The sequence below is a fragment of the Schistocerca serialis genome, chromosome 4 (genome assembly GCF_023864345.2).
Source record: "Schistocerca serialis cubense isolate TAMUIC-IGC-003099 chromosome 4, iqSchSeri2.2, whole genome shotgun sequence".
NCBI classification, from domain to species: Eukaryota; Metazoa; Arthropoda; class Insecta; order Orthoptera; family Acrididae; genus Schistocerca; species Schistocerca serialis.
This window is the reverse complement of record NC_064641.1, coordinates 784,294,968-784,796,277: the sequence shown is the minus strand read 5'-3', so window position 1 is coordinate 784,796,277 and position 501,310 is coordinate 784,294,968. Positions and strand designations below refer to the sequence as shown.

The window sequence follows — 501,310 nt, the reverse complement described above, 5'->3', positions numbered from 1 at the left end:
TAGATGTAGATGACCCGCCTTTCCATTGCCACTATGGCTACGGTTATGACAATTGTTATGGTTATTATAATGTTCTTTTTCTTCAATGTAATTATTCCCATTGCCATGATTACAAGGTTTTGTGTCCTCATGGAGTAGATCTATCAAATCTACAGTGACATGAACTGTTACATGTCAGTTTCTGAGGCATGTAACAACTTTTCCCTCAAGTGCAACGCCCATTTTGCTTTCAGAAGTCTTATACTATCTCTAGTTATGTATTTCTTGACATACCTATGCAGCATTTCTTGTTTGCTATTGTATTCTGGGCTATGCATCACTTTTCTTAAGTGACCAATACTGTGCCAGGAAGGCTCTCTCAAGTAGTTTGTGACAATCACAATGCTAAATTATTGTCAATGCCTGTAGGGCTCCATCACCTTGTATGTGTGATATGATAAACTGTATCTTTTATATGTCTGTCCACGATTTAGGAAAAACACCATGAAAACTTTTTCTAAACATGACTGGGTGAGGTTTTCCTTTCTTATCAGGAAGAAAAATCTTGTACTGTTGGTGTTTTAATAGAATTTCTTGCATTAGTGCTGATGATAAAATATTCGAGTAGTCATAGCTAGTGTTTTGCAAGATGAATAATTTGTATTTGGCCTAATATGATTCCTTTCATTGCGATAATTTCTGTCATGTTGTGGCGAAGCAAGAAACTGATTGTTGCTACAGCCAGAATCTCACTTACGTTATTACGCACCACTGATAACTCCTGCTATAGCTTACTTACAAGAGCCCTGACACTTTCTTTTCATTTCGCAATTTCTTTCATAACAACAGATTTAATCTTACCTAACTCTGTTTTCAGATCGTCATTCATTTCCAAATGGTTTGCTATAACCTCTACATTCACGTTTTGGACTACATTTTTTAACTAATTCCTAAAAGATTCATTCACTTGCCTACTCTTTTGATATACCCAAATAAAAAATTATTTTTTTAATCTTATTACTTTGGTCAGTTAAAGGTTCAGTAACCTGTTCATCTTCCTTTAGTAGCCAACTAACAAATTCATCATTTATGGATCTACTCTGTGACGTTAAATGTTGTACTGTATTTTGCACCTCACTTTGAATGTCTTAATTCCTTTACCCCATATTGTTATTGGGTTACAGATTCGGGTAAACCTTTACATGTGAGTTCCAAACTAGCTAATTGCGTTGTGATTGTTTCAAGATTTTAATTTAGTTTAGAGAGCTAGGTCAAATGGTCAAAATTCTATTTTATGTTCACTGTCTCCTCATTAGCTAAATGCTCAAGATGTTCGTGCATGTGAATAGTTTGCTCATTAGCAATCTGTTCAAGACTTTGGTTCATGTGATCTGTTTGCTAATTAGCTAAATGTTCAAAATTTTTATTCATATCCACCGTTTGTTGTTTTGCCAGTTGCAAAAAAATTTTGTTTTAGCACTGTGGCTAAACCTGTAAGCAAATCAGTGAGTGGACCTGATAAGGGAGAAGGTTATTCAACCATTTCCTCTGGTTCCACCAGTTTTTCTTCACTGTTCATGGCAGAAACTATACTTCCTCCTCCGTAATCATAAATCCACTGATCTTCAGTGCCTGATTCCCGATCAGGTTCACATGTATTTTCCGTATTCGGGTTCATTTTTTCGATCTTTCCCATTTTCATTAATTGGCATTTCATGGTCAGATCTGAAATTTTTAATTATTTTAATGTGAATTCTGTCACACAAGAATTAAAATTTCATTAAATCACAATTTTAAGGAAGAAGAATCTAGTGGCGATAGGACATAATGCCTTATGCTGCGGTCACAGTAGCACCAATATCGGTGGATTCAGCCCAAAGGTACCCATATCATAATTTGCATGGGCGTGGGGGAAGGTGTATATGGAAGTGGAAGTTTCAGGGAAAGTATACCAGCACTGGTGATAGTGCACCTTCACAGGCCCATTTATTGAAAATGGATTACTGATTCCAATTCTGTCAAACAATACGCATTGACTAGAGACAGTGAATGTAAACCATGACTGAAAAAACAAAACAGTCGTACTTAGAAACTTGATTTATCACCTGTGGTTTGAAAACATAGTCATATTATGTAAAATTCATTTATTTCAGAAAGGACGTGCACCATGGCACTTTGAGTTGCACAAAACATTTTTGTTTTTGCGAAAGTATCTCAGAGTCTGGCATTTATGCTGTCAGTTGCATTTGAAGACTTCCTTGCCGATTCCCATTGACTGGGATGTCACAACTGCCCTCAGGGCAACAGCTTTTTCTGTTGGAACTTACTCCTCTGAGATTATTCTTAAAGGGCAAGTATTGAACTGGGACCTGAAACAAAATGTTGTTGTTGTAGTTGCAGTGGCATATCGTACCATCCCTTTCATAATTATTTAAAAACAGACAATTTATTACTGTGTGGCTCAGCACACCATCTCTTATCCCAATTCAGTAGAAGCCATTGGCCGTTGTCTCAAGGACGATACCCAAGATCGACCTTGCATCTCCTCTTCCTCTACTGAAGTTGGGAACTGGGACTTTCACATTACAGCCCTTTTCCACCGCTGGAAAGCAGCGATCTGATCACTGACACATCGTTTGCACTTGTTCTTCAAAGCAGTTTTACGCTTCAGTTCAGTGTTTTTTATTAGCACGAGTAGACTCATCTAAATAAGTCAGACAGTAGTCATTATTGTCAGGAATACTTTCTTTCTCTTTGTTTTCAACTTCTATTCCTGTTGGTATGTTATCCTCTTGCAATGGAGATTTACTTTGATCATTATCCTGCAAAGTTTCAGTCCCTGTCTCATTGATAACACTCACTTGACTAATTATATTTTCAAGGCCATCCTCAGAGCGAACATTCATCAATGCTTCAGCAGGTAAACTTGTTGAAGACAAACCATGTTTAGGAGGGCAGGCAAACATCGCTTTGTACGGAGATCCTTTAATTCCAAAATGTACAGCGCTATTCTTTATTAGCTTCACAAATGTTAATGCACGGCTCCACTCCGCAGTGTTGTGCTCCTGCATCCATGTAGTTAGCATATTTTCTATGCCTTGATTTGCTCACTCTACACTGCCTTGGCTCTGACTATGTCTAGGTTTACCATGGACAGTCTTAAAATTGGGCCATAGTTCAGTTAAGCTGCTCATTATTTTGTTAACGAACTCTCTACCATCGTCAGACTGCAGTACCGAGGGAGTGACAAACAACGTGAAAATATCAATAATGTTATTGCATACCTCCTCAGCTGTTTTGGACTTCAGTGGACTGAGAACAACAATGTAGTGAGGTGGTCCTGATGAACTATTGCGAATTTGTAATCTCTATTTGGTTGCAATTGGAAGTTGATGAGATCAACTTGACGTCTGGAATATAGCTCCTTGAACAGCACTGGCTTCAATACTGTTTTTTCTGACATTTTTTCTTTTGTAAACAAGGCTCACACAAACTATGGTAAATCTGGACATCTCTGTATGTTATATTACAGACTTTGACTTCAAGCAATTAATCAATCGGTTACGTCCACCGTGGCCAGTCATTATATGAGCATCAATGCAGAATATCATACAGTTCTTCATCATAAACATATTATTTAATCTTACCTTCTTCAGTTACAGGTTGTATTAATTTGGTTACTCCATTCACTTCCAGCACTTCATATCTCTTCAAAAACTTGTAATCGTTGCCTTCCCCCATTCGTCCAGATTTTAGTGAATTAGCCTTGCTGATAAGTGACTTGTACTTTCCTCTGTCCATGAAGACAGAATTATAAGTGAGATTTCGCTGTTCCACTGTTGGTATACCTTCACTAGTGGACAATATGCTGCTCTACACTTTCTCTAGCCGAGTACAGTGATGGTTCACCTTCAGTAGTGGATGTGTTTTTTCATTTTATGGTAAGCTCTCACAGATCATTTTAGTGTTCATCCACTAGGGAAGGTTTACCTTCCCTAATCTTCCACTTCCACTATAACATATATATCCTTAATTGTTATTTCGTCCTTCACGCCCCATGTTGTTGATGGTAGGTGTGCAGTTGGTGGTACAATACTCCACTCTTCAGCCAAAAGCATTCATAACAAAGATAATAGAAAATAAAAAAAATGGACTGCTTATGTTTTAAATTAAAAAGATTAATGACAGATAACTAAAAGGACAAAACAAACATACAATTTTTAAAAAAAATCACAGTTGAGAAAAAAGCATTGGAGCACTGCACTTTCACCTAACATCTGGAGGACCTGCACAGGGCGAAAAATGTTGTGGGAGAAGAGAATAATGATGTTCCATAGAAACTGAGGGGTGTGGGTAATGAGATAGAGCTCTGTCAGGAGGGGGGACTATGTAGATGACAAGCAGGAGATGAAGCAGATAGTGGGAATACAGACTAGTGAAGGGCAGAGGGTGAGGAGGAATAATGATGTGTGGGGAGTATAGTGGTACAAGAAGATAGGGATGGGGGTGGATATGGAGGGAAGAGGAGAGAGGAGCCCTGATTTGGAATGGGGTTGGGGACAGGTTGAAGTTGGGAGGAGGGAAACATATTGGGTCGGACCTCACTGTCTTGGAGAGGGGATTGGTTGATGCTGTGTTGAGATATGATATATGAAGTGTTTGTAGGTGTTGGTATGGAGGGATATGTTTGTGAAGGCGCAGCAGCATACCAGGGTTGGTGGTCAGAGGTGAGAGAATGGGGTTATTCGAATCTAGTACAGAGAGTATAGGAGAAGTGAAGGTGTTTGATGTAGGTGAGGAGGGGTGGAAATTTGAAAAGACGGTAGAGGATCCATGTGGGGGGAAGATAAACGAATGTGAAAAGCGTAACGGAGTGTTTGGCGCTCGAGGATCTGGAGGGACTCATAGAACTTTGGTGGGGCGGATATCCACGCAACGCTGGCATAGCAAAGGATAGGTCTGATCAGGATTTTGTAGTTTTGGAGAATAGTGGAGGGATTTAATCCCCAAGTTCGGCCTCTTAGTAGTTTTAGTAGTTCTCTCTCTCTCTTTCGCATTTCTGTTGTATGTACAAGCTAATCTCAGGAATTACTGTAGGGATTCTGTTAGGTTCTTTTTTGATAGAGTGATAAACGATGAGGGTTTGTGTAGATTAATTTGTAAATATTCCGTGTAAATGATGAATTAAAGTCCAGCGAGCTACGAAAACGCCAACTCCTTGGAAGAGCAGCTCAAGCAGCGGACCGTAGCCCAGTCGAAACTCGGCCTGACAATGAGAGTGCGGCGCCGAATACTTTCCGCGTGTATTTCTCGATGCAATAATTTTCCAACAGCCGTATGTATTGTAGAAATTTATTTTATGAACTTCTTATGTGCTACCAGTTTCGGCATTACATTGATGCCATATTCAGGCCCCACACGTCATAGTCGTAAAATCGCTATGCACGGAAAGAGCCATGTAACTGGATCCGTGAATCAAATCGCTATGCAACAGCTCTTGGTGGCCAGGCGACACAGACTGGGGCGGTTTGCAAACACCCATAATGGATCAACAAAGACTTTCCGTTTGTTGTCGGTACATCAAAGAAAGCCGAGCGTTTGCACGCATTTAGTCAATTTCCACGTGCCTTAATATATTCAGATGTATTCTTTTAGGACAGTTTGAAATCATACGTAAGACTGCATTCATGAGTTTCTTCGAGAAGGAAACATATATGATCTTAGCACTTTAAAAATAGAATGTGGAATGGGATCCAAAAATTTGCTGCCGATGGCTACTGAAGATTCTGGAAGACTTTGCAGGTGGTTGGGGACACATTTCGAAAAACAGATGACAATTCTGGCCAACTGCTTCTGTTTCCCTCAGATCAGCAATCGTAATTGACACATAATTTTCACTGCAAATTCTTCGAACAATGGGCAGTGCGTTACTTATCTTCGAATTATTGTAGTGATAACTACTTCGTCATGAAGCTGCGATGTGAGGCAAAAAATATGGAAGAATCAAATATTTTTACCGAATAGTTTCCTTGTAATCAATTGAGAATAATTCCATAGCAAAAACTCTTGCGATTCAAAATTTGTAATTCATTTTTTCAACGAAAAGGAAAACGTTTCCCGAAAAACTACTTCAGCGAGGGATGCAGCTCTGCTAAGGTTATTCCGGCAGTGCAGCACAGGGCTCAAATTCCAGGCACAGAGACTGAACATTGAATTAGTTTGTACTAAGTTTTACAACTGGACTGCTGTCATGGGCTACATATCTACGTTAGGTGTATTTTTTTTTCTTTTCTGTTTCATTTTATTTGAGGCCTTCAGAAATTATCCATTCAGCCAGCCTCCGACAGGAGCGGATTTAAAAATTTTGCGGACCTGGGCACATCACATTATATAGCCCCCCCCCCCCGCCAATAAAAACATGTTTTAAATGATAATTACTACCCGTTCACTTCACAATTGCAGTTTTAGGTGGGAGCGCTGTGAGCTGTTTCCATATTCTGCTATTCGTTGTTCTGAAGGACCAGCGGTCTAGTCGCGCTCAGTCAAAATGTAATATGGTTCCTGAATTGTACTTGCTGTACGGCAGTGGATAAAACTTAAAATTGTATTGTGTTAACAAATTCTTCTGTCGAAAGACAACAGAAACGAACACAGGGAAAATAACTTTTCTTTCATGGCCTAAAAATTCAGCAGAGTTTGTACGAGACAACGGATTATTGTTATACATTCACTTTTAATACGTTCTTTTACACAAAATTGTTGAAAACGAAAATAAAAAAGTTGTGTTACGATCTAAAAATTGAAGCGAACGTGTCATATATTAGAAAGCAACACGTAATTTTACAGAGATGCGTTCAAAATTAAAATTAAACTGTCGGTTTACGATCTAATAGCTTTACTGTGTAGCAGATAAAAATAACACGTTCGGTATTAATACGTGAATCTATACGAAAGCTTAAGAAATGAAAATGAAATATAGATTTCGGTGCACGAACTAATAACTAAATACAGACGAACAAACACAGAACTGGATTTGCTGTTACATAATTTTACAGACTAGTGTGGAAAAATCAAATTTGTTTTATAATATAATAGTTAACGTATAAAGCGTTAGGGTCTGTGTAGCTAGATGCTGCATAATAAGTATACACAATACCTGTAATCCATGTAAGGGGTGAACAGTTTTGTACTGCAGCTACTGCTCTCACCATACCTCTTCCTAATGGTATTAGCAAAGCTATTACCTATTTATCGACAGAACTGAACTACGGTACGTTATTTATTAACACTTTTTCATCTGAGCGTACTCTCCAATGACGTATATATCCGCGATAAGAATACATTTCAGCAGACGCCAAGAATACGCATCAGTTGTCAACATACTACAGTATCAGTATGACTTGACTGTACAGCGCCGAGCGGCCTGGGTCATTCGGGTATTGTTTAGTGTTGTCGGGCGCCTTCGGTCACGTCCGCACGCAAACGAGGTTTACTTCCGCGTTCTGACATTGGCAATTGTAAAATAAACAGGTAATACGTAGTTTGTAAATCCAATGAATGTGCCCTAAGATATAATAAAAATCACATTATAATCTTAAATTTTAAAAACTAATATGAATAAATAAACAAACTCACCATTAGCAAAGTTTGCGTCCGTCTTTGTCGGCAGAAAACTCGTTGATCATATCTTCATAGTTCAGACGATTATCAGTCAGGAGGTCGGCTTCGATGTGAAAAATGGACAAGGCGTTCAATCTCTCCTGACACATTCTCGGAATAATAACGTTTCAAATATTATATTGTAGATTGCCGTCCTGACAGCTTACTTCAAAATATTTTGAGCAATTATGAAGATGATACTATACAGAAACCCAATGTTAAATTTCCATTCAGTCATCACGTAAACTATGTAGATTTCCAAACTTGTATTTTCGAACTTCGTTCTTAAGGCCTATTTAAACTGGCACGTTGTCTAACAATATTAAAAATTTTTGTCCTTTGTAAGCGCCGTTATTTTAAAACGTAAAAAGTTAAATTGAGTACAGAGCAAAAAATGCCGCCCCCCTTAAGGAGCCGCTCCTAGGCCCGTGCCTGGTGGCCCTATATGTAAATCCGCCACTGGCCTCCGATGTATGATACGCTACAAATTAAGACATATTCACGTACATACGTATACAACCATTAATCACATAGAGTATTTACATTCGTTCCAACATATTAATTCAATCGTGATGTGTTCCCATCATTGCACGAGATGTCACTCCAAGCGCCACTTAACATATGGAAAAGATAATATTCATGACTCCTGAGAACTTTACTGTCGTGCATTGTTTAAAATGTTTCAGTTATATGAGAATGATTATATTCACTTTCCTAACGTTGTTCTCTAAATTTTATACACAGCTCTACGCAGTGGCCACACCAGACAAGTCGTCCGGCCGTATATGTTCACAATTAGCGCTGCCTATGCGAACCCGGGGCGGGGCGCTAGTTTTTAATATTGTCGAAGACGAATGGCGATGAATCTGTGCGATGAACAATGGAATTAAACAGTTGAAGGATACTTTTCTCTGATCCTAGCCTGCCATTGTCGAACAGCCATCAAAGCCCAAACTAATTAACTTATTCATATCAAGGCCCATATTTGCGATAAACTTTATAATAGATGAAGAAATTCTCTCAGCATCCAATGTAGTTAGCTCTGCAAGCTCTAAAAATTCTTCTTTTACTGCCAAGTTCAATTTATCGACAAATTGTACTCCCACCGATAGTTGTTGTTTCCCGCTATGTAAGCTGTTTCCTCACCCTGTAATGAAAACGCTGCTGATCTGTTAACCTCACCAACAATCTCCTGTTTTAAAACACAACCGCATGTACTTATGAACTGGTGTGAACGCTGTGCGATGTATATTTTACTTCTCCTCTGCGATTTTGTAAATGATCCTCCAACACTTTGCAGCCCGCACTTATTCTAAACAAAAGTGTATCTTGAAAATTTCCGTCACTCGAATTCTTTCCTCTAGTGGCTATGTCTTGAGCGCTACGAAATATTAAAGTAGTAAGAATTGATTTCAGTTTTTTCTGTTGGTATTTAAAAGCTCTGTGATCCCACTGTCTAACTCTTCGATCACGTTTCTCTTTCTCATTTCTACGTACTCACAAATCCTTTGGCTTTAGTTGTAGATTCGAGATGCCAGCTGTTCTCTTCATGTCCTCGAGCATTGTCATTAAAGAGTTTGTAATCTTGGCAAGCCTCTATCACAAAAGCACCGAATAGTCCTCTTTTTAAAACAGGTTTGAAAAGAGTACAAAACTTACAAAGCCCTCCCTTCAACTTGGGCGTGTATACTACCCATGAGTACTTTTCTGGCCAAGTTTTTTTGAAAAGGCCTTTGTATAGTTTTTATCAACAGTGTCGTTTATCAAATGATGAGATAAATTTAGAGCACGTGGGTTTGTTAGCAACAGATACTTGGCTTTGTCTGGCACTGAATGGTTTATCAAAGTAGTGATTAACTGCTAATGAATGGAGCTCTCACGCCTTGTTGACAATAGAAACTGAAATTGATGAATTGACGTCACCCCACTCAGTAGCGTCAAGAGTAATGATATCAGAAGCAATACTAATGGTGGAAGAACATTGTTGTAATGACACTTTTGATGACTGGCAGTGGTGGCGATTCTTCTTGACCAATAACCTGAAGTTAGAGGCTTGTATTAGAGTTGTGGCGATTCGTGAATGAATCGTTCATTTGAACGACTCTAAATTAAGAATCGTAAGAATCGAATCGTGATACGGACGAATCGTCGTTCAAAAGAATCGTAAGAACGATTGTGTGTTTCCGAGTCGTGACGATTCCAAGTTCCAACGATTAATCGATTCTTAGTACGCTATGCTTCGAAGGCAACTTCCGAATCATGCCGAGTCGTGCCGAATGATTATGACCGCCAGATGGCAGTCAAATGGAGGATGCGTGTGAACAAAGGAAGCTCGGAACAAACAAACGAAGTTCGTGGGCCGTAATATTACTCGTGAAAACTTGCTGACACTTGGCGGTGGCTGACGGCACCGAGCGTAAAGGCATTTCCCCATTTACTATCGCTACCATCAGCCACCGCGCCGACGTCCGCTTAGTTTGCGCGAGTAAAACACGAACTAGTGATGACAGAACGATGTACAGCGAGTACACAGCTCCCAATACACTCGATTAAAATCAAGAAATCCAAGTATGATGAATAAATACGTACCTCTTATTTGTTGCAGATGCAATGCAAAACACACACACACACCTTCTATACACACGAGCAATAGCACTTGGATTATGTATTATATTTCGCGTATCTCGAAAACGGCCCTAACGATTTGAATGAAATTTTGTATTTAGACTGGTTTTTGCTTTTTGAATTCACCTACATGGTTCCATTCTTCCGTAAAGTCAATTTTGCAATATATATACATCCTACATAGTTCCATTCGTAAAAACGCTATTTCACATGTTTTTATAACGCCATCTCGTAAAACTTTGTTAGTACGTATTGAATATAGTTAAGGTTTTGGTTTTTATATTTATCTTTGTCTTTCCTTACAGCACGCGATTTTACACAAAAGAATTTTTTAAATAAAAACGCGAATTTCGTGTCTCTTGGGAACGGCTGTAACAGTTTGGATAAAATTTTATATTTAGATACGGATTTAGATTTTTAAGTTTATCTTTAAACAAAAGCTTTTGTAATTAATAATTTCAAGTTCGAGTTTTCGAATGTTATCGTGTTCAGATTCATATCAAATTTTAGTGAAGTAATGTCGATGTATACGATTGAATCCTACTGTTTAGAAGTATGTCGTCTTCTCACGTAAATAGTAGTGACAGCGGCAAGTTCTCAGATAAATTAAAAGCAAAATACCTGTGCTTTGTATTTAAAAGAAATGAAAGTCAAGCTAAATTTGCTGTGTGGGAGGGCTGTCAGCAGCGTCATGAATTACAAGGCTGATGTGGACTCGGAAAGACATCTTAGCACAGAAAAACAATTGATGAAAGGTCACGTTTGATTTCATTGCATCTATTGTTTTATTTCAGTATGCCAGGAAAGAGGAGTCGATTTGTGCGAAAGGTGGTGCAAAATTACGTGGTTTGCCAGTTTGGTTGTGTGGCTTGAACGTATCTAACTGCAGACGTCTGTTTTATAGTAACAAAATCTAGCAGTGAGGCAGACATGGCTTGGCTCATATATGAGCATAAATCAGACTCACACTTGTAACGTCATATGCATGTTTACTCATAAATAAACTATTTCTGGCATATCTTATCATGACACAGTTCGATTCTAACCCCATTGACAATTTCAGACATGTCCTGCCATCTGTGAGTAAGATGAAGAACTTTTTGCATTCCGTAAGAATCGTGCCATCGCAGACTAGAATGAATCGTGAAAGAATTGTGAACGAATCGTAGGAATCGATTCACAATGTGAGATTGAATCGTAGGAATCGAATCGGGAAAAAGAATCATGTTGCCCAACTCTAGCTTGTATTGATAATAAACTGGAAATTGTTGTGGACTCAATTTCGAAGTTATTGGACCCGGAAATTTTCATGAGTCATGCAGGTTCCTTGTCTATATGTAACAGAAACACTTTTCTTTCGAAATAAATTCCTGATCCATCTATGAAATAAATACAAGGGAACTTAACTTCAGAATAAACTAATAGTAATCCCCTTCAGAGAGTTTCTATCGTGCCTTTACAAACCAGTATAAGAATTTCGTGTTGTTTTATTGGAAACAATAACATGCATTATTTATAACGGGAATGCTTCTAGCGGGGCAGTTTCGCTTTCACGTTGTCTGTCCCGTTGTCCGCAGCTAGAGCAAAAATGTCCCGCTTTTACAAACAGATCAAACAGTAACTGATTAGATGTGCACCATACCTGCCTGTTGTTGTTGTTATTGTCTTCAGTCCTGAGACTGGTTTGATGCAGCTCTCCATGCTACTCTATCCTGTGCAAGCTTCTTCATCTCCCAGTACCTACTGCAGCCTACATCCTTCTGAATCTGCTTAGTGTATTCATCTCTTGGTCTCCCTCTTCGATTTTTACCTTCCACGCTGCCCTCCAATACTAAATTTGTGATCCCTTGATGCCTCAGAACATGTCCTACCAACCGGTCCCTTCTTCTTGTCAAGTTGTGCCACAAACTCCTCTTCTCCCCAATTCTATTCAATACTTCCTCATTAGTTATGTGATCTACCCATCTAATCTTCAGCATTCTCCTGTAGCGCCACATTTCGAAAGCTTCTATTCCCTTCTTGTCCAAACTATTTATGATCCATGTTTCACTTCCATACATGGCTACACTCCATACAAATATTTTCAGAAACGACTTCCTGACATTTAAATCAATACTCAATGTTAACAAATTTCTCTTCTTCAGAAACGATTTCCTTGCCATTGCCAGTCTACATTTTATATCGTCTCTACTTCGACCATCAGTTATTTTGCTCCCCAAATATCAAAACTCCTTTACTACTTTAAGTGTCTCATTTCCTAATCTAACTCCCTCAGCATCACCCGATTTAATTCGACTACATTCCATTATCCTCGTTTTGCTTTTGTTGATGTTCATCTTATATCCTCCTTTCAAGACACTGTCCATTCTGTTCAACTGCTCTTCCAAGTTCTTTGCTGTCTCTCACAGAATTACAATGTCATCGGCGAACCTCAAAGTTTTTATTTCTTCTCCATGGATTTTAATACCTACTCCAAACTTTTCTTTTGTTTCCTTTATTGCTTGCTCAATACGCAGATTGACTACATCCATTTGATTCGAAATGTGCGGGTGACGCGGCAGCGCGGTAGGCATTAAGAAGCGAGAGCGAGTAATATACGACAGCGAGACAAATGCTGCCGCAGAACTCAGCCAAGAATCACATCGCGCGAGTGCGTACTTGACGTGCGACAACATTGTTTAGTTGTAGTTCGTATTCGAACGTTCGGGCGCACGTTCAAAATCAAGCAGTTCATTCAAAGTTTTTGTGTTTGTAACAGTAGAAAAATGCCAGCAAGCGTACCTTTAATATTACTTTGCAAAATAAGTATCCATTTATAAAACAAAGGAGTGGTTCTTGAGATGTGTGTGAAAAGTGTCGTACTGATTTCAGTGTTGGTCATGGTGGTGCCAGCGATACTGAGAAATATTTCAGATCGGAAAAACACAGGCTTTCCGACCAAGCTGCTGCTTCCATCTCGTCAACGCTCGCTTTTTTTTCGAAAGAACCGATTTGCCGATTTCGAAGGATTTGGATGTAGCTGCAGCGGAAGGTGCAGGGGCGCATCACTCGGTTAAGAAAACCACACCTTTCTCTCAAATGACTGTGCCTCTGATTTCATTCAAACATGTTATTAGAACAAATTTAGATGTGCTTGTACAAAATCCTACGCTATTGTCGTAAATGTGCTGGCACCTATGGTGATGGATGAACCGAAAGAGCATCTTTGTGAAGCCCATTGCAAATCTTTTTCGGATGCTTCAAATCATGGCTCAGTAAAATTATTTCGTTTTGATTCGATATTTTTTATTTTTATTTTATTTTATTTTATTTTTTATTGAGCTGAGAAGATCAAGATTTTAGAGTTTCGATAGCAGCCTGGTGGAACATGGGATATTGTTGTCGATTATTTGAAGGAGGTATTACAGTGCAATGATTTAAATAAGATAATTGTTGTCGAAACTGCGACCGGAAAGGTCGCGGGGTTGACGTGACAGAAAGCGCGGCGGGACCCACGGAGCGGCCCGCGAACAACACAAACGGGAGAGGACGGACACGACCGACGAAGGACAAAACGAACAACCAGATCGCAACAACAGAACCACAAGAAAACCACGTCCACTCGTACACAAACAAGAAAGTAAATACGCTGTCTAAGGCAAGGCGATATGTTCAGAGGTGCACGTAAGATTAGACTGTCTGGCTGAGCTTTTATTTTTTTTTTATTGTTACTTTAATATCTTTACAATAAAGGTAGGCCGGCAACGGCCTATTTACGTCGCTCTTCGGACACAGTAAACACATACAGAAAATTAGAGAGACAAAAAAAACAAACATGGTGGACAAAAACGGGAGACAGACATAGTAAAATAAACGAAGCCGCTCACGGGCGCACTGTTTGGATAAAAAACGTTCATTACTGTACACAACGGAGAAGAACGAGTTTACACACGTGAACGGAGGAGCACAAACGGAGAGACACTGGAGCACTGACGCGAAGACACACTCAAGCACTGGCGACGATCTCCGGCGCAAGAAGATGCACTGTTCATGCACAAAACTGCGGACCTCCAAAGGGAAAGGGTGTGGGTAGGAGGGAGAGGGGGAGGGTGTTGATGGCAGTGGGAGAGGAGAAGGGAGGGGGAGGGGAGAGGTTAGGGGGGTTCTGGAAGCCTGGGGGGAGGGGCAGGAGGGAGGGAGGAAGAGAGGAGGGAGAGAAGGGAAAGAGGGTGCACTGGAAAAAAACCCAGGGGGAGGAAGGGGAGGATCAAATTTGGTAGGAGGGATAGACGGAGGGGATGAGGGCATCATCAGGGAGGGGGAATTGGCGGATGCCACCTTGGGCAAGGGTATGGAGTGTGGAGAGATGGAGAGCATGTGGGACGTGGGAATACAGGTGCGGCAGCAGACGGGGGTGGGAAAGGATAGGAGAGACAAGCGGGTGAGGGAGATTAAGTTTGTGCGAGGTGTGAAGGGTCTGTATCCGTTCGAGGAAAAGGAGGAGTTGTGGGAACGGAATTAAGTCATAGAGGATCCGCGTGGGGGAGGGGAGGCGGATGCGATAGGCAAGGCGGAGTGCATAGGGTTCCAGGATTTGAAGGTATTGGTAGAAGGTAGGACAGACAGTGATCCAGGTGGGATGGGCACAACAGAGGACGGTGGAGGGGTCCAGACCCCATGTGCGGCTAGAAAGGAGCTTGAGGAGGAAGAGTCGGGAGCGTGCTTTGGCTTGGATCGTCCGGAGATAGGGGGTCCAGGAGAGGCGACGGTCAAGGGTGACGACAAGGTACTCGAGGGTGGGGGTGACGTTGATAGGACGGCCGTAGATAGTGTGATAGAAATCGAGGAGATGGAAGGAACAGGTGGTTTTGCCTACAATGATCGCCTGGGTCTTGGAAGGATTGACCTTGAGCAGCCACTGGTTACACCAAGTGGTGAACCGGTCAAGATGGGATTGGAGAAGGTGCTGGGACCGTTGCAGGGTGGGGGGCTGGCTGAGCGAGAGGCAGGCGCTTAAATACATGATCGGGTGCGCCACTAGTGGCCGCTAGGACCACGTGTTCCACTGTGGCGCACTCACACTAATAAATGTGGGCCTGGAGGCGCGCGCCGCCACAGCTTACGGCGCGATGGTGCAGAGCTCTAGGGGTCTTCGACGTCCATGACGTATGGCGCGGATTCAAATTCAGCGGCGCGCGGTATCAGAATTGCGGCTTTTTGTGGAGATAATACTGACTGCAATTTTGGAGCAAAGAACAGAAAATGGAGTAATAATGTTTACGCAAAATTGAACCTATCACTCTGAAGGCAACGCACAGGGATAGGACGTGGAGGCCATATAGTTCAAAACGCAATTAAAACAGCATCAGATTGTCTTCCTGTGGACTTCGCATGTATCATTGTGAAAATTTACTTTTTTTTTTTACATCTACAGCGTTCGTGGATCTTTCCAAGTCCTGTGATTTCAGTCACACAGTGTGTCCGAAAGTGCTGGGCTACAATACAACCAGGTGGCTCACGTTAATGCCAGCGCTTGAAAGAATTGTAAAAATATTTAAGCCCTTGAAAAGCTGCTTTCTGAGCATCGAGAAATGCACAAGTATTTTAAAAACGTTTTTGGTAAATCCTTCCTCTGAATTATGGTTATATTTTTTGCACGCACAAGCAGCGACTTTCCATCAACCGGTCTCAAAAATTGAAGCACAATGCGTGCTTCCTATAGAATCTACAAAGTAAATTAATCATCTACGAGATAACTTGGCACATAAAGAGAGTGCACTCTTTCTTCCTCACACCGTCCATAATCTAACAAAAAAATTACGAGAAACTGGCGCTGTTGTTCTGGGTATAGAAACTGCGGCGGCTGAATTTTATAAGAACAGCAAAGAATACTTGGATCAGAGGTCAATGAAGATTTAGAAGTGTTTGAATTGGCACCTTTGACAAAAGTACCTACGTGGAAGAAATACAGAATGTGACGGATTTGCTGAGGACACAACGATTTCTTAGCAGCGGCGAAGATATGCAAGTATTCGATGTGTTTTCGCTTATTTCCATTACGTCACAGATAGAAAATATCAATAATGTTGCTACTGAAGGACGTTGGGTGGAATTGTTCACACATTTCCATGACAACAATCTGAATTGTACGAAATTTGGTATAATTATCGAATTCGTTTTGTTTGCCTGGGTGTAACACATCTGCCAAAAGAATTTTTTTCTCTAATGAATAAGTTATAGACAAGTTACAAGATAATATAAGCTTTGAAAATGATTTTGATTAGCAAGACTAACATCAACAAATCATGTGACGGATTCCATTCCTACTTGAAAACTAGACCCAATATTTTGAAACTGATTTCCTCTGACAATAATTACAAAGCAAATGCATCTGCAACTGTAAACTAATGATTAATTCAAATTGTTTATAATTAATACATTGTTAAGATGTTCAAACGTGTGTGAATTCCTAAGGGATCAATCTGCTGATGTCATCGGTCCCTAGACTTACACACTACTTAAACTAACTGAAACTAACAACACACACATCCATGTCCGAGGGACCACGCGAACATCCGGCTGGAGGGACCGCCCAACCCGTGACATGGCGACTCTAATTGCGCGCATTGTTATCGTTCCCATGTTTTTGAATAAATTATAAATGTTAAATATTTCTTTTGTGAAAATTTTACAAGCGTCCGGCTCTGACAAGAAAGAAAAATAAAGGGTCACATTAGGTATACTCACCCGAAAACGTGTAAATAATTTGAGTCGATCCAACGAAACAGGAAAACTAATGAATATTACAGAATAATTAAAATGTTTTTATATTTACATTTTTTGTCGATTTATTCACACAAATTTAAAAGTAATTTCCACTTGCGAAATACATTAAACTAAGCCCAGACCAGACGTTGGGAACTATAGCCCTATAATGAAAAATCTGGGTTTTGACAGTTTAATAGTGAACGTACGCATTGTTGTGTTACCGCATTGGCTTGGGTAGGACAAGGGAGAGGGGATGACTTGTTATTAGTCTTGAGCTATTTGCACGTAATACAAGCTTTTAAATCAATTTCTTGAACGAAAAACAGACTATAGTATATTTTTTCCTTTCCCTGAAAGGAGGGATGGGGGGAGCGGCATCGGCCGAAGACGGCCGATCTTTTCAAATCAGTAACGCCACTACGTGCGCGGGTCACAATATAGCCGAGCTTATTTCACCAACGCACAGGGGATAAGCAAAATAATGTGAACACCTGTTCTTACTTGGGAATGGCTTATTAATAACGGGTTGGACCCCCATTTGTTCGTAATACAGCTGCGATTGTTATTGGAATACTGACATATAACGATTATATAGTCTCCAGTGCAATGTTATGTCACTCTTCGATCAGAACCTCCTCTAACTCCTGTAGTGACGAGGAAGGCGGAAATCTGCTCCGAAGTATGCGCTCCAGGACCGCCCACAAGGGTACGATAATGTTCAAGTCCGGGGACTGTGCCAGGGAAGACGCTGCAATTCAGCTGCATACTCCTCATACCACGATCGTACTGTCCTGGCTGTGTGACTTGGTGTATTATCGTCCTGAAATATGGCATCATTGTTGGGTGCACCTGATCACCTAAAATGTTCGCATAATCGTTGGCTGTAACATGGCCTTTGAGAGTAATGATGGGACCAGCGGAATACCATGATATGGCCGCCCACACTACCAGACTCCCCCCTCCGTGCTTAACCGTTGAAATCAAGCAATCAGGATTGTAGGCTTCGTTTGGCGTTCTCCTGACGTAAACCCAGCCTGATGTTGGAAATGAAAACGTTGACTTGTCGGACCGTGTGTCGTGTTTCCACTGATCAGCCGGCCAGGATTTATGCTCCTGACACGATGCTTTACGCTTCTTTGCGTTGATTGTCGTCACTAATGGTTTCGGTATAGCAGCTCGTCCATGAATATTCGCTTTATAGAGTTCTCAGCGGACATTGTCGATAGATACAGGGTCTCGAAGATGGCACTTTAGCAGCCATAGTTTTGCGTTGTTTTGACGCAATTCGTGGTAGCGTACGACGATCTCTGTCATATAGTTTTGATTTGGACCCACTATTACGCTTACACGATGATGTCTTTCCATGTTTTGTGTAGGTTGTCATGACTGTTGAAACAGTTGCGCTTGAAACATTCAGTAAGTTGGCTGTTTTGGTTATTGACACTCCAGCTAATCGGGTCCCCACAATCTTCCCTCTCTGGAACTCTGTTAGGTCTTTCATTGCACGTCGACCTCGGCCTCTGAATGAAAATACGAAATGTGCACTCCTCGTAAACAACCTGCACTGATGCCTAGTTCGTACTGAACAAGCACAGTCCAGCATGAAACATGCCTTACTTGCGTTGTTGACACTCAAACACAACCATCAAATGGTTCAAATGGCTCTGAGCACTATGGGACTTAACATCTGAGGTCATCAGTCCCTTAGAACTCAGAACTACTTAAACCTAAATAACCTAAGGACATCACACATATCCGTGCCCGAGACAGGATTCGAACCTGCGACCGTAGCGGTCGCACGGTTCGAGACTGAAGCGCCTAGAACCGCTCGGCCACACCGGCCGGCCACAACCATCCCATACTACCACTGTTCACATTATTTTGCCTATCTCCTGTACATCCTTAGGACGACAGTCAGTGAAATTCAGACCAATTTGTTTTCTTCGGTCATATTGATAGACACAACACGAAACATGGACTTCGAGAAACTGATGAGTTTAGACAGAGAAGGAGTTTGTGACATCCTGAGAATGAAAAATGTCAAAATCGCGATATAGTTTGGAATATATGGACTGAAAGCGCACATTTATTGGAAATCGCAAGTAGGCAAAATCTTTATCGGAAATGTTAGGCGTACATTTTAACGTCAAAAAATAATATTTGTCTAGTGAGAAGGATGGTGTATCTTATGCTCAAATTTAGTGTAGGAGATCTTTTTTGTGTTGTGGAAGGTGGACGTTAGTTGTCTACAAATTATTATTTGTGCTTGCAACCTTTTTTTATGCCAGTAGCGAAGTGATTCTGTTACATGAAGTGGTTTGCAAATGTGGTGTATGTGTTTCCAGTTTTCGCTGCTTTAGATGTTCAGAGTGTTTTATTCTGAACTTTGTTTTTCAGACATATGGTGAAAGACGGTCATTGAAGGTTAACTGACGTATGGCTGCACAACTTCAAATAAATTCAGCAAAGAGTGTTAGTACTTGCTTTTCAAGAACACTACGAATCATCTGAAGTGTGTAACAGAAAGTTTCTCCCTTCATCTCATACGAGGTATATCCACAAAGAAAGTTCCGCTTGGTTATATGAAACAAACGTGTACAGATACAGAAAAAATATTTACTGTACAAAAATCTACAACGGTTAAACTACTTTTCTGAATAGCTTCCGATATTTTGTAGGCACTTGCCATAGCGTGGCACAAGTTTTTGTATGCCTTCTTCATAGAAGGTTGCCGCCTGTGTATTCAACCATGTGGTAACATGTTCTTTCAGCTCGTCAGCATCGTTGAAGCGTTGACCACCAAGGACAGATTTTAGGTGTAAGAAGAGATGGAAGTCGCTAGGAGCGAGGTCCGGGCTGCACGGAGGATGATCAAACGCGTCCCAGTGAAATTCCCGTAAGAGTTGTTTAGTCACATTCGCAGTGTGAGGTCGGGCATTATCCTTAAAAAAAAAAAAACACCTTTTGACAGTAATCCTCGGCGCTTGTTCTGCATTGCGCGGCGCAATGTCTTAATGGTCTCGCAGTAACCATGTGCAATGACTGTTTGGCCTCGTGGTAAGAAATCAGTCAGGTAAATGCCTTTTCTGTCCAAAAAAAAAAAAAAACGGTGCACATGACTTTTCGAGGTGTCAAGATTTGCTTAGGCTTAATTTTCGTTGGGGATGAAGTGTGACTCCATTCCATTGATTGCCGTTTTGTTTCAGGGGTGTCGTACGATACCCAAGTTTCACCCCCACCCCCCGTGACTATCCGAGAAAGAAAACCATCGCGTTCTTCATTGAAGCGTGCCAAAAACTGAAGTGCACTGGCCATCCATTGTTTTTTGTGTTGTTCAATAAGAATTTTGGGTACCCAACATGAGCAAAGTTTTCGAAATTTCAGTTTTTCGGTAACAATTTCATGAATTAGTGATCGTGAGATTTTCGGAACTTCCATAGCAAGGACACTACGTGTAAACTTATGGTTGTGCTTAATCTTCTGTTCAGTTGTGTGAACCAGTTCATCAGTAACCACAGACGGGCGTCCACTTCGTTTCTCATGGACCGCTTGATCACGTCGTTCATTGAATGTCTGACCCATCTTATAACCATTGAATCACTCATAGCATTTTGCACGTAAATCTCGCAGATTTGCTGATGAATTTCCTTTTGTTTAACTTTCTTTGCATTTAGAAAACGAATCACAGATCTGATCTGACAGGCGGCGGCATTTTCAATTACGGCTGACATCATAAAGAAGCACTACAAAGCACACGTCGGCAGCAGCGATCTGAAAATGGCGTACAGGTCTTCTCCTTGAGTCAGAGTAACTGCTGCGCATCCTCGGAACTGCGGTCGTAACGCTGCCGCGGATAATACACTCCTGGAAATTGAAATAAGAACACCGTGAATTCATTGTCCCAGGAAGGGGAAACTTTATTGACACATTCCTGGGGTCAGATACATCACATGATCACACTGACAGAACCACAGGCACATAGACACAGGCAACAGAGCATGCACAATGTCGGCACTAGTACAGTGTATATCCACCTTTCGCAGCAATGCAGGCTGCTATTCTCCCATGGAGACGATCGTAGAGATGCTAGATGTAGTCCTGTGGAACGGCTTGCCATGCCATTTCCACCTGGCGCCTCAGTTGGACCAGCGTTCGTGCTGGACGTGCAGACCGCGTGAGACGACGCTTCATCCAGTCCCAAACATGCTCAATGGGGGACAGATCCGGAGATCTTGCTGGCCAGGGTAGTTGACTTACACCTTCTAGAGCACGTTGGGTGGCACGGGATACATGCGGACGTGCATTGTCCTGTTGGAACAGCAAGTTCCCTTGCCGGTCTAGGAATGGTAGAACGATGGGTTCGATGACGGTTTGGATGTACCGTGCACTATTCAGTGTCCCCTCGACGATCACCAGTGGTGTACGGCCAGTGTAGGAGATCGCTCCCCACACCATGATGCCGGGTGTTGGCCCTGTGTGCCTCGGTCGTATGCAGTCCTGGATGTGGCGGTCACCTGCACGGCGCCAAACTCGCATACGACCATCATTGGCACCAAGGCAGAAGCGACTCTCATCGCTGAAGACGACACGTCTCCATTCGTCCCTCCATTCACGCCTGTCGCGACACCACTGGAGGCGGGCTGCACGATGTTGGGGCGTGAGCGGAAGACGGCCTAACGGTGTGCGGGACCGTAGCCCAGCTTCATGGAGACGGTTGCGAATGGTCCTCGCCGATACCCCAGGAGCAACAGTGTCCCTAATTTGCTGGGAAGTGGCGGTGCGGTCCCCTACGGCACTGCGTAGGATCCTACGGTCTTGGCGTGCATCCGTGCGTCGCTGCGGTCCGGTCCCAGGCCGACGGGCACGTGCACCTTCCGCCGACCACTGGCGACAACATCGATGTACTGTGGAGACCTCACGCCCCACGTGTTGAGCAATTCGGCGGTACGTCCACCCGGCCTCCCGCATGCCCACTATACGCCCTCGCTCAAAGTCCGTCAACTGCACATACGGTTCACGTCCACGCTGTCGCGGCATGCTACCAGTGTTAAAGACTGCGATGGAGCTCCGTATGCCACGGCAAACTGGCTGACACTGACGGCGGCGGTGCACAAATGCTGCGCAGCTAGCGCCATTCGACGGCCAACACCGCGGTTCCTGGTGTGTCCGCTGTGCCGTGCGTGTGATCATTGCTTGTACAGCCCTCTCGCAGTGTCCGGAGCAAGTATGGTGGGTCTGACACACCGGTGTCAATGTGTTCCTTTTTCCATTTCCAGGAGTGTATGTTCGGATGCCAAAATTTTTGGTGATGAAGGCAGAATGAGGGAGTGATGCGACTGGTTCCACACATACCTTTCAGGGTCTTTTAAAGAGGAGCTTACTCGCCTTTTTTGTTCTCCGATAGGAGCATTTTTCCGCTAGTTCTCTTCTTTTTACGGTTGATATAAAACGAATTCTGTAGGTCAGTAAAGTTCTGACAGTTTATTGATATATCCTGACACATATAAACAACAAATAACTGTGCATAAAATAAGATTAACACAAAGTCGTTTGTTTCACATTTATTCTGGATACTTTGCTCATCGATCGCAGTTCATCCTAAAAGCCCGGTTTATAACAAGTGTCTTAAAAGAGTGAAAGTGTTATTAGAAATTTTATATTGAATTTTCAGTCTTTCTAATTTTACGTAATTTCTGGCAGTCATTTTAACTTTTTTCGGGCATATTAAGATCCTTTAAAGTCCATTTTTTTGCCACTGCAGCACAACTTCAGTTATATTTGTATAGGTGTAAAGAGGCCTTTATATGAAGAAAGCACGTCATGAAGTTTTTAGTAAGAAAGTTCTGGCTAAAAATGTAGTTGAGCGATCTCAGATCCTATGAAATGACCCTATAACCCTTGCCATATGTTCGCTACGTCAGTTAAAACCACATTTACGCCTCAGACCGGATATTACGTGCGTATTTTGGAGCCGGCCGCGGTGGCCGAGCGGTTATAGGCGCTTCAGTCCGGAACCGCGCTGCTGCTACGGTCGCAGCAGGTTCGAATCCTGCCTCGGGCATGGATGTGTGTGAAGTCCTTAGGTTAGTTCGGTTTAAGTAGTTCTAAGTCTAGGGGACTGATGACCTCAGATGTTAAGTGCCATAATGCTTAGAACCATTTGATTTTGAACCTGCGGTTCTCGGTAACGTATATGATGTAGCAAAAAGTTTCAGGGTTCCTAGAGAACATCATTTTAACAAGATATGGTAAAAATTTCAACGATTTACTGTGAATAGAAGCTATAGAAGTTTTCATCCTCACAAGTGGTAGCTGCGTGGAGTGGCCGTGCGATTTGAGGCTCCACGTCACGGGTTGCACGGCCCTTCCCGCTGTAGGTTCGAGTCCTCCCCCGGGCATGGGTATCTGTGTTGTTCTTAGCGTTAAGTTAGTTTAAGTAGTGTGTAAGTCTAGAGACCGATGGCAGCAGTTGGGTCCCTTAGGAATTCACGCACATTTGAACATTTTTTTATGTGGTACTTTTGGAATGCAAAAATCTTGGTTTTTCGTTTGTACCTCGATAACGGATACAGATTTTTCCAAAACGGGAAAATGGCGTTTCTAGATGATGTATAAAGAATTACAATTAAAGTTTCAGCGATTTGTTATGGTTAGTTATTAGCTCATTGCGGCCCACGGTGCAAAAACGACTAAAAACCGGTTTTTGTGGTTTTCTGCATAAGTACGGTAACTTTGTGTCTTTGGATCTTGGTAATGGATAATGATAACAAAAACGTTTCGAAGTTCCCTGAGAAACAGAGGTGACCATTTCCACAGTTGGCGCTTTCCGTACACAAAAATAATGATCTGTCGGTGTTTTCTCGAGCACCACTGATGAGCAAATGCCTCTTTTACAAGCGGCCTAAGGTCCATCCTAGACCACACCTAATGCAAAACAACCTACCGATTTACTCAATCTGCCTGGGCTGGAGAAAGTGTGTAATGTTTAAATTTTGACCCAGATCGCTCTTCCGATAGATATACGAGGCGAGTTCAAAAAATTCCGGAACTTTGTCCACAAAATTTTTCTGCGGTTGCCTTTTATTTATTGTGCATGGTCTCCTTCGAACTACTTTCCTCCACAATTGATTCACCGCTCCAAACGCCGTTTCCACTTCTGGGAGCAGTCTTGGTACTAGTGATGGGGAGCTCGTGAATGAGTCGTTCAGATGAACGCTTCACTCCTGTGAAGTGTGAACTAACCACTCAATTTCAATGAAGTGGTACTTCAAACTCTTCACAGATAGCACACTCCTCACTTTTTTCTAGTTCACTCGCTCGCTTCCCCTCTTCCTCTCCCGCTACATCGGCGGCCAACATGAAAATAAAAGGTTTGTTAATAACACTGAAAGAGGGATTTTACCTGAAATTGTACCAATGACTACAGGTGACAGTTTACGTTTTGAAGGAGGGTTATTATTTTCAACAAAAATAAAATCTACAGAAAAACTTCTGAATAATTACTTAACGTAGGTATATAGACTTTGTGACGGTGGTAAACATACTCATTCTATTTTGGATTAAATTTTAAAAGGAACATAAAATTGGACTGCATTTCGTTGGTAGCCCTAGTTTTCAGTCCATGAATACAACAAATAATGTTTCATTTGGTAGATAAAGACTTTTTTGAGCGCTTCATGAGAAAATGTCGAGCAGGATTAAATGTAATACCCTCTTTATATGTGACAGGCTTCTCTGTTTATTTTTCCTTTGTCCCCTTCGACCATGCTCTATTTAACTCAGACGCTGTACAGAGCGTAAAACGTTGCGTGCACCTTACTGCATAGTTCGGCCATCTGTTGGTAAAATTATGAAGTATTACGAAGCTTTATTGTACGAGCGAGGCGAAGCGAGCGTAGCCGCTGCTGAGCGGCGAACTGGGCAACTTCGCCAGGCTTCCGTACGTCATGAATGAACTACTTCATTTGAACGCTTCACGGCAAAGAGTGAAATGAATGAAGTAGTTCACGGGAATGAATGAGTTCGAACCATCTCTACTTGGTACGCCTCTTGCTGGATCACTCGAAGCGTCGTCTATGAATTTTCTTTTATCTCGTCTAGCGTTGCAAATCTTCGTCCTTTCAACGGGGTTTTCAATTTTGAAAATAAAAAAAAAAAAAATTACCGCCGGGGCCAGGTCTGGAGAGTACGGAGTGGAGGCAGCACAGTGATTTAGCTTTTTGTGCAGTAGTCACGTACCAGCAGGGATGAATGTGCGGATGCGTTGTCGTGATACGAGAGCGATGGACTCTCCGTCACATTTCAGGCCGTTCCCTTCTCACATGTTCTCGCAGGTGTCGCAGCATGGCTCGATAATACCATCGATTAACATTCTGTCCCTCTGGCACGAATTCATGATGAACTAATCCTTCAAAGTCAAAGAAAACTATTAGCATGGCTTTGACATTTGACCTGACTTGACGAGCTTTTATGCTCTTGTAGAATGTTTTCCGACCTACTGTGAAGACTGAACCTTGGTCTCAACACCATAACTGTAGACCCACGTCTCATCAACAGTTATGATTCTTTTAAGGAAAGTCTCGTTCCCATTTGCGCGATCCAAAAGCCCTTCACAGATTGCGAGGCGAAGCCGTGGGACGAACTTGCAGGAAATACGATGCATTCTAAGATGCTGTGTCAGGATTTCATGACATAACCCAACTGAAATGTTACATTCTTCTGAAATCTCTCGGACAGTCAGTATTCGATTGGCAGGTACAATTTCGTTGACGTTCGTGGCATTGAGCGTCATCGGTAGACATCGAAGGACATCCTGAACGAGGGTCGTCTTTAACTTCCGTCCGGCCATTTTTAAACCGTGTGAATCATTCCTAACAGCGAGTGCGGTTTAAGCACTCATCGCCTTAGGCTTCCTGGATCATTTGGTGTGTCTCTCGCCAAATTTAATGCAGACGCGTTGTTCCTCTAACTCTGCTCTCTGGAAATTCACATACTGTGTGACACAACGTCTAGTCAATACACCGCTGAACAATAACAGATATACAATGGATCTTCCGGAAGTTAAACATTAAATATAGACGTGTGCAGGAATGCCAACGGCGTTTCGCTGCAATACACCATTGGCGCTAAATTACAAATATTCCGGAATTTTCTGAACAGATCTCGTACAAATGGTCGCTAGACCAAAGGCTATCCAAAACACTTGACCTCTTATCTCTGTGATGAATAGAACCAGAGATACGAATCCCCGCAAAAATCGCATTTTGGCGCGTGGCTTTTTGGACCATGTTGGCATCGGGCACTGTCATGCAGGGATCAATACACTTGAGCACCATTTCATACAAACCAGACTGAGCCGACACCCACCCGTGTTAATATGTCGGTCGTAAACCGTTTTGGTAAGTACAACTTGTCGGCAGGTCGTGGTACATGGCATATTCAACCCATGGTCCACCGTTGTGGCGATAGACGATGTCTTCTTTCTGACGGCTCAATAGGGGAGAAACGCTCTAAAAGCCGCTCCGCCGAAAAGTGCCCCGGAGAGCACTCTCACAAGGGAACCTCCCCATCGCACCCCGCTCAGATTTAGTTATAAATTGACACAGTGGATAGGCCTTGAAAAACTGAACACAGATCAATCGAGAAAACAGGAAGAAGTTGCGTGGAACTATTGAAACACGTATGTAACATAGCAGCGATGGCGAGGCATTGTAGCATCTGTGACCAGAGAGTTTGCGCTTGACCGCGCGAGTGTTGCGAGCGGTTCTGAGTACTCTGTCAGCAGTCGTTGCGAGTCTGTAGCTCTGTGTAGTCGTGCAGTGCAGTACGCTAGTAGTCGTCATGCAGAGCGGTCGGTCAGTAGTAGCAGCCCAGTGCGGTTGTGTGATGTAGGCGGTCGGCAACACTGGTCAAGATGCTGAATGAGGTACACTGTTAATTAATATAATCATTAGACAATGTAAAACTTATTTATTGTAATCAATCTCTAACAAGTCCCCCAATAATAATTTTGATTTCAAAAGCATTTTTCAAAAATTTTATTTTTTATTGAACTAAAGATTTCGTTGCACTTCCCATTTCATTCCACTTCTTTTAAAGAAAATTTTCAGTAAAATCACAGAAAAAAAGGAATATTATTATTTGCAATGCAGTTCCTCCAAGCCGTGCGCAGAAATAAGAGCAGAAATTTGACATCCAGTTATTCTGAGGTAAGACTTTAATTCTGATTGTTTTACACAGGGCCAAAGACCGATGTTTCGGTTTAATTGAATTTTCTTGTCACTGAATGGACTTTAATTTTTTGGTGAAGAATTTATATTTGAGTCAGATTGCGAATTTCACATTTTTGTTCCCATTGTCAGTACATTTCATTGTGGGCAGGTTACGCATAGAGCAAAGTCCATTAGCATTCTTAAATAATATTGTCATTCATATAAAATTATTGTGGGGAGGTTACACTGATTGTTAGTGAACACAGGATTGTCATCATCACACTGCGTGTCATAATTACTATCGGTCACGCTGTTTAAGTCGGTAATTTCATTCAAAATACCTCGCGATACATTATTCACAGTCTTTCGCGGCATTTTTACAATAGTCACAATTTTTCAGAAAATAAATAAGCACAATGCAAAAGCAACACACAAATACAACAGAGCAACAATTGCCATTGACCTGTAGAAAGAAAGTCACAAGTTAATAAAAGCGTTGCGCCAAATCCTAATTATCTAAGCAAATAAGAGCAGATATCTGACTGTTGCTCAAAACACTCTCAACGAAATTCGATCCTGGACTGGGTGTCGCCAAGTGTAACCTCCCCACAATAATTTTACATGAATGACAATATTATTTAAGAATGCTAATGGACATTGCTCTATGCGTAACCTGCCCACAATGAAATGTACTGACAATGGGAACAAAAATGTGAAATTCGCAATCTGACTCAAATATAAATTCTTCACCAAAAAATTAAAGTCCATTCAGTGACAAGAAAATTCAATTAAACCGAAACATCGGTCTTTGGCCCTGTGTAAAACAATCAGAATTAAAGTCTTACCTCAGAATAACTGGATGTCAAATTTCTGCTCTTATTTCTGCGCACGGCTTGGAGGAACTGCATTGCAAATAATAATATTCCTTTTTTTCTGTGATTTTACTGAAAATTTTCTTTAAAAGAAGTGGAATGAAATGGGAAGTGCAACGAAATCTTTAGTTCAATAAAAAATAAAATTTTTGAAAAATGCTTTTGAAATCAAAATTATTATTGGGGGACTTGTTAGAGATTGATTACAATAAATAAGTTTTACATTGTCTAATGATTATATTAATTAACAGTGTACCTCATTCAGCATCTTGACCAGTGTTGCCGACCGCCTACATCACACAACCGCACTGGGCTGCTACTACTGACCGACCGCTCTGCATGACGACTACTAGCGTACTGCACTGCACGACTACACAGAGCTACAGACTCGCAACGACTGCTGACAGAGTACTCAGAACCGCTCGCAACACTCGCGCGGTCAAGCGCAAACTCTCTGGTCACAGATGCTACAATGCCTCGCCATCGCTGCTATGTTACATACGTGTTTCACTATGAAAAAATAAGCAAAATGTACAAACTGAGTAGTCCATGTGAAAGATATGAAACATCAAGGACATTGTGAGCTGCGGAGCGTCGTGGACCCGTGGTCAGAGTGGGCAGCTGCGGAACGAGATGTCCTTGGTTCGAGTCTTGCCTCGAGTGAAAATTTTATTTTCTTTATTTTTGCAAAGTTACGATCTATCCGTTCATTCATTGATGTCTCTGTTCACTCTAATAATTTTAGTGTCTGTGTTTTGCGACCGCACCGCAAAACCGTGCGATTAGTAGACAAAAGGACGTGCCTCTTCAATAGGAACCAAAAACATTTGATCGCAAGGTCACAGGTCAACCGATTCCTCGACAGGAAAACACGTCTGATATATTCTATACGACACTGGTGACGGCATGTGCGTCACATGACAGGAATATGTTGTCGACCCACCTAACTTGCACACTTGGCGAATGGGTAAAAATATTCTTCTACCTTGCCCGATTTAGGTTTTCTTGTGGATGTGATAATCACTCCCAAAAAAGTGATGAAAACATAAGAGAGTGTCACATAAACTGCAACAAATGAATGCAACAGTTTCACAGTCGTACAGTTTTCCCTGTGCTCTGTCAAAACATATGTTTTTAACGTTTCCAAATTTTTCCGTGTGTAGACCGTCAAATGCTGCATATGTCCAAGCAAATCTGAACATGTCCTGGAATTTTGGAGAGCGAAGTTGATTATGTGTGAGTGCCTGAACTTTGATAATTGTCTGAAAATAAAAAATTAAACTTTTCACTCGAGAGAAGACTTGAACCAAGGACCTCTCGTTCCGCAGCTGCTCACGCTAACCACGGGACCACGGCGCTCGTAAGCTCAGATTCTCCTTGGTGTTGCCTACCTTGCTCATGGACTACTCAGTTTGTATATTTTGCTTATTTTTTTCATAGTTCCACACAACTTCTTCCTGTTTTCTCGATTGATCTGTGTTCAGTTTTTCAAGGCCTATCTCTGTGCCAACTTATAACTAAATCTGAGGGGGGTGCGATGGGGAGGTTCCCTTGTCAGTAGCTGGGACCAGTGTGTGTACTTCTGTGGCGACGCGCGCAGGACGCGCCACAACCGTTCAAAACAGCTCGGGGCCGAGATAGGACAGAACAGTGAGAGATAAAAGTGAATGGAGATGATAAGGACTGTAGTAAAAAAATACCGACGCGTCTTGATGTTGACATAAACCGCGCGTGTTCCCGTTTATAAACTGCATGTTATGCGGTAGTTCACTTCAAATGCTTTCTTTCTCAGCATAGGTGATCCGGAAAGAAAGCACTTTACAAAACGTGGCACCCATCCGAAAACATGGGTTATAATTAGTCTGTCTGAGGATTAGTGTTTCTGGAAAGTATTTTAAGACTAAATGTAAGAAGCACTGTGCGAAGTACTGACAACATCCATACGAAGTATGTTGTTCTGCGAATGAATAAATAAATAAATTCTGCTTAAAAGTAAAATAAAGGTACCAAGATATAATACTCATCTTTTCTATAACGACATATCCAGTTTTTCCTCTTTCTCTTGGCGAGGTTGTCTGTCACTTCCAATGGTGTAATAAATATTGAACGATGAATGGACAAGAGGGCTAATCCATTAAGACTTCTCTGAAGGGGTAAAACACAATTATCAACTTAATCCAACCGATACAGGAGCATATATATTTATTTTTAGAACTTGTAAATATTAATATCTTGATTCTTTAAAGTGGAGATGACCTCTCTGCTGTGGCTATAATTACAGGAAGTGAGGCCAATGTCTACAGGTTGCTGATATTTGCATATACATCTTTGGTGTAATTACAATGTTTCAGTGGCTCACGAAGGTCTGGAATCTCCATTTATAGATTTTATTCTCTGTAAATGTAATTCAGCGAGAACGTCTTGAACTCCACATTCCATATCTTCAATATAGAGTTCAATTAGGATCTTGAACTCTTCATTCTTCACTATTTGGAATACTTCACTGGCTGAAACCGGAAACAGTGAAGAAAATACAGTCAGCACTTTCTCATGTTCTGTAAACTTTAACTCTGTTATAAAGCAATATGAAAACAGAATAAAACTCGCCCCTCAGTAGTACTGTTCAGGGCTACGCACCAGGTAGTGGGGCCTGCTCTCTTGTATCTTAACCGCGCGGGGAAGCAAGACGTCCGGCTGTTGGGAAATTTCGGTTGCTCTCTCAAAAGCAGTCCCGAAAGTTTTTGTAGCATCAGACCTCAAAACTTGCAGTTCTGCTGCAGTGTCCTCGTCCGCTTTCATAACTTCTCTCAGTCACATTGTTGCTTTCTCAAGTCACAATTCCAAGCTTCAAGTGTCTTTTTTTTTTTTCCCTAACAGGTAGCCGGCCGGTGTGGCCGTGCGGTTCTAGGCGCTTGTCTGGAACCGCGTGACCGCTACGGTCGCAGGTTCGAATCCTGCCTTGGGCTTGGATGTGTGTGATGTTAGTTAGGTTTAAGTAGTTCTAAGGGACTGATGACCACAGATGTTAAGTCCCATAGTGCTCAGAGCCATTTGAACCATTTGAACCCTAACAGGTTTGTCTTATGGGGCATTAACTTTATTGTTAATGCATTTAAAAGGCCGCTAGAAACAAACTATTTATGGTTTATTTAAATGGTAACGCCTTAATCTTAATATGGAATGAATGATACAAAGTTACATTTATTATCATGTAAGGTTAGCATGATTAAATTAACACAATTATTTACTAACACTTCATTGTTCCAAAACATAAATAAAAATACTTACCCCAAGATATCACTTCAGGTGAACTGGACTAACAACATAATCTCAGTCACGTTAAGTACTCCACCGTCTTGCTGTCAGCGTGACGAAACGCTATAAACTTCCACAGTCTCTATTTGTCGTTTAACCATCAGCTAAACAAAAGCAAACTCAGTGTTTGGTCAGTGACCCTAAGACACGGCCACTGGGTGTCGGTACGCCGATGGAAATAGATCTAATTTATGTATTGCTGAACTCTCAAACACTCTAAAGTCTAAAGCATTAATCAGCAGTATGCACAAAAATTATCAGCAACCGCAGACACATTTTGGCAACAATCGAGGCTTTTACCCACAACAGCAACAGAACCCAGCTGGTTGGCATACCTAACCAACAATGCAATTTCCAAGGTCAGCCAAACTTTGATGTTACGCCGCCTGCAGGTGTAGCATCGGCTCCGCCGAGCAGTAACGCTCAGCAACAAGGAAACCAATACGTGCAGAAAAGCCATTATTTCAACTTTCATCGCAACGCGCCGTATAATGGCAACTATCATGACAAACGTAAATGCAATGAGCACAGTTTTCAACGCACATTTAATAACAGTAGGTTTTGTCTGCAGCAGAATCATCCACAGCCACAGATTATCACGAATGTACCATACAGTCGATATAAAAAAAATGGTTCAAATGGGTCTGAGCACTATGGGACTTAACATCTTAGGTCATCAGTCCCCTAGAACTTAGAACTACTTGATCATAACTAACCTAAGGACATCACACACATCCATGCCCGAGGCAGGATTCGAACCTGCGACCGTAGCGGTCACGCGGTTCCGGACTGCAGCGGCTAGAACCGCTCGGCCACCGCGGCCGGCACAGTCGATATCATCCTCAACCTAGTACGTCAGGACGAAGTAACAGACCAGCACAGATAATTGAAATGCCACAGCATCCTCCCGCAAATACACTCCTGGAAATTGAAATAAGAACACCGTGAATTCATTGTCCCAGGAAGGGGAAACTTTATTGACACATTCCTGGGGTCAGATACATCACATGATCACACTGACAGAACCACAGGCACATAGACACAGGCAACAGAGCATGCACAATGTCGGCACTAGTACAGTGTATATCCACCTTTCGCAGCAATGCAGGCTGCTATTCTCCCATGGAGACGATCGTAGAGATGCTAGATGTAGTCCTGTGGAACGGCTTGCCATGCCATTTCCACCTGGCGCCTCAGTTGGACCAGCGTTCGTGCTGGACGTGCAGACCGCGTGAGACGACGCTTCATCCAGTCCCAAACATGCTCAATGGGGGACAGATCCGGAGATCTTGCTGGCCAGGGTAGTTGACTTACACCTTCTAGAGCACGTTGGGTGGCACGGGATACATGCGGACGTGCATTGTCCTGTTGGAACAGCAAGTTCCCTTGCCGGTCTAGGAATGGTAGAACGATGGGTTCGATGACGGTTTGGATGTACCGTGCACTATTCAGTGTCCCCTCGACGATCACCAGTGGTGTACGGCCAGTGTAGGAGATCGCTCCCCACACCATGATGCCGGGTGTTGGCCCTGTGTGCCTCGGTCGTATGCAGTCCTGGATGTGGCGGTCACCTGCACGGCGCCAAACTCGCATACGACCATCATTGGCACCAAGGCAGAAGCGACTCTCATCGCTGAAGACGACACGTCTCCATTCGTCCCTCCATTCACGCCTGTCGCGACACCACTGGAGGCGGGCTGCACGATGTTGGGGCGTGAGCGGAAGACGGCCTAACGGTGTGCGGGACCGTAGCCCAGCTTCATGGAGACGGTTGCGAATGGTCCTCGCCGATACCCCAGGAGCAACAGTGTCCCTAATTTGCTGGGAAGTGGCGGTGCGGTCCCCTACGGCACTGCGTTGGATCCTACGGTCTTGGCGTGCATCCGTGCGTCGCTGCGGTGCGGTCCCAGGTCGACGGGCACGTGCACCTTCCGCCGACCACTGGCGACAACATCGATGTACTGTGGAGACCTCACGCCCCACGTGTTGAGCAATTCGGCGGTACGTCCACCCGGCCTCCCGCATGCCCACTATACGCCCTCGCTCAAAGTCCGTCAACTGCACATACGGTTCACGTCCACGCTGTCGCGGCATGCTACCAGTGTTAAAGACTGCGATGGAGCTCCGTATGCCACGGCAAACTGGCTGACACTGACGGCGGCGGTGCACAAATGCTGCGCAGCTAGCGCCATTCGACGACCAACACCGCGGTTCCTGGTGTGTCCGCTGTGCCGTGCGTGTGATCATTGCTTGTACAGCCCTCTCGCAGTGTCCGGAGCAAGTATGGTGGGTCTGACACACCGGTGTCAATGTGTTCTTTTTTCCATTTCCAGGAGTGTAGCAGCACGCCAGAAAGAGTTTGACTAGATACAGTAGCGGTTGCATCTTCCAGCAAGGTGAGTAACGCCTTTGATACACAAGATTTTGTTCACGAAAATGCAATAACTTTTGACGATATCCGAGATATGCTTTTACATGAAAAACCAGTTATACAGAAAACTATTTCCTACCCTCTTATTCAAGTAGAAATTGGATCATTCACATTTTCAGCAGTAATCCTTTCTGGATCATAAATGAAGAGACTTTCAACAAATGTAACAACGAAAACAATTATCCTACGTTACCACTAGGCAAAACTAAAGTAAGAGGTGCAGTATCCAGTAAAGGAGTAGATGTAAAACTACAGACACACTTATCATTGTTTGCTGCAGGTCATACGTTTCACATACTTTTAGATTGTTCCTTTATTGACAACAGACGTTATTTTAGGCACGAATTTTTTGTTACAACACGACGCAATTATCGATTTCAAAAAGTCTTATTTGATTTTAAAGGATGGAAAAGAACAGCTTGCATTGAAATTTCAGAACACATTATCAGCAGAAGAACAGGCAATTAAAAGTCCTCACGTTTTTGGTAATCACTATGTTGTTTCAGCCAAGTTTCTTTTATTTCAAGTTTTAGTGATCTCAGACGCAATAGTTTCACTCTATAGACGCCGACAGAATTCGGTATTAGTTTTTAGGTGCTAAGATGAGTTTCGACGTCAGTGGAGCATGAGGTAAGGGGAAAGTAGAGAGGAGAACTTTGTTGACACATTGAGAAGGGACGTAAGAGGGGAAATGTTGTCTGTCTCCTATAAAATGATGCAACTGTAGGCATGTGCGCACGCAGATAACCAGCAGCTATAGTATAAATCACACTAAAGTAGCATGGTTATTGAACGCACATCTTAAAGAGTTCTTCGTGTTCAAACACTCCTTACCAGTACGCTATTTATTTTTCAGTTGACACACAACACGATTTCTGTGCGCTACTATAGTGCCACTGCTGTTAGCTAACTGAAGTTGGTTGCAGTCGTAAACATGAGAAGTTGACATGAAGTGTATCGGCATGTACATATAACAAGTAGGGAGCCGAAGCTCAACTTAGCGTCGACAACTCATAGACATCGAGCCACTTCTCACTGCTGCCAAACCTTACAATCTAACAGTCGCTGTAAGTATTCACCAGCCAAAATTTAATCTCCTATTCATTAAACTAATAACTGTCATGTTTTAAACCTACTTCGAGAACAAAATAAGACTCCATGGCTCTGGGGGGGGGGGGGGGGGGGGGAGGTTGGACCCTCCATATCTACGCCCCTGATGACAACTGAAATCGTTCGACAGTGGAAAGGCAGTAGTAGTATGGCAATATACGATCTGGCACACTTAGTCAAAAAGTTTTGTTTTGTTTGCATCTGTAAGCATAATACCATCAAGGGAGGTCATTGACCTTGTTAGAATTGTATCTCGTATGAGGTCATCAATGACCTTGACTGCATGACATCATCAAGAAGGCAGATGTTGGCAACTTGGAAAATTGATGAGAAATTTAAATATTAAAGATGTGGCAAATTTAAATATTAATAATGATAGTGGGAGAGAAATTTAAAAAGAATTAAATATGGTGGTAAAATAAACAATTAAAGATGGTGGAAATTAAAAAAGTAAAGACAGTAGGTAATGGTAAATTTGAAAGATTGAAGATTCAGCCACTCACAGTGCAAGATGATGGTATTCGTTAATTTTCTAAAAAAATTCCGTTTCTGTTTCTCTCTCTCTATTTACAGAGACCTAAAAAGTATCAAAACTCTCTTTTTAGTGACGTTTTTATCCAAAAAGTTGCATAAAGGATACAAATTACAGTATTTCAGGAGGACGACGGTTCAATCCCGCGTCTGGCCATCCTGATTTAGGTTTCCCGTGATTTCCCTAAATCGCTCTAGGCAAATGCCGGGATGGTTCCTTAGAAAGGGCACGGCCGACTTCCTTCCCTAATTCGATTAGACCGATGACCTCGCTGTCTGGTCTCCTCCTCGAAACAACCCAGCCCAACAGTATTTCAAAGCACTTTACAGTATCCATACGCTTCTTTTTGCGCCATATTTACCAAAAAATTAAATAAAGAGTGCAAATTTCAAATTTTAAAGTACTGTATAGAATGCTCAAAAGTATCCAAACGCTGTTTTGTGCGCCATATTCAACCAGAAATTATGTAAAGGGGGTACTCAGAATATTTCAAAGTACTTAACAGTTTGCTCTAAAGTTTTCGAACGCTCTTTCTTGCGCCATATTCAACCAAAAATTATGTAAGGAGTGTAAGTCGCAGTATTTGAAAGTACTTTACAGAATGCTCAAAAGCATCCGAACGTCCTGTTTTGTGCCATATTCAAAAGCATTTATCCAAAAAATTACGTAAAGTAGCACCTGCCCATGTGCAACGTTCGAACCGAGTTTCAAATTATTTTCCACATACAGGATGTTACAAAAATGTACGTCCAAACTTCCAGGAAACATTCCTCACACACAAATAAAGAAAAGATGTTACGTGGACATGTGTCCGGAAACGCTTAATTTCCATGTTAGAGCTCATTTTAGTTTCGTCAGTATGTACTCTACTTCCTCGATTCACCGCCAGTTGGCCCAATTGAAGAAAGGTAATGTTGACTTCGGTGCTTGTGTTGACATGCGACTCATTGCTCTAGAGTGCTAGCATCAAGCACATCAGTACGTAGCATCAACAGGTTAGTGTTCATCACGAACGTGGTTTTGCAGTCAGTGCAATGTTTACAAATGCGGAGTTGGCAGATGCCCATTTGATGTACGGATTAGCACGGGGCAATAGCCGTGGCGCGGTACGTTTGTATCGAGACAGATTTCCAGACCGAAGGTGTCCTGACAGGAAGACGTTCGAAGCAATTGATCGGCGTCTTAGGGAGCACGGAACATTCCAGCCTATGACTCGCGACTGGGGAAGACCTAGAACGACGAGGACACCTGCAATGGACGATGCAATTCTTCGTGCAGTTGACGATAACCCCAATGTCAGCGTCAGAGAAGTTGCTGCTGTACAAGGTAACGTTGACCACGTCACTGTATGGAGAGTGCTACGGGAGAACCAGTTGTTTCCGTACCATGTACAGCGTATGCAGGCATTATCAGCAGCTGATTGGCCTCCACGGGTACACTTCTGCGAATGGTTCATCCAACAATGTGTCAATCCTCATTTCAGTGCAAATTTTGCTGTGTGTTTCCATTCCATGATTAATGTGATTTGAAGAGAAGTAATAAAATGAGCTCTAATATGGAAAGTAAGCGTTTCCGGACACATGTCCACATAACATATTTTCTTTCTTTGTGTGTGAGGAATATTTGCTGAAAGTTTAGCCGTACCTTTTTGTAACACCCTGTATAAAGTGCTGTAAAGTTTCAGAAGGCAGGTAGCAAGGAATTGGCAACACTGAACTCGCTGACGGACAGTTTTGTTTGTTACAAGTCTTGTCTTGTTGACATCCAGTCTGCAAAATGTGACACGCATGTTCCATTGCAAAACACACCCAGGCATTGCAGCCTACAGTCCGCTTACGTCAGAAATTTGTCCCTCACTACTCACTCCATACTCGTAATTTTACGCGTGTTTCGGACATTCGCTAGGGGATCGGTTGTTGTGTTGTCCTTATATTCGGATCGATTATGACTATACGAATCGTCATAATCGACATTACTTTTGGGATGTCTACATGGGCACGGCCTGAACCCTAATAAATTGAAAAAAAATAAAAAAATAGAGTTTCAGGAACTGAGCTTATTGCGGAAAAGTAGAAACAAAATTCTTGCTGAATGAAGTGTTTGACACAACAACATTAAATACAGATCTCTTGTACTTCCCTTGCATACATTAAATGTGTGATAGTGTTTTTGGAGAAAAGATGAGTTGTAGAAACACAGGACTCACTAACCAAATTTGAAAAAAATCGGAATGCTTAATCAAGAATCGATGTTAAAGTAGAGTTCAGTACAGAATACATTGTCACATCGCAGCACTGGTCCTATTACGAGCTTTGAAGAGGTGTTTTCTTTCATGGACAATAGTGCTGTTTCCTCCCGTATTTTCTTTCATGGACAATAGTGCTCTTTCCTCTTTTAATTCTATGTCTAGTGCGTTAACTAAGCTAATTTGTTCACACCGGCGTCATATAATTGTCGCAATCCTGTCGCTTGCTAGGCTCGGTATGAAGCAAGCCCTTCCCAGCGCGCATACCAGTTCTGATGCATCTTATGCCACCCCTGTCGCTCTGGTGACCACTGCTCTGAATAATTTTGACAATTCACCTATTTGATTTTTTGCCAATGATGCAATAACTTCCCATGTATGTCGTCTGGCCCGAAGCATCCTACAGGCATAATAGTCTATGGTGCACCCATATGAATAATTTTCTTCCGAGATTACCTTAAACTATTCAGCATAACTTTCTTCCAGGTTCACTTTCACTTGACCCCAATTATTAACTCTATCCTTAACACTTAGTTTCGCCATATCTTCTCCCATAATTTTGGACTTGATATACTGAAACAGCAGTGGTCTGTCATCCATTGACACTACTTTGAATGCCGCCTTCACATTCTCAATGAACTGTGTAAGTTCTGACTTTGTTGCACCAAATGACTTGTTAAATAATACATGAACACTCATCGCACTGATATTTCTAACATGTGGACTACTGGCTGATGTCATGTTAGTAGTCTTAAAACTATTGCTGTTGCTGGTTGCCCGAACTCTTTATGTTGATGGTACTGCAGTTCTGTTGGTTCTCTTTGGCCTTTCCTCTAGAAGTATTTCTTCCTCTGCCGGTCTCTCCTGCAAATTGCCTGCCCTGGACAAGTTCACCAAGTTTTTGCTGGGCTCTTGGGATGGCTTCTGCTTCTTTTCACCTGTTCCACAGGTTTATCTATGCCGTATACAGTGTGAGGGACTGATTCTGATAGTCTCCCTATGTCTCTTCCGATATTCCCTAGTTTGGAATACCTCGACACAACACACCCTAGATTTCTGACACCAGATATTTTATGTTGCATTCTGGCCCAGGTCCTATCACAAGCTTTGGACGAAGATGTGGCCTACATGGTGCAGTAAGTACGTTGACAACAATGTGGTCTGAGGGCTACTAAATTACTTTTTACAGAGTGAGAGGGAGGAAGTCTGTAGGATGCTTAGCACAAGTGATTTTGGATTGGAGAGGTGAAGTTGTTGGCATCTTAGGTAATGAATAAAGGGGCAAACACTTTAGGATTCCATTTAAGAACAAATTATTTCCCACTTGTCAGCCTGATTTGGAGACGTGTCTTACTATGGCTTTGTATCTTTGCAGGAACACACCTTACCACCCCCATCTGTTAATCCTTTCTAGCAGCTCCCAGTTCCTGAGTCCACCTTTCGCCATCAGAGATGAGTGCTCTGCTTGCAACTGGTTCCGACAATGCGCAGCCAAGTACTTTACCGCAATAGAAGACAAGTGCAAGCCAGTGCTCGTTCCTCTTTATATACCGACACGCAGAAAATCAACGGCTACTCACTGCGACTGCATGTAATTATTCGCAGTAGGAGTTAAGTGTGAGGTAGCAATTGTTCCTTTTTATACAGGGTGGTCCACTGATCGTGGCCGGCCGCTGGTGGCCGAGCGTTTCTAGGCGCTTCAGTCTGGAACCGCGCGACCGTTACGGTCGCAGGTTCGAATCTTGCCTCGGGAATGGATGTGTGTGATGTCCTTAGGTTAGTTAGGTTTAAGTAGTTCTAAGTTCTAGGGGACTGATGACCTCAGATGTTAAGTCCCATAGTGCTCAGAGCCATTTGAACCATTTGAACCACTGATCGTGACTGGGCCAAATATCTCACGAAATAAGCTTCAAACGAAAAAACTACACAGAACGAAACTTGTCTAGCTTGAAGGGGGAAACCAGATGGCGCTATGGTTGGCCCGCTAGATGGCGCTGCCATAGATCAAACGGATATCAACTGCGTTTTTGTAAATAAAAACCCCCTTTTTTATTACATATTCGTGTAGTACGCAAAGAAACATGAATGTTTTAGGTGGACCAGTTTTTTCGCTTTGTGATAGCGCTGTAATAGTTACAAACATATGGCTCACAATTTTAGACGAACAGTTGGTAACAGGTAGGTTTTTTAAATTAAAATACAGAACGTAGGTACGTTTGAACATTTTATTTCGGTTGTTCCAATGTGATGCATTTACCTTTGGGAACTTGTTATTTCTGAGAACGCATGCTGTTACAGCATACCACAATAATGCAATAAATGCTCAAAATCATGTCCGTCAACCTCAGTGAATTTGGCAATACGTGTAACGACATTCCTATCAACAGCGAATAGTTCGCCTTCCATAATGTTCGCACATGCATTGACAATGCGCTGACCCATGTTGTCAGGCGTTGTCGGTGGATCGCGATAGCAAATATCAAAAATGGTTCAAAGGGCTCTGAGCACTATGGGACTTAACTTCTGAGGTCATCAGTCCCCTATAACTTAGAACTACTTAAACCTAACTAACCTAAGGACATCACACACATCCATGCCCGAGGCAGGATTCGAACCTGTGACCGTAGCGGTCGCCTGATTCCAGACTGTGGCGCCTAGAACCGCTCGGCCACCCCGACCGGCCGATAGCAAATATCCTTCAACTTTCCCCACAGAAAGAAATCCGGGGACGTCAGATCCGGTGAACGTGCGGGCCATGGTATGGTGCTTCGACGACCAATCCACATGTCATCAAATATGCTATTCAATACCGCTTCGTCCGCACGCGAGCTATGTGCCGGCCATCCATCATGTTGGAAGTACTTCGCCATTATGTCATGCAGTGAAACATCTTGTAGTAACATCGGTAGAACTTTACGTAGGAAATCCAAATACATTGGACACTTTAGGTTGCCATCTATAAAATGGAGACCAATTATCCTTCCTCCCATAATGCCGCACCATACATTAACCCGCCAAGGTCGCTGACGTTCCAGTTGTGGCAGCCATCGTAGATTTTCCGTTGCCCAGTAGTGCATACTATGCCGGTTTACGTTACCGCTATTGGAGAATGACGCTTCGTCGCTAAATAGAAGGCGTGCAAAAAATCTGTCATCGTCCCGTAATTTCTCTTGTACCCAGTGGCAGAACTGTACACGTCGTGCAAAGTCGTCGCCATGCAATTCCTGGTGAATAGAAATTTGGTATGGGTGCAATCGATGTTGTTGCAGCATTCTCATCACCGACGTTTTTGAGATACCCGATTTTCGCGCAATTTGTCTGCTACTGATGTGCGGACCAGCCGCGACAGCGGCTAAAACACCTACTTGGGCATCATCATTTGTTGCAGGTCGTAGTTGACGTTTCACATGTGGCTGAACACTTCCTGTTTCAAAAAAAAAAAAAAAAAAAAAAAAAAAAAAAGGTTCAAATGGCTCTGAGCACTATGGGACTCAACTGCTGTGGTCATCAGTCCCCTAGAACTTAGAACTACTTAAACATAACTAACCTAAGGACAACACACACACCCATGCCCGAGGCAGGATTCGAACCTGCGACCGCAGCAGCAGCGCGGCTCCGGACTGGAGCGCCTAGAACCGCACGGCCACCGCGGCTGGCACTTCCTCTTTCCTTAAATAACGTAACTATCCGGCGAACGGTCCGGACTCTTGGATGATGTCGTGCAGGATACCAAGCAGCATACATAGCACACGCCCGTTGGGTATTTTCATCACAATAGCCATACATCAGCGCGATATCGACCTTTTCCGCAATTGATAAACGGTCCATTTTAACACGGGTAACGTATCACGAAGCAAATACCGTCCGCATTGGCGGAATGTTACGTGATACCACGTACTTATACGTTTGTGACTATTACAGCGAAAAAAGTAGTCCAACTAAAACATTCATATTCCATTACGTACTACATGAATAAGTAATAAAAATGCGGTTTCCTATTTAAAGAAACGCAGTTGATATCCGTTTGACCTATGGCAGCGCCATCTAGCGGGCCAATCATAGCGCCATCTGGTTTCCCCCTTCAAGGTAGACGAGTTTTGTTCTTTGTAGTTTTTTCGTTTGATGCTTATTTGGCCCGGTCACTATCAATGGACCACCCTGTATAATTTCACGCAGAAAATATCTATTGCTGTCCTATTAGAAACATACTCTGTAGAACTTGTTTATTACCAACTGGCAGAAAACTCAGGATAATAAATTTTGCTGAATACTTACCAGAAACTGAATTACCCTCCCTCGAATGTGCACGGACTTGTAGTTTTTACTGCTTCGGCATCAGAGTTCTACCTGCCTCCTTGTGATCATTGTCTTGTGACTCACAGTATTGACACCTGATCCTGTTCACTGGTTGCCAGCGTGTGGTGGTCGCCGTGGTGCCTGAGGATGTTGTCCTCGCCTATCCATTACAGATCGCCGCTTCCTCAGCAAGTTCTCAACAAGTCTGATTTCATACGGAGCGCTGTTCCCCGTTTCTGATGTCCGTCTGGAACCATGTCTTGAATGTTGTCTTAAACATTATAGTCTTAATAATGTCTCTCTCCTTTCCTCGCAGCCTTGCCATTTATAACATTAATAATATGCGATAGCCATGACAACGTGGATCAAGTCACTGGGTCTTAGTGCATCGATTTTGTTCCAGATATTTTTAGAGAACAGCAGACCTGAGAGGAAGAGTTGTGTTGTATTTTCAGATCTCTCTTGTTGAAGTATGATTTCGTGCACCAGGGGCTATCCATCATGCAAGGTAAATGGAGAAAGCTATTATTGCTTGCAAACCTATATGTTCTGGGATCTGCCACCACAAGTATGTAATACAATTTGTGATATCTGTTTTTCTCTTATATGAGAACGAGTATAAAATATACTCTCCATAAATAGTTTGAACCCAACCTTCACTTATGCAACGCAATTAACAAATTATAAATGTGCCGGTTCTCCAAATTTTCTTAATAGTGTTGGTCGAAAAGAGTGTTATCTTCCTTCCAGGGATTTCCATTCGAGTTCACTAACCATCTCCGTAATAGCCGCGTGTTGATCGAACCCACCAGTAACAAATGTAGCAGCTTTCCCTGCATTGCTTCGATGTCTTCTTTTAATTTGAACTAGTGGCGATCCCAAACACCCAAGCAGTACTCAAGAATGGGTTGCACTAGTGTTCTACACACGATCTCCTTTATAATAATGGACGAGGTACATTGCAAGCATAAATGGGTGAATTGGTGATCAGTAAGCGGAAAACAGTAATGGTGCGTGGTAAATGGTACCCTTTACTGTTCAACCATTCCGCTGTTCAACCATTCTACTTTCAACCATTCTACCACTTAACCATTCAAGTGTTTAACTGTTTGGTCGTGCGGTTCTAGGCGCTGCAGTCTAGAACCGCGAGACCGCTACGGTCGCAGGTTCGAATCCTGCCTCAGGCATAGATGTGTGTGATGTCCTTAGGTTAGTTAGGTTTAACTAGTTCTAAGTTCTATGGGACTAATGACCTCAGAAGTGAAGTCCCATAGTGCTCAGAGCCATTTGAACCATTTGTTTAACTGTTCAGCTACTATAACATTTAATTATTCAATCGTTTACCTGCGTGAGCAGTAGTATAAAATAGGACATTTGCGTATAGTCGGTTCAGTTGTTATTGAATACTGCACCTGTCAACATGTCTTTCAACTCTGCTGAATGTAAGATTAGTCTTAAAAGTCGAGTGTTGAAATCTCGACGAAAAACCCGTCGGAGCTACAAAAGGAGGCTCAAGTTGGGTATGTGCTGGAAAAAGTATTTAATCCCGTTTCTCAACTGCTGCAAATATTCCGAATGAACACAGACCTAGACGAAGGCGTTCAAGCCAATTTGTTTATGAAAGAAGAAGGTGGAGGTATTGGAGGATAAGAAGCTGATTATAATAAGGAATATCATAATGATGATGTTAATGACGACGAAAAGGGTGTATGACGTTGCTTTTCTATTTATTTAAAAAAATCATAAAAATATGTATGGAAATTACCTAGTACTACTCAGTTATGTAACGTCAAGAAATTGTAATGCAGACATTAGTTAGTGCATTCTAAGATGTCGCTTGCCTATCTTTTTCATTTCTTTTATTGGCAACTACGCAAACAACGAGAAGAAATTCCTTCGCCGTTGGAATGTGCTTGCATGACACGGCAAAATGTGTATCCAAAACTTTTGAATTACTCGCGCCTTTAAATGTTGCAGGAACGGGACAAGGACAAAGGACCCGTATCAGGTACGATCATTTGAAGAGACATAGAAAATTCGACCAAGAGCATTAGAGAAATTGGGGGGAAACTGTTTGAATCCTATCTCCAAAGTAGAACACAAGCTGTGGAATTCATCTCAAAACAAGTAAAACTTAAAGCGGGTATCAAATCCTAGGAAAATGGAGCAGGTGTCCCGCAGGGTAGTATTCTTGGTCCCCTATTATGTATTTTTGATCTAAATAAGTGACGTTAAAAGCGTCAACAGTTCCCCATAATTATATTACTTGCAGATTGATGCAAGCATAAGTATACGTAATGGCAGAAAATCCTTGTCCACTTCAACTGAAAAAGTTCTGAAGTGTGTGCAGCAGTGCTTTGATGCTAATAATTTAACACTTAATTTAACTAAAGCAAATTACGTACAGTACAATAAAGTAAATGAGACGAATGACCATTTATTATTGAGTGACCAGGAAATAGAGACTGTACAGTCTACAAAATTCTTGGACATGTGCATTGATCATGACTTAAGCTGGTAATACCACGTCATATACATATCCTAAAAACTCAATTCTGCATTTTTGCACTAAGAATAATGTCTAGATTTTGTAGCAGAGAATGTGCAAGATAAGTACATTTTTCTTATACCCATTGTATTGTATCTTATGGAATAATGTGCTGGAGTGTAACAAAATCTCGCTTGAGAAACATTTTTAAATTACACAAAAGAACCATTAGAATTATTACAAATACTCTCCATAAACACACTGCAGGCCCTTATTCATACACTTAAAAACACAGTACCATCTTCGTACATATTCAAAAGTGTACTATATATAAGAACTTACTTGAGTAGTTTACATATAAATTCAAATTTCCATAACTAAAATACACATGTCAGACATTATGTGAGACATTATGGAATAAATCTGTATCATGCTCTCCCAGTTTGCATGAAGGGAATCGAAGAAGAGTAAAAATTTAAGTCAAAATTTAAAAAAATACCTGTTAAATGAATGTTTTTTATAGCATAGAGGAATATTTTGAATGTCTGACTCACTAACAAATACTAATATTTTCTTAATTGTCATTTTATTTGTGCTGTTCTCATTGTAAATTTAACATTTTAATTTGTATATTACTTTAACTGTATATGATGTGGTAAACGTGTTTCTCAAAATGTACTGCATGTATGTCAAATCATTATATACTTGTTCAGATAGCATCTATTAGACGATTGCATTAGTTCATTGTATCACTTTTAATACACTGTAAAATGTTGATTTTATATTTATTCTATTAATTTATAGAACTGTGCTGTGCAAATACTGTGTGGAATTATGACAGTTCCTATATCACGTAAGAGATGCAAAGGATGGTAATAAATTAAACTGTACTAGGTCGCTTAGCTGGCGACAGAACCAAAGGCGGACGGCTATGTTGTGCTAATGTGCCACAGCACACAGTAAATATCACATTAAAATTGCAGCAACACATGAGTAGAGTTCTGCTGTGGAGTGTTATCGGTTCGCTGAAGAAGTGTCTTATGCTGTACGTGCACGTAGAGTATCGTGCAAGCGACTTGGCGACTTCTGGATATGATCTGCTAAAGAGGCCCTTTTTCAGTAGATCTTTGAGATCTTTGGAGGAGAAAGTGAGAAATAAAGAGTTAGGTGGATCTACTACAAACTTAAATTTAACTCAAAAGGCTATAGATGGTATTCAAGAAAGCTAGCACTTTAAACCAGCGTTACTTTGATAGAGTTATTGTATTTTTATATTCCGTAAGAAAACAAAGGAGAGAATTTCAAATACAATTTCCTAGCATTGTCAAAGATTTGTACTATAAGTTAAAAAGCTATTAAACAAAATACATCACGTTTGTTGCTGTGGTACCATAAAAAAAGTACGCCAACGTTAACTGCGCTCGGGGCTATTTTGACCCACTCAGCCATTTTTTCATGAAAAAGTTGTAATATAATGTTGGGAGAAAGTAAACTCAATGACTATCTCTAGAGTACACGTTCAGGACCACGTTGAAGGCAAGAACTGTGAGTATTGAACTTTATTCAGAAAGTGATGCAGCAAATATACAAGTGTAGCATATTTCACCAAATGACGAACGCATTTTCAAGTTACGTGTTACAAAATGATAACTATTAGCAAAGGGTGAAAGATATTTTCAAATCCTCCCAGGGTACAACAGTTTATCTTTTTGCTCTTGTATTTGCAGTGGGACTTTTTGTTTCACATTCAGTTTACTTTAGCAGCCTCACTACTCACCTCGGTCGCAATTCTGGAATATTCGTTGTATAAAACTGTAGCAAAACTGTATCATACAGCACAACTGCTGATTTCCCTCTCAACATTTTGTGGTGCTGGGCATCATCTTGCACGTCATAAAAACTTTCAGAATCGCCATAAAATTCTGGGACCACTTCATCTCCATTTTGGGATTACTTTGATCCAGGCCAAAGTAACCCCATATTTTGCAAAAATGTGCACCATTTTAAAGAATTGTTAATTACATTATCTACCCTATACTTCACACAAATGACAAATTCTCACCTTATTGCTCTAATACTGACAAAATACAAAACTACATTCATTGTATTTTTAGCTTAACTGGTGTGAACATTACAGGAAGAAGTAACTACTAACGTAGTTATGATCAACATAGAGTCCATTGCTGCCAATGCGGTATTTTTTCATGGATCCCTCAGCCTTCTGTTTCATTCTTCACACATTGTAAATGCTGACTGTCTTGTTTAGTCCATATTAATGATGTAATTTTAACGGTAAAAAATTTGAAACTTTTTCTAAACAGTGAGCCAACGTTACTCCCAAAGGGAGAAAAGTAACCCAAGCTTACTCAATGCGAAGAAATTTAGTATGACAGTGTATGAGAGCAATTGGATATGCGGGTTTCCATGTCGCTATTTGGGAATAGCGATGTTTGCAGTAGAGGGTGCATTAAGATTTAGGACATATTAATGCATTACTTAAAAAAAGCAGAAATCGTAAACATACAAAAAACTTACTTGATCATAGTGCAGGTAAAGCTAATATCAGAACAATATTAAGTCGCAAATACCATGCCGACATAGTGAAACACAGTAGGAAGGTAGAGAAAAACAGGCATGTCTTTTCTAGAGTTGTTGTTGTTGTGGTCTTCAGTCCTAAGACTGGTTTGATGCAGCTCTCCATGCTACTCTATCCTGTGCAAGCTTCTTCATCTCCCAGTACTTACTGCAACCTACATCCTTCTGAATCTGCTTGGTGTATTCATCTCTTGGTCTCCCTCTACTATTTTTACCCTCCACGCTGGCCTCCAATACTAAATTGGTGATCCCTTTATGCCTCAGAACATGTCCTACCAACCGATCCCTTCTTCTAGTCAAGTTGTGCCACAAACTTCTCTTCTCCCCAATCCTATTCAATACCTCCTCATTAGTTATATGATCTACCCAACTAATCTTGAGCATTCTTCTGTAGCACCACATTTCGAAAGCTTATATTCTCTTCTTGTCCAAACTATTTATTGTCCATGTTTCACTTCCATACATGGCTACGCTCCATTCAAATACTTTCAGAAACAATTCCTGACACTTAAATCTATACACGATGTTAACAAATTTCTCTTCTTCAGAAACACTTTCATTGCCATTGCAAGTATACATTTGATATCCTCTCTACTTCGACCATCATCAGTTATTTTAGTCCCCAAATAGCAAAACTCCTGTACTACTTTAAGTGTCTCATTCCCTAATCCAATTCTCTCGGCATCACGCGACTTAATTCGACTACATTCCATTATCCTCGTTTTGCTTTTGTTGATGTTCATCTTATACCCTCCTTTCAAGACACTGTCCATTCCGTTCAACTGCTCTTCCAAGTCCTTTGCAGTCTCTGACAGAATTACAATGTCATTGTCGAACCTCAAAGTTTTTATTTCTTCTCCATGGATTTTAATACCTACTCCGAATTTTTCTTTTGTTTCCTTCACTGCTTGCTCAGTATACAGATGGAATAACATCAGGGATAGGCTACAACCCTGTCCCACTCCCTTCCCAACCACTGCTTCCCTTTCATGCCCCTCGACTCTTATAACTGCCATCTGGATTCTGTACAAATTGTAAATAGCCTTTCACTCCCTGTATTTTACCCCTGCCACCTTCAGAATCTGAAAGAGACAGTCAACATTGTCAAAAGCTTTCTCTAAGTGTACAAATGCTAGAAATGTAGGTTTGCCTTTCCTTAATCTAGCTTCTAAGATAAGTCGTAGGGTCAGTATTGCCTCACGTGTTCCAATATTTCTACGGAATCCAAACTGATCTTCCCCGAGGTCGGCTTCTACCAGTTTTTCCACTCGTATGTAAAGAATTCGCGTTAGTATTTTGCAGCTGTGACTTATTAAACAGATTGTTCGGTAATTTTCACATCTGTCAGCACCTGCTTTCTTTGGGATTGGAATAATTATATTCTTCTTGAAGTCTGAGGGTATTTCGCCTGTCTCATACATCTTGCTCACCAGATGGTAGAGTTTTGTCAGGACTGGCTCTCCCAAGGCCATCAGTAGCTCTAATGGAATGTCTACTCCCGGGGCCTTGTTTTGACTCAGGTCTTTCAGTGCTCTGTCAAACTCTTCACGCAGTATCGTATCTTCCATTTAATCTTTATCTACATCCTCTTCCATTTCCATAATATTGTCATCAAGTACATCACTCTTGTATAGACCCTCTATATACCCCTTCCACCTTTCTGCTTTCCCCTCTTTGCTTAGAACTGGGTTTCCATCTGAGCTCCTGATATTCGTACAAGTGGTTCTTTTTTCTCCAAAGGTCTCTCTAATTTTCCTGTAGGCAGTATCTATCTTACCCCTAGTGAGATAAGCCTCTACATCCTTACATTTGTCCTCTAGCCATCCCTGCTTAGCCATTTTGCACTTCCTGTCGATCTCATTTTTGAGACGTTTGTATTTCTTTTTGCCTGCTTCATTTACTGCATTTTTATATTTTATCCTTTCATCAATTAAATTCAATATTTCTTCTGTTACCCAAGGATTTCTACTAGCCCCCGTCTTTTTACCTACTAGATCCTCTGCTGCCTTCACTACTTCGTCTCTCAAAGCTACCCATTCTTCTTCTACTGTATTTATTTCCCCCATTCCTGTCGATTGTTCCCTTACGCTCTCCCTTAAACTCTGTGCAACCTCTGGTTTAGTCAGTTTATCCAGGTCCCATCTCCTTAAATTCCCACCTTTCTGCAGTTTCTTCAGTTTTAATCTACAGTTCACAACCAATAGATTGTGGTCAGAGTCCACATCTGCCCCTGGAAATGTCTTACAATTTAAAATCTGGTTCCTTAATCTCTGTCTTACCATTATATTATCTATCTGAAACCTTTTAGTATCTCCAGGGTTCTTCCATGTATACAACCTTCTTTTATGATTCTTGAACCAAGTGTTACCTATGATTAAGTTGTGCTCTGTGCAAAATTCTATCAGGCAGCTTCCTCTTTCATTTCTTAGCCCGAATCCATATTCACCTACTACGTTTCCTTCTCTCCCTTTTCCTACTACCGAATTCCAGTCACCCATGACTATCAGATTTTCGTCTCCCTTCACTATCTGAATAATTTCATTTATTTCATCATATATTTCTTCAATTTCTTCGTCATCTGCAGAGCTAGTTGGCATATAAACTTGTACTACTGTTGTAGGTGCGGGCTTATTGTCTATCTTGGCCACAATAATGCGTTCACTATGCTGTTTGTAGTAGCTTAACCGCACTCCTATTTTTTTTATTCATTATTAAACCGACTCCTGCATTACCCCTATATGATTTTGTATTTATAAGCCTGTATTCGCCTGACAAAAAGTCTTGTTCCACCTGCCAGCGAACTTCACTAATTCCCACCATATCTAACTTTCTAGAGTTATTGATTGTATAAAATTCTGTGGTGCTTTCCAACTGGCTGTGAGAGGATTTGACGAGACAGAAACACTAAAATAGCCAGCTGTCTTTTACGGTTTAACAGATTTAATTTCTGAAACTTCCTGACAGATTAAAACAGTTTTAATCTGCCAGGAAGTTTCATATGAGCGCACACTCTATTGCAGATTGAAAATCTCATTCTAGATTTAATTTCTGATGTAGACAGTGCAGTTAGAAATATATAGAAGATGTTCAGGTTTTTAAGGGGCTTTCAAAACCCATCGACAACGAGCTGCTGGACTATATGTCGGAAACTTTCCACGAAGTTATGTCGGAAGAAATAAAGCAGACTGAGCTTGCTGCTCTAACGACAGATGAAACAACGTGTTTTCAAAAACACATAGTTAGCACTAGTTCTGTGCTATGAAAAAAAATAGCGTCCATATGAAAGGTTCAGAGGGTTTTTCACTTCGGGGACGTAATGTAGATGCTCTAACAACACGTTTTTTTAATGTTGTGATCCTTTGCTCAAAGATGTTTGTTGTTGTGGTCTTCAGTCCAGAGACTGTTCGGATGCAGCTCTCCATGCTTACAGTAATGCTGCATGCCCTCGGGAAAAATTACGGCTGTAGTTTCCTCTTGCTTTCAGCCGTTCGCAGTACCAGCACAGCAAGGCCGTTTTGGTTAGTGTTACAAGGCCAGATCAGTCAATCATCCAGACTGTTGCCCCTGCAACTACTGAAAAGGCTGCTGCCCCTCTTCAGGAACCACACGTTTGTCTGGCCTCTCGACAGATACCCCTCCGTTGTGGTCTACCTAACTACGGTACGGCTACCTGTATCGCTGAGGCACGCAAGCCTCCCCACCAACGACAAGGTCCATGGTTCAAAAATATACCGCACAAAATTATCGCACTTACATACGATGATGTAGCTGTAACGAATGGTTGTAAATGTGACTTTCAGACAGAAATTAAAACAGCTTATCCTAATGGTCATTATGTGCATTGTTATGCACATTAATTAAATTTAACAATGGAAAACGCTGTTTCGTAAAATCAGTCGGTGTTGGTGTTCTTTCTAAATTTGTCAGATTTCTTAGCCTCCCATTCAAGGTCGTCGAAATGAATTTCAGCATTAGAGGCACAGCCGGCGCAAAGGAGTTCTAATGGCCCACAACCAGACAGAATTTTATATCAGGACCGTAAATGTAGCGTACGAAATTAAAAGATCGTATAGCAGTGGTGGCCGGGAACTCCCCCCCCCCCCCCTCCACCCTGACCCCCCCCCCCCCTCCCTCTCTGCAGAATTTCGACCACCGAGATGCTATCTTTTCAGTTCACGCCACATTGGGCCAGCTGTGTGACGATGACGCTGAAGTGCTGAGGAGGGCAACACAACACTCCCATCACCAAGCAAGGAAAATCTCAGCCAGGGATCGAACTTAAACCCGCCGCATGGCAGTCAGACGCGCTGATCATTCAGTTAAGGGAGAGGACTATACGAAAATAAATCCTTGTTGGAGGAATGTTTATCGGCGTTGGAGAAATCACCATCTAACCAAAGTTATTGTCAAACACCTTGACTACGCCGCATTATACAAGACGAAGAAAGAAAAAAAATGGTTCAAATGGCTCTAAGCATTATGGGACTTAACATCTGAGGTCATCAGTGCCCTAGAACTACTTAAACCTAACTAACCTAAGGACATCACACGCATCCATGCCCGAGGCAGGATTCGAACCTGCGACCGTAGCAGCAGCGCGGCTCCGGACTGAATCGCTTAGAATCGCTCAGCAAGGCGAAGAATTCGTCTTTTGACCAGCATTATTCCTAAAAGGAAAACCACGATCTTAGCAACAGCCACCTCTCACCGCAAGCGCCAGAAAATTAGTCTGTACCATTGTTCCGATGCAAAAGGTCTTTATAGGATTAACAGAAAGACCCACGATCGTTTCCAAGCCATAGGTTATCAAGACCAGTGGTCGTCAACCTTTTTTACTCTAGAGCAAATACTGACATTTGTAAGTAGGCTGTTTAGGTTTTTATGTTGGTAACACCACGTTGCGCTCTGTCTGTATGAAAAATCACTGACTGTGCTGTGTGCAGTCTGTCGCTGGTTTGCATTGTTGGAATATTTGCTGTTGTAGTGTTGGGCAGTTGGATGTGAACAGCACGTATAGCCTTGCTCAGTTGGAAGTGAGCCGCCAGCAGTGGTGGATGTGGGGAGAGAGATGGCAGAATTTTGAGAGCGGACGACCTGGACGTGTGTCCATCAGAAAGAGTAAATTTGTAATACTGTATATCATGAACTGATATACATATGATGACTTTTGAATATTATTAAGGTAAATACACTGTTTGTTCTCTATCAAAATCTTTCATTTGCTAACTATGCCTATCAGTAGTTAGTGCCTTCAGTAGTTAGAATCTTTTATTTAGCTGGCAGTATTGGCACTCGCTGTATTGCAGTAGTTCGAGTAACGAAGATTTTTGTGAGGTAAGTGATTCATGAAAGGTATAGGTTATTGTTAGTCAGGGCCATTCTTTTGTAGAGATTATTGAAAGTCAGATTGCGTTGCGCTAAAAAAATTGTGTGTCAGTTTAGTGAATGTCTGAGTACGTTCAGTTTTGCTCAGCTGTTTGAAAATCAAATAACGTAGAGGTTTTCCAGCACTGTCATTTATAAAATTTTTCTAAGGGGATGTTTCATATATCGACTCTTGGCCCAGAATACCTCACTGGAATCTTCTGATGTTTTTTCTAGTTTGTGTAATTAGTGTAAGTATTGTTTATTGCTAGAGCGTAATTGTAGAGAGAATTTCCTTTGTAGTTGTAGTTTTTCATTGTTGTACAGTAAAACAGTTGTGGCATGCATGTAGATTTGCACCAAATATTTCGCAGCTGCGCTTGCAATTAACTAGATATTATTCTCAGTGCTATGTTAATGTGTTTTCTTATTTTGGCTCTTCAGATTGTGCTTTTCTTGTTATCGTGTGAAATACGTGAGAATTATGGCGTGTGAAAAACGTAACACTAGGCTCCAAAGTAAATTGAGAAATGATAGTGACGACGAACGTAGCTTATCAGCACCACCGTGTAATGTATTAACAGACATTCAAAGTAGTAATTTGGTAATTGTGCATAGGACAATGGAGCGGGCGCCAAAAAATGGAGTAGACAGTGAAACAATTAGTGAACAGGGAAGCATTATCGATCGATCGGTCGGCAACAGCTCGCCTCAGGAATCCGAAATGATAGGACACAATCTTGCAAATACTGTAGATTCAGGTTTTACGTCCTCACCGTTTTCTCAAATAAGTCAAGACACATTTTCTGATTATCAGAATGCGAATATTGTCGGTTGAAATGCACTGCCGAATAGCACTGAGGAACAAGTTTCAGACACCAGTGCATTGGTATTAGAATTAATGCAACAAATGGGACAAAAGCTTCAAACGTTAGACACAATGGAACAAAATCTTCGAAAGTTAGACACAATGGAACAAAATCTTCAAAAGTTACACACAATGGAACAACACCAGATACAAACACAGCAACAGCTTCAAATGTTAAGACACCACACTTGAACAAGCACGTGAAGGTTTAACTGCTGAGTTACTTAAAATCGAATCGAAATGTCAAAAAGTCTGTAATGACGTAAAAACACAAATTTGTGAGCATTTCCAACCTATTTTTTCGCGTCATGAAAATTCATTACAGAATCACGAAGCAGCCATAAAGGAAATGCAAACTATTGTTCATGAAAATCACGACACCTTGCAAGCTAAAATTGACTCAGTTGCATCTACCGATTCAGTTACGCGACTTGCAAAAACTCAGGAAAACTTAAATGACACAGTAAATGCGTTTTCAACACAAATGGACACTCTGAAACTTGGTTCAGAAAAACACACTGAGGAAATCAGTTCATTATCGGAGAAAGTAGCCGAACTTTCGGATCAGTTCACTAACTTATCTACAAAGGTAGATGATGATCTGAATGACACAAGACCCATAGCCTTCCCTGACACAGAAGCATATGAACAAGTTAAGAAATTCAAACAAAATCAGAATCAAATTAATATGCAACATAAAAGAGAAATCCGGGAAGTACATGATCAGTTGGCACAAGTAATACAAGAATTACATATTTCAGAGGAGACTCGCGCTCCAACACCGGAAGAGGGACTTAGAAATATGGAAAAGCCACAAAATAATAACACAAGGCATTTCAGAAATTATGAAAGAAATTAGCAAGGTGCACCGAATTTTGAGATGGAACCGCACACGACGTAACAATGACCGATATACGACTCGCCAACACGATGACTTTGACTATAAGCTGTTCATTACTACACATAAATTCAAAACATTTAAGAATTCTGGCAACGACATTCATCCACAAGCGTGGCTTTATCAATTCTCTCATTGTTTTCCTCCCAACTGGTCATTAGAGCACATATTAGAATTTATGTGTGGCTATTTAGAGAATGAACCAGCTGTAAGAATGCGATTGGTCATTCACGATTGTCACAGTGAAGGAGAATTTTATCATGCCTTCCTCCGAGCATATTGGCCTCAAGCTACACAAGACCGAGTAAAACATAGCATCATAGTTTTGAAACATTTCGAACAATCTGAATTTTTCAGTCTTGTGAAATATTTTGAAGAGATGTTGCACAAGAATCAGTACCTGTCAAACCCATACAGCCCCTCAGAACTCATCCGCATTTGCTTAACCAAATTGCCTGAACATTTAAAACATATTATTTTGTCAAGACGTTGCAAAGACGACATTGAAGCTTTTCAGGGACTCTTACAAGAATTAGAAATTGACACAGGCAGTCGTGGGATGCGAAAACAAGAAAACAATCATTACAGGTCACATCTGTCACAATTCTGTGACGACAGAAACAATACCTGGACATGACAAGGCTATTCTTACAATGCAAATCGTGACCAAAACAGAGACCACCCATATGACAACCACTGGCAGAATAATGATAATCACAGGGAAAGATCACCTCTCCATGGTAATGACTATGACAGAGACAATCAGAGAAACAGACAATATGGGAACCAAAATAATTATTATCGAGGGAGACAAAACACAACGGTCCACCATGCAGTTACGACTCAAGGAGAAGTTCTCCACCACGTGACCGACAAGAAAGAAATTACAGAAATTACCGACATGACGACAGACGATATAAACATAACGACAGACCTGAATTTCATCAGAACTGGCGGGATTCAAACAGGGCAGGGCACCCTCGGCAAGGTGAATTTATAGAAGCTAGGTCTCCTAATCCCAATAACGACGTGCCAACAAAGAGACAGTAGGCAATGACTCACACCACTGGCAGCCACGAAACGTACTTATAAAGCTGACGATGTAGCTGCCGTGGCTAGTAATTACGTAAAAATGGAAAACATTAGGGACATCTTACTCCAGGAACACGACGTAAAACATAACAACATTGCATATCCTGTAATTCACATTGCAGTACATGACGTAAAATTTACGGCAGTGCTTGACTCTGGCAGTCCCATTTCAGTAATTAGTGAAACAGCCTTTAGCAAATGCAACAAATCGAACGATTGCCCCAAACTTCCGTTACGTAAGATTAAATTACAAGGTGCAATCTTTGGAAAAATTGTAGATGTACGCCAACAAACCAACTTAGAATTCTTTTGTCAAAGCCATAGCTTCTCTATGAACTTCCTTATCGTTCCATTATTGTCAACAGAAATTATATTGGGAGTAGACTTTTTGAATGAATACAAAGCAATCTTAAACTTTGCCGGCCGGGGTGGCCGAGCGGTTCTAGGCGCTACAGTCTGGAACCGTGCGACCGCTACGGTCGCGGGTACGAATCCTGCATCGGGCATGGATGTGTGTAATGTCCTTAGGTTACCTAGGTTTAAGCAGTTCTAAGTTCTAGGGGACTGATGACCTCAGAAGTTAAGTCCCATAATGCTCAGAGCCAATCTTAAACTTTCACGATGCTGAAATAAGTTTAGAGAAAGAAGGTAAGTCAGTAACTTTGAAATTTGAAGATTGGCTCTCAAACCATGACGAGGAAATTAATCGGCTTTACCTCCTGTTAGACAACAGTTCGGAACTTTCGATGGAACTTGACACTAACAATCACTCTACAAGTATTGAGACGGATGAATCGACGGCGTATTTGATTGTAATGAGTTAGTTCAGAATAAAATTCAAACAATTGAGAATTATAATGACACTGATAGGTGGGATCTTTTTGAGATTTTACAAGCACATTCCACAGTTTTTACTCACAAAACAGGAACAATCAAGGGATTTCAATACCAATTTTGCGTTCGTGAGCATACTAAATTTTGTGTTAGACCATACGTAATTCCGGCACATTATAGGGACCGTGTTAGAACAGAAATACAATCTATGCTTGACGAGGGCATTATTGAGCTTGCAGTAAGCTTATACAACAATCCATTACATGTTGTTGAGAAGAAAAATGGATCGATCAGGCTTGTCTTAGATTCGAGACAAATCTATACTATCATCATTCCTGAAACAGACAGGCCGCAAACGTTGGAAGAACTTCAAAATTTTAATGGTGTAAAAGTATTGTCTTCCATTGATCTCAACTCCAGCTTTTATCAGATCGAACTTCATCCAGAATGTAGAAAATACACAGCTTTTCTTTGTTTTGGCGTTTGTTATCAATTTCGGAAACTTCCTTTTGGTTTCAACATTTCTTCCGCAGCATTCATTCACGGGCTAAATTCCATACTACCTGAGTTCTTAAAACGTCACATCACCTTATATGTGGACGATATTCTAATAGCAGAAGCCTCATGAGAACAACATAACCGCATCCTCAACAGTTTGTTACGTATTTTTACAGAATCTGGTATTACAGTTAACTTGGAAAAGTCTGAATTCGGTAGGTCAAAGGTGAAGTTTTTGGGAAATATTATTTCTTCTGAAGGCATTCGGCCGGATCCTGAAAAGTTAGAAGCAATCAGAGCCATTCTAGTTCCATCAACAAAAAAACAAGTCCGTAGTTTCCTAGGTCTCGTAAATTTTTACCGTCGTTTTCTGAATATGAAAGTTCTAGTTACACCACTCACTGGAAAAAAATACTATCTGGAACTGGGACGAACAGGCACAGTTGGAATTCAATTCTTTGAAAGAAGCGCTGCTTAACACGCCAATACTAGCTCATCTAGATCTGTCACAAGATTTCTGCCTTAGCATGGTTTCTTCTAAAGTCGTCTTGGTGCCCATTTATTTCAAGAAGCCATAGAAAATAACACTACTGTTCAGAAAACCATTGCTTTTGCTAGCCGAGTGCTACTGAATTAGAAGCTTTAGCTATCGTTTGGGCATTTAACAAATTCCGTTTCTTCCTTCCTGGTAAGTACGTAAAAGTATACAGTAATCATCGTGCATTACAATTTCTTATGTCTTAAAAATTAAACAGGTTAAAACGTTGGGCATTGTTTCTGCAAGAATTTCACGTCACAATAGTTTACATTCCCGGGAATGAGAACATTGTTGCGGACGCACTGTCACGCGTACCGGCTGGGATTGAGAAAAGTAACACACAGGGCGGCAATCTCGAAAAAAAATTCAGTATTCTTTACATTCAGAAAGTCGCCTTTGAAAACTTCATCACCACATCTTTAAAGGACATTGCTCATGAACAAGATAAAGATCCGTTTTTGAAAGACATCAAAAGCAAATGGCATGAAAAGACACACACACAGATTTGGCATTATTATCTGGTTAGAAACAACATACTCTTCAAACGCTGCACTCTTGATGACAAGCTATGGGTACTTTGCATTCCTGACGATTTTGTTAATAAGCTCATTCGGTACATTCATTTCAGCTACGCACAATTTGGTCCGCGGAAATGTTATCATATTCTTTGGACGACTTGTTATTTTAACAATATGGAAAAGAGAATTCGATGAGTCTTGTCTATTTGTAAACTTTATCAAAAGGCTAAAAAGCATCTACTATTACACATCGTGCTCCGTTGTTTCCTGTCATTCCTTCTAAATTAAAAGAATTTGCTGCTGTTGATCTCTTGGGACCCCTTGTCAGAACATCGAATGGATTTTCGTACGTTTTAGTCGCTATTGAACATACTTCAAAATTTGTTTCTTTCACACCGTTACGTAAAGCCACTGGACGGTCTGTATCCAACGCCTTTGTTAAAAATTTCTTACATGAAGCTGGACACGTTAGTAAAGTCATTTCAGGCAACCGACCACATTTCAGATCTGCTGTTTGGTCACGCATGCTTCGGAAACATACAATCAAACCTGTTTTTATTTCATTGTACTCACCACATTGTAACCCGTCTGAACGGATTATGAAAGAAATCAATAAGCTTTGCAGACTTTATTGTCACAGAAAGCATCAGTATTGGGACATATATTTATACTTATTTCAAAATGTGCTGAATGAAATGCCTCATGAATCCACTGCGTTATCACCTATTCTTGTACTGAAGAATGAAGAAGCACCAAATAGAATCGGAGAGCTTGTACCTTTTCCGAATACACGTAAACTTCGACACAAAAACATAATTGATTTGGCTATTAAAAATATAAATTCTGCTGCAGACAAAAGGAGAAAGCTACACGGTAAAGCAAATGCAAAGAAACTATATATTGGTCAGAAAGTTCTCATTAAAGCTCATTCATTGTCACATAAGAAGAAACACTTGAGTCACAAATTCTTTCTGGTTTACAATGGACCTTACAGAATCCGACGTACACCACATGATAATTGCGTTGAAGTTGAAACTCTGCGTACTAGGAAGAGTAAAGGTTTACACCACATTTCACATGTAAAACCGTTTATTGAAAGATAATCTGCTTTTTAACTTAGTCTTTGCCATAAAATTTTGCACTTCACGTTACTAGTATGCTTTGTCACACTTAGAAACTGTTAACATGCAACAATGTTTGAAGTTAACTATCCAGTCAAAAACCAAACGAACATATTTAAACAGTAATTACGAATGCATTGTTATAGTGAACAGACGACACAGTGTTGTTGTTTGTACATTCTTGCTTGTTAGTTGCACGATTATGTAACAACTATAAGGCTTACATACTTACTTACTTTGAACATATACTGCTAATGAGATTTTAACGCAACATTTTGATTTACTTGAAAAGACATTCTTTATTTGAAGTACTTTCTGTGAGATTAAAGATGACTTTGTATTTGGTTTCTTCGACAGCTACATGATTATATCACGACACTACTAATGTGTGATACAGTTTACACTGTTGCTTTTGCGGTGTATCTGTTTTACTTCTGCACAGTCTTTCTGTATTATTCTGGAAAGTAAAACATGTTTTGGTAGTAACTTTTATGGTACAGCTACAATGAGACAGCCTTTTCCATAGCACAACAATACGTTACAGTACAGTACTTTCTTCATCACGGCAATAAGCGTAATAACTACGATTTCTATACGCAAAGCATTTCACTTTTGTTTATGATGAGGCTAGGAGCCCTAGCTAATATGGTATTTGCTTATACAACTTTACACATTGGTACCATATTTCTGTAACATAGAATTACACAGCTATCTGATCATTTAACTGTGAGAGATAAACATTTTTTTTTACTACATCAGTGACACATTTTTACACAATTACAGAGCTGGATAACTTCAAACTTATGAATTGTATTTTGTCTGTACTTTGTGAACTTTTCATATTTTTTCGAAATCATTTGATACTATGAGAGCTTTGAATGTCGTATTTGGTAAGGAGTCATGATTTTTGAAGTGTTTGAGGTAGATGACTTTATTGAAGTTTTTGAAATTATTGAAAGAAACTGCGACGATTTGGAGATGTGATTGGTCTGTTATGATGTTATTATTACGATGACGATATGTATTATGCTGTTGAGGTATGTTTATGATCAATAAGTTGATGCTACCATATATGAGGAATGTGATTACGTGCTTATATGTATATGAATAATGAGTAGTGGTTAGGGACTCTGATTTGTGAAAAAAAGATGTTGGAAACCAAGAGTCGTACTTTGAGTTATGAAATGTGTGTATATGCGTGAATGTATCAGAATGCCGGTGAAAATTTTTTGGACACTGTTATATTCATAGGATTGTGTTTCTACACATTTGTAACGCAAATTCTTGACCTGTGAAATTTTTTTATATGAGGCTTGTCACTGTAGCGGAAACTGCTGTAAATTTTTGGGTAAGGAAGCTAACTGATTTCGATGTAATGCATTGTGGGTGCCCAGCTGCGCCAGTCGCCTGGAGAAAAAGCCATTAGGTGGAGAAAAAAGAGGCCATTAACCTCGCTATTGACATTCCTTTGTAGAAAGCATCGCAAATACGACACGCTCATTACTTGGAAACATATAATTATACTGTGGAACTCATACTTTGTGCAACTTACTGAAATGCTTATGAATTGATGGGAAATTTATAAATTAAATTAAATGCATTTGCTAATGTGTACACTTTCTGTCAACAGATCTGTTAAATAATAATTTTATGGTCCACATTCTTCAAAACAGGAGCACTTGGAAAGAAAAGAACACTAAGAAGGGACTAATAACAGTAACTGCATACATAATTTTCTTTTCAAGTACTTGGTAATTTTTTTTGTAGAATAAGTTGTTGTGGTGCACCACTTTAATAACATAGACATTAAGATATGAATAGACATTTCCCTTATCTGTATTGTTGTCTTTAGTGTACTATTTTTTCTGCTTGTTGGTTTGTCATGTTTAGATATAAATTACTGCATTTGCTGCTGCTGTTTGCCAGGCATAGTGCTACTGAATTTCACTTTGTATTACTCTGTTAACCCAGTTTTACTACTGATTTATTTTTCTTGTTGCTACACATTGGCTCATATCAGTTGTAATGTTGCATTTACTTTGCAAATTTAGATATACTGCTGCTTGCTGTGCCAATTTGCATTTTTTGTCATTGCTGTTTGTGTTAATTGTTTTGTGCTGCTGCATTGCATCGTCCCTTAGTTTATGTACCTGAGCTCAGTAGATTTAAGTTAGCTTAAGAGGGGGTAGACTATATATGAAACTGACTATGAAGAATAGGGAAAGAATGCATTGAGAAGTTATATGAAAAAGATTTGGGCAAAAATGAGTATTGCACAATGAGAAATATTTATTTTGAAAGAGGATTTGAACAAAACGGTAGGGTTTAGTGACAACAGGCGTAGATAGGATTTTTTTTTAAACCCTGTCCATTCCTTTAGTGTTATTCCGTTATGTGTTTGTATACCCTTGTGTACTTGTGTTCTTGCTGTCTTTATATGTTTATCTGATAAGAGTTATGTTGTAGAATTTTTCTAATACTATGTTATTTACTTTGTAAAGATGTTTAGACATTATTTATTCTGTTCTGTTTTAATGCTCAAGTGTGAAGTTGATGTTTCGAAAATTATTCTGATATTTTATGTATTTACGTATGTCATAATTCCTGTAACACTGATGTATATGTTATTTCGATTCTTTTGTAAAGCCCGTATTACTACAAATGTTATCTGTATTGTTGTATTCTTTAATGATGTATTGTGTAACTTTGTAATTATATTCTCATGTTGTAAATTTATAATTGTATAGGCACCAGTTTTTCAAATTAAGTTTCATTTCACTGCTCACGTTTTTGTTGGTCATAGTACATGCACAATATGTGAAAAAAGGGGACTGTTAGCATTTGCACGGGTGGTAATAATTCAGCAATGGACTGGTTAACAGCATTGCTGGTTCTAAGGACAATTCCAAAAAATTTGTGAGTGCACAAGTACTGGTTTATGGACTTGCTATATTGTCCGCAAGACTCTTCGATGGTGATTGTGCACCTGCACAGTCGCAACAGTTGGCTGCTGGCCATCTCTACAAGGATTGCAGTGGGTCTGCACCTTTGATGGCCCACCAATACCATACTCTCTACCAGGACTACAGTGGGTCTGCTCTGTGATGACCTACCTACCAATATTCTCCAAAACGTCGACTGACTCTGCTATGGATTTGCTCTGTTGAGGGCCATTACCTGTCTGCATGTCAAGAGTCAGCATTGTCTTTCTGTTGGAAGGACAACACTACTTCTTCAAGACTGCATGGAAATCCACTACTTCCATGTGCATTTTCTTTTACTGCTCAGACTCTGTACATAAAATTGTAATTAATACTGTGATGAATGATCAGGACTGTCATTATCGACTGCGAGAAAATTTTTGCTTTTGACCAACGGTGTATCAATATGTGTGTGCATTTGATATCTTTGTTATGGTAATTATGAAAAATTTTAAGAAATATGTATTGGCCACTGCCCAAAACCATTTGTAAAATTTTTGTAGGGAGCATGGGGGCTATGTAAGTAGGCTGTTTAGGTTTCTATGTTGGTAACGACACGTGCGCTCTGTATGAAAATCACTGACTGTGCTGTGTGCAGTCTGTGGCTGGTTTGAATTGTTGGAATATTTGCTATTGTAGTGTTGGGCAGTTGGATGTGAACAGCATGTAGCATTGTGCAGTTGGAGGTGAGCCGCCAGCAGTGGTGGATGTGGGGAGAGAGATGGCAGAATTCTGAGAGCGGACGATCTGGACGTGTGTCCATCAGAAAGAGTAAATTTGTAATACTGTATATCATGAACTGATATACATATGATGACTTTTGAATATTATTAAGATAAATACATTGTTTGTTCTCTATCAAAATCTTTCATTTGCCAACTATGCCTATCAGTAGTTAGTGCCTTCAGTAGTTAGAATATTTTATTTAGCTGGCAGTATTGGCGCTCGCTGTATTGCGGTAGTTCGAGTAACGAAGATTTTTGTGAAGTAAGTGGTTCATGAAAGGTAGAGGTTATTATTAGTCAGGGCCATTCTTTTGTAGGGATTATTGAAAGTCAGATTGCGTTGCGCTAAAAATATTGTGTGTCAGTTTAGTGAATGTCTGAGTACGTTCAGTTTTGCTCAGCTGTTTGAAAATCAAATAACGTAGAGGTTTTCCAGCACTGTCATTTATAAAATTTTTCTAAGGGGATGTTTCACCATGTGCGGCGGCAGTTCTGACCACACGTATACTGATACTATTATTAACTGGTAACCTACTTGAATTGGTACGTTATGAGCTCCCAACAGACTAACTAAAGTAAGAGTGCGAAATGTTTGACGCCGACCCCCAAGTACGGGTCGTTAAAAGTCGCCACTATTCAAAACACATCCTATCGATTGTTCTGTTGTGGCTATAACTGCCTGAGGAAATGTTGTGTTGTCTGTTTGAGTACATTATTGATTAACAACGATATTTGAACTTATATTTAAATGCATTTAGCAATATCAGGCACGACCATAAATGTTTACTAAATGTTTTGAACATAATTTTTCTTCTACTCATTGTGTTGTATTAAAACAGCGTTAATTTAATTTCATATTTCTTGCAATAAAAATGCATTGCATTTTAAGACGATCGTCCCTATAATGCGTACTCACGAATCCATGTTACTTCCATGTCAAAATTTATACCTCAACAGCTGATCAGTACAAGCCGCACAAGTCTGTGAGTTGACTTTACTGGAAGATACAGTGAAACATAGTTCCTCTCACATCCTATGACCCCTCTTGCCCTTGAGGTAATCCACCAACTTTACATGGTTCACGGCCGAATATATAAACGTCAATTAAGGTGAAGCATGTCTTAAAATATACTGACAGAAAGAAATCACAACACCAAGAAGGAGTTGTGCGACGCAATGGAGCCGGCGGAGGTGCCCGAGCGGTTCTAGGCGCTTCAGTCTGGAACCGCGCGACCGCTACGGTCGCAGGTTCGAATCCTGCCCCGGGCATGGATGTGTTTGATGTCCTTAGGTTAGTCAGGTTTAAGTAGTTCTAAGTTCTAGGGGACTGATGACCTCAGATGTTAAGTCTCATAGTGCTCAGAGCCATTTGAACCATTTGACACAAAGGAAACTTTGTAGGCGTGTTTCTACATCTGAAAGAACATATCTATTCAAATTTCGCGCCAGTCGCGTAAGAGTGGCGTTAGTAGCGTCACTATGGCGATGTAAATCAGGTTTGCTTTAAATAAACAATCTAGCAGTCGTGATCGTTAGTTGTCTTTGAGATTGAACGTGGTGAGTTGATGTTAGTCAAGAATGCCTTTAAGATGATAAAGATGATGATGTTTGGTTTGTGGGGCTCTCAACTGCGCGGTTATCAGCGCCTGTACAAATTCCCAACCTGTGCTCAGTCCAAACTCGCCATCTTCGTGAATGATGATGACAACACAAACACCCAGTCATCTCGAGGCAGGTGAAAATCCCTAATCCCGCCGGGAATCGAAATCGGGACCCTGTGCTCGGGAAGCGAGAACGCGACCGCGAATTGCGGAAGATGATAAAGACGCCTATATCAATAAAAATGGTACAAATGGCTCTGAGCACTATGGGACTTAACTTCTGAGGTCATCAGTCCCCTAGAACTTAGAACTACTTAAACCTAAGGACATCACACACATCCATGCCCGAGGCAGGATTCGAACCTGCGACCGTAGTGGTCGCGCGGATACAGACTGTAGCGCCTAGAACCGCTTGGCCACACAGGCCGGCCTCTACATCAATACCTCACTCAGTTTCAGTGAGATCACTTAATGAGAAACTGTACGTTCCGCCTGCGCTGCTGCAGGAAGACTTGGCAGGAATGTAGCCACTCTACCTGACTGATGGCAGTGGTGGTCTCAAGAATGTACGGTCGCAAGAAGACCAGCCTCACGGGGTGACCTCATGGCACTACCGAGAGAGAAGACAATCATATTCCGTGTATGGCTGTGGCGTAACGTACTGCATCGGCAGCACCAATTTGAGGAGCAGTTGGCACCGCAGTGATACAACGAACTGTTACAAGTCAGTTACTTCAAGGACAGGTCAAAGCCAGGCGCCCTGTAGCATACATTCGCCCGGCCCCAAACCACCGTCATTTGCGATTTGGGGGCAAAGTGGATGCCTTTTGTGTTTTTGCCTTTGGTTCTGTCTCGGTGCCAGTGATGGTCATGTGTTGGTTAGGAGGCCAGTTGGGGGCCTGCAACCAACCTGTCTGCATGCTAGACACACTGGACCTACACCTGGCGTTATGGTCACGGGTGCGAAGTTGCATGGCAGGAAGCTGGAGCACTCCTGTGACTATCCCAGGCACCCTGCCTGCAAGCTGCTACGTGGCTCTGGGGATTCGATCTGTCGTGCTGCCATTCACGAACAGCAAGCCCAGGGATGTTTCCCAACGGGATAACACTTGTCCACATACCACTGTTGTAACCCAACATGCTCTACAGAGTGTTGACATGTTGTCTTGGCCTACTCTTCGCCAGATCTGTCTCCAATGGAGCGCATATGGGACATCATCGGATGACAACTCCAGCGTCGTCCACAAACAGCGTTAACTGTTCCTGTATTGACTGACCAAGTGCAATAGGCGTGGAACTCCAACCCAGAAACTGACATGCGGCACCTGTACAACATAAAATACCACCCTTAAATGTGTGAGAGGAGGAAAGTATTTTAATTACTACTGACACTGAGTGAGAAAAAATATACAGTTTCTCTAGTTCTGTCTACAGTTGGACAGTGGTAATAGTAAACTGTCTATCATACCATCAGAGCAACTTTATGGTTTGGGTCTCCACCATTAATCGGTATGAAGACGAGTGAAAACCAGAAAATTTCAGTCACAGTTAATGAAAGTCCACATAATAAATTAGCTGCTCCATATGATGAGATACTCAACTTTGATATCCCTGGGGGTTGTTGCTTCAGAAAGTCCCAGAATTCGGCTTCGCTGTTGTACTAATTTTTAAATAAAACAAAGAGTATATCACTTTTCTTGTTTTATATTATGACTGATTATCATGCACGTTGGTGGAATGCACACTGGCTGTCTGACAGCCTCCGAAAGGATCTTACACAAATAGCTTTTGAAAGACAATAATGGAGACTGACTTCATAGCTCATGCGCCAGTTCCTTTTTATGAAACTAAACAATCGAATACATTGTTAAATGTAAGATTTAAAAAATAACAATTAAAAGTCATAATATGATTTTAGTTACTTACATAAAAAAACGGGCCACATATTTGCCCTACATGTTCTGATATTCAGCTTGGAAAAGTTTACTTAATGCCTTGTACAATTTCTACGAATTTTACAAAACAACAATTTAAATTACATTTTAGTTAATTATATGCAAAACACTTTGAATAAAATATTGTTAACAGTATTTTGGTTTGTTCTCAAGTGGAACTATCATTTAAAAAAATGTAATGAATTAAAATCCAAGCATTTCAGAAATAGGGGAGAACTATATTTTCAAAAATACGGATCGCAAAATGACTGCACAGTTCGTATCACGAAATTTCAAAGTTGGCTTATTACCGAACAGATTATTCCCCTTAGTTTGAAATATAAATCAGGTAGTGTATAATGTGAAATTTAATCTGACATAGTAAACTCATTTGTACTAATTTTTTAAAGGGCAGTTTGCTACTGGAACTAGGCATAGACGTAACAGTAAAAGTCCAGAAAATTAGAGATTCGAGCTAAATTGACATCTTCAAAGCATGTTGACACGAGGAAGGAATTTCAGATAATGGGAAGGTAGTCCCATTCCAAACACAATGTATGCACTTTTGGATGTTTGCATTCAACATTCTCGCAGTTACACCGGTTATTAGTGTACCAGCATTTCACATTTGCAGTGGCCTATCTCGCGCTGACATTAACCTGTGATCTTTCAATGTTAATCAATTAAATATGTTACCTAGACAAATGTGTTCCCAAAATTTCAGTGGTCTACATCAGCGGTTGTCAAACTGCCGGGCCGCGGGGTGCATGCAACCAGGATCTTCTGTGGCCCGAGGTTCTCAGCCGTATTTTATAATAAATGCGTGTATCAACTAACAGGTTCACCGAAAAACGTCACTTAATGTTAGGAGTTTCTCAAGGGTGTACTTTTTCTGCTGAGTATCAAACAAGAACACTTACAGAGATGGTAACATAGAAAAGTATTTTAAGATGTGCTTAATTTTAATTGACGTTGGTGGATTCGACCCTCACCTTAGTAAAGTTGGCCGCTTACCACAGGGCAGAGGGGTAAGTAGCACAGCCACTGTGGGATCAGAAAATGTGAGAGTGGGAATGTTTTATTGTTTGTCTTCGAGGGGCCTGCGCGACTCATACCGATCAGCTGCTGTGGTATAAATTTTGACACAGAAGTAACAAGTATTCGTGTATGCGCATTCAGAGATGGTCATCTTCAAATGTGGTACTTATTTGTAGGCTACCGTACTACAATGCAATGAGCTAAGGAAAAAGGACATTTTTGGTTCTGTCTCGTACTGAACAGCTTAATGCATTTAAATACAGTGTAAGTTCAAATGGTTCAAATGGCTCTGAGCACTATGCGACTTAACTTCTTGAGGTCATCAGTCGCCTAGAACATAGAACTAATTAAACCTAACTAACCTAAGGACATCACACACATCCATGCCCGAGGCAGGATTCGAACCTGCGACCGTAGCGGTCGCTCGGCTCCAGACTACAGTATAAGCAAATTTACTGTTATTAATCAGTTAACTATCTGCTCATACCGAGAACAAATCAGCATTTCATTAGGCAGTTTACAATGTCGCAACTCCGGGGTCGCTGAGAGCGACTGCAATCTGAAACAGCCAACGGTCGACCCGAAGCGTTCCGAAAGATACCGACTTTTAGCGATCAGTACTTGGGGGGCCGGCGGCCAACATGACGCGCTCTTACTGTAGCTAGTTATTGGCTAACTTTTTGCAGGTTATCACTTAATAATAAGATCGGTACATATGCGGCCCGAGATGACGACCCACAATGTCAGTACTGGCCCTTAAACAAAAAGGTTTGACGATCATTGGCTCTGAGCACTATGGGACTCAACTGCTGAGGTCATTAGTCCCCTAGAACTTAGAACTAGTTAAACCTAACTAACCTAAGCACATCACAAACATCCATGCCCCAGGCAGGATTCGAACTTGCGACCGTAGCGGTCTTGCGGTTCCAGACTGCAGCGCCTTTAACCGCACGGCCACTTCGGCCGGCTTGACGATCATTGCTCAACATTAATTATCTTTTGATGTTGCGATTTTTTTCCCTTTACCGTATATGAAACGATCAAAAAGTTTCCGTTTGGGGGCGTTTCTGCAACATGTATGCAAGCCAGCGTGATTCAGATGCGAGTATCTAAGCACCGATATGTAGGCAAGTGTTTAGTGTGGCATTGTGTTTTTCCAATATGTGTGTAGTAAATGTGGAAACATGAACTAAGGCAACGTTACGAGGGGGTACCCAAAAAAAAAAGGGAAACAGAATTTACAAAACAACCTTATCCCCTTCTATATACTGTTCACTACAACTAGTACATTTGTCCCAACGATTTTTCTACCGTTCGAAACACTTTTTAAAGTCATCTTCAGAAATGGCTGACAGCTTCTCCCTCATTTTTTTCATGAGTTCTTCATTGTTTTCAAATCGATGTCCTCTAAGGCCTTTTTCATGTGTGGAAATAAGGAAAAAAAAGTCACACGGAGCTAGGTCAGGCGAGTAAGGTGGTGGGGCAGCGGAACCATGCCATTTTTAGCCAAAAACTGTCTATAGTGGCCAGTACTAAATAAGGACTTCAAGGTCATCTCGCCGTCTTACAGCATTGCCAGTTTTTTTATAGTGATAAATTCAAATGGTCGTAAACATTAAAAAAAAATATTGGATAACTCTATTTTTTGTCTGGAATATGATGGAGTACTTTTCAAAAGAAAATTCTCACTAGCTGCTAGGAAAAAAAAATGAAAACTAACGTTACAAGAAATTTTGGAGGAAAATAACGTTTTACTTCAGCCTGTGGTAGTAACAGAATCAGTAATGTAATTGGACTGAAAGAAATGAACATCCTCAAAGTTTACAGATGCATATGCTGCGTCTTTTATTTCGGAGACATAAAAGTATTCTGAGATAAAAAATAAAATATTATAAGAGGTGTGAAACTGTGTCGACTGCGTAGCGAAAAATGTAGTCGCTGATGACTTTTCGTTCTGTAAGACAGCGAAGAAACTTCCTGCGAGAAAGTTGTTAAGAAAATTACAAAATTATTTTTGGTAACATTTCTGACATCATTATTGTATCGTATCACGTACAGAGGCAAATTAATTCTGCGATATTTCGTGCGCAGCAGCGCGCGAGTCGTAGGCCGTCGCCAAGAGTTTTGTTCGGACGGCTCGCTTTAGTATGACCGAGAATATTCCCTACTTCCAGAAAATATTTTGCTGGCTGCTAATACATATCCTTCGTCAAAGCATTCAGCACTCAAAACGCCAATATACGCTGCGCAAAAGTAATTGTAGTTATTTTGAAGCCAATGTTTTCACTGAAGTCGAGCAAAATATTTGTTCGAAAGGTTTTGTGAAACCCAAGTTTTATCTAAATTTGCTGTAAGCCTACTATTCTCAGTACGCGATACGAGCCCGGTACACAAAAACCTCGTTCTTACTGCTGCAATGTCCCTGCCCTGTGTTACAAATTTCGTCCATCATTACAGTTTCTGAATTAAAAAACAAGTGGGCGGAGAAGACAGTGCATTGAAGAGACTGGCCAGAATAATCAATTTTATCACGGACATTACCCTGTGTTTCTCTAGCCATCGGCTACTATCCTCTGTCATAAAAGTAATACAATTCTACATTCTAGCTTTTTGTAAAAGTCGTCAAATATCATAGATTTCAATGCTCTTCTCGGAGAATCAGAATAGGTGCTGGGGCTGTTCTGATGTTACTGCACTGTTTATATATACAGTCGATACAGAAGCACCACAACATTTTGTCATTTTATGAACTGCGTTACCCTCACTACAAAACAGCCAGTAAATCCTTCTATTAAAAAAAGGAGTTAAATTTCGAATGTAAAGTAAACCGAATGCAGTAAGATTATATCCGAATATCCGATACAGGTTTTTAGGAAAAACTGTTGTTAATTAATTAACAATTACTGTCGAGTAAACTAATCTCCACCACTTGTGATAAATTTATCAGACGTCTACAGTAAGGGAAAAACATTCGCAGTATGTCCTCTATAACTGAAATGAATAGACAAACATTTAAATCAAGTCAGCTATTTACATAGACAGCACTTACCTAAACTGAAGGAGCTTCTGGCTCCGTGTCTTCAGATTCGCTGTCGCTTGTTTCAGCAAGGTGTATCGTCATAGATTCCACTATGGTGCACTCCATTGAGAAGCATATGGGAACTAACGTTGAGGGTTTCAACTCCAAAGTTATACATAAATTCTGCAGCAGAAAACTGACGTGTGAACTTTAGTTTTCGTTACTGAGGGAGTGCCACTTTTTAGTTTAATACACTTTTTGTCAATTTTTTTTCCTTTTGTTTTTATTATTTACACGGAAGCGCCAATGAAACTGCTATAGGCATGCGTATTCAAATACAAAGAACCTAAACAGGCAGAATATGGCGCTGCGTCGGGAACGCCTACATAAGATAACTGTCTGGTGCAGTCGTTACTGCTACTACAATGACGTATTATCAACATTTAAGTGAGTTTGAACGTGGTTTTACAGTCGGTGCACAGCATCTCCGAGGCAGCGATAAAGGGGGGATTTTCACGTACGACCATTTCATGAGTGTGCCGTGAATATCAGGAATCCGGTAAAACATCAAATCTCCGACATCGCTGCGGCCGGAAAAAGATCCTGCAAGAACCTTTCCGCAAACTGCTGCAGATTTCAGTGCTAGGTCGTCAACAAGTATCAGCGTGCGAACTATTCAACCAAACATAATCGATATGGGCTTTCAGAGCCGAAGGCCCACTCGTGTACCCTTGATGACTGCACGACACAAAACTTACGGCTCGCCTGAGCCCGTCAACACCGGTGTTGGACTGATGATGACTGGAAACATGTTGCCTGGTCGGACGAGTCTCGTTTCAGACTGTATCTAGCAGGTGGACGTGTACGGGTATGGAGACAACCTCATGAATCCAAGGACACAGAGCTGATGGAGGCTCTGTAATCGCGTGGGGCGTGTGCAGTTGGAGTGATACGGGACCTCTGATGCGTCTAGATACAACTCTGACGGGTGACACGTACGTAAGCATCCTGTCTGGTCACCATTGTGCATTCCGAAGGACTTTGGCGATTCCAGCAGGACAATGCGACACCCCAGACGTCCAGAATTGCTACAGAGTGTCTCTAGGAATACTCTTCTGAGTTTAAACACTTCTGCTGGCCACCAGATTCCCCAGACATGAACATTATTGAGAATATCTGAGATGCCTTGCAACGTGCTGTTCAGAAGAGATCTCCACCCTTTCGTACTCTTACGGATTTATGGACAGTCCTGCAGGATTCATGGTGTCAGTTCCCTCTAGCACTACGTAAGACATTAGTCGATTCCATGCCACATCATGTTGTTTCACTTCTGCTTGCTCGCGGGGGTCCTACACGATATTACGGAGGTGTACCAGATTCTTTGGCTCTTCAGTGTAGTAGCATTTTGGTAAAGTTTTGCACAAGCTGTCATTGGAAGGAACGTTACGGAGATGCTCAACAAACGCCAATGGCAGACATTATAGGAGAGGCATTATACATCTCAAACAGCTTTCCTGTTGCCGGCCGGAGTGGCCGAGCGGTTCTAGGCGCTACAGTCTGGAACCGCGCGACCGCTACGGTCGCAGGTTCGAATCCTGCCTCGGGCATGGATGTGTGTGATGTTCTTAGGTTAGTTAGGTTTAAGTAGTTCTAAGTTCTAGGGGTCTGATGACCACAGCAGTTAAGTCCCATAGTGCTCAGAGTCATTTGAACCATTTTTGATCCAGCTTTTCTGTTGAATTTCCGAGAGCATACGTTCGAAGAAGAGTCTGCCACATATTACTTCTTTCAATACAAGTCTCGTGAAATGATCGCGACGAGAAAACCAGATAAATTAGAGCTTGTGTAGGGATTTACCAATAATCATGCTTTCACGCACTATTCGCGAAAGGAACAAGGAAGAAGGGAATAGATAGGGCTACCTGAAGTACCCACCGCCACACACCGTAAGGTGTATTGCGGACTGTAGATGTAGATAAAACGTTTGTTGCTACCGGTCAGGTTTTATGATGCCAAGTCTACGCATAGTTCCTCAGTGAGGTCGCGCGCGGAAAAGCACGCTGTTACGTAACAGGCTGGAGCGACCCTGAGAGGAGCAAAGCAAACAACGGAGGTCGCGGCGCTTATCATTTCATTCCGTTACGAGGCAAGAGTTGCACTACAATGCTTGTCCAAGACTATTTTGGTTCCGTCATGCTGTGTCATCCCTGCACTGGATGTCTGTCTATGCATCTGTCTTTCTCTGACAGTCCCTCTTTCTCTCTCGCTGCGTTTGCTCTGTCATGGTGCCCTGACTGAATGAAAGCATTGTCCTAGCCCTTCGTATGCTCTCTCTCTCTCTCTCTCTCTCTCTCTCTCTCTCTCTCTCTCTTAGCACAGACTTCTGCTGTATGTGCAGACTCATAATAAATCGCTCGATGTATAACAGTATCTGGTCTTATCTGCAGCTGCAAGTTAGAAATTACGAACAATATTTAGTTTCTTTCAACCATGGAAACGGAACTGAAGCTTTGTGATGGGATGACTTTATACGAAACCAAAAGAACTGAATGCAAATCAGTTCATTGAATTATTATATGTGACACAGGTTGAAAGCACCGCTTCAGTTGTACGGTTCCTTTTATTTTACAATGCTTAAACCATGACCGGTGGGATACTGAAAATGAACAAGATACCGAAGCTAATAACAATTGCTTAACACAATAGTACATATGAGAAAACAAAAAAAGAAGTTCCGTATGACATTTTAGAAAACAAAGAAAGTAGCATGAAAAGCGTCATGAGTACATTATGACTGGCGAAGGAACATATTGAACCGAGGCGGTACAGAAATGTTGTAAAATTCCTAACTGGAAGCCGGCGACTCAAAGCTTATGTATAAACCATAAAACACAATGAAATTTTCCCTCTTTTCCATGAGTGGCGTGCAAATTTTTGATTTATTGGGTACGCATGTGGCGACGTGCCATAGTCATAAGGTAAAAAAATGGTTCAAATGGCTCTGAGCACTATGGGACTTAACAACTGAGGTCATCAGTCCTCTAGAACTTAGAACTGCCGGCCGCGGTGGTCTAGCGGTTCTAGGCGCGCAGTCCGGAACCGCGCGGCTGCTACGGTCGCAGGTTCGAATCCTGCCTCGGGCATGGATGTGTGTGATGTCCTTAGGTTAGTTAGGATTAAGTAGTTCTGAGTTCTAGGGGACTGATGACCACAGATGTTGAGTCCCATAGTGCTCAGAACCATTTGAACTTAGAACTACTTAAACCTAACTAACCTAAGGACATCACACACATCCACGCCCGAGGCAGGATTCGAACCTGCGACCGTAGCGGTCGCGCGGTTCCAGACTATAGCGCCTAGAACCACTCGGCCACTCCGGGAGGCATTTCGCTAATCATCGGGGTTCAATTCGAAGCGGAATTTATCGCTGAAGACAATTCTACTCCAGTTAATGAGATTCTAGGGTGAAGACATGTCTGGAGACGCCCAGGACAGGGGTGAAATACCAACTGATTGACGCCGGCCAACCAGGAATCATTGCCTGGGACACCATTTCTTTTTCTAGCAGGACCCCTTCGGTTGTCATCCGTACGCAGTGCGTCGATGATATTCTACGCTCCGTTTTGTTGTCCTTCATGGCAAGCCGTCCTGGACTTACATTTCAGCAAGATAATGTCCGCCCGCACACGGCGATAGTTTCTACTGCTTGTCTTTGTGCTTCCCAAGCTCTGCCTTGGCCCGCACTATCCCCGGATCCCTCCCCAACTGAGAACGTTTGGGGCATTATCGGTAGAGCCCTCCAACCAGTTAGAGATTTTGACGATATAGTGCACCAGCTGGACAGAATTTCTCTCAGGAGGACATTTAACATCTTTATCAATCAACGCCAACCCGAATAACTGATTGCATAAGGACCAGAGTTGGACCAATGCGATATTGACTTGCTCAATTTGTCAAACCCTTTCTCTTGAATAGATTATCCAATTTTTTTGAAATTGTGACCATTAGTTTGTCTGGACATATTCATCATAAATAGCGATATTGGTCTCATTCGGATAATTATCTCGCGGTGCGTCGTTTCTTTCTTTCTTTCTTTCTTTTTTGTCTTGCAGTGTATTATGCATTAACATTATCAGTCTCTGATCAGCTTGAAAATGGTCTGGTTGTAAAGACCGAAGCAGGTAACAGACTTAATGTAGTACCTAATAGAAACTGCTACGACTTTCATTAAGTAAATTACACTTCCAATGTATCTGACAAGGAACCTCTTTAGTGCTAGGTCGCAAAAGGCTAATAATGTTTAAGGCATTCGATGCCCTACATATTGTCTACCATGCAACCACAATATTGGCTTCTAATGGTAACAGGAGGCAGGACTGGAGGTAGTTGATAGTGACCACAGCATCGTAGTCGAATTGCTTAGTCGACGAGTAACGCACGACAGTGCTACAGCGCCAATGGTGTTGATACAAAGCAGAGCAATGGCAATGAGAAAGCAGACATTGCATTACATCTCCAACAGTTGCCGAAGCTGACATTTCGTCAGATGAGAACCCAGGGGATTTCGCAGAGTGAGAAAGAACTGGAAGATGAAATATTAGTGTTTCTGCAAGATGAGTCAGTGGACTGTGTGGAGTCGTATACGCTCGTATGTGCGGACAATGTACACGAGGAGTACAATGATGACGACACGTGCTTAAGAAGTGAAAGTGATATTGAAACAGGTGTCGATCCATGTAGTTCATCATCCTTGTCGGACAGGCTGGGAGCCACAAATCCCGTCTCCAGTGAAGCGTGGTAAGGGGCAAGCGTTGTCCAAGGAGCAGGTGCTAAAAATAATTGTGTACATGAAAGATCATCCGCAGCATATTAAAAAAGAAAAACAGTTACGAACAGATTTCGAATAAGTCCGCAGCAATATGACCGTGTAGTGCATAAGAAAAACTACGAACATTCAAGGGAGGACAAGGCACACTTGTTACAAAAACTGGTGTTCACGTGTTTCGAGGATGTTGGATACAATTTACAGGATATGCACGATAGTGTCTTACTACGTTACGCACATCAAATCCCGCGCGGCGTAGATTACAGTAATTTCAAGGGAAGTAGTGGATGGTTACATAACTTCAAACAGTGCTACAGAACTGGAAGACACAAGATAACAAAATTTCAAATGATGTGTGAACTTGACGATGCACAGCAAACTGCGGAATCGGCCCGAAAATTTGTCGAAGAAATAAATAAATCCATCCATCGTTCAGTGAGGAATATGTTTTCAACTCCGACCAGTCGGGATTTGAGGAGGAAATGCATATGAAAGGAACCCTGGAACTTAGAGGCGCCAAGAGAGTTGTATCAAGATCAACTAACAATGACTTGTCGCATTTGTATGCAATTACGCCGACTGTTAATGTGGTTGGTAAATTGGCTGGAAAGATATTTATTATGCTGCGAGAAGTTTGAGATGCTTTGCACCCTACGATTCTTTCTCGTATGCTTGATCTTGCAAGGGTATAAGGGAATATTTACGTCTCAGCAAGCAAGAGTGGGAAAATGGGCGTAAGAACTACAACTATGGTATGGGCACTGATTTTGGTCAGTAGCTGGTCAAAACAACTTGCTTTTGCTTGATTCCTCGACACATGACTACAGCTCGACTCAGGTCGAGATGTGATCATGTGTCAAATAGTTTTATCTGGTGACTTCGGTTTTATATATCTGATGGAATAGAATGACCATGAGAGCAGTTGCTTTTTAATTTTTTAATTTTTATTTCTGCGACAATGTTTTTATATCAGCTGGTCTGCCTCTTGTATCGTTATATCCAAATTATTTATGCATGTTAAGCTACATCCACGTATGTGATGCTGTACTAATAGTAATGTATATAGTGTAACTCATGTAAGCCCCCCGCAAACCTGTCATGTTATATCTTCACAGATCCGATGATGGCACCTTTAATGTGGTGAAACCGGTCCTCTAGTAAACAGTGTTTAAGCGATCTTGGGTTTTGAATTATTTATACAACAGAGTGATCGCCCCACAACACACTATGTGTTCACTGCAATCGATATACTTTCTTCAAGAGTGGATACCTAGCTGAACGTCCTGTATGTTTTGTAATTTCTAAGACCTCGCCTTCGATCTTGATGGTGCGAACCTTTGTGATCACTGTGGCTCGCTATTTTTCATTCGGTGTTCATGGTGCAAGTTAATGGTTAGTTTTGAACATTTCTTGAATGTCAACGACGTCCATTTTGTAAAGTGTAATACATACATAGAAGGCTTATCTCTGCGACACCCACCCGGACACTCATTTTCTGTGGTCCTCCTGATGCACATAACGAGTCACTAGCACTACTTTTCCTGTCATGAATGTTAATACAACACTTTGAAATGAGCCTTACTGAAGATCTCGCACTCAAGGGGTTTCTTGTCAGTCTGGCAACCGCATTTCCTAGGGCTAATTTTAAGCTCCGGATCGTTACAACGAGATATACTACACTACTGGCCATTAAAATTGCTACAGCAAGAAGATAACGTGCTACAGACGCGAAATTTAACCGACAGGAAGAAGATGCTGTGATATGCAAATGATTAGCTTTTCAGAGCATTCATACAAGGTTGGCGCCGGTGGCGACACCTACAACGTGCTGACATGAGGAAATGGTTCAAATGGCTCTGAGCACTATGGGACTCAACAACTGAAGTCATCAGTCCCCTAGAACTTAGAACTGCTTAAACCTAACTAACCTACGGACATCACACACATCCATGCCCCAGGCAGGATTCGAACCTGTGGTCGTAGCAGTCGCGCGGTTCCAGACTGAAGCGCCTAGAACCGCTCAGCCACACGGGCGGCGACATGAGGAAAGTTTCAACCGATTTCTCATACACAAACAGCAGCTGGCCGGCTTTGCCTGGTGAAACGTTGTTGTGATGCCTCGTGTAAGGAGGAGAAATGCGTACCATCACGTTTCCGACTTTGATAAAGGTAGGATTGTAGCCTATCGCGATTGCGGTTTATCGTATCGCGACATTGCTGCTCGCGTTGGTCGAGAACCAATGACTGTTAGCAGAATATGGAATCAGGTCACAATACGCCAGTCACTACTCTTGATGAACTATGGTGTGTTGAAGCTGCATGGGCAGCTGTACCTGCACACGCCATCCAAGCTCTGACTCAATGCCCAGGCGTATCAACGCCGTTATTACGGCCAGAGGTGGTTGTTCTGGGTACTGATTTCTCAGGATCTATGAACCCAAATTGCGTGAAAATGTAATAACATGTCAGTTCTAGTATAATATATTTGCCCAATGAATACCCGTTTATCATCTGCATTTCTTCTTGGTGTTGCAATTTTAATGGCCAGTAGTGTACTTCAAGTGATTTGACGCCACTATTGTAATCGGATAGTAATGGGTCTTACCTCAGTACCAAGAGCAGGGGAGGTGGGTGATGGTACGGGGATGGAGGGTCGAAAGGAGGCAGGGGACAGGACAGCAACTCATGTTAAATTCAGACTGGAGGAATGAGGAAACAGTTTTGAGACTTCTCGCCAAATGGTCCTGAGTACACTTGTTACCAGTCACTGTCTATTACATGTTGTGTTTTCTGTCGAGCTGATACTGATCTGATATTACTGTCTCTGTGGCGTGGCAGGATGTGAGTTCGGTCTGCGCAGTTTTTTTTTCATGTTCGAGTATTAACGTTGAGGGTCAGTTGTACAAGCGTCGATCTTTGCAGCTTTTCCGTTATCTCGCCATTGTTTCCTGGCAGTAGAGTACACGCTGCTTCAAAACGTGCTGAAAAGCTGTATGGTGGCGTGAATAAGCGAGTCTGACTTTTTCTCGTACGCAGGAATGACAAGCATGCCTGCGAGTAGCTGTGTCATCGCGACCGTTTGTTGATCATCCTGCCTGGCGATAAGCGCCGATGAGACGCCGGAGGAGAACTGCACGATAACCGCCTTCTAGGTGACCTTGATCATAGCCGGGGGGGCCAAGGAAGTATTTATACAGTCGGGTTAGCAGCGGCACTGTCAGTGCCGTACGCCTGCTCGTAGTACGTACTAACCGTCGGAATGTCCAAAACCATCAAGAAAATCATCAGCACCGACAAGGCTGCAGCGCCCATTTCGGCCTACAGGTGAGGATTGTTCACTCAGAACTTACTGAGGCAGTATGCCTCAAAAACAAGCGACGTTACGGAAGTGTGCCACCGCGACTGATGTATTTCCCCGGTTAACAATTTCAATTTTCTCTGCAATAATTCGAAGACTGGTGATGTGTTGGTATCGATAGTCTTAGACGTTTTCGTTGTCTGTATTGCAGCTGGACCATTACTGTTCAGCCGGCCGGATTGGCCGTGCGGTTCTAGGCGCTACAGTCCGGGGCCGAGCAACCGCTCCGGTCGCAGGTTCGAATCCTGCCTCGGGCATGGATGTGTGTGATGTCCTTAGGTTAGTTAGGTTTAATTAGTTCTAAGTTCTAGGCGACTGATGACCTCAGAAGTTAAGTCGCATAGTGCTCAGAGCCATTACTGTTCAAATCAGACCAAGTAGGCTAATTCGTCTGTCCTGAACGCCTCAGTAATGTTTCATGTAGTACAGGGTTAGAGAGAGTTTAAAAAATGGTTCAAATGGCCCTAAGCACTATGGGACTTTACATCTGAGGTCATCAGTCTCCTAGACTTAGAACTACTTAAACCTAACTAACCTAAGGACATCACACACATCCATGCCCGAGGCAGGATTCGAAGCTGCGACCGTAGCAGCAGCGCGGTTCCGGACTGAATCGCTTAGAACCGCTCGGCCACCGCGGCCGGATAGGGAGATTTTCTAAACTTCTTAGTGTGCGTGTTTTCGTTTCTTTTAGTGGAGGACTGATATCACCTAGAACTCCCGATTTCGGGATTTGAAGTGAAAGAGCGCGAGAATGATCTCAAGTGCCCTCTGCAGCGCGGGATTAGCCGATCGGTCTAAGGCGCTGCAGTCAAAGACTGTGCGGCCGGTCCCGGCGGAGGTTCGAGTCCTCCCTCGGGCATGGGTGTGTGTGTTTGTCCTTAGGATAATTTAGGTTAAGTAGTGTGTAAGCTTAGGGACTGATGGCCTTAGCAGTTAAGTCCCTTAAGATTTCACACACACACTCAAGTGCCCCCTTTGTGCTGTCTGTTTAGTTTGTGGTAACAGGTGTAGTTGTGTTATTTGCATGTATTAAACTTCTTAATGTTTTTAACACAGTATATTAAAGACAATTAAAATTTATAACACATAATATAGATTGTTGTGCCTCCCTCACTTGACGATGTTTTCGTGTTACCGAGCCTGTTAGTCTGTTTATATTGAATGCTGTCTGACTTTTGACCACCTACGTTTACATCGACATCCTTACTTTGCAAACCACTGTGAAGTACATGACAGAGGGTACATCTCATAAAGGTGCGTTTACACCTGTGTGCCTTGCGTCTAGTCGTCGTGCGGCTGTGCTTGCTTCACACGCAAGTAGAGGCGTGCGCGTAGGTTGCATGCCTTTTCCTCAAGTGTGCGTGTCTGTGATTCCGTTCACACCTCTATTCACACTGTACGCCACTAGTTCCCCGTGGGGCAAACTACAGCCGCACTAGCGACGGGGCAAACTACAGCCGCACTAGCGACTAGCGCTGCTGTAAACGCACCATAAAGCACTCCGTCTTCAGGCCACGAGTGGCCAACCGGGACCATCCGACCGCCGTGTCATCCTCAGTGGAGGATGCGGATAGGAGTGGTGTGGGGTCAGCACACCGCTCTCCCGGTCGTTATGATGGTGTTCGTGACCGAAGCCGCTACTATTCGGTCGAGTAGCTCCTCAATTGGCATCACGAGGCTGAGTGCACCCCGAAAAATAGCAACAGAGCATGGCGGCCTGGATGGTCACCTATCCAAGTGCCAACCACGCCCGACAGCGCTTAACTTCGGTGATATCACGGGAATTAGTGTATCCACTGCAGCAAGGCCGTTTCCCGTAAACGCACCATAACAGATATCAAAGCTTTTTCCCGTTCCATTCGTGTACGAGGGCGGAAAGAATAATAGCTTGTACACCTTTAATTAGTCTGATCTTCTCTTTCGGTCCCCATGGGAACGGTACAGAGGAGGCTGTGGTATATCCCTAGCTCTATCATTAAAGTTAGTTCTTGAAATTTCGTAAGTAGGCATTACGGGATAGTTTGCATTTCAATTTTTTTTAGCGGCTCCCCTGGGTCCGTGGCCTCCCCGTAGGGGGTTCGACTCCTCCATCGGGCATGGGTGTGTGTGTTGCCCTTAGCTTAAGTTAGTTTAAGCTAGATTAATCAATGTGTAAGCCTAGGGACTGATGACCTCAGCAGTTTGGTCCCATAGGATCTTACCACAAATTTCCAAAATTTCCTGTGGGCCAAAAAATCCTGTGACCACTAGCGCTGCCATCCTTTGTATACGTTCAGTACGGATTGGTACGGATCCTACACCTGAGCAGTAGTCTAGGATGAGTAGCACGAGTTTTTTGTAACCAGTCTTCTGTATTTCCCTATTGTGTTACCAATGAACCAAATTCTGCCAACTGCTTTATATACAGCTGACACTGTGCGATCGTACCATTTCATTTCCTCACAAACTGTTACATTCATGTATAGTATGAGTGAACCGATTTCGACTGCAATTCGTTGTAATCATAGGGTATTACTTATTTTCGTGTGTGCACGAGAAGTGCTGGTTTGGCTACCTTGATGTTTCTATTTATGTGCTTAAGGATGTCCTTAAGTTTTCAGATGCTAGGCCTTTCGAGGACTCTTGCGTGATATTGTTAGTAGAATGTCCACATATGTTCATAAAGAGCTGTTGGATGTGTACGGTGCCCTGCAGGTTTTCCGTACGGAGTATTGTTGCCAATGTGCCTTCTCTTTACATCCTAGAGTGATTCCCGGCGCACGCTACTCGCTTCATTTCTTTTTCCTTCCATCACCTGCCCCAGCGTTTCGTTTAAAGCAGATCTCCTCGATCTTTTCGGTAATGGCGAATGTGGTGGCTGGCGATACTTTAACAATAGTTGATTGAATACTGCTCATTAGTCCGGGATCCGCACCAGATGGGACTGATAGAAGAAATACAGAAGATCCAAAGAAGAGCACTGCATTGTGGTATGGCCTACTGTTAAAATTCTGATACGGTACGTTCCTTGTGGAGGCTACCGATATATTGCTTCCACCTACGTATATTCCACGAAAATAAAATTAGAGACATTCGAGCCCACATGGAGGTTTACCACCAGTCGTTCTTCCCACGAACTGTAAGCGACAGGAACAGGAGAAGGGGATGTGGCACAGTTACACGAAATACCCACCTCCACATACCACCATGTGGCTTGCGGAGTATAGATGTAGATCTGGATGTATTGTAAATTTGTTCAAATGTAATAGGAGTAGATTTAATGCTGTTTGAAGTTCACACATTGTTATTCTTTTTATTCAGGTTAGTCATTGTTTTCAAATACACTTAGAGTAACGACATATTTTTAAAACCGTACATTCGATCCCAAATTTATTATTAAAAATATGTCAGTGCGTATCTAGCGTTGTTTAATTGCAAATTGAGTGCACTTAATATACACTCCTGGAAATTGATATAAGAACACCGTGAATTCATTGTCCCAGGAAGGGGAAACTTTATTGACACATTCCTGGGGTCAGATACATCACATGATCACACTGACAGAACCACAGGCACATAGACACAGGCAACAGAGCATGCACAATGTCGGCACTAGTACAGTGTATATCCACCTTTCGCAGCAATGCAGGCTGCTATTCTCCCATGGAGACGATCGTAGAGATGCTGGATGTAGTCCTGTGGAACGGCTTGCCATGCCATTTCCACCTGGCGCCTCAGTTGGACCAGCGTTCGTGCTGGACGTGCAGAGCGCGTGAGACGACGCTTCATCCAGTCCCAAACATGCTCAATGGGGGACAGATCCGGAGATCTTGCTGGCCAGGGTAGTTGACTTACACCTTCTAGAGCACGTTGGGTGGCACGGGATACATGCGGACGTGCATTGTCCTGTTGGAACAGCAAGTTCCCTTGCCGGTCTAGGAATGGTAGAACGATGGGTTCGATGATGGTTTGGATGTACCGTGCACTATTCAGTGTCCCCTCGACGATCACCATTGGTGTACGGCCAGTGTAGGAGATCGCTCCCCACACCATGATGCCGGGTGTTGGCCCTGTGTGCCTCGGTCGTATGCAGTCCTGATTGTGGCGCTCACCTGCATGGCGCCAAACACGCATACGACCATCATTGGCACCAAGGCAGAAGCGACTCTCATCGCTGAAGACGACACGTCTCCATTCGTCCCTCCATTCACGCCTTCGCGACACCACTGGAGGCGGGCTGCACGATGTTGGGGCGTGAGCGGAAGATGGCCTAACGGTGTGCGGGACCGTAGCCCAGCTTCATGGAGACGGTTGCGAATGGTCCTCGCCGATACCCCAGGAGCAACAGTGTCCCTAATTTGCTGGGAAGTGGCGGTGCGGTCCCCTACGGCACTGCGTAGGATCCTACGGTCTTGGCGTGCATCCGTGCGTCGCTGCGGTCCGGTCCCAGGTCGACGGGCACGTGCACCTTCCGCCGACCACTGGCGACAACATCGATGTACTGTGGAGACCTCACGCCCCACGTGTTGAGCAATTTGGCGGTACGTCCACCCGGCCTCCCGCATGCCCACTGTACGCCCTCGCTCAAAGTCCGTCAACTGCACATACGGTTCACGTCCACGCTGTCGCGGCATGCTACCAGTGTTAAAGACTGCGATGGAGCTCCGTATGCCACAGCAAACTGGCTGACACTGACGGCGGCGGTGCACAAATGCTGCGCAGCTAGCGCCATTCGACGGCCAACACCGCGGTTCCTGGTGTGTCCGTTGTGCCGTGCGTGTGATCATTGCTTGTACAGCCCTCTCGCAGTGTCTGGAGCAAGTATGGTGGGTCTGACACACCGGTGTCAATGTGTTCCTTTTTCCATTTCCAGGAGTGTAGATTAACGTTGACTTACTACTGTTACCGTATTGGGCGAGTTAACGAAACATAATTAGAGGCCGAGCGGTTAGAGGCGCAATGTCACAGATTGTGCGGCCCCTCCCGCCAGATGTTCGAGTCCTCCCTCGGACATCGGTGTGAGTGTTGTTCTTAGCATAAGTTAGTTTAAGTAGTGTGTAAGTCTAGGGACTGATGACCTCAGCAGTTTGTTCCCTTATGAATTCACACACGCTTGAACATTTTGAACATTAATGTGAACCTTTAGGGGGAAAATGCAAATGGTCCGAATTGTTTCAGTTCATAATATCAAGATTTTCGATAACAATTTCTGCAACAATAGAGTATAACAACTCCAAAAATTAATCTACACTCCTGGAAATGGAAAAAAGAACACATTGACACCGGTGTGTCAGACCCACCATACTTGCTCCGGACACTGCGAGAGGGCTGTACAAGCAATGATCACATGCACGGCACAGCGGACACACCAGGAACTGCGGTGTTGGCCGTCGAATGGCGCTAGCTGCGCAGCATTTGTGCACCGCCGCCGTCAGTGTCAGCCAGTTTGCCGTGGCATACGGAGCTCCATCGCAGTCTTTAACACTGGTAGCATGCCGCGACAGCGTGGATGTGAACCGTATGTGCAGTGGACGGACTTTGAGCGAGGGCGTATAGTGGGCATGCGGGAGGCCGGGTGGACGTACCGCCGAATTGCTCAACACGTGGGGCGTGAGGTCTCCACAGTACATCGATGTTGTCGCCAGTGGTCGGCGGAAGGTGCACGTGCCCGTCGACCTGGGACCGGACCGCAGTGACGCACGGATGCACGCCAAGACCGTAGGATCCTACGCAGTGCCGTAGGGGACCGCACCGCCACTTCCCAGCGAACTAGGGACACTGTTGCTCCTGGGGTATCGGCGAGGACCATTCGCAACCGTCTCCATGAAGCTGGGCTACGGTCCCGCACACCGTTAGGCCGTCTTCCGCTCACGCCCCAACATCGTGCAGCCTGCCTCCAGTGGTGTCGCGACAGGCGTGAATGGAGGGACGAATGGAGACGTGTCGTCTTCAGCGATGAGAGTCGCTTCTGCCTTGGTGCCAATGATGGTCGTATGCGTGTTTGGCGCCGTGCAGGTGAGCGCCACAATCAGGACTGCATACGACCAAGGCACACAGGGCCAACACCCGGCATCATGGTGTGGGGAGCGATCTCCTACACTGGCCGTACACCACTGGTGATCGTTGAGGGGACACTGAATAGGGCACGGTACATCCAAACCGTCATCGAACCCATCGTTCTACCATTCCTAGACCAGCAAGGGAACTTGCTGTTCCAACAGGAAAATGCACGTCCGCATTTATCCCGTGCCACCCAACGTGCTCTAGAAGGTGTAAGTCAACTACCCTGGCCAGCAAGATCTCCGGATCTGTCCCCCATTGAGCATGTTTGGGACTGGATGAAGCGTCGTCTCACGCGCTCTGCACGTCCAGCACGAACGCTGGTCCAACTGAGGCGCCAGGTGGAAATGGCATGGCAAGCCGTTCCACAGGACTACATCTAGCATCTCTACGATCGTCTCCATGGGAGAATAGCAGCCTGCATTGCTGCGAAAGGTGGATATACACTGTACTAGTGCCGACATTGTGCATGCTCTGTTGCCTGTGTCTATGTGCCTGTGGTTCTGTCAGTGTGATCATGTGATGTATCTGACCCCAGGAATGTGGCAATAAAGTTTCCCCTTCCTGGGACAATGAATTCACGGTGTTCTTATTTCAATTTCCAGGAGTGTATGAGTCAGTACAGAATAAAATTAAAATTAATTTTATTGTCGCCTTGCTACAGCACGTAAACAAAGTTAAGGATGGTCCTTAATATTTCTGCCATCACACTGTCAAGAAAATTCACGTAAACTATGGTAAGGGACATAACGTTGTTTACCGATACGTTGCTGAAATAATTATTTACATTTACCCAATTAGCAATTTGCGCTCAGGAACACATTCAAGATCTTTATCTGAATCGTCGTTATCCACACCATCCTCAGATTTGTGCAAATTGTCCCTGGAAAACATTTTCCTGGCACGAACACTACACACGTTAGTACTATGGCGACAAAATTTTTGGCACTTACCACTGTTTAGATTAACACACCCTGACAGAATTGCCATTATTGAGAATCTGAAATTAAAAGACAGAGCTGCCGTTTCTCGAGTTGTCGTGAAACTATCAGGTAATATGAATAAAGTACTTCACGTACCATGTTTACAAGCAATAAGTCTGTTTCTCATCGACTCTGCTCTACCATCGTTTACAAATGGTTCAAATGGCTCTGAGCACTATGGGACTTAACATCTGAGGTCATCAGTACCCTAGAACTCAGAAATACTTAAACCTAACTAACCTAAGGACATCACACACATCCATGCCCGAGGCAGAATTCGAACCTGCGACCGTAGCAGTCGTGCGGTTCCAGACTGAAGCGCGTAGAACCGCTCGGTCACACCGGCCGGCCACCATAGTTTACAGCCAGGTGTTCAAATCACTGGACACGAAGTACTCCCATCACGAGCGCCGGATCGCTGACGACATTGCCTGAAATAGGTAGCCGGCTTCGATCCCCCTACAGACGAGTGATTTCAGCCATTGTTGCAAATGCCACTGTGCTGTGAGGCGCTGCTATGCAAAGTGGTCAGCCGTCATGCCTGCTAAGATTGACAAAAAGATGGGAACTTATTTTTGGAACACTTTTCTTCAAAACTGCAGCCTATCTTAAGGAATATCGCGCCTTACATTTTTTATTGATGTCAAGTATGTTGTAAACGTATTTCCAATCTGTATTTCGTAAATACATCTTAAAATTCCTGTTTCACTGAATACGGCAGACGTGCTTAACAACAAGTATTTGCACTGTGTGATAAAAAGTATCCCGACGCCTGGCTGAAACTCAATCACTTTTTTATGGTAACATCATAACCGGTTTCGGCTTTCAAAGGCCATTTTCAGCTGCTGCAATAGAGAAGAGAAATGCTTGACAGAAAACAAGTTTAATTATTTTCAGTATATCTACTTCTGAGCTTAATAAAATGCTATTAACATGGTTGGTTGGACTGTGGGGGTTGAATGGACCAGACTACAAAGGCCATTGGTCCCTGCTATTAACATGCATATGGTTCATACATATGGCAGCATTTGATGAATAAATATTCATGTGTTATCAGCTATATATGAAATCAGAAATCAGGGAATTACCCTGAAGGGAAAAAATCACAGCACCACAAAATAATTAATGTAGGGTAATGAAATTTCAGGAATACATTTGTTTAGGTAATATATTTAGGTGATTAGCATTGAAAGTTCACAGGTTAATGTAAGCACGAGATAAGCTATTGCAAATGTGAAATGCTGGTACTTTAATAACCAGTCTAGCTGCCAGAATATTGATTGTAATTATGTCATATAGCTGCAGTGCTGTGACGGTTAATGCCACTTGAGGATGACGCTGGAGTCGTCATCTGATTATGTCCCGTATATGCTCTGTTGGAGACAGGATCATATATAAGTTGCATCTACAAGGAACATACCCTATCGGAATTTTAACAGTAGGCCATACCATAATGCAGAGCGCCTCTGTTGCAACGACTGCCACTGAAGTTGATTGCGCATCTCCATGAGGCTTTCGCCCTTACGAAATGAACCTGTAACCAAATGTGCTGCTCTTCTTTGGATCTTCTGTATTTCCTCTATCTGTCCCATCTGGTGCAGATCCCGGACTAATGAGCAGTATTCAATCAAGTATTGTTAAAGTCAAGGCCCCAGGAGTAGACAACATTCCATTAGAACTACTGACGGCCTTGGGAGAGCCAGTCCTGACAAAACTCTACCATCTGGTGAGCAAGATTTATGAGACAGACAAAATACCCTCAGACTTCAAGAAGAATATAATAATTCCAATCCCAAAGAAAGCAAGTGTTGACAGATGTGAAAATTACCGAACTATCAGTTTAATAAGTCACAGCTGCAAAATACTAATGCGAATTCTTTACAGACAAATGGAGAAACTGGTAGAAGCCGATCTCGGGGAAGATCAGTTTGGATTCCGCAGAAACGTCGAACACGTGAGGCAATACTGACCTTACGACTTATCTTAGAAGAAAGATTAAGGAAAGGCAAACCTACGTTTCTAGCATTTGTAGACATAGAGAAAGCTTTTGACAATGGTGACCAGAAAGCTCTCAAACTGGACCTGCTGGACATGTTTGTCCCACAATATTTCAATCATGTTGGGCCCTGAAACTATAAGCTCTCTGAATACCGGTAACTGTTTTAGATGTCCAAATAATTTTCCTGCCAGTTACAGAAATTTATTTATTGCATACGAATCATCCTATGTTACCACGATCTGTGCTTAAGAACACTGCAAAATACGAGATTTAAGTGCAGGAATACCACTGGATGGCCCTACTTTTGAGATTCTAAAAGTTGCAAAATCTTTCCTAGATATTTGTAAATGAGAAGTGTCTGCATATCTCATAGAACATCTAACATTTCAGATTTCACCATTTCAGTTCTTCCTTTCTTATTTACCTTGTCAGACCAGGTTAATTCCGGGTAGTGCATGATCTGACATGATGCTCTACTGAGCTCTTGACATCACTGTCATACTCATTTGAAAGTTAGGCATAAGGTCTTAATCATCACCTTGAAAGAGTCAAGCTACAACCATGAAGCTTGATGATGGTGTTGCTCCTTCCCTACAAGTCCAGCCTTCACTGTGATGAATTTTTCCCAGCAATGGATGATTTGATGGAGGCCTTGGATGCAGAACTCTGCATTTTGGCTATACAGAAAACATTCCACCTTGAAACTGTTGTTCTAGAAATTACTGCCACACTATAATTTCTTCATCCAGGGAAAGATGAGGAATGGGACTGCAATTAGGCTGTGCCACAGGAGCTCGCACAACAAAAATGTATAATGAAAAGTGTATGGTGGTGGCCCTCGTACAGTTATAAAAGTTGTAGATGTTATCATTTTTCATGAACTTATTTTACTGAATGTGTCAGTGGACAGCTGATATGAAATTTAAGTTATAATTTACTTTTCACATAGTGTGCTCCCTTTGTTCAAATTCCCAGAGGAACCTTTCAGAGCTCAGCTGGCAAAATCATTAACACTTTTAAAAGAATTTTTAATGAAATTCTGGAAGTTTGAAATATTACAGATAGTACATTTATTAAAATGAAGATTCAAAACAATTAGTCTATACCATTATTTGAAACGTTCACTTAACATAGATTGTTTGATATTGATAATATATAATAATGCCATTTTTCCCCAGTTGCTCCTTCAATTGTTGTTGTTGTTGTGGTCTTCAGTCCTGAGACTGGTTTGATGCAGCTCTCCATGCTACTCTATCCTGTGCAAGCTTCTTCATCTCCCAGTACCTACTGCAACCTACATCCTTCTGAATCTGCTTAGTGTATTCATCTCTTGGTCTCCCTCTACGATTTTTACCCTCCATGCTGCCCTCCAATACTAAATTGGTGATCCCTTGATGCCTCAGAACATGTCCTACCAACCGATCCCATCTTCTGCTCAAGTTGTGCCACAAACTTCTCCCCAATCATATTCAATACTTCCTCATTAGTTATGTGATCTACCCATCTAATCTTCAGCATTCTTCTGTAGCACCACATTTCGAAAGCTTCTATTCTCCTCTTGTCCAAACTATTTATCGTCCATGTTTCACTTCCATACAAGGCTACACTCCATACAAATACTTTCAGAAATGACTTCCTGACACTTAAATCTATATGTTAACAAACTTCTCTTCTTCAGAAATACTTTCCTTGCCATTGTGAGTCTACATTTTATATCCTCTCTACTTCGACTGTCATCAGTTATTTTGCTCCCCAAATAGCAAAACTCCTTTACTACTTTAAGTGTCTCATTTCCTAATCTAATTCCCTCAGCATCACCTGACTTCATTCGACTACATTTCATTATCCTCGTTTTGCTTTTGTTGATGTTCATCTTATATCCTCCTTTCAAGACACTATCCATTCTGCTCAACTGCTCTTCCAAGTCCTTTGCTGTCTCTGACAGAATTACGATGTCATCGGCGAACCTCAAAGTTTTTATTTCTTCTCCATGGATTTTAATACCTGCTCCGAATTTTTCTTTTGTTTCCTTCACTGCTTGCTCAATATACAGATTGAATAACATCGGGGAGAGACTACAACCCTGTCTCACTCCCTTCCCAATCACTGCTTCCCTTTCATGTCCCTCGACTCTTATAGCTGCCATCTGGTTTCTGTACAAATTGTAAATAGCCTTTCTCTCCCTGTATTTTACCCCTGCCACCTTCAGCATTTGAAAGTTGTACTGTATCAAACGGATAAGAAATATTTCATCTTTTGAAACTGAAATTTTGTTGGGTGTACCAATCATATTTCACTTATCTGCATAACACCAAGAAAATTATTTAACTATACAGATTTTGGTAGGAGATATGTTGTTATTCTTGGCCGTTCATTTAAGTTATCTAACTATTTACACATAGATGCTTCTGTTTTTTATATGCTTACATTCATTTTATAGCCTTCTCGTGTAGTACATGTTCTTCTGTATGTACTAGATGCAAATAGTACAGGTTTCCAACTGATAGGTCCCATTTATACATTCACAGCATATAATTTATCCTGTTGCAACTGCACATGGTCTTCCTTACGTGCTATAGGGTTGACAGGAATCATGGGAGCTGCAGAGAATGTGAGGAAAATGGGTTGTTGGAGTCGGTATGGAGGAAAGGTGGGTGTTTTGGGCACTTTGTGTATGTGTGTGTGTGTGTGTGTAAATGTTCCATCATAACATACCAAAACCGAATGACAAAAAGTATTAGTGATATCTTCAAAATACACTTTTTGTCCCATCAACACAAAAAGTGCATGGCAAAAGAAATTAAAAATTGTGTCAGAGGAGAAAGATAAGTACAGCAGTTCAGAATGTGTGAATTTTCACATAACAGCTGCAACCCTACATGCATTGGGATGACTGCAACAAATGTTAATATCAGGCACAAAGAATATATAAGGTCACTGAAGAGTGGGTTTACCCACTCCACATATGCAGAACATAAAATAAAATAAAATTACCATCTTGCCTGGATATAAACAGAGATTGCAGTCTTATGCCATAACAACAACAGAAAGGGAATGTTCACCCTACTAGTCAGCCCTACAGCCTGTGAGCAGGAAAATGTGCAGTGTGCAACAGGATAGGTTGTGTCTAGTGAAATGTTTGAATGTGACTTATCAATCAAACACCCATACTATGTGCATCTAGTACATACAGAAGACCACATGAATACATGAAAAGAACATCAAATGAATGTCAGTGTAAAAGAAACAGAATCCTATATTTGTAAGTAAACTGCTCAGCAAAACTTAAGGATGAGACAGATTAAGTAACGTAACAACATAATAGAAATGAATGAAAGTATTGGAGGATATTGTCAGAGGTATCCCAATCATGCACAGAAAGCTGGATGTCACATGGCGTAAGAACAGCATGACTGTAGCGTCACAAGACAATTGAAGGAATAGGACAGTTGTGTCAATAAGAAAGCAGTTATGGTGTTCTGTGGTGGTGTTGTTGTTCATTACCACATGGCCCAGAGACAACATCTGCTTATTTTCATACAGGGAAGAATTATTGTGGAACTGGAAGAGGGACAAAGTATGACAAGTGAAGCCCTGGAGTTTGGTATTGCTCACACCATTGTTTCACATGCATGGGGTGTTTTTTGAACCACAGGCACTGTTGCCCAAAGGGGAGGAGCTGGTTGACCATGGTCAACTACAACAGCAGATGACCACGACATTGTGCAACAGGCAAGAAAGTACCCATGTCAAACAGTGGTTGCAATTGAACCACACACGTATAACAGGACTACAAAGCAAACAATCTTATTCTTTATATTGGTTCAGAAACTGCACAGGAGTGATCTCTTTGTCCAACAACCAGTATGTTGTGTTCTGTTGACACCTGCACATCAGCAGAACTGATTGGGATGGTGCCAAGAGCATAGGAACTGGACCCGTGAGGAGTGGGTTCACCTGCTTTTCTCTGATGGGAGCATACTCAGTCTGAGTAGTGATTCTAGCTGTACCCTCACATGGCTAGAACATGTAATGCACCCAGGAAAATTGCCAAACGTGAGCATTTTGGTGGTCCAGGTGTTGTGGTGTGTACAGGCATAATGTTGCATGAGCACATTGATCTTCAAATACTTGAACAATACGCTCACTGGTCAATGTTATTGTGACACTGTACTCCTTTGCCATGTGCGTTTTTTCTAGGGGTGCATTAGCTCTGACCTCATTTTTATGAATGTAAAATCCACAACCGCATCAAACAGCACTGGTGGAGGAGCTTTTGAAACAAAAGGATCTTCAGTGAATGTACTTCCCTGCCTGTTCCCCATAATTAAATCCCATTGCACATGTGTGGCATGCATTGGGGAGATGTACTGCAGCACATCCACAAGCACCAGCTGTTTGTAACCTCACTGGTGGAGGAATGGAATGTCCTACCACAAGTCCTTACCAACCTTGTATCCAGCATGGGAATATATTTTGCAGAGCATACATTGTTGTCTGTAGGGATTACACACCCTATTAAGAACACTGTCCTAGCTTTTTTTAAAGTCCACGGGATCGTCATGACTTCATTATAACTATTGTCTTTGAATGAAAGTGACATTTCTGTTTCTCTCATTGTGTATTTCTTTCAGTTACCTTCTGCACTATAATGAAGCTCTTCTTTCTATATACAGTCTAAGTTTCATCAAATTGTGTTACTTGGCAGTGAAATGTCATGTTGAAGATCATTACTCCTTAAGATTTGCACACCAGTGTATTTAGATAACGCAAATGAACTGCCAAATATTACTACAAATCTCCTACAAAAATATATATACACTTTAATAATTTTCTTTATATTATAGACCAGTGATGAGGCCTGGCACCAGTAGACACAAATAAAACATTTAGTAGCAAAATATAGATTTTTTTTCTTTTCTGTACTACCAAATAAACAAGTGAAGCAGCCAGAATCGCAGGAGAAAATAAACTTAATTGGTTGTGAGAGTATTTTATGTTACTTGAGTGATTACAAAACTGGACCAAATTTACAGAGTATGAGTCCACTTATTAGTATGACACTGCACCTCTTTTGGCCTACGTTCATGCACTGATTTAGTTGGGAAGGATGTCATAATGCTGTTGTAACCTTTCCTGAGGCAGGTTGGCCACAACTATTGTAACTTGTCCATCCTATCCTGGGTGTTGGCACTAGGATAAGTTAATGTCAGAGCTGGTCCCACATGTGTTCTATTGGGTCAGCACTGGGAAACTTGTAGCCCACAGGAGTGTCTCAACATCACACAGACAGTTCATAGAGCCATGTGCCATGTGGTAATGAGCACTGTCCTGTTGAAAAATATCATCACGATAGTGTCACATTAGAGGTAACACATGTGGATTTAGGAGGTCTGTGACATACAATTGTCCATCAGAGCTCCCTCATTCACTGCTAGCTGTGTCCTGAAGTTATAGCCATTGGCTCCTCAGACTATAGAGCCAGCTGTGACACCATGATGTCTCTCCAGAACATTGGAAGAATGGGATCTCTCCCCAGATCACCACCATACTTGCTGATGATTATCATCTGGGATAGTGCAGAGCCGTAATTCACCACTGAACACAATATGACACCACTCATCAGCAGTTCATGCTTCATGATCACATTTCTCCAAGTGGAGCTGTATGTGTTTTGGTGATAACTGCATATGCCCGTTGATAGTCTCTGACTAATGGTGCTGGATGGCGCGGCACAGTTGTTGCAGGGAGTTACTTGTTTTTGGATGTCAAACACTGATGTGAAAGGGTTACAATGTGCTTGACGCACAATACAGTTATCTACTCTTGTGGTGGCCATATGTGGTTGACTTACACCTTGATGATGAGCATGCTTGCTCTTACATCCCCATTCAGTCCATCATCAGGCCACATCTGAATGCCCCATAAATCTGGGTATTGCACAATATGACCAGTGAGCCACAATGAAGCCCCTTTCTGTCAAGTGCTGATAACACTGTTTCACTTGATATGCAGCATCTTCTATGTCCTTCACAGTGATCACTCAACATCTCATGGTGTGCATTCACATTATATATCCTAACAACACTAAACATGAACAAGAGTAATGCATTCTGGTGGCCATTCTACCTGTCACTGAGAATTGCAACTCTAATCATTTACACACTCACCAATGGTGTGTACATGTATGAAGTTACATTGACATCCAGCAGTACTGTCTGGGTGTTTCACTTTTTTTGTCAGGCAATGTATAATACCATGAAGCACAATTATTCTACTAGAAGTAAACACAGGTAAATTTTGTTTGGTTGTTGCATTCCTCTTGTTATTTTGCATTTTTGTAATTAACATGTTTGCTTATAGCTGCTGTATGTTATACTTAAAATTTAAGTATTGAGTTTTGAATGTACAGGAAACTTGTACCTTTTTTTTTTTATTTTTGAAAAAAAAGAAAAAATGCAGCTGTTCATAGTGATGTTAGCAATGATCTTGAACAACTTAATGGTATCAACTCTTACCAGTTTCTAATCACATCAGTTCATTAAATTACAAATCATATAGTAAAACTTTATGCTGTTAAATAATTAAACTTAAATGCTGCCATACATGCATTTGACTCAAAAGCTGTTCTAAGATGCTGTTTTTGTGGTTTAATTATCACAGTACTTCCCCTGTTAAGCCCAGCACCACAGTGGTCTTTAGGTCCAAAATACAGCCATCTGGAGGAAGTCATTGGGTGCATTGTTAGGAGAATATGAGCAATGTGTGTAGGGGAGGGAGGGGTTGGAAACAAAATTTGATAGCCCAGGCAGGACCATTTTTACAATCTCTAGACTCCTGGGCAGATCTTGTGGTGCTGATTGTTTCTCCTTATCGGTGCCGTGTTCATCATCACACCCACAAGCAAGACAAAAGTAGATGCTTGTGTTCCTCATTTTGTGCTCTGTAAAAGAACATAAGTGTTAAAGATGAACTGTAATATTTAATTTCTCACTATGTACATACCTCTCACTCAATGCTTTTATTACAGGATGCAAGGTTATCTTTACTCACTCTGTTGTGAGAAGACAAAAACACATGGGTAACACAAGGGATTAAAAAATCAGAACCACCCTTTGAAACCTAAGCAAACATGCTAAAATAAATACAACAATAAAACCATACTATAGGATATATAGCAGGGTCTATAGGAAAATTTTACAGGCAGCAAAAAGCTAAGCAATGATTCATACATTAATAAGGGAAGCAATAAATCAAAGGTTTTAGACAATAGGTTTTAAACAATAGCATAGAAAAATGTAAAACCAAGACCCATAATTTCAAAATTAAAAGTGAGGGTAAACTGATAGAAGATGCTCAACAGGTAGCCCATGTATTCAATGAACATTATGTGAACATAGCATCAAACCTTATTAAAAGTCTGTGCAATTCAAACAACAAAAACATGAAAGTACCAACTTGTGAAAAGACAATGTTTCTGTACCCAGTAACTGAATGTGAAGTTACAAATGCTATTAATAAACTAAAAAATAAAATGTCCTGTGGTACTTATGGAATTCCAGACAAGGTAATCAAACATAGTTCTACCAGTGTAGATACTCACCTAACTGACGTTATTAATACTTCTTTCAGGGCAGGGGTGTTCCCATCAAAACTAAAACTCTCCATAATAAAGCCACTTCACAAAAAGGATAGTACGGCTGACATAAATAATTATAGGCCAGTGTCATTATTGTCAGGTTTCTCTAAAGTAATTCAAAGAGTAATATATGAAAGGCTAGCTGACTTCCCAAATGAAAATAAAATACTGACTAATGCTCAGATTGGGTATGGAAGGATAGATCCATAGAAACAGCAGTCTTCCAAATCATGAAAATAGTTCTATGCCATGGATAAGAACGAATTAAGCTACAGGATATTCGTAGATTTATCTAAAGCATTTGGTCTAATCAGCCATGACTTATTGTTTATGAAACTAGAATTTTATGGGATCCAGGGACTTGCCTTCAATTGGTTCAAGTCTTATCTCTCTGACAGACAACAGAAAGAACAAATATGTCATGAAGGCAATGAGTATCTTTCAGATTTCAAAAAAACTAGCTATGAAGTGCCCAAGGGTTCCGTGTTAAGCCCTCTGTTGTTCTTAGTGTACATAAATGATTTGACAGACCATCTGACAGTTGCAGAAAAAGTGATGTTCACTGACAACACTAAAATTTTAATAAAAGGATACACTGAGGGTAATCTACAGCAGAGTGTCTCTAGGACAATAACTGAGACAGGAAAATTGTTTAGAAATAATGCTTTGATCATAAATAAGGATAAAATGGTATTGATGAATTTCAGTAATAATAAAAGGAAAGCTAGAAGAAGAGTAAAAGCTGAGATAGAGAACTATGTAATTCACCAGCTCCATACAAAAATTCCTAGGTATATGGGTGGATGAGCACTTGAGATGGGAAAGGCATCTAGAAGTTTTGAGTAAAAAATTAAGTAAATGCTTACATGAACAATTTGCTTAGATGTTGTGATCTTCTGGGGAAATACAGGTATAGCAAAACAAGCTTTCAAACTTCAAAAAAGGGGTATTAGAATAATGAAAGGGGCTCCCTGCAGAGTTGTTGTTGTTGTTGTGGTTTTCAGTCCTGAGACTGGTTTGATGCAGCTCTCCATGCTAATCTATCCTGTGCAAGCTCCTTCATCTCCCAGTACCTACTGCAATCTACATCCTTCTGAATCTATTTAGTGTATTCATCTCTTAGTCTCCCTCTACGATTTTTACCCTCCACGCTGCCCTCCAATGCTAAATTTGTGATCCCTTGATGCCTCAGGACATGTCCTACCAACCGATCCCTTCTTCTAGTCAAGTTGTGCCACAAACTTCTCTTCTTCCCAATCCTATTCAATACCTCCTCATTAGTTACGTGATCTACCCATCTAATCTTGAGCATTCTTCTGTAGCACCATATTTCGAAAGCTTCTATTCTCTTCTTGTCCAAACTATTTATCGTCCATGTTTCACATCCATACAGGGCTACACTCCATACAAATACTTTCAGAAACGACTTCCTGACACTTAAATCTATACTCGATGTTAACAAATTTCTCTTCTTCAGAAACGCTTTCCTTGCCATTCCCAGTCTACATTTTATATCCTCTCTACTTTGACGATCATCAGTTATTTTGCTCCCCAAATAGCAAAACTCCGTTACTACTTTAAGTGTCTCATTTCCTAATCTAATTCCCTCAGCGTCACCTGACTTAATTCGACTACATTCCATTATCCTCGTTTTACTTTTATTGATGTTCATCTTATATCCTCCTTTCAAGACACTGTCCATTCTGTTCAACTGCTCTTCCAAGTCCTTTGTTGTCTCTGACAGAATTACGATGTCATCGGCGAACCTCAAAGTTTTTATTTCTTCTCCCTGGATTTTAATACCTACTCCAAATTTTTCTTTTGTTTCCTTTACTGCTTGCTCAATATACAGATTGAATAACATCGGGGAGAGGCTACAACCCTGTCTCACTCCCTTCCCAACCACTGCTTCCCTTTCATGTCCCTCGACTCTTATAACTGCCATCTGTATTCTGTACAAATTGTAAATAGCTTGTCGCTCCCTGTATTTTACCCCTGCCACCTTCAAAATCTGAAAGAGAGTATTCCAGTCAACATTGTCAAAAGCTTTCTCTAAGTCTACAAATGCTAGAAACATAGGTTTGCCTTTCCTTAATCTTCCTTCTAAGATAAGTCGTAAGGTCAGTATTGCCTCATGTGTTCCAACATTTCTACGGTATCCAAACTGATCTTTCCCGAGATCAGCTTCTACCAGTTTTTCCATTTGTGTGTAAAGAATTCGCGTTAGTATTTTGCAGCTGTGACTTATTAAACTGATAGTTCGGTAATTTTCACATCTGTCAACACCTGCTTTCTTTGGGATTGGAATTATAATATTCTTCTTGAAGTCTGAGGGTATTTCACCTGTCTCGTACATCTTGCTCACCAGATGGTAGAGTTTTGTCAGGACTGGCTCTCCCAAGGCCGTCAGTAGTTCTAATGGAGTGTTGTCTACTCCCTGGTCCTTGTTTAGACTCAGGTCTTTCAGTGCTCTGTCAAACTCTTCATGCAGTATCGTATCTTCCATTTCATCTTCATCTACATCCTCTTCCATTTCCATAATATTGTCCTCAAGTACATCACCCTTGTATAGACCCTCTATATACTCGTTCCACCTTTCTGCTTTCCCCTCTTTGCTTAGAACTGGGTTTCCATTTGAGCTCTTGATATTCATACAAGTGGTTCTCTTTTCTACAAAGGTCTCTTTAATTTTCCTGTAGGCTGTATCTATCTTACCCCTAGTGAAATAAGCCTCTACATCGTTACATTTGTCCTCTAGCCATGCCTGCTTAGCCATTTTGCACTTCCTGTCGATCTCATTTTTGAGACGTTTGTATTCCTTTTTGCCTGCTTCATTTTCTGCATTTTTATATTTTCTCCTTTCATCAATTAAATTCAGTACTTCTTCTGTTACCCAAGGATTTCTACTAGCCCTCGTCTTTTTACCTACTTGATCGTCTGCTGCCTTCACTACTTCATCCCTCAGAGCTACCCATTCGTCTTCTACTGTGTTTCTTTCCCCCATTCCTGTCAATTGTTCCCTTATGCTGTCCCTGAAACTCTGTACAACTTCTGGTTTAGTCAGTTTATCCAAGTCCCATCTCCTTAAATTCCCACTTTTTTGCAATTTCTTCAGTTTTAATCTACAGTTCATAACCAATAGATTGTGGTCAGAGTCCAAATCTGCCCCTGGAAATGTCCTACAATTTAAAACCTGGTTCCTAAAACTCTGTCTTACCATTATATAATCTATCTGATACCTTTTAGTATCTCCAGGATTCTTCCATGTATACAACCTTTTTTTATGATACTTGAACCAAATGTTAGCTATGATTAAGTTATGCTCTGTGCAAAATTCTACCAGACGGCTTCTTCTTTCATTTCTCAGCCCGAATTCATATTCACCTACTATGTTTCCTTCTCTCCCTTTTCCTACTGTCGAATTCCAGTCACCCATGACTATTAAATTGTCGTCTCCCTTCACTACCTGAATAATTTCTTTTACTTCATCATACATTTCTTCAATTTCTTCGTCATCTGCAGAGTATCATGCAGAAAAATATTTAAAGAATTTAAAATAATGACTCTTCCTAGCTTATAATTCCATGAATGTGTATGCTTTCTGAAAACTCACCAGGAATTTTCAACATTAAATAATCAGGTTCATAACCATGAAACAAGGAACAGTGATGATTTTCACAGGGACACCCACAAAGGAGCACTCTACGAAATAAGTGTAAACTACCAGCCCAAAATACTTCTTAGTGCATTGCCTTCTACAGTAAAGAAAACTAAAGAATTTCATAAATTCGTGGTATATCTTAAACAATATTTACTAACACATAGATTTTATAACATTGAAGAATATCTGAATATGGAAAAGTAATATTATTTATATACAATGATTTAAAATATTTGTATTTATTATCCAAGTGTTTGAAACAAATTAAATAAAAGAAACTATATTGTAATTGACTATATCCATACAATGTATATTGTTAATGGATGAATAAAGAGATTGAATTGGACTGAATTGAATTGAATTGTTCATATACCATCCATAATATTTCATTGCCAATATCTGAGTCAAATTTCAAGATTTATCATTTAAAGTGAATATGTGAGAGAAATTGTGATTGTATGTGATTATGAATTATTTATGTAAATACATGTGTTTATGTTAAATGTTACAGCCAAGCAATTTGTGTGAACAATATGGTGTATGTAGCTGGTACTGTGGGATTTGATAAAAACACCAATAAGGCTGCAGAAGGTGGAGTGGTGGGTCAAGCAAGAAAGTGTTTTGAAAATCTTAGAGGCATTCTTGAAGCAGCTGGTTCATCACTCAACAATGGTAAGTAATATTATATGCCTGTTAATATTGTTTTCATTGACTGTAAATGTTTCCCAAACCCTGATTTTTTTCAGTTACATGGAACTAATGTTTTCTACCATACTCCCACCTCACTGTTCTATGGAGCTCTTCAGCTAAAATAATGGCATCTTGCATAACCATAAGAAATATTTCTTCAGATAATTTGCATTTTGTATATTCAGAGTGTTCAGATGACTGGCAAATCTAAATTTTTAATTGAGTAAAGTCTTTTATGCTAGGTAATGACCAATAAATTTATGGCATACAGTAATAAACAGTATTAACTTGAAATGTTCCTCCCTCTCATCCTCAGAATTTCTGTGTCATTGTGCAAAGATTTACCCACAGCTACAGTCAGAATCTGCACACTCTTTGTGGTGTGGGTCACCTAAAACAAATTACACAACACATTGTTCTGCAGATTTTCTTGGAAAAATTTATAGGCAGACTTTGATTCATCCTCTGCACTTCTTCTCTAAAAAATCAAACCAACAAACAGTTGCCAACCTCGTTTTAGCTCATGAGCTACACCTATCCACATGGTTTCTTGCCACTTCTGCTCATAATCTGTTCAATAAATAAGACTGAAAAACAGTTCATAGTCAAAAAGGAGAACTACACAGCAACACCAGATCTCAAGTTTCCATGGGAACAAATTGGATTTATTGTCTTCAACAGGGTCTTGCCAAGTTTGCTTCATACATTAAACTCCATCTCCAGTTAGCTGATACCTTCAGCATGCTCTGCTATGTGACCTCTTTCTACTGAGCTTGTACATCCTCACTAAACTGCAATACTCACTCAGAAAACTGGCAGCTTAAGAAAAATTCTATGCCTACAAAAAGGGACACACTTGTGAACTCTTTCAAAGCTTTCTGAAAGAGCAAAACATCTTTCTTAAATGTTACTCAGTGAACTGGTACACTCCACATCAGTCCACATCACCTCAGCCCTTTGGGCCCATGACTCATTTGCAAAGTTAAAGCAGAAATTCTGAACTCCATTTTGAAATGTTCCTGACAAATGAGAACTCAGGAGTAACTGCATCAGTTTAATTCTTATACCACTACAGAGATAAGTGATATAGGTATTAGTGGAACTGAGATGAGGCTAAAATCCTCAAAAATGAACAAGGCGACAGGGTCTGATGGAATCTACAGCTGAGTTAGCCCCTCTTTTAACCATAATATACTATAGGACTGTCAAACAAAAAAACTATGTCTATCAACAATGGAAATTCCTGGATGGAATAAGACGTAAAATAATGGAAAGGCAACCACTCACCTATACAACAGCAGAATGACGTGTGGTGCTTAGAAACAACAGAAAACAGTATTCACACCAGCTTTCAATCTCTTGTTCTTTCTCTAGCAAAAGCGTGCATGCCCACACACACACACACACACACACACACACACACACACACACACACACACACACACACAAAACCATGCACACACACAAATACACCCTCTCCCTCATTAATAATAAATCTTTTTAATGTTACCTTCACCATTTTTACATCAGCTTTTATCTTAAATTTGCCTTATCTTTTTCAGTTGTGAAAGTCACAATTCTACTTCATGACGTAAGTGATTTCCAAGCAGTGAATGAAGTTTACAAAGAATGTAAGTAGTGTTCTCATAAATAATTTCCATAAAATTCAGGAATCACTCATCCCAAATTTTAAAAATAAAGAATGTTCAAAATTGCGGGTTAATGTGTTCATTAGAAATAAACTAAAACCATGTATTAGGTGAGGTTCATCATAATTTTTTTCTTTTGCAAACACTGCTCTACAGTCACTTCAGAACTTTTGTCTGTCATTCCTTATTAAAAGCAGTAGGGGCAACAATCTGTGACATGCACTTAGCCACTTGACTTTACTGAGTGCCACTGTAAAAAGACAGCTGTTTGAGTCTTTATTTAGTACTCGTGTTTCAATTGCCAGAAGTTTTATACAATTTGCATACTGATGCAGTATTATAATATTAAGTATAATTCAAAGAGAAGTGGCACTATGCTTCATAAAATAAGTTTTTGTATGTATCTGAAATATATATGTGTGATTCAAATATATGCATCTGCACCTGAGACATTATTTTCATTCAGCTTGCATTTTTACAATCTGCTGTTTGGATGAAATTAGCGTTATGAGTAAGATGTTTAGTTATAGTTTGTAACTGGATACAAAGGACATGTAAGTATGCTAAAATTATGTTAATGGCAGGGTCTAGTCAAATTAGTTAGCCAGTGACTTCTAATATCCCATCTATTCAAAACATCAAATATGAGTATAATGTGGAACCATGTAATAGGTGGCAGACAACAATGAAAATGAAATGAAGACAGTAGAAGTAATTCAGTGCCTGCACATGACTTATAGTTTGCACACTGTCTGTTGGAAGATTGTAATAACTTCTCTTTGGTCAATTTCGAAATGTGTCATGTCACAAGAACTAAATTTTATAGGAGACACAAAAATCTTACAATATCTCAAAAAATTGAACTGTATGAGAATTCTGCAATGAATTAAAATTCTGAAGTCCAGATTTTGAGGGATAGGGAGGGGCGGGGGAGGGGGGGGGGGATGAAATGGGAGTGACCTAGAGTCACATGTGTCTGCAAGACACATGTGACTATAGGTAAACCAGCTCTCAAGACTTAGCTGATGAAGTTGCTCAGCCAAGAACTGGAGACAAACTAAGGTCTTGCTCCTATTGCCTATCAATAAATCTGAGGGAAGACTGCTTTACAACAAGAATTAATTTCATTCAATGACTGAGAGCAAGGCCAACATAATATACTCCAGTAATCCATTTGGAACAGTTGTTACTTCACTTGGGATTCCCCATTATGTCCCATTCAAAAGTCATAATTTGATGTATGATTATTTTAACATGCTGATTTAATGGTACCAAAAATATGTCTCATGAGTGAAGCTGACAGAAAATATAATGTTGAATTGATATAGTATCTGGTTACAATAGCTTCCACTTAATAAGTTTTATCAGAGAGAAATTTTAGAGCAGTATTCAACATTATAATCAGTTACAGGGCTTCATTTTTATATTGAGGGTGTTATCTGTTGTTTTAATACAATAGTTTCTTTTATGATCACATCTCAGAAGTTGCATTTGGGAGCATTCCTCAGACTTCCCTCAGACTCACTGACAGGCAATAAGAGCAAGACCCTCACACTGAGATTATTGTACATCACAGCAGTATAGTGTGCTCCTGCTTTGTTAAAAAAACAATCACACCAAAAAGTTCAATGTTCTTGGAAGACAGTCTTTTCAGGATGAATTAAAGGCATTTACCCACTAACGTGCAGCAACTGTTCTAAACCTGATGTCCATGACAACATATTATGGCACAAATTCTATGGAATATTGAAACTCATCACATATACAGGAATGTAATTTAGCTTCATGTTGACACTTAAGTATGTAGATGATATGTTTTAGTATTTTAGTAAAAAAAACAGCTGCTATCATTCAAAGCACATTTTGAGCAGTGAAATCTGTCTCAGAAATTTAGTTATGTGTAGAGCAACAATAAACATTACTTTAATGCTTTAACTAATTCATTATCTTTGTGAATATTCCAGTTTTTAAGGAGCCATATCCTGCCCGTATATCATTTCAAGCTGGAAAGTTACCATTGGTATGTATCTATTACACACACATTATGTTTTGTGTGCCATATATTTCCATTTATAGTAATCTTAGCAGGACATCCCCACCCCTATTCAGTATGATGAGACCATAATACACACACACACACACACACACACACACACACACACACACACACACACACACACAAGTTTCAAGCTTTCGCAACCCACGGTTGCTTCATCAGGAAAGAGGGAAGGAGAGGGAAAAATGAAAGGATGTGGGTTTTAAGGGAGAAGGTAAGGAGTCATTCCAATCCTGGGAGCAGAAAGACTTACCTTGGGGGGAAAAAAGGGACAGGTATACACTCGCGCACACACACACACACATATCCATCCATGCATATACAGACACAAGCAGATATCTCATTACCTTCACCTTTCTTCGATTTACTCTCAGCCCATACTGTGTACTCATTAGACTGTCCATTCTATTCAGCAGATCATGTAATTCTTCTTCAATACATCCCTGCCTTACACCCTCTTTAATCCGAGCACTTCGTTCTTGGTCATTCACTCTTATTATTCCCTCTTGGCCCTTGTACGTATTGTATATTACGCGTCTCTCCCTGTAGCTTATCCCTATTTTTCTGAGAATTTCAAACATCTTGCACCAGTTTACATTGTCAAAGGCTTTTTCCAGGTTGACAAATCCTATGAATTTGTCATGATTTTTCTTTAGTCTTGCTTCCATTATCAACCGCAACATCAGAATTGCCTCTCTCATGCCTTTACCTTTTCTAAACCCAAACTGATCATCATCTAGCACATTTTCAATGTTCTTTTTCGTTCTTCTGTATATTATTCTTGTCAGCAACTTGGATGCATGAGCTGTTAAGCTGATTGTGCAATAATTCTCACACTTGTCAGTTCTTGCAGTCTTCAGAATTGTGTGGATGATATTTTTCGAAAATTCAGATTGTATGTCGGCAGACTAATACATTCTACACACAGACTTGAATAGTCATTTTGTTAACACTTCCCCAAATTATTTTAGAAATTCTGATGGAATGTTATCTATCCCTTCTGCCTTATTTGATCTTAAGTCCTCCAAAGCTCTTTTAAATTCTGATTCTAATTCTGGATCCCCTATCTCTTCTAAATCGACTCCTGTATCCTCTTCTATCACATCATACAAGTCTTCCCACTCATGGAGGCTTTCAATGTATTCTTTCCACCTATCCACTCTTTCCTCTGCATTTAGCAGTGGAATTCCCACTGCACTCTTAATGCTACCACACTTACTGTTAATGTCACCGGAGATTGTTTTGACTTTCCTGTATGCTGAATGTGTCCTCCTGACAATCATTTCTTTTTTGATTTCTTCACATTTTTCCTGCAGGCATTTCATCTTAGCTTCCCTTCATTTGCTATTTATTTCATTCCTCAGCGACTTGTATTTCTGTATTCCTGAGTTTCCCCAGAACATTTTTGTACGTCCTCCTTTCATTGATCAAATGAAGTGTTTCTTCTGTTACCCATGGTTTCTTCACAGTTACCTTCTTTGTACCTATGTTTTTCTTTCCAACTTCTGTGATGGCTCTTTTTCAAGACATCTGGTCCTCTTCAACTGTACTGCCTACTGAGCTATTTCTTATTGCTGTATCTGTAGCCTTAGAGAACTTCAATTGTATCTCGTCATTCCTTAGTACTTCGGTATCCCATTTCTTTGCGTATTGATTCTTCCTGACTAATGTCTTAAACTTCAGCCTACTCTTCATCACTACTATTTTGTGATCTGCGTCTATATCTGCTCCTGGGTATGCCTTACAATCCAGTATCCGATTTCAGAATCTCTGCCTGACCATGACGTAATCTAATTGAAATCTTCCCGTATCACCTGGCCTTTTTCAAGTATACCTCCCCCTCTTGTGATTCTTGAACAGAGTATTCAGTATAACTAGCTGAAATTTGTTACAGAACTCAATTAGCCTTTCTCCTCACTCATTCCCTGTCCCAAGCCCATATTCTACTGTAACCTTTTCTTCTACCCCTTCTCCTACAACTGCATTCCAGTCCCCCATGACTATTAGATTTTTATCCCCCTTTACATACTGCATTACCCTTTCAATATCCTCATACACTTTGTCTCTTCATCTTCAGCTTGCGACGTCAGCATATATACCTGAACTAACATCGTCAGTGATGATTTGCTGTCTGATAAGAACAACCCTGTCACTGAACCCCCTTTACATACTGCATTACCCTTTCAATATCCTCATACACTTTGTCTCTTCATCTTCAGCTTGCAATGTCTGCATATATACCTGAACTAACATCATCAGTGATGATTTGCTGTCTGATAAGAACAACCCTGTCACTGAACTGTTCACACTAACAAACTCTCTGCCCTACCTTCCTACACATAATGAATCCTACTCCCATTATACGATTTGCTGCTGCTGTTGATGATATTACCCTATCCTCATCTGACCAGAAATCCTTGTCTTCTTTCCACTTCACTTCGCTGTCCCCTACTATATCTAGATTGAGCCTCTGCATTTCCCTTTTCAGATTTTTCTAGTTTCCCTACCACGTTCAAGCTTCTGATATTCCATGCTCCAGCTCATAGAGTATTATCCTTTTGTTGATTATTCATCTCTTAGTTTCCTCATTCTGTTGTCATACGCATTTTTTCTTATGTCTATATGAGCACAATTAGTTCTGATATCGCTCCATGTTAATATAGTACAGAAAAATAAGTAATCAACTGGTTATCAAACATATGGAGGATATTGGAAGCATATGAAGGCTGAAAATAACTTCTGCTATCAACTGGTATCAGGTTTGCACAGACTCACTCTTTCTCTCTAGGGTTCTTCATCTGGAGAAAGAGAGATGAATGGTTGTGGGGGAAATGAGAGTTATTCCAATACTGTGCAGAATGTCACATGCTAAATCATAGTCCAATAGTCACATGGCAGTGTGAGCTAGACATTTGCAATGAAATGCAAGTGAGTCAAGATTTTTAGCTAAGTTGCGTCAACCACAATTTTGTTGGCAGCTTCTTGTAAATGCTCATTTCATTCTGTCCTACTGATTTTTCTGCCTGGTCCATCAGTACTAAAGTAATAAATGTTATAAGTGGTATTGTTCTGTAAATTACAAACTAAAGTGCTGTTTTCTCACTGCAACTGTCTTAATGAAGTGTGTGCATTTAGTACATATCAAACTTTTTCATGATCAGACACCATTATGCTGTTACAAATCTATAAGCTAACAGTCACGCATGTAATTTAACTTTTGTTGATGTTGCGAAATTAGAACAAACACTTCACTGTCAGCAGAGGTTACATCTTGACTGTGTAAATAATTATAAGTAAAACAGTACATGAATAGATGTGTGTAAATGAAAGATTTTGCTTACATTTTTTATTTTCGCAACACTGTTGCTTAAAAAACTGCAGTACTTCAGTACCTTCTTTTTCATCAAAACTCACTACATTTATAATTACTAATTAAGATCTTCAAATAATTACTTATTAAATACTGCATCGGAACTACATGTAAGTAATATAATCTTGGAAACAATATTAGCACTGTGTCAAGGAAAAGTGCATGGTAAGCCTAGTCTGGGATTAAAAATGAATTATGCACTTCAAACACTGCAGAGAGATTGATTCATATTGAAGTTACAGTTATAGGTGTAAAGTACAAGTTATATCACTGAATTATAAAATTACTTAGGCAACATTACCTTTGTTTGAGACTAACTTACTAAAAAAATGAATGATCATACAGTTTTAATTGCAACTACTAATGAATATTTTCAGTGATGATCTCCTAAAAGGTATTTGGTAATTTCAATTATTTTTTATTCAAAAAAGTATTCAAAAGATTATGTATGATCAGTGTTATGAACGACGACTTATATCTTGGTAGAATCAATACATTTTATGAAAATCAGTGTGTATACAGGACTAGTCATTAGTAGCAAATATTTTGTGTGTATGCCAATTTTTGTACACAAGTTAACTATTAATGCCATTTTTATGCACTGTTCCAGGGTTTAAAAGTGGAGATTGATGCAATTGCAGTGATAGGAGAAGTCCAGACCATTCAGTGATTAACTTAATGTTAATAATTTTTGTACAATAAATGAAATAAAGATTTTTTTAATTTTCTTTTTATATAAAAACAATCTTATCAGATTATTTCTCATTGGTTAGTGTATTCTGTGTGTTTGTGTGTGCATGTGCTCCTACACTGCAGCAGGAGTGTGGAATAATGGAGAAAGTTGAGGGTGCTGTTGGATTAAGTATTTCTAAACTTATAGTAACAGTCAACACCATTTTTACACATAAACTGTAATATAACTTCTTTTACTGTGTCCTGCACAACCATATTTTGCATCTTGTATGTCCATTTGGTTTTTTACAAGAATATTTTCAAAATAGCACATTAATTTTACAAAATATCATATATTTTCTGTTCTGTATTCATTAAACCATTCAACACACACACAAACCAAAAATTCTGTCACAATTATGCACTTGGATTAGTCTTCTCATCACTTTCATTAGTTACTGGACTACCATTTCCAGATTTTTCAGCATCTTCAGTAACATTCTTGTCCAAATCAGGAGTGGCATGTTTACTTCGGCTTTCCTTTGCATCTTCTGTTTCATGCTTCTCGTCAATTTCGTTTTCAGCTGTGGATGCTGCTGACACGACCATATTTTCATGCATGGATCCCTCTTCTTTCACCATCTTTTCAGTTGCCTCCATTTCTTCAATAGCTCGCAATTCTTCATCAACCATATCAATATCAGCTTTATCTATTGACATATGTAGGTTTTCAGCAGCAGTCCCAATTTCTGTCGTTATCTCTTCAACTTCAGAACTGGCTCTGTTGACTGAATGTTCCAATTCAGTGTTAACCTTTTCACTTATGTTCTGAAATTCTGCACCTGCCTTCTCTGTTACATTTTCCACCTCTTCACTGGTTTTCTCTACAGTGTCATGCACTTTGTCAGTAACCTGTTCACTGACATTCTCCAGTTCATTTCCAACCTTTGTAGTAACATTCTTAAGAGCATCATCTCCTACTTTTGTCAGGTCTTCCCCATCTTCTTTCTTGATTGGTATAAAATTTTCAACCTTCTCCTTCACCTGTTCTGTGACTGCTTTTACTTTCTCTTCTACTTGCTCTTTTACTTCTACTGCCTTAGTTTCAACAGTTTCAGCAACAGCTTCAGCTTTGTGTTTTGCTGCCTCACCGACATCTGAAATGAATAATACAGTGGTATTAGTACACCAGCATATTTCATATCCAAAGAATTTGATCCAGCAAAGAAAATCAATCTCTCTCTCTCTCTCTCTCTCTCTCTCTCTCTCTCTCTCTCTCTCTCTCTCTCTCATAGAAACAGATGTATGTATGTGTTCCACATGTCCTAGACCACTGACCCAATTTCACCCAAAATAGGTACACACATCCTCGACTGTCAGGCAACAATTGCTATTGCTGTTAGCATAAGGACCACCTACCCACCATAGTTCAGGAGATATGATGTCATAAATAATGAGATGACTGCATTATGCATAACATTTAAATTTTTTACTTCTTCGCTATTATCTCTATTGTCAACGTATTTTGCAGACAGTATCTACATACACAGCTGAATGTGCCTGCTCAAATATATTCCTGTACAACACATAGATAAAGAGATACTCCTTACTCTGACAGATCTCCCATTTTACTTCAAGAGACTGCAGTTTCCATTGAGACTTACACTTGCTATTACAATTAACAAGTCACAGGGGTTGTCTGGTAAATACTGTCGAGTGGATTTGACATTTCAAGTTTTTATCATGGACAGCTTTATGTTGCTTGCTCACCCAAAAATTTATACCTCATAGTTCCTGGATATATAACTAGAAATGTTTTTTATAATCAAGTTCTTAGTTGAATAAACATTACAAAGAATTTTTATTTTGCATACTATGTTTCTTAATTTGAATACTGCACTTAAACATTTGTTCATTATGCATACTTCTTTAGATGAATGTTTCATAATTTCAAAGCTATTTTCATGAATATATGGAAATGAATTTTTTGATATTAAACTACAAAAACAGTTCATTTTTTTGTTTTCATTTCTAATAGAAAAGTTGAAGATGTGGTCTATAAATCCTCTCCAATCCTCTGGTGCTGCTATTATTATCAACTGAGAGGAAGCCATTTAGTAAACAGTACTAATACAGTCCAGTACAGTAATCACTTTGAGGCTGATTTGCAAAAATATTATGAATATGTCCAACTTGCCCCAATTTGTGTATTGGTCTGCACTGCACTGTCTGTCTCCTAAAGCCATGCAGCTGCACTGCTGTATTTCTGGTTATTCCTTGTGTGTGTCTATCCCTTTTAACAAATACTATTACTCCAAATATCATACTAGACTAATTTGGGTTCAAACTAACAAATGCACTCTTAAAATTACACTTTAAAATTTTTTTTGTTTACGATAAGAAATAAAGCAATGTTCTCTGTTTGCATTGTGAAACACATGAAGAAGTGCATTTGGTCAGACTGACAAAATTGTATGTATCTACTGAAACACAAGAGAATATGTGCCTGACAACTGCTGCAAAACTGATGAAAAAGGAACTGTGATAAAATGTCATTGCCTAGATTAATTACAGTAAGTAAAAGCATATGTGAAAAAAGAACTTGACAAATTGAGCAAAAGAGTCAGAATGAGAGAGCTGCAGATTCACCAACAGACAAAACACAGCTGGAGATGGAAAAATCAATGAATAGCAGGATGACAGATCATAACAAAAAGAAACAAGAATGATATAAAACAAAATGAATATGTCAACAGACATAAAACTGAGACAGAAAGCCAATGTTGCTGAGATAACTCAAGGAAAACATAATCAAAAACAATTACAGAAAAATCTCCTGGGTAATACACACACCAAAAAAAAGTTTTCCATCACCTCGGTTCTGGAACCTGTACAGAAAACCACACATTGCATCTTGTACCACCATACAGCAAGACCTTCAGAGGTGGTGGTCCAGATTGCTGTACACACCGGTACCTCTAATACTCAGTAGCACATCCTCTTGCATTGATGCATGTCTGTATTCATTGTGGCATACTATCCACAAGTTCATCAAAGCACTGTTGGTCCAGATTATCCCACTCTTCAACAGCGATTTGGCACAGATCCCTCAGAGTGGTTGATGGGTCACGTCATCCATAAACAGCGCTTTTCAATCTATCACAGGCATGTTCAATAGGGTTCATGTCTGGAGAACATGCTGGCGACTCTAGTCAAGCGATGTCATTATCCTGAAGGAAGTCATTCACAAGATGTGCATGATGGGGGCGCGAATTGTCGTACATGAAGATGAATCCCTCGCCAATATGCTGCCGATATGGTTGTACTATCGATCAGAGGATGGCATTCAAATATCATACAGCTGTTACGGCACCTCCCATGACCACTAACAGCATATGTCAGCCCCGCATAATGCCACCCCAAAACATCAGGGAACCTCCACCTTGCTGCACTCGCTGGACTATGCGTGTAAGGCGTTCGGTCTGACTGGGTTGCCTCCAAACTCGTCTCCAACGATTGTCTGGTAGAAGGCATGTGCGACACTCATCAGTGAAGAGAACATGGTGCCAATCCTGAGTGGTTCATTTGGCATGTTGTTGGGCTCAACTGTACCGCGCTGCATGGTGTTGTGGTTGCAAAGATGGATCTCACCATGAACGTCAGTAGTGGAGCTGGGCATCATGCAGCCTATTGCACACAGTTTGAGCCATAACACGAAAAGCATTATTCAATGTGGTGACATTGCTGTCAGGGTTCCTCCAGCCATGATCAGTAGGTAGTGATCATCAACTGCAGTAGTAGCACTTGGGCGGACTAAGCGAGGCATGTCAGCAACAGTTCCTGTCTCTCTCTGTATCTCGTCCATGTCTAGACAACATTGCTTTGGTTAACTCCCTGACGCCTGAACACTTCCCTTGTTGAGAGCCCTTCCTGGCACAAAGTAACAATGCAGACACGGTTGAACCGCAGTATTGACCATCTAGGCATGATTGAACTACAGACAACACAAGCCCTGTACCTCCTTTCTGGGGGAATGACTGGATCTGATCAGCTTTCGGACCCCCTCCGACTAACGCACTGTTCATGCATGGTTGTTTACATTTTTTGGGTGGGTTTAGTGACATCTCTGAACAGTCAAAGGGACTGTGTCTGTGATACAATATCCACAGTCAATGCCTATCTTCAGGAGTTATCGGAACCGGGGTGATGCCAAACTTTTTTTGATGTGTGTATGAGAAGGTTAAAGATGAAATCAAGAAGCAAATTTAGGATGCTACCAAAGCAAGGGAAGAATATCAGAAGTAATATAATTGGAAATGGCAACATTTGTAGACCATGTACTGAGAACTACATGAATGGAGTGACTAGAAGGCCACAGAAGACAATGGGCAGAAAGAGTAAAAAATAGAAGAACTCAACAATGATTAGGCAGATATGACATTAAAGGAGAAGGAGATTTGAGACATAGGGAAATAATTATGTAGTTGTTGGCATATCAGTGACAGGAGATGAATACAGAAGAAATGTACTCATTAATGAGTGAGTCATGAAAAAAGAATACTAAACATCTGAGAAAAATGGTATGATAGAAAGAGGGAAAGAATGAAGAAATTTCTGTAAGAAGAGAAAAACCCAAATTATACAGTGGTCTTCTGCAGTCCTATAGAGACCTTGGTCAAGGACAATAATTAGAATTAAAAGTGTCAGTCACAATGTTTAGAAAGAATGCAGTGCAAGAATAATGGAAGAAATGCATGAAATAGATGCTAGAGTTGAAAAATTTAACTATGTTACAAATACATTTGCAAACAATGGATATTGATTCTAAAGACAACAAATTTTGTGTTGAAGGTCTTCTGAAGAACTGAAACTTCATTATTATAGCAAAAATTTCCACTCTCTTATATAAAAAGCAAACAATAATATATTCAAAGAAAGAGATTCAAAGCGCAAAAATGTAACGATATTTTCTTTCAGATAATGGGCAATACGACCACATTTTAGTGAGTTTGAGACTTTCACCCATTTTTGGTTAGTTTAAAACCATTACATATTTATTGCTGATTTGTCATCTACTTTTTAGTACCTATAGCAGCTGTCTTTCATCCCGCAGTCTGTGGCTGGTTATTCTAGTATTATGCACATATTATAACACCTTTACGTTCTTCAGTCTCTATACTGTTAGCACTTAAATAATCAGCTACTGATAGTAGCATGAAATACAATTGCAGCATTAAAACAAATGACAAGAGATAACTGTATTAAGCTAACTGAAGACGACTTCAAGTTCAAAATTTGTCTTTGCATAGATAAAGTTTAAGTTATGTCTGGTTCTTCTATTTGTTCAAGTGAGCACAGTAAGCTTATGCATTATGAAATGATAAATGAAAACAACATCCCAGATTAGATCAGTTTGCTGGGCAGGAACTATTACAGCAATGACAATACATTTTAAAAAAATATGATAAGTTTAATGTGCTCTTCACAACAGTGACAGAAAATTCAGGATCTAGAGCAAACAATTGAGTTACTAAGTTCTAAGGAACCATACATTTGAGCACATAAACATTAAAGAAATTGCAAAATAATTAAATTGTTGTGAAGCAGTAATTTATATGACTTTGGATAGCATTTATAATAGAAATCTAAATTATTGAGCTGACTAATGGTTCTCCATGGAATGTTGTCTTTGTAATCATTCCACAACTCAGTTCACATTTCCTCACAAGTTGCAACGTACAGTAAGTGTAGTAACATTCATCTTTAAAAATTAAGGTAAACAGATTACCTATGGATACAGATTCAGTTCACTCCATCCAGTCTTTTCAAAATTTTATGGGGAGAGTGTTCTAGTAAAATACGACCCCCTTTTCTGAGTAGATAAGTTTAATTATGTATCAGGTTTGGTTTCAGGACTACAGAGGAAAATCCATATATCATTTTAGTAATGAAATTCTGGTTGATATGCATTATAAAAATGAGCCACTTGACTGTTTTGTGAGCTCTTCAAGATCTTCAATGATCTTGTGAAAGTCTACAGTTGTTGTCTGCTACCTCCACAAAAAGAAGCTACTCAGTATCAGTGATCAGTACCAAGAATTTAAAATATTTACAGTGCTGTGCACAGATGCGTGCTTCATCTTATGGCTGTATTCTTTGCTGATGACCATCATATTCAACATTTGTGAATATGATCTTTATTGCCACGGTACACAGACTATTGACACAAGGAGAAGTTGTGGATGAAAAATATGGGAATTATAAACATATTGTTACTGGCAACACTTTTAAAATTCTACATTTTAAATATTTTCTCTTATTTTTGGGCTATGTGGAAGCCCATGTACAGACAGAAATGGAAAATGGTACACCATCACTTCTTTACACATCACCACCAAACTGATATACTCCAATATTTTCATGTCTGTGGTATAAGTTGACAGCAATTCTAACCTTATGCAAGTGTATTTTCAGCAGGGAAAAAAGCCTTAACTTCAGATGAGGAATGGGTGCATCTAATGTTACTGGAACTTTCTACATGGAGTTCCCGACACAGTATTCCCAGAGAACATGTGCATACAACTTATCACTATATTTTGGACTCTGAGAAAGTTCAAATGGTTGGCATGAGGAACACTGAAGTAACAAACAGATAAATTGCACAGACACTTGGCTGTAGTGCAACAACTGCAAATGAGTGGTTATGAGATGGATTCAGGACAACAGATGAATAGGCACCAGTCTTTCCAGAAAGACTACACCACCAGAAGAAGGCGGAAGTTAGAGGCTGTGTCTCCACAAACTGTTAGCAACAGATTACTGGAAACTGGGTTGATACCATTGCTGTAGATCATTTATCACTGACACCATACCACAGACAACAGATACTTGCACTGTGCAGAACCTAGTCAACTGGGGCAGTGAATGACATTCTGTAATGTTCAGTGATGAGGTTTGCATCTGTTTGCAATTGTCACATTGATGACAGTGTGTATATTGTTGACCTGTGGAAAGATCACAGGAAGCACCTCTCCAACTCTTGGAATCATGGTGAGGGAGCTATTGTATATAGCAACAAGACTGGTGTGGAAGTTGATGAAAGGAAGTTGAATGCTTGCCAGAATGTGGCGAGAATGGTAAACCCTATTGTCATACCTTTCATGAATTGGGTACCAAATGGCATATTCCAGCAGGATGAACCAAGACCCCACACTGCAGTTCACAGCATAAATGTGAGGAATGTATGGACCCTTGGTGATCTGTCTGATCCTCCGATTTTTCACCACTTGGGAATTTATTGCTAACAATATTAGCTTATTCCCAAGAATAAACAGCTTTCACTCAGTTAATACTCGGCAGAAATCAAACCTGCATTTGGATTAGACTTCCTTAAGTTTTGTGTAGAAAGGTGTGAAGTATGCTGCTGCATCCATTTTCAATAAGCCACCACTCAAATTCAAGAATCACAGCAGTGATCCACGCACTTTCAAGTTGTAACTGAAGCGTTCCCTCGTGGGTCACTCCTTCTATTCTGCTGAGGAGTTCCTTGAAAAATTAAGCTGATTCCTGTTGTATTATTGATCACATTTACTTAAGCTTATGAACTGATTTTTTTGTGTTTATAAGCATTTATTTTTATCTGTTATTACTTTTATGTTGTAATTTCATGTGCTGGCACGTTCCATAATCTTGGAGATTTGCTCCACAATTTGGTCCTACAGAGGTTGACGTATAAATAAAATAAAATAAAAATGACTGTGGACCTGATGGGGAGACACACTTACATACAAACACCAGCGAGCAGTCTTCATGAATTGGCACTACATGTGTTTAGGCATGACAATAAATTCATCAAGATGACATTCAGAGGCTATTTGCATTGATACTACAATGAATACTACACTGTATTCTTTCCCACGGTGTTCATGGCACATAACAGTACTGACACACTTTTCACATACTGAAGGACCTTCAGTTTCATACCGTCTCCCGTAATCGGTATGCCTGAGCCTTCTAACCCCATAACGATGGGTGCATATTTTTCGGGGAGTCCTGCTAGCAAGAATGTGCCTACCCATTCATCTGCAATCTCTAACGCAATGTTCCTTAGTCATTTTGAAGTGAATATTATGTTGTTGACATACTCGCCAATGTTCTTGCAGTCATCCAGTCGAATGGCTATAAGTTCATGGAACATTCTGACGTTACTTGTAGGGCCACCCGATTTATATGCGCTCCGTGACTTGTCCCAAACTTCTTTTTCCGTCACTGCTTTCTCCGAGCGCACATAGTTCATTGGACCAATAAAAAATATCAACTTTGATCTTGCCTTCTGGTCCTTATTTGAATAATTTTGCTCAGTGAGTTTTGTACCATTCACTACGTTTCATAAATCATCCAAGTGTTATTATGCTTCCACAGCAAATTTCCATGTAGCGTTAGTTCTTGTTACCTACAAGTCTCTATTTGCGATATTTCTGCCGCACTCATTTTCACAATTACTTTTACTGGTAGTAAAGATAGTATTGAACTACGCCACAATCGGCTCGCCCCAATAGCTTGCACTGCACACTTCCAGGTTTATTTCGATGATATTTTCTTCTTTACGTCAGGATACTTATTGCGAATGCATTCACTGGTGCCTGGACCCATAACCTGTTGGAATTAGTGCATTGAAGGAAGTAATTCTGAACACAAAAAGTGAAGGAATAAGGCAAGCTATATTTTAACACTCATAATTACACAGAATAGCACATTTCAGTACGTAGTTAAGGTAATGCCACAGAGTATGCAAAGCACGGTCATAGAGATCTATTACACCCCGTGCAGTACACTTTGCCGCACACGAAGGCGCATATGAAATACACACATCAAAAAAAGTTTTGCATCACCCCAGTTTCCAGAAATCCTGAAGATTTACTTATTTGTCCATGGATCATTTCTTATAATGATATTGGACACTTCATTTTTACATAAATCTTGCATATACATAGCTAGTTACAAAAAGGTAGTACATATACATATATTTTATAGAATATTCACAGAAAATGTCATTAAAGTACATTACAAAAAATTTATACATACACTCTATTTAATTTTTTATTCCAAGATATTCTTTTACACTGTAGGGGCCGATATTGATCAGATGTCTTTTTAATTTTCTTAAAAGAGACATACCTTCTACCATCTTTATACATTGGGGTAAACTGTTGTACAGTATGCGCCCAGCATTTACAGGTTCTTTGTCTGTTAATTTTAGCCTGCTTCCTTCTGTATGATAGTCATTTTTTATTCTTGTATTATGTTGGTGATATTCACAGTTTAGCAATGCAGTGCAGCTAGTTTTTAAGTAGATAATTGTTTCATATATATATATATATATATATATATATATATATATATATATATATATATATATATATATATATATATATACACTCCTGGAAATGGAAAAAAGAACACATTGACACCGGTGTGTCAGACCCACCATACTTGCTCCGGACACTGCGAGAGGGCTGTACAAGCAATGATCACACGCACGGCACAGCGGACACACCAGGAACTGCGGTGTTGGCCGTCGAATAGCGCTAGCTGCGCAGCATTTGTGCACCACCGCCGTCAGTGTCAGCCAGTTTGCCGTGGCATACGGAGCTCCATCGCAGTCTTTAACACTGGTAGCATGCCGCGACAGTGTGGACGTGAACCGTATGTGCAGTTGACGGACTTTGAGCGAGGGCGTATAGTGGGCATGCGGGAGGCCGGGTGGACGTACCGCCGAATTGCTCAACACGTGGGGCGAGAGGTCTCCACAGTACATCGATGTTGTCGCCAGTGGTCGGCGGAAGGTGCACGTGCCCGTCGACCTGGGACCGGACCGCAGCGACGCACGGATGCACGCCAAGACCGTAGGATCCTACACAGTGCTGTAGGGGACCGCACCGCCACTTCCCAGCAAATTAGGGACACTGTTGCTCCTGGGGTATCGGCGAGGACCATTCGCAACCGTCTCCATGAAGCTGGGCTACGGTCCCGCACACCGTTAGGCCGTCTTCCGCTCACGCCCCAACATCGTGCAGCCCGCCTCCAGTGGTGTCGCGACAGGCATGAATGGAGGGACGAATGGAGACGTTTCGTCTTCAGCGATGAGAGTCGCTTCTGCCTTGGTGCCAATGATGGTCGTATGCGTGTTTGGCGCCGTGCAGGGGGCGCCACAATCAGGACTGCATACGACCGAGGCACACAGGGCCAACACCCGGCATCATGGTGTGGGGAGCGATCTCCTACACTGGCCGTACACCACTGGTGATCGTCGAGGGGACACTGAATAGTGCACGGTACATCCAAACCATCATCGAACCCATCGTTCTACCATTCCTAGACCGGCAAGGGAACTTGCTGTTCCAACAGGACAATGCACGTCCGCATGTATCCCGTGCCACCCAACGTGCTCTAGAAGGTGTAAGTCAACTACCCTGGCCAGCAAGATCTCCGGATCTGTCCCCCATTGAGCATGTTTGGGACTGGATGAAGCGTCGTCTCACGCGGTCTGCATGTCCAGCACGAACGCTGGTCCAACTGAGGCGCCAGGTGGAAATGGCATGGCAAGCCGTTCCGCAGGACTACATCCAGCATCTCTACGATCGTCTCCATGGGAGAATAGCAGCCTGCATTGCTGCGAAAGGTGGATATACACTGTACTAGTGCCGACATTGTGCATGCTCTGTTGCCTGTGTCTATGTGCCTGTGGTTCTGTCAGTGTGATCATGTGATGTATCTGACCCCAGGAATGTGTCAATAAAGTTTCCCCTTCCTGGGACAATGAATTCACGGTGTTCTTATTTCAATGTCCAGGAATGTATATAGGGTGTTTCAAAAATGACCGGTATATTTGAAACGGCAATAAAAACTAAACGAGCAGCGATAGAAATACACCGTTTGTTGCTATATGCTTGGCACAACAGTACATTTTCAGGCGGACAAACTTTCGAAATTACAGTAGTTACAATTTTCAACAACAGATGGCGCTGCAAGTGATGTGAAAGATATAGAAGACAACGCAGTCTGTGGGTGCGCCATTCTGTACGTCATCTTTCTGCTGTAAGCGTGTGCTGTTCACAATGTGCAAGTGTGCTGTAGACAACATGGTTTATTCCTTAGAACAGAGGATTTTTCTGGTGTTGGAATTCCACCGGCTAGAACACAGTGTTGTTGCAACAAGACGAAGTTTTCAACGGAGGTTTAATGTAACCAAAGGACCGAAAAGTGATACAATAAAGGATCTGTTTGAAAAATTTCAACGGACTGGGAACGTGACGGATGAACGTGCTGGAAAGGTAGGGTGACCGCGTACAGCAACCACAGAGGGCAACGCGCAGCTAGTGCAGCAGGTGATCCAACAGCGGCCTCAGGTTTCCGTTCGCCGTGTTGCAGCTGCGGTCCAAATGACGCCAACGTCCACGTATCGTCTCATGCGCCAGAGTTTACACCTCTATCCATACAAAATTCAAACACGGCAACCCCTCAGCGCCGCTACCATTGCTGGACGAGAGACATTACGATATAGTGCACAGGATTGATGACGGCGATATGCATGTGGGCAGCATTTGGTTTACTGACGAAGCTTATTTTTACCTGGACGGCTTCGTCAATAAACAGAACTGGCGCATATGGGGAACCGAAAAGCCCCATGTTGCAGTCCCATCGTCCCTGCATCCTCAAAAAGTACTGGTCTGGGCCGCCATTTCGTCCAAAGGAATCATTGGCCCACTTTTTCAGATCCGAAATGATTACTGCATCACGCTATCTGGACATTCTTCGTGAATTTGTGGCGGTACAAACTGCCTTAGACGACACTGCGAACACCTCGTGGTTTATGCAAGATGGTGCCTGGCCACATCGCACGGCCGACGTCTTTAATTTCCTGAATGAATATTTCGATGATCGTGTGATTGCTTTGGGCTATCCGAAACATACAGGAGGCAGCGTGGATTGGCCTCCCTATTCGCCAGACATGAACCCCTGTGACTTCTTTCTGTGGGGACACTTGAAAGATCAGGTGTACCGCCAGAAACCAGAAACAATTGAACAGCTGAAGCAGTACATCTCATCTGCATGTGAAGCCATTCCGCCAGACACGTTGTCAAAGGTTTCGGGTAATTTCATTCAGAGACTACGCCATATTATTGCTACGCATGGTGGATATGTGGAAAATATCGTACTATAGAGTTTCCCAGACCGCAGCGCCATCTGTTGTTGAAAATTGTAAATACTGTAATTTCGAAAGTTTGTCTGCCTGAAAATGTACTGTTGTCCCAAGCATATTGCAACAAACGGTGTATTTCTATCGCTGCTCGTTTAGTTTTTATTGCCGTTTCAAATATACCGGTCATTTTTTTAAACACCCTGTTTACACCTTCCCTACCCTCTGGCTCCTACCCTTGTAACCGCCCCCGGTGTAAAACCTGTCCCATGCACCCTCCCACCACCACCTACTCCAGTCCTGTAACCCGGAAGGTTTACACGATCAAAGGCAGAGCAACGTGTGAAAGCACCCACGTGATCTACCAACTGATCTGCCTACACTGTGATGCATTCTATGTGGGAATGACCAGCTACAAACTGTTCATTCGCATGAATGGACACAGGCAGACAGTGTTTGTTGGTAATGAGGATCACCCTGTGGCTAAACATGCCTTGGTGCACGGCCAGCGCCGGCCGAAGTGGCCGTGCGGTTAAAGGCGCTGCAGTCTGGAACCGCGAGACCGCTACGGTCGCAGGTTCGAATCCTGCCTCGGGCATGGATGTTTGTGATGTCCTTAGGTTAGTTAGGTTTAACTAGTTCTAAGTTCTAGAGGACTAATGACCTCGGCAGTTGAGTCCCATAGTGCTCAGAGCCATTTTTTTTGCACGGCCAGCACATCTTGGCACAGTGTTACACCGTCCGGGTTATCTGGATACTTCCCACTAACACCAACCTATCCGAACTCCGGAGATGGGAACTTGCTCTTGAGTATATCCTCTCTTCCTGTTATCCACCAGGCCTCAACCTCCGCTAATTTCAAGTTGCCGCCACTCGTACCTCACCTGTCGTTCAACAACATCTTTGCCTCTGCACTTCTGCCTCGACTGACATCTCTGCCCAAACTCTTTGTCTTTAAAAACGTCTGCTTGTGTCTGTATATGTGTGGATGGATGTGTGTGTGTGTGTGTGTGTGTGTGTGTGTGTGCGCGCGAGTGTATACCCGTCCTTTTTTCCTTTTTTCCCCCCTAAGGTAAGTCTTTCCGCTCCAGGGATGGGAATGACTCCTTACCCTCTTCCTTAAAACCCACATCCTTTCGTCTTTCCCTCTCCTTCCCTCTTTCCTGATGAGGCAACAGTTTGTTGCGAAAGCTTGAATTTTGTGTGTATGTTTGTGTTTGTTTGTGTGTCTGTCGACCTGCCAGCACTTTCATTTGGTAAGTCACATCATCTTTGTTTTTAGATATATTTTTCCTACGTGGAATGTTTCCCTTTATTATAACCATATCATTAATTTGAACCCAACAATTACGTTTGTTATTGTCGCTGTTGCATTTCGAAATCTTTCCTGTCGTCTTATTTTCTCTTTCTGTTTTTACCAGTAGTCTTACCTCGTATTCACCTTCCCCTTTTTACCGCAATAGAATTTTATCCCGCCTATATATACTCAATAATACGTAACCCACTTCCAAACCATAACCAAAAAAATTTTATTTTCCGCCTTCAACACTACCGCTGCTACAAAATCCACCGTTTCTAGTTGAATAACAGCTGCTTTCACGTATTAAACAACCATTTCGGCTAGTTCTGATAACTTTCACTTTATTTCCACTTCCGTTTTTCGCACATCACTGATCATTTTCAGCCGCTCCCCAAAGGTTTTAACGTCATTATTTCTTCGTCAGACAATTTTTAGCCCCATTTTCGTAATCTTTCACCACAACACCACTCCTTTTAATACATTTACACGTTTTTTCGAAATTTTCCCGAATTTCTCCGTCCTTTAACGTGTTTTAGCGGCAACACAACCACCTAACCTTCATGCACATCGCTGTCTACCAACCCAAGTTCACCACAGGATCAACTTAACCAACACTTTTTCGCCTTTTTTCATACCAGATCTCCAGTTACTTTCTAGTTCACCCTTATCTCTCCCCATATATTTTTATCTTTCATTTTCATTTCAACCTCATGTTACACTTTCCACCTTCTAATACCATGTCACCCTCACAACACCCCCACAACGACCCCATTAAGTTTTATTTACATTCCCTCCGCAAACATGCCTTCACCCTAGCCAGATTACGCTCACATATTTTATTTTCTCAGGCTTGTCTGACATTTGGCATAACCCCCAAAGGCCTCACACTTAAAGTTCCCATCTCTGGCTGCAACCCTTCTTTCCATCAGTCCCTATACCAGTTCCAAACTGAAAAATCCATTGCCCTCACCCACCTAATCCTTCACCTACACATCAACTCAGCCAATGAACACACCCGTCAACTCCTATCCTTAATAAAAGTCCTCAATCTTTCCTCTCCCACATCCACACCGGCTATTCAGAGCATCCTCCTACAGGCCAACCGCAAATTAGAACAGCATGCCACCCTTCACCTCAAAAAACTATCCGATCTCCTGGTTTCCCACCTCCAGAAAGGCAACTCACTCACCCTTCACAACCTTTCCAGCAAACCTCAACCACCTCTCATTGCACACAGACCCAGTCTCTCCCATCTACTCAGTCTCCCACTTCCAGCTGCACTCCCTCCAAAACCTCAAAATTCCAATCAACACAATCTGGCACCACAACACCCTAATTCAGTAGTTAACCTTTCCTCCAAACCTCTCTCCCAATCCGAAACCTCTGTCCTATCCAAAGGCCTCACCTTCAGCCCCACTCCCAGATTCAACCAAACAGCCCTCGTCAAAGATTTACTGTCCTACACTCGTACTCTGTGCTGGAAGTATCACTTTGCCACGAAGAAAAATGATCCTAATCCTACCCCTAATGATCCAACTCCCCAAGACACTATCCAAATTGAACCCTGCCTGGAACAGTTCCGTCCTCCGTCACAGCGGGACCCACCTCCTCTTCCTCAAAATCACCCTCTCCAAACCTTCCAGGAATTTCTGACTTCCAGCCTTGCCTCTCAATCCTTCTTAAAAAACCTTAATCCTACTCCCAACATCACCACTGCTGAAGCCCAGGCTATCCGTGATCTGAAGGCTGACCGGTCCATCGTCGTTCTTCCGGTGGACAAGGGTTCCACGACCGTGGTACTTGATCGTCGGGAGTATGTGGCTGAGGGACTGCGTCAGCTTTCAGACAACACCACATACAAAGTTTGCCAAGGTAATCCCATTCCTGATGTCCAGGCGGAGCTTCAAGGAATCCTCAGAACCTTAGGCCCCCTACAAAACCTTTCACCTGACTCCATCAACCTCCTGACCCCACCGACACCCCGCACCCCTACCTTCTACCTTCTTCCTAAAATTCACAAACCCAATCATCCCGGCCGTCCCATTGTAGCTGGTTACCAAGCCCCCACAGAACATATCTCTGCCTACGTAGATCAACACCTTCAACCTATTAGGTGCAGTCTCCCATCCTTCATCAAAGACACCAACCACTTTCTCGAACGCCTGGAATCCTTACCCAATCCGTTACCCCCAGAAACCATCATTGTAACCATTGATGCCACTTCCTTATACACAAATATCCCGCACATCCAGGGCCTCGCTGCGATGGAGCACTTCCTTTCACGCCGATCACCTGCCACCCTACCTAAAACCTCTTTCCTCATTACCTTAGCCAGCTTCATCCTGACCCACAACTTCTTCACTTTTGAAGGCCAGACATACCAACAATTAAAGGGAACAGCCATGGGTACCAGGATGGCCCCTTCGTACGCCAACCTATTCATGGGTCGCTTAGAGGAAGCCTTCTTGGTTCCCCAGGCCTGCCAACCCAAAGTTTGGTACAGATTTATTGATGACATCTTGATGATCTGGACTCACAGTGAAGAAGAACTCCAGAATTTCTTCTCCAACCTCAACTCCTTTGGTTCCATCAGCTTCACCTGGTCCTACTCCAAATCCCATGCCACTTTCCTTGATGTTGACCTCCACCTGTACAATGGCCAACTTTACACGTCCGTCCACATCAAACCCACCAACAAGTAACAGTACCTCCATTACGACAGCTGCCACCCATTCCACATCAAACGGTCCCTTCCCTACAGCCTAGGTCTTCGTGGCAAACGAATCTGCTCCAGTCCGGAAACCCTGAAGCATTACACCAACAACCTGACAACAGCTTTCACATCCCGCAACTACCCTCCCGACCTGGTACAGAAGCAAATAACCAGAGCCACTTCCTCATCCTCTCAAACCCAGAACCTCCCACAGAAGAACCACAAAAGTGCCCCACTTGTGACAGGATACTTTCCGGGACTGGATCAGATTCTGAATGTGGCTCTCCAGCAGGGATATGACTTCCTCAAATCCTGCCCTGAAATGAGATCCATCCTTCATGAAATCCTCCCCACTCCACCAAGAGTGTCTTTCCACCGTCCACCGAACCTTCGTAACCTCTTAGTTCATCCCTATGAAATCCCCAAACCACCTTCCCTACCCTCTGGCTCCTACCCTTGTAACCGCCCGCAGTGTAAAACCTGTCCCATGCACCCTCCCACCACCACCTACTCCAGTCCTGTAACCCGGAAGGTGTACACGATCAAAGGCAGAGCCACGTGTGAAAGCACCCACGTGATCTACCAACTGACCTGCCTACACTGTGACGCATTCTATGTGGGAATGACCAGCAACAAACTGTCCATTCGCATGAATGGACACAGGCAGACAGTGTTTGTTGGTAATGAGGATCACCCTGTGGCTAAACATGCCTTGGTGCACGGCCAGCACATCTTGGCACAGTCTTACACCGTCCGGGTTATCTGGATACTTCCCACTAACACCAACCTATCCGAACTCCGGAGATGGGAACTTGCTCTTCAGTATATCCTCTCTTCCCGTTATCCACCAGGCCTCAATCTCCGCTAATTTCAAGTTGCCGCCACTCGTACCTCACCTGTCATTCAACAACATCTTTGCCTCTGCACTTCTGCCTCGACTGACATCTCTGCCCAAACTCTTTGTCTTTAAAAACGTCTGCTTGTGTCTGTATATGTGTGGATGGATGTGTGTGTGTGTGTGTGTGTGTGTGTGTGCGCGAGTGTATACCCGTCCTTTTTTCCTTTTTTCCCCCCTAAGGTAAGTCATTCCGCTCCCGGGATTGGAATGACTCCTTACCCTCTCCCTTGAAACCCACATCATTTCGTCTTTCCCTCTCCTTCCCTCTTTCCTGATGAGGCAACAGTTTGTTGCGAAAGCTTGAATTTTGTGTGTATGTTTGTGTTTGTTTGTGTGTCTGTCGACCTGCCAGCACTTTCATTTGGTAAGTCACATCATCTTTGTTTTTAGATATACTTTTCCTACGTGGAATGTTTCCCTCTATTATAACCATATATATATATATATATATATATATATATATATATATATATATATATATATATTGATGCTACTGTTAAAATTTTTAGCTCCCTGAATTTATTTCCGCAGGGTTCTATTGGTGATACTTTTGCGATGCATTGTACGGCTCTCTTTTGTAATCTTAATACCTTTTGTGTGTGCACATTTACAGCATTTCCCCATGCCAGGATGCCATATGTGAGGTGTGAATGGACTAGTCCATAGTACATTGTTTGTAGAGTGTGTCTGTTTACTAACTTTGACATTTTTCTCATTAGAAATATACGTGAATCTATTTTTCTGCACAAGTTATTTATGTGATTCTCCCATGTCATACACCTATCCACTGTTACACCTAGAAATTTGTAGCTGTCTGTCTCCTTTAGTTCTAGGCCTCCAAGCCTGACTGTGATGTTGTCCAAAGTGTGTTGTTTGTTTGCATGTATCTATATATATGTTATTTGGTTTCATTTATAAAGAGATTATTTTCCGTGAAGTAGTTTTTTCCACTTTTCATACTTAGCGAAGCCTTCTCTTGCAGGTAATCTGTTGTAGAACTGGTAACAACAATTGAAGTGTCATCTACATACATGACTACACTACCGGGTAGTGATTTGGTCATATCATTTACATACAAAATGAAAAGTAGTGGACCAAGGACGGATCCTTGGGGAACTCCATATATAACAATTTCATAATTTGAAAAAGGCACTTGTAATATTATTTTTCACTTGTGCTTTATTACTACACACTGCTTTCTATTTTCCAAAAACGAAATAATAATGTCTGGTGCTTTCCCCCCTTATACCATAAAGTTAAAGCTTTTTTAATAGGATGTCATGACGCACACAATCAAATGCTTTAGATAGGCCCAGGAATATACCACAGACTTTCTTCTGTTCATCAAGTGCTTTAGTTACCAGTGTTATGAATTCAACTATTGCTGTTTTGGTAGATTTGCCCTTTCTGAATCCATGTTGTTCTTTAGAATATTGCATGTTTGTATAAAATTTAATATTCTGTCTTTTATTATGGTTTCTATTATTTTAGAGAGTACAGATGTAATGGTTAAAGGTCTGTGGTTTACTGGATCTTTTTTGCAGCCTCCTTTATGTACTGGGATTACTTTACTCTTTTTGAGGCACATTGGAAATATTCCTTTTTCTATAGATAAGTTTATCAGACAGGTTAATGGCTTTACTACCAACTGTCAGCAGCATTTAATTAGTAGACGTTGGCTGTGGATATTGTATCACAGACACAGTCCCTTTGACTTGTCACTAAATCCGCCCAAAGATGTAAACTATTATGCATGAGCAGCGCCTATTAGACAGAGGGGGGTCCGACAGCGGATCAGTTTCATTCACTCCACCAGGAACAAGATACACAGCTTGTGTTGTCTGTAGTTCAACCATAGCTATACAGTCAGTACCACGGTTCGACCGCATCTGCATTGTTACTTTCTGCCAGGAAGGGTTCTCAACATGGGAAGTGTCCAGGTGTCTCGGAGTGAACCAAAGTGATGTTGTTCGGACATGGAGGAGATACAAAGAGACAGTAACTGTCGATGACATGCCTCGCTCAGACCGCCAAGTGCTACTACTGCAGTGGATGACCTACCTACAGATTATGGCTCGGAGGAATCCTGACAGCAACGCCACTATGTTGAATAATGCTTTTTGTGCAGCCACAGGACGTTGTGTTATGACTCAAACTGTGCGCAATACACTGCATAATGTGCAACTTCACTCCCGACGTCCACGACGAGGTCCATCTTTGCAACCACGATACCATGCAGTGCGGTACAGATGGGCCAACAACATGCCAAATGGACCACTCAGGATTGGCGTCACGTTCTCTTCGCCGATGAGTGTCGCATATGCTTGCAACAAGACAATCATCGGAGATGTGTTTGGAGGCAACCTGGTGAGGCTGGACGCCTTAGACACACTGTCCAGTGAGTGCAGCAAGGTGGAGGTTCCCTGTAGTTTTGGGGTGGCATTGTGTGGGGCCGACGTACGCCACTGGTGATAATGGAAAACACCGTAACGACTGTACGATAAGTGAATGCCATCCTCCGGTCGATAGTGCAACCATATCGGCAGCATATTGGCGAGGCATTCGTCTTCATGGACGACAATTCGCGCCCCCATCGTGCACATCTTGTGAATGACTTCCTTCAGGATCGCTTGACTAGAGTGGCCAGCATGTTCTCCAGACATGAGCGCTATCGAGCATGCCTGGGATAGATGGCTGTTTATGGACGACATGATCCACTAACCACTCTGAGGGATCTGTGCCGAATCGTCGTTTGAGGAGTGGGACAATCTCAACCAACAGTGCCTTGATGGGCTTGTGGATAGTACGCCACGATGAATACAGGCATGCATCAATGCAACAGTGCAAGAGGACGTGCTACTGTGTATTAGAGGTACCGGTGTTTAAAGCAATCTGGACCACCACCTCTGAAGATCTCGCTGTATGGTGGTACAACATGCAATGTGTTGTATTCATGAGCAATAAAAAGGGCAGGAATGATGTTTATGCTGATCTCTATTCCTATTTTCTGTAAAAGTTCCGGAACTCTCTGAACCGTTGTGGTGCAAAACTTTTTTTGGTGTGTGTGTGTATTGTTCATATACCCCAACATTTTTGTTAATAACGAGTTATTCAAATGGAAAGAAAAGATTTAAATTGTTGTTACAGACAAAATATAAAAGATAGATAAGCATTGCGCATTTCACTGGATAGAGGAAGGTTCAAAGTTACGACAGAGCTGCGTTGTGCATATCTGAGATGCGTTCACGCGGAGCCCTCGGAAGTCCACAAGACGAACAGGCCAGGAACTTCAGCCTTCTCGAACACAGGTGTGGAGCGTTCTGAAATGCATGCTTGCATATGAAGCCTTACAAGTCGCAGTTACTGCAGCAATTGCATCCCGGCGACCACAACCGAAGGTAATGAATTTTACATTTCATTTCTACAGAATAAGGCAGAGGTCACTTTTACTGAACGACTCACTTTTCCGGACGAGTAGTAAATTAAACCACCATGATGTAAGAATTTGGGGGTCACAAAATCCTGGTACGGTCGTCGAATGTGAGACTCACCGAAACTGAACGTGTTTTGTGCCGTTTCCGTTCACAAAATTTGTGGACCTTTCTTTTTTACTGGGAAACTGAGACAGGAATGTCGTAATTAGAAGCGCTGCAAAAATTTGTTGTTTCCTCAACTTCACGAAGATTCCAATGATTTCATTTTTATGCATGACGGCGCCCCATCTTACTTTCAACTTGAGGCGCGACGTTAACTTAACAACACCGTCCCACGTCGTTGGATTGGAAGAGGTGGACAAGAAGATCTTGTTCATTGCTTTTGGCCTCACAGGTCACCAGAGCTCACATCTTGCGATTTTTTTTCTGTAGGTGTGCATAAAAGATAGTCTTTTTCCCAATTATGGCAGCTATTCTTCAAGAACTGAGAAATCGAATTGTTGAAACTGTCGATTCAATAAAAGGAGACCTGTTGATTCGTGTGTGGAACGAAATGGACTACATTTCGATGTTTCTCGAGCAACGCATGGTGGTCACATTTAGTGTATGGTACAGTTTCTCAGCTAACATAAAACTCTGAACTTTATCCAGTGACAAGCGCAATGTGTTTCTATCTGTCATAGTTTGTAATAAGCAACTGAAATATGTTCTTTATTTTTTATCACTCGTAATTCTACTTAATTTGGTTTCTACTTACTGATTATTGGTGTGTAGTAATGATGTAACAGATAGACGATTAAATTTAGTGTTGACAAGATTTCCTCAATAATAACACATTCAAATATAAATACAATATTTCTTTCTGGGTACATGACCATGTTGTACCTTGGAACATGTTTTCACACTTGGAATAACCTCAACTTTTGGAGTAATTTTTGTAATTTCAGACAAAGGCTGCAGCACATAAAAAGTAAACATATAATATCGTTGTCTTCTGTCAAGTAAAGCTGTCAGATTTATAGAAAACGAAAAATTCAACAAAAATTATTCAAGAACATCTACTGTTGAGAAAAAATATATACAAACAATAATAGCTCAGTCTGCCCAACAAATATAATACGCAGGAATACCTGACAGCTGCAACGTCAACAGTGTTACAAAACCAATCAGATATATAATGTAAAAATTGTAGATACTAACAGCGCTATATAACTGCACATCTTTTGAAAATGGCAATGGAGCCCAAATAAGATTGTAGGCTAACTGGACAACTCTTGAATGAAGCTTCAATAAATAGGAGAGTCCTGGTATAATGTACACAAAATGTCTTTACACGATGTCTACTGCGCAGCAGGGCCTGCGGAGTAGGCTACAAGAAGATGAATATTATGTGGAACAGCTGTTATACCGAACACCTGCAACAGTGAAAACATTACTTCCTGATTAATTTTGCACCTACTGTTATGGTTTCTTGCAACAGCTATTGTTGTATCCCTCCTAGTACCACTGGAAACAGGACCGTTCCTATTAGAGATGGGCAAACTGAAACACGTAACTGTTTCGAAACAAATGAAACAGTACAATGTAATGTTTCGATACGCTGTTTCGAAACAGTGAAACAGTTTGTAATCTAATAAACCTGCACATTTTATCATCTTGAATGTCTACTGTATAAGTATGTCCATATAAACACAAATGAGGTGCGAGAGCTCTACACTTGGGCGTCTTGGCAGTTTCGTATTTCCTGCAGCAAATGCGGTGCTTTCGTGTTGTGTGACTTTCGTACTTTTCAATTGGCTGAGGACAGCCATAGCTGAAGACAGAACAACCACCACGAACGGAACTGGAGGTGGGAGCAAACTGCAGAAACAACGGATATGCTACTGGGATTCTCACATTCCGTTAGTATGGGTAAGATACCCATCCTGCTAATTTACATGCACACAAAGCGAATCATTGTGGATAATAGGCACAGTGACTATAGACTCACAAATAACGCCAAATAATTCGAATAAATAACAAAATATAACAGAAAAAAATTTTGTCTTTCAAGGAGTTTCGAACCGTTACCATAAATTCACCATGCTTCCCAGCCTTTCCCGTTCACCAATACACTATCAGTGATATGTCAAACAGATTGCTTGCAATTATACCTAAATCAAATTTATGTATATGTCTAATAACTGTCACTCTGCGCCTTTTTTTATTCAAAATGTTGTAGGCTTACTTGCGTTTCTTAATATGATTACTGTAGATGAAAAGAGAACCGTATGTTATAAAAAAAGTGTAATTTAATCGAATGATTTTCACATATTTATTATTTTGAAAGTGAATAGTATGCGTTGTTTTATTGTTTGGTTAGTGTTTATAAAGCAGATATTACGCCATTTCGTAATAGGACAGTCAGCTAGAAACGAAGCTTTATTTTCGGATATCTTAAGCTTCATGCTATTGCTTGTCAAAAAGATTTCGACACTCTTGAAAGAGTTTCATGAAGTGTTAGTTGTGTTTCAGTACCTGTGCCGAGCCCGAATCTCGTACGACACAGAGCAGAATGAAACATCACTGTTTCGATACAATTAGTCCGTTCCAAGCACAGGTGGACTGAAACAGCCTTATTTTGAACAACGATACAGTTTCTGTGTCTGGCTCGAGATCGAATCTGGTGCGGTTATCCGAGACAGGGGCGGAATGAAACACCACTGTTTCGAAACAGTGAACCACAGCCGTTCCGAAACACTGAAACAGTTCCATGTATCGATACACTGTATAGAAACATAGAAACAGTGGCCAAGTCTAGTTCCTATCAATAGGCGAGACTAGCCGGCCGCAAAGGGCAGAAAAAATTAATTACAAATCACACAGCGAAAAAATTGAGCAAGTGAGGAGGAAATATGATGAAGTGGAAATATTAAAACACTGAATTGTTTTTAAAAACATATGGTACAGTTACTTAAGAAGTCTTTACTTACTTTTATGAAAGTAAACACATTGCCTCTACCTCCCTCAAATCTAAAGCAACCGCTGCTGAGTACAAAATGGAAACAAGCAACACCTTGATTCATCTCTGTCGAGCGCTGGATCGGACACGTGCAAGGGCTTCCGATCATACTCTCTTCAGACCCCGTTTTGTTTTTGTCTCTGCAGATCATTTGTCAAGCGTCATTTGAGTTGAGTGGTTCTGTTGATGATTTTAGTTCTACTATTATTTCCTGTGGGTAATCGATCACGTATTCACAAATTAGGTTTTGTACTTCTCTTGCAACATACACTCCTGGAAATGGAAAAAAGAACACATTGACACCGGTGTGTCAGACCCACCATACTTGCTCTGGACACTGCGAGAGGGCTGTACAAGCAATGATCACACGCACGGCACAGCGGACACACCAGGAACCGCGGTGTTGGCCGTCGAATGGCGCTAGCTGCGCAGCATTTGTGCACCGCCGCCGTCAGTGTCAGCCAGTTTGCCGTAGCATACGGAGCTCCATCGCAGTCTTTAACACTGGTAGCATGCCGCGACAGCGTGGACGTGAACCGTATGTGCAGTTGACGGACTTTGAGCGAGGGCGTATAGTGGGCATGCGGAGGCCGGGTGGACGTACCGCCGAATTGCTCAACACGTGGGGTGTGAGGTCTCCACAGTACACCGATGTTGTCGCCAGTGGTCGGCGGAAGGTGCACGTGCCCGTCGACCTGGGACCGGACCGCAGCGAAGCACGGATGCACGCCAAGACCGTAGGATCCTACACAGTGCCGTAGGGGACCGCACCGCCACTTCCCAGCGAATTAGGGACACTGTTGCTCCTGGGGTATCGGCGAGGACCATTCGCAACCGTCTCCATGAAGCTGGGCTACGGTCCCGCACACCGTTAGGCCATCTTCCGCTCACGCCCCAACATCGTGCAGCCCGCCTCCAGTGGTGTCGCCACAGGCGTGAATGGATGGACGAATGGAGACGTGTCGTCTTCAGCGATGAGAGTCGCTTCTGCCTTGGTGCCAATGATGGTCGTATGCGTGTTTGGCGCCGTGCAGGTGAGCGCCACAATCAGGACTGCATACGACCGAGGCACACAGGGCCAACACCCGGCATCATGGTGTGGGGAGCGTTCTCCTACACTGGCCGTACACCACTGGTGATCGTCGAGGGGACACTGAATAGTGCACGGTACATCCAAACCGTCATCGAACCCATCGTTCTACCATTCCTAGACCGGCAAGGGAACTTGCTGTTCCAACAGGACAATGCACGTCCGCATGTATCCCGTGCCACCCAACGTGCTCTAGAATGTTTAAGTCAACTACCCTGGCCAGCAAGATCTCCAGATCTGTCCCCCATTGAGCATGTTTGGGACTGGATGAAGCGTCGTCTCACGCGGTCTGCACGTCCAGCACGAACGCTGGTCCAACTGAGGCGCCAGGTGGAAATGGCATGGCAAGCCGTTCCACAGGACTACATCCAGCATCTCTACGATCGTCTCCATGGGAGGATAGCAGCCTGCATTGCTGCGAAAGGTGGATATACACTGTACTAGTGCCGACATTGTGCATGCTCTGTTGCCTGTGTCTATGTGCCTGTGGTTCTGTCAGTGTGATCATGTGATGTATCTGACCCCAGGAATGTGTCAATAAAGTTTCCCCTTCCTGGGACAGTGAATTCACGTGTTCTTATTTCAATTTCCAGGAGTGTATCTAAAAGGAGTAAAAGGTAGGGCAGTCCATCATAAACATACATAAAAATGAGTTGTAGTCTGTCTGTGTAAAGAGATTTGTTTTGTTCTGCCATTGACTATCTATTGTTGGTGGTGGCGAAGGGCGAAGGCGGGGGGGGGGGGGGGGGGGGGTGTACCGGGGAGGCCGTAGTAAAAAAGAGAGGGCGCGTCATTTTTCGGCTCTCCTCTAGGGTGGCAGAATACCTAGTAACGGTCCTAACTAGGGTCAATATGACCCTAAAGCTCATTAGAAAATCATATCTCCCTTGTTTTCAGACATTTGTTTATCAAAATATACGACTTTCTCTCTCTGAGTCAATTGTACTCAACGATGTTTTGTTCAGTTTTATATTTACAACACATTATAATTTACTCATGCTTTTTTTGGCACTGAGTGCTACTTGGGCCAGTATGACCCTAATATGAATTTCTTTTATCTTCTTGAGTGTAATATTTATAAAAATAGAATGATTACCGTTACATTGTACCACGGTAATGTATGTTTTTATGTTAGTTAATCAAAATACTGCCAATATACCTGTCGTAAACTGAAATGAAATGATCATATGGCACTGATGGCTGGGAGTCCTTACCTGGGTAAGTTTGGCCGCCGACTTGCAAGTGTTTTTAGCTGATGTGACATCGGGCGATTTGCGTGTCGATGATTATGAACACAACGCAACACCCAGGCCCAGAGCGGAGAAAAATGTACGACACAGCCGGGAATCGAACCCGGGTCTCCTGCATGGCAGTCAGACGCGCTGATCACTCAGCTTTTTTTTTTCACGTCATATTTTTAATTCGCCAAAAACAGTAACAAAAATGGCTACAATGAAATGACAGAAATAAGGTCACAGATAAGGAGGAGGATCCGTTGTAAATTACGTTGAGCCTGTGTGACCCCAGTGATCTTCATTGAAACAAAAAAACCCGGGCCTGGTAGTAGGAGGGTTAAGTTCATAATCACTTTCAAGCATTTCAAATCTTTTTTTGAAAATTTGACCTCACGCTTGTCAGTTTGGTACTCCGTGTGCCCATTCGTTACTATTCTTCTGGCTGTGAAAGTTTGGACAAAACTCTTTTGTATACATAGAAGGAAATTTTCACTCTACAGCGCAGTGTGTAGCCACCGGCCTTGCCGCAGTGGTAACACCGGTTCCCGTCAGATCACCGAAGTTAAGCGCTGTCCCGCATCCAGTGACGCCTATGGAGTGAAGATGACACGGCGGCCGGTCGGTCCGTTGGACCTTCACAGGCTTGTTCGGTCGGAGAGAGAGAGTTAGAGAGAGCGCAGTGTGCGCTGATATGGGACTTCCTGGCAGATTAAAACTGTGTGCCGGTATGAGACTTGAACTCAGGACCTTCACCTTTCACGGGCAAATGCTCTACTGGCTGAGCTACCCCAGCACGACTAACGACCTGTCCTGACCGGTTACCTTATGCCAGCACCTCGTCTCCTACCCTGTAAATTTCACAGAAGATCTCCTGCGAAACTTGTAAGACTAGTTCTCCTGGAAGAAAGGATATTGTGGAGATATGGCAGGGGGATGTTTCCAGAATGAATGTTTTTCTCTGCAGCTGAGTGTGCGCTGATATGAAACTTCTTGGTAGATTAAAACCGTATACCGGCCCTAGACCCTTGTGTAATTTTCAGGGAGTCTCGTTTCCGCTTCGTTCGTGCGTTCGACCAAAACCGCAAAGAAGTCTGGGGAAGCCGGATGTAAGATGAGATGCGGGGAGGATGCTAAGTTCACCGGACTTGGATACTATGTGACGTCATTATGACGTATACACGCTACATCGAAAACGATAGAAACCGTATATCGACTATTCGACTTTTGTGAACTTTCGAGAGGTAGTGACAGGATAGCGCTGTGCTCTGCGCCATTCGTTTAAATGTGCTTTGCGCTCCTTGCGTTTAAATCGTATATTGTACTGTGTTTGTGTCCTGTGCGTTGTTTTTCGTTTGCTCGTCTCTAATTATGTGTTCAGCATTCGAGAGACTAATGAGAGAAAATCTGAAAGAGCAGCATCGATGACGACGGGCAATTGCGTGGTTATTGTGAATCTCAAGCAGAAATTGATGTACTTCTGACCCAGATGAAGTGCGTCGGTTATTCGTACTCAGTGCGAAGAAGCACTCAGTAGCCAAAATGTTTAGATGCGTCAAGGCACTAACCTTTGGTTAAGATTACATTGAGAAATCCACTTCCCCTCATATTTCATCTCCGGTCGACGATTTTTCTTCAACAATGCCTCATATTTTTCTTTTTAAGTTCGAAATTCAATCATTCTACACACCAGTCATTACTGGACACTAAGGTACCTGTCCGTGCGGTCCGAGTGTAAAATTACTTGGAATTATGGTTGATAAGAGACTATCTTGGGATGGCCATATAAATTACTTAACTAACAAACTTGCACGAGTTCTCTTTCAGCTATATAAATTAAGAAAAAAAAGTCAGCAAGAGTATGCTGCTACAATGTAATATGTACTGACAAGACCAATTGTATGAAACCATACTAAAATATTGATAATAAATAAATATTATTTTCGGTGTAAGCGTTCAACACAACAATCACACAATCAAATCTGGTCGGGACATAAGAAGACTTCACTTTTATACGAAAAGTATTGTTTGTGGTGTTTTCAAGGCCACGGTCAGGAATATTTCTATTAATATCCAGCTCTTTTATTTTGGCGAAATACATATACCCTGCCACACTGAGCTGTTATCAGAATCGCACGTGTCAAAACAAACCACTAGCTGACGACAGTTTAGAATCTCGAACGTTCGTAAAAGTCGATAGGTGTGTTAATCGACTAAAGCGTATATACGTCATAATGACGTCACATCATATCCAGGTTGGGTGAACTTAGCATCATCCGAGATGCGGCAGGCGCGTCATTTGCACACGGACGGACGGACAGCGGCCTTGGCGCCAGCAACCAGCGACTGGCGACTGCGGCGATGACCGGCCTTCACTGGCGCCAGCTGACGTCACGGCGCTGCACTTGCGTGAGATAACGGCGCGGCCGCCGTCCACTAGACATCGATCAGTGGGCAGTCCAGCCCAGTCTGTGCCGTGGCTACGCCGGACACACGGCTGGGGGCTCCCCCCTGAGTCACGCCCAGCGCTATCGCCACCGGAGGCACCGCCTTAGGCCAGGGTCGATGCTCGCTATATCACTTGCAGGGCTGCACCCACACGACCAACCGGGGGTGTTTCCACCGATATAAACACGCTACGAGGCAGAATATGTTAAGCAGTTCTCTTGCAACTGGCCAATATTGCGTCTACTACAGCTGCTTGCTGTAATGAATCTTGCCTCCTCAGAACTTTCGCACTTCAATTAAAATGTACGTTTCCGTATAAATTTCGGCCTGACATATAAATTATATATTTCATATCTGAAGATCATTTTGCATCTACCTGATCACCAAAATTCTATTTTTCTATAATATAAAATTATTTTTCCTATCCATTCATTTATCAATATCGATCTTGAACAACGAAAATTAATAATCGTAACTGTTAACGTAAATGAATCAAAAACCATTTTACGGTGAAAATAATATTATTATGCCTTAGTTTTCATGTAAACAAAATTTCTGTTTTCATTTTTAATATTTCTAAATTTGTTAGGGATAATTCAGTCGACAACACTATTAAGGTAAATACATTATTTAACGACTTTTCAACACTATTAAGGTAAATACATTGTTTATTCTCCAACAAAATCTTTCATTTGCTAACTATGCCTATCAGTAGTTGGAATCTTTTATTTAGCTGGCAGTATTGGCGCACGCTGTATTTCAGTAGTTTAACGAAGATTTTTGTGAGGTAAGTGATTCATGAAAGGTGTAGGTTATTGTTAGTCAGGGCCACTCTTTTGTAGGGATTATTGAAAGTCAGACTGCGTTGCGCTAAAAAAAAATATTGTATGTCAGTTTACTGTTGATCAGAATAAGTAAAGAGAGAACTGCCTGAGTACGTTCAGTTTTGCTCAGCTGTTTGAAAATCAAATAACGTAAGAGGTTTACCAGCACTGTCATTCACAAATTTTCTAAGGGGAGGTTTCACCCTTATACGATCGCTCTGTTTTCTATCTGTCCGTATGTCTTTTCGACTTAAAAACTCTTTTTCTCAGGAATGGGTATATGTAACAAGTTGAAATTTATGTCACGTACTGAGCCTTCTAAGACTATGTAATCAAACGACACCGCCGTTTATGTCACATATTTTGATACTCGAAAACTGAGGCATCAAAACCTGTAGGGTACCCTCCATTGACGAAGAACCACGACATTTGGCAAGAAGCAAGGTTTCACAGTACAAGTAAAGGAAAAAGTTCGAAAATTGTGAATTTGTAATTATAGCATACGATTTTTTTAGACATTTGTTATCTGATTGTCTGTCTGTCCGTCCGTCTTTTGAGATACGATCATTTCAGGAACGGACAGTTGTATCAAGTTGAAATTCATGTCACATATTAAGGCGCATGGTCCCTTGGTAGTGTAATAAACGTAAGCTTCTAAGTAAATGCAGTAATAGATATGGCCATTTTCGCCAAATATTTTAACACTCGCAAAGTCACTTATCAAACCCGTTGGTATGGATTCTGACATTTGGCACGGAGCAATGCTTCACAGTATAAGTGAAGGAAAAAATACAAAAATTGTGAATTTGTAACTATATCACACGAAAAAAAATATTTGTCATTCGTTGTCCGACTGTCTATCCGTCTATTAAGAACTCATTTTCTCAAAATGGTTCAAATGGCTCTGAGCACTATGGGACTTAACTTCTGAGGTCATCAGTCCCCTAGAACTTAGAACTACTTAAACCTAACTAACATAAGGACATCACACACATCCCTGCCCGAGCCAGGATTCGAATCTGCGACCTTAGCGGTCGCGCGGTTCCAGACCGTGGAGCCTAGAACCGCTCGGCCACATCGGCCGGCTCCCATTTTCTCAGCAATGAGTAGACGTACCAAGTTGAAATTTATATCACATACTAAGGGCTACAGCCCCTTGACGGTGTGAAAAAAGTAAGATTCTAAGTCAGTGCAATCGAAACACACTGGCATTTATGTCACATTTGATATTTGCAAATTCGCTGATTAAAACATGTAGGATGTTTCCCGTTGACCTAGTATCATGAAATTTGGCAGGAAACAATGTTTCGCAGTGCAAGTAAGGAGGAAAAATGAGAGAATTGCTAATTCTAAATTATACCATAGGAAAAGAATTTTCTTTTGTCATTTCTTATCCGACTTCAAACTTAAAATATTCCTTGGATAGTAATTTGGTCAGTACCAATATTAATAGCAGAGCGAATCGCACTCACACCCGTCCATCTTTTTCAAGACGCGGTATTGCGGAAAAGATGCGAGGTAGGAAGATAAAAAAAGGAAAAGAAGAAATCAAATCGATTCGTATCTTTCTGTCGAGAGGAACTTAAAAAAGTAAGTTCAAAGGTTCAAATGGCTCTAAGCACTATGGGATGGCATCTGAGGTCATTAGTCCCCTAGACTTAGAACTACTTAAACCTAGGCCGGCCGGAGTGGCCGTGCGGTTCTAGGCGCTACAGTCTGGAGCCGAGCGACCGCTACGATCGTAGGTTCGAATCCTGCCTCGGGCATGGATGTGTGTGATGTCCTTAGGTTAGTTAGGTTTAAGTAGTTCTAAGTTCTAGGGGACTGATGACCTGAGAAGTTAAGTCCCATAGTGCTCATAGCCATTTGAACCATTTTTGTCCATATGTGTTGGATGTAATATTTCTTCAGTAACGTTTAAAAATTATTCGATGGTTTGACGTTGCAATTATATTAAAATACATTTTTATTATTTGGACAGTTGTAAAAATTCAAGTTTGACGACTAGTTGTTTTCTACAACTGTCAGAACAATAGAAAACATACTATAATATACGTGTAACATCAAATCATCGAAAACTTTAAAACGTTTCTGATATAATATTATATCCAACAAATATGAACAGCAGTATTAGTTCACTGAAAGTTGACATATGTCTAACTACAACGTCAGGACATGTACTGATGAAGGCAATAAAACCGAAATAAGCTAATATATATAAAAAAATAAACTCTCAGGCAACATACCATCTACTAACTCTCTGGATAATATCCTACTGTGACATAATATGTGCTGCAGGTCCCATAATAAAGAAATTTAAAACAAAACAAAAACCTAATTCCTCAGGTTCAATTTCTTGAATAGTATTGTAATACAAAAATCTTGTCCGCCCCCGGATGCTGAGTGGTCAGCGCGACAGAATGTCAAACCTAAGGGCCCGGATTCGATTCCTGGCTGGGTCGGAGGTTTTCTCTTCTCAGGGACTGGGTGTTGTGTTGTCCTAATCATCATCATTTCATCTCCATCGACGCGCAAGTCGACGAAGTGGCGTCAAATCGAAAGACTTGCACCAGTCATACGACATTACACTACAAAATTCTTAGTAGCATACGTTTATGCAATAATGATTGTATTTAACGCTTTGGAACGTATGACTTAAAATACATGAAATGTACCTGTAGTCATCTATATAACAGAATGGCAACAATGAAAATTTTTGCCGGACAGGGTTACGAAGCCGCATTTCTCGCTTTACCCGAACGGCCACCTGAAACGCTTTGGTTATCCGTGCATGGCCAAACTTCCGTATGTCGTCGTTCATGCGTGACAATCTGCACTCGTACACATTACTTAATTCCCGTACAGAGGGGATGACATTTTAGTTAAAATCGCTGCCTGGTGTCGGCGGATAAATACGATATTACAGTACCTCTGTCATCAAGAAGTACGATGCATCGTGCTTCTAAGCAACATTGGCACTGCTATATCGTATTCCGGAATGTGGCTTACAAATGATTCTCTGGGACAATTCTTTCAGTTTAAATATTAAGAGCCCAGTGTTACCTCGTCGAATTACAGTAAATCACAGCAGTATTCCACACTGCAACTGCGGAAAACTGCTTCCACTTCGAACACTTATGCAATAACTGGTAGTCTGTAAAATACGTGTCAGTCTCACGAAATTATCACAGATGATTGAGGAATCTGGACATACAGATGTAGCAACGCCTAGTTACATGCTGATCAAAATCTAAATATGTATGTATTTAAGGCTTATTCCTATTTGCTTACATCTGCATGTTATACCATAGTAGCATTGATATTCATGCCATACGAAATTGTGGTAACATGACAAATTATTATTTGTATTTATAATGTGCAGTGGTAACATGACAAATTATTATTTGTATTTATAATGTGCAGCCACAGAACGTCGTGATATTGTTGGCATATTCTTTGGAATAAAATAAAAAAGGAAGTTTATTATTCCACGTAGGCTATAATTAAAGTTTCTTGGTGTGTGCGATAAGAAAATAAATTGAAAAATCTAGTTGAAGTGAGTATTTAATGAACGTAAATAGCAACAAACTGGTGACCCTGGCCTGATATGGTGCCAGGAATGGCTCTCAACAAGGGAAGTGTCCAAGCGTCTCGGAGTGAACCAAAGCGATGTTGTTCGAACATGGAGGAGATACAGAGAGACAGGAAAAGTTAATGAGATGCCTCGCTCAGGCCAGCCAAAGGCTACTAGTGCAGTGGATGACCGCTACCTACGGATTATGGCTCGGAGGAACCCTGGTAGCAACGCCACCGTGTTGAATATTGCTTTTCGTGCAGCCACAGGACGTCGTGTTACGACTGAAACTGTGCGCAATTGGCTGCATGATGCGTAACTTCACTCCCGACGTCTACGGCGAGGTTCATGTTTGCAACCATGACGTCATGCAGCGCGGTACAGATGGGCCTAACAACAAGCCGAATGGACCGCTCAGGATTGGCATCACGTTCTCTTCAGCGATGAGTGTCGCATATGCCTTCAACCAGACAATCGTGGGAGACGTGTTTGGAGGCAATCCGGTCAGGCTGAACGCCTTAGACACACTATCCAGCGAGTGCAGCAAGGTCAGGTACCCTGCTGTTTTGGGATGGCATTATGTGGGGCCGACGTACGTTGTTGATAGTCCTGGAAGGCCCCGTAACGGCTGAAGTAATGCCATCCTCCGACTGATAGTGCAACCATATCGGCAGCATATTGGCGAGGCATTCGTGTTCATGTACGACAATTCGCGCCCCCATCGTGCACATCTTGTGAATGACTTCCTTCAGAACAACGACATCGCTTGACTAGAGTGGCCAGCATGTTCTGCAGACATGAACCCTATAGAACATGCCTGGGATAGATTGAAAAGAGCTGTTTATGGACGACGTGACCCACCAGCCACTCTGAGGGATGTACGCCGAATCGCCGTTGAGGAGTGGGACAACCTGGACCAACAATTTCCTTGATGAACTTGTGGATAGTATGTCACGACGAATACAGGCATGGGATAGATTGAAAAGGGCTGTTTATGGACGACGTGACGCACCAACCACTCTGAGGGATGTACGCCGAATCGCCGTTGAGGAGTGGGACAATCTGGGCCAACAGTGCCTTGATGAACTTGTGGATAGTATGTCACGGCGAATACAGGCATGCATCAGTGCAACAGGACGTGCTACTGGGTATTAGAGGTACCGGTGTGTATAACAATCTGGACCACCAGCTCTGAAGGTCTCGCTGTATGGTGGGATAGCACTAAATATCACTTAAATTACCTTCTTGTCACCAGTAATTTCAGTTAATCTTCACCCTTTTTTCAACTGCAATTTCCTCTCTAATTACAATGTTTTCTTTCTCCACTCTGTCCTGTGACATCATTAATAAATTTTTCATAAGTCACTAGGGACAATGGATTTCAGTGAGCAAATTAACACGGAGTATGTGTCATTCTTTTGGTGGTTTTGGGAAATAGTGGCAACACGTGCAATACTTTATCAGTCAGCTATAGTGTGGTGGCCTATAGTCTTTTGGCTCACAGAGGTAATAATCGTATCTAAATTCAATGTATTAATTTTACATACATAAACTGAACTGTTTATATTTAAATTTTGTAATAAATGTTTTTGCAATGCGAGGAATAAAACGAAATGAAAAAAGAAGGTTGTGACAGCGGGAAGCGAACTTTTGTTGAGGTGTTAACAGTCCACGCAAGTGCCATTACAAGAACAGCTCCTCAGAAAGCCCTCACACTATATGCTTGCACAATGCACTGCGCACAGATTCAAAGAAAAATGCCGACCTGCTGCGGGCTGCTATGAACAACGTTACATTCATAGTGCCATATGGGACGGCGGCACATCAGTGTATGTGCAGTCGAAAACAGACAGCTGCGTCCCTTCTCTGAGCTGATCGTAGTGCGGCTGACCGTCATTTCAGGATTCAGCACTGTTTTCTTGTTATCGTGGACAGAGCACTACAAAACATGTTTTCATCTGTTTCATTTGCAGTCCAGGGCGCATTAGAAGAGAAATGGCGTAATTTTGGTGCAGTTTTCGGCTTGCATTCGAAGACAAGTGGTGTAATCTTAGTGTGATTTCTGGCTCACATTCGAAGAGAAATGGCATAATTTTAGTGCGATATTACAGTGTGATGTAGCACATTAGCACATGACAACTGCGGCTCCCCCCGTCTGGTGCTCGAGTCCTCCCTCGGGCATAGCTGTGTGTGTTGTCCTTAGCGTAAGTTAGTTTTAAGTTAGATTACGCAGTGTGTACGCATAGGGACCGATGACCTCAACAGTTTGGTCCATGGGAACTTACCACCTACCTACCTACCACATGATAACTGGCTGCACTGTTAGAAAATACGCAGATATGAAGGCTTGAAAGTGGAGATTTGTGGATACCAGCAGCTTCTCTCTTCCCGAAGGGTCGGTGCCAAAACTACCTAGTACCGACAAATGCTGTCCACATATCTCCGTGTCCGCATGCCTCATTCATTCTTCTCAAGTTTAACAAAATACCGGGACAATCCCTACAGTAAACCAAGCCTTGGAAATTCTCGCTGGCTTAGGTTAAGGGAGCCTTCGGCCTCCTTCCCCTCTTCCCCCTCCCACACCTTTCCTATCTCTCTATTGCTCCCCATCATTGTTCTGTCAGTCAATATTTGTCCCTCGTGTTTGATCAATCTTCTGCTTACCACTGACATTACTATTTCTGGAAAGTTGTGATTTTCGTGGTATCCTATAATGCTGTGGTGATAAATTATGGTTCTGTCTACAAAAATCATTACGAGACAGATATTTGATTGCCCTATACATTGAGATTTGTCAACAAACAAGTTTCCTACTGGTGAGGGCTTGAGTCGGTAATGTTTACAGCAGAGGTATAGTTTGCCGGCCGCGGTGGCCGAGCGGTTCCATGCGCTTCAGTCCGGAACCGCGCGACTGCTATGGCTCAGGTTCGAATCCTGCCTCGGGCATGGATGTGTGAAATATCCTTAGGTTAGTTAGGCTTAAGTAGTTCTAAGTTCTAGGGGACTGATGATCTCAGATATTAAGTCCCATAGTGCTCAGACCCATTTGGGCCATTTTTGAACAGTTCCCTCCAGTGCCACGAAAGCTATTCCCTAGTGTCTTAACATTCTGTTCCTTCTTGTTAGTGTTTTGCACACATTCCTTTCCTCACCGATTCTCCAGAGAAAATCTTTAGTGTACTTTACCAGTCCACTTAATTTTCAATATTCTGCTGCAGCACCAGATCTCAAATGCTTCGATTCTCTTCTTTTCCGATTTCCGCGCAGTCCATGATTCACTATCATACAATGCTGTGCTCCAACCGTACCTTCTCAGAAATGTCTTCCTCAAGTTGAGACGTATGTTTGATATTAGTAGACTTCTCTTGGCCATGCTAGTCTGTTTTTTATGTCCTCGTTGCTCCTTCCCTCATGAGTTATTTTGCTGCCTAGTTAGCAGAATTCCTTAACAGCGCGAAACTTAACATTCGAATTATCTGATGTTAAGTTTCTCGCTGTGCTTGTTTCCTCTGCTTCGCATTACTTTTGTCTTTCTTCGATTTTCTCTTAATTCATTTTCTGCACTCCTTGGACTGTTCATTCCATTCAGCAATTCCTGTACTAGTTCTTCAATTTCACTGAGGATAGCAGTGTCATTAGCGAATCTTATCATTAATATCCTTTCACCTTGAATTTTAATTCCAATCTTGAACGCTTCTTTTATTTCCCTCATTTCTTATTCGACGTATAGATTGAACAGTAGGAGCGGAAGACAATATCCCTGTCTTTCCCTGTCTTCTTGCTTTTTAATCTTGGCACTTCGTTCTTGGCCTTCTAGTCTTATTAGTTTCTCTTGGTTCTTGTACATATTGTATATTACCCGTCTTTCCCTTTAACTTGCCCTATTTTTCTCAGTATTGACTATGTAGACAATTAGCTCTAAACTGTAGCTATTGCAAATAAAACATTTTTGATTTTCACAGTAGTTTTCATTTCGCGACCGATCGGAACTTACTTTCCGTATAGCCCTCGCACGTTCGCTTTAGCCCAGTCAACAACGAGCACCTAGGACTACGGCGAGCGGCAACCCGCTAGACATATCAGATTTGCGTTTCTGCCTTCCAGAGCGGCAGTGTGGTCGGTCTTGCAGTTACGTCCAAGACGTATGCGTAAAACGGATACGGCGCGCTAATAAATCATACGACGTGGGTAACCGAAGCCAGTCATTGCTAGCTCGCCAAGCCCGATCATTTCTCCTTTAAGAGAATTTCAGACTTTACATTTTTAATATTCTGTCTAGAAAAGCAAAGAACATCATTTTCACTTTTTGTCGCTACTGAATAATCATATATCCGAAGTTTAAAGAGTGCTCAAAGGATTTTTGCATGAATAAAAATTATTCGTATCTGTAACAGCCTCTTTCGTATATATGCAGACTGAAGCGACGGCTGAAAACCTGTGCCAGGGCTAGCATTCGCATCTATGTGTCCTGTTCACTGGGCGGTTGCGCTAACCGCTGCATCACCCTGGCACGATGGCTTTGCATAGCTGCACAGACTACCCTATCATGCCTCCCTCCTCAGTACTAATTCCGATTGACGCCTCAGCCCTCTTTGTATTTCCCCTAAACTCGGACAGCATAAAAGGCTCTCCAACTACACACCTCAAAAAACGTTTTGCATTACCTTGGTTCCCAGAGTTTCGGATCCTGTACAGAAAATTGGAATAGAGATCAACATAAACATCATTTCTGCCCTTTTTATTGCTCATGAAAACCAAACATTGCATGTTGTACCACTATACAGTGAGACCTTCAGAGGTGGTGGTCCAGATTGCTGTACACACCGGTATCTCTAATACCCAGTAACACGTCACCTTGCATTGATGCATGCCTGTATTCGCCGTGGCATACTATCCACAAGTTCATCAAGGCACTGTTGGTCCAGATTGTCCCACTCCTCGAAGCCGATTCGGCGTAGATCCTCAGAGTGGTTGGTGGGTCACGTCGTCCATAAACAGCCCTTTTCAATATGTATCGTACAGCCGTTACGGCGCCTTCCATAACCACCAGCGGCGTACGTCGGCCCCACATAATGCCACCCCAAAACAGCAGGGAACCTCCACCTTGCTGCACTCGCTGGATAGTGTGTCTAAGGCGTTCAGCCTGACCGGGTTGCCTCCAAACACGTCTCCGACGATTGTCTGGTTGAAGGTATATGCTGCACTTATCAGTGAAGAGAACGTGGTGCCAATCCTGAGTGGTTCATTTGGCATGTTGTTGGGCCCATCTGTACCGCGCTGCATGGTGTTGTGGCTGCAAACATGGACCTCACCATGGACGTCGGGAGTGAAGTTGCGCATCATGTAGCCTATTGTCAACAGTATGAATCGTAACATGACGTCCTACGGCTGCACGAAAAGCATTATTCAACATGATGGCGTTGCTGTCAGGGTTCCTCCGAGCCATAATCGGTAGGTAGCGGTCATCCACTGCAGTAGTAGCCCTTGGGCGGCCGGAGTGAGGCCATCGACAGTTCTTGTCTCTCTTTATCTCCTCCATGTCCGAACAACATCGCTTTGGTTCACTCCGAGACGCCTGGACACTTCCTTCCTGGCACAAGGTAACAATGCGGACGCGATCGAACCGCGGTCTAGGCATGGTTGAACTACAGGCAGCACGAGCCATGTACTTCCTTCTGGGTGGGATGACTGGAACTGATCGGCTGTCGGACCCCCTCCGAGTAGTAGGCACTGCTCATGCATGGTTGTTTTCATCTTTGGGCGGGTTTAGTGACATCTCTGACCAGTTAAAGGGACTGTGTCTGTGATACTATATCCACCGTCAACATCTATCTTCAGGAGTTCTGGGAACTGGGGTGATGTAAATTTTTTTTCAATGTGTGTATTTTGGAATAGCACCTAAGCATCGAACGAAACGTAGGTTCCCACCTGAAACCCAGGCATAGGTGCTTTAATCAGATGAAACTACATTGTTCCAGAGACCTTTTCAAGTTTCATACATGAATGATGTATTTATGCAGACTGAAACGACAAATTAATGTTTGAAAGCCAGAATTCGAATCCGGGTCTTCTGCTCACTAGACAGATGCACTAAATACTACTACTGGTACACCTGCTTTGAACGACAGCAACGAGCACTCTATCTAGCATACCTCTCACCTCAGTCCAATCACACCTCAATGCTGGGGGAATAGCGTTTGGACTGAGGTGTGAATGGGAATTTGGACCGAGGAGGGAGGCATGCTAGGGTAGCCTGAACAGTTATGCAAAGCCACTGTGCCAGGGTGGCGAAGTGGTTACTCTTCTGCCTAGCGAGCAGAAGACCCACGTTTGAATCCTGTGCGTGGTACAAGCTTTAATTCGCTGCTACAGTCTGCAAATAACATAATAGATGTTTGACACTTGATGAGACGTGGTACTTAGGGAAAGGCAGATTTCGGTGTGGATGGGGCCTTACTCAGTTACCGTTGGTTGCTCAGTTTTTTAAAAGTCACATACACTTTATTTGCAACTAATTGTATATAAGGTTGACAATAAGGAACAATTATCAAATTTGAGTGTTAAGACAATACCTAATTAAAAATTCTTCAGGCAAATTGCGTTCACGGCTGAAGGCCTTATTGACCAGAAATTCAAATTATTTCTCGGCTGAAGGTCCCAATAGTAATAACTCAAAAAAAAATTTGATGGCTGAAGGCCTAGATAGCAAATTCTCACTAAAATATTATAAAAAAGGACAATCATATTAAGAGACCATATCTAATTAAAATTCTTAAGACAAAATGCATTCACGACTGAAGGCCTTATTGATAATTATCACAATCTGACCAAATCAAGAGAGAAGTGGCCTTCAGACAGTGCAGCAAGAATCAGCCTGGGAAGGTCGCTCAGCTCCGTAACCAATAAGACAGGCAGCCAAGAGTTGTATTCACTTAACTGGATGGCAACTCAAACTAGTGACAGTTTAAACGCAGACAAACACTCTTGCAAAATCTACCTAACATCTGATAACCAATACAACAATGGAATAACCTAGGCAAGGCGGAACTGGCGGACAGTACTGAATCTTCAGAATCCGATGTTTAGAACATCCAGAAGCAGAAGGAAGCACTACGACTAAAGTAGTCCAAAAGGAACGACGTATCCGGACCACAGTCAAGGAGACTGTAGAACTACATGCCTTACCGGACAGCAGCGGCAAGGCGAGGAAAGGTACACTGCCGCGAAAATACGCTAACCTCCAGGGCAGGCAACTGGGGCTCTGGTTGAACTTCACCAATAAACACAAGGAATTCAATGATTAATAATAAGAAGTGGAGGACGGCTAACTAATCTCACCAAGTCCAAACACTCCACTCGTTGCTCTTCGTCTCAGTGACCCTGCGAGCAGCAAAGTGCGAATAAACGGCGTGATCTCTAAATAGTTAATGTTTATTCAACTCAAACGTCCTGAGTCCGATGGACAACAAGGTTGTGGCCCTCACAACTGCAGCCCCTCCATCTCGCAGTGCCTGCATGCCACCAGCGGTCCCGGCATGTCCTCGCGCTGCCTGAGCTCACTGCTGCTCTGTCCCAACCGAACTCCCCGACACACTACCTTCCCAGAAAACACTTGACATTCTTCCAAAGATAGTACCACGGTACTAGATATTGATAAACGCTGCTGCTGCCACTCGCGGACAGTCAAAGCTAGCAAACGTAATGGCGCCAGTAAACACAAGAAGAAAACGAGACGTCACAATCTCTATTACACGATGCCAACCTACCAAGCTCGCCATCAGCGAGCCGCACACGGCTCACTTGAGCAAGTCTCTGGAACCACGTAGTTTCATTTAACCCCTTTCGTGTCGTGACCATCTTCAGGCCCACATGCATACACATTTCTTAATTGAGTAAGTAAAGTTTACAGTTTCATTCCTTAACATTGTAGACAAGGGGGTTGTTCGAGACTGCAGACAGTTTAAGAGGTCACGTCTTTTTACCCAGATTACAGTGAGCTTGTACTGGAGTATTCATCTCTCTTTGCGGAATACGCAGGATGAGCAACATAAAATTGGGGTGGAAAATATTTAAAATAAGACTGACACGAGATTGACCCTTGTTAATGATCATTGCAAAAAATGGTGGAAATGGTCACCGTTAACGTAAGTGTGGCGCTGTGCACGATTTATCAAGCTGTGATACACGCTTAGCAGCTCTGCCTGAAGGACAGCAGCAATAGCGTTTTTTATGTTCTGCTGCAGTTCTTCCAGTATATAAGGATTATTTGAGAACGCCCTACCATTCAGAATGAGATTTTCACTCTGCAGCAGAGTGTGTACTGATACGCAACTTCCTGGCAGATTAAAACTGTGTGCCAGACCGAGACTCGAACTCTAGACCCTACCATTCAGTTTGCACAGCAGGTAAAAATCGTAGGAGACAGATCAGGCGATCGAGGTGGCCAACAGACTGCACTACCACAGTTGTATGTTCTTTCCTCAACGAACACCTCATGCACTAGTGACAACGTTGTCAAGGCGGAATGTGCTGTTGCTCCCATTTGCTGAAAGCAATCATACAGTCGTTCGTCTTCTATGACTTGAACCACATACAGATCATACAGTTTCTAGACGTACCAATTAGAATTAACAGTTTGGTGAAATAATCGTGTTACTATGAGGACACCAGACGTGGCACACCAAAGACCAACCTTGAGATTATTTAGCTGCGCTACAGAGTGCTGATGGTGATTAACTGATGCACAATGGTGCATGTTTTTTGAGTTCACGTTTTGTGACAAACTGAAGCAAGCCTCACTGTTGTGTACATAGTTCCGCGTAGTCATCGCGTACACAGCTTTCCCACTAGAGCGCACCCCGCAAAGCACAACAGTGCAGACGCAGCGCTCGTCCGTCTCCGCACTACGAGATGGCGCTGCCTTAGAGACGGACCAAATTCTGCTTCCGCCGATCCGCGTATTAATATGTAATGCAGCCAATGAGATTGCTGCTAATGTAGAACCTTTTCTCCTCGCAGATCACACTCGCGCAGTGATACCTGAATGCACGAGGTATTATAACGAATGTACAGACCTCCGATTAGTCAGTCTGCATTAGTCTGCACCAATCTGTACCAGTCTGCATTAATCTGTACCAGTCTATAGTCAAGTTTCAGTCTGCACCTAATAAGATTACCATATTCCTGTACATAGCCATGAAGCTAGATGAATAGACACTTTGTCAAGTATCACAGACATGTGAGAATAAGATTAACGTACCAAGACCAACCGAACTTCAGAGTGTCAATTGTAAACAGCATCCAGAATCAAGTTATGTAATGTCTATGCTTTTATTATTTTAATAAATGTGTGTGAAAATTAATCCAGTTCTGTTTAAAGTTGCTCACCGTCAATCTGCTAATCTATGCATGCAAGTGACATTTCTATCGTCTGACCTAATGGCAGAAGATAAACACGCCACGATAAGACCACGAGACATTGCTGACACTCGCCTACTTCGTTAGAGCGACAAGTCAAATAATCTGATGGTGTGTGTACCGAAGGTCTTACAGTACGCACACCTCACTCACCTAAAGAAATAATTCAAAAAAATTGATGCTCCAGATTCTACTCACTCAGAAATCATCGGCAGAGCTCAGAACGCGAAAGTTAGTCTGGAGGCTTTAACTTACGCACGGCAGAAAATTTGTAAGAATAAAGATGCAGGCCGTGTTTGATAATGTTTTGACAGAACAGTCTCTCCGATCCTAATTGCATAGATAACCGGCGCTGAGATTTGGTCAGATTTTGTTCCAGGTTCTCCTTCACCAGCGCAATGTTTTCTGGTGTTCTAAGTCTTTTCGAATAGTTCGGGATTTTATTCGCTACAGAGCCCGTTTCGCGACATTTTGCCCTACGTTTTGCGTTCCAGAGTTTTCTAGAGGTTTTCCCAAAGCATTTTCTGTCTTAATCTCTTGCGGATATTGTTCTGCACACGTTTTTCACGAACTGTGCTTCGCATACTACTCGACAATCAACACGCGCTGATTTATCGTGGGCATCATATTGTGTTGCATTAAACTAGTCACTAAAGGCATATCCTCTCACTCACTCAAATGTAATAATACGAAGCACTCGGGTCACAGCTTGCAAGAGAAGTGCGTGCACAGACATGTGACAGCTGCTGACTGGTGCACCGTACTCAAGGTTTTCAGCGTTTTCTGCGATGAGCAGTTCTGTTCATTAACAAGGGTGAATTCTGCAACAGTATTATAAACTTTTTCCCGGCAAGTGTTATTTTACCCACCTACCAGCTCTACATCCGTCTTACGCCTAAGGGATATCTCCCTAAAAGCTTGGTCGGAAGTAGGTGATTGTAGCTATTTTTAATTTATGATGTATATGATGCAGACTGTAGTGACGAATGAAAATTTGCACCCAGGCCAGGATTCGAACCCAGGTCTCCTACTCAGTACGCAGGTGCACCAACCACTACGCCACCCTGGCACATTGGTTTTGCACAACTGCATGGACTAGTTTCATTTGATTAAAGAACCCATGCCAGGATTTCAGGCAGGATCACCCGTTTCATTCAATGCTGAGAACCTACTCCAGTACAGTTAGAGCGCCTCTTCAGTGCTATTTGAGTTTAGCGGAATAGCTAGTGGGCTGAGTAGAGAATAGAAACTAGTATTGAGGAGGCAGGTGTGCTAGGTTAGTCAGTGCAGCTGTGCAAAGTGACCATGCTGGCGGTGCGTAGTGGTTAGCGCATCTGCCTAGTCAACAGGTGGCCTGGGTTCGAATCCCCACCTCGGTTCAAATTTTCATTTGTTCCTTCAGTCTGGATATGTACAATTTTTAATTTGTTCTTGAGGTGATATGTCACAGAGAAAAACAAGGACTTGCGAGACCAATGCTGCATTTTTTTTGTTTTTTTACAACTCGCATTCCCTACCAATCAGGGCAGGGCGGGATAACTCAGAACTTTGGTTCTCTTCAGCCAAACTTCCAACATGGAGGGAGCTCGGAAAGGGTTCTCAGTTACGAATATTTTGAAGGAGATTTAGATTTCCGGTAAGCGTCTGATTACTACTGGAAACATCCCTAAAATCTTGGTCATAACTGAAGGATGGGGACTATTTTTAATTTATTTGTGAGACAGTTTTGTCCATTGTCCCATTCAAAAATTTAAAAACTGTATACGTGAGTCCGGACGAAACACTAGCCAGTCACAGTTCACATCGTCTACGCTACCTTGATAATGTCCTAAGTTCGGCGAGGGTTAGATTTTGCAGTGCTTCAAAATTGCGAGAACATTGGCTGCCACGTTTCACCGGCTATAACGAATACAAACACGCTCATAAATTAAGGATAATGCTGTTACACGGTGAAACAACGCTCTGGTGGGCGGTTTACGGGTTTAAATCACCTCGGGGTATGACCATGCGGTGCATTTGACCTGCGGTCGTCGCACGGTGGCGCCGGTAGCAGTCCACATACGCAGAGGTGTGTTGGCGCATGTCGGAGTACGGTGTAGCGAGTAAGTGTGCAGACGTTTCCAGATGTGCTAATGCTGACTGTGTGTTGAAAATGGCTCAAAGAACACATATTGATGACGATATGAGGGGTAGAATACTAGGGCGACTGGACGCTGGTCAAACACAGCAGATCGTAGCACGGGTCCTCCGTGTGCCACAAAGTGTGATCTCAAGATTATGGCAACGATTGCAGCAGACAGGAAATGTGTCCAGGCGCGTCCAAAGCGAACAACACCACAAGAACACCGATAACTCACCATCAGTGCCTACAGACTCCCACGGAGTACTGCAGGTAGGCTTGCTCTGGACCTCACCGCAGCCAGTGTCTCAGTTGTCTCCAGACACACTGTCTACAGACGACTGAAGAGACAGGGTTTATTCACCCGGAGACCTGCAAGGTGCATTCCACTTAACGCTGGTCACAGGAGACCCCATAACGTTCGGTGTCAAGAACACAGTACATGGTCATTGGAACTGAGGTCCCAGGTTATGTTCATGGACAAGTCCAGGTATAGTCTGAGCAGTGATCGCCGGGTTTTCATCTGACGTGAACCAGGAACCAGATACCAACACCTTGAAAGGGACCTGTATGGAGGTCGTGGTTTGATGGTGTGGTGTGGGATTATGATTGGTGCACGTACACCCCTGCATGTCTTTGACAGAGTAACTGTAACAGGTCAGGTGTATCGGGACGTCATTTTGCACCAGTATGTCCGCCTTTTTCAGGGGTGCAGTGGGTCCCACCTTCCTCCTGATAGATGATAACGCACTGCCCCACCGACCTGCCATCGTGGAGGAGTACCTTGAAACAGAAGATATCAGGCGAATGGAGTGGCCTGCCTGTTCTCCAGACGTAAACCCCATCGAGCACGTCTGGGACGCTCTCGGTCGACGTATCGCAGCATGTCTTCAAACCACTACGACACTTCAGGAGCTCCGACAGGCACTGGTGCAAGAATGGGAGGCTATGCCCCATCAGCTGGTCGACCACCTGATCCAGAGTATGCCAAACCGTTGTGCGGCCTGTGTACGTGATGGTGATCATATTCCATATTGATATCGGGGTACATGCGCAGCAAATAATGGCATTTTGTAGCACATGTGTTTCGGGACGGGTTTCTCAAGTTATCACGACTACCGTGGACTTACAGATATGTGTCGTGTGTGTTGCTTATGTCTCTATGCTATTAGCGCCAGTTTTGTGTAGTACCACGTTGTGTGGCACCACATTCTGCAATTATCCTTAATTTATGAGCATGAGTGTAGATCTAGACATTTTCTATGACAATAAGATGGAATAATTTAGCGGTTTTTTCGAGGCATGATTGGGTACCTGAGTGTTCATCACACCAGGAACACAGTCGTGCTGCCCTATGAACTCCGTTCGTGCCATATTGGAAGACGGAATTAAAGATAACCCTGAAAGAAGGTTATATATTACAATTTCGTAATTTTTCAGGAAGTGAAAATAATTGTTGTTTTCCTTTTATACTATTTATTTGTACTTTTTATTGTGCTCATCTTGCCTTCTTGAGCAAACAGGGTGTGCCCAAAGTTGTCAGTTGTGCTAGAAGGCAGATTAATTTTCAATGAACAGTACTGGTAATTTCAAAGAGATATTTTCTTCGGAGTAGAACAGTAACTCATTTTTATGGGTATACCAAGTCAAACATTGCACTTCGTGCCACGCACGTTTATAATGTACTTCAGTAGTGAGTTTTAGTTTTATAGTTTTCATCCATACATGCACATGATTAGTTTCCTTTGGCATTTAATTAGATTCATTTTCTTTATTTCAAATTTTGCATTTCATAAAACTTAAAATTTTAGTTCACGGCACTGTTCACATGCGCAACACAGGGCCAACCAAAGGTCAGTTTTGCTCAGCAATTGAATACGGTAGCCTAAGTACACGTTACACGAAGGGAAAGCTTTTGGAATCAATATATTCAGTTTTCTCACATACAGACAGCTTTTTTACAGAAAGCTCACAACATTTAAAAAATTCGTTGATAGTAGTTAACTTTTATCAACAGCGTACTTCTTAAATAGGTGCTGATGTATATGTAGGTTCCAGAAATTGAAAACATCTTTTACCATAATCTTAGCAATGCCAACGAATTTTCCGTAATGTGTGCCACCAACGAGGGCAAAAGGGGGAGGGGCGTAGTACTTTACCGTCACCACAAAAAGATTTAAAAAATACAAATTTCATTATGTTTGTTGACGTTTATTCACAATATACCATTTAAACATATATTGATGTGTAAGAAGGTCCCCAAACCTGAAAATATAAATACGACATTGGTTCTGAATAGTCAAATCCACTACTAAGGCTTAAATTTTTGGATTACGTTTTACTGAAAAATTTAGAACAATTACGGAATCTCGTAGAAGAAACGTTAGAAACAATAAACATTTTTAAAAAATAATTAAATATAAACTCCATGAATACATTCCAATTTTTTGAAAGGGGTTATCGCGATGGTTAAGCCAGTAAACGGATAGAAATTACTTATGCAGACACTCTGTGACCATAATGGCATCTAATCGAAGGATGACAGGAGAGAAAGTGTAAATAATAAATGTATTTCTCCAACACCGTTTCACCGAGGAAGCTAACGCTGTAGTTCCTCCTTTAAATCGTCGAATAGATGTCGTTATGATAGACATCGAAACAAGTGACCACAGGATAGAAAAGCAAATGAAATCAGTCAACAGAGGAACGACCTGATGGGATACCTGTCCAACGAAAGAAAAGCTCCTCTTCTAACAGCAGTGTACCGTAAGTCGATAGACGAGGGAAGCGCCCCTTGTGATTGTAAAAAAAAGCGCAAATAATTTCCAATGCAGCCTGCCCAAAGCAGAATTTTGCAACGTATCTTACACTCGTGTATTATGACATTTCTGGACATGATTTCCGAAAGCAATGATCAAAAAACTAATCGCAAGTAATGCAAATGCCAGGCTGAGATTCGCTAGAAGAATCCTCAGGAAATGCAGTCCATCCACGAAGAAGAGAGCTTAGAAAGCTGTCGTTCGACCAATAATTGAATATTGCTCGTTATTCTGGGATCCGGACGACAGAGGTTTGATAGAGGAAACAGAGAAGATCCAAAGAAGAGCAGCGCGTTTCGCTACAGCTTCATATAGTAGGGGCGAAAGCCTCATGAAGATGCTCAGCCAACTCCAATGGCAGACGCTTCAAGAGAGGTGTTCTGCTTCTGGAGTACAGATGTAGATATCTGACTACCCCTAGTGGCTACCATCATCCTTCCACAAAAAGTCTTCACTGGTAGTTTCCGGCAAACCTTACTGAAATGCCTGAGCGAGCGGGACAGAGCGGATTAGGTTGTGGAAAGGGGCCAAAGTAAGTTCCTGTCAGTTGCACTCAACATAAAAACTTTATTTATCGACATACAGTATTACAACAAGGATGCAAAACACTCAAAATCTTAATCGACCTCCCTTGATTAACTTTAGATCGGCTGTAAGTCACACTGAAAATCCAAGACACAAGGCCCAAGCTAGAAAATTAAATACAAGGTTCTTCTGGAGGTTTTAGCGAAAAATATTTTCTAAATTTTTAATCTAAACAGGCTGAAGGGCTTAGCAATTTAATTTTAATGGAACTTGGCTGGAGACCGCACATTAAGCAATAAGAAGAGTTTCAATCAAAAGGTAGAAGGCCTTATATTAAAACATTTTATGTAAAATTCGGCTGATGGCCCATACAAATGCATCACAATCTTATGCCTTAAGGGCAAGACAACCACATTAATTTAAGAGATATTGAAACTTGGCTGAAGGCCACACATCAACACAATAATTTAACGGCTTAAGGCCTTAAAAGATTTGATGTAAAATTCGGCTGACAGCTTCATATAAGGAATAACAATCTTATGCCAAAAGGGCAAGACAGGAACATTAATTCAGGATATATTAAAACTCGGCTTAAGGCCACACATCAACCAAATAACTAAAACTCAAACAGGGAAGTTACTATGTTACAGACACGGAACGGCGCTCAGAAGTTTCCAAGGGTCGGCCTGGAATTGTAACACTAATGCCCGTTTAGGCGAGGCAGGCAGGCTGACCAACAACCTCTAAATCGGAAGGCAACCCAACCGACAAACAGCCGACGAACCAACCAACTACCTGATTCCGGTCACCAGACCAAAAACACTACAACCAAAATGACAGCGAGGCGAAGAGACCAGTAACACTCGTCCTCAAATATTGGTGTGTTAATAAGCCAACATCGCAATGGCTGTGGAACTACACGCCGTGGTGGACAGCATCAACACGGTAAGAAAACAGTCACTCGCTGCTCTCTCGCAGCCGACCAACTGGCTACTACAGTACGCAGCCAGCATTACAGCCAAACACTCGGCGAAGTAAGGAATCAGAAAAAGAAATGTCGGGTACGGCCTTTCTGCCATACATTCCCAGAGTGACGGACAGAATCAGCCGTATATTGCGCAAACATGGCGTAAAGACGATTTTCAAACCGACAAGGAAGATCAAAGAGTGTCTTAAATCGGCGAAGGAGAAAAGAGACCCACTTGCAATGTCGGGAATATACCGTATGCCATGCGCATGCGGGAAAGTTTATGTCGGAATGACTGGACGATCAATTAACACCAGGTTCAAAGAGCATAAGCGACATTGTAGGTTGGGGCAGGTGGAGAAATCGGCCGTGGCAGAGCACGCACTCAATGAGACCGACCACGTAATAAAATTCGCCGACACGGAAGTTCTGCCTATAGAGACGCACTATCACACGCGCTTGTTCAGAGAAGCTGTAGAAATACAAAAACACGCGAACAGTTTCAACAAGAAAGAGGAAAGCCTTAAGGTAAACGGATCCTGGCTTCCCGTACTGCAGCGAACGACCGTCGCAGGTAGGAAGAGGAGAACCGCACCGGAAATGACCGTGGAGAAGCCCTCGGACGTTGGCGCGCCAGGTACGTATATTCTGCGGCCGCGAGCTTGGCTCCAGTTCACCACCGGCAATGGAGGGTGAAGCTTTGACAATGCCAGCCACTCGTGCTGGCGAAACGTCAGAAAAATCATTACATGAACGTCGGCCGAAGAACCCGAGACAGAAGCCAATAGGCAGTTTGTCGTTTAAAGCGTTGCTCAGTCGAACTGATGCAGGGTACACACTGTTGCACGAAACACTCCCACAGCGGCTGGTCCCGGAGGAGGTTCGAGTCCTCCCTCGGACATGGGTACGTGTGTTTGTCCTTAGGATAATTTAGGTTAAGTAGTGTGTAAGCTTATGGACTGAAACCTTAGCAGTTAAGTCCCATAAGATTTCACACACATTTTTTTTCACACCCAACACTGCCACAAGAAAGAACACTCGTAAAACGAATCACTGATGAACAACTAGAGCAAATCACAGGCGGAGTCGCACACACAAAACCGAAGGACGTTCGGTGACGAAACACACGTCGTCTGACCAGACGACCGACCAACAAAGGTCATTGGCACTCAAACCATATGTGTCAGCAACGGTCGGGAGAGTCTTGCCTATCCAGAGCTCACTGCAGCTCCAATCCGACTCAACCCGATGTCCGTCGGGAACTGGGAGACACGGCGATCCGGGCACACTGGCTCGGACCCATTCATGCAGAGGCAACTCTTGCCCATTGGCCACGACGTCTCCGCACAAGAAGGAACCGAGCCACGTCCAGCAAGATGACCCAGTGACGAGGACCAGAAACGGTCCAAAGACCAAACACACGTCGCCCAAAGAGGCGACCAACCGAACGACCGACCCACGGTCGATCCCGCTGCCATCTCGGTCCGTCGGACAGTTCATCCCGTGTCGCGAGCAGTCGGCGAGTACTGGCTGTCCGCCGTTTCCCTAGCTGTCCGTCCCCGACTGCTGCTACGTCCCGACTGCTCTTCTGCCGCATTCCAACTCCAATCGCTCCAGGCCCGATATCCCTCCATGACACACAACGACCGGGAAGTAATAGCCGTCCAGCAAAGATAAAACGGCAGGGCTAATATCGATACGCGCTGCTGCTGCGGCTCACGGGCAAGTAATGCAGGAAGTTAGTTGGGGTTGTTTCGGGGAAGAGACCAGACAGTGAGGTCATCGGTCTCATCGGATTAGGAAAGGACGGGGAAGGACGTCGGCCGTGCCCTTTCAAAGGAACCATCGCAGCATTTGCCTGGAGCGATTTACGGAAATCACGGAAAACCTGAATCAGGATGGCCGGACGCGGGATTGAACCGTCGTCCTCCCGAATGCGAGTCCAGTGTGCGCCACCTCGCTCGATCTGGAAGTTAGTGACGCCAGCGCAAATGTAATAAGAAAACGAGGCGGCAGTACCATAATGACAAACAATAAATGGCATGAACGCGAGCCGTGCAGGGCTCATTTAGGTTGTCGTGTGTCTTACAGTCAGTGGAGATCGTACTGAAGATAAAAGAAGGATTTTTGTTTCTTTCTACTGTATGCGCTGTTCAGTGATCATTTTCTCAGCATATTTAGACTGACACTATACAGCTTAAAAGTGATGCCGGGTAAGTTCTGAAGGGCGTACCTCTAACAACGAGCCACGTAGTCGACTGGGAACTTCATGAGATGTAGAAAGCCCACAATTAACGGCTTGAGGGCTGACATACATACAGAGTGCGTGTAGCTATCTGAATAGATATCAGTGCAGGGATTGTTTGAGAAAAGGAAAGAGGGTGGAGAGGGGGGGAAGTGGGGGAGGGGGGAGAGAGATTGCATGCACGCGTTTCAGCCCTTGCAGGTGGGACGGCCGCCCTGGCCACCGGAGCTCATATTTATCGGCACGCGTGCGCGCCATTTGCAAGTGAAATCCGACGCTTTTGCAAGGCGCCTGAATAATTTATCCGACGCAGAGCCACTAACACCCAAGGTCAAAGGCGGCCAGATGAACACGACAGGTGCTGCTTAGCCTTCTACTGTGGAGTGTTGTGTGCAATGCGCGGGGTTAAGGTGACAGTAACGTGTTTTTAATTGTTAGACTCTCTCTCTTCAAACACATCTTTCAGATAAAATCACAGCCAGAAGCCATTTTGATTAAGTTCAGGTGACACAGTATATAAGAAGGGTAGAAGAACGGATCCTCAAAATTACAGACCAATATCCTTAACATAGGAAACTTCCTGGCAGATTAAAACTGTGTGCCCGACCGAGACTCGAACTCGGGACCTTTGCCTTTCGCGGGCAAGTGCTCTACCAACTGAGCTACCGATGCACGACGCGCAGGAGAGCTTCTGTAAAGTTTGGAAGGTAGGAGACGAGATACTGGCAGAAGTGGAGCTGTGAGGGCGGGCGTGAGTCGTGCATCGGTAGCTCAGTTGGTAGAGCACTTGCCCGCGAAAGGCAAAGGTCCCGAGTTCGAGTCTCGGTCGGGCACACAGTTTTAATCTGCCAGGAAGTTTCATATCAGCGCACACTCCGCTGCAGAGTGAAAATCTCATTCTGGATCCTTAACATAGATTTGTTGTAGGATTCTCGAACATATTTTCGGTTCGAATATAATGAATTTGCTTGAGACAGAGAAGTTGCTGTCCATGTATCAGCACGGCTTTAGAAAGCATCGCTCCTGCGAAACGCAACTCGCCCTTTTTTCACATGATATCTTGCGAACCATGGATGAAGGGTATCAGACGGATGCCATATTCCTTGACTTCCGGAAAGCGTTTGACTCGGTGCCCCACTGCAGACTGCTAACTAAGGTACGATCATATGGGATTGGTTCCCAAATATGTGAGTGGCTCGAAGACTTCTTAAGTAATAGAACCCAGTACGTTGTCCTCGATGGTGAGGCTATCATCTGGAGTGTCCCAGAGAAGTCTGGTAGGTCCGTTGTTGTTTTATATCTACATTTCTATCGACATTTCATCTTTTGGCTCTAATGTGCGGCTGTTTGCTGATGATGCTCTGGTGTACGGGAAGGTGTCGTCGTTGAGTAACTGTAGGAGGACGCAAGATGACTTGGACGGGATTTGTGATTGGTGTAAAGAATGGAAGCTGACTCCAAATATAGATAAATGTAAATTAATGCAGATGAATAGGAAAAAGAATCCCGTAATGTTTGAATACTCCATTAGTAGTGTAGCGCTTGACACAGTCACGTCGATTAAATATTTGGGCGTAACATTGCAGAGCGATATGAAGTGGGACGAGCATGTAATGGCAATTGTGGGGAAGGCGGATAGTCGTCTTCGGTTCATTGGTAGAATTTTGGGAAGATGTGGTTCATCTGTAAAGGAGACCACTTATAAAACACTGATACGACCTATTCTTGAGTACTGCTCGAGCGTTTGGGATCCCTATCAGGTCGTATTGAGGGAGGACATAGAAACAATTCAGAGGCGGGCTGCTAGATTTGTTACTGGTAGGTTTGATCATCACGCGAGTGTTACGGAAATGCTTCAGGAACTCGGATGGGAGTATCTAGAGGAAAGAAGGCTTCTTTTCGTGAATCGCTGCTGAGGAAATTTAGAGAACCAGCATTTGAGGCTGACTGCAGTACAATTTTACTGCCGCCAACTTACATTTCGCGGAAAGACCACAAAGATAAGATAAGAGAGATTAGGGCTCGTACAGAGGCATATAGGCAGTCATTTGTCGCTCGTTCTGTTTGGGAGTGGAACAGGGAGAGAAGATGCTAGTTGTGGTACGAGGTACCCTCCGCCACGCAGCGTATGGTGGATTGCGGAGTATGTATGTAGATGTAGATGTAGGTGATCTGGACGGCCAAGTTGTAGGAAAATGTCGGCTGATAATTCCAGCGTTTTCGAAATATTCCAGAATTCGAATCGAGAACAGCTGCCAACTTGAGTAACGTACAAGTAAATATCCTCGGAGTAGTGAATCAAGTTAAATCACTTAATAAAAGCAAGTCTTCTGGTCCAAACTGTATACCAATTACGTTCCTTCCGGAGTATGCTGATGCATTAGCTCCATACTTAAGAATCATATACAACCGTTCGCTTGACGAAAGATCCGTACCCAAAGACTGGAAAGTTGTACAAGTCCACCAATATTCAAGAAAGGTAGTACGAGTAATCCACTAAATTACAGGCCCATATCGTTAACATCGATATGCAGCAGGATTTTAGAACATATGTTGTGTTCGAACATTATGAATTACCTCGAAGAAAACGGTCTATTGACACACAGTCAACATGGGTTTAGAAAACATCGTTCCTGTGAAACACAACTAGCTCTTTATTCACATGAAGTGTTAAGTGCTATTGACAAGGGATTTCAGATCGATTCCGTATTTCTGGATTTCCGGGAGGCTTTTGACTCTGTACCACACAAGCGGCTTGTAGTGAAATTGCGTGCTCATGGAATATCGTCTCAGTTGCGTGACTGGATTTGTGATTTGCTGTCAGAGAGGTCACAGTTCGTAGTAATTGACGGAAAGTCATAGAGTAAATCAGAAGTGATTCCTGGCGTTCCCCAAAGTAGTCTTATAGGCCCTTTGCTGTTCCTTATCTGTATAAACGATTTGGGAGACAATCTGAGCAGCCGTCTTCGGTTGTTTGCAGATGACGCTGTCGTTTATCGACTAATAAAGTCATCAGAAGATCAAAACAAACCGTAAAACGATTTAGAAAAGATATCTGAATGGTGCGAAAAGTGGCAGTTGACCCTAAATAACGAAAAGTGTGAGACCATCCACATGAGTGCTAAAAGGAACTCGTTAAACTTCGGTTACACGATAAATCAGTCTAATCTAAAAGCTGTAAATTCATCTAAATACCTAGGTATTACAATTACGAACAACTTACATTGGAAGGAACACACAGAAAATGTTGTGGGGATAGCCAACCAAAGACTGCGTTTTATTGGCAGGAAACATAGAAAATGTAACAGACCCACTAAGGATACTGCCTACACTACGCTTGTCCGTCGTCTTTTAGAATACCGCTACGCGGTGTGGGATCCTTAAAAGATAGGACTGACGGAGTACATGGAAAAAGTTCAAAGAAAAGCAACACGTTTTGTATTATCGCGAAATATGGGGGAGTGTCACTGAAATGATACAGGATTTGGGCTGGACATCATTAAAAGAAAGGCGTTTTTCGTTGCGACGGAATCTTCTCACGAAATTTCAGTTACCAACTTTCTCCTCCGAATGCGAAATTATTTTGTTGCCACCCACTTACATAGGAAGGAACGATCACCACGATAAAATAAGGGAAATCAGAGCTCGTACGGAAATATATAGGTGTTCATTCTTCCCGCGCGCTATACGTGATTGGAATAATAGAGAATTGTGAAGGTGGTTCGGTGAACCCTCTGCCAGGCACTTAAAGGTGATTTGCAGAGTATCCATGTAAACGTAGACATGTAGACGTAGAAATGCTTCATTGGCTGTGCAATGTGCGGAGAAGCTTCATTTTGCATAAAAATCTTCCTACCCACACATTCAAGCTGTTGAAGGCTTGGAATGACGTAGGTGCGCAAAAGACTCTCATAGCGTTTACCAGTTATGCTACAGGTAGCAGGACACAAAGGACTCATTTCCTCGAAAAAATACGACCCTACGATAAACGAAGCCGTCAAAACGTCCCACACAGTCACCTTTACAGAATGAAGGGCTACCGTTCTCCATATTCTGCAATTCTACGTGTTGACATGTTTTTAGAGATGGTAATGGGCTTCATCTGTACACAGAATGTTTCATGGTCATTCATTGTCAACTTCCATGGGAGCAAGAAATTCCAGAGCAAGCGTGTGTCTTGCTGGCAGATCAGAGGGAAGCAACTGCTAAACATGGGCTATTTTTGTGTGAATAGCAATGCAGGATGTCTCGTAAGATTTTATGTACCTTGATTGCTGGCATGTCAAACGTTCCCATTGAGCTGCATGTATGCACACCACCTCTCGACGCCTCCTGGAATGCTGTGGCCACATCTTCGACACACGTCCCTCTGCCACATTTCACTTCAACCTGTTTCTTTGAATGTTGTAATTATTTTTTCTAGACCCTTAGCAGACATCGGACCAATGCCATTTTTCGTACCCTTTGAGCGTCCAGAACTTCTGCAGGGCTACTGGCACGATGGTCACCGTTCTTGTAAAAGAGCTTTACTACAGCGTTTTGAAACTAGAACCTTACTTGCAGATACCCTGTATAAAAATGTAGGGTGTTAGGGGCGTAATCGCAGGTATTTTTATTGGTGACTGAGGACACATCTACATCTACATTTGGGTGATTACTCTGCTATTCACAATAAAGTCCCTTGGAGAGGGTTCAATGAACCACCTTCAAGCTGTCTCTCTACCGTTCCTCTCGAACAGCACGTGGGAGAAACGAGCACTTATTTTTCTGTGCGAGCCCCGATTTCTCTTATTTTATCGTGATGATCATTTCTCCCTATGTAGGTGTTTGTCCCTATGTAGGTGTTTTCGCAATCGGAGGAGAAAACTGGTGTTTGAAATTTCATGAGAAGATCCCGTCGCAACGAAAAACGCCTTTGTTTTAATGATTGCCACTCCAATTCACGTATCATGTCTGCGACACTATATCCCCTATTTCGCGATAATACAAAACGAGCTGCCCTTCTTTGTACTTTTTCGATGTCATCCGTCAGTCCCACCGGATGCGGATCCCACACCGGACAGCAGTACTCCAGAATAGGGCGGACAAGCGTAGTGTAAGCAGTCTCTTTAGTAGACCTGTTGCACCTTCTAAATGTTCTACCAATGAATCGCAGCCTTTGGTTTGCTCTACCCACAATATTATCTATGTGATCGTTCCAATTTAGGTTATTTGTAATTGTAATCCCTAAGTATTTAGTTGAATTTACAGCCTTCACATTTGTGTGACTTATCGCGTAATCGAAATTTAGCTGATTTCTTTTAGTACTCATGTGAATAACTTCACGCTTTTCCTTATTCATGGTCAATTGCCACTTTTCGCACCATACGCATATCTTATCTAAATCATTTTGCAAATCGTTTTGATCATCTGATGATTTTACAAGACGGTAAATGACAGCATCATCTGCAAACAATCTAAGACGGCTACTCAGATTGTCTCCTATGTCGTTAATAAAGATCAGGAACAATGGAGGGCCTATAACACTTCCTTGGGGAACACTGTATATTAATTCTGTTTCACTGGATGACTTTCCGGCTATTACTACGAACTGTCACCTTTCTGACAGGAAATCACGAATCCAGTCGCACAACTGAAGCGATACTCCGTAGACACGCAGTTTGGTTAGAAGACGCTTGTCGGGAACGGTGTCGAAATCCTTCTGGAAATCTAAAAATATGGAATCAATTTGACATCCCCTGTCAATAGCACTTATTACTTCATGAGTATATAGAGCTAGTTGTGTTTCACAAGAACAATATTTTCTGAAACCGTGCTGAATATATGTCAATAAATAGTTTCCTTCGAGGTAGTTCATAATGTTCCAAAACCCTGCTGCAAATCGACGACATAATTATGGCTATTAAGAGAAGTATGTTTTTAGGTTGGTTAGTATCTCCAAGAAGATGTGGCGAGATCAAGCCATTAATGCTTATTTTTCCGTGGGCAGCAGGTCAGTTGTTGAAATATGGACACTGACAGGTGCAGTCAAGCAATTACGACTGTGCAGAAAATATCAGGTAGTAAATTATGTGACGTGTTTGCGGGAATACTGTTGGACGTAAAGAACTAGCAAACTGAAGTGGGGACGTATTAAGGTACCAATGATCAAACTACGTGCTATTAATACTCCTAACACCCTGTATATAAAAATCACGAATCTTCATTTTTTTTCTAGGTAATAATTAAAACTTTATGACTACCCCCGTATATAAAGACTTCTCAGCGTCGAGAGAAGGTCATTTGCCAGTCGTCAGACGGCGGCTGGTTATTATTCGAAGTCTGCTGTTGAGTATCACCGCCAGACAAATATGGCCCATTGTTATCTAGAGAATACGGTTCTAATTTGACTAAAATAAATTTTAAATGACGAACTTTATTTTGAACTCTCAACCATTGTCCTATGACCAGCTTTAGTCTGTTGAGATTCTCTGTGTATGGTTGCAATATGGACTCCATCACAGAAGCGATCCGAGATGTGAGCGACAGATAGACTGCTCATCCCACGAACGACACATAGCTATTGTACACACACTGAGGTGGCATGGGATACCTCCTAATACTGTGTCGGACCTCATTTTTCCCGGCGTAGTGCAGCATCTCAACGTGGCATGGACTCAACAAGTCGCTGGAAGTCCCCTGCTGAAACACTGAGCCATGCTTCCTCTATAGCCGTCAATAATTGCAAACCTGATGCTTGTGCAGGATTTTGTGCACGGTTTGAACTACGAATTATGTCCCATAAATGTCACAGGATGCACTGTCATCCATGAGAATACCATCTTTGTTTGGGAACATGAAGTCAATAAATAGCTGCAAATGGTCTCCAAGTAGCGGAATATAACTATTTCCCTTCAGTGATCGGTTCATTTGGAACAGATGACCCAGTCCATTCCATGTAAACACTGCCTCGACTGAAACTTCCTTGCAAATTAAAACTGTGTGCCAGACCGAGACTCGAACTCGGGACTTTTGCCTTTCGTGGGCAAGTGATCTACCATCTGAGCTACCCAAGCACGACTAACGACCCGTCCTCATAGCTTCAATTCTGCCAGAACCTCGTCTCCTACCTTCCAAACTTGCCCCAAAATATGATGCCATATGAAAGCAGTGAATGAAAATAGGCATAGTAGGCTAATTTACTGACATGTTTATCTCCAAAATCTGCAAAAATCCTAATAGTATAAGTAGCTGAACCTAACCGTTTCAGCAGATCATCGCTGTGTTTCTTCCAATTCAATTTCTCATCAATGCACACACCCATAAATTTTGAGTATTCTACCTTAGCAACAGACTCCTGTTCATAGTCTATATTTATCAATGGTGTTATACCATTTACTGTACAGAATTGTTTTCTCAACATTTAGTGAGAGTCCATTTGCAGAGAACCACTTAATAATTTTCTGAAAGACATTATTTGCAATTTCCTCAGCTGATTCTTGCTTCTTGGGTGTGATTACTATACTTCTATCATCAGCAAAAAGAACTAACTTTGCTTCTTCATTACTCCCCAGTTAGAGAACTCTGCTGGTTTTTGTAGACTATCTGTACTGTTAATTTCAACCTTCTGCATTTGTCCAGTTAAGTATGAATTAAACCATTTGTGCACTGTTCCACTCATACCACAATACTTAAGCTTATCTAGAAGAATTTCATGATTCACACAATCAAAAGCCTTTGAGAGATCACAAAATATCTCAATGGGTGATGTTCGGTAATTCATTGCATTTAATATTTGATCAGTGAAAGCATATATAGCATTTTCTGTTGAAAAGCCTTTCTGAAAACCAAACTGACATTTTGTTGGTGCTTCATTTTTACAAATATGTGATGCTACTCTTGAATACATTACTTTTTCAAGAATTTTGGATAAAGCTGTCAGAAGTGAGATTGGGTGCTAGTTGTTAGCGTCAGATCTATCCCCTTTTTTATGCAATGGTTTAACAATAGCATATTTCAGTATCTGGAAAAATTTCCTGTTTCAGTGAGCCACTACATATGTGGCTGAGAATCCTATTTATTTGTTGGGAGCAAGTTTCTAGTACTCTGTTGGAAATGTCATCAATTCCATGTGAGCTTTTACTTTTGAGTGAATTTATTATTTTCCTAATTTCAGTAGGAGAGGTGGGTTGAATTTCAATTTTATCAAATTGCATAGGTACTGCCTCTTCCATATACTGCCTTGTATTTTCTAATTAATAGCGGGAACCTATTTTCTCTACAACACTTAAAAATTGATTATTAAAATTTTTTTCTACTTCTGACTTCTTGTTAACAAACTTTTCATTGTGTTTGATGGAAAAACAGTCTTCCTGTGCTCTTGGTTGCCCTGTTTCCCTTTTTACAATAATCCAAATTGTTTTAATTTTCATCAGATGTACTAATCTCAGACATAATGCACATATTTCTGGACTTTTTGACAACTTTTCTTAATACAGTGCAGTAGTTTTTATAATGTTTGATTGTTTTGGGATCATTACTCCTCCTAGCTATAAGATACCTTTCCCTTTTCTGTTTACAAGATATTTTTAACCCTTTAGTAAGCCATGGCTTTTTATATGGTTTTTACAGTTACATTTCACTGTTTTCTTAGGGAAACTGTTTTCAAATATACTGACAAAGGTATCATGAAATAGGTTAAATTTTAAATTAACATCACGTTCAGTGTGCACCTCATTCCAGTCTAACTGTTGCAAGCTTTCCCTAAAATTTTGAAGTGTCAAGTCGTTAATGGAAAGCACTATTTTGGAGGACTGTATGGAGCTATATCATATACTGTAACTAGCTGTGCATCGTGATCAAATAGACCATTTTTAACAGGAAAAGTTTTTATTTGATTGAATTTATCTTGGTCTATCAAAACGTTATCTATCAGTGTCCTGCTTTCCTGTGCCACAAGAGTAGGAAAATCAATAACTTCAAGGTCAAGCTTTCTATCTGACTCTTTAAGAAAATCTACGTTGAAATCCCCACAAACAACAATTTGCTTTCCTTTGTCTGACAGGCAGCACAACAAAGAATCCAAGTTTTTCAAAAATAGTTGAAAATTTTCCAATGAGGACCTATACACAGATACAATTATAAAAGTGCCTTTATTTAGTTTAAGCTCACATGCACATGCTTCTATGTGTTGCTCCATGCAAAAATTTTTACTTTCCAAATTTTTCACACTATGACTGATTTTAACATATGTGGCAACTCCTCCTCTCTCCATAGTGTCTCTACTTACATGTGCTGAAAGCTTATATTCACCTACATTTAGCATTTCCATACCTGCGACTATATGATGTTCAGACAGGCATAGTACATCTATTCCACCCCCAATTTCTAAATCTTCTGTACAAACAAGAAGCTCATCTACTTTGTTTTTTAATCCCCTGACATTCTGGTACAATATATTAACATTATTTTTTACTGTGCTTTTATGTGAATCTTGTGACATACTAACATTATTTTTCACTGTACTGTTATGAGAATCTTGTGATATTTTCACATCACTAGACCTGTCTGCCTGAACTTTTCATTAAGCTTAATTTCAATCAATGTAGGATGACTGGATACTGATCTTAGCCTAAAAAAGTACTCCCATGAGTTTCAGTGCCCTTCTTAAATTCTGTCAGGCAGTGTTCATGCATACACATGCTTTTATGTCAGGGATAGAAGAAGGTGTGCATTATAATCAGGTAGAGTAGGTAGTGTTCCAGAATATTGCTAGAACATATAAAACATACATATATGTGATTTTGTTCACTCAAAGTTTGTTCTTGTGTCTGATGGAGAAACTGAAATGTTGTATGTAACTAAGTTTGGCGTTAAGTTAATATTATGCTAAAAGATTTCAATTTCTATTTGTTTACTGAAGTGTTAATTGAAAATATCTATAAATAAAGTAGGTTTGTACACTCATGCTCATAAATTAAGGATAATGCTGACACATGGTGAAACAGCACACTGGTGGGCGGTTTACGGGTTTAAATCACCTCGGGGTATGACCATGCGGTGCATTTGATCTGAGGTGGTCGCACGGAGGCGCTGGCAGCAGTTCACATACGCAGAGGTGTGTTGGTGCATGTCAGAGTACAGTGCAGCGAGTAAGTGCGAAGACGTTTTCACGTGCTAATGGTGACTGTGTGTTGAAAATGACTCAAAGAACACATATTGATGACGTTATGAGGGGTAGAATACAAGGGCGACTGGAGGCTGGCCAAACACAGCAGGTCATAGCACGGGTCCTCCGTGTGCCTCAAAGTGTGATCTCAGGATCATGACAACGATTCCAGCAGACAGGAAACGTGTCCAGGCGCTACAGTACGGGACGTCCACAGTGTACAACACCATAGGAAGACCAATATCTCACCATCAGTGCCCGCAGATGGCCATGGAGTACTGCAGGTAGCCTTGCTTTGGACCTTACCGCAGCCACTGGAACAGTTTTCTCCAGACCCACAGTCTACAGACGACTGAGCAGACATGGCTTATTTGCCCGGAGACCTGCAAGGTGCATTCCACTGACCCCTGGTCACAGGAGAGCCCATAAAGCCTTGTGTCAAGAACACAGTACATGGTCATTGCAACAGTGGTCCCAGGTTATGTTCACGGACGAGTCTGAACAGTGATTCTCGGTGGGTTTTCATCTGGCGTGAACCAGGAACAAGATACCAACCCCTTAATGTCCTTGAAAGGGACCTGTATGGAGGTCGTGGTTTGATGGTGGGGTGTGGGATTGTGATTGGTGCACGCACACTCCTGCATGTCTTTGACAGAGGAACTGTAAAATGTCAGGTGTATCGGGACGTCATTTTGCACCAGTATGTCCACCTTTTCAAGGGTGCAGTGGGTCCCACCTTCCTCCTGATGGATGATAACGCACGGTCCCACAGAGCTTCCATCGTGGAGGAGTAATTTGAAACAGAAGATATCAAACGAATGGAGTGGCCTGCCTGTTCTCCAGACCTAAACCCCATCGAGCACGTCTGGGATGCTCTCGGCCGACGTATCGCTCCACGTCTTCAAACCGCTACGACACTTCAGGAGCTCCGACACGCACTGGTGCAAGAATGGGATGCTATACCGCAGCAGCTGCTCGACTACCTGATCCAGAGAATGCCAACCCGTTGTGCGGCCTGTGTACGTGTGCATGGTGAATATATTCCATATTGATGTCGGCGTACATGCGCAGAAAACAGTGGCGTTTTGTAGTACATGTGTTTCGGGATGGTTTTCTCAACTTATCATCAATACCTTGGACTTACAGATCTGTGTCGTGTGAATTCCCTATGTGCCTACTCTATTAGCGCCAGTTTTGTGTAGTGCCACGTTGTGTGGCACCACATTCTGCAATTATCCTTAATTTATGAGCATGACTGTAGTTTATGACGTGGAAACATTTAATTCGTATTTTTGTCTAACAGAACATTACGACAGGTCATAAGATATAATAAAACGAATAAAGTGAGCAGTGAGTGATCGAGCGATCATAAGAAATGAAACGGGTTTTGCAGAACGTGGACCTCCTAAGGTACAGAAGTAACAACCAACAGTGAAAAGATTCCTGTATTGGTTTATGAAGCTGAAGTCTTGCAATCATTGCACACGCAGTTTGTGATGATATATTTTTCAAATAAGGTACGTGTTTTTAGGGGAGAATAAGACTAATCGTACAGTGGGAGACACACAGAATAATTGCATACGGGAAATTTCATTTCCCATCGTTATTTACTGCATAAAAAGATTTGAAGCAGTCATCCGCTAAAACGATGAATATTGTATCCTGTTCATCTTTGGGTAAACTGACTATCAGAATCGTACTAGATACATTTCTAGTTCTAAAGCCACTAAAGCTAGGAGAATTCCTCAGAACGTCGTCTACTTCTCCCCGTATCCAATGCGCCACGTCGCGGCGCAGTAGTTCTGCGAACAGAGCTGTATGCATCGATCCCACGACTCTCTGAATCAGAGCTGTCTCACATTCTGAGAAGCTGCAGGACGCTAATGATTCTTTCATGAGTTTCTGGACTCTGAAGCCGGTTTGCCCAGTCACGAAAGACTGACACACCGACCGCATACCGTACACTGATACACACCGCAAACGAATTTGCGGAAGTTTGTTGGTACATTGACAGCACACCCCACGTGTTTGTTGGGTAAACTCTTGACACGAACTGGTTAAAATGGCTCTGAGCACTATGCGACTTGAACTTCTGAGGTCATCAGTCGCCTAGAACTTACAAGGGATCCTCCCCATCGCAACCCCCTCAGATTTAGTTATAAGTTGGCACAGTGGATAGGCCTTGAAAAAATAAACACAAATCAATCGAGAAAACAGGAAGACGTTGTGTGGAACTGTGAAAAAATAAGCAAAATATTCAAACTGAGTGGTCCATGTGCAAGATAGGCAACATCAAGGAGCATGTGAGCCCAGGAGCGCCGTGGTCCCGTGGTTAGCGTGAGCAGCTGCAGAATGTGAGGTTCTCGGTTCAAGTCTTCCCTCAGTTGATATGTTTACTTTCTCTATTTTTGCAGAGTTATGATCTGTCCGTTCGTTCATTGACATCTCTGTTCACTGTAATAAGTTTAGTGTCTGTGTTATGCGACCGCACCGCAAAACTGTGCGATTAGTAGACGTGCCTCTCCAATGGGAACCGAAAACATTTGATCGCAAGGTCATAGGCCAACCGATTCCTCCACAGGAAAACACGTCTGATATATTCTATACAACACTGGTGACGGATGTACGTCACATGACAGGAATATGTTGTCAACCCACCTAACTTGTACACTTGGCGAATGGGTAAAAAGATTCTTCTACCTTGCCCGATTTAGGTTTTCTTGTGGATGTGATAATCACTCCCAAAAAAGTGATAAAAACATAAGCGTTTGTTACATAAACTGAAAAAAATGTTAAAATTTTTCACCCGAGGGAAGGCTTGAACCATGGACACTTTGCTCCGCAGCTGCTCACGCTAACCACAGGACCACGGCACTCCTAATCTTACTTGTCCCTTGATACTGTATATCTTGCGCATGGACTACTCAGTTTGTATATTATGCTTATTTTTTCATAGTTCCACACAACTTCTTCCTGTTTTCTCGATTGACCTGTGTTCAGTTTTACAAGGCCTATCCACTGTGCCAACTTGTAACTAAATCTGAGGGGGGTGCGATGGGGAGGTTCCCTTGTTAGAACTAATTAAACCTAACTAACCTAAGGACATCACACACATCCATGCCCGAGGCAGGATTCGAACCTGCGACCGGAGCGGCCGCTCGGCTCCAGACTGTAGCGCCTAGAACCGCACGGCCACTCCGGCCGGCTTGACACGAACAATTAAGCGCCCATTGTAGTGAGTTACTATAAAAAAATGCAATGTTTGCTGCTCCTTCAGAACATCCTCGACAATCAGATATTTTATGGAGAAATCAGCACATGCTTCCAAGTTGCTGACAAAAATAATATACAGAAGAATGGAAAAAGACTGAGGTTCTGTTAGACGACGATCAGTTAGGCTTTAGGAAAGGTAAAGGCACCAGAGACGTATTTCTGACGTTGCACTTGATAATGGAAGCAAGACTGAAAATGAATCAAGACATATTCATAGGATTTGTCGACCTGGAAAAGCATTCGACAATGTCAAATGGTGCAACATGTTCGAAATCCTGAGAAAAATAGGGGTTAGCTATAATGAAAGATGGTTACATACAAAAAGTGCAAGAACGAAGAGGGAGCAATAAGAGTAGGAGGCCAAGCACGAAGTGTTGAGAGTAAAATGGATGTAAGACAGGAATAGTCTTCAGCCCCTACTGTTCAACCTACACGTCGAAGAAGCAATGACGCAAATAAAAGAAAGATAGATTTATATTAGATTAGATTAATTATTCATTCCACAGACCCACAAAAGAGGGGATCCTCCTGTGTGTGAAACATGTCAGTTAACCACATTACAAAAATGTAATTAGAAAAACTTGAGTTTCATTAATTTTAATGATCCTCAGTAAATAAACAGTAAAATTATGTACATGAATTAAAATTAAACTTCTAATGTTTACGGGTATAATACTAACATCTGCTTTCATTAAATCCATCATTCACACAATAGCTAGCAACTTGGCTATTACAACCAAGTATTGTCAAAACTTAAACTAAATTATTCATTTCAATGATCCTCAGTTAAGAACAGTCAAATTATGTACAAGATTTAAAATTAAACTTCCACTATTTGCAGACTTAAGACATACATCTGCTTTCCATACACCAATCATTCACACAGTAGGTAGTTACTTGGCTGTTACAACCAAGTATTGTCAAAAGTTAAAGTATAATAAATTTTCATTAAAATGGTCTACTGCACTTGAGAAATTCATGGATGGAATAGAAGGAGTTGGCCACCAAAAAGTCTTTTAAATTATTTTTAAATTGTGCCTTGTCCGAAACTAAACTCTTAATGGTTGCTGGTAACTTATTGAAAATATGCGTTGCTGAATACTGGACTCCTTTCTGGGCAAGACTAAGTGATTTTAAATCCATATGTATATTGTTCTTATTCATAGTATTGATACTGTGTACTAAGCAGTTAGAGATGTATTATTTACAACAAACTTCATGAAGGAATAAGTATACTGAGAAGCTGTGGTTAGTATGCCCAATTCTTTGAATAGGTTTCGTCATGGTGTTCTTGGATTTATATTACACATTACTCTTATTATACGCTTCTGTACTCTAAAAATTTTTTCTCGGTTTGTGGAGTTACCCCAAAATATGATACAATATGTCATAATGCAGTGAAAATAAGCAAAATATGCCAGTTTTTTAAATATTTATATCTCCTAACTCCGACATCAATCGCATTGCAAACTCAGACTTGTTTAGGCGCTTTACCAGTTCGTTAGTATGTCGCTCTCAACTGAATTTATTATAAGTTGTAATCCCAAGACTTTTACACTCTCAACTTCTCCTATTTCCATATCATCATATTTTATACACATACTAGAAGGAAATCTCTTGGAAATTTTGAATTGCATATAGTGGGCCTTTATAAAGTTTAATAACAGTGAATTGGCTACGAACCACTTATTAATATCAGTAAAAATTCGATTATCTACCCTTTCTAAATTTATATTTGACTTACTATTTATTGCAATGTTTGTATCATCCGCAAATAAGAAAAATTGCAAATAGAAAAGTTCAAGAGTGGAATTAAAATTAAAGGTGAAAGGAGATCAATGTTGAGTTTCGCTGATGACATTGCTATCCTCAGTGAAAATGAGGAAGAATTACAGTATTTGTTGAATGGATTAAACAGTCTAATGCGTACAGAATGTGGACTGGGAGTAAGCAGAATAAAGGCGAAAGTAATGAGAAGCAGCAGAAATGACGACAGCGAGAAACTCAACATCATAATTGATGATCACAAAATAGATGAAGTCCAGGAATTCTGCTGCCTAGGCAGGAAAAATGACGGACATAGCAAGAAGGATATAAAAAGGAGACTAGCACTGGGAAAAGGGGCATTCCTGGCCAAGAGAAGTCTACCAGTATCAAACATAGGTATTAACTTGAGGAAGAAATTTCTGAGAGTGTTCGTTTGGAGCACAGCAATGCATGGCAGTGAGACATGGAACGGAGGAGAACAGAATAGAAGCATTTGAGGTGTCCTACTATAGAATAACGGTGAAAATTAGGTATACTGATGAGGCAAGGAATGAGGAGCTTCTCCGCGGAATCGGGGAGGAAAGGAATATGTGGAAAATAATGACAAGAAGGGACAGGATGATCTATTAGGAGATCAGGGAATAACTTCGATGGTTCTAGAGGGAGCTGTAGAGGGTAAAAACGGTAGAGGAAGAGAGATTGGGATACATCCGGCAAATCGTTGAGGATGAAGGTTGCAAGTGGTACTCTGAGATGAGTCGGCACGGGAGAGGAATTCATGGCGGGCCGCATCAAACAAGCCAAAAGACTGATGACTTAAAAAAAAATGACAATATTATTTCGCAACAAATACCGAGTGCCTGAGGCCTCCTTAAGAATGCACAGGTCGATCATAAGCACATTTTAATACAGCATCGCCTGTCATATTCTTGACACGTTCCGTACGTCATTAATTTTCTAAAGAACGTATCTGCGGCATTGGGAAGTCAAACAACGAGTTACAAGTTGTCGTCACAAATTCCATGTTGTCTGAAGTTAGTCACATACACTGATGAGCCAAAACACGGTGACCACTGCCCATTGCGAGACTGAATGTTGTGGTGCAGCAAGAATATACTTGGAGTAGACACGAATGGCGAGTCGTTTGCCGTAGGCCCGAAGATCAGGCTATCCTCTTTGCATTGCAATCCTAGACTGCCGGCGAAAGGAACAGACACCCCATGGTAGGCCACCATCAAGTATCTCGGTATTATCCTTGACTTCCGTCTAACGTTCCGACAACACGTTGAGTCCGTCTGTAACAAAGGTTTAGAACTGCTTTAACAACTAGCCTGTAACCACTTCTAACGAAAAATGACCTCTCAGTCAGAATGAAGATCAGACTGTTGACTTCACTCCTCTTCTCCGTCAGAGAGTCGCGCGGGGTAGCCGCGCGGTCTTGGACGTCTTGTCACGATCCGCGCGGCTGCCAACTCCAACGTCTAGAAGATTCAAGTCCGTAAGAACGGATTCTTTCGAACACCAACGAATCCACCTCACTTTCTTCCGAACACACACATTTACAATGAGGTGTCTAAAGTCATGGGAGAGCGATATGCACATATCCAGACGGCGGTAGTATCACGTATGCAGAGTATAAAACGGCTGTGCATTGGCGGAGCTGACATTAATACGCACGTGAAAAGGTAACCGATGGAATTATAGCCGCACGTTTGAATTAACATACTTTGAACGCGGAATGGTAGACACAGCTAGATGCAGGACGTTCCATGTCGAAAACGTTGGGGAATTTAATATTCCGAGATCCACAATGTCAAGAGTGTGCCGAGAATATCAAATTTCAGGCATTAATTTTCAACATGGACAACACAGTGGCCGACGGCCTTCACTTAACGACCGAGAGCATCAGCGTTTGTGTAGAGTGCTAACAGACAAGCAACACTGAGTGAAATAACCACAGAAATCAATGTGGGGCATACGACGAACGTACCCGTTACGAGAGTGTGGCGTAACTTAGTGTTAATGGGCTATGGTAGCAGATGACAGACGCGAGTGCCTTGCTAACAGCACGCCATATCCTGCAGCGCGTCTCCTGGGCTCGTTGACCCTAGACGACTGGTCAGCTGTTAAGAGCTGATGGTAGGGTTCGAGTGTGGCGAAGACGCCGCAACCATGGTCCCAGGTTTCAAGAAGACATCGAAATAAGTGTCCAAAGAATAGAAAAGCAACTGAAATCACTCAACAGAGGAAAGTCCACTGGACCTGACGGGATACCAATTCGATTCTACACAGAGTACGCGAAAGAACTTGGCCCCCTTCTAACAGCCGTGTACCGCAAGTCTCTAGAGGAACGGAAGGTTCCAAATGATTGGAAAAGAGCACAGGTAGTCCCAGTCTTCAAGAAGGGTCGTCGAGCAGATGCGCAAAACTATAGACCTATATCTCTGACGTCGATCTGTTGTAGAATTTTAGAACATGTTTTTTGCTCGAGTATCATGTCGTTTTTGGATACCCAGAATCTACCATGTAGGAATCAAGATGGATTCCGGAAACAGCGATCGTGTGAGACCCAACTCGCTTTATTTGTTCATGAGACCCAGAAAATATTAGATACAGGCTCCCAGGTAGATGCTATTTTCCTTGACTTCCGGAAGGCGTTCGATACAGTTCCGCACTGTCGCCTGATAAACAAAGTAAGAGCCTACGGAATATCAGACCAGCTGTGTGGGTGGATTGAAGAGTTTTTAGCAAGCAGAACACAGCATGTTGTTATCAATGGAGAGACGTCTACAGACGATAAAGTAACATCTGGCGTGCCACAGGGGAGTGTTATGGGACCATTGCTTTTCACAATATATATAAATGACCTAGTAGATAGTGTCGGAAGTTCCATGCGGCTTTTCGCGGAAGATGCTGTAGTATACAGAGAAGTTGCAGCATTAGAAAATTGTTGCGAAATGCAGGAAGATCTGCAGCGGATAGGCGCTTGGTGCAGGGAGTGGCAACTGACCCTTAACATAGACAAATGTAATGTATTGCGAATACATAGAAAGAAGGATCCTTTATTGTGTGATTATATGATAGCAGAACAAACACTGGTAGCAGTTACTTCTGTAAAATATCTGGGAGTATCCGTACGGAACGATTTGAAGTTAAATGATCATATAAAATTAAGTGTTGATAAGGCGGGTACCAGGTTGCGATTCATTGGGAGAGTGCTTAGAAAATGTAGTCCATCAACAAAGGAGGTGGCTTACAAAACTCTCGTTCGACCTATACTTGAGTATTGCTCATCAGTGTGGGATCCGTACCAGATCGGTTTGACGGAGGAGATAGAGAAGATCCAAAGAAGAGCGGCGCGTTTCGTCACAGGGTTATTTGGTAACCGTGATAGCGTTACGGAGATGTTTAATAAGCTCAAGGCAGACTCTGCAAGAGAGGCGCTCTGCATCGCGGTGTAGATTGCTCGCCAGGTTTCGAGAGGGTGCGTTTCTGGATGAGGTATCGAATATATTGCTTCCCCCTACTTATACCTCCCGAGGAGATCACGAATGTAAAATTAGAGAGATTAGAGCGCACACGGAAGCTTTCAGACAGTCGTTCTTCTCGCGAACCATACGCGACTGGAACAGGAAAGGGAGGTAATGACAGTGGCACGTAGAGTGCCCTCCGCCACACACCGTTGGGTGGCTTGCGGAGTATAAATGTAGATGTAGATGTAGAAGGCACTCTGCAAGCTGGTAGTGGTTAAATAATGGCGGAACTGTGTTTACATGGAATGTAGTGGGTCCTCTGGGCCAGCTGAACCGATCGTTGACTGGAAATGGTTATGTCCGGCTATTTGGAGAACAGCTGCAGCTATTCATGGACTTCATGTTCCCAAATAAGGATGGCATTTTTATAGATGACGATGCTCCATGTCACTGGACCACAATTGTTCGCGAATGTTTTGAAGAATATTCTGCACAGTCCGAGCGAATGATTTGGCCATCCAGATCGCCCAACATGAATCCCACTGAACATTTATGTGACATAGTCGAGAGGTCAGTTTGTGCACAAAGTCCTGCACGGTAACACTTTCGAAATTATGCAGGCTGCAGAGACAGCATGGCTCAGCATTTCTGCAGGGGACTTCCAACGACTTGCTGAGTCCAAGTCATGTCGAGTTTCTGTACTACGCCAGGCGAAAGGAGATCCGACACGATATTAGGAGGTTTCACATGACTTTTGTCGTATATCCGCTTCTCCAGGGAAATGGCCTCTCAGTCAGGATGAAGATCCAGCTGTTGACCACACTCTTCTTCCTGTTCAGAGATTCAGTGATTTTTGCGTTATCTGCGGACTCTAATGTCAAGAAAATTCAACTCCGTCAGAACTAGTTCTTTCGAATAGCAGCGGATCCACCCCGTTTCCACCCGAACACACAAATTTACAACGCTCCCCATCTTCTCAAAATTCGGCACATGATCCAACAGGAAGCCATCACCTTTTACAAATATTCCGCAAATTCTCCTCACGCACTCATCCAAGCCTTAGGTACCATCCCACTTGACTTACCACGCACGCTCACTACTCGCCAATTTAATTTCTAACACTCGAACACTTACTCTCCTGCTTCTTCGTTCCTTTCACACATTTACCTTTATGAGGGTTGTTTGATAGGTCTAAAATGCCGTATGGCTAGGGCCTCCCGTCGCGTAGACCGTTCGCCTGGTGCAAGTCTTTCGAGACGCCTCTTCGGCGACTTGCGTGTCGATGGGGATGAAATGATGATGATAAGGACAACACAACACTCATTCCCTGAGTGAAGAAAATTTCCGACCAAGCTGGGAATCAAACCCGGGCCGTTAGGTATGACATTCCGTCGCGCTGACCACTCAGCTACCAGGGGCGGACGTTTGATAGGTCTGATAAATTTTCATGAAAGAACTGAACATTTTTCTTGCTCCTTCATGGTTGGTAAGCTTCTTATTCCAGGGATCGTATAAGGAAATTCAACAGTCTACAGAGTAAAGTTCATTGTTAGCCATCTAAAGTGGTCAGTGTGTCGACTGATGGTAAACGTAGAAATCTTTGACAAAGATATCTGATGTGGCGCAAATAAGAGTATTACACTTCCATCAAATTTTCTTTGACAAAGATCTCTGACGGCGTAGTTCTTTCAGAATAGCCAACGAAGACTTATTACTCTGCTCTGCAGTTGCAAGCACAACAGCTGCATTGTGTTTATGTGTTTACATTTGCAAGAGGAGCAGAAGAAAAAAAGAAAAAAGGAAACGTTCTTGGGTGAAGCCGTGACGTTTCAGCAAGACAATAAAAGCAACCATCAGAATCTGTTATGGGAGTTGCAAGCTGAGGACGTAAAGTCATATGAAAATTACTTGTGAATGGACGAGAGACGTTTGAGTATGTGCTCCGAAACCTGGTCCCTCATATTAGAGTCTGCGCATGATATGGCGGCCATTGCACAGTGACCAATTTTCATCCAAAGTGCTGAGCAGTTCCATAGTTTGCTCGGAAAGGGATGGCGACATTGTCTGCCTCGATGACAGAATTGAGGCGCACGCCCTGCAATCTTGCTCAAACGATTTTATAGAAACTATTCAGTAAAAAAATAATAGTTTTCAATTAACTTGTAGCTTTATACCTAATGCTCGTTATGATATGCCTATCGTTTCGCTAATGGTTACAGTTATTGTGGTATTTACGTGGAAGTGAGACTCTGCGCGAAATTCGAAAAAAATTGCAATAAAAAAAATAGCGGTCGCTATGATTTTGCGTTTGGTGCGCATTACATAATATATTGCTGCGTATGAAATTTAGCTAACATACTGAATTTTTCTTTAGATTCGGGTTGAGGTGTGTATCTGTCACCAATCTCAAGAAAATTGATTGGACGTGGCACACTAATTTGCGATCGTGCCGCGTCAGCGATGAAGCCAAAGTGAAATATACACAACATTCCTCATATTTCATAAACAGTTAGAGACATCGAAATGAGATATTGGCATATGATAGCATCCAAAGAAAAGAGTATTTCGCTGTATGATTATTGTGCAAAATTTCATTAACTACCGTATTATTCCACTAACTTAAGACATTTTCGATGAAAGAATGTAATTTTTAAGGGCTGTTGATAGCTGGTGAAACGAAAAATGTTGTGGGTTTTGCAACGGCTTAAGTGAAGACATTACACGTTTATTTTGCACCGGGAATGTGCTTCTTAATAAGATACTGGCATTACTTCTCATCAGTTCCTCACTTGATAATAAACCACCGTTTCAGAATTCTCTCGAAATTGTGTGCGCACATGTTAGTGAGGCGAGACTGTGTAATTTCTGTTGTGTTTTGGCAAAAGAAGAAAATTTTTAACATGTTAACAAGAGAAATGTGTAGGTTTTACTCAAAATTCGCTAGTCATGACACTTCTCTGAAAATTACAAATTATTAACAAGCCAGGAGAAAATAAATCGCGTCGTTTTCAATGTAATTCCTTTTACATACCAACCAAAGCAGAAGTGACAGATCTTTTTGAATGGCCGCGCGGGATTAGCCGAGCGGACTAAGGCGCTGCAGTCATGGACTGTGCGGCTGGTGCCGGCGGAGGTTCGAGTCCTCCCTCGGGCATGTGTGTGTGTGTGTGTGTGTTTGTCCTTAAGATAATTTAGGTTAAGTAGTGTGTAAGCTTAGGGACTGATGACCTTAGCAGGTAAGTCCCATAAGATTTCACACATTTTTTCTTTTTGAATGTTCACAGTGTAAGTGTGGGTGTGGAGCGGCCCCACTTAATATTTACAAAAAATGTGAGTGTAGGCTTCAGTTTAGAACGGCACTTCTCCTCCAGTTCTCGGCCTTTCCCCTACAGCACCTGCCGCTCTGTCCACAAAGTGTCCTGCAGTCTGCACATGTACCGGCCACAGTATTCTGTGCGGACTTCTACGAAACAGAGCACTCACCTCAGAAATGCTATATCTACAAAAGACAAACTTACCGTAACTCTGCGACATTTGAATCAGGAGAAGCTACTCTATTTCAGTATAGCACTCGAATGCTGCAGTGCACATTGACGAAAATAATATCAGAAACATGTGAAGCTATTTATAAAGCACTGAAGGAGGAATATCTGAATTCAAATAACTGGTTAGTATGTACTATAGCCATTAATACATACTTTTATTTCCATAAAAGTTGTAGACTTCCTCCTTTATATCCTCAGGGCTACATCCTCTCCTACTTTATAGATAATGGTCACCGCAATTTTTGATAGCTCTTGCTTCATATCCTGTTTCTCTATTCGGTATTCTACACGTTATACACTGCATCATCTGCCTCATACATTTCTGTCAGTTTAGTTGAAGAAGCGACGTAAATTGTAAATTTCGAAGTCAGTTGATAAACATTAGATGTGTGACAGCTGCTCCAATACTAGCGCTCCAAGCGGCTATATTTCTCCACGCAGTAAAGAGAAGATGAATGTTTTCTTTGATCAAATCTAAGGCGACTCGCCAGATTTCATTAAAGAAACTTTGACCAAGGCCTAGCTTTGAAAAAGTTTCTTGTTACACTATCAACTTTACTTTACAATGAAGTTTTGTCAAAGAAAAATTGATAGTGCAATACCGGCCAAACCGAGTTTCGTGCTACTATTAAACGTTTCTATTTGAACGTTCGGTCTGCCACACAGACCAAAGCAGAACCGAATGAAGTTCACGTGGACTCTGCACCATCGTTGAGGAGCATTTACTTTTGGATCAATGAATTTACGAGTGGTCGGACAAGCACCGATCGTTCAGTTGAGGTCACCACAAAGAAAACCATTGACAAAATCCGTGACATGTAATGCAAGGCCGTCGAATAAAATTCGTCCATCTTCAAACGCTCCATTCCCTCTCCCATATCTCTAGTCTTCGACAAAGGGAAAGGATCGTAATGCCCTGGGCCTTGAACCTACAGTGTGTTGTCCCCTTCCACACACCGCGGTCGGTCGGTGGGAATCATTCTAGCGACGACACGAGCTGTAAATACGGAAGTCACTGATATAAAGGACTTTAACAAAAGCCAGTATGTTATCACCTGGGAACGAGTATCTCAGAAACGGCGTAACTTGGCAGCTGGACATGAACTTCTGCCGAAAACATCTGTGGAAAATGTTTGAAGGGTGGTAAAGCCACGAACAGGCGATAGGTTATACAGAGTGGTCCATTGATCGTGACCGGGCCAAATATCTCACGAAATAAGCGTCAAACGAAAAAACTACAAAGAACGAAACTTGTCTAGCTTGAAGAGTGAAACCAGATGGCGCTATGATTGGCCCGCTAGATGGTGCTGCCAAAGGTCAAACGGATATCAACTGCGTTTTTTTAAAAATAGGAACCCTCATTTTTTATTACATATTCGTGTAGTACGTAAGGAAATATGAATGTTTTTGTTGGACCATTTCTTTAGCTTTGTGACAGATGGCGCTGTAATAGTCACAAACATACGGCTCACAATTTTAGACGAACAGTTGGTAACAGGTAGGTTTTTAAATTAAAATACACACCATAGGTACGTTTGAACGTTTTATTTCGGTTGTTCCAATGTGATACATGTACCTTTGTGAACTTATCATTTCTGAGAACGCATGCTGTTACAGCGTGATTACCTGCAAATACCACATTAACGCAATAAATGCTCAAAATGATGTCCGTCAACGTCAATGCATTTGGCAATACGTGTAACGACATTCCTCTCAACAGCGAGTAGTTCGCCTTCCGTAACGTTCGCACATGCATTGACAATGCGCTGTCGCACGTTGTCAGGCGTTTTCGGTGGATCACGATGGCAACTATCCTTCAACTTTCCTCACAGAGAGAAATCTGGGGACGTCAGATCCGGTGAACGTCCGGGCCATGGTATGGTACTTCGACGACCAATCCACCTGTCATGAAATATGCTATTCAATACCGCTTCAACCGCACGCAAGCTATGTGCCGGACATCAATCATGTTGGAAGTACATCGCCATTCTGTCATGCAGTGAAACAACTTGTAGTAACATCGGTAGAACATTACGTAGGAAATCAGCATACATTGCACCATTTAGACTGCCATCCATAAAATGGGGGCCAATTATCCTTCCTCCCATAATGCCGCACCATACATTAACCCGCCAAGGTCGCTGATGTTCCACTTGTCGCAGCCATCGTGGATTTTCCGTTGCCCAACAGTGCATATTAAGTCATTTTACGTTACCGCTGTTGGTGAATGACGCTTTGGCGCTAAATAGAACGCGTGCAAAAAAATGTGTCATCGCCCCGTAATTTCTATTGTGCCCACTGGCAGAACTGTACACGACGTTCAGAGTCGTCGCCATGGAATTCCTGGAGCATAGAAATATGGTACGGGTGCAATCGATGTTGATGTAGCATCCTCAACACCGACGTTTTTGAGATTCCCGTGGCCGAGCGGTTCTAGGGGCTACAGTCTGGAACCGCGCGGCCGCTACGGTCGCAGGTTCGAATCCTACCTCGGGCATGAATGTGTGTGATGTCCTTAGGTTAGTTAGGGGACTGACGATCTTAGAAGTTAAGTCCCATAGTGCTCAGAGCCATTTGAACCATTTTTGAGATCCCCGAACTCGCGCAATTTGTCTGCTACTGATGTGCGGATTAGCCGCGACAGTAGCTAAAACACTTACTTGGGTATCATCATTTGTTGCAGGTTGTGGTTGACGTTTCACATGTGGCCGAACACTTCCTGTTTCCTTAAATAACGTAACTATCCGGCGAAGGGTCCGGACACTTGAATGATGTCGCCAAAGATACCGAGCAGCATACATAGCACACGCCGGTTGGGCATTTTGATCACAATAGCCATACATCAACACGATATCGACCTTTTCGCAAATTGGTAAACGGCCCATTTTAACACAGGTAATGTGCAAATACCGTCCGCACTGACGGAATGTTACGTGATACCACGTGCTTATACGTTTGTGACTAGTACAGCGCCATCTATAACAACGCGAAAAAAGTGGTCCAAATAAAACATTCATATTTCTTTACGTACTACACGAATATGCAATAAAATGGGGGCTCCTATTTAAAGAAAAACGCAGTTGATATCCGTTTGACCCATGGCAGTGACATTTAGCGGGCCAACCATAGCGCCATCTGGTTTTCCCCTTCAAGCTAGGAGAGTTTCGTTCTTTGTAGTTTTTTCGTTTGACGCTTATTTCGTGAGATATTTGGCCCGGTCACTATCAATGGACAACACTGTATATGTGATGTCTCTTCTTTCGGGCATGTTGATCCTGCAGCCACTATGAATCAAGACACAAAGAAATTAAAGACGTTAGCTGCCAATGGGCATTGATTTATATCAATGGGGCAAGATGAAAATTTGTAGTGGACTGGGAATCGGCGAGATGTAAATCCCTCATCTGCCCTATCCTTTGTTACGCCCATCCGGCCTGGATCTCCACTCCCCCTACCTTTTATAAATCCCTCCAAATCCTTGAACGCCATTCTCTCCGCCTCGCCTATTGCATCCGTCTCCCCTCCCCCATGCGGATCCTGTATGATCTCATCCCCTTCTCCCACCTCCTCCTTTTCCTTGAAAGGATACGGATCCTGTACACCTCCCGCAAACTCGATCCTCCTCATCCGCTTGTCTCACCCATCCTCTCCAACCCCCGCCCGCTGCCACACCTGTATTCCCACATCCCATCCGGTGTCCATCTCTCCACCCTCCTTACCCTCTCCCAAGGTGGCTTCCGCCAGCTCCCCCTCCCTGATGATGTCCTCCTCCCCTCCATCTACCCCTCCTATCAACTTTGATTCTCCCCCCCCCCACTTCCTGTGTCCTTTCCTTTAGGCACCCTCCCTCACTTCTCTCTCCTTTTCCCCCCATCCCCCTTCCTCCATCCCTCTTCCCCTGGGCTTCCCCTCTCCCTTCCTCCCTTCCCCCTATCACCTCTGCCCATGGCGTCTCTGCTCTCCCCTCTCCCTCTTCCTCCACCCCTCCTCCTCTCTTGGCAGGTCCCCGGACTCGCACATGCTCTGTGGACTTTCGCGCGCCGGAGATCATCGCCATCACTGTCTTGTGTGTGTCGTCATGTTTAGTGATTAGTGTTCACCGTCGCACTCCATCGTTCACCTGTGCCATCGCCATCTTCAGTGTTTGTGCGTCGTATCAACAGATTGCAGTGTGGATTATCGAGTGTGAACGGCTCCGTGTTTGTCTTTATGTGTCTACTGTTTTATTGCCCACTGTTCTGTAACTTATGTGTCTTCTCACTGTTTTTTCTCATTGTGTATTCTATGGCTGCAGAGCAGCGTAGAGTGCTGCTGACAGCCTGCCTGTTGTACAGGTTTTAAAATAACAATAAAGAAAAAAAAGTGGTGAGATGCCTTAGTAACGAGGCTAATGAGCATGGGCACTACGTCAGCAATGTTTGGTATAAGTTGAGAATTTGGGTTTGACAGGAGCCATGGTAGGGAGGTCCATATGGTTATGGTGACCACTGCGTCTGGATGGCGTAGTGGTCAGCGCCTTGCCCCAGCACCACGCAGGAGACCCATGTATGCTCTCTGGATAGCTGACCTGACCTCATTTGTAAATTCTGAGAAATACTGTAAGTAAAATAAATATTTATGCTTATTGTTACGGTCTTCATTTGCCTTTGCTACTGTGCACAAATAAGTTTTTGGTGTTTCGCTTAGTCATGCGTCAAAATATCGCAGAGTGCTTTAATATGCATCCTCCAACACACTCTTCGATTTTCTGTCACTTTCTTCATTCAGTTCATTGCGGAAATTCGTTCTGAGTCAGTTGAATTCCTCTCGGTCTCGGCAGGTACGCCATTTATTCCGCGTTTCTACCTATACACGGTACAACATATTGCGCAATACACTGAGGCGACAAGAGTCATAGGATACCTTCTAACACCGTGTCGGACCTCCTTTTGCCTGGTGTAGTCCAGCAACCCGACATGGCATGGACTCAAGTCGTTGGAAGTCCCCTGCAGAAATATTGACCCATGTTGCTTCGATAGTCGTCCATAATTGCGAATGTGTTGCCGGTGCGCAAACTGGCCTCTCGATTATGTTCCGTAAATGTTCGATGGGAGCCATGTCGTGCGATCTGGATGGCCAAACAATTCGCTCGAACTGTCCAGAAAGTTCTTCAAACCATTCGTGAATAGTTGTGGTCCGGTGACGTGACGCATTGTTATCCACAAAAATTCCATCATAGTTGGGGAACTTGGTCTTCAAGTAGCTAAACACAAACATTTCGTCAACCATCGGTTCAATCCATACAAACACAGCCCTCACCATTATGGAACCACCACCAGCTTGCACAGTGTATTGTCGGCAACTTGCGTCCGTGGTTTTGTGGGGTCTGGGCCACACTCGAACTCTACCATCAGCTCTTAGCAACTGAAATCGGGCTGATCTGACCACGCCATGGTTTCCCAGTAGTTTAGGGTCCACCCGATACCATGATAAGCCAAGGTGAGGCGCTGCAGTCGATGTCATAGTATTAGCAAAAGCACGTCGATCGTATGCTGCTATTTCTCATTAAATCGCCGCACTTTCCTTTGTCGTGTGTCCCACATTGATTGCGGAAATTTGTCAGTGCTAACAGACAAGCAACAATCAATGTGGGACACACCCATTCCCTGAGTGAAGAAAATTTCCGACCAAGCTGGGAATCAAACCCGGGCCGTTAGGTATGACATTCCGCTGACCACTCAGCTACCAGGGGCGGACGTTTGATAGCGGCGTTTGCGGAAATTTGTCAGTGCTAACAGACAAGCAACAAACGCCGCTGTCCTCAGTCGTTAAGTGAAGTCCTTCGGCCACTGCATTGTCCGTGGTGAGAGGTAATGCCTGAAATCTGGTATTCTCAGCGCACTCTTGACACCGTGGCAGTCAGAATACTGAATTCTCTAACGATTTCATAAACTGAAGTCCCATGCGTCTAGTCCAACTTCCATTCCCTGTTCGAAGTCTGTTAGTTTCCATCGTACGGTCATAATCACGACGGAAACCTTTCATATGAATAAACCTTTCATATGAATCAACAGAGTACAAATGACAGCTCCGCCAATGCACTGCTCTTTTATAGCTTGCCTGTGTGTTGCTTCCACCATTTGTGTATGTGCATATCGCTGTCCGATGACTTTGGTCACTGCAGTGTATTTATGCACGGGACGCGTCAGATAAAACTTAGCTGCCATCGCATCAAACCTTTCGGCGCTCGACGATGTAGAACTCGCATAAATCATTCACTCCAGCATTGATTTGTAAACCGTATTAACAACTAATTAACAAATTAAAAAAGTGAACACAGCTGAAGCACGAGAGCTTTGGTGTCAACTGACTCTGCCAGCGCAAGCCTACGCAGTTATGTTCTGGCGTTTCTTTAGTCAGGAATTTCATTCCTCAAAGTATCGCCAGATCCCTTAATATATATCCTCCAGCGTACTCCCCAATCTTTTGTCGTTCACTTTCTTCAGTTCTTTGAGGAAACTTGTTCGAACTCAGTTCCTCTCGGTCTTGGCAGGAACTGACGTTTATTGCGCTGTACGATGTATTGCACAATATATACAGTGAGCGTCAGTGTTTTTAAAACCCAATGTTCTCCTTCAGTATATTGCGCAAACCGCCAACATCGCTCACAGAGGTTCAGTATTGCTGTACAGTACTTAGTATTGTGCGGTAAATATTTAGCCAGTGTATTGTAAATTGCTAGGTCCAACTTCAGCAGATGAAACTGTGGTACGGGGACAATCCTTCGTCGGAGATTTGGCTTGTCGTAAGGGTAAACATAGTTTTCGAATTTTTAATATCCTCACATGCGGATAGAAGACTTGTAGATACGGAAGTGGGTGCGAATGTGGCGCTTGCAGTAGTGATTGCATTTTTCGATTCGAGGACCAAGAGAGAGCAAGGATGCGTAGGAACTAAAGTTGAGGGCGTCCGATGGAAGTCGAGAAGAAAAGATTTTATGATTACCGAATACCGATTGAAATGGTTGAAACTACATCGAAATTATTCAAGTGTCGGGTCAGAAGATTTTTAAAGACCTTATTAGCCCAGTGTAGTAGCAAAGGCAAGGCCGTGCGGGATTTACTGCTTCTGAAGCCCCGAAGAGCCGCGCAACATGCGCAATAGGGTATTCCCCCAATAAACAACTGTTACTTTAGGAGCTGAAGCTGCCACGAAATCGGCGAGCCATTAAAAAGTTCGCGGCCAGCCGCCAGAGGCGGTAGCGTCGCGTGAGCGACTGCAGCGCCACGCTTCCGGCGGCGTCAGCGCAAGCGCGTCGTATGCAAATCCGCGCCGTAATAAGACTCCCAGCGGGCGTATCTGACCGCCCATCGCTGCCACCGGCTGCGCAGCCCTGGCTGACTCTGTGGAGCCATCGTCCGCCGGCTGCGAATAAATACCCCGTGTTGAACAACCTGCAGCCTTCGATAACTCTCCTTCGCACTCAAGCCGCCTGATGTTCCTAAATTTGACCAGTTGCAGCTTCACTTTCCATTTCATACACAGTGATTCAGGGAGCCAAAATATTATGGCCACGGGCCGTTGAATCCCACCTTCACATACCGCTGTGTTGTAGGGGGTGCCGTAGACTACAGCCAAAGGGGTCCTGTTATGAAAAGAAATGGCACTCCAGCTTATCACTTCTGGTAGTCGGGCCGTATGGAGGGAACGGTCAGTCTGGTATCCCATCGTTATCCCGTGTGTCTCCAGACACGCCTTCGTTGGTCATCGGGGCTCAGTTCGGAGCGGCACTCATCACTGAAGACAATTCTACTCCAGTCAATGAGATTCCAGTTCGAAGACGTTTATGGAGACGCACAGTATAGCAATGGGATACCAACCTGACAGTCGCCCGCCATAAGTCCGCTAGCCAGGAGTGCTGGTCTGGGGTGCCATTTATTTTCATACCACGATCCCTGTGGAGTCATCAGCGGCACTTTACAGCACGGCAGTACGTTAACGATATTCTAAGCCACTTTTCTTGCTCTTAAAGGCAAGCCATTGTGCGCTTATATTTCAGCAAGATAATGCCTGCCCCCACACTGCGAAACTTTCTACTGCTTGTGTTCGTGCTGAAACGTCCCCTTAGAACAATTTATACATGACTGTGCTTAACCTGATACACAATATTTTTAGCGCAACGCAATCTGACTTTCAAAAATCCCTGCAAAAGAATGGCCCTGACTAACATTAAACTATACCTTTCACAAATCACTTACCTCACAAATATCTTCGTTACTCGATCTACTGCAATACAGTGAGCGCCAATAGTGCCAGCGAAATAAAAGATTCAAACTACGGAAGGCACTAACTACTGATAGGGGTAGTTAGCAAATGAAAGATATTAATAGAGAACAAACAATGTATTTACCTTGATAGTCATAATATATATAGCAGTTCATGACAAATTACAAAACTCAGCCATCTCCCCACATCCATCACTGCTGGCGGCTCACCTCCAACTGCGCAACGCTACGCGCTGTTCACATCCAGCTGCCGCTGCTAACACTACAATGGCAGACAACAATGCAAACTAGACACAGACTGCACACAGCACAGCCAGTGATTCTCACACAGAGCGCTACGTAACGTTGCCAATAAGCAAACATAAACAGCCTACTTACAGTGCATGCCAAACCCTACCCAGGCAAGCAAGCTAGACCTTGCCCCGAAATGAGACCTTTTGGAACATTGTGGGTAGGACCTTCAAACCAGCTTGGGATTTTAACGACCTATCGCACAAATTGGAGAGAATTTGGCGCAATATTCCTCAGGAGGACATATAACGACTCTGTCAATCAATTCCAAGTCGATAAAATGCTTGTATAAGGGCCAGAGGTAGACCAATGCGTTTTGGCCTGCTCAATTTCTAAGGCTCTTACTATTGAGTAAATCATCTAATGTGTCTGAAATTGTAATCATTTGTTTGTCTGCCATATCTACAACTAGTAACAGATGACTAATAGTGTTCCACAGCAACAAGGACTTACAATATGAGAACAACGAAGAAAAAAATTGGGAACATGAAAACTTACTTGTCTTTCGTTAGTGAAGTTAAAGTGACCAGATGAACAAATCACAGACGCCAACTAAAACGCGAAGAATTGTAAGTAATCACATATTCACGTGGAAAACGAGACATTAGCTGTTATATAATCTACCGTTATCACATAGCAAAACAAAACTATAAAATTCTAAATCCCACTGAAGATGCCTTAAAATAAAAGGCGACTTGCGTCTGGAAGAAATAAAACAAAGCGAACATTTGTTTGTGCATTGAAATGACTCTTGCCTTCTCAGAACTTTCGTACATCAATTGAAATGTTCTAGTCCGCATAAGTTTCGGCCTGACTTGAGGCAATTTTTGTACTTAAATTATACAGGGTGGTCCATTGATGGTGACCGGGCCAAATATCTCACGAAATAAGTATCAAACGAAAAAAATGCAAAGAACGAAACTCGTCTAGCTTGAAGGGGGGAAACCAGATGGCGCTATGGTTGGACCGCTAGGTGCCGCTGCCATATGTCAAACGGATATCAAGTGCGTTTTTTGCAATAACAACCCCCATTTTTATTACACATCCTTGTAGTACGTAAAGAAATATTTAGTTGGACCACTTTTTGCGCGTTGTGATAGATGGCGCTGTAATAGTCACAAACGTATAAGTACGTGGTATCACGTAACATTCCACCAGCGCGGACGGTATTTGCGTCGTGATACATTACCCGTGTTAAAATGGACCGTTTGCCAATCGCGGAAAAGGTCGATATCGTGTTGATGTATGGTTATTGTGATCAAAATGCCCAACGGGCGTGTGCTATGTATGCTGCTCGGTATCCTGGACATCATCCAAGTGTCCGGACCGTTCGCCGGATAGTTACGTTACTTAAGGAAACGGGAAGTGTTCAGCTACATGTGAAACGTCAGCCACGACCTGCAACAAATGATGATGCCCAAGTAGGTGTTTTAGCTGCTGTCCCGGCTAATTCGCACATCAGTAGCAGACAAATTGTGCGAGAATCGGGAATCTCAGAAACGTCGGTGTTGAGAATGCTACAGCAATATCGATTGCACCTGTACCGTATTTCTATGCACCAGGAATTGAATGGCGACGACTTTGAACGTCGTTTACAGTTCTGCCACTGGGCACAATAGATATTACAGGATGATGACAGATTTTTTGCACGCGATATATTTAGCGACGAAGCGTCATTCACCAACAGCGGTAATGTAAAACGGCATAATATGCACTATTGGGCAACGAAAAATCCACGATGGCTGCGACAAGTGGAACATCAGCGACCCTGGCGGGTTAATGTATGGTGCGGCATTATGGTAGGAATGATAATTGGCCCCCATTTTATCAATGGCAGTCTAAATGGTGCAATGTGTGGTGATTTCCTACGTAATGTTACTACAAATTGTTTCACTGCATGACAGAATGGCGATGTACTTCCAACATGACAGTTGTCCGGCACATAGCTCGCGTGCGGTTTAAGCGGTATTGAATAGCATATTTCATGACATGTGGATTGGTCATCGAAGCACCATACCATGCATGGCCCGCACGTTCACCGGATCTGACGTCCCCGGATTTCTTTCTGTGGGGAAATTTGAAGAATATTTGCTATCGTGATCCACCGACAATGCCTGACAACATGCGTCAGCGCATTGTTAATGCATGTGCGAACATTACGGAAGGCGAACTACTCGCTGTTGAGAGGAATGTCGTTACACGTATTGCCAAATGCATTGAGGATGACGGGCATCATTTTGAGCATTTATTGCATTAATGAGTTATTTACAGGTAATCACGCTGTAACAGCATGCGTTCTCAGAAATGATAAGTTCACAAAGGTACATGTATCACAGTGGAACAACCGAAATAAAATGTTCAAACGTACCTATGGTCTGTATTTTAATTTAAAAAACTTACCTGTTACCAACTGTTCGTCTAAAATTGTGAGCCATGTGTTTGTGATTATTACAGCGCCATCTATCACAAAGAGAAAAAAATTGGTCCAACTAAAACATTCACATTTCTTTACATACTACACGAAAATGTAATAAAAAATGGGGGCTCCTATGTAAAAAAACGCAGTTGATATACGTTTGACCTATGGCAGCGCCATCTAGCGTGCCAACCATAGCACCATCTGGCTTCCCCCTTCAAGCTAGACAAGTTTCGTTTTCTGTAGTTTTTTCGTTTGACGCTAATTTCGTGAGATATTTGGCCTGGTCACGATCAATGGACCACACTGTATATTCGACATCTAAAGATAATTTTGCATGTATTTTATCGCCAAAACACTTTTTCTGATAATATAATTTTATTTTTCATATCGATTCATTTAGCAACATCGATCTTGAACCTTAAAATCACAATTATAAACGTAGGCTTTTGCGGCCATTTTCACAGTCAATAAAATTTTTCTGGGTCTGTGACCGCATTGCCAATATGTAAAACTACCAACGTTTCGGTCACTGTTGCAAGTGACCTTCTTCAGGGTGTTTTTGTTTACTTCTGAATGAGAAAAGTTTGTTTCTTATATACCTGCAGACCTGGCTGTTATCTGATTATGAGAGGTTGTGAAGGATGAAGGGAAGGGATGTTAGAAGTTCTCTATCTGTGTTTTTATTACTATAGCGACGAAGAATGAAGGCAATAGAGGAGAGCAGAAGGAAGCTCGAAACATCGTTCTATTACCATATGTTCAACGTGGCACTGAACGGCTGGGTAAAATTCTCTGCTGAACAGGCATCAAGCCGATTTTCCGAAGCAGCAACAGAATAAAAGATGTTCTTCCCACAACGAAAGATGCAGTTGACAAATTACATGCTGCTGGATTTTAAGAAATCAGGTGCGAATGTGGATTAGTGTCTGTGTGCGAGACGGGTCGACCCGTCAGCACGCAGATATCTGAACATGAAAGATATATCCGACTAAGACAACACACCAAGTCAGCAGTGGCAGAACACCAGGATGAGTGCGGCAAATAGATTGATTTTGTTGAAACTCGCGCACTAGCGATGTAGTCTCTTATTTTCAAGAGGAAGATTAGAGAGGAAACAGAAATAGCCAAGCGACCCGCCAATATAAACAGAGAAGACGGGTACCGACTTCCGATGTGTTGTCTGCCAGCAGTAACAGCGTTACGGTACGACAGCTCACATGAAGCAATAACCGCAGCGGCCGCAGGTACATAAAGAGTACTGGCGTGTCTCAGCCGGCGCTATAAACCAAGAAAGCAACGCGTCGTCACAACTGCCGCCTGGTTTTCCATTCGCCGATTTCCACCAATCACAAGCAGTAATACAAATACCAATCAAATCGTCGGATTTCCGCCTATGAAAAGAAATAATAAAAACACCAATAAAGAGCTTCTAACATCCCTCCCTTTTATCCTTAACAACCTGTCAGAATTAGAGGCCACGTCTGCAGGTATATAAGAAACAAAGTTTTCTCATTCAGCTCATCTCCGGATGATCCAAGCCAAAGCACACCCCCGACTCCGCCTCCTTAAGCTCCTTTCTGGCCGCACATGGAGTCTGGACCCCTCCACAATCCTCCTCACCTCATCCGCCCCATCCTCTGTTATGGCCATCCCGCCTGGATCTCTGCCCCTCCTACCTTCTACAAGTCCCTTCAAATCCTGGAACGCCATGACCTCCACCTCGCCTATCGCATCCACCTCCCTTCCCCCATGCGGATCCTCTACGACTTAATTCCTTTCCCACACCTCCTCCTCTTCCTTGAATGGATACAGCTCCTTTACACCTCCTGTAAACTTGATCCCCCTCACACACTTGTCTTTCCCATCCTTTCCCACTCCCGTCCACTGCCGCGCCTGTATACCTGCATCCCACCCGCTCTCCATCTTACCACACTCCATATCCTTGCCCAAGGTGGCTTCCGCGAACTCCCCCTCCCTGATGATGCCCTCGTGCCCTCCATCTACCCCTCCTACAACCTTTGATCCTTCCCTTCCTCCTCCTGTGTTTTTCCTCCAGGGCACCCTCTTTCCCTTCTCTCCCTCCTCCCTTCCTCCCCCCTCCCTCCCCTCCCCGGGCTTCCACACACCCCCTACCCTCTTCCCTCCCCCTTCCTTCTTCTCTCCCACTGGCTTCAACCCTCTCCTCCCCGCCCTCCTACCTCTCCCTTCCACCTGGAGGCACCCCCCCCCCCCCCCTTTTTCATCAGTGTGTTTGCGAGTGCTTCGCCGATGAATGTCACCAGTGCATCAGTGTTTCTCTGTTGTGTGCTACAATGTTTTCATCAGTGTTCTCCTACGTTTGCGTCTCGAACTGGATGTCTTCGTCTGTTCACATGGTGACATCCTTTATGTACAGTGCCTTCTGTCGAACAACTTCTAATATATTGTGAATATGTTCATCATGTATTACCATGCTTTTTATATGTTTCTCTGTCGTCTATGTCTATCTGTTGTGTCTCTTGGCCAAAGAGCGACCTATGTAGGCCGCTTTCGGCCCGCCTCATTGAGGAGTAAACAAAAACAACCTGAAGAAGGTCACTTGCAACATTGAGCGAAGAGTAACCACAATTGTTAACTGAAATGAGTCAATAACAACTTTACGGTGAAGCCACTATTATTAAGCTTCAGTTTTCATGCAAACATAAGTTGTGTTTTCATTTTTAATTTTTCTAATTTTTTATCGATAATTTAATCGACAATTACACAAAGACAGGAAGCTGATAGTTTTTATACAGTCAAAATTTGCAATCGTCATTATTAACTATTAGGCGTATAAATCTTTATTTAAAAAATTATTTCCAGAAGACATTATGTAAATGCCGGCCGCGGTGGTCTCGCGGTTCTAGGCGCGCAGTCCGGAACCGCGCGACCGCTACGGTCGCAGGTTCACATCCTGCCTCGGGCATGGATGTGTGTGATGTCCTTAGGTTAGCTAGGTTTAAGTAGTTCTAAGTTCTAGGGGACTGATGACCACAGCTGTTAAGTCCCATAGTGCTCAGAGCCATTTGAACCATTATGTAAATTATACCTGTAAGGTAATTTCAATTAAGAAAGTTATAATAAAATCCATTTAAACTACATTCTCTTCTAGAAGGATCTGGAAGCTATGTACGTACTACTTATAGAAATTGCCGGCTGGAGTGGCTGTGCGGTTCTAGGCGCTACAGTCTGGAGCCGAGCGACCGCTACGGTCGCAGATTCGAATCCTGCCTCGGGCATGGATGTGTGTGATGTCCTTAGGTTAGTTAGCTTTAATTTGTTCTAAGTTCTAGGCGACTGATGACCTCAGAGGTTAAGTCCCATAGTGCTCAGAGCCATTTTTTGTTGAAATGATGCACAATACATTTACTTGAAAAAGGTGATGAATAAAATGTGAAGAATTTATGAATAACTATTGATGATGAAAAAAAAGTCACAATATTCCAGCGACTTTTACTGAAACAAAATACCTTGGGCCTGTTAATTGAAAAGCATCAACAGGAACCGACACCCTAGACAATGTTAACAGCCACAGCAAGATGAGTAACATTAATCTGCAAATATAACGTTTCTTCCCTTATGAAATTATGTAAACGTTGACAACACTAAAATAGTTAATTCAACATAGGATATTTACTCTCTATACAACTACGAACATTTTGATAGTGTGGGATATGTAACATTATAACATGTTCATAATATCTACGGAATTTTATCCCATTCGGATAATTCCTTTGTGGTGCATAAGAGACAGCTAACATTTTCTTTAGTTACTTTATAGGTGTTCTACATGATTCCCCTTGGTCACACTGACAACATGCAGGCGACAACCCATGTCACGTCGTACATCCTGAAGCAGTATGTGGTTGGCGCCGCCAGCGCACTAGAAATACGTATATGAGTTCTTGAATTATTTGCGGCGCCGGCCAGTGTGGCCGAGCGTTTCTAGGCGCTTCAGTCTGGAACCGCGCGACTGCTATGGTCGCCGGATCGAATTCTGCCTCGGGCATGGATGTGTGTGATGTCCTTAGGTTAGTTAGGTTTAAGTAGTTCTAAGTTCTAGGGGACTGATGACCGCAGATGTTAAGTCCCATAGTGCTCAGAGCCATTTGAACCATTTTATTTGCGGCAAAGGAAGTACACAAACAAAGTCTTAGACGTATCACAATAAAAATAAATCCTTTGAAGTAAGGTCAGTGATCTAGCAGACACAAAAGCATAACACGCCATCGTCATGTCAAGTGCTACTGATATAACAGTTTGGAGGACGCTGATTCAAAACTGTGCGAACCTCGATACTCCAATGTAGTGGTGCTCCATCTTGTTTAAAGATGTGATCCGTGGAATCCGAATCGAGCTGACAGAACGGTAATATTCAAATTCCAACGTGCAGAATGCCTTCTGTGCAGGATCCGTTATTTTCAATTAACGATACGAGCTTTTTCACTTAAACATTTCAGTGCATGTGCTAGTTTTCAGTCCACTGCACTGATGCTACGATCTTAATTTTGGACATTCCTTTTCATTTTCTGTAATTTTTATCTGTGTATCACTATACATTTAATAGTTACAGCCAGTTTTAATGCTTATATTCGTTTTGAATTTAGATTAGACTCATAACGCGCACTGATGAATTCGAGTAGTTATTCTTCCCGCGCCCCATACGTGCATAGAACACAAGAAAACTAATACTTTATGCCATGCTAAGTATGCTTCGCCACGCATTTCAAGGTGACTCCCAGACTGTGTTTGTAGATAAGGAAACTCCATATTGTGCGGCGTGGAAAGCTGCTATTTACGACGAAAACAATAAAATTTTATCACCTGTTTCTTAGGTCACAAATACACTTATTTTTTATGTAGTATGCAATAATGTCAGTGCGCTTTGTCCAGTGTCATTCCAGTGAGTACCTTCCACATCTAAGTGAGATTATGCAAGATTTGCTAAATGCTTATCACCGGCTGCAACAACTTCGCCATGGTCTCAAAAAGGAATCCCAGTCACAAAGATTTTTAGCGTGGTGTTGGCTACAAGTGAGGGTAGTAAATCTAGTGAGAATGAAGGTGTTGAAGTTTTTCAGGACAGCCACCTATCGCACTCAATATATTTTATTGAGCGGTTTCGTTCAGTTTGACAAGAACATCGCCAGAAACTGTGGAATTTACAGTTTAAAGTAGTTGGCTGATTACTTTTAGCTGTTAATTGCACAGTTTCTGACGACACTCTTGTTAAATTGAACGAAACAGGCCAGTAAAATGTATTGGGTACAACTTGTGGCTGTCCTGACTTTTCCACTAAACGCAATGCGTGCTGTCACTTAATGTGTTTTTCTTCTCTGCAGTTTTTACACCCGGTTAGTCCATACTGCTTACGTAGTAATCTCCAGTTGTTACTACGAACTTTTCAAGGTAATCAATAACAAGAATCCGCTTTGCTTTCCAGAAACAACTGGCCACAACGCTTCAAGCAGGCGTAGTCAACTTGTCTTCAGAAGCGTTGTAGTCGCCTGGCCCGATCGCTGTTCCGTTATTGAATGTAAAACGTTGGCTCTGTGCCTAATCCACAATAACTAATCAGATTATAAAATTATCAGATTATAAAATTATTTCTTATTTATTGTTATGAACATTCAATAAATCAGCCACTATCTCGCAGAAAGCCTTGACACAAAAAAAACGGTTCATGTAGAATCTACCACACATTTGCTCGTAATGTGCGTCTGACCTCAGTTATATCGTACACGTGTAATCGTCAAACAGTACTACATTATGAACTTTGTTTACGTTTTCTTCTATGGTGGGGATTTTAGGACGACCTTCACTGCCGGCCTGGGTGGCCGAGCGGTTCTAGGCGCTACAGTCTGGAACCGCGCGACCGCTACGGTCACAGGTTCGAATCCTGCCTGCGGCATGGATGTGTGTGATGTCCTTAGGTTAGTTAGGTTTAAGTAGTTCTAAGTTCTAGGGGACTGATGGCCTCAGAAGTTAAGTCCCATAGTGCTTAGAGCCATTTGAACCTTTTTGAACGACCTTCACTTGCATGTTGTTCCATTCAGTACGGTCATGTAGAATCACGCTGCCCATTATTTCATTACTAAAAATTGAGAAGTTGAATCCTTATTAAAAATCACCAAAGATAAAATTTTGTTGGCGATAAGAATATTAAAAAATTCGTGATGTACAATATTCTATTTTAAATGTATGCACAAGTTGACATTTCTTTTACATTATTGAGCACTATATACCAGCATGACAAAAGCAAGATTTCACAGCAATCATCGACGTCTCTGTGCCAAGTCAGAAAGATTATTCCTTGTCCTGATACTGTTCAGAGTTAGAAAATCTCTTCCAACCGATTAGATCAAATAGCTTCAGTATCGTGTAGTAGGTAGTTGTGGTCAAATAACGATTTTAAAATGGTTTTTGAAAAACTTGGCGCAATTTCTCCTTAAAAGGACAACCATATTTCGTATAAATCCCCACAATCTATATTACTAACAGACTAAGCCGTCTGATGATTCAATGTTCATGGTTCAAGGTCAGATTTCCAGGTTGCTTATCTAATGGCTTCCAGTGGCAACAAGATTTTTATTTTCAATATTTCATGTAATTAGTGACTGAATTCAAAATGTTGTCATAATCCACTCGTTAAGAGATATAATATTATGTTAAATGATTAACACAGTAATACAGGTATTGCAGTTAGAAACTATGTGTATGTCTTGAGGCACCATAGCTTACTATGCTCAAATTACGTCGACTATTTGTGTTTGAGAAAGCCAGCACTTAACGACTTCCAGAAAAAACTATACAGATAATTTCAGACCTTTAAATTTTTTCTCGCTTACGTACTTAATGTCAAATATTTACATTTATTCATTTGTGAAGAAATCGGACGTTTCAAGTTGTTTTACGTATGGGAATTCGATAGTTTAAATAGTGACAAAGATGAAATTCATACAAATGTTATTTCTACAAGCACAGATTCGATTAAAAGTCTGTTAACGCAGTCCGAACCTGAATTGAAACTTATTTTTATCGCGTCTCATAATTCTGTTCACTATCGTAATTTTTTTCTTCCACATGTTCTCTCTCATATTTTCATCATATTCCAGTTTTCCTCCACCTCGATGGCGTGTTCTGAGACGCGGAATGCCTTTCTAACAGAAGTGCCTTATAAGAGACTGCTCAAGAAAAGCTCTTTGCCTTCCAACAGTATTTCGAAATCTATTTACCATGGATCAGCGATTGTGTCTTTAACTACGACACTCCAGTTTCCATCCTTGCCAGTAGGTTCTTTTATCAGCATGCTCTAATTGTATTATATATGGGTTGTAGTGCGATTTTAGCCGCTAAAGTTGGCGCGTTCAAACTACCGTGTACGATATCACGCCATACCTAGCAACAATCCGTTAAAAGCCCGAGGTGTGATAAAGCGAGCGAGAAATGGAAATAATCTAATCAGAAAAAGTTCCAGAACACGTAAAACGTATAGCTGGTGTTCATTACCTTCAGGCGAATTCCTAAAGAAGAACGGAATTAAGAAAGTTTCTCCTGCTAGGAACCTTCAACGCTCATTCTATTGGCGTCAAGGAGATACAGGAACGCTATCCGAGCATGGATACTTCGTAACCGCAATGCTGAACTTCATTTAGCTGTGCAAACTATTCGCAGGTCACTTCATAATAATTCCTTTTTATTTCATCTAGACTGCAGTGAACTAATCTCCTTCACAGGGGTAAATCGACGTGACACAGTAACATTAGACGCAGTAACAACCAGTTCGAATCATACATATGTGTTGTCTGTTTTTTGTGACACATCCGAAAGAACAGACGCCATTTTGATCCTGCAGCCATTATGAATCAAGACAGTCGTAGTTGTGTTGGGACAGTACCAGAGCTCCAAGCGTTAATAGAAAGCACTGATGCTCACATCGTTATAGGCACTGAAAGCTGGCTAAAGCAGGAGATAAGCTCAGCCGAAATTTTTGCGAAGAATCTAACGGTGTTCCGAAAGGATAGGCTAAACACGGTTGGCGGTAGCGGGTTTGTTGCTGTTAGAAGTAGTTTATCTTGTCGCGAAACTAAAGTAGATAGTTCCTGTGAGTTAGTATAGGCAGAGGTCATTTTTGGCAACCGGAATAAAATAATCATTGGATCCTTTACAACGAAACAAACATGCCAAATTTAAACAGACGCAAAATCTCCAAGATTGGCGATCTTTCACAGAAGCTCGAAATTTTGCGCGGACTTGAATGCGAGATGCTTATAATAACTTCCACAACGAGACTTTGTCTCGAAACCTGGCAGAAAATCCAAAAATATTCTCGTCGTATGCGAAGTATATTAGCGGCAAGAAACAATCAATGCCTTCTCTGCGCGATAGCAATGGAGATACTATCGAAGAGAGTGCAGCCAAAGCAGAGTTACTAAACACAGCCATCCGAATTGCCTTCACGAAAGGAGACAAAGTAAATATTCCGGAATTCCAATCGAGAACAGCTGCCAACATGAGTAACGTAGAAGTAAATATCCTCGGAGTAATGAAGCAACTTATCACTTAATAAAAGCAAGTCTTCTAGTCCTGACTGTATACCAATTAAGTCCCTTTTGGAGTATGCTGATGCATTAGCTCCATACTTAACAATCATATACAACCGTGCGCTCGACGAAAGATCCGTATTCAAAGACTGGAAAATTGCACAGGTCACACCAATATTCAAGAAAGGTAGTAGGAGTAATCCACTAAATTACAGGTCCATATCGTTAACGTCGATATCCAGCAGGATTTTGGAACATATATTGTGTTCGAACATTATGAATTACCTCGAAGAAAACGGTCTATTGACGCACAGTCAACATGGATGTAGAAAACATCGTTCTTGTGAAACACAACTAGCTCTTCATTCGCTGCTGTTGACAAGGGATTTCAGATTGATTCCGTATTTCTGGATTTCCGGAAGGCTTTTGACACTGTAACACACAAGCGGTTTGTAGTGAAATTGCGTGCTTATAGCATAGCGTCTTAGTTATGTGACTGAATTTGTGATTTTGTGTCAGAGAGGTCACGATTCGTAGTAATTGACGGAAAGTCATCGAGTAAAAGAGAAGTGATTTCTGGCGTTCCTCAAGGTAGTGTTATAGGCCCTTTGCTGATCCTCATCTATATAAACGATTTGGGAGACAATCTGTGCAGCCGTCTTCGGTTGTTTGTAGATGACGCTGTCGTTTATCGACTAATAAAGTCATCAGAAGATCAAGACAAATTGCAAAACAATTTAGAAAAGATATCTGAATGGTGCGAAAATTGGCAGTTGACCCTAAATAACGAAAAGTGTGAGGTCATCGACAGGAGTGCTAAAAGAAATCCGTTAAACTTCGGTTACACGATAAATCAGTCAGATCTAAAGGCCGTAAATTCAACTAAATACCTAGGAATTACAATTACGAACAGCTTAAATTGGAAGGAACACACAGAAAATGTTGTGGAGAAGGCTAACCAAAGACTGTGTTTTATTGGCAGGACACTTCGAAAATGTAACAGACCTACTAAGGAGACTGCCTACACTACGCTTGTGTGTTTTAGAATACTGCTGCGCGGTGTGGGATCCTTACCAGATAGGACTGATGGAGTACATTGAAAACGTTCAAATAAGGGCAGCACGTTTTGTATTATTTCGAAATATGGGAGAGCGTGTCATTGAAATGTTCCAGGATTTGGGCTGGAAATCATTAAAACGAAGTCGTTTTTTGAATTTGGTGCGCGTCTGCACTGAACGGATCATTGGCCGTCATCGCCTTAATTATATGTGTGATGCCTGCTCTTTCAGTCATATCCGAAGTAGTTCATTTCACTTCCGTACATGCCTAGTTAGATATTAAAAAATTTCTCTTTTTCAAAACGGCTTTTCGTTGTGTTGTTAGTCAGCTTTTATATCTTCTCTTGTACGATCATCATTTTGCTACAAGAATAGCAAAATTCATGTACTGCTTTTAGTGTCTCGTATTCTAATGTAATTCCTTCAGAAGCATCTGATTTAACTCAACTACATTCCATGACTCTTGCTTTGCTTCTATTGATGTTCATCTTGTAACTTTCTTTCAAGACACTATCCATTAATTCAACGGCTCTTCTACGTCATTTGCTGTCGCTGACAGAATTACAGTGTCATAGGTAAACCACCAAGTTTCTATTTGTTCTCACTGAACATTAATTTCCTTTCCAAATTTCTCTTTGATTTCCTTTATTGCCTGCTCAGTGTATAGACTGAATAACATCGCTAATAGGCTACAGCCCTGTCTGATTCCCTTCTCAACCACTGCTTCCCTTTCATGTCCTTCGGCTCTTATCAGTGCGGTCAGGTTACTATATAAATCGCTAATAACATTTCGTTCCTTGTATTTTATCCCTGCAATCTTCATAATTTCAACATTGTCAAAGGTTTTTCTAAATTTAAAAATTTTATAAACGTATCTTTATCTTTCTTTTAACCTATCTTGTAACATAAGTCGTAAAGTCACTGTCGCTTCGCGTGTTCCTACTTTTCTCCGGATCCCCAACTAGCCTCCTCCGAGGTCGGCTTCTACGAATACTTCGAGTCAATATTTTGAAATCTGGCTTATTAAACTGACAGTGCGGTAATTTTCACATCTATCAGTACCTGCCTTCTTTGGAACTGCAACTATTGCGCTCTTCTTGAAGTCTGATAGTACTTCGCCTGTCTCATATACACTCCTGGAAATTGAAATAAGAACACCGTGAATTCATTGTCCCAGGAAGGGGAAACTTTATTGACACATTCCTGGGGTCAGATACATCACATGATCACACTGACAGAACCACAGGCACATAGACACAGGCAACAGAGCATGCACAATGTCGGCTCTAGTACAGTGTATATCCACCTTTCGCAGCAATGCAGGCTGCTATTCTCCCATGGAGACGATCGTAGAGACACTGGATGTAGTCCTGTGGAACGGCTTGCCATGCCATTTCCACCTGGCGCCTCAGTTGGACCAGCGTTCGTGCTGGACGTGCAGACCGCGTGAGACGACGCTTCATCCAGTCCCAAACATGCTCCATGGGGGACAGATCCGGAGATCTTGCTGGCCAGGGTAGTTGACTTACACCATCTAGAGCACGTTGGGTGGCACGGGATACATGCGGACGTGCATTGTCCTGTTGGAACAGCAAGTTCCCTTGCCGGTCTAGGAATGGTAGAACGATGGGTTCGATGACGGTTTGGATGTACCGTGCACTATTCAGTGTCCCCTCGACGATCACCAGTGGTGTACGGCCAGTGTAGGAGATCGCTCCCCACACCATGATGCCGGGTGTTGGCCCTGTGTGCCTCGGTCGTATGCAGTCCTGATTGTGGCGCTCACCTGCACGGCGCCAAACACGCATACGACCATCATTGGCACCAAGGCAGAAGCGACTCTCATCGCTGAAGACGACACGTCTCCATTCGTCCCTCCATTCACGCCTGTCGCGACACCACTGGAGGCGGGCTGCACGATGTTGGGGCGTGAGCGGAAGACGGCCTAACGGTGCGCGGGACCGTAGCCCAGCTTCATGGAGACGGTTGCGAATGGTCCTCGCCGATACCCCAGGAGCAACAGTGTCCCTAATTTGCTGGGAAGTGGCGGTGCGGTCACCTACGGCACTGCGTAGGATCCTACGGTCTTGGCGTGCATCCGTGCGTCGCTGCGGTCCGGTCCCAGGTCGACGGGCACGTGCACCTTCCGCCGACCACTGGCGACAACATAGATGTACTGTGGAGATCTCACGCCCCACGTGTTGAGCAATTCGGCGGTACGTCCACCCGGCCTCCCGCATGCCCACTATACGTCCTCGCTCAAAGTCCGTCAACTGCACATACGGTTCACGTCCACGCTGTCGCGGCATGCTACCAGTGTTAAAGACTGCGATGGAGCTCCGTATGCCACGGCAAACTGGCTGACACTGACTGCGGCGGTGCACAAATGCTGCGCAGCTAGCGCCATTCGACGGCCAACACCGCGGTTCCTGGTGTGTCCGCTGTGCCGTGCGTGTGATCATTGCTTGTACAGCCCTCTCGCAGTGTCCGGAGCAAGTATGGTGGGTCTGACACACCGGTGTCAATGTGTTCTTTTTTCCATTTCCAGGAGTGTATCTTGCACGCCAGGTGGAATAAATTTGTTTCGCTTGCGCTGTCAAGAATCCCAACAATTCAGAGGAATGTCGTCTACTCTCGAGGTCTTGTTTCGACTTAGGTCTTTGAGTGCTTTGTTAAATTGTTCTCGCAGTATCGTATCTCCCAATTCATCTTCATCTGTTTCTTCTTTCCTTTTTGTAATATTGCCTTCATTTCCCTTGTGTATCCGTTCTACGCATTCCTTCCACCATTCATCTGCGCATAATGTGAACATGACGATGACATATTAAACCACTATCATAAACATGACCTTAAACATTTCTCACATCATCCACAGTTTCAGTTCAAAGTGTCATTCATATTATGGAAAAATTATCAATTTGAAGAGTCTCTCTGTCCAGTGCTGGTGCTGAGGCTGTTAAAAGTAAATTATTGTCAGTGACTGGCTATTGAACCAAACATTAATTTGATGGCTGTCGAATTACCATGCAAAAATAGGGTTGTGGTTGCATTTGCTACTGTGTTGGACCTTCTTACCCCTTCTGCACATGTATAAAACAGCCAATTTGACTAAATTATTTTATAGCGAGCAGAACAGATGTGGCCATACGAAACCGAATGGATATATATGGATATTTCATGTCGCTAGAATTGTTCACTGCTTTTTATTTTAGCGCTCTGACAGTTAGATAAGTCTTTAAATAATATTGGCTATCAATCTCTCTCTGTCGTTTGCCATTTTTTGTCATTAGATAGCTGTTTTGTACTTTTATCTTATGTACCAACTGGTATCTTTTCTTCCCTCTTCTTCTTTTTCCTTTCATAATTCTTTCTAAAGTATCTGTAGATAAGGACTGTCTTCTCAGACAGCATCCTAACAAGTTCTTTTTGCTTTTTAAAATATCCACTACTATGTGTCTTTTTTGGCAAGCCTTTTAAACACTTCTTTATTTCTAACTCTTTATGTCCAGATTACCTTAGCACCTCCCTCCATATTCACGTCCCAAAAGCCTCCTATTTTTCTCATCTTCCTTGTTTAACATCTTTTTGTCAGCTGAACAGAAATAATAATTTAATGCAGTCAGTATGGAACAGAAATAAAAATTTAATGCACAGTAGTCAGTATGCAGAAAGCAATCATCTTTACAACATTCGGAAGAAACGATAAAACAAATTCTGGAATATGTGTACCAAGATTAATATTAATTCATGTGAGAGCGTTACACAAATGTTTTCTGCTTGTCTCGTATAGTACTGCTTGAAAGCAAACATGGAAAGCCGGGAGGTAACGTGTACGACCTATTGAGGAAGATTATGTGTTCCCTGCAACTCTGCCTCCATACACATGAGAAAGATGAAATGTTATCGGTATGACAGTGGAACTATGTTTCATAGATTTAACAAAACGCATTCATATACTTCACTTTTAGATAAAGGTAATTTGTCCAATATTTTTTCGAGTGAGTAAGTTCGACCCTGAAGGTAGACTGTGGAAAGGGTTCAAAATACCCACCTGCAACTGTCATAGCCTCTTCAGTGGAGTCCAGTCATTAGGCAGACACAAATTTCTGCTGATGGGGAAACCAGAGGATGTTAAATCTGGTGAATGCGGATGATGCAACGACAACATATACTTCAGTTTCGTGATTTTTTTTTTTTATCCAGTTGGGTCTCGAGACTTAACGCAGTGCTTATTGTCTTACCTTTCCCAAGGCAATCAATTAGAAGAGTCTATTTCGCAGAACACTGGCCAAAACGATACCAGAGTCACTGGCTTGTCGTAGGGCCACCGTTTTTCACACAGTGTTTTGAGTGCTATTTCATTCCTAGGGTTAAGTGGTGTACTCATGCCTCTTCCGATATACCAGAACGGAGTATAAAATCTGTTAGATTCATTTTAGAACCGTCCCAAGATTGTACAAAATTTCGTTTTCGTGACTTTCTTTGGTTCCACTCAGCAAGTGAGGCACCAGTACTACCCAAAACTTTGTCATAGTAAATTCTACTTCTAAGCTGTACCATACTGTTCTTCTCACAAGCCTAAGCAGTCGTTTATTTCATACCCCTCCAATCGCCAATCGTCCAGTCCCGACTTCCTCGTTTTCAATTTTGGTTACAGTTCTTGGGCGTCTTTCGTGTGGGTTTTAATAATGTGCCACCAACTCATGAAAATGACTCGCAAACCTTTACCAACAAGTTCCGTTGGCGGTGAACCATACAAGAAAAAAAAATATATATATATGAAGACATCTTATTTCAGTGAACGTAGCGTAGACCTACACTACGAGATTGTTTAAAAAAGCTATTTTAACAACACCACTGCGCAGATCAGGTTAACGCTCGACTTGCCTTTTTGTGCAACATTTACCATCACAACAAAAACAAAATTGTAGTGATATTAATGCCCTCTCTGAGCCACGCCATGAGCTTCCCGCGTACCATAAGTCTCTGACGTTCCATACAACGGACTGCAATCCGCGCGGTGGATGGTTGTAACGTAATATTTTGTGACACGTTAAAGCGCCAAGCCGTGATAGACTTAGAAAACTCAGCGTTTACACTCCGAATATAATTTCGGCGAAATGCTGAAGAGACGGTGAAGCAAATGACGGCTATAATATTATCTTTATCATGATCGTGAATGTGATCGTGATCATCATCATCATCGTCAAAGCTTATGGTTATTTGGTAAGCGCGATAGCGTTACGGAGATGTTTAGCAAACTCAAGTGGCAGACTCAGCAAAAGAGGCGATCTGCATCACGGTGTAGCTTGCAGTCCAGGTTTCGAGAAGGTGCGTTTCTGGATGAGGTATGGAATATATTGCTTCCTCCTACTTATACCTCCCGAGGAGATCACGAACGTAAAATTAGAGAGATTCGAGCGCCCTCGGAGGCTTTCGGGCAGTCGTTTTTTCCCGCGAACCATACGCGACTGGAACAGGAAAGGGAGGTAATGACAGTGGCACGTAAAGTGCCCTCCGTCACACACCGTTGAGTGGCTTGCGGAGTATAAATGTAGATGTAGACTAGTTCCAGTCATCTTTTCTAGGGACGTCTTTGTCTTCATCGACCTACTGATGTATGTGACCTAGCCGTCTTGGCTATCCTAGATTCAGGCGTACCCTTTGAGTTCTGTAACCAACTGATTCTGTATTTCAGCATTTTAAGGATGATGCTTTCAGCTCCCAGTTCTTCTCGTATGTCTTCACTCGTTTTGCGGCGAAGCTTAAATGTTCAGCCCAATTATATACAATCATTCAACCTTTCAGTGTAGGTTTCAGTGCACGACTTCGTAGGTACTTCGCTGTATCGTCAGCAGGTGGTGCTTGCTTGCATCGTTCAATCAGAGCAATAACTTCTGAATGTCAGGCTACCTATTGCGTCAGAACGGCGAAGTAAAATGATGATTAAAAAATGGGGGAAAAACAAGTTAAAGAAGCAGCCTGTTGGTTTCAAACCTCTAAGCAGAGTGATTCAGAAAGGGCTTTAGATGAATTGGAGGAGTCGTTGTTTCTTTCAACAGGTGTAGCTATTATCGGTATTGTCTCATAGAATATTGCATGAACCGTGGAGAAACACGGGATCAATATAAGCTTCTAAACAAAAAAAGTCAGGAATAACTTTACCATACACAGCAAAGAAACAAGATAAATTTAAGAAAAGTGTATAAGATGCAGTGTATTTGTGGAAGATTTAACAGTGGGCAGACAGAGAGGACCTTTGATATTTTTTTGATTTTGTGAAAAATTGACATTCCTTCTACTAAAGGATTGCAATAAGTCAAAAATAACAGACATAAATAAAGTACCGATTAATTTACATGCACAATCAAATGACATCAAGTTAAATACGTAGAAGCCAATAGACGTCTACAGAAACTAAAAGCTACAACCAGGTGTAATTCCGAATGAAGATGGTGACAATCAACATACGAAAGTAATAAATAACTTTAGAGGGAAAAGCCTCTTGCCAGAAACCACATCATACGCAGTTGACCATATTTAATTTTATTCATTACAGATCCTCTTGTTGAACATACAATAGTTTATTTTACTTTTAAGTTAATTTACCTAATAAAACTCAGAATTCTAAGAACTCTATGTAGTTTTAACATAGGCATAAAATAAAGTACGCGTGACATGTATAAATGTGTAAAAACAATATTTGCTGATCTAATAATATTTGCACGCCTCAAGACAAAAAAAAGTGTATAACATGAAAAAGAGCAACCTAAAATATTTGAGATATTTCGACATTGTTGATTTTTCTGCAAACAATGGTCTTCAGATAAACACCAGAATTGCTACCTCATAATGGAACATCGCCTCTGAAACATAGTGTAAATCAAAACCTAAACGTTTAGGGACTGGTTATGTAGCGTTTTTATTTATAGTACTGTAATGATAAATAAAGTTGAAATTCCACAGACAATTAGCAAAACGCCGTAGAAACGAATGTAATGTAACGGGTAACATAGTATTGCCTCCAGAACAATACAGTCAACCTATATCTCGATGTACTTAGCAAACTGCCATCCAGTAGTAAAATGTGAATCATCTCATAAGTCGAAAGATGGTTTCAACAGGACAATGCTTTTCTACGCAAGGCTCTAATGTACACTGCGTATCCTTACCTTTCTTCAGTGTGAGCACCTGATCTTCCTACAACATATGGACCTACAGATTAACATGAAATTCCTACGAAGACAGAGCTTTCCGTTTTTCACATCTGCAAAGTATTCCTACAAATGATTCGCATGAAAAGCAAGAAAAAAAAAATTCTAGGATCAACCGGAGAGTTGTCTCACATTTAACCAAAGTAAGTGGTAAATCATTCCCTTCCATTATCAGGCCAACCAAGTAACTTCCGTCGAGTATCATTGACATTACGCAAATTATAAACATGAACTTAAATAGAGAGATGCATAAATGTGTGCATTATCGTATTGAATTAATAATAAAGCATCTAGTTTAGCTCCATTTGGTTTTGAAGCTCTGAGAGCAGCCACGATTGTGGACTAAATTATAGGACCGAGCAGGGTAGTCCCGTAGTTTGTTGTTGTTGTTGTGGTCTTCAGTCCTGAGACTGGTTTGATGCAGCTCACCATGCTACTCTATCCTGTGCAAGCTTCTTCATCTCCCAGTACCTACTGCAACCTACATCCTTCTGAATCTGTTTATTGTCTTCATCTCTTGGTCTCCCTCTACGATTTTTACCCCCCACGCTGCCTTCCAGTAGTAAATTGGTGATCCCTTGATGCCTCAGAACATACCCTACCAACCGATCCCTTCTTCCATTCAAGTTGTCCCACAAACTAATCTTCTCCCCAATTTTTTTCAGTACCTCCTCATTAGTTATGTGATCTACCCATCTCATCTTCAGCATTCTTCTGTAGCACCACATTTCGAAAGCTTCTATTCTCTTCTTGTCCAAACTATTTATCGTCCACGTTTCATTTCCATACGTGGCTACACTCCATACAAATACTTTCAGAAACGACTTCCTGACACTTAAATCTATACTCGATGTTAACAAATTTCTCTTCTTCAGAAACGCTTTCCTTGCCATTGCCAGTCTACATTTTATATCCTCTCTACTTCGACCATCATCAGTTATTTTGCTCCTCAAATAGAAAAACTCCTTTACTACTTTGTGTCTCATTTCCTAATCTAATTCCCTCAGCATCACTCGACTTAATTCGACAACATTCCATTATCCTCGTTTTGCTTTTGTTGATGTTCATCTTATACCTTCCTTTCAAGACACTGTCCATTCCGTTCAACTGCTCTTCCATGTCCTTTGCTGTCTCTGACACAATTACAATGTAATCGGCGAACCTCAAAGCTTTTATTTCTTCTCCATGGATTTTAATACCTACTCCGAATTTTTCTTTTGTTTACTTTACTGCTTGCTCAATATACAGATTGAATAACGTAGGGGAGAGGCTATAACCCTGTCTCACTCCCTTCCCAACACTACTTCCCTTTCATGCCCCTGGACTCTTATAACTGCCATATGGTTTCTGTATTCCATAATTTAATAATAATAAAAGAATTTAAAGGTCGAACAGACCTAATCATTGGGCTCCCGCACCCAAAATTTTTCTTAATCCAACATCGAGGTCGCACTCTGCTTTGTCGATATGAGCTCTCGAAAACAATTACGCCGTTATCCCTTAGGTAACTTAATCGTATGATCATAAATTATGGATCAAAACAACAAACATAAATCAATGATATAATAATGAAGAGTTTACTTATTCTTCATGTCACCCCAACAAAACATTATCTTAAATGTAGAAAGAACAGCAAAAAACTATATAAAAGTAAAATGTTAAGCTCTATAGGGTCTTCTCGTCCTAAAGATAAATTTAAACCTTTTGACTTAAAAGTTAAATTCAAAAATTTATTAAGAGACAGTTGATTTCTCGGTAAGCCATTCATTTCACCAATTAATTAAGAGACTAATTATTATGTTACCTTTGCACGGTCAAAATACCGCGGCTCTTTAAAAATTCGCTCAGTTGAGCAGGCCAGACCTCAAAATATTTTCAAGAGGACATGTTTTTGATAAACAGGCGGAAATCAATTTTGCCTAGTTTCTTATAATAAGTTTACAAGGTAAAATTTTTATACAAATAAATATACTAATTATATCATTATTAGAAATATTACTAAATTAAATCAAGATCTTATCTCTCCCCCCCCCCTCCTAAATTATGGGAATTTGGGTCCACTTGTTACAGACATATATTCTTTTTAACGTCCAACATGTTTCAGCGTCTTTGTAACATCATCAGTAAGTGCTTTTATTCAGTTATGTGTAATGCAAATAAGTTTTAGGCAGTAACGATTGAAATGAATATTAGTTCAAATGGCTCTGAGCACTATGCGACTTAACTTCTGAGGTCATCAGTCGCCTAGAACTTGGAACTGATTAAACTAACCTAAGGACATCACACACATCCATGCCCGAGGCAGGATTCGAACCTGCGACCGTACCGGTGGCTCGGCTGCAGACTGTAGCGCTTAGAACCGCACGGCCACTGCGGCCGGCTGAATATTAGTCCTAGAACATTTTATGCCATGTTATGATTATTACCTTATTTTTTAGAAGTTTGATTCTGTAAGACCTTCTTTACGAAATCGTTAACCTACCAAACAAATTCACAATAATATCATTTCGTTTGCAGAGGGCAAGCTGTTCGATAACGTAAAGATGGTCCAACAGTATCTAACGTCGTAGATAATTAGGTAATAATCACAATAGGCATAAAATATTTTGGCCTGATTTCGCTTCAGTTATTATTACTTAAAACAAGTGTTCTTAACACACAACTGAACAGTTTTATCCACTGACCATGGCACAATGGTGCTGAAACAAGCTTGGGTATTAAAAAAAAAAAACAGTCTGCATAATAGACGGACCTGATGTCCCATAATTCAGTTTAGTTCCACCAACTGTAAAACAATTATGTTGAGCCCAGAAAAAGTCAGGTAATGTCTAAGTCAGTTTTTAGTAACAGCACCGTCCGGGCGATGAGCCGTGGCTACCCTCCTTCAAGGATACCGGGAAATCGAAAACAAGCAGGCCAGCCTTTGATCGATGAGTTCAGTGACCTCGGCCGCACACGCGTCCCATGAATAAATAAGTGAGTAACCATTCTCGGTCAATGCGCGAACAGCGGCGGAAGGACGAATAGGTTGCGCGCTGCCGTTCAAATGCCGTCAGATGACTCTTCGTGAAACCGTAGCTTGCAGGCAGCTGAGGAACCAGAGCGCCAAATAACACAAATGAAGCTTTCAGTTTCAAGCATGGCTGTTACTCAGCAACCATATTCTAATTTCAACGCATGCTTATACAGCCAACCGGTTGGAAATAACTGTTTGGTACATTGACGTAGGTTTCGACACCTACTAAGAGTGACTTCATCAGAATGAAATTTTGAGAACCGTAAAATTACATTGAGAAAAAGCAAAGGTCAAATTTAGAGAAGGTATTATGACGCCCAACTAAACCCGCACGACAGGACAGACAGTTTAAATTGTGGAAAGGGGCCAAAATAAGCGGCTGTCAGTTCCACTCGAACATATAAGTTTATTCATTTGACCAAACATTGCAAGAGCCAAGAAAGTTAAAAAAAACACAGCATTAATTTTTGGAACTTAATTACCGGCTGAATGCGCCATACAATCTCATGGCCTAATGGCAAAACAACTTTAATTTTAAAAAATTGGCTGAAGGCCCATCTCTTAAGAATCAAACCAAAATTAAAATTTTAAAGGCAAAAGGCCCTATCTTAAAACAGTTCTTTAATTAATCAGAAAGCCCAAACAATCTGGCACCTTAAGAGCAAAACAACTTTAATTTAAAAATCGGCTGAAAGCCCATCACTTTAAGACTCAAACGAAAATAAATTTTTAAAAGGCTGCCTTATCTTAAAACAGTTCTTTAATTAGGCTGAAGGCCCAAACAGTCGTACACCTCAAGGGCAAAATAACCTTAATTTAAAAATCGACTAGACGCCATACAAATACAAACAACAAGAACAAATAAGAAAAGGCAGTACACCCAACGGCGCTCAGAATTTTCCGAGGGTCAGCCCGTAATTCAGACACTAATGTTTGCTTAGGTGAGACAGGCAGTCGGCCCAACCATTCTCGATCCGACGACAACCCAGCCGACAGACAGTCAATGGACCCACCGACAAGATAACTTCCGCTCCACCTGACCAGCACACAACAGGGAGTTCAATGGAACAACGTAGGAGGTACTGGCGCCCACAACCAATTATACATTGAGCTGTCAAACTACACACCGTGCTGGACAGCGACAACGCGATAAGGAAAATACACTGCCTGAATTTACGTCAACGGCCAGGGCAGGTAACCGGAACGTTAACGGCCGCAAGGCAGAAGATTCCGCTGGTGCACTTCAATTCAAAATAACCAAGTACAGTTAAACTCCACCGGAGGGTGGCTAAAATTTGCCAACTTGCAAACACACGTCGTTGCTCGCGGGAATGTCCCAACAGCCGACAACAAAATCCAAACGACACAATGTGAACAGTCCTGAGTTGCTGGTGGATTAAGTCAAAACTCAACTTTCGTGTCCAGAGTCGGTGAGCCACAGACCTGATAGCAATGGGAACAGCACCACACACTCCGACACTGCGCAGAGATCGCCAGTGGGCCCGACCAAACTACGCGCCGCGGAGACTTCCCCGCTGCTCCACGCCAACCGACAAACTGCTCGCACACAGCACAGCCGGAAACCATAAGCGCCAGGCCAAAGATAGTACATGGTGCGAAAATCGATACATACCGCTGCTGCCACTCGCGGAGAGAGATAACTGCGGGAGACTAAACACAGAATAGCAATCAAGGTTTAATCCAACGCATAACATGAGCCAGTCACGGCTCAGTATACTGACGTGAGCATAGCTGCTCTAAATTCTGACCACTGCTTTTTCGCACTGTTAAGTTACAGTTCTCAGAATGTCATTCCGACGGAGACACACTTAGTAGGTGTCGAAACCTAGGTCAATGTACCAAACAGTTATTTCCAACCGGTTAGCTGTATAATCCTATGTTGAAACAAATGAAGCTGTCTCGATAGAGCGTCTTTTTCAGGAGCTGAGAGAGTGGGGCTGTACTGAAAAGGTATGGCGTCAACCTAAGTTATGATGGCCAAACCGAATTGTCCATTAACAGAGATATACGAGGGGCGTTTGAAAAGTCCGTGCAAAGTCCGAGAGATGGCACCACCGGCGCTTATCGAGGTCATGTTTAGTTAGTAGCATCTTTGGAAAGAACGTATACCAAGTTTCAGCCATATTTGCCAATTTCTCTGTGTTTGGCATCCGTGTGAATCAAGGAAGTCGAGTGATTGTCAAGAAATGGATGAAGAAGAATTACGTGTGGTGATTAAACATTACTTTATGAAAGGCAGAACTCCTCAGGAGACTAAAGAGAAGCTTGATACACATTACGGAGACTCTGAACCTTCGATTGGAACAGTTTATAAATGGTTTCAAATTTTTCGGAGTGGCCATATGGGCACAAATGATGATGAACGTTCTGGACGCCCTATGAAGGTTACAACTCCAGAAATCATTGATAAAATCCATGATATGGTGGTGGATGACAGAAGATTTAAGGTGTGTGAGATCGCTAGTGCTGTGGGCATCTCCAATGAATGGGTACACAACATTTTGCATAAACATTTGGACATGAGAAAGCTATCCGGAAGATGGGTTTCGCGATTGCTCTCGCTTGGCCAAAAACGGAATCGTGTGAAGTGTTGCAAGGATGGTTTGCAGCTGTTCAGGAAGAATCCGCAGGACATTAAGCATCGTTTCGTCACTGTGGATGAAACATGGATACATTACTATACTCCTGAGACTAAGCAACAATCTGAACCATGCGTTACCAAGGGAGAATCTGCACCAAAAAAGGCGAAGACCAGTCCTTCGGCCAGAACGGTTATGGCGACTGTCTTTTAATATTTTCAAGGGATAATCTTCATCGACTATCCGGAAAAGAGTAAAACTATTACAGGTGCATATTATTCATCGTTATTGGACCGTTTGAAAACCAATCTGCAAGAAAAACGCCGGTGATTGGGCCGCAAAAAAGTCGTTTTCCATCACGACAATGCACCAGCACACATCTCAGCAGTTTTGGTCGCAAAATTAATGCAAATAGGATTCCAACTTGTTTCACATCCCACCTACTCTCAAGGCTTGGCTCCCTCTGACTACTATTTGTTCCCCAATTTGAAGAAATGGCTGGCGGGACAAAGATTTTATTGAAATGAGGAGGTGATTGCAGCAATTAATAGCTATTTTGCAGACTTGGACAATTCCTATTATTCGGAAGGGATCAACAAATTAGAACAGCGTTGGACGAAGTGTATAAGTCTAAAAGGAGACTATGTCGAAAAATAAAAAAGGCTTACCCCAAACACGTAAGTAGGTTTTGTTTTGCACGGACTTTTCAGACGCCCCTCGTAGCATGCATTGCGATGTCTGCGATTAACCTATACATAATTTGATTCAAAGTATCTGGCCACACCTATGTAATGCAGAATTGACCAATTTATGTCACGGAAAGTGCAACCGCCAGTATAACAGGAGGTGGGGAGTACTATGTTGTCAGTAGAGTAGCAGTAACAGCAAAGTGGGTCGGTCAGGGGAGCTCAGTGGTTTCGAATGTGGACTTGTGATTGTATGTTGCTTGTCTAACAAATTCACCAGGGACATTTCAACCCTTCTAAAACTGCCCAATCCGACTGTTGGGGATGTGACTGAAATGGAAACACGGAGGAAGAATCACAGTTAAACCAAGACCAGACAGATCTCATATACTGACGGACAGCGCCAAACGAGCGTTGTGAAGGGTGGTTTTAAAAAAAAACGTATGGGATCAGCGAAAGGAATCACTCGTGATTTCCAAAGTCCTGCCAGCAGTCCAGCTAACACAATGGTATTAAAAAGAATAGGATACAATGGTCGAATACTTCCTCTTTAGCCACATCTTTAAATAATCTGTGCCAAGCGACGCTTGAGGTAGCGTAAAGAGCAACGTTAATGGACAGGCGATGATTGGAAACGAGGGATTTGGAATGATGGAAGGATTTGGGTTTGGGTTTGGCGAATGCCTGGAGAACGGTACCTGTCGTCATGTGTAGTAGCAACAGTGAAATAGCCGGCCGGAGTGACCGAGCGGTTCTAGGCGCTACAGTCTGGAACCGAGGGACCACTACGGTCGCAGGTTGGAATGCTGCCTCGGGCATGGATGTGTGTAATGTCCTTAGGTTAGTTAGGTTTAAGGAGTTCTAAGTTCTAGGGGACTGATGACCTCAGAAGTTAAGTCCCATAGTGCTCAGAGCCATTTGAACTATGTTGAACAGTGAAATATGGATGATATACTAAGATGGTATCCGAAAGAACAGATACAATCGGTGACCCTGCAGCTCGTTAGAAGGAAATTACAATGAAATGAACACCCGTAGCTGCTGACAGGCGTTGACATAGTCTGTGTCATCGGTGGCTCAAGCCGGCACGGTAGCTCAGCGTGTTCTGTCAGAGGGCTAGTTGCCCACTGTAATAAAATAAAAAAAAACTGAGTAAATGGATCAACAAGGAACTTAAACGGGTGTCTTTCGACGTCCGCCCAGAGCAGATACAACGAACAAAAACGAACAAAATGAGATTAAAAAAAAAAAAGATGGATAGAGCGTCTGCCATGTAAGCAGGAGTCCAGGGTTCGAGTCCCGGTCGGGGCACACATTTTCATCCGTCCCCGCTGACGTATGTCAACGACTGTAAGCAGCTACGGGTGTTCATTTCATTGTAAATACGGATGAGATAGTGTTACGCTATTGGGGTATTTTTCATGGTTAGGAAGAGGTCTACTTATCGTGCTTAAGAAAACGCTTGGAGGAAGAGTTGCCATACGATGATGGTCTGTATCAGCAAGACAATGTACCCTGTCCTAAACCATGATATTTCAGGCAATGCTTTGTGGACAATAATTTCCTGAACCAAAAGGAACACCCTCCGAATGAGTCAGGACTTCGAAAATGGTTCAAATGGCTCTGAGCACTATGGGACTTAACATCTGAGGTCATCAGTCCCCTATACTTAGAACTACTTAAACCTAACTAACCTAAGGACATCACACACATCCATTCCCGAGGCAGGATTCGAACCTGCGACCGTAGCGGTCGCGCAGTTCCAGACTGAAGCGCCTAGAACCGCTCGGCCACCGCGGCCGGGCAGGACTTCGAGTTCGTTCCAAATCCCAATGCCTTCTCTGGCTTGGGGTCTTGAGGAAGAAATGGCTGCCATACCTCCACAAAAATTCAGGCATCTCACTGAAAGTTTCGCCATCGAAGTTCAGGCCGTTAAAATGACGAAGACTGGACATACCCCATTTAACGTCCACTAACAGATGCCTGGATACCTTTGATCAGACAGCGTATATTATGTGTCATTTTGCTCCAGGAATTTATTTATTTAGCTTTTGATGCATTTGGACAATCACAAGTACATTAATAATTACAAGCAAAGAATTTCCGAAGCTCCTCGTTGTTACTGTCAACAATGAAGACAGTAGAAGTGAATTCAGTACACCATGCGCTCAAATTCTTATTCTACTCCCTTATTAGGATTAAGTTGCAGTTATTTAATCTTTCCATTCTGCAGGCTACTTTTATTTAGCTTAGTTTAAATCAATTTTTCATTGGACCACAAAGCACAGAAAATAGGACACTACAGAGTATTTCATCATCACTCGTCAGTATTGTGTTTTCCGTTAACGTGACCAATTACGCTGAGTTTCCATCGAGTTTCTAACGGGAATGTTCAAATCATCAATTCAACTGAGTGTACTAGAACACGACGCTGTGGTGCATTATGCTAACTACTTTAGCCCCATCTTATTCTATTTTTTGCTCCTGTGAACGTGTACGCGTTGTGCAGGTCACTCACGTCCACCCTACAAAATATTTACTGAGGTTAACGAAGGCGATGTTGGCCTGATGTATTCGACAATGCCCTTTAGCTACACTGTCTAAAGGATCGTTCTAAGAAATACCAAATTAAGATCAGCCTGAAGATGCCTAAATAAGGTTAACACGTAGTTGATAAATAAAAAAACTAAAGTTGCAACCAAGACTGTTTCCAACTAATACTATTAAACACTGGTTTGCTGATTCATGCCACAGATGGATTGGAAGAATTTCTATTACTGTGAACATGAGGGACAAAATGTATGACCATGAGCGAACTGTTAAAAAGTTTTAAGGTAGTTAAACTAAGCAAGTGTACATCGTAAACATAGTTTTGAAGGAAAAAGATTTTCTGTTTTGCTGTTACTCCTCTGCAACTGCGACTAAATCAAGTCAAACTGATTTGGAGCATAATCAAACAATATATCTCAAGAAGAAACATCTATAACTTTTTCATTGTAAACTTCGAAGCTCCTGAAATAAGTAGCTGTAAAATACAGGGCGAAAGGGGCTTTACATACATTAAAAATATTTAAAGAGAACACTGCCGCCATAATGTTTTGATTTCGATTGCACCTGCAGCCCCCGCACCACATCCCCTTCTCCCTCACGCTAAACTCGATAATTACTTGAACAAACATTTAGAATCATCGCGGCTGTGCGATAAAGTTATGTCAGACTGCCACTTGATACAAGTGTCTTCGTACCGTGACACCGCAATTAACAAGCTGCTTAGGGTCTTCCACTAACAATCAACACCATCGCCAGTTATACCATCATCGGCTGCATCATCGACGTTCTCTCCACTTTACCATCCCAGTGCGTCATCCTGTTTCTTCTTCACTTTGTCTGTTGTTCATTCCAAGAGGAAACATGCAGAGTAAATTTCGCAACATAAAAAGATTGCCAGACTCAAGGTTAAGTTCTCTCCCCTACACTGTTCAGTCTACACTCACGCTCATAAATTAAAGATAATTCCAGAATGTGGTGCCACAGAACGTGGCACTACATAAAGATGGCGCTAATACCATAGGCACATAGAGAACACACACGACACAGATCTGTAAGTCCACGATATTGGTGATAAGTTGAGAAAACCGTCTCGAAACACATGTGCTACAAAACGCCACTGTTTCCTGCGCATGTACCCCGACATCAATATGGGATATGATCAGCATGCACACGTACACAGGCCGCACAGCGTGTTGGCATTCTCTGGATCAGGTGGTCGAGCAGCTGGGGTATAGCCTCCCATTCTTGCACCAGTGACTGTCGGAGCTCCTGCAGTGGCCTAGGGGTTTGAAGACGTACAGCGATACATCGACCGAGAGCATCCCAAATGGGGTTTAGGTCTGGAGAACAGGCAGGCCACTCCATTTGCCTTATATGTTTCAAGGTACTCCTCCACGATGGCAGCTCGGTGGGGTAATGCGTTATGAACCATCAGGAGGGAGGTGGGACCCACTGCACCCCTGGAAAGGTGGACATGCTGGTGCAAATTGACGTCTCGATACACATGACCTGTTACAGTGCCTCTGTCAAAGACATGCAGGGGTGTACGTACACCAATCATAATCTCAGCCCACACCATCAAACCACGACTTCCACACAGGTCCCTTTCAAGGACATTAAGGGGTTGGTATCTGGTTCCTGGTTCACGCCAGATGAAAACCCGGTGAGAATCACTGTTCAGACTATACCTGGACTCGTCCGTGAACATAACCTGGGACCACTGTTGCAGTGACCATGTACTGTGTTCTTGACACCAGGCTTTAGAGGATCTCCTGTGACCAGGGGTCATTGGAATGCACTTTGCAGGTCAGCAGGCGAATAAACCGTTTATGTTCAGTCGTCTGTAGACTGTGTGTCTGGAGACAACTATTCCAGTGGTTGTGGTAAGGTCCCGAGCAAGGCTACCTGCAGTACTCCGTGACCGTCTGCGGGCACTGATGGTGAGATATCGGTCTTCTTGTGGTGTTGTACACTGTGGACGTCCCGCACTGTAACGCCTGGACACGTTTCGTGTCTGCTAGAATCGTTGCCATAATCTTGAGATCACACTCTGCGGCACATGGAGTGCTCGTGCTACGACCTGCTGTGTTTGACCAGCCTCCAGTCGCCCTAGTATTCTACCCCACATAACGTCATCAGTATGTGTTCCTTGAGCCAAAAAAAAAAAAAAAAAAATGGTTCAAATGGCTCTGAGCACTATGGGACTTAACATCTATGGTCATCAGTCCCCTAGAACTTAGAACTACTTAAACCTAACTAACCTAAGGACATCACACAACACCCAGCCATCACGAGGCAGAGAAAATCCCTGACACCGCCGGGAATCGAACCCGGGAACCCGGGCGTGGGAAGCGAGAACGCTACCACACGACCACGAGATGCGGGCGTTCCTTGAGTCATTTTCAACACACAGTCGCCATTAGCACGTCTGGAAACGTCTGCACACTTACTCGCTGCACCGTACTCTGACATGCACCAACACACCTCTGTGTACGTGGACTGCTGCCAGCGCCACCGTGCGACGTCCGCGTGCCATTGCACCGCATGGTCATACCCCGAGGTGATTTAAACCCGCAAACCGCCCTCCAGAGCGTTGTTTCACCATGTATCAGCATTATAATTTATGAGCATGAGTGTGTACATCCATGACATGCCGAAACTGTCTCCGCAATTTATCTACACCCATGACACCTTTCTATTGACCCAGCGGATCAGTCTCTCAGAGGTAGAAGAAACAGTGACCTAGAACCTTCGCGTGTTAGATCAGTATTTCAGGAAGTGAAATTTAAAACCAAACCTACTGATGACAGAAGTTGGAGCACTCCATCTGAGCAAAGAATGTGCAAATTACTGCCCGCAGTCAATATTCAAGTACAGTGTGTTACAGTGAAACGGAATCCAAAGTACCTCTACGACACCTTGGATGGGCCACTTGCTTACAGGGGCCGATTCGAAAACAACTGTAAAAGTGAAGAGCAGCAATAACGCTTTTTGCGAAACCTAACTGGAAGTTCCTGATAAGATGACGCAAACACTCGAACAACAGCGCTGGCTTCCTGTTTTTCATCAGTCAAAACAGCACAGCTGTGCGACACAACAGTTGACACGCCCACCTACTGAACGTTCAGCTTCGTCAGCCCCTGCGCATTGGATCTGATACGCTTCCGCCTGCGCATGTTTGTTGACTCCCCGTGCCAACCAATATCACCACCTCATGTAGGAAGAGAGCAAACTCTCGATCGGTTATCGACAGCAATAAACAAGAATCAGTTTTCTCCCACCATTCAGCAAAGTTCTGCAATAGGATTGATCTCGCCAAGTGACAAGGAGAACCACCGTAATCCTGCTAGCCGACGCTTTCAATCCTACGGATACCTAGAAATTTGAGTGGTTATATTCACCCCAGCAAGTCGAAAACCCAGCTATTAGGCTTCATTGTTCTTCGTGTCACCTGGTGCTAACTGAATCGAATCAGACGGGGTAAAGACACAACAACTGCTACTCTCTACAGTTGGGCGTGTCCAGAATCTCCAAGCTCTGACTGCAGCAGACGTTGCCACGTATCGTTCAGGACTCCCTCATAGGAACTTTCGCCGGATCCCTGGAACAACTACATCGAGCTAGGCCTAAGGCCATTTAATGGTCCGAGTACCTCGACATTGAACTTCGATTTTTCCTTTTACTTTATTTAATTGATTTTTATAATTCCTTTGTATACAGAGTTTAATTAATGTTCACTCTAGCGATAACTTCCTACGTTTCTCACCTTTCGTTCTGGGGTGGCACTAGTTGTCTATAGTGGGTGTGTTGTCTTTCTGCATGTGCTTTGCTATGATTCTTGGTCGGCGTGGCTCCTCCTGTGAGTAAATTTCCATGTACAGCGCTCTTTCGTAGTATTTGTGTGTTGAAAATGACGGGGTGGTCACCGGTCGAAATATCGGCGGTTGTCGAATACGATGCTTATTCAGAGAGTTAGTATACTGTGACCATAACAGGTTGTGGCTTTTTGATTTTTGAGGGTTGGCAACACTTTGTGTAGAGGTGGGGGCATCGCGCGAGCATCGCAGGATCACGGTAGTACGCAAACTCACGCTGTAGTGTCCAGCTGCGTGAAAGATATGGTAAGAAATCCTGCATAGTGTGAGCTACATTGTGTGATCCGCTTCCCAGTCGCGAAAGGAAAACACCTTCCGAAATTTTTCGCGAATCGCAGCGCTTTACGGCGAAGGTATGAACAGAACGAATCTGTTTAAATGGTGTAGGGAGTTTAGGGGAAGCAGAACAAATGTTCGTGACGGGGAGAGGTGTGAAAAACTTTCCATTTTGACTGAACAGTTGGCGCGAAAAATCAAGGAATCTGTTCGCGAAGACAGTGGATGAAATATCTGCCATGTTTCCACAGCTCTCTAGAACTCCCTTATACGAGACACACACAGAAACGCTGGGATACCGGAAACAGTGCACAAAATGGGTCCCAAAACAGCTGGCAGAGCAGCACAAGAAAAATCGGGCCAAAAATGCCGGTGAGTTTCTTCAGTGACTTCAACTGGAGGATGAGGATTTTCTGAGCTCTGTTGTGAGCGGAGATAAAATGTGGGTGGCTCATTACACGCCTGATATAGAAAGACACCCTTTACAGTGCCGTCACACCAATTCCCCATCTGCCAAAAAATTCAAAACCACAATTTCAGGCAAAAAACATGCGGCCTCAATGAATGTTTCCAAGAAGGCATCATTTTGGTCGGATTTCTGCCTCAGGTGGAAACTACCAATTCACAACGATATTGCAAGACCCCGAAACAAGTCAAAAGGAGCATTAAAAACAAATGGAGGTGAATGCTGACAAGAGGAATGTGCTTGCTGCACAACAACGCCCGTCCTCTCACAGCCTTTCCGGGGATAATGAATCGACGTCAGCGTGTTTTCTTCCTTGTTTGTAAACATTTTTACGTAAATGGCTCTTAATTAGGTTAAACATGTGAAACAATAGCTTGATATCAGATTCTGTCCGCGATCCGTTTAAATCTCTCGAGAGAAACTGAGACGGTTTCTTAATTACTCAGGAAACGCGGGCAGAAGAAGTGCTGTCTGCTGTGGAAGGGATATTAAACGTCAAGACTTTTGCGCGCAGCCGATGCCGGTCACGCGATCGGGCGGATTCAATATCAGGGCGCCTGGCTTCTATAGGAATGCTTCCAAAAAAAGGCAGCCCACACATGTATATCGCCGTCTATAAAAAGCGCCGCCCTTCTCTAGAGACGAAGACACTAATATAAGGGTGCCGCGGCGGTCGATTCGGAGCCCATCGGCTCGAATATTGATGATAGAAGAGACTGGCCGATGAGTAGAGGAGATCACCAGATTGCACCACAGATGTGAAAAATCCGAAATCTCTCTGTAGTGCTTTATCGAGTGAGGGCACGTGCCACTGTACACATTAAATTATCTACTGGACTGAAATATTAATCTTGATGGCCAACATACGAGGGGTATTTTTTCCTTTTTTTTTTTTTTGTTTCAAGGTGCGATCGGTCGCGAAATTAAAAACACGGGGAAAATTCGACGAAGCTTTCGCAGCTGTGTTGCGCAATGCGTCTAGAATGCTCGTCGATTGCGTCGCGACGAACCTTTCAGTTCTGAGCGCAAGTGAACTCGTAGAGATGCCTAGAAGAATATTCGGAGTCTCCTGCTCAGTATGAAGCGCGTGCTCACATTCGATTTCTTCATTCAATGAAACAACAAGTTTACTGTTAGCAGTCACGACGCGTTTCGAAGGTTTAAACCTCCACTATCAAGTGAATTTACATTTATTAGTACGAAATATGTGTGTGTTGTGTTACGATTTTGGGGGAACTTGTAGCACTGTCTATTTCAGAACATGGCCTTGGGGGCTTTTTGACTAAAAACTAACCGTGTATCTAACAGTGAAAATAATACAAGTAAAACAGAATCCCTGCAGTGGTCACAGGCTCCTTTCACTATTGTAATACGTCGTATGTAAGCTGTCATATTTTGTAAACAAAGATGGCGTCTGGAAACTGTTAGGTGCAAAGAATATACAGAAAAAAGAAACATTATCACAAATTACAAAGAATATACATCATAATAACATTATTATTTCGGAATAAGTTTTAAAGGATTGTGGAGATCTTTGAGGTGCTGAATACAACATGCGATGGAATAAATATTTCAGGTGGTATACAAATCCGATAGTGTCAAGTTTATACAGCTTAAATTTCATACTCGTTTATATAATCAGGTGACATGTTGCAAACTGTAAGTACACATTGAGCACCAAATATAACATACAAATATATATGTAGTAATTGCAAGTGAAATCTAAATAAAAATGTAAATGTTCGTTGTTCAAAATCTTAAATCTCCGAAAGGTTTTCACCTATTTCTCCGAAATTTTTACACAACGTTGCTTTCTAATATGCATGTATTTTTGTATATGTGTTGATAAATACAATAAATAAACAAATACATAATATATAAAGGAGGAATGTTATTATCAAAAATCTCGAAGAGTTCTTGAGCAGCCGGCCAAAGTGGCCGTGCGGTTAAAGGCGCTGCAGTCTGGAACCGCAAGACCACTACGGTCGCAGGTTCGAATCCTGCCTAGGGCATGGATGTTCGTGATGTCCTTAGGTTAGTTAGGTTTAACTAGTTCTAAGTTCTAGGGGACTAATGACCTCAGCAGTTGAGTCCCATAGTGCTCAGAGCCATTTGAACCATTTTTAGTTCTTGAGCAACTTCCTTCAAATTTTTACACAATGCTCTATAGAAATTCGAACGGGCATAGGCTACGTATTTTTAATACACATATTATAGAAATATAAAATATATTATAACAGTGAAGTTGTCAGCAAACAGTGAAGTTGTATTTATGGGTTATCGGCTTATGATTACAGTACTACAACAGAATCTTAATTTTCAAAAATAACAATAAAAAAGATCAAGGTCAGAAACAGAGGGTAGAGGAGATTGGCAGAGGGGTGGGAGGAAATGGATATTCAAAGCAGGAAGGAGGAGATGGACAGAGAGAGGCAAGAGATGGTGAGAGAGACGGAGGAGAAGACGGAGATAGAAAGGGGGAGGAGTGATACAAAGAGAAACGAGAGAGAGAGAGAGAGAGAGGGGAAGGAATGAGGTGGAGAGAGAGAGAGAGAGAGAGAGAGAGAGAGAGAGAGAGAGAGAGAAGAAGAAGATGGACGGGAAAAGGTGGGAGAAAGTGATGGACTGAGATAGAGGGAGAGAGGATGGACTAAGAAAGGGGAAAGGGGGAGAAGACCGACAAAGAGAAGAAGAGAAGGCGATGGAGAGGCAGGGAGGAGAATGAGATTAAGACTTACACCCAATTCCCATACATATTAGAAACGTGAGCTTTCTCTTTTCTTTCTTTTTCATTTAACCAGATTGAGTTATAGTAAGTAACCCGTGGATGAGTTAACACCTCTTTTAACCATAAAACATCGCTGATTCCTCGAACGAATCACTTTCTCCAGTGGATTGATGAAAGCGAAAGTCACACCTACCCATGAGAAAGGCAGCAAAACTCAAAATTGCTGTCCAGTATTCTTGACATTCATTTGCTGTATAATACTAGAAAATATCATAAGTTCAAATGTAACGATATTTCTCGAGCGGAATTACATTCTCCATGCCTATCAGCAAGGATTCTGAACTCGTAAATCGTGTGAAACTCGATTCGCGCTTTTCTCTGATAACATTCTGAAAGCTGTGGATCAACGTAGTCGGGTTCACGCAGTGTTTCTTGTCTTCCGGAAAGTGTGTGACGTCACACCACACCTAAGCTTATTGTTGAAAATAGGATCGTATGGTGTATCAAGAGAAATTTGTGGCTGGATTAAGGAATTCTTTGTAGGGAGGACGCAGTATATTATCTTGTATGGATTCATCGAGAGATGCAGAAGTTACTTCAGATGTGCACCAAGGAAGTGTGTAGGATTTTTTGCTGTTCATGTTTTATTAATGACCTAGCAGACAATATTAATAGTGAATTCAGACCATTTGCAGATAACGAAGTTATCTGTAACGAAGACATGTCTGACAAAAGCTGATTAAATATAATCAGGTCTTGACAAGACATCAAAATGGTGCAAAGATTGACAACTTGCATAATGTTCATAAATGTAGAACTGTGCGTTTTACGAACAGGAATAACGTAGTATCTCAGGATTACAGTATCAGTGAGACACGGTTGGAATCGGTCAGCTACTGCAAATACCTGAGTGCAGCAATTTGTAGACACATGAAATGGAGCGATCACATACACCCAGCCATGGGTAAAGCAGGCGGCAAACTTTGATTAACTGGGGAAATGCAATCGGTATGCAGAGGATTTTTGCTTCCAAAACACTCGTGCAATTGCTCTTCTACTATAATCTGTCGTAGATCCTTTGAACAAAAAACCGTGCCCAATAACTGGAAGAAATCGCAGGTCACACATGTCTACAAGAAGGGTAGCAGAAATGACCCACAAAACTACCGTCGACTATCCTTGACATCCATTTGTTGCCGAATCTTATAACCTATTCTGAGCTCAAATACAAAGATGTATCTGGAACAGAATGACCTACTCTATGCCAACCAGCATGGATTTCGAAAACACATATCATGTGGACGCAACTCGCACTTTTCTCACAAGACATCCTGAAAGCCAAGGACCAAGGCAGTCAGGTAGATCGAGTATTCCTCAATTACTGGAAAGTATTTGCCGCAGTACCACACCCATGATTATTATAAAAAGTACGATCGTACGATGTATCCAACGAAATTTGTGACTGAATTGAGCATTTCTTGACATGGAGGGAGCGTATTATCTTGGATGGATAGTCATCGATAGATGTAGAAGTAACTTCGGGTGTACTCCAGGCAAGTGTATTGGGTCCCCTGCTGTTCATGTTGCATATTAAATGTCTTGCACGCAATATTAATAGTCACCTCAGACTTTTTGCAAATGATGCAGTTATCTACAACGAAGTACAGTTTGAGAACCTGCACAAATATTCAGCCAGAACTTGATAACATTTCAAAGCGATGCATACATCGGAATCTTGTTTTTCAGAAATGTAAAACTAAGCGCTTCACAAAAAGGAAAAAATAGTGTTATGTTAAACTAATATCACTGAGTCACAGTTGGAACCGTTAAACTCCTACAGATACCTGGTTTTAACACTTATACAATCACATAGGTTCAGTCGCGGATACACTTCGGTCTGCAAAGGAGATTGCTTACAGATCACTCGTCCGACCCATCCTCGAATATTGCTTAAATGTGTGGGACCTGTACCAGATAGAACTAACTGGGAATATTCAACGTATACAAAGATGGACAACATGAATCGTCACATTTTTGTTTCACCGTTAATGCTTGAAATCAGACGCTAACTATCTCGTGAAAGCCTACTTACGAGGTTTGAAGTACCAACTGTAAGTGGTGAAGCTAGGAATATACTATAAGGTGTATCAAAAACGAATTAACAGTTTTGGAATGATATTGAAATTTATTCAGATAACTTACAAAATCGATAGATGTGTCATTTTGTAGCCAAAAACCTCAAGTTTCACTTAAAAGTGTCAAGTGTCATTTTGGTTCCATGTGACTGCCATTTGTGATGCAGCAAACATCCCACCAGTAATCAGTTTCGTCCCATACTTGCTGCAGCAAATCGCGTGTAACTTGTACAACGGCAGCCCAGACTTGGTTTTCCAGGTCGGCTAAATTGTTTGGTAGGGGAGGAACACACACGCGGTCTTTAATGAAACACCTAAGGAAGAAATCCGGTTGTGTCGAGTTTGGGGGGCGAGGTGGCCATGCGATTGGTCCTTCACGGCCAATCCACCGGCCTGGAAAGCGATCATCGAGGAAACCTCGAACTTCCGAGAGGAAACGAGGGGGTGCAGCAACTAGCTGATGGTAAACCATCCCAAAACGGTCATCTTCATCCATCTGTGGAACTAAAAAGTTTTCAAGCATACCCAGATTCACAATACCAGTGACACTTATCTCCATGAAGAAGGAAGGACCGTACACTTTGTTTGCTGTTGGCACAAAACACATTAACTTTGGGGCTGTCACGAACGTGTTCCAGGATTTCATGTGGATTTTCTCTGTCCCACATTCTGCAGTTATGTGTGTTCACCAAGCCACTGATATGTTGTCTCATTGCTGAAAATTATTGAGTTTAGGAATGTCTCGTCATACCCTATTTGATCCAGCATTACCGCACAGAATCCCCCACGAGCAAACTTAAATGCATCACTAATGTGCTGTGCTGTTGTCAATCCGTATGGTTTCAAGTGTAAACTTTTAAGCAATACTGGCCATTAAAATTGCTACACCACGCAGATGACGTCCTACTGACGCGAAATTTAGCCGACAGGAAGAAGATGCTGTGATATGCAAATGATTAGCATTTCAGAGCATTCACACAAGGTTGGCGCCGGTGGCGACACCCACAACGTGCTGACATAAGGAAAGTTTCCAACCGATTTCTCATACACAAACAGCAGTTGACCGACGTTGCCTGGTGAAACGTTGTAGTGATGCCTCGTGTAAGGAGGAGAAATGCGTACCATCACGTTTCCGACTTTGATAAAGGTCAGATTGTAGCCTATCGCGATTGCAGTTTATCGTATCGCGACATTGTTGCTCGCGTTGGTCGAGATCCAGTGACTGTTAGCAGAATATGGAATCGGTGGGTTCAGGAGGGTAAAACGGAACGGCGTGCTGGATCCCAACGGCCTCGTATCACTAGAAGTCGAGATGACAGGCATCTTATCCGTATGGCTGTAACGGATCGTGCAGCCACGTCTCGATCCGTGAGTCAACAGATGGGGACGTTTGCAAGACAACAACCATCTGCACGAACACTCGACGACGTTTGCAGCAGCATGGACTATCAGGTCGGAGACCATGGCTGCGGTTACCCGTGACGCTGCATCACAGACTGGAACGCCTGCGATGGTGTACTCAACGACGAGCCTGGGTGCACGAATGGCAAAACGTCATTTTCTCTGATGAATCCAGGTTCTGTTTACAGCATCAGGATGATCGCATCCGTGTTTGGCGACATCGCGGTGAACGCACATTGGAAGCGTGTATTCGTCATCGCCATACTGGCGCATCACCCGGCGTGATGGTATAGGGTGCCATTGATTACAGGTCTCGGTCACCTCTTATTCGCACTGACGGCACTTTGAACAGTGGACGTTATATTTCAGATGTGTTACGACCCGTGGCTCTACCCTTCATTCGATCCCTGCGAAACCCTACATTTCACCAGGATAATGCACGACCGAATGTTGCAGTTCCTGTACCGGCCTTTCTGGATACAGAAAATGTTCGACTGCTGCCGTGGCCAGCACATTCTCCAGATCTCTCACCAACTGAAAACGTCTGGTCAATGGTGGCCGAGCAACTGGCTCGTCACAATACGCCAGTCACTACTCTTGATGAACTGTGGTATCGTGTTGAAGCTGCATGGGCAGCTGTACCTGTACACACCATCCAAGCTCTGTTTGACTCAATGCCCAGGCGTATCAAGGCCGTTATTACGGCCACAGGTGGTTGTTCTGGGTACTGATTTCTCAGGATCTATGCACCCAAACTGCGTGAAAATGTAATCACATGTCAGTTCCAGTATAATATATTTGTCCAATGAATACCCGTTTATCATCTGCATTTCTTCTTAGTGTAGCAATTTTAATGGCCAGTAGTGTATTTCATGGAATAACGCGTCTCTATGTCCGCCCCTCGTGGTCTCGCGGTAGCGTTCTCGCTTCCCGCGCACGGGGTCCCGGGTTCGATTCCCGACGGGGTTAGGGATTTTTCCTGCCTCGAGATGACTGGGTGTTGTTGTGTCGTCTTCATCATCATCATTCATCCTCATTACGGTCGGAGGAAGGCAACGGCAAACCACCTCCATTAGGACCTTGCCTAGTAAGGCGGTGCGGGTCTCCCGCATCGTTCCCCTACGCTCTGTAAAGAAGCATGGGACTTCATTTCCATTTCCATGAAGTTATTGGGCCAAGAGTAAATTATAGGCCTTCCTGGAGGCTCTCTAGCGTATTCGGTGCGAAATTTACGCCGAACAGTTGTTACAGTATCCTTTTCATGAAACCGAAAGACACAGCGAGAACGCACCGCACCAGTGAAAGTAGCCATACTAACTGTGCATTATGCTGGTTCGCTCTGTAATAAAAAAAATTAAAAAAAAACTGAATGAAAGGATCAACAACGAACTTCAACGGATGTTACGTGATGTCCGCTACGACCAAATACAAAAAAAAAGATGCTGGAATGGGGTACTGATGCACTACGTGACTCAAACTTGAGGTTATTTGCTGTAAAATGACACATGTACCGATACTGTAAGTTATATTAGGACTTTCTGTATCATTACGAAGTTGTAAAGTTCTTTTTGACTCACCCTGTACAACCCCCTACGTATCGTTGTCGTAGGGACCGCAGTGACAACATTAGACTAATTAGATGGTTTAAGAAATAATTCTTCCCGTGCTAGATATGTCAATGGAACGGCAAGTAGCACTAAATAACTGGTGCAATGTGAAGTAGCCTTTGGCAAGCACTTCGCAATTGTTTGCAGAGTATGAGTACTGATGACGTTTACTACTTGCCTGAAAATGTTAAGTGATTAGTATTTGAGGGCAACCGCGCAAAGGAGGCAGTAGTAATGGCATCTTCTGTATACAAAGAAAGATTACACACTTCGTTTTTCATTCATAAATTGCATTCAAACGTTGTTTCTTTCGGATAAGCTCGTGTTATACCTTGTATAAGAACCACGTGTCGGAATTCGACAGCGGCAGGATCGTAATCTATCGAGAATGAGGTCTACTGATCAACGATATTGCTGCTTGCGTTGGTCCAGCTCCCGCAGCTGACATGCAAATGTCATACTCAGCATCAAGAAGTATCAGGAGCACCACCCGACAAGCGCCCAAGAACACAGGCGTATTGTTCACTCTGCCGGACAGGACAATACACCCGCGTTGCGCATCTTGAATTAGGAAATGGGCTCGCTTTCAGCAAGAGAAATATTCACGTGGACAGTGCGGCGACGCCTGGGGCATTACTGTCGGCTCGGGGACCATTATTGAGGCCTCCCTTCGCGTGGTGCGCCCTGCGATGACTCCGTTACACAGATGTGGCACCACGTCCTCTTTTCAGACTTGTCCCAGTTCTGCATACAGCATCGCTCTGGATGTAAACTAATCAGCCAGGTAATTGTGACCAACGACCTACTATCGATATAAACCAGTCCAGGCGATAGCAGCATCACCTGGCGAGAAACGACTCCTACTCAGACACACGCACAGTGCATGTGATATCAGTGAGCGCGCTGTCCGTGTGTAGAATGCGGAACGCGCGCGATCAGTCTGAGTTTAGAGCACTCCGCCTTCAGGCCACAAGTGGCCCATCGGGACCATCCGACCGCCGTGTCATCCTCACTAAGGATGCGGATAGGTGGGGGGGGGGGGGGGCATGTGGACAGCACACCGTTCTCCCGGTCGTTATGATGGTTTTCTGTGACCGAAGCCGCTACTATTCGGTCGAGTAGCTCCTCAATTGGCATCACGAGGCTGAGTACACCCCGAAAAATGGCAACAGCGCATGGTCGCTCGGACGGTCACCCATCCAAGTGCCGACCACGCCCAAAAGCGCTTAACTTCGGTGATCTGACGGGAACCGGTGTATCCACTGCGGCAAGGCCATTGACAGTCTGAGTTTAACCGAGAGCAGATTGAAATAGCCCGGAGGCTCTGGACGAGCATCAGAAACTGAACGACTTGTCGATTGTTTGAGGAGTGCTGTGGTAAGTGTCTTCAACATTTGGCAAAAACAAGGTGAAATCACGTTCAGACGCCGTGGGGTAGGGTGGCCACCCCTTATTACAGATATGAATATGGTATTTGTTTCTTCGGACATGCCGGCCGCGGTGGTCTAGCGGTTCTAGGCGCTCAGTCCGGAACCGCGCGACTGCTACGGTCGCAGGTTCGAATCCTGCCTCGGGCATGGATGTGTGTGATGTGCTTAGGTTAGTTAGGTTTAATTAGTTCTAAGTTCTAGGCGACTGATGACCTCAGAAATCAAGTCGCAAAGTGCTCGGAGCCATTTGAACCATTTTTTTCTTCGGACATGTCCGAAAGAACAGATACCGTCTTCATATAGTTAAGGCTAACTGGCCATTGGCCTTCTTCTTCTGTGCTGGATGCATACGCATTGCCCGAACTCTTAGGGGACTCGGTAAGATTGTCTGCTGCGAGTAATGCGTGTAATGGGCAGGGGCACTATGAATGTAGTGCGGGACAATAAGTTGGGAATGTGGGTCTCCCGGGAGGCGTGTCAGAGATAAGTCCCTGCAGTCGCACTATCCTCTGTGTCCTCAGTGGCTCAGATGGTTGGAGCGTCTGCCATGTAAGCAGGAGACCCCAGGTTCGAGTCCCGGTCGGGGCACACATTTTCAACTGTCCCCGTTGACGTATACCACTGCCTGTATGCAGCTAAGGGTATTTATTTCATTGTATTGATTTAACTGAAAATTTCAGGGTAACATTTGTTAGTTGCGTACCATGTGCACGTTGCAGGTTGCAAACGTTGTTCAATGTGACGACCATCTGCATCTACGAAAGGCTGCTCTACTGCTGCCCGAAACATCAATTTTCGAACGGTCGACCACGGAATGTTTAGCTGTCATGCACTACCAGTACATCGCACATTACGTCCAGCAATCTAAGATTTGGCAACAGCAGCTTCTTCAATAATATGTTGCGCAATTGGCCGTCAGCCTCTCCCATGGGCAGTTCCCAAATTGCCAGTTAAGACGGCTTTACGTGTAAAGCCTTGCTCACCCTTCCCAGACCCATGTTGACTGTCTGCAACTGTATCGCACACTAACGCTTGTGATTCAGGCCTGCGTCGCCATACTAGCCGCAAGGCGAGGCACTAACACTACTAACAACGCAAATCCTGCAGCACACAGTCTGAACACCATTCCTATAAAGTTGGGTACCCGTATGGTAAAAAGTTTTCCATTTACACTGGCACAAGTAGAGACAGTTTAATTACAACCACACTGCAGATTGTCTTACCATCTCAGAAAAGATCATCGCACTCTCGCACTAGCAAAGATGCATTGCTCCTGCTTTTTTAAGTTGACACCCAGATTGATAAGTTCATCAAACAAGTGACAAACGCAATATGACCCTGTAGTAAACAGCTCCACTGATAGACACAAAGTTAGATTTGCTTTTATCATCTTTAATTATTCTAACTGATAGTTCTAATATATTTTATTTTACAGAATGAAGAAATAAATGACTGAAACAACAATCAGAATGTTTATCGAAACGTAAATGATATACAACAATGGGATAAACCAACAAACAAAAATGTACTACGCGAATCAAAACCGACGCACGTTTTAATAGGCAGTTTTTTGAAGTTTATTTTATAACTTGTATACACACTACTAATGTTCTACAATAACATTTATTTAATAGTTCGTTTTGAACCGACTTTCGGCTTCTTAGTCCATCGTCAGATAACTTAATCCTAAACAGATAGTCCACACAACTACGGTGAGAATTCATAACTGTACAAAGATTTCTGTTCAAAGATATGTGACATTTTATGATTATATCGATAGAAAACACAAGCATAATGTAATACCCAAAAAGACTCTGAACAAATAGATTTTATTTTGCGGTACATTCAATGTAAATACTATATGAATACATAAGACAAAAATGCTGTACAAGTGAGTAATGGCACAGGCTACTCTGTCATATGGACTAACTGGCGAGTGTGACGAACAGGTGGAGAAAAAGGGAGGGGGGGGGGGGGGAGAAATCTCTATGGAATATGGGTGTGGAACAGTTATAACAAGCTTACTATCTAATGGTGAGAGAAATAATAGCTTTTTGCTACCACTTTAATAAAGGTGAGTGATGGATCTGTATTTGGTCATTAGGACCAGGTCAGGATTCTTCGATTGGTGTTTATTAATGGCCAGAATTTCAAGTAATGTTAGTTTTCTGCCCTTAGTTCCTGTATGAAGAACATTACATTTCACATCATATGAATGACACTCATTCATAGCATGTTCAGCAAAAGTAAAAGCTTTTCTTTTCGGTCTCCAACTCCTTTCATCCTCAGTCAGACTAGTGTTCCCAGTGTAAAAATCTGCAATATATTTCCTGGATTTTAGTTTCCTGGAAAGAAACTGTGAAGTCCTGCCCAAAGGTAGCATGGGGTGCATTTGTTATCAGTCCTGCCTTGTGCTGTCTGAGGTGGGTAAAGGAGTGATGTTATCCTTTACTGAATCCGTTGTCAATTAGTGTAGGACTATAACCATTTCTGTGTGCTAAATTTCCGAAATTTAATTACTTTACATTAATTATTTTTTAGTTTTGCGATTTTTTTCCGCCCGTATAGTTTTCCGTCAATACTAGCTCAAGTAGCGAAAGTTTAATTAGAATCACCTTGCATAGTTTTCTGTACTCAGAAGAAGGTGGAATTCGTTTGCTCCAAATAAAGGGGTTTTAAGTGTGCAGCCTATGGCATTTTCCCAGAATGCCTTTGTGAGTTACCCATAAACGCTGCGATCTTACGTAGGAGCACATTGATTCTGTCAGCCACAGGGCTCACATGTTCCTATAATTACGCGAGACAGCGGTGTGCCAAAATAAACCACAAGCACCTGACATATCTCACGGGTTGCGACTGTACTCCACGTCTATCGATCGAGTCAAGCGTTCTGTCTGTCTGTCTGCGTATACAAACAGCAACGCCTAGTGGAAAGAAGCATACAGAAATATTGAACTACGGGACCACTCAGGAGTTATTTGCAAGCTGGTTTCCAGAGACATTCCTCAGTTGTTCAGATAATACTCTTACCGCATAATTACTTTCATAATCTCTATGTTGGAAGCGAGGGTGACGACACATCATGCGGCGTCTTGTGAGGGCTGCAGTAGGAAAGGAGGCTGTGACGTTCCCACCGACTTTCATCTCAGTGGTGACGGAACTGAAGCACAGTTCAGGAGCACAGGAGAGGGAATTGGCGGTGATCTTGAAGATGCCACCTCGAAATTTACGCAAAGCGTTTTACCAAGTTTACTTTAGTAATAGTTTATGAGCGCTCTGTGGATTACATTCGCGACAAGTCGCCATGATGTGGAATGTGCCAGCAGAGCTACAAATAATGTTCACTTGCTCTACGAAATCATGGCTACATGCTGCCCATTTTCATAACTGTAGTTTTTGACTACACATCAAAATGTAATAAACCAAGCCACATAATGAGACTGGCTGTTCAGAAATTCATCTAAGGAGCAGAATGAGTTGTGAGGTAATGATTTCACTTTGTTTTGAGAACTTTCGTTGTCTGCCAGGAGGTGGTCAAATACTTTAAGGCTGCATACTTCGCTCCTTTCTGTGCGAGAGTAGGGGCAACTCGCATAAAGCGCAGGTTCTTTGTGTTCCTAGTGCTATACTTATGAATGATACTACTACTCTAAAAGTGCATCCGTTTATTGACAACAAATTTCATAAGAGAGTAACACCATTGCAAGGCTCTTAATAATTTTAATTTTTTCACGGACTTGTCGATATGAAGTTCGTGGATGGACATCTTGTATTAACCTTACAGTAAGTTGTTGTGTAAAGAATGCTTTGAGTCTATATGTGGAATTGACCTAGAAAATTATTGCACATGACATCGAAGAACAGAAAAGAGCTAAGTAAGGTAATTTTAGCCGGCCGATGTGGCCGAGAGGTTGTAGGCGCTTCAGTCCGGAACCGCGCGTCTGCCACGGTTGCAGGTTCGAATCCTGCCTCGGGCATGGAGGTGTGTGATGTCCTTACGTTAGTTAGGTTTAAGTAGTTCTAAGTTCTAGGGGCCTGATGACCTCAGATGTTAAGTCCCATAGTGCTCATAGCCATTTGAACCATTTGATTTTGAAGGTAATTTTATAATATATTCCTTATCAAAATCGACAATTACACTTAGGTCACATGTTGCTTAGCTCAAGCATTTGAGAAGCTCTCTAATACATGATTTATAATTTAAGTTCTGATCAAGATGCACTCCACAAATTTTGAACAATAAGTTTTTCAAGTTTTTGTTGTCTCAAGCTGTATTATTACTGATGATGAGGCAAACAATTTTGCATTGTACGAATTAAATGAAATGTGGTTTTCTACGTTAAGTGATCATCCACCGAGAACCAATCAATAAAACATTTTAATATTTCAAGTATTGCTTGTTTTGTTGTTGTAGCTAGCATCATCAGTGAAGAGCATTAGCTCTGCTTTATCAATATAAGAAGAAATGTCATTTATACTGGGTGCCCCTCCTAACAAGGAAACTCCCCATCGCACTCCCCTCAAATTTAATGGTAAAATGGTCCTGTGGATAGCCCATCAGAAACTGAACACGGATCAAGCATCAAAAGTGAGAAGATGAAGAAGGTGTTCTGAACTGTGAAAAAAGAACCAAAATAGAGACAGTGAACGGTCCAAGCTCAAGATGTGCAACATCGAGCGACTTGCAAGAACCGCAGTGGAATGGTTATTTGGTCACTGTGTTGGACTGCAAAGTGGGAGATACGTGTACAGATCTTCCTCGCGTTCATTTTTTTTCCCCACAAATTTATAAACTGTTCGACCGGACATTGACGAGATTGTTCTCCTTTCGTAGTCTTGGCATTTGTCATGCAATACATTCATTATAGAATATAAGTCATGTGATAATAGCTGGCCCCGGTGGAGGTTCGAGTCCTCCCTCGGGCATGGGTGTGTGTGTTTGTCCTTAGGATAATTTAGGTCAAGTAGTGTGTAAGCTTAGGGACTGATGACCTTAGCAGTTAAGTCCCATAAGATTTCACACACATTTGAACACTTTTTTTGATAATAATATATTACAGTCTCAAATAAATGTGATAAATATTGAGAGCAGGCAAGATACCTCATAAACCCCTAACAGAAATAAAAACAACAAATGCAAGGGTGTGAATTATGTTACAAGGAAGGAATTCAAGAGTCAAAACTTCCAAAACAGACCGCATGAGGCATAACATGTGGTACTTGTGTGGGACAAATAGGAGGTACGTATGTCTGGAGATCCCTTCGTTACACGTGGCTGTTGCAAATGGAAGTTACACCACGATACAGAGAAAAATTTGAATATAGTGAACAAATACTTCAATGACCCGACAGACACTTCATACGAGGGCTATCCACAAAGTACATTACGTTTTGGAATTAAAAATTAATAAAGTATTGGAAAAAATTTTTATTGTATACAGATGAAAGCCACACTTAAATACTACTTTTCTACATAGTTGCCATTTAAATTAAGGCACTTATCGTAGCGATGGACGAGCTTGGAAATTCCTTCGTCGTAATATTCGGCCACCTGCGCCTTCAACCACGTGGTTACCTCTTTTGGGACAGAAAAGGTGTGATTTTTGTGGATTTCCTTGAAAGAGGCACTACAATAAATTCTCAAAGGTATTGCCAAACTCTGCACAACCTCAGAAGAGCAATACAAAACAAGCGCAGGGGAAAGGTGGGCTCAAAGATCTTGCTGATTCACGACAACGCCCGGGCCCACACGGCAAATGCCACTCGTGAAGTTCTCGAATCTTTTAAGTGGCAGTTGTTTCCTCATCCGCCGTACAGTCCCGAGCACCGAGCGGCTTCCATTTATTCCCAGCAATGAAGAAGTGGTTGGCTATGCAGCGTTTTGATGACGATGCACAGCTTCAAGAAGAGGTAACCACGTGGTTGAAGGCGCAGGCGGCCGAATTTTACGACGAAGGAATTTCCAAGCTCGTCCATCGCTACGATAAGTGCCTTAATTTAAATGGAAACTATGTAGAAAAGTAGTATTTAAGTGTGGCTTTCATCTGTATATAATAAAAAAAATTTCCAATACTTTATTTATTTTTAATTCCAAAACGTAATGTACTTTGTGGAAAGCCCTCGTAATTTTGTGGAAAAAGAAGTGTGGCATGATGGAGGTTAAAATGCGGACCGTCCCCTTCGCAATCCAACTCTGTGACGCTATGACCACGACGCCACAGTCATTAAAAGTGGCTCGATGTTGCACATGTTACCTTGGAACGCTCGCTGTTCCTATTTTGCTTCTTTTTTCCGCAGATCAGAACGTCTTCTTTCTGTTTTCATGCTTGATACATGTTCAGTTTTTGACGGGCAATTCAACGGGCCATCTTACCACACCACTAAATATGAGGGGGACGCGATGGGGAGTTTCGCTTAGAATCACCAGCGACTGAGTGCAGCTGCTACAGTGGTAGCAGTCAGAACGGGCCGGGACGTTGCTGTCGTTGCTGGAGTACTCACTGTTCTTCGTGTTTTACTGTCCTTGTTCATAAACGTCCATAAAGAAGTAGGATAATTTGAGACCGCGCTATCGAATGGGCACGTGAAATTAGGCTTTTGAAAATGGAAATGCCGTGTGGCTAGAGCCTCCCGTCGGGTAGACCGTTCGCCTGGTGCAAGTCTTTCGAGTTGACGGCACTTCGGCGACTTGCGTGTCGATGGGGATGAAATGGTGATAATAAGGACTACACAACACCCAGCCCCCGAGCGGAGAAAATCTCCGACCCAGCCGGAAATCGAACCCGGGCCGTTAGGTATGACATTCCGTCGCGCTGACCACTCAGCTACCAGGAGCGGACTTTAAAAATCATTTTGCTTGTAAAAGGAACGAACCGATGCTTGCTGTAGATACTGGGCGTCACATGAAAGACGTGGTGAGTAGTATTTTTTGAAACTTCCTGGCAGATTAAAACTGTGGTTCTGACCAAGACTCGAACTCGGGACCTTTGCCTTTCACGGGCAAGTGTTCTACCAACTGAGCTACCCAAGCACGACTCACGACCCATCCCCACAGCTTCAATTCTGCCAGTATCTCGTCTCCTACCTTCCAAACTTCACAGAAGCTCTTCTTTTAAGCCGGCCGGTGTGGCCGAGCGGTTCTAGGCGCTTCAGTCTGGACCCGCGCGACCCCTACGTTCGCAGTTTCGAATCCTGCCTCGGGCATGGATGTGTGTGATCTCCTTAGGTTAGTTAGTTTAAGTAGTTCTAAGTTCTAGGGGACTGATGACCTCAGATGTTAAGTCCCATAGTGCTTAGAGCCATTTGAACCATTTTTTCTTGCTTTAATCTGCCAGGAAGTTTTATTTCAGCGCACACTCCACTGCAGAGTGAAAACCTCAGTCTGGAAACATCCCCCAGGCAGTGGCTAAGCCATGTCTCCGCAATATCCTTTCTTCCAGGAGTGCTGGTTCTGCAAGGTATGCAGAAGAGCTCTGTGAAGTTTGGAAGGTAGGAGACGAGGTACTGGCAGAACTGAATCTGTGAGGACGGGTCGTGAGTCGTGCTTGGGTAGCTCAGTTGGAAGAGCATTTGCCCGCAAAAGGTAAAGGTCCTGAGTTCGAGTTTCGGTCCGGCACACAGTTTTAATCTGCTAGGAAGTTTCATATCAACGCACACTCCGCTGCAGAGTGAAAATCTCATTCTGGAAGTATTTTTTGGGCTGACTCGAGCTATACATCGCATAAAAGAAATTGCAAATGTCTGCCGAAACACCACAGAAAATTCTCCTGACGACTTTTAGGAGGGGCGCCCTGTATATAGCCAGTAATAATTTCTCCGCTCTTAGAAGAAGATTCGTTATGAGAGCTACATGAGCTCCCACATGACATTTTGTTTCCTATCGGTACTTGTGAAATGAAACATTTACTCATTATATCTCGACCGCCAAAACCTTTAAGTTTCTTCAGAAGAATATTGTGATTTGCACAGTCAAACGCCGTAGAGAGATGGCAAAAAATCCTGATACGTGAAATCTTGTGATTCGCATGTTTTAATATGCGTTCAATGAAATGGTGGATGGCGTGTTTGGTGGAGAGGTGCTTCTGAAATTCAAATTGCGACAACCTTATATCTTTATACGCTACTGGAAAAAATAGTACACCCTTTCAGAGGCTTCAAATTCTCTCAAGATTGATTGTTGCAACAGTGCATATGGAGTGCATGAAGTGATTACATGTACAAATCAATAGCGCCAGCGGTTCAGAGGTACCAGGTTCAATGCTGAAACACCTATACAGTATGTGGTGTTACCTCCACGGGTGGTAATGCAGGATTCAGTCGATCGTACAGATAGCGAATACCGTCCTGGGATACGATACGTTACGCCACGCCTGTTCGAACTGTTCACGTTGTTCTGTAAGAGCTGTTGTTCGAGAGTCGCAAGAGTCACTTCTCGTCCCATCGAATCCCACACGTGCTCGATTAGAGACAAGTAGGGAGATTGTGTTGGCCAGGAAAGTTGCTGTACGTCTTGCAGAGCACGTTGAGTTTCAAGGGCAGTGCGTGGGCGAGCATTATCCTGTTGGAACAACACACCACCTTCCTTTGCCAGAACGGCGAAAGAACGGGGCTGACAACAGTCAGCACGTACGAGCACTGGTTAGCGTCCCCTCCAGAAACACCGAAGGTGAACGAGAATTGTAGCTTATCCCACCCCGGACCATAAGGCTTGGGGTGGAGCCAGGGTGTCTTGGACGAAAGCACTCTACCAGACAGCGATCACAAGGTGTACGCTATACACGCAAACGACCATCGCCTGCGTGCAGGCAGAATCTGCTTTCATCGCTGAAGACCACGGCGCACCATTCCTTTTTACAAGTAATCCTCTAACGGCACCAGTCGAGCCATGCTCGTCTATACTGTGGCGTGAGTGGAAGACGTGCTAGAGGTGTTCGTGCCTGTAGTACCACCGTTAATAACCGGTTCGCAACAGTTCATGTTGACACGTGTCGGCTCACAAGCCCTCTTACCTGTGATGCGGTAGCTGTACTCTCTGCCACTGCTGCCGTTACAATACGACGATCCTACCAGGCATCTGTGCTTAGTGGACGTCCGGAACCTCGTCTACAGGTGTGAGAATATTCACGTGACCGCTGATACCATCATCATTGCACAACTGACTCAGCACGTTGAGCTTGTGTGGCAGTTCTCCGAAAGGATCATCCCGTCATTCGGAAGGCCACAATTTGACCCCTTTCAAACTCGTTTGGTGGCTGCAGGAAGCACGAGTGCGTCTCCGTAGCATGGTTGGCTGCATGGTTCACACTTCTGCACCACACTGAGCCTTCTGGCAGTGCGCATGCCCTACTAAAGGGTAGACACAGATGGTGCTCTGGTACGTATGCCACTACACTATACAGGGTGATTCAAAAAGAATACCACAACTTTAGGAATTTAAAACTCTGCAACGACAAAAGGCAGAGCTAAGCACTATCTGTCGGCGAATTAAGGGAGCTATAAAGTTTCATTTAGTTGTACATTTGTTCGCTTGAGGCGCTGTTGACTAGGCGTCAGCGTCAGTTGATGCTAAGATGGCGACCGCTCAACAGAAAGCTTTTTGTGTTATTGAGTACGGCAGAAGTGAATCGACGACAGTTGTTCAGCGTGCATTTCGAACGAAGTATGGTGTTAAACCTCCTGATAGGTGGTGTATTAAGCGTTGGTATAAACAGTTTACAGAGAATGGGTGTTTGTGCAAAGGGAAAAGTTCTGGACGGCCGAGAACGAGTGATGAAAATGTAGCACGCATCCAGCAAGCATTTGTTCGCAGCCCAGGAAAATCGACTCGCAGAGCTAGCGGAGAGCTGCAAATTCCACAATCAACTGTATGGAGAGTCCTACGAAAAAGGTTAGTTATGAAACCTTATCGTCTGAAATTGGTTCAAGCACTGTCTGCAGCTGATAAGATTAAAAGAATCGATTTCTGTGATTTTATCCTTGCTCAAATGGAAACTGATGGATCTTTCGTTTCAAAGATTGTGTTTAGTGATGAAGCAACTTTCCACACTAACGGGAAAGTCAACCGTCACAATGTCTGTATATGGGGCACTGAGAATCCGCGGGAAACAACTCAGTATGAACGTGACTCGCCTAAGGTGAACGTTTTCTGTGCCATTTCAGCCAATAAAGTTTTTGGTCCCTTTTTCTTCGAAGGTGCTACTGTAACTGGACTACAGTATCTGGAGATGTTAGAGAATTGGCTGTTCCCTCAGCTCGAACAAGAAGCACAATTCATATTTCAGCAGGATGGAGCGCCACCACATTGGCGATGGATCGGCCGCCAGGCAGCCCGTGACAGAGCACTTCATCACTGGTCTCCAAGAACCCTGATCTTACCCCTGCGATTTTTTCTTATGGGGGTATGTTAAGGATATGGTGTTTCGGCCACCTCTCCCAGCCACCATTGATGATTTGAAACGAGAAATAACAGCAGCTATCCAAACTGTTACGCCTGATATGCTACAGAGAGTGTGGAACGAGTTGGAGTATCAGGTTGATATTGCTCGAGCGTCTGGAGGGGGCCATATTGAACATCTCTGAACTTGTTTTTGAGTGAAAAAAAAAACCTTTTTAAATACTCTTTGTAGTGATGTATAACAGAAGGTTATATTATGCTTCTTTCATTAAATACACGTTTTTAAAGTTGTGGTATTCTTTTTGAATCACCCTGTATGTTGGTGGAAGACGTTGACACCATTATCAGTACATCTATTATCCTCTAGGTGGCAGGTATCATTATTGTATCAAAATCAACGTTGAAACTTCCTGACAGGTTAAAACTTTGTGCCTGACCAAGACTCGAACTCAGGACCTTTAACTTTCGCGGGCAAATGCTCTACCATCTGAGCTACCCAAGCACGACTCACGACCCGTCCTCACAGCTTCATTTCTGCGAGTACCTCGTCTCCTACCTTAAAAACTTCACAGAAGCTCTTCTGCATACCTTGCAGAACTAGCACTCCTGGAAGAAAGGATACTGCCGAGACATGGCTTAGCCACAGCCTGGGGAATGTTTCCCGAATGAGATTTTCACTCTGCAGCGGAGTGTGCGCTGATATGAAACTTCCTGTCATACAAACTTCATCTGCATACCTTTTCAAGGTATGCAGAAGAGCTACTGTGAAGTTTGGAAGGTAGGAGTCGAGGTACTGGTTGAATTGAAGGTGTGAGGAAGGGTCGTGAGTCGTGCTTGGGTAGCTCAGATGGTAGAGCACTTGCCCGCGAAAGGCAAAGGTCCCGAGTTTGCGTCTCGGTCCGGCACACAGTCTTAATCTGCCAGAAAGTTTCATATCAGCGCACACTCCGCTGCAGAGTGAACATCTCAATCTGGAAAATCAACGTTGTCTTTCAAGGTGCATTTTTTCTGGCAGTATATCTGCTTATGTGCTCAAATATTTTTAAAAACATTACTTTTTCTATATCGTTTGAGAAGAAAACTAGTAAGGAAACATTTTCTGCACTACTGTCTGGAAAGAAACCTGGTGAAAGTAATGCATTAAATATATGATTGGGTACAGTAGCTAAATGTGAACAACATGCTCTTAACATTTTACCTGAAATGTTGTCGGCTGTTAAAAGGGATGTTCATTTTCCTGATTTCTCTGTAAATAGTTGAGAAGACATCAAGCTGATTGAGTACTTCTGATACTAATTGTTGCATACACTTCAATGCTTTTTCCTTAATCCTGACTGTACCAAGTTCCTCAGTCACAGTTTGAAAGTGGTTGCTAAATAGAATACTCTGCTGTCTTCACATAAGCAACATGTCGCAACGAGAAGAGATGTCATACGTATGCAACTTCAATGTTACAACTTTTATCGTGACAAACCAGGAGCTCAAATTCACTAACGCACCCAGATAAAAGTTTCATTTGTCTAACCTCGAATATAGGTACTGGCAAATTATACAGGACTCTGCATTTTTCTAGCAATGATTATCAGTGACACTCCTCAATTGTCGTTTTAACACTGCTGAGTCAGACGGGAAATACTGTAACTTAATCGATCAGTACACATCTTGAATTTTTTTATTGTTATCGTGCTGTTCATTGGAAATTATGTCGATAGTACGGTGGCGATTTCGACACTTCTGCAGTCAAAATGTATGTGGAACATTACAGAACAGTGCCGAAATAGTGCGCCCGATCTTTTCTCTGAAACTTCCTCATACAGCCCTTATAAAACTGCAGTATGTGCTCATCATACGTCACCCAATTCCTATAAGGATACCTCCTCCACCCCCACCTTTAGTATGCAAAGGAGTCATAACAGTAGTTTTCCGCTTTATGTGGACCAAGAAGACCTGTAATGGCTTGCTGAATGCACCATAGGGGTGCAGTCCAACACCTACGGTTGTCACGATTGTACCGAGAAGGATGCGATGACGAGAATCTGTTCGTGCTCGATAGCGTCAAGAATATTCACAGTGAAACATTTATTGATCAGAAATACGGAACTGTCTTCCCCAGGCGCTGGTGACTCAGACGGGCCAGCAGCAGCATGTGCATGTCTCTTATCAGTTCTGTTGCTTGTGGAAGGCTCACATGATAGACATTACGTCACAAGCGGATGACGTACAGCTTCTTATACCTGCTGGTCTAATCTCCAGTAGGCCAGTAGAATGATAGCGGTCCCTGCACCACATCAGTGGCTAGTGGGAAGTTGGTGCTGCACCTTACAGTGGCAGAGTCCTTCTGGCCAGACTCACGATTCCTAGAAGGTTGTAGACGATTAGGCACGCAGAGTATCAACTGAAAGAGCCTCCTATGTACTGCTGGACATCTGCAACTGAGAGAAAGGTGTAGTATTGATACTGGCTGTCCCATTGCGCTCTGCTGCACTATTTGTTGCACTGACATCAAGTGTACTAGTTTTCTCGTGTGGTCAGATTTTCTACTCAATCCAGATTTTCGTAACTACGTCTTCCAGATGCTCTCTTTGCTGCGTAAGTGGCTGCATGCTTACTGTTTCCTTATAACTGGGCTTTCTTGAGACACTCTGCTCTGTCACCAGTATGTCTGTTGTCAAGATGTGGGCTTCGTTTGTGGACAGAGATATAGAGGGGATGTTGGACGAGGATGGAAACTGCCAGAATGCGCCATATTAAAACCCGTCAGTTTCCCAAGTGATTTATTATTTCCAGCTACAGTGCCCCCGTTCCTCTGGGTCTGTGTCACTGGGTCCCAAATGCTGAGGACACCACTTCGCTGTCTACAAAACAGCTCAGTGCAATACCCTATGGTGTATAGCCACGGAGTTGTGGCAGCATCAGGCTCCGCCAGCAGCCAACTCAGCAATCTGTGTCCCCATTGCCTCAGCGCCGCTCGCAGGGTGGCCCTCTGCATGCTTCTTTGCCGTCGTGGTTAGGTTCACGGCAACAACAAGCGCAAGCGATACGACGTTCGAATCTGCAGCCCTCGCCTCGGGATGCCGCCGGCGTGTGTTGGGAGCCAACAAGACTGCCCGCAGTAGCGAGCTGTGGTGTGGCCCGCTGCTGGCTGGCTGGCTGCAGACCCCACTTTTACCTCAGAGGGTCGAACCAGCGACCCGCCATGGACTGTAGCGCTGGCACCCCATCTGCTGCTGCGTGTAGCTGGTGGTGTGACACGCCCCGCCGTCCAGGAGGGCTGTCACACTTTAAAGCCCTGTTAGTGAACTGGCGCCTATTTATAAGTGGCTGTGCGCCTCCATTTTGCTAACGCGCCACTTCGAGTCATGTACTCATAATACCTAGGTTGGGAAAGTGGGCCCCTTCGGCCTGCAACTTGCGCCATGCAAACCGCTGCATTTACTCTTTTCAGAGGTTCGACGGTCCTGTGGCCTCCATTCTACAGGGCTATTACAAATGATTGAAGCGATTTCATAAATTCACTGTAGCTCCATTCATTGACATATGGTCACGACACACTACAGATACGTAGAAAAACTCATAAAGTTTTGTTCGGCTGAAGCCGCACTTCAGGTTTCTGCCGCCAGAGTGCTCGAGAGCGCAGTGAGACAAAATGGCGACAGAAACCGAGAAAGCGTATGTCGTGCTTGCAATGCACTAACATCGGTCAGTCATAACAGTGCAACGACACTTCAAGACGAAGTTCAACAAAATCCACCAACTGCTAACTCCATTCGGCGATGGTACGCGCAGTTTAAAGTTTCTGGGTGCCTCTGTAAGGGGAAATCAACGGGGCGGCCTGCAGTGAGCGAAGAAACGGTTGAATGCGTGCGGGCAAGTTTCACGCATAGTGATGTGAAAGATTCAGTGTTTAAACCTCCTCTACCAAGAAACGTGCCAGAACTGCGAGCTCGCATCAACAATGCTTTCGAACTCATTGATGGGGACATGCTGCGCCGAGTGTGGGAGGAACTTGATTATCGGCTTGATGTCTGCCGAATCACTAAAGGGGCACATAACGAACATTTGTGAATGCCTAAAAAAACTTTTTGAGTTTTTGTGTGTGTGTGCAAAGCATTGTGAAAATATCTCAAATAATAAAGTTATTGTAGAGTTGTGAAATCGCTTCAATCATTTGTAATAACCCTGTACTTCACAACCGCTGGTCAGCGTAACTTGCTGTCAACAGGCCCGCACCTGGCTGTAACTTGTGCGCTCAGAAATATCGCACGGAGTCTAACTTGCCTATCTTAAACGGTGGTGCCGCTACAGGGGCATACAGCGAATCCCGCTTGCCACAATCGCTTCCATGTTCACTTCGATGTGCTCAGCATTTCCTCCCAGCTGGTGGTTAGCTGGTCATTGACTCAGGCACCTTACTTCTCATGTCACCTCTGAAGAACTTCAAAAAAATTTTAGTGTTCGCGTGCGATACTATGCTATGGTGACAAAAGTAATGAGATAGCTATATGCACGTATCCAGATGGCGGTAGTACAGCGTACACAAGCTATAAAAGGGCAGAGCGTTGGCGGAGCTGTCATTTATACTCAGGTGATTCACACGAAAAGGTTTCCAACCGATTATGGCCGCACAACAGACATTAACAGACTTTGAACTTTGGAGTGGTAGTTGGAGCTACATGTACGGGACATTACATTTCGTAAATCGTTATAGAACTCAATATTTCGAGATCCACAATGTCAAGTGCAGAGAATACCGAATTTCAGGCATTACATCTCACCACAGACAGTGCTGTGGCCGACGGCCCTCACTTAACTACCGAGAGCAGCTGTGTTTGCGTAGAGCTGTCAGTGCTAATACGCAAGAAACACTGCGTGAAATACTTGTAGAAATAAATGTGCGACGTAGACGAATGTATTCGTTAGGACAGTGCAGGCAAATTTGGTATTAATGGGCTACAGCAGCAGACGGCCGACATTAGTGCCTTCCTAAAGGGCGACATCACCTGAAGCCCCTCTCCAGGTGCGTGACTGTATCGGTTGGACCCAAGACAAACTGGAAAACCTGGTAAGATGAGACCCGATTTCAGACCACACGAAACCATGGATCCAAGTTGGCACTGTGCAAGATGGTAGTGGCTCTGTAATGGATATGGACTGGGTCCTCTGGTCCAACTAAACTGACCGAGCGAGGTGGTGCAGTGGTTAACACACTGGACTCGTATTCGGGAGGACGACGGTTCGATCCCGCGTCCAGCCATCCTGATTTAGGTTTTCCGTGATTTCCCTAATTCGCTTCAGGCAAATGCTGTGATGGTTCCTGTGACAGGGCACGGCCGACTTCCTTCCCCATCCTTCCCTAATCCGATGAGACCGATGACCTCGCTGTTTGGTCTCTTTCCCCAAATCAACCCTACCCAAGTCCAACTGAACTGATCATGTACTGGAAATAGTTACGTTCGGCTACTTGGAAACCATTTGCATTTGTGGACTTCACGTTACCAATCAGTGTTGTCACTGGGCCACAGTTGTTTGCGATTGGTTTGAAGAACTTTCTGGGCAGTTCGAGTCAATGATTTTGCCAACCAAATCGTCCAACATGAATCCCATCGAACACTTATGGGATGTTTTCGAGTCGGCTGTAGATTCAGCATGGCTCAGTATTTCTGCAGGGGACTTCCGACGACTTGTTGAGTCCGTGCTACGTGGGGGTTGCTGCACTACGCTGGGCAAAAGGAGTGCCAACAAGATATTAGGAGGTATCCCATTACTTTTGTTACCTGAGTTTGTACCGGTATGCAGAAATACATTCAGTTTTACGTGGCAGAGCTACTGTAGTGCTCCGTGAAGAATACATCTATGCTGTACTGAACATGTACACATCTATACTTCCTCTCGGGGGCCTAAGAACATCAGTCTAAACAAGAATATATTAACTAAATAGTTCACGGATGAATGTTCAGATGTCAGTGTCTTACGGGCACAATATCTCGACAAGCGACCACATAGCCATCACTAGGTGCCGGCGCGGCGGTGTGGGGAGGAGGTGCTGGGCGCCGATGGCTGATAAATCGGACGACGGTAGGAGAGGTAGGGTGAGGGAGGGGGAGAGATAAAAGTGCTGCGCCGGCCCCCAAGCGGTCAGTTCATCAGCGTATCTGAAGATGACAAAGTGCTCACTTGCCGATATTTTGGACACTGACATCGGGCTATTCACCCATGAGATATAGCGTCATGTAGTACCCCAGGTGAATGCGAGGAGTCACGAGATACTACTGTTTTGATTGTTACAAGAGAGGAAAAAAAGGTGTGACAATTTATGGCCGAAAAGACGTCCTCTCCAGAGACTGAGGCCTGCCGGCCGAAGTGGCCGAGCGGTTCTAGGGGCTACAGTCCGGAGCTGCACGGCCGCTACGGTCGCAGGTTCGAATCCTGCCTCGGGCATGAATGTGTGTGATGTCCTTAGGTTAGTTAGGTTTAAGTAGTTCTAAGTTCTAGGGGACTGATGACCTCAGAAGTTAAATCTCATAGTGCTCTGAACCATTTGAACCATTTGACTGAGGCCTTTTCAAACTATATGGGGTGCAACACAAAGCGCCAATTGCAGACAGTGAGCTAAGAATTATGAAATTCACTTGGTTTGACTGCACAATAATGTGACAACCTGAAGAGACGAGCTGCGCGGGATTAGCCGAGCGGTCTTGGGCGCTGCAGTCATTGACTGTGCAGCTGGTTCCGGCGGGGCTTCGAGTCCTCCCTGGGGCATGGGTGTGTGTGTTTGTCCTTAGGATAGTTTAGGTTAAGTAGTGTGTAAGTTTTGGGACTGATGACCTTAGCAGTTAAGTCCCATAAGATTTCACACACATTTGAACATTTTCTGAAGAGACGAGGATTACCGTGGTTCAGTCCTGGTTGTTACAAGTCAGTTCTACTGGCCAGTTAGAGGTTGGTTTTAGGAGATTTTCCAGATTCATCGAGTCGAATAATGGCCCTGGGTTACACCTTTTTCAACCAAGCTAGGAAATGTAGCTTCAAAACACTTTTTTCAACTTCGTTTGCGCCACTCAACATTAAAAATAGAAAACATGGAATTAATGCAATAAATCCAGTTACGTGATAATGTGACAAAATTTGTAAGCATGTGAGGTGTTATAAATGTCGTCAAAGTTGAATAAGTTTTTTTTTTTAGTTCCTTCTCCGTTTCGCCACTTTATGGAGCACTGAAGTGAATTTTTATTGATTATTTTCGTTGAAATCCAAAAGGATTTTCTCTGTCATTCCGCATTTTATTTCAGATTTTTAGTGTGGGCGCAACATTACTAGAATATATAAATTTTCATATATACTTTCTACAAATATTTCATAACTCATAATTATGCCTATGTAAACATATGAAGTTATAATTTCAAATTATCGAATAAAAGATGTAACATCCATACTCATGTTATAATACCAAAATATTGTATTGTGTACTATTTTAAAACATGCATACTGTTAAGGTATCACAGCACCTTCAAAGTACTAAGCTAATAATTATCAGTCGTTTGAAATAATATTAGCCTTGTATACTTCACGTCCAAATTAGTGCTTGCAGCTTGAGGCACGGCACATTTTCAACTTCTCAGAATCAGTTGTATAAAAAATGACAATTTCAGAAGCTTGCCGCCTCTTGGATAAGTTATTGGGGACGCCCGTGTGCATGTGACTTACGTTTAACCGATGCAGTACGATGCAGTCCCCGTCCCACCATTGTACACCCATGAAACATTTTTCCTATGTTTCCCATTTCCATCATTACGTAAATGCGGGGACTCTACCCTTGTAACATATTCGCAGTCAATTTCCTGTCTGTACGTTTACCTAGCTCTTTCCCTAAGAGCAAAAGGGCGAAATTTTCAACCAGTTACTTCCTACGTGTAACGATAAAGTAATGCAGTGGTCTTTCAGCTGTGAGAGTTAGCGTGTTCTGTAAATACAATGAATAGCTGTTTTCGGTACAACACGTCTATTTTGTATTATCCGTGAATTTCGGTCGTCCTTGCAGTCTCTGTGTATATTAAGCTGGATAATCGGGAGCTTGCTGTCACATATGTAAATAGGCTATTTAGGTTTTTATGTTGGCGACGCCACGTAGCGCTTTGTATTAAAATCGCTGACTGCGCTGTGTGCAGTCTGTGGCTGGTTGCACTTATTCTTGGAAGATATTCTCCAGTATAGTGTTGGGCAGTTGGATGTGAACAGCGCGTAGTGTTGGGCTGTTGGAGGATATAGGGTGTTACAAAAAGGTACAGCCAAACTTTCAGGAAACATTCCTCATACACAAATAAAGAAAAGATGTTATGTGGACATGTGTCCGGAAATGGCTTAATTTCCATGTTAGAGCTCATTTTAGTTTCGTTCTTCCACCTACGCTCAATGGAGCACGTTATCATGATTTCATACGAGATACTCTACCTGTGCTGCTAGAGCATGTGCCTTTAGAAGTACGACACAACATGTGGTTCATGCACGATGGAGTTCCTGCACATTTCAGTCGAAGTGTTCGTACGCTTCTCAACAAGAGATTCGGTGACCGATGGATTGGTAGAGGTGGACCAATTCCATGGCCTCCACGCTCTCCTGACCTCAACCCTCTTGACTTTAATTTATGGGGGCATTTGAAAGCTCTTGTCTACGCAACTCCGGCACCAAATGTAGAGACTCTTCGTGCTCGTATTGTGGACGGCTGTGATACAATACGCCGTTCTCCAGGGCTGCATCAGCGCATCAGGGATTCCATGCGACGGAGGGTGGATGCATGTATCCTCGCTAACGGAGGACATTTTGAACATTTCCTGTAACAAAGTGTTTGAAGTCACGCTGGTACGTTCTGTTGCTGTGTGTTTCCATTCCATGATTAATGTGATTGGAAGAGAAGTAATAAAATGAGCTCTAACATGGAAAGTAAGCGTTTCCGGACACATGTCCACATAACATATTTTCTTTCTTTGTGTGTGAGGAATGTTTCCTGAAAGTTTGGTCGTACCTTTTTGTAACACTATATATATATATATATATATATATATATATATATATATATATATATATATATATATATGTGTGTGTGTGTGTGTGTGTGTGTGTGTGTGTGTGTGTATACCTGTCTATACCTGTCCCTGTTTCCTCCTAAGGTAAGTCTTTCCGCTCCCGGGACTGGAATGACTCCTTACCCTCTCCCTTAAAACCCACATCCTTTCGTCTTTCCCTCTCCTTCCCTCTTTCCTGATGAAGCAACAGTGGGTTACGAAAGCTTGATATTTGTGTGTGTGTGTGTTTTTTATTTTAGTGTGTCTATCTACTAGCGCTTTCCCGTTTGGTAAGTCACAGCATCTGTTATATGCCTATCAGTAGTTAGTGCCTTCAGTAGTTAGAATCTTTTATTTAGCTGGCAGTATTGGCGCTAGCTGTATTCCAGTAGTTCGAGTAACGAAGATTTTGGTGAGGTAAGTGATTCATGAAGGATAGGTTATTGTTAGTCAGGGCTATTCTTTTATAGGGATTATTAAAAGTCAGATTGCGTTGTGCTAAAATATTGTGTGTCAGTTTAAAAATGATCGGAATAAGTAAAGAGAAAACAGTCTGAGTACGTTCAGTTTCACTTAGCTCTTTAAGTATCAAATAACGCAGAAGTTTACCAGCACAGTCTTTCTTTACATTCAAACGAGAAATTTCCTACATATAACACTCAGAAAAGGGACCCTAACGTTCTCATTAATATAACGGGCAAATTAATGTTTCTTTTGCTTTGGTATGTAATTGCAGCCCTAACGGAAACAAATTTTGTACATACAGCCTACTGCGGACCACGTTCTACATTACAAAATTTTTAGAAGTTCCACGCAAAAACGTATGTATAAAATAAATTTTCTGGATATAAAAAGTATAATGTACTTCAATTACATTTCTGGACATCTAAGATATTAATTAGCGACAACTGTAACTAAAGCAAAGTATCTTGTCAATATGGGTACTATAATACAAGGGCTATTCGGAAAGTAAGGTCTCATCAGTCTCGAAATGGAAACCACTGTGAAAATAAAAAATGTGTTATTTGCAACAGTTTGCTACACCTTCCAGCTACTTCTCTAAGTATTCGTAGCTCCGACTTAGACATTTGTCGTAGCGTTGTACCAACTTTCCAATACCCTCCTCATAGAAGGCAGCCGTCTGTACTTTCCGCCATTCCTCTACGCTGGTCTGCAGTTCGTTGTCTGTGCCAAAATGTTGTCTTCATGCGAGCAGAGATGAAGAACATCAGAGTGAGCCAAGTCTGGGTTGTAAGGTGGGTGATCAAACACTTCCCATCGAGAACCGCTGCAAGGGCGTCCTCATTGTACGTGCAAGGAAATGGATGACGGTTACGTTGTGTGGGGTTGCATGAAATCAGACCCTACCTCGTAGCAGGCGCCCATACTTCGCGAGAGACACCGTTGTCTAGCCATCTATAGATGCTCACTGTGTGCTCAGAAAGGAACAGAACAACGTGACGAGGTCTACATGCATACTGGAGACACTACCCAACACATCTGTGCAAAGCTTAATCGAATTTTCACTATCGTTTCCATTTAGCGACCTATCAGACCTTACTTTCCGAATAGCCCTCGTAATCCACCACGTACTGTATGTTAGCTTCCCATCTGCGTTAACGTAATCCACTACAGCAGCGTAATAATTCCCTTAAATGAATGTAAAATAGAGATACCTACATCCAAAATCAGTTAGCTGTAGTGATACTAATCTCTGTGCAACAAGCAAGAGAGAAGGGAACAGTAGGTGAGCGTGTCAGCTCCTTTTTCATCAAGACGAAACACGCACCATTAAATCATCAGAAAAGTGGAAATTTGCGTCAGCACTGCCAGAACACTGTATAATTCAGATGAGTATTTAATTTACAGGTAAGCAGTATAATGAACATAATAGCAGACGCTTTGTACAGGATTTGTTGGTGCATAATAGTTTCAGCTGCACACCTATTACTATAATCTGGATTTTATTGTAAACCAAGATAAAAACTGTGAGCGGTTATGTTAGTAGGAAGTGGCATTTCCGTTTCAGTAATTTCAAAGTTAATTTTTGGTTTTTAATAAATAAGTGGTGTTGAGTCGGCGTATTGATTATTGATTGTTACGCAACTTTCTAGGGCCTGCTATATTTGACTAATCCTCTCTGACAGTAAAAATTTTGAACTTGGTGCTACAGTTTACTACACGATTAACCAAGTGTTACAAAAAAGCACGATTAACCAAGTGTTACAAAGAAGCTGAGACCAGTGTTGTAATAGCGGCTGTTTGCGTCCCGCATCCAGATGTCGGAGATGAATATTGCACCAGACATCTGAACTAGACAATGCAAAAAATCATTGGCTGCATGGTGTAGTAAACAGCTCGAATATTGTACTACGTCAGAAGAACGGAGCTGTAACTCTGTTAATAAACTGTGGATGGCAGAGTCTAAACACCAGGGCAAAGTCTATCGTCGATAAGTAGCTGTAAGCACAACCTTCCGTAATTAAACATTGTACATTTTGATGCTCTTGCTCGCAACATAACTGCTGTTTAGAACTGTATTTAGATATTGTGAGAATTTCATCAGTGTCCCAGAAATAAGTTATCAATAGTTCCATTCATCTGGTTTCGACCAGAGGTTGACCCATGTTGTAAGAAAAATGCCAGAAGTGATCATCCATTCCCATTTATTATCGCCTGGTATTAGGCTAAAAAGGCCCGAGGCTCTCTAATGATCCGAAAAAAGACTAAAAAAGATTTCTCAGATATTCAGATTTCGAATTAATGACAGACAAAATACTGTAATCATAGTAGTTCGACATAGAGAGAACACGATTCCCAATTAAGAGGCCATTTGTTCCACTTCTCGCTTGCTAGAATTTGGCAGACAGAAAGGGAAATTCTACAACAGTTTGCCCTGCACTCATGGATATGGAATTTAAAAAAAAAATTCGTGATTTTTCAATGTGATTCCATAGCAGTATTACTTGAGACTAAAAATAGTAGGCACAAACAAAGTTCAGTGTTCCTTCTGTCAGTGGGTTTCGGGAATACTAGAATTTCATCTAATTGACATGTAAGCATTTTTAATCTCTTTGCACAGTTATAGGCTATGCATCAGAGTTTATTTAAGAGGTACGTGATAGTTGCTTCTTCAGTTACGACAGCAGAGGCTGTCAGCCACAAGTTATTTTAACAACAGCTAGTGTTTAATTTGATTAGCTATACTGTGTTGTAGATTTTGTCATGATTATTTGGCTACAGAGCAGAAAGTGTCTCATTCACCACAATCAAGCCTACTTTTTGTCATACTATATTTGTTTACATTTGATGAAAATTTGTTGTTATTTCAGTTGATAGTAATTTTAAGAGGAGAGCTTATCCTACAGAGAAAGACTTCATTCATTTGCCTGTTGTCTACGCGATGCAACAGCCACTATGCGGATTAATCGTTTGTTCACAGAGGATAATTTATTGTTCTACATGTGATATGAGTTCTCTGGGTGAAATATGTTCACTTAGTTTTCAATACCACCCTTTACACATCTACAGAATATTACATCATTAAACAACGATAAAAAGTATTCCCCAAAGACAACTCATCCGTTTTGAGTCGATGTCAACTTTAATGAAGAGTAGTGAAGATAATTGTTTGGTATAGTCTTGTAACTATCAACATTATTATTCCTGTAACGTTGTGTCCGAAAAAAGTTTTAAGAATAGCTAATATTTTAAAGGCGTTAGCAGCAAATGATATTTTGGTGTAATGCTATCGTGTAACGAAAACTTTCTTTCAGAAAGATGAGTTGCCCCTGGCCATTATTTAGTTGCCTTAGTTGCCTGCCCGAAGTGATGTAAGCTACATCAACGAGTTACAGTGTAACTTAGTGACGTGCTTCGCATCCCTCTGCTTCATCGAATTTTTGCTTTAATCTTCTTCCTGTGGTTTGTTATTGTGGTGAAACGTTATTAAATATTGTATACAACATTGCAGAACTTGTCTTACATTTTCCTTCACATTTATTAACACACAGTTCAGTTAGATAATAAGCTCTTTTAGAACATTTGAGCGTTTGTATCTTAACACATGTTATGAAAGTACACCAGGTCGGAAAACTTTCAGACATTCCATAAGTAACATTGATCAACAAAATAACTGCCAATATTGGGTACTTATTACAGATTCATTACGAACTTTACCTAATGATTGTGGAACCCAGACTGATGAAAACTAAATGATGTTTACGTACTGAATAATCAACCGCGTCCAACTGACACAGAAGTTCCTATTCCAGTTACTGGGCGCTGTCTGGCTGGCTTTGTGCCCGACGTCTATCTAAAGACGCTCGTATTACAGAAATCATAAAATTGTAAAATACACGACTATTACATTTTATATAAATAATTCAAAAGCCACGATCGCTTAAATACTGTTTACTGGATAACCGGTTTCAACACACGACAGGTGTCATCATCGGATCTGAATGTAGATTAATATTTGTAAACCATTTGGATATAACGATACATGAGGCCGCCCAGCTGATATAAAATCATAGTCACAAAAAATAAAAGCAACTGCCCTCATGGTCATTCTTTTCCATAAGATATGTATAACCCCAGCCACAATATAAAACTATTTGGTACACGACCGCTGCTCGACTAACAACGGTCGGCATCACACTATTTGGTGAGTGTGATGCCGACCGTTGTTTACATATCTTATGGAAAAGAATGACCATGAGCGCAGTTCTTTTTTATTTTTTGTGACAATGATTTTATATCAGCTGGGCTGCCTCATGTATCGTTATATCCAAATAGTTTTCAAATGTTAATCTACATTCAGATCCGATGATGGCACCTTTCATGTGTTGAAACCGGTTATCCAGTAAACAGTATTTAAGCGATCTTGGCTTTTGAATTATTTCTACAACAGTGTAATCGCCCCGCTACGTAATATGTTTTCACTGCAAAATACATTTTATATATTAACTTAAGAGACAGAAGAAAATGAAAACTATAGCCGTATAGTAAGCAGTGAAGTAAATTTGTTTAGCTAAAAGCTATATAATTAGAAAATGAGAACCTTTTTATAGGAGGGAAATTTTAATGTGCACAAGGGTTACCAGTGTTCGCCTAGAATTTTCGAGAATATTAAGTCTTCTAATTTTAATAATTAACAATTTAACACACTGTTTTCGTGGAAATATATATTCTTGGGAATTTAAAAATTTGTAGTACAGAACTATGGCACTGAATTTCGAAAATAATATCATTTATACATTGGAACATGTAGAACACGTAGTTTTTGAATAAGAGTAACTTTTGAAATATCAAGTGCTTAGAAAAAACTCGACGGGCGTTCAATAACTAATGTAACACATTTTTTTCTAGGCCAGTTTCGGTTGAAAAAAAGCGGATTTGTTGTGGGACATTGTGGAACATTCCCGCTTCAGCTCCTATACCTTCATGAAGTTCCAATAGGTGTCTGTAAAGGAGGTGCGTTTCAAGCAAAGAGCTGTTATTGAGTTTCTTTTGGTGCAAAACAAGAGCATCGTCGATATTCAAAGGTGCTCGCAGAATGTTTACGGAGACATGGCAGTGAACAAAAGCACGGTGAGTCGTTGGGCGAGGCGTCTGTCATTGCAATAGGATCGCCCAAATCTGTCCGATTACCCGCGTGTCTGTCGACCGCATACAGCTGTGACTCCCGCAATGTCGGAACCTCACACGTGGTGATCTACGGATCACAATCAAACACTTCGCTGCGCATCTGGACGTCTCTGTTGGTATAAGTGACACACACGTCCACCAGTTGGGGCGTTCAGAGATGCTTGATTCCTTGCCTCTAAGAGAAGACCATAAAGAGCCACAAAGGAAAATCTGCGCGGCGTTGCTTGCGCGTCATGAGGTTGATCGTGACAATTTGTTATCGAATAATGGCAAACGCGATGAAACGTGCGTTCGTCATTTCGAACCGGAAATAAAACGGCAATCCATGGAGTGGGCCACATCATATCTCCTCTGAAGAAAAAGTTCAAAACAGTACCCTCAGCCGGTTAAGCCATAGCGACATCATCTGGTACTCTGAAGGGGTTATTCTGTTTGATGTTCTTCCTCATAGTGCAATGATCAAGTTTGAAGTGTCTTGTGCTACACTCAGGAAATAGAAGAAACGACTTCACCTTGCTCGTCGCCACAAAAGTACAAACGAACTTTCCTTCTCCATGACAATGCAAGGCGGTGGTGATGGTAAGTTCCTATGGGACCAAACTGCTGAGGTCATCGGATCCTAGGCTTACATACTTTTAAACTAACTTACGCTAAGGACAAAAAACACGCCCACTCCCGAGGGACGACTCGAACGTCCCACGGGGAGAGCCGCACGAACCGTGGCAAGGCGCCATAGACCTCGCGGCAAGCCGGCGCGGCAACGCAAGGCCTCACACAACTTTGTGCACCAAAACTTCATTGGACTGTTGATCCTCATCCATCCTACAGCCCGGATCTCGCCGCTTCCGACGTAAGGTGGCGCAAGACCGTTGCACTGAACGGAGACTATGTTGAAAAATTAGGTTTTGCAGCCAAAAGAGTAGGGAATAATGTGGTGTATTGGAATCCTGAATAAAACCAACCTGGTCTCAGGAAAAAAGGGTTTTACTTATTGAACGCCTCTCGTAAAACATTTACTTGAAGTTTAATGAGGGCCGTTCAAATAAGATACTTTTTTTAGTAGTATTGAATTTTTACGTGCGTATAGTCTTTAGGTATCGACAATTATGAATATTTATTCAAATAAAATGGTTTCGTATTAACTAAATGTACTATTGTCGTCAGCTGTCGGTAAACTATAATGTAAATAATGAATTTTATTGAAATAATGTTGGAATAAGAATTTGACATGTCGCATGCTCATGGCCTATGCATTACTACTGAAAACAAACCATAAAAAGAAAAAAGAATAATGGCATTACGAGTGGTGTAAGAACGAGATGGATACACGTTGATATGTTGCAAAAGTTACATGGGTGTAAACTGTCAGAGTGGATATGAGAAGGAACGTATGCTCAGTTATAGGTAAATCAGATGGCAGACGTGGCAGGGTACTGGGAAAATGTTGTCAATGTACAAAGGAGATTTCTTACAAAGTACTAGTGTGAATTTTCCTAGGCTAATGCTCTAATGTATGAAATCCGTATCAAGTAGGGGTAACAGGGGATATTGAACATTTACAAAGAACAAGACCATGGATGTTGATTGATTTGACCGACAGGAGATCCTAATTTAAATTGATATCACGCAAATTCCATTTTTTTATACGTAAGACCTATTTATAACAACAACACGACATTGCTGATTGCGTTTTGATTTCATAAACATCATACAATCATTTGGAAAATTTATTTTAAGATTTCTGTAAGAAATCCATACTTAGAATGTTGAAATAAGTTGAATTCATCACTCCAGATTTTGGAACTATGAATTGAGGATCCAAAAGACATCAGCTAAATTAATATTACAAAAATATTAATCGTAGCATTAAATTCTCCATAACTTCGGAAATATTACAAATTAGCAAATCCAAGACCAGTTTTGGAATCATAACAATTATTGCTTTAAGATGATACGTACATCAACTCGCTTTGTTTTAAATTTCGTAAAAAATACATTTATTTTATTTTGCTAAGATATCACAATGGGTTGTAGAAAGGATGGTGGAATCAAGCATGATTTCCAACACATTAATATACACTTCAACTGATTTAGTACGCAAAGGAAAACTTTTTAATGCTAATAGCAATATACACACATCAAAAAAAGTTTTGAATCGCCTCGGTTCCGAGAGTTCCCGAAACTCTACAGAAAATTGGAGTAGAGATCAACATAAACATCATTTCCGCCATTTTTAGTGCTCATGAAAACCACAGATTGCGTGTTGTACCGCCATATAGCGAGACATTCAAAGGTGGTGGTCCAGATTGCTGTACACACCGGTACCTCTAATACCCAGTAGCACGTCCTCTTGCATTGGTGCATGCCTGTATTCGGCGTGGCATACTATCCACAAGTTCATCAAGGCACTTGTTGGTCCAGATTGCTCCAGTCCTCAACGGCGATTCAGCGTAGATCCTCAGAGTGGTTGGTGTGTCACGTCGTCAATAAACATGTTCGATAGGGTCCATGTCTGGAGAACATGCTGGCCACTCTAGTCGAGTGATGTCGTTACCCTGAAGGAAGTAGTTCACAAGATGTGCACGATGGGGGCGCGAATTGTCGTCCATGAAGACAAATGCCTCGCCAATATGCTGCCGATATGGTTGTACTATCGGTCGCAGGATGCCATTCATGTATCGTACAGCCGTTATGGCGCATTCCATGACCGCCAGCGGCGTTCGTCGGCCCCACAGAATGCCATCCCAAAACAGCAGGGATCCTCCACCTTGCAGCACTGGCTGGAAAATGTGTCTCAAGTGTTCAGCCTCACTGGGTTGCCTCCAAACACGTCTCCGACGATTGTCTGGTTGAAGGCGTATGCGACACTCATCGGTGAAGAAATTTGATGCCAATCCAGAGCGGTCCATTCGGCATGTTGTTGGGCCCATCTGCACCGCACTGCATGGTGTCGTGGTTGCAAAGGTGGACCTCGCCATGGACGTCGGGAGTGAAGCTGCACACCATGCAGCCTATTGCGCACAGTTTGAGTCGTAACACGACACGTGGCTGCACGAAAAACATTATTCAACATGGTGGGCCGGCCGGTGTGGCCGAGCGGTTCTAGGCGCTTCAGTCCGGAACCGCGCTGCTGCTACGGTCGGAGGTTCGAATCCTGCCTCGGGTGTGGATGTGTGTGATGTCCATAGGTTAGTTAGGTTGAAGTAGTTCTGAGTCTAGGGGAATGATGACCTCAGATGTTAAGTCCCATGGTGCTTAGAGCCATTTGAACCATTTTGAACCGTTCGTCACGATCACTCAGCGCACATTCTCTTCCATGTTGTGACTTAGTGGACGATGCTTTCCTGCTTTCCCTGTATGCGGTGTAAATCTTCGATACACGCTTCTTCGACAGGCACTTCCTCTCCCGTATTACAGAAGTACCCACCATCCGAGCACCAAAAAGATGCCCGTGCTCGAATTCACTTAGCTCCGACGTAATGCACTCACAACCACACAGATAATTGCTTGACCACAACTGCCACTTACGTCGTATCGAGGAGATGTCACAAGTACTTTTCGTAGTCAGATACATCACTCGAATTTGCAAGCTTGGCTAACATTTGCATTTATGTTCAAGCATGTATATCTCGCAGCGTTTTCCTATTTTTGTCCACTTCCTGTATATTATCGATTGAATCCACAAGTCAGATTTGTGGCATCATTAAACAGGGTAAAGGAACGGGAAGACAGCCTAATTCCTGGTATAATGGAATGTAACCTGTGTCATGCATTTCACAGTGGTTTGGAGAGTATGGATGTAAACGTAGATGTAGAAGAGGTGTAAGTACTTTTAGAACAGATGAAGTTTCTACATATGACACAAATCGATTATTTAGTGTCCAGTAGACATACAGGGCATCACAGAAAGAATGGTCATTTTAAGGGAGATTACAGGAACGATAATTTGAAGCACAAAACTTAAAATGGACATATGCCCTACCCCGAATTGTTTCCGAGATATTACACATTTAACGTACATCGTTATTTATTTTTATATTATTCAATACATTGTCAGATTTACAGACATACGCATGTACAACAATTAGTAAACATTACGGCATGGCCGGCTGGTGTGGCCGAGCGGTTCTAGGCGCTTCAGTCTGGAACCGTGCGACCGCTACGGTTGCAGGTTCGAATCCTGCCTCGGGCAGGGATGTGTGTGATGTCGTTAGGTTAGTTAGGTTTAAGTTGTTCTAAGTTCTAGGGGAGTGATGACCTCAGATGTTAAGTCCCATAGTGCTCACAAGGGAACCTCCCCATCGCACCCCCCTCAGATTTAGTTATAAGTTGGCACAGTGGATAGGCCTTGAAAAACTGAACACAGATCAATCGACAAAACAGGAAGAAATTGTGTGGCATATGAAAAAAATTAGCAAAATATACAAACTGAGTAGTCCATGTACAAGATAGGCAACATCAAGGATAGTGTCAGCTCAGGACCGCCGTGGTCCCGTGGTAAGCGTGAGCAGCTGCGGAACGGTAGATCCTTGGTTCAAGTCTTCCCTCGAGTGAAAAGTTTACTTTCTTTATTTTCGCAAAGTTATGATCTGTCCGTTCGTTCACTGACGTCTCTGTTCACTGTAATAAGTTTAGCGTTTGCGTTTTGCGACCGCACCGCAAAACCGTTAGTAGACGAAAGGACGTGCCTCTCAAATGGGAACCGAAAACATTTGATCGCAAGGTCATAGGTCAACCGATTCCTCCACAGGAAAACACGTCTGATATATTCTATACGACACTGGTGACGGCATGTGCGTCCCATGACAGGAATATGTTGTCGACCCACCTAACTTGTACACTTGGCGAATGGGTAAAAAGATTCTTCTACCTTGCCCGATTTTGGTTTTCTTGTGGATGTGATAATCACTCCCAAAAAAGTGATGAAAACATAAGAGTTTGTCACATCAACTGAAAGTAAAAAATTAAACTTTTCATTCGAGGAAAGGCTTGAAAACCAAGGACCTCTCGTTTCGCAGCTGCTCACGCTAACCACGGGACCGCGGCGCTCCTGAGCCCACACTATCCTTGATGTTACCCATCTTGCACATGGACTACTCAGTTTGTATATTTTGCTTATTTTTTCATACGCCACACAACTTCTTCCTGTTTTCTCGAATGATCTGTGTTCAGTTTTTCAAGGCCTATCCACTGTGCCAACTTATAACTAAATCTGATGGGGGCGCGATGTGGAGGATCCCTTGTCAGAGCTCTTTGAACCATTACGGCATGCGCCTTACAAGTATCAATTGAACAATATGGCTGTGACCGAGCGGTTCTAGGCGCTTCAATCTGGAACCACGCTGCTGCTACGGTCGCAGGCTAGAATCCTGCCTCGGTCATGGATGTGTGCGATGTCCTCAGGTTAGTTAGGTTTAAGTAGTCCTAAGTCTAGGGGACTGATGACCTCTGATGTTAACTTCCATAGTGCTTAGAGCCATTTGAACAATTTTTGAACAATATGTGTCCTTATCACATTCACGTCAAAGCATTATGGTACACGTCACGTTACAGTTGTAAAGTTCACAAAAAATGTTCGAATACCCCACCGTCAGCTTCAGTGCATTTGTGCACTCTAGGGAGAACATGTTGTGTTGCCTGTCCGAGTTCCTCTACCCGCTCACTGATGAGGGCAGAAGCGTCCACGATGAGACCGAACAGAGTGTCTCTCGTATTCGTCTTTAGTTTGTACACCACAGGCTTCATACAGTTCTGTAAAAAAAATATTTATGACGTAAACTCTGACGATTTTAGTGGTCAGTTAGTTGCACTACCACGACGAATCCAGCGATTAGGGTACGTGCGGTTGAGATGTTCTCTCACACGTCTAGTAAAATGTGGATGAGCGCCGTCATGCGCGCCGGCCGCTGTGATCGAGCCGTTCTAGGCGCTTCAGTCCGAAACCGCGCTGCTGCTAAGGTCGCAGGTTCGAATCCTGCCTTGGGCATGGACGTGTGTTGTCCTTAGGTTAGTTAAGTTTAAGAAGTTCTAAGTCTAGGGGACTAATGACCTCAGATGTTAAGTCCCATAATGCTCAGAGCGATTTGAACTATTTTAGAGCCGTCATGCGCGTGGCGAGACGAACGTCCTCAATGTGTTCAATAAAGGAATTTTCTCAAAAAATGAAAGTTATTCTCACCTGTCATTCGCTCTTCTAAAATGACTGGAATTATCAATATGCTACCTATCAAGGCGCACCGAAAATTGATCGAAAAACGAACTTGGAGATTTGTTTCCGCTGTAGCGTGTGGATTTTTCTGCCTCGACGATGATTATTACGTGAGTTCTTGACTCCATTCTTTGTAAACACAGAATCTGGTGCGATCCAAAGCGACACATGTCATTGGTACCGACATGGACCACCACCTGCAGTTGGCTGCACCCTGTTCTCTTCATGGCACCCGGAAGCACCCTTTCCACATCCGGAATGACTCCCCCCGGAATGCACACGGAGTGCACACTGGCTTCCTTCCCCTCCTTGGCAGCCATGTTCCCAAGGGATCCCATTACGCGCCTAAAGTTGGAGCTCCCAACTACCAGCAAACCCACCCTCTGTGAATGCCCAGACCTTGCGGGCCGAGAAGCTTCCTTTGGAACAGGGTGGACGACTGCATCCGGCTCAGAGAGATCGTCAGCCACAGATAACCCACGAAATCTGTTCTTGAAACAAACCGGGGAGGCCCTATGATTGCCCCCTCGGAAAATTTTTCGCTGCCTGCCAGACTTTGGAATGATCTCCCACTCAACCACAAATGAGGGGTCAACCTCAGTGCAGGCAGTACCCGCGTAGGTCACAGCAGTGGACCGATCGGATAATACGTGGGACGTCCTCGGCGTCCCTCGCATCCCCGCGTCCGATCCCCCACAGTGACGCCCCTTGGCAGCCGCCTCAAGCTGTGTGACGGAAGCCAACGCAGCCTGAAGCTGTGAGCGAAGGGTCGCCAGCTCTGCTCGCATCTGTACACAACAATCACACTTCCTATCCATTACTGCAGTCGCTCCTGTTTGAAGCTCGTAAAAATATGTAACAAGCGAACGGTGTACTCGCCTTATTAGTAGCAGGTACTAGCGGCGCGCTCTCGCTGACGGTGTAACTGACGCTGAGCTGTTCTAACCAACGAACAAAATCCTGCACGATACGAGAGTCGATACAACGGTCGATTACAACGGCGGTACTGTACACTGCACTGTTATTGAAATAAAAGGTTGTACCTAGTAAACACTCTAACACGCAATAAATTACAAAAATAAACTACTAACTGCACAGATAACTGAAAATAAGTCGCTCCTGTTTGAAGCTCGTAAGAATATGCAACAAACGAACGGTATACTCGTCTTATTAGTAGCAGGAACTAGAGGTGCGCTCTCGCTGACGGTCTAACTGACACATTGATGGAAGGATACGACGATTGTCATTTAAACAGCGACAAAATTCAAATCGTGTGACACTGTCGCCAACAGGAAAATTGTGGACACGCTGTAGGTGAAATGGATACTTTTCCGCATGTAATGTTCGCCATAGACATGTCCGTGGGGCATCGATTCGTGCAGAAAGTCGCCGTGTGCTGGTGGTAGGACTACACTGCTCTATTTCAACAACGTGTTGCTGTTCCTGGACGGGCTGTTGAACTACACGTTCAGAAGAAAAATGGGAACTTGTAGGAACACACGTTTAAAGCAGTGTGCTCTAAACTCTGGTAAACACGCCACGATCAGGAACATGACATATCGCGAAGCGTCGACTTTATTCATCGATAGCTGCCGGAGTGATACCATCGCAGGAGCCGTAAACATACACCTTATCTGCATACACTTCATTAGCGTACATGTATGGCATTCTAGCCAGCGCGTGTGGAAACACAGTTAACCGATGCTTCTCTGTGATACGCTTCGCACTGCTTCATTCTCAACCCACCGTGTACTACTGCGCGTTCAGCATGCTAGATTAATGGCGGAAAGACTGAGAGATCGACACTAAGTGATCAAAAGTACCCGGACACCCCCCAAAAAATACGTTTTTCATATTAGGTGCATCGTGCTGCCGCCTACTGCCAGGTACTCCTTATCAGCGACCTCAGTAGTCATTAGACATCGTGAGAGAACAGAATGGGGCTCTCCGCGGAACTCACGGACTTCGAACGTGGTCAGGTGATTGGGTGTCACTTGTGTCATACGTCTGTACGCGAGATTTCCACACTACTAAACACGCCTAGGTCCACTGTTTGCGATGTGATAGTGAAGTGGAATCGTGAAAGGACACGTACAGCACAAAAGCGTACAGGCCGACCTCGTCTGTAGACTGACAGAGACCGCCAACAGTTGAAGAGGGTCGTAATGTGTAATAGCCAGACATCTATTCAGACCATCATACAGGAATTCCAATCTGCTTCAGGATCCACTGCAAGTACTATGACAGATAGGCGGGACGTGAGAAAACTCGGATTTCATGGTCGAGCGGCTGCTCATAAGACACACATCACGCCGGTAAATGCCAAACGACGCCTCACATGGTGTAAGGAGCGTAAACATTGGACGATTGAATAGTGGGAAAACTTTGTGTGGAGTGACGAATCACGGCACACAATGTGGCGATTCGATGGCAGGGTGCGAGTATGGCGAATGCTCGGGAAACGTCATCTGCCAGCGTGTGTAGTGCCAACAGTAAAATTCGGAGACGGTGGTGTTATGGTGTGGTCGTGTTTTTCATGAAGGGGGCTTGCACCCCTTGTTGTTTTGCGTGGCGCTATCACAGCACAGGCATACATTGATGTTTTAAGCACCTTCTTTCTTCCCACCGTTGAAGAGAGAATCGGGGATAGCGATTGCATCTCTCAACACGATCGAGCACCTGTTCATAATTCTCGGCCTGTGGCGCAGTGGTTACACGGCAGTAACATCCCTGTAATGTACGCCTGCACAGAGTCCTCACCTGAATTCTATAGAACACCGTTGGGGTGTTTTGGAACGCCGACTTTGTGCTTGGCCTCACCGACCGACATCGATACCTCTTCTCAGTGCAGCACTCCGTGAAGAATGGGCTGCCATTTCCCAAGAAACCTTCCAGCACCTGATTAGACATGCCTGCGAGAGTGAAAGCTGGCCACAAGGCTAAGGGTGGGCCAACACAATACTGAATTCAAGCATTACCGCTGGAGAGCGCCACGAACTTGTAAGTCATTTTCAACCAGGTGTCCGGATACTTTTGATCACATAGTGCACTTTTCTCTTTCATTACAGTTGCTTAAGTTACTGGCTACAATCAAATTTTAAAGACACTGCTATTTTATACATGCATAAAATTAAAAATTGACTCTTTGATATGCCATATATCGGCTTTTTGCAGTAATGAACTATTAAATTGTTAATTTTGAGGTTGTTCTCACTTGTTGATGTTTTAATATTAATTGGCACGTGAATCCTCATTTTTATGAGATTTTCTCACAGACTGATGTCCAAAATGTTTGGAGCATCCTTATATGATATGATCGGGATCTCCCTAGTCTTTTGGATGTTCACTACGGGTGGTAGAGACTGCCATTCCAGTACGGTACAGATGGCCAGGGTAACAGGTGTGTTCCAGCCTTATTCTAATAAAAGATGTCACATATTGTTTTGGGAGATTCTGTTGGTATAGGACGCTGAGCTCAAGCGAGCTAAAAGCGCTTTTTCTGCTGCGATGTTTGCCACTGAGTTTCCCATTGATCGTTAGCCTCTTCTTCTGATATGTGCAAAAAATGGTTCAAATGGCTCTAAGCACTGTGGGACTTAACATCTGAGGTCATTAGTCCCCTAGGACTAACCTAAGGACATCACACACATCCATGCCAGAGGCAGTATTCGAACCTGCGACCGTAGTGGTCGCGCGGTTCCAAAGTGAAGCGCCTAGAACCGCTCTGGCACACTGGCCAGCCGATATGTGCAAAAAGTCGCAATATGGAAGCTGTGTAAATAGTGGGTTCCCTTGTTTGATACTTTCTTTAACAAGACCATCCACTACTTCACTACGCCGAAAATCTGGGTCTCCTTGTGCTCACATTAGATGAACGGATTAATTTTCTTAGCTAGCATTCGTTATTAGTTGTACCACATATTAAATATAGCTGTTATGACCTTCCAACTTCCGATGTTTTAATTGCTCCACAGCACACAGAATTAATATTTTGTTCCCTTTTTCAGTTCCAAACTTCATTGCTTCTGTAATTATTATTACTCTTATCATGCAAATACTACTTAACGGTGGTAATAAGAACTTTTTAGCTATCTGCAACCTAGGGCAATAATAAGCGCAACCATCTCCCTCATTTCTTTTAGATCCGTCAGTATAATAGGCAAAAAAATGTGGCCATTTGATGTCCAGGTAATTTGTTACAGCACTGTTAACTGTAAACTCTTTACGCAACCTATCTGGTAGATTAAAGAGTTCAGGTTGTCAGAAAGTTGTGTGACATTTATTGTTGAACGCAGATACCATTCGGTCATTCCGTGCCAAATCTGAGACACCTGTAACCCTTTACTCACAATGGTGTTCATTTATCCCCTCCTACATAGCCTCTATATGCCAGTCGTTTAGCTTTAATAATGACGGGACAAGAAACTTCCTGGCAGATAAAAACTGTGTGCTAGGCCGAGACTCGAACTGGGGACCTTTGCCTTTCGCGGCCAAGTGCTCTACCAACTTTTTTTTTTTTAATTCCATCTTTTCTTTTCTTTCTTTTTTTTAAATTTCATTTATGTATTGGTATTCTATTTGGATACAAAATTAGGCAGTTCACAAAAACTAAATGAAATGCATCCTCTGGGAAAAAAAATTAAAAACAAATCACAAATTTAAAGGAACAGGGATGTTGTTTTATTTATTTATTCTCAATAAAGATCACTCTGTTAAAAGGAAAATGTAGATCATTTCATCGTATAGTATGTTCATTACATATTGAGTGGTGAGAGAAGCGTGAGGTTCATTATCAGCTGTCAAATGTGCACACCGACTGCACCCGGCACATCCCAACTGCGTGGGGGTCAAGGAAGACTGCCTGAAGATAGTTGGCAAAGGTTTTCCGATAGTGTGACCATCTATGAACCTCATTGTGGGCTTGCTGCAAGAAATACCAAAAGTCAAGTCGCGATTTGGCAGCGTCCCCACAGAGGTACGCGATCGTCCAACCTTTGACCAAGATGATCGACTGTGATTTAGTCGCCGGAAAGCAGTCACTCTCCGGATGTAAGAAGGAAGCAGGGATAATATGTTGCGGGGTCACACGGAGGTAGCAAGCCACCATCTGTCTTCCTAGGAGCCAGACATCCTCCACCGCGATGCAAGTTAAGCGATGATGGTCGTCATCCACTTGGTGACATTTCGGGCATAGTGGAGTGTCCACTAGTCCAATTGCATGGAGCCGTTGGTTAGTGTTGAACTTGCCACAGGCGACAGAGAACCACCGTGCCCGAACGAGGGTAGGAAGAAATCTTTGGTGCACATGTCTCCAAATCTTCGGCCAATGCAACCTGGGGTCTTTGAGTTCAATGACATTACGACTTATCCGTCGTAGCAGCCAAACATAAAAATCCTTCGCGCATGGCGGTCTTGTGCGCGGAAGCTCGTCTCTGATATAACTAAGTTCCACGATAAATGTTGAGACATGCGCAAAATGTGGCGTAATGTTGCCCACCGCCATCGGAGGTGTGAGGGACGCTGGAACCAGGAGATCCAGTAGGCGGGATGTAAGGGAATCACGTCCGCTACGCCATTGCTTGTACATCGTGGCTAGAAGGAGCGCCGTCGCTCGGCAGTGAACATTCGTAAGTCCGAGTCCCCCCTTGTCCGTAGGCAGCGTGAGCGTTTCGTATCGCACCTTGAGGGGCGATCCAATCATCACAAAATAGCCTAGTGCTGATTGAAGTCGACGTCCGAGCGTGAGTGGTAGGGGCAGGATCTCCGAAATATGCACAATTCGAGAAACCACATAAGTGTTCAGATACTTGACTCGCTGCGAAGGATCAAGGCGCCGTAGGAGATATTGTCGGACCATGGTACATGTTGTCTGTAAAATACGTCGGTAGTTAACTGCCGCAGTATGTTTTAAAGATGAGGTTAAGTCTATGCCGGGATAGCGGAATCGTTGCACATAAGGAAACGGACTGACTTCTTCCGGCGTAAGGCCCCTTCCAACCGGCATTGCCGCCGATTTGTTCATGTTCACTGCACTACCCGCCGTCACACTGTGGTCCAACAACAGTTCAAGGACCGTCTTCACCTTTTCCTCAGAACGAACGAGAAGCAGGAGGTCGTCCGCATAGGCACGACATTTGAAGGTGTAGCCCCGCAGTTCCATCCCAGAAAGAGAATTGGTTAGCCTCCCAATTAATGGTTCCAACGCTATCGCGAACAGCAGCATCGAAAGAGGGCAACCCTGGCGAATGGATCGTCGAATTTGAATGGGCCCTGCTATGCGCCCATTAACCTGTACCAAGGATTGTGCGCTCCCATAAAACCTTCTAATGAGACCAGTAAAACGGTCTGGAAATCCCATTTGTTCCAGTACAGCGTACAGATAGTTGTGGCGCACCTTATCAAAAGCACTGTCAAAATCAACCGCCACCATCGCCGCTTTAAGCCGGCACTCCTCTGCCAGCGCTATCACATCACGGCATTCGCCAGTAGCTGTTTGCACATTCACCGATCCACCCGGTGTCGTCTGTTCTGGAGAGAGAACGCTACGAATTAACATACGACATCGGGACGCTAGCAACCGTGCAAAGATCTTATGTCGGCATTAAGCAGGGTGATGGGGCGATAATGTGTGACCGTAATTCCTGGCTTCGGTTTATGTACTGGCACCAAGAGGCCTTCCATAAAAGCCGGTGGAATAGGCGCATCGGAACTTAACATCTCGTTGTACATTTCCGTCCATCGCGGTGCCATTTCGTTGCGAAATTCTCGATAAAATTCAGCAGGAAGCCCATCAATGCCTGGGGACCGATTCATACGCATCTTGTGCGATCGCATCATGTGCTTCCTCACAGCTAATGGCTTCCAGTAAGGTTCCCGCGGCTTCCACCGTCAGTGTACGGGAGACGTACGTGGCTATACGGTCAAGGTCATCGACAGGGGCTGCTTCTTCCCGATAGATGTGTTGGTAATGGTCGACGAATGCAAAGACAAAGTCCGCTTGACGCGTCACTCTTCGGTCTTCGCGGGTAATTAATTCCCGTACCAAAACGCGTCGTCGGTGCTTTCGTTCATTCACGTCGTGGTGCATGAAAGGAATCTCGTGCCTTATCGTATCGTGACATCTGGCGCGCACCATGGTTCCTTGAAGATGTTTCCGAGCTAAAGCCATTAGTTTAGCTTTTATCCTTTTGCGTTCGATCCAGATGTCCTGTCCCGGCGGACCATCATCCAGGTCGCGCAGTGCTGCAAAATAAAAGTCGGTCGTACGGCGGCGCCATTCTGCCATCTCCCTGCTATATGAGATGAACGTACGGCGAAGCGCCGGTTTAGCACAAGTCAGCCACCAATCAAGCATCGTCGTATACCTTCCAACCCTTCGCTCGCACATCGTCCATTTCTCAAGGATCCGTTGACAGCATTCAGGATCATGTAGATGTTGAATGTTTAGTTTCCACGGGGCCTTACTGTTCCACACCTCTCTACGGGGAAGAAGCACCGTACAGATGTAAGCGCTGTGATCGGAAAATGCCAACGGCCAGCGTTCCGCGTCCTGGACATCATTTGCATGAGCCCGTGAGATATAAATGCGATCTAATCTGCTCGCCGAATGACTTGTCACATAGGTGTATCCCGGTGCATCTCCATGTCGTAATTCCCACGTGTCACTAAGTACAAGGTCGTTGACAACGATTCGCAACTCCTGGCTGATGTTTGCTTGCGGCCATTGGTCTTTCTGGCTGAGAACACAGTTTAAATCTCCAATCTCCAATTCATAACGTCCATGGAATAGTGGAGCAATGTCTTCTGGATAAAATCGCGCCCTTTCCCGCCGCCGATTATTTCCCGACGGTGCATAAAGGTTGATGATGCGTGTCCCAAACGTCGTGAAAGCCATTCGCCTGGCCGACGGAAGATAACACACGTTTTCCACTGGGAAGCCATCTCGCACGTAAACTGCCACCCCACCCCCATTGTGATCTCCATGTGACGAATAGGATTGGTAGCCTGCGATGTATGGGAGTGCAGCTAAGTGGACTTCCTGCAGCAAAGCAATATCCACATCAGATGCCCAAATCGTTTCCTTCAGTAGGTGTATTTTGGCCGGTGAACGCACGTCATTTATATTTAATGTCGCAATACGGTTCGCATGGCGTTGAATCCCACTCTGTCGAGGAGCAACAACATCTCCCTGCATCGGCGCTGGGGGCTGAGTTAGAAGACGTTCTCTCGCCCCTCTCCCTTCACCTTCAGCAATTATTAGGCCGTCTTCGTGAGTGCCGGCTGCCTCTGTATGACGTCCGGCGCATCCTCAATATCGTCATACCACATCTTTTCAGGCTGTGATATATTCGTGTCCATAGACACAGCACCTGCGTCTGGAGAGCCAACTGGCTGTGATTCCTCTTCAGCATCACCGCGTCCCGGTACCGTCAATGTGACAGACCGCTGTGGGTCTGATAGAACAGTTCCCATTGCCTCATCCTTTTTCGTAGAGGCTGTTGTGTCGTCTTGGTCCACAGGCACATCGTCGTCGGGGCAAGGGGAGTCATCCCGAGGAGATGTCGTGAGGCGCCGCCGTTTCCCCCTTTTCGTGGAACGTTGTTTGCGTGATCTTTCTTCCGTGTTCTCAGATTGTAGGGAATCACGGTTGCCCGACAGAAAAACACCCGTAGGAACTGGAAGTGTTTCGAGTCCCATCGTTGTACTTTGCGGGAGTTCGGTCGAAACTAATGTTGTCCTCTCAGAGTGCGTTCCAGACGGAACAGCATCCGTAGTGACTGGAACTGCTTCGTGTACTATCGGTGTGCTTCGTGGGAGTTCGGTTTCATCTGATGTTGTCGCCGTAGATTGTATGTTCGATGGAGCAGCATCCTCTGTCATCCCGACGTCTGCTATAAGGTTTCGGAGAGTGCCATCTTGATCTTCCACCGGGGCTCTGTCCTTTCGGTCATCAGCGGACGCAGTGAGGGCTTTGGCATAGGTGATCGGTAGTACTGTCATCGCCGGTGATGGCTCCCGCACATCTGAAGGCAGTTGCGTAATCCGCCGTTGCATACAGTTCGACCTAGGGTGTCAAATGGTTCAAATGGCTCAACTGCTGAGGTCATTAGTCCCCTAGAACTTAGAACTAGTTAAACCTAACTAACCTAAGGACATCACAAACATCCATGCCCGAGGCAGGATTCGAACCTGCGACCGTAGCGGTCTTGCGGTTCCAGACTGCAGCGCCTTTAACCGCACGGCCACTTCGGCCGGCTCCTGAGGTGTCCCTCCTGACCACAGCCAGAACATGTACGTGGTTGACCATCGTAAATCACCACCGCCCGACAACCACCAATTGTCAGATAAGACGGTACATGCTTCTGAAGATCAATAGTGATCTGTCGCACTCCGTTAAGAACGGGGTACGTGGCGAACTGTGTCCAGCGTTCTGCCGTGTGACCATGTACCGTGCCGTATGGCTTAAAAGCCTCGATAACTTCTTCAGCCGGGAGCTCAAATGGCAGCTCAAAAACACGTATTAACCGTACACCCAGACTAGCATGTCCTACAGTTACCGTGCCGACATTCCCGTCACTATGGCAAAATCGGAGACCTGCTTTTGTCGCCTGTAGAATTCTCTCACACGCCGCGTCATTTACCATCTTAACGTACACCGTGGGACTAATGATGGACAGGTGAATTCCGACAATATCATTTGGCGGTATCTTGACTTCCTCTCGAATGGATCGTTCCACTTTTAACACCTCCGATTTATGTATCTCGACCCGATTCGGGTCTGAATAGCAGCCCAAATACACTCCTGGAAATGGAAAAAAGAACACATTGACACCGGTGTGTCAGACCGACCATACTTGCTCCGGACACTGCGAGAGGGCTGTGCAAGCAATGATCACACGCACGGCACAGCGGACACACCAGGAACCGCGGTGTTGGCCTTCGAATGGCGCTAGCTGCGCAGCATTTGTGCACCGCCGCCGTCAGTGTCAGCCAGTTTGCCGTGGCATACGGAGCTCCATCGCAGTCTTTAACACTGGTAGCATGCCGCGACAGCTTGGACGTGAACCGTATGTGCAGTTGACGGACTTTGAGCGAGGGCGTATAGTGGGCATGCAGGAGGCCGGGTGGACGTACCGCCGAATTGCTCAACACGTGGGGCGTGAGGTCTCCACAGTACATCGATGTTGTCGCCAGTGGTCGGCGGAACGCGCACGTGCCCGTCGACCTGGGACCGGACCGCAGCGACGCACGGATGCACGCCAAGACCGTAGGATCCTACGCAGTGCCGTAGGGGACCGCACCGCCACTTCCCAGCAAATTAGGGACACTGTTGCTCCTGGGGTATCGGCGAGGACCATTCACAACCGTCTCCATGAAGCTGGGCTACGGTCCCGCACACCGTTAGGCCGTCTTCCGCTCACGCCCCAACATCGTGCAGCCCGCCTCGAGTGGTGTCGCGACAGGCGTGAATGGAGGGACGAATGGAGACGTGTCGTCTTCAGCGATGAGAGTCGCTTCTGCCTTGGTGCCAATGATGGTCGTATGCGTGTTTGGCGCCGTGCAGGTGAGCGCCACAATCAGGACTGCATACGACCGAGGCACACAGGGCCAACATCCGGCATCATGGTGTGGGGAGCGATCTCCTACACTGGCCGTACACCATTGGTGATCGTCGAGGGGACACTGAATAGTGCACGGTACATCCAAACCGTCATCGAACCCATCGTTCTACCATTCCTAGACCGGCAAGGGAACTTGCTGTTCCAACAGGACAATGCACGTCCGCATGTATCCCGTGCCACCCAACGTGCTCTAGAAGGTGTAAGTCAACTACCCTGGCCAGCAAGATCTCCGGATCTGTCCCCCATTGAGCATGTTTGGGACTGGATGAAGCGTCGTCTCACGCGGTCTGCACGTCCAGCACGAACGCTGGTCCAACTGAGGCGCCAGGTGGAAATGGCATGGCAAGCCGTTCCACAGCACTACATCCAGCATCTCTACGATCGTCTCCATGGGAGAATAGCAGCCTGCATTGCTGCGAAAGGTGGATATACACTGTACTAGTGCCGACATTGTGCATGCTCTGTTGCCTGTGTCTATGTGCCTGTGGTTCTGTCAGTGTGATCATGTGATGTATCTGACCCCAGGAATGTGTCAATAAAGTTTCCCCTTCCAGGGACAATGAATTCACGGTGTTCTTATTTCAATTTCCAGGAGTGTAAATATTAATTAATGTGACCGTGTACCTAATGGGGCTGGCAATCGGATTTGACTGCTACGGAGTTGTTACATTCCATTTTGTCCTTCTCAAATGCCGTAATAATGAAATGTCTGGTGACAAGAAGAACGCCAACACAGCTTCACTAATCAAGAACCTATATTCGTCTCAAAAACACAAAAGGAAGGAGACAGCCACTGCCTTCGTCATACATATTTAATTACGGCTAATCTCAGCACAGGCTTCCTCGCTATTCATTATCGTCACACGCAAATTCAATCACTGCAATCCAACACTGCAATCCAAAAGATGCCGGCGCGGTAGACGCGGAACCACAAATATCGGCACAGAAATATCACTGATCACTATCGTAATTACACTTCTTCACTTTCCCGTATTATTCTAGCACAAAGGGGTTAAACCGCGGCGATGGCCACTCCCTTTGTCGGTAAAGCCTTGCATTACAGCAACAGGCTTCCACACGGCACGGCCCGCAACCTGGGAACTGACTCAACTCTACACTCGCTCTCGCAACACGACACTATCGATTGTTTGCCCTATCGACCTGTGCCGAGTGCAAACTTATAGTAAGGGCCTACGGACCCCTTACACACTCCTAAAGCCTTTGGTCGTTCGTAGTCTGTGCAGAAATTGAATCGTAATGTAGTTTTCCTGTACTTGTTCGCCATGATCGTTGTTACTTGCCCGCGCGCAGACTAAGCCCACAAGTAAACAAACTCTCGCACACGCCGCACAGGCGGAAGTATCGGACCTCCGCTTCGCACGGCCGCTAGCGCCGAACTTACCAACTGAGCTACCCAAGCACGACTCACGCCCCGTCCTCCCAGCTTTAATTCCGCCAGTACCTCGTCTCCTACCTTCCAAACGAGGTACTGGCGGAATTAAAGCTGTGAGGACGGGGCGTGAGTCGTGCTTGGGTAGCTCAGTTAGTAGAGCACTTGCCCGCGAAATGCAAAAGTCCCGAGTTCGAGTCTCGGCCCAGCACACAGTTTTAATCTGCCATGAAGTTTCATATCAGCGCACACTCCGCGGCAGAGTAAAAATTTCATTCTGGCCAATGACGGGACTGCTAATTACTACGGATCTTTGAAGCAGGAACTTTTTAACGAGATGGACATTAGTTGGTGACGGCTTCGTTGCTCCTAGCCGCTGCCTAATAACCCGAAGTAGACGTACATTTAAATTTTTAATTACTGCCATATCCCTGGTACATGCTATATTTTTAAAGATTCTTGTGTAGCTTTCTCTGCGGGGAGAGGCTGAAAAATGTCAGGCCTGCGGAAGCCTATTTTGTGAGTCACGGGAAGGCAAAAACGTCGACATTGGATCAATACGGTTATTAGTTCTAGCAAGAAAGCGCTGCAGGCCTGACTTGAATCCCGGTGTACAATTGTTCACTAGCGAAACCGTATTGCACAGATAATTAAGGCTAAGTAGCTGAAAGCTTCATTTAGGTTAATGAGTTATTATTTAAGGGGAACTCATATTCCCCGGGTCGTAGCCGAGTAGCTATCAGCCGTCAGTGCAACGGCAGTGATCGTTTACTACCCTAATGTGCGTCGGCGCGTGGGAACTAGTCAATCCTGCAAGCATACCACAGCACTTCGCCGCGCCTAGTAATTCCGTAATCCACCAAAAGTACAGCAGCGGGTTTTGTCGATACCTACATGTCTGTGCCTGTAAACCCGCAGGGTTTCACTTTTCATCTACAGGCTCCCGATAAGTTTGAAAGATGTAGTTCCATAGAACACTGTTTCGGAAGCCAACTGAAACTGTGTTTTTTAAATCCATCTGGGCGCAAGTATACTGTAATTTCTCTCGACTGGAAACAGTTTGGTCGGGTGTAGGGAGAATCGAAGATGTAATCTTAAGTCACGCTGCGTGAGATCCAAAGTCGTATGAAGTGATGTCTTGAAATCAAAACGAGAGTGGCGTTTCGATCCTCTGTTCTTCGATTAAGAATCCAGAGAATTGACATTAGTCTCTTGGGTTCTGCAGAACTATCCCGATTATGTACTGAACGTAATAGGTGCTTATTGGCACTCATGAGAAAAGTAAAATTCATTAGTTATCATTGTCACATCCAGCTTGCTGACATCTGATCTGCTGTGGAATGAATTGGACAAGGTTCTGAATACAAGCAGACTTCAGTACCCAACTGCTCCTGCCAGTACAACTTGCACAGATCGATCATATTACTTGCGTTAAGACCCTGACGTTTGGCATGATGTTGTAGAATTAAGTATCTTCAATAGGACTCCTGTCCAGGCACTTTGCGGGATTATGTAGGTGAGTTATCATACTGTGGCATGCCTTTTGTTGTGCGGTCACGGCTTTGCTTGGTGAACATGATAATTATAGCAATTATATAACACAACTGTCCAGGTTAGAACACAACCGTTTGCAGCTATTTCAGAAAACAGATACAAATCGCTTCTCTTTTGGCATTTCAGCCACCGGCCATCTTGAAGAGAGCGTACGACAGCAAGAATATATTACCAGAAATTTACGAGGGGCGTTCAACATGTAATGCAACACATTTTTTTCTCATCCAATTTCTACTGAAAAAATGCAGATTTTGTTGTGAGACATCGTGGAATCTTTCCGCTTCAGCCCTGTAGTTTCATGAAGTACCGATAGATGGCAGTGCTGTACGTAGCCTTCAAAATGGCGTCTACAACGGAGGTCCGTTCCAAGCAGAGAATTGTAACTTTAGGCGAAAAACCAGAGCATTTCAGATGTTCTTAGGCGCCTGCAGAATGTCTGCGGGGACTGGCACTGAACAAAAGCACGGTATGTCGTTGGGCGAAGCGTCTGTCATCATCGCAACCGAGCTCGCGCAAACGTGTCCGATCTCCCGCGAACCGGCCGGCCGCACACAGCTGTCACTCCTGCAATGTTGGAACGTACGGACTCTCTCACTCGAGGTGACAGATGGATCGCAATCAAACTTCTCGCTGCAAAACTGACAGAAACAAGGAGCGTACTTCGGGAGTGTCGGAAGCTGCACGCGCGAATGATAGGCTGCTCATCGAGCAACCGTGCGTGTCCCGTGCACGGCTGCTAATTCGACAACCGCTTCTCACTCAGCACCGCCTTCGAGACACGCACTGTTAAGTCTCTGAACGGATTATTATGTTTGGTGTTCTCGCTCATGATGCAATGACCAACTCTGAAGTGTATTGTGCTACTCTCAGGAAATTAAAGGAACTTCAGCGTGTTGGTGCTACAAAAATGCAAACAAACTTCTCATTTTTCATGACAACGCAAGGCTTCATACAACTCTGCAAAACTTCATTGGACTGTTCTTCCCCGTCCTCTCAACAGCCCAGATCTCATACATTCCGACTTTCATGTGTTTGCTCCAATGGAGGATCCGCTCCATAGAAGGCAGTACAGGGATGATAGGGAGGTTATTGGTGCAGCAAGACGTTGCCTCCAACGTCGACCATTCGACGGGTCGTAGGCCCTCACAGTAAGGTGGCGTTACGCCGTCGCACTGAACGGAGATAGGATTTTGTAGCCAAAAGAGTGGGGAATAATATGGTGTATTGGAATTCTAAATAAAACCAATCTGCTTTCAGAAAAAAAATGTGTTGCATTACTTACAACGGTCCTCGTAATATTCTTTCCCCAGAGCTGTCAATCAAGTTTGTTTCTCCGCGAATCAGAGCGCTTCCTGATTTTTCGCAGTGTGTGTGTTTTGAGATGTTCAGCACCCCAAAGATTAAGATAGTACATGTGCAACTGTTTTCTGATATTCTGTTCTTCTTGTTGTACAGCCCGTTGAAGATTACCTGTGGCTGAACACGTAAAGAGAGATGACTCGACATAAAATATTGGTGATCTACACAGGACTGTTGCGCTACATACACTACTGGCCTTTAAAATTAGAACATCAGGAAGAGTAAGTAAGAATGAAATTTTATTTATTATGACTAAAAAAATATAATAAGAGCAAAAGATGATTAAATTGTTCGTATTTGGGGGTATTCATAGTGCTAAATTTAATAAGCGGATCTGCCATCTCTGGCAGCAACAACGACGCTAACTCGGCTTGACATGGAGTCAATCACAAATATGTCATCCACGCCATATGCCATAGTACATCAGTTGTAGTTGCTAGTGAACAGTTGCGTGTCAGCGTCTCGGAATCTTAGTGAGTGACAGATATCGAGAACGTGCTAAGGCAACAGTCGAATATTCTCTGTATCGAAATTAGTGAGGACAGCACGGTCCGTTATCTTGTTGAAAGGTAACGCAAGGAAACCTCGAAAATAGGACACCGCCATCAGTTTGTGTGGACAGCTGAATCGTAAACTGTTCGAACAGTTCGAGTCGTGCTCAGATACAGACCTACTTGAAACAGTGAAAAGCTGAAACAATAGAAGACGCATTCTCTAAAAACTTATACTTATCGCAAAATGTTACAACAGATGGCGCAACCAATCATCTTTTCATACAGGTGAAATATTCATTTGTGTCATTCCGTTGACACTCAGTGATTCAAGTATGCCTTTCGGTTTAAAGTGGTAGCAGTTTTCCATGTGGCTTGCATTCGGTATGAGTATCAACAAGGCACAAGGCCAGTCACTTTGTGTGGCAGACATTAAACATCCCGGGAAACGTGGGCACTGCAGCTAGTTAAATATACACTGAAGTGCCAGGATAAGTGGTATAGGCATGCTTATTCAAATATGGAGATATGTACAGGGTGTTTCAAAAATGACCGGTATATTTGAAACGGCAATAAAAACTAAACGAGCAGCGATAGAAATACACCGTTTGTTGCAATATGCTTGGCAGACAAACTTTCGAAATTACAGTAGTTACAATTTTCAACAACAGATGGCGCTGCGGTCTGGGAAACTCTATAGTACGATATTTTCCACATATCCACCATGCGTAGCAATAATATGGCGTAGTCTCTGAATGAAATTACCCGAAACCTTTGACAACGTGTCTGGCGGAATGGCTTCGCATGCAGATGAGATGTACTGCTTCAGCTGTTCAATTGTTTCTGGATTCTGGCGGTACACCTGGCCCTTCAAGTGTCCCCACAGAAAGAAGTCACAGGGGTTCATGTCTGGCGAATAGGGAGGCCAATCCACGCCGCCTCCTGTATATTTCGGATAGCCCAAAGCAATCACACGATCATCGAAATATTCATTCAGGAAATTAAAGACGTCGGCCGTGCGATGTGGCTGGGCACCATCTTGCATAAACCACGAGGCGTTCGCAGTGTCGTCTATGGCAGTTTGTACCGCCACAAATTCACGAAGAATGTCCAGATAGCGTGATGCAGTAATCGTTTCGGATCTGAAAAATGGGCCAATGATTCCTTTGAAAGAAATGGCGGCCCAGATCAGTACTTTTTGAGGATGCAGGGACGATGGGACTGCAACATGGAGCTTTTCGGTTCCCCATATGCGCCAGTTCTGTTTATTGACGAAGCCGTCCAGGTAAAAATAAGCTTCGTCAGTAAACCAAATGCTGCCCACATGCAATCGCCGTCATCAATCCTGTGCACTATATTGTTAGCGAATGTCTCTCGTGCAGCAATGGTAGCGGCGCTGAGGGGTTGCCGCGTTTGAATTTTGTATGGATAGAGGTGTAAACTCTGGCGCATGAGACGATACGTGGACGTTGGCGCCATTTGGACCGCAGCTGCAACACGGCAAACGGAAACCCGAGGCCGCTGTTGGATCACCTGCTGCACTAGCTGCGTGTTGCCCTCTGTGGTTGCCGTACGCGGTCGCCCTACCTTTCCAGCACGTTCATCCGTCACGTTCCCAGTCCGTTGAAATTTTTCAAACAGATCCTTTATTGTATCGCTTTTCGGTCCCTTGGTTACATTAAACATCCGTTGAAAACTTCGTCTTGTTGCAACAACACTGTCTTCTAGGCGGTGGAATTCCAACACCAGAAAAATCCTCTGTTCTAAGGAGTAAACCATGTTGTCTACAGCACACTTGCACGTTGTGAACAGCACACGCTTACAGCAGAAAGACGACGTACAGAATGGCGCACCCACAGACTGCGTTGTCTTCTATATCTTTCACATCACTTGCAGCGCCATCTGTTGTTGAAAATTGTAACTACTGTAATTTCGAAAGTTTGTCCGCCTGAAAATGTACTGTTGTCCCAAGCATATTGCAACAAACGGTGTATTTCTATCGCTGCTCGTTTAGTTTTTATTGCCGTTTCAAATATACCGGTCATTTTTGAAACACCCTGTACATAGGTAGAATACGGCGCAGCGGTCGGCAGCGCCCATATAAGACAACAAGTGTCTGGCGCAGTAGTAAGATCACTTACTGCTACTGCAATGGCATGTTATCAGGATTCAAGTCAGTTTGAACGAGCGATGGGACACAGCATCTCCGAGATAGCCATGAAGCGGGAATTTTCCCATACGACCATTTCACGTGTGTACCGTGAATATCAGGAATCCGGTAGAACGTCAAATCTCTGACATCGCTGCGGCCGAAAAAAGATCCTACAAGAACGAGACCAGTGACGACTGAAGAGAATCGTTCGACGTGACGGAAGTGCAACCCTTCCGCATATTGGTGCAGATTTCAGTGCTGGGCCATCAACAAGCTTCAGCGTGCGAACCATTCTTCGAAACATAATTGATATGGGCTTTCGAAGCCGAAGGCCCACCCGTGTACCCTTGAGGACTGCACGACAGAAAGCTTTACGCCTCGCCTGGACACAAAGCTTTACGCCTCGCCTGGACCCGTCAACACCGACATTGAACTGTTGATGACTGAAAACATGTTGCGTGGTCGGACGAATCTCGTTTCAAATTGTATCGAGCACATGAACGTGTACGGGTATGGAGACAACCTCATCAATCTATGGACCCTACATGTCAGCACGGGCTGTTAAAGCTGGTGGAGGCTCTGTAATGCTATGGGGCGTGTGCAGTTGCAGTGATATGGGACCCCTGGTACGTCTAGGTACGACTCTGACGCCGGCCGGAGTGGCCGAGCGGTTCTAGGCGCTGCAGTCTGGAAACGCGCGACCGCTACGGTCGCTGGTTCGAATCCTGCCTCGGACATGGATGTGTGTGATGTCCTAAGGTTAGTTAGGTTTAATTAGCTCTAAGTCTAGGGGACTGATGACCTCAAAGTTAAGTCCCATAGAGCTCAGAGCCATTTGAACCACGACTCTGACAGGTGACACGTACGTAAGCATCCTGTCCGAAAACCTGCATCCATTCATGACCATTGTGCATTCCGACGGACTTGAGCAATTGCTACGGATTGGCTCCAGAAACACTCTTCTGAGTTTATACACTTCCGCTGGCCACCAGACTCCCCAGACATGGATATTATAGAGCATATCTGGGAAACCTTGCAACGTGCTGTTCAGAAGAGACCTTCATCCCCTCGTAATCTTACCGATTTATGGAGAGCCCTGCAGGACTCACGTTGTCAGTTCCCTTCATCACTACTTCAGACATTAGTCGAGTCCATGTGACGTCGTGTTGCGGCACTTCTGCGTGCTCGCGGGCGCACTACACGATATTAGGCAGGTGTACTAGTTTCTTTAGTTCTTCAGTGTATTTCAAGATAATATTCAAAATAATATACGTAGAAACGAAAACGGTCTGATTTTCTTGCAACTTGGTGGCTGGATGGAGAGTAAAGACTTTCTATTGAATCCCTTCGGCTGCACTAATTCGCTGCTATTCGAGACACAAAATTGCAGATGTCGTTGAAGTCCTCCTCGAATTAAAGCACCAAGGGCGTTAACACTGGAAGCATTGCCTCGCTATTTTACCGTGTTCATGAAGAGACCAGTTGCATTATGAAATGTGCTCGAATGCTCAAACCTTACTGCTTTAGAACAGACCATTTATGTACTTGCTACGTCGGGTCAACCGGTGAGGTGGCTGCAATGATCGGTATGCAACTGGGGCGCCGGCGGTTTCTCTGCCTCACGGAAGCTTTCGTTTCGTGCCTGACAACCGGTGTCACTCCATTCCTGGTATGCCCTACTTTCCCAAAGGACGAAGAGCATTGTATTTGGCAACACAGTCCAGTAGTGCTACCCTTATTATTTTTAACTTAATCACGGGTTAATAATAAATCAAACAAGGACGAAAAGTTTGTTTAAGCTTTAGGCACTATAACGCTCCTTCACGAACAGCAACTGAGGGTCATAAGTACAGTATGTGATCAAAATAATCCGAACACCTGGCTGAAAATGACTTACATGTTCATGGCACCCTCCATCGGTAATGCTGGAATTCAGTATGGTGTTGGACCACCTTTTGTCTTGATGACAGCTTCCACTCTCGCAGGCATGCGTTCAATCAGGTTCTGGAAGGTTTCTTGGGGAATTGTAGCCCATTCTTCACGGAGTGCTGCACTGAGGAAAGGTATCGATGTCGGTCGGTGAGGCCTGGCGTTCCGAAACATCCCAAAGGTGTTCTAAAGGATTTAGGTCAAGACTCTGTGCAGGCCAGTCCATTACAGGGTGTTACTGTCGTGTAACCACTCCGCCACAGGCCGTGCATTATGCACAGGTGCTCGATCGTGTTGAAAGCTGCAGTCGCCATCCCCGAATTGCTCTTCAACAGTGGGAAGCAAGAAGGTGCTTAAAACATCAATGCAGGCCTTTGCTGTGATAGTGCTACGCAAAACAGCAAAGGGTGTAAGACCCATCCGTGAAAAACACACCATAACACCACCGCCTCCGAATTTTACTGTTGCCACTACACACGCTGGTAGATGGCGTTCACCGGGCATTCGCCATACCCACAACCTGCCACCGAATCGCCACACTGTGTACCGTGATTCATCACTCCACACAACGTTTTTCCACAGTTCAATCGTCCAATGTTTACGCTTCTTACACCAAGCGAGGCGTCGTTTGGCACTTACCGGAGTGATGTGTGGCTTGTGAGCACCATCTCGACCACGCAATCCAAATTTTCTCACCTCCTGCCTAACTGGCGTAGTACTTGCAGTATATCCTGATTTAGTTTGGAATTGGTGTGTGATGATGTGGATAGGCCGCTGACGGCCTATCGTTTGTAAAGGTTTAAAATAGCAATAAAGAAAAAAATAGTACGCAAGACACTAAAGTATGAACACGTAGAACAACTTAGGTGCTACAGCTTTGTGAAAAACTGAGGCATGATCTAACGTAAGACAGACCGGTATCAGAGTAAGAGTGCTTTGTTGCACGTCCACATGGAGCATGTGAACTCAAAACCTAATTGCATAACCACATGATTGGTTGGCAAGGCCATGCCTTCAAAGTACAGCATGCAGATATGCTTCACTATACAACCAGAGATGTGAATTCCCTCAAAGTACAGCATGCAGATATGCTTCACTATACAACCAGAGATGTGAATTCTCTCGCAGACGAAACCATTGAATAGATAGTCTCTGAGCCATGCTTGTGATTTGCAGCTCACTTAGTAGTAAATGATAGTAAAGACTTTTCTAACAGATGGCCTTCACCGCTATGCGGATCAGCATTTGTGCTTCTCTGTTCTCCCGTAGAATTTTCCGTTCCTCTATGGGAAAGGTGTGAACGTGCAACTAAGACTGGCACCCAGCTAAATGAAACCACAAGAAATACCAGTAGTTGTCTGTATCAGTTCAGTGCTCTAGTACATCTTTAAGGAGAATAAGTTCCTGTGTGTGTGTGTGTGTGTGTGTGTGTGTGTGCGTGTGTGTGTGTGTGTGTGTCTGTCCAAAAAGAGAAACAAAACAAATAAGAATCCCTGTTGGAAACATATTGTTTGAGTAGGGTGAAGGTGTGAAGTTTCCATCTAGGTCTGCATCTATCCTTTTCCAAACCACTGTGATGCTCATAGCAGAGGAATACATCTAATTCCACCTACTATTAAGGCCTCTTGGCGTTCCATTCGCGTATGGAACGAGGGAAGACGATTGTTTAAACCCCTCTGTGTGCGCTCTAATTAGTTTAGTCTAGTCGTCGTGACATCTACTGAAGCGATACGAAGGGGTTGCAGTATCATATTTATTGCCTCTCAGTGGTGTTTTTTTTTAAATACGATATCTCCCATATTGCTTAATCAAAATTAATAACTGAAACATCATTTTCAAGATTTATTTCACCCAAAACGACGAAAAATAAACAAATAAAGTTATTGTTTTCGTGAAGAAACTTAAACAGTGTAGGAGGTGCCATCTATTGACAACCTATTCAACTAAAAAGCACGGTAGGTGTTCCAGTTGTTTGGAGTCTACACGCAAGCGTAGTGTATCACGCAGTTTCGGTCATACACTTCAATCTAAAGAAAGAATTTAAAGGCACCATTTACTGATAAACTAATTTTACTATTATTCGCAATAGCAGTTGGAGTTTTTTACCTTTTTCAAGCAAGCATTGTGTACTGCGCAAATAAACTGAATTACGTCAACGTTCATCATCATACGTTAAGTAGCGTTTACTTTTATAACTTAATTTTTGGCTCAATTTATTTAACTTTTAATTCGTCAATTACTTTAAAGGGTTTGAAATGTTACATTACAATTTTCCTAACCTCTGTATCATTAATCCGAATAGTTATTTTTTTATAATTTAATGCTTTATTACAACATTTCAGGACGCACTTTCAGAATAGTTTCAGAGACAGCACATGCCACATCACGCGTACAACCTCACACCGCTAGAATTGGAGAATGTTTTTAAATATCATGGCAAATCACGCCAACAATTCAACCTGCCGACCCCCGTTGGGATAGCCGCACAAAACACAACTAAAGGCCTCCAATGTAGGAAAAGAATATTTACGAATGTTAAGACAGCTTACGAAAAGCTAAACGAAGGACTGAAGGCAATAGCTGAATAAGTCTTATATTCAGTAAGAAATATGTTTCCCAGTTGTTACTTTATTGATTGAATGGGGGGGGGGGGGGGGGCGGGGCTCCGGTAAAGCATTTGTCAACAAAACTTTCTGTCACATTTTGTGAGGCTAAAACAAGGTTGTTTTGTAGTTGTGTGGACAGACGTTGCTGCCAATCTCCTACCAGGCGGAGACATACCACAGTCGATTTTCAAACTACCTCTACCCATCTTCAACACGTCGGTCTCATCGATTCACGCTCCCCCCAAGGATGCACAACTTCTTCATGACTCTGGTTTCAGCATTTCGGAATAAATTTCAGTAGTTCCCAAACAAGCGTTGTCGATAGAATTTTAAGGGACAAAGTTTCTTTTTATACGTTTTTCATGATTTATATAATTATACCAGTATTTTAAAATGAGGCTAATATTTGTGAGACCTATTCATAGTATTGACCAGGCGCTTCAGTCCGGAACCACGCGACAGCTACGGTCGCAGGTTCGAATCCTGCTTCGGGCATGGATGTGTGTGATGTCCTTAGGTTAGTTAGGTTTAATTAGTTCTACGTTCTAGGGGACTGATGACCTCAGATGTTAAGTCCCATAGAGCCATTTGAACCCTTTTTTTATTGACCAGGTATGAATTATTCACGCGGGTCACCTAGAATTCCTACATCCCTCGTTTGAAATTCGTTCGTGAAACTTTGTAAGTAGGCTTTTGCGGGACAATTTCATCCTGTCTTGAAGTGTCCGAAAGTTCAAATCTTTCGGCATCTCCGTGACTCTCCTCCCATGGCCAAAACAAACCTGTGACTACCCGTGATGTTCTTCTTTGAAAACGTTCAATATCCCTTGTTAGGCCTCTTTGGTACGGGTCCCACACTCTTGAACAATGTTCTAGGCTGGATCCCAGAGGTATTTTGTAAACTATCACCTTCGTAGACTGATTCAGTTTTCCCAAGTCTACTACCTGCGTTTCCTACGACTGAGCCCCTATGACCGTTTCATTCGTTTCCTTGCGAACTGTAACGCCCAACTATTTGTAAAAATTGACTGATACCATTTATGACTCACTGATTCTCTAGTTATTAGATACTACATTTATTTTCATTTTATGAAAGGAGCAGTTTTACATTTCTGAACTAATAAAGTGTGTTGCATATTTTTGCACTTCCCTGAAACCTTACCAAGATATAACTGAACATTTGTGCAGCGTTTTTTCAAACTTTACGTCATTGTAACTGCATTATCTGTGAAAAGCCTTAGGTTGTTGATAATACTGTCTGTAGGGTCGTTAATATACAACATGAGTAGCAATGGTCCCAACACAGTTCCACGGGGGTTTCGTGAGGTTACTTCTACATTTATCGGTGATGTTCCATACAAGCTAATACGCTGCGTCCTTCCTAGCAAGTAATCCTCAATCGAGGACCAAATGCCCGCATCTCGTGGTCGTGCGGTAGCGTTCTCGCTTCCCACGCCCGGGTTCCCGGGTTCGATTCCCGGCGGGGTCAGGGATTTTCTCTGCCTCGTGATGGCTGGGTGTTGTGTGCTGTCCTTAGGTTAGTTAGGTTTAATTAGTTCTAAGTTCTAGGCGACTGATGACCTCAGCAGTTGAGTCGCATAGTGCTCAAAGCCATTTGAACCATTTTTTTGAGGACCAAATATCAGTGGATGCCCCATATGATCTTATTTTCGTTAATCAGCATTGACGTGGTACTAACAAGGGCACCATTAGACCTGTTAATCATGGATGTTGATCAGTCTTAGATATGTTGTAAAGAGGCCCGTTTCGAGTACCTGGCTAGCAGCTTTCCATACGATAGCCCTGGTTTCCGAGCAAATCGATTTAAAGTTTAATGCATCCTACCTGTATTTGTAACGTTAACCCAGTTTTAGCCAAGCGAAAGTGGCGCAGCAGCTAAGGTTCACGGCTCTCACGCTGGTGGTACAGCTTCAAATCCTGCCCGTGCACTTGTTTCAGTTTCATCGTACAAAATATCATTAAATATTATAAGTTATGCAAAATTATTCTAAAATTATCATTTTCGCTGCAGTAATTTCGCGAATGAATCAATCATTTAGATGTTCAAATGTGTGTGTGAATTCCTAAGGGACCAAACTCCTGAGGTCATCGGTCCCTATAATTCCCCACTACTTAAACTAACTTAACGCTAAAGACAACACTCACACTCATGCCCGATGGAGGAATCGAACCTCCGTCAGGAGGGGCCGCGCAATCCGTGACATAGCGCCTCTAACCGCGCGGCCACTCCGCGCGGCAAAATCAATCATTACATCAGACTTTGTTATAATGCGTATTCTGTTTGTAGTTCGTAGTTAAATGTCTAGATATTTGGACAACGTTCACTTGATACGTGGGGAGGGCCGATTGCCCAACGATCAAATATTTGTAGGTGAAAGAAAAGCATGCACCTGTGACGTAAACATTATCTCCCCCAAACGTACTCTCCTTTGCCAACCCTGAAAAGTTTCTTTATTACAAGCTGGTTAACATTTTCATGAAAAAAGTTCAAAGTACTTCGAACTTGCTACAGACTAACAGAGAAATCGCATCGAGGGAAGATTTCATAAAAATACACAACTGGCCATTAAAATTGCTACACCACGAAGATGACGTGCTACAGACGCGAAGTTTAATCGACAGGAAGAAGATGCTGTGATATGCAGATGATTAGGTTTTCAGAGCATTCACACAAGGTTGGCGTCGGTGCCGACACCTACAACGTGCTAACATGAAGAATGTTTCCAACGGATTTCTCATAAACAAACAGCAGTTGACCGGCGTTGCCTGGTGAAACGTTGTTGTGATGCCTCGTGTAAGGAGGAGAAATGCGTACCATCACGTTTCCGACTTTGATAAAGGTCGGATTGTAGCCTATCGCGATTGCGGTTTACCGTATCGCGACATTGCTGCTCGCGATGTCGGGATCCAATGACTGTTAGCAGAATATGGAAACGGTGGGTTCAGGAGGGTAATACGGAACGCCGTGCTGGATCTCAACGGCCTCGTATCACTAGCAGTTGAGATGACAGGCACCTTATACGCATGGCTGTAACGGATCGTGCAGCCACGTCTCGATCCCTGAGTCAACAGATGGGGACGTTTGCAAGACAACAACCATCTGCACGAACAGTTCGACGACGTTTGCAGCAGCACGGACTATCAGCTCGGAGACCATGGCTGCGGTTACCCTTGACGCTGCATCACAAACAGGAGCGCCTGCAATGGTGTACTCAACGACGAACCTGGGTGCACGAATGGCAAAACGTCATTTTTTCGGATGAATCCAGGTTCTGTTTACAGCATCATGATGGTCGCATCCGTGTTTGGCGACATCGCAGTGAACGCACATTGGAAGCGTGTATTCGTCATCGCCATACTGGCGTATCACACGGCGTGATGGTATGGGGTGCCATTGCTTATACGTCTCGGTCACCTCTTGTTCGCATTGACGGCCCTTTGAATAGTGGACGTTACATTTCAGATGTGCTACGACCCGTGGCTCTACCCTTCATTCGATCCCTGCGAAAACCTACATTTCAGCAGGATAATGCACGACCGCATGTTGCAGGTCCTGTACGGGCCTTTCTGGATACAGAAAATGTGCGACTCATGCCCTGGCCAGCACATTCTCCATATCTCTCAGCAATTGAAAACGTGTGGTCAATGGTGACCGAGCAACTGGCTCGTCACAATACGCCAGTCACTACTCTTGATGAACTGTGGTATCGTGTTGAAGCTGCATGGGCAGCTGTACCTGTACACGCCAACCAAGCTCTGTTTGACTGAATGCCCAGGCGTATGAAGGCCGTCATTACGGGCAGAGGTGGTGGTTCTGGGTACTGATTTCTAAGGATCTATGCACCAAAATTGCGTGAAAATGTAATCACATGTCAGTTCTAGTATAATATTTTTGTCCAAATAATACCCGTTTATCATCTGCATTTCTTCTTGGTGTAGCAATTTTAATGCTTTCACAAAAGTCATTGTTTCGCATCGAAGTTGATCGAAGCAGAACAACTTTTTTTTTTTAAATTTAAACGAACTGTGTTTTCCGATATCGCTTCTGAAAAATCCGTATGGCTGCAACGCAGTAACTTTCATTAAATGTGCGTGGTGCTCTACGCATTTGTGTTTCGGTTGCTTCTATGACAAATACTTTACGGAATTCTGTTTTGGCACAGCAAGCGATGTAAGCACTAGCGAGTAAGACGATTCTGTAACAAACGGAATACACATTCTAAGAAAGTTTCCTGTAATGATTGATTTATTAATAACATTACTATGGTGAAAATGATTATATGATTTTGCATGACGTATACTATTTAACGATATTCTGTACAACGAAACTAAAAAGAAAGAAAAATGCACAGACTATATTTGGACCTGTACCACCAACGTTTCGGTTGGTCGAAACAGGAATAACGCTACTGTTATAGGAGCTGCGCATGAAACTTCTACATCGACTTCCTCGGAAACTATTGTCCATCACATGGAAATTCGCTAACCAGCTGCTCAAGACGGATCCCTCTTCATCAAAATACGTGATTAACTGGTCTGTTGGACCCGTTATGAGTCAAATGCTTTGCGGGAGTGTAGTTTCAGAACAGAAGAGTCTATGCGTGTTAGCTCTGTGTTTTTTAGCCTAACGAGCTATGTAAATTATTGTCGGTCATTGTGAGGTGGATTAACAGACTACGCCTAAAAGCATTTCTGTGCATCTATTGATTCTTCTAGCAGTCATTTGTTCTCTTCATGACTGAATCCTTGTGTTGTATGCCAATGAGGTAATTTTGTTGACATCATTAAGTTACGTACCATATAGCGTAACAAGTATGGCTTCTATCTATATCACATAAATGTTTCTTTCTTCACGACTTCCTTAAATAATTTTAACTTCATCATTTCCTTAAATAATTTTAACTTCATCATAATACGTAATAATGTTCCTAAACGCTACACGTAAATTTAATACAGTAAGAATCACATGTCTCCCTAGGTGACGTGATTCAGTTATGAATATTGTAGCAGCGTGACTATGTAATCACGTTGAAACATCCGACAAAACAAGGAAAACTGGTGAGGCTATAATCTGTATTATGATTACCCTCAAGAGTAAATCAGTTTACCTGGCTTTTCTACTTTATTCGGCACCACGCCCAACGTCCTTCGTTATTCCGCGTGCCAATACATAGGCCCAGCTAATGTAATGTGATGGGGGAGAGGGTAACACGGTGCCACACCCTATCTGAGAAAGATTTTTCATGCTGCAGTCCCTGCAATACTTACGTAAACGCGAGCAGAGCTGGAAAGATACAAATAGACATTGGGAACAGGTCTATTATTTGCTAAAAAGATGTAGAGTGTACGTTCATTTTGTGTCATTGCTATTGTATGCAGTAATTCGTTTCATTTTAATGTTATTTTACGCTACTGACCAATGTTGCCTATGAAGCCTACGTGGTACTATTTTAAAGCAATTATTTAACCCGTTGTTCTGTGCGCCACGTGGTTCCTTCCTGTAAATGTCATTATAGTCAAGATTCTGGAACTGAAGGCATGATTTTGCATGACGAATACTATTTAAGGATATTCTGTACAACGAAACTAAAAAAAAGAAAAATGCACAGGCTATATTTGGACCTGTACCACCAACCGGTGGTGGAGTGTTCGTCGCTATTAGTAGTAGTTTATCCTGTAGTGAAGTAGAAATGGATAGTTCCTGTGAATTATTATGGGTGGAGGTTACACTCAACAACCGAGCTAGCTTAATAATTGGCTCCTTTTACCGACCTCCCGACTCAGCAGCATTAGTGGCAGAACAACTGAGAGAAAATTTGGAATACATTTCACATAAATTTTCTCAGCATGTTATAGTCATAGGCGGAGATTTCAATTTACCAGATATAGACTGGGACACTCAGATGTTTAGGACGGGTGGTAGGGACAGAGCATCGAGTGACATTATACTGAGTGCACTATCTGAAAATTACCTCGAGCAATTAAACAGAGAACCGACTCGTGGAGATAACATCTTGGACCTACTGATAAAAAGGGAGGAAGGTTTATCTGTTTAGCAAGAGTAATAGAAGGCAGATTTCAGACTACCTAACAGATCAAAACGAAAATTTCTGTTCCGACACTGACAATGTTGAGTGTTTATGGAAAAAGTTCAAGGCAATCGTAAAATGCGTTTTAGACAGGTACGTGCCGAGTAAAACTGTGAGGGACGGGAAAAACCCACCGTGGTACAACAACAAAGTTAGGAAACTACTGCGAAAGCAAAGAGAGCTTCACTCCAAGTTTAAACGCAGCCAAAACCTCTCAGACAAACAGAAGCTAAACGATGTCAAAGTTAGCGTAAGGAGGGCTATGCGTGAAGCGTTCAGTGAATTCGAAAATAAAATTCTATGTACCGACTTGACAGAAAATCCTAGGAAGTTCTGGTCTTACGTTAAATCAGTAAGTGGCTCGAAACAGCATATCCAGACACTCCGGGATGATGATGGCATTGAAACAGAGGATGACACGCGTAAAGCTGAAATACTAAACACCTTTTTCCACAGCTGTTTCACAGAGGAAGACCGCACTGCAGTTCCTTCTCTAAATTCTCGCACAAACGAAAAAATGGCTGACATCGAAATAAGTGTCCAAGAAATAGAAAAGCAACTGGAATCATTCAATAGAGGAAAGTCCACTGGACCTGACGGGATACCAATTCGATTCTACACAGAGTACGCGAAAGAACTTGCCCCCCTTCTAACAGCCGTGTACCGCAAGTCTCTAGAGGAACGCAGGGTTCCAAATGATTGGAAAAGAGCACAGGTAGTCCCAGTCTTCAAGAAGGGTCGTCGAGCAGATGCGCAAAACTATAGACCTATATCTCTGACGTCGATCTGTTGTAGAATTTTAGAACATGTTTTTTGCTCGAGTATCATGTCGTTTTTGGAAACCCAGAATCTACTATGTAGGAATCAACATGGATTCCGGAAACAGCGATCGTGTGAGACCCAACTCGCTTTATTTGTTCATGAGACCCAGAAAATATTAGATACAGGCTCCCAGGTAGATGCTATTTTTCTTGACTTCCGGAAGGCGTTCGATACAGTTCCTCACTGTCGCCTGATAAACAAAGTAAGAGCCTACGGAATATCAGACCAGCTGTGTGGCTGGATTGAAGAGTTTTTAGCAAACAGAACACAGCATGTTGTTATCAATGGAGAGACGTCTACAGACGTTAAAGTAACCTCTGGCGTGCCACAGGGGAGTGTTATGGGACCATTGCTTTTCACAATATATATAAATGACCTAGTAGATAGTGTCGGAAGTACCATGCGGCTTTTAGCGGATGATGCTGTAGTACACAGAGAAGTTGCAGCATTAGAAAATTGTAGCGAAATGCAGGAAGATCTGCAGCGGATAGGCACTTGGTGCAGGGAGTGGCAACTGTCCCTTAACATAGACAAATGTAATGTATTGCGAATACATCGAAAGAAGGATCCTTTATTGTATGATTATATGATAGCGGAACAAACACTAGTAGCAGTTACTTCTGTAAAATATCTGGGAGTATACGTGCGGAGCGATTTGAAGTGGAATGATCATATAAAATTAACTGTTGGTAAGGCGGGTACCAGGTTGAGGTTCATTGGGAGAGTGCTTGGAAAATGTGGCTTACAAAACACTCGTTCGACCTATACTTGAGTACTGCTCATCAGTGTGGGATCCGTACCAGATCGGTTTGACGGAGGAGATAGAGAAGATCCAAAGAAGAGCGGCGCGTTTCGTCACAGGGTTATTTGGTAACCGTGATAGCGTTACGGAGATGTTTAATAAACTCAAGTGGTAGACTCTGCAAGAGAGGCGCTCTGCATCGCGGTGTAGATTGCTCGCCAGGTTTCGAGAGGGTGCGTTTCTGGATGAGGTATCGAATATATTGCTTCCCCCTACTTATACCTCCCGAGGAGATCACGAATGTAAAATCAGAGAGATTAGAGCGCGCACGGAGGCTTTCAGACAGTCGTTCTTCCCGCGAACCATACGCGACTGGGACAGGAAAGGGAGGTAATGACAGTGGCACGTAAAGTGCCCTCCGCCACACACCGTTGGGTGGCTTGCGGAGTATAAATGTAGATGTAGATGTAGGAAAAACAGACTAACCCTGAAGTGTAAAATGTTAGAGATAAGCTGGCCGGAGTGGCCGTACGGTTCTAGGCGCTACAGTCTGGAACCGCGTGACCGCGACGGTCGCAGGTTCGAATCCAGCCTCGGGAATGGATGTGTGTGATGTCATTAGGTTAGTTAGGTTTAAGTAGTTCTAACTTCTAGGGGACTGATGACCTCAGAAGTTAAGTCCCATAGTGCTCAGAGCCATTTGAACCATTTTTGTTAGAGATAAGTGTTGCTATCTGTTGCTGGATACGGGAACAATCGAAATTGACATTGGTCTCATCCTAAGTGATATTTAGGGGTGAGACCAATGTCAATGATAGTTCCCGTACCCAGCAACACAAGGCAACAATTACCTCTAAGTTTCTACATTTGACGGTTAGCCCGTTTTTCAGCGCATGTCTTCAGTTGTACGTATGTTATTATCTTTAGGTTTTACTTTGTCGTTTGTGCACGTCCTTCAATGTTTTTGATTTTAAGTAACTTGGGAAACCATATATAAAAAGAGAGAACTATATAAAAAAACATTAATTCCATGATGTATACAGACGTTTAATATAAGTATGTTTCAGTATATCTACTTTAATCATAAGTGTTTTGTCATAATTAGTTTATTCTTCGCGCGGACCCACGGACTGTTTCCTTGCGCCTTTACCTGCTGCTTCCCTATTGGCTCCGCTCCCCTGCAACATGAGATTTAATTTGTGTCTAATACAGTTGTTATTTTATGGACCTGCCAGGGTAGCCGCGCGCGGTAACGCGCTGCTTCCTGCTCTCGGGTAGGTGCGCCGGTCCCGGATCGAATCCGCCCGGCGGATTAACGGCGACGGCCGGTGTAGCGGCCAGCCTGGATGTGGTTTTTAGGCGGTTTTCCACATCCCGCTAGGTGAATACAGGGCTGGTCCCCGCGTTCCGCCTCAGTTACACGCGTAGCAGACATTTGAAACACGTCCGCACTATTTCAAAATTTACACTAGACGCAGACAGTTGGGGTACACTGATTCCGTCCTGAGGGGTACTTGGTGGCGGCAGGATGGCATCCAGCCATCACTAACACTAACATTGCCAAATCCGTTGTAACCACACCGACCCTGCGATCGCTGCGGGACTATGGCGTAAGCGAAAGAAAGAACAGTTGTTATTTTATGGTGCTTGATATGATGTATATTTGTTTTGTAATTATACACGGCCTCTGGGTTGTATCTTCGTCATTTTTATGGGATTATAATAATTGTATTTAAATTATAAATATCGATGCTTATCAGTTCTACCACCTGGTGGCCTACTTGTCTTCACGAACGGCGCAGCCGCCTTAATGCTTCAGTTTTGCATTGTCTTATCGATAAGACCTATGCATGACGTGTTCACCAAAACCTTGGTATGTTTCCACGTTGCACTTTTATATGCTTCCTGTTAGTTTTTACTGGTCAGTTACTACTGCTATGCATTCTGTATTGTTTGTGGTTATTTACGGATTTTTTTCAGTTTCATCTGATAAAGTATAAATAGAAATGAGTAATTAAAGGAAGAAGTCCCCTTATAACCTGTGACTTGCATTAATTTTTTGTAGCGTCAATAACAGAACTGATACAACGTTCAAAATATAAGACGTGAGCCAAGAAGAGTAAACAAATTATTTATACGTATGGGGAGATTTTAAACGATTGTTGGTGAGCATGTAAACAGCGCAGGTCTTGTAGTTTCTTTTGCGAAAGACGGTACTTCGCATTCTCTGTTATGTCAGCAAAATTGTGCTTCCGTGATACAACTCATTGTGTGTGCAAAAGACAAAGACGGTGGAAAATGCATGAGATGATAAAAAAGGGAACTATGTGCGGTAGGGAGGAGAGACATCAATAAATACGAGTGGGGCTCTTTGAAGAGAGTGGCAGGGCGCCGTCAAGGCGGAGGCGGTCTTTTGTGCGGCGGTCAGTCCCCCCTGGTGATTAATACAAGCCAGCGACGTCGCGCCGCAGCGCAGACCGCCGTTTCGCACTCGAAGCGCCTACTCGGTCGATAAGAGTAATGAAGCAGATCCTAGATAGTGCACTGTAGCTGCACCGGCGGGCAAACGGCGTCACTGCAATGTGAGCAAAACCGCTACACGGATCGCCGAGTGAAAAGTCATACTGCAGCCCTGATAACCGGATCGAACCTACTTTCTGTTCACACATAAATAATGTGTAGGAGACATTTTTCGTGGCCTTTTTTTAAAATACACGCATCAAAAAAAGTTTTTCATCACCTCGGTTCCGAGTGTTCCGGAACCTGCACAGAAAATTGGAGCAGAGACCAACATAATTTCCGCCTTTTCTATTGCTCATGAAAACCACAAATTGCATGTCGTACCACCATTCAGCAAGACCTTCAGAGGTTGTCCAGACTGCTGTACACGCCGGTACCTCTAATACCCAGCAGCACGTCCTCTTGCATTGATGCATGCATGAATTCGTCGTGGCATACTATCCACAAGTTCATCAAGGCACTGTTGGTCCATATTGTCCCACTCCTCAACGGTGATTCGGCGTAAATCCCTCAGAGTGGTTGGTGGGTCACGTCGTCCTTACAGCACATTTCAATCTATCCTAGGCATGTTCGATAGGGTTCATGTCTGGAGAACATGCTGGCTACTCTATTGGAGCGATGTCGTTATCCTGAAGGAGGTAATTCACAAAATGTGCACGATGGGGGCGCGAATTGTCGTCCATGAAGACGAATGCCTCGCCAATATGCTGCCTATATGGTTGCACTATCGGTAGGAGGATGGCATTCACGTATCGTACAGCCGTTACAGCGTCTTTCATGACCATCAGCGGGGTACAGTGGCCCCACATAATGCCACATCAAAACAGCAGGGAACCTCCACCTTGCTGGACTCGCTGGACAGTGTGTCTAAGGCATTCAGCCTGACCAGGTTGCCTCAAAACACGTCTCCGACTATTGCCTGGTTGAAGGCATGTGCGACACTCATCGGTGAAGAGAACGTGATACCAATCCTGAGCGGTCCATTCGGCATATTGTTGGGCCCATCTGTACCACGCTGCATGGTGTGGTCGTTGCAAAGATGGACCTCGCCATGGACGTCGGAAGTGAAGTAGCGCATCATAGAGCTTATTGCCAACAGTTTGAGTCGTAAGACGACGTCCTGTGGCTGCACGAAAAGCATTATTAAACATGGTGGCGTTGCTGTCAGGATTCCTACGAGCCATAATCCGTAGGTAGCGGTCATCTACTGCAGTAGTTGCCCTTGGGCGGGCTGAGCGAGACATGCCATCGACAATTCCGGTCTCTCTGCATCTCCTCCATGTCCGAACAACATCGCTTTGGTTCACTCTGAGACGACTGGACACTTCCCTTGTTGAGAGCCCTTCCTGGCACAAAGTAACAATGCGGACGCGATCGAACCGCGGTATTGGCAGTCTAGGTATGGTTGAACTACAGACAACACGAGCCGTGTACCTCCTTCCTGGTGGAATGACTGGAACTGATCGGCTGTCGGACCCCCTCGGTCTAACAGGCGCTCCTCATGTAAGGTTGTCTACATATTTGGACGGGTTTAGTGACATCTCTGAACAGTCAAAGGGACTGTGTCTATGATACAATATCCACAGTCAACGTCTAACTTCAGGAGTTCTGGGAACTGGAGTGATGCAAAATTTTTTTTGACGTGTGTATAAACAAAAACACGAAGTAACCAGAAACTATAAATCTGTCAGAGACGGCTAAGTACATGGAAGAGTATTTGAACGAAATGGATAGCGTCTTGAAAAGAGTTTATAAGATGAACATCAACAAAGGCATAACAAGGGCAATAGAATGTAGGAGAAGTACATCAGTCGGTGCTGAAAGAATTAGATTAGGGAATGAGGCACTAAAATTATTAGTGAATTTTGTTGTTGGTCAGCAAATTTGACGATGGGCAAAGCAGGGAAGATGTAAAACGCAGACTGACAGTAGCAAGAACAGCATTTCTGAAGAAGAGGAATTTGTCAACATCTATTATAAATTTAACGGTTAGGACTATTTTCTGAAAGTATTTGTCTGGAATGTGGTCTTATATAGAAGTTAAATGTGGGTGAGAGGCAATTCAAACAAGAAATAAATGAAAGATTTCGTAATGTGGTGCTATAGTAAAATGCTGAAGATTAGATGGATAGATCCACTAGCAAATGAGGTACTGAATCGAAATGGGAAAAAAGTAATTTATGGCACGATTGATAGGCACATACCGAGGCACCAAAGACTTTAATATTTGGTAATGATAGGGACTGAGAAAGAGGGAGGGGGGAGGGGAAGGGGAAAAGAGGAAACCAAGGCTTGAATATAGTAAGCAGGTTCCAATGGACAGATGCGCTACTTATGCTGACAAGAGGCTTGCAAATAATACTCTAGAGTAGTATGCAGAGCTGCATCAAACCAGTCTTCAAGTGCGACCACACGAGCGTCTTTTTCACTCGCGCCTGTACAGAAATTCACCGATATTATACACTTCTGTCATGGAATAGCGAGCGATATGCACATATACGGATGCCGGTAGTATCGCATACACATTTCGCAAAAGGGCAGTGTATTGGCGAAGCTGTCATTTATACTCAGGTGATTCATGTAAAGAGATTTCCGGCGTGATTATGGCCGCACGACGGGAAATAGCGGACTTTGAACGCGGAATGGTAGTTGGAGCTAGACGCATGGGACATTCGATTTCGGAAATCGTTCGGAAATTCAGTATTCTGAGATGCACAGTGTCAAGAATGTGCCGAGAATACCAAATTTCAGACATTAACTCTCACCACTGACAACACAGTGGCGTCGGTCTCCACTTAACGACCAAGAGCAGCGGCGTTTTCGTACACTTCTCACAAGGGAACCTCCCCATCGCACCCCCCTCAGATTTAGTTATAAGTTGGCACAGTGGATAGGTCTTGAAAAACTGAACACAGATCATTCGAGGAAACAGGAAGAAGTTGTGTGGAACTGTGAAAAAATAAGCAAAATATACAAACTGAGTAGTTTATGGATAGATAGGCAACATCAAGGACACAGGGAACGCAGGAGCGTCGTGGTCTCGTGGTAACGTGAGCAGCTGCGGAACGAAAGGACCTTCGTTCAAATCTTCCATAGATTAAAGAGTTTAATTTTTTATTTTAAGTTTATGTGACAAACTCTTATGTTTTCATCACTTTTTTTGGGAGTGATTATCACATTCACAAGAAAACGTAAATCGGGCAAGGTACAAGAATCTTTTTACCAATTCGCCAAGTGTACATGTTAGGTTGGTCGACAACATATTCCTGTCATGTGACGCACATGCCGTCACCAGTTTCGTATAGAATATATCAGATGTGTTTTCCTGTGGAGGAATCGGTTGACCTATGACCCTGCGATCAAATGTTTTCGGTTCCCATTGGAGAGGCACGTCCTTTCGTCTACTAATCGCACGGTTTTGCGATGCGGTCGCAAAACACAGACAATAAACTTATTACAGTGAACAGAGACGTCAACGAACGAACGGACAGATAATAACAATGCAAAAATAAAGAAAGTAAAATTTTCGCTCGAGGGTAGACTTGAACCAAGGACCTTTCCTTCTGCAGCTGCTCACGCTACCACGGGACCACGGCGGTCCTGAGCTGCCTGTCTCCACGATGTTGCCTATGTGGCCCATGGACTACTCGGTTTGTATATTTTGCTTATTTTTTCACAGTTCCACACAACTTCTTCCTGTTTTCTCAATTGATCTGTGTTCAGTTTATCAAGGCCTATCCACTGTGCCAACTTATAACTAAATCTGAGGGGGGTGCGATGGGGAGGTTCCCTTGTCAGTGATAACAAACACGCAATACTGCGTGAAATAACCGCAGAAATCAGTGTTGGATGTACGGCGAAAGTATCTGCTAGGAAAACATGGCGAAATCTAGCGTTAGAGGGCTATGGCAGCAGACAACCGACACGAGTGCCTTTGCTAACAGCACGACATCGCCTGCAGCGCTTCTCCTGGGCTCGTCACCGTATCGGTTGGACCCTACACGACTGGAAAAACGTGACCTGGTCTGATGAGTCTCGATTTCAGTTGTTAAGAGCAGACAGTAGGGTTAGAGCGTGGTTCAGACCTTATGAAACCATAAACCCAGGTTGTCAACAAGGCACTGTGCAAGCTGATGCTGGCTCTATAAAGCCTAGTTTACACGACGACACCAGGTTGCAGGCAACTGCCCTACCGGCCACTGCGCGTTTGATCAACTCGTTAGTGAAACTAAACATTTTCGGCGTGTTCCAACTTTGGTGACACTAGTTGCATGAGTTTTTGAGGTTATGTGTGTTTGTAGAGTGTAGACAAACTGAAATATGAAGTGGGGAACGGAGAATAATGTTCGCTTTACGGATACCTATGCTTTGCGTAGGTACTTGTGAGATTTCAGTGATGCTGATTACAAAAATAAGCAACATATTGCTGAGACCGTCATGTGCGATCATAACATAGATGGTCTGACAATATCTGAGCTTCAGGGCAAAATTTATTGAGTTAGGAGCTCATATACAATTGAATTAAGAAAAACCCAAGCAATTGTAATTCTAGCTGTGGCAATGCTCGCGTCTACAAGACTGAAATCCCATCGCTAGATTTGGCCAACTCTTTGTTAAACAGTATTGTTGACAGGAGGGAAGGCTATACAAATTCAAGAAGCTGCATTCCTTAGTCAATATCAATCTATTTAAGACGTCGCTGCAGTGCTCCCTGTTCATACATGTTAGAATTTTGAAATATTGCCACTGTTCAGATCCATCTTCAAGAGAGTAGTTTGCAAACCATTCTCTTCTTAATGCGGTCTGCTTCGAATAATTATTACTGTTAATGATAAAAATTTTTGGTGTTAATGAAAAGCGTCATCACCAACTAAAACCGCATCTTATAGCATGCCGAGTGTTGTCGATTGTAATGCACGCAGTATGATATGTAATTTCAGGTCTGGCGACAGTGCTTCATGCATTACAGTACCTTTATTACTTATCGCATAATTAACTATATTTAGAAGAAACGTGAACAGTTCTGGTGACATTCTAATATAATTAAAAGAACTTCTTGGATCTTCCGTTATAAATTATTTCAGCAAGGATGCTGAGCAGGCGAGCTGACGTCTTTTCTTCATCCAGTCACGAATCGAAACACATTTCTTACTTTTTTCTTATGCAGCGATTCCACGCAACAAGCTTTAACTCCGTCACTACTCGTGCGACGTGCAGCTGCCAAAACTTTCACTTCAGGCACGACTCAGGGACCCACAAAACGACGAAACTGAAGTGTATTCCGGTGTCGCCGTGTCTACAGTCATATATGAAACCACTTGTGTGCAGCTCATTCCACGCAACGAGTGGTGCAACCCAATGTCGTCGTGTAAACCAGGCTTAATGGTGTGGCCTGGGGTTACGTGGCATGGACTGGGTCCTGTGGTCCAGCTGAACTGATCATTGACTGGAAATGGTTATGTTCGGCTACTTGGCGACCATTTGCAGCCGTTCATGGACTTCATGTTCCCAAACAATGACGGAATATGTATGGTTGGACAATGCGCCATGACACCAGGCCACAATGGTTCGCTATTGGTTTTAAGGACATTCTGGACAATTCGAGCGAATGATTTGGCCACCCAAATCGCCCGACATCAGTCCTATTGTACATTTATGGGACATTATGGAGACGTCAGTTCCTGCACAAAATCCTATACCGGCAACACTTTCCCAATTATGGACGGCTATACACGCAGCATGGCTCACTATCGCTGCTTGAGCCTTCCAATGACTTCCATGCCACTTTGACTTGCTGCACTATGATATTAGTAGGCATGACAATAATGCGAGAGTGGTATAGCCTGTCTGTAAGCTGAACAGCAAGCTCACTTCAGTGTAGATCGCTGTTTCCTGAATGGGGCTGGCCACACAGTATTCTGCGTTCACGCGGGGCGAACGCGCTGGGGTGCATTCGATCTGCGTGTTTTTCTCGCTGGGCTCTGCCTACACGTGCGGGAAATGTGCTGCCTTTTTATGACCCGTCTCGGAAAAGCGGCCTTCCAGAAGTCCGGCGGCTACTAATCTATCACATACACCGAAAGGCAGTGCAGTGACTGGTGATTTACTTAAATTCTGTTAGTGTATGTTTCTTGCGTTATTCACATTAGTTACTAATTACTGTGTTTCGTATAGTGTAACGCGTTTAAACAAAAAAATTAACGCGTCTGCGCAATTTGTGGCCGCTGATTTGACAAGCCCACTGCGGAAGTGTCGGTATAACATTGTAGAACAGTCCGTGTGCAGGTGTTAACGTATAACGTAGCTGGGCAGAGGGAGTGGGAACTCGGAAGCTAGCTGCTCAGCTTGCAGACAGACTATATATATACCACTCTCGCATTATTGTCATTGTACCTGTCTGGCTGTATTCTTTAAATTGTCAAAATGGGGCGTCTGCACAGTATGGGAGATCAGAAAAATCTATGGCTGTACACCACACGGATACAAAAGAGTACAAAAACAGATGAAAAGAGAGAATCGTGGCCATCAGTTACAGGGCCGATTAGGGAGAAAAATGGGATGGAATGGATGACAAGCAAAAGTCAGATCTTGGTGAGCACTGACAGTAAATATATTATTAATATTTATAAACAGTGTACAGTGAAATATATGCAGGAATAAAATATCAACAAGCCAGTTTTAGACTAAAAATATCTAGTCTCCATTCGAGGATGTTAGCATAACGATCTTACTATGGTATAGATCCTTGACGGGCACAGAGCCGGCCGGAATGGCCAGCGGTGCTATGCGTTTCAGCCTGGAATCGCGCGACCGCTACGGTCGCAGGTTCGAACCCTGCCTCGGGCATGGATGTGTGTGATGTCCTTAGGTTAGTTAGGTTTAAGTAGTTCTAAGTTCTAGGGGACTTATGACCTCAGAAGTTAAGTCCCATAGTGCTCAGAGCCATTTGAACCACTTTTGAACGGGCACAGAGGTAAGCTGCAAAATGATCTCTGATACTACGAGTAAACAACAAAATGATCTCTGATAATAACCAGCAAAATGATCTCTGATGCTTTTGCCACTATTAGTTCCTTTCGCCCCATGTGTCCCATGTGCAGGAATACTATCCATTATGCATGCCAGTGTATCATCGTAGCTGCCATGTTGTCTCACATGACTGTGAAATACACACCATTCTTGTATAACAGCATCCAGCACATCAACACTGACATCGGTTGGACTATGGAAAATTCTCCATTTTTATATGAATTTTAAATGCACATTATATATAACGCTGTGCTTGTGATAGCCTGTAGTTGAAGACTGTATTTGCAACTCGAGTGTTAGCAGACATAGGCGACATAAAAATGAAAAAGCTTGCATACTTTGTCTACTTTCATACCATAATGTCATATGGTATAATATTTTTGGGTAACTCTTCAAGTCAAACAAAAGTTTTCAGAGTTCAAAAGCGTGTAATACGTATTATTTGTGGAGTAAATTCACGGACGTCGGGTAGAAACCTCTTCAAAGAACTGGGTATACTAACTACTGCCTCTCAGTATATTTACTCGTTAATGAAATTTGTCCTAAATAATATATCTCTTTTTTCAACAAACAGCTCAGTTCATGCATACAGCACCAAGAAGAAAAATGATCTGCGCAAGCACTTAAAAGCAAGGACTTTAGTTCAAAAAGGGGTCCACTATTCAGGAACACTCACCTTCAATAATTTGCCAGCAAACATAAAAAATTTTGTTACAAATAAAGATCATTTTAAAAGGAACCTGAAAGACTTACTAGTGGCCAACCCCTTCTACTCCATTGACGAATTTTTTAATAGAAACAAATGATGGATTGTATATACTCATACTATTAGTATTGTTATTTCAGCTTTAAAAAAAAAATAAAAAATAAAAAAATGACATGTTCCACATCCACGAGGATCTCCTCGGATCTATGGAACGAAAAACTAATCTAATCTTTTTGTTTATTAGTCAAGTTTTGTGTGGTGTATGGTCTCATTAAGCTGTCACTTACTGCAAAAACTTCGTCAGCCACAAACACGGAAGGGCTTTTCAATCCACGAGGATCATTTGGAAGTGGAGCTGCATCTGGCAATACAAAGTTTGAGTGTAAACGTTTTACCTAATTAAGCTGCTTTCAATACATTACAGTCTCCTTGATGACCAAATGCCCCTACGTCTATGAATCTGAAACAGTAATTGCTGTCTGATATGGTCATCTGTACAATAAGAAATTACCTTATTTTATTATAATATTCACTGACTGATCTACATATTTTAACGACTGTTACGTGTTTTCCATTTATATCCCATACAATGAGTGAAGTTTGCGGTCTTGTCGTACTCTTTTAGCATCTTCCATAAGAACGTGCACATGTCTCTAAACGCCGGCAGTTGTAGATCGACAGAGAAGAAACGGAAAATGTAGAGAATGCATCGAATTCTCGGTCCCTAGACACCTGTGAAATTTTATCGATTAGAAATGATTGGTGAACTCTTGCGGATTTTCTTTTCATTTATATTTTACACGACACTTTTTGGGAAATTCTTCCCGTTTTCAAGTGCGTTTCCTGTGTGCTGTGTTTTCGGCGTGTGAGGTGCTGTAATGTGTAATGTGCAAAAACACCCGCAAATTTCAATAATTATCGATATCTATAAAGAGTTATTCCTTAAATTCTGTGCAAAGATTGATCATGAATTAAAATTTACGTATGTTTTATAGCCCAACCGACCCCAGTGATCAATAATCGCGGCACATAATGTAAGGACGGCATTCTTATTTAACGAAATTCCTCTCGAAGCTGATATTAACGAGTGCGCGCTGTAAATATTACCGCAGCTTACACCGACGCACTGCTGCTGGAATTTTCCTGGCCTTCACTTTGCGTGAGAAAAGAGCACGTGTGGCCAGCGTAAACAGAGCCGCGCCTGTTGCGTGAATTCGGTCACCTCTTGTTCGCATTGACGGCACTTTGAACACTGGACGTGTCGTTTCAGATGTGTTACGACCCGTGGCTCTACCCTTCATTCGATTCCTGCGAAACCCTACATTTCAGCAGGATAATGCACGACCGCATGTTGCAGGTCCTGTACGGGCCTTTCTAGATACAGAAAATGTTCGACTGCTGCCATGGCCAGCACATTCTCCAGTTCTCTCACCAACTGAAAATCGGGAGAAATAATAACAATGCCGGCAGAAACTGGTCAATGGCGCCCGAGCAACTGGCTCGTCACAATACGCCAGTCGCTACTCTTGATGAACTGTGGTATCGTGTTGAAGCTGCATGGGCAGCTGTACTTGTACACGCCATCCAAGCTCTGTTTGACTCAGTGCCCAGGCGTATCAAGGCCGTTATTACGGCCAAAGGTGGTTGTTCTGGGTACTGATTTCTCAGGATCTATGAACCCAAATTGCGTGTAAATGTAATCACATGTCAGTTCTAGTATATTTGTCCAATGAATACCCGTTTATCATCTGCATTTCTTCTTGGTGTAGCAATTTTAATGGCCAGTTGTGTAGGTATATGCGTTTAGAGTAAACTCAGGTTCAGAATATATGTCAAAGGGAGCAATGTACTTCATACACCCTGTACGACGTCATGCGTGAGTCATCAATTTCATATTAATACTGATTAATAGATGATTTATTACTCAGTTGTAATATGAAATGCTGCCATACCGGGTATGTGAGTCACCTTACGTCCTTTGATATCAGAGTACCAGATTTGCATTTTGTCTTTGCTGGTGTCGCTGTTTTAATTTCTATTTCAAGTATACTTTTCTATAAATGCTTAAGCAATAATAGATAAATGTGTTTCGACAATGTCGATTGCTTCAATTACATCTGCTCAATATTTCCACCACTCATAGATGAGATGTTGAAAGCCAATCTTTTCATGGTCTTGAAATTAATCGTACAGTGAAAGGTAACGAAGTTTTAGAAAGCCTGAATGCAAAGGGCAGAAATAAATTTGTAATTAGTGCCCTCATAAAATAAAGTTGTTTATTTCCTGATACACACTGAAAGCCCCGTGAACCAGTACCGTAGTACGCAGTTAGATAAGGCAAACCAAAATGATGTGGCCCATCGATGAAAGACAATATCGTGCGATAATTTTTTTCCTTTTTTTATATTCGCAGGGGAACGGCGCTGCAACAGTCCCTGCTCACTTGGTGCAAGTATACGGCAGCAATGCACCATCATACATCGCTACTAGAAGTGATACGTTCGTTTCCAAAGCCCTATATTTTTCAAGGTATTGCATGTACAAATATTACTGATACATGAATAGAACCGTAAACTCACTAAGTCTGCATTGTGCATTCTATAAATTCTCTATGAATAGGATTTCCATTCGTCCCGATATATCGGGAGCGTCACCGCTATGGACCTTCTTGTCCCGACAAGGTCTAATTTTGTCACGATTTTGAAAAATAATTTTACAAGCTTGGCTCAAGTACTAAAGTAAAGTCTTCTGTTAGCGAAAATTTTGGAAATTTGTGATACGTTCCTATTGGACCAAATTGCCCAGGTCATCGGTCGCTAGGCTTACACACTACTTAACTAACTTAAACTAACTTCCGCGAAGGGCAACACAGACTCATGCCCGAGAGAGGACTCGAACCATCTTCGATGGGAGGAGCCGTGCGAAACGTGGCAAGGCGCCTCAGACAGCGCGGCTACCCTGCGCGCTTTCTGTTAGCGCAACATGTAAATTGCAGCCTCGGTTAGTTTTATTTACGTCAACAAATTTATGTTGACAAGGTGTCTCGCAGACAGCGTTGCGTGTTGCATATCCTCTATCGACGATGCAAGCACCTTCTAGATCTATCTCCATCAATCAAGAAAATGCCAGACTTCTCCGGTAGTACGGATCTGGAACTATTAAATAAGCGCCACGCATAAGAATGTGGCAGTTTCCATTTGAAAAACGATCAGATAAGACGATTCTTTCTAAACGCAATGCGAACAACGAGTGCAACTTACTAATGTTTGAAGTTTTTACTGCGGATATATAGACCGTGATGTGTATAGTGACATATTTCGATGACTGAAGTCTTATTCTCGACTATTTACTGGCCAATGAACTTAAAGTAGCTTACGAAAATGCCTAAGGAAGGAAAGAGACCTGAAACCCTAGATCTGGAGCTGATTCAAAACACTATTATACAGGGTGTTACAAAAAGGTACGGCCAAACTTTCAGGAAACATTCCTCACACACAAAGAAAGAAAATATGTTATGTGGACATGTGTCCGGAAACGCTTACTTTCCATGTTAGAGCTCATTTTATTACCTCTCTACAAATCACATTAATCATGGAATGGAAACACACAGCAACAGAACGTACCAGCGTGACTTCAAACACTTTGTTACAGGAAGTGTTCAAAATGTCCTCCGTTAGCGAGGATACATGCATCCACCCTCCGTCGCATGGAATCCCTGATGCGCTGATGCAGCCCTGGAGAATGGCGTGTTGTATCACAGCCGTCCACAATACGAGCACGAAGAGTCTCTACATTTGGTACCGGGGTTGCGTAGACAAGAGCTTTCAAATGCCTCCATAAATGAAAGTCAAGAGGGTTGAGGTCAGGAGAGCGTGGAGGCCATGGAATTGGTTCGCCTCTACTAATCCATCGGTCACCGAATCTCTTGTTGAGAAGCGTATGAACACTTCGACTGAAATGTGCAGGAGCTCCATCGTGCATGAACCACATGTTGTGTCGTACTTGTAAAGGCACTTGTTCTAGCAGCACAGGTAGAGTATCACGTATGAAATCATGATAACGTGCTCCATTGAGCGTAGGTGGAAGAACAAACTAAAATGAGCTCTAACATGGGAATTAAGCGTTTCCGGACACAAGTCCACATAACATATTTTCTTTATTTGTGTGTGAGGAATGTTTCCTGAAATTTTGGCCGTACCTTTTTGTAACACCCTGTATGCCTGACTAAAAATTGTGTGAACAGTTCAGGTAGCAATTGTTTTTAGGAATGTTTTTGTTGTGGTCTTCAGTCCTGAGACTGGTTTGATGCAGCTCTCCATGCTACTCTATCCTGTGCAAGCTTCTTCATCTCCTAGTACGTACTGCAGCTTACATCCTTTTGAATCTGCTTAGTGTATTCATCTCTTGGTCTCCCTCTATGATTTTTACCCTCCACGCTGCCCTCCAATACTGAACTGGTGATCCCTTGATGCCTCAGAACATGTCCTACCAACCGATCCCTGCTTCTAGTCAAATTTTGCCACAAACTCCTCTTCTCCCCAATTCTATTCAATACCTCCTCATTAGTTATGTGATCTACCCATCTAATCTTTGGCATTCTTCTGTAGCACCACATTTCGAAAGCTTCTATTCTCTTCTTGTCCAAACTATTTATCATCCATGTTTCTCTTCCATACATGGCTACACTCTATACAAACACTTTCTGAAACGACTTCCTGGCACTTAAATCTATACTCGATGTTGACAAATTTCTCTTCTTCAGAAACGCTTGCCTTGTCAGTCTACATTTTATATCCTCTCTAATCGACCATCATCAGTTATTTTGCTCCCCAAATAGCAAAACTCCTTCACTACTTTAAGTGTCTCATTTCCTAATCTAATTCCCTCAGCATCACCAGAGTTAACTCGACTACATTCCATTATCCTCGTTTTGCTTTTGTTGATGTTCATCTTATATCCTCCTTTGAAGACACTGTCCATTCCGTTCAACTGCTCTTCCAAGTCCTTTTCAGGAATATATGTATCTGAAGAGATTTTTAGGAACTAAGCATGACTCGGAAGAAAGGTCGATTTACTTTCTCCTGGCAACCGAAAATCCTGAACGCGAATGCCAGCTGCTAAAATTATGTATTTTTCTTCTATTCCCCCGCACAAGACCACTGTGGAAAGAATATTTTCGCTCATGTCTTCGTAATGAAAGAAACAGACTGCTGCGAGGGACAATGGAACCACAGTGCCAGTTTAACTACAAGCTGACTTGCATGGAGTTTTATAAATACGTAAAAACGAAAAAAGACTTGCTGAAAAATGTGAAACCTTCCGAAAAATATTTCAACTACTTCTGCCGCAAAAATTTCCGTAAAACTGTGTTATAAATAACAAGTAATTATATTAAATAAATTTTTACTTCATTTCTACACCCCCATCTCGGTGTCCCGATGAAGTCCCAGCTAGATATGGCAACCCTATCCATGAGTGCCTCTCCGGTCATAAATCACACGTCAAAGTGTTACTGTAGTTCATACCATACCTTAGGTAGCAGCATCCTGTCATTGTTTATCACAACAGCATTGATGTATTCTCTGAGTTGGTTCAGTGTTCTTGTAAGTGGTAGTACGTAAACACGGCCCCACAAGAAAAAGTCACAGGGTGTTAGATCAGGAGACGTAAGGGGCACTAAGCCCAGTCCAGTGATTCGGAAGTTCGTCGATTAGCTAGCGACAAACATCGAGGCTCCAGTGAGGTTCGAATGGCTCTAAGCACTATGGGACCTGAGGTTATCAGTCCCCTAGACTTAAAACTACTTAAACCTAACTAACCTAAGGACATCACACACATCCATGCCCGAGGCAGGTTTCTAACCTGCGATTGCAGCAGCAGTGCGGTTCCGGACTGAAGCGCCTAGAACCGCTCTGTCACAGCGGCCGGCTCCAGTGTGGAGATGCAACTTCTTGGAGTCAGCAGTATATCAAGGTAAGAAGAGCGCATCACAGTCTTCTCACAGAAGTTAATAAAATTTTGTAGCTAACTTTACGTTTGAGGTCGATTTGTTCGTTAAGGATATCGTTTCGATGATTTTCTGTACGCGTATTTGTTTCTATTAACGAGAATAAACTGTCAAACTAGCTATCAAAAGTATTTCACGAAAATATTCTATACAAGTAGAACTTCCATAATTATAACAATCGAGCAATATACAGACAGTTAACTGTTTACTCACTGGTGCAATATCGACATCTGTTACAACTATAGTTCAATTCTTTTATCTTGGCGGCTCGCGCATGCCCGCCCAGACGCGGGAGATTGCTGCGTTGCCAGTTGCACACTACGCACGCGCCAATACAAGCAGCGCCATAGTATAACATAGTTCGCAAGCTTACGTTTAGGGGGGAGTGCGCAGTTCATGAAGTAAAGCCACCACGGCCGCATTAACCCTTTCGCTGCTACAAAGACGTGCTCCCTGCATTCCGCGCTGTGTGCGATTTTGTCACTGCACTGCTCGCCTGTGCAGACACATCGTGTTCCGACTGCTTTGACACTCTTTATCATTCGATTCCACAAAAACTATTTGGCCCAAAAATTAGATTTTTACATGTCTTCTTGACTGATACCTTCGCCCAAAAATGACTTAATTTTGTTTCGATGTTCAACGCAGTTATTATGCAGCATTAAATATAGTAAACCATTGCACGAAATGTTGAAGAGTTTGCAAAGGTAAAAGTCCATAGAGTATACTTTCGTATGGTCGATTTTAGTTGACACAATGTTGAGAATGAAATGTGGACAAGATACCTAAATTTCATATAAAATTACTACATGTAATGCTGCATAATAACTGCGTTGAACATCGAAACAAAATTAAGTCATTTATGGGGGGAAGGTATCAGTCAAGAAGACGTGTAAAAATCAAATTTTTGGTCCAAATAGGTTTTGTGAAATCGAATGATAAGTGTGTCAAAGCAGTGGGAACACCATGTGTCTGCACAGGCGAGCAGTGCAGTGATGACAAAATCGCGCTGTGCGCGGAATGCGGGGAGCACGTGTCTGCAGCAGCGAAAGCACTAGAAATTAAAAAAAAAAAAAAAGAAAATGCATTCAAACGAATACAATTCGTGAAGTAAGGCACTTCGATGTTGTTTTTAATTAATGAAAATATTAAGTAGCGCACAAGGTTTGAACTCATGACCTTTCCCGTAGAAGCACAACACTTTAACCGTTACGCTAACGCAGCTCGTCCAACTACAGAATGCGATGAGCACTGTAACACGTCACGCAAAATGCTGACAAACATTGTTGGTATGACTATGAATTACTCACGCTTCATCGAAGTACAATAGGAAATAAACAATTACCGCTGTTCTTTATTGCGAAAAAGCGGTTCGTGAGATTGATACAAACACCTTTCCTTGCTATCGCCTGAATTAGGAGTATTATTGCTTGTTTGGTTTAATTTATTAATAGAATATGAAGCAATTGGTATAAAGAATGCTTTTTCCAAACTTTCTATAAAAGAAAGTCTGCTACCAAGACATTGCTTTTGTTCTATTACTTTATTTATGACTGAACGTTTCTAAAACTGAAGACACTCGTCCATGCTATGCACTGCAGTCGAAATCTGGCAACGTCGTTCTCTGTTCATTGGCTGACTGTGTTTTGTGACGTCAGATGCGCAGAACGAACCTAAACTCGGCCGCCAACATAAATGATGCGCACTTTAGCTGGAACGCGGGGCGATTCAGCTGCCCCTGCCACTGTTGTTTTATGCAACCCACAATGTTCTATGTGGCCTTCAGAAACCACCCGGGAGATTTTCATATTCTCTCACACGCTATGCGCAAACCAATAGCCCTACAGAAAAAATAAACAGGGTCTTTTTTGAAGAAAATTTAATGCAGTTAACTCTTGTACTGGGATACCTTTTCGCTGGAGGTCTCAGGTTTAGAGTTATTCAAGAAAAAGGTACAAAATGGCCCTTCAAACGCAACTTTAGCCCCACACTCATCCCTCACCATCCAGGATTTCTAGTGTGTCGTTCGTAGCACTCCCTCCTACTATTGTGCAAAAATTTCCGACTACACTAAATACTTTCGATATTCGACTTTTTTAGTCTCTACTGATTGGGCTATTACGCCACCAGCATAGTCGCCTATTTCGTTAACAATATTAATTTAAACGCAATCGTGAGGGTAATAAAAGAGAAATGACTTTTGTAAAAGTTACGTTAAAACTAATTACGCTGGTAATTCGATCAAAACTTAACCATTACAAGTACAGTAGTTTCGTAGTCAGAAGGCCTGACAAATACAACAAAGTAAGTGTTTATTTTATGTTGATAAAATTCACAAAACTGTTGGATGAAATTTATACACAAACGTCAGTTTTACAGTTTGTAAGTGCTCAACTAAGCCGGTGGCGTAATAAGGCCCGTCAGTGAAGACCAAAAAAGGTCTGATGTGGGAATTAATTCGTGCAGTCGCAAATCCCTGTACAGTGGTAGGAGGGATAGCCATAAGCAACAGCTTAGAAGTTCTGACCGGTGAGAACCAAGTGTGGGAGAGTGGGTGCGTTTGAAGGGCTTTTTTTACGTTTTTCTTGAATAACTCGAAAACTACGGTCTCTAGCGAAAACGTATCCGGGTACAAAATGTAACTACATTAAATTTTCAACTCAAAAGATATTTTCATTTTTTTTGTACGGCTAAAAGTTTATGCGTAGAGATCGAGAGAACTTGAAAATCTTGCGCACGGTTTTCAAGTCACCCTGTGAATGTCAACTGACCTCTATTTGTACAACTTTTATGAACGTAAGTAGACTCATTAAATGTCACATGTACAGGTTTACTTGAGAATGGCACTATGGCCGAAAGAATCTTGTAGTGAAGAAGAAACATTACTAATTAAACTGTTGGCAGGTCACCAACATTATAAAATGTCATATTATGCTGTATTCTACGCTGCGTGCCCGGCCGCAAAGAAAATGCATCAATCACACTTTGAAAAATATAGAACTTTGAAAACAAATAGTGCTATATAACAAAATGGTGGGGTGATGTGGACGCTTCCAGTGTGATTAGATAATTTTAAGTAACGACGTGCGAAATACAGAACATCTCTCTGCGAAGAACCGAGACTTACAATTGTAGAGAAGACGGTGTGCTCCACGACTGGCGAATGGCTACCAAGGCAGTACGGAAAAAGTGAAAATTAGTCGTCGGTCAGTTTCCATTATCTTGGACGATATTTTGCAGACGATAAAGGCGCCGGTCGCTGGGTTCCGCTACTGCCCACGGCAATTTAAGAAGATTGTCGGACTGAGGCAGCAGCGGAAATGTGGCAATTGGGTCAGACCAATATAGATAAGCTTTTAGCCTTCTAATCACCATAGATGAGTGTTGTATGTATCACAATGGCATCGATACAAAGAAGCAAAGCACGCAGAGGAAAATGTGGATTCAACACCGCCGAAAAAGGTATAGACACAGCCACCATCGGCCGAGGTGACAGCGAGCGTCTTTCGGGACTAACAGATAATGTGCGTAAGAGACAAACCGTCACAGGAGCATACTACCAAAATCTGACGAGCTTAAACAAGGGTGTCAGGACGAAGCGTCACGGGGAGCTGTCAAAGAGGGTGCTTTTGCTCCACGAAAACACCCCACAGACAGCCATACAAGCTGCATCTTTGGGTTACCAAATTTTGCCTCACCCCACGTATCTTCCGGATATGGCATCCAGAGACTTCTTCCTACTTACTCGCTTGAAGAAACCACTGCATGACGTGAATCTCAAGAAGAACCTCTTAGTAACTTTCAACGTGGAACATTTCTTGAACAGCCGAAATGCAGGCTTCCAAGCCGAGCCATCTCTCACCCAAGTTAACCACGCTAGAAAAAATGTGTCGCATTGACGAGGGAATATCTAGAAACGGACTATCATCATCATTTTCTTATGCTTCCTGCTTGATTTTCTCGAGGTGATAATTAAACACATAATAGCATGAGGGAAGTCTTGTTCTGCGTAGGCTGTTTTTATTTTTTTTAGTAAACTCTGTATTTCACGTTTTTACGCTATTATAGTAATATGAATGAAGACGCCTCTTGATACCCTCATCGCAAATGGACACCACGTCCGAACTCTTGCAGGAATACAGATACGGCTACGAGAAATGAGGATAAGTGACAGGGACGCTACTAGCTTGTCACAAGTGGAGAATTTAGATCGGCCGTGAAGCGTGGAGGCAACCGTTCGCGTTAAGCGGGAAATCTGGGTTCGAGTCTCGATCCGGCACAAATTGTCAGCTCCCACCACTGAATTTATTTGAATGACCGATTGCGGGTGATGTCTTGATATCCCTCGTATTTTCGCCATTAGCTAATTTTGCCCCCTTAGTCATTTTCAAACTATCTCCGTCACAGTGAAAACATACGTTGTCTTCCACACAGTAGTGTGGAGGAAGTTCCAACTAACGATGTCCCTAATACGTCTCACTTATGGTAAGTGATGTGAATTACGTATGTAAAAATGACCAAATGCAACTCTTATGCGGGTCTTTGTCATTTTTTCAGCGCAAGCCACATTAAAAGGCATCAGTTCATATTTCAAATGAAACTGCACATGACATGGTCAACGTCTAATTATCGCCTACTGTCATTATCTCCCTGATGTAATATATATCTTTCACAAGATATATTTTATAGTCTCCAAGTTTCTCTAGACATATTGTGATTTTTAGACGTTGAGCATATCTTGTGCAGTTATATCCGAAAAGTGAACTAACGGATTTTAATGTGGTTTGCGCGACAAAGACCAGCCTAAGAGTTGATTTTATCATTCTCCGTACGGAATTTACAGCTGTGTAAGTTGTGCCCGTTACCACCACGTTCATACGTAACTTTATTAGATGTATCATTAGATGGGGCTTCATCCACAATAATTTATGGAAGACAGGATACGTGATTATGTGATTAAAGTTTTTCACTTTCTCGGAAGTAGATTGAAAATTCTCAAGGGACGAAAGTTGTTAGTAGCGGAAAGGCATTAAATAAAGAGCTTATATCATAAATAGAAAGAGCCTACGTAGGTCAATGTCTTCTTTCAAGGAACTTGCAGTGGCTGTGGCCCCGTTCACAAAGAAAAGAAGTAACAGTTCAACAGGCAAGAGCTGCTAATAAATTTATATTTATTACAACTGGTTTTTACCCTACTGGCCATTATAATTGCTACACCAAGAAGAAATGCAGATGATAAAAGGGGATTTCTTGGACAAATATATTATACTAGAACTGACATGTAATTACATTTTTACGCAATTTGGGTGCATAGATCCTGAGAAATCAGTACCCAGAATAACCAGCTCTGGCCGTAATAACGGTCTTGATACGCCTGGGCATTGAGTCAAACAGAGCTTGGATGGCGTGTACAGGTCCAGCTGCCCAAGCAGCTTCGACACGATACCACAGTTCATCAAGACTAGTGACTGGCGTACTGTGATGAGCCAGTTGCTTGGCCACCATTGACGAGACGTTTTCAATTGGTGAGAGATATGGAGAATGTGCTGGCCAGGGCAGCAGTCGAACATTTTCTGTATCCAGAAAGGGCCGTACAGGACCTGCAACATGCAGTCGTGCATTATCCTACTGAAACGTAGGGTTTCGCAGGGACCGAATGAAGGGTAGAGCCAAACTGCAGGGAAAGATAAAGATGTGAATATATCCAGCAAGTAAATGAGGATGTAGGTTTCAAGTGCGACTCTGAGATGAAGAGGTTGGCGCAAGAGATGAACTCGTTGGGGCCGCATCAAATCAGTCTGAACATTGATGCCTCAGGAAAAAAGAAAAGAAAAGAAAAGAAACGTGCTGTAAAGCATCACCATTGCAGAATACGAGGGCAGTTCAATAAGTAATGCAACACATTTTTTTTCTGAAACAGGGGTTGTTTTATTCAGCATTGAAATACACCAGGTTATTCTCCAATCTTTCAGCTACACAACACTATTTTTCAACGTAATCTCCTTTCAATGCTACGGCCTTACGCCACCTTGAAATGAGGGCCTGTATGCCTGCACGGTACCATTCCACTGGTCGATGTCGGAGCCAACGTCGTACTGCATCAATAACTTCATCATCCGCGTAGTGCCTCCCACGGATTGCGTCCTTCATTGGGCCAAACATATGGAAATCCGACGGTGCGAGATCGGGGCTGTAGGGTGCATGAGGAAGAACAGTCCACTGAAGTTTTGTGAGCTCCTCTCGGGTGCAAAGACTTGTGTGAGGTCTTGCGTTGTCATGAAGAAGGAGAAGTTCGTTCAGATTTTTGTGCCTACGAACACGCTGAAGTCGTTTCTTCAATTTCTGAAGAGTAGCACAATACACTTCAGAGTTGATCGTTTGACCATGGGGAAGGACATCGAACAGAATAACCCCTTCAGCGTCCCAGAAGACTGTAACCATGACTTTACCGGCTGAGGGTATGGTTTTAAACTTTTTCTTGGTAGGGGAGTGGGTGTGGCGCCACTCCATTGATTGCCGTTTTGTTTCAGGTTCGAAGTGATGAACCCATGTTTCATCGCCTGTAACAATCTTTGACAAGAAATTGTCACCCTCAGCCACATGACGAGCAAGCAGTTCCGCACAGATGGTTCTCCTTTGCTCTTTATGGTGTTCGGTTAGACAACGAGGGACCCAGCGGGAACAAACCTTTGAATATCCCAACTGGTGAACAATTGTGACAGCACTACCAACAGAGATGTCAAGTTGAGCACTGAGTTGTTTGATGGTGATCCGTCGATCATCTCGAACGAGTGTGTTCGCACGCTCCGCCATTGCAGGAGTCACAGCTGTGCACAGCCGGCCCGCACGCGGGAGATCAGACAGTCTTGCTTGACCTTGCGGCGATGATGACACAGGCTTTGCCCAACGACTCACCGTCCTTTTGTCCACTGCCAGATCACCGTAGACATTCTGCAAGCGCCTATGAATATCTGAGATGCCCTGGTTTTCCGCCAAAAGAAACTCGATCACTGCCCGTTGTTTGCAACGCACATCCGTTACAGACGCCATTTTAACAGCTCCGTACAGCGCTGCCACCTGTCGGAAGTCAATGAAACTATACGAGACGAAGCGGGAATGTTTGAAAATATTCCACAAGAAATTTCCGGTGTTTTCAACCAAAATTGGCCGAGAAAAAAAATGTGTTGCATTACTTATTGAACTGCCCTCGTACATCGATGATTACTACTGTATTTGATCACCCCTCTCTCATTGTCAGTTTGCCAGTGCACAGTGGTAGGATGATGCCCACGGCAGATGAGAGTGGCGCTGAAACGCGAGGCTTGTCCTCCTACCTTGCAGCTTGGCCACGGCCCCCTGCGTGAGTCCTTGTGCGGCGCCGCCGACCGTCTTGGTGAGGTCCAGTCCGCCCGCCCCCGCGTCGGGGGCGGACCCGTCAGCTCCGTCACCACCAGCGCCAGCACCTGCGCCGTTCTGCGAGCGGGCCGCCAGAAACGGAGCGCTGCTCGCGCACCCCATGGCCTGCAACACCACCACCACCACAACCTAGCTTATGGGGTGCGAGTGTGCTCCGCTGGAGGACGGTGGGCCGGGGTGAGTCAGAAACCATCTGAAGGCAGTGCGATTCCTTTATTACTCCAATAGTTCCTACGACCAGTTCAAACCCACATCTGGCGGACTTGAAAGGTGAAATTCGACCCACGGACATGGCGGGAAAGCATTTTAGTGGGTCACCGGCAACTGCTACGCTCAGCACGGCCCGGGCACAGTCAATGCCGACTCAAAGGAAGGCCTCGGCGCTTGTTGGTGACGTCACGTCAGCAAGGCACGGCGAACGCCAGGTCTGTTGCAGGCAGAGACGCATGGGCGTGCTTATCACTGTAAATCTCATACCTTTGGACAAAATGTTTGGTATTGTTTTGGATTTTGCAGTTTTATTTAGATGAAATATTTTCTTACTATGTAAAGCTGCAAATGAAGATCATAATTCTGTATTACTGAATCCTGTCGAAACAAACGTAGATCAATATGAGAAGATGCTTTGCCCCATTGCAAGCTTCGGAAATTTTACATTCAAGTAACTATATTTACTTGATCCATTTTGTTATCGAAACTTACCCCAACCCCCTTACAATGAACTCGTTTCTTTTATTTATTTATTTATTTTCATTTGACATCGTCACTGGAAATGTGAACTAATTTACATGTGTAAATGTCCAACTGTTGCCAGTCATTATATTACAGTCTTTTTCAACGAAAGGAATTCTAAACAGGAAACAAAATAGCTTCATACATCGAAAATACTGCTGAGCTTAAACTTTTTTAAACATGCACATTAGAAAAGATAAATATTCCCCTCTTGCAACTGAAAGCAGCAACTTTATAAGATAAAAAATTTTATTTGATAAAACAAGTATCTCTCTTTTCCCTCTTCTTCTGTCCCCCAGCCCCTCCCCCACCGTGTACAATCGCAAGATATTTCATTAACATTCAGTGCCCCTCACCCCATAGTCAACCAAGATACCTAAAGAACAGCACCAATATGTTCACAGTTACCTGTAAAAGCAACCCAGTACAAACGTAATTTCCTCAGATTTACAAATAAGGTAAAGAAGCACGAATTCTGTTGCTGCTGGAGGATAAAGTTGTTTTTGTGTGTCAATCCTTAAAACAGGTTGAAATTTAAGTTCAGGAGTACACTATTTGTTAAGAAGTGTAATGAATTGCACAATTAATTGATTGCAGAAATCTCTCAGAACAATGTGTGTTGCTCAACTACCGCCAAGAGTTTCACATTTTCCTGTGAGAGAGGGAGACACCACCATTATGAGTATGCCTGCAACAGACCTGGCGTTCGCCGTGCCTAGCTGACGTGACGTCACGAACAAGCGCCGAGGCCTTGCTTTGAGCCGGTGTTGGCACAGCCCGACCTTGTGTAGTCAGCATCCCCATCCGGCGGGAGAGCTACATAATGCTGTTGTGGCAGACTGACACGGCCTGCCGTAGTAGATGGCTGGCTTGAAGGCTAGGAGGGAATCCGTCCGAGCCTGGGTTCAGCAGAAGGTGGGTACATCCCCTGGTACGACACTTAGACCTATATATATATATATATATATATATATATATATATATATATATATATATAGGGTGTTACAAAAAGTTACGGCCAAACTTGTTGAGAAGCGTACGAACACTTCGACTGAAATGTGCAGGAGCTCCATCGTGCATGAACCACATGTTGTAGCAGCACAGGTAGAGTATCCCGTATGAAATCATGGCGGTGAATCGACGAAGTACAGTACATACTGACGAAACTATATATATATATATATATATATATATATATATATATATATATATATATATATATGTGTGTGTGTGTGTGTGTGTGTGTGTGTGTGTGTGTGTGTGTGTGTGTGTGTGTGTGTGTGTGTGGAGAGCGGAGGAAGCAAGCTCCGTCTACTGACTTCCAGAACAAACGCAGAGCATGGGATAAGTTGGGCTGCAGGGGGAACACGCTGCGCTTTTCTGACACAGTGCTAGCACTATACATATGCTTTCTTATCCGGCATGACACACCACGAGAATCACTTTGTAATGGCTACTGCAAACACAGCTACTGTATTATTCTGTCAGCAATAGCCAGACACAAAACATTTGTGTCTCTAATTCGACCTACTTCTGCCGCTTCAGACTCAGGGAACTTTCGTTCAGGACGTTGTGAACAAATGGAAGAGTGGTCTCAGATTAACATGCTTGGGCAGTGTTGTCCAGTACCTCCCATGACAGTGCCGGAGATGACGGTTACCCTTCTTTAGGACTGGCAGAATGCCTCAGCAACTCAGCACCAATCTCACTCAATCCATAACGCATAGGTGTCGAGATGGCACAGTGGTTAGCACACTGGACTCTCATTCGGGAGGATGACGGTTCAGATCTGTGTCTTGCCATCCTGATATAGATTTTCCGTGATTTCCCAAAATCCTTCCAGGGAAATGCTGGAATGGTTCCTTAGAAAAGAGCAGGGCCGATTTCCTTTACCGCCCTTAAAACATTACGAGCTTGTGCACCGTCTCTAATGACCTCACTGTCGACGGGATGCTAAACCATAATCTTCCTTCATTTTCCCTTATTTTTTTGGCGTTTCGAGGAGGTCATTTAAGTCGGATCAGGGAAGAATAAAGAAGAAAATCACCAGTGCTCTTTCAAAAGAGAGACCACGATAATGTGTTTGGTCGTATGGAGATCCGATTCTTCCTTCTGCCAAAGGTGTATCCAATGTCTACCACTGGTGGTCGGTGGGCACTCCAGCGTTTATGGTGGCCAGTAAGCGGTAATGATTTTAAAAACATTTCAATTATGTTTTCATAAAATTATGAAATAAATTATTTCATTATTACCTTATGATTTAACTTGCTCTGTCTCTGATTTATAATTTTATTTAGTAAAGGTCTTCCCTACTTCATAAAACACCGTTATTGTGGGACTGGTTGGAAATTAGAAAATTTTGCTGCTAACAGAGATACTAAAGTGGGCGGTGAGTAAAACAGTGGCATAGAGCAACCTTACTCAGTGCAACTATTTTAGTGTATTCCGGTATATTAAACTGCGTCTGGGACAATATCTTTCTCTGAACGATGTCAGACACAATTAAAGACATAATATGTGATGTCTCGTCTAGACCCCATTTTTACTATGGGTGTGAACTTTATTTTCTTTGCAAAATCTAGGAGGCCTGATATCTATTTTTTATCGTTTGCGCGACTGGGTTGTTGAAACCTGTAAAATTATTAACACACATTAGTGCAATGCTAGATGTTCATCCTACTACAGGTGGAGCCCTATTGTGACTATCTTCGTTTGTTCTTCTGTATACCAGGAGATCGTTAACTCCTTGCGTATATAACTTGTAATCATTGTTTTAACTTTTGCTTTCAAGTTATAACTGATTATATACTATGAAAATATTATACAATTTCTGTTTGAGTGTGCTGGAATATCTTGTTAGCCACGTGCGAATATTTGTACAACGTTCCTTATAATTAACTTCTGTAGTTTTAACCCCTTAAGACCTGAATAAATTTCATCATAGAAGAAAAAAATTAAAATTTTGTCGGTCTGGAAGTTCCCGAAACGCTCCGGAGATGAGAGCACACGTCAGAAGCGTTGACAGCTTCGTGTAGAATCGGCATCGCTAGAAAACAGGTACCCTCCCACTCATTTTAGTCGCAATGGTATGATGCGAATTTGCGAAGCCCACCGTTAACTCCTTAACTAACTCTTCACCCAGCTGACTATCTGTTCTTTGTGATAGTTAGAGATTGGATTACAAGATGACGAGTGACAAAGGTCGAGTCCGCTAATCCAAATAAACACATAAAATGACACAGACAGTGTCTGTACTGTTAAACCGCCTGTGATAGAAGGTACCCATCTATTCTCTCAATAAATAGTTACAAACCATCCAATTACTAATCCTCTGCACCGTAAAGCACTTCGTCTGCTGAAATATGCGAGATGCCCTGGTGATTTAGTTTAGTTTAGTTATTTCAAGGGTCCGTGGTTCGTATTCGGGCCTGTATCCTGTGAAACGAGTCTTTACCGCAATTTTGCTATTATTATACAATTTAGTATCGAAAATATACTACATGCTGGCTATTTAACTAACAGTATTTTTATTTTAATCTTATTCTACAACAAATTTTAATAACTGCAGCTCAGCCAAAAACGGATATTATCTATTCAGAAAGTCGTACACTGAGCGAAAGCTGCTGACGAGTGAAATTGATTTCAATTTTTTTAAACTGTTTTCATTATCTGTCAGCATTTTTAATTCACAATGGCGGATGTCAAATATTTCCACTTCGCTACTATCTGCGCAACAGCTCGTGTGTGTGTGTGTGTGTGTGTGTGTGTGTGTGTGTGTGTGTGTGTGTGTGTGTGTGCGCGCGCGCGTGTGTGTGCGTGTGCGCGCGCGTACGCTCGTGCTTGCTGCTATGATTTTCAGTTTTGGACTGATTCTTCAGAACAAACTCCACAAGAGTGTAATTATATTGTAAGATATTTGTTAGCATGCCTAGCTTTTTAAACAGTTGCCTACATGAAATTCGAGGATAGACACCAGATAATCTCGTTACAGAACGTTTCTGTGCAAGCAGTAATCCCAACCCCACGTTTTTAAGGAATCGGATTGCCATTTATAAGACAACTTCAAACGTCTGATTACTTTACAATTACGTTCATGTGTTAAATATTTCATTTTAAGCAGGTAAGCTCGAAAAAGTTTAGAAAAGGTTTGAAATTGCATTTCAAATTTGTTTGAATTCGGTAGGTATTCTTACTATCAAACAGTGGATGAGTACATTCTGGGTAATTTGTGCTCCATTTCAGGCAAAAGTTATCATGAGTCTCAGTGTTTATGACGTCATATCTCCTGAACTATGTGGCGTGCAATAACGTAATTTTGCAGGTACATTCAGTGGTAATATGTGGGCACTGAATGCAGAATTTCTTGCGAATGGAGTTAATTGTAAAAAAGTACTATACTGAAACATTATGGCTGATGCTTAAGTTTTACTCCATGAAAATCTAAAATGTAGTAAGCAATTAACATTTTTTTCTTTAATCATTTTGTGGAGGTGTGAGAGAGAAATTATTTGTAAAGTGTTCAAATTATGTATGCAGTTTGTTGGAAGTGACTAAGCGCTCTCATTCTCAAATACGGGATGAATATAGTCTGTTACATTACGATCAGTTTGGCTTTAGGAAAGGTAAAGGAACGAGAGAAGCAGTTCTGACATTTCGCTGATAACGAACACAAGACTGAAGAAAAATGAAGACCCATTCACTGGATTTGTTGACCTGGAAAAAGCGTTCGACAGTGTAAAATGGCGCAAGATGTCTGAAATTCTGAGAATAATAGGGAGAAGCTACAGGGAGAAATGGATAAGATACAATATTTACAAGAACCAAGAGAGAACCATAAGACTGGACGATCAAAGACGAAGTGCTCGGATTAAAAAGGGTATAAGGCAGGGATGTAGTGTTTCACCCCTTTTGTTCAATCTATACATCGAAGAAACATTGACAGACGTAAAAGACAGATACAAAAGTGGGCTTAAAATTCAGGATGAAAGGATATTAGTGATAAGACTCGCTGGTGGCATTGCTATCCTCAGTGAAAATGACGAATTACAGGATCTGTTGAATGGAATGGTCTAATGAGTAATTCAAGTAAAAAGAAGAAATACAACAGTAGCGCGAAGCAGCAGAAATGAGAACAGCGAGAAACTTAACATCAGAATTGGGGATCACGAAGAAGTCAAGTCAAGGATTTCTGTTACCTAGGCAGCAAAATAATGCATGATGGACGGCGCAAGGAGGACATAAAAAACAGCCTAGCACTGGCAAAAGTGGCATTCCTAGCAAAGAAAGGTCTACTAGTATGAAACATAGGCCTTACTTTGAAGACGAAATTTCTGAGAATGTACGTTTGGAGCACAGTGTTATCTGGTAGTGAAATACGGACAGTAGGACAGGAACGAAAGAGAATCGAAGCGTTTGAGATGTAGTGCTACAGAAGAATGTTGAAAGTTAGATGGATAGTGAAGCTAGGGAATGAGGAGATTCTCCGTAGAATCGGCGAGGAAAGAAGTATATGAAAAGCACTGACAAGGAAAAGGGACAGGATGATAGGACATCTGTTAAGACATCGGGGAATAACTTCCACGGTACTAGAGCACCGATCGTCAAAGTTTTTTACTCGGGAGCCAATACTGACATTGTGGCACGCACCTCTGGCCGCATATGTACCGATGTTATTACTAATGGTAAACTACATATAATAATATGTTGTGAGCCCCCAATAGACTAAGCATTGTAAGGGCGTTATAAGTTGGCCGCCGGACCACAGGCCCAAGTACAGTACTAATCGTTAAAAGCCGGCACCATTCGGAACACTTCGCGTCGACTTTTCTCTATTTCAGATTGCTGCCACGCTCAGGGACCCAAAAATTGTGAGACTGTTGTTTCCTGACGAATTATTGTTGTTTTGTTTCGGTGACTAACTGATCAATAATAGTAATTATACTTCATTGCACAATGCGTTTAAATACGAGACACGACCACTGATGTTTACTAAATGCTTTCAATACCCATTGTTCTTCCACTTATTGCACTGTATTAAAAAAATCTTAATTTAATTTCGGATTTATTGCTGTATATACGTACCGCATTTGAAGATGACTGTCTCTAATGCGCATTCATCAATCTATGGTCATTCCTTTTGAAATTTGTGCCATAACAGCTGTCGGTACGGGGCACACACATGCCAGTAAGTTGTCAGTCTGGAAGACCGACAGTAAAACATTCCTCCTGCCACGTCCTTCAATCCCGTAGTGGCCGCGCTGCTTGCTCTTCTGCCACTGTGGTAAGTGGCCAATTTTACTTATCTCATGGCCGAATTCATCGACGTCAGTTAAAATTAAGCACATCTTAAAATACTACTGTCTCTGTAAGTTTTTTTGTTAGTTTCTGAGTACTCTTAAGAAGCTCTTAACAGTAGTTGACGCTTTTCAATTCGGATGTTAGATGTTTGTTTCGTATCACTATAAATTACGCCCGAGAACCGCGGGACGCACGAACAATTGATTCGGGCTGCATGCGGCCCACGGGACGCTGTTAGACGACCATTGAACTAGATGGAGCTGTAAAGGGTAAAAATTGTATAGGTATACATACAGCGAATAACTAAGTACGATGATAGCAAGAGCTGCCCAAAGATGGAAAGTTTCGGACGGCAGAAACATTCGAGGAATTCGTGGTCGGCCGCAACAAACCAATTAGAAAACTAATGACTCAAAAACGAAATGTGCGCTGCGAGTAACGCTGCCTTTAGGCCAATACAGTTTCTAATTGTAATACACTACTGGCCATTAAAATTGCTACAGCACGATGATGACGTGCTACAGACGCTAAATTTAACCGACAGGAAGAAGATGCTGTGATATGCAAATGATTAGTGTTTCAGAGCATTCACACAAGGTTGGCGCCGGTGGCGACACCTACAACGTGCTGACATGAGGAAAGTTTCTAACCGATTTCTCATACACAAACAGCAGTTGAGCGGCGTTGCCTGGTGAAACGTTCTTGTGATGTCTCGTGTAAGGAGGAGAAATGCGTACCATCACGTTTCCGATTTTGATAAAGGTCGGATTGTAGCCTATCGCGATTGCGGTTAATCGTATCGTGACATTACTGCTCGCGTTGGTCGAGATCCAATGACTGTTAGCAGAATATGGAATCGGTGGGTTCAGGAGGGTAATAGGGCACGCCATGCTGGATCCCAACGGTCTCGTATCACTAGCAGTCGAGATGACAGGCATCTTATAAGCATGGCTATAACGGATCATGCAGCCACGTCTCGATCCCTGAGTCAACAGATGGGGACGTTTCCAAGACAACAAACATCTGCACGAACAGTTCGACAACGTTTGCAGCAGCACGGACTATCAGCTCGGAGACCGTGGCTGCGGTTACCCTTGACGCTGCATCACAGACAGGAGCGCCTGCGATGGTATACTCAACGACGAACCTGGGTGCACGAGTGGCAAAACGTAATTTTTTCAGATGAATCCAGGTTCTGTATACAGCATCATGACGGTCGCATCCGTGTTTGGCGACATCGCGGTGAACGCACATTGCACATTGGAAACGTGTTTTCGTCATCGCCATACTGACGTATCACGCGGCGTTATGGTATGGGGTGCCATTGGTTGCACGTCTCGATCATCTCTTGTCCGCATTGACGGCACTTTGAACAGTGGACGTTACATTTCAGATGTGTTACGACCCGTGGCTCTACCCTTCTTTCGATCCCTGCGAAACCCTACATTTCAGCAGGATAATGCACGACCGCATGTTGCAGGTCCTGTAAGGGCCTTTCTGGATACAGAAAATATTCGACTGCTACCCTGGTCAGCACATTCTCCATATCTCTCACCAACTGAAAACGTCTGGTCAATGGTGGCCGAGCAACTGGCTCGTCACAATACGCCAGTCACTACTCTTGATGAAGTGTGGTATCGTGTTAAAGCTGCATGGGCAGCTATACCTTTTCACGCCATCCAAGCTCTGTTTGACTCAATGCTCAGGCGTATCAAGGCCGTTATTACAGGCAGAGGTGGTTGTTCTGGGTACTGATTTCTCAGGATCTATGCACCCAAATTGCGTGAAAATGTAATAACATGTCAGTTCTAGTATAATATATTTGTCCAATGAATACCCGTTTATCATATGCATTTCTTCTTGGTGTGGCAATTTTAATGGCCAGTAGTGTACTTGTCTTACTGTGTCAAAAATTTAACGTAAGATTATACCTCCTAATGCCCACATTATAACAGAAATTTAAAATTTTAATTCAGCCAATAATAATATTAAATGTAAAAAAATCAAATTTTTATTGCGCCTGGAAGCCGTTAAATAGGCAACCTGCAACTGGAGTTGAAAACAATGATCGGGTTAGCTGTTTAGTGTCTAGTTGTGGTACTGTTCCAGAAAGTTATTCCACATGACTTGGTTTTGAGGGAAGGCTTTCTCTGACGTCAACAGCAAAGGTCACTATACGTGAATAGTGCTGTTCACCAACGTTCCTTTGTCGTAACTCTCTTAAATTCTGGACAATCAGTACACAGCACTCTTGAATAGAAGTGACAAGCAGACACTTCTTTCCGATTTGTCTGTAGTTGACTATCCCAGATTTTCCGTTCAATTAGCCTCATGTATTCTGGACCTGTATGAGATAAGTAAGCTTTGGAGCTTTACTCTATACTTAAAAAAAGTTAGAAGGACAATTCTGAGCTCCATGTCTACTGCAACGGTTAACTAAAAGTCTAGAGTAATTGCCGTGAACCATTCTAAATACACTGGTGTCCAAAATTAAAGCTGTTTTCCCGTCTCGTGTTTAATTCAGGATGTAATCATACAAACAGTACACGAGATGTCGGTTCGATCGTGTTCTGCACGGAAGATGGCATTCTGGTTGACGGACAACCATGCCAACGAAGACGTCAAGTCACCTACGAAACGAGGTAGTGTTTGCCGGAGAGCCCCACATCCACAGTTGCTGTGTACAAATGGCTCTGAGCACTATGGGACTTAACATCTATGGTCATCAGTCCCCTTGCTGTGTACAGTCACGGACGGTATGGCACAGTGAAGACGCCTAGCAGACACTCTGCGGTGTGGACCATAGAAAGAAAGGAGGCAGGACAGTCGTAAACTGCCCCGATGGCTTAATGTGAGCCGTTCTGTTGTTTCTCGGATGTAGCGACAGTTTACAGAAATTGTATCCAGAAGACCAGGACAGGGCCGATCACGTGTAACAAGAGAAAGAAAGGAGCGTTATTTGGCTTTAAGAGCAAGACAGTGCCGTCTTAGTATTTGCACGGCAACTGACATCTGAGCTCGCAGCACCACTGGACGTGTTGTATCGAGGCAAACGGTGTGCAGAAGGCCGCGCGGGGTAGCCGCGCAGTCAAGCGCCTTGCCACGCTTCGCGCGGCTCCCACGTCGGAGGTCCTGTCCTCCCTCGGGCATGGGTGTGTGTGCTGCCCTTAGCGTAAGTAGTGTGTAAGCCTATGTACCGATGACCTCAGCAGTTTGGTCCCGTAGGAACTTACCACCACCGAGTAGCCTTTATTGTCGGATACCTGCCGTATGTCTGCCTCTGCGGCGTTTTCAAGAAGGGAACGTCTAAAGTAGAGTCATCAACATGCCACCTGGGCGATCGAACAGTGGGCCAATGTTGCTTTTACAGATAAGTCCCGATTTCATCTGGTGAGTGATTCTCCAAGCATTGGCATGTGGAGGGAACGTGGAGCACGATTTCGGGACCCAAACTTGTGGAAAGAGACCGATATCGAGGAGAATCCCCAATGGTGTCGTCAGGGATTAGTTTGACCACTCGAACCCCTCGTCATGAAATGACATGGGTGAATTGGCAAGCTTTAACTGCTATCAGGTATCGTGACGAGATCTTGGGACCTCATTTGTGGTTGTTGCCACGTGCTTTGACCACAGACTTCGTATTGATGGACGATAATGGCCAACCTCATAGAGCATAGGTGGTTGTTGTTTCCTTGGAAATGGAAGGTACTGCGGGCATGGCGTGGCCTGCTCCCTCTCCCGATTTGAATCCCACAGAGCATGTCTGGGATGCGGAGATGGCTTGTATCATGTCAGCATCGGCCAACCACTCTCCAAAACTCCGAGCAGCTCTACAGGAAGAATGAGCGTTATTGCCTCAACATGAGACTGATGACATCATTCACAGCATGCCCCATCGTTGTCAGGCCTGTATTGGTGCCAGAGGTGCTCACACCACATACTGAACACATTAACCAATTGTTGGAATGTGTGAGCAAATCCGTTAAGATGGAAAAACATTCACCAATTGTCGGAATGTGTATTCAAATCCGTTACGTTGGAAAAAAAGAACATTTCTGTCTAACGTTCTGCATGTGACAGTTGGTTACGTTCTGTATTATTTATATTGTTTCTACTTTACTATCACCTGTTTTTACCGTTTTGCTGAAATATAAAAGCAGCCTTGCAAAATTTCCGTTTGTTTCTTTATTCTTGGACACCAGCGTAAATAATCGATAACAATAACTTTTTCATAAATGAATAAAGATTTTATGCACGAGCCTGGATGAATCAAGTGCCACCTCGTAAAAATTTCATTCTTGTTTGGGCTATGTAATAACGTTTTCGTCTAAAGAATACGCTGTCGATAAAAGAACAGTGGAAAGAAAATTCACATCGCTCATATCTTTGGCGCTAGAAAAAAATATTTACAGTCTCATAACTCTTAACAAAATATTTCAATACTTCGATCCCTTCAGCAGCAGATTAAGCTGCTAACTTCTTGCTGTAAACGTATAAGTACGGATCTCCGAAAATTTCGAGAGAGGTTTGTGAATATTAGGATGGACTTGAAATAATAGCGGCGCTGACGACCTCGCGTGAGTTAGAATCCCTATCCAAACCATTACGACATCTGAGCGATTACGCTTTAAATTCATGTAGCTCTTCTGCGGGTACCAGATGCAATTTTCTCGCCATTTGTTTATCCTATTTTCCATCACAGAACGCTTTTGATACAGCCTACGCTATCGATTAATTAATACAGTGTACTCTTACAGAATTTCAGATCAAACATATGACTAGATCGAAACATGTACCTGGCAGGATTCAGTACGGCTTTCCGGACAAAACCTTGTCCTCAGGAGAGAACATAAAATTTGATTCGGCTCAGGAACATGTGATAGTACCTCTGGAACTCACAATCTTCACATATAACTAATCAACAACTGCAGTAACTCTTTAACATAGTTCCCAGATGATATTGTCATTTGTAAAAGGCTAATAAATAACAGTAATTTTGTGTGGCTCAATGGCCTGGTGCGAGTCTTTCAACTAGTCACTCGTAAGAAATTTTAACACTTTAAATATTTCAGTAGATGGTACTCTAAGAAATTGTTTCCAAATCAGGTTGTAGAAACATTGTTTGCTAATTACAATATGAATCTTCCAGATGGCTATATCCTAAAATGGAATCAATACCTTGACATACCGTCAGAGGACGCTAAAGTCACGTGATGCCACTGACTGCGACTTTAAGTTGGCGCGTTTTTTTAAACAGCCACACTCACCTTCACGCCCCAAACTGTCAATCTACAGACACATTAAGTGTAGTGCGGAAGACTGCACTGAGGAAAATATATCGATACAGCATGATGCTACTAAGCAATATTAGTTACCAGTGACTTATGTGATTGTATCAGCATTCAAGACTATATGTTACTATCAAGAACATTGCTCTTATTGTACAGAACTCTGTAAAAGGACCTACAGTACTTCAAGTTACACGTATCTTAATTATTAAGTATACATATTGTAAATAACCTCATTAATGTGTTATCCTTTTGTAGATGTCTGTCTGTCTGTCTTTATTGGCCACCTCAACTATCGACACGTCACTAAGGATGACATGGGCCACAAAACGGGAAATTCACTGACGTAAGCGAATTGGGCAAAGGACAGATCGTTATTGTCCGGCGCTGCAAACGGGTATTACGGACCCTCCGAAATTGGTAGGTTGTAAGCATGCTACTGTTGTGAGCGCCTACGAGTAGGCGACAAGGTATCAGAAATTCACGCCACATCTCAGAATATGGGGGTCGGAAGTCTGCCCGGTCTGTGAAGCAGGACAAGCGGCGGTCTGTGACAGACGCGACGCTAGAGTACAACACTGGTGCAGACACAAGTGTTCCGAAGAGCTACGTTCAGCGCACATTGTTGAAAATTGAGCTCCACGGCAGAAGACCCTACGTGCTCCCGTGTGGACACAATGGCATCATCAACTAAAATTTTTTTCAATGCGCGTGGGATCATCGAGATTGGATCTTGGTTCAATGGAAAATTGTCGCCTGGTCAGATGAGTCATGTTCCTTGTTACACTAGATAGTTGATCACGTCCATATATACCATCATCTAGGTGAATAGCTGCTAGAAACATGCACCGCCCAAAGATGAGTGAAACATATACTAGCGACAGCGACAACGAGAAACAGCTGAAACCGTAAAAACTAAGCAAACCTCCCCGATGGAATCCCATATTGTATACTAAATTTGCAGCTGAGTTATTCCCTCTTTTAACCATTAGGTACTACAGATCCCTAGAACAAAAAACTGTGAACATGTCACACCTCTGTACAAGAGGAGCAACAGAAATGATCCACAGAACCATCGTCCAATATTTTCGACAACCTTTTGTTGCAAAATCTTAGAATAAACTCTAAAATCAAATGTAATAAGATACATCGAAAAGAATGACTTCCTACATGTCAAACAGCATGGATTCCGAACACATCGACCGTGTGAGGCCCAACTCGTATTTCTCTCAAATTACATCCTGGATGCCACGGTTGGAGGCAGTCAGGCAGATGCAGTATTTCTTGACTTCCGAAAAGCATTTGATTCAGTACCACACCTAAGCTTATTATCAAAAATACAATCGGATTGGGTATCAAACGAATTCTGTGACTGACTTGAGGATTTCTTTAGAAGGTGGATGCAGCATGTCATCTTAGACGGAGAACCATCGACAGATGTAGAAATAACAGTAGATGTGCCCTAGGAAAGTGTGTTGGACCCTTGCTATACACGTTGTGTATTAATGATTTGCAGACGCTATCAACCGTAGCTTTAGACTTTTTGCAAATGATACATTTATATATAATGAACTACTGTCTAAAAAGAGCTGCACATATATTAAATCATATCTTAGTAGATTTCAGAACGTTGCAGAAGTTGGCAACTTCCTTGCATTAAACGTTCAGAAATGTAAAATTTTGCACATCACAAAATAACTACAAAATGAGCGAGAAACAGTTGGAATCAGTCAAGTCATTCAAATATGTGGGTGTAACACCCAAGTGGAACGATCAGATAGACTCACCTTGTCAGTCGAAGTTAAGACAGGTGGCAGACTTCAATTCTTTGGTAGAGTACTAGAAATGCAATCGGTCTAGAAAGGCGACTGCGTACAAAACACTCGTGCGATCCGACTAGAATAATACTCAAGTGTGTGAGATCTGTACCAGATGGGAGTAGCACGGGATAGCTTACAGATACAGAGAAAAGCTGTACGAAACGTCACAAGTTTGTTTGACTCGTGAAAGAACATCACAGAGATGCTGAAAGAACTGAGCTGGTAAATGTTTGAAGACAGACGCAATCCACTCCCCGCATTTGCTTCATGGCCAGTTCTAGTAATTGCTTTATGTGACGTTAGTTGTTCTCCTGGGGTGGGGGAGTAGGCGGATGGGTGACCGTTTCTAGTGTTCTTGTGTACAGAGGACTCCTGAGCAATCCAGAACGAGTTTACAAGTTTCTCGCTGCAGCGCAGTTCGAGGAACCTACAGCCGCCCTCTTGGCACAGCTGACGAAGAGTATAGTTTAGGCCCTCCATTCGGCTCCAGACCAGAAGGCCCCGATCAGTTCTCGGAGTTCTTATCGACAGCTACACTGAGCCCCGAGGAGTGAGGCTAGCTGTCTTGACTACTACCTTTAGTCTCCAGAAAGAAGCGAGAGTGGTGTCAGATATCAGGCGACAAACGCAGTTGGTGCCGACGTGAGCAACCAATTGCAGCTGAATGTAAGGTGATCTCTCAATTGCTCCCGCGAAGGCCGCTTGCCCCTGGTGGATATTTCCTCCCAGAGTACACACCAAGTGGAAATTTGGTTCTTTAAGGGCGGGTCATCATGAGTACAACATTCGAACTACTTCCAACAACTAGTCCTTTCACCGAGCGAGGTGGCGCAGTGGTTAGCACACTGGAGGACGACGGTTCAATCCCGCGTCCGGCCATCCTGATTTCCCTAGATCACTCCAGGCAAATGCCGGGATGGTTCCTTTGAAAGGGCACGGCCGACTTCCTTTCCCATCCTTCCCTAATCCGATCTTGTGCTCCGTCTCTAATGACCTCGTTGTCGACGGGACGTTAAACACCAATATCCTCCTCCTCCTAGTCCTTTCGTTCCAAGGACCGCTGTATCTGCCTCATTATAAGAGGAAGGCAGTGCCTCAGTCCCATTCCTTAGAAGTGTGGGGCTAGCCTTTCGCACATTTGCCATATAAATAAAGACTTCTCCGCTCAGCAGCTGCGACCCAGTAGTCAACAATGGGTGACAGCTTGGGATGGATAGTCACGTCAGCAACCGGTCTTGCAGGTAAGCTTCGCGGCATGTCTACAAGACCGCCCTTCCATTCCGCCGTCATCATCATCTTGAATAGTTTCCAGGCCCAAGCTGGGTCTATCTGGAACATAAGCCTCACCATATCGTCCTTTTTCCACAGTCTTTTTATATTCATTCTTATCTAGTCCTCGAAGGTTTTTTCAACACATTCCTCCTCACGTTTCAGCCGTCTATCCCTTGGTCTTCTCACGTTTCAGCCGTCCATCCCATGGTCTTCCTCTGCTTCGTATCTCCATTTCCTGTATCTTCTTGGGAATTCTATTGTTTTCCATTCTCTTTAAGTGCCCATACCATCTTACACTTGATGTTTCCATCATGCTCTGCAAGGGTTCCCCTTTCATTAATTCCCTTACCCTTCATTCCTCACTTTGACTCTCCTTCTTACTCCCACCTACTTCTGAGGAACTTCATTTCATTTGTCTGTAATCTGCAATTGTTTGCTCACGTCGGCGCCAACTGAATTTGTCGCTTGGTATCTGACACCACTCTAGCGTCTTGTTGCAGATTAATGGGAGTTTACAGCTAGCCTCACTCCGTGGGGCTCAGTGTAGCTGTCGATAAGAACTCCGAGAACTGATCGGGGCCTTCTGGTCTGGAGCCGAATGGAGGGCCTAAACTATACTCTTCGTCAGCTGTGGAAAGAGGGCAGCTGTGAGTTCTTCGAACTGCGCTGCAGCGAGAGACTTGCAAACTCGTTCTGGATTGCTCAGGAGTGCTCTGTACACAAGAACACTAGAAACGGTCATTTTTGTGGTTATCAAACTATAGTGCCCTCCACCCCCTCCCCCACCCCAGGAGAAAAACTAACTTGACATAAAGCAATTATTAGAACTGGCCATGAAGCAAATGCGGGGACTGGTTTGCGTCTGTCTTCAAGTATCTTTTTCTTCATTACCCATAGTTCAGACACATAGGTCAGCAATGCGATTGTAGTAACTTCCTAATGTTACTTCTTTGCTTTTTGTGGGACATCTTTGTTCCAAAGCAGGCTGTTAACAATTCGCAGGAATTCTTCTGCCTGTCTGTCACGCTCACTGATTTCTTTCTCATTGCTTCCATTTTCCTCTATCACATTTCCCAAGTACTAGACACTTTCCACCTCCTTCAACTGTTCACCTACAACCCTTATTCCACTAGTTGGTTTATCTTTCTTTCTAATAGTAATGAGGATCTCAGATTTGTTTACGTTAAATTTCATGTCATACTGTCTCACAGTTTCTTCACAAACACGCAGCTGTTCCTGAATCTCTGTTTCCTCAGATCATTAAGTCATATGCGAACACCATTGCTTTCGTCTTGTCTTCTCCAGTTTTTTTCTGCCACCTTACTCATTATTCATCAGAGACGACAATAAAGTGGAGAGGAGACAATGCACTGCCCTGTTCAAAGAGATTTTGGAATTGCAGCCGGTCATCGTAAACTACAGTCCATTATATTTCAACTGTACACCTGCCAGTCATCTTCAGGTGAGTCATCGAGCACTGACGAAGACGCTTTTTTTTTTCTTTATTGTGATTTCATTCCCCAGACCCATAGCCCCATATGCGCAGCCGCTCTTCAGCCGAACGACAGTTCTAATAAAAAGATGAAGAGACACACATAAAAAGCGATAAAAAAGGGGGACATAAGAATATAATAAGAGGACGCATGCACGGCAATACTATCAGCACGTTATATAAGGTGGAGCGGAGAGCGTCTTCGTCAATCATCGATGGCTGACCTGTAGGTGACCGGCAGGTGTCCAGTTGAAATATCGTGAAGTTCACGACCAGCAGCAATCCCGAAATCTCTTCGTATATTTAATTCACCGGGAAAATTTTAAATTTCACACTGCACTGCTCTGCTTCACAACACTTGTTTGCTGGAACCAATCCGTCTTTTCATTTCCCACTCTCTAAAACTCAGAATTACACAGTACATCTCCTCCACTCTGCTTGCTCTCTCTTTTTCCGCTCCTTTCTTTCCTATTACCTCCCAGACCATTATTCTACAGAGGCTATCAAATGTCTGTTCTATATCGAGAAAGACCATGACAAGGTCTTCCCCAAATTCATAGTGGCGCTCGCTGCAAATATGAGGTCTCCAAGATCTGAGACTATGCTGTTCCTCTCTGTTTTTCTCGGACCTTGTTCAGATTCTATGCTCGACGATCTTTTCATATACCTTGGCACAATAAGATATAGTGTGATTCTCCTGTAGGTTCGACAATCCTTCCTGTTCTCTTTCTTGAATATAGGGACAATTAGTGCCCTCTTCCAATCTTCTTCTCAATCCACAACACGGTCATCAGACGATTAACCCACTGTTTTTCAACCTCTTTGCTGCCATTTCGACGCTTAATTCGTTCATACCTCGTGCCGTTCATCTTGTCCAGCGCCATTTCCATTTCTTTCCATGTAAAGTCCTTTTCCCCTCAGAGTTTACTTCTGCCTGCTTTAGCCTATTATCCTCATTTCCAAATCCGTTCAGAGTTAGCACGTGCCCGAAGTATTCCTTCCACACTATCTTAAGAGTCTCTTTATTATCAATCTCCTTCCCAAATTTGTCCATCATTGTTGCACCCTTACTTTTGACGGTTCCAAATAGTTCTTTCTAATCTTACTTCCTCCGCTATCTTCCTCTATCATCCTTGACCCTTCTTCATCGGCGAAATTCGCAGCGGCAACAAGAAGACTGTTGACAGTTTACCAGCGCAACTTACAGCACTTCGAAAACAACTGTCACCTTCTACATCACGATCCAGCAACAGCCACAATCCGTAGCCATATCTTTTTCATATACATTTACATCTATACTCCGCAAGCTGGCGGTCTGTGGCGGGAGGAACTTTGCGTACCACTAGCATTCTCCTCTTTCCTGTTTAAAATCGCGAATGTTCTCGAGCAGAACTGTTGTTGTTAACCGTTCATATGAGCTCTAATCTCCGTCCTTTCACTTCAATCGTACTTTCGCGAGATATACTACGTGAGAGGAAGCAGTATACTGGCTGATCTTTCACGGAAAGTGCGCTTCTCGCAATTTAACAGTAAAACCACTTCTTGGTGCAGAAGACATCCCTTGCAGCGTCTGCCACTTGAGTTGGCTGAGCATCTCAGTGCCGCTTTCGTGTTTGCTAAATGAACCTGTGACGAAACGCGCTACTTATGTTTGGATCTTCACTATTTCCTCTATGAATCCTATGGTGTACGAATTTCAGGCTGACGAGCGATTTAAAATATTCCTCGAACGTGTGTTTCGTAAGCTACTTTCTTTGTGAGTGGACTACACTTCCTGAGGATTCTTACAATGAATCTCTAGCATCAGTCTTACTTGTGATTAGTTCTATATGGGCGCTTCACTTTAAGTTCCTCAGTACGCATACTTCTAGATAGTTTTGTGGCTGTGACTGTTTCTAGTGATTATTCTACAATCGTATTATCATGAGTAATACGATACATATGTTTGTGTTGTGGGTCACTTGTCAATCTCTGTACCATGCGTGGGTCGTCTGCAGAGATTTTTGCATTTCGGTACAATTTTCTAGCGTTTCGACTTTTCCGTATACAACAGCATTATCCGCGAAAAGCCTCCCAGAACTTCTGACATTGCCCACTAGGTCATGTTGTGAAAAGTAGTGGTCCTCTAACATTGCCTTGGTGTATGTCCGAGGCTACTTTTACGTCTGAAGATGTCTCTCCTCCAAGAATGGCAGGTACTGTTTGCTAGAAACGCTTCAATGCAATCGCACAGCTGGTCTGATATTCCGTAGGCACATATTCTGTTCATCAGGTAGCAATGTGGAAGAGTATCGGATGCCTTCCGGAAGTCAAGGAACACAGCGTCGACCGGCCACCAGTGTCTACTGCTTTCGGCATGGACGACCGGGGCGAGCTACGTTTCACACGATCGGTATTTTCATAACTCATGTTGATTCCTACAAGGGAGATATTCGTTCTCCAGAGATGTCATATTATGCGAGCATAAAACACATTCTAAAATTCTACAACAGAATGACGTCAGAAACAAAGGCCTAGAGTTCTCTGAATCTGTTTACCGACCCCAGTGGAACTGGTTCATACAAAGCCATAAAGAGTAAAAAGAAAGTAAGTCATACACTGGTCAGCACTCCCGATTTAACATAAATACATAAGAAAATTAATTTAAGCACAAAGCGTGAATTTTAATTTGCGGTTGCTGCAAGCGTCTCATTACTCGCGGCATTCAATCTACCGATTCCCGTAAGATTTTTGAGCAATGTGAGTGCATCCGCACTGAAGAAGATCATTGGCCGGTAAGCCTTATTTGTATGAAGATGGTATCTGTTCTTTCGGACAGTAAGTTGGAAATGTGGGTCTCACAGGGAGTGTACCAGAGATAGGTCCCTGCAGTCGCTCTATCCTTTGTGTCGTCGATGGCTCCGCGCCGGCACGGTAGCTCAGCGTGTTCGGTCAGAGGGTTAGCTGCCCTCTGTAACAAAAAAACTGAGTTAATGGATCAACAACGAACTGAAACGGGTGTGTTTCGACGTCCGCCCAGAGTAGATACAACGAACGAAAACGAACAAAATGAGATTAAAAATAACAATAATAAAAAAGAGCCATTTGAACCATAAAAAAAAGATGGCTCAGTCGGATAGAGCGTCGCCATGCAAGCAGGAGACCACGGGTTCGAGTCTCGGTCGGAGCACACATTTTCAACTGTCCCCGTTGATGTTTATCAACGCCTGTAAGCAGCTAATGGTCTGGATTTCATTGTAATTTCATTATCTCTGTTGTGTCGCTACTCAAGACAACTGTGAATGTACGAGGGCGTGCTCAAAAGTAACGCCTCCGTATTTTTTTATTCTGTTCTAAATATCGGTTGAGGTTTTACATGTCATTTTACTCGGTCGACTTCTGCGCTTCGCTGACGCAAGTTGCAACCCTTTGCCGCCAGAGGGATCCGAAATGTAACGTTTACCATAACAATGTGTAATGAAAGTACGTCGGCGCGTGACAAACAGCGTGGTACACCCCCACAAAACGGGAAGTACAAATTCGAAGAATTCGTCCATACATGGACCACCCTCTCCTTCATCATGACAATGTCTGACAACACACGAGCGCCGCGACATCTGCAAGAATCCAAAGCCTGGCGTTCACTGTCATCGATTATCCTCTATACAGTCCCTACTTGGCCCTATCCGATTTTCATGTGTCCAAAACTTAAAAAACATCTTCGAGGACTTCACTTTGACAGTGATAAAGCGATGCAAACAGATGTGATGTTGTGGCTCCATAAACAAAGTCAAACATTCTACAGTGACGGTATCAACAAACTGTTCTGTCGTTGGGGGAAATCTGTTCGTCGCAAGGGTAACTATGTTCGGAAATAAATATGTGGACATGAAGAATAATGGTGTATAATATTAACACCGTTCGTTTTATTTGAAAAGCTTTGAGTGTTCGCATAAAAAATTCGGAGGGCATTATTTTCAGCGCGCGATCGTAGGTAATCATAACTTGTATATACTACGATGGTATCTGTTCCTTCGGACAGATACCATCGGTGACCATGCAGCTGATTAGAATGAAATTACAATGAAATGAACATCCGTAGCTGCTTACAGGCGTTGACATACGTCAACGGGGACAGATGAAAATGTGTGCCCCGACCGGGACTCGAACCCGGGATCTCCTGCTTACATGGCAGACGCTCTATCCATCTCTTTTTTTTTTTTTTTTTGTTGAATCTCATTTTGTTCACTTTTGCTCGTTGCATCTGCTCGTGGCGGACGTCGTAAGACATCCGTTTAAGTTCGTTGTCGATCCGTTAACTCAGTTTTTTTTATTACAGAGGGCAGCTAACCCTCTGACCGAACACGCTGAGCTACCGTGCCGGCATCCATCTGAGCCACCGAGGACACAGAGGATAGCGCGACTGCAGGGATTTATCTCTGGCACGCCTCCCGCAAACCCACATTCTCAACGTATTGTCCCGCACTACATTCTTAGTGCCCCCGCCCATTATACTCATTACTCGCGGCGCGTTGCCGATTCCCGTAAGAGTTCGGACACTGTGCATTCACACTGAAGAAGAAGACGGTCAAGTGGCCGGTGAGCCCTAACTATATATATACTAAGATGGTAAGGCTCACTGGCCACTTGACCGTCTTCTTCAATGCGAATGCACAAACAGTGTCCGAACTCTTACGAGAATCGGCAACGCGCCGCGAGTATAATGGGCGGGGGCACTACGAATGTAGTGCGGGAGAATACGTTGAGAATGTGTGTTTCGCGGGAGGCGTGCCGGAGATAAATCCCTGCAGTCGCGCTATCCTCTGTGTCCTCGGTGGCTCAGATGGATAGAGCGTCTGCCATATAAGCAGGAGATCCCGGGTTCGAGTCCCGGTCGGGGCACACATTTTCAGCTGTCCCCGTTGACGTATGTCAACGCCTGTAAGCAGCTAAGGGTGTTCATTTCATTGTAATTTCAATCATAACTTGATCGTGGTACAGCAATTAATACTCGAACACTACTGCCGAAAAAGTTAAGCACCCAGTCGACATTGTCAGATGTCATTGTAAATTCGTTCACTAACCCACTGTCAGCATATATGTAAATGATTCGAGTTGCAATTCTCTGTGGCTGGTAATACGACCACCAGACAGCACTACTGTTGTCCGCATTTAGTATAAATAGGCCTGATAGGATATGTAAGGCGCGTAAACAGTGACAGATATTGAGTGATTATTGTGAAGGACACGGAGATAATGCGTGCGCGGGTGAGACAGCGTTATCAACATCTGACAGAGTTTGGAAAGGGCCTCATTGTGGTTTCCATTTGGCCGGCTCGTCAAATCTGGCAACATACAGGTTCGTGGAGTCTTCGGATACGACATTGTGCCGATGTTGGACTGCGTTGGGATCTGAGGGCGGGCACACACGTCGTCAAGCTCCGACCCGACCACTCCTGGCCACCACCGTCCCATGCGTCGTCTGCAGTTAACAGCACAGGGTGTGTGTCCGTTTGGATCTTACGGGCGTCAACGGCGAGTCATCAGTACCCTTACACTCATTACAACAAACGAAAGTTGAGGTAAACTCTAAAATTGTTGCACAGTCATGCATTCGAAACGACCACACAATCACTCTATCTCACATGCGCTAGAACAGCTAAGAAAGAGGGAAAGTAGATATGCATGAAATTAAAAGACAGAGAAAACAAAATATACATGAGCTAAAAGAAAAGCGTAGGAAACTGTGACTGGCTGACCACTTAGAAAAACTTGGGTTCACTCATTAAAACCATCTCCCTAAAATCTTTGGAAAGATGTTGGACAGTGCACAAAACTTCAAAACTCGAACCACATTCGTTTGAACGTTAGTACAAATAGAGAGAAGATCCGTCGGCAAATCTTCCGCGGCCCCTGGTCGGAAAATAGCACACTAATAAAATGTGACGCACAGTGATCTGCACGCCAGAAGCATCACACTTTTAAGGGTCCTCTCGCCGAAGTAAGAAGCCATGCGTCACAGGGCTGTGGCCAATGCGAAGACGAGTAAGTAGGACCTCGTCCCGAAGACTTGACTGGAAGGAGGTAGACCACGGCTGAGTTGTTGGCTTCACTACACGGAGCTTACTGTAGGTCACTTCCACCCACTCGTTTCTCATTGACGTATGACTCTGTACTTCAACAGCGAGGTCGTAGCATGCAGGGGGATGGTACACTGAAATAACTAAGGATCATTAGACGACTCATTGGCAGCTAGATTCGCCCTTTAGTTCCCTGCAATACCCATGTGCCCTGGCACCCAGCAGAATGACACCTCCTTCCCCAGACGTTGCAGTTGCAGGAGAGCGTACTGGATATTATGGAGCACTTTATCTGCTGGGTACAAACTTTGGAGGGAGTGTAGGACGCTCAGAGAATCGGAACAGACAAGAAACTGGAGGAACACCTCATTTGCTCCATTGACCGCAAGATCAGACATATACTGAAGAGCCAAAGAAACTGGCACACCTTCCTAATATCGTGTAGCACCCCCGCGAGCACGCAAAAGTGCCATGGACTCGACTAATGTCTGACATAGTGCTGGAGGGAATTGACACCATGAATCCTGCAGGGCTGTCCATAAATCCGTTGAGTACCAGGGGGCGGAGATCTCTTCTGAACAGCACGTTTCAAGGCATCCCAGATATGCTCAGTAATGTTCATGTCTGGGAGTTTTGTGGCCATCGGAAGTGCTTAAACTCAGAAGAGTGTTCCTGGAGACACTCTGTAGCAATTCTGCATGTGTGGGGTGTCGCATTGCTGGAATTGCCCGTCAGAATGCACAATGGGCATGAATGGATACAGGTGATCAGACAGCATGCTTACGTACATGTCACCTGTCAATCTAGACGTATCAAGAGCCCCATATCACTCCAACTGCACACGCCCCGCAGCATTACAGAGCATCCACCATCTTGAACGGTCCCCTGCTGACATGAAGGGTCCTTGGATTCATGAGGTTGTCTCCATACTCGTACAAGTCCATCCGCTCGATACAATTTGAAACGAGTCTCGTCCGAACAGGCAACATGCTCCCAGACATCAACACTCCAACGTCGGTGTTGACAGACCCAGGCGAGGCATAAAGCTTTGTGTCGTGCAGTCCTCAAGGTACACGTTTGGGCCTTCGATTCAGAAAGCCCATATCGATGATGTTTCGTTGAATGGTTCGCACGCTGATACCTGTTGGTGGCCCAGCACTGAAGTCTGCAGCAATTTGCGGAGGAGTTGCACTTCTGTCATAGGCGTTGCTGACCGCAGCGCCGTATTCTGCCTGTTTACATATCTCCGTATTTGAATACGCATAGCTGTACGACTTTCTTTGGCGCTTCATTGTAATTCATCTACACCACAATTGCGTTTGGAGTGGTGCCGTGACCAGGAACGAGGAATGTTGATAGGCTGCGTTCAGCAATGGATCGCGGTTTTGCGTTACCCCAGACGACCATCATCGGCGAGTATGGCGCCGACCAGTGAAGAGGTCCCTTTCTGCAACTGTTATGGAGAGACACAGCGATATTACTCCTGGTATTTTGGCGTGATGATGAGTCATTGGGTAGGACTTCACGCCACAGGTGTTAGTGACGGTGGGATCTCTGACGACACAATGTTACTTCATGGACGTGCTGAGCCCTTATGTGTTACCTCCCGTGCGACATTATCGTGGAGCCATTTTTCAACAGGACAGTGCTCATCTATGCAGCATATGTGCCTCTCTGAACTGTCTGCTTGCTACTGAGATATTCCAGTGGCCAGTAAGATCCCCATATCTGTGCCTGGTAGAGTATGTGTGGATCTTGCTCCGAAGTCAACTCTATCCCTGTGGCAATATCGATGATACTAGGGGCCAGTTACAACAGCTGTGGTCCATTCTGCCTCAAGAGAGGAAATAACGGTTTTCTGACAGCCTTCTCACGCTTATCACTGCGTGCGTCCTGGCCAGAAGGGGTACAACGTCATTCTGATAAGTAGGTTCATAATGCCATGTTCTTTGTAAATTTCACTAGATTTTTTAATCACCAAAATAACATTACATACCACCTCAGCTTGTGAAGTTTCATTTTGTTTCCTCTTCCCTTTCTGGGGTCTTTATTTTATTTATCAAGTAGTATAGGTGGCATTAAAATATTGTTGTTCAGTATGTATGTGTGTGTGTGTGTGTGTGTGTGTGTGTGTGTGTGTGTGTGTGTGTCTTTATTTTGCTTGTTTAGAAACCGTCAGTGAAATCTCAGCTATTTGTGTAAACTTAGGCCTGGAAGTCTCAACTGAATGTATTGGTGTAGCCAGAAGCAGATAAAATAAAATCAATAATATCTGTTGCCGCATAAAATAGTATTTAGTCCTATAGTAAAACTGCCCATATCTCTTGCTAGCTGTAGAAGCTGTTGGTAGGTGGCAACACAGAGCTCGGAGTGTCGATTTGTTACGGTAGAGACTTTAACGTGTTGCTATTGGGGTAGAAGATATAGTTTCTCTTTCCCCGTTGCCTAAAAATAATTTTTTGTTACATTATGAAAAGCTTTTTGGAAGTCTACAAATGTCATGCGAAACTCTGTGTTATACATTTTACATTTTTCCAGAAGTTGTTTCAAAGCAAAAATTGCATCTACATGCGAACTTCTGGCTTAAAAAGCACTTTTTCTTCCATGCATAAGCTCTTTGTTTAAACCTTCAATTTACTGTTACAAAGTGCTGGACACAGATTGCAGCAAGTACTGAAGGACGAGTGCCAAGTTGTCATTTTTCATCGTTTTCTAATAGTGATCTCAGTGCTTGCTGTGACAGGTGGGAATTGTATAGGGAAAACTCGTGGAATTGGTAGCCTTGCGGTGGAGTGACGGACCAGAGCTCGATAGTAATCGCTCCTGGCCGTCAACCGCCTACTGCGATGTACACAAAACAGCTGCGATCGATTGAGCCGCCCCACAGCAATGACGTCCTGTGCTACAGCTGCCAGAACACATTCCAGCTGTCAACTGACCCGGTAATTTTCAATTCTGTTAGTGTCACGAAGCCTGACTCACATGGACGGCAAAGCTGAGAAGTACACCGTACTTACGTATTTCAGCACTGTCGCAGAAATTAGCACCCATCACACACGAGAATTCACAGTAAATCCAGGAAGTTTTTTAACATTTCGAGTGTGTGTCTAAAGCGGGGCGTAAAGAAACCAAAATCTTATAGATAATTTTTGTTTTTACGGTATGAAACTCACACTTTTCTGGCCATATTGACAAAAAACAAAAATATAATATTATCAAATGTATTCGCAAATTGCGAATACGGCTCTTCACCTGCTATACAATTTACTAGCAGCAGACCAAAATTTATGCCAGACCGGGACTCGAACCCCGGATTTCCTAGTTTACGAGAGTGGTCGCCTTAACCGCCTTGGCTATTCTTGCGTGACTCACGGCCACACCCTGATTTCGAAATGTCCTACTGTCTACGACCCATTGTGCTTACTTACAAATCGTATGATTCCCGCAAAGGGAGAGACCTTGTTTTTGCTCGTCAGACTGCCTTGCTTTGACATGAAATACAGTAGGGCAATGTCTGTATTTTACAGAGTCGGTATAGTTCGATGCAATGTTCCTCCGGACATGCACGCATGTCCGAAGCAACTTTACATTGAACTGTACAGACTCTGTAAAAAACAGACACTGCCCGACTGTAAAAATACACTCATGCTCATAAATTAAGGATAATGCTCATACCTGGTGAAACAACGCTCAGGTGGGCGGTTTGCGGGTTCCAATCACCTCGGGGTATGGCCATGCGGTCCATTTGACCTGCGGTCGTCGCACGGTGGCGCTGGCAGCATTCCACATAGGCAGAGGTGTGTTGGTGCATGTCAGAGTACGGTGCAGCGAGTGTGGAGACGTTTTCAGACATGCTAACGGTGGTTGTGTGTTGAAAATGGCTCAAAGAACACACATTGATGACGTTATCTCGGATAGAATACTAGGGCGACTGGAGGCTGGTCAAACACAGCAGGTCGTAGCCCGGGCTCTCCGTGTGCCTCAAAGTGTGATCTCAAGATTATGGCAACGATTCCAGCAGACAGGAAACGTGTCTAGGCGCTACAGTACGGGACATCCACAGTGTACAACATCACAAGAAGACCGATATCTCACCATCAGTGCCCGTAGACGGCCACGGAGTACCGCAGGTAGCCTTGCTAGGGACCTTACTGCAGCCACTGGAACAGTTGTCTCCAGACACACAGTCTGCAGACGACTGAACAGACATGGTTTATTTGCCCGGAGACGTGCAAGGAGCATTCCACTGACCCCTGGTCACAGGAGAGCCCGTAAAGCCTGGTGTCAAGAACACAGTACATGGTCATTGGAACAGTGGTCCCAGGTTATGTTCACAGACGAGTCCAGGTATAGTCTGAACAGTGATTCTCGCTGGGTTTTCATCTGGCGTGAACCAGGAATCAGATACCAACCCCTTAATGTCCTTGAAAAAAAAAGTGTGTGTGAAATCTTATAGGACTTAACTGCTAAGGTCATCAGTCCCTAAGCTTACATACTACTTAACCTACATTATCCTAAGGACAAACACTCACACTCATGCCCGAGGGAGGACTCGAACCTCCGCCGGGATCAGCCGCACAGTCCATGACTGCAGCGCCCCAGACCGCTCGGCTAATCCCGCGCGGCAATGTCCTTGAAAGGGACTTGTATGGAGGTCGTGGTTTGATGGTGTGGGGTGCACATACACCCCTGCATGTCTTTGACAGAGGAACTGTAAAAGGTCGGGTGTATCGGGACGTCATTTTGCACCAGTATGTCCGCCTCTTCAGGGGTGCAGAAGGTCCCACCTTCCTCTTGATGGGTGATAACGCACGGCCCCACCGAGCTGCCATCGTGGACTAGTACCTTGAAACAGAAGATATCAGGCGAATGGAGTGGCCTGCCTGTTCTCCAGAACTAAACCCCATCAAGCACGTCTGGGATGCTCGCTTTCGATGTATCGCTGCACGTCTTCAAACCCCTACAACACTTCAGGAGCCCCGACAGGCACTGGTGCAAGAATGGGAGGCTATAACCCAGCAGCTGCTCGACCACCTGATCCAGAGTATGCCAACCCGTTGTGCGGCCTGTGTACCTGTGCACTGTGATCATATCCTATATTGATGTCGGGGTACATGCGCAGGAAACAGTGGCGTTTTGTAGCACATGTGTTTCGTGACTGTTTTCTCAACTTATCACCAATGCTGTGGACTTACAGATCTGTGTCGTGTGTGTTCCCTATGTGCCTATGCTAGTAGCGTCAGTTTTGTGTAATGCCATGTTGTGTGGCACCACATTCTGCAATTATCCTTAATTTATGAGCATGAGTGTATAATACACACTGCCTGACAAAAAACTGGGGCACCCAGAACGGTAGTAGGAAACGCTGTCAGACTTCACGGATTGAGAGGGTATGTGATGTTAATTCAATGATTACAATATCGAGTCAAATTTACTAAGAATTGGCAGTATGAGGCCACTTATCAGTATCACAGTGCACTACCTCTGGTCTGGATACGTACACTGATTCCTTTGGGAAGGGTGCCACAAAGCTGTTACGTCCTCTCCTAAGGCAAACTGGCCCACAGTAGTTGTAACTGGTCCTTAATATCCTGGATAGTGGGTCTGGGGGAATGCTGATCTCGCACATGTTCTATCGTGAACAGATCTGGGAATCTTGCTCACAGAGATATTGTTTATAGAGACATGTGTCATGTGGAGGAGCATTGTCCTGCTGAAAAATGACAGACCAACGCTGTCGCATGAGAGATAACAAACAAGGACGCAGAATGTCTTGTCCTAAAATTACTTTGAGAACCAACTCGTGAGCAAAATGTCTTAGACCTCCTGGCAACAAACAGACTTGAACTTATCGAATTACTTAACGCAGAGGAAGGCATCTTTTGTGTTAGCAGAAGAGCCATCACCGTGTTACGAGTGGAGGCCGAAATGCACGCGTTTTAGCTCACGCAGGCTGGCGTGAGGAGGGAACAACGATACTGACGTGTGGTCTGGAACATGACAAGGAATGAGAATTCAGAAAACGGACGTAATTAGTTTGATACTTGACTTTAATCCATTAATGATGAACATCGCTCTTGACGGTACATGATTCACAATATTATCTGTTCAGAATACATTCTTGAAGATAGTAATTATAGTAGCTAAATATGGCGCCTTGCTAGCTCGTAGCAAATGACGTAGCTGAAGGCTATGCCAAACTGTCGTCTCTGCAAATGAGAGCGTATGCAGACAGTGAACCATCTCTAGCAAAGTCGGCTGTACAACTGGGGCGAGTGCTAGGGAGTCTCTCTAGACTAGACCTGCCGTGTGGCGGCGCCCGGCCTGCAATCACTGATAGTGGCGACACGCGGGTCCGACGTATACTAACGGACCGCGGCCGATTTAAAGGCTACCACCCAGCAAGTGTGGTGTCTGGCGGTGACACCACAGTATTAGTGCTCATTAGGCTATGATAGCATCTATAACAACAAGTCTGACATATAATGTTAAGAAAGGTAGGAAGATATTTTTGCTCAGCAAGAGTGACAGGATACAAATTTCAGAGTATCTGGGCAGTGAACATCAAATATTCGGCGATCAGGACGAAGATGTGGAAAACAAATAGAAAAAATTCAAAGCAATCGTGCAATATGTCCTCGACTAGTATGTTCCTTGTAAGGTCTTAAGGGATGGGAAAGACCCACCATGGTTTAACAGCCGTGTTAGAAAATTTTTACGTAAACAAAGAGAACTTCATCTAAGATTCAAGAGAAGCAGAAACCTAGCTGACAAACAAAAGCTGAACGAAGCAAAAATGAGCGTAAGGGGAGCAATGAGAGAAGCGTTCAATGACTTTGAGAGTATAACTTTGTCAACTGATCTGAGTAAAAACCCTACAAGGTTTTGGTCGTATGTAGAATCAGTAAGTGTGTCAAAATTATCTGTTCATTCACTCAGTGACCAAACTAGCACCGAAGGGGAAGATAACAGAGAGAAAGTCGGAATACTGAATTCGGTCTTCCGAAATTGTTTCACCGCGGAAGATCGTAACCTCCTTTCAATCGTCGTAGGAACGTCGAAATGGTAGACATTGAGATAACCGATCTCGGAATAGAAAAAGAACTACAATCGCTTAGTAGTGGAAAGGCGTCAGGATTAGATGAGATGCCTATAAGAATCTACGAAGAGTATGTGAAAGAACTTGCTCTCTTTCTAGCGATCATTTATCGTAGCTCGCTTGAGCAACGAAGGATACCTAGCGACAGAAAGAAATCGCAGGTCATTCCCGTTTTTAAGAAGGGCCATAGGACAGATGCACACAATTAGAGATCTATATCGTTGACGTCAATCTATTGCAGAATTATGGCACATGTTTTATGCTCAGGAATTACGACGTTTTTGGAGAAGGAAAAACTCGTCTATAAAAATCAACATGGATTCCGCAAACAGAGATCCTGCGAAACTCGGCTCGCTCTGTTCCTCCATGAGATTCTCAGCGCCGTAGACAATGACGCTCAGGTTTATGCAGTGTTGCTTGACTTCAGAAAGGCATTTGACGCCGTCCCGCACTGCCGTTTAGTGAAGAAAATACGAGCTTATCGAGCATGGAGCAGATTTGCGACTGGATTCAACACTTCCTTACAGACACAACACGTCGCTCTTAATGGAACAAAATCAACAAATGTGAAAGTAATTTCCGGAGTACCCAAAGGAAGTGTGATAGGACCGTTACTGTCTACAATACACACTGAAGAGCCAGAAAAACTGGTACACCTGCGTAATATCTTGTAGGGCCCTCGCGAGCACGCAGAAGTGTCGCAACACGACGCGGCATGGACTCGACTAATTTCTGAATTAGTGCTGGAGGGAACTGACTCCATAAATCTGTAGGGTTATCCATAAATCCGTAAGAGTACGACGGGGCGGAGATCTCTTCTGAACAGCACATTGCAAGGATTTCCAGATATGCTTAATAATGTTCACATCTGGGGAGTTTGGTAGCCAGCGTGTAAGTAGGCTGTTTAGGTTTTTATATTGGTAAAGCCACGTAGCGCTATGTATGAAAATCACTGGCTGTGCTGTGTGCAGTCTGTGGCTGGTTGGCATTGTTGTAATATTCGCAATTGTAGTGTTGGGCAGTTGGATGTTAACAGCGCGTAACGTTGCGCAGTTGGAGGTGAGCCGCCAGCAGTGGTGGATGTGAAGAGAGAGATGGCAGAGATTTGAGAGCGGATGATCTGGACGTGTGTCCATCAGAGACAGTAAATTTGTAAGACTGGATGTCATGAACTGATGTATATATTATGACTTTTGAACACTATTAAGGTAAATACATTGTTCTCTATCAAAATCTTTCATTTGCTAACTATGCCTATCAGTAGTTAGTGACTTCAGTAGTTAGAATCTTTTATTTAGCTGGCACTATTGGCGCTCGCTGTATTGCAGTAGTTCAAGTAACGAAGATTTTTGTGAGGTAAGTGATTCATGAAAGGTATAGGTTATTGTTAGTCAGGGCCATTCTTTTGTAGAGATTATTGAAAGTCAGATTGCGTTGCGCTAAAAATATTGTGTTTCAGTTTAGTGTTGATCAGAATAAGTAAAGAAAGAAATGTCTGGGTACGTTCAGTTATGCTCAGCAGTTTGAAAATCAAATAACGTAAGGGGCTTATCAGCACAATCATTCATAAATTTTTCTAAGGGGACGTTTTATATGTCGGCCCTTAGCCGAGGATACCTCACTGGAATCTTCTGATTTTTTCTTTTAGTTTGTGTAATTAGTGTAGTTTTTGTTTATTGCTAGCGCGTAATTGTAGAGAGAATCTCCTTTGTAGTTGTAGTTTCTCATTGTTGTACAGTAAAACAGCTGTGGCATACATGTAGATTTGCACCAAGTATTTCGCAGCTGCGCTTGCGATTAACTAGATATTATTTTCAATGCTATGTTAATGTGTTTTCTTATTTTTGCTCTTCAAATTGTGCTTTTCACGTTATCGTGGGAAATACGTGATAATTATGGCGTGTGAAAAACGTAACACTAGGGTCCAAAGTAAATTGAGAAATGATAGTGACGACGAGCGTAGCTTATCAGCACCACCGTTTAATGTATTAACAGACATTCAAAGTAGTAATTTGGTAATTGTGCATAGGGAAATGGACCAGGTGGCAAATAATGGTGTAGACAGTGAAACAATTAGTGAACAGGGAAACATTGTCCATCGATCGGTCGGCAACAGCTCGCCTCAGGAATCCGAAATGACAGGACAAAATTTTGCAAATACTGCAGATTCAGGTTTTGCGTCATTACCCGATTCTCAATCAAGTCAAGACACATTTTCTGCCTTTCAAAATGCGAATGTTGCCTGTTATGCACTGCCAACAAGCACAAAGGAACAAGTTCCAGACACTAATACATTGTTATTGCAATTCATGCAACGAATGGAACAAAATCAGGAACGAACACAGCAACAGCTACACAAGTTAGACACAATGGAACAAAATCTTGAAAAGTTAAACACAATTGAGCAAACGATTGAACAAACTCGTAAAGATTTAACTGCTGAGTTACTTAAAAACGAAGCGAAATGTCAAAAAGTCTGTAATGACGTAAAAACACAAATTTGTGAGCATTTTCAACCTATTTTTTCGCGTCAAGAAAATGCATTACAGAATCACGAAGCTGCCATAAAAGAGCTGCAAATTATTGTTCATGAAAATCACGACACCTTGCAAGCTAAAACTGACTCAGTTGCTTCTACCGATTCGGTTACGCAACTTGCAAAAACTCAAGGAAACGTAAAGGACATGGTAGATACGTTTTCAACACAAATGGACACTCTGAAACTTAGTCCAGGTAAACACACTGAGGAAATCAGTTAATTATCGGAGAAAGTAGCCGAACTTTCGGATCAGTTCACTAATTTATCTACAAAGGTAGATGATGATGATCTGAATGACACAAAACCCGTAGCCTTCACTGACACAGAAGAGTATGAACAAATCAGAAAATTCAAACAAAATCAAATCAATACACAGTACAAAAGAGGAATCCGGGAAGTACAAGATCAGTTGGCACAAGTAATACAAGAATTACATATTTCAGAGGACACTCGCGCTCCAATGCGGGGAGAGGGACATAGAAATACGGAACAGCCACAAAATAATAACACAGGGCACTTCGGAAATTACGAAAGAAATTGGCAAGGTACACCGAATTTTGAGATGGAACCGCCGAAACGAAGTAACAATGACCGATATGCGACTCGCCAACATGATGACTTTGACTCTAAGCTGTTCATTACTACACGTAAATTCAAAACATTTAAGAATTCCGGCAAAGACATTCATCCACAAGTGTGGCTTCATCAATTCTCTCATTGTTTTCCTCCCAACTGGTCATTGGAGCACAAGTTAGAACTTATGTGTGCCTAATTAGAGAATGAAACAGCTATAAGAATGCGATCGGTCATTCACGATTGTCAGAGTGAAGGAGAATTTTATCATGCCTTCCTCTCAGCATATTGGTCTCAAGCTAAACAAGACCGAGTGAAACATAGCATCATAATGATGAGATACTTCGAACAATCTGAATTTTCCAGTCTTGTGAAATATTTTGAAGACATGTTGCATAAGAATCAGTATCTGTCAAACCCATACAGCCCCTCAGAACTCATCCACATTTGCTTAATCAAATTGCTTGAACATTTACGACATATTATTTTGGCAGGACGTTGCAAAGACGACATTGAAGCTTTTCCGGGACTGTTACAAGAATTGGATATTGACACTGACAATCGCGGGACGCGAAAAGAGAAACACAACAATTACAGGTCACATCCGTCACAATTCCGCGATGACAGAAATAACTGGACGCGACAAGGCCATTCTTACAACGCAAATCGTGACCAAAACAGACACCGCCCGTATGACAACCGTTGGCAGAATAATAGTTACAGAGAAAGATCGTATTTCCGTAGTAATGAATATGACAGAGATAACCATAGAAACAGACAATATGGGAACGAAAATAATTATTATCAAGGGAGACAGAATAACTTCAGACGCATCGCGCAGTTACGATTCAGGGAGAAATTCTCCACCACGTGATCGACAAAAGAGAAACTATGGAATCTACCGACATGACGACAGACGATATAATCGTAACGACAGACCTGAATTTCATCAGAACTGGCGGGATTCAAACAGGGCAGGTCCCTCTCGGCAAGGTGAATTTGTAGAAGTTAGATCTCCAAGTCCCAATAACGACGCGCGCCAACAAAGAGACAGACAATGACTCGCACCATAGGCAGCCACATGCGCCGGCTGGCTCAGAGAAAAATAACATAGACGCTAACCTTGAGAAAAATTTTAGCATTCCTTACCGACGTAAACAACATGATAATTGCTTTGAAGTTGAAACTCTGCACACTAGAAACGGTAAAAGATTGCACCACATTTCACATGTAAAACCGTTTATTGAGAGATAATCTGCTTTTTACCTTAGCCTTTGCCTTAAAATTTTTCACTTCACGTTACTAGTACGCTTTGTCGCACTTAGAAACTGTTAACATGCAACAATGTTTTGAAGTTAACTATCCAGTCTAGAACCTAGGGAACCTATTTAAACAGTAATTACGAATGCATTGTTGTAGTGAACAGACGACACAGTGTTATTGTGTGTGTACATTACTGCTTGTTAGTTGCACGATTCCGTAACGACTATAAGGCTTACATACTTAGAACACATACCGGTACTGCTAATGAGATTTTAATGCAACATTTTGGTTTACTTGAAAATACATTCTGGATTTAAAGAACTTTCTGAGAGATACCAGATGACACAGTGGTTAGTTTATTTGACAGGCACACGATTATATCACGACGCTACTAATGTGTGACACAATTTACATTGTTGCTTTTGCGATGTATCTGTTTTATATCTGCACAGTTTTTCTGAATTCTTCTGGAAAGGAAAACATGTTTTAGTAGTAACTTTTGTGGTATAGCTACAATGAGACACCCTTTTTCGTAGCACAACAATACGTTACAGCATAGTACTTTCTTGATCACGGTACTGTACGTAGTAACTACGATATCTATACGCATGGCATTTCGCTTTAGTTTATTATGACGTAAGTACGTTGACTTCTACAGAATTTTGCTTACAGACGACGATAATTACGACACTTGGCACATTTTTTTACCCTAAAGTAATGACAGGGATTATCTTACAACAAGACGCACAGTTTAGCGCTGTTGTTGTTGTCTTCAGTCCTGAGACTGGTTTGATGCAGCTCTCCATGCTACTCTATCCTGTGCAAGCTTCTTCATCTCTCAGTACTTACTGCAACCTACATCCTTCTGAATCTGCTTAGTGTATTCATCTCTTGGTCTCCCTCTACGACTTTTACCCTCCACGCTGCCCTCCAGTGCTAAATTTGTGATCCCTTGATGCCTCAGAACATGTCCTACCAACCGGTCCCTTCTTCTTGTCAAGTTGTGCCACAAACTAGTTTAGCGCTACAGTACACGTATTTGAGTGATTAATTTTATACCTAAAACATTTATTTTTAAAGATTTTTGAATCGCAAAGATACAAAGGTTTTCCTTGATACATTTAATTCCATTGCTGCAATCTGTAACACCTGAGCGTATAATTACATTAATCCTCGGGGGGGGGGGGGGGGGTACGCGCCTACTTTCTGTACTAAGTGTGTAGCGAGCGCTAGGAGCCCTAGCTAACATGGTATTTGCTTATACAACTTTACACGTGGGTGCCATATTTCTCTAACACATAAATTACACAGCTATCTGATCATTTAACTGAGAGAGACAAACATTTTTTTTACTACATCAGTGACAGATGTTTACGTAATTACACAGTTGGATAACGTCACACTTATGAAATTGTATTTTGTCTGTACTTTGTGAAATGTTCATATTTTTTTGGAACCGTTGTGATACTATGAGAGCTTTGAATGATGTATTTGGTATGGGATCATGATTTTTAAAGTAGGTTTCAGGTAGATGACACTATTGAAATGAGCAGAGAATTTTTTTTAGGTTTTGAAGTTATTGCAGAAAGCTACGACGTTTTTGAGATTTGGCGGAGGTAGTGTGATGTTATTATTACGACAAAGATATGTATTATGCTGTTGAGATATGTTTATGATCAATAAGCTGATGCTATATGAGGAATTTGATTATGCTAGGTATTTATTATGATGAAATATTGAAGAAGTGTCAACGAATATGTATATGTGTAATAAGGTAAGGAATAATGAGTAGTGGTTATGGACTCTGGTTTGTGAGAAAGGATGTTGGAAGCCAAGAATCGTACTTTAAGAGTTATGACTTGTGTGTACATGTGTGAATGTATCACAACACTGCTATTCATAACATTTCGTTTCTACGCAATTCTACTGTAATTTTTCGATCTGTGAAATTTTTTTATATGAGACTGTCACTGTAGTGCAAACTGCTGTCGTAAATATTTCGGTAAGAAAGCTAAGTGACCTTGACGTAATGCATTGTGAGCTCCCTGCGATGTGCCAGTTGCCTGGAGAAAAAGCCATTAGGTAAAAAAAAAGAGGCCATTAAACTTGCTATTGACATTCCTTTGTAGAAAGCATCGCAAATATGACACGCTGTTACTTGGAAACATATGATTATACTGTGGAGCACGTAGTTTGTGCTACTTACTGAAATGCTTATGAATTGATGGGAAATATTCTTATATCTGCACACCTGATTATGACAAGTGTCTTTCTACGAGAGTTGAGAGAATTTCTACTGACTTATGAAATGCCATGATGTTTTTATGCTTTGCTTTACATAGTTGCTTATTTCATTTGATATCTGGTTTCCAGCTGTGTTGCAGCATTGGTTTTATAAAATAAAATTAAATGCATTTGCTAATGTGAACACTTTCTGTCAACTGATCTATTAAATAATAATTTTATGATCCACATTTTTTTGAGAAAGGAGTGCTTGGAAAGGAAAGAACAATAAGAAGGGACTAATAACAGTAACCGCATACATAATTTTCTTTTCAATTACTTGGTAATTTTTTTGCAAGAATAAGTTGTTGTGGCGCACCACTTTAATGACATAGACACTAAGATGTGAATAGACGTTTCCCCTATCTGCATTGTTGTCTTTAGTGTACTATTTTTTCTGCTGGAGCTATGTCATATTTAGGTGTAACTTATTGCATTTGCTGTTGCTGTTTGCCAGGCATAGTGCTACTGAATTTCACTTTGTATGACTCTGTTAAGCCAGTTTTACTACTGATTTATTTTTCTTGTTGCTGCACATTGGCTCATATTAGTTGTAATGTTGCATTTGCTTTGCTAATTTAGATATACTGCTGCTTGCTTTGCCAATTTGCATTTTTTGTCATTGCTGTTTGTGTTAATTGTTTTGTGTTGCTGCATTGCCTCGTCCCTTAGTTTATGCATCTGAGCTCAGTAGATTTAAGTTAGCTTAAGAGGGGGTAAGCTATATAAGAGAATGAGTTGTGATGAATTGGAAGAAATGCATTGAGAAGTTATATGAAAAATATTTGGGCCAAAATGAGTAGTGTGCAATGAAGAATAATTACCTTGAAAGATGATATGAAGAAAACAGTACGGTTTAGGGACAACAGGTATATATAGGACTTTTTGGGAATAATGATGAACGAAGGGAGATCTCCAAGAAGTAAGGAAAGTTTTGATTGCAAAACACTGAAAGCAAACCCTGTCTTTTCCTTTTGTGTTATTCCGCTATGTGTTTGTGTACCCTTGTGTATTTGTGTTCTTTATGTGTTTATCTGATAAGAGTTATGTTTTAGAATTTTTCTAATAATGTGTTATTTACTTTGTAAAGATGTTTAGACGTTATTTATTCTGTTCTGTTTTAATGCTCACGTGTGAAATTAATATTTCGAAAACTATTCTCATTATTTTATTTATTTATTTATGTCATAATTCCTGTAACATTGATGTACAAGTTTATCTCTATTCTTTTGTAAAGCCCATATTACTACAAATGTTATTTGTACTTTTATGTTCTTTAATGATGTATTTTGTACCTTTGTAATTGTATTCTTATGTTGTAAATTTATAATTCTATAGATGTCAGTTCTTCAAATTAAGTTTCATTTCACTGCACACGTTTCTGTTGGTCATAGTATATGCACAATATGTGAGAAGTTGAGACTGTTATTGTTTGCACATGTGTTAATAATTCAGCAAGGGACTGGTTAACAGCATTGCTGGTTCTAAGGACAATTCCAAAAACTTTGTGAGTGCACAATTGGTGGTTTATGGACTTTCTATATTGTCCGCAAGACTCTTCGATGGTGATTGTGCACCTGCACAGTCGCAAAGATGGCTGCTGGCCGTCTCTACAAGGATTGCAGTAGGTCTGTACCTTTTATAGCCCACCAATACCATATTCTCTACCAAGACTACAGTGGGTCTGCTCTGTGATGAACTACCTACCAATATTCTTTAACTTTGACTGACTCTGCTGTGGGTTTGCTTTGTTGTGGACCATTACCTGTCTGCATATTAAGAGTCAGCATTATCTTTATGTTGGAAGGACAACACTACTTCTTCAAGACTGCATGGAAATCCACTACTTCCGTGTGCATTTTCTTTTACTGCTCAGACTTTGTGCATAAAATTGTAATTAATACTATGATGAATGATCAGGACTGTCTTTATGGAATGTGAGAAAATTTTTGCTTTTGACCAACATTGTATCGATAAGTGTATCATAGCTGCCTCAGTATTGTGCTCCATCGCTCGTGCGCCGACTAAAACACCAAGTTCAATCCATTTTAAATTTTGAAAACCTCGCCATTCTAGCAGCAGTAACAGATCCAACAACTGCGCCAGACACTTATTGTCTTATATAGGCGTTGCCGACCGCAGCGCCATATTCTGCCTGTTTGCATATCTCTGTACTTAAATATGCATGCCTATACCAGTTTCTTTGGTGCTTCAGTGTATATAAATGATCTACCAGAAAGAGTCGGATGCTCTCTAAGGCTGTTCGCTTAATTTACAGTTTTATTATTGCATACTTTAAATAAACAATTGCAAGAATGTTCAGATTAGAGATCATAACAAGATGTATGCTTTTCAGTAGTTTATTAATTTTTGTACGAATCGTTCAGCTTTCGGCATGTAAGCTTTTAAGTAAGTTTCTCTATGTAATATGGTCGTATCGTAAATTTATATAATATAAACTATTTACAAACGTTATTATTATAAACTTCGCACAAAATTTAATATTTATTTCGGTATCGCATTTATGTAAGCCGTTTTTTGTGCACTGTAATAAGTGCATCAGCCTTGTCCTAGTGGTAACACCTACTCCCGTCAGATCACCGAAGTTAAGCTCCGTCTGGCTTGGCTAGCACTTAGATGGGTCACCATCCGGGTCTGATAAGTGCTGTCGGCAAGCGACGTGCAATCAGTCCTTGTGAGGAAAATTGAGGAGCTACTTGACTAAGAACTAGCGCCACCGGTCACGAAACACAACGGTTGGAAGAGCGGTGTGCTGACGGCATGCCACTCCACAATCATATCCAGTAAATGCAAATGTCGTGTGACTAGGGCCTCCCGTCAGTTGCATGTCCTTCGATTTGGCGTCACTTCGGCGACTTGTGCGTCGATGGGGATGAAATGATGATGATTGTGAGAAAATCTCCGACCCAGCCGGGAATCGAACCCGGGCCCTTAGGATTGACATTCTGTCAAACTGACCACTCAGCTAACGGGGGCGGACTTCGCATCCGGTTAAGCCAAAGGGCACAGGATGACACGGGGGCCGGCCTTAAAGGCCTGTTCGTACGGTGTTTGTCTGTATTAAGTATTTATGGTTACTTTTCATATACAGTGTCATGTGTTTATGAATAAAATGAGTAGCCATGTTGTTGTGGTCTTCAGTACTGAGACTGGTTTGATGCAGCTCTCCATGCTACTCTATCCTGTGCAAGCTTTTTCTTCTCCCAGTACCTACTGCAACCTACATCCTTCTGAATCTGTTTAGTGTATTCATCTCTTGGTCTCCCTCTACGATTTACCATACACGCTTCCTTCCAATACTAAATTTGTGATCCCTCGATGCCTCAGAACATGTCCTACCAACCGATCCCTTGTTCTGGTCAAGTTGTGCCACAAACGTCTCTTCTCCCGAATCCTATTCAATACCTCCTCATTAGTTATGTGATCTACCCATCTAATCCTCAGCATTCTTCTGTAGCACCACCTTTCGAAAGCTTCTATTCTCTTCTTGTCCAAACTAGTTATCGTCCATGTTTCACTTCCATACATAGCTACACTCCATACAAATACTTTCAGAAACGACTTCCTGACACTTAAATCTATACTCGATGTTAACAAATTTCTCTTCTTCAGAAACGCTTTCCTTGCCATTGCCAGTCTACATTTTATATCCTCTCTACTTCGACCATCATCAATTAGTTTGCTCCCCAAATAGTAAAACTTCTTTACTACTTTAAGTGGCTCACTTCCTAATCTAATTCCCTCAGCATCACCCGACTCAATTCGACTATTCCATTATCCTCGTTTTGCTTTTGTTGATATTCATCTTATATCCTCCTTTCAAGACACTATCCATTCCGTTCAACTGCTTTTCCAAGTCCATAAAAACAATAAAAATTAAACAAAACTTAAAAAATATAAAACAAGATAACAAAATAATAAAAATATGAAAAATTAAAAAATACAACAACAAAAACCTGCCACAGACATGTGACCTAGACGTTGTGGTCAGGCTTGTGTTCTCCAAGGACACAGCAGACTATACCGGGCAATTTCAACGACACTAGGCAGGTAACCTAAAGGAGCCAGACTGACGGTGCTTATCTCAAGCAACGGGGTTCGAAAGGCAATTAAAAACAATCTATACCGTATCAGTCGTCGCCCGAGTCAAAAAATCTGCATCGGTTGCCGAGCTATATCAGTCTAATGTCAAAACTACGGTAGAGTGAGAGTTGGGAACTAGCTAGAAAAATGCTCCTGTCATAGCACAAAAAAGGTGATATTTCGTGGGCAGAGTTAGGGTTGTAAAAGAAGGGAGCTAGCTTTCCGACTTATTTGGCACCTTCTAGGACGTTTAAAACAAAACCTCTTGACATATTCTCGCTTTTTTACGAGTTAAGCCTACTTCTCCAGTTTAGTGTGCTCTCTTAGCTGCAAGATGTTGGCACTCCTGCATGTTGCAATTTATAGGCTAAAGACCCTGTCCTGTGCTTAAAAAAAAGTAGAAGATTCGCCAGTCAGAGTAAACAGTGTACAGGGCCTTTGTTTTAGCTCGACAAACCCAAATATCTTGAAAACGACGCATGGCACAAAAAAAAATGTTGTAGGCAAAAAAAAGTTAAGTAAAGCGTAAATCTGTGCTACAATTGGTCACCTCCTAATGTACCCCCCCCCCCCCTCTGCGTGGGTGGGGTCAACTTTTTATTTTCAAGTGGGAGGCCCCCATTTTTATTGCTTATTCGGGTTCTATGAAAAAAATATGCACCGTTTACGCAGACCATTGTTTTCCATTCGTAGCAGATGGCGCTGTTATCGATGAATAGTGCCTGTTTCTGCAATATATAACGGATACATATGATTCTGCATTTCATTTGCGATGTAAATGTAAAACCTTTATGTGCTAACGGTTGATATTTATGCTCAGACGTTTTTTGAGTGTTACAAACGTACAGTACAAACAATATGACTAAGACATTGACATTTCTGGTAAATAAGCTACCCACTAATCTGTTCCCTACTGGGTTGATTGTGGTGAGTCCCCAAACCATCAGAATGCTTGATTTCGGTGGCTGTCCTCGACCCCCACCATCAGGTTGATTGATTTTCGTGTGTGTTAACATCCACTCGACGTAACTATCTCGCTGGCGGCTACACGGCAACCAGCAGAATACAAACCACAACCAGTGCAGTAAAGTAAAATGTCCATGAAGTGGTAGTGACAGTGGCACCATCCATGGATACTCAGAGAAATCAAGCACCCCAGTGGTGAGAGGAGGGGCTACTCACCGAAACCAAGCATCCCAAGCGGAACAGAAAACTATTCTATCCACATAGTTGTTCCTGAGTCACACTAAACGTAGTTTCTAACCAGACAGTAAAATGGATAGCCATATTATACTGTACAATCAAGTTTGCTACTCTAAAGTAAATTTCGAACATAAATATCCATCTTTAGAACGCAGAGGTTTAGGTTTACATCGTAAATGAAATATAGAATCAAATGCATCAGTTCTTAATTGCAAAACTGGGCACTCTCGATATTTGTAGATTACAGCCCCATCTCCTACCAACAGAAAACAAAGGTTTGAGTAAATTGTACTTATTTTTTGGCACCGAGTCGAAATATGCAATAAAAATGGTGGGTTACCATGGTTATGAACTGCAGATTAAAACTGAAGACACTGCAAAAAGGTGGGAATTTAAGAAGATGGGACCTGGATAAACTGACTAAATCAGAGGTTGTACAGAGTTTCAGGGAGCATATAAGGGGAAAAAATTGACAGGAATGGGGGAAAGAAATACAGTAGAAGAAGAATTAGTAGCTCTGAGGGATGAAGTAGTGAAGGCAGCAGAGAATCAAGTAGGTAAAAAGATGAGGGCTAGTAGAAATCCTTGGGTAACTGAATTTAATTGATGAAAGGAGCAAATACAAAAATGCAGTAAGTGAAGCAGGCAAAAAGGAATACAAACGTCTCAAAAATGAGATCGACAGGGAGTGCAAAATGACTGAGCAGGGATAGCTAGAGGACAACTGTAAGGATGTAGAGGCTTATTTCACGAGGGGTAAGATAGATACTGCCTACAGGAAAATTAAAGAGACCTTTGGAGAAAAGATAACCTCTTGCATGAATATCAAGAGCTCAGATGGAAACCCAGTTCTAAGCTAAGAAGGGAAAGCAGAAAGGTGGAAGGAGTATATAGAGGGTCTATACAGGGGCGATGTACTTGAGGACAATATTATGGAAATGGAAGAGGATGTAAATGAAGATGAAATGGGAGATACGATACTGCGTGAAGAGTTTGACAGAGCACTGAAGTACCTGAGTATAAACAAGGCCCCCGGAGTAGACAACATTCCATTAGAACTACTGACAGCCTTGGGAGAGCCAGTCCTGACAAAACTCTACTATCTGGTGAGCAAGATTTATGAGACAGGTGAAATACCCTCAAACGTCAAGAAGAATATAACAATTCCAATCCCAAAGAAAGCAGGTGTTGACAGATGTGAAAATTACCGAACTATCAGTTTAATAAGTCACAGCTGCAAAATACTAACGCGAATTCTTTACAGATGAATGGAAAAACTGATAGAAGCCAACCTTGGGGAAGATCAGTTTGGATTCCATAGAAATGTTGGAACACGTGAGGCAATACTGAGCCTACGACTTATCTTAGAAGAAAGATTAAGGAAAGGCAAACCTACGTTTCTAGCATTTGTAGACTTAGAGAAAGTTTTTGACAATGTTGATTGGAATACACTCTTTCAAATTCTAAAGGTGGCAGGGGTAAAATACAGGGAGCAAAAGGCAATTTGCAATTTCTACAGAAACCAGATGGCAGTTATAAGAGTTGAGGGGCATGAAAGGGAAGTAGTGGTTGGGAAGGGGGTGAGACAGGGTTGTAGCCTCTCCCCGATGTTATTCAATCTGTATATTGAGCAAGCAATAAAGGAAACAAAAGAAATGTTCGGAGTAGGTATTAAAATCCATGGAGAAGAAATAAAAACTTTGAGGTTCGCTGATGACATTGTAATTCTGTCCGAGACAGCAAAGGACTTGGAAGAGAAGTTGAACGGAATGGACAGTGTCTTGAAAGGAGGGTATAAGATCAACATCAACAAAAGCAAAACGAGGATAATGGAATGTAGTCGAGTTAACTCAGGTGGTGCTGGTGATTAGATTAGGAAATGAGACACTTAAATTAGTAATGGAGTTTTGCTATTTGGGGAGCAAAATAATTGATGATGGTCGAAGTAGAGAGGATACAAAATGTAGACTGGCAATGGCAAGGAAAGCGTTTCTGAAGAAGAGAAATTTGTTAACATCGAGTATTGATTTAAGTGTCAGGAAGTCGTTTCTGAAAGTATTTGCATGGTGTGTAGCCATGTATGGAAGTGAAACATGGACGATAAATATTATGGACAAGAAGAGAATAGAAGCTTTCCAAATGTGGTGCTACAGAAGAATGCTGAAGATTAGATGGGTAGATCACATAACTAATGATGAAGTATTGAATAGAATTGGGGAAAAGAGGAGTTTGTGGCACAACTTGACTAGAAGAAGGGATCGGTTTGTAGGACATGTTCTAAGACATCAAGGCATCACAAATTTAGTATTGGAGGGCAGCATGGAGGGTAAAAATCGTAGAGGGAGACCAAGAGATGAATACACTAAGCAGATTCAGAAGGATGTAGGCTGCAGTAGGTACTGGGAGACGAAGAAGGTTGCGCAGGATAGAGTAGCATGGAGAGCTGCATCAAACCAGTCTCAGGACTGAAGACCACAACAACAACAACCATTTGAAAACATAAAGTGGACCGCGCCCACGCAGGAGGGGTCGTTAGCAGGTGGCCAGTTATAATGCAGGCAGAAGTCCCCTTTACTAATATCAAACTTTCATCTAGAGCATTTTTTTCGTACGATGCGTCGTTTTCTAGATATTTAGTTGTCTCAAGTTAAAATAAACATTTGTATAATGTCATGTGGCTGAAGAGTATAAATGCAATAGCTAAATAAGTTTTTCTTGGGGGATAAAGTTTCTGAGAGTGGATTTATTTCTGGGGGGATGCTAAAACAATTTTTGTATTTCTGGTTGGTGGTGGGCTGATTCCCCTCCGAAGGGACAATTTCTCCTCCAAACCCACCCCCTCTTAGCCCTATAATGAGAGCTGTATGAACAATAGACGAAAATTTATGTACCTCTAGGGAGCGGGATGCATCTACAAAAATTGGAAGTATCCGAGAATGGGGTGCATCTATAATATGAAGTATCCAAGAGTGGGGATGTGTGCATCCTAAACTTTGTTGATACGCTGTTTCATTTTGCACGACATGATGAATGCCATGTTGGATGACATTATGGCATTTGTGTCATATCGTGTGTTATTGCAAACAAAACCTAGATTGGGAAATCACTTAAAATGAATGGCTAAATCGGCTGAGGTCATTAGTATAGGGGATACAAGAGTGACCTCTCCAACTGCTGAATCTGTGAGGATGGTAGCTTGAAAGGTTTCTGTTGGATTCCTTTCATGTTAATTTCTTAAGTCTGTTGTCATTTACGGCATACATTCCACTTCTAAATTTACTGTGGTGTTTCTGACTCTATCTGGGAGGAGACTGAGCAGTGGAACGTGTTACTTTTACACATAAACAAAAACGATCTGTCACACTATTACACTTTAAAACACAGTTTATATGTAATTCATGTCACACAGTCTCATATAGAACCTACATCCGCTTTCTTTTATATAGTGTATCTGACAAGATGCTGTCATCCTCCTTCCCTTATGTGTGAAAGGGTGATTGAGCAAATGTATTTCTAGTTGCATGCTTGATGGTAGCAGACAAGCCTGTCTGCTAGAGAACAGTAGGACCAACATTGGAATAGGTAGCTATGCTTTCTAAAAGCAAAGAGGTTTATATTCTTGGTATGGTCGTGTCCATCCCTTGTCATGTTGGTATAGGAAGCTGCCACACTGGTCACTTCCAATTGTCAATCTTAAATGCGAATGTGTGTGAGATTATAACGTCTCGTCTTGACAATATTTTTCAATATAGCAACTTTTCTTTATGTTCAACCCACATCAGGTGTACTTTGTGAGCCCAGTACTACGTGCTTCTATTATTGTTTGACCCATCAGGTTAATAGTATGACGATAGTAACCAGTTTGAGGTTTTTATTTTGTAAATTGCGTTTCGATGTAATTTATTTTAATTATCAAAATTGTTGTGGAGTTACACACTGTGTAAACCCAGTTCACCACGTGAAGCAAGTAGTGTAATGATCAAAGTAGCCCTCGGCTATTCTTTTCAAGAAGATTTCACAGACAATTAGTATGAATTTAGTATATCAGTCTGTGGTAATTACATGACAGACAGGATTGCACTATGACTGTAACTTCTTTGGGTGAAAATTGAATCAGTTGGTTGTGGTTAATTTCCTCTTGCATATGTTTCAACCTTCTTCATGTGTTATTTTATGAATGCAGTGTTGTGTGCTGTCTCCCAATCTTGGCTCCATATTTGATGTGTTCCAGAAGACTACAAACTCACATTTTCACAATCCTAAATAAGGCACCAGTTTATTTATGAATCAAGTTTAATATGCTGAAATTTTAACGGAACAATGATCAATGTTAAAATAAATGTCCAAATATAAACTGATTTATTTCTTTTTATTTAAATTCTCTTTTTGTATATGTATCACCAGTTGTCATAATGTGACTATTAAAAGATTATAATTGGTGTTAGTCTGGTTGGCAATTTGGTAAACTACACTGGATACCCGGTGAAACAGTTGCTCAGTATTGCAAGGATAACTTCCCCAGATAGCTCACAGCTTTTAATCCGCTTTTATTATCTTGAATATCAGCACCACTTTCAGAACAACTTAATACATCAACTTTACAAGCTTCAATGACAGTATTTCTCATAGTTTTAATCTCAGAACGGATATAGGATTGCAAAGTTTTGGATGATTCATACTGCATGGTATAGTAGTACTATAATCATAAGGCGATAAGCCATAATTACACTTCTATTTCCTTTTAAAGCTGACTGCAACCAACAGAATAAAATCTTGTGTATAAGGGTTTGTTTAAAATTTTCTCCAAAAAAAGAATATGTATGGAAGAAACAGGTTGTCTAATAGTTCACATGCCATGATATCTGAGTAAAAAAGGACTGTGAAAAAGAAACGAAACCACACATTTGCACAGCACAGCACTTTCTTTTGTGGATTTGATTTTAACATAAAATCTGTCCATTATTGTTTAAAAAAATATGTAGCCAATGTCTGTCTGAGTGCCATCTGAGTATCATGTAACAATTTGAACTAAAACGATCAAGAAGTTGTCTAGATTCTTGCCAACAACTTTTCCCTTTATATATTAAATGCATATTTGTACACTACATCATTAAAAAATATACAGCAGAAGTCCTTCAGAATGCTTATCAGAGCATCATTTAAAAATTTGAAATAATTAGCCAAGAACTTATTGAGCTTTTAGCTAACAACGTTTCCCCTTTATTTACAATAGGTACATCTATATACTATATATATTTACAGAATGTGTAGCCTATGTCCATTCCAACGCTTATTAGAGTATGATGTAAACATTTGAACTAAATGGGTAAAGAACTTTTCGAGATTTTTGCTAACTTGCGTTTCATCTTCATATAATACATGTATATTTGTATCTTATATGTATTTAAAAAATTACAGCCTATGTCAGTCCGAACTTTTATTAGAGCACCATGTAAATATTTTAAATAAACTGGTCAAGATCTTTTCTGAATTTTTGTTAATACCGTTTGCCCTTTATGTATTACATATATACTGGTATCTATACACCATACATGTTTAAATAGTATGTAGCCTATGTCCATTCACAAGTTTATCGTTCAAGGAATTTTCGAAATATTTACTAATGTCTGTCTGAACTTTCATTAGGGTACTGTGTAAATATTTAAGTAGAATTTTCGAAATATTTACTAATGTCTGTCTGAACTTTCATTAGGGTACTGTGTAAATATTTAAGTAGATCGGTCAAGAACTTTTCGAGATTTTCGATAACAATGTTAAACGGAAGCTTGTCTTCATATAGTAGTACAGATAACCTAGTTTCAATGCAATGTACTTCGGAAATCGAACAGATAGTAATAGTACAGTTATTAACTGTAGATTTCTTTTATGAGGAGTTTAGACATTATGTGTTAGTATAGCTCACAAACAGAAATCCTAATTCAGATACACAGGCATTTACATACTTACAAGACTAGTTAAGGTAGTTGCCTGTCGCCTTACTGGAAAAACTATCATTGCATTTGCCTGTATTAATTTGGTGAAGCACCAGAAAAACTAAATTAGGATGGCCGGACAGGTACGAGAGCTTCTATCCTCCAAAGCATAGCCTAGTCAGTGAAAAACAGCATGGCCTTGTTCACTTGACTTAGCAAAGCACTGCTTTGTTTAAACATTCTTGCAAATAAGTTACTTTATAATACAAAATACTAGCGTTATGCTCTTAATTCATTCTTATTTCAGTCGCTGTACACATTACACGAACTATCAGCTAACATTAGCACCATGATAGTGAAGTTCGGTCTCCAGTTTGTATCTCAGTAAGTCTGTTGTGAAATGGGAGAGCTAATTCTATTACAGCTTACTTGTTTCACATTTTTTACCAAACACTTATAAGTACTTCTTAACCATCTCCAACGTTTTGAACATATCCTTACGTTGAGCCTAGTAACTGTTTTTCATTGTTCCTCTAATTGTCCCATTTTGTAATTTGGTAAATATGTTCATATTTCATGCATTTCCTCTGTAGAAAAGAATTCCATAACTAAATGCTGAGTGGATATAGGAATAGTATGTAACTAAACAGCACCAGATTTTACTACTGATGACAGGCCTTCAAGAGCATCACATGCTGAGGACATGCTATTTGCTCTTGGTAAAAAAATCCACCATAATTGTACAATACTTTTTAGACCAATGTCTTTCATGACAGAAGTCATTATACAGTACCATGGTTTCGTGGTCTTAGCCCCGTCATCAGATTTATCTGAAACTTAAAATAAAACGACATCTCCATTAAGTAATTAGAAAATTTGAAAAAAATTAAGAGTGGCGTTTAGAAACTAAAAAACAAATAAAATGATTGAACAATAGCCTACCTAGCAGTAGTAACTGTGCTATAAACTTTGGTTTCTCTTTCATAGATCTGTGACGGATTTGTTTACCATGAACATGTTGCAGAACAGTTGTAGATGTCCCACAAATAAAAATTTATAACATTCTGTTATTTGAGTGGGTCTGTTCTGTCGGACATGTCTAGCAGAAAAGACGCCATTGAAATATATACATTTCTGTAAGAACTCGACAGCTCCTTGCCATTTGTTTCAGGGCGGATGCATTAATATCATACTCAAGGAATCAATAATTTGCCTGTAGGGAATTAATGGACAAAGGACGCTGCACTGCAGCGTGCAATAACTTGGAAAATGAGTCAGCCATGGATTATGTCCGGATGGCCAAAGCGGTTAAAGCAACCAGTGGTTACAGCGAGAAGTGGCAAGTCCAGTTTTCGCCATTGCATTCCCGCAATGCCCTGTGCGATTGGAAGCAACGAATTCCCACCCATCCCTTCCATTTCTCTCCCAATTTTTTATTTCGTATAAGTATATATTTGTAAGTATCTTTGTGTGCATCTCTATAGAAGAATGAGAAACTGGTAGAGGCCGACGTGAGGGAAAATCAGTTTGGGTTCTGGAGAAATGTACGAACATTTGAGGCAGTAGTGACCCATCGACATGCCTTAGAAGACAGGCCGATGAAAGACAAACCAACGTTTACAGCACTTGCAGATTCAGAGGAAGCTTTTGACGCTGATGACTGAACTATACTCTTCGAAATTGTGAAGATAGTGGGTCTAAAATACAAGGACCCAAATGCTATTTACAACTCAAATGGAAAGTAGACTGCATCTATAACAGTCGATGGACGTTAAAATAACCTGCAAATGGTTAGGATATAGCCATATTGTACGAGGGCGGTTCAGAAAGTAACCTCCGATTGGTCACAGTGCGGGTTGTGGGGGGAGTAGCGACGCCATCTGTGCGTTCACGCACTCAACAGGTCAGTCGGCATCAAGCCGTGGTCGAGTGAACGTCGTACCTGCGCTAGTTTAGTTTTTGTGGCAGTTTGAAATGTGTGCTGCAATAGAAAACCCCACCAAATGTGAAGTGCGTGCTGTCATAAGGTTTTTTACAGCCAAAGGATATTCTGCAGCAGCTATTCATCGTGAGCTTTGTGCCGTGTACGGACCAAGAGTTATGAGTGAAGGAGTTGTCCATGAATGGGTACGTTTATTTAAAAGTGGACGAGAAAACGTTCATGATGAAGAGAGGAGTGGTAGACCATCATTGGTGACTGACGAACTCGTTCAGACAGTTGATGCAAAAGTTCGTGAAAATCGACGTTTCTCAATGTCGGAGTTGTCTACTGGTTTTCCACAGATTTCTAAGATTCTCTTGTACGAGATAGTGACAGCAAGTTTGGGTTACCGTAAGTTCTGTGCACGATGGGTGCCCAAAATTCTTACCGACCACCACAAAACTCAAAGAATGGCCTCTGCATTAGACTTTCTGTCACGTTATGAGGACGAAGGAGAACCATTGTTAAACAGAATCGTGACCGGTGACGAAACCTGGATTAAGTACGTGAACCCTGAGACAAAAGAACAATCAAAGATGTGGGCACATTCAAATTCGCCTACCAAACCAAGAAAAGCCTCGCAAGATTTTTCTGCCAGAAAACTGATGGCAACGGTGTTTTGGGATGCCAAAGGGGTGTTGTTGGTTGAATTCATGGAACGTGGTACGACCATTAATCAAGACGTGTACTGTGAAACAATAAAAAAGTTACGACGGGCTATACAGAACAAACGCCGTGGTATGCTGACTTCCGGTATCGTTTTTTTGCACGATAACGCCCGTCCTCACTCTGCTCGCAGAACAACGGCCCTTCTTGAGTCCTTCAAGTGGGATGTTATCAACCATCCACCTTACAGCCCAGACCTGGCGCCAAGTGATTATCACCTCTTCATGCATTTGAAGAAATGGCTCGGGTCACAGCGGTTTGATGACGACGAAGAGCTCAAAGATGCGGTCACAGGCTGGCTCCAGGCACAAGCGGGTGATTTTTATGCAGAAGGAATTTCAAAGCTTGTGAAGAGATACGATAAGTGCCTCAATCGCTATGGAGACTATGTAGAAAAATAGTGCAAAGATGTAGTTGTAAGATGTATATATTAAAATATTTTTATTTAACTTGGTGTATTTTTTTAAATCAACCGGAGATTACTTTCTGAACGGCCCTCATATATAAGTAAATATACTTTTACCAAGTTGTTACCAAATATCTTGAAAAGTTCTTCATCTACTTAATATTTATTTCAGATTATATATATATATATATATATATATATATATATATATATATATATATATATATATATATCGATTTATTTCAGTTTCTACATGGAGCTCTAATAAACATTCCCCTTTATATATATATATATATATATATATATATATATATATATATATATATAAAGGGGAATGTTTATTAGAGCTCCATGTAGAAACTGAAATAAATCGATGACTTATCTGCATATAATAGTTTACATTTAAATACTGTATGTTTTAAAAAATATGTAGCATATGTCTCTCCAAATGTTTATTAGAGCACTGTGTAAAAATCTGAAGTAATTTCTTCAAGAACGTTTCGAGTTTTTTATTAACAACTCTTCCCATACATATATTGTGTATATACTTATATACCACATATATTTAAAAATGTGGAGCCTGTGTCTGTCCAAATGCTTGAGCATCATGCAAAACTCTGAAGTAAATCGGTCAAGAACTTTCCAACATTTTTGGCTTTCCATTTTATATATATATATATATACATATACCACAAAAATGCTCTTTAGCCTATGTGAGTCTGAACGTTTATTAGACCATTGTGTAAAAATTTGGAGTAAATTCGTCAAGAACTTTTCGAAATTTTTGATAACAACGATAAACTACAACTTTGATTAATGTTGATACTGAAAATCTCAAAATACTTGAGCAATGTGTGCTATAATAAACGTTCAGACAGACATAAACTGCATGTTTTTAATATTAATTCTACATAAATATATGGGCCATACAAGAAAGGAAAAAATATTGTGTAGCAAAAATCTCGAAAAGATTAATTAAATGTGTACATAATACGCTCAGATGGATGTAGGTTACAGGTTTTTTAAAGACATGTGGCACAAAAATGTGTATCTGATACATAAATGGAGAAATGTTGTTAGTAAAAGTCCCTTAAAGTCCTTGATAGATTTCTTTCTTATTTTTACACGACACTCTAATAAACTGTAGGACAGACATAGGATACATGTTTTTAACTAGATATGGTACATAAATATGTGTGTAATGAAATGAAAAATGAAATGATGTTATGGTGTTGATGGCCAGGAGTCCCCATTTGGGGACATTCGGCCGCCGGGTTGCAAATCTTTTCAGTTGACATCACATTCGTCGACTTGAATATCAGTGATGATGAAATGATGATGGCGACAATACCCTGCCCCCGAGGGGAAAAAATCTGCGAGCCGGCCAGAATCGAATGCAGGCCTGCTACATGGCAGTCAGGCGCGTTGCCCACTCAACTAATGAGGCAGACTATACAATATATGTAAGAAATAAATGGGAAACGTTCTCAGAAATCTTGATAAGTTGTAGACCAATTTCTTTCAAATTTTTACATGATGCTCTAATGTACGTTCAGACAGATACTGGCTGTATAGTTTTAAATATGTGTAATATACAAATATAGATATTATATTTAAAGAGGAAACGTTGTTAACAAACTAAAAGTTCTTTACCGTTTTAGTTGAAATTGTTATTCGATACTCTATTAACATTCTAATGGATATTGGATGCATATTTTTAAAACAACAATGAACAGAGTTTCTGCTACAACCGAATGCAAGGAAGAAAATGTTGTACTTTGAAAATGTACTGTTTTGTTTTCTTCCTCTCAGTTAGTTTTGATTTAAATATCATGGCAGGTAAACTATTAAACAAATTGTTTCGTCCTCAAATATTCTTTGGCTTTATATACAATTTGAAACAAAAATTGTATATACAACAGTATATTGATTTGTTTTCTTGATCGCAGTGAGTTTTAAGAGAAAAGAGGAAAGTTGTTTTTATGACTTATTAGCTTATGATTAGAATACACTATGAAATCTGAATTATTCGAAACTGTGGAATTCCTACACGTTCACAAATTAAAATTGTTGAAGATACTGTCATTGAAGATATTATCTTCACAGATACAGCAAGGAAAAGGAGATGGGGAGAGAGAGGTGTGAGGACTAGATAGAGAGAGATTGTGGGGGAGGAGGAAGAGATGAACAGCTTGAGAGGGAAGGAGAGGAAGATGGACAAAGAGAGGTGGGAAGAGGTGGATATGGGCAAAGAGAGGGGGAGAGGAGGAGATGGTCAAGAGTGATGGAGCAGAAGGAGGTTAGGATCTAAATACAATTCACGGGAATATTTAGCAACTGTGTAGTGTTGTTGGGTTCACTAGTATTAGTATATAAACCACAGCACCACAATGTGTATGTTGTAGCAGCGACACTGAAATAAAGAAGATTGATCTCATATGACAGGACTGTGTCACAGCAGTCATATAATACATGACGGACACAACGACAAAATATCGCAATTAATCGGTTTTTGTATCAAATAAGTGTGCTATTGATGGGTCCCATGGGACCAGGAACATAAATAAAATCTCACATGTACTACCAAAGACTTCGAAAATTGAGATTTGGCATTCGGACAGGTGACATTCAAACCTAAGGGCTGGCATTTTCTTGGTTCACAATGGTGTACCCTCACGCATGACGCCTGTAATGTCCAGGGGATTTGGGATTCAGGAAGGGAACTTGAGACACAATGCCTTCACAGCCCTGTTCCGCACTCAGTGATGACGACGTGTATATTAATCTAAATACTTCTTTGGAAATGGTCGAAGATAATTAAATAGTGAAAATTTTATTCCTACATTTACTGAAATCTCAGATAGCGGAATTCTAGGTGCTGAGATTGATAACATTATGCACCACTGCAACATCAATGTTTGCAGTAAGGTTGTACAAGTCATACGGTTCTCAATAAAATTTAAAATTACCTGCTTTACGACGTGTTCTAGCTAATGTGTTTTACTTTTAAATCCATTCCGTTACTCGTACTTACCGGCATTATACATTGTGTTTCACAGTCCTCTAGGAGTTGTAAGGTGGCTGTTTTGGTATGAAATCCATGTCCAGAAATGTACCATTTAGGTATAAAAATAAGTTGTTTGAAAATAGGATCACTTTCAAATGTTTCGTTTCATGGTACCACACAAACTTAAGAGGAGGGCGTCGTCGTCCATCACCTGACATAACGTACCATCTCTTTACGATCACTGCTTCAGCGTTCTGCTCACTTGTCAGTCCACAATTGAGCAGTAGCGACGACTGAGACACTACAGGATGGCGGAATACACGTTTGAAGAGTGCACAGAGATGCTGATAATTTACTGTGAAGCTGGACATAGAGGTAGAGCTGCACAATGCATGTCTTGAAAACATTTTATGGATCGTCTCAGTCCATCTCATAGTAATTTTCTCCAACTGCAACAAGGACTGCGAGAAGCTGATATGTTCGAACTAGGAACGTCGACTGTGGTGTTCCATGGACACATTGTACTCTCGACTTTTGAGAGGATGTTCTTCATCACATAGAAAAGAACCAGACGACAAATACTCGAAACATTGCACACGGCATTACCTTCTGTAGACCACACGGATAGGAGCTCACTATCTCCATTATGGTGTACTGTGAAGAATCCTTTCTTCGAACTTATTTTGCACCCAAATGACACTTTTCCTGATTAGGGTTCCTCATCAAAACTTTGTTTACTAAGTCCCCTCTACAACACATATACGACTACTAGGGATTTTGACACAGTCTATATCATAACACACAGATGTGAATTTACATGAGTCACAGACATACAGTCATATGTAGGAGCATGTGGTCAGCACACTTCTGTCTCATCAGTTGTCAGTTTTGGAGGCCTGAAGCTACTACTACTCGATCACGTAGCTGCTCTATTGATTTCATGAGGCTGAGTATGCCCTGTACCAGTCCTCCCACCAAGGAAAAATCCTTGGTAGTGTCCACACAGAATACCGTGGCCAGTAGATGTGCAGACCGCAGGGCAAACGTGGGGAGAGTGGTAGTGGTGGGGGTTATCGGTAGCTGCTGAAGGGGAAATGCTGAGAGCAGGAGGGGAAGTGCCATTTTAAGCTGAAGCCCACACTCACATTTTTTGTAAATATTAAGCGCGGCCCCTCAATGCCCACTCTTGCATGGTGACCATTCAAAAAGATCTACCACCTCTGCTTTGATTAATGTCTAAAAAGAATTCTGCCGAAAATGCTCCGATTGATTTTCGCCTGGCTTGTTAAACAACTCTAACTTTCAAAGAAGTGTCATGAGTGGCGTATTTTGAGTAAAACCTACACATTTCTCTTGTTGCCATACTAAAATTTGCTTCTTTTGCCAAAACACACAAGAGTTTACACAGTCTCAACTCACTAACCTGTTGTGCAGACAAAAGTGCAAGAGAGTTCGGAAACAGTGGTTTATTAAGTGAGAAACTGAGGAAAAGTAAGTCAGTATGTTATGAAAAGCACATTCTCGTCACAAAATAAACATATAATGTCTTCACTTATGATGTTTCAAAACCCATAGCATTTCTCATTTCAACAGCTATCGATAGTCCTTAAAAATTACATTCGTGCATCGAAAAAGTCTGTAGTTAGTGGACTAACATGGCAGATAATGAAGTTTTGCATAATAATCATATGGCAAAATACTGTCGTCTTTGCGTGCTCTCATTTGCCAAAATCTCATTCGATATCTGAAACCGTTTATAAAATATGAGGAATGTTGCGGATTTTTCACTCTGGCTTTATCGCTGGCTTGGCACGACAGCAAATAAGTGTGCTACCTCACATCAATTTTCTCAAGACTGGTGTCAGATAGAAATCTCCACCCGAGTCTCAAGAAAGATTCAATATGTTAGCTACATTTCATATACAGCAGTATATTATGCAATATCGAGTAAATGCAAAATCATAGTGACCCATATTTTTCGTTACAAACTTTTTCGAATTTCGCGCAATGTCTTACTTCTACGTACATATGATCTTTAACGAAATGATGGGCACATCACAATGAACTTGAGACATGAAGCTACAGGTAAAGCAAAAGTTAAATTTTTTTACCGAATAGTTTCTTGTCAAATCGTTTTTGAAAGATTTCAGGGCACGTGCCTCTATTCTGTAAGCGCCGACAGGCCAAAAGCTGGCAGGCAGTACAGATATTGAAAGCTACCCTTTCTGTACACGTAAAATTGCATGTACAATACAGAGTTAGGTGAAAATGTAATTTATAAAGTGGCGTAGGATGGAGAAATATACTGCAAAGTGTCTCCGTTATCATCTGGGAATCCCATGTTGTAGCTGGGAATCTCATTTTGTAGCACTAAAGAACATGGAAATTTTTTTTTCACATACAATCTGGTCCGAGATGTAAAATTAGTTATACATTATTTCAATTTCACATAAGTACACTAAATAAATTTTACTGATCAATACATTTCTTTTCATATGAGATACATGCCCTGTTTATGCATGGTCGTAAATGCACCCCTAAGTCGACTACACCTGTCAGTATAGACTCTCCGTTTTGCGTCTTTTAACCTGAACTTCAACACGTGACCAGAGGAAAATAAGTTTAATGGCTTTCTCCTGCCATATGTACTTAGTAACCAATCTAAAAACATACTGCTCCTAATAGGTACAATTGTTAGTCTGCAAATGAAGCAAATACTTATTTAATGTTGTTCACTACACTGTCCTGAGCCACCGGTAAAAATATCTGGACTTACACCCTAACACCCTGTATGCTATGTCGTTAAACATAGCTGATAATATTCATGTAACAGAGCTTCCCGGCAGAGTGGTGTTCAAAATATTCCTTCGAATTGCTTGGTAAATCGCTGATGTGTAGCAAGATCGAAGATAGCGGCTCACTGTAGGCGCCCTACTGAGATTGCTAGTGATATGTCGCTAGTGCGTGTGGCTCGTCATCGGCGGGACTGCTTCATGTGTCAGACCAAGGGGAACACTTTGGCCTAAGAGGTCATGTATAAATGATACTTACTCCTGTAAATTACGAGGGTCACTCCAAAAGAAATGCACACTATTTTCGTAAAAATACAGTTTTCATTCTGCATGTGAGAAAGTTCTACAGTATGTAGATACATCCTTCCCGCTTGTTTTCAAACTTAGTTCAACCTGTTCCCGTGAGTGGCGCTGTCACAGCATGTCTTCAAGATGGTTGCTACACTTGACGTTCGTCAGAAGCAACGTGCTGTCATAGAATTCCTGTGCTGTGAAAACGAGACGGTGGGAAACATCCACAAGAGGTTGAAAAAGGTGTATGGAGATGCTGCTGTCGATGGCAGTACAGTTAGTCGGTGGGCAAGCAGGTTACGTGATGAAAGCGGGCACGGCAGTATTGAGGATTGTCCTCGCAGCGGCAGGCCTGATACTGCACACACTCCAGACAATGTGCAGAGAGTTAACGAATTGGTGACTGCTGACAGACGCATCACAGTGAACGAATTGCCACGCTACATTGGGATAGAGAAAGAAAGTGTTTGCAGAATACTGAAAGTGTTGGCGTTAAAAAAGGTTTGTGCCTGGTGGGTTCCCAGGATGTTGACAGTGGCTCACAAAGAAACAAGAAAAACGGGATGCAGCGAACTTTTGGAACAGTACGAGAATGGTGGAAATGAATTTCTTGGAGGAATTGTGACAGGTGATGAAACATGGCTCCATAATTTTTCACCAGAGATGAAAAGGCCATCAATGGAGTGGTATCGTGCAAATTCACACATGAAAAAAAAAAAAACCACACCTTCTGCTGGAAAAGTTATGGCTACGGTGTTTTTCGATTCCGAAGGACTCTTGCTTGAGGACATCATGCCAAGTGCAACCACTATAAATTCTGATGCATATGTGACGACACTGAAGAAACTTCGAGCTCGACGGAGTCGGGTTCAACCACATCGGCAAAAACAGGATGTTTTGCTGTTGCACGATAATGCACGACCACATGTCAGTCAAAAAACCATGGAAGCGATCACAAAACTCGGATGGACAACACTGAAACACCTGCCTTATAGTCCTGATCTGGCTCAATGTGACTGTTCTCTCTTTGGGAAACTGGAAGACTCTCTTCGTGAAACAAGGTTTGAAGATGATGACTCCCTTGTGCACGCTGCCAAACAGTGGCTCCAACAGGTTGGTCCAGAATTTTACCGTGCGGGTATGAAGGCGCTGGTTCCAAGATGGCGTAAGACAGTTCAGACGGATGGAAATTATGTGGAGAAATGAAAATATTGTTCCTAAGGGATGTATCTACACACTGTAAAACTTTTAAACATGTAGAGTAAAAGATGAATTTTAAAAAAATAGTGTGCATTTCTTTTAGAGTGACCCTTGTACTTGTCACCTAAGTGCAGCAGAGCATTAAGCAGTAGCGACCCCAATGTCACATCTATGGCGGACGGTATGATTTGATCACCAAAGTTTGCAGTAAGAGGAATCAACATATTAGTACTTCCAATTCCAGCGACCTTTACTGATTCAGTGCTAGGCAGACGAGAAGCCAATAATACGTAGGCCCTCTGTGTTGAGATAGAGGATAGGGACTGCACTGGTATGAAGCTGATTACACTGACCTACCTTGTTTAGTTATACGACAGCAGAATCAAAAATTCAGAATCATATTATCCTCCATTAAAAAAGCCAACAATTTGCTACGTAAATTAGTTTTTCGACAAAATACAGCTTAATACATGAAATTTGTCTATAATGCATGAGAAATTCTTATATAAGTACATTATTTCTGATGATGTTTGATTTTTGCAAGATACCATGGTGATATACTCGACTTGTCGAACATCATATAGACGAGCGAATGCTTAACTGCACTTGGCATGGAAATTTCGTAGTAAAATGGAAATGAGTTTACGGCTCTGTGGGCTGGGAGCCGCCCATTCAGGGAAGTTCGGCCGCCGAGGGCAAGTACTTATTGCATTCGGCATTCGGCGACTTGCGCGTCGGAGATGGGGATGAAATGATGAGGACAACAAAACACCCAGTCCCTGAGCGGAGAAAATCTCCTGCTCCAGCCAGGAATCGAACCCGGGCCCTTTGGCGTGGCATTCCGCCGCGCTGACCACTCAGCTAACGGGGGGGACATTTCGTAGCAGAATGCATAATTCTGATATTCTTGTACTTCGAAGATTTATAAAATGCATGAGTCTCTAGTAAAAAGTGCTTCGGATAAACCGTGATGAACAGTGGATGACTCGTTTACCAAATAGTGATGTGCACAAGTTTTGCAAAAAAGAATCAGGTCACAATTTAATTATAGTCCAAAAAGGCACTGTAGAGGCAAAAAGGTTAATCAAGAAACAACTCTGGATTTCAGTCGAGAGTTGAAAACATTTACAATTGGCTCTGAGCACTATGGGACTTAACATCTGAGGTCATCAGTCCCCTAGAACTTAGAACTACTTAAACCTAACTAACCTAAAGACATCACACACATCCATGCCCTAGGCAGGATTCGAACCTGCGACCGTAGCAGTCGCGCGGTTGCGCACTGAAGCGCCTAGAACCGCTCAGCCACCTCGGCCGGCCATCTACAATTATTTTGGCCAGTTGCATGCTATAATGAACGGGTAAACTGAATTTTTCAACTATCTGTCAAACATTTGCGAGTAGTAAGGTTGGTTGGTTTTGTTGGTTGATTCGGGGAGGGGGGGAGGGGGGGGGGACCAAGCAGTGAGGTCATCGGTCCCATTGGATTGCGGAAGGATGGGGAAGGAATTTGGCCGTCCCCTTACAAAGGAAACATCCTGGAATTTGCCTGAAGCGATTTAGGGAAATCACGAAAAACCTAAATGAGGATGGCTGGATGCAGATTTGAACCGTCGTCCTCTCGAATTTGAGTCCAGTGGGCTAACCGCTGCGCTTCCTATGTTGAGTGCGACTAGAAAGAAATGTAAAGTACAAAGTGTAGCTCTTATTTTAAGATTGTCTTTGAAACATACAACATTGTAACCCTTTAAAGATCCAGTATAAAGTAATAGAAATAATAAATATAGTACCTTGTGAATGCAATCAAAGTAAGGAGTTTGTAGCTAAATATATCTTAGAGACAGCGCCGTCAGAAACAAAGGAAGGAATTTAGGAGTCAAAGCTACAACGATGACGAGGTCATTAGCGATAGAGCACAAACTCGGATACGGGAAGAATGGAGAAGGAAATCGGCAATGTCCTTTGTGAAGGAACCACCTTTGTATTTGGGGGGGGGGGGGGGGGGGGGAGGAGACATAAAAAAACCCTTCCACATTCGAGTCTCCTAATTGTGCTGCTTCACTTGGAATGCTGACACAAATGCTGTCAATCGTAAACACACGTAACAGGGCACCCAATAGGACCTATTGTGAACTACACTGGCAGTCCACGTTATTTAATTAGCAAGAAGATGAATAAAATTATTATTGAATCTACATTTTTTCTAAAAATTATATGATTAAAAGTGCCACAAAATTAATTAAATTAGCTACAGGTGTGTACTACGCCCACAAGCAGAGATTGCGATGACGACAGAAGAGCCGGTGTTGGTAGCGCGGCAGAATAGTGCAGAAAGCTGCCACAGAGGGCACACACGATGTGTAATATGTGCAGAGCCACTGGTGGAGGTGTTCACCTGTGGAAGGAAGTTTGATGGGTGGGCCAGAGCTTAAGTTGAGTTCAACTACTGTGGACCTCGCCTTGCCAGCCATGCTGAGAGTTGTTGCCTAGCATTCAGTTGACAACCACCTATACCAGCCGCATGCTGAGTTTTCCCATATACGTCTCTATAGACATTCTCTTTCCCATAGATTGACTCACATAGCAACAATTGGTTTCCTCTCATGGATTTTAGTTACATGGTTATTTTTGAGCCACTGTCGGCTAGTGAAGTACTTGCACCGACAGCATAATGTAGCAGTTGTCATGTCAGTGTAGATACTAAAGTGATGTGATTCGCCTATTTTTCCCCCTTCTCCTGGAGTTAATTTTGAGCCACCATGGACCTGGCATTTCTGCAACGCTGGCAGGTACAGTTGCATCTACAAAAGTAACAGCAGGTGCAGATGCTGGGGCTGATGAAACAGAATGCAGAGATGCATCACTCAATGGCTCTGCTAGCAGTGGGCTATGCACCCATTCTGCAGTCTCCTTCTCTGCCCCTACCACCCCCAACGCCATTTGCTAGTTTCGATGAGTCTACGGAAAGGTGGAAGAATGACCTGTGCCCGTTCTTGCTGCACTGCCAGATTCCAGTTGATAAGGTTGCCTTGTTCTTTTCCAGCAGCACGGGCTTATACGAAGTTGTCCAGAATTTGAAGCTCTCCATTGATCTCGAGAAACTTCCCTTTGACGAGCTTTTTCGGTTGCTGACGCAGTATTTCAGACATCAAACACATGTGGTGGCGGCATGGTTGCAGTTTAAGCAGTACCACGAGTGGAGGGGCAGTCAGTCATACACGGGCTGGATCGCCGATTTGCAGGGTCTCTCGCGCAAGTGCCGTTCTGAGTATCCCACATATGCTGCCTCTTCGCAGACTTATTAATTCAGGACGTGACTGTCCGCTCAGCGCCTGACTCAGAGATTCAGACCAGGGCGTTTACCTTGCCTCACACTTCTTTAGTCGATGTTGCCCAGGCCGCGGAATTGCATGAGCTGATGACGGCGGCAAGGGAGGTCATTTCTGCTCATTGGTTTTTGTTTACTTTTATGCAACATGCTCCGTTACAAAATTTGCAACATGCTCCATTACAAAATTTGTAATACTACATACAGGCTGATACAAAAAGGTACGGCCAAACTTTCAGGAAACATTCCTCACACACAAATAAAGAAAAGATGTTACGTGGACATGTGTCCGAAAACGCTTAATTTCCATGTTAGAGCTCATTTTAGCTTCGCCAGTATGTACTGTACTTCCTCGATTCACCGCCAGTTGGCCCAATTGAAGGAAGGCAATGTTGACTTCGGTGCTTGTGTTGACATGCGACTCATTGCTCTACAGTACTAGCATCAAGCACATCAGTACGTAGCATCAACAGGTTAGTGTTCACTACGAACGTGGTTTTGCAGTCAGTGCAATGTTTGCAAATGCGGAATTGGCAGATGCCCATTTGATGTATGAATTAGCACGGGGCAATAGCCGTGGCGCGGTACGTTTGTATCGAGACAGATTTCCAGAACGGAGGTGTCCTGACAGTAAGACGTTCGAAGCAATTGATCGGCATCTTAGGGAGCACGGAACATTCCAGCCTATGACTCGCGACGGGGAAAGACCTAGAACGACGAGGACACCTGTAATGGACGAGGCAATTCTTCGTGCTCTAATGTCAGCGTCAGAGAAGTTGCTGCTGTACAAGGTAACGTTGACCACGTCACTGTATGGAGAGTGCTACGGGAGAACCAGTTGTTTCCTAACTATGTACAGCGTGTGCAGGCACTATCAGCAGCTGATTAGCCTCCATGGGTACACTTCTGCGAATGGTTCATCCAACAATGTGTCAATCCCCATTTCAATGCAAATGTTCTCTTTACGGATAAGGCTTCATTCCAACGTGATCAAATTGTAAATTTTCACAATCAACATGTGTGGGCTGACGAGAATCCGCACGCAATTGTGCAATCACGTCATCAACGCAGATTTTCTGTGAACGTTTGGGCAGGCATTGTTGGTGATGTCTTGATTGGGCCCCATGTTCTTCCACCTACGCTCAATGGATCAGGTTATCATGATTTCATACGGGATACTCTACCTGTGCTGCTAGAACATGTGCCTTTACAAGTACAACATGTGGTTCATGCACGATGGAGCACCTGCACATTTCAGTCGAAGTGTTCGTACGCTTCTCAACAACAGATTCGGTGACCGATGGATTGGTAGAGGCGGACCAATTCCATGGCCTCCACGCTCTCCTGAGCTCAACCCTCTTGACTTTCATTTATGGGGGCATTTGAAAACTCTTGTCTACGCAACCCCGGTACCAAATGTAGAGACTCTTCGTGCTCGTATTGTGGACGGCTGTGATACAATACGCCATTCTCCAGGGCTGCATCAGCGCATCAGGGAGTCCATGCGATGGAGGGTAGATGTATCCTCGCTAACGGAGGACATTTTGAACATTTCCTGTGACAAAGTGTTTGAAGTCACGCTGGTACGTTCTGTTGTTGTGTGTTTCCATTCCATGATTAATGTGATTTGAAGAGAAGTAATAAAATGAGCTCTAACATGAAAAGTAAGCGTTTCCGGATACATGTCAACATAACATATTTTCTTTCTTTGTGTGTGAGGAATGTTTCCTGAAAGTTTGGCCGTACCTTTTTGTAACACCCTGTATGTGTACGGTGTGAGTGTAATGCCTATTTTGCGTGATGACGAAGATGATGATGATACAAGAGAGAGGCCGAAACCTGGTGCCGGCACATAGTCTGTTCCTGATGAACAGCATCAAGGAGACCGCCAAGCTTGATGTCCTCATCCGACAGATGGATCACCATCAACAGTGTCACATGTTCTCACTTCATGAAACACTGTGGAGTGGTTTGGTATTTAAACCAGAACGCTGGGTAGACTGGCGCCTAGCCTGGTGATCAAAAACTTTGCGCCACCACCAGGATTCGAACTGGCTTACCCCCGGGTCTAGCGCCGACGCACAAGCGTGCATTAGCAACATTTGCCACGGAAGTGAATGGTGCAATTAGGTGTGTGTGACAGACAATCCCTGGTGTTCCGTGGGGTACCCCAGGTGGCTTCCGCTCTGCCGAGATGCCTTATGTTCACACCTTTGACGATTCCGGCGCAGTGCCACCGCAGCGCTGCCAATCTTAAAAAAAAAATGTTCAAATGTGTGTGAAATCTTATGGGACTTAACTGCTAAGGTTATCAGTCCCTAAGCTTACACACTACTTAACCTAAATTATCCTAAGGACAAACACACACACCCATGCCCGAGGTAGGACTCGAACCTCCGCCGAGACCTGCCTCACAGTCTATGACTGCAGCGCCCTAGACCGCTCGGCTAATCCCGCGCTGCCAATCTTCACGTGCGCCGAGAGCTTTGCGGCGATTTTCACAGACAGTCAACGTGAAACTTGTTGCGGATTCTTATCCATATCCAAAGCTGTGGATTTACGTTCTCTGTGATTCCCTTAAACCGCTTAAGGCAAATTCCAGGATGGTTCCTTCGAAAAGGCACAGTCGCTTTCCTTCTCCATCCTTGCCTAATCCGAGCTTGTGCTCCGTCTCTAATGACCTCATTATCGACAGGATGTTAACGACCAATCTCCTCCTGCTCCTCTTCCTTCATGTGCTATGCTTACCTGTAGTTGCCATTGGACGTATTCTCTTAGACTTTCTTGGTGCTCAGCACCACCTTTGGGCTTTTTAATCGCTTCCCTTTTAGAATCCCATCTGTGCCTGGAATTAATCAACGGTATTTGGAGCAGTTAATTCTGGACATTCCCTGTTGTGGCAGTTACCTTGATGACCTATGGGTAATGGGCCCTGCCAGAGATGAGCATTTACGAAGCCTTCAGTCGGTTTCCCAATGCCTCCTAGAGAATGGCCTTCGTTGCAAACTGGAAAAGTGCAGTTTTTTCTCCCCAACGGTGCATTTTTGGATCATCTTATTAGCAAAGATGTCCTTGTCCTGACATAAAAATGAGTGTGAATTCCTAAGGGCCCAAACTGCTTAGATCATCGGTCCCTGGACTCACATACTACTTCAACTAACTTATGCTGAGGACGACAGCCGCGCAATCCGGCTGTCCTGGCATACAACCAGACCAGGGCCATTGTAAACCTGCCAGCCGTTAAATACCTGAAGGAGTTGCAGTCTTGTTTAGGTAACATTTCGTATTACGCTCATTTCTTTCTCCGAGCAGTGCACATCTGCCGTATTGTGAACTGGCTTCAACAGAAGGTCGTTAAGTTTGTCTGGTCTCCAGATTGTCAATGGGCTTTTCAGTCCCTCAAGCAGTGTTTGTGCTTTCCTTGTTTCTTTTACGCCAGGTGAACCTTTAACGCTGCCCTGTGACATGTCCCACTATGGCACTGGTGCAGTCCTACCCCATTAGAATACAGATGGCACCCAACAGCCCATTGCTTATGCAGTGAAGACACTTTCTGCAATGCAACGTGATTAGTCATAGCTGGAAAAGGAGACGCTAGCTATTATTTTCGGAGTTACAGGCTCTTCCTCATCATTGACCCCAAGCGATTGCTTCCATTATTTGGCCCTCGTTCCATAGTGCCCAGTAGGAATGCCTACCGACTGCAGAGATGGGTCCTCCTTCTCAGTACCTCTGGCTACAACATTCATTACTACTTCGCTGCCCAGAAAACCATGCTGAAGTGGTACCATGGCTAAGGGTGGGTCCGATCTGCAGTTCAATCGCTAGGAGGCTCTTGTGTTTGTGTTAGATGATGCCATTCGGCAAACCCTATCGGATCTTTCATTGACAGCACAAGAGGTCGTGACCGCCATAGCTGCTGACCCATTTTTCCAGAAAATCCTTACATTGGTCTAGATGGGTTAGGCAGAGCGTGTCTCTTCAAGTGCTGATCCAGCATGGCGTATATTTTTTCTGGTACGTGATCAACTCAACATTGTCCAGGTGGTCCTCACGCTAGCCGTAGAAGAGCAATGCTGTTGAGTGCTCGCCTCCCCCCCCCCCCCCCCCGCTACGGTCGCAGGTTCGAATCCTGCCTCGGGCATGGATGTGTGTGATGTCCTTAGGTTAGTTAGGTCTAAGTAGTTCTAAGTCCTAGGGGACTTATGACCACAGCAGTTGAGTCCCATAGTGCTCAGAGCCATTTGAACCATTTGAATCCCCCCCCCCTTTGGTTGCACCCTCACATACTCCAATTGCTGCATGCATCACTCTGTAGTATGCCTTATATGGACACAGTGGCCCAATAAAACATCTGCTGGCTGGCAATCGATGATGAAATTGAACATATGGCATGGACTTGCACGCCCACGCACAGAACCAAGCTGTAATGCTGTGCCATTTCTCTCCTTGGCCAGTCCTGGAGCACCCTTGCGATAGAGTGTACACTGATTTTGTGGATCCGTTTTGTGCAGCGTGTGGTTATTAGTGGTCGATGTATTGTCCAATTTCCCTTACATAGCCAAGCGTCCTCTGCATCATCGACTGCCACTGTTTGTATGTTGTCAGTTATTTTTACCACTGAGGGTTTCCCCAGGACCAATCTGTCTTGAGTGTTTGAATTCATTACAGTATCTGGCGTCTGACTGCTGCCCCATTCCACCTGGTTTCTAACTTGGAGCTGGAGTGCTTTGCGTATGTATTCAAGACCCTGATGAAGAAGTCAGTAACTGTCACTTTTCGTGGTGATCCATTGTCAAGTTTTCTGGCTACATACTGGGCAACTCCAGTCAGTGGGTACAGTCGGGCAGAACATTTGGATGTACACAAGCTGCGGGGTTTCCTGGATTTGATGCAGCCTGAGTCGCATGCCATGGTGCACCACGGCCCACCAGTTTTCCTGCTGAAGCTGCCATGGTGGGCCACAAACCTCAGAAATTGTTTGTGGCGAATGTCGATGTAGAGCAGCTGATGTGTCATTCAAATCAGTTGCATCCTGCCCTGTTGGGACATCATGGCCACTGTCTTCTAGTCAGCCAAGTGGTAGGGTTATACCAGGTGCGGGCTCCCTCTTTCAGTGGTGTGCTTCCCCATTGCCGCTCCCTCCATGCAGTCAATCCACTGTCCTCCTCACTTGAAGTCTCGGGCCCCAGTGAGACATGTAGCTATGCCTGCTAATCTGGAGCCCACGGATTTTGATCAGCACGCCTCGTCTACCTCCTATCTCCTCCCCCTGTCGCCAATGAAGGTAGCCTCATCTCCACTGCTGACGAGATATAAGCCCCTCGCCCCCCCCCCCTCCCCTGCCGACAGCTTTGGCTTATCATCCATGCCCTTCTGCCGGCCGGTGGAGTCAGCAGCATCGGCGTTGCCTACTGCAGTGGCTCATTCAGTACCAAGGTCGTTGCAGCTTCTCTGGTTTTCGCCAGAGTCCTAGGTGGCCATTGCAGGGGGGGGGGGGGGGGCGTGATTTAGTATACCCGCCAGCGGACACCGTGATGGAGGCAGATGAGTTTCTGTAGGTAGCACTGAGGAATTCTGTGTAAACCTACCAAAGAGGTCGCGCAAACGCGTAGCATGGCCAGACACACTGACGGATGTACACTACTGGCCATTAAAATTGCTACACCAAGAAGAAATGCAGATGATAAACGGGTATTCATTGGACAAATGTATTATACTAGAACTGACATGTGATTACATTTTTACGCAATTTGGGTGCATAGATCCTGAGAAATCAGTACCCAGAAAAACCACCTCAGGCCGTAATAACGGCCTAGATACGCCTGAGCATTGAGTCAAACAGAGCTTGGATGGCGTGTACAGGTACAGCTGCCGATGCAGCTTCAACACGATACCACAGTTCATCAAGAGTAGTGACTGGCGTATTGTGACGAGCCAGTTGCTCGGCCACCATTGACCAGACGTTTTCAATTGGTGAGAGATCTGGACAATGTGCTGGCCAGAGCAGCAGTCAAACATTTTCTGTATCCAGAAAAGCCCGTACAAGACCTGCAACATGCAGTCGTGAATTATCCTGCTGAAATGTAGGGTTTCGCAGGGATCGAATGAAGGATAGAGCCACAGACATTAACACATCTGAAATGTAGAGACCAGTGTTCAAAGTGCCGTCAATGCGAACAAGAGGTGACCGAGACGCGTAACCAATGGCACCCCATACCATCACGCCGGGTGATACGCCAGTATGGCGATGACGAATACACACTTCCAATGTGCGTTCACCGCGATGTCGCCAAACACGGATGCGACCATCATGATACTGTAAACAGAACCTGGATTCATCCGAAAAAATGACGTTTTGCTATTCGTGCACCCAGGTTCGTCGTTGAGTACACCATCGAAGGCGCTCCTGTCTATGATGCAGCGTCAAGGGTAACCACAGCCATGGTCTCCGAGCTGATAGTCCATGCTGCTGCAAACGTCGTCGAACTGTTCGTGCAGATGGTTGTCGTCTTGCAAACTTCCCCATCTGTTGACTCAGGGATCGAGACGCGGCTGCACGATCCGTTACACCCATGCGGATAAGATGCCTGTCATCTCGACTGCTAGTGATACGAGGCCGTTGGGATCCAGCACGCCGTTCCGTATTACCCTCCTGAACCCACCGATTCCATATTCTACTAACAGTCATTGGATCTCGACCAACACGAGCAGCAATGTCGCGATACGGCAAACGGCAATCGCGATAGGCTACGATAGGCTACAATCCGACCTTTATCAAAGTCGGAAACGTGATGGTACGCATTTCTCCTCCTTACACGAGGCATCACAACAACGTTTCACCAGGTAACGCCGGTCAACTGCTGTTTGTGTATGAGAAATCGGTTGGAAACTTTCCTCATGTCAGTACGTCGTAGGTATCGCCACCGGCGCCAACCTAGTGTGAGCGCTCTGAAAAGCTAATCATTTGCATATCACAGCATCTTCTTCCTGTCGGTTAAATTTCGCGTTTTTAACACGTCGTCTTCGTGGTGTAGCAATTTTAATGGCTAGTAGTGTATTTACCTGCAGGCGGTAGTAAGCAGGTTGGGCCAGTGCTTACGCTGAGTTCAAGTACTTAATGCCTTGCATATCATTCCAAGTGTTGTTGACTTGTAATCAGTTGACAGCCGCCCGTGGCAACTGCATGTTAGATTAATCCCTCCACATTTCTTAGCTGATTTGAACTTCCTGCTTCCGATAGATCGGCTCACATGGCGAGTTTTTCTTTTCTCTCATGGGCTTTTGTCCCCGGCTATTATCGTGACACCGTCGACCACTTAAGTACAGTGCAACGTGGCAACGCTGCCACGCCAGTGCAGATACTAAAGTGTGGATATCACAGTTGGGGCTTAGCTTAAGACTCTTGGTATGACAAATTCGGACACTAATGTGCCTGCAAAGAAACTATAGATTTGACTAGGAATAACTTCCTAAAGTGTCGAAACTGTGTCATCTAGAAATTATTGAATTATTGATCTGACAGTTGTATTGCCTTAAAATTACTTATGTTTCAGTCGTAATTATTATTGTCAAGTAAATGTTTTAGCCAGTCGAAGTGGCCGTGCGGTTAAAGGCGCTGCAGTCTAGAACCGCGAGACCGCTACGGTCGCAGGTTCGAATCCTGCCGCGGGCATGGATGTTTGTGATGTTCTTAGGTTAGTTAGGTTTAACTAGTTCTAGGTTCTAGGGGACTAATGACCTCAGCAGTTGAGTCCCATAGTGCTCAGAGCCATTTGAACCATTTTTAAATGTTTTAACATAAACATTTTCATGAACCATATGGCGTAGCATACAGCAGGGGTAAAATACAGGGAACGAAACACTATTTACAACTTGTACAGAAGTCGTATGGTAGGTATAAGAGTCGAAGGGCATGAAAAGGAGGCCATGGTTGAGAAGGGAGAGTGAGAGAGTTGTAGCCTATCTCCAATGTTATTCAATCTGTACAATGAGCAAGTAGTAAAGGAAACCAAAGAAAAACTTGGAGTAGCAAATAAAACTTCAAGGTTTGCTAATGACACTGTAATTCTGTCAGAGATAGCAGAGGCCTTGGAAGAGCAATAAAACGGAATGGACAGTATCTTGAAAGAAGGATATAAGATGAACATCACCAAAAGCAATACAAGGATAATGGAACATTGTCGAATTAAATCAGATGATACTGAGAGGATTAGATTAGGGAACGAGACACTTAAAGTAGCAGCAAAATAACTCGTGACGGCCAAAATAGAGAGGATGTAAAATGTAGACTGGCAATGACAAGAGCAGGCTTTCTGTAGAAAAGAATGCTGTTAACAATAATGTAGATTTAAATGTTAGGAACTCTTTTTCTGAAAGTATGAGTATGGAGTGTAGCGATGTATGGGAGATGAAGAGGTTCGCCTAGGATAGAGTAGCACGGTTAGCTACATCAAACCAGTCTTCGGACTGAAGACTGCAACAACAACAACACACAGAATAAATTCCTTGTTGAACAATAGCATTAGTTAAGAACGTAGTCTACTACAGGAGATATGTTGCTGACACAATCATTCTATTTAACGTAAATAAACCATATGATCAGTTTAATCTTTTGCTTGCTAGTATTAAGTTTACCATTTAATTCAAAGAAAAACGGATGAATCAACCTTCTGGATTTGAAAATATCTGCCAGTAATGGAAAAGATTACTTTAATATTTTTAGAAAGCTCACAACAAGAATTGTAATCATTCATGGCACTTCACGCCCCCCCCCTTTACAAATACAAGATGCATTTTTCCATACTGTGACTGATAGTATTCTTAGAGATTCTCCTGATTAAAAAATAATATTGTTGATGAACCCAACACACTTAAGCACGTTTCTAGCGCAAATGGTTACAGCTCTTCAGTTGCTGATTAACTTTATAACAAAAAGATAAAAGTAAAGGCACAACATAATGACATAAAACTTGAAAATGTAAAGCAGGAAAAGACTCAGGCTTACAAAGAGAGAACAGTACAGTTACAGGACTTAACTAGAGAATTAGAATTTCTATGTTGACATGACGATACACTTAAACTGATTATCTCTTTCGTGACATGCATAGTGTGCACTTCCCGATAATGAGTTTTAGAAAGCCCTTTTGAATTTGTCTAATCCGACATTGCAGGACTGTTTGCCTTTAATCAGGGCATGTGAACAAACGCTAGTATGAGTTGACGAGCTTCAGTACGAAGACGCTAGTGTGTTTATACACAAAAGCAGCCCACCCGGGAAAGCCGAGAGTGCGGCTGTTCATGGAAGTCAAAGGGCATGAAACCGCGATGGAACCAACAAGGCATGAGAAATTAACTAGAGGAAAATTACGTTCTTGATCACGTGAAGGTCTTAACCACAATAACAATGATTGTTTTTTTGAAAACGCACGTTTCGTTAACTGTAAGTAGACAGGTCACAAATCCGGAATGTGCTACTTTAAGCAAATCAGGCAACGCAATAAGACACTCAGGCACACAATATTGATTCGTATTAAAAATTCAAATCGTGTTCAGAATGAACACGAGCAATTCAATCAACTTTCACGAATAAAACATAAAATGAATGCTAACTTTTCCGAGAATGACAAGGTTCTATCTGCGATTGTAAGTGTACATTATGTGCCACTGAAATTTCGAACTGACACAGGTTCGTCAATCTCTGTAATTAATTTACAGGTGCACAAGAAATTAAGATCGCCGACGTTAACTGAATGCCAGAGTTCGCTATTTAACTACAGCGACCAACGGATACCAGACAAATGTCAATTTATAACGGAGATTGCATACAAGTAATTAACCAAACAGGCCAGATTTGTAGTGGAAGAAATTTCTTGGGTCTTGATTTATACAATACACGTCACAATACATGAAGGAGCAAATCAAATTCATACTTATGTTGCAAACTAAAAATTTCAAAGACTGTTTCGAAATATTAAAAAAGTAGATAACTTTTTTTGCGAAGCAACAAGTAGCCCTAAAAGCTACAAGGCACCCATCACGTTGAAGCCGAATGCTGCGCCAAAATTCTGTAAAGTACGCAATATACCTTTTTGTGCCGTGAAACTGGAACTTGATCGCCTAGAAGAGAAAGACATTGTAGCTGTCAATGCAAATCATTGTAGTACAAAAACCGATGATCTCACAGCCCTACTTCCGCTAGTATCTCCCTCCTACATTTTTCGAACTACATAGAAGTTCTCCTGTATACCTTGCAGGGTTAGCACTCCTGAAGAAAATTTCAGTTCCACGCGCAGAATGAAACGGTAATGTCGTTTGACGAAAGTTAAGTTGTCTGGAAACACTGTTCCAAGCCCTCTATCATCACCTTTGATGTACGAAACTGATAAATTAGAAGACTAATACTGTTGTGCGATGTTTCGGAACAATTCGGACTCCTCCCGCTGAAACGGTATAAGAACAGCTACCGGAGAAAAACCCAACGAAGAAGATCGCACTGATGAAATACGCTTGATATAAGGAAACATTAATTGGCAGTTCTTCAATGAGGAACAGCGATTAGTGTGGGTGCTTCACTATCTTTAGCTGCGGCACCGTACTGCTGTTGGGCAATCCAACAAACGAAATTCTAGGTTTTCGCATGATCTAGAGAAAAGCAAAATATTGCCTCTACTGAAGTTCGGCCAACGGCTTCCACTTGTTCACTTGTTACAGAGATGGGAACATTACATTGAAGGATGTGTTAAAAATATTGGATCACGCATACTTTGCATTTGCATCAACACAGCCCGGTAGACTCTGAAAATATCTGTTACATTCATTTACCGAAAATTTTCATGAAAATAGAGGAAGGATAAAATATTAGGAAAAATAGTTCCAAAGTCGCTTAATATGATCCATATGTATTATTCTCCAAGTAAACATCCCTTTTCGTCTACACATACTAAATGTGCGAGGATGAATGAGGTAGCATTAGAAATGATTTTAACCAGATTTTGATATCACATAATATTTTGGGCTAAAACTTACTGTTTGTGGAAAATTTTAGAACATGAGAGACTTGTAACTATCATAGACGAAAGGGCATCATGGATACCGTGCTTCATACCTATATTTTACGAAGTTAACTTGTTAATTACGAATAAGAGACTCGCTTGTCATACTATTTTAATACGAATACCATTTTAAATGTTTTAAAGTACTTGTTAACTGAATAATTTGTAGACAGCTTTGTCACACAATAACGGTGACCACTGCGGCAGTCCATTATCTCTGCCCGTCGTGCGAATTGAGTTTTCTAAACGATTACACTTTCCGAAAGCACAAAGATCTTTGTCATTGTTGCCTTGAATTGTGATTCGCCTATTACTGCTACGGCCTAAAGTGCCTAACTGTAACTGAAAATGTTTGGCGAGTTAAAGTTATAGATTATGTAGCTTAGAGACAGTCCATGATCTCTGCCTGTCATACAAGCTGAGACAAACATTCCGAATGCAAAACACATTTTTGAGCTCATGGAAATATATATGCAAGGATGTATCATACATTCATGATCATAATTTCACATTATTCGATTCATTTTTGAACACTTTTTCATTCCCACAACTACCTTTGTAACAATGCCTACACATATTCCAAATACTGCCATTATCTGAAACTACAGTAGTGCGAAAGTTTCGCACGGATCTCCCTGGTTTCTATGTAACCCTAGAAGTAAGTAAAGAAAACTTATTTAACCTACGCTGCAAAAGAAAACAAATGATATGGTTGTTTTCCCAGTGTATAAATGCGTATGAAACGGGGCTATCCACATATTACATCGCAGATTAGTATGTGACGGGGTGACCGGTAATGAAAGGATAAGCAATACATCATCTAGTGAAAAATGAGACTATAATAGGCGAAAAAAAATCACTTTTTTTACAGTAATTAACTTATTTTCGTACGAAGAGTTAAGTGTTACGTGGAAAACTAAATTCACAAAGGGATGTAGCTTTCCTTCATTTATTAAAACTATTTTGGAAAATTTAATAAGAAAATCCGTCTGGGGTCTTTGTAGCATTTTAACTATGCTAATCTACATTTCGAAAACTTGACCATATGGGAGTTGCTGCATTGTGATGTCATAACAAAAGAAATCAACACAATTCACAGATAAGCGTTTCTGGCATGTTGACAGCGCAGTGAAGGTTACATGACAACAGAAAACCTGATGACGAAGCTGTGGCTTCGATATGTTCATTGGCGTATTAAAAATGCTATTAATACTACAGCGCTCTTTATTATCTAGTTTTCCATTCATTTTATTGTTTCGGTTTGACAAGAGTAGCCACTGTTGCTATTAGAGGCGCAGTTGATGAATCACACATTACAGACGCAGGCAAGATAAACATCCGGGAACCGAGAACTTTTCAGATACTACCGGCTGCGAGACTGAAGCGTGGGGTTCCTCTAGCATCTAACTGTATTCGTAAAAAATCTAGATTGTCATGTAGTTATTTCGTTCTTTTTGACTATCGAGAGCAGACTTCTCGATTCAGCCCATCACTAAATGGGACACAATAGTTGCTCGAGGAGTACAGAGACAAGAAAGATCAGAGCAGACAGAGTAACTTACATCAGTGGCGCTTGTATAGAGTTGCGGGCGCAGCTGCGCCGCCAAGCGGCGACGCGCGGACTTACATTCGCAGGCTCAGAAGAGTCTCCGGCTCGTGGTGGTCGCAGCGCACGCCCCGGCAGAAATGGGCGCACATCGATTCTAGCCGACCTGGACGGTGAGCGCTACATTCTGCGCCTGCGCTGACTCCGCTACCTTAGTTCTACGTCTATGTCTACACACACACACTGTAAACGACTATGAAGTGCATGGCAGAGGGCATTTTAGGGATGGAAAAACCGGCCGGTGAAAACCGATACCGGTGCTTTAGTTCTGAATAACCAGTATTTTTTGGTGTTCGTTTGGTCTCGATTATAGCAGCTTTTTATTTTTTTATTAATAACCGAGTAAAAAATCCGAAATATCAATTAGCCACAGCAGCAGTACTAAGATTTTTTTCGTTTTCAAGTAAACTTTTTTCTTTAAAAAAAGGAGAAATTATTGTTTGTAAAATTTGCTTAGGTTTGAAATATATCATTATTACAGAAAATGGGAAAAGTGATCAGTGTTATTTTACTATCAGTGTCGACAGAAACGAGCAGCAAACAAATGGCATAAGAATTGGTACAGCACTGCTGAGGCGATACTGTCTCTTTTGCTGTGTGCCGTGTGAGTGCACTGCCCAAGACATGTCCCATGCGGTTCTATATGGTAGTTTGTCGTTGTCGTTGTCGGACATCCACTGTGGAGCAGAATGGCACCAGCCCTAGCCCGGAAATGTTTTTACGAAGTGACGTTACAAAGAAATACAATGCTTCATTTGCTTTAAAAGATTAAAGATTTGTCTGCGATTTGCATGAAGTAATAAATGAGGAATGAAATTACGGTAACAGCAATAAATTAAAATTTAACAACATTTCATGCATAGTACACAATAAAAATAGAAAGTAACTGATCAGCTGCCTGTATCTGCTTGTGGCTCAAATTCAAAAATACAGTTTCGACAGCAATAGATAGATTCGTACCGCATAAGTTAATAAGAGACGGGACTGATCCACCATGGCACACAAAACACGTCAGAATACTGTTGCAGAAGCAACGAAAAAAGCATGCCAAATTCAGAAGAACGCAAAATCCCCAAGACTGGCTAAGTTTCACGGAAGCTCGAAATTTAGTGCGGACGTCAATGCGAGATGGTTTTAATAGTTTCCACAATGAAACATTGTCTCAAAGTATGGTAGAAAACACAAAGAGCTTCTGGTCGTATGTAAAGTACACCAGTAGCAAAAAACAGTCAATACCGTCACTGCGCGATAGCGATGGAAATGTTACCGATGATGGTGCCACTAAAGCAGAGTTATTAAATACAGTTTTCCGTAATTCCTTCACGAAAGAAGACGAAGTAAATATTCCAGAATTCGAAACCAGAACAGCTGTTAGCATGAGTGACATAAAAGTAGATATCTTAGGTGTTGCGAAACAACTCATATCACTTAAGAAAGGCAAGTCTTCTGGTCCAGATGGTACACCAATCAGGATCCTTTCAGAGTATGCAGACACAATAGCGCCTTTCTTAGCAATCATTCACAACCGCTCACTTGACGAAAGGTCTGTTCCTAAAGACTGGAAAGTAGCACAGGTCACACCAATATTCAAGAAAGGAAATAGGAGTAACCCATTGAATTACAGACCCATATCACTAACCTCAATTTGCAGTAAGATTTTGGAGCATATACTGTACTCGAACATTATGAATCACCTTGAAGAAAATGACTCATTGATACATAACCAACACGGATTCAGAAAATATCGTTCTTGTGCAACGCAGCTAACTCTTAATTACCATGAAGTAATGAGTGCTGTCGACAAGGGATCTCAGATCGATTCCATATTCCAAGACTTCCAGAAGGCTTTTGATACCGTTCCTCACAAGTGACTATTAATCAAATTGCGTGCATATGGAGTATCGTCTCAGTTGTGTGACTTGATTCGTGATTTCCTCTCAGAGAGGTCACAGTTCATAGTGATAGACGGTAAATCATCGAGTAGAACAGAAGTGATATCTGGCGTTCCGCAAGGTTGTGTCATAGGCTCTCTGCTGTTCCTGATTAATATAAACGATCTAAGTGGTAATCTGACCAGCCCCCTTAGATTGTTTGCAGATGACGCTGTAATTTACCGTCTAGTAAAATCATGAGACGATCAATTCCCATTACAATATGATCTAGAGAGAATTTCTGTATCGTGCGAAAAGTGGCAATTGGCTCTAAACGAAGAAAAGTGCGAAGTCATCCACATGGGTGTTAAAAGGAATCCGATAAGTTTTGGGTATACATTAAATCGCATAAATCTAAGGGCTGTCAATTCGACTGAATACCTAGGAATTACAATCACGAGCAACTTAAATTGGAAAGACCACATAGATAATATTGTGGGGAAGCCGAAACAAAGACTGCGGTTTGTTGGCAGAACACGTAGAAGATGCGACAAACCCACTAAAGAGACAGCCTACATTACACTTGTCCGTCCTCTGCTGGAATATTGCTGCGCGGTGTGGAATCCTTACCAGATAGGATTGACGGAGGACATCGAAAAAGTACAAAGAAGGGCAGCCCGTTCCGTGTTATCGCGCAATAGGGGTGAGAGTGTCACTGATATGATACGCGAGTTGGGGTGGCAGTCACTGAAACAAAGGCGGTTTTCTTTGCGGCGAGATCTATTTACTAGATTTCAATCGCCAACTTTCTCTTCCGAATGCGAAAATATTTTGTTAACATCCACCTACGTAGGGAGAAATGATCATCATAATAAAATAAGAGAAATCAGACCTCGAACGGAAAGATTTAGGTGTTCCTTCTTCCCACGCGCCATTAGAGTGTGGAATGGTAGAGAAGTAGTATGAAAATGGTTCGATGAACCCTCTGCCAGACACTTAAGTGTGAATTGCAGAGTAACTATGTAGATGTAGATGTAGAATGGAACCCCTGCTGGCAATAAAATTGCCTGAAACTGCTTTGTATCCAGAAGAAACCACCAGCCTCGGGCAATTTGGGCTACCCTGAATCACACGCGAACGGGCCATGGAAGATGTGCAACATTCTCCACAAGTGTGGCAATTCTTCATCATCATCTTCTGACTGCAGTGAGGAACGACAGAAAATTTCTTATGTGGATGAGGCTTCATTCCAACGTGATCAAATTGTAAATTTTCACAATCAACATGTGCGGGCTGACGAGAATCCGCACGCAATTGTGCAATCACGTCATCAACACAGATTTTCTGTGAACGTTTGGGCAGGCATTGTTGGTGATGTCTTGATTGGGCCCCATGTTCTTCCACCTACGCTCAATGGATCACGTTATCATGATTTCATACGGGATACTCTACCTGTGCTGCTAGAACATGTGTCTTTACAAGTACAACATGTGGTTCATGCACGATGGAGCTCCTGCACATTTCAGTCGAAGTGTTCGTACGCTTCTCAACAACAGATTCGGTGACCGATGGATTGGTAGAGGCGGACCAATTCCATGGCCTCCACGCTCTCCTGACCTCAATGTCTTGACTTTCATTTATGGGGCCATTTGAAAGCTCTTGTATACGCAACCCTGATACCAAATGTAGAGACTCTTCGTGCTCGTTATTGTGGACGGCTATGATAGAATACGCCATTCTCCAGGGCTGCATCAGCGCATCAGGGATTCCATGCGACAGAGGGTGGATGCATGTATCCTCGCTAACGGAGGACATTTTGAACATTTCCTGTAACAAAGTGTTTGAAGTCACGCTGGTACGTTCTGTTGCTGTGTGTTTCCATTTCATGTTTAATGTGATTTGAAATGGCTCTAAGCACTATGGGACTTAACATCTGAGGTCATCAGTCCCCTAGACTTAGAACTACTTAAACCTAACTAACCTAAGGACATCACACACACCCATGCCCGAGGCAGGATTCGAACCTGCGACCGTAGCAGCCGCGTGGTTCCGGACTGAAGTGCCTAGAACCGCTTGACCAAAATGGCCTGCCAATGTGATTTGAAGAGAAGTAATAAAATGAGCTCTAACATGGAAAGTAAGCGTTTCCGGACACATGTCCACGTAACATCTTTTCTTTATTTGTGTGTGAGGAATGTTTCCTGAAAGTTTGGCCGTACCTTTTTGTAGCACCCTGTATGTATAGCTATTCTTGTGATTCAAAAACTCGTAACGTATGGCTACAATATATACATAATAAATAAGGTGAACTTGTCTATAATTTTTTTCCTTTGTTGTTAATTATTCTTCAACTTTTTTTTCCCCTGCCTCATTTGCATTGTCAAATTAAGTTCTTGTAGGGAACCCTGTTGATTACAACTGTAATACTCACAAATGTGGGTCTCTCCATAGAGAACAAGTTGGAAAAACTCGTACTCAAAGACATGTGAGCCATTCACTGGTGCAAATAAGCACCACGGTTGGACATGAACGTGTTCATAATGCGCTGTTACGGTGCGGGGCGAGAGTGTTGTCGGCAGTGAACAAAGTTATCTCTAGACTTTTAGTGCTCAACAACAACTTGTAGTACGTGAACAGTGGTATATGACCGTGGGTTTCCTTGCAATTTTGTCCACTGCAAGGAGTAATGACTTATTGAACGATTTGAAAACTGAATGACCGATATTCGTGTTTTTCGCACCTCATAAATGAATGAAAACCGAAAATGAAAAAGAAGGCATCGAAAAATATACTGCCCTCTGTTGAATATCACATGAAAAGCGTCAGTCAAATTGAAATACACTGAGGCGACAAACGTTAGGGGTTGGTGATACGCTCATATACAATGGCTGTGGTATTGCGTACATGGATGTGTGTGATGTCCTTAGGTTAGTTAGGTTTAATTAGTTCGAAGTTCTAGGCGACTGATGACCTCAGAAGTTAAGTTCAAAATGGCTCTGAGCACTATGCGGCTTAACTTCTAAGGTCATCAGTCGCCTAGAACTTAGAACTAATTAAACCTAACTAACCTAAGGACATCACACACATCCATGCCCGAGGCAGGATTCGAACCTGCGACCGTAGCGGTTGCTCGGTTCCAGACTGCAGCGCCCGGAACCGCACGGCCACTGCGGCGGAAATACACTCCTGGAAATGGAAAAAAGAACACATTGACACCGGTGTGTCAGACCCACCATACTTGCTCCGGACACTGCGAGAGGGCTGTACAAGCAATGATCACACGCACGGCACAGTGGACACACCAGGAACCGCGGTGTTGGCCGTCGAATGGCGCTAGCTGCGCAGCATTTGTGCACCGCCGCCGTCAGTGTCAGTCAGTTTGCCGTGGCATACGGAGCTCCATCGCAGTCTTTAACACTGGTAGCATGCCGCGACAGCGTAGACGTGAACCGTATGTGCAGTTGACGGACTTTGAGCGAGGGCGGATAGTTGGCATGCGGGAGGCCGGGTGGACGTACCGCCGAATTGCTCAACACGTGGGGCGTGAGGTCTCCACAGTACATCGATGTTGTCGCCAGTGGTCGGCGGAAGGTGCACGTGCCCGTCGACCTGGGACCGGACCGCAGCGACGCACGGATGCACGCCAAGACCGTAGGATCCTACGCAGTGCCGTAGGGGACCGCACCGCCACTTCCCAGCAAATTAGGGACACTGTTGCTCCTGGGGTATCGGCGAGGACCATTCGCAACCGTCTCCATGAAGCTGGGCTACGGTCCCGCACACCGTTAGGCCGTCTTCCGCTCACGCCCCAACATCGTGCAGCCCGCCTCCAGTGGTGTCGCGACAGGCGTGAATGGAGGGACGAATGGAGACGTGTCGTCTTCAGCGATGAGAGTCGCTTCTGCCTTGGTGCCAATGATGGTCGTATGCGTGTTTGGCGCCGTGCAGGTGAGCGCCACAATCAGGACTGCATACGACCGAGGCACACAGGGCCAACACCCGGCATCATGGTGTGGGGAGCGATCTCCTACACTGGCCGTACACCACTGGTGATCGTCGAGGGGACACTGAATAGTGCACGGTACATCCAAACCGTCATCGAACCCATCGTTCTACCATTCCTAGACCGGCAAGGGAACTTGCTGTTCCAACAGGACAATGCACGTCCGCATGTATCCCGTGCCACCCAACGTGCTCTAGAAGGTGTAAGTCAACTACCCTGGCCAGCAAGATCTCCGGATCTGTCCCCCATTGAGCATGTTTGGGACTGGATGAAGCGTCGTCTCACGCGGTCTGCACGTCCAGCACGAACGCTGGCCCAACTGAGGCGCCAGGTGGAAATGGCATGGCAAGCCGTTCCACAGGACTACATCCAGCATCTCTACGATCGTCTCCATGGGAGAATAGCAGCCTGCATTGCTGCGAAAGGTGGATATACACTGTACTAGTGCCGACATTGTGCATGCTCTGTTGCCTGTGTCTATGTGCCTGTGGTTCTGTCAGTGTGATCATGTGATGTATCTGACCCCAGGAATGTGTAAATAAAGTTTCCCCTTCCTGGGACAATGAATTCACGGTGTTCTTATTTCAATTTCCAGGAGTGTATTTTCACACGTCAAACCACATGATGGAAAATAGTTCCGAATTACTCATCCACCGAGGCGCTATAAAGGCCGGCGCTCGGCCGCACATGGCAGTTCATCGACCGCCAGCAGACGTGCATAGCTGCCGCCCCGGCAGCCTGGCTTGGATCTACTCGCTGATCTCTGGATTAGGCTTGGTATATCGGAGAAGTCTCCGGCGGAGACTAGTAGGAAATTATTTCAGTTGTTTTCTGTATTATTCTTGTATGTAGTTGTGATTCGAAGACGGATCACTGTTTTGTGTTGGTGTTATGCTTGGAGAATTTGTTTTGGTTAACTGAACAGTCCAATAAATTGTTTTCGGACTTTGATCGTTAGTTTCTTCTGCTTACGCAGACATATCATTAATGTTCCCAAACATGTCACCGGGACACATTGTTTGCGACTGGCTTGAAGAACATTCTGGCCAATTTGAGCGAATGATTCGGCGACCCAAATCGCCCGACATGAATCCTGTCAAACAGTTATGGGGCATAATCGAGAGGTCAGTTCGTGCACAGAATCCTACACTGGCAGTACTTCCGCGATTATGGAGAAATATAGAGGCAGCAAGGTTCAATATTTCTCCATAGGATTTCCAACGACTTGTTGAGTCCATGCCATGTCGTGTAGCTGCACAATGCCAGGTAAGAGATCCGACACGATATTAGGAAGTATCCTACGATTTTTCTATATCAGCGCATACATTCTAAGACAAAAAATAAAAAAATAAATAAAATCGATGCTCCATTAAGGAATTATCCGAATGGGATGGAAATTAGTACACATAATGTACATGTACAAACAAGCAAATTACAATTTCAGAAAAATTGTTTGATACAAGAGAAAAAGCTTCAGAAATCGAGAAAGTCAGTAACGCGTTGGTCGACCTCTGCCCCCTATGCAAGCAGTTATTCGGCTTGGCACTGATTGATAGAATTGTTGGATGTCCTCTTCAGGGATACCGTACCCAATTCTGTCCAATTGGTACTGCGTATAATTAATTTAAAGATATTACTATAATAATGCTTGTGTTACATTAAAAGTATAAAGTGTTTTTCCCTTGTGTGGAGACGTGGCGAGTGTTGAAGGCTAAATACTTCGCATGGCACAAGTATATCACGCCGCCAGAGTCAGTACACACCTGCCCAACTACAAACGTGCTTGGAGGGCCCTGCCCGCAATTCTCGAAACGTTCTCAACTGGGAAGAGACCCAGGGACCTTGTTGGCCGAGGTAGGTTTTGGGCCAGCAGGAAGACAAGCAGAAGAAACTCTCGCCGTGTGTGGGCGAGCATTATCTTTTGGAAATGTAAGCCCAGGATTGCTTGCCATGAAGGGGAACAAAATGGGGCATAGAATATCGTCGATGTACCGCTGTGCTGTAAGCGTGCAATCGGTTACAACCAAAGTTGTCCTACAAGAAATGGCACCCCAGTCCAACACTCCTGGTTATCGTGTCATGTGGTACGCAATAGTGAGATTGGTACCCACTGCTTTCCGGCCTGTCTCTGGACACGTCTCGCTGGCCGCTGGGGTTCGATTTGAAGACGGACTTACTACTGAATACAGTTCTGCTCCAGTCAAAGAGATTTCTGGATGAAGACATGTCTGGAGACGTCCCAGGTAGTGGTGGGATACCAACCTGAGCGTGGCCCTCCATAAGGCCCAACAGCCAGGAATGATGGTGTGGGGTGTCATTTATTTTTATAGCAGGATCCCACTGGTTGTCAGCTGCAGCACCCTTACAGCATAGTAGTACGTCGACAATATTCTATTAACTGTTTTTTCCCTCTTCATGGCAAGCCATCCTGGGCTTACATTTCAACAAGATAATGCCCGCCTGCACACATCGAGAGTTTCTTCTGCTTTTCTTCGTGCTGGCCAAACCCTATCTTGGCCAGTAAGATCCCCACATCTTTCCCCAATCGAGAACGTTTGGGGCATTATGGGCAGGGCGCTCCAACCATCTCGGAATTTTGGGAATCTAAAGCGCCAGTTGGGCAAAATTTGGCACGCTATCTCCCAGAAGGACAACCAATAATTTTATCAATCAATGCCAAGCCGAATAACTGCTTGTATAAGAGCAGGGGCAGAGGTGGACCAACACATTATTGGTTTGCTCAATTTGTGGAGCTCTTTTTTTAGTGTAACTATTAAAAATCCCAGTATTTGTGCTGACGAAGAAAACGTAGACTGTAGACTGGCTAGTACCAAGTGCGCCCATACCTAGGGGCAAGAGTGACGCCCCACTCCCCTCCCCCTCTCCCAGTTCTCAAGGAAAGGACAAAATATAGTGTACTCAGGTGTTTTTCTTTCAAGAAGACGGTTTGAAAGTCGATGTTATACTGGTTTTTAACGTGGTCGGATCTGAAAATTTTTATGGCTACTTACAAGTCGCTATTCGTCTTCCAAAATATTAAAAATATACCATACCTCCACGTCTAGCCCCCCTCCCCCTACGATGTACCGTAAGGGCGCCACTGCAGTACTTCTGATGGCTTCATGCACTTTGATGAAAAGGATAGTAGTCTCAAAAAATCAAATGGCTCTGATCACTATGGGACTCAACATCTGAGGTCATCAGTCCTCTGGAAGTTAGAACTACTAAAACCGAACTAACCTAAGGACTTCACACACATCCATGCCCGAGGCAGGATTCAAACCTGCGACCGTAGCAGTCGCGCGGTTCCGCACTGAAGCGCCTAGAACCGCTCTGCCACAGCGGCCGGCGATAGTAGTCTCCTTGCCAGTATTTTCAGTGTGGCAAATCACACTGAAAAACAGAGGAGATTGACGATTCCCTGAAGTATAAGATTTTATTGAATATATGGAAACTTAACAAAAATCGTAGGATTCTTCCATCACCCAAGCAGTAACAATTCAGGGATACATACATACTGCAACCAACTGGTTTGATGCTCAAGATTAACTAAATACAATTTGAAAATAGTAAGTAAAAACGCGACTGTCAAACTTCAAAACAAAGGGAAAACATAATGGGTAGACCAAAGAACAATATACACTTTGAATCGTTATTCGAATTCGACGCTTCACACATAGCTCCCCCTTGTTAGCGCAGAGCTCCCGGCATCTGCGGGTGTTTACTGTATAGCGCACCAATCGGCCTGATCTTGAGTAACTCTCGGCTTCCTTGGTGCTCCCTGCGGGAGGGCGCTCCTAGAAGTGCATGAACAGTTCCATCACTGGGTTGACTTAAAATCGCATCCTCGGTTTCCCATTCCTATGTGGGGATATCAGCAAATACGCCGGTTTTACCCGTTCCAGTGACAGCTTCAGTGTATCGTCGTTGCACATTATTTGCACCGTATGTTCATCACGTTTTAGTACCTGGAAAGGTCCGGAGTATCGGTTGTAATGGTGGGAGCGCTGCACCGTCCCTGAACATCACGTGCGAGCACTTTTTCAGATTCTTCAGTGGTGGATCATGGGGTTAAATTATGAGGAGGCCAGGAAACGTACTGGAAAATCCCCTTTCCTTCCCTTTTAATGTACGCACACCTACCGTTCCTACCGAGCAGCACTACTACACTGAAGCGCCAAATAAACTGGTATATGATGCGGTTCTACTCTACATTTACATTTATACTTCGCAAGTCACCCAACGGTGTGTGGCGGAGGGCACTTTCCCGTTCCAGTCGCGTATGGTTCGCGGAAAGAACGACTGCCGGAAAGCCTCCGTGCGCGCTCGAATCTCTCTAATTTTACATTCGTGATCTCCTCGGGAGGTATAAATAGGGGGAAGCAATATATTCGATACCTCATCCAGAAACGCACCCTCTCGAAACCTCGACAGCAAGCTACACCGCGATGCAGAGCGCCTCTCTTGCAGAGTCTGCCACTTGAGTTTGCTAAACATCGCCTTAGCGCTATTACGCTTACCAAGTAACCCTGTGACAAAACGCACCGCCCTTCTTTGGATCTTCTCTATCTCCTCCGTCAACCCGACCTGGTACGGATCCCACACTGATGAGCAATACTCAAGTCTGGATTTATCGCTAAGTAGGAGTGGGGTGTGAGGGTTAGCCCAAGTTCCGGGGGATGGAGCAGTTCAGGCTCCAACAGATATAGCGAGTGGCGCGCCTCAGAATAGGCAGCTCTCTCGACCCAAATACGCGCCCAAGGTACAGGGTACAGGATCATGGTTGGATGCGGAACATCGGAAACCAATGTCGGCCCTGCAGTGTTCATAAATACAGACGTTTCTTGTCTTCCCAAACCTTAAGTCGGAAGAATGTATATAAAAGGATATACCAAAATTATGGTCACTTCGCAATCAAACCAACAACTGGGGCACAATTCTCAATAATGATAGGTTAATTGTCATTCCTGTCGCGACCAAACATATACATACATTGCTTGGGGCAACTCCTGACGAGATGGGTGTCAGATCCACACCTGAAACACCTCTGGTCAGTTAACAGATGAGGCAATTGTGGTAGCTCAGATGAAAATTCAGGTGCCCTGGTCGTGGCACTAATAAGGCCTCTTTGCTTGTACTAATGGTTCTGATGGTCTCTGAATGCGCCAACAGTACCGGCGCTCCAATTCGTTGCGGGAATGAGGTGAAAGCTTAGATGTAATAGTAGTCCGTTGGAGGTAGGCGAGGGTAGGTCGTTCTCGCAGTACTTCCAAGAAGATCCCAGACGGGGTCCCCACACTGAGCGGATATGACAAACGCAAAATGGTAGCTTCCAGCACCCCCAACGCCTCAGTATGCAGCTGGAGACGCACGACCAAGCAGAGAAAATGCTTAATTCGGTCAATATTGTCAATGGCGAGCTGGGTGACATCTCAGAGCAAATGCATGACTGGGTTCGGCAATCTGGCAAACTGTACCGTCACTTCTTCCTCCGGTACACCAGCACCTTGCTGTTGGGGACTGCCTGGCTGGAGTGTTTGGTTATGCATAACTTCGAATTCTTCCTCTATAGCAATAGTACTGGCTTTGGCTTCCAACTGAGTAATTCTGCTAGCTAATTCGTCTATCTCTTCCTTGGGCCGTTTATCGGTTTGTACAGAGCTAAAATCACCTGATCTGGCCTGCCAGTGACAAAGTTGGGCCTGAATTCTTGCCCTTTGTTCCGGAGTGACTTGAGTACTCTCCAAAAATTAAAGTTCTGCTCGAGCAGGTCAACAGCCTCCTCAATCATAGGTATAACTTCGTCAACCTTCCATAGGATGTCAGCAGAAATGACTACTGGCTCGTGTAATAAAGGTTGTAGCCTATTTACTAACTTGGTTATGGCCCCTGGGTTGACTGTTGACGAATGGCGAGCTCATAACGCAGTTGGTCAATTTTTAAGTATGACAACCCTGGACAGCTCCTGGTGGCCATGCTCATATGAAACCCAAACGCTCCGCTCGTAACCCGGAAATAACCATGCTCTGCTACACTTGATATGGTCCTACTCAAGTCTGGATTTATCGTTAAGTAGGTGTGGGAGCGTAAGGGCTTAGGCCACGTTCCGGGGGATCGAGAAATACAGGCTCCGACAGAGATAGCGAGTGGCGCGCCTCAGAATAGGCAACTCCCTCAACCCAAATACGTGCCCAAGGTACAGTGTACAGGATCAGGATTGGGTGCGGAACATGGAAACCAATGTCGGCCCTGCAATGATCATAAATACAGACGTTTCTTGTCTTCCCAAACCTTAAGTCGGAAGAATGTATATAAAAGGGTATACCAAAATTATGGTCACTACGCAATCAAACCAACAACTGGGGCACAATTCTCAATAATGATAGGTGAATTCTCAAGCCTGTTGCAACCAAACACACACACACACACACACACACACACACACACACACACACACACACACACACACACACAACTAAACAGCACGTATGTACATAAAACTAGAAAAATGTAAACAAGCAAGCAACAAGCTCAGAATACTACAGCTGATGGCGGTAAGCTACCAGGTAAACCTGCTGCAGGTAAGACTATTAAATGCCCATAATTATTTTACCCTTTAAATATTAACATAGATAAAGGACTACAACAAGATAATCGTTGAAGCAACAAGTAACAAGTGTTACTGACAACAGTAATACTTAGTCGCCAGACCTTCTGTGACCCAGCATACACATACATTAAAAATAAGGAAGTGTAAACAGCAGTATATATATAAAACTAGAACTATGTTAACTCGCTGGCAACGCTAATAATCAGTCGCCAGACCTGCTGCGACACATACATAAAAGGGGCTTAAACAGCAACATACATATATATATAAAACTAAAACTATGTAATCAACCAAGTCACAAGCCCAGAGTACAACTGCTAGTGGCTGTAAAACATTTGGTAATAATAGTATTTTCAACTGTACGCTGATTGAGAACTCAACGGCGCTCTGTCGAAAGGCTATTCTTGTTGCTTGCCGTTAAACAAATTGTCATTCAGCAGCGCACGTTAATAACAACAGGAAATATCAACAGCGCTCTGCCAAGTTATTAATAATCAGAAAGCAACGACGTATTTGGTTATAACAGTAATTTCAACTGTAGACTCATTGAACAAACAACGTCGCTCTGTCGAAAGGCTCCTCTTGTTGCTTGGCGCTAAACTAATTGTCATTCAACAGTGCACGTTTGTAACAACAACAACAGGAAAATTCGGGGAACACTACAAGAAAGCCACGACACGAATCTGCAAGTGCAAACTTGCAGATAAGGCTGACCATCTACCATTTAACGGTGAACACACACACGCGACCATAGGCAGATTCAAATAGTGAGCGTCGCTCTACCAGGAGGCTATCCCGCCGGTGCAGCCTTGGAGGCAGCAAAATAAATAGCAAACAACCGGCACGTACTAGCAACCAAGTCTAGTATGCGTGAGGGCAGCTTCGAATACCAACGGCCAAGGTTTCGCAGACTAATGGCCACAGTTGAAACCACCACGTCCTTTTCAAGGGGTGTGCAGTGCACAAGGAAAGAGCAATCTTACCACAAGAAGCTGGGAACTCGATAATACAAACGGCAGAACATCATGCCTCCAGGCACATCTCCTCACCGCCCTTCTGGACTAGTCGCAACACAAATCGCGCCGGCCGGTGTGGCCGTGCGGTTAAAGGCGCTTCAGTCTGGAACCGCGTGATCGCTACGGTCGCAGGTTCGAATCCTGCCTCGGGCATGGATGTGTGTGAAGTCCTTAGGTTAGTTAGGTTTAAGTAGTTCTAAGTTCTAGGGGACTGATGACCACAGAAGTTAAGTCCCATAGCGCTCAGAGCCATTTGAACCATTTTGAACACAAATCGCGACGAGGCGTGGCTTCCCACCTCCAAACAGCTCACAGTACGATACAATCCCGCTCGCGAAATGCGGCCGTCCATGCGGGCCGCCTTCCACCAACTGTCCGTATTCTCGTTCGTCCTCTCTCTCCGAAAGCTACCAGCGATCGCACGCTAAGCTCCGTGACCCCCTCTGGCGATGTACCTGAGGAAGGGGAGCACGGCTCAGTATAGGCATGCGTATACAAATACAGAGATCTGTAAACAGGCAGAATACGGCGCTGCGGTTGGCAAGGCCTATATAAAAAAATATGGAAATTTGTGGTAAGTTCCTATGGAAACAAACTGCTGAGGTCATAGGTCCGTAAGCTTGCACACTACTTAATCTAAATTAAACTAACTTACGTTAAGGACAACACACGCACCCATGCCCGAGGGAGGACTCGAACCTGAGACGGGGGAAGCCGCGCGAGCCTATATAACTATATAAGACAACAAGTGTCTGGCGCAGATGTTAGATCGGTTACTGCTGCTACAATGGCAGGCTATCAAGATTTAAGAGAGTTTGAGAGTGGTGTGGTAGTCGCCGCACGAGCGATGGGATACAGCATCTCAGAGGCAGCGATGAAGTGGGGATTTTCCCGTATGACCACTTCATGAGTATACCGTGAATATCAGGAATCCGGTAAAACACCAAATCTCTGTCATCGCTGCGGCCGGAAAAAGATCCTCCAAGAACGGGACCAACGACGGGTGAAGAGAATCGTTCAAGGTGAGACAAGTGCAACCCTTCCACAAATTGCTGTAGATTTCAAAACTAGGCCATCAACAGGTGTTAGCGTGAGAACAATTCAACGAAACATCGTCGATAGTGGCTTTGGAAGCCAAAGGCCCACTCATGTACCCTTGACGACCGTGACACAAAGCTTTATGCCTCACCTCGGCCTGTCAACACCGACATTGGACTGATGATAACTGGAATCCTGTTGTCTTGTCGGATGAGTCTCATTTCAGACAGTATCGAGCGGATGGACGTGTATGAGTATGGAGACAACCTCATGAATCCATGGACCCTTCATGTCAGCAGGGGCTGTTCAAGCTGATGGAGGTTCTCTAATGGTGAGGCTCGTGTGCAGTTGGAGCGATATGGGACCCCTGACACGCCTAGGTACGACTCTGACAGGTGACACGTACGTAAGCATCCTGTCTGATTACCTACACCCATTCATGTCCATTGTGCATTCCGAAGGACCTGGGCAAAACCAGCAGGAGACAGTGCGACACCCAACACGTAAATAATTGCTACAGAGTGCCTCTAGGACCACTATTCTGAGTTTAAACACTTCTGACAACCGACTCCCCAGACATGAACATTAGTGAGCATATATGGGATGCTTTACAATTTGCTGTTCAGAAGAGATCTCCACCTCCTCGTACTATTACGGACTGATGGACAGCCCTGCAGGATTCATGGTGTCAGATCTCTCCAGCACTACTTCAGACATTAGTCGAGTCCATGCCACGTCGTGTTGCGGCTCTTCTGCGTGCTCGCGGGGGACCTACAAGATATTAGGCAGGTGTGCCAGATTCTTCGGCTCTAGATGGCGACGACTACCACTCCTCCTCCTCCTCCTCCTCATACTACTACTACTAATAATAATAATGATAATAATAATAATAATAATAATGGCACTCATTTTTATTTACGAACGAACTGATTGGGAATTTGAGCGTTGTTACTTCTAGAGCAAGTTAACTTGATGATCCTCCGCCTTCCCGAATCTTTCGATGACATCGCCATATCACGTGTCTCGACCTTCAAGAGTTCGCAGTACTGGCTTTCCAATTGAGGTACAAGCATGGGCGGATATGCGATCTTGGACCATGTTGTTCATCAAACATGTTTTTACGCGTATAATACAAGAAATACTCCTTTCAAGTGAAACACTTGTTCCAGGAATGGTGCAGCTAGACAAAATAGTTTGAAAGATTTTGGAAGAATTTGGTTCATTTCATTCTGTCATTCTTTTGCTAATGTCCCGGAGCTGACAGAGTGATGGTGGTGGTGGTGGGGTGTTGGGGCTTATGGGCGCTCAACATCGAGGTCATCAGCGCCCTGACACACATTAAAAGGAACGAATGTGGACAGACCTAAGAAAACTAAAGCACACACTCAAAGAAAGCAGGAAAAGAAGGAAAATGCTACATAAGAAAGTAAAACCTAAGGAAAGTGGAAACATAGCAACAAGAATGTCACAGGAAATTGTTATTGGCTGGCCACTTACATAAAATATGGGCGAGCTTGTCACACAGTGAGCAAATTAAAATCCTCTCCCTAAAATCTTTGTAAAAACATTTAACAGGGCACAGAACTTTAAAACTTTAACCACATTCGTCCGAGTGTTGCCTAAAAGAGATGGCAGGTCCGCTGGCAAGTCAGCCGCGACCCGCTAGTCAGAAAATAAAACGCAATCCAATAAAACGTGGCGCACAGTAAACCTGGACGCCGCAAGCACCACACATTGGAGGGTCCTCTCGCCGGAGCAGGAAGCCATGCGTCATAGGGCTGTGGCCTATTCGAAGCCGAGTGAGGAGAACCTCGTCCCGTCGATGGGGCTGAAAGGAAGGACACCACACACGCGTTGTGGGCTTGACTATACGGAGCTTATTGTCAGTCACTTCCAGCCACTCATCCTCCCACCGACGCATGACCCGTGAGCTCAACAGCGAGGTGAGTGCGTGCAAGGGGATAGTACACTGAGATACTTGTGGGGCGAGACACGCCTCCTTGGCTGCGAGATCTGCCCTTTCATTCCCAGCAATGCCGACATGCCCCGGAACCCAGCAGAAAGCTACAACCTTCCCCAGTCGCTGTAGTCGGAGGAGGGCAGAGTGAAATGTTTCTTTATGCTGTGAAGAAAATGCCGTCTCCAGTTGCACACGTAAACGCGAGCGACTGAAGAACGCGTCATAATGAATCCAATCTACATAGGAGCGTTGGGCACAGTGAATTCAGTAGCATCGCCTAATTTATGAAGGAACAGTTTACCAGGGTGTGAAAATCTTCTTTCCAGCTGTGTTGCAATATTATGCAATACCTCGAAGTACACCTGTTTGCAATGGCGGATTTAAACATTTTGCGCCCCTAGGCATACCATATTATATGCGCACCCCCTTCCCAAAAAAACCCGTTTTAAATAATAACTATTACCAGATCATTTCACAATTGCCGTTTTGGGTGGGAGCGTTATGAGCTGTTTCCGTACTCTGCTGTTCGTTGTTATGAAGGACGCGTCAGCAGTCTAGTCAAGCTGAGTCAAAATGTAATATGGTTCCTGAACTGTACTTGGTGTACGGCAGCGGATAAAACAAACTTAAAACTGCATTGTGTTAACACATTCTTCTGTCGAAAGACAACAGAAACGAACACAAGGAAAATAACTTTTCCTTTACGGCCTAAAAATTCAGAAGAGCGTGTACGAGACAACGGATTATTGTTATACATTCACTTTCAATATGTTCTTTTACACGAACTCGTTGAAAATTAAAATAAAAAGGTTGTGTTACGATCTAAAAATTGAAGCGAACGTGTCATACATTAGAAATTAATAAGTGCTTTTACGGAAATGAGTTCAAAATTAACTGTAGTTTTACGATCTAATAACTTGAATGTGTAGCAGATGAAAGAAAACTAATAACTAAATACAGACGAACAAACACAGAACTGGTTTTGCTATTACATAATTCTACAGACTAGTGTGGAAAAATCAAATTTGTTTTATAATCTAATAGTTAACGTGTAAAGCATTAGGGTCTGTGTAGCTAGATGCTGCGTAAGTGTACACAATACTTTTAATCCACGTAAGGGGTGAACAGTTTTGTATTGCAGCTACTGCTCTCACCATAGCTCTTTCTAACTGCATTAGCAAAGCTTTTACGTATTTATCGACAGAACTGAACACGTTACACTCCTGGAAATTGAAATAAGAACACCGTGAATTCATTGTCCCAGGAAGGGGAAACTTTATTGACACATTCCTGGGGTCAGATACATCACATGATCACACTGACAGAACCACAGGCACATAGACACAGGCAACAGAGCATGCACAATGTCGGCACTAGTACAGTGTATATCCACCTATCGCAGCAATGCAGGCTGCTATTCTCCCATGGAGACGATCGTAGAGATGCTGGATGTAGTCCTGTGGAACGGCTTGCCATGCCATTTCCACCTGGCGCCTCAGTTGGACCAGCATTCGTGCTGGACGTGCAGACCGCGTGAGACGATGCTTCATCCAGTCCCAAACATGCTCAATGGGGGACAGATCCGGAGATCTTGCTGGCCAGGGTAGTTGACTTACACCTTCTAGAGCACGTTGGGTGACACGGGATACATGCGGACGTGCATTGTCCTGTTGGAACAGCAAGTTCCCTTGCCGGTCTAGGAATGGTAGAACGATGGGTTCGATGACGGTTTGGATGTACCGTGCACTATTCAGTGTCCCCTCGACGATCACCAGTGGTGTACGGCCAGTGTAGGAGATCGCTCCCCACACCATGATGCCGGGTGTTGGCCCTGTGTGCCTCGGTCGTATGCAGTCCTGATTGTGGCGCTCACCTGCACGGCGCCAAACACGCATACGACCATCATTGGCACCAAGGCGGAAGCGACTCTCATCGCTGAAGACGACACATCTCCATTCGTCCCTCCATTCACGCCTATCGCGACACCACTGGAGGCGGGCTGCACGATGTTGGGGCGTGAGCGGAAGACGGCCTAACGGTGTGCGGGACCGTAGCCCAGCTTCATGGAGACGGTTGCGAATGGTCCTCGCCGATACCCCAGGAGCAACAGTGTCACTAATTTGCTGGGAAGTGGCGGTGCGGTCCCCTACGGCACTGCGTAGGATCCTACGGTCTTGGCGTGCATCCGTGTGTCGCTGCGGTCCGGTCCCAGGTCGACGGGCACGTGCACCTTCCGCCGACCACTGGCGACAACATCGATGTACTGTGGAGACCTCACGCCCCACGTGTTGAGCAATTCGGCGGTACGTCCACCCGGCCTCCCGCATGCCCACTATACGCCCTCGCTCAAAGTCCGTCAACTGCACATACGGTTCACGTCCACGCTGTCGCGGCATGCTACCAGTGTTAAAGACTGCGATGGAGCTCCGTATGCCACGGCAAACTGGCTGACACTGACGGCGGCGGTGCACAAATGCTGCGCAGCTAGCGCCATTCGACGGCCAACACCGCGGTTCCTGGTGTGTCCGCTGTGCCGTGCGTGTGATCATTGCTTGTACAGCCTTCTCGCAGTGTCCGGAGCAAGTATGGTGGGTCTGACACACCGGTGTCAATGTGTTCTTTTTCCCATTTCCAGGAGTGTATTTATTAACACTATTTCATCTGAGCGTACTCTCCGTTAACGTATATTTCCGCATTAACTATACATTTTAGCAGACGCCAAGAATACGCATCAGTTGTCAACATACTACAGTATCAGTATGATTTGACAGTGCAGCGCCGAGCGGCCTGGGTCATTCGGGTATTGTTAAGTTTTGTCAGGCGCCTTTGGTCACGTCTGCACGTAAACGAGGTTTAATTCCGCATTCTGCCATCGGCAATTGTAAAATAAACAGATAATACTTAGTTTGTAAATCCAATAAATGTGCTCTGAGTTATAATAAAATCACATGATAATATTAAATTTTTAAAATTAATGTGAATAAACAAGCTCACCAGCCAGCAAAGTTTGCGTCTGGCGTTGACGGCAGAAAACTCGTTGATCCCATAGTTTCAGACGGTTATCAGTCAGGAAATCGGCGTCGATGTGCAGAAAGGGGAAAGTGCTCAATCTCTCCACAGACAAAGTAGAACGTAGGTGCGATTTCCGTCTTTTAAGAGCTGAAAACGAGAGTTGTGCTCAACAATTTGTAAGTGCATACATAAAAATATTCTAAGAGCAAATTCAACATTCGGAAAGACGGACTGTAACAGCTCTTTTCGTAAAAATTTACTTATTTCGACTGATATATCACTAATCTTAAAAGATTTCTAGGAGTAAATCTGTGTCATATGACGCTTGGAGTTTTGCTGCACATTCAGCAATATCGTCAGGTTAACTGTTCTTAAGGTTACTGAAAACTGTGAATGAGTCCAATAGTGTTCTATAGCTTTCTTTCCTCCTCACTAATTCGGCGTTGTCGAGTACTGGGAGAAAGGTTTCGACTCTAAATTTTTCCCTTCCAGTCAGAAAAACTTCTTCAGAGTCCGCTTCTTCGTCATCATGAAGTTTGCGTTTTCGTGATCTTTTATAGGTGCATTGATAGTCTATATCAGCCACAATCTCCATGGATTTATTTTAGTGATAGTCGTACATGCCGCGAATAGATGCAATAAATCCTACAAGTGATTCATATAATTCATACACTATTTTGGTATCAATATTTACACTTTGCTATTTCAGATTTACTCTATTAAATCTCTGGAGTATGTCCTTCCAAACTGTCATCATGAATACTGTTGCTAGTCTGCTGAGATGATCCAATAAAGCTGAAGCCTCATTTCGTACAAGTGGTTTTTCAAATGTATTATTGGCAATATGTGTGAGGGCATTGATAACACCCTCTCAGTTTTCATATAGACTTATACATGCTTCCTCTCTTGCTGACCAACGTGTTTTTGATAAGCTTTTTACCGTTTTGCTTCCTGGTTTCGAGAAAGAAAGACGTTTATCCCAGCGCTATGTAGCAGCAAAGAAAAAATTATAAAGATTTTGAAAAATTAACATGCTCCCGACAACAGCTTGCAGCACTAGTGCCAACTAAATTCAAAGAATGTGCTGCACAAGGCACATAATTTGCTTTCGTATTTCGTTCTTTAATGCGTGCCTGCAGACCAGTGTAGGTTCCTGACATATTGCTCGGGTTGTCACATGACTGGCCTCTACAGTCAATAATATCACTGGAATTTGTAGGCAGGACTTTTAGTACGGCCTCAGCTAAGTTTTCGGACTTGCGTCCCGGGTTTGGTAAAAATAGATGGAAACGTTCAAAAGGTACACCATTCTCGTTTACATATCTTAATATGAAAGGTAATTGATCAATATGTGAAATGTCCGCATTAGAAATTACTATTATAGAGAAATATTTGGCCTGTTTTATATTACTATTATAACGGTAGTTCTTTTTATTCGTTCAGAAAGAATGATGAAGAAAGATAACTTGTATGTCCCTGCCCTGGATTTCCATATCGTTCAATATGTTCTGCGAGAAAAGGATCAAACTCGGCTATAAGTTCAAGAGACATCATAAATTGACCATTATGTAATGAATGGAATCGTGATTCACCATTTAAAATTTCACGGTAAAATACATTTTTTTCAAATATCTGGTTTCATCGGCTATTGATCTTGAATTAGAAAAGTCACCGTTACAATTTTGATTAACGCTACGTTGTAAGAGAATGTCGATTGTTGATTCATTGACACACTATTCTGCTGGATCTTCACTAACGATTAACGCTACGTTGTAAGAGAATGTCGATTGTTGATTCATTGACACACTATTCTGCTGGATCTTCACTAACGAGGTTATTTCTTTTCGTTATGTCTGACTCGACACTTAGTTTTTTGTGGAACTCTAAATCAGGAACAATTTGCTTTTCTTCGTTTTTAGCTTTTCTTTCGTCTGTATTTAATTCTACAACAGCTGCAGTGCCAGAAATACATGCGCACTACTTGAACTCGAAGTCGAACCAGCAACATTTTTTGCGAAAAATTTATCTACTCTGTCAAGCGTTTTTAGAGCATTGGCTTCTCGTTCTCGCCTTCCCTTCAATAAATTCCGAAATGCCGCCCCACTTAATTTTGCACGTTTGTTTTTTTCGTTGTTATTCATGTTAAGGCACTTACGACAGTCAAAACGAAAGAAAAAAATATGTAAAAGGAAAGAAAAAAAGACTGTAACCAGTTCCAGTCGTACTACACCGCACATGAGCACAAAGCTTTTTACTTTAAACACGGCGCACGAGCACATAGATTTTTCCTTTAAACACGGAGCGATGAACTGACCAACTCGTATTATTCGACGTAACTGTGCTATGAAAGAACGACAATGTAGAATAATTTAATTTCATTGTTGTCTGTTTCCCCGTTGTCAGTGAACAGTGGAACCACACCTGCTGGCTGGAAACTGGAGTTCGTCTCATAAAGAAAACGGGACAGTCCCTTTTTTTTTGCTTGTGTTTCCTACGTCGCCGGAATTTTAGCTGGGACGCAAATACGTTCTGAATATTCTTGACACTGTCTTTCTAATTTAAAAAGCAAATAATTTTTGTAGTTTCTTGCAGTGAGGTGTGCTGGATTGACTCTTATCCCACTTACTCTTATAACATTTTAGCGGTTTCTGTGGGCAGAGAAGATAGACTACAAAGTTTAAGTAGTCTTGTTGGCAGTTGAAGTAGTGTGTTGTCATTTTTGTGAACACTGCTGTCATGTCTACACGCAAATGCACCTTTTGTTCCAACATAAAATAAAAATAACCTTTCCTAGAAGAAAAAAAGTTTAGTTAAGAAGTTTAACATAAAATTTGCAGTGCCACGTACTATTCGATTGCACAGTGTGGGAACTTTGATATCGTGCAGGCTGCAGCACAATAAATGGGAGGAAAGTTGGTTTCATTTTCTTGTTTCGACAAAAAAAAATAACAAAGTAAATAAATAAATAAAATTTTCAAACTGTTGCGATATGTATTTCACACATTACTGGATAAGCTGCTTCTGTTCTGTTTGTATAAATACGTGTTTAAAAATGTAAAACATTCCCAGTATCAGCATGTTTTGTTAAGTGGGTGTCATTAAATCAAAGCTCAGATATTGAAGACCACAGACCTTTCATGTTAATTACGGTAATGGAGGGTTGACTTGATACCTGAGGTCCACACATGTTACAGTATCTAAGAAACTGCTGATTAGTTTATCACAGCTTTTCAGGGATCCTGGCATTTTCACGGAGAAAATATGGTAGGATTAAGTAGAAGCCGACAACATTCTCGGAATAATGTTTCAAACATACACTACTGGCCATTAAAACTGCTACACCAAGAAGAAATGCAGATGATAAACGCGTATTCGTTGGACAAATATATTGTACTACAACAGACATGTGATTACATTTTCACGCAATTTGGGTGCATAGATCCTGAGAAATCAGTACCCAGAACAACCACCTCTGGCCATGATAACGGCCTAGATACGCCTGGGCATTGAGTCAAACAGAGCTTGCATGGCGTGTACAGGTACAACTGCCCATGCAGCTTCAACACGATACCACGGTTATTCAAGAGTAGTGACTGGCGTATTGTGACGAGCCAGTTGCTCGGCCACCATTGACCAGACATTTTCAGTTGGTGAGAGATCTCGAGAATGTGCTGGCCAGGGCAGCAGTCGAATATTTCCTGTATCCAGAAAGACCCGTACAGGACCTGCAGCATGCGGTCGCGCATTATCCTGCTGAAATGTAGGGTTTCGCAGGGATCGAATGAAGGGTAGACCGACGGGTCGTAACACATCTGAAATGTAACGTCCACTGTTCAAAGTGCCGTGAAAGCGAACAAGAGATGACCGAGACGTGTAACCAATGGCACCCCATACCATCACGCCGGGTGATATGCCAGTATACCGATGACGAATACACGCTTCCAATGTGCTTTCACCGTGATGTCGCCAAACACGGATGCGACCATCATGATGCTGTAAACAGAACCTGGATTCATCCCAAAAAATTACGTTTTGCCATTCGTGTACCCACGTACGTCGTTGAGTACACCGTCGCAGGCGCTCTTGTCTGCGTCAAGGGCAACCGCAGCCATGGTCTCCGAGCTGATAGTCCATGCTACAGCAAATGTCGTAGAACGGTTCGTGCAGATGGTTGTTGTTTTGCAAACGCCCCCATCCGTTACAGCCATGCGGATAAGGTGCCTGTCATCTCGCTGCTAGAGATACGAGGCCGTTGGGATCCAGCACGGCGTTCCATATTACCCTCCTGAACCCACCGGTTCCATATTCTGCTAACAATCATTGGATCTCGACCAACGAGAGCAGCAATGACGCGATACGGTAAACCGCAATCGCGATAGGCTACAATCCGACCTTTGTTAAAGTCGGAAACGTGATAGTACGCATTTTACCTCATTACACGAGGCATCACAACATCGTTTCACCAGGCAACGCCGGTCAACTGCTGTTTGTGTATGAGAAATCAGTTGGAAACTTTCCTCATGTCAGCACGTTGTAGGTGTTACCACCGGCGCCAACCTTGTGTGAATGCTCTGAAAAGCTAATCATTTGCATATCACCGCATCTTCTTCCTGTCGGTTAAATTTCGCGTCTGTAGCACGTCACCTTCGTGGTGTAGCAATTTTAATGGCCAGTAGTGTATGTTGGGAAACAGCCAGAGAGTCCCTTTGCACTGTCAGACCCACCTAAGGAGATAGTAAATAGACTTGTACGGCCTATCGAAGGTACAGGACGCGATGTGACACTAGACAACTGGTTTTGTTCTATACCATGGCTGAAGAGCTCCTGAAAAAGAAACTTACAGAAGTAGGAACTCTTAGAAAGAATAAGAGGGAGCTCCCTCCAGACTTTATTTGCACGAGAGGTCGTGAACTTAGAAGCAGTCTTTTCGGATACAGAAAGGATATCACCATAGTTTCTATGTGCTAAAGAAGGGCAAAAACGTTATTCTCATTTCATCATTACATCATGACGGTGCCACTGACACAAATACTGCGGAGTAAAGGAAACAGAAATTATAACAATGTACAATAAGACCAAAACAGGTGTGGACTCAATAGATGAAATATGCGCTACTTATTCAACCTCAAGAAAAACTAGACGCTGGCCACATGCCCTATTTTTCCGAATGACTGATACTTCTTGCATTAACGTCTTCATCATATACGCAAATAATAACAATGGGAAGATTTCCCTAAGAATGTATTTAAGTGATGTCGGAAGGTCAGTAGTGAAACCCATAGTGTTCAACAGAGCAGCCACTCTCTCCCTGCCTAAACAAGTTAGACAGAAAGCCGCTAAAATGGCGGGAATTGAAGACAGCAACAATGCACCACCTTCTGAACAAAGAGTACTAAATGCCAGGCGCTGCACAGTTTGTCCTCAGAGTAAAGGTATAAAAGTTAAGTCGCACTGTGCTAGATGTTTGAAAGTTATGTGTGTAAAGCACATGAGAAATGTGTGTGAAAAGTGTTACGATAACACACCCCTTGCAGTCAGTGATAGTGACTGATTTCGTAAAATGTTTGTATGAGTTGACTGAACAAATGTTTAATTATATGTATAATGTCTTATACCTGTAATACAGTTTGAAGAATAACAAAAATAAATAATTAAACAAAATATTGTAAGAAAATGAGAATGACTGCATGCTTCAAACAACCCAATTTAACACTGAAGAAATATTAAATAAAACGATAATGTGCCGGGAGATAGCATTCTAAATAGCCATTTGTGAAGTAAACATATTCATATCAGTGATACACTGCACAGCAATGTCATTATAGCCACTTTTATTTGGGGTGTTAGCAACAGCCTGCGCGACTATTTAACGTTACGAAAAGCCGCGCGACCGCATAAGGGTTAACAATATTAAAAAATTTTGACGTTTGCAAGCGCAGTTATTTTAAAACGTAAAAGGTTGGAAAGAGTACGGAGCATAAAATGCCGCCTCCCATAAGGTGCCGACCCTAGTCCATGCCACGTAGGCCTATATGCAAATCCGCCGCCAGCGGTTTGTATTTTGACATCAATAGATTGTCAGTGCATTCCTCCATTATTTCAGCTCTATTCACGGAAGCTTCAGGTTCGATTTAATCGGGCGTTTCGTTGAACTTAAAAAGTCGATCAATTTACCTTCATTTCCTAAGTTTTTATGTGGGCTATGCATTCCGAGAAAACATTGTTACAAATCTGTGCATCGTTGGTTTTTTCCCTTAAGAATGTTGGATGACAGTTCAGTTTTTCAAAATACTTTGAAAAACAGAGAGAAGAAAAACAGTCAAAGTCTAGGAAGCTTTTAAAAAAAAAACCAGACTTTTCTTGTAGTCGTTGCACTAGACTGTCAGTTACTTATTTAAAGCCTTGATTGGCCTCGGACAGTTTCGGGAATGTTAGTTATTATTCTGACATCACAGTTCTATTTTGTTTCATTGTTCAAAGGAATACATTTACCAACAATACTGTCGAGAATTGCTGTGCGTTTGGAAGGCCGGTGGAAGAAAGTGGGAATACTCTGAGGCGTCGTCAGAAAATCCCTAGACGCTCGTATCATATCCTAATTTAAACGATGTTCAAAACAGTGAGTAAAAAGAACTTGGGATGCAATTCCACGGGCCTCTGTTTGCAAACCATTTAATTCTCCTGCCAGACCGGAAGCAGCATCGTAAATTTGGGCTACCGTTTTGTTCTTCATATCATAATTACGAACCACGACACTTAACACAATGAATAAACAGCAGCAGTTCTAGCTTGACTAACATCATATGAACCAAGAAAAAGGCCTTGAATGACGCCGTTGGAATCCACTAGTCTAACATTACTAGAGCACTGTGACTTGTCTGAAACGTCTGTTCCTTCGTCCACAATGTCTACATAAAACGAGGTTCTATCCAAGCTTTAATGTATATATTCACAAAGCTCCTCGTTTATAGATTCAATCAGTTCGTCCCGTATAATTTTTGAAAATCCCTGTAAATAGCCCGTTTTCTTCCAGTTTGCTTTGAAATCCTCTTTTCCATTTAGCACTAGTTTAAAAACGGCTCCGAAATTTCCGGGATTCAGGGAATCTTCCGTCTCGTCATGACCTCTAAAAGTGGTATGCTCCTGCTTGCAAAAAAGAACTGTGACATCAGTTACAATTTTCATGATGTCTCTGTTGTGATGTTCATTAAGTAGCTCTGAAATACTAAACAGTTGTTTATATTTTCTTTATCTCAAAAACACTACTTAGATTATCTTCAGAAGAAACACGCTGTGCTAAACTTCTAGACAGATTCTTCCGATGGTCGAAATCGTCAGCTCTTGTGCTCAAGGGCAAACATGGCAAGCAGAATAGGTTTAGTTTTGTAGGGTTAGCACATAACTACACTACTGGCCATTAAAATTGTTACACCACGAAGATGACGTGCTACAGACGCAAAATTTAACCGACAGCAAGAAGATGCTGAGATATGCAAATGGTCAGCTTTTCAGAGCATTCACACAAGGTTGGCGCCAGTGGCGACACCTACAACGTACTGGCATGAGGAAAGTTTCCAACCGATTTCTCATACACAAACAGCAGTTGACAGGCGTTGCCTGCTGAAACGTTGTTGTGATGCCTCATGTAAGGAGGAGAAATGCGTGCCATCACATTTCTGACTTTGATAAAGGTCGGATTGTAGCCTATCGCGATTGCGGTTTATCGTATCGCGACATTGCTGCTCGCGCTGGTCGAGATCCAATGACTGTCAGCAGAATATGGAATCGGTGGGTTCAGGAGGATAATACGGAAGGCCGTGCTGGATCCCAATGGCCTCGTATCACTAGCAGTCGAAATGACACGCATCTTATCCGCATGGCTGTAACGGATTGTGCAGCCATGTCTCAATCCCAAAGTCAGCAGATGGGGACGTTTGCAAGACAACAACCATCTGCACGAACAGTTCGACGATATTTTCAGCAGCATGGACTGTCAGCTCGGAGACCATGGCTCCAGTTACCCTTGACGCTGCATCACAGACAGGAGCGCCTGCGATGGTGTACTCAACGACGAACCTGGGTGCACGAATGGCAAAACGTAATTTTTTCGGATGAATTCAGGTTCTGTTTACAGCATCATGATGGTCGCATCCGTGTTTGGCGACATTGTGGTGAACGCACATTGGAAGCGTGTATTCGTCATCACCATACTGCTGTATAACCCTGCGTGATGGCACGGGGTGCCATTGGTTACACATCTCGGTCACCTCTTGTTGACATTGACGGCACTTTGAACAGTGGACGTTACATTTCAGATGTGTTACGACCCATGGCTCTATGCTTCATTCGATCCCTGCGAAACCCTACATTTCAGCAGGATAATGCACGACTGCATGTTGCAGGTCCTGTACGGGCCTTTGCGAATACAGAAATGTTCGACTGCTGCCCTGGCCAGCACATTCTCTAGATCTCTCACCAATTGAAAACGTCTGGTCAATGGTGGCCGAGCAACTGGCTCGTCACAATTCACCAGTCACTACTCTTGATGAACTGTGGTATCATGTTGAAGCTGCATGGGCAGCTGTACCTGTACACGCCAGAGGTGGTTGTTCTGGGTACTGATTTCTGAGGATCATTGCACCCAAATTGCGTGAAAATGTAATCACATGTCAATTCTAGTTTAATATATTTGTCCAATGAATACCCGTTTATCATCTGCATTTCTTCTTGGTGTAGCAGTTTTAATGGCCAGTAGTGTACTTGTGCTGCTCATATCATGAACTTTTAAGTGCACACATTTTGAACTTACCTTTCTGAAAAAGGTGTAACGCTGGTGTTAGACGTCCTTTCTTCAAAATTTCATGTCGTTCAGTTTCACATCTCCCTGAAAATGAAAACTCCTGCAAGTAATGATGTTATCAGTCAAAAGCGTTACATCAATCGTTGTTCAAGTTTAGAGTTTATCCATATTCACTCCACACAGGACAACTAATGTAACATAAACCTAGAGAGGTGACACCACAGTTGCTGGCCTCCCATGCCACCAAAGCATACAGCAACAGGGCTACAACTGACTGTACCCCCCTCTTCAGTTCGAAGTAGTGCTGGGACTCATCTGACCAGACCACAGCTTTCCAGTCGTCTAGGGTCCAACTAATATGTTCACAAGCCCAGGAGAGGCGCTGCAGATGATGCCATGCTGTTTGCAAAGGTACTTGTGTCGGTCATCTGCTGCCATAGCCAATTAACACCAAATTTCGCTGCACTGTCCTGACGGATACTTTCGTTGTATGTCCACCTTGATTTCTTTGGTTATATTACCCACCACTGCTTGTTTGTTAGCATTAACAACTCTACGAAAATGTCGCTCTTCTCACTCATTAAATGAAGGCCGTCGACCACTGCGTTGTCCGCGTTGACAGGTAATGCCTGAAATCTGGTATTCCTGACACACTCAACACTGTGGACCTTGGAATATTGAATTCCCTAATGATTTCCAAAATGGAGTGTCCCACGCATCTAGCTCCAACTACCATTCTGTGTTCAAAGTTTGGTAATTCGTATTGTGTGGCCATTATCACATTGGAAACCTTTTCACACGAGTCATCTGAGTACCTATGACAACCCCACCAATGCACTGCCCTTTTATACCTTGTGTACATGATACTACTACCATCTGTATGTTATCGCTACCCCATGAGTTTTGTGACCTCAGTGTGTTGTCAGCTGCTATTTATGCATACAGTCAAACACTGCACTAAAGTGTTTTTCACACAATGCAGCTATTTGGGAAAATATCAAATTATCATTGAGACAGAAGAAACAGAAATGTATCTCTCTTAGCATGCCATAAACAAAATACTGGGTTGCACTTTTTAGACCAAATTGCATGTGTAGGTAATCAAAAAGGCCAAAATGTGTCTTGGAGATGACTCCTTCTGCCACAGAGATCTGATTATATGCCTTTTTACAGTAAATCACACCGGATATTGTAGCTCTGGCTAACACATTCAGGAAATCTGTTATAATGGGGACTGAGTGACAGCTGGGAATGGTCCATCCATTTGAAGTGTAGTAATCTCCACTGGGCCTTCAGGTGCCATTGCCATCTTTCTTTTTCACTGAATATAATGCTAATGGGCTGTCAGATCTGCATATGATGCTCACTTACAACATTTCTTCAAATTCTGCCTTTGCTGTAAAAATAAAAACACCAAACAGGTGCTAAACTCCATGGCTATTGAAAGTCTGGTTGTCTGGGTGTTGTTTTTATATGGTGCACTGTGGAATGCAGTACCTTACCTAAGTGGTTGGCATCCATCTGTCTGGTCTCTGGTACAACTGAACTACAGGGTGAGGTGATGGCTCATAGTATATGTGACCAACTCATTGCGTATCTTAAATCTCCTCTGTACTGAAACTGATTTCTAGTCTTTGGTGCCGCACAGTCAGAGTAGAGGTGCCATGTCACTGATTGCACAGCCCCTTCTGCTGGAGGTTCAAGTCCTCCCTCAGGCTTGGTTGTTTGTGTTGTTCTTAGCATAAGTTAGTTTAAGTAGTGTGTAAGACTGGGGACCGATGACCTCAGCAGTTTGGTCCCATAGGAATTCACTCACATTTGAACATTTTTTCTAGTCTTTGGTGGTGAATGAATCCTGCCCCCATTACTGACTCAATAACATTAGCTAGCATGAACCCCTTCTTGATCTTTTCAATGAGAGCCAGTGAAGTGTCTGCCGTAGGCAGTACACATGTAAACAGCCCAGGTACAAACAAATGCGAATGGACATAAACACAGTTCTATTTAGTACTGACAAATCTTTGGAATTGCAAAACAAACTCAACTCAGTTGGTTAAGCACAAACTGTCTTTCAACCCTTGGAAGGAGAAAACAAAGTTTCATAGTTCTGAACTGTCGGCTTTGGTTCAAAAATATAGGAAAGCATCTCAGATCTCAAGGTGTTAACGCACTTCAGATAAACACTGTTGGAGTAAAGTTTTGAGTCAATTAAAAGAATAACCAACTCTATTCAAAGTTCACAGGATAATAAGAGAACCCAATAAAAGATCTAAAACACAATGTGGTAGTTGGCAGGTGATGGTTGAAGTAATCACTGTAACAAATATATACTAATAGCAGTATTGCTGGCCCCTGTCTTGGTCACAACCGAGATGGAGTCTTCCTACATGATGGTCAGGGGCCTGAAGATGGTGCAGTATAATGCTGAAACTGGTTGCCAAATAAAATAAGGTTGGAAATTTGACAGCTGAAATATGTTGAATTTGGCATTCTCTTTTAACTAATAAATAGTTGGCAGGTGATGGTTGAAGTAATCACTGTAGCAAATATCTACTAATAGCAGTATTGCTGGCCCCTGTTTTGTTTACAACTGGGGGTAGATTCTTCCTTCATGTCAATCGGGGGCTTGAAGATGGTGCAGTATAACAATGAAACTAGTTGCCAAAGAAAACAAGGTTGAAAATTTGACAGCTGAAAGGTATTTAATTTGACATCCTCTATTCGACAGCTGTGTCCCACAACCATCTCTAAAAAGATGGACATACAGAGGCTACTTGATAAAACTTCAGGAAACTCATCAAGGACTCAGACAACTGGTTTGCTTATTTCTCAGACAGACTGCCCAAAGTTTCTTCTACATCATCTACAACATTATTTACTGTTCTTTGTGCCTTATGATTACAAAAGGAAAATTTTTAAAAGAACAAGATATAAAAAAATTTCTGATGAGCCCAATCTATCAACAATCAAATTCTCTGGATGAAATCGCAAACTAAACTGATAGGCATGGATGAATTATTCACTATCAAAATCTTAATATTCCATGTGAAACTTTGTATATGAATCTTTCCTTGTAAGCTACCTTTCAATTGTAACTAAAAGGAATTACTAGTGAGACACACTTGAACAGTAGGGTCCAACTCAAACAATCTATGAATGGACTTATGATATTATACCAGCTCTCATATACAGTGGATGTTCCGTTACTGTAGTCTACTAAGGCACAAACTGGTTCTTAATTAACAAATGCACAAACCAAGGGGAACTATTGCTAGCTCCTAGTGAGCAGAGAATGGCAAATAGAGTACAAGATGAGTGTAACAGGTGACAGATTGTCTTATATATTGAATCACTGTCCAAAGTTGGCATACAGTTCCAGGGCAGCTATTGAAGTGCTGCCCTGAGGGCCACTGCAAGTAGACTCATTGAATTGCAATGACTCTGGTAACACGCTCTTCTCATAAACAATCAACATTAAAAAGTGATATCAGAATGAGAAATCTGTTGCATGACATTTTGTTAGTATAGAATGTTGAAGGTGTTACTCCTAGAGGTCATACAAAATGATTTGGCCCATGTGCAGAAATGCATTCTCCTTCTGAGTGCTGGATGGCTCCATCCTTTTATGTTTTCAAGGGGCCTCAGTTATCTGTCACCTGCCAAACCTGGCATTGGTTATTCTCGTTGTTATATCTTTACTATGTGGCACAGGGCACAGCACTACATGCTTGACACACCACAGGTGCAGTGAAAGTTCTTCATAATCAGGCACTTATGATGATGTGAAATGCCATTAAATTTATTACAGAAGAGGCAAATGAGAAAGCCAAATTCTCCTTAAAAAGTGTACTTGTAAGGGTTGTGTGAACCACAAGCTATTTGTATCACACAATGAGCAGAAAAAGAAAACTATCTGCCAAGGTTTCACTACTCAGTAAAGCCATAGGAGGAAGAGAAGAAACTGTTATATGTAGGTAACATCAATTAACAGGTTGTCTCAGGGAATTGACACATAATTTCCACATGAGACATGTTCTTTATTTTGACTGTCAGTATCATAGTAATCAAGGTTGTCCGCTATGCTACATCTTTCATCCTTTTTTGTTTTATGAGATTCCTTCTGGCAGCATGTGTTCAGACATGTTTTGCTTTGGTTGACCCTTAGTTTATGTGATTAGTGCTTTTTTGGTACATTAGTAAGTAACTGTTGACTTTGTACATCTATATTCATTAAATTATGAGTCATTTGCAGATTTGCTAGCTGTAGCTTACAAGTTACATGAGATATATGTTTGTGTGTAGGCTTCAGCTGTTGAATTGCACCTCCCCCATTGTGCTGTAGCCATTCACAATTAAGTCCCTGTCACTACTGTTGGTATTTTGAGTGCACTCTGCCCACTTTGCTTGCTAATCATTTGCTTATCCAAGTTTATAGTACAACTTGCACCAACTTGGCATTTCTTATTTGTTGCATACCATCTCCATGGTGTTGTAATTGTAATGGGTAGTAATGCATTTCCAGCTTCTCTGTGATCTTTTTCTCTTCTATTACCATATCCCCAATTCTTTTCTCAACAATTGCAAGGATAGTGTATGAGAAATTGGAAATAATCTCCCAATTTGTCAGTTTCTTGGTGTTACCGCACATGTCTTCATATGATGTCTTTTTTTCTTACACTACTTTTCTTTGTCTGAACAGCTATGATTATGAAATTCCTATCTGAATCCAACATTTAATGCATAATACACTCCTGGAAATGGAAAAAAGAACACATTGACATACTTGCTCCGGACACTGCGAGAGGGCTGTACAAGCAATGATCACACGCACGGCACAGCGGACACACCAGGAACCGCGGTGTTGGCCGTCGAATGGCGCTAGCTGCGCAGCATTTGTGCACCGCCGCCGCCAGTGTCAGCCAGTTTGCCGTGGCATACGGAGCTCCATCGCAGTCTTTAACACTGGTAGCATGCCGCGACAGCGTGGACGTGAACCGTATGTGCAGTTGACGGACTTTGAGCGAGTGCGTATAGTGGGCATGCGGGAGGCCGGGTGGACGTACCGCCGAATTGCTCAACACGTGGGGCGTGAGGTCTCCACAGTACATCGATGTTGTCGCCAGAGGTCGGCGGAAGGTGCACGTGCCCGTCGACCTGGGACCGGACCGCAGCGACGCAAGGCTGCACGCCAAGACCGTAGGATCCTACGCAGTGCCGTAGGGGACCGCACCGCCAGTTCCCAGCAAATTAGGGACACTGTTGCTCCTGGGGTATCGGCGAGGACCATTTGCAACCGTCTCCATGAAGCTGGGCTACGGTCCCGCACACCGTTAGGCCGTCTTCCGCTCACGCCCCAACATCGTGCAGCCCGCCTCCAGTGGTGTCGCGACAGGCGTGAATGGAGGGACGAATGGAGACATGTCGTCTTCAGCGATGAGAGTCGCTTCTGCCTTGGTGCCAATGATGGTCGTATGCGTGTTTGGCGTCGTGCAGGTGAGCGCCACAATCAGGACTGCATACGACCGAGGCACACAGGGCCAACACCCGGCATCATGGTGTGGGGAGCGATCTCCTACACTGGCCGTACACCACTGGTGATCGTCGAGGGGACACTGAATAGTGCACGGTACATCCAAACCGTCATCGAACCCATCATTCTATCATTCCTAGACCGGCAAGGGAATTGCTGTTCCAACAGGACAATGCACGTCCGCATGTATCCCGTGCCACCCAACGTGCTCTAGAAGGTGTAAGTCAACTACCCTGGCCAGCAAGATCTCCGGATCTGTCCCCCATTGTGCATGTTTGGGACTGGATGAAGCGTCGTCTCACGCGGTCTGCACGTCCAGTACGAACGCTGGTCCAACTGAGGCGCCAGGTGGAAATGGCATGGCAAGCCGTTCCACAGGACTACATCCAGCATCTCTACGATCGTCTCCATGGGAGAATAGCAGCCTGCATTGCTGCGAAAGGTGGATATACACTGTACTAGTGCCGACATTGTGCATGCTCTGTTGCCTGTGTCTATGTGCCTGTGGTTCTGTCAGTGTGATCATGTGATGTATCTGACCCCAGGAATGTGTCAATAAAGTTTCCCCTTCCTGGGACAATGAATTCACGGTGTTCTTATTTCAATATCCAGGAGTGTATTTGTCTAATTATAATATAATCCAGGTGGTAGTGTCCTGCAACCTCTTCCCTCCAACTCTTTCTCTGGTATTCTTTCTACTCTTGCAATCATTAGAGTATTTGTTGGAAATAGCTCAATTGTATCATAAAATTTCAGTAGCCATATTTACCTCTTAATCATTTCAACAACAAAATATTCTTTGATAATTCTGATCTTTTTCTCTCCATTTTTGGTCAGTTGCTTGAATTGGGGGGAGGGGACCAAACAGGAAAGTCATCAGTCCCATCACGTTAGGTGGGGATGGGGCAGGAAGTAGGCCATGCCCCTTCAAAGGAACCATCCTGGTACATGCCTGAAGTGATTTAGGGAAATCATGGAAAACCTAACTCAGGACGGTCAGACATGGGTTTGAACCATCATCTTCCCAAATGCAAGTCCAGTGTGCTAACCACTGCATCACCTTGCTCAATCTCCATTTTAGAGTACTTCAATTACCCGTATATTTTACTTATTTTGATCTGAATAATGGTGGACTGTGTTGATTTTGTTTCCATTTTTTGGTGAATAATTCAGCCATTCTGCACCCATAATCTCTCCATCAGCTCTTACAGTGTCTATTGATATGATATTTATAGTCCTTAAATGATAGAACATGATCTTCATTCATCAGAAACTGTCACATACACCCACTACATTCTTTACAGCATTGTGTACATGTTAATAATAATAATAATGGTTTTTAGGCACTAAACTTTTGAGTCACATTGTTTGGATCACATTACAAATGCAAGAAATTACAAGTTTTATTATGATTTGTCAATCAGTCTCACTACTATTAGATGCAAAAAGAGTTTTTAAGACTGATGCAAAGGATAGAAGCAAGCTTGAAATTTTGCTATTAGATAGAATTCCATTAGAAAGATAGAACACTATCTCTCATTGTTATTTTGGAACTTACATATAACTTTTCTTTTTTTGTGTCAATCTGAACATCTGTAAATCAAAGTCGAGTCCACTGACAACTTTATTGCAAATTGCTTTATGTTGGGTGCACTGTAGCCTCAGAAAATTTCAATGTTGGTGTTCATTATACAGCATGGTAATCCATGTACTGGGTGTTTGTAATAAAACTTTTGCTACTTGAGCCAATGTAGACAGGAAACTAAATAGTTTACTGTACAGTACTTTAAAGTAATGATGTTCAGACAGTCTGTTGCAGGAGTTATATTGTTAGTAGTGTTAGTGTCATGACTTATGTTAGGTGCTGGTACTGTTATGGCTATGTAGGAAGATTTTGGATCTCAAGGGCCAAGGAAAAGCAGTATGAACTGCACACACTACTGCTTGGCAATTGTGTGAGCCTTGCACTTTGGGAGAGAGATCCTTTGGACTTAACTGTTTCAATGCACAATGGGGCACCACCTCACATTGCTTGTGAGGTCACATGGTCACTCTGTATCATATTCGGAGAAAATCAAACCACTGGCCAATTGTTCCTAACTATAATGCCACAAAGATCATCAGTTTTGAACCAATGTAATTTCTGGCTGTGGGGTTACCTGAAGACAGGATTTATCAACAGGACACTAACACATGATGGAGGTTGAAAATGAGCATAGTGAGGGAGGTAGCCAACATCCCACCTGAGATGCTTCAGGCAGCAATAGAGCTATATCAAGTGTGATTCCAGGCTGTGATGGATACAGATGGTTGTCACAATGAGCAACTTTTGTAAACTGGAATGTAAACATGGAATGCAATTAACAATGTTACCGTCTCCTGTCGAAATTAAAAGTGTTTCTTTCACTGGTATATTTGCTATTTCTTTTCCTCCTTACAAATCTTTCCACAAAGTTTCTCTGTCCTGTGACTACTCATTTTACATGCAGACCCTCCCAAGTAGCAAAAGTTTAAGGGACTAGACCTGATCAAAACCCTAACAGTGCCACCCAAGTGCATCTGGTGTTCTTCTTGGTTGTGTTTGTTTTCATTCCATGCCAGTAGATCACTGTGATGGCCAGGATGGGACAATGGAAGCCTAAAAAATTTTGTCCTCATTACCAAAATATTTAATCAAAAAGACAGTTCTACAACTATCAACAGATAAATCATCTGGTCACTGACAATAACTATCTGACAGGTGATGAACAAGTCTCAAACATACTGTACTCACAGATACACATCTCCCAGCTTGTGAGCTAGACATAACAAATCTTGCACACTGTATCTCTGTTGATAGCAGTGTAAATACCTCTTGAGATAATAGTACCCAGAAATTGCTGATTGACTCACCATTCCCCTAGGACTATAAACTTGTAAAACTGAAAGAACAGAAGACTAGCATACAGCTTTCACTTAGGAAAACTGCAGCAAGGGATGTGAAGGATCACCTTGAGCACTCAGTATGACTACCTGATGATCTCATTAAAGCTGAAAGGTATATTCCACCAGTTTTTGAAGGAACAGAATGCAAACATTACAGTTACAATATTATGAGAAGGAAAGTTGGTACTTACCATATAGTGCAGATACTGAGTGCCACATTGGAACGTGCCTGTCATCTGCATTTGAAGGTCATCAGTGGATCTTTCCAGCAACTGGCAGAGAAGGTGGAGATGATCATCTTTGCTCATGAAATTTCAATTAAGCTTACAACTTGCAATATTCTCCTCAGAACTAATGTGTCCCCACAGTAGTTGACTGTGATGGAGGTAAAAAAAGTTATTTTTAAATTAGACATCTTTCCATAGTCCAGATAATAGTGTAAGTCCAAAATAAATGTTAACCACAGATGAGACTATTAAAATTCCAGTGGTCAGCTGCCAAAGCATATATAACAAAGTCCCAGAGTTTGAAACATCTCTGAAAAGCAGCGAAGCACACATAATACTAGGTACAGAAAGCAGGCTAAAAACCAAAATAGAGAGCAGTGAGATTTTCAGGGTCATTCTGTGTGCAGACAGAGCTAATGGAAAATCTATGTCATGTCTTGATTGTAGCAGATAGACATTGAAGCTGCATATAGATTGCTTGGGCAAGACCCAGTATCAAAATGGAAATAAACTTACAATTTAGGCATTTCATTGACATTCATACTCACCCACAGATCTAACCTAAAACTTTAAAGAGAATCTTATTTCACTGATACACATGGTTCCCTATCACACTGCCACCATCAGAGGAGACTTAAACCATTTAACACTCAATTGGAATAATTACAGTTTTGTAAGTGGAGGCCATAACAAAAAAGTCTGTGAAATAATATGAAATACTGTCTGAAAACCACCTAGAATAGATAGTTCAGAAACCCACTAATAGGAACAAACAGACCTGACATCTTCAAGGATTTCCTCATTGAAGCTGATATCAGTGATCACAGGGCAGTTGTAGCAACAATGATTAACATATTACTAAGGGCAGATAAAGGAAGTAGAAACCTTTACATCTTCAGCATGCTTGATAAAGATGCAGTAGTGTCGTATCTCAAGGAGGAAATCAAAACATTTAGTTTTGTGTATGAGCATTCATAACAACTTGTGACTCAGGTTTAGAAGAAAAGTTGATGAAGCACTGCATAGAATAGTTTACAATGGGGCAGACCATCCACATTCACTGTAAGGAAACCTCTAAAGAGCAGTTACTGTGCAACAGCTGTAAGACAAAGCTTAGGGCTATAAAGAGGGAGATGCTGAATGAAACACATTTTGATGAGGCCATCAGTAGCTACCACAGCAAAATCTTATATGATGATCCCTCACAAAACCAGTGGAAATTCTAGCCATATTTAAACACTATCAGTGGCACCAAATTTACTGTCCAGTCACTCACAGATGACACAGGAATTGAAATGGGGGGTAGCAATGAAAATGCTGAATTCCATTTACAGATATTTCTTTACAAAGGAAGAATGAAAAGGCAGAGACAGTCGACAGCTAGCATTCAAAGAGTGAAATTACCATGTTGATCAGGTTCAAAGTCAGTCTGCAATAAGTAATTATTATGTAAACTTACATCTTAGTGTGTCTGTGCCCAGGAATCATTGTGTAAACTTCCATGTCAGTCAGAATGTTCATACATTCAGTTTACTAGCCAAATATTTAGTTATAATCATTGTTACCATGAAACATAAGATATTCATCTAGTTGTTATGTTGTGGATGGCCACTTGCTAATCTTCAACAGGCAATTTAGAGCCCATATGCACTGCCGACCTGCATTATAATGTGTGTCTAAGTTAGTGCTTGCAAGCTGACAGTCAAGTGTTTAAGAATAATAAATGTTAATGAAATGGAAAACAAACTTAGCAGTGTTGAACTGAGTCATTATTAACTATTTAAAACGCTTAATAATCATCAGAAGGATAGTGATGGTAAAAGATGTACAAGATTTTTGAGGCGTCAACACAGACTGGCTAGCTTGCTGTGTGATACAAATTTTTGAGTAAATGGTGTTAGGAAACAACTTCGATCACCAAAATTAAATGAAGGCTCCAGACTCTGACAGAATCCCTCTCAGATCCTATAGAGAATTTGCTGTATCCAGCTACTATCACATGTGAGTATGAATGTGCTGAGTGTAGTGTCACCACATGTGTATTTAAATCAACTGCCAAATGTACCAGTATGTGCCAGCCACTAGAGGCCACCTGTAGGAAGCATGCAGATGGCACAATCTCTGCCATGCCATCTACTGGTGACTCACAGCTCTATATGTGCAGAGCAGTGCTGACTCACCCTCATTATGTTCCTTTAGTTTGAGCTACTCACATCCAGTGTTCTATGTATCTCTTATGTTGCATCTTTTGTCAGGTTATTTTTTCTTGTTACATGTGGAGTCTCGAGAGGTTTACTTTCATTATGTTCAGAGGTTCATGAATAAAGCCATATTTGGGTTACTTGGATTGGTTTGATGTATTACTCGGTAACTACACAACTGGCGATGAGTATGGGACATTTCCCATGTGTCCAGTCTTTAAGTGGGTTTTCATCAGGTTTAGTCATTATGGACACTGTGCCACTGACCCTGATTGAACAGCTTACTTCAACAGCGATCACTTTGTCAGCTTTCATTAACAGACAGAGTACCACTCCACTGATCTGCTCACCCACTTTTCCTCCATATGTTGATTCAGCCGAGTATGGGAAGCTTATGAAAAAAGCCTCAGACAGCATTTTCTGGCTTTTGGTGTGACAGACTCAAATTTGTGCAAAGCCGTATTACTCTTGTGGATCCCACCTAAGGTGTATCAAGGTCTTGCGGGTTGGGGTTCACCCTCTGCCAAACCACATCTTTGCTGTTATGTCTCACCCCTCATCTACGAAGAAACTTCAGGCCTTCTTAGGGAAGATAACCTTCTTCCATAAATTCCTGCCAGTAGTGGCCACTTGGGCCATCTGTTGCATGCCTTGTGATGCAAGAATGTGCCTTGTTGCTGCAGCCTGGATTGCAAACGTGCTTTTCAAGTGTTTAACTCTAAACTATTCTTGGCTTCATGTATAGCTATGTCCTCTCTGGACCAGGATATAGTTTTGGCAATGGATCGATCACAGTAGGGCCTCAGCACCATCCTAGCACACTGATATGCTGACAGCTCTGAACAGCCTGTTGCTTTCGCTTCTAAATCTCTCACTCCAGCCCAGCAGTGTTACTTTTAGGTGGAAAAAGATTCTCTCGCCTTAGTCTATGCTCTCCATAAATTTCATTCTTTTTTTATTGCTCTAAGTTTCACCTACATTTCCTTACCTGACAAGGCAGCACATCACCTACAATGTTTGCTCCTGTCTTGTCTCATTACAATTATTAAATCCATTTTTAACCTATGACTAATATGCCAATGCAGACACCTTGTCCTGCCTTCATGTGAATCCTGATCCCAACTTTGATCATGAGGAATGGCTTTCCTTCCTTCTTGATACTGAAATGCAGGGCATGGTTGAGAGTTTCCCAATTACAAGCTCATACACAGCAGCTGCTGTTGCTGCAAAACTGGTTCTCTGCCAGGTGGTTCAGTTTGTTCAACAGGGGTGGCCAGATAAATTGCCACTATCATCTAGAGGATGATTGGGTTGCTTCTACAAAAATTATGTGAAAACTGGTGGACTTTCTGGCAAAACACACATTTATTTTCAATAATTTCATTTCACAAAACTAACTGCTAAAACACACATAACTTGTTCTCCATCCTCACACTTCAAAGTCGTAGAGCCAACTGCACTAAAAAATGAAGATTTACCTCTAGCGACATGTAGCAAAGAAATTATCGTCATATATTGATCTATTTCTGTAAAATCATCTTTTGAACATGCATTTCATAAATAAAATACAAATAATTGTTTGTCTTTTTTGAGAAGACCATAATCATTGTTGTAATTACAGGGTGACAATTATTGAACTATATGAAAAAAATGCAAATTAGTTACAAACTGTGGTGTGCACACACTTTATTTGACATGTAAATGTCACTACAGATATTCAGATTTAGGTTATGACATGTTTGATATCCCTGCCGTCATTGGAGATGATGTAGAGCAGACAAATAGCAAAATTCTCAATGACCAACTAATGTATTGAAACATGGATGCTGTTGATGACTTCCTGAATGACTGTATTCAACTCAGCAATGATTTTGGAGTTATTCCTGTACACCTTGTTTTTAATATAGCACCACAAAAAAAGAGTTGCATGTGTTCAGATGTGGAGAATATGGCAGTCAATCAGGGCCCATGGCAGTGGCCTCTGGGTACCCAAGAGTCAGAATGCAGTCTCGAGACTGCTCCTCCAGGACATCAGGACATCAAACACTCAGGTCGAGTCCATCTTGCATGAACCACATCCTGTAGATATCAGGGTCACCTTGGATAATGTGGGTGAAATCATCTCCCAAAACTGTCACGTACCATTTGGCAGCCCCCGTGCCATCAAGGAATACCACACCGATTATTCCGTGACTAGACAAATCACACCACACAGTCACTTGTTGAGGGTGAAGTGACTTCTTGTTTGCAAAATGTGGATTATCAGTCCCCCAAATATTACAATTTTGCCCTGTATCATGACATTTTCACTTGCAAATGGCTGACAACAGCTAGTTGTGTGAGCGTGTGCATACTAACTCCCATCATTCCCACAGCCAAGCGTGTAGTCTGAACATCCTAATGCAAACTGTTCAAAAGTTATGACGATTTTATTTCATGTAGTTCAATAATTGTCACCCTGTACATTAAGTGTTTATAAAAGTTGACATTTCAACATTTTTGCATAGCTATATAGTAGTGGAGTCTGCAGCTCGTGGTCTCACGGTAGAGTTCTTGCTTCTCGAGCGTGGGGTCCTGGGTTTGATTCCCGGGGGGGTCAGGGATTTTCACCTGCCCCGAGATGACTGGGTGTTGTTGTGTCATCTTCATCATCATCATTTATCCCCTTTACAGTTGGAGGAAGGCAATGGCAAACCACCTCCATTAGGACCTTGCCTAGTATGGCTGAGCGGGTCTCATTCCCCTACGCTCTGTCAAAAAGCATGGGACTTCACATATATACATCAGTGGTATACATGTTGTGGGTTTTCGGTTTCTTTGTCTTCAATACAGTATCGGTCATTTCACATGATCCAAGATCAGTTAGTATACTTGTCTCATCATAACCAGTTTTATGCAACTGGCCCCAAAATTTCAAAAGCATAAAATGCGAGAAAAATTTTGATGCAAAATAATAAAAATAGTTATGCCAACAAGTTTTGGAGTGTAACAAATCAATATTCATCAGTTCTCCATTACATGATATAATTTGGAGTGTAACAAATCAATATTCATCAGTTCTCCATTACATCATATATAGCATTTCGACTATCTTAGGATCAATGCTTCATTCAAATGAGATTAAGAGCAAAATTCACTTTACAAAATTCTTTTCTTCTAAAATTTTCAAAACATTTTCAAAGTCTGACCTTTTACCTATTCTGTAGCTCTCAAATTATTACAAAATATCATATAATATATATAAGATAAGCAAAAGATGGTACAAATAACAGTGATTTTATCATATTGGTATGACAGTAGAAATAGTACTTCATGAAAACGTCAGTATACCAACATTTATAAATCTGTCTTCTGTACATGAAATATCATTGACTGGTAATGTCCTATGACCAAAAGAAAAAGTCTTAGTCCATATAGAGTTATTTGAAGTGCTTTAAAGAAAATATAGCCAAATACTTCAGACCACAGGACAAAATTAATATACTTAGCTTGGAAGTGATTCCTCTTTTCCGTAAATCAAATGAAATGTTTTTGTAACAACATTTTACTATGTCTTACTTCCAAATTTACCTTTCATACAGAACATTTAATCCTCAGCATATAAAAATATGCTACAACAAAAATTATTTCTTGCCCTATTTTGCAATAATTTTTCCTTTTTGTGCCCAAAATGGCAGGTGTTTTAAGTGTAGAACCGTCATATCATTTCATCCACAGAAGTTGAGGTGACAGAAAGTAGGATGGACCTTGGATAGAAAAGAGTAAAAAGAATTGAAGAGTACAGTGGGAACAGAACCCGGATAGGAAAGAGTTCAAGTAGAGTGCACCAGAAACTAATAATGGATACACCCAGCTAGGGAAGGCACCACTCGCCACGTGGTGTGTCTATCAAAGTCAGCAGACCCCTACCTAGTCCATGTTCAACATTATCAATTTTATCACTTGTTTTGTTCTTTGGTCTCTTATTGTTACAAACATTTTGCATTCATTAGTTTCATATCACATAATAGATTATACAATAGCATATGAAAAATTGCTTTTCAAGCCTTTCTAATTATAATACAGGATGAAACAACTACCTCATTATTACATCTTTTCTTGACAACTGAATTATTTAGTTACTTATGTAAAAAAAAAAAATATTGGCCAGTAATTATGCCAAAACTGCCAACAACACTGAAATCTGCACTAATGTGCTGTTCATTAACTATTTGTCACTGTTACATTTAAAATACTTCTTTTGCTCTTTTATAAGGTACACTGATTCAATGAGCTAACATGAAAGTTAAATACACATACAAAATAATATTAAACATAAAAAAATGTATCATAGTAAACACAAGTAAATTATATACATCACAAGGAATTGCAGTTATTTTGCAAGGAATGGTGTGATGCTAACCACACACCATCCCCAAAAATTAGTTATATTAAGAACTGAATAATTGCTTGGGAACTGATTGAGACTTGCACTTAAAGCGTCAGCTTTTCAAATAATTAGTTAGTTAAAATATTACTCTAAAAATTGACAAATAACACTGTAAAAAGAAGCTAATTACTTCTCATGAAAGAACATAATAAAATACAAATAATAACTTATTTACAACCAGTAGAAAAACACCACAGCACAAGCAAAAATAATAAGTTACCATATTTAGATTGTTTGAACAAAAATGTATGAAAAACTAAAACTACATAGTTTATTATATATGACAGCAAACATTTTGTTTCTGCAATTTGGTGTGTGTGTGTGTGTGTGTGTGTGTGTGTGTGTGTGTGTGTCTATTCTGTCTTATTTCCTTCTGATGATAATTGCTACCATTGTGATTACTATGTTCCCTTGTGTTGTTATTATTACTATGTTAATTTTGGTTACTACCTCTTTCAAAATGTGTGTGTCTATTGTAGTTGTATTTCCCTCATTTTTTCCAAGTCTAACCAAAATCTACCTAAAAATTCTTTCTAAAAGTCGGCATAGGTTGTGTCATCATTAGTATACTGATTTGTCCAACATAATGCTTCACTTTCCAGAAACTTCTTAAGAGACTTGATTTACGTAATACAGTCATATTAGACACAAAATTCTCTCTGCAATGCTGCAGAAGATTTATAGGATGTAAACTACCTTCACCTGAAAAGTGTTTTATTGGAATGTTGCAAAACATGGTACCAACATTGTTAACAAAATTTCGATCAACTACTTCATCAGACAATTCTTCAACTTTCTGGCGAATTACACATAAATTTTCAGTTATTTCACTTTACAGTACAAATAAAAAAAAAAAAAAACACAGACAACTTGTTCTCCATATTCGCATTTCAAATGTGTACAACCAACTACACTAAAAAACAAAGATATACCGCAAACAAATTTACTATCATACATCAATCTATTTATACAAAATCATCTTTGGAACATACAGTTCATAAGTTAAATACAAATAATTGTTTATCTTGTTTGAGAAGTCCATAACCATTGTTGTAATCGCATTAAGTGTTTATAAACGTTGACATTCAATATTGTCCCAGAGCTATGTAGTACTGGATTTTTTTTTTCTTCAATATGGTATCGGTCATTACATCTAATCCAAGATTGCTTAGTACGTTTACCTCTTCATAACCAGTTTTATTACACTGTGGAGGTGCTCCCATCCCATTGGCTGCCTCCTCCACGTGCAGGGTCCTGAGGTTCCAGCTTTCCAGTGCTGGGCACCGGGTGCCGGCACCGATCCATCTCAAGTCTCGGGTCCATTGCCACAGCCTGCTGTTCTGGTTGCGGCATCTCCACCGGCTCTCTCGCTATCCCTTAGCCATTATACCCAGTGCATCCAGACCTGTATCATCCACACTGGGACCTACCTGCTGATGATAACACAGAGAGGGCTATGGCACCCTCCTCCTCAGTGCTGTCCTCAGGTGCCACATGGGCCTACCCCCTCGGGCATGCTAGTGTTTCATGCATTCTGGCCCTATGCTCTAGTGCCTGCCTGGCACATCATCCTGCAGCCCCTGCCAGCGCTGACTGCCACCATGCCACCACCCTGATCCAATGGATGTGTGTCTTTCGGGCCACTGGTGTCTCCTCTGTCAACTGGGTGCCCTCTTCACATGAGGGAGATATGTGCTGTATCCTGCTACTAGTGCATGTGAGTGTGATTGCACCAAGTAGTGCCACCATCCATGTATGCTTAAATCAACTGCCAACTTGTAATCTTACCCTTCCACACATCACTATTAAAATTCTCTTAGTCGCTTCGTTATTTTCAAAAGCTTTTAGAGGTGTAAGATATACAAAAGAAAAACTTTTTTACTTCTCTTCTTGTTGTTGGCTCCTATTCTTGTGTCTAGGGGTACATTTTTGTACACAACGTGGGTTGTTGTTGAACTGAACAATTGATGAAGATTTGCCTGTATATTTCTTGAATTTTATTCTTTGTCACATTATTAAATATCACACCATTTTTACAATTTCCACTTTCAAAAAATACATTGTTGTTGACAAACTTAGAGAAACGTCTACTTCCATCAGAGGCATTCCCACTACTACTACATTTTGCAGTACTCACAATATTCCAAATAGTTTACAAACTTTCTCGGCGAAAGAAGAATCATCACTAAGTTATATCATTATTTTATACATGAGTCCAGAAATAAATTTCATAATTATCGTCAGATTGTGCAATTAAATAATAAGAATTTTAACAATACCAGAAATTTTGTAATTTCAAATATTTATAAAAGAAGAATAATTTTAACTGTACATACAGAGTACTACAAACTTGATTTATTTTTACATATTTTAGCCTGAAACATAACACATCATATACAAAATCATATGAAGTTCATTCAGTTAAACACCTGAGATAATGATCGCCTGTACAAGAATCGATGGTATAAATGGTATCGGTTATTTCTATAAAAAATAATTGACATTAGAGGAGGGTATCCCATTACAAACTGTATCAGTGCGGGCTGGCCACTAGAGGCCACCTTTAGGAAGCATGCAGATGGGTTGGTCTCTGCCTTGTCACCTACCAGTGACTCGTGCCCATATATGCTTAGAGCAGAACTAACCCACTCCCATTATATTTTTTTAGTTTGCACCAGTCAATCAGAGTTCTGTGTATCACTTATGTGGCTCCTTCTGCATGATTCTTTTGTCTTGTTACATGTGAAGTTGTAAGAGGCTTATTTCTGTTGTTGTTCAGAGGTTTATGAATAAAGTCATATTTGTGTTACTTGGATCAGTTTCATGTATTGCTTGGTTACTACAGGGAGCCTTGTTTTTCACGTTGTATGTAAATGGCCTGACAGGCAATATTAATAGTAACCTCACACTTTTTGGAGATAATACACAGTAATATTGAAATATTATCTGAAAATGTAGCGCAAATGTCCAGTCAAATGTTGATAACAAAGCAGTGCAAAAATAGGTAACTTACCGCAAATGTTCAGAAATGTGAAATTATGCTCTTCTCAAAATTGAAAAATATAGTAATCTATGATTAAAATATCAATGAGTAGTAATTGTAATCAGTCAGCTCATACAAGTGTGTATCTGAAAATATGAAATGTGATGATCATGTAGGCTGAATATAGGTAAAGGAGGTCACCAACTTCAGTTTATTGGCAGGAAACTGAAAATATGCAGTCACTCTACAGATGAGACTGCTTACAGAACACTCCCATCAAATACAGTTTTGCAAACATGAGGGACCCATGCCAAACAGAACTAACATGAGATATTGATACATACAGAGAAAGGAAACTAGAATGCTCACAGGTTTATTTGACCCCTAGGAAAGCAACACAGAAATGTTGAAAATCATTAATCAGATACTTATAGACAGATGTCAAATGCAGCAGAAATCCAATCATCCAAATGACATAAGATAAGACCTGACATGGATAATAATATATCTGCATAATAGGATAAATCATGAAAATAGATCCTTTCTTTAAAAAGAAGAGAAAAACTAAATTTGTGTATACATACTACTGTAATATTAATTTAATTGCTACAAAACAATGTTATTTAGATTTTACATACAATATCAGTTCTTGAACATGTCAGAGTCAGTTGTTTTTCTGTCTTCAATCATTTTTGTGCAGTCGAGTCTCACCTCTGCTTGATAGTGAACAGCTGTATATGGTCACTCAGGCTGCCACTCCATCTGTATTAGTGCAGTGTCAAGATACACAAACAGCTTACTAGCTGATGGTCCAGTGTCTGGATCAGTGACAATGTTATTGGCATGGCCATCAGCTCCTTCTCTTACATTCTGAATGATTTTATCATCACTGAGAATTTAAAATACAGGATCCAAAGTCTCACAAGCACACCACTCTCCTACATCCTCTGCACTGCAGTCAGAAAATCCAGGAAATAATAATAATAAAAATTACTTGTGACGTCAAGTGACACTTCGAATGAGTGAAATCCTAAGGAACCAAACTGCTAATGTCATTGGTCCCTAGACTTACACACTACTTAAACTAACTTATGCTAGAACAACACACACTCCCATGCCTGAGGGAGGACTCAAACCTCCAGCGGGAGGGGCTGCGCAATCTATGATATGGTGCCTCAAAACGCACGCCCACTCTGTGCAGCAGTGACATTTTGTCCTCTGCCACTTCTCTTTCTCTTTCTCCCTTTTCACACTTCTTCCTCTCACCTTCATCTTTCTGTACCTCATCTTTGGTTGAAATTCCCTTCAATTTATCTCACGCGCTTCTTAATGTGTCAGTCTTCACCAAATTTCATACTTTCGCCTCCACATAAGACCAGTCTTTTAAATTCACTTTTTGGTGATGAGACACAATGCCTTCTTCATTTCCATCTTCTATCAAATGCTTCCTCAACAGTTGTCATCTGTGATGTTGTTTCATAGTTCTGACAACTGATTGGTTCACCAGCTGCCACAAACTCATTGTGTTTGGTGGCAGGTATAGGATTTTGAAATGTCCATCTTCTCTATCAAGAAAGCTTTTTGTAAGGTGGTGTGTGCACTATCCAGAATTAACATGACCTTAGTGCTCTCCTTCCCCATTGCCTTTTGGTATTGTTTAATTCAGGTACGAAAACTGAATTGTACTATTCATAAAAAAGTAGCACTTATCCAGGCCTTTGGTTGATTCTTGTAACAGATGGGATTTTTTTTCTTTAATTTCTGAAAAGCTGTGTTTTTTTCAGTTTTCCTATTAACAGAAGGCGCAATTCGTTGTTTCCCATAGAGTAGGCACAGTTCAGCATGGTAATATGGTCTTTGGTAACGTTATGCCCTGGAGCACTAGTTTCTGTTTTAGAAGCTAAAATTGTTTCAGGCAAGGCTTTCCAAATAAGGCCTATCTCATCTGAGCTGTATAAAAATTCAGGGTTATACAGTTCTGCTTCAATTTTGAATTTTTTAATAAAATTTTCTGCTGCTTTTAGGACTGCTGATAGTTTTTCACCACTTAAATCCAACTCATGAATACTGTGGCCTGCCTTGTAATTCCATAGCCAGCCACTTCTCACTTTAAATAAAGACAAACTGTCTATTTTCTCAGCTAAAAGTTTTGCTTTTTTGCAGTCACCCCTCAAAGAGGGCTTCCCAGTGCTTGCTTCTGCAAGAACCACTTACATACGTCCTCTTCAAGCTCTTTGCTTTCTGTTGTTTTCATCACTTTTCTCAATGAACTCTCATCTTCATTCTTAAGGACAGACAAAAAGTATCAAAGTGAATACCCATTTTACTTTATGTCTGAAACTGTTGATGTTCCCAAGCTAAACATTCAGCCAACTGCTTACCACTCACACATTTGCCTAATTGTTCAAGGACTTTTATTTTTTCTGCCAATGATAAGACTATGTATTTCCTTTTCTAAAACGTATTCTGCACAGTAAATTCAAACATGCACAAAAGAAAACAAAATAAAAGACACTGAAGATGGGACAAACATTGACAAAGCAGTGTATGCATTAAGATTACGATGCAGACTGATGTAGGCTGCACTGAATGACAGGCACCACAAACACAACAATGTATGTATTGCATGTATGACAATGTAATTCTTTATTAATTGTCACTGGAAGATTTTGTTTTTTAATACATTAGCTACAAATTATTCTTAGTACAATAAATAAACATAAAATCAAGGGTTTCACGACCAGATGTTTCAGCTGCTGAGAATTTTTCCAGATTGTATGGCCGTGGTCCATGGAACTCTTCAATCCCATTCAACCTGGAAAAATTCTCAGCAACTAAACATACAGTTTACTGTATGCTGTAACAACAGTCAAACAAAATCAACAATTTTAGTCATAGTGTACAAATTTATTTTACCTCAAAGCAATGAGAGTTCTACTGCATATCCCAAAAGCCTTCTTACAATGTTTCAGGTATAAGTATGAAGTAAAAAATGTACAAATATACACAGCAACCTATGAATTTCTCTGCAGGGGCCACAAAATAAATAAATAAATAAATAAATTACAATAATTATAGCAGCCACAGGGGCATTTAGCAATCCTCCTTCCTGGTACACTGTATGAAATGAGAAGAAACCCTAATATCTGGCACAATGTGATTCAGCCTTTGCCACACATTTATCAGTGGTTTGTAGAGTATGTATGAAGATACTGGTGTGCAACAGATATGAATGACACTCTACATATGACAGGCCAACAGCCTTGCTGCAGTGGTAACACCGGTTCCCATTAGGTCACCGTAGTTAAGCACTGTCAGTCTGGACACTTGGATGTGTGACCATCCTGTCTACCAAGCTCTGTTGGCAAGTGGGGTGCATTCAGCCCTTGTGAGGCAAACTGAGGAGCTACCTGATTGATAAGTAGTGGCTCCGGTCTTGTAAACTGATGTACGGCCAGGAGAGTGGTGTGCTGACCACATGCCCCTACATATCCACACCCAGTGATGCTTGTGGGTTGAGGATGACACAGCAGCCATTCGGTACAATTGGGACTTCCTGGCCTGTTTGGACAGAGTTTTTAGTTTAGGCTACTTACACCAATTGTGTGATCAAAAGTATCCAGACCCCCAAGAACATATGTTTTTCATATTAGGTGCATTGTGATGCCACCTACTGCCAAGTACTCCGTATCAGTGACCTCAGTAGTCATTAGACATTGTGAGAGAGCCGAATGGGGCACTCCGCGGAACTCGTGGAATTCGAACGTCGTCAGGTGATTGGGTGTCACTTGTGTCATACGTCTGTACGTGAGATTTCCACACTCCTAAACATCCCTAGGTCCACTGTTTCTGATGTGGAAACATGAAGGGACATTTACAGCACGAAAGCGTATGGGCCGACCTCATCTGTTGACTGACAGAAACTGCCGACAGTTGAAGAGCGACATAATGTGTAACAGGCACACATCTGTGCAGACCATCACACAGGAATTCCAAACTGCATCAGGATCCACTGCAAGTACTATGACAGTTAGGCAGGAGGTGAGAAAACTTGGATTTCATGGTCGAGCGGCTGTTGATAACCCACACATCATGCCGGTAAATGCCAAACGACACCTCGCTTGGTTTAAGGAGCATAAACATTGGACAATTGAACAGTGGAAAAATGTTGGGTGGAGTGAAGAATCGTGGTACACAATGTGGTGATCTGATGGCAGGGTGTGAGTATGGCGAATGCCCGGTGAACGTCATCTGCCAGTGTGTGTAATGCCAACAGTAAAATTTGGAGGTCGTTGTGTTATGTTGTGGTCATGTTTTTCTTGGAGGGGTCTTGCACCCCTTGTTGTTTTGTGTGGTACTATCACAGCACAGGCCTACACTGCACTGACGTTTTACCCAACTTCTTGGTTCCCACCGTTGAAGAGTGATTCAGTGATGGCGATTGCATCTTTCAACATGATCGAGCACCTGTTCGTAATGTGTGGCCTGTGGCGGAGTTGTTACACAACAATAACACCACTGTAATGGACTTCCCTGAACAGTGTCCTAACCTGAATCCTATAGAACATCTTTGGGATGTTTTAGAACGCTGACTTTGTGCCAGGCTTCACCGACCGGCATCAATACCTGTCCTCAGTGCAGCACACTATGAAGAATAGGCTGCCATTCCCCAAGAAACCTTCCAGCACCTGATTGAACATGTGCCTGTGAGAGTGTAAGTTGTCATCAAGGCTAAGGGTGGGCCAACACCATATTGAATTCCAGCATTACTGATGGAGGGTGCCACAAACTTGTAAGTCATTTTCAGCCAGGTGTCCGGATACCTTTGATCACATAGTGTATGACACTCTACATAGTGATAATAAAAAAAGTGAATTCAACATAGGATGCTCCTAATATAAGCTTGTGAAACTGAGGTTATATTAAACTTATAAGTCAAATGTTGTAGTAAATGCTGCATAAATTGACAATCATCTCTCTGGTATCCCAGCCTGATGAGTTCGAAAGCCCAACAGAATGCATGGACCTAGTGACACTCCTTATATTTGTGAACACTGTTGTTGCCGCCCAAACACAGCTTGGGTCATGCCCGAAATGCTGGGCTATAGATACCCATGGCAAAGATCTAAGGCTAGCAATGCAGGGCCCAGATCTCACTCTTGTTCCAATGCACTTTCGTATTGTTCATTGTGCTCAGTGTTTCTTGGTTTCTGATATTGCTACATGTAATCTTTCAATTTGGTTCACTCTGCAGACTTGTCATTCTGTCATGTTGTCTTTGTTGTTGATACGTCACTTTTGTTGATTTCAATGGTTTCTGACAACTCACCATCGACAGCCTCAGCCAGTCTACCACTGTATCCTGGTAGTGCCAAACTCTGGTTACTGTAATCTCAAATAATAGTTGTCCTGTATTGTATATTACGTGCTTCAGAAAGTAGAGTGATTACAGGAAAACTGGAGTTTCATTCCTCTAACAACAACAACAACAACAACATTACATACTTCAGAAACTAGAGTGATTATAGGAAAACTGGAGTTTCATTTCTCTAACAACAACAACAACAATAACAACAAGAAAATGAGAAAAGCAGTCATTTTGAGTTCATCATTGCTGAAATAATATAAACTTTCTACTCATAATGCTCCCAATTATAGTCAAGCACCAGCTCACAAAAGCAGGAAAAAATCAATCAGAAAATGACCAAGAACTGATGAACGACAGACCATGACTGAGGATACCCTCATTTATAGTTGAAGCATCCGCCATAGGCAACACAAACAATGTCAAATATTTTTCAAAAAGTTCATTAACAAAACCAATAAACACTGTTTGTCTACTCCAACAAACAATGATACAAAACTGACAAGTGAATGTCACTAAGTGAAGGCCATAATACAAAAGGAATATGCTAGGTCTCATTGAGACTGTCTTGAAGCAAAGTTCAACTAAACATTTAGTTCTTCCATCAATGCATGGAGTTAAATTTCTCTTGGAACAGTCTACAGTCCATGTTCTACAAGAATAATTTGAGCCAAGTTTTCAGACATACACAGCAATGAAGACAGATCAGTCAGCAGCAACACAGCAAGCCAGGGCATTATTCATAGTGGCAGAGATGGTGGTTTCAGAGTGGGCTGGATGTCTGAACTGGAATCCTGACTCAGAGTCAACTGTCAATGGATGGTAATGGAGTGGCCTTAATACAGTCTGGCAGAAGGTTATCTTGGGGTCTATTATCAGTCACATGTGTTGATGAAGCAAATAGGTTCCCACAGCCTCTGGAGGCACTGCTAGAGCTGCCTAATGAAAATCTGGGAAATCTATTTTTCAGCAAAAAGTGGCTTTGTGGCAAGTGGGCAACCACCAGTGCTGGGATGTATGATGTGTTGTTGGTCTTGCAGGTGCAACATCATGGCATATCAATAATCTTTCAAACCAACTCCAAAAAGTCACAGCCTATATACACAATAACAAATCCTATCTACCTTAAAATCAAGGTGGGGAGCTATAAATAGAACAAATGAATCAACACAATAATTTAGCTGCAAGAGGTCTTGGCATGCATAAAAAGACTGCGTAAGGTGGCTGCAGGAAAAAAGGCAACTCATGTAAGTGCACAAACTGTGGTGGATAACACCCTGCTTATTGGGAAGGCTATTCTTTTCACTACTAACACATTAACATCTAACTTCAGCAAAAAAATCTCAAACCAAATCACAAAATGAACTCCTTGAAAACAGCAAATAATCCAGGCTAAAATTGAAGACGAACATCTTCTCCCAGCAGAAACACAAATTAAAAAATTATCTACATTCCATAGGGTGGTCACGGCCCTCATGACTGAGACTTATCCACAGCCTCATCAAAAATTAAGGAACAAGAATTACAACTTCTACAAAACTTACAAACTTGTGTGATTAGTTGGTGGAATGACTACTCTAGTCAAAAATAGTAAATGTCACATGCACATAGACATTCCAATTCGAAAGATTATAATATAATTAAAAATATTGATTAATACTAGCCTAAAGGTCAATCAGACATGAGTGTTGTAGATATTTACAGCAGATTTATAACAGTATTATTGTGACATATATACTCAAGACTTAGATCCTGCACTGTAATTCCTCTATAGTTTAATGAAATTAGTTTATCCTTTGTGCAAATTTAAACAAACACTTCTTTCATACACACTTCAAAAAAGGCTTGCGTCACCCCAGTTCCCAGAATTCCTAAAGATAGACATTGGCTGTGGATACTGTATCACAGACACAGTCCCTTTGACTGTCACTAAACCCGCCTAAAGATATAAACAACCATGCATGAGCAGCACCTATTAGATGGAGGGGAGCCGACAGCTGATCAGTTCCAGTCATTCCACCAGGCAGGAGGTACATGGCTCATGTTATCTGTAGTTCAACCATGCCTAGATGGCCAATACCACAGTTCGATCATGTCCGCATTGTCACTTTGTGCCAGGAAGGGCTCTCAACAAGGGAAGTGTCCAGGTGTCTCGGAGTGAGCCACAGCAATGTTGTTTGGACGTGGAGGAGATACAGAGAGACAGGAACTGTCAATGACATGCCTCACTCAGGCCACCAAAGGGCTACTACCACAGTGGACGAGTGCTACCTATGGATTATAGCTTGGAGGAACCCTGACAGCAATGCCACCATGTTGGATAATGCTTTTCTTGCAGCCTCAGGATGTTGTGTTATGACTCAAACTGTGCACAGTAGGCTGCATGATGTGCAACTTCACTCCTGACATCCATGGGAAGATCCATGTTTGCAACCACATCACCATGCAGTATGATACAGATGGGATCAGCAACATGCCAAATGGATCGCTCAGAATTGGTATCATGTTCTCTTCACTGATGAGTGTCGCATATGTCTTCAACCAGACAATCGTCTGAGACACATTTAGAGGCAACCCGGTCAGGCTGAACGCCTTAGACACACTGTCCAGCGACTACAGCAAGTTGGAGGTTCCCTGCTGTTTTGGAGTGAATGGGGCTGATGTATGCCACTGGTGGTCATGGAAGGCGCCGTAACGGCTGTACGATACATGAATGCCATCCTCCGACTGATAGTGCAAACATTATTGGCGAGGCATTTGTCTTCATGGACAACAATTTGCACCACCATCATGCACATCTTGTGAATGACTTCCTTCAGGATAATGACATCGCTTGACTAAAGTGGCCAGCATGTTCTCCAGACATGAACCCTATCGAACATGCCTGGGATTGATTGAAAAGGACTGTTTATGGACGACGTGACTCACCAACCACTCTGAGGGATCTACGCTGAATAGCCGTTGAGGAGTGGGACAATCTGGACCAAGAGTGCCTTGATTAACTTGTGGATAGTATGCCATGGCGAATACAGGCATGCATCAATACAAGAAGACGTGCTACTGGTTATTAGCAATCTGGACCACCACCTCTGAAGGTCTTGCTGTATGGTGGTACAACATGCAATGTGTGGTTTTCATGACCAATAAAAAGGGTGGAAATTATATTTATGTTGATCTCAATTCCAATTTTCTGTACAAGTTCTGGAACTCTCAGAACCGAGGTGATGCAAAACGTTTTTTGATGTGTGTAGATGAAATAAAATTTTGTAAAGCAAGTACAATAAGAAGTCTTAATATTTCCATTGTTTGTTATGGTAACTGAAAATTTTAAAGAAAAACTCAGTTAGCTGGTGTGTGTGCTCATCAATGGAGGATACTTTAATCATTCAAAAACTGATTGGGATAGTTAGAAGTTTCATAAGTGGCATGCATAATAAGACATAGTGCAAAACAAGACTAACTGCTTTCTCTGAGAAATACTTGCAACAGGTAACTCATGGCAAAAACATATTAGAGGTAATAGCAACAAACAGACCTGACCTCTTTAAGGATATCCAGATTGCCACTGGTATCAGCAGACTTGAGGCAGTTGTTGTAACAATAATTACTAGATGAAGAATGACAACTAAAACAATGTTCACTTAGTAGGTATTTAGGAGTAAGTGAGATCATTCACACACACATTATTTGTACTCTAGCTCATCAAAGGGTTTCTTTCGAAAGCTGGCTAAGTTTTTTTCTCTTTTTTGTGTGCCTCTCGATGACTTACTTGACACCTCTATTTGGTGAAAGGTCTCCTTTACTCCTAAATATTCACATTCTGCCAGAACTTTCCTAGATATTTATATGTTTACTAGACTAGATACAGGCAGTAGTGGTGTTTCTCAGGGAACAACTAAAAAAAACTTTAGCTCTGGGAATGAGCATGAACAGGAACTATAGTTCAAGTTCAGAAATACAGTTGACCTGTAGTCTTGGATACTTGTGAATGTAGAACAGTTCATGAGGTGGCAGCTCTCCATAGTATATAACCTCCACAAAGAAACTTCTAAAGAAATGGAGACTACTGCATAATATATGTAAAACAAAGTGTAGGGCTACAGATATGTGCAAAATAAAATATATTTGGCTATCAGAAGAGCAAAGAATGGAGTCTTCAACAACCACAACACTAGAGTCTTATCTAAAGATCCCTTACAAAACGGAACGAAAATCTAGTCATATGTAAAGGACATTAGAGTCACCAATATTAGTGGTAAACAATTGAGGGTAACAAAGTAAAAGCAGAAATGATGAACTCCACTTTCAAATGTTCCTATAAAAATGAGCATACAGCAGAATTGCCCTAGTTTATTTTTGCACCACTGAAAAGATGAGTGATTTCAATGTTACTATCAGAAGTGTTGAGAAGCAGCTGATTTTCAGGAACTGATGGAATCCGTATCAGATTCTATACAAAGTTCATGCCTGAGTTAGCCCCTATTTTAGCCATAATATACCACATAGTCCTTGAAAAACGAACTGTTGATAGTGCTTGGAAGAAAGCAAAGATTAAACCCATCTACAAGGGTAGAAGAACTGATCCACAGAACTATTGACCTATATCAATTACACTTATCTATGTAAAATCCAACAAGGGGAGCCCACAAAATTGGGATCACGGATTTACTTCAATCTTTGTACACGTTTATTATAACATTAAAACCACATAATGTTAAGTAGTAAGATGACTACTCTGGCAATTCTGAGAAAATCGCAAGAGAAGTTTTATGCATATATTATGTAAATGCTTGAATACTATTCAAGTGTGTGGGACCTGTACCAGAACTGACAGTGAATATTGAATGTATACAGAGAATGGCAGTACAAATGACTGCAGATTTATCAATGCAAAGGAACTGGCCTAAGAAGTCTTCATTGTCAAGTGGTTAGCGTTCACTACTGGCAAGAGGGTCATGGATGAGGTGATGGTTCGTTCGAATCCTGCAAACATTAATTTTGTAATCTATATCCCTGGTCTCATTATTTTATTCATAAGACATTTGAGAGGTAATATAATGAAAAAAGTGTATGTGGGTGAAGTTTCAATTCACATTTTCCATGTCTGTACGACAAATAACATTCTTACTGTGAATAACTTCATTCTCATAATTATTTATTGAGGTTTGACTTGGGCTTTCCAAGCCTGTCCCTTGTCCTTGAAAATTTAATTACAAATAGTAAAAAGTCAAATAACATATGAAATTCAATACAACTTCATAAAATGCATGTGGTTTTTTTTTTCGTTATGTAACCTCTCAAATTTGATATAAATAAAATAATGAGACTAGTGATGAAAAACCCCTAGAAATCCTACTTACAAAGTTTTAAGAGCAATTATTAAGTGTGGGACGTAAGAATACTATTGATCCTGTATATCATTCATGTATTAATGGTAAGTGTTAATGAAAAATATCTGCATGTTGCATACACAAGCCAATCATTGACAGATGTAGAAGTAATTTCAGGTGTGCCCCAGGGAAGTGTGTTGGGGCCCTTGTTGGTCATGTTGGTATTAATGAAACAGCAGACAACATTCATTGTAGACTCAGACTTTTTGCATATGCTGCAGTTACCAGTAGCGATGTACTGTTTGTAAAAAGCTGCAGATCGTGATAAAATTTTAAAATGGTGCAGAGATTCTCAGACTTGCTTTAAATGTTCAAAAGCATTCAACTGTCCATTAAAATAAATAAATAAAAAAAACAGTGTTCTGTTACTATAATATCAGTGAGTCACTACTGGAATTGATCAGCTCACGCAAATACCTGAGTGTGAAAGTTTGTAGGGATTTGGAATGGAGTAATCACATAGGCTCAGTAACAGTTAAAGGGAGTGGCAGACTGGTTCAGTGCAAGAACACTAGGAAAATGCAGTCAGGCTACAAAGGAGACTGCTTCTAAAACACAAACACAACCCATTCTAGAATACTATTCAAGTGTGTGGGACCTGTACCAGGACTGACAGTGAATATTGAATGTATACAGAGAATGGCAGTACAAATGACTGCAGATTTATCAATGCAAAGGAACTGGCCTAAGAAGTCTTCATTGTCAAGTGGTTAGCGTTCACTACTGGCAAGAGGGTCATGGATGAGGTGATGGTTCATTCGAATCCTGCAAACATTAATTTTGTAATCTATATCCCTGGTCTCATTATTTTATTTATATGACATTTGAGAGGTAATATAATGAAAAAAGTGTATGTGCGTGAAGTTTCAATTCACATTTTCCATGTCTGTACGACAAATAACATTCTGACTGTGAATATCTTCATTCTCATAATTATTTATTGAGGTTTGACTTGGGCTTTCCAAGCCTGCCCCTTGTCCTTGAAAATTTAATTACAAATAGTAAAAAGTCAAATAACATATGAAATTCAATACAACTTCATAAAATGCATGTGGGTTTTTTTCCTTATGTAACCTCTCAAATTTGATATAAATAAAATAATGAGACCAGTGGTGAAAAACCCCTTGAAATCCTACTTACAAAGTTTTAAGAGCAATTATTAAGTGTGGGACGTAAGAATACTATTGATCCTGTATATCATTCATGTATTAATGGTAAGTATTAATGGAAAATATCCACATGTTGCATACACAAGCCAATCATTGACAGATGTAGAAGTAATTTCAGGTGTGCCCCAGGGAAGTGTGTTGGGGCCCTTGTTGGTCATGTTGGTATTAATGAAACAGCAGACAACATTCATTGTAGCCTCAGACTTTTTGCATATGCTGCAGTTACCAGTAGCGATGTACTGTTTGTAAAAGCTGCACAAATATTCAGTCAGATCTTGATAAAATTTTAAAATGGTGCAGAGATTCTCAGACTTGCTTTAAATGTTCAAAAGCATTCAACTGTCCATTAAAATAAATAAATAAAAAAAACAGTGTTCTGTTACTATAATATCAGTGAGTCACTACTGGAATTGATCAGCTCACGCAAATACCTGAGTGTGAAAGTTTGTAGGGATTTGGAATGGAGTAATCACATAGGCTCAGTAACAGGTAAAGGGAGTGGCAGACTGGTTCAGTGCAAGAACACTAGGAAAATGCAGTCAGGCTACAAAGGAGACTGCTTCTAAAACACAAACACAACCCATTCTAGAATACTATTCAAGTGTGTGGGACCTGTACCAGGACTGACAGTGAATACTGAATGTATACAGAGAATGGCAGTACAAATGACTGCAGATTTGTTTGATCCATGGGACAACACTATATTTATGCTGAATTAACTGAACAGTCAGATGCTTGAAGGAGAATGAAAACTATCCTCTTTAGGTTCATTTCGATATTTTCAAGAACCAGCTTTAAGTTAAGAATTTAGGAATATACAACAGCCACTATGTATTACTCCCACGTGAATCTTAAAGACAATATTAAACCAATTACAGAGTGCACAGAGGAATTTAAGCCCACCATTCTTTTTAGGTTCCATAAAGCAATGGAACATGAAGAAGTCCTTGTAACTGGTACAATGGAATGTCCTCTACCATACACTTCAGTGCAGTTTGCACAACATGATGGATATCTGGTTGTCTTACAGTTATGATAGTCCTGTCAATGAAGTAAAATTAGGGCAAAACATTATATAGCCACAAAGTTTTGCCCAGGGTGTGTCATAAACAACATACTAAAAATCCCAACTGGTGGGGTGTGAGTGTGAGGCTGTGTGTGTGTGGGGGGGGGGGGGGGTTTGCCGTAAAAGGTAACTTTTTTTATGTGTTGCTTGTGTAAGCTCCAATACTGCAACTTCCAGTGAAAATGTTTCACAGTGCAAACTTAAACAACATTAAATTTCCTAGAAAATTTTTCACTCTAGGAAAATAGTTCCTGTGTTACAGGGGATGGAAAATCACAATTAATAAAAATAGTGTTTTAATGCTATAAAATTAGTTTACTGTCAAATAATGTGTGTTAACAACAAATATTAAATGTGTGTGCCATGTCTAAGAGCAGTAGAGTTGTATTAATGGTTAAATTGTTTAAATTGTTTTCTGGGGCTGTAACAGTGTGGAGGAAGGGGAGAAGGGTGGAAGGAATACGTGTGAGACAAGGTAAGTCACTGGATTGTGGTCATGCACTTCCCTCTTTCATAAATCTACAAATTGTATTGTGTAGGTGATTTCTTGCTCTCTATATCCCACTATGTCACAAGAAGCAACTACAGGGTGAAAATCAAGAGCTTTCATGGTGGGGGAAGTTGTCTTTCTTGGAAGAACATTGCTGCTGCAGCACGAAACGAATAAGAATCAATTTCTCCTCCAGCATTGTAGAATAGTGCACAGAGGTTTGCGTACATTTTGTCCATATACATTTCTTGAATTACTATTCCATTTAGTGTTAACACTCTTTGAGGAAAATGAAGACTCCCCAGACATGCTGCGCACTATGTTGCCAGTGATTCCTACAGCACACTAAGGAATGTCGGTGTACCTTTGTGAAACACCCTGTGATTGCTTCTTGTGAGGTAGTGGGATAGAGTGAGTGTGAATTTTCTGTTCATTCTTCATTTTGCAGATCTATGAAGGCGGGAACTACATGACCACAATTTGGTGACCTACTTCCCTTCATGCTTCCACCCTTCATACCCAGTCCCCTCCACCCTGTTACACCCCTGGAACACAATGTATTCCTTAATATGGGTCTACGGCACACCCCTGGAACACAATTTATCGCTTAATATGGGTCTACGGGGATTACATGTGGTATACACATTTAGTATTTGTCTTTAAACCACTCCATTTAATTTTATACCATTAAACCACTATTTTCAATAATCTCTGACTTTTTACATCTCCTGCAGTGCAGAAAATATAATCCTAGAGGAAAATATGAATAGGACCTTTTTTTGTAGAAAATTTAATAGTGTTTAATTTTGTACTGGGAAAGTGGGAAAGATTTTTGCTAGGAGACTAGGTTTTCGAGTTATTCATGAGAAACACGAAAGAATGTGATGCTTAACACCCCACCCCCTTCCCCCCTCCCTCAACTGGCACTCACACGCCACTGGGGGGGGGGGGGGGGGGGGTTGTGCAAATGTGTGATATTGATGTATGTGTACATCTTTCTCAAAAGCCTACATGGATATGGAGAATGTATTCAAATATAAGTGTGTGAAGAAGTGGATAAAAAGAAAAAAAACAGTAACCAAGCAATGGCTGTCCATTCTAAGTAAACATGTATTAAATAAAACATGGAAATGTAGTTTTATGAAACCCCACAGGCTCATCTGTAACATTAACTATGAGGTTCTGAGTAAGGGTTTACACACACACTAAGTCATTCTTGGGGAAAAGTATTTACATTCTGTCCATGTTAATGAGGCCAGAACCTCTCAATTAACACCACCTGCTGAACTGTTTTATTGTGATTGAGATGTGACAAAGTGAAATATAACCTTCAATTTGACAAATAGAATTGCTTAAAAAGGCTAAAAAAGGTCACAATGAAATTAAAATTTATTGTCATATAAGAATCTTTATTAAATATGCTTCTAATGCAATACAGAGCTTACATTTATAGCAAAATATACAAGAGAGGGGAAAAATATTCTAGCAAACTATCTCATTTTTCTCATTTCCAACACTTCACTTGTATCAAATTTATCTATTGGGTATAAAATCATAAAATTCGTTCACAAGTACTACAGATATTAAAAAATAGTATATACTGAAATCAGTGTATAATGATACATACAATTCTCTTTCTTTCTCAGTCACTCACATGTCCGCATTTGTTCACAAACATGCCTGTACACATCTACGACTTCTACGACTGAGGAGGCATGTCTGCACACATATGCATGTGCGCACGCTTGTGCACACACACACACACACACACACACACATAAACACAACCGTTCATAATAATCACACAGTCTTTGTACCTTGCAATGCACTCGAAACAACTAGACAAGATATGCAATATTTACTACCAAAGTGAGCTCTTCATACTTTGTTACATTCAAGCAATACATATTTTGTTCTTAAAATATCACTTTATTTATAAATGTTCAGTTTGAAAGAATGTGGATTTTAAAATAAGCACAAAAGCTAAAAAAAGAAAGACATAATTCTATGAATAATTCATGTAAGTATTTACATCTTTAATGATTACTGAAGTCTTATTAGAAAATGTTTCTTTCTCTTACAGAAAGATTCTACTTGAAGCATTTTTCTTTTACTGAATCTTGTTTAAACAGGTACAGTTTCACAGACTGTTTTCTTTCCAATACCATGAAAAAGAAGAACACTAAAGCCTTTTCATATTACATGAGGACTTAAGCAATAATTACGTATAATTATTTTATGTAAAGAGATCAACAAAAACATGGAAGCCAGTTCACATGCATCCAATCATTTCCTGGAAAACAGAGATACTAACATTTTAAGTATAGTACTGCAGACATTTATCCATAAACAATCATAGAATTCATGGGCATTTTCCGCTATTAGCTAACAAAGGCAAATGTTTAGAGAGCAAATCTAAAATATTTGATGCAGATATGGTACATGTATTGTGATACATCTATTGTCATTCACCCACAAAATAAAATGATCAGCTACAAGTACCACCCCCAGCATTATAAAAACAAACCTATAAATTTTTTTCTAAAGAAATTAATAAAGAAAAGGACGTGATGTATGGTAATGAAAGACATTCATGGCAGAAATATCTGTCTCCCTATCACATTACCAACACTACACACACTCAACATGGCTGTAGAAAATAATTCCATTTGCACATTATGCTCTAGTAATTCTTTATTAAAGGTACTTAAATGTGAATTTTAAGCTTACAGATTACAATCAAAACTGTTTTTATCAACCAGCTATTTAGAATATATAACATAGATACTGAAAGACAGTAAAGCTCATACGGTACTTCTGACAGGGAGATCTGAGGTCTTAACATGATCAAAAGAATTTTTATCATTTATAAGCGTGTTTGGTAATTTTACCATTGTAATATAAGTAAACTATCAGTATTTTACCTCTAAAATAGTTTCAGTACTATGTCATTTCCTGATGTGTGCACATTCCAAAAAAGTAATATTAGGGTTAAGGTTTCTTACAGGTTTGATTCTAGTTTATGTCCAATAAACCCTGATCCCCAGTCAAACACTTTGTTACTATGAGAAACCATCCACATTATTTACACATTGATATTAGTGATATTAATGATGATTAAGCTTATTATTATAATTACAAAAAATGTAAAATATGTTTAAAAATTTCTCCAATAATTTAATAAAATAACTGCACACATATTCAGTTTTCTTAGTACAAACAACAACCGTGGGAGGGGGGATGCATGCGAGCATGCGCATGTACACACACACACACACACACCTGCAAAGCATATGATCTATGCTATGAAAGCTGACCATGTATGCAGTATTTTATTTAATTATTGCAGGAAATTTTAAATATGTTTGTGGGTGGGTGGGAGCGAAGGGAGAATAGTGTGCATCATGAATGTTTGAGCACGCACACACTGAGTAAGGAACATAAGCTTCAAATATTAGTAACTGCATATCATAAAAGTGACAGCTGTGACCATGCTGACAGTAGCAGAGATACTTACAGCATACAGCATTTTCTATCAAACAATTCTTTTGAGAAATACAATACAGAAACGAATTCGTATCATCAATATTTAATAAGCAGTAATAATAGTATGCCTGAATAACAATGAAAAGTTTTGCAACATACCCTCCAAAAACCTTACCTCTAGAAGAACTACTACTAGTGACAAAGATTTCTTTTCTTTGCTGACATTCACGTCACAAGCTTGTATATCAATCTCAGGTGTTCTAAAGTTTTCTCTGAAGACAAATTTAATAATTGTAAATGATGATGATGATGATGATAATGATAATGATAATTATAAGAAGAAGAAGAAGAAGAAGAAAAAGAAGAGAAACAGGCCAAAGACTTTGAGTCATCTCATATTTCCTCTCTGTTAGTGAATCAGTCCGCTTAGTCAGACACATTTTAAAAATGGAGGGAAATGTTTGATAGTAATGAACTCATTTGTTGCTTAGGAATGTAAGAAATGCTTCAGTCTGAATTTCTGAAAAGTAAATGTGACAATTTTAGTAATTTTTAAAATGAAAGCTACCTAGTTTTAACGACACAGCAAATATGTACCACCAGCCACTGGCATACATGACACTGCTTTAGCTGAATAAAACACTGACATCCTCATAACTTTTTATTTTTGAACTAACTAATTTCAAAATGTGGTGGAGCACTTAAACATAGCATTCTTTTCCCAAACCCATGATTAAGCTGTTAAAAAGTTGTATCGTGAAGAGTCTTTAAGTACGCCATTAGCATCTAATGAACTGCAGATAATCATAACTCATATCCTCCAACCCCTCCTTTTCGCAACTGCTCACTATGATTTGGCTTTCCTCAATTTTTTACTTGACTGCCTCCAATGGTATCAACAAAAATCTCGCTGAAAATAAAGTTGTCCATCTGATGTGTGTGTACTGATTCACAACCATGTATGTAAAGGACACTCCACAATGAACAAGGAAGGAACAGATTCTTTGTTCAAACATGGAAAGTAAGCACTATGTTCCCACTGACATTTTAACTCCATTTATGCAGCTATTGGTATTTAATATTGTGCCTGATGGAAAAGTAATTTATATTTCTTGCATGTAATGAAGAGACTCTCCTGCTTTATCAAAACTATGTCACAACTGTAATTTTATAGTTTTCTCAGGTGAAGTCTGCTTTTGATACAATTATGTCATGATTATTTAATCTAAATAAACTCTGATATGCTGAGAAATTTAACAAAACCAATGGTCAATAATAAACTCACAAGAGGAGACTTCATCAGTAGGCACTCTATAGATTCCCAGTAACATCTACCATGATAAATTGCAGAACAGCTGCATGCAAATTATTCTAGTTCTTTTATGGTTTCTTATCAGTGTAAAGTGATTGTCAAAATTTTTTGTTGAAACATTGTGGGAAATAAAAATACCACTGACAACCAATTACTGAAGCCTATATGTTCCTCATAATGTAGAACCCTTCTATTGCACTCAAACAAAAATATTTATGAAATCTTAACAAAACTTTCAGGAATCAAGCACACAAGATTGGTGCACACTGAATCAGACAAGCTACAGAATAATGTTCTTCTGTTTTTTCAGAAATTTATATTAGTCTTACTGTAAAAAAAATCATGCAATGAAAGATTAATCATTAAAACTAAAGAATATAACAAACTCTTGCTGCCTTGATAAGTTATTGATATAACCACATACATAACACACTGAAAATGAAACTCTATGGAATGTTAAACAATACACTATTTACCAAGCCTGTTTATCAATAAAAATGCAAATTGAGAATTCTATTACAGCCTCAGAGAAAACTTACAATTCAATATTGTTAATCAGAAAATAAAAATAAATATCTTCTATAAAACCAACTATTTCAGTTGAATGTAAATGTGTCATCGCTAGATGAAGCAGTAATTACAGCTGTTATGAAGTTGTAACATATTACAAAGATTTAGGAGAATCTGATCTTAGATTATAAATCAAGATCTTTTTTAGCCATTTACTCCACAAAACACTATGATTATATTTTTAAAATCTGTGGCAGTGTCTCATTTGCTGATCACATTTGAAATTAATATTAACTGAGAACACAAGGACATAAAAGTTGGTTTAAGTATTAGAGGTGTTATGTTATAGATTGTACCATGGCAATAAAAAACAAAAACTGTAAAGTAATCAAAATGGTTGCATTCATCAAGCAAATGGAAGATTATTATGTTGCAGGCAGCCATACAGTAAAGAGGGTAATGAATCTTTGACTGAAACTTATAGCCAAAGGAAGAATGGAATAACAGAGTGATGGAACATACTAAATATATTGAGTATAATGCAACAATGATCCAATTGTTTACAAAACTCAAAACATTTGTTTATGATGGCTGTTATTAACTTTAAAAGTATTACTAATGACTTAATAAGCGAAATAAAAGGAATGTGTTATGGGAAACTACGAACACAAAATACAGTACACAACTGAAAGAAAAAGCCAAAACAGTGCTTCTGAGAGTACTCTTTGCTGTTGATATTGTGCATCACAGAGGAGTCTGTATCCAAGTGCAACATTGGACCTGAGATAGTAAAAACCAAAATCACTATTCATTCTGCATTTCCTGCAAGTCAAAGTTCTAACAACAAAGGAGCAATGTGTATCTTACAGAAGTATTGAGAGACAAAAAATACACAATGCAATGTATTGTGACAAATCACCTGAAAGAGGTTGTTGCAGTCACACAATATTTCACTCATGTCACTTCTCTGGTGCAACATTTCACTGGAACAGACGTTTCTGAAAGTAATGCAAGAATGACAGGGAGGAAAAAAGGGGAGGAGGAGGGGATCATGATAAAGAGATCAAAACTGTTGATGTTTTAAGTTTCAGATAGGATTTAGTGAAACATACAGTAGACTGGAGGGTTTGTACAAAGAACGTGAACTTTTTCTGCAGAAAAAAGTGAAGTTATTGATGAAGTAGTTGGATTAGTAACTCGTGCCATAGGGCAACAATACCTCAATGACATTTTTCTGCAGAATATCATGAAGTTCCTGATGAAGTAGTTGGATTAGTAATTGATGGAATAGGAACTATACATCATGATGATAGTCTACCCTCTCTAGCTTCAATGTCTTTTCTTTTTCACCTTTTGTAAGTAGTTGAATTTTATTAGTATCTTACAAATATACCACCAAATACTGATGTATATGCCCATTTTATTTAAAACAAATCTGCTTTAAAGCTGTGGAATGTTACATTTTTGAATACATGGTAATAAAAGGGGAGAAAGGCTCAAAATAGTTGTGTTGGACATATTAAATCTCTGCTAGCTAACTTAAAACTACAATTAAACTGCACCATGAGAATGTGAAAGTTTTATGTTAAACACCTCTGCCTCTCATTTAAAATTCAGTGAAACTCCAGAGAATGGTTTATAGATGACTCAGAAGAGGAAAATATAAGAAGTTGCCAAAATGGTGATATGAACATAGCTACAAGCATCTTGTAACAGTTAATTACAATTGAAAAATGTAAATTATGAAATCAAACTATGTAATACACAGAAAATACAAGAAGATTAACCAAAAAACTCTCTCAGATATAGGAAGGTGTGTTTGTTGAGATGGTGGAACTAATGAAGCCACACGAAAATAAATGAATAAACATCCCACATTATTAAATAAACATAAGCACTTCATAAGGTTATAAGGAAAGTGAGTAGGTACAGAGGCTTCAGTAAGTCACATTGGGTATCCAAAGCACAGAAGGATCATTCAGAAACTGGGAAATTAGCAGTTCATTACTTTACATTTTTGACAGGCTTCTTTTCATTGATACCTTCGCAATGGAGTGTCCATCTGTTCCATTATAGGTGAGAAAGACTGTCTGATTATGATGTTCCTCCAGTTGGGACATATTGATCAATGTAGAAAGTATCTTTTTTTGTTTCATCTACATCAATTACTCAGGTTCTTTACTATTCACAAACCGGAAGCTAACTATCCACCTTCAAATATTTTTTCCTCTCTTGTACCAACTGTTAATAAGTAATCTTTCAATTTCTTTTTAATTTTTGGAAATTGATATTTCACTTAGATAACATGTAATATCATCGTCACCACCACCACTTTATTATTATTATTATTATTATTATTATTATTATTATTAGCTATCAGATCTCAACTGCTAGATAAAGCCTCCTCTAGACCATCCCACACATTACAGCTATACAATGTGTTAACATACAAAAATTTATTCAAAAGCATTCTTATCCTGACAGCTGTCTCAAAATGTATTACAAGGATTGTTATTAAAGCTTTAAATAATAAGAGATTATGAAAAGTTGGCAAATGATGTCTAGATTTATGGGCCTCACTATGACACATGCAACAACTGACTTTCTAGCTATATTAATTGTATTATTGTGGCCCTTCCCACCAGCTGACATTTTCCTCATTGTACCACCAACTACTTGCTGTTCCTCTTGCAATAATGAATGTTCTTTTATACGTTTGCCGAGATAGGTGAAAGTGGTTTACTTTCACATTATATTTCATTAATTATTTTGAGAGTGCTATTAATATCTTTGGTTTTGCAGATACAAAACTACAGAATAAGTTTTCAGGTAAATTATATTCTGTGATAAGTGAGATCTTTATGTATCTAAAGTCAAATCTTTGGTTAAAATTGAAGGCACTCAAAACTGATCATTAGGTGTTTTTTTAAAAAAAATTTTTATGGGCCTCATGAAAAAATAAACAGGGTATGGTTAGAGTTTTATCGCAGCATGTAAAGGAGGTCATTTCATGAGCATAAGTGGAATGCGAGCACATAAAAATATTGTTTAAGCAGCATGTCCTAACAGCAATTTAGTGAGTTTTGGGCATCTAATCTTTGTTCAATGCTTGTTTTCAACAAGAAAATTAGTTTTAATGTCCCTTCAATGATGAAGACATTAAATCTGATACAAACTGCAAGGCAATCTATATTGCCCATAGCTGGCTAAGCAGTTTATTTGAGAGAGAGAGTCCATTGTGTATGTATCAGAGGACTTCTGCAAGTTAAGCAGATAGCAGTCTAAGTGAGGAAAGTGCTCTGATGGAAGCCAATATCTGGAAAGTGCAACAAGAATGCCTACTAGAAAACAGGTCTGCAAATACAGATGAACAACTTGTGCAATGACGTGTTGTATACACAGTTTTAGAAGATCAAAAACAAAGTAAAGAAGGGAAAGATCTGGCTATGGCAGACCAATGGAACCCTGAAAAAGGCAACAGAAGAGCTGATTCTGGCAACCCATGTGTAACCTATCAGAACAAATGCTATCAAAGCCAGAACTGAGAAATAAGCAGACTTTCCAAAGAATCTGATGAAAGAATCAACAACATCCTGATATGAATGTTTACACATACATACTACAAATGAAATCACAACATTGGGGCATATCTCATTGGCAAGGGACTGATGGGATCATAAGCCAGAAGAAAGGGATGAAAATGAACAATCCAGATGACTATGGGAGTCCTGATTTCAGATTAATATGCCAGACATTACAATCAAGGAAAGAAAATACAGTGTGGATTGTTGACATACATCAGACTTCATGAAAAACAGCTGGAAAATGTTACAAGATACTGAGACCTGAAAATCAAACTTTAATGGTTCAGGCATGAACTAGCAAAAGTGATGCCAGGGGTTCTTGCCACACTAGATACAGGGGCAAAAGATCTCAGTATTAGCATTGACAGTGATAAAATATCCATCTGCCAACTATAATAACCACAAGTCTGAGATCTGTGTGCATTATCTGTTGATACATCATGAAATCCAGTGTAGTGATCTCATTTGCTTCCTTTGTAGCTGTTTTTGTATCATTAATAATAATAATAATAATAATAATAATAATAATAATAACAATAAAAAACTGAAATATCCTGTATATACAAAAATTTTTTTGCAAAATGGGTGAGCCAGGAGTGGATATCCAGTAAGCCAAGGGATGAAGTTGATAGGCATTAAAAACTGATAATCAGGGCTATAAAATAATTCTTTATCACTTGGGACACATGCTACTAATTATGCTGGATCAAATGTAGTCTGAAAACTTGTAAAAAAAGTGGGCACTAAAGAGACATTACATATTTTATTATGGGGCATACACCATGGTGCAATTTAATTTTATGGTAAATTTAATGGTGTGAATCAATTGATGGATACACTACGTTTATGCTCAGTACAATTTCACTCATCTATTTCACTCACAGCCTTAGATTTCCCATTTAAAAAAAAAAGAAATCATCAGTAGACATGCAGAACAGGACATCCAGCCAAGATAGAAAAAATCTTTTGACTGCACAGTGAATAAATAACAGTTTCATTCAAACATCTAATGCAAGTGATGGGAATCGAAAATTCCACTTTATTCTGTGCGAAGAATGTCTCACCTTTGACAGATAAATAATTCAGAGGTAAATGAGACCACTCACCGAACAGCAGAAACATTGAACCACCCCCCCCCCCCCCCCTCACACACACACACCACACACTTCTGCTTTCTGCTTTTCAGTAAGTGGTCTCCTTTAGTCCTATATTATTTAATTGGAACTTTCTTACTATATTCAACTTCAACATATTAATAGCAAACATCCTCCACTGACAGAGCATGAATAAAGACACAAAAAAAGGGCCAAGAAACATCATCACAACTAAAAATCAATTAATTAAGAGAGGTTACTCTCATGGAACACTTCAGACAGTGCATCTGTTTCAGTTACTAATAATATCAATAAACACTAACTAAGCAACAACAAAAATCACATAAACAGGTGAAAAACATTACAAATCCATGGCTGTAAAATGTTAAAATATATGTAAACACTTCTGTTGTTTACTTTAATTTCAATCAACTTTAGTTAAACTTGTGAAATTTGTAATAGCCATGAGCATGCCAGTAAGAGTTACTCTAGAGTAGTGACTTGACACCGTACTGCTCTCCTTGTGGTCTAGGCCTCTGCTGACAGTCTGTCTATACATATCTTAATTCAAAAGTTCTGAAACAGATGTGTTTGTACTATGAGTACAATACATTCTATAATTTCAAACTTCTGCTATTTCATGTACCACACTGGACAAACTAATTCCATCTGCTAAAGAATTGTTTGTCTGCTAAACTGTGAAACAAAATTTAAATCAAGTGATATAATACAAAATATGGCAAATCACATTTTGTATTTTGGTGCAATATAAGACAAAAATCATTCTAATGTACAAAAAGGTTTTTAAAAACATTTTTATATATCAAAAATATTGTTCCACTTTAGATTACATGTTTATAAACCATTTAAAAATTAAATTTTGGCGTACATAGGTTCCATTAATCAGCTTGATACAAACCTACCTGCAACTTCCACAATGTGTTCACATGCCTTAATTTTTCATTGCTGTTGGCAAACATAATATTCATTTAAATTACCCATTTTCTACATTTAACGAATTCTGTGATATGTTGATAAATGTAATAAAGATTCTACCCAAAACTGACAGGTAGCAATGGTTTCAAACTAACTGAGGAATTATATACAATGCAAAAATCTTATGATAAATATATTACAAGTTAAAAATTAATAACACAGCAAACAGTCTGATAGGTCAAATGACTAAAAAATTCTAAGAACTATCAGTCCACAGCACTTGTATATGTGATGTACACTTTAATTTACAATATATTCCTCATTTTTTATTTTAATCGTGAATTTATTTAACATGAAAAACATATAATATCTGCTTAATATCTTCAGTCATTCAAAAATGCTTACAGAGTAAACGAAACTTGTTTCACAAGACTAAACATCTGTTATTAAATCCTAAAGGAAACATAATCAGTCATCAGGAACTACAGTTTCCACAAATCAGTAATATTTTTAGTCTGGAATATTATATGGAATGAAGACATTATTAATGCCAGTGTCTTACAAGAAACAAATAATGAATGAAATATCATTTTTGTTATTGCAATACGAAACATCTTAAAAATGAACAACATCCACAGTTACTTCACAGTGGTGCAGGGCAACTTTACTTTGATCAGACCACTGTTATGCAACTACTTCAATCAATGGCACTTATTTCATAATTCTCACAAAACACTAGGAGCTAAAATATGACCAATTTCAACATGTATATATGCATGCATTCCTAGATATTTTAACAATTTTGTCATCAAAGACCAACTTCTGCTAAGACTGTTGATAGTTTACTGCATGACAATATGCAGAAATATTTTACTGACACAAGCTCCTTTGCATGAAATCTGTATTTGTTTCACGAGTGACAACAAAATTTTTGATCAGTTAGAATTCTAAAATGGAAACCATTTTATGGGCAAGCTTTTATATTTACAATGCATGCCACTGTATCTTTCAAAAGTTGTTGTTCATAAAATAAATAGTTATGTGAGATTTAAATTTTAGCAATATTTTCCAAAGCTGTGAATGTGACAGGAAAAAACCAGCCTGAAAAAAAAAAATTAAAACCCTGTGCTTCATATGGGACAATACAGAAGAAAGCTACAGAGAATGTAGATAAACTAGTTGGCACAGTCTACCCCCCATGAAACCAAGAGAAACTAGTTAAGAAGAGGGAAAAGGAATGCAAAAAGAATACAGAAACATGAACTAAAATACAGGAGAAGAGCATCATAAACTAAAATCAAAATAAATAAAAGAAGAACCAGTACACGTAAGTGTGAAAATAATAGTGAAAAAATGAAAAAAAAGAAACAGCAATGTATAATGATTAACTACAAAAAATAACAGCAAATTGGACTAAATGTACGATACACTAAAGAATTTTGCATAAACTGGTGCCTGAGGAGATCGCTATTGCTCTGTTAGAGAAGTATTTCACACTCATCTGTGACTCTTACTTTTAATTTTTTTATTTCATGTTTTGTTGTTTATATATTTCATCTCTCCTGGTTTGTGAATGCACACTGTAGATATGTTCAATTAGTTTTGACTCTCTTCGACCACTAATGTGTCACAACACTTCTATTGTGAGTAACCAAATCATAAACTTTCTCCACTCAGTTATCCACTCACCACCACTTAAGCCAAAATCATCAGATAAGACATCTCAGTCATCTCTTAGCAGCAGACATAATATCTGAAGAAGTGTTAGTGTACAGAAATAGTCATTACTAACAAAGAGCTGTTAGAGAGTAAATAATGTTTTTGTTCATATGAATGTAATTACACAAGAAATACAGAGTTGTGAAATTAGTTACTCTACTGCCCTAATTAACAAAGTAACTTTTATATAAAATACAGGAATAAAAAGTCAAGCTGCAACGCTCAAAATATAGGATGCAATGAAAATTGCTATCAGGGAAGGACATTGATCTGATATTCAAGATGGAAAATGAATACATAAAAGACAGGCACATTTGATGAACAAATTAATGTGGATGAATTGTGGAAATGTCTGATAGTCTTGTCAGATATACTCTGGAAGAACATTATCATTTTTTCTTTCATGCAGTGGGTCTAGACATGAAAGATGACTGAGGTCTAGACGTGAATGATGATGTCAGTCAGTGAGTTCCTACTTTTGTTGTTTATGAATATATCAATTATAAATTTATAATTTTGTCTCCACTTGGTGGTGCTGAAAAGCGATAATTACCACCACTTCCATTAATGGCAGAAACAAAGTTTCGTAATGTCTTCATTAACTTTCATGTTACAACATCTTTGTAACACCTTTTCCTTATAAAAAGCAAGAAGAACACAGATGAGTATTATCGAATTGTCTTGAGATATTTCATTATTGTGTTTCTTTACTTATTTCAAAAGTAAAATACTTTATTCACCTTGATAAGATCTGGCAGGTTTGCGTTGTAAGTTATCAACAGGATAATGTGTCAAACATATCAAACAGCCTTCTGAAAAGATACATGGCATGTAAAAACAAATTTCAATGGCAAATGATTTTGCACGATTTGTATTTATGTCCTTTTACATTTATGATTCCTTGCAAAGAAGCACAAGTCTCTTTGGTTAGCTAAACATTTAAAACATTTCCACTAACAGATAATTCTGCATGAAATACAATTTTCCTTAGGTCTCCACTCATAATTTCTTGAAAAGAAAGTAATAAGTCCCTTTGGTATACCTGTGACTAATAGCTAACTATGGAGCAAAAAGAAGGAATGTTTTTTTTTGTGCCTTTTGTTGATTGACCTTTAACCACAATTCTTGCTAATAGAGAATGGTTTGTAAAAGCAATGTATAAGCAATAAACAGAGATTATACAGAGCCACTAGAATCTCCAGGGAAGACAAGAGCAGTTTCTCCTCCACATGATGGAGATGGAGAACAGCGAGCATCAAGAGATGCTCTGCTTGCTGAACTGAAGCTGCTCGAACTTAGATCTTCACAGCTGGCAAGAGATTGACTTCCACCTGGAACAATCAAGATACCTTGAGAGATTGGCATATTACTAACTACACATGCAAAAAAAAAAATATATATAATATAATAGAGGGAAACATTCCACGTGGGAAAAATATATCTAAAAACAAAGATGATGAGACTTACCAAACAAAAGCGCTGGCAGGTCGATAGACACACAAACAAACACAAACATACACACAAAATTCTAGCTTTCGCAACCAACGGTTGCTTCGTCAGGAAAGAGGGAAGGAGAGGGAAAGACGAAAGGATGTGGGTTTTAAGGGAGAGGGTAAGGAGTCATTCCAATCCTGGGAGCGGAAAGACTTACCTTATGGGGAAAAAAGGACGGGTGTACACTCGCACACACACACACATATCCATCCGCACATACACAGACACAAGCAGACAAGATTGAGGACTTTTATGAAGGATTAGGTGGGTGAGGGCAATGGATTGTTCAGTTTGGAACTGGTATAGGGACTGATGGAAAGAAGGGTTACAGCCAGAGATGGGAACTTTAAGTGTGAGGCCTTTGGGGGTAATGCCAAATGTCAGTCAAGCCTGAGAAAATAAAATATGGGCGTGTAATCTGGCTAGGGCGAAGGCATGTTTGTGGAAGGAATGTAAATAAAACTTAATGGGGTCTTTGTGGGGATGTTGTGAGGGTGACATGGTATTAGAAGGTGGAAAGTGTAACATGAGGCTAAAATGAAAATGAAAATAAAAATATATGGGGAGAGATAAATGTGAACTAGAAAGCAACTGGAGATCTGGTGTGAAAAAAGGCGAAAAAGTGTTGGTTAAAGCTGGGCTATGTCCTGTGGTGAACTTGGGTTGGTAGACAACGATGTACACAAAGGTTAGGTGGTTGTGTTGCCACCAAAACACGTTAAAGGGTGGAGCAATTCGGGAAAACATCAAAAAAACTGCGTGTAAATGTATTAAAAGGAGTGGTTTTGTGTTGGCAGACTGTGAAAATGAGGCTAACAATTGTCTGACGAAGAAATAATGACGTTAAAACCTGTGGGAAGTGGCTAAAAGTAAAGTGATCATGTTTTTAGATATATTTTCTCACGTGGAATGTTTCCCTATATATATATATAGTTATAATAGAGGGAAACATTCCACGTAGGAAATATATATCTAAAAACAAAGATGATGTGACTTACCAAATGAAAGTGCTGGCAGGTCGACAGACACACAAACAAACACAAACATACACACAAAATTCAAGCTTTCGCAACAAGCTTGCGAAAGCTTGAATTTTGTGTGTATGTTTGTGTTTGTTTGTGTGTCTGTCGACCTGCCAGCACTTTCATTTGGTAAGTCACATCATCTTTGTTTCCCTATATATATATATATATATATATATATATATATATATATATATATATATATATATATATATATATATATATATATATATATAGAGAGAGAGAGAGAGAGAGAGAGAGAGAGAGAGAGAGAGAGAGAGAGAGAGAGAGAGTGTAGCTCCACAGTTTACCTCACAAAGGCTGAGTGGACCTTGGTGATCTGATGGGAACCAGTTTTACCATTGCAGCAAGGCCATTGGTCCATGATAAATAATAATTCTTTGTAAAGATCATCATAGAATTAGGCAAGGAAATCAAAGAGCTCCTAGGCATACACTTGAAGGACTTGTATTGCATTCTTTGTTCCTGATTTGTGTGTAAACCAGAAATTACCCTGCAATGGTGTGGTGGAATGAGTTGGTGCAACAAGATAAAGAATTAGCAATTCTAGAGCACAGCCTGGTTATTACCTACAATTCAGACTAAAGTATTATGGTCTGTGAGCAGCTTTTCCACCGTGTTACCAATAAACACTCACAAATAATTGTACAAATTATCTGAGAAACTAAGCAAGAAATTTCAGTTTAATTCCACACAAACATACAACAGCACACATTTGTACTTTGAGAATTTGTATGTGAAACATGCAGTGGATACTAAAATAAACTATGTTTGGGTTAAATAATGGACAGAACTATATGACATGACTTGTTTAGCAGGGTCCATTAAGTTAAAATTATTGTATTTGTGAGAATAGAAATACATGCACATAGAAAAGACAAACTGTCATCAAATCAGTGAGGCATGAAGATTTATTTTGCAGAGTTGGGGGATTATATTAGATTAGATTTACTTTCATTCCATTTGATCTGTAGTGAGTAGGTCCTCCAGGATGTAGAACATGTCACAAAAACAACGATACATGACAAATATTTACAACTAAAACAAATAAGCTAATGTACCATTCCTCAGGTCCCAAGTGGAATGATCGTCATTTTTTTAATGAACACTATATGAAAGAGTCATTTTACAAATACTAATGCACTGAATTTAAAATAAAAGTTTTTTATTTACTTATAAGGTAATAAACGTGTCATACAACTACTATAATACTTATTTACAATGAACACATTACTGCAGTGAAATTGTGCAGAAGTTATATACACACACACACACACACACACACACACACACACACACAGAAGGTGAAACATTCCACGTGGGAAAAATATATCTAAAAACAAAGATGTATATATACAACTACAGAAATCTGTAATTATTGATATATGTTCAATTACCTGAAAGTTCCTAAATGCAATGTAACATATACTGTACAGTTAAAAGGAAGTCATGCTTGATCAAGGCCCACGTCACTTTCCATTTTTAACCAGACATAACGTCTGAGAAAGGAAAGAAATAATAATAACAATAACAATAATATTAATAATAAATCCTGTCAAGATCTCCCCTGGCTTTGTCTAACTCAGACTGAAGGGCGGCAATTTTCCCCTCCTGTTCTAGTATCTTCCTATCTCTACTACAAATCCTACAAAACCACTGATGAGTCTCATTTACTTCCCCTATTCCCCTATTCCCATGCTACTACAGCATCCAAGCTAAATTGCTGGAGAGAGCAAAGAACAACTAAATGAAATTCTATACATTTGCTGCAGCAAAATGTAAACAGAAAATACGACTGTACGATCTTTTCGCGATTTCGGCTATATTACATAAATAAGAATGAAATCTTTAATGGTACACATAAAGGCACACTAATATACCTATTCACCATGTAATCAGTACTAAACTATATGTTTTATAATCTAAAATCACTTATCTTTACGAGAACACCAAAACTCGCGCTAGTTGCCTGGCTGCAGGGCTGGGTGACAACAAGTATTGTATTAATAACTAAAGATTCCTGATATGATTAGATGAAACATGTTTTCGGGGAAAATGCAATCATTTTTAGTTGGTAAAGGTGGATATCGATTAACATGTGCTTGTGAAGGATATGTACTGAATAATATCACAGTAAAATAAATGGTTCATTTTCCAAACAGTTCAAACAATTCCTAATAGTCCACAAACTACAGAAAAAATAATTTTCTTGTTTTTGGTAGAAACAGCCCATTTTCAAATTAAACTATGAATTTATCAAATTAACACTTCCCTTAGTTTCTTAATTCTGTTCTACAGTCTGTCTCCATAGCGTAGCAGTAGCATTACCACCTACCACACAGGGGGCCAGGGTCATCATCATTTTCATCATTATTGACTTGCAAGTGGCCGAAGTGGCGTCAACTAAAAAGGACTTGCAATACGGAGCCCGAACTCCCCGGAATGGGGCCTCCCGGCCAACAATGCCATACAATCATTTCCATTTCTGTTCTACAACATTCTTTCCTCCCCTCTCCTGTTTACATCCTTTATTCTTTCTAGCCCTCTTTATTTTTATGCTATCCCCCCACCCCCTTGTTTAGTTCCATGTGCATTTTGCAATTTCTTCCAAATCCATCTCTCACATCTGATAAACTGATTATTACTGCAGCTCATTATTAGCACTCTCGCACAATAAACTTGGCTATTGGCCCACTGTTACTTCATTCACCTTTTCTGTATCTTGAGACATATTCAGTACACATTTTGAACTCACTACTTCTTTGTTCTGCTCACATACAACTTCCTCAAAGTAAAGGGCCAGTACATTGTCCTGGAAAGTATGATTTCATCAGAGACAAGGATATTGTCAGCAGGGCCCAAGGGAAGTGTGATATCATCACTCTTGTTCTCTATATACATAAACAATCTGACAAATAGGGTGACTAATAATCTGTGACTGTAAGCTGCTGTAGTGTATGGGAAAGTATCAGTAATGAGTGACTGAAGGAGAATATAGGATGGCTTAGACAGAATTTCTATGTGATGTGATGGTTAGCAGGTTGCTCTAATGTAGAAAAATGCAAGTTAATGCAGACGAGTAGGAAAAATTATACTATATTATTTGAGTATAGTATTAGTAGTGTTCTGATTGATGCAGTAACATGAAGTAAATATCCAGGTATAATGCTGCAAAGTGATATGAAATGGAATGTGCACATAAGGCTGGCAGACTGCAAAACTTGTGGCACTTGCTGCAAATTTATCCTTTAGTGAAGCTGTATTTCCTCAGAGCTTAAGGTCTCAAAAGTGAGACCACTACTCAAAAATGGAGACAGACATAAAATAGAAAAGTACCATTAAATATCATTTTTTGCTGTTTTCTCCAAAACATTAGAGAAACTGAAAAAAATCAAGTATCACTATTTACCTAAACAACAATGTACTTTGGAATAGTAATCAACATGATTTTTTTTTTTTTGCAAAACAGAGCAAAGAACATCATAAACTACACCTAAGAAATAATTAAAAAGTTGGAGGAAAGCCAAAGTGTAGCAGGAATCAATTTAAATCTGTCTGAAATTTTCAGTATCATCTGCCATGAAATTCTTCTCGATAAGCTGGAAGCACTAGGTATTAGGAGAAGAGCTAAAATGTGGTTTCAGGCATATCTCAAAAATTGGTCTCATATTGTAGAGCTCACCACTGTTAGTTTAAATAAAAGAATAAGGTTAGTTTCAAAAGCAAAAGAAATTCCTTTTGGAGTACCCCAGGGCAGAATCTTAGGGCCACTACTCTTTCTTATACATGTGAATTACTTACAGTTACAACATGATACATCCAAAACTGCATTACATGCCAATAACACAAGTATAACAGTGAGTGACTTTAAAAAGTCATTACATTCCACAACTGATAAAATCCTAAAAAATAATGAGACTTGGTTCAGTGGAAATACACTTACACTGAATGCAAAGAAAACAAATTACACACAGTTTGGTAAAATGATTCAGGGATTATAATGATTTATGGATTATCATTCTGGGTGAGCTCAAAACCTAATTCATTAATCTCGGAACTGATTACCAAAACTGCTGGACCAGGGAAACCTGTAAAGCCTGCTGGTCTGTCTGGCAAAATATTAACAGATATGTTCCAGCAGGATCAAAATAGTCTTCAATTCATTCACTCTGAGCCCAGAAAACTAGATGTATCCGAACGTTGTCAAAATGGGGCCTTGCTACCAGCAGTAGACATACAAACAACTCAAGATATCAGCTATGTAGAAGTGCCCTTAAGAAGACAATCTGAACCCTCTTCTTCACTGCCCAGGGTTAGCAAAAATAGTCTTCTGTTTTTACATATTAATATACAGTCTTTAAGAAAGAAGTTGGGAAAATTGCAGTACTGGTTAGAAACTTCCAACTGTGGAATACTTAGTGTAAATGAGCACTGGCTATATTCATCAGAAATTGACCTCAATATTCCATTTGGTTACTCCTTAGCTAGTAGTTACTGCAGATCAACAATTGGACATGGGGGTGTTGCAATAAATATTAATAATGGACTAAATCTACAATACTTTACTATGGATGTCACAGACCTGTGTATAGACACCACCTTTGAGGCTGCAGTTGTACATGTACCTAAATATAATACTATTGTTGCAGCTGTATATCGCACACCATCTTCTAGTGAATATGAACTTATAGTAAATTTAAAGAAAAACTGTTAGTCTTACTAACTAAGCCTAAATACCAAAGAATCTTAATTTTTGGTGATATTAATATGGATATCAGGGAACAGAGTCATATCATATTGGAATTCTTGGATAGCTTAAGAGGTTTTGATTGCTATTGTCTAAATGATAAGCCTACTAGATATAATGCATGTTTAGACAATATAATAGGTAATATCCATGAAAATAAAGTTGAAATTGCAGTAGTCAAGTTAGGCCCAGCTGATCATGATGGCCTATGGATTACAGTCCCAGTCAGCATTCCAGATGAACAACACAAAACTGTTCGACCTATGAACGAATGCAACATAAGAGAGTTTAGAACTAAATTAAGGTCAGTTAACTGGAATGACATCTTATACAAAGATGTGTGTGTGAATAACACAAGCAAATTCTTTATAGAGGAAATTGCAAGAATACTTGACGAGTGTTGTCCCAGATTAGTGAAAAAACAGAATAATAACCAAGCTCATAAACCACAGAGACTAAATAATTGGTTCACACCATACCTCAACAGCATCAGGATTATGGTGGTGGTGGTGGTGGTTAGTGTTTAACATCCCGTCGACAACGAGGTCAGTAGAGACAGAGCGCAAGCTCGGGTTAGGGAAGGATTGGGAAGGAAATCGGCCGTGCCCTTTCAAAGGAACCATCTCGGCATTCGCCTGAAACGATTCAGGGAAATCACGGAAAACCTAAATCAGGATGGCCTGAGACGGGATTGAACCGTCGTCCTCCCGAATGCGAGTCCAGTGTGCTAACCACAGTTCATAAATTCTGCTGGGCAACAGTAACTGAAAAAAATGTTAGCAAAGCATTAGACAAACCAAGTAGTTCCAGAGCAGAGGACTTCTATGGTCTGTCAAACTTTGTAATAAAGAAGATATTAAGTGATCTTCTGTCTCCTCTAACCACTCTCATTAACCGTATATTACAGCAAGGGATTTTCCCTGACTGTTTGAAAATAGCAGTAACTATTCCTATATTTAAGAAAGGACATAAATCAAATCCAAGTAACTATTGCCCTATCTCATTAATCCCAATAACATCTAAAATAATCGAAGACTGTGCCCACCAACAAATGAATCACTATTTTGAGAGGAGTAACTCGTTAAGTAACTCACAGTATGAATTCAGGTCTGGACTGACCACAATTAAAGCGGTTGGAAATATTGTTAGTGATATATATGATGGCTCCTAGACCTAAGTAAAGCATTTGACACTGTATCTCATAGTACTTTGATCATGAAATTTAGACACTGCGGCACGGAAGAGGACACCCTGAAATTATTAGGATCCTACTTAAGGAACTGAGTACAATTTGTTAGTGTAAATGGGCAGCTGTCAAACCCACAAACAATAAAAAGAGGTGTGCCACAGGGCTCCATGCTTGGGCCCTTCCTGTTTGTAGTGTATGTTAATGATATGCCACAGTATTTACCCTGTAAAACAGTTCTCTATCCGGACGATACAACTTTTATCAATTCAGGACAGACTCTTGAATCTGTACAAGAAAAAAATAATATAATATTTGAAAAATCGGTTCATGGGTTTAGTGCAAACTCCCTATACATAAATGAAACAAAAACTGAGGAAATATTCTTTAATTTGAAGGTATCAGACAAAGAAAATAAGTATGTTAAACTGTTATGAATGATTGTTCAAACAAATTTCGGGCTTGCAGCCGGTCGTCGTTCAATCCTTTGCTCGATATTTCAATTGGGCACCTGCCAGTCATCTTCAGGTGAGCCGTCGCAGAGTGGCGAAAACGTCCTCCATTCCGCAATATATAGCATACTGTAACTATTCTGCGCATATGTTGAAAACTTGATAGATGAACCACACTGCCCGCTGGCAGCGCCCTCGCTGGTAGAATAGCGGAACTCAGTCGCCCTCTGCATTGCTGTTTGCCACGGCCGTCAACGCACTCTGTCGTCTTCGATTTGAGAAAATCATGGAGATGATGGGATTCCATGCACTGTCCAGCTGGTAGCCGCTGTCATGGTTTAACAGATTTTCTGCCAGTCGTATTTCTACAGATTCTTTAATAATGGAGTCCCAGAAAAACGTTGCTGTGGACAAAATCATTGTTTTCTCATATTCCATTGAATGTCCAGTAGAAATACAATGTCCATCAATAGCAGACTTGCTTGGCTGCAAAAGGTGGGTATAACGTTTATGTTCAGTGCAGCGTTCTTTCACGGTGCGTGTGGTTTGACCTCAACTTATTTTATGTTTAATCAAGAATATTTTGAACAGACTGACGGTGTCGCCATGGGTAGCCCCCTGTCTCCTTTGGTGGCCAACCTTTTTATGGAGGATTTTGAAGAGAGAGCGCTTGAATCAGCTACCCTGAAACCAACAATTTTTTGGTGGTATGTGGATGACACTTTCATAGTGTGGCCTCATGGAGAAGATAAATTAATGGAGTTTCTACATCACCTCAACTCCATTCATATCAACATCCGGTTCACCATGGAAATAGAGAAAGATGGTTGTTTGCCTTTCTTGGATTTCCTGGTTTGAAGGAAGAATGATGGTTCTCTAGGGCATTCAGTTTACCGGAAACCCACTCATACTGATTTGTACCTGCAAACATCGAGTTGCCATCACCCATCGCAAACTATGAGTTTGCTTAAAACACTTGTTCATAGAGCTCATATTGTCTCAGATCTAGATAGCTTACCTCAAGAACTCGCCCACCTAAAGACAGTATTCAGCAAAAATGGGTATTCCATCTGACAGATTAACAGGGCACTAACAGTTAAAACTAAGAAGCAGGAAGTGAATAAAGAGGAGAACATGCCGGAACAATATTTAGCTTTTCTTCCTTTCGTTGGCAACACTTCATTTAAAATAGCAAGAATCCTCCGAAAATTTCAGGTAAAAGTGGTTTTCCGCCCACCATCGAAGATTGCGGACCTTGTGGGATCCGTTAAGGACAATCTGTTACTACGAAAGGCCCCAATTTACAAGATATCGTGGGGGGGGTCTGCTATTCCACCAGTGAGGGCGCTGCCGGCAGGCAGTGTGGTTCATCTATCAAGTTTTCGACACATGTGCAGAATAATTACAGTACGCTATATATTGCGGGACAGAGGACATTTTCGCCAGGCTGCGATGGCTCAACTGAAGATGACTGGCAGGTGCACAGTTGAAATATCGTGCAAAGTATAAACAATGACCGGCTGCAAGCCCGAAATTTGTTTGAACAGTCAATTCGCCGGGAAAATTTTAAAATTCACATGTTAGGAATGATGACTGACCAGAAACTTAGCTGGGATAAACATATCACATATGTCTGTTCTAAACTAGCACGTGCTATGTTCCTACTTTATAAGCTTAGGAATAATGTCAGCCAAAACTTACTGCTGTATTCATGTTTTGCTTATATCCACCCCCATCTTTCATATGTTATTCTGCTCTGGGGAAATTATCCCAATTCAGTATCAATTTTTAGATGGCAAAAAAAAAAAGCTCTTCGATGTATAGTGGGTTTATCTCCTAAGGATACATGCAGTGACCATTTCAAAAAACTTAACATAATGACAGTTCCTTGTTTGTACATCTATTGTTGCTTATTACATGTAAAAGAAAACATAGCTCAATATCCCCTTCGGTCATCTGTCCACACCCATAATACAACACGAAATCCCACAATTGATCTGCCATAGTCTAGATTGTCCAAGATACATAACAGTTATAAATATATAGGCCTCAAACTGTTTAATATGTTCCCTAAAATTGTACAAACAGTATCTAAAAATAAATTTGGGTCAATGGCTCAAAGGTAAAACATTTTACTCAGTTGATGAATATAAAGATTGTAATACAGAAGATTTGCTGTTTTAACATAGAGAAAGGTACCTCTGCCTGTAGTAGGACCTAAATTTGGAAAAACAATATCTAACACATAGGCATAGACCTATTTTGAGTGCTCTATATTGGTATCAATATCTTAGGATAATGACATCGTGTCAACAACATGAATACGGCCTGCTTAATATAAATTTGTATAATGTTTTCTTTTTTATTGTGAAATTAACACTATACAAAATTCCAAATGTGTGTTATTGTACTACACTAACATTCATATGATTTATACGTACACTGTTATGAGAGTATAACCATCTTTATACTGTAATTGAACTTATTGATGAAGCCCATTGTATAAGAAAATACTGAACGGCTAATAAAGATTCTTATTCTTATTCTTAAATTAAAAGAAATTTTTATCTTACGAAAACAGGCTGTTCAAATAGTCCTATAAAAGCTCACTGCAGACCTTTTTTCAGGAAATTAGGAACACTTACTCTACCATTACTCTATATATTGAAAATGTACTCTTAACCAAAGCAAATCTAAACAATCTCCACACAAATTCTGACTGTCACAACTATAACACAAGGAATACCAATGATCTCGACACAAGAAGCATAAAGTTTTTTGGGTATTAGGCTCTGCAATGCATTGTCTCAGTACATTTCAGACTTAAAGGGTTATTAAATTTTAAATTAGAACTTAGAGCACTTGTAATTCATAAATGTTGCTACTCAGTAACTGAAGATCTTGAAGATCATGAAAATGATTTTATAAGCTAATCTCTAATACATGTAATGCAGTGTCTGGTAAATCCCGTGAGAAGTTTCTATCTTTGTATGGTTCAGTTTGTAATATACTACTTTACTATCTATATTACTATTTATTCCATATGTAGTTACAACTGGGAAACAAATTATTATATACATTCATATTCATATTATATACCATTCATATACCAAGACTTGTCCTGTCACAGGCAGGGCCATGTGCGACAGCAGCCATCTCATGTAACTGCTCTGCTGAAATTCCTGCACAACATTTTATGTGGCATGACTACCAACCAGCTGTCTACCAGAATGAATGGCTGTCGACAAACTGTTTCAAAGAGTACGGTTGACCACCCACTGGCAGAAAACGCTGTGAAGTAGATTGTGCTCGAATTCAATGGCTGCTTCACAGCCAGTGCCAGCATAGCTTTTCTTAACTAAGGAGTTATCCTTGCAACATATCCTTCACTCTTGTAATCATCCTGGCCTCAATGCACTCACACCCTCTACCCGGCTGTCTCCCTGTTCTATTTTTTTGTGACTTCCTCCCCATAATAAAGATAACAAGCATATACAAGCTAGTGGTAAACAACAACTGTCTCATAAATAGCCACTGTCAGAGCAAATTACCAAATACAATGCTGAAAATGTTTGGCAGCAGGACAAAATATTAGAAAGAAGCATTGTTTACAATTGGTGTTTTGTATCATAAAAATACCATGCATCCTAAGAATAGAAAACTGGTACAGGCTGACATGGGGGAAGATTAGTTTGGGTTCTGGAGAACTGTAGGAACATGCAATACCATGCTGACCCTTTGACTTGCTTAGAAGAGAGGAAAGGCAAACCCATGTTTGCAGCTTTTGCATATGTAGAGAAAACTTGTGACAGTGATGTATGGAATACTCTTTGAAATTCTAAAAATAGCAGGGATAAAATACAGGAAGTGAAAGTTTATTTACAACTTATACAGAAACCAGACAGCTGTTGTAAGAGTCGAAGGACTTGAAAGGGTTGCAGACATTGAGAAGGGAGTGAGACTGGGTTGCAACCTATCCCTGATGTTATTAAATGTGTGCACTGAGCAAGTAATAAAGGAAAGCAAGGAGAAAGTGAGAAATGGAATAATAGTCTACAGAAAAGAGATTTTCCGATGACCCTGTAATTCCATCAAAGACAGCATAGTACTTTGGAGACCAGTTGAACTGAATGGCTTAGTGTCTTGAAAAGAGGTTATAAGATAAATTTAAAGAAAAGTAAAACAAGAGCAATGGAATATATACGAATCAAATCTGGTGATGCTGAGGAATTGGATTAGGAAATTAAATACTAAAAGCAGTAGATGAGTTTTGCTATTTAAGTGGCAACAAAGCTAATGATGGCCAATGTAGAGAGGATACAAAAAGTGGACTGGCTACAGCATAGAAAGTATTTCTGAAAAAGAGGAATTTTTTAAACATCTAACATAACATTAACTTTTAAGAAGTCTTTTCTGAAGTTGTGTGTCTGGAGTGTAGTTTCATACAGAATGAAATGTGGATGACACGCAATTCAGAAATGAAGGGCAGGAAGTATCTGAAAACTGGTACTACAGAAGAATGCAGAAGATTAGATGGGCAGCTTAGGTAATTAATAAAGAGGTACTTAAATGGACTGAGGAAAAATGAAATTGATGGCACAACATGACTGACAGTGACTTATTCTGAAGCTTCAAGTAATTCAAGGGAAGTGTGGAGTGTAAAAATTATGTAGGGAGACCAAGGGATGAATATGGTAAGCAGATTTAAATTGATTTGGGTTGCAGTAATTATTCATGCATGAAGAGGCTTGCACATCATAGACTATTGTGGAGAGCTGCATCAATCCAGCCTTTGGACTAAATACAACAACAACAAATAAATCTGTCTTTTCAGCCCTACACCAAAATTTAAAATTCCTTATTTTCATAAACATACATAGAAAATTTAACAGGAGAGATGCAGTCAGTGTCCAACAAGACAATGTGGGAGAATTCAACAACAAATTACTTGAAACAAACAAGAACTTGAAATTCAGAAGTGGAAGCACTTGACTAATCGAGGGTGAAATGGCAGATGGATAATAGAAGCACAGGTATGACAAGTGGGAAAGAATCTGCAAATAGCAGAAGGAAAAGTAGCCACAGTAAGAAAACACAAGAGAATTTTCAGAATATGACACAATCATGTTGAATAGCAACTGATTAGTAATCACTGTTTAGTTTGCTATGTTAGCCTCATACCTCTAAGCTATTGGTGAGACTGGATGGACACAAACAGAATATTTATATTGGTAGCAGACTAAATTCTATCACACAATATGCTCTGCAACATTGGAATCTGGAGTGTGCTGCATCATGAGGCTAAATCACTTTCATCAAACACTAGTATCTCAGATGATAACTTACTCTGCAGCATGAGCTAGGTTCCCACCAAATTTAGTTCCTACCGCCCCACACACATGTTATGTTAATGGCTCCTCTCATTTTCTAGGTTGTCCTCTTTTTCTCCTACCCTCTATTAGTTTTATCTAATTTTCCTTTCTCATTTATATTCTGTGTTTTGAAGCTACTCTTGCCTTTGATACATCTTCCCGTTAAGTGTCTCCTCTCCTTTATCTTTGCTGCTGCCCTGTTTTCCACAGCCACATGTTTATTTTCAGTGGTATTGGTTCTTATTTTTTTACTCAATGACACCTTAATTCTTAGTAACTGCTCACATTCTTGAATATCATCTGTTGCTAAAATTACATAGTTTATTTCTTCTTATACTGCCCTGATGTGAATTTCAGGATCTTGATGATTTTGCCACTTAACTCCTAGTTAGTCCCTTTTCTTACAACCATGTTGTTTCAATACTTAGATGAAGAAAACCCTTTGTGTGACTGTTTGGGCTTGTGTCTGCCAACAATTTCTCAATAAAAATCTTTTCTATCTGTATTTTCATAAAAATATATTGTAAAGGTCTACCACTTTCACCACTTGGGGCAGTTCTACAAATTTGGTGAAAGCACGGAAAATTATTCTACAGACAGACATACAACACGAGGCACTGAGGAAAATGTAAATCACTGACTAAAGCTGAAAGTGAAAAAATACCATCAATAGATGTGCGTATAAAAAAATTAAAGATTTTTTTGTATTGGAAAACTTAATAAGAAGTTATATTATTAAGTTTTCCAATACAAAAAATCTTTAATTTTTTTATATGCACATCTACTGATGGTATTTTTTCACTTTCAGCTTTACTACATTTTCCTCAGTGCCTTGTGGTGTGTGTGTGTGTGTGTGTGTGTGTGTGTGTGTGTGTGTGTGTGTGTGTGTCTATATATAATTACTGTGGGCTTCAGTCTTATGTAAAGAACTTCATTTGCTGAGTAGCTCAATATGACTGCAAATTTTCTCAGTATTCATAAAAAGACTAATCACATATTGTAAATATCATTATCAGACTGGTCTCTGATGACACTGCTACACACATAGACAGGAGAGTTTCATACATAAGTTATTGTAAGGAAATGCAAAATGACTTGAGACAGTATTTACTGGTGCTGTGTTAAATGGCAGGTTAAATAACCTGACAGAATCTGGTCATAGTACTAGTGGTAAATCATTTTTCTATGAATGATATTATGAAATGAACTAAAATGAAATTAATAATAGGAAAGGTGATTGGTGGAGTTAGATTGAGTATGAGAATCCTGGCAAAGTGTAGTGCATCTTTAAAAGAACTGCACACAAGACTCTACTGCGACTTATCTAGTATAGTGCCCCAATATTCACAGTCCTTATAAAGGTGGAGAACATATGAGGCACACTGCTAGGAGGGTACCAGGTTAAGCAGGCTGCATACAAAAGTGTAACAGATGTACTATATGAATGTAAATGCAAATGTGCATAAGAAAGTGAATGTTGATCAAGTGAAATCCTGCTCAGAGAACTGCTATTCAAGGTATACTGTCCAACAGTTCTATTGCCTCAGTCATGACGATGATGAAGTCCCATACCCCTTGACAGAGCATAGGGGACGATGTGGGAGACCCACACCACTGCATTAGGCAAGGTCCTGGCGGAGGTGGTCTGCCATTGCCTTCCTCCTACAGTCATATACCTAATAATAGGATCATGGGTACAAAGTTAAGACAATAATGGCGTACTTCTGCCTGTTCATCTCTGAGTAGTTGTTTCCATTTTATATACAATATTTTGACAACCAACTCACCTGTCTTTTTCAGATGCTGCATGTTACACTGTTGTGGAGTTCAAGGATGGAGTCTACACAACAGTGCCATGCACAGCACCTGAAGAAGATGACTGAGTCACTAAAATGTTGTGCATAAAATGCAAACAATAACTTGGATCTACCTCTAGAAGTACACTATTTAACAATCATGTTGAGAAAACCTGAGATATCAGAGAGAAAACCTGAGATATCAGAGAGTTAACTGCAATTAGGGCATGTAGAGATGCACACAGATAACTATTCTTTCCTTCATTTCATGCATACATATGAGGGGTGCTCAAAACATAAGGTTACAAAGCCTGCAGTGAAAACTGTACATTTTACTTCAAACAACTGACATAACAACTGATCGTACATACATTAGGTTATTTTTGGACACAGTATCCATATGGGTTTAGGTGCCTGTCACTTCATAGGATGAGTTTGAATGTGCCCTCCTGGTAAAAATCCTGTCCTTGCCTGTTCAACATGTTGTCACGAAGTGTTTCACCACCTCATCTGACACATATCGTTGGCCTCCTGTGTGATCCTTCAACAGAGGAAAAAGGTGAAAGTTATCTGGGGTGAGGTCTAGGCTGTAGGGAGGAATGATGTCCCAGCAAAACAGCTTCAACAGCACAACAGCAGCACCTTCAACAGCATGGTGGTCTTCTTGACTGTAAAAGGTCACATGTCGGTGTGAAGGAAGATGACTCCCTTTGTGAGAAGTACTGGCCGTTTCCGCCCGATTGCTTCATGCAATCATGTCACTACCTTCCCTCTTTCCAAACACTCACAAGTATGACACCTGCGCTGTCCCAAAACATTGTGGCATCACCTTCCTGGCAGGGGCACCTCCGACTTCTTTGTCTTTGGAGGAGTGTTTCCACCCCCCAAAGATCACTTACTGCTGGGGGTGTTCTGGTGGATTCATGATTCATTACCCTTGACAAGGCTGTGAAAAAAACTGTTCCCTTCTGTGAAGAACCATTGTAAAAGTTGGACTTGCCCCCACGTGCTTCTCCTTGTGTCAGTTGGTCAGATTTTGCAGAACACATGACAAACAGTTCTGAATGACATATCCAATTCTCCCATCACATGCCATCATGTGATCTTCCTGTTGCCCTGAAACAACTCCTCCACATGAGCTGTGTTCAGATCTGCTGATGCTGTGTTGGACTGACCGATGTGATCCTTATCAGTGACATTTTCTCTACTGGCCACAAATGTTTGAGAACATTTTGCAATGTGATGATGAGAAATTATGGTCTCTCTGCTCTACCAGCAGCCTGTGAATTTAAGCTATGATTACATGTATTGCAAATATAAATTGAGTAACTGAGTTGATTTCTTCACGAGGTCAGTTTTCCAAATGAGTCTTCATTTGTGTTTATCTGCAACTTGTACTGTGGGTTGCGGGCATCTTAAACACTGAACAGTAGTCAACCGCATATATCAGAATTACCGCACACTAATAATTTCTCTATAACAGACAAAACTATGGTAATATCAGCCTTGTAAATTTAGTTTCTGATCACCCTTCATAGAATAGAAAAAAAAAGTGATTAATAATGGTTTGAAGTAACATCTGTCATGAACTTTACGGTGGTTTGCAGAAACTACTGTACAAGCTAAGACAATAAAGTAATGAGATTGATTTTCTTTGCAAGATGTGGCAACCCTGCAGGCTTGCATAGGCACAATATCTTTGACCTTGGTCTATAAGATGCTTCTAGTCCAAGCAGCACATTGATGAAACTGCTCAGTCATGAGATGTTCTATAATAAGTTAACACGTGTTTGTGTCTCTCGTCATGGAAATGGAACCGCATAATATTGCGCAACGATATGCCATTTCTTTTTGCATTAAATTGGGTGAAAATGCGATGACAACTTACAGTAAGCTTCAGAAAGCTTTTGGAGAGGTGGTTATGTCAAGAGCTCAAGTTTTTCATTGGCATAAAATGTTCAGTGAAGGTAGAACGAATGTTGAAGATGAAGACCACAGTAGACGACTATCAACCTCACGAATGGATGCCAACTTGGCCAGGGTGCGTGAACTCATACAATCTGATTGAAGATTATCCATGAAAATGATTGCAGAAGAACTGAACATCAATCGAGAAATGGTTCGTCTAATAATAACTGAAGATCTTGGTGTGAGAAAGATTTGTGTAAAAATGGTTCCCAAAAATCTCACACCACAACAGCAAGAAACACAGAAACATGTGGCAGCCGATCTGTTAGAGCAAACGGAAATCAATCCAGAATTGTTGAGCTATGTTATCACTGGTGATGAAAGTTGGTTTTTTCAGTATGATCCAGAGACAAAACGCCAAAGTTCGTAATGGTGCTCAAAGGGATCACCCAGACCAAAAAAGGCTCGGATGTCAAAGTCAAACGTGAAATGCATGCTTGTGTGCTTTGATTCCAAGGGAATTGTTCATAAAGAGTGGGTGCCTCCTGGACAAGCAGTTAACTAATATTACTGCAAATAAATTTTAGAAAGACTTTGTAAAAGAGTTCTTCGTGTCCGTGCCAACGTTGCTGATAATTGGATTCTGCATCACAATAATGCGCCATCCCATACTGCTCTGTCAGTACAGCAATTTTTAACCTCAAAACAAATTTCAGTACTACCACAGCCACCTTATTCACCTGATATTTCTCTGTGCGACTTTTTTTCTATTTCCACGAGTCAAAACGGCGGTCAAGGGGGCACCATTTTCAAACAACACAAGATGTCCAAAAAGCTGTGACGAGGGCCTTGGAGGATATTACAGAAGATGAGTTCCAGAAATGTTACCATCAAGGGCAGATATGCTGGAAAAAGTGTGTACCATCAGAAGGGAACTACTTTGAAGGAGACAACACTAAACGTGACTAAAACGGTAAGCAACATTTTTTTCACATCAGTCTCATTACTTTATTGTCGCACCTCATGTATGTAGAAACAAATAAAGGAAACAATCGAAGATTCATAGGTACCAGAAAATCATCTCAGTCTCTTAAATATTATAAAAAGTATTTCACATTCATAGCTCCTTGATCTGTGGTCTTTGGCAGGTTATACTTAATGTCTACAGAGTTCAGTTTCCTTCCATGCTTTCTGCTGAGCAAGGAAGTACAGCTGTCAAGACAGCAAACACACATTCTGGAAAACTGCGATTTAAATATCCATTTGATCATCCTGATTTATGTTTTTTGTGGTTTCCACAAATCATTTATTCTTGTGATACAGCATGGCTAATAAAATACACTCCTGGAAATTGAAATAAGAACACCGTGAATTCATTGTCCCAGGAAGGGGAAACTTTATTGACACATTCCTGGGGTCAGATACATCACATGATCACACTGACAGAACCACAGGCACATAGACACAGGCAACAGAGCATGCACAATGTCGGCACTAGTACAGTGTATATCCACCTTTCGCAGCAATGCAGGCTGCTATTCTCCCATGGAGACGATCGTAGACATGCTGGATGTAGTCCTGTGGAACGGCTTGCCATGCCATTTCCACCTGGCGCCTCAGTTGGACCAGCGTTCGTGCTGGACGTGCAGACCGCGTGAGACGATGCTTCATCCAGTCCCAAACATGCTCAATGGGGGACAGATCCGGAGATCTTGCTGGCCAGGGTAGTTGACTTACACCTTCTAGAGCACATTGGGTGGCACGGGATACATGCGGACGTGCATTGTCCTGTTGGAACAGCAAGTTCCCTTGCCAGTCTAGGAATGGTAGAACGATGGGTTCGATGACGGTTTGGATGTACCGTGCACTATTCAGTGTCCCCTCGACGACCACCAGTGGTATACGGCCAGTGTAGGAGATCGCTCCCCACACCATGATGCCGGGTGTTGGCACTGTGTGCCTCGGTCGTATGCAGTCCCGATTGTGGCGCTCACCTGCACGGCGCCAAACACGCATACGACCATCATTGGCACCAAGGCAGAAGCGACTCTCATCGCTGAAGACGACATGTCTCCATTCGTCCCTCCATTCACGCCTGTCGCGACACCACTGGAGGCGGGCTGCACGATGTTGGGGCGTGAGCGGAAGACGGCCTAACAGTGTGCGGGACCGTAGCCCAGCTTCATGGAGACGGTTGCGAATGGTCCTCGCCGATACCCCAGGAGCAACAGTGTCCCTAATTTGCTGGGAAGTGGCGGTGCGGTCCCCTATGGCACTGCGTAGGATCCTACGGTCTTGGCGTGCATCCGTGCGTCGCTGCGGTCCAGTCCCAGGTCGACAGGCACGTGCACCTTCCGCCGACCACTGGCGACAACATCGATGTACTGTGGAGACCTCACGCCCCACGTGTTGAGCAATTCGGCGGTACATCCACCCGGCCTCCCGCATGCCCACTATACGCCCTCGCTCAAAGTCCGTCAACTGCACATACGGTTCACGTCCATGCTGTCGCGGCATGCTACCAGTGTTAAAGACTGCGATGGAGCTCCGTATGCCACGGCAAACTGGCTGACAATGACGGCGGCGGTGCACAAATGCTGCGCAGCTAGCGCCATTCGACGGCCAACACCGCGGTTCCTGGTGTGTCCGCTGTGCCGTGCGTGTGATCATTGCTTGTACAGCCCTCTCGCAGTGTCCGGAGCAAGTATGGTGGGTCTGACACACCGGTGTCAATGTGTTCTTTTTTCCATTTCCAGGAGTGTAGGTATTTTTAATACAAGAATATCCATATGAGTATATGAATATTAGAAGTAAGTCAGCTGCAAAATATTATAAAATAAGTGCTTATCAAACACAGGAAGTGATGATGAAGAGATACCAACAATAAATCAAAATTACAAGATACGAATACCAACAAAAATTTGTAGTTATCCAGAAAAGAAGTTATTTGCTGTAGTAATCCAGGGTCACAATGGCCGGAGCACCAGCTGAGCTGTTGCATCGTATACTCCAAGACAGACTACTCTAATCAAGATATTACTGAATGAATGACAATGCTGTAAACTGTCAGCTGTATTTATTCATTCATTCATCTTCATCCACAGATCCCATCAAGAAGGAGAACGTTACAGAATATGGAATGAGTCAAGGTACACATTAATGTAAGATAAAGATAACATTGAAATTTAATCTGTATACTGCATTAACAATAAACTCTCTCTGTACTGCTAAATGCTATTTGCACTTACACCATATAAATTTAGTCAAGAAAATCAGTAAAGAAGCTGTTACTTTGAAAAAAGCTGCTGCTTCTTTAGTTCTACTAAATAGTTGCTATTTATTTGCTAATAGTACCTTAATATTTGCTTGATTACGATGGTTTTTTCGAAGGAAAATTTTTTTTACATCTACAGGGTGTTACAAAAAGGTACGGCCAAACTTCCAGGAAACATTGCTCACACACAAAGAAAGAAAATATGTTATGTGGACATGTGTCCGGAAACGCTTACTTTCCATGTTACAGCTCATTTTATTACTTCTCTTCAAATCACATTAATCATGGAATGGAAACACACAGCAACAGAACGTACCAGCGTGACTTCAAACACTTTGTTACAGGAAATGTTCAAAATGTCCTCCGTTAGCGAGGATACATGCATCCACCCTCTGTCGCATGGAATCCCTGATGCGCTGATACAGCCCTGGAGAATGGCGTATTGTATCACAGCCGTCCACAATACGAGCACGAAGAGTCTCTACATTTGGTATCAGGGTTGCGTAGACAAGAGCTTTCAAATGCCCCCATAAATGAAAGTCAAGAGGGTTGAGGTCAGGAGAGCGTGGAGGCCATGGAATTGGTCCGCTTCTACCAATCCATCGGTCACCGAATCTGTTGTTGAGAAGCGTACGAACACTTTGATTGAAATGTGCAGGAGCTCCATCGTGCGTGAACCACATGTTGTGTCGTACTTGTAAAGGCACATGTTCTAGCAGCACAGGTAGAGTATCCCATATGAAATCATGGTAACGTGCTCGATTGAGCATAGGTGGAAGAACATGGGGGCCAATCAAGATATCACCAACAATGCCTGCCCAAATGTTCACAGAAAATCTGTGTTGATGACGTGATTGCACAATTGCATGCGGATTCTCGTCAGCCCACACATGTTGATTGTGAAAATTTACAATTTGATCACGTTGGAATGAAGCCTCATCCGTAAAGAGAACATTTGCACTGAAATGAGGATTGACACATTGTTGGATGAACCATTCGCAGAAGTGTACCTGTGGAGGCCAATCAGCTGCTGATAGTGCCTGCATATGCTGTACATGGTTCTCCCGTAGCACTCTCCATGCAGTGACGTGGTCAATGTTACCTTGTACAGCAGCAACTGCTCTGATGCTGACATTAGGATTATCGTCAACTGCACGAAGAATTGCCTCGTCCATTGCAGGTGTCCTCGTCATTCTAGGTCTTCCCCAGTTGTGAGTCATAGGCTGGAATGTTCCGTGCTCCCTAAGACGCCGATCAATTGCTTCGAACATCTTCCTGTCGGGGCACCTTCGTTCTGGAAATCTGTCTCGATACAAACGTACCGCGCCACGGCTACATCAAATGGGCATCTGCCAACTCTGCATTTGTAAACATTGCACTGACTGCAAAGCCACGTTCGTGATGAACACTAACCTGTTGATGCTACGTACTGATGTGCTTGATGTTAGTACTGTAGAGCAATGAGCCACATCTCAACACAAGCATCGAAGTCAACATTGCCTTCCTTCAATTGGGCCAACTGGCGGTGAATCGAGGAAGTACAGTACATACTGACGAAACTAAAATGAGCTCGAACATGGAAATTAAGCGTTTCCGGACACATGTCCACGTAACATCTTTTCTTTATTTGTGTGTGAGGAATGTTTCCTGAAAGTTTGGCCATACCTTTTTGTAACACCCTGAATAAATGCTAAATCTTATGTGGTGTAACATGTCAATTCTGCAGAATAACATGTTCCACTTCTAACCACTCAAACCAACAAAAGATATTCATGGAAACTGGATACTTTGTTTAGGTAGTTGTTCAGTGTGGATTTAGTGTAAAAGGTACCAACTCAGAACATCAACAAAGTGCAACAGCGAGTGAGCATCTCCACCTGTTGTGGAGAGGCTCTTATGCTTCGGCTCGGCAGTACCTTGGAAGTCACCAAGCACAGGGTGCAGGTGATGGCATTGTCAGGACAGTAGAAGAAGATATAAAAACTACCATTTCCTAATGTGAAATAAATACATGAATACCTATTGTGATCAATGTTGAGCCATTATTTAAGAGAAATCTGTTCCACCCTCAATTGTAAATGAAGCTGTATAGTGGAAACATTATGATTATGATACTGAAGAGTTATTGCAAAAGTGATGATGTCATTTTATTAGCTTGATTATATTGTAGCTTTCCTTCAGCACCCACCCACTGCAAAATGTGAAGAAGTTTGATGACAAGGTCTAGCATCACTGAATAACAGGTCCAGAACAGTGAATAACTTCAAGAAAGGTGACTGCAAGATATCTATAAGACAAAAATGGGCACTTACATCAACCTGATGACAGATCGCACATGGAGTGGAACACATCATACTAAAACCACATCCACCACACTTCATCTATTTATAGTATATTATTATCTGTCATACAGCTTTATAAAAAAACATTGCTAATTGCCATATGGCTACAAGAACCTTTTAGTTCCTGAATCCAACCACTCAAACCAACAAGGAAATGTGTCTAATGAGGTTTGTTTGAATTTTCTTTTGAATCGGTAGCAATTGTTGTTTCATGTTAGACAGGAGCTTATTGAAGATTTTATCACCAAGAGTACATAAGTCTATTCAGAATGCTGGACATGGAGTGAGTGACTACAAGACAGTCTACCGTTTACCACATTGGAAAAGATTCTGGATATAACTGTTCAAATCGATAACAAACCAGATTGTTGGTCAGAAGGAGTAATTTCAGTTAGCATGCAAGGACAAGTATAAATTCACAGTAGTATTAAAATGAACTTTCACTATCACAGTTAAGGGCAATAAACTTATAAGGTGAATGATGGAATGGCCCATTAAACAAAGCTGTGGCTGACTTCCTTCCCCATACTTGTCTAACTTGAAACTGTACTCTGTTCCTAATGATCCCAGCACAAACATGATGTTTAAACTAACCATTCTTCTAATTATTTCCTATCTTTTTACAGAACAAATAATTTCTAGTTCCAGGAGTTGATGGTTTTGTCATCGTTTCTTCTTGTGTTGCTTTATTCTGTTAATAGTAGTTTTCTTCATCATCTTTTGATTGCAATTTCTGCTTGTGGACCCTTTTTTTTACAGAGATTGTAGGTAAACTGCTTGGTGTTGGAGACTTTCATGGGTATTCGAAGTGCACAAGTATTGTGCCCAAATCAAAACAGATGCAAAAAATTGCAAACCACTTTCTGTTCAGCAGTCATTCATAAAAACAACAAAAACAGTCATGAGAAATAGTTTAATCATTTTTCTGTATTCATATTAGTGAATCACTGTTTGATTTCATAAAATCAGAAATACAAGATCTGATACAGTAGTTCTTTTCTTTTTAAAGAGAGAGTTGTGCTTGCATGATTCAGTGTGAATATTTGGATACAAACTATATTTTAAAGAACATCAATTCTGTGTCACAGCTCACCACAAAACATCATGAAATACGTGATGAATAAGAAGGGCAACTAAGTGGTTTCTATTACACCTAATAAATATGGTAAGATGAGGGCAAATATCATGGACCTGTGGTAAAGTTCAACTGTCAGTGAAACACCTATCAAATACAAAATGCTAGAACATGACACTTCCTCAAAGGATCACACTGGGGCCAAAATTAATTTAATATATCCATCTATGAGTAACTGCTGAAAGTGTGTACTTGAAGATACAACTCTCTTTGGTAATAGCAGCAAGATACATTGATGACTAAAAAACAAGGCAACCTAGTAGAAAAGTCAAGTTAAATTTACATTTTGCTGTATATTAGAAAGTAATCTTTAGCACAAAGGATACCATAACTACAAAATTCACGATGGAGAGAAAATGAGACATAGCTATGGTAAGTAGGAGTACAAAGGAAAACTGCATTAACTGCAAATATGATGTAACTTTCTAAGAAAAACTGCAGTCTTGCAACTAAAGTTGGCTACACACTCAAAACAGCCAGCACGGGGGAAAGTGCTCACTGTTTTGTTCTCAGATCAGTGTCTACTAAATCATACCTTCTACAGACATACATGTTTATTTAATCATATTGTGGGCATGCATCCACAAATCAACACTTCTTGTGATATTTTGGTTGACCCTTAGAGCTATCTTCAAGGTAAGCTGGTGACTGGGTTCCAAGTGCCCAAATATGTCTGTTATCAGCATATAAATAGGCATGCTTGTACACTCAAATATTAGTCGGCAACTATGCTTGAATATGGATGTAAGGTTCACAATAAAAATATTGAAAGAGGAAATGTTGATGACTCAGATGCAGGCCCAAAAAACAATGGAATATTCTATCTGCCAAGGAAACTTAATCAAGAATCTCAATAGATACGTTCACACACACAAATTCTAAATTAAGACATCCAGCAAGAGAACGAAGAAATCATTTTCTAGCTTTCAAAAAGAATTACAAAAATTAGTTCACTGCAAGGAATTGTTTAAAAGTTTGTATAGGTGGTTACTGTACAGGTATACATGGAATCTGACTGAACTAAGTATAATGTGTGTGTATGTGTATGTGGTGGGGTGGGACAGGTGGGGGATTGGTTTTGGAATATGACTGAACTAAGCATAATGTGTGTGTATGTGTATGTGGTGGGGTGGGACAGGTGGGGCATTGGTTTTGGGGCAGGGAGGGGTAGTTGGGATGATGCACCATGTGTGGACGTTGGCACAAGGCCTTCTCTGTTCTTAAGAATATGGGTGGTAGAAGTTGTTATCATTTTCTCTCTGTCTCTACCTCTCCTTCCCCCTGCCCCCCTCCCCCTCTCTCTATAGGTTAACTTCCCATTTCTTTCCATTTTAAACTCTTTATTAAACATACAGCAGTTAAATAAAATCTGTTAAAAGTGTTAGGACATTATTCAGTAGCAACATTATTGTTAAGAAACAGATTAATAAATAAAACAACATGAGGAGATGAGACATAATTTAAGGATGATCTTTCAACTCTGAAACATCTTTTGGAGGAACAGTGTGTATCGATATAAACATTAGACTCCATCTTTAATTTTCATTTGATGTAACACAGTATTTTGTTGCATGCTTCTTTAGATTTCATTTTGTGTACCTTCTTGTCGTTTTTTTTTTAAGTATTAAAGCTGTGATAATATCTCTTATGTAACTGACATTGTTGTCACTGTACCTCCAGTGCAATAATGTCCTTCATATTCACAATAACAATACTGTAGCAAGTATGAGGACTGTTTGATGTTGTTAAAGTCTAAAGTGGTTCTCTGATGATTTGGTTCTGAATAATATGTACAATTTTTTTATTAAACATTATTTTCTGTGGAAACTTTCCTTCTATCTGTCAATAATAGGAGATTATACACAATTTGGATGATCCCTACCAACCAAATAATTACAAAATTTATTTTACTTTGTATATTTGTCAGTCTACTACATGTCAATTTTTAATTGCATTACTTATTGTCTGTAGAGCAATAACAATGCCTAGCAATTAATAACTACTATTACTTTTCCATGAAGATGTTAGTCCCACTACAGGACTATGCCAGGGGCCAGCCAATGTTGTAATAACCCTTCACAGCCTACAAGTCACACCACCAAACCAAGACCAGCTGCATCCACGCCAACCATACTTCATGCCACCTGCATCTATATCGTCAGTGTCTGCACAAATAATCTAGGAACCATTGTGAATTGCATGAGAGAGGTTACATATTAGGGTTTCCCATTGTTCCAATTGCATGTGGAGTGCAGGGAGAATGTACGCTTAAATGTCTCTGTGCATGCTGTAATTAGGATAATCTTGTCTTCTTGGTCCTTATGGGATGATACACTATGGTGACAAAAGTCATGGGATAGCGATATGCACATATACAGATGATGGTAGTATTGCTTACACAAGATATAAAAGGGTAAAGCATTGGCGGAGCTGTCATTTTTACTAAGGCGATTCATGAAAGGCTTTTGACGTGATTACGGCTGTTTGGCTGCACGGCAGAAATTAACAGTCTTTGAATGCAGAATGGTAGTTTGAGCTAGATGCATGGGGCATTCCATTTCAGAAATTATTAGGGAATCCAATACTCTGAGAATCACAGTGCCAAGAGTGTGCCAAGGATACCAAATTTCAGGCATTACCTCTCACCAGCGTCAACGCAGTGGCCGACGGCCTTCACTTAATGGCCAAGAGCAGCAGCATTTGCATAGAATTGTCAGTGCAAACAGACAAGCAACACTGCATGTAGTAACCACAGCAATCAATGTTGGAAATATGAAAAATGTGTCCATAAGGACAGTGCATTGAAATTTATCGTTAATGGGCTATGGCAGCAGATGACGATGTGAATGCAGCATGACATTGCCTGCAGCTCTCTCCTGGTGTCGCGACCACATCAGCTGGACCACAGACAACTGGAAAACTGTGGTCTGGTTAGAGGAGGCCCAATTTCAGTTGGTAAGAGCTGATGGTAGAATCTGAGTGTGACACAAACCCCGTGAAGCCATGGGTCCAAGTTGCCAACAAGGCACTGTGCAAGCTGTGTACATGATACTACTACCATCTGTATGTGAACATCGTTATCTCATGACCTTTGTCCCCTCAGTGTACTGTCCCACAGGGACCAAGAAGATAAGGTTAGACTAATTACAGCATGCACAACGGCATTTAAGCATTCATTCTTTCTGCACTCCATAATGGTGTGGGCTATCTTTACATAGAATGGACCAGGTTCTCTGGTCCAACTGAACATCTTGGAGATCCTTTGCAGCCATTCATAAACTTCATTTTGCCAAACAACGATGCAATTTTTATGGATGACAATGTGCCATATCAACAGCCTACAACTGTTTGTGACTGTTTTGAATTCTGGGCAATTCAAGCGAATGAATTTGCCACGCAGATCACCCTACATGAGTCCCCTTGAACATTTATGGGGCATCGGTTTGTCCACAAAATCCTGCACCAGCAACACTTTTGCAATTATGGACAGTTACAAAGGCAGCATAGCTCAATATTTCTGCTGGGGACTTCCAACAACTTCTTGTGTCCATACCACATCAAGTCACAGCACTATGTCAGGCAAAAGGAGATCCAAAGTGATGTTAAGAGGTATCTCAAAACTTTTGTCACCTCATTGTACATAGGTAGTGAACAATATCTCTAGAATCTTCACTTAATACTGACTCCTGAATCAATGTAAGTAGGCTTTCATGGAATAATTGGTCTCTATCTTCAAGCATATGCCTAGTCAGGCTTTTCATAATTTCTATGACAGTCTCTCACAAGTCAAAAAACCTTTGACCATTTCTGTTGCCCTTCTTTGTACGCAGTCAATATCTCCTGTTGGTCCTCTCAGTATGGGTCACACACACTTGGACAAAATTCAAAATGGTATGCAAAAGTGATTTGTAAGCAGTTCCCTTTGTAAACTGTTCATGTTCCCAGTATCTTACCAATGAACTAAAGTCTGTCTGCCACCTGTATTACATGCAACTGAATCTATGTTATTACTCAATTTCATACCCCTAAAAATTGTTACATCTCAGTATTTGTATGTGTTGAGTGATTTTAAATACGAATCAATGAATCACTGACATTGTAATCAGAAGATATGTTTTTTTAAGGACATAATTTTACGTTTCTGTACATTTAAAGAGCATTACTTCAAAATCTTATCAAGATATGACTGAATATTTCTACAACTTTTTTCAGATAATATTGCATTTTAGATAGCTACATCATCCACAAAAAGCCTGAGTTTGCTGTTAATATTGTCTTCCAGGTCATTAATATACAACATGAACAACAAGGGTCCCGACTCAATTCCCTCGGTATGCCTGAAGTTACTCCTACATCTGATAGTCTCTCTCCAACCCAGATAATGTGTTATACCCAACCCAAATAATGTGTTACACAGTCACATATTTTGTCTGATACCCCACCTAATCATACTTTTGTTATTAAATATTGGTGTGGTAACAAGTCAAATGTCTTTTGGAAATCAAGAAACACATCACATAACTAACTGCCTCGGTTCACAGCTTTCATAATGTCAAGTCAGAAAAATGGAAGTTGGGTTTTGCACGACACATATTATTGGATCCCATGCTGGCTAGCATGGAGGAGGTCATTCTGTTTGAGACACCTCATTATGCTTGAGCTCAGAATGTATTCTAGAATTCTACAATAGACAGACATCACTTAGACAGCTCGGTAGTTTTGTGGATCATTTCTTTTCTAATTCATGCAGACAGATGTGACTAGTGCTGTTTTCCAATCACAAGACACATTATTGTAGAGCTCTGGGGTATATATCACTGTTAAAATTGGAGCTAACTCAGCTACTAATTTGGTTTAGTATCTGACAGGGACCCAATATGCGACCTCACTGGTATTACCTGACACAGGCCACCCCATGGGTGCATACCCGTCAGGTCACCAAAGTTAAGCAGCACCAGGCATGGCCAGTACTTGGGTGGGTGACTGTCTGGGTGTGCTGTGTGCTACTGACAGTTTTCTGTTTGCCTCCATGGTAGAGGAGACAATTGACTGGTTGATTAATTGAGAGTTTATGAGACCAAATAGTGAGGTCATCAGTCTTGCAATTCTGAAGTTACTCGCAGAAGAAAGAGGGTCCACTAAAAGTGGACAGATCCAGTCAGGGCGGTCAAATTATAAAATAATGAAGTTAAAACACACACACACACACACACACACACACACACACACACACACACACACACAGTGAAAGGCATAAAAGTTGAGATCAAATATAAGATCTGGAAAAAAAGAGCTGCCTTTCCAAGGGGAGTGGTCTTGGTGTCCCAGACTGAAAGCACATGAAGAGAGATCCCAACCACAACCACCATGCCCCTGCTCTAGGAGTAAAGCAAAACCTTATCTCCAGGAATAGAGTAAAACCTTATATCTGGAAATAAAAACCACTTTTATGCAGGAAACTGAGGACCAGATCAACCATCCGTGAATCATCTGCTAATATTGAAATTAAGGAATCTGGAAGACTATACTTAGCATGAAGGGCCAAAAGAAGGGGACAGTCCACCAATACATGGAATACCATTCATCTGGCTCCAAAAGCACATTGTGGAGATGGTTGATTACACAGGAGGAAACAATTGGTGAGACTGGTATGACCGATGCATTGACGGCATAAACACCAGGTGTCATTCCACTTTTAGGCAAAGAGAGATTTGATGGAGATCTGCATATCTGCAGCTGGAATCATAATTGGGAATGAGAGGCAAGTGTCTGCATCTCTAGCCAAATGGTCAGCTAGTTCATTCCCTGAGAAGCCTTCATGACTTGGCACCCAGAGAAAGACAACTGAGCAGGCAGCACGACCAAGGGCAGGGAGAAGGTCATGGATAGCAGGGACCAAAAGGCGACAAAAGAAGCATCAGTTGATAACCTGCAGGCTGTTCATTGAGTCATTATAAATTAAAACACTGTGGAAGGAGGCCTGAGAAAAAAAATGGAGAGCTCTGTGAATCACTAGAAGCTCTGCTGCAACACACTACATGATCCCAGCAATAAATTATCCCACCCTATCTATTGTCTTAGGACCATCAGTGTAGAAGATGGTGACATCCCGGAAATCTGCAAGTATGACACGTGCACGACGCCAGAAAAACAGAGGTGGCAAGAGACCTTACGACCCTGGAAGAGGTCGGTCCCAATCTGTGGTCTAGGCACCATCCAAGGGGAGGCCGGGAGGTGGTGAGGGAGGAAATACATGGGGCACATTCCAGTGAGTGGCGATGGAGATCCCAACAGAGGGAAGTAGGACACATATCAACTGGCAATCCGACCTGTGGGTGGTTGTCAGGAAGGAGACATCCCTTGTTTGCAAAGAGGACAGGGTACACGGGATGGTCAGGGAATTGGCGAATGGCGATTGCATAAGAAACCAGGAGTTGGTTCCATCATATTTGTAGAGGGGGACTCCCAGCTTCTGTGAGAAGACCATCAACGGGACTAGTGAAAAAGGCACCCATAACCAAATGCACCCCACAACGGCATATAGCGTCAATAATTTGTAGAGGGGAAGGAGCCCCTGAGCAATAAACCTGACTACCATAATCTAGTCTAGATAACGCCAAAGCATGGTAAAGATGGAGAAGAGTGGTACGGTCTGCACCCCAAGATGTGTGGGTCAGCAGGCAGAGATCATTAAGCTTACGCACGCATGAAGTCTTTAGGTGGTGAATATGAGGCAACTATGTCAGGTTTTTATCAAAAACAAGGCCGGTCACCTAAATAAAGTTCTGGATCAGGATGTACTGTGGGTCAGTGACAAATATGTATAACCTGCATTTTGGATGGAGAAAACTGGAAGACACAGGAGATGGACGATGTAGAGGCCCGTCAGATGGCACCTTGGAGCTGGCACTCAACAAGTGTTACTGAGCACGAGCTCCACCAGATGCAAAAATCATCGATGTACAATGCCAGGGTAACCACAGGCACAAAAGCAGAGGTTACAAGCCTATTGATGGCTATGAGGAAAAGTGTGACACTTAACACAGAACCCTGTGGGATACTGTTCTCCTGTATCCAAGGGGCGCTGAATGAAGTCCCAGTACGAACCCAGAAGATCCAGCGAGATGAAAACTCACAGACAAAAATTGGAAGGAGAGCACAGAAGTCCCAGTCATGGAGGTTAACTAAAATGTGATGGCACCAAGCCATGTCATATGCCTTATATAGGTCAAAGAAGACCGTGAAAAGGTCCCAGTGGTTAGTAAAAGCCTTTCAGATTGCTGTTTCCAATATGAGTACATGGTCAGTTGGAAGTCATCCTTTCTGGAAGTCACACTGATACAGGTACAAAAGGCCCCGAGATTCGAGTACCCAACATAATCTGAAGCGAACCATCCTCTCGTGCAGTTCACAAAGTACATTCGTGAGGCTAATTGGGTGGTAGCCATCGAGAGATGTTGGGTTCTTCCTGGGCTCAAGTATTGGGATAACTATACTGTCTCACCATTGGAACGGGATAGCTCTTGTGAGCCAAATGCCACTGAAGACCCTGAGGAGATGTTGCCTCTGGGGAACATCCAAGTGTTGGATCATCCAGTTGTGGATGGAATCCAGTCCTCAGGCCATGTCTCATGAAGAGGTATGAGCCTGCAAGAATTCCCATTCAGTGAAGGGTTCATTATAGGGTTCAGCACGGTGCAGCTTGAAACAGAGGAGGGTCTGTTCAACATGACATTTCTGCCGGAGAAAGGTAGCAGGATAGGAAGAGGACGCTGACATCGTTGCAAAGTTTGTCGCAAGGTGTTCTGCAAGAACCAATGGACCAGTGCACTGGGCACCTTGGAGGTTAAGACCCTGGACAGCTGATTGTCACTGGTGAACCCGAAGTCTACGGAGCTTGGACCAAACCTGTGGTGAAGAGGCATATGTCTCCAGGGAGGAAACATACTGCTCCCAGAAATTCCTTTTTACTCTGCTTAATAAGGTAACAAGCCTTAGCATGGAGACACTTAAAAGTGAAGAGGTTGGTCTGTGAAGCGTGTCGTTTAAATCTCTGCAGCACCCGTCAGCGGTCCTGGACAGTGAGACAGCAGTTCCAGCAGCATGAAGAACAGCGGTAAAGACTTCTTGCAAAACCACATCAATGCAGTTCAAGAGGTAGGTGTCGAAGTGCACAGCAGACATATATAAAGGCAAACTGGTTGTTAAGAATGCCCAGTGTGGGGGCCTGACAGCGGCAGGGGAACAATAGAATCACTGGAAAGTGGTCACTATCACAAAGATCATCATGGGATGACCAATGTAAGGAAGCTATGGGAGCAGGGGAAGAGATCGTGAGTCGTGAGATCAATAGCAGTAAAGGTGCCAAGAGCCGCAGCGAAGTGGGTAGGAGAACCATCATTGACACAAAGAAGTCTGTAATAAGTTGGTTAATTAGGAGACCCCCTACCCTTTGAAGTGGCACTCCCCCACTGTGGGTGGTGGGCATTGAAGCCTCCAAGGAGGAGAAATGGGGGCAGGAGTTGCTTGTGAAGACAGACAGTTCAACATAAGGAAGTGGCCCACCTGGAGGGAAGTAGATATTGCAAATGGTGATTGCCGGAGTCGTTTGCAGTCTAACCACTATTGCTCCCAGGTTGGTACAATGGGGGATCCGGTCATTATTTATGACATCGGAGTGAACCAAAGTGCAGACCCTGCAAGATACTACCGTGGGGCCAGCACAGTTCTGACAGAACCCGATACCATGAAATGTTGGTGAGTGGTCATCACGGAAGTGTATTTCCTGAAGAGAAAGACAAAATGCAGAATACGAGGAAACAAGATGATGTATTTCAGGTAGGTGACAATAGTATCTGTTGCAGTTCCACTGGATAATGATGTGGCGAGAGTCCAGGTTAGACATAAAGAAGTCAAGAGGAGGTCATGTCACTCGGGCAGTGGCCGTCACCGACACAGGTGGGGCGACATCCACAAATAGGACATCAGACTCAGATTGCGAGGGGGGAGATGGCACCTCCAGGGGCCCCGTGGGAAGGCTTGTCTTGGGACTTAAGTTTCTTCTTCTTCTCTTTGGAGGAGGGCAGGGCACAGGGGGAATACAGGCATGTGGAAGATCTGTAACTGAAAGAGAGCAGGCAATGTTGGGGTGCGTACAGATTGTGTGTCTCATGCTGAGTTGTGGTAGAAGGCTACCAGCCTGAGAGATGCCAGGAAGAGGTGTTCTGGAGCGGAGCTCCATCACGGGCAGGTGCCAAAAAAGGAGAACACTTCTTTGGCCGGAGAAGGGGAGCGGCTCCCAGACGGAAGGTCGTTGGGATTGCACAGGAGGGGGAGAGGGATGGGAGATGGGGACGGGACGAGGGTAAGGAAGAAGTAAGAGGGGCAAAAGGATGTAACAGAGAGGAAAGTTGAAAAAAGTGACACTGGATGGAGTCTCTCATATTTCTGGCGAGTCTCAGCATAAGAAAGGCAATCCTGGGACTTGTACTCTTAGATATTTTTTTCTCTCTTGTAAGCTGGGCAATCCAGCGTTCAAGGGGTGTGGCAGTCATGACAATTGCCACACACAGGGACTTATCTCATGGTGTGGGTGTCCATAATCACCACATAGGGGATCCGCAGTACAGTGGGAAGACGTATGCCCAAAATGTAAGCACCAAAAGCATGTCAGTGGATGGCGGGACATACGGCTTCGTGTCACGTCTGTAAAACATAATCTTGACCTCCTCTGGGAGGGTATTCCCCTCAAAAGCCAGAATGACAGTGCCAGTGTTGGTGCAGCTTTCTTTGTGATCCTTCAGCACACGTCGAACAAAATCAACACTGTGTCGCTCCAGACTAGCCTGCAGTTCCTCATCAGTTTTCAGGATGAGATCCCTATGAAAAATGACTTCTGGGACCATAGTCAGAGATTGGAGTTGGGTAACAGACACTGTGACATTGCCGAGATGATCACAAGCACAAAGAGCTGCAGATTGGGTGGCACAAGATGCTTTGATCAACAGGGAGCCCGACCGCATCTTACTGAGAGATTCCACTTCATCAAAATTGCCCTAGATATTTTCCACAAAAAACAATGGCTTTGTGATGGTGAATGTGTCCGCATCCATCCTAGTACAGATGAGGTAGCGGGGAAAGTGTTTCATCCCAAGATGAAAAGCATGGCTCTCCTCTCATGGTGTAGCCAGGGAAGGGAAAGCTGCCAGGTCACACAAAGCAGCATTCAATGATCCTTCACCATTCGAAGAGATGGCTGTCAGATTTTTGCACCTTGATACACTTCAAGCACTAAGCATTCAGCCTGATACCAACCACTCTGATCAGGGGCTCCCCCCATGGGCGCCACCCAGTCACAGCAAGGGCCACCTGGCACAGCGGCCATAGCCGGGAGTTCTGATGCCCCAAGAAGACAAGCAACCACTCCTTGGCATACATGGGGAGGGAACAGCTCAGGTATCTGTAGTGCGATTCCTGTGTTGTTGGGGGGCTCAGCCGGATGGGTACGCAACAGCCCCACCACACAGACTGGCTACACATGCTGTTAACTTAGCAGGGTGGAGGGGGGCTACAGTGGGGACTTAAGAGGGGAAGGAAGAGGAAGGGGGGAGAGGAATCCACACAGTATGTGCTAGGGAGGGAGTTCTTCCCCAACTGGCTCACACTAAAAACAGAAAATTCAGAAGTGGAGGTCAAACCTCAAGTGGGGACCTAAATGCCAAAAAAGATGAAAGAACAGGCAGAAGGAACAAAATTGCAAGCCATACAGGGAACCAGGTAGATAGTCAGGTTGATATAAATCGGAAAACCGAGAGAGGGGAATGGGGAAGGAATGAGGATAGAGAGGGAGGGCAGGGTGAAGGAAATACAGCCAGGGAAGGAAGAATCGGCTGCAATAGCTCAGGGTCCAGTGTACGCTGTTATGGAACTGACAAATAGACATCATTTTGTTATATTACACACTAAAGTCGTGTTAAAAAAAAAAAAGCTTTTGCCTAAGATAATACTAAGTTAGGTGTTGCAATCTATAATCGATATTGGAATTGTATGTTCTTTGTAGCTTATGACTGTGATCTTTGGTCTACAACGGGTTTTCGGCCACTTGAGTGTTGGCCGTGGTTGAGTGTAGCTGTGTATATAGTTTTGGCAATAAATGTGTTTTTGATACAAAGAAACCATGGAATACTGCATCATTTTTCGATAGTCCAGTAATAATTAAAAAACCCGCACCTTTTCTTGGACCCAGAGCAGCAAAGGAATCATCGCCTAGGCAACGAGAAGCCACATGGACAACGCAGACTCAGCAGCATCAACAAAGGAGACATCATGGACAGCTCTACTAAAGTACTATACAGCCATTAGCCACACCGTAACGGTGTCCTCATGGAGATAACTTTTCCTGCACAGTAGAGCGGGTTCATGACAACTGGGGGCTCTTTGCCGGGATTAAGACATTTATATGTAATGGATTGACGAAATCTGTTTTGCAGGAGTCTAATGACCATGTCCTACGAAGAAGTGCTATACATGGAAGTAAAGAGAGACGAAACGAAACAGTAAAATGGACTAACCACACGAGTGAGGTCCCAGACTGAAAAGATAAGTACATTTGTTTAGTGCTGTTTATTCCTTTTATTATTTTGTGTGTGAAATTTCACGAAAATGACCATTGTGAAAGAGGAAAGTGGTGCTGAATCCGAGCAGGATTGTGAAAATTTTTTAGTCTTTGGGGACGTAGACATGCCAATAAAAACGGAAGATGAGTCAGTCAAAGAAGCGGATCAGAGTCTTAATTCATCAGAACGTGAGACGTCGGACATTAAATCACTGTTACAAATGATGGAAAAATCGTTAGCTTTAAATCAGACTGTTGCAGCCCGCTAACGAGCTAATGAAGAACAATTGCAAAACATGAGTCAGAGGGTCGCGGATGGTTTTCGGGTTATAAATCAGAAAGTGTCGCGTCTAGAGGGAGCAATGAACAAAAAAATTGATAATGTCTTACTTTGGGGTAATATACTTCACAGCGATATATCAAAGATAGACAAGAAACTTAGCAAAGCAGAAACAAAGATTTTGGCGGTAGAATCTAATGTGGGAGAAGTAACAAAATTCAGTCTGTAAAAAATGAACTGGTCACTGACAGAGAGAAAAATGCAAAGTGTTTTGTTAATGTTAATAGTCAAATAGATACAGTTTGTGTAAATGTAAAAGCTATGGCGGTAGATCTTGAAAGTAGAGTAGATTCGAAACTAAATGTTGTGAATGATAAAATGGAAACAGTCAGTAACACAGTAAAACTCCACGATATTGAAACTAAGACAAACGTTAGTGAACTAAAAAGTACAGCATCAGAGTTAAACCAGAAGTTTGAAATATTTAGCAATGATGTAGCTAGCAAAAATTTTTCTATGAACACATGTACCTTATTATCCAATATTCCAGTTAAAAACTTTTCTAATGAGTGTAGTTTGCATCCTGTTGACTTTCTGCAGAGTTGTAGAGACAATTTTTTTCCCCAATATGAGTGAAAGTTTCAAAATTAAGTTTGTTAAAAAAATTTTGGAGAGGGAATCTTTATCATGGGCCAATCAAAATTTTTCTATTGAAATGTCTTATGCAGAATTTGAAATTGAGTTCTTAAAACGGTTCTGGTCTGAAACTGAACAAGCCAGGATAAAGAGCGAGTTCCTGAATGGACCAAATTATAGAGAAACACAGGGGACTATGAAACAGTTTTGTAAAAATCAATTGAAGAAACTTGTACATTTGAATAAAACCTTTGATGAGCTCACACAGATAGTTACAGAAGTTGAAAAAGACTATTTCTTAAACGTGGGGAAACCAAAAGCAATCTTGTCGGATAACGGTCCTCAGTTTTTGTCTAAAGTTTGGAAAGCCTTTGTTGATAAATCAGGAATCAAACATGTTCAAATATCTGTATATAATCTGTCGTCAAACCCAGCTGAGAGGTATATGTGCGAGATTGGTCGTTTATGTCATACATATTGCAGTCATAAACCTCCTACATGGTATGACCATGTACAAGACTTTGAAGATGTTATGAATAGCTTGCAGCACACTTCCACAGGATTTTCACCTCATGAAATTATGTTTCATCTAAAACCAGACAACATTATCACTGAACTTGTATAATTTCCACCATGCACAATGATGACTATGCATGAATGTGAAGCCATAGTCAAAGAAACCATGATAAAACAGGGGGAAATGAGAAAAAGACGACATGATGGTAAGATCAAAGCATCCAAGTTTAAAGTTGGAGATTATGTTTTAGTAAAATCACATGAGAAATCAAAAATTCTAACTTCTGAAATAAAGAAATTCTTTGATATATACATGGGTCCATTCGAGATTGTAGAGCATCCACACCCAAATGCATACCGGTTGGTGTATCCTAAATCCAGGAAAGTTCTCGGGCTAAGGAACATTGTTTCATTGAAATTGTATAAACAAAATGGATAACACTAGTCTGAGAAAGTTAAAAGGTGACGCAAACAAAAGTTTTTCACTAGAAATTTTGTATATAAAAAATTGTCTGATTTTGATACAGTTTTGTGCCCTTGAAAATGTTTATTACTTGTTTAATATGTATTCACTGTATGAAGTGTTTGCAATGAATTTTCTGTGTAATATGCTAGCCATGTTAGTTTTTGATATTTCTGTATGTTTATGCAATTTGATTGATGTTTGATAATTTGTGTAATTTTAGTTTGTGTAACTCACACACCACACTTGTTGAGACGTCATTTAAAATGCAAGCCACTAATCAGCACTAAATCTGTCTTGCAACAATTAAGTTCTTTAAATTTTTTACTCTTAAAGGCAGATCCTAATTACTACACACTTAAGTGCTTGAAATGTCCAACTCTACAAGGAGACAATCATTTTCAGTAAACCACATGAATTACTGTATATTTCTCTCTCAACCACTGCAAATGCAAAGGCAGCAATATTTTTTAATTTTGATAAATACATACCATTCCTAAAATTTCATCCATGATTCTACCTTTGCACTTTTACTGTGAATATGAACCCTTGTAACAAACTGCCTGTAACTCTACTTTTGAAAACAATTTAATTTTTTTATCCTTGGAG

At 42.1% G+C, this 501,310-nt stretch overlaps 2 protein-coding genes, 1 non-coding gene and 1 pseudogene across 3 annotated transcripts; 2 read left to right on the top strand and 2 right to left on the bottom strand.

The window, feature by feature from the left end:
• The first annotated feature begins 78,127 nt into the window (after positions 1-78,127).
• LOC126473363 (2-iminobutanoate/2-iminopropanoate deaminase-like) lies at positions 78,128-107,151 on the top strand. The gene is made up of 5 exons (XM_050100370.1): positions 78,128-78,283; positions 99,153-99,313; positions 100,894-100,962; positions 102,945-103,000; positions 107,017-107,151. Exons 1-5 carry the CDS (start codon positions 78,219-78,221, stop codon positions 107,074-107,076), a joined length of 411 nt encoding a protein of 136 aa, XP_049956327.1. The 5' UTR covers positions 78,128-78,218; the 3' UTR covers positions 107,077-107,151.
• A 71-nt stretch (positions 107,152-107,222) lies between these two features.
• Positions 107,223-389,779, bottom strand: LOC126473362 (uncharacterized protein PF3D7_1120000-like). Its single transcript, XM_050100369.1, has 3 exons — positions 389,739-389,779; positions 315,348-315,534; positions 107,223-108,235 (listed from the first exon to the last, which is right to left on the bottom strand). The coding sequence occupies exons 2-3, from the start codon at positions 315,529-315,531 to the stop codon at positions 107,496-107,498; spliced, it is 924 nt and encodes a 307-aa protein (XP_049956326.1). The 5' UTR covers positions 315,532-315,534; positions 389,739-389,779; the 3' UTR covers positions 107,223-107,495.
• Positions 230,399-230,516, bottom strand: LOC126475875 (5S ribosomal RNA; annotated as a pseudogene).
• On the top strand, positions 337,138-337,211 carry Trnai-uau (transfer RNA isoleucine (anticodon UAU)). The gene has a single exon. It is a non-coding gene; the product is annotated as a tRNA-Ile (tRNA).
• Positions 389,780-501,310: the final 111,531 nt, after the last annotated feature.

Coding starts and splice junctions, on each gene's coding strand:
- LOC126473363 (XM_050100370.1), top strand. CDS start 78,219: ATGTCCAAAACCATCAAGAAAATCATCAGCACCGACAAGGCTGCAGCG. Junction 78,284..99,152: donor GCGCCCATTTCGGCCTACAG/GTGAGGATTGTT, acceptor TAAATGTTACAG/CCAAGCAATTTGTGTGAACA. Junction 100,963..102,944: donor GAATGAAGTTTACAAAGAAT/GTAAGTAGTGTT, acceptor TGAATATTCCAG/TTTTTAAGGAGCCATATCCT.
- LOC126473362 (XM_050100369.1), bottom strand. CDS start 315,531: ATGGGGTGCGCGAGCAGCGCTCCGTTTCTGGCGGCCCGCTCGCAGAAC. Junction 108,236..315,347: donor GGCCGTGGCCAAGCTGCAAG/GTAGGAGGACAA, acceptor TATTCATTTCAG/ATGTCGGTGAGGCAGCAAAA.